General features: G+C 38.5%; 1 protein-coding gene across 1 annotated transcript; it reads right to left on the bottom strand.

The window, feature by feature from the left end:
* Positions 1–356,080: 356,080 nt before the first annotated feature.
* LOC149208953 (uncharacterized) lies at positions 356,081–360,222 on the bottom strand. Its single transcript, XM_089398469.1, has 4 exons — positions 359,670–360,222; positions 358,893–359,087; positions 357,610–358,734; positions 356,081–357,486 (listed from the first exon to the last, which is right to left on the bottom strand). Exons 1-4 carry the CDS (start codon positions 360,220–360,222, stop codon positions 356,081–356,083), a joined length of 3,279 nt encoding a protein of 1,092 aa, XP_089254595.1.
* Between the last annotated feature and the right edge of the window lie 216,494 nt (positions 360,223–576,716).

Genomic DNA, 576,716 nt, shown 5'->3' with positions numbered 1-576,716 from the left:
CTAATGGACACACTTCCATTTCCTGTCTGTGTGTTAGAACCCCCATGCTTCTCACTTGACTCATTGTAACGTCACACACTTGCTTCCGACAAAGTTATCATAATTACCTCTGTGCGCTACCGCAGTCAAGGTACTACTTTACTACCCAATGCTGGGACTCCTACTCCGAACGTTCTGAGGTCCAATTGGGAATTCTTACCAGAGAGATCCCCTAACATGTTGGTGGGTCCAACATCGTCAATAGTTGGATAGTAGTCCAATCCATTTTGTAGAACAATTAGTAGAAGAAACTTTGGGAGAGCATAACTTCTTTAGTTTTTGGTCAAATTGAGCCCAACAAAAGCTGATATAGGGGTTTTTGACTGTTATGGAGCCTTTGGAGACATAATATTTAAATTCTAAGTATTTTAAATCCATGTAAACACAAATTTGAACACTTAATGAAAGAGGCCCATCATTGGAAGCTGGACTAAGAGATGTAGCCTATGAGAGGGGGGAACTCCTTTATCATTTTTGTTGTTATGTGTTTATGATATTGTATTTTGTCTCTATTTTTTCTATTAATTAAGTTTTAAAATCATCATTTTATGTGTTTTGAAAAGTGATCCATTGCCTACAATACATAAGAATTTTACTTGCAAATTTTTCCATCACCTTCAAATTTGCATTACAGATCATTTTGGTATCAGAGCTCAAGGTTATTGTGAAGGTTTGATTTTTTTTGCAAGTGTTGTGTGATGCTTTCAAGGTTGAAGCTTAAAACAGGAGAAGGAGAATTTGTGGAGCCAAGATATCAAATTTTTTCAAGGAGAACACTCACAACTCAAGCTTCAATAGTCATGGCACATGAAGAAGCTCATGAAGGGATGTTTGATGATGAAAGAACTTTTAGAAAATATTTCTTTGAGATGTATGAAATGGTAAAGGTTCTTTATGAAGAGAGGAATTCAAGGTTGTATGGAGAGAGCTCAAAAAATCCAAAAGGAGATGGAGGAAAAGGAGACAAACCTACAAAAGGGAATGGAGGGAATGGTGACAAGTCACCACCTTCACCTCCATCCTCATCCTCATCTTCTTGTACTTCTTATACCCTTTCACAAACACCACCAAATTCTCCAAAGGGACATGGTAAAACTCCTTTATTAAAGCTTGATATAAATTTTGAATTGCCTATGTAAAATGTGGAGGTAAATTCTAAGAAATTGGATAATTGGGTTTGTCAGATTGAAGTGTATTGCAGGATACAAAGAATCAAGGATGGCGAGACCAAAATTCAGCTTGTTTCTCTTAGATTGGAAGGTCCAAAACTTATTTGGTGGGAGGCCAAAACTCAAGAGGACATGAAGAAACATGGTAAGGTTTTATTCTCTTGGAATGATTTTGTTTTTGCAATAAGAAGGAAATTTTATCCATTAGAATACATGAAAAAAACTGTCATGGATTGGAAAATCTTTTGTCAGCTAAAGGTAAAAATGTGTAAAGCTATACTCAAGAATTTAGAAAAATATGTTTTATTTTGGGTATATATTTGTTCTCCCAAGATACTATACTCTAATACATTGGAGGATTGCATAGTTATTTAAGATGCACTATTCTTAACCCTACAAAACTAGATGAAGTTTGTGTACAAGCAACTCATTTAGAATCAAGAGGGAAGAATGTTTATGAACAAACTAGTGAGAAGTCATTTAAGTCTAGAGAAAAAGGAAAAGGGAAGTTCAAAGGCAAAGATAAAAAGAATGCTCCAGTCAAGAAATAGGGATAAAAAATCACATGTAAACATTGTTCTAAAGAAGGCCATGATGAAGACCACTATTGAAAACTTCATCCTGAGATGAGACCCAAAAATTTTAATAACAAGGAGAAAGAAAATATTGTTGCAACTACATAACAAGATCTAGGATCTGATTTCGGAGATGAAACAAAAATAATAGCCATGGGATTGAAAGGTAAGAAGTCAATTGCAAGTACTAGTTCTTCTAGCAAAACCATTGAAACTAAAAATGAAAGAGAAAGATTAGAGTTGTTCCATATTAGAGTCATCACAAAACATAACAAGGTAGATAATTTGTTTGATAGTGGTTCACAAGCAAACCTCATTTCAAAAGACATTGTCAAGAAAATAAATTTGGAAGCTATTCCTCATCCTAAACCTTATCCTTTGGGTTGGGTATGTGACAATCCCAAGTTGCAAGTTGCAACAAAATGTGTACTTAGATTTCCCATCACTGTAAATTTCGTTGATGAGGTAGAACTTGATGTGTTACCACTTGACATTTGTGGGATTGTTTTGGGAAGCCCATACTTATATGATAGGAAATCCATCTTTCATCGCCATGATAACAAGTATCACTTGTTTAAAGATGGGATTGAGTACATTGTTAGAGCACATAGCAAGAAGTTGAATTTGTTTCTCATGAATGCTGGACAAATGAAGAGGTTTGTAAATGCTAGTTAGAATTTTGCATTGTTGATGATTAGCCATAAATATGTTGATGAATCTAAAGAGTTTCAAGAATGTGATGCAACATTAAAATATGATTTAGTTGAAGCTGGTAATACATATGATAAGATGTTTCAGGAATCTAATGTGTTGCCTCCTAAAAGAGGAAAACAAAATGAAGTTCATTTATAGCATGATGATTCACTTTTAAACAATGTTTTGAACAAGATGACAGTGTTAGAGAATGCAGGAATCAAGAAGTAGATGTAAGAGCTACTTGAAAAAGGGAACATTAGTTCTAATACATCTTCTTGTGGGTCTCCTAGTGTTTTGGATTTGAAGAAGGATGGTGCATGGTGATGGCATTCACATTTGTTGAAGAGTTGAGCCAAAAACAAGGCTAGACATGATAATCTTCATAATGACTACATTTTTCAGGTTGGAGATGAAGGAAAGCTTTGGATCAGAAAAGAAAAATTTTAAGGTGGAAAGAACTTGAATTGGGTAAGCCTCCTTTGGTTTAAGGCATAGGAGAGAATGTTCATATTTCTTTAAAAGATTTTTTCTCTTCTAAATATCTTGAATAATTGTAGCAAGATCCTATCCTTGATAGAGAAACAATAACTTCAAGAGGAAGGAACGAGAAGCACCTTCATAAGGGGTTCAAAGGTACAAAACCAGGAAAAGACAAATGGATTGAGATTAGTAGGGTGAGGGAACTATACCCTCACCTATTTATTGACTGAAAATAGTCTTTTGGAGGTCCAAAAGATTCCAGTTGGGAGGATTGATCCAATGGATCAGTAAAGTGCTCACAATTGAAAGTGTTAAAATATCTTGTTGACCTAAATCCAATGGAACTTGAATCACTCAAAACTGATATTGTATCCTCCTGATATTGCGTTATGATAGTTTTCCAAAAAAGGTAAAAGAATTGCAGATTGGTTGCAGGACTGCTGATTGGGCAGTCCGTACGCTGACTAGGTAGGGTGACTGGACATGTTGACTTGGTTACTCAGGCCAATGGTAGGCTGCCACTTAGCCTCACCGAATTGGTAAAATTTTGTTGTGATTTGATTGGTTGAATGTGTTTTGTGTTGGACCAATGGGGGAATGCCACGTGGCACCACAAGGGTACATTAAAATTTTTCTCTCAGCCAAACTACCTCCAGGAGAGTCAAACACACGAACTCCAAGCCAACAGTGCAACGCCTTACCGCTAGGGCGCGTGGTAGTTATTAACAACTGTGGTTGATAAGTTGTATTTAATGTTTATTTGATTTGCAATGGGGGATGGGGCCGGGGCTAAGCCCCAGCCCCTGGTCACCCCATGCCCACAGGACCACAGGCGAGGGAGCCAAGGGCGTTGGCTTAGCCTCGACCCATGCTTCCGACCTAACAACTAACAAACCGTCGGACCAACATCAATAGTCGGAAGTGCCAAAAAGTGGGGTCTAGTGGTTTAGCTTGGCCCTAGGTCTCGTGCACACACCATACGACCAACGCAGAGAGCTGACAACTGGGGATAGATTTTGGGACTAACCCATGGTCATGGCATATTCCACCATACTACATGCCAAATTCTCGGAGTGTGGAGCATTTGGGGGGTGAGGGAATGGGCTGAGCCCACGGTTGGAGAGCGAACCATAGAATCACAATGGAGAGTTCAGGTGTTTAACAATTGGCGCAAAGTTTAGGGACTAGCCCTGGTCAACTTACCACATGCAACTACACGCCACACAACAGAGGGCTTAGGGCAACACATGGAGTTCAGGCACAGAAAATAATGAACCACCCCTATTTTTATGGGCACATGGAACCAAATGCCAAAGCGCCAGGGGGATATGCTGATGGGGGCAGGTGGTTAGCCCTTTCCCTCATACGCATAGCCCCATGTGGCCCTGGTTTTCTACCTATAGGCCTTACTAGGCGATTAAGGTAGGAAAAATTTTGCATCCAATCTGGCACGAATCTCATTAGCACCAGACAAAATTGTCACTCGGCATGCCCAGAAAAGGTGGATTCAAATGATGGATAGCAATCCAGTCCATTTTGTAGAGCAGTTAGTAGAAGAAACTTTGGGAGAGTATAACTTCTTCAGTTTTTTTGTTAAATTGAGCCCAACAAAAGCCTAGCTAGGGGTTTTTGACTGTTCTTAAGCCATTAGAGACATAATATTTACATTCTGAGCACTATAAATCCATGTAAACACAAATTTGATCACTTAATGAAAGAGGCCCATCATTGGAAGCTAGACCAAAAGATGTAGCCCAAGAGAGGGGTGAACTCCTTTATCCTTTTTGTTGTTAAGTGTTACCGATATGGTATATTATCTCAGTTTTTTCTGTGAATTAAGTCTTAAAATCATCATTTTATGTGCTTTTCAAAGTGATCCATTGCCTACAACACATAATAATTTTACTTGCAAAATTTTCCATCACCTTCAAGTTTACATTACAGATCATTTTTTATGGTTGTTGTATCCTTGTTATTTCTGTTGGTTATGAGTATGTTCTATGACAAACTTGATGTATGTCTCTCATCATGTTTTGATTATAAAATGAATTTACAATGAATATATGACCTAATATATGATAATTTAGCTATTATGATAAGGAAACAATGCTTCTTTACGCATCTCAGATAAGTATGAGACCCCTATGCTTAGATTTGTTGTTATGCCATGTAGATTACATATTTGTGATGTGTTTGGTGAAATGCCTGTCATAGATAGTAAGGGCCAGATCAAGTACTTGTACCAGTGATTGCATTAGTATCCTTATTCAATTATTATTTATTATTTCTGAAAGTTTCATGAAGTTCTGGGCAATGGCCTTGGACCTATCCCTGGAAAAGTTGCTTAGAATCCAACGTTGCTAGCACATAATTTCCTTAAAAAGTCCAGTGTCATTGGGATGCCTTGCTATGGGAGTGACTAGAAGGCCTCAGTCACATGCATGGATTGTCATGGGAGTGGTTGAGGGTCCAAATTAGTCAAATGTTAAGTTGTCTCAGGGGTTGGTCACCTGGCAGGGTTGGTTAGATCCTGAAGGTTTTGTAGTATGTGTGGAAGGTCAGAATGATTTTGTTTTTTTAGTTCCACTTCCTTAAATATACATGGGGATTTGAATCACATAATAGTAGTGTCTTGTCACATATTTACCCTAGTGGGATGATTAGCTTAGGTAAATGTGGGGGGAGGGCATTACAGAGTGGCAAGGAAAATTTTCTTGAAGTTTAAAAACATTGGCGAATCCCACTAATCCCTAATATGCAAACTATAAAATGTTTATTGATATATTTGTAAAATTATTCAAATTTATAATGGTTTTATATATAGTCTCTATATAATTTTGGCAATTTTTAAGGTAAAATAATTATATATTCTAAAATTTGGGTGAATCGTCTTTTATAAAAACTGGAAATTGCCAAATCTTTTTTGTGGAAAAATCATGGAAAATTAGCCCACTGTGCGAACATTAGCCCCTAAAATTTTCCATCCAGAGTGATATCAGAGCATGGTTCACCTCTTGAACTAGATGGGTGGTGTGTTGGTCATGCATACATGTTAGTTGCATATGTGTTTTTTATACTTGTGGTCGATGTGCTTGTGGTGTATGCATGGTTTTGGTCATGGTCACAGTCATGTAACGATGTGAAATTTGATGGTGTTGTTGTTGGATGTGTTTGTCGTGAATGCATGTCGGTTATGCATTGGTTATGCATGTCATTGTTTATATGTTGTTATGCATAGATTGACATGGTTATAGTTGTCATGAAATGAGATCATGGTATGTGGTTGGTATGGTCATGCATGGTAACTAACAGATGGCTAAAATGATGTTTATGTACTTATATGATTATGTTTATACATGTATTGTGTTAGTCTGGCTGATCTTGCAGACAAGATATCATCCCCTAAACTATACTGAGGTATGTTGATTATGTTATGTTTTGGTTCAAGATGACATGGTATACTTGCGGGAAGAAGATCAAAGATTACTAGCAAGATGGTCGACTACAGTTCACGAGATTCTCCCTATCGATAAATATGGTGGTGGGCACTCTATTATGACTTAGAAAACACGTTGAGAAGTTCGAAGGCAGAAATAAGAAGTTACAAAGAAAATAAGGACATAATCATTCACGCATAGGAGAAATAAGAAAAAGTTAATGCAGTCATTTTTCAGAGTTTTTCAAAATTTCAAAGACAGGGACCGCTTAGGATTAACCATGGGTAGGAGGAGAGGACTAATGGGGCATATGGTAGTAGATATCATGGTGTGCGCAGGTTGGATAGGGATGACTTGATCCAAGATGACAGGCTCTTGGATACTCGAGATAAGAGAGGTGATGGAAACATGTTCTATTCTAGTTCTGGTTTTGACAAGCACTATGATAGTCATTGTTATCATCCGTATAGGAGGAGTGATAGGGGATATTTCGAGATGAGTTCAAGAAAGCTAACCCACCTACCTTTGATGGAGATTTGAAGAAGCCGGAGGATGCAAAGACATGGCTACTTGGGATGAAGAATTTCTTTGAGTTGCATGAATACATAGAGAATATGAAGGCCAAAATAACTATCTTCAGCCTCAAAGGGAAAATAAACATCTAGTGGGAAGATGTGAAGCAGGTTAGAGACATCAGGATCAAAGTGTTGAGTTGGCATGAATTTAAGAGACTTTTTAGGAAGAAGTACTTGTCAAAGAGGTACTATGACAACAAATCCAAGGAATTATATGAGCTAAAGATGGGATCGATGACAGATGAGGAGTACATGACTAAGTTCCTGGAGTTATTGAGGTATGTACTGTATCTTAAGGATGAGAAGGCCAAAGTTTATATACATTTTTAGTGGATTACCGTAATGATTTAGATATCATATTGAGCATGATGCACCTCGGTCACTTGAAGAATTCATTGGGAAATGGAAGCATTTTTATGAGAAATCAAAGAACAAGACAAAATATCAATAAGGTTGGAAAGGGAAATAAAAAGCTAAAGGAAAATGGTAGCCAAAAATAACAAGGGCTTAGGATCCAAGTGAGAAAGAAAATGTTGCACCTCACAAGAAGTTTAATGGGTCAAAACATGGAGGGAAACAAAATAAAGGTGATGGTACAGGATGGTCACAGTGTTGGACATGTGGTAAGGATCATCTTACGAGGGATTTTTCGCAGAATCAGGGTGGTAGGTTTAAGATCTATAGTGCACGGGAGGTGCAGACAATTAGGGATGTTGAGCAGAGCATTCCTTGTATCTATGCAACATTGGATAACATGCAGGTAGATCATCATGCATCTATTATCAAGATGAATGGTAAGCCTTGTGATAAAGTTGTTTCTATTTTGATTGACCTTGGATCTAATTATAGTTATGTTAGTCCTAACTTGGTGGAGAAGTGTGGCTTGAATAAGGAAGTGCATGCAAAATCTTGGTTAGTGCAGTTGGGTACAAGTACAAAGAAAAGAGTTCATCATTGGGTAAGAGCTTGTGCATTCGAGTTGAATGATATGCCTACATCTACACATTTGAATGTATTACCGTTGGGATCATATAGTATGCTTTTAGGTATGGACTGGTTGTATCTTCACATGAATAAGGTGGAATGTTATGACAAAGCTATTAAGTGTTTGGATGAGAATGGACAACAAAGGATATTGCAGGGTAAGAAGAAGGAAACAACAGTTAGAATGGTGACAATTATGTAGGAAAAGTGTAGTCGCTAAAAAGGGTGTGTGTTATTTATAATACATATTTCCAGTGATAAAGGTAAGGATGTTGAGGATGCAGAGGTATTAAGCAGGTACCCAATCTTACAACAGTTCAGGATGTGTTTCCAACATGGATTTTAGAGTTTTCGGCTCATAGAAAAGTGAAATTTTCCATTGAGTTGGTACCAGTGGAAACACCAACATTAAAGGCACCATACATGATGAGCACTCTAGAGTTAGTGGAATTGAAGTTGCGGTTGAAGGAAATGCTTGAAAAGGGATACATCAGGCCAAGTGTATCATTGTGGGGTGCACCAGTGTTGTTTATGAAGAAGAAGGATGCTATCTAGGTTTTTTCTACAAATCAGCTAGCTCCGATACCATGTAGAAATTCCCACCTGTAGATCACCTAATAATGCAATATACTAAAGCAAAATACTTGATCTACTTCTACAACCAATTTAGCGGAAGCTTAATCAAACATGAGCAACATCAATAAGAACACATATAACTGATAAGAAGGAATCAATCACACATAACATAGAAGATATAACCCGGGGAAAGCCTCAGCCTAAAACCCCAACTCTATATTATAATACAAGTGGAAATATAGCTAGTATTAGAAAAAGAATTAGCTCAAAAGCTATCCTTCTCTCTCTGCAATACCTATGCTACTCATAGACAGTCAAAGACCTCTATCTAACCTTTGGTCTGCCCTCCAAGCCTCCTATTTCTTTGCGCAATTTTGATTGGGGTCTAGTGCAGCCACTTCTGTGAATTGGCCTCTTCACACACTCACTAACCTCTTATCCAACTGCACAGTCCTGAAGGAGATAAATCCTCATCATGGATGAGCTTCTTTTATAGGAAAAATATTCATCCAACTGATAGTACACTGTCCCTTCTGTGATCTCAACTGGGTCTCTGTTTGAACTGACATGCATGAGTTATTCATGAGAGAATCTTCAGTTATCTGAAGTGCAGCAGTTATATGCAAGCATGCATTAACTAACTGAACTTACTTAATTTAAACCACTCACTAACCTCTTATCCAACTGCACAGTCCTGAAGGAGATAAATCCTCATCATGGATGAGCTTCTTTTATAGGAAAAATATTCATCCAACTGATAGTACACTATCACTTCTCTGATCTCAACCGGGTCTCTGTCTGAACTGACATGCATGAGTTATTCATGAGAGAATCTTCAGTTATCTGAAGTGCAGTAGTTATATGCAAGCATGAATTAACTAACTGAACTTACTTAATTTAAACAAATTGTTAATTTAAGTAAGTTCAGTTAGTTAATGCATGCTTGCATATAACTACTGCACTTCAGATAACTGAAGATTCTCTAATGAATAATTCATGCATGTCACTTTAGACAGAGAACCAGTTGAGATCATAGAAGGGACAGTGTACTATTAGTTGGATGAATATTTTTCCTATAAAGGAAGCTCATCCATGATGAAGATTTATCTCCTTCAGGACTGCGTAGTTGGATCAGAGGTTAGTGAGTGTGTGAAGAGGCCAATTCACACAAGTGGTTGCACTGGGCCCCAATCAAAATTGCGCAAAGAAATAGGAATCTTGGAGGGTAGACTAGAGGTTACATAGAGGTCTTTGACTGTCTATGAGCAGCAAAGGTATTACAGAGAGAGCAGGATAGCTTTTGAGCTAATTCTTTTTGTAATACTGGCTATATTTCCACTTGTATGATAATACAGAGTTGTGGTTTTAGGCTGAGATTTTCCTCGAGTTATATCTTCTGTTTTATGCGTGATTGATTCCTTCTTATCAGTTATATGTGTTCTTATTGATGTTGCTCATGTTTGATTAAGCTTATGATAAATTGGTTGTAGAAGTAGATAAGGTATTTTGCTTTAGTATATTGCATTATCAGGTGATCTATAGGTGGGAATTTTTACATGGTACTCTGAGGATATGGATTGATTACAGGTAGTTGAAAAAGGTAACCATCAAGAACACATATTTTTTGCTGAGAATTGATGACTTGTTTGTTCAATTGAAGGGACCAACATTGTTCTCAAATATTGATTTGAGATCAAGATACCATATGTACACATTAAAGAAGAGGACATCTGTAAGACTATTTTCAGGACTAGGTATGGGAATTATGAGTTCGTTGTAGTTCCATTTGGTTTGACTAATGCTCCATCTAATTTTATGTGCTTGATTGCTTCCTTATCTGGACAAGTTTTTTATTGTATTCATTGATGGCATCTTGATATATTCTAAAAATGAGGAAGAGCATGTTCGACACTTAGCAGCAGTATTGAGATTTCTAAGAGAACATCATTTGTATGCCAAGATTAGAAAATGAATTTTCTTTCATACAAAGGTACATTACTTGGGACATGTTGTTTCTAAGGAAGGCATAGTAGTGGATCCGAAGAAGACAAGGGCTATCATGGAGTGGGAAACTCCTAGAAATGTGGATGAGGTAAGATAATTTCTAGGGCTAGCAGGTTATTATAGGAGGTTCATCAAGAAATTCTCTTGCATTTAATTTCCTATTTTTTCACTGCAGAGGTGTTGGGTAGCAGAAGCCCCGTGTAATGGTTAGGGGGAACAATGCCCAAAATTTTGGGTAGAGATAAGGTAAAGACTCCGCGGGATGCGCGGAGCGCGAATTATAATGAGTCAAGTCAAAGGGTTGTCCGCCCAAAGATAATGTAGAATAATAGGAAGTGAGTCGGCCTGCCCATGGTCTGTGGACCATGGAAAGGTATAAATAGAGCGAGGTTGTATGGCTACAAGGCAGTTAGTTTTTGGCCTTAACAATTTGAAGTGTAATGGGTTTATGAGGTAAGAAGGTTGGGAGCATCTGTAAGTCCGAGTTGAGGGTATTGGTGGGTAGATAGAGGCTCTGCAGCTGTGTGTGCAGAGGCCTGGTAGAGTTTGTAGTTGTATGCAAAAACCCCTGTAGCTGAGTGCACAGGGTAGTTCTTGTTGTATTGATGAAGGAAGCGAATAAAGATCAGTTGGTTCTAAAATATAGTGTTAAATATGAACTATTGTGGATCTGATTAATGAATGGTTGATATCTCTATTTATTTATGCGTATGTTATGGGTTTATGCTAATCTATATCTCTTTTGAATGTGCACACTAGTTAACCTGATTAAATGTTTGCTTAAAGACCGTAATAAGTAGATCTGATTTGTAATAACTCATTAAGTAATAAGTGTTGAGGAATAGCCTTATCTCAGATCCACACAAAAGTAGAGCAGTGTGAGGCTACAGAATGGTGCACTAACCCTCCAAACCACATCAAGACATCCCAAGGGTGTGGAAACCTGGTTCTAGCACCCTCCCTTGCTACCTCGGGTGAGACCTCAGTTCGCGCTTCGCAGGCTATTGTTGAAAGGGCCGGTAGTTGCGGGATTTGCTTAGCTAAATACTTCTTTCGAACTTGGGTCAGGCCCATATAAGCCAAGGAATGGTTCCGTTGTCGGGACGAAGAGCTGCCTAAGGGATGTCTGATGTTGGAACACTGGAACCCGACAAAGAAAGAACTTGAAGAGTGGTTGGATCTGAAGCTCCATGAGTTCGTGGTTCAGGAAAACAGAAACACACGGATATCGGAGGAAGATTGGTTGGATTGCTAGATATACACAGATATCCAGGAAATCTTCTTCGCGACATTCCTGATAGAGTTGGATGGGTGGATCGTAAGATTAGCTGATAGCGTGGGAAGGTACAGACTAGATCAGACTATTGTGTGGACTCCGGAACTGGTGCGCAGGTTAGAAGCCACTGAAAATAAAATCGCATGCATAGTAGATCACTGGTTGGATGAGATAATAGGAGGGTTTATCATTGAGTTCCCGATAGATACAACCGTGAGTTATAGTGAAGCAGAAAGGCGATTCCTCCAAGGTCTGTGGGGTAAGTATATCAAATCGTTGAATACTTGGATTAAAATGTGAAAACAGATCATGCGCATTTATTAATGTCTGGCATAACGCGAAGCGGAAAAGGTTACCGAGGCACAAGAGGAATAGAGAATAGTCCTCTGATTTCTATCTCACGGGAAAGCAAGGAGGAGCTCGCGAAGTTCTCGCCAAGAAGTGAAGTCTGGTTGATTAAGGAGCTCCTTCCACTAATACCACCTCCGTCCATGTCACCACCCACTTCACCTACATCAAATCTATCTACACCGACATTGACCCCACCCCCACCACCACCAAAAGTCGGAATGATGAGTGCAGTCAAGCTGTCGATATTTAAGGGTGTAGGAAATGAGGAACTAGGTTGGTTCTAGTTTGTGCTAAGGTCTGTATGGGAAGCTCAGGGCATAACAGATGACAACATCAAAAGGGCTACCTAGTTAGTGCATTGTAGGACCGCGCGTTGACATGGTACATGAAGTACTCAAGCGATCATTCGAATGCAGGAATAGCCACAATCCAGGATGCATTAAACAAAGAATTTGGTCAACCAAAATCAGAAGCATAGTCGGTTATTGGGTTCAAGGAGATCGCAATGTTGCCTGGTGAAACCCCATGGGATCTGGATCAGAGGTTGAAAAGTACCATCCACGAGGCAAACATGATCCTGTCGGATGCACAACACTGCGCTTGGTTTGTGGTGTCATTGACACCACACCTGAGGATGACTCTGTCACAACAAAAGATCTCAACCCAAGCCGAAGCATTGGAAACAGCTATGAGGTTGCACGAAACCCCAATACAGGATCCAGGGTTGGGAGTTCAGCAAATCCAAGTGCAAATACAAAACCTATGTCTAGAGATGCGAAGTTTGAAACAAGGGCAGGCACCTCGGGCAGAAGTACGCGAAGAGGTGTGGTGTATCAAATGTAAGGGCCAGGGCCACGATAAGGATCACTGTCCAATCTTCGCGAACTATGTGACAGCAGGGGGACCAATACTGTTGTGACTAGAGGTACAAGTAGGGACAAGCACGACGCCCATACTCTGGTGCGCAATCTTCCAGGTGGGAGGAAAGCATGCCACAGACAATTTTCATCTATTGCAGAACCTAAGAAAAACCCCCCCTCAACAGTTATTTTGCAACTTCTGTAGGACGGTGGGCCACGATGAAAGAAATTGTCGTAGTTATGAGATGTTGATGGATCGAACACCTGCTTACAGGATGCAAATGGAGGTGCACAGGTAGGATCCCACCATAGCAATCGCGCGAGGAGGCTTCCAAGGACGCAGACGGGGCTGCGGGGGAATGGGACCTGGACGAGGACGCGGACAATTAATCTGCTATAATTGTAGGGGCCCGGGGCACTATGTGCGTGATTACACAAACCCAACCAAAGCCTGTTGCCCATACTATTACCAGTTTGGTCACTGTTGGGCAGTGGAGAAGGTATGTTATTTTCATTTACCTTGTTATCTTTTCCTCAAGATTCACAACCTTTTCACATCATGAGCTAAGTATATGGTAGAAAATATGATAAAATCTAGAAGGTTTATATGGAATATGAAATGACTAATAATTACCCTTTTTCTATGCAGGAAGAGGATAAAACGGAGGACTATCATCCCAAAGGAAAGAACGAGACCAAGTTAACTATTGTCCCTTTGGCAAGGAACCACGCTCAAACAAGGTGATCCAAATTGGAGTGTAACAGTCGGAAAAAGGAAAAGGAGATCTCCAATCGGCGCAATAGAACAAGAAGATAACTGCAAGTTAACAACTATCTTAATGATCTTCTACATTGTTAATATCATCGTTTGGCTGTTATAAAAAGGTGTAGCACTGTTAGCTTGGGGGAGAAGACTATTATTATTTTTATGAAATTTTCTTCGGTACTTGAACTTTGATTATCGACTCTCTTTGAAGAGCGAGTCCTTGTAACTCTGCTTCATATTTTAATATAAAGCCCTGGTTGCTATTCTATTGTTGATTCTGGAGTAGGCTGAAGCAGTGAGTCCCTGGAGGCTAAGGGCCTGGCCGTGGTGGATCACTTGCTCCTGTATCATATTTCTGATTCATGTGTGGTTTGATTTCTTTCTTTTACTCTGCTCAGTAATTTGAAGCGCTTTACTATTTTACATATCGGCTCTGTTATACTTGATTAAATATTACTATTACTCACAACAAGAATGCTATGTTATCATTCTAACTCTACATCGCATTAGTGTTCCTCCTGACAAATCACATAGGATTGCTGCTCCTTATAGATTAACCGAGCTGTATGTTCTTGAATCAGTACTACTGTATGATTTACTCTTAAAATCGTGACTTCTGTTTATTCGGAATTACTGCTCTGTTACCGTTGATGTTCTGAAACCATTGCTGTTCCAAAACAATTGTTGCTCCATTACAATTGCTGCTATTCTATAGTTGTGATTCATGTGTACTGTATCGAGCTCTGATTACTGTTCCTTTTACTGATTAAGTGTGTTGTGTGTTTAACTTGGGTAGTTGTACATTTCGATTTCAATTGCTGCTCTATACTTTATTTCTGAGAGTTTGTTGTTCCATTTCTGGTTGCTGTTCAAATCAGAAGCTGTTACTTAGTTCCCGTAGATTATAATTATTGCTGCATTCATAGGTTAAGGTGTTGCTGTTTAATCTCATTCATAAAGATAGTTGCTGTTCCATTTCTTGCTATTTGAAGATCATCATTGCTTTGGTGTGCAGAAGGTTTGAAACTATAGTGAACATTGACCTATACTGTCTAGTTCCCAGTTTGACGATCTTTCTTTTGAGTGCTAATTTAATTGCATCATTTTACAGAGGGAAGAGTTACTGTTACTGTACGACTGATAAATTGTTGTAGCTTTTTGAACACATGATTTGAATTCCAGGTTTCTTTCTGCAAATAGATTTCATTTCAAGCATCCGTTTACTCTTGTATTGAGAGCACTATACTACTAGCATTACTCTGACAAATGACTGCCTCAAACTGAGTACACTCTTTGAAATAACAAATTGTTCTTGGATTGACAATTAATGTAGGGTAAATAGAGGTGAAAATGACCCTTTTTACTGCTCGACATTTTGGCGCCATTGCTAGGGAAGAGTGTAGCCATTTATCTCTTTTCTAGAGTAGTGTAAGAACCTACTAGGAAAGAATTGGGTTTTAAAAACGGAAGGTAAGAACCTGCGTGTGGAGTATGTAATAGCCCTGCTCCCCTGCCCGCTTTCCTGCAGATTTGTTGCTATTTTCTTTCGGTAGAAATTAGTAGTTGATTCATGTGCATGACTAAGCAGAAAAAGCCAGAAAAGAATCCCAAACCTCTACCCAAGTCTAATAAAGCTAAGGGTCCAGTGACCCTTGGCCGATCAACCTTTATAGATGAAGTCCTTAAGAAAGCAGAATCTCAGCCTTCAGTAGGGCCTAGAAAAGTCACTTCTAGACAACTTACTAGTTACCTTCAGGCCACAGGATCACCATCTATAGCCTTTGCTGAGGTGCATAGTCACACCGAAGAGCAGGATTTTCAATAAATTGAGAATTCTAGCCCAAAATCATTACAAGAAGGGAACCTTAGCAACCTCTGTGAAGGGGGAGGAGAAACCAGGGAAACTGAAGAACCAGAATCTCCTCTTGGGATAATTCCACCATTAAGCAGCCCAGATAAGGGAAGTTGAAGAACCTCAAGAGAAAAAATCTCCCCAGACATTAGGAACTCTCATCATCCCAGATAACGGAAGTGTTGTTAAGGCCATTCCTGTTAAAGCCAATCCCCCTCGTTAGCCTAGGAATACCCTCCTAGATATCCCAAAAGATTATTGGCACATATTTGACCAAATGGCCCAAAACCAGCCAAACACCCAAACTTCGACACTGCAATATCCCATCGTGGACACTGCAGCTAATGCTCCTATGAAAGCAATTCCTCTCTAGCATATCCCTACATTTCATGGCCTTACATCAGAAGACCCTGATGCATTCTTATTTGAATTTGATGTGTTGTGTAGAGGTTATGACTATACCACCGACCCCCAGAAACTGAAATTATTTCCCTCTACATTAAAAGGAGCTGCTTTACGATGGTTTATGGGGTTGGGTGGTGGTGTTATAAATAACTGGGATCAAATGAAAGAATCTTTCCTAAAAAATATCAGGATTATTGTAGGTCTAGAGAGTTGAAAGATGAAATATTTCAGATGGTGGCTAGACCAAATGAAACATTAGAGGAATATGTCGAGCGTTTTCAGTATAATCTTCAAAGATCTCCTTATGCATCATTACCCTTACCTGATAATGTATTGAAAACTGCATTAATTAGAGGAATGAAGGAACAATGGATTGAAACATTAAACATTATGGGAAAAGGAGATATTTACCAGGAAAATTTTGCTGACATTATTAATTTATGTATTAGGAGTTCAAGAGGCAGCACAAGACTAAAACCAACAGAACATGATTGGTTTAACAGAATTTCTGCAGAAGGAGTAACTCATGCAGAAATTGGAAACTTATTAGAAAGTTTTAAAACCGACATATTAGGGACTCTGACAACACAGCTTGATATTATGCAGGCAAAACAGAAGCAAGCAGAGGCAGAACAAAATTTGGAAATCTTTTGTCCTAGGTGCAAAAAGAAACACAGCCACAAAGAATGTCCATTAGATGTGGTTCAAGTCTATGCCATTTGTACAAAATATCATTCTACAGAAAGTTGTCCCTCACTTCTTGGATTGAAAGCAGTATACAAGGAAGCGGAGGAAGAGCCAGAATCGGTGTACCTACTTAATCAGCGCTGTCAATGGCAGCCACGACAATCAGGTATGTTCTCCGATCCAGCTTCTTCTTTTCAGCCTCCACAATATCATGCTCAACAATACAGTACTATGTGGCAAAATCAATCTCCATTCTCAAATTGGTCACAACAACCATTTCCTTCATCATCACCATGGCCGAATCCAGCAAGTCAACCCAATTGGCCAAATTTTCCCTATACCCCACCATATTGGCAAAATAATGTATATCCACCACAATGGTCCCCTCCTACTTCACAGAGTCAAGCCTGGCAGACAAACTGGCAAAGACCAATGAACCAGCCAGTAGGAACCATTCCACTCCCTCAACCTACACTACCAGCATTACAACAAAACCCCCAGTCTAATTTAAGACCACAACTCCCAGCCCAATCCAACCCTAATCCCAATAACAGACCGGTCCAATATATTCAAATAATTGAAACACTAGACACAAGAATCAATCTAAGGGAGTGTAATGACCTTCAATTAAGATCTGGGCACATCATTGAAATAGAGGGAGATAAAACCGCTCAAGTTGAAAATCAGTTACCTATAGAACAACCATTGCAACAAGAGGATGTGATCAAACAACAAACTCATAATCAAGTAATCACATCTTCTCCTCCATTCCCAGAACGATTAATTATACCTTGACCTACACAACATCCTGATTTTGACATTCTGGGAGAACTTAAAAATCTGTACATAAAAATCCCACTCCTCCAAGCCATCCAAGACATCCCAATATATGCAAATACCATCAAGGAGCTATATATAAAAAAACCAAGGAGGAGAATAACAAATAACCCTACAGTCCAAGTAGTTGGCACTTTATCCAAACTATTATCAGGAAGAGAAACACCCATTAAATATGAAGACCCAAGAAATCTGATAGTAACAGTACAAATCCATGGGCAAACTTTTGTAAATGCCTTAGTTGATTTAGGGGCTACAATTAATATCCTAACAACCACCACTTGTCAAAAACTGGGCATTACATCAGTAGAACCAACCTCCACTTTATTAGAACTGGCCGACCGATCTGTGGTTAGGCCAGAAGGCACACTACATGATGTCATGGTATCTGTTGATTCCTGGGAGTATCCTACCGACTTTCTGATAATAAACCCCAAAAACCAACTTGATGGACATCCATTGATTTTAGGCAGACCTTGGCTTGCAACTGCTGACGCTTATATTAGCTGTCGGCAAGGCAGTATGACCATAACTAGAGGGGCTAATATCAAGAATCTAGCCTTGTATCCTCCAGCCCAGCCAAGTGTCACAATAATGAAAACTAACAAGCATCCTGTATTATACCTCACTGAAAATATTAGATCTCCATTAACCATAGAAGATGCCCTCGATTTCAAAGATCAAACAGAGGATGATGTTATTAACAACTTTCTTAGCCAGGCTAAATCTAGATCCCACATACAATGCCAGATGATAGAAGCAGCATTTGATAGTGAATTAGAAGAGGATCCTCTCAAAGATACCCACGATCAAACAATACCTACTACCTCTGTATCAAATAGCAAAACTGTAGAAATTGAGCCGGGAAAAACTTTAAACATTAATGGTAACCTGACTCCAGAACAAGAACACAAGCTAATTCAGCTGCTGAGAAAACATAAAGAAGCATTTGCATGGGATTATCCTGACATGAAAGGAATTGATCCCCAGTTATGTACACACCACATTTACATAGAAAAGGATGCAAGACCTGTTCGCCAACCACAAAGGAGACTTAATCCTCACCTAAAGGACATTGTAAAAGCTGAACTTCAAAAACTTTTAGATGTGAACTTTATTTACCCAATCTCCGATAGCAAATGGGTCTCTCCGCTTGTGGTGGTACCAAAGAAGAATGGAAAATGGAGGATTTGCGTAGATTATAGAGAACTGAATAAAGCAACACAAAAAGACCACTTTCCCCTACCATTCATTGACCAGGTATTAGATATGTTAGTAGGAAAGAAATTCTTTTCTTTCTTGGATGGCTTTAGTGGATACAATTAGATTCAGATTGCCCCTGAAGACCAAGAAAAAATTACTTTTACCTATCCTTGGGGAACATTTGCCTATAGAGTTTTACCTTTTGGCATATGCAATGCCCCTACCACATTTCAAAGGGCTATCCTCAGCATTTTTTCAGATTTAATAAATGAAGGGCTCGAAGTATATATGGATGACTTTACACCATACGGAGATGATTTCGACCCAGCATTAGACACATTAGAAAAAGTGTTGCAGCGATGCATTGCCACCAGGCTTTGTCTGAGCCATGAAAAATGCTATATGATGATGACTGAAGGACTTATTCTAGGCCATTATATTTCACCAGCTGGAATACAGGTAGATCCGGCCAAAATTCAAATAATTTTGTTAATACCTACTCCTACCACTCAGACAGAGGTATGCAATTTTCTCGAATTCTCTGGTTATTATAGAATATTTATAGAACATTTTTCTCATATTGCTGCACCTTTATATGCACTAACAGGGGATGTTGACTTTGTCTGGACAGAAAAATGTGATCACGCTTTTGATAATCTGAAAAAGCTTGTGTCAACAGCCCCAGTACTCCGAGGACCAAATTGGGACCTGCCATTTCAAATTTCATCAGATGCTTCAGACACAGCTATTGGAGCAGTCCTTGGGCAAGAAGAAGATAAAAAAACCATATGCAATTTATTATATTAGCAAAAATTTGTCCCTGTTGAATTGAACTATATTGTGACTGAAAAGGAATTTTTAGCTGTAATACATGCCGTTAATAAATTTAGGCATTATATCACTAGATATCATGTTATTTTATATACAGATCACTCTGCCATAAAATATTTAGCAAATAAACCCATTACAAATGGTAGAGTAACCAAATGGTTGATTTTATTATAGGAATTCGATATCACAATAAAGGACCGACCGGGAAAGGAAAATCCTGTAGCTGATTTTCTCTCACGAATGCCAAAACCAATAGATACAACAGTGGTCGAAGATCAATTTCCAGATGAACATCTGTTCACTGTTACTATTAAAACACCCTGGTATGCTGATGTTGCAAATTACCTAGAAGTAGGCAAATTACCGAAACATCTAACCCCCAATGAACGAAAGCAGATTGTCCAACGAAGTACTCGGTTTTCTTGGATTGGGGGATACCTGTTTCATACAGGGGCAGATATGCACATAAGGAGATGCGTCCATGAAGATGAAATTTTTGACATCTTGAAAGCTTGTCACGATGAACCATGTGGTGGACACTTCGCATATTGGAGAACTGGTCACAAAGTGCTACAAACAGGGTATTATTGGCCCACGATCTTTGAAGATGCAAAGAAATTCATTCAAGCTTGTGACATATGCCAGAGAGAAGGACGCCCTGAACAGGCTGATGAAATGTCCTTGAACCCACAGCTCGTTATTGAACCATTTAAACGATGGGCGCTTGATTTTGTTGGTCCAATTAACTCGTCATCAAATCAGAAAACATACATTCTGGTAGCAACAGAATATGTCACCAAATGGGTTGAAGCAGAGGCATTGTCGAGAGCTACAGAAGATTCTGTCATACAGTTCCTGTTCCACATATTTGTGCGATATGGCCTCCCAAGAGATATAATTACGAATGGAGGACCTCAGTTTGCTGGTAATAAAATTGCTGCCACACTAAAAAATTATCATATTCAGCATAAAATTACTACTCCATACCACCCACAGGCAAATGGTCAAGTAGAGAGCACAAACAAAATAATAGAAGCAATACTGACAAAAACCATTGCATCACATAGACGCGATTGGGCTGCAAGACTGCCAGAAGCACTGTGGGCATATAGAAAAACATGGAGGAGTACTACCGGTTATTCACCATACCAGCTAGTATTTGGAAAAGAACCTATCTTTCCAATAGAATTTGAAATACAAACATTACGAACAGCACAAGACGTCGGTCTAGATCTAGACAAAGCCCAGACTAATAGATTACAACAGATCAATGAGCTAGATGAAATCAGGCTCTCTGCCCTTCAACATACTGCATTAATTCAACAGCAGCAAGCCAAATGGCACAACGCCCTCATTAAAAAGAAAGTCTTCCACGAAGGAGATTGGGTGCTCCTATATGACTCTAGGTTCCAGGATTTTCCCGGGAAACTTCAGACTTGCTGGCTAGGACCATACGAAATCCAGAAGGTACATGATAATGGCACCATTACTCTAACCACTATTAATGGATCTAGACATACCTTTAAAGAAAACGACCATCAAGTTCGATTATATCACAAACCGCTTACTTGGGAATCCTTCTACCAACAACTTCGCGAAGACTCTGACATGCAGATTTTGGTTGAGGAAGAGAAATATTTCTCATCGTTGGATCATTGAGTATTTCTACTGCTCCTACATTGTACATAATTTTTTGTCTTGTATATATTTTTCACTTGTATAGCATTTGCGCTTTGCTGTTCCTTTCGAAAGGAACAACATCTTTACCATTCTGTTGTTCCTTTTACAAGGAATAGCATTTCCATCGTTTCGTTGTTCCTCTTCGAAAGGAACAACACTTGCATTTTTTTTTTTGTTGTTCCTTTTCCCAAAGGAATAGCACACTTCGTGTTCTGTTGTTCCTTTTCTAAAAGGAACAACATTTTCTGTCTTCTGCTGTTCCTTTTTCCAAGGGAACAACATTTACATGTTTTTTTGTTCCTCTCCCAAAAGGAACAACATTTTCGTGTTCTGTTGTTCCTTTTTCAAAAGGAACAACATTTTATGTCTTCTATTGTTCCTTTTTATGAAGGAACAACATTTCTGTCTTTTGCTGTTCTTTTTTTCGAAGGAACAACATTTCGGTGTTCTGTTGTTCCTTTTCCAAAAGGAACAACATTTTTTCATCTTCTGCTGTTCCTTTTTCTGAAGGAACAACATTTTCGTGTTTTGCGATTCCTTTTTCCGAAGGAACGACACATTTTTGTTTCTGCTGTTCCTTTTCTGAAGGAACGACACATTTTCGTTTCTGTTGTTCCTTTTTTTGAAGGAACAACATTTCAGTGTTCTGCTATTCCTTTTTCTGAAGGAAAAACATTTCAGTGTTCTACTATTCCTTTTCCAAAAGGAACAACATTTTTCATCTTCTACTGTTCCTTTTTCCGAAGGAACAACATTTTCATGTTCTGCTGTTCCTTTTTCCGAAAGAGCAGCATTCTTGTTTCTATTGTTCCTTTTCCCGAAGGGACATCATTTTTGTTTTGCATGGTGCGTTTTCACCTCCAAAATCATTTACTCTGTTCCGTGTCATAGATGTGGGATTCATTAAGGCCCTCCTACGACGGGTCGCTTCTTGTCGACATCAGCTCATTATCCAAGAAGTCGACCTAGGAACAACCCTTTCAGTACTTTGAAGCTTGCATGCCTCAATGGCAAGTTTCTCACTTCCGGCGACAGGTTTACATCAATGGCCTTCGACCGAAAGATTTTGCGTAGTGTTCAACACCAAGTCCCATTTTCACACCACGTGAGTTGTACTGCCATACCTTGAGGGTCATCATCATTATCGGTGATTCCTCTCGCGCCTGTTAATGGCTTACATCATTGGTTGGTAATCAGACGATGTCTTTCCATGTTCGACTCTAGAACATCTTTCACATGGATCAACTTGTACTCCGAGTGAAGCTTGAATGAGTTTGAAGACCTCGGATCTAGTTTCATCCATCCGGGCTACGATATATTTAGGAATATAAAGACATCAAATGTACATCATTGCCGAACAGAGGATCATCCGAATCAAAGGATGATGACTCCGTGCCAATCATCAGTCTGCTACACAGACGGTTGTCTATCCTATGTACATGAAAATGAATTTATAAAGCTGAGCATGGGAATTCCCGCCTCAGCTAGATCATGAAAAATATTATGAAGATAATGTATTATATTGTATCTTATTACAGGTCGCCTTCCAGCTCAAAAAAACTTCAGATCCTCATGATAAAGCATTTCACCCGACATCAAAAGATTAATGACCTCATGCTTTAGGGGGCAACTGTTATAGACATTTTTGGGCACTACAACCCCAATCATACATGTCCATAAACCAAGGGCTTCTAAGTCCCTAAAAGTGTTGCTTTACACCCTAAAGGAACAAGGTTAGCTGATTACATCATCTCCCAGAAGTTCTCCACAGAAAACTACTCAGAACTGGTCAAAACTGGACCATACAGACTGCCTAGTGCAAAGGGTGCGATGCATCTCACCTGCTCAGAGTAAAAAGTGTGATGCATACTGGAAAGCCCTTCTGTAGGGTGCGATGAGCAAGAGTAGACAAATGGCGGAGACAGTTTGCAAGGTGGATGATCATGGAATCTTCCAGAAACTTCTCCTGTGACACTTGCCTCTCTAAATTCGCCTAGGGATGAGTAAGAGATCATCAATCTCCAAGTGGAATCAAGAACTATAAGAGAGAGGACACTAATCAAAATACCAGAAGCTGACTCACCCCCCTACAATCATCTATATATGGATCCCTCATCACAGAGATCCATAGGCTGGAATCTTGTATCTTGTAAGGAAGTGTTGTTAGTTTCTTGGTGCAATATCATAGTGTTGGGTGATCTAAGATTTTCATGAGGTGAAGAAGGGCTTTCATGCTGGGAGGATGACGCTGGGTCAGAACAATTGGTTGTAATCCTATTTGCTATTCTTGATATTAATAAAGCTATTCAAGTTTTCCTCCACATTCTTGTATGTTAGATAATATATGCATTTGTGTGCTCAATATATATCTGGTCCTATATTGTTTATGATTGTAGATCTCTGTTCTTCGATAGTATTATGTTGCTTTGATTCTACAGGTGCTCTTTGAAGCTGGGTAAGAAAAAGAAAGGGCGGCAAATATCTGTCAGAAGGGAGAGGAACCAAGCGCAAGATTGAGGTTGGTGTCCTTTGTTCCCCTCTTATCTACTTATCATAAAGGAAAGCAAAAGTAGTTTTTGGTTTGTTTGTTTCTAAGATAGCTACTCGTCTTAGTGGGACTAGCAGCTCCGAGTGGACAATAGATTTCCTGATAACAATCCCTACTCTTAAGGAGTGTTGAACCACCCTCTGTGTATAAATAAGGAAAAGTACCTTATAAAAAGAAAAAAAAAAAGTAAATCATTGACATAATTTGCTAACATGGTTTGTTAGATGAAGGATAGGGGGTCTCATTGGGAGCCAGCCTACCATGATCATAAGGAAGAAAGTGAAGTGGCATTCCCATTATGGCCACCACACCAGGGAAATGATCCAAGAGGCACATTAGAAAAAAAAAGAAAAAGTCCTTGGAACAGGAGGTCTCGTCACGAGCCGGCCTACCCACCTTTCTCACTCATTCCTAGTGAATGGAATTATGATTTATCTGGTTACCAGGCCAGAATAATGGCTTCCATTTTGACATTCCACAGTACTTTCCTAAACATACACAAAGGATCATGGTTCCATGGGTGAAATAAACAACTCTGTCAAGGTTATGGACACCTGTGGGCAATAGAGTTCTGTTGATGGTATTGAGGTCACATTTTTTATACACCAATAGCACTTATTAATCCCTTCTTCAAACTTTCTAATGGATCAAATAACATTATGAAAATAATCCTTTCGAACCTCTAATACATGAAATCTATTATAATCAATCATGACAGAAAAAGTTGATCGTGACTGCACTGAACTTTTTGTGCGCGTCAACTATCCTATCCTCCAAATCTTGTATCATATCACGACGTTTTCTTATTTATTAAGTCATTCTATAATACACCTCGATTTTGGAAATCTGCGCGTTCTTGTAAACATGGCATCTCGGTATACATTTCTCCTTTCTGACTCTACATCATGTCAGTCCAGTACGCCGCTCCCTCATTTGACGGTCGAGGACAGCCTATCCCATTACAAGGGGGGGAGCAAGTGACCTCATAATTCACTGGCATACGTGTCCGTTTTTCATTTGGAGAACTTTTACTCGGGAATAGCAAGGCTTAACGATATATCGTTTTTCAATTTGAATGGCTTGCTATTTCAAAATTATTTCCGTGTTATGCTCTGCAACAATTAGCAAGTAATTTGAACTCTAAACAAGCTTGTTGTTTCGTCATTTTTTCCTGTGGTTGCTAACAGCTTGAACAGCCTGTTGTTCCATTGCCGTCTCTGTGTTTTTTTTTACAAGCATGGGAGGAAGATCAATTCATAAAGAACCACAGGTGTTGATAGTCTCGGATGCCGCATGAGAAATCCTAACAAGGGCAGGATGGATAGTTTATCTTAATCACCTGCAAGAGTCCAACGAAACTATGGCAATTAAATTCTTACAGAACCTGCAAGAATATCACTCCACGGTAAGAGGGAGACAAATAGCAATTACCGATGATATAATTGCAGAAGTTTCGGGACTGTCAACCACTGGATCTATGTGGACTTTGAAAAAGATAAGACTATGTGACGCCATCAAAATCTTCCAAGATGAAGGACATAACTTGACTCGAAGTGGGAAGGGAGTTCTGCCAGCAGCTTTGGGAGAACCGTAGGTAGAATTGGCAAAGATCATTCAGAATTACATTACCTGTGAAGACAGAAAAGATGTGGTAAGACCATGCCACCTTAAGCTTTTAGTTGTATTAAAACATAAATGCACTGTGAATTTTCCTGCATTTTTAAATTCTTTACTACATGATGTTGCCCGAAGCATGAAAAAATCTTGCCATGTAGAATCAGTTGTAAGTCATCACGGGTTGATATGATTGATAGTTAGCTACAGTCTTGCTCAGAAATATAGTAGCTTGGAAGAGCTAATTTTTATAATAGACGGGGGACTGGCTTTGCTAGCCCCCAAACGAAAGCATACTGCAAATACATCAAATAGACCATTGAAATGGAGGAAATCCGTTAGATTGGCATGGACCAGAGCGAGGATGGAAAATTCTCAAGGGAACACCAGTCAACCAGTCGAAGTAGTTGATTTAGGGGATGAGCAACCCCCACAATTGGAAGGAGGAGAGAACCAAAGAAAATCGAACGATGAGGGAGAAACAAAAGGAGAAACCGAACAATCTGGGTAGGCTGAAGAAGAAACAGAACAATGTGAGGAAAGCCCGTTGCAAAATCCACTAAGAGAGGATCAATTGGCCCATATTCTGGCCAACATGTGAGAATATACTCAACCTCTCAGCCCACTAAACCTCCGCACTGAAGAAGAGCCACAAGAGCACTCTATTCATGATAAGAGTGCATCCAAAGAGTTATGCGATGACGAAGAAGAAGAAGAAGAAGAAGAGAATCATTCTAGCCATGATGAAAGTGCCTGGAGAGAAAAATGATGAAGATGAAGAAGAGGAACAATTTTTTCCAAGTCAGAATACACCTAAAGAATTTGATGAGGAAGAGAGGGGAGAAGAAGAAGTTACCCAGGAAATTGCAGAACAAGCTAGGGTTTCTACCCCCGAACAACCCGATCAGCAGAATAATGAGGAAGTACCCCAGGAGAAAAATCAAGAAATTGGTCAAGAAGAAAGTCCAGACCCAAGTGCACGAAAGGAATTCCTTCCAGTCAAATGGAGGAAATTAAAATATTATGAAAGGAACAACAAAGACTGCTTAATGTAATTGTGCGACTTCGACAACAAATCAGGATTCTGAAGATGAGGAAGAGAGAAAAAAGGACTTCGGTGGCGAAACCCCTTAGAAAAAAGGTCAAAAGGACTTAGGTCAAGCCTGCTGTTCAAAATCAAAGGACATCATTCGGCTGCTACTCATGTCAAAATTCAAACAGATGACATAACAGCCTGTGATAAGGAAATTCAGATAGAGGCACAGTCCTCTAAAGAAGTTCGAACCATAATTACGGAACAATGCAATAAGAAGATTCAAGTGAACCTTCCGCCTAAAACTGCTATGTGGGATAGTGACTCGAGGACAGTAACCCTACGAGAGGGTTTGATGCAAGCTTAGCAAGTAGTATAAAAACTTACAGAACAAACTATCCCGCGAGAGAAGTATGAAGAATTACAACAACAACTAAGGAATGTCAATTTATCCGAAAGTCAAGCTTTTGAAGGATGGCGAAAGGAAGAAGAAAGAGTCACAAAGGTAACTCATAGGTTAGATGTAGTTATCAAACAAATGGATACCTTATGCTCTTTTTACACTTGACGTCCTAGCATGTAGAGCGCCTGCTAAGAATTATGCCTTATTTTTAATGGAAAGATATTTGCAATTAAAAATTAAGGCTATCAAAGCAGGAGCCCCTATACAAATTAACACAATTGATGGTTTCATAAATTGTTGTAAGCACTATGGGGGAAAAGTTAAGATATTATTATGCGAATTCTATTTGCACAACCTTTTGTTAGATCAAAAAATAGAGCAGAACCCTGGCCCTTTCATTGGGGATATTCAACTACAGGCATTTATTTCATTTGGAGTTAATCAAATAAAATGGCTTAAAGCCCATAATGTCTTCCAAAGACAAGAAAACAGATTAGATTTATCGGTAAGAGCTGAGCCTAGAAATCCATTAGAGTTATGGAAGAAACATAGGAACCTCATGAGGACTCTGGGCATGATTGAAGCAATAGGACCCATTCATATAGCAATCAATCAACAAGGGATAGAATACTTCTTTACCATCAAAGACCTTGCCATTGCCTTTGCTAAATTTCGATATCGGACTTCTAATCTGAATATCCAACGCAGGGAACCATTTAATTATGAGAACTTTAAGTTAGCTGTTGATCACTTGGGCCTCTATGGTGATCTTATTTTGAGGGCAGGGCCATCTTGGTTAGGTTATAGGTTCCAGAGTCTGGTCATTTGGCATCCTGCATTGGGATACCAAGCCTTATACAAAATTCCTAAGGGCCAGACAGGGCATCTTTTTGAACACCTAGCTAGACATCATGGTTGTAGACCTCCTCATGAGATCTCGTCTCCAGCCTACTCCCTCACCACCTTGCATGTCAACTACAATGTTTTCATGAGGTCATGAAAACAGGTAAGCAAGGGGGTGTGTTGGGCACTGGCGAAGGTATGTTATTTTCATTTACCTTGTTTTCTTTTCTTCAAGATTCACAACCTTTTCACATCATGAGCTAAGTATATGGTAGAAAATATGATAAATCTAGAAGGTTTATATGGAATATGAAATGACTAATAATTACCCTTTTTCTATGCAAGAAGAGGAGAAAACGGAGGACTGTCATCCCAAAGGAAAGAATGAGACCAAGTTAACTGCTATCCCTTTGGCAGGGAAACGTGCTCAAACAAGGCAATCCAAATTGGAGTGTAAGAGCTGGAAAAAGGAAAAGGATATCTCCAATCGACGCAAAATAACAAGAAGATAACTGCAAGTTAATAGCTTGACGAATCCCTCAGGATCCTTTGATCATGAGGGATCGCTATCTTAACGATCTTCTGCATTGTTAATATTGTCGTTTGGTTGTTATAAAAGGGGCATCACTGTTAGCTTGGGGAGAAGACTATTATTATTTTTATGAAATTTTCTTCGGTACTTGAACTTTGATCATCGACTCTCTTTGAAGAGCGAGTCCTTGTAACTCTGTTTCATATTTTAATATAAAAACCTGGTTGTTGTTCTATCGTTGATTCTGGAGTAGCCTGAAGCAGTGAGTCCCTGGAGGCTAAGGGCCCGGCCCTGGTGGATCACTTGCTCCTGTATCATATTTCTGATTCATGTGTGGTTTGATTTCTTTCTTTTACTCTGCTCAGTAATCTGAAGCACTTTACTATTTTACATATCGGCTCTGTTATACTTGATTAAATATTACTGTTACTCACAACAAGAATGCTATGTTATCATTCTAACTCTGCATTGCATTAGTGTTCCTCCTGACAAATCACATAGCATTGCTGTTCCTTACAGATTAACTGAGCTGTATGTTCTTGAATCAGTACCACTGTATGATTTACTCTTAAAATCGTGACTGCTGTTTATTCGGAATTACTGCTCTGTTACCATTGCTTTTCTGGAACCATTGTCGTTCCGAAACAATTGTTGTTCCATTACAATTACTGCTATTCTATAGTTGTGATTCATGTGTACTGTATCAAGCTCTGATTAGTATTCCTTTTACTGATTAAGTGTGTTGCGTGTTTAACTTGGGTAGCTGTACATTTCGATTTCAATTGCTGCTCTATACTTTATTTCTGAGAGTTTGTTGTTCCATTTCTAGTTGTTGTTCAAATCGGAAGCTGTTACTTAGTTCCCGTAGATTATAATTATTCCTGCATTCATAGGTTAAGGTGTTGTTGTTTAATCTTATTCATAAAGATAGTTGTTGTTCCATTTCTTTCTATTTGAAGATCATCATTGCTTTGGTTTGTAGAAGGTTTGAAACTGTAGTGAACATTGGCCTATACTATCTAGTTCCCAGTTTGATGATCCTTCTTTTGAGTGCTTCTTTAATTGCATCAGTTTATAGAGGGAAGAGTTACTGTTACTGTACCCTCGACTGATAAATTATTGTAGCTTTCTGAACACATGATTTGAATTACAGGTTTCTTTCCGCAAATAGATTTCATTTCAAGCATCCGTTTACTCTTGTATTGAGAGCACTATACTACTATCATTACTCTGACAAATGACCGCCTCAAACTGAGTACACTCTTTGAAATAACAAATCATTCCTGGATTGACAATTAATGTAGGGTAAATAGAAGTGAAAAATACCCTTTTTACTGCTCGATAGCCACGAAGCAATCGATTGCCCCATGCAAATTGCTCAGATTCAAGAAAAGGGGGTGCTTCTGGCTACCCCCACTCAGAACATCCAAATGATGATGGCCGAACTACGCGAGGAGGACCCTAACGTGAATATGATGCTCCAAAGTGGCGCAACTATAGGAGAAGATAAGGGGAAGAAGCTAGAGGAGGATGCATGGGTTCGTAAGGCCCCCACAAAATAGCCAGAATTTGATTTGGAGTGTGTGAAGGAGACTTTTATGGAGGCTAAGAAGAGCTTCGCAGAAGCTTCTACCTCGAAAAACAGGGATCAAATGGAGCCGGAGAAGGATACGTCTATGCTAACCACCTTCTTAGAGACATGCATGAAGTTACTTCAGGATTCGAAAGCGGTGAAGGGGCTACAAGAATTGATAACTAGGTGTGCCAAAGCAAACGAACCTCACATGGTCTGAAAGCTCGGCAAGCATATGTTGTGCACTAGACAAGAAATGCGATTGACTGCCCAGATTGGGGACTATGAGATGGATCAGGTCATTCTGGATTTGGGGTCAGACGTGAATGTCCTACCTAAATAGACCTGGGAGTGCATGGGCAGGCCTGCGCTACAATGGTCCCCTATCCAGTTGCGGATGGTGAACCAACAAAAGATCCTGCCCATGGGAAGACTGCAAGGAGTTATGGTAGACATCGACGGTGCAAGCACCCAAATCGATTTTGAGGTAATAGAAATTATGGATGAAAGTAACCCATATCCTGCATTGTTAGGGATAGATTGGGCAATGGATATGAATGGAGTCATCAACCTAAAGAAATGGAAAATGATATTTGAAAAGAAATCGCTCCGTGTAGTGGTTCTGTTGGACCCAGCTGAAGGAATGCGCTATACTGAGCCAGTGCGCGATGAGGACAGTGATGATGAATTGGACTGCATTTACCAGATCACAACACAAGACCAGGACTAGGTGAATCCGACATGGGATGGAAGAATTTCATGGGACCGTGATAGTTCCTGCACGTCGGACTTAGATGAAGAGATTGAACGATGGCAGAACCGACTACATGAGGTAATGACACTAAATTGTAATAGGATGGTTAGATCACCACGCTGTGTAACAAGAGGGGCAAAGGTGCAGCCAATTGGTGAGGTTGCTACGAAAGCAGAAGAGCCAGTCGATTAGTGCGAACTAACGATGTCGAAAATGAATTTTCCAGAAGTATTCACGAAGGCACTGTGCGCGACCACTGGCTTAGGAAAGAGCACATTCTCAAAAATGCGAAGGAAGTAGTGCGGAGGTCAAAGGCAGGTGCGCGCATGGATTGAAAGGAAAAATGGGGTAAGCATCCATCGCTAGTAGAGGCTGCAGATGTATGTTGTGTAGACACCCAACCAGATTAGAATTAGCAGCCCGAAGTCACCCCAACCATCCAGTTCGCTAGCGACTTGTGCCAAAGACAGGGGGGAATCAAGGGGAAGCACGCACAGTGATCGCCCGATAAAGCTACCCCATGGGAAGTTGCAGATACCACGGGTTCGATGGGCCTGTGATAGAAGGCAGAAGGAAGCCCAGAAAATTAGGGTAGCCGCGGGATCAACAAACTGTGGGCATGACTAAGAATGACAAGTGCACTAATAGGGGAAGGAATCAGCAGGATGGCAAGTCGGAACACCCAAGGAAGCCGCACCAGTCTACCCATAAGGAGATTAGGCCCGGTCGTGTATCCCATAGAATGAAAACGAGCTGTGACCCTGCTATCATGGCTGCCCCCGCACCTACGGAAGAATACACCCTACACAATGGCGCATGAAGAAATCACGGCTAACAAGGCACTTAGAAGGTGCTCGCATCCCCGGCTAGCGGGGAAGTTAAGAAATCACACCAGAGGTGTGACCACTTGACTAGCTATAGAAACTACAGTCTCAACGCCCCAAGCAGTTGAAAGAAGGCATGAGACTATAAACAAGTCTGCGAGATACTTGCCACAGGGCAGCCAGTTCCCCAGCACTGAGGACAACCTCCTGAAGCGGGTATGGTATACTTCGCTCTGGGCTACAAAGGACGCAGTAAGGGCTTCTGACATCAAGGGTTTTTGGACCTTCATGGAAGGGAGTATTTGGACATGGATCGCTCGCAGACCACGGATGTCTCCAACAATATACCACAATTCCTAAAGCATGTCCGAGTTCAAAGTGGACATGCATCACCTATATATCCGGGCATGCAAGGATCCAAAGAGAGCATGGGTCACCCTTCCATTCATTGCAATAGATGATGCCATCTACAAGGTATTAGCAGCATGGCCTCCAGAGTGGCACACCCCAGATAAGGCCGTTTGAGACAAGATGGCAGCATAGCAGTAGAAGAAGGAACACCAACAACAACTCCATCAACTGGAAAAAAAGACACGCTAGGGACAAAAGGACGCTTTGTAGCAGGAGGCAATTCAGAATTCGATAGCCAAAGAAACCCCAACAGATCAGGAAATGGACTTGGAACAGGACATGCAAAGGGAAACGGAGACACAGGACCACATGGACCTTCTCACAGAATCAACTCAGGTCAAGCGGTCATGTGGTACGGAATCGCCACACACACGCAAAAAGTCCAAAACAGCAAAGGCTCTGGAGAAAGAATTTATTGACAGTAGCCAGCCAACGAGCAATGTTTCTACCAGTGCATTGGCACAACTAATGATAGAACAAACCACGGTGTTGGGGGAGATATGGGCGTAGTTGCAGGCATTACAGGTGCAACCCCCGGGCGGGGTCATCCTAAATCTAACAGAGGACACTTGGAGCCTTGTCTTTTCCTTCCTCCTAGGGTTTCTCCTTTTGGCTCTGTAGTTTTTTTTTTTTGGATCCTGTTCTTATCCTTCTTCTTTTTAGAATGTATCGCTCGCTTGATTTATTTATTTTTCTTATTTTATTTCAATTTATTTATTTTATTTTATATTAACTTAATTTTCTCGTTCCAATATTTTTATTAATTCAAACTAACCTTTATGTATATTACTTTATATATATATATATATATATATATATATATATATATATATATATACATTAATTATAAGAAAAGGTCCTTTATATAACTAATTCCCATTTAAATAATAACTTATAATTTTTAATTATCAAACAATACCTTTTTAACTAACCTTTAACACCATTTAAATTATTTTTTATTTTTATATATTCACCTAATTTAACTAATTTCCAGTAAATTATAATAATTTTGACTCTGGTCCTAAAGTCAAAATTAGCCGTTGGTCAAGATAGCCGTTGGAGGCTCTGCTCAGACTATTTAACATGCTAAGCTGGATCTGTTTCTTCAACTTGTCCTGACGATGAACCACACTAGTTGGTTTGAAACACGTCGACAAATGATTTATCTTGTGATTTACGCTAAAGAATTTCTCTTAAACACACCTTAGTGTTTCTCGCGGGCGTTGTCCTAGGAGAAGTCGCAGGCGAAGAGCGTCGTTGGGGTTTAAATCTGGCCGCCCTACTGAGAGAAATGCTAAACCAACTACAAGATGGGGTCACTAATGAGCTTTGTGCCAGGGAGGGTCGCGCCCTCCGGTCCCTGACAGAACAAACAACCAAATTGGAACAGATCACTCTCTAGCATGACGACTTGGTCGCACGCTACCAAGAAGTAGAACAAGCTATGACGGAGGCTTGCAGCACGACACTGGAGCTAGCTATCCCCAAGGACCTTCCAACAACTTACAAGATTCAGCACATGGCCACAGGATTCCATACGGCCCAAGAAGAGGCCGCGAAGGCTCAATGGGAATTATATTTACAAATTGCAGAGCTCAGATTGAAGGCTCAGCCGCCCACACCTCTGGAGGTTTGCGAATGGTGACGTGGCGTAATTCAAGCCGGACTGGAATGGATGAAGAGAGCTGTCCAAGAGTGCTCGGGACTATTGTTATAGACATTTTTGTGCCTTGCAGCATGAAGCATGAAATGTCCATAATCTAAGGGATCCAAAGTCCCTAAACATGTTGTTCCTACCCCTAGAGGAACAAGGTCAGCAAACCACAGCACTGAAAATCAGTTCTCCACCTGAAAACACTCAAAAACAAGCAATTTCTGGATCATGTCAACTGCTCCACTGAGCATCTGCGCTGAATGTCAACTGCCCCTCTCTGTACCTGCGTTGAATGTCAAAACCAACAAAGGTTACCTGCGCTGAGCGAGATTGGACAAGTGGCACAGTCATTCCTCAAGGTGTCAATGCCCAGGAAGCTTCCAAAATGACACTTGGATCAGGGAATTCGCCTAGTGATGAGTAAGAGGTTCTTAAACTCCAAGTGGAAGCAAGGATCTCCAAGTGGACTCAAGAACTGAAGTATAACTGAAGTGAGAGAGGACACTAGTCAGCTTGAAGCCAGCCTCAAGCTGACTCATCCTTTCTCCAAAACTCCTATATATAGAGCTCTCTCATGAGGTCTATGGGGGCTGGAATTTTGTGAATGTAAGGAAGTGCTGTTGGTTTGAGTTTAGAGCTATTGGGTGATTGCTTTGAAGGAGGTGAAGAGGAGATTTCTTTCTGCTAGGAGGTGTTGCTGGATTGGGCCTCTTATGGTTGTAACACTCCTTGAACTTTACTTCTTCCATTAATAAAGCATTTGAGGTTCTTCTATATGCATGTGTTTCAATGGTGTATTGTTATACTTGTGTATTTGATTTATTCTAATCCTTGAATCAATTATGAATGTATGCTTCTTGTAGTTTCCCTCTCTTGCCTTTTTGCAGGATCTTTGTGTAGCTGGGCCAGTGAAAGAGCAAGGAGCTGGGAGCAAGCAGCAAGGAGAGAAGATTGGATCAATCATTAGCGAAAGACATCGGTTAGTGGATCCCTTTCTCCCCTGTTTTACTTTCATAAAGAAGAAATCTTAGATAGCTTTGCTTCGGTTGTTGCTGAGGTACTATCACCCTTAGAGTGGGATAGGGTCATTCCGTATTGGATACTTTTCCCTACAAAAAATTGGCGAATCCGCTGGGGAACGTATCTTGTTGGTTGTTTGTGTTTTTTGCTATTCATTTCATAAACACAGGGAGTACCGAATCGAATTGCATTTGGATCTTTCAAATGCAAAGTAGAGGGCAGCTACTCTAGCTCAGTTTCTGGGCATGTTTATGATTTGAAGAGCTGATCCACAAGGACTCTGAACAGCTCTTAGTGATAGCTTTTCATCCTCCTAATTACCCTTTAGTGTGTACTTGATTGATAACTTCTGATTTGGCCGAAAACTGTGAATTTTTGAGCAATCTGTGACCCGGAAACCAAGAGAAACGAAAGTTTCGTTCTTCAGTGCAGGTGCTGTGAAGGCAGTCTACATTTCAGCACAATTCCCGAAGGGGCTACCTACGCTGAATGTCAAACTGACAGTGTACTACCTGCGCTGAACCAGTCTTGCCTTGTGCTACTGGGGTTCCCTGCTGTTTCTTGCCCTGTTTTCACCCTTGTTTTTGCAGCCTGTTACCAGTCAATATACCTATCTGAAACCAACTTTCCTTGCCACTATTCCGCCTCGGTTGTATAAAGAAACTGTGTTTGTTCTTTGTGTATTTCTTACATCATTTACAGTTTCCCATAACGAAAAGCGAACTAGTCTTGCTGTGGCCTCTTAGATCCAGAACTGTGATAAGTGTCGTAGTGATCTTAAGAGTTAGTTTGTTTGTTGTTCATAGCTGATTGAGCTTTTGCTTTCGTCATATGGTTTGAATTTATATATTTCTAGTGTCGAAACAAGTAAATCCTAAGGTGTCTTTTGATTTTGGACAAGCTTGTTTGCTTTCACTTGAAATTGAATTCAAAATTATACAACAGCTTTCTTTTTGTAATACATCAACATTAAGAAAGAGAAAAGAAATACCTGCATTTTGCATTTGCATTTTTGATAAGTTTGCATGTTGATCTAGGAGAAATTTCATTAGTGTGTGCTTTATGATCTGTGTGAAAAGATGATGTCTTTCTTTTCCCTCAGTAGTTAGGATTTTCAAAGTTAAAAGATTATAAAGCTTGCTTATCATCTTGGACTGCATTTAGGAATTTGTACCAATATATCTCGTGGTGATCCTGAAAGACAAACTTTAAAAAAGATCAACTTAAAATATATTGAATGAACCTAACAACGCTTTGCAACATAACGCTCACAGTAGAGGTCTAGGTAGAGACGTGTTTCGGCGTCGTTAAACGTAGTGACTGTCGATCTCTACGAAGGTGGGTGATTCCTCCTGAGGGATGATAGCACTAATACGGACTTGTGCTCCCACGTACCGTCGCGTATATATTGGGAGACCCCTATAGGAATTTATCCTTTATCCTTAGGAAGCTGTGTCGGCCACCCTACTGATCGCGATGCAGTGAACACAGCATTCACGAAGATCGACCACCCATACCGTAAAACGTATTCTGTGGTTTCGCAAAAGGTTTGGCACACCCTCTGCCTAGATCTCCAGAGCAGTTTCTTTTGGCCTTTTTCAAACTCTATAACTGAAAAAGTCCAACCGAGCATTTGTCACTTCGGGCTCGTTAAAACATCGAAGGAGACTAGAGTCATCTTTAGCTTTTTCTCGACTCTTTAAAACTGAAAAAGCAAGTTGTGTCTAAAAGCGTCTAATAAAATTCATTCAATTCGGAAACATAATTCCCCTTTTGTATTTTAGTTGATCAAGTAATCCGCAACCGTGGAAGAAAGTCAATTGAAACCCCGTCGTTCGCGGAGGCTTGTGAGTCAACCGTCTTTGTCTCCAGAATCAAAAGTAGTACGGACAAAGCGAACTCGCTTGACTGGGTCAAAATCTCCCATCAAAGTTAGAACAACAGTTCCAACGTCATCTGAGATCCCGGTCACTCCAAGTATTTCTGGAATCCCTGCCTCTATTGAAGAAGTTCAACAGCCACAGAGGGACAGTAACACTGATCCTGGTCTAAGAACAAGTACTTGTATTACTGAACCAGTTCCATCTGTAACCGGTCCAGAGAGTCTTGTTGCTCAAACAACTGTCGCTGTCGAAACAACCCCTTCTTCGGCACCAGAAATCTTTTACGGACCTGACGGTGTTCCTCTTCCACCTGGTTTGATTGCAATAGAGGAAATTGTAGAGGACCCGCAAGCAAATACTCCAACTCATTTTGGAGTAGGCGTCACTCTTTTTCCTTCTGCATCAGAAGTTTGTCCATCACCAGTGGAAGTGCCTGTAGAATCGCTAGGCAGTTTATTGGATAGACTTAAAATGTTTGAGCAACCGTCGACATCTAAGACTGTGTCAAATGACACAGTGACGGCAGAAGCCCCTGCTGTCACTCCAACGATGTTTGCCGGCGTACCAGCTGTCCCAACTAGCTCTCAACAGCTAGAAGGAGTCCACCCAAGGACTATTTCGACAATGTGGTCTGTTCCAGTTTGTTCTTCCGGTATAATACCCGGTAATTCTTATGTTGAAACTAGACAAATTGATCCCTATGGAGGTCAATTTGGGCCATCTAGTCCTCAAAGGCAATCCATACCCTTGAGCTCCGGATCGCTACCGTATGGGGGGCAATATGCCCTTTCATTACCCCCTCCGGAAGGATACCCATACGGCAGTTCTCAACAATATTCAGGTTTGACTGAAGTTACGACAAGTGGTTGGGTACCTATGTTACCCCAATAGCCAAGAGTTGTGTTTTCTATGCAACAATGTGTACCTATGTCTAGCATCCCGACGACGCCAGCTATTGTAACCGTGTCACAAGTTCAAACGATGCCTGTTGTATGTCAACCCCAGGTTGTAATGCAACAGCCCCTTGACCCTGCAACACAACCACAATCACCAACTGCCGGGACGACACAGGTCCAAACGGGTACGATTACCCCGCATCTTGGTCCGTCGGTTAGTATAGCACAGCAAAACATGGCTTCACAGCCATGGATGGTGCAGTACCAACAACCACAGTTCCAGCAGGTATACCAAGGATCTGAGCAACAGATCTTTGCGAACAGTGGACAACCCTATATTCAAAACGGGTTAAACCAACCACTTTACAGTGGTCAAGTCCACCAGCCGTATCAGTCATACCAGCATCAATTGCATTATGCTGGTATGCAAAGGCCTACTGCTCAGGCGATTCCATCGTATCCTGGGTACGCCTCGCCAAACCTGAGTCAACAGTTACTGTTCGTGGCAACTTTATAATTACTAGATTTACATTGATTGACGAACGATCCAATTGCCTATGCCCATTGGTGGCCAGCAATTCCTCACAAACTTCCTTCGGACATTCCTAAATTCAATGGAAATCCTGGCGAAGACCCGTCGAATCATGTGATGACTTTTCATCTGTGGTGTTCGTCGAACACCTTGAATGATGATTCGATAAGGCTTCGCATTTTTCAGAGGACATTGACAGGTCTGGCGGCTAAATGGTATATTGAGTTACCTAGAGCCTCTTTCGACAATTTCAGTTCCCTAGCCACGACTTTCTTAACCCACTTTCAGTTACCTATAAGGTACGAAACTGGAACAGAGATCTTAACCAATTTCAAGTAGACAACGGCCACACATATATCCGATCATATACATGAGTGGCGTCGTCGTCGCAAAATGGTGAAGACTTATGTTCCAGATCAGCTATTAGCTGAGTGGTTCATAAAGTCGCTTCTTCCTGCTATAACAGAAGATGTGGCCAAGGGAGGGGTCGTAACAGAGGAGCAAGTTATTGCTCGTGCCTAGTATTTAGACTTAGTGTATACTCAGTCTGGCACGCTCTATGATAAGATACCTGATGCCCCCAGACCGGAATTTTCAATTCCTTCTCCTCCTGGATCAAATAGTGACTCTCACGCCGGCGATGGCGTGATTGGCGCAACAGACATGAAATCGACAAAGGCTATATCTAAAAAGGCCCGTATGATTTCCGGTCAAAGTGCAAATGAGGAACTTCTTGCCTCGGAAGTAAGTGCCGTGTCGGAAGACAAGGGCAAACGACTGAAGCAACCAGGGGGCAAGAAGAAAAAGAAAGGGAGAAAAAGGAAACCCCCTACGGGGTGTCATATATGCGATGAGGATCATTGGACAGCAGATTGTCCATACAAAGCTGAGCTTAAAAGATTCTTTAAGAGTTCGAAAACCTCAGCTATGTTGACTGATCCATTTCCAAGCCCGAGAACCGAACTGGTTGCTAATCAAAATGCTTCCCGATCCCAAGTGCTTATGTTGTCTGTATCAAAGCAACAAAATGATGCTTTGACGAGGAAAAAGGATTACAGGAATCCAAAGCTGTCGAACAACAAGGCTAATGAACAACCTAGTAGTTCGACAACAACTTTGACCAAAGTTGTGCCACCCATCGTCCCTGAGCCAATGATAAAGTCGCAAAAGGGAGCAGTACACAAATCGACATTTAATCCTTGTGCGAAAATAGCACAGATAGAGGACCTGGCCCGATCGCCGTCCGTTATGTCGACACTTGAGGTACCGCAAAATTGCTTCTCCCAAGAGCAAGCTTTATTATCAGCAATAGGTGGAATTGACCCAATGGATTCCAATCTTGTGGCCTTTGATCATAAAGGATATGACCCTCAGTTACCAGCTCAACTAGCTTTCCTTATTCAAGTGAAAGCCCTCAACAAAACTGTTCATCGAACAATTATTGATGAGGGGGCATCTACATGCATTATGTCGATGAGTTGCTGGAAAACTTTAGGATCTCCAACCTTGTCGAGGTCTGCGACAACGTTAAAAGCATTCGACGGAAGGACATATACCCCATATGGTATACTAAATAACTTGAAAGTTGAACTAGAGGGAAAAACGGTAGAAATAGATGTTGAAGTCATCGATGGGAATCTTGATTACAACATCCTACTAGGAAGACCATGGATATATGCCATGGCAGCTGTTGTGTCGACCTATTTTAGGAAGATTGCTTTTCCCTTCCAAGGAGGAATTACAATCGTTGACCAACAAACTTTTCTCCCCAACAGTTCGCAAGTTACGGGAAGCATTCCAATGATCCATGGAAGGAATCATTCGCTCCAAAATATCGGAGTAGGTCTCCTAAAAGACCCTGCCTTAATGGGTATTTTTGCCCTACCGCCTCCGAGTAATCTGGCGGAAGTGGCCACAGTGGAATATGAAACCTTCTACATCTAATGGATTTGGAATCCGAGGACGGTTCTAATCTCGTGTCAACCTCGTTAAAAAATGAAACAAGGAGCCGAGGACGGTTCTTATCTTGTGTCAACCTCATTAAAAAATGAAACAAATCCCCTTTCTCAAAGGTAAACCTTCATTCCAACCACCGAGTTGAATGCAATGAAGCTTGGGGGGCATGCACCTCGATTTGTGTTATTATGCTGGGGGCATGCAAACTTATCAACGAGTAGTTTTAGCATAAAGTTCATGCTCGTTAAAAAATAAACGCAAGATCCGAGCAGTTTTAGCACATAGTTCATGCTCGTTAAAAAATAAACATAATTCCGAGAAGTGTTTTGGCGCATTCAAGCTCTTTAAAAAATGAACTCATTCCGATAAAATAACCATTGTGTATGTAACCTGATCAACCATAAAAGCCTTGGTCGTGTTTGCACCGTCACCTCCACTTTTCATTTGGCCGATCGTTTACCTCCATATGATTGTTTACCCATTTTGAGGAACAGCTGCGAAGAGTGATTTCATCTAGCCATCCTTGTGACACTGCCGTGATTGGAAAATTCCAACCTGTACCTGGAATCAGTTGCTATCCCTGTTCATCACTCGTTCCTCAAAAGACGAGTCTTCTTTGAGCTCTTTTCATCTAACTCGTAAAATATGAAAAGTTCGCCGAGTTTTGGCCTTCCAGCTCGTTAAACGACCGGAAGAGCTATCCCTCCTCTAGATTTTAATCTTTTTTGAACCTGAGGGATTATTGCACAAAAATATCGAGCGCTTGTTTTGTTCGGCTCGTTAAAAGTACCGAAAACTCATCCCTTCTATATTGTTTTATACTTTTTCGGACTTAAGGGATTAGATGACGAAAAAGGAATTTTGGAGTTAACTTTCTGTACCTTTTCAGACTCTCTAAAAATGAAAAGGACCGAGTTTTCCTTATCGTTAGACTCGTTAAAATGATTAAATAGCGACAAACTTGTCTTTAGACGAGAATGAGTTTCCCTATCGCTAGGTTCGTTAAAATATAGCGATGGGCTTGCCCGAAGGGCAGGTTATAGAACAAGCATATGCTATCCTCCTCAAGCTTGAAAAAAATAAAGAGGTACTGGTCAGAAATGACTGGGGAAAAATTGGGAGAACCTCAAAGCTTTAATGGTAGCAAGTCGCTCTTGAACATGACACTTTTCCTCCGTACCACATCGGGTTGGGTTGTTTCATTCACCGGTCTCATCACCATGGTCTTCGCCAAACCATCCACATTTGGGGTAATGCTACCGATCCATCGCATCAGTGTCGTTATATGTTCAAGAGATGTCGTTCAGAAAGAGTCAACCGTGTCCCATCCACTGCCATACATTATCCTTCATCCATCCATGATCGCCACCCTGAATCATATGTCACAGATTGTATTCACCTCCACTAAAATAATTAGCTCCGTTCCATGTCGCTGATGTGGGATTCATTAAGGCCCTCCTTTGACGGATCGCTTCTTGTCGACTTCAGCTCATTATCCAAGAAGTTGATCTAGGAACAACCCCCTCAGTACTTTGAAGCTTGCATGCCTCAATGGCAAGTTTCTCACTTCCGGCGACAGGTATACATCAATGACCTTCGACAAGAAGATTTTGCGTGGTGTTCGACGCCAAGTCCTTTATTCACACCACGTGAATTGTACTGCAGTACCTTGAGGATCATTATCATTATCGGTGATTCCTCTCGCGCTTGTTAACGGTTTACATCATTGACCAGTAATCAAGCGATGTCTTTCCATGTTCGACTTCAACGCAATTCTCACATGGATCGACTTGTACTTAGAGTGAAGATCGAACGAGTTTGAAGACCCCGGATCTAGTTTCATCCATCCGGGCTGCGATATATATTCAGGAAATATAAAGACATTTTTCATGTACATCATTGCAGCAGATGATCATCCTACTCAAAGGATGATAATTTCAGCAGAGAATTATCAGTCTACCATCAGACGATTGTCTGTTCTATGTACCAAAATGAATTTATAAAGCTGAGCATGGGAATTCCCGCCTCAGATAGATCATGAAAGCAGAATGAAAAATAATGTATTGTATTGTATCTTATTACAGATCACCTCTCAGCGATTGAATGAACTTCGGATCCTCCTAATAAAGCATTTCACCCGATAAACGACCTCATGCTTTAGGGGGCAACTGTTATAGACATTTTTGTGCCTTGCAGCATGAAGCATGAAATGTCCATAATCTAAGGGATCCAAAGTCCCTAAACATGTTGTTCCTACCCCTAGAGGAACAAGGTCAGCAAACCACAGCACTGAAAATCAGTTCTCCACCTGAAAACACTCAAAAACAAGCAATTTCTGGATCATGTCAACTGCTCCACTGAGCATCTGCGCTGAATGTCAAATGCCCCTCTCTGTACCTGCGTTGAATGTCAAAACCAACAAAGGCTACCTGGGCTGAGCGAGATTGGACAAGTGGCACAGTCATTCCTCAAGGTGTCAATGCCCAGGAAGCTTCCAAAATGACACTTGGATCAGGGAATTCGCCTAGTGATGAGTAAGAGGTTCTTAAACTCCAAGTGGAAGCAAGGATCTCCAAGTGGACTCAAGAACTGAAGTATAACTTAAGTGAGAGAGGACACTAGTCAGCTTGAAGCCAGCCTCAAGCTGACTCATCCTTTCTCCAAAACTCCTATATATAGAGCTCTCTCATGAGGTCTATGGGGGCTGGAATTTTGTGAATGTAAGGAAGTGCTGTTGGTTTGAGTTTAGAGCTATTGGGTGATTGCTTTGAAGGAGGTGAAGAGGAGATTTCTTTCTGCTAGGAGGTGTTGCTGGATTGGGCCTCTTATGGTTGTAACACTCCTTGAACTTTACTTCTTCCATTAATAAAGCATTTGAGGTTCTTCTATATGCATGTGTTTCAATGGTGTATTGTTATACTTGTGTATTTGATTTATTCTAATCCTTGAATCAATTATGAATGTATGCTTCTTGTAGTTTCCCTCTCTTGCCTTTTTGCAGGATCTTTGTGTAGCTGGGCCAGTGAAAGAGCAAGGAGCTGGGAGCAAGCAGCAAGGAGAGAAGATTGGATCAATCATTAGCGAAAGACATCGGTTAGTGGATCCCTTTCTCCCCTGTTTTACTTTCATAAAGAAGAAATCTTAGATAGCTTTGCTTCGGTTGTTGCTGAGGTACTATCACCCTTAGAGTGGGATAGGGTCATTCCGTATTGGATACTTTTCCCTACAAAAAATTGGCGAATCCGCTGGGGAACGTATCTTGTTGGTTGTTTGTGTTTTTTGCTATTCATTTCATAAACACAGGGAGTACCGAATCGAATTGCATTTGGATCTTTCAAATGCAAAGTAGAGGGCAGCTACTCTAGCTCAGTTTCTGGGCATGTTTATGATTTGAAGAGCTGATCCACAAGGACTCTGAATAGCTCTTAGTGATAGCTTTTCATCCTCCTAATTACCCTTTAGTGTAATTACCCTTTAGTGTAATTACCCTTTAGCTCCTATTTCCAAGTCTGTTCTAATGCTTTTACTGGTGGAATTTTCCCTGGAGAACAATCTGTTATTAAATTTGACAAATAAAGACTATTATTAATTAATTAAACCAAGTTGTTTGTTGCCGATCTATATCTTGATGTCGCTCTTTCTGCCTTCATTAGCTGAGATTTCCATTCAGTAAATAGAATTTCTTTATGCGATTCCAGAATTTGTGGTAGATTAGCAGCTTTTCCCTCTTTAGATTCTTGCCAGGAGAGAAAATTTGTTAATCTTTCATCTGCTTTTTCCAAGTCTAATCTCGCATCTACTGATTTTTCAACCATGGATGATGAAATTTCACACAGAGGAAGAACCAGTGAGATATTATGACATAATAGGTTCAACTGACTAAACAGTGCCCTGGTAATTTGTAGAGCCTCTAATTTGAATTCTCCCACTTGGGGTTATTCCTTGAATCTTTCTATTTGAACTGTTAATTGAGCGATTTGTTCTTCCTTCGATTTACTCAGTTGTTCATTTAATGATTGCAATTTACTCAATGCTTGGGATAACTCTTGTTGCTTATGAATTGCTTGCTCATCAATCCTTTGCTTTTCTTTGAGTAATTTCTCATTCAACTGGTCAATTAGTTGCTTCTGGACTGCTAATTGTTGTTCTAGTTGCTATATCTTATGTTGTTTCTCTTGTGCCTGTGCTTCTAGCAAACTGATTGCTTGGTCTTTTTCTTTTAGCAAATTACTGACCTCCGATGCTTTATCCACTGTGGCCGCTGTGTATGCTCCAGCATACTGAGAAAGTTTCGTGAGATCATTAGAAGGATTAAATTCCTCTGTCCATACCACATTCATCATCTCTGTTTGTGAAGTCAAAAAAGGAGAGTGATCAATTTTCCTCTTTTTATTTTGTCTTTTGATTATAGCCCTATGCTTAGGGTTGTAGAAGACATCTAATGGTGGTATCTTTTCTATGTGTAAAACAATTTCATCGGAGGGATTTTTAGGGATTATTTCTATGTCCTTATGAATCATGGGTGGGCCGCTTGTTCCTTCAGTCAGAACTGTGTTGATTACTGACTTCTGAGTAGTGGTCACCTCAGGTGTGTTGAATCCTTGAATGCTCTCAGTATTACTAATGATGGAATCAAATTGCTGCCATTCCTTGATTAGTTTAAGATCAACATAAATGCTTGAATCAAGGGGTCCGCTACTTGTTTCTTGTCTCTGCTCCTGCTCTGGCAACTTTTCCTTTTCAGGAATCTTCTCTACTACAGGAGTATTATTGGCAGCTTTCTGTTCACTTTGACTCTGTGGCTGAACTGTTGGGGTTGTAGCTAATAGATCCAAAGGCAGAGTTTGCAACCTCTGGGCTCTGAGCCTATTGAATTTTTCTAGTCCCTCTTCTCCATATTTGATACTAGCCAATCCTTTAACCTGATAAAATATTTTAGCTAAAGAAAAAAAATCATCAAAGTCATCTACTTCATGATCAAATTTGGTAATTTTAGCTTGAGAAGTAATGTTATAGGCAACCTTCCTTGGGTCAAATTGTCTATTCGGAATGGTGGCAAGATTTAGCATCTGAATCTTCTCTGCTTCTTTCTCTGCATGTTTATAATCATGTAAGGTAAAAATGCCACACCGTAGGGGGAATGTAGGCCACATATGTTTCTTGGAATCCCTCAGGGTTTTTGACGTTCCTTCAACTGTTATCTGATATGCCAACTCTTGGGCTAACAGTTTGTCAGGAACATATAGAGGAAGAACATGGGGTTTGGTAAGACTACCAAAAAGCCTTACATAAATGAATTTCTCCTCTCCAAACCAGCTACCCACTATTGTTAGGTCAATTGCTACTTCCTAAGATATCCTAGGGGCAGGCTTATTGAAGATAGAATAATATACAGGTAGGACAAAACCATTGCAAATTCTGTACAAGTGATTCTTATAGTGGGCCTTCCACAACTGTTTGTGATAGATATGAATAGGATTAGGATCTTGGGAAGTCCACTTCCATCCGAGTATGGGGTATTCAGAATTAAGAACAATAATATCAAGAATATATGCATTGTACTAAAAAGGAGGAATGATCCAGGAAGTTGTATATGCTTTCCTTCTATATTCTAGTATCTCAGTGGCTATTCTATCAGATAGAATATTTGCCCAATCCATAACATAACCATTAATTGCAGCTTCCATTAACGGGACCATATCTATAGTAAATTTTGCAGAATCATGTTGTCCCCACAGTCTACACATCATAGTGCCAACGTAGCAATAAGGAGAAGCTAATGAGTCAACAGAATACTTACCCGATGACTCGTGCTTATGTTTCTCCAGGAAATGCCTCCAGTGTCTGATCGGGTCCGATTCCAAGTCATTTTCTTTTGCAAATGCTTCTAGGAATGCCTTGTTATAGCACTTCTCGGGCGGAGGTAGATGGTACATTTGCCTGAGATCTTCAAGTTTAAATGACCCGAATGTTTTTCCATCAGCCATGGAAAATGTTCTGTCTGAAGTTGGGATTTTCTCGATGACCCATCTAACCACATCAGTGTATGGAAAAATTTTGGCCCGCACTGCTATCCTGTGAAGGTATGAATAGGCTAGTTCTTTGAGAGTTCCTTCTGACTTGCTGGTGGAATCGACTGTGGCTTCCTCTTCCAATTCTTCGGGCTCCTCTACTTCTATCAAATTGTAGATGCTTTCCCAGCTCGCATTTCCTAGACCGAGACATGTTGTATCTGATATTAGTCCCTTCTTGCTCGGTTCTGGTTCTTTAGCTACAGGAGTTGCCTTGGCCTTCTTAGATTTCTTCCCCATCTTCTCCAAATTCATGAGTTCAAAGAAACTCTGCACAGACAATTACAAACCGTAACACAGGGATATTGCCGCTGAAAGCCAATATGAAAATGAACAGAATTAAGGCAATTGACATATGATAAGTCAGACGCAGTTAAGAACCACCACGAGTGAAATATTTGAAGGATTTACTCTTAACTGTGAAATTAATAGCCGTTCAAGCCGCCAGTCATGATGAATAAATATCATAAATACCCTTCTCAAGCGTGTCTTTGGATTTTACCGATCGGCGATCGGCAATAAATCACAAATCGCAATCGGGATTTTCAAAAGGGCGAGGCTTCATCACTTGAGACGAATATCTCCAGTTGCGATAAGGTGATATTATAATAAGGCGGGGTATGTTTTCATTGAATTGGTTTGATTTATTATTTTTTTTAAAAGACTTATGCAAGCAAACCATTTCGCGAATGTTTTCTTCTTGAGATGCAATCGGGGGTTTGGCTTTTGTTTTAACTCTTTGTCATATCATACCTCCGATTGCCAATTGCAATTACCTTTATTGGATCGGAGGATTTGATGAGGACTTTTTTATGTGTATCCCTTTATCATTGCAATACGCGATCTCCGATCGCTTTATCGCAATGTAGAATTATTTATGTTGTTGTTTAAATGAACACTTTATACTTTATTCAAAAGGCTTTACAAAATGAATTACTTACATCGAGCCTTTTGATAAAGGTTTTTTTTATAATGAGGTTAATACCAGTTTTATTTATAAAATCACAAATCTCACTAAGTTTATTTAAAAAGGGACCCATTTCTTATTAAAAATTTTGTGTAAAAGTTTTTTAGAAATGGGGGGTTATTGTACAGCACAACAATTGGCGATTCACTGGAAGAAACAGTTATCTCTGAAAAAGTAATGTAATATTTTAACCTTCTTAATCTAAAAACCTTAGTGGATAGAGAGAATCTAATATAACTAGGTAATCATAAACCTTGAATATAATGAAAACTATTTTTTCTATCTCTTTCTCATCTCAAAATTAAATACATTCTAAGTTTAAGTAAACCTTGATTGGTTGATAATGATAAAACAAAAGACTTCTCCAACTTAGCTTGTATAATGACTCCTTTGTCACAGGTAGAGCCACTGCTGCCAGCAAATGTTTATAGTCTCGACAGGGTTACCTTTTAACCATTTAATCATTCATTGTCCCATCCATTTCAGAGTATAATTTAAAAGAATGAATCCAAAAGATATGTTTCCACATATTTTGTATTGCATTTTTCTCTTTTCCTTATTTCTTTATTTTGTAAGATAAAAAGCCATTGTCCTGGTTTGGTGGCCAGCTGTTGACAATGCCATTCACTGGTTGTAATTTAACTGAACAAGCTGGCTCGTGATGAGACCCCTTGTCTTATAATTATAAGCCATTACCCTGTTTTGGTATGCAGTGTTGGTAATGTCAGTTGAACTAGTCCCCTATGATCATGGTAAGTAGGCTCGTGATGAGACCTCTTATCTCTTATATCAAATATATTTTAGAATTACACTCTGAAAAATCATAAACTTTTATGGATGGGGTGAATAATTTACTCCTTAAGAGAACATGGATGACAATTTTAAGAGTTGAAGATGCTAAGATTGGATCAGTCTTTGCTTTGTATTGATAACCTTTTTTAGGCTTTAAAACTTAGAATGATTTACAGTATTTTCAAGTTTTGAGAAGATTTTACAAAAATAAAAAGGGTTTTCAAAGTTTAATCATACTTAATTTCCTAGAACTTTCTCTTCTTCCTTCAAGGCTTTCATCTATCAAAAGTAAATATTAACACTATTTTTCTTTTAAGTAACCTTTTCAAAATAGTAAAAACCAATAGAGGGCTATTTACAACTTTATTTTTCAAGAAAGAAACTAAACTAATTATTCACACAAATATAGCTGAAAATTGAATATTTACAAAGTAAGAAGGGGTTACCTCCTCAAGGGAATATTTTTTCTAAAATAAGCCAATTGATAGGAAGAGAATCTCTCTTTCCTGAAAGATCTTGCAATATGAATGTTGATGAGCCTATCTTCTCGCTGATTTGAAATGGTCCGAGCCACATTTTCTAAAATTTAGTGTGTTTTCCTTTATCCTCGTGGGCTTTGTCCCATTTCAAAACAAGATCACCAACTTGTAAAAGTTTTGGGCCAGTGGAAGTTGTATCAAAAGAAGACTTAATAATTTGTTGATGCTTCGCATGTGTAGTTCAGGCTTTCTCTCTTTCTTCTTCTAATTTTAGGATCTGATTATGTCTCAATTGAATAGAAGATGAGGGATTTTCTTCAATAAACTACACTAAGGCTAGTGATGGAAGTACTAAGTTTGCTGGTATGACAGCCTCCTTTCCATACACCAGATTAAATGGAGAAGTGCCTATTGAGGCCTTCTGTGTTATACGGTCTGCCCATAATGCAAATATCAAAGACTTATGCCAATTCTTATGATTTTGATCAATAGTTCTCTTAATGATTTTGATAAGATTTTTATTGGTGGATTCTGCTAAACCATTACCCTGAGGGTAGTAGTTTGCAGAATATTTCAATTTGAATCCTCTTTTGATAGCAAATTCAAGTATGGAATTACCAGAGAAATAAGATGCATTATAAAAAATAAGAGTGTTTGGGACACCAAACCTAGTAATGATGAACTGGTCTATGAATTCAATGATTGCCTCAGAGTTTGTTGTCTTCAAAGGAATTGCTTCTACCCACTTAGTAAAGTAATCCGTAGTTGTAAGGATATACCTGTGTTGTTTGGATGAATGTGGAATAATTTCTCCAATGATATCCAATCCCCATTGTTCAAAGGGCTGCTCAATGTTGACTGGTTGCAAAGGAAAAGCTGGCTTTCTTTGTCTTCCACTGGCAGTTTGACATGTTCTGCATTTCCTTACATACTCATGAGTATCTTTAAATAAGGTGGGCCAATAATACCCAGCATGAATAATTTTGTGAGCTGTTGTATCAGCTCCAAAATGTCCTCTTGCTGGACCATCATGTAATTCCTGCAAGACCTTTTGTGCTTTAGGTTTTTCTAACCATCTTAACAAAATCTAATCATGATTCTGTCTAAACAACACATTGTCAACAATCATGAAGTTTTTGCTTTCAGTCTTATAGCACGTTTATTTTTATAGGAAATATTAGAAGGAGCATATCCATTTTTCAAATAAAATATCAAATCTGCATATTGGGATTCAGGATTGATGGTACTTATCTCATTGATTTCTTCAATATTGTTGGTACCTTCATGTTCTTGAATATTAGAAGCTCCTGCTAACAACCTGCAAAAACTTTGGCCTTTGACAATCTTTGCTGGTCTAATGTCCAAATCATATTCTTGTAATGCCATAACCCAGTTTGCCATTTTTTCTCCCAATTCCCTTTGAACTAGTAACTGTCTTACTGCTGAAAAAGGGACTATTACTTTTGTGTGAGTCTTTAAGAGAAAGGGCCTAAAGTGTTTAATGGCTTTGAATACAGCAAAGGCTTGCTTTTCAACTTCAGAGTAATTAAGCTCAGCACCTTGAAGATTTGAACTATAAAATGATATTGGTGCTTCCAAGTTTTGATCATTGATTTGTGTCAGTATTGCTGCGTAAGATGAATCAAATGCTAGAGTATATAAAATAAAATGATTTGAAAAATTGGGAGTGTTCAATGTGGGAGCATTTATGATTTCTTGCTTGATTGAATCAAAAGCCTCCTTTTCTATATGTCCCCATTTAAACACTGAGTTTTTCTTGATCATGATTTGTAATGGTAAAACAATCTGTGAAAAATTTGGAACAAATCTTTTTACAAAATTTATTTGACCTAAAAATGATTGCATTGATTTTTTATTATGTGGAAATGGAATATCAAAAATCTCTTTGATTCTATCTGGATCGATATAAATACCATCTTTTGAAACAATGAACCCCAAGAGTTTACCTTGGTCAAGAGAAAAAAATGACTTCTTAGGATTCAGTGAAATCCCATACCTTTTACAGCGTTCAAAGATTTGTTTCAAATCATGTAAATGATTTTCTCTTTTCTTAGAGAAGACAGTAATGTCATCCAAATAGACAACTATTGATTTATTAATCATACCTTTGAATGCTATATCCATTGCTCTTTGGAAGGTAGCTCCAGCATTAATTAAACCGAAAGGCATTTTTTGATAGGCATAAGTTCCCCACTTAGTTCTGAAAGTAGTCTTGAGTCTGTCATCGGGGTGCACCAAGATTTGGTTATACCCTGAAAAACAATCTAAGAAAGACATTAATTCAGAACCAGCTACTGAATGCAGAGTTTGCTCCATTGTTGGTAGTGGGAAGCTATCTTTTTGACTTGCCTTATTAAGATTTATGAAATCAATGCAAATTCTAATGTCACCATTCTTCTTTCTCACGGGTACCAAGTTGGACACCCAATTTGAATGTCTAATAGGAAAAATTATCTTAGCCTTCAAGAGTTTGTTTAACTCAGCTTTTATTTGACTTTCAAGGTTCGGATGAATTTTCCTTAATTTCTATTGTACTGGTTTTTCTTCAGATATCATTGGAATTATATACTGTATGATAGAAGTATCATATGTTTTCAAGTCATCATAATTCCAAGTGAAGACATTTTTATATCTATTCAATAATCTAATAAATGCAAATATTTCTTTTGAAGTAAGTCCTAATCCCAGATTGATATTTTGTGGCTTTTCCTTTGTGCCAAGATTTATTAATTCAAATATTAAGGTAGAACTTTTAAGCTTTGAATTAGTAACCTGTTTAAACCTATCTTTGATGTCATAAAGGTCTTCAAGTTTGACTACTGGTTTAGGTATTGAATTTTTTTCCAGTTTTTTCTTCATTTGAAAATCATGGTAACTTTCATCAATTATTTGATCATCATAGGACTTATAAGAAGTTAAGAAATTTAAAATGTCATCGTCATGATTGAATACTCGCCAGTTAGTGACATTATCGGGAACCGATGGCCTGAAAATTAACTCTACTGAAAATCTATCGGGACTGTAATCTTTAGATGGAAGGAGATTAAAAGCAACATTGGCTAGTAAATCTACTGCTGCATTCTGAGATCTTGGAATGGGAGAAATATTAAATGCTAGAAAATGAGATACAAGGTCTTGTACCAAGGATTGATAATGTTTAAGGTGACTAGAAAGGCAATGTGTAATATTTCTGACTTTCTTTATAACAATTTTAGAGTCACTGAACACTTTCAAATATTGTACCTTAAGCCCTATTGCTTTGTAAAGTCCTTGAATCAAGGCTTCATATTCAGCGGTATTATTTGTGCACTCAAATTATAGTCTACATGATAGCATAGTCTTTTCTCCTTCAGAACTAAGTAAAATACATCCTACTCCTGCACCATCATTCGATTTAGACCTATCAAAATATAATGACAAAAATAAAGGTTTATCTACAGTTTTATTTACAATTTCCTCAGCAATTTTAACACACCTTGATGTATCTGTTTGGGAAAAATTTTCAATTTGAGATGTGAAATTATTAACTGAAAAAGGTGATGATTGAGCACTAAAATGACCAAAGAATGATTCAGATGAGTAGTTACCAAGAATAATATTGTTGAATGCTATACGCTGATTTTCTCATTTAAACTCTGTTATAGTATGAGTCATATGTTTCTCCCCATCAATCTTGATCTGATTTGGCTTCCCTATAAAGGGAAGCCACATGTGAGACCAATCGGTAGAAATGTAACCATGAAGTTTCTCAGACCAGTCTCTACTTAAAATCAAACCATAAAACTTAGGAATATCAGCAATTAATATATCAATTCTCTGAACCACTCTTGGGTCAGCTGATAACCTAATGGTAACTGAGTTGATTTCTCCTAATACTTGGACATTAGTTCTATCCAACTGGACAATATGCATTGCAGACTTTTGAGGTTCAATATTCAATTTAGAACAAACCAATGCTGGCATTATATTTGATGAAGCCCCTGAGTCTATCAAGCAATTGTGCAGATTTCTATTATAAATCTCGTAGGTCAAGAGAAAAGAAGGAGTATGGGAATTTGATCTATCTCCGATTAGAACAGCATCAATAGCTTCTACTCTACCAGCTGGTGGCTTACCTATCTCATTAGCAGCTTTGGACAATACAGCATTCGGAAGAGGAGAAGAAGGTACTGCATTTAATTCATTGAGCAGCAATTTTTGTTGATGTTTAAGCTTACTAAGCTCAAACATAGTTATATTTGCTTTCGTTTTATTCATGTTTTTAATGATGTTGTAATCCATAGAGTTTGCAACTACTAATGTTTTAGATGTTGAAGGTGGATTGGAAGCTGATAGCTTATTTTGAGTAGGCATCACTGTAGACCTCTTTGTGGGAGTCCTTTATTTAGTAGTAGTACCCATGTTCTTTTTCTTCTGAGTTGCTTGAATAGATTCAGGAGTTCCTTTACTCCTGGTACTCATTGGAAAAGCTTCTTGTTCATTTTCAGTATCAGAATTGGGCAAAATGAAGTCCCACATCCCATGACATTCTACAACTTCCTCTTCTTCAGTTTCTTCAGATGATAAGACTGTATCTTCTTCTTCATCGTTCTCAGGGTATGACTCTGCGTTGGATATAGCATTACGGGATTTTTATTCTGGTTTCTTAAAGTTTCTAAATGGTTTCTTAGTTGACTCGGTCTCAGCTACTTATTTCTTAATTTCTATCATTTCATTTGACATAGTTTTTAGAACCTTTTGGAGACCTTCCATATCGTATGGGTCTTTAGCCATTTTCTTTTTTGAATCATCTTTGAAGGTGACTTTTTTAGATTTTCTATCTTCAAGAGCAGCTTTCTTTTCTAAGGCAATGATACATTTTTCCACAGCAATTGCCTCTTTCATATTCTCTGCTAAAGTAGGTTTTGCAGCTCTATCTACAAAGATAGCTATGTTTGAAGGTAAGGTTGATATATACCATTCACTTCTAACATGTTCACTAGGTTTTGAGGTAGTAGGAATCTTATTTAAGAGTTTATTAAATCGTGAATTAAACTCTTTTATAGGCTCTCTATATTCCATTTTAAGATTTGAGAGATCATTGATTAACGTTGCTATGGATCTGTCATCACCATATTTAGTTAAGAATTGCTCTTGGAAAATATTCCAACTAGTAATGGATCCTGATGGTAACGAAAAGTACCAAGACCTGGCTGATCCTTGTAGGGTATACAGGAAAATCCTAATAACCACGTCTTCTTCAGTAACTCCTTTTAAATTGACTGACAACATAAAGTTGTTTATGTGTTCATCTGCCTGAACACTTGCATCTGGATTGAATTTTGGCAACCATTTCTCGGGATGAGTTGGCAATGGGTTCAAAGGTGCAGGCATTGTGACTGCACCAGGATTGTTCCATGGGTTTTGTGCCATTGTTGAGCTACTAATGGATGATAGCACAGATGAAGTTCCAGATGGTTGGGAAGGAGAGGATATTGAAGTTCCAGATGGTTGAGAAGTAGATGTTGAAGTTCCAGTACCCTGTTGAATGACAATCTGGAGTGGGGGAGTGGATGGTTGACTTTGCAATGGAGAAGATGAAATGGATGATGATGATGAGAAAGTTTCACTATCAAACCCTTCAGTTGTCTTCCTTGCTCTTTTTCTTTTAGGCAAAGGTAATTCAGTAGGTTCAATACCAAGCTTTTCACTCTGAAGTCTGGTGAGGGGATGAGAAGGAATGAATTATGAAGTCACACTGCCTTGAGATAACTCAGATTTCTATGGTGATATTGAGAATCCTTGAAGTTTATGAATTAGAGACTGTACTTCAGGAGATTCTAGAGTTGATTTATCTAAGATGTTTTGGGGTTGAGCAGTGGTTGTTGTTTCCTCAACTTCTCGCTTAGAAACTGGAGATTTAGCATGTGAGGGAGAAGTTGGAGGTGAGGTGGAGGGAGATTTACTCTCAGAATGGATTATAGATTTGGATTTTCTCACCATTCACAGTTCAGGCCCTCCTTCTAGCACCAAAAATGTTGATGCCTCAAAAATCACTGCATCAACATTGGGGAAAACCACCCGGTCCGGACCTTAAAGCAACTCCTTTTCTGTTTGGTGTGGTGGCTCCAACTGGATATAATGGGACCAGTTTCCCAATGATATATAAGTGGGATGGATAAGTGATCGATTTTTAATATCTAATGGGAATGATGGATGATCTATTCTAAAATGCAACAATATAAAAGTAACTAATCTATCCCGGGAAGTCTTTCTCCTAGTGCAATTTTTGATGGTTCTTATTGACAAGTAGGCATATAGATGACTCTACTCATAAATAAAAATATTCATTCATATGATAATTACTTTGTTCAAGTAGTTGAACAAAGTAATAATTAAAATGTTATCACACTAATCTTTATATATTACTGACACACATATATGAAAGATAACAACTCTTAAACATTCAATAGTGATAAGTCAAAGAATCGCTGTAAGAACGTATACATATATCAATAATAGCAAAATAAGTAAATTTTGATTCACATAAAAGCATGAAGCAAAAACATAGATAGTAGTACCGTATGCATTTGAGTCTCCTCCGATATGAATCACATTCAGATCTTGCCTTTTAACTAGGAAATACTTTCACAAGAAGCAATAGTACATATCACATAAAAGCATTCTTCATCAAAACTCATAATTCAGGTCCAATTTTTATAAAAGTAAATATATCGGAAGCACAGTAGTGCAACTTCCAATCCAAGTCTTAATACAAAAATTTGAGTACCCTTTTTAAAAACATGAAAGGGTCTATAAATACTACTTAAACTAACAAACTATGAAATAAATATGCTATGCGCTGGTATAACCAAATCACAAAAATGTGAAAATATTCTTGAAATAGGCATGTTGTGGTAGGTAAAAAACAGTTCACTGTATTTGTTGATCATCCTGTGATTGGAGTTGACAAATGGCGAGCAGCGGCTAAAGTTCTGGTGGATGATTCATGCGTGAGTGTAACTGAGCGGTGTGTGTGGCATCATTAAGTTCGGGAATCATATGGCCAATTGTATCGATGAGGCATTTCATCGCTATTCACTGACTATATGGTTTGACAAGGAAAAACCAAAAGGTTTCCCACGTTAAACTTTGAATACCTGCGATCAATCTTTCCCTCTACTCCAGCTCCTGTTTCCACGTCTGTTCTAATGCTTTTACTGGTGGAAGTTTCCCTGGAGAACACTCTGTTATTAAATTTGACAAATAAAGACTGTTATTAATTAACTCAACCAGGTTGTTTGTTATCGATCTGCATCTTGATGTCGCTCTTTCTGCCTTCATTAGCTGAGATTGCCATTTAGTAAATAGAATTTCTTTATGCAATTCCAGAATTTGTGGTAGATTAGCAACTTTTCCCTCTTTAGATTCTTGCCAGGAGAGAAAATTTGTTAATCTTTCATCTGCTTTTTCCAAGTCCAGTCTCGCATCTACTGATTTGTCAACCATGGATGATGAAATTTCACACAGAGGAAGAACCAGTGAGATATTATGACATAATAGGCTCAACTGACTAGACAATGCCCTGGTAATTTGTAGAGCCTCCGATCTGAATTCTCCCACTTGGGGATATTCCTTGAATCTTTCTATCTGAACTGTTAGTTGAGCGATTTGTTCTTCCTTCAATTTACTCAGTTGTTCATTTAATAATTGCAACTTACTCAATGCTTGGGATAACTCCTGTTGCTTATGAATTTCTTGCTCATCAATCCTTTGCTTTTCTTTGAGCAATTTCTCATTCAATTGGTCATTTAGTTGCTTCTGGACTGTTAATTGTTGTTCCAACTGTTCTATCTTATGTTGTTTCTCTTGTGCCTATGCTTCTAGCAAACTGATTGCTTGATCTTTTTCATTTAGAAAATTACTGACCTCCAATGATTTATCCATTGTGGCCGCTATGCACGCTCCAACGTACTAAGAAAGTTTGGTGAGATCATCAGAAGGATTAACTTCCTCTCTCCATACCACATTCATCATCTCTGTTTGTGAAGTCAAAAGAGGAGAGTGATCAATTTTCCTCTTTTTCCTTTGTCTTTTGATTACAGCCCTATGCTTAGGGCCGTAGAAGACATCTAATGGTGGTATCTCTATTATGTGTAAAACAATTTCATAGGAGGGATTTTCAGGGATTATCTCTACATCCTTATGAATCATGGGTGGGTCGCTTGTTCCTTCAATCGGAACTGTGTTGATTACTGACTTTGAGTAGTGGTCACCTCAGGTGTGCTGAATCCTTGAATGCTCTCAGTATTACTAATGATGGAATCAAATTGCTGCCATTCCTTGATTAGTTTAGGATCAACATAAATGCTTGAATCAAGGGGTCCGCTACTTGTTTCTTGTCTCTGCTCCTGCTCTAGCAACTTTTCCTTTTCGAGAACCTTCTCTACTACAGGAGTATTATCGGCAGCTTTCTATTCACTTTGACTCTGTGGCTGAACTGTTGGGGTTGTAGCTAATAGATCCAAAGGCAGAGTTTGCAACCTCTAGGCTCTGAGCCTATTGAATTTTTCTAGTCCCTCTTCTCCATATTTGATACTAGCCAATCCTTTAACCCGATAAAATATTTCGGCTGAAGCAAACAAATCATCAAAGTCATCTGCTTCATGATCAAATCTGGTAAGTTTAGCTTGAGAAGTAACGTTATAGGCAACCTTCCTTGGGTCAAATTGCCTATTCGGAATGGTGGCAAGATTTAGCATCTGAATCTTCTCTGCCTCTTTCTTTGCATGTTTATAATCATGTAAGGTAAAAATGCCACACCGTAGGGGAATGTAGGCCACGTATGTTTTTTGGAATCCCTCAGGGTTTTTGACGTTCCTTCAACTGTTATCTGATATGCCAACTCTCGGGCTAACAGTTTGTCAGGAACATATAGAGGAAGAACATGGGGTTTGGTAAGACTGCCAAAAAGCCTTACATAAGTGAATTTCTCCTCTCCGAACCAGCTACCCACTGTTGTTAGGTCAATTGTTGCTTCTTGAGATATCCTAGGGGCAAGCTTATTGAAGATAGAATAATATACAGGTAGGACAAAACCATTGCAAATTCTGTACAAGTGATTCTTATAGTGGGCCTTCCACAATTGTTTGTGATAGATATGAATAGGATTAGGATCTTGGGAAGTCCACTTCCATCCAAGTACGAGATATTCAAAATTAAAACAAATAATATCAAGAATATATGCACTGTAGTAAAAAGGAGGAATGATCCAGGAAGTTGTATATGCTTTCCTTCTATATTCTAGTATCTTAATGGCTATTCTATCAGATAGAATATTTGCCCAATCCATAACATAACCATTAATCGTAGCTTCCATTAACAGGACCATATCTATAGTAAATTTTGCAGAGTCATGTTGTCCCCACAGTCTACACATCATAGTGCCAGTGTAGTAATAAAGAGAAGCTAATGAGTCAACAAAATACTTACTCGATGACTCGTGCTTATGTTTCTCCGGGAAATGCCTCCAGTGTCTGATCGGGTCCGATTCCAAGTCATTTTCTTTTGCAAATGCTTCCAGGAATGCCTTGTTATAGCACTTCTCGGGCGGAGGTAGATGGTACATTTGCCTGAGATCTTCAGGTTTAAATGACCTAAATGTTTTTCCATCAGCCGTGGAAAATGTTCTGTCTGAAGTTGGGATTTTCTTGACGACCCATCTAACCACATCAGTGTATGGCAAAATTTTGGCCTACACTGCTATCCTGTGAAGGTATGAACAGGCCAGTTCTTTGAGAGTTCCTTCTGACTTGCTGGTGGAATCGACTGTGGCTTCCTCTTCCAATTCTTTGGGCTCCTCTGCTTCTATCAAATTGTAGATGCTTTCCTAGCTCACATTTCCCAGACTGAGACATGTTGTATCTAATATTAGTCCCTTCCTGCTCGGTTCTAGTTCTTTAGCTATAGGAGTTGCCTTGGCCTTCTTAGATTTTTTCCCCATCTTCTCTAGATTCATGAGTTCAAAGAATCTCTGCACAGACAATTACAAACCGTAACACAGGGATATTGTCGCTGAAAGCCAATATGAAAATGAACAGAATTAAGGCAATTGACATATGATAAGTCAGACGTAATTAAGAACCACCACGAGTGAAATCTTTGAAGGATTTACTCTTAAATGTGAAATTAATAGCCGTTCAAGCCGCCAATCATGATGAATAAATATCATAAATAGCCATCTCATCGATCATATATTGCATGATTATCTCAAGCGTGTCTTTGGATTTTATCGATCGGCGATGGTGATAAATCGCAAATCACAATCGGGAGTTTCAAAAGGGCGAGGCTTCATCACTTGAGATGAATATCTCCGATTATGATAAGGTGATATTATAATAAGCCAGGGTATGTTTTCATTGAATTTGTTTGATTTATTAATTTTTTTAAAAGACTTATGCATGCAAACCATTTCGCAAATGTTTTCTTCTTGAGATTTGTGCCTTATTTATTGATCGTAGTCGGGGGTTCGGATTCTGTTTTAACTCTGTCATATGATACCTTTGATTGCTTATTATGATTACCTTTATCGGATCGGAGGATTTTATGAGGAATTTTTTATGTGTATCCCTTTATCATTGTGATACACAATCTTCGATCGCTTTATCGCAATGTAGATTTATTTATGTTGTTTTTTAAAGGAACACTTTATGCTTTATTCAAAAGGCTTTACAAAATGAATTACTTACATCGGGCCTTTTGATAAAGGTTTTTCTTATAATGAGGTTAATACCAGTTTTATTTATCAAATCACAAATCTCATTAAGTTTATTTAAAAAGGGACCCATTTCTTATTAAAAATTTTGTGTAAAAGATCTTTTAGAAATGGGGGGTTGTTGTACAGCAAAACAGGTCTCTACCACTATTGAAGGAAAGTTCATGCATATGCAGGTAGTATGTGATACTGAGCAAGCAACTGCAAGTGATACGGATGCATCCGCGGATTTCTTGGAACAGGTACAGAGGCTCATGGCAGAATTTGTTGAAAGTACATGCGATGTGCAAAAGTTGCTGACCGACCTACGTGATAAGATCACCGCACCCGCAATGTGACTTAGGACGAGTCATGATGATTGTGTTGGGGGACTGTTGGGTAGCAGAAGCCCCACGTAACGGTTATGGGGCACAAAGCTTGAAATTTTGGGTAGAGATAGGTAAAGACTCCACGGGATGCACGGAGCACAAAGTATAATGAGTCAAGTCAAAGGATTGTCCACCCAAAGATGATGTGGAATAATAGGAAGTGATTCGGCCTGCCCATGGTTCGCGAACAGGGAAAAATTTAAGAACCCCCCCTAAATTTATATGTATAATAAATGGGCGAATCTCATGATATATAGGAAAAATGGAAGGCGATTTTATCAACAATATAATATGTATATATAATTTTTTGGCGAATCTGTCACCAGGCATGGCAAATGTTTTATTCAATTATAAAATCTTGTAAGATCTTGGTGAGTCTTTCACTAAATAATAAAACTTTGTAAAGTCCTAGTGAATCTTAGCATTGTGAACTCTTAAAGAATTTTTTGAAAAAGTATAAAACCATATATGACAAGAGCCACATGGTGGCAATATCACTGTTTTTTTTCACATTTCCATGACATGGAACTTGTTTATAAAATTATAAAAAAGCCAACCAAGTCCCTTATAATATGCAGGTAAGCTTATAACAGAGTCTGATACCTCTACTATGCTTGTCTTCATTCAAGTGTCATAGTTTCTATCCTTAACACTGTGAATCACAACTCTCTCAGAACTCAACTCTATAGTGTAATTAAAACCTTTGGAAATTGAATCTGACAACTCTATAAAAAGGATTAGTGAAATAGAAGCTTTTGTGGATGAGCCCACTAACTATCACTGCTAAAAAATAAATCTAGACTATGAAGTCTTCCATCTTGATCACAATCATGCTCACGATCAAGGGAGTGCGACCACCTGGCCTGACATAATGGCCATCATAGCTTCCAATAATCAACAACCACCTTGCAAGGAAATCCTAGCTCATGTCTCCTGAATTTTATTCATCAACCTTAATTGATATAAATCTTATAAAGATAATATTAGAATCCTCTCCTGATTCACTGTTAATACAAGGGTAAAGGAAATTTTCTAGCTCAAGGCACTAGCCAATACCAACTTTGGTATTTGTGACCCCTTTGTGGGGATGCACCTACCCTGCCCCGTTGTGTTTCTACCTTGTAGCATAGTTCAAGGATCACAAGACTTTCCAATCTTCCTACTCCATTAGACACACTTTATATGCTATATATAGTGAATGGAAAAGAAGCATTATAGAACACACAATTTCACAAAAGGAAGAAAAATCTTAGCTAGTTCAATATCAAAATCTTAACCACTGATTAATAAAGAATAACAAGTAGTGTAATGAATTGTTCCGAGTTATTTATTTACAAGTTGTAAAGAATGTAGTGGAATGGAAAATATTACTTAGGCAACCCTTCAATATTTTCTACTAATATGTCTGTGCATGTACATATGAAATTAAGAGCATTGTTGAATACAAAGTTTCCTTTTCTCTTGCCTCCATTTTGACAAATCAATGTGAAATCAGTGTCACTTTGAATCTCCTTTCCTGTGTGGATGTTTTGACAAATCAATGTGAAATCAAAGTCACTTTGAATTTCCTTTCCTGCGAGGGATCACATCCACAATTGATTAGTAAAATATAATCTACTATATATTATGTTCAAGAAACTAACTGCAATCTATAGTGGAAACGAGACCTCAATTCTTATTCTGAATTTGAATATCTCAGGACAACATAAGAGATAAAAATGCATATGGCCTTAGTAGCTAGAAAACAATCACTCCATCATTACAAGACCACCTAGATTTCGGCACTTAATCTAAATAATGGCACTAGTTGCAGTGCTTATTTGCATTAACACCATGGAAAAGCAACAACAATGTGTCAAAGCACACTTACTGGAAAAGTCATAACGTTCTGAGAATATTTAATGATAGCATCTGAACCTCGTAGCTTTGGTGGGGAAGCTAGGGAACCCAAATCTTGGAAGATATCTCATACCAAATCTGAGAAAAAAATAAAAAAGGGAAAAAATCAAAATCTATAAATCAAGCAATGAATTGTTTACAAATCAAATACAATTCCTTTAACTAACAGTTAAATTGTGGTGATATATTTAAATATTTAGTAAGAGGGGAACTTCAAACCATGGAATATTACCTTTTTCAGTACTTTCATCCCTTAGTGGCAGAGATTACAAATCAATACTTATGGAAATATTGTAAGAAATTTTGTGAAATAGTAAAGCATAACCTCTATTTTCAAGCACCAAAATCAAGACATTGTTACATCAAGAGCCATAATTGATACATAATCAATGAATCAAGTCCTTGTATGGCACAGGTTTGTTTCACAACCTTTATTTTCTCAATAACAAAATCAAGACATTGTATGTGGTTATTGCCAAAAGGAAACTGCGTTCTAATTTGGAAGAGGATCTTATCAAAAGACATGGATTTATTCAAAGCTACAAAGCCTAATGGGTTATTGAAAAATAAGTTGGAATATGGGATCATGATACTTAAATTGAAAAAATATGCTTTCCTTTTAGAAACATTATAGTTATACAATGTTTTTTGAAAGCATTATAATTTGAAATTGGACCTTTCTATCAAGACAAATTTTCATTAACAGAATGTACTTTCCTACCTGAAACGTTGTAGATATCCAAGAAAAACTTGAAAAGCATAAGATAACTTAGCATAATGTACTTTCTTTCCTTCCTTAACATTCTTAAAGAGTTGAGGTTCCCCAAGTCATTAGGTAACTTTCGAACGAAATGACAGCTAGTAATAGTCCAATTCACAACTGAAGATGTGTCACAAATACGAGGGGGCATCTCCTCCAAATCACAAAAGTGCTCCAGGTTAAAATCTAGCATTATTGGAAGCTTAATGCTCCACTAGGTGTTATTGAACCCAGACATTTTTCCAATCTTCACTAAAAGCTTAAAGATATCTTCTCTAAGTTCTACATAACTTTACTATGCTCTTGAAGTGGGGGCACATGCAGCCTCTCCAAGTGAATAGTCTTAAACTAAGTGAAGATAAGGCCGATAGATCATTCAGTGTGGATATCTTTAACCAATAATTGAATACTATGTCTCTCTTGAACCCATAATTGAATACTATTAGGACTTTCAAATTTTTCATGGAACTCAAAAATGTTGGAAGAAAGTATTTTCTTCCAGAAAAGAGTAAAACTAAAGCCTCTGCTTGAGGACAATTGATGTCACACCACTAATACTTCTCCATGGAATCTGTATAGGTAAGCCACAAATGCATAATTCCATTAGAATATTGTGTTTATTGAATACACAAATTAAATCATTGCATTTCTTTAAAATATCTTTTGAAATCAAAATTACCGAAATTACATATCGATAACCTAGTGGGTGTAGGATAAAATTCACCCGTGTCATTCACAGAAAGCATGAGAAAAAACTTAATACTATATATAAAACCAAATAAAATTCAAATTCATCACTTCTAAGGACCTCGTAACCACCCTGCCAATACACAAGTATGTTCCTGTTTGTAGTTAGAAAAATTACCCAAATTACAATCTGTTTACTCCAGCCTATGTTGGAAAGTTATAGAAGGATGACTAGTGCAATCAATCCATTCCTTTTAGCCCTCGATTTGTTTCACTTTAAATAGAAATATACAAATATACTTGTCCAATGTCTATGCTTTAACCATTCACCTTAAGATGTTTTTACAATATAATTTCCTAAGTCTATTTAATATCTTCATTATCATAAAAACCAACCTATATCCATCTTAACTCCACATCTACCACTCTTAGTGGGATGAAATCTATTTATCCCTCTGAGCACTTTGGTAGACCTAGAATTAAGATGGATCTAATATGATAGAATTTCCCCTTTAAATAGTCTATGCTCACATGAATACCATTGTATTACCATGGGCCAATACCATGGGTTATCATAAACCTGGAGCTTAAAAATTACTATTAGTAATTTATAAAAATTAATAAAATTAATAGTTGATTTTTATTTTATTTTTTATTTTAACCAAGCTAAAATGTTTAACATACATTAAATTACAACATCCATTTTTACTCTTGATCCACCAAGCCCCGAGCGGGATCAAATAGTTTTTCACTCTATGCTAGTTTTCATATCACGATATTTGATACCTCTCAGGGGTTAATAGATCCAGAGTAAAGATGGATCTATGCTGGTTTAATTCCCCCATTTAAATAGACTACATTCCAGGTGAATACCATGGATCAATACCATGTGCCATTTTGGTGAATACCATGGGTCAATACCATGTGCCATTTTTATTTTTATTAATACTAATATTAGGGTTAATAATGTTTTTTGCATGGTATTAATAATAATCTAGCCCATGGTATTTGTCCCATAGTATTTTGCCCATAGGTTTCACCTAAATATAACACATTTTTTGAGTGTTCATAAATATAAGGTGACTTATGGAGTAAATATAAAAAAATGTTTTATTTGTTTACCATAACTCTCATTTATTTATATTTTTATTAATTTACCATACCTCTTTTACAAATATGGTATTTGGCCCATAGGATTCACTTAAATAAAACTCTTTTTTGAGCCTTCATAAATAGAACGAGGGTTATGGACTAAATATAAAAAGAGGTTTTATTTATTTACCATACGTCTAGTTTATTTATATTTTTATTTATTTACCATACCTTTTGAGTAAGTATAAAAAGACGTTTTATTTATTTTCCATACCTCCACTTTACTTATATTTTTATTTGTTTACACCATGTATATAAGGTGACTTATGGAGTAAATATAAAAAATGTTTTATTTATTTACCATACCTCTCATTTATTTATATTTTTATTAATTTACCATACCACTTTTATAAATATGGTATTTGGCCCATAAGATTCACTTAAATAAAACCTATTCTTGAAAATTAGGGCGAATGGAAGGTTGTAACTCCTAATTTCAAGGGCTAAATTTACCTTTTTTACCCTCTCCCTTAAAATAAGGTGGGCTATTTGAGATGATCTGTAAAAATGTACTATGATACAAAATATTCACCCACTAAAAATTTAAAACCCCTTAATTTCGCCAAAGGGCGAACATTCGTCCCTAAAATTTTCCATGTTTGTGAACCATGGAAAGGTATAAATAGAGCGAGGCTCTATGGCTAGAAGGCAGTTATTTTTTGGCCTTAACAATCTGAAGTGTAATGGGTTTATGAGGTAAGAAGGTTGGGAGCATTTGTAAGTCCGAGTTGAGGGTATTGGTGGGTAGATAGAGGCTCTGTAGCTGTGTGCGTAGAGGCCTGGTAGAGTCCGCAGCTGTGTGCGTGGACCCCTGCAGCTGAGTGCACAGGGCAGATCTGGTTGTATTGACGAAGGAAGAGAATAAAGATAAGTTGGTTCTAAAATACTGTGTTAAATCTAAACTATTGTGGATCTGATTAATGAATGGTTGATATCTCTATTTGTTTATGCATATGTTATGGGTTTATGCTAATTTGTATCTCTTTTGAATGTGCGCACTAGTTAACCTGATTAAATGTTTGCTTAAAGACCGTAATAAGTAGATCTGATTTGTAATAACTCATTAAGTAATAAGTGTTGAGGAATAGCCTTGTCTCAGATCCACGTGAAAGCAGAGCAGCGCAAGGCTACAAAACGGTGCGAGAACCCTCCAGACCACATCAAGACATCCCAAGGGTGCGGAAACCTGGTTCCAGCACCCTCCCTTACTACCTCAGGTGAGACCTCAGTCCGCGCTCCGTGGGCTGTTGCCAAAAGGGGCAGTAGCTGCGGGATTTGCTTGGCTAAATACTTCTTCTAAACCTGGGTCAGGCCCATATAAGCCAACAAGAGGCAAGGTAAGAAATTTGAATGGACTGACAAATGTGAAACCAATTTTTAGCAATTGAAGTAGTTGTTGACAAATCCTCCAGTTTCAAAGATTGTAGATCCAGACAAAGAGTTTGTGGTGTGTAAAGATGTCTGCAAGAGAGGACTTGGTGGAGTATTAATGCAGGAAGGATAGGTAGTGTGCTATGAGTCACGAAAACTAAACAAGGATGAGCAGAATTATCTAACACGTGATCTTGCATTGGCCACTATCATCCATGCCTTGAAGATGTGAAGGAACTATCTTCTTGGTAGGAGGTTTGTATTGATGAGTGATCACAGCAGATTGAAGTATCTATTTGACCAACTGAATTTAAATTCCAGACAATCTAGATGGTTGGCCATGATTAGTGAGTTTGACTTTGAGATTAGGTACATCAAGGGTAAGGAGAACAGGGTTGTAGATGCTTTTATTAGGAGGGTAAATTTGAATCACATAACAAATATGAGTTCTTGTGGGACAGACTTATAGGATTGGATCTTATAGGCAGGACAACAAGATGATAGGTACATGGAGCTCATGAATAGGTTACAACATAGTACAAGTGATCATGATGTGGACTATCTTCTTACAACAGATGGTTTGGTCAGATTTAGGGACATGATTTGTGCATCGAATGACAGTGATATCAAGAAGACTATCCTCCAAGAATTTCATGCTAAACTATATTTAGGTCACCCAGGATACTAGAAGAGATTGACATCAGTGAAGAAGTTTTATCATTGGCCGAATCTGAAGAAGGAAGTGGCAAAGTTTGTGTCTAGATGCTTAGATTGTCAAGAGGTGAAAGAAAAATGTAGGCATCTAAGTGGACTACTACGTCTGATTCTGATTTCAGAGTGGAAGTGGGAGGTAATTTCCATGGACTTCATCATAGGTTTGCCAAGGACATCTAGCCAACATGATTCCATCATGGTTGTGATGGACAAGTTGACAAAGGTAGCACACTTCATTCCAGTGAAGTCTACTTATTCAACTAATGATGTAGCACAGGTCTTCATCATAGATGTAGTGAGGTTGCATGGTGTTCCAAGGAATATTGTGTTAGACAAGGGTGTTAAGTTCACTTCCAAGTTTTGGAAGGAGTTGTTTACAAGTTTGGCGACATAGTTGGCCTTCACCACAACTTATCATCCACAAAGAGATGGATAGACAAAGAGGGTCAACATGATATTGTAGGACATGTTGAGGATGTATGTGATGCATCAAAAAAGGAGATGGGAGGATTAACTTTTGTTGGTTGAGCCGCATACAACAATGGGTATCAAGAGGCATTGAAGATGAGTCCATTCGAGGCACTATATGGGTGGAGTTTTAATACTCCCATCAGTTGGAGTGATCCAGTGAACAAGATGTTGATATGACAAAAAATGTTGGTATAGATGGAATAGAAATGCAACAAATCAAGAAGAATCTAAGGGAAGCACAAGACAAGAAGAGAATTTATACAGATCGAAACAAGTTGTTTAAGGAGTTTCAGGTTGTGGAACATGTGTACTTGGCATAAATCCGAAGAAGAGCTCCTTGAGGATTAGATCATGTGCCAAGATGGAACCTAGGTTTTGTGGACCTTTCAAGATTGTTGAAAGGTTTGGACGAGTATCCTATTGACTTGCACTGCCTTCGACAGTGAAAGTCAATGATGTTTTCCATGTGTCATTGCTTAAGAAGTATATTAAATATGTTGATCATGTGATTGACTGGTCCGTATTATAAGTGAAGCCATATGGAGAATTCAAGTTGGAACCTCAGTGTATATTGAAGAAAAATATGATCATGCTCTGAAACACAGCAATTGAGAAAGTTAAAATGTAGTGGAATCACTTTGGACCTGATGAAGCTACATGGGAGATGGCATATCAGATGCGGGATATGTATCCTTCTCTATTCATTAGGTGAGCGATTTTTTTTGGGATATGTTTTGGTGTGATGTTTTGGTATATTTACATATGTATATGGATGTAAATAACTCCATGAGATGTGTTATAAATATCCAATAAGAAGTATGGATGTCAAGTCGTTATGATTGTCATGTTGTTATGGTTGTCATGTTGGTTTGCTTCTCAGTAGGTTGATCATTGTAAATATTGTATTGAGATAAGTTATAAAGATCCAAGGATAGTACGTTTTTCTTTCAGCAGTCTTGTTGCTTGTAGGTGTCATTGAACACAAAAGATAGTGTAATTGAACACCGAGGATAGTGTTCCCTTAAGGGGGAGGGTTCTATAACAATCCTAGTCAAAATTCCATGTAATAACGTTACTAAAGGAAAAATAATAACCAAGGTCATGGGACACATATTCCAAGATGAATGTTGGGCAAAACATCCTAGTGTGGGTGTTGATTTGGTTTATTATGTCTAAGGAAATTGGAAAAGGCAAATGAAAAGGCTTTGGAAAGGCATGAGGCATTAATTGGTATTTTATTTGTGGAAACAATGAAAATTAGGAGAAAAGGAAGGTGAAAGGTCATAGGTTGGATGTGAGGAGGGAAATAAAGGAAAATAATGGAAAATTGAAGAAAATAAAGGCCTCATTAATAAAAAGGATTTTAAGGATGAGTTGGTACCTTTTTGTTAGTTCATTTTTGGATCTCTCTCTCTCTCACTCCTTGACACTTAGAGCATTCTTGGAGCACTCTAGCATTGGATCGAGGAAAGTAAAGGAAGGAAAAATAAGGCAAAGAGAAGCAAGGATCAAGCAAGGAAGAGTAGGATCAAGCACCTACAATAGGATTACTTGCAAGTATTGATTTTCATGTGTGATTTCCTTGCTAGATTTTGCATGCATGGTACATGCATGTGTCTATTTGGTTCTCTTGCTATCATTAACATGGGATTTTCTAGGTGTGACAATGATTTTCAGCCTTGCCTTGCCATTTCAAGATAGTCATGGTGTGATGGGTTCTCTTTTATTTCGTTAAGCTGGATTGTCGAATGGTTTCCAAAATGAGTGAGGTGATCTCTAAAGAAGAACACAAGGCCTAGGAATCCTTGGACTTGAGAAGGTGGGATTGTGGTAGAGTTGAATTTTGTGTACCTTGGTGGGCCTAGGAATCCTCGACCGATGAATGATATGTTATGTGGCAAATCCTAGAGGTGTGTGTCCTTAAACAGGGCCATAAATCCTCGATCGGTGTATCACGAGATATATGGTAAATCCTGTAGGGTGGAGTCTCGATTAGGCCTAGGAATCCTCGACCAATGAATGAAGAGATATACGGTAAAGCTTAGAGACTAGGAGATAGGAAAATTCCTCATGGTGTAGGTGTAGATATCCAAAGGCATCCATGCTTTTTTAGCGCCTAGTGATCTAGTGGGGATTGCGGTAAATCCTAAGGAAACCTGGATTGGTTTTGTTATGAGTCCCACATTCATGCCTAGAATATGGCATGGCAGTGATTGGTTAAAAGAAAGATTTGGTTCAGCCAAATATATGATCGGGTGGGTTGTGGAAGTCCTAGACCTAGTTGGCTTATGCATTCATTAATAAGAGCTCCTTCTCCTTGGTATTTCACGTGTAAATGTACTGGTTCATACTTGATTTTTAAGGTTGTTGTATCCTTGTTATTTTTATTGGTTATGAGTATGTTTTATGACCAACTTGATGTATGGCTCTCATTGTGTTTTGATTTTCAAATGAATGTAAAATGAATATAGGACCTAATATATGATAATGCATCTATTATGATAAGGCAATATTGCTTCTTTACGAATCTCAGATAAGTATGCGACCCATAAGCTCAGATATGTTGTTATGACATGCAGATTACATATCTGTGACATGTTTGACGAAATTCCTGTCATGGCTAGTAGGGTTCAGATCAAGTACTTGTACTAGTGATTGCGTTAGTAGCCTCATTCCATTGTTATTTATCATTTATGAAAGTTTCATGAAGTTCTCGACAGTGGTTTGAAACCTAGCCCTGAAAAAATGGCTCAGAATCTAGGGTCACTCGCATAGAACTGCTTGAAAAATTCCACAGTCACTAGCATGCCTTACTGTGGGAGAAGCTGGAAGGCCTTAGTCACATGCATGGTTTTTCATTGGAGCGACTAAGGGTCCATATCAGTCAAATGTCAAGTTTTTCTAGGGTTTGGTCACCTAGAAGGGTTGGTTGGCTCCTAGGGGTTCTATAGTATGTGTGGAAGTTTAGAATGGTTTTTTTTTGTCGGTTCCACTTCCTTAACTATACATGAGGAGTTGAATCACATCATAGTAGCCTCCCATCACATGTTTACCTGAGTGGAATGGTTACCTTAGGTAAATGTGGGAGGATGGTGTTACACTAATTTTCTCTCTTCCTATTTCTGGAAATATGGATACATGTACAAAGAAGTAATGCCTATGGCACATGGGCTACTACAATGCACATATTCTCTCTGCTTGCTTTACCTCCTATCTCTCATGTCTATCTTTGCTCAACTATGGAACAAAATTCTCTCAAAAAAATGGAATGCATCTTCCTCCTAGTGGCCTTGTTATAACACAACCTGATAGCCTACTAGTGGTTAAGTTTGACTACATCAACTCTTAACTAGAGTTACAATACAGAAGATTCTAGAGTCTTTTACATAAAAACCACGTAGATAGCCCATTTTTGATGAATAATGGGGGTGGACGCGATATCCTTCCAAACTATAGGTGTGAAAATAGGAAGTTCAACTTCTGAGTGGCATAAATTTTTCATACAAACTCTGATTGATGCACTTCTTGCACTATTGGAAAGATCCAGTAATGTTTCAGTCCCCATTTTTCCAAACTGGGTCCCATTGGTAAAAATGGTCTCATGATCTAATTCCTCCAGTTTTTCCACTTTGAATGCATTAATATGGATGAAAAAAGATATAATGATCCAATCCAGACCACAACTCTGCATTTTGGGAAGCTTTTGGCCCCAAAAATATTCTAATGAATGAGGTGAGGAAATACTTCCCCCACCTTCTCTCTGGTGTTCCATTTAGCTTTGTCTGTGTTAGCTTCCTATACCAATAGGTGTCATTTTTCATGATTGACTGTGGAAATGCCAAATATGTCATCCTTTCCATGCTGCAAAGGTTCCATATTTCCAAGAAAATCAAAAATTAAAAAAAAAAAAATGAAAAGAGGGTATGCCCTAAAAGAAAAATCAAAGGGCAAGAAGAAGAATGAATTGGCCAAGAGAAAAATAAAAGAAAATGAACCCCAATCAAGAGGCCAAGAAAGTGTGCTAGCTCAAATGCCACTACTATTCCATTTTTGAAGAATTTCACAGTTAAGGGAAGGCCAAACAGCTTAATCTTGGCCTCTCTAGGTTTAAATTTCTTGTTTTAGAGATAGAGAATGAAAATCTGTCCAAATTGTTTAATCTTGGCAGATTACTAGATAGGTAGAGAAACAAGGGTGCTCAACTGCTTAATCTGAGCCCCTGGAAGAAATAAGGATAGATTTAGATAGGAGGATAGCCAAAAGAAAAGAAGAAAATCAGGGTTTGCTAGTCCAAGTGCACCCATCCAAAAAGAAGAAAAAATGTTAGGCAAGTAGGCTGGGTAGGCAGTTTTGATGTTGCAGAATGAAGACTTGGGATAAATTTTGTGTTTCAAAGTGTTAAATTTACTTATATCACAAGTGCAAAGCAATTTCCCTTGGAGCAGCTCAAGCGAGGCATGACTAAATTCCCCTTCATCCTTTCCCAAATCATTTACTAATTTCCCCCAGAGATATTAAGATCTGCTTAATATCACTAAATTACTCATCGTATTCCATAAACATTTGATATCTCTTGTATAAATCTTTTCCCCCTTTAAAGCCTAAGTTTTCTATACTTAGCGCTTTCTCCTCAAAATTCATATTAACTTTTGACTCTATTATATAAATCCCATGTTATTTCCCTCCCCTTATTAAAAATATGATAAAAAGCCCCAATATATACATATCCCCGCCTTTAATTGAAATATAACCATAAGTATTGTTCTTCGGGAATTACTAAGTTTACTTGAAACTTAGTAAGAACCCTTATCCGACCTTATAAACCCTCCTCTGATCCATCCTGACCCCCTCCGACGCGATATCGCAGTCGGAGATTGCAGTCACAAGTGTTGGCCCCCTCTGTGGTTTCCCCGATGACAACCCGCCGACGCGATATAGCGATTGCCCGTCCACCGTCCGATCAACCCCCGCATCCAACGGTTTGTATTATATCGCAATCCCATATATCGCTTGCCCATTTCGCTGTCGCTTATCGCAAAGCCTTCCTCCCATTTCATCCCCGATGCGATCGCCGATGCGATATCGCTATCGCTCATCGCCGCATTGCCTATCCCATATATTCATGACCCATTGCCCCCCCGCCGATGCGATATTGCGATTTCCTCTCAGCCGTTGGATCTGCCTATGCAAGATCCAATGGCCTGGATTTATTCATTGCTACAGTGATCGCTCCCGCCCTGTAAAGTCATATTTCTCCCGCTTAAGTCGTTTTTTCCTTTTAAAAGGTAAAAAGGCTTTTTTCTTCATATTTTCATTCGGCGCCTGTGCATGCTCCAAGTGCAAAGGGACCTGGTCATTCTTCAGCCATTTTTCGACCTCCTCCATCCAGAATAGCTCCGGACAATGAGCTCGCTCTCAGCCAAAGTTGCCAGTATGCATCCTCCTCTTTTTGATATCATTCAGCGCCGATAGACCTTCTAAGCCCGCAGAAAGCAATAAAGAAGACAGCAGCAGTTATATTTTGCCATTCAGTGATAAAGCAAGGGCGATTTAGCAGAATTAAAGAGTATTAGTTCAGCGGAAAAGTGTAGCAGTGAAGAATTAAAAAAAATATCAGTGGAAGAGTTAAAGCCACATCAAAGGAACATTTAAGAGGATCCAATAAGTCAAAGAGTATCAGTATAGATTTAAAGCTATTAAAAGCTAAATCAGATCAGTGGTAATGAACATAAGAGCTGACTAAGGAGGGCAGATCAAATATTAAAGGGCAGTTATTGTAGATGGACAGCACAAAGCTACCAAGGACGCCTTTAAGCCGAACTTTGAAGGAGCTGCCTCCAGCGCAGCTTAAGCTAGATATTTTATTCTTGCTTGTAGGATAAGTTAGGTTAATCTCAGATATTTTCTCAAATCTTTATCAGATCTTGTTTGTACATATTCTATCTTATAAATACCTCCCCAAGCAATGTTTTAAGGGTTGGTTGGTTGGTTGATAAAAGTCATTCTGGACTGCGCTGTAAATTGAGAGAACTTTTCTGAACAAAGATTGTTGGAATGCTTTGCTTATGAACTGGCTGGTTGTGGATTTGATGGCAGAAGAACATATTACAGAATTCTCGTGTTACCTCATGGATCAATAAGTGTTTCCAACTCTTGTGTTATTATTTCTGTGTTTTATATCATCCAAGTATCATAGTCTAAATTGCAGAAAAGAAGAATAGCCCAGATTTTACTTCGCTGTACTCTGTGCTCAATTTCTGTGATTTTTATATGTTTTCTTTAGCACTAGCATAGGAAAGAATCCTTTAATGCTCTTGTCTCCCTAGTTCTTGCACTCTGAATGTTGTTTAGCAATCCTTAATTGCTCCTAGATAATATTCACTCATTTTCCCTCTGTTAGCACAATGAAAGATTCTTAATTTCCTTTCATTCCCTGACCTCATTTCATCCTAATTCCAGCTTGAAGATTGTTCCATGTTTAGCTATCTTGCTCTGTAATCCCCTCTTTACCAAAGAAATCACACCCAGCAATTCACATCATTGACTCCATTGCCCAATGGTCTGAACTTCTCACATTCTGCATGCCACCTCTGTTTGAAAACATCGTCCATCCCACCAAACTTAAAACAAAAACATGTACATCATAACTAGCCTAAAATCTCACCCAAAACAAAGCTAAACTATAAAGAGAGAGCCCTCTCTGATTGCAGGTAGGCTAGAACCTGCAATCCAAAGATTGGTTTGTGGTTACCTCGGCCGTATCCCTTAGGAGCCAAGGGACAACCTGAGTGATAACATCATTGGCGACTCCACTGGGGAGCATCCTCAGAAAATTCCAAAAAACAAGTTCGGAAGCTGGCTCCAAAGAAGAAAACTCGCTATACCAGGTCAAATCCCGACCCAGATCCCCCAGCAATTTTTGATAATCCTAATTTAATCCCAAAGATTCTCAGGAAACAAGAGCGAAAAGAAGATATTGCTGATTCAAGCTCTGAAACAGTTCAACAAAGCTATATTCCAACCCCTGCTAAAGTTTCATTCCATCCTCGCACTGTTCCTACTTCTCCTAGTTCATCATCCACTTCCCAAAACACCTTTTCTACACCTTCATCCACTACACATACTCCTTCTATTATTTCCTCTTCCATCCCAGCTGTTCCAGCTGTTCCATTTCTTCCTGCTGTTCCATTTATCCCTGTAAATATGGCGAATCGTTATGCACCTTTACAGTTACCTGCAAATCTAGGGGCTATGCCTCAGGATTATCAAACCAAAATCACATATTTTGATGGTACTGGTTCTTACACAGCCCTGCAACATACCAAGAAAATGCAGGACTATTTTGAGAATTATGAAATAGATGATGATGATGTAAGAATGAAGATTTTTGTCCAAAGTTTGACTGGAGATGTAAGGCCTTGGTTTAGAGCTCTTCCTGCAAATTCCATAGCTGACCCAGAGGCTCTTTACCAAACATTTCTTAACAGATGGGAGAAGAAGAAAGATCCGCTGCACATTCTATCTGAGTATGACACTATCAAAAGAGGCCCACAAGAAGCTGTCTTAGACTATTGTGCTAGATTCAATAATGTTTACAATGCTATTCCACAAAACCTTAGACCTCCACCTGATCTAGCTTTATACAAATTCCCTGATGGATTTGATTCTGACATGGCATATCAGTTGAGGGAAAGAGCCCCTCAAAGCCTAGCTGACATGCAGAATATAGCTGTTAGTGTGGAGGCAAACCTGATTGCCAAGCGAAATAGAGCAAGAGCTGAGAGAAGAACTACTTTTAAAGAAGAGCCTTCGGCAGTTGAACAAAAATTGGATGCAATCATCAATACCATGCACAGTCTTGGAGATAGAGTGGGAACTATTGAAAGAAAATCATCATGGGAAGGACAACCAAGTAATACTATCAGAAACCCAAACTTTAGAAAAAACCAAAACCCAAATGTTGGAAGGGCTGGCCCAGACCAGGATATCAGACCCCCTTTTCAAGAAAACTATGCTGAAGCATCAACATCTAGTGAACCGACCGAGGACCCTCACATCAACTTGATGGGTTTAAACAGTGAGCAACAAATTTTTCTAACCCAAGAAGACCAAGATGATCATGATATCAATCAATTCCAAACCAAGTTTGGAGAATCATTTGACTTTAGAGAAGGCTATGATGCAGCAGTATATGAGGTTCACAAGCAGTACAAATTGAGAAGTAGAACCATAGATGTACCAGAACCTATCAAACCAAAGGATGCTAAACAACCTAAGAAAATAAAAGACAAGGTTATCCTCACAGAACCCTCTGATAGAACAGACCCAAACCTAAAACAAGTAACTATGGAAGATGTATCAGACATGCAGACCTTTAAAAAACAGCCATTTGTATTCCCTTCCTTAAAAGAGAATTTAAACAACGCTCCTCAAAATACTTCCGAAACAGAAATACCTCAAGATAACATTCAAGACCAAGAGAAAATCGTTGAAAGTGCAATTGAAAAAGGAAAATCTGCTAGTCACAGCACAAAGACTCAATCGGAGAAACCCTTCAATTTAGAAGCAGAAATTGGTAAATTGAAAATATCTATTCCTCTCTCTGAGCTTGCTAAACATGATGTATATAGACAGCAAATCAAAAGGTCGCTGCAAATACCAGAGAATAGGGATGCTGTTAATGTCCTAGATGATCAACCTGAGTTGCTTTTTGGTCCTGAAGTCGATGGTAAAACAGCAAACGGAGGGGTTTTACCCTTTTATGTCAGTTTACACATCCATGACAAAGTGTTGCATAATGCAATGTTTGATTCAGGAGCTTCACACAACCTAATGCCCAAAGCTGTAATGGAGAAACTAAACCTAGATATCACTAGACCATACAAAGACTTGTTCTCATTTGATTCCAGTCAAGTCAAGTGTTTAGGCCTAATTAAGGATTTGTGTGTGTCCTTGGTCCAATACCCAACCAAAACAATCCTGATGGACGTGGTGGTAGCTGATATTCCACCCAAATATGGTATGCTTTTATCAAGATCTTGGGGGGCCAAACTCCAAGGATCTTTGCAATTAGACCTGTCCTATGCCACTATTTCAGTCTTTGGGCAACCAAAGAGATTATACCATGAAACACTAATGAAATATGTGGTCAGCAGTGAAGAAAAGCCCCAAAACTTTCCTATCTATTCTATCCATTCTGATATGGATTCGTTCATCTTGTTTAATGTTGATATGTGTTCTCCAACTGATGATAAACCTTTGGCTTTAGAGCAAAAAATCTGCATAAATGAAGAATCGGTTGCCCAAAACCTAGGAACTGTTGAAATAATTGATGTAACCGGCATACAAGGAAAATGGCGTGAAACAGAAAATTCAAATCTACCCCTTGTACAATTCTCTGAAACTCCCAATGCTAGTCAGGACCATGAAATCCTTTGGTATTTAGAATTTCATGGCTCGGTAAACAAACTAGGAGTAGGGGCAGGGGTATGGATCCACAACATGCAAACTGACCATGCTGAGGGTCATGCATATAGGCTAAATTTCAGATGTACAAATAATATCGCAGAGCATGAAGCCATTTTGTTAGGTCTCAAACTGATCAGAACACTAGGGGCAACAAAAGTTTCAATTCTAGGAGATTCGGATCTGATTATACAGCAAATGAAGGGAAATTTTGTCACAAATGATCAGAGATTAAGAGCTTACAGAGGAGCAGCCATGGAAATACTCAATACCTTCTCAGAATCCCAACTTACAAAAATCTCAAGAAGCCATAATCTACATGCACATAGCTTGGCAACTTTTTCCAGCACTTGCAAGCTGCCATTCGAGCCCAATCACCATTTCACAGCTGAAATCAAACACAGGCCTGCAGTCCCAGATAATATCAAGAATTGGCAAGTCTTTGAAAATGATACACAGATCAATAATTTCCTCACTCTACAAGAAGAATTCTCAGGTTTAAACATTGATGAGAATCCTATGGATGAACAACAACAAGGGGTTAGCAAAGATAAGCAGATCATATCAGCTGAGACAGCTAAACAAATTTTGTACCCGACCACTTTTGATAACATAAATGTACAAGAGCTCAAACAAATGAATTTTGATGAAATAGCTGAGGTAGAAGCTGAAGTAATTGAGCTAAAAGACAATTTTCTGCCCACAGGCTTGACTCCCTTAGAAGACATATTTGATTCAAATGATATCCATAGAAAGCCAAAGATGCAACCCTTAAATGCTGCGATTGAATATTGTAACATTGGAACCACAAAAAACCCCAAAATGATAAAACTATCCAAATCATTGCCTGCTGATCAGAAGCCAAAATATGTTGACTTGTTTAAAGAGTTCCAAGATGTTTTTGCCTGGAGTTATGAGGACCTCAAATCATATGACACTTCAGTCATTCAACATACTATACCTTTGAAACCAAATCAAAAACCTTTCAAACAGAAACTAAGAAGAATCAATCTTGTCCTTCTCCCCTTGATTGAGAAAGAAGTGAAGAGAATGTTTGAAGCTGGAATTATTGCACCAATCATATTTTCAGAATGGGTATCCAACTTAGTGCCCACAAGGAAGAAAACAGGTGAAATTAGATTGTGTGTTGACTTAAGAAATTTGAACCAAGTCTCTCTCAAAGACCACTACCCATTACCCAAGATGGATCATATTTTACAAAGGGTAGTGGGGTCTTCCAGAATTTCACTGTTAGATGGCTTCTCAGGATTTAATCAGATCTTAGTTCACCCAGACGATCAGGACAAAACTGCTTTTACAACACCGTGGGGAACCTTTAAATATGTCAAAATGCCTTTCAGACTAAAAAATGCAGGGGCCACTTTTCAGAGAGCCATGGATATAGCCTTTTCCAAAGAGATCCATTATTTCTTAGTAGTCTACCTGGATGATCTTACCCCATTTTTAAAAATGGACCAAGAACATCTAAAACATCTGAGGAAAGTATTCTTAACTTGCAGAAAATATGGCATATCTTTAAATCCCAAGAAATCCCTGTTTGGCCTAGAGGAAGGAAAACTTCTAGGTCATATCATTTCAAAAGATGGTATTAGGATCGACCCCGACAGGATTCAAGCTATCCTCCAAGTCCCTCATCTGACAAACATCAGAGAACTGCAAGACTTTCTAGGGAAGATTAATTTCTTGAGAAGATTCATTCCCAATTTGGCCGAGCTGATAAGACTGTTAAACAATATGCTGAAGAAAGATTCTAAAGTTAAATGGACTTTAGAAGCCAAACAAGCCTTTGAGGGCATCAAGATAGCCCTAACAGAAACACCAGTCCTCACAAGCCCGAAATTTGATAGAGATTTCATCATTTTTTCCTTTGCTTCTGAGCACACCATTGTTGTTGTCCTATTGCAAAAAGATGACCAGGGATGTGAAAAGCCCATTGCTTTCTTCAGCAGAGCCCTTAGAGATGCTCCCTTAAAGTATCAAATTATGGAAAAGCAAGCATATGCCCTTGTAAAAGCCATCAAAGATTTCAGAGTTTACATTTTGTACTCACATGTCACAGCATATGTTCCAAATGCAGTGGTCAAAGACATTTTAACTCAAGAAGGAATTGAAGGCAAAAGAGGCAAATGGATAGCCAACATTTTAGAATATGACATTGAAATCAAGCCTACAAAACTCATAAAAGGACAAGGATTAGCCAAACTAATGACCGAAACCAATTTCCAAGCCCTTGACATCAATGAACTGGACAACGAACAGGAGATGGCGACTCCACAGATCAATCAAGCCTTTTTACAATCACCCTGGTATGCCGACATATGTTTTGTATTGTTAAACCTGCATGCTCCTCCAGGGTTGTCCAGAACTAAAAAGAGATTTTTAAAAATGAAGGCATCAAAGTTTTGTATTTTAGACAGTGCCCTGTTTTGGAAAAATCATGAAGGAATTTTGCTTAATTGTCTAACATTGAATGAGACTGATAATGTTATGAAGGAGTTTCATGCAGGGGACTGTGGAGGGCACTTGTACTGGAAGTCTACAGCTGACAAGATTCTAAGGGCTGGATTCTATTGGCCCTCCCTGTTTGCTGATGTGAAAAAATTTGTGATGTCTTGCCATAAATGCCAGATCTTTGAAGGCAAGAGAAAGCTGTTACCTTTACCCCTCAAACCTATTTCAACTGAAAGACCATTTCAACAGTGGGGTTTAGACTTCATTGGTGAAATTCATCCCTCATCTTCAGGCTAGCACAGATGGATTTTGACTGCCACAGATTACTTTACCAAGTGGATAGAGGCCATCCCTTGTAGGCAAGCCAATGACTCAATCATCATGCAATTCCTAGAAACCAACATCTTGTCTAGATTTGGCTGTCCCAAAAAAATTATCACAGACAATGCCACTGCCTTTAAATCCAAGAAAATGATCAGTTTTTGCCACAAATACCACATTACCTTAGGTCACTCCACAGCCTATTACCCTCAAGGTAATGGCCTAGCTGAGTCATCCAACAAAAGCCTCATCAATATCATCAAGAAAGTCTTGGAGGAGAATAAAAAGAATTGGCACAAAAAGCTGGTGAATGCACTATGGGCTGACAGATTAACCACCAAAAGATCCATCGGAACAAGCCCATATGAATTGGTTTATGGTATGGAGGCAAGATTCCCTTCATCTTTGGGAATCCCAGTGATCAAGCTACTACAAGAGGTACAAGCAGAGCCTAATGATATCCAAAGAAGGATCAATCAAACCATTCACTTGCAGCAGACAAGGGAGGAAGTATATCACAGAAACCAAGTTTTGCAAGAAAAGTTGAAAAAGATGTTTGATAAAAGAACAAAGGCCGAGGATTTCTTCATGGGAAACAAAGTGCTTAGATGGGATTCAAGGAGAGAGGATAAAGGAAAACATGGCAAATTTGATTTCCTGTGGAAAGGACCTTATGTCATTCAAGCTATACAAGGCAATAATACATATTTTCTGAAGAGTTTGGATGGCACAGAAGCTGAAGATGGCCCTGTCAATGGGCGAATGCTCAAACACTACTTTGATCCCTTTTGATGAATGTAACACAGCTGTATATTGTATTGTACATTAATATTTGTATTTTCCAGCATTTTTATTTACAGCAGTCCGATAAGGAAATAATGCAGCAAGTTTTGAAGAAAGAATCAAGGAAATGCACCGTTCTGATCTGCATTTTTGAATTTATCACAAAGGAAGTGCTTGGTAAAATATGAATATGTTGGAAAGCACTCAGAAGCCAGCAAGAAGCAGAGCTGTAATTTCACAGCAATTCAGTTCAAAAAGGTGTTGCATACAGGATTGCAAAGATTCAGATCAATGGCCTCCAAATCAAGGGAAATTTTCAGATTTCAGCAAGAGTTGAAAAATAAGGCAATCTGACCTGCTGTTCTTGGCTTTTCATCTGGAAAAGCCATCCCCAAGTGGAGCCACTGTTAGCTTCCTATACCAATAGGTGTCATTTTTCATGATTGACTGTGGAAATGCCAAATATGTCATCCTTTCCATGCTGCAAAGGTTCCATATTTCCAAGAAAATAAAAAATAAAAAAAAATAAAAAATGAAAAGAGGGTATGCCCTAAAAGAAAAATCAAAGGGCAAGAAGAAGAATGAATTGGCCAAGAGAAAAATAAAAGAAAATGAACCCCAATCAAGAGGCCAGGAAAGTGTGCTAGCTCAAATGCCACTACTATTCCATTTTTGAAGAATTTCATAGTTAAGGGAAGGCCAAACAGCTTAATCTTGGCCTCTCTAGGTTTAAATTTCTTGTTTTAGAGATAGAGAATGAAAATCTGTCCAAACTGTTTAATCTTGGCAGATTACTAGATAGGTAGAGAAACAAGGGTGCTCAACTGCTTAATCTGAGCCCCTGGAAGAAATAAGGATAGATTTATATAGGAGGAGAGCCAAAAGAAAAGAAGAAAATCAGGGTTTGCTAGTCCAAGTGCACCCATCCAAAAAGAAGAAAAAATGTTAGGCAAGTAGGCTGGGTAGGCAGTTTTGATGTTGCAGAATGAAGACTTGGGATAAATTTTGTGTTTCAAAGTGTTAAATTTACTTATATCACAAGTGCAAAGCAGTTTCCCTTGGAGCAGCTCAAGCGAGGCATGACTAACTTCCCCTTCATCCTTTCCCAAATCATTTACTAATTTCCCCCAGAGATATTAAGATCTGCTTAATATCACTAAATTACTCATCGTATTCCATAAACATTTGATATCTCTTGTATAAATCTTTTCCCCCTTTAAAGCCTAAGTTTTCTATACTTAGCGCTTTCTCCTCAAAATTCATATTAACTTTTGACTTTATTATATAAATCCCATGTTATTTCCCTCCCCTTATTAAAAATATGATAAAAAGCCCCAATATATACATATCCCCGCCTTTGGTTGAAATATAACCATAAGTATTGTTCTTCGGGAATTACTAAGTTTACTTGAAACTTAGTAAGAACCCTTCTCCGACCTTATAAACCCTCCTCCGATCCATCCTGACCCCCTCCGACGTGATATCGCAGTCGGAGATCGCAGTCACAAGTGTTGGCCCCCTCTGTGGTTTCCCCGATGACAACCCTCTGACGCGATATACCGATTTCCCGTCCGCCATCCGATCAACCCCTACATCCAACGGTTTGTATTATATCACAATCCCATCTATCACTTGCCCATTTTGTTGTCACTTATCGCAAAGCCTTCCTCCCATTTCATCCCCAATGCGATCACCGATGCGATATCGCTATCGCTCATCGCTGCATTGCCTATCCCATATATTCATGACCCATTGCCCCCCCGCCGATGCGATATTGCGATTTCCTCTCAGCCGTTGGATCTGCCTGTGCAAGATCCAACGGCCCAGATTTATTCATTGCTACAGTGATCGCTCCCGCCCTGTAAAGTCATATTTCTCCCGCTTAAGTCGTTTTTTCCTTTTAAAAGGTAAAAAGGCTTTTTTCTTCATATTTTCATTCGGCGCCTGTGCACGCTCCAAGTGCAAAGGGACCTGGTCATTCTTCAGCCATTTTTCGACCTCCTCCATCCAGAATAGCTCCGGACAACGAGCTCGCTCTCAGCCAAAGTTGCCAGTATGCATCCTCCTATTTTTGATATCATTCAGCGCCGATAGACCTTCTAAGCCCGCAAAAAGCAATAAAGAAGACAACAACAGTTATATTTTGCCATTCAGTGATAAAGCAAGGGCGATTTAGCAGAATTAAAGAGTATCAGTTCAGCGGAAAAGTGTAGCAGTGAAGAATTAAAAAAAATATCAGTGGAAGAGTTAAAGCCACATCAAAGGAACATTTAAGAGGATCCAATAAGTCAAAGAGTATCAGTACAGAGTTAAAGCTATTAAAAGCTAAATCAGATCAGTGTTAATGAACACAAGAGCCGACTAAGGAGGGCAGATCAAAGATTAAAGGGCAGTTATTGCAGATGGACAGCACAAAGCTACCAAGGACGCCTTTAAGCCGAACTTTGAAGGAGCTGCCTCTAGCGCAGCTTAAGCTAGATATTTTATTCTTGCTTGTAGGATAAGTTAGGTTAATTTGAGATATTTTATCTGATCTTTTTTTTACATATTCTATCTTATAAATACCTCCCCAAACAATGTTTTAAGGGTTGGTTGGTTGGTTGATAAAAGTCATTCTGGACTGCGCTGTAAATTGAGAGAACTTTTCTGAACAAAGATTGCTGGAATGCTTTGCTTATGAACTGGTTGGTTGTGGATTTGATGGCAGAAGAACATATTACAGAATTCTCGTGTTACCTCATGGATCAATAAGTGTTTCCAACTCTTGTGTTATTATTTATGTGTTTTATATCATCCAAGTATCATAGTCTAAATTGCAGAAAAGAAGAATAGCCCAGATTTTACTTCGTTGTACTCTGTGCTCAATTTCTGTGATTTTTATATGTTTTCTTTAGCACTAGCATAGGCAAGAATCCTTTATTGCTCTTGTCTCCCTGGTTCTTGCACTCTGAATGCTGTTTAGGAATCCTTAATTGCTCCTAGATAATATTCACTCATTTTCCCTCTGTTAGCACAATGAAAGATTCTTAATTGCCTTTCATTCCCTGACCTCATTTCATCTTAATTCCAGCTTGAAGATTGTTCCATGTTTAGCTATCTTGCTCTGTAATCCCCTCTTTACCAAAGAAATCACACCCAGCAGTTCACATCATTGACTCCATTGCCCAATGGTCTAAACTTCTCACATTCTGCATGCCACCTCTGTTTGAAAACATCATCCATCCCACCAAACTTAAAACAAAAACATGTACATCATAACTAGCCTAAAATCTCACCCAAAACAAAGCTAAACTATAAAGAGAGAGCCCTCTCTGATTGCAGGTAGGTTAGAACATGCAATCCAATGATTGGTTTGTGGTTACCTCGGCCGTATCCCGTAGGAGCCAAGGGACAACCTGAGTGATAACAGCCTGGAAGTTGTCCCTTCATCCCAATCTACCAAAGGTCATGCTACCCCTGTCTAGTATTTATGGACCTCTTCTACAAAATTTTGTTGTTGGACCCAGCTTTTGTACCTATTTACACCTACTACTCTACTATTCCTATCAACATTTACCTCCCTTTTCTCCTTTTGTATTGTACAATCACTGTCAAACTATGCCATTTTGCAAGTGGAGGTAGAGTATTTTCTTAGTTGTATTTTCATATGATTTTGATTAAGTTTGAGTAGATATTACGAGCACATATCTATTGGACTAACTCTGACTGATCATTATTTGGACTCGTAGACCTTGAAGATTCTAGACAGGTAGCAGAGGTTTTAGCATTCAGATGGATAGTACATGGTGATGGACAACACATCAAGAAATTTGTTACAAGTCTACAATTTTGTACTCAATTTTGAATGATGATTATGAACCTTATTCTAGCAACTAACATTCAGAATATATTCCATACATTCTAGAGAAAATATCCTTCTACTAAAAAAGGAGAACAATTTCATCGATCTTGACATGTTCCAACCTAGTTTAGTCTGGGATCCAATTGAAGATCAATTACGAATATTTTTATGTAATAATTTAGTTTCGATCATATCTATTTGTTTTTTCAACCAAATTGGTTAGATTTAGTTTCGATCAGTCGACCTTTTTAAGGCTCGATGTTCTTTGTATCTAAGCTAGCAAGATAGGAGTAACAAAATAGACTCTTGATTATTTTTTATGCCAATGCACTTTGCTCAGGAAACAATATAGTGATGCATATGACATTTGAACGTTTTGTGAGTATCATGGTTTTTCCTTAGTTTTTAGTAGTATTGAATTAATTAAACTTGCTCCATGAGTGGAAAGGACCCACCACCACCTGGAAACAAGTTCTTTACTTAGTATAGATCTTAGGAATTATATTTGATCATTCTTTAGCAGTGCGAGTCTTGTTTGTATTTCATAATCGCTATTTTCATTTCGTGCTTAAAATCTTTACCCTGTTTCATAAGTCTGAAATGAATGTAATAGATTCCATTCCTCAAATATATAAAGACCAGTAAGTATTTCATTGAGTAATAATTTTTTACATATGAATGGTCCTTTTAATATGATTGCATGTCGCAAAGTGTTTAAGGAATGCTTTTAATTTGGAAAGGTACAGGAATTGACCATTATATTTTAAGTCTCGAAATAGATTTTATGTTTTGTTCGTTTTTTATCCTGTAGCATTATGCTTATATGAAAAATTCTCATGATAGTGAAGTTTGGATTTGTTGATTCTGAACTTAACATAGATAGAAAAGGATTGAATTGAGATTAAAGTTTAATACTTATCATGCAAGGTTTTTTGAGTTGGTTATAATAACCTTAGTCTGGAATGTGGTTGAATTTATGAGTTAAGTACAATTAGTGTGGAATTAAATAGATTCAATGTGCATTCAATTTTTAATATGGAAAGTTATGACTTCATATGTCTCGGGATCTAGACCCAACAACTAGAATTTTTCTTAGTTAGAACTTTCCTGTTTTCTTAGCATAAGAATATAATTTCTGAGTGTCACTTTTGTTTAGATTAAATGTAGTGTGGCTTTGGTTTTGTAGTAAATGCATGAATACAATATGAGTTTGGGTTATGTGTGATTTCCATCATTTCAAAGAATTTAAGCTTTCTGAGTGATCTGTCTCTTTTGAATCGAAGATTTCCTTATTGAAGATTTTTGAGTGATGAATTGTAGTTATTGGTGATAAGTTTCTCTTAGGTGGTGATTAGAATATTTTAATTTAAGCAATAGATTCTCCTTTATTTACATCATGATTAGTAAAGAAAACCTTGATATCATGGTTTAGTTTATATAGTAATTGGGTTATTTAGATAATGATTGGCATTCTTTTACAACAGTGATCCATATTACTTGAACTGTAAATTCTAAAGCAGCTTGCATAATGGATTTGCATCAATTTGTTTGCATGTTTAATTATGAGAGTATTCTTAATATAACTCAGTTATTATTGAAATTTTAAATAGGATGAAGATTAGATTTAACAGGTTTCTTCACTTTAGCTTATGGCGTTTATAGAAAGGAGGAATTAAGCTTTTTTTACTTAATTTTGGAACCTGAATTAGAATGCAGTGTGACTCAAAGATTACGATCCTCAGTCGATGATTTAATTTAGGGGACTATTGTAGTGGCTACAATCACCCTCCAAAATTTTTCCTTAGCTTCGTTTTGGAGCCTCCCTACCAACCATCCTCAGCAGCATGTCTTGCATTGTTAGGTACATGAGCTTCAATGGTTTTTTAGTAGATTTCCAGCCTGTGCATGATAGCTTGTTGCATCCCCCTCATAGAACACATATTTCATTACAATTGGAAATTTTTTATGACAAAGAGTGTTGTGGAGGTAAATCCTCTCTGCGGACAGAGACGATCCCTACTAGCCCAGACTGGGTCTAGCAACAATCACACAATGCTATCACGCAAGTCCCTAATTGCAAATACAAAGTGGATGGTGAGAACCTACTTGGATTCCAACGCTAGTGTTCATAGAAGAGACGTCGCCCTCGTTCCTTTGCCTTGGCCGGTCACGATCCCCACGATCTCCGTGATTGGACACCTGCACATGCAAAGAAAAACACGAAAACAAGCATAAAATCTAGTAGATGCAATTATATATCAGTCAAAAAAGATATAACTCAACATCAAACATAAGACAATGAGAGTGGAACCATAATGATAGTCATCTATTATTAATAAATAACAAAGAAGAATACAACCATTGTTCTGACGTCAAATCCTCCTTTGGCTGGGTAGTCAGCTACACAAGTCTTGCAAAGCTTGTTGGGATGAGGAACAAGCCTCTCTCTCTTTGGGTGACAAGAATCTCCTTACTTAGATTTGGCCTTATGGGTGCAAAGAAGGCTCTTGCAGCTTCAAACTCTCTATCACTATGCTAGAACTGGAACTATTGTAACTATGACCATTGTGACTAACTTGCTCAAGGCATAGAGGCAAGCTTTTATAGATAGAGAAGAAAGAGATAGGATCAACCACATTATTCATGGGATTGGCTTTATCACTTGGAAACTTCCATGAAAGGTGGCAAACCACTTTCCCTTCTATGGAGATTCGAAGCCAAACCATCCTAGCTCAACATAGATTCAGTTGGTGAATGGGTTGAAGAGAACCTTCGGGAGCTTGTCGGTTGAAAACTTTACTCAATTCGGTTGGCGCGAGTGCGACTCTGAGACAGAGCGCCAATGGCGCGCCCTTTTTAGAGGATTTCCCTCATTGGCGCAGGCAGTGAACTGCGGACCCGCGCTACTGCAAAAAGAGTTGTTTTCATGGAGATTTTGTAGGAGATGTCTTCAGGGCAAATGAAGCTCATACTTAGAGGAATATGATGCAAGTGGTTTCAGGTCATGTCACTTCTCACAGGTCCCGGAATGAGTCCTCCAGTGTGTGGGAGAGGGGTAACAGGGACGATGACAAATTGCTATGTAACAGATGCCCCCTAAAGCATGAGGGGTGAAATGCTTTACAAGAACATGCGTGACTGAAAACACGGTTGCCAGAGAACCTGCGTAAAGAAGTACAACTGATATCTCAAGTACATGATAGGTGTGGTATGGGCGCAGCCATCCATAACAGAGTACACAATAAACTATATCCAAGGTATGGGCGCAGCCATCCAGTGAGGATCGATAAAGAGACTCAGGCATGGTCACAGCCATCCAGTGAATGAGTCATGTAATGATCATAATAATCCACAAATCGCAGCCTAGATTCCAACAGACAAAATCCAGGGTCATGCGCTCCATCTCGACCCAAACAGAGTACAATTCCAAGCATGTGAATACAGGAGTTGAAGTCGAACATGCATGAACATCGTCTGATTACCAGTCAATAATGAAAACTGTTAACAAACGCGAGAGGTACCACCAATAATGACAATGGCCCTCAAGGTACTACAGGTACAATCTACGGCATGCGAATCAATGAGCTGGCGTCGAACACCCGTAGAATCATTCGATCGGAGGCCAATGATGAAAACCTCTCGTCGAACATGAAGAACCTGCCATTGAGGCATGCAGGCTCCAAGGCACCGAAGGGAGTCTCTAGATTAGCTTCCTAGATAATGAGCTGAAGTCGACAGGAAGTGACCTTGATCAAAGGTGGGCCATAGTGTTTCCCACATCAGTGACACGAGACAGAGGAAGGATGTTGTGGTGAATCAAAATTATGTGAGGTATCAGAGGAGGTTGTAATGCTGCAGAGGTCAACTTCTCTTGAACATATCGCGGCACGACAGTGGACTTTGCAGTATTTGACATCAAATGAGCAGAGGTCATGGTGACAAGGCAATGAGCAGATGAGAGGTCAAAATAGGATAACCCAAACCCACGGAGGCTAGTGTAAAACAAGATGAGATGTTCCCACCCAGACACGAATGTAGACTAGTGCCATGTTCAAGAGCGACATACTACCGACATAATAATGATTATGGTTCCATTTTCCCCACCATGTCTGGCGAGTACCCTAGTTATTTTTAACAAGCTTGACGGGGATAGCATATACTTGTGAGGCGTCATTCCGACGGGATCCGATGTCATTAGGTTTTAAAGAGCCTGACAAAGGAAGAACTCGGCGTCTTTTCATATTTAGAGAGTTTGAAAAGACAGCAGAAAATTAAACTCTAGGGGGGGTCCTTTTTCGTAAAGTTGTGTCTCTCGAGCCCGAAAAAGTATAAAACAATGCTTGAAAGAACCGCCCGATCATTACGATCGAGGAGTACTTTTCATGATTAGTGACTTCGACCTGAAAAAGTAAAAAAGCAATTGAAATCACATCGTTTCATAACCATTAACGAACTTGAAATAACAAGGGTCCGACGATCTTTTCGTCTTTACACGGTCGGAAAAGAGTTTAAAGATGACCGCCTCTCGTTTACATTTAACAAGTCAAGAGGAAAAACTCGGCAATCTTTTCATCTTTAAACGGTCGGAAAAGAGCTGAAAGCAAACCTCCATTTTTATTCTATTTTACGAGTCAAAAAGGGAAAAATACTCGGCAATCTTTTCATCTTTTGCGAGTCAGAAAAGAGCTTAAAGGAGACTCTTCCTAGAGGAACGAGTGGTATAAAGGGTAGCAACTGGTTCCGGCAATGGTGGAACTACTCAAAACATGTAATGGTCAAGAGGCTGGCTAATAAAACCACTCATCGTTGCGGTTCCTCAGGACAGGATAAACAACCAAGTGAAAGAATATGATCAGCCAAAGAGATGGTAGCAATGGAATGAAACAACCAAGGCTCATCTAACAAAATTTAGCGAAATAACGGCAATCACGAGATGTAAAATGGGTATGGGTTCATTTTTACACAAGCTTGAACCATGGAGAACTCTTCTTGGATTCGGTTTCATGTTTACACAAGCTTGAAACAAAAAACTATGCTTGTTATGAGTTCGCATGCCCCCAGGCATAATAACGCAAATCGAGGTACATGCCCCCCAAGCTTCATTGCATTCAACAAAGTGGATGGAATGAAGGTTCACTCTCGAGATCTATGAAAGACTCGACTTATATTTTACGAGATCTTAATCAAAGACTCGATTTGGAAAAGGAGGAGTTGTTTCATTTTTTAACGAGCTTGACACAAGAACAAGAACTATGCTCGGGACTCTTTGTTTCATTTTTTAACGAGCTTGACACAATACAAGGAACTGTGCTCCAGACTCTTTGTTTCATTTTTTAACGAGCTTGACACAAGACAAGGAACTGTGCTCCGCCCAAACCTAGTTTCATTTTTTAAGGAGCTTGACACCGGAAAGGAACTATGCTCCACCCGAACTTCATCATAATGAATAGAAAGTCAGGGCTTCCAAGATTGCCACTCCCGGTGGAAGGGAAACATCTTGGAAGTCAGGGCCCAATGCCCCCAGGACACTATGCACAATGGCGGCATCACTGGATCCAGGCATGGGATAGGTGGCCACGTAGTTGATCTGTGGTGGGGTAGATGCAACTGGTGGATGAAAACTAGGAGGGGACGACAACGGCATAGGAGGCATCGGGGGACTAACGAATGACACTTGATCGATAGTCACAATTCTTCCATCGTGCGGAAAACAAACCACATGGAAAATCGAAGAAACGAGGGCCCCCATGGCGTAAACATAGTCGCGACCAAGGAGAAGACTAAAGTCTAAAACACCTTAGGTAACCAAGACGTCTATATAGATGGTTTTTCCTCCCAAAGTAATAGGGAACTTCGGGAGAACTCCTAGAGATGGACAAGCTCCTCCGTCGAAGGCCAACAGATTCTGAGTGACTGGCCCAAGCTGCGGGGAACCTAAAGCTTGCCAAGTAGTGTACGGCATAAGACTGACAGATGCCCTTTCATCCAAAACAGTGCCAAGTACTGCCTTATCACAGGCATGTACTGTGATCTGGAAAGGCATATGGGATGGAAGGCGACCGGCGATCAGGCGATTCCAATCAAAGGAAGCGACTAGACTACTTGGTGGGGGAATCATATGATTTCCCCCATGTGCGAAAGGAACCGAAGGAGAACCTTCGGGAGCAGCTAAGTTAGGAGAGTCATTTCGAGACTCGGGAGAATCTGAAGAGATGAGAAGAACATGGGCATGATTCTCTTTCGAAACAGAGTGAGCGAGCGGCGGACTCGAGTCGACACTCTTTCCGACCAATGGTTGGTCTGGAACAGGCTGGGGACAACCGGGTTCGGGAAGAGGGGCCTGGACAAGAGAAGAATATGAATCAATCTCTTTGTCAGCAAGGGAACGATCTATGGCTACAGAGAGACGTTGATAACCAATGGGAACTTGGGGTGAAGGAGATGTAAGACTTTCCAAGACAACGGAGGCTATATCCATGAGTGGACAAAGGTGAAGGGGATGATTGCCTTCACAAAGTCTACAGTGGATTCGAATCTTCCCTTTTCCCTTACCATTCCCAACTGATAAGGTAGCATCGCCGTGAGCTTCAGAGGACGATGAGGGGTGGGCCGGATCGCGAGACCATACTTCTAGTACCCTGGGAATGCTAGGACAATCGCGAAGAAGATGGTGCTCTTTGCATAATCGACAAGGAAACTTGACCTTCCGCGGAGGAGCGGAAGGGGGCCCGACTTCAGGTGTACTTGAGGTGGTAGTTGTACTTGTAACCTCTCCCTTAGGAGCCTTCTTCTTCTTCGTCTTCTTCTTCTTCTTCTTAGCCACCTGGTTACTCGAATCTAGACTTTCACCAGGTGAAGTAGAAGATGAGGATGTAGAAGTGGGCGTAGAAGGGGAGAGATCCACCTTAGAATCAACATGATGTTGTTCAGGTGGAGGGACGGATTGACTAGACGGTGAGACAGCAGGGACCAAAGAGGTTGAGAACAACCAAACCGGCAACCCAACAGTTAACCCTGGGAGGGACAACGTTGCCATATAAGGAGCACCAACATTTCCAAAAGGAGCGAAATGACCAGGGTTCCCATCAGAGGGGATCCCTGGGTTGGTGAACCCCAGAAAAGTTGCCATCGAGAACGAAAAGAAGCCTACTCAAGCTAACGCAGACAAGATCTAACCCGATAAAGTTAATCGCAGCCAAATAAATTTTAAGACGCAAGGACACAACTTGACCTTTTCATGTTTTAAGAGTCGAGAAAAGGACAAAAAGATGACTGTAGTCTCCTTCGAATGTTTTGTGAGCCCAAAGTGACAAGTGCTCAAGTGAGCCTTTTCTTTTAAGGAGTCTGAAAAGGATCAAAAGTGACTACTTTGGAGAGACTAGGCAAAGGGTTTACCAAACAAATCCGTAAAACTGCATATACACCTTGGCAGTCATATGAAAACCAAGGACTTCCCGTACGACAGTCAATCTTCCCGAATGCTGTGTTCGGTGCGTTACGGCTTGTAAGGCGGCAGACACGCCTTCCTGTGGATAAAGGATGATAACCCAGTGGAGTCGCCAAATTGTTGTGGAGGTAAATCCTCTCTGCAGACAGAGACGATCCCTACCAGCCTAGACCGGGTCTAGCAACAATCACACAATGCTATCACGCAAGTCCCTAATTGCAAATACAAAGTGGATGGTGAGAACCTACTTGGATTCCAACGCTAGTGTTCATAGAAGAGACGTCGCCCTCGTTCCTTTTCCTTGGCCGGTCATGATCCCCACGATCTCCATGATTGGACACCTGCACATGCAAAGAACAACACGAAAACAAGCATAAAATCTAGTAGATGCAATTATATATTAGTCAAAAAAGATATAACTCAACATCAAACATAAGACAATGAGAGTGGAACCATAATGATAGTCATCTATTATTAATAAATAACAAAGAAGAATACAACCATTGTTCTGACGTCAAATCCTCCTTTGGCTGGGTAGTCAGCTACACAAGTCTTGCAAAGCTTGTTGGGATGAGGAACAAGCCTCTCTCTCTCTGGGTGACAAGAATCTCCTTACTTAGATTTGGCCTTATGGGTGTAAAGAAGGCTCTTGCAGCTTCAAACTCTCTATCACTATGCTAGAACTGGAACTATTGTAACTATGACCATTGTGACTAACTTGCTCAAGGCATAGAGGCAAGCTTTTATAGATAGAGAAGAAAGAGATAGGATCAACCACATTATTCATGGGATTGGCTTTATCACTTGGAAACTTCCATGAAAGGTGGCAAACCACTTTCCCTTCTATGGAGATTCGAAGCCAAACCATCCTAGCTCAACATAGATTCAGTTGGTGAATGGGTTGAAGAGAACCTTCGGGAGCTTGTCGGTTGAAAACTTTACTCAATTCGGTTGGCGCGAGTGTGACTCTAAGACAGAGCGCCAATGGCGCACCCTTTTTAGAGGATTTCCCTCATTGGCGCGGGCAGTGAACTGCGGACCCACGCTAATGCAAAAAGAGTTGTTTTCATGGAGATTTTGCAGGAGATGTCTTCAGGGCAAATGAAGCTCATACTTAGAGGAATATGATGCAAGTGGTTTCAGGTCATGTCACTTCTCACAGGTTCCGGAATGAGTCCTCCAGTGTGTGGGAGAGGGGTAATAGGGACGGTGACAAATTGCTGTGTAACAAAGAGATCACTAGAATTAAGTGTTAGCTCTACTATACAAAAGGATAAAAAATGGATTCAAAATACTTTCAAAGGCTGCAAACACGCTTAAATGCATGTCAAAGGATCCATGGAAGCTGTTAAAATCCCCAAGTTTTGATTAAAAACCTTCCACCGAATGAAAAAGTTGAAAGAGGAAAGCCCTTGGAAGGGAGGAAATACACTATCAGGAGGCACAATTGCTCTAAAATCATAGAAAAATTCAAAAGGCAGGCTTAGAGGTCCGAAATCATATTAGCCATTGGATCTGGCCGATCAACGGTCCAGATTGCGTCGGCATATCGCAGTCGGAGCAGGTGGGTAGTGGCAGCGACACAGGAGACCTCGCCGATGAGCGATCGCCGATATCGCATCGGCGTATCGCTATCAGCGCTTACAAAGGGGGCAAGGCCTTTTCAATGGTTATGTTTGCAATGCGATAAGCCCAGACCCGATGGCACTATAAGTTATTTTTGATAAATTATCGGGTCCACGGTGATATCGCTATCGACGTTTTCTAATGGGCGGGGCCTTTACATATGACATGCCTCCGATCTAATGGGTCGGACCTGATGGCTTGATGAATGATTTCTGTTAAAATTTCAAATCCGCGCTAGGGCCGTTTTTAATGATTTGGGGGCATTTTCGTTATATAACGAAATATGAAGAAATACAAAGGAAGCCTTGGCGGGTGCCTATTGCGATGAAGTCCGGACCCGAAAGGGTCCGTGAATTAAAATATATATATGATCAGGTCCAGCGGAGGCATTTTTCATGTTTTTCCAATATTTCATTGTATTTTCAAATATGAGGAAAAGCGAGGGATCGGTGGTATCAGCCCATATCGCGATCGGCTGATCGCAATCGGGGAAACCAAGGATGCATGACATTTTACATTATAAGCGCCAATGCGATGAAGCCCGGACCCGATGGGTTTCCAAAGCAAAATGGTATAATATTTCAGGTCCGCCAGAGCCATTGTTTTATGATTTTGCAGCATTTTTACGTGTATTCTCAAGTATAGAGAAACAAAGGATCGGCCAGCTTAAGGTATGCATTGTAACCCAAATGACGGACCCAATAAATGATTAAGCCATGAATGAACCTTTTGAAGTCCAAGTGAAGCATTAATGGGAGGGAATGAGCAATTTGACAGTATTTCACTGTTTAATAAGCAAAACAGTCATGATGGAGCCATTTTAATGTTCGGCGACTGCAATTAAACAACAGTATGGCCGAGAAGGAAGCAGGACACCACAGATCTAGACAAAGCATTCAATGGTTATGGGTTTCACCCATATTTCATTCCACTTGCCCAAGGAGGACCGCAGAGAGCCAGAGAGGGTCAAATCTATTTAAACCTCGGACAGATTTGTATTAGAGGCCCATTTCTGAATATAAATATGGTTGGTGGCCATTTATGGGCTCCTCCACGCATTGTTTAACAGAGATGTTTTGTATTATAACACTATATATACTCAGAACTCAGATGTAATTAGATTTGATGAGTGTTTGATGAATGAGAGCTTATTGTAGCCTTTTAACTTCTGGAGACTGTTAATACTATGAGACATGCAGCTTCTGGTCTTGATTTCCACTAATACAAGCTTCTTTTGCTATCATCTGCTCGTTTTTCACTTCTTCTATGTTCTAGGCTCTGCCTGCTTTGCATTTAGTTGATGTGCTGTGAATATTTGGCATTTGAGGGGCTGTCATCCCACCTCTATGTTAAAATTTAGTGGTTCATTGAAAATTGCTTGCATGTTGCCATTGTTCTAATACCAGAGAGCTGTCATCCTCTCTGTATATGGAATAGTAGTCTTGCAGACCTTCTAACTGGTTGCAGCTGGCCATCACAGAGCCTTGTGCATCTGCTGGTGCAATCAGTCTTCTCCATCATCACTTTTACTTTAATTTGTTAGTAGTTGGTGGTTGAAATCCTTGCAGTTTGGGGGTCTTCACCCATGTCTGGGGTAAATCATAGTAGGAGTGGTTATCTGGCTTAAAGGTGTTGCACATCTTCCATTTATCCATCATTTTATCCAACAAAACTGTTGAATTTTTAATGTTCCTGAGCATCACTAATATACAACCTAGGTGAGTTTCTTGGGGTGATAACATTAATTGGCGTCGTTGCCAGGGAGAGAAGAGAATCGGAGCTCAAGCTTCCCTGGGAAGAACAACATAGTTTCAAGCTTTGATGACAAACAAGGTTTGAACACAGTATTGGTTGTAATCTTCTGTCTGGTGACTCCATTGGTGGAAGACCATCCTTTGGTGACTCCACGTTGAAGTTCTGGCTCAGTTTGTGAGGCATACTAGAAGAAATCTGCAGAAGTCTCCAGCTGAACCATTGCATGACCCTGAGAAAATTGTTAAATCGAAGAAATCATCACAGAAAGGGGCATCAGGATCAGGTAAGCCTAAAAACTCTGATTTATCTCTGAAAAATGAGTTCATAGCTGAAGAATCACAGCTTGAAAGCTTAGAGCCCAGCACTGTTAATATAGAAATTCCTTCAGAGACTAGTTCAGCCCCTTGTGCAGTTAGTTCCCCTTTGAATCTCAGTCCAAAGAGAGCTTCCCATACTGTCCAAAACATCCCAATATCTCTGCCATCCATTACATTATTTCCTACTGCTCCATCTGCTAGTGTTTTTCCACATATTCCAAACATGGCAGGACAGCAAGCACCTACTAGGATTGAAAGGATTGTTGCTGCTAGATATGGACCTTTGGTCTTGCCCACACCTTTAAATGCCATGCCTACAGGAGAATATCAAAAATATATGCCCAAATTTACTGGAACAGAGGGAGTGACAGTAGAATAACATCTTGAAGCTTTTTACAGTTATGCTGATAATTTAGATATAAGTGAGAATGATGTATGGATGAGAGTTTTTGTCCAGAGCCTTGATGGAGAGGCTAGGAAGTGGTTTAGAGAATTACCCCAAAGATCTATAACAGATATTGAAGCATTAGATGAGGCATTTTTGAAGCAATGGGGAGATAACAAGGACTTATTATATTATCGTACTGAGTTTGGAAACTTGAAAAGAGAAAAGGGTGAGTCTTTGCATGACTTCAATAAGAGATTTAATAAGATGTATGGTAAGATACCAGCTAAGGTAAAGCCTACCCCCACCAATGCCAAGCTCACATACGCTAATGCTTTTGACCCTGATTTCTGCTTACTGTTGAGAGAAAGAAGATGTGCTACTTTGAATGATATGCAAGAAGCAGCCCTGGAGGTGGAATCCAATATTATGGCAGCAGAGAAGTTGAAAAGTCAAATTGATAGAAGAAAGCTTAGAGGGGAGACTTCTTCTTCCCATGTTTCAACTTCAGAGCCTAAATTAGACAAAATGACGAAGATGATAGAGTCATTGGCTTCTGAAGTTTCAAAGCTAAAAGTAGAGCAGGCTTCATGCAAAACAAGGCAGCAAAACACATTTGCTCAAAGAAATCCAAACCCATTCAGAAAAGCAAATGATCAGCTACAAATCATGCAAACAGGTGAACAAGCCAAAGAAGATCATAAGGTTAAAGCTCCTTTTCAAAATGCAGTCATGGAAGGGGAACAATTTGAAGCAGAGGAGGATGAAATTCACTGCATGGAAGACAAAGGCAGCGCTGTATTTTTAACATTGGCTGAATATGAAGAGTCATTGTTGTAAGAGCAAAACAGGCAAGGGTGGGACAGTGGTCTTGTTCTGTAATCAGGTGAGCAGCAGTGAAAATATAATCTAAGATCCAATGCAAAGAATTCCAAAGAGAGTGTTGCACAAGAAGATGCTGCCCAAACAGCTCCACAGAATACCAGGCTAAGAAGACCAGTAGCTGATCCGGTCACCCTCAAAGCTCCAGTTCAAGAGGTAAAAACTGCTGATAAATCATTCTCTTCTTTCAGTTTTGAGATAGAAGTTCAAAAATTGAAAGTTGATGTCCCTCTGGCTGAGTTGGTCAAGAGTTAATTGTTTAGAAAACCCATCCTTGAAGCCCTTGAGCTACAGTCTAAACAAACCTCCATTTACTCTGTCAATTTGCAAGATGATAAGCCTACTATTGTGCTCAGTCCCATGGTTGAACCTGCTGATAATAGTTCCCCATATTTCTATGTTTCATTAACTATCCATGATAAAATCCTCCACAATTGCCTGCTAGACACAGGTGCCAGCCACAATCTAATGCCTAAAACAGTCATGGAAGAGTTAGGCCTTGATATCACTAGACCCTATCATGATTTGTTTTCTTTTGATTCAAGGAAGGTGAAATGCCTTAGCTTAATTAAGGATCTGGCCATTACCTTAACCTAGCTGCCTATGAAGAGTATGATGATGGATATAGTGGTGGCCGATGTCCCTCCGAAATTTGGTATGTTGTTGTCTAGAGGATGGATCAAGAGACTAGGTGGGACATTACAAAATGATCTATCTTATGCAACTGTCCCGGTGTTTGGAGGAGAAAGCAGGAGATTATATAGAGAAGCATAGCTGGCATATATCATTAGTGATGAGAAGAATCCTACAAACCATCCCATTTATGCAGTGGACACTGATTTTGGAGCATGCATTCTCCAAATAGAAGAATCTCAGAAGGTTGCGTTGCAAATCAGGAAACCAACAGACCAGGCCGAGCATGATAGAGGAGGACAGATTTGGGAGATGTTCTTCGATGGAGCTTGTACTAAAGAGACTGCAGGAGCAGGGGTGGTGTTAATATCTCCACGGCAAGAAAGAGTCGAATTGTCTCTGAAGTTGGTATTTCAGGTGACAAACAACATAGCAGAGTATGAGGCACTGCTATTGGGCCTTCATGCAGCCAAAGACAGAGGAATAAAGAAGCTGAAGGTATTTGGAGATGCTGATCTGATAATTCAGCAAGTAAATAAAACGTTCCAAGCAAAGCATCCGAGGCTGAGAGCATACAGAGATGAGGTATGGAGAATCAAAGAATTCTTTGAATTTTTCTGCATTTCATATATTCCTAGAGCTCAAAATCAGCTTGCCGACTCCCTTGTTGTCTCAGCTAGTCTGTTTATACCTCCATCGCCTCCCAAACTAGTTTATGAGATACAAATGAAGTATAGACCCTCCTTGCCTGATAATGTCCACCATTGGAAGGTTTTTGATGATGATGATGAGTTAAATATGTTTCTTCAAGTCATTGATGAGTTCTCTGAAATGAAAATTGACCAAAATAATGATACTTTGCTAGAAGCTCCCAAGTCCCAGCTTAGAGATAAGATTGGCAAGAATAGCATAGTCCAGCTCCCTAGCAACCATATTCCTAAGGGTCTGATTCCTCTTGAAAGATTGTTTGACCACAATGATGTGCCTTACAAAGCTGCCCATAAAGAATATCAATCTGTTGTGTTTAAGAATAATATAGGAAGCCCAGGTCAGCCCAAATTTATAAATTTGTCTACTAATCTATTAGTTGATCAGAATGCCGAATATTGCAAGTTAATGAGGCAATTTGCTGATGTGTTTGCTTGGGAGTACAGCGATCTGAAAACATATGACAAAAATGTAATTCAACATAAAGTTCTGCTTGAAAAAGACACTATTCCTTTCAAACAAAAGCTGAGACCAATGAATCCTATGCTCCTTCCTCTAGTGGAGAAAGAAATTAAAAAGTTGTTGGCTGCGAAAATAATAGTGCCTCTCAGATATTCTAAATGGGTGGAAAATCTGGTTGTTGTGAGGAAGAATAATGGAGAAATCAGACTGTGTGTTGATTTCAAGAATCTAAATAAATGCTCCAAAAAGGATAATTATCCTCTGCCAAAAATGGAGCATTTGTTGCAGCAAGTCTCAGGTGCCAAAGTAATGTCTTTTATAGTCGGATTTTCAGGCTTTAATCAAATCACTGTGCATCTAGATGATCAAGAGAAGACAACATTTACCACGCCTTGGGGCACGTTCATGTATTCTAAAATGCCATTTGGGCTGATGAATGCTAGAGCCACCTTTTAGCGCGCTATGGATATAGCTTTTGTGGGAGAAAAGGATAAATTTGTGCTAATCTACCTTGATGACATAACAGTTTATTCCAGCAGCCATCATGATCATTTACAACATTTAAGAAAGGTGTTTTTGAAGTGCAGAAGGTTTGGGATTTCACTCAATCCCAAAAAATCCCAATTCGCTTTGGAAGAAGGCAAACTGTTGGGGCATGTAGTGTCTGCTGCAGGTGTTCAAATCGACCCAGAAAGAGTCAAAGCAATTCAGGCCTTGGCTCTCCCAAGATCAAAGAAAGATATACAATCTTTTCTGGGCAAAATCAACTTTGTAAGGAGGTTCATTCCTAATTTTGCAGAGCTAGTCAAGCACATAACCTCCATGTTGAAAAAGGGAGCAGAGGTAAGATGGACTGATGCAGCAAGGAAATCTTTTGATTCCATTAAGAAGGCTATTATGCAAGCTCCTACTTTAATAAGCCCTGACTATAGCAAGGAGTTTCACTTCTTTTCATTTGCCTCCAAGGACACAATCACAACTATTCTGTTGCAGCAAGAACAAGCAGGTCAAGAGTATCCAGTGGCCTTTTTCAGCAAGAATTTGAGGGATGCTGAACTAAGGTATGATATTATTGAAAAGCAGGCTTATGCTCTTATCAAATCTTTGAAAGCTTTCAGAGTATACATCTTGCATTCCAAAATAGTTACATATGTGCCTTCTGCTGCAATAAAGGATGTCTTAACGCAGCCTGATGTTGATGGAAAAAGAGTGAAATGGATTGCAAAAATGATAGAATTCAACATAGAACTGAAGCCCACCAAGCTGGTAAGGGGTCAAGGGCTTGCTAAATTGTTGACTGAAGAAAATTGCAGGTCTTTGGACATGGATTTCTTGTTCACTGTGGTAGAAAATGGTCAAATAGAAGAGCATGAAACAGCTAAATCGGATGATAAGCAGTCGGTGGCCGAAAGCCTAGCTTCATGTAGCTAGTATGCTGCAATAATCAATTTCCTTCTAAGGCTTGAAGTCCCTTCAGATTTCTCTCAAAGTCAAGCAAGAACTTTAAAGCTCAAGGCAACAAAATATTGCATCAATGATGGCTTGATCTACTGGAGGGATCCATCAGGAGTACTTTTAAGATGCCTGGACAAAGAACAGTCAATAGAGGTTATGGAACAATTCCATGATAGCATGTGTGGAGGGCATCATTACTGGAAAACCACAGCCCATAAGATTCTTAGAGCTGGGTACTATTAGCCCTCTTTATTTTTTGATGCATTTATTTTTGTTAAATCTTGTGACAGGTGCCAAAGATTTGAAGGTAAGCATCAATTAAAATCCCTGCCATTAAAGCCAATAATTGCAAAGGGACCTTTTCAGCAATGGGGCTTGGATTTCATTGGTGAAATCAACCCACACTCCAGTGGCCAGCACAGGTGGATATTGGTTGCCATTGATTATTTTACAAAATGGATTGAAGCAATCCCAACAAGGAAATCCGATCATAATGTGGTCATGAAATTCTTATCAGAAAACATTTTCAGCAGATTTGGTTGCCCACATAAGCTAATAACAGATAACGCAGCAACATTCAGGGCAAAAGAATTGGTGGAAATGTGTGATTCAATGGGCATTAAACTAGTTCATTCCACCTCATATTACCCCCAAGGGAATGGTTTAGCAAAATCCTCTAATAAAAGTATGATTAGGATAATTAAGAAGCTGTTAGATGATAATAAGAAGAATTGGGATGCCAAGCTAAAGTATGCACTTTGGGCAGACAGAGTGACCATTAAGAGATCTACAAGCTGCTCTCCCTTCAAGCTGGTATATGGTACTGATGCTATTTTTCCCATTCAACTTACCCTCCCTGTGGAAAAGTTGCTCCAGACAGCGCAGGATGAAGAGGATGATATGGCAAATAGAATTACTGATCTAATAGAATTGTATCAGATTCGAGAACAACTGGTTGAAAAAGCTACAACACATCAGCAAAAGGTCAAGGAAGCCTTTGACAAGAAGGCAAAAAGAAACAATTTCCAGGTTGGGGATTTGGTCATGAAATGGGATGCTTTTAAAGAAAAGAAAGGAAATCATGGGAAATTCGATGCTCTCTGGACAGGCCCGTTCATCATTTCACAGATTCAAGGGAACAATACCTTCATACTGAAAAGTAGGGAAGGAGAACCAATTTTTGACGGCCCAGTCAATGGGTCGTTTTTTAAAATCTATGTGATTTAAGGTCTTTGGCCTTAAAGATGTAAATATTTTTCTTTTATCAGTTTTTAGTGTAGCTATAGTAGACTCCATGCCCAATGGAACACTAGGAATTTTGGCTAATTTGTTTGTTGCTGCAAAGGCATTGATCTGTAGGTTCTTGAGACCTCACAGGGAGGATCTCATCCCCAGAAGGAGCCAGTGTTAGCTTTGCTATACAAAAGAATAAAAAATGGATTCAAAATACTTTCAAAGGCTGCAAACACGCTTAAATGCATGTCAAAGGATCCATGGAAGTTGTTAAAATCCCCAAGTTTTGATTAAAAACCTTCCACCGAATGAAAAAGTTGAAAGAGGAAAGCCCTTGGAAGGGCGGAAATACACTATCGGGAGGCACAATTGCTCTAAAATCATAAAAAAATTCAAAAGGCAGGCTTAGAGGTCCGAAAACATATCAGTCGTTGGATCTGGTCGATCAACGGTCCAAATTGCGTCGACATATCGCAATCGGAGCAGGCGGGCAGTGGCAGCGAGATAGGAGACCTCGCCGATGAGTGATCGCTGATATCACATCGGCGTATCGCTATCGGTGCTTACAAAGGGGGCAAGGCCTTTTCAATGGTTATGTTTGCGATGCGATAAGCCTGGACTCGATGGCGCTATAAGTTATTTTTGATAAATTATCGGGTCCGCGGTGATATCGCTATCGGCGTTTTCTAATGGGCGGGGCCTTTACATATGACATGCCTCCGATCCGATGGGTTGGACCCGATGGCTTGATGAATGATTTCTGTTAAAATTTCAAATCCACGCTAGGGCCGTTTTTAATGATTTGGGGGCATTTTCGTTATATAACGAAATATGAAGAAATACAAAGGAAGCCTTGGCGAGTGCCTATTGTAATGAAGTCCGGACCCGAAAGGGTCTGAGAATTAAAATATATATATGATCAGGTCCACTGGAGGCATTTTTCATGTTTTTCCAATATTTCATTGTATTTTCAAATATGAGGAAAAGCGAGGGATCGGTGGTATCAGCCCATATCGCGATCGACTGATTGCAATTGGGGAAACCAAGGATGCATGACATTTTACATTATAAGCGCCAATGCGATGAAGCCCGGACCCGATGGGTTTCCAAAGCAAAATGGTATAATATTTCAGGTCCACCAGATCCATTGTTTTATGATTTTGCAGCATTTTTACGTGTATTCTCAAGTATAGAGAAACAAAGGATCGGCCAGCTTAAGGTATGCATTGCAGCCCAAATGACGGACCCGATAAATGATTAAGCCATGAATGAACCTTTTGAAGTCCAAGTGAAGCATTAATGGGCGGGAATGAGCAGTTTGACAGTATCTCACTGTTTAATAAGCAAAACAGTCATGATGGAGCCATTTTAATGTTCGGCGGCTGCAATTAAACAACAGTATGGCTGAGAAGGAAGCAGGACACCACAGATCTAGACAGAGCATTCAATGGTTATGGGTTTCACCCATATTTCATTCCACTTGCCCAAGGAGGACCACAGAGAGCCAGAGAGGGTCAAATCTATTTAAAACTCAGACAGATTTGTATCAGAGGCCCATTTCTGAATATAAATATGGTTGGTGGCCATTTATGGGCTCCTCCATGCATTGTTTAACAGAGATGTTTTGTATTATAACACTATATATACTCAAAACTCAGATGTAATCAGATTTGATGAGTGTTTGATGAATGAGAGCTTATTGTAGCCTTTTAACTTCTGGAGACTGTTAATACTATGAGACCTGCAGCTTCTGGTCTTGATTTCCACTAATACAAGCTTCTTTTGCTATCACCTGCTCGCTTTTCACTTCTTCTATGTTCTAGGCTCTGCCTGCTTTGCATTTAGTTGATGTGCTGTGAATATTTGGCATTTGAGGGGCTGTCATCCCACCTCTATGTTAAAATTTAGTGGTTCATTGAAAATTTCTTGTAGGTTGTTATTGTTCTAATACCAGAGAGTTGTCATCCTCTATATATATGGAATAGTAGTCTTGCAGACCATCTAACTGGTTGTAGCTGGCCATCACAGAGCCTTGTGCATCTGCTGGTGCAATCAATCTTCTCCATCATCACTTTTACTTTAAGCTGTGAGTAGTTGGTGGTTGAAAGCCTTGTAGTTTGGGGGTCTTCACCCATGTCTGGGGTAAATCATAGTAGGAGTGGTTATCTGGCTTAAAGGTGCGGTACATCTTCCATTTATCCATCATTTTAGCCAACAAAACTGTTGAATTTTTAATGTTCCTGAGCATCACTGATATACAACCTAGGTGAGTTTCTTGGGCTGATAACATTGACTACTTTGGTTATTTTAAAATTCCATATCAATTGTTTAATTCCAAATTTAATGAAATATGTGTTATAGTTTGTTTCTTCGGACTTGGTTCAGCTACAGGCTGAGCAATTCCCTCAAGAGATTGTGCAATTATGGAGGGGAACCAACCTTCCCTCTAGAAATTGTGCAATCCTGACTAGCAGCCTATTGGGCTCCAGAATTGCACAATTTTGCCTATTAAGCTTCACTAGAAAAACTACACAATCTATCCCAGCAGGACTGCTCAACCCAAAAATTATGCAATTCTGGGCAGCAGTCAGCTGCTCATCCCATAAATTGTGCAATCCCTCTAGGCAGCCAACCCAACTCCCTCCTAGAAATGCGCAAATTTTCCCATGAGTTAAGCAGGTTGTTGGATGTGCCTTTAGGTTGGCCAGTTCTCTTCGGGATCGAGAAAAAATGATTTGCATGCACGGACTGCTTCTCCCAAGGCAACATGCAAAAGCATCCCTTGATTCAGGGTCTATTTTTAGCAACTAGAGGTTACATGCAACGATCATTTCAGAAACCTCCCGCCAAGTGTCGCTTTTCCTAGATTTGTGGCATGTGCGTCACAACCTCAATTTTATCAAAACTCATCAACTGGACACTGAAAGTATCATTCCTCACATCGACCTTGCAACTTTCACATCCCACACTGCATCTAGGATTCGTCGACACATTTAGCTCAACTGTTTTGGGGTAAGCCAGCTTTTCATGTCTTGCATTGGATTTTTGTCGATTTTTGTGTTTCGCTTCGTGTGAGTATTTTATACTTGATTTCAGTGAATGCTTGCTGTCATTTTGATGTTTGTTAGCTTGTAGAAGCACCGTTTCATTTTCCATTTTCAACTCACTAGTGTCGCATGCATGACACTGTTTTGCACAGACGGTTATCATTGTGGTGACTCGCTTAAAACACATGCATGCTTTCCCATTTTCTGAATCCTAAACTTGATGTTTGCATGAATGATCATTCACTCTTGTTTTCACTCATCTCACCATGCATCCAAAATTCTCATGTTTTCAATCACCCATCGGTCGGTCTAGGCTTCCTTGGCCTGTATTGTGCCCCACCCAGCTAGCAATGCACATTTCTAAAAGCGAAGGCTCTGCCTCCCTTCTAGAAATTGTGCCAATCTAGCCTAACACTGACCTCCAGGCTTGCATTGCGTAATTCTTGGAGGTAGTGTCCTGCTGGCCTCAGAAACTGCGCAATGCAGTTTGCTGGTTGCATGTCATTGCTAACTGAAATTGTGCATTGCGTAGTTTCAGTCCTCAACAAGCTAGGTTGAATGGTGCATTGTGTAGTTCTAGTAGCCAGTCAGCCTCCTAAAAGTCCAGACTATTCCTTGCGCAGTTTTGGCAGTCAGTCTCCTAATCTCTCGGCATAAACTGCGTAACCTTCACGATCAATCAAACAGGTATGTTGCAAGTTAGTCCTCAATTTTATTTTGGTTTTCGACTGACTGATTGCTTGCCATGAGTGTTTCTATGTCTCTAAGCATCACATGTGTTCATCTGTCTCTTAGTAGCACATGTACAATGGCCTTCAGGAGAGTAGAATCAAAGGACACCGTTGAGAGCCCAACGGGGTTTGCAATGAAGCAAGTGTCTATGAGCTCGCCTACATATGAAGACATCAAGTTGTTTGTAGACAAGGACATGAAGATAATATGGCAACAACATTACAACAAGCAACAATAGAAGGCAACAAACCTGCACGCAATGAATACAAGAGGAAGGCTTTTGACAACGCAGAGGCAGAACAAAGTTGCAACCTCAAGTAGATCCACTTGTGATGAAAGGAACTTTGGAGACTCTGGCTATGAGGTGACGAAACGACATGAAGATCACGTGAAGGGAGAGAACATAATAGAGAAGGAGGTGCATGCGTTGAAGCAGCAACTCAAGGAAGAACAGGAGCTGCATAGACGAGAGAATGAGTTGTAGCAGGAACAGGTACAACAAGGGGGCGTAACATGCACACACAGATGAAAATGTGCCCGTACAAGTTATAGATCCATCCTAGTAGCTATCAAGAATTAAACAAGGTGAGCAGTGTTGTTGATTGCATGCAAGGGAATTCAATAGCATGCATGTCATTGTGCACACACATGCAATCCAACCCATTTGGCACACTCACCCAGGCGAAGACAAGAAGCAAGTCCAACTAGAGTTGAACATGTACTTAGACAAGTTGATGTGCACGGCCACCAACACATGCTTGGAGAGTAGCGTAGACACTATGCATCAACATGTTTCTGCTTCGGTCACACCCAGGATGACCATGCACATGCTATCAGATGAGTTGGATAGAGAAGCCATACTAGTGCACTCGGATGCAATGAAGGAAATAGTTCACTTCAACAAGATGCCACCATTGAGTGCACAGACACCATCATGGACAACTAAGCTTGGCATCAGCTCACCACCTTTGACCATCACAAGGATGTCAAAGAGTTTATCTCACCATAGCAGTTTGAGTGTCAGTGATGTCTTGCATGGCTTGCTCAAGCCATTTTGTCTCACATGGGCACATGTGCATTGTAATGTAACGTCTTGTCAAGTGGGAGTTGAAGTGTTGATAGGTGAATGTAACAGTCATAGGGTATTTGAAAAGTCACGAGGATAGATGAATGGTCTCAAAGGGGAATGTCAAGGGTCACCCCACCCTTTTCTATAAATAATACTTCATAACTCATTGTATAGGCTTTTGGTTAGCCAAGCTTCCAATAGGACTATCTTAGAGAGAGCTTGGATAGTATTGTAATGAGCCTTGGCTTCTCCACTGCATAGAGCTAGTATATCTCTTTGGAGGAGCAGGCGGTTATGGTTGTAACGTTCTGCTGTCGGAACTAGTGGTTGGACATGGATGCATTTTATGACTGGAACTTACAATTCTTAATATAATAGATCCAACACGTTTCATGCATATGTTGTATTGTATTTCAGCTATCTTGAGTACTCTAAATGATATATGTATCTATTTGCTTACGCATGCATGTGTAGCTATTTATGTATATGTATGTATGAGTCTTTCTTAAATGTGTTGTTGGTTTAACCATCACTTTGGATTTCTAGCTAACTTGCCTTCCATGTTGTGATTCATCTTTGCTCTTGTGTTCCCTTCTTAACTCTATGCTATCATAGGTTTCCAAGGGGTACACTCACCTCACCCTATGTGTGTTAGAATTGCTCATGCCATCCTTGACTTACTACGTATGTCACACCCTTGCTACCAACAGGGACATCTTACTTGCCTCTGTGTGAAACCATGGTCAAGGAATTACCATATGACCCACTGCTAGGACTCCTACACCATACAGTTTGAGGTCTAATTGGGGCTTCTTACTGGGGAGATCCCCTGACATGTTGGCGGGTCTAGCATAGTCAACATTTTGGCGTTAGAAGGAGGGCCAGATGACAAGCTGAGTCCTCACATCTGTTTTGAATTTCTACATATCTATCATGACTAACTACAGAGTTGCTCTTCCAGAGTGTATGTCTAATGGAAACGACTTCATTATCTTGGAAAATCTCTCAAATAACTTGTCACATGAAACATATGATGGTGGAGGCCACGTATCCTTGGTAAAGCACGCGGTTGGTGTTATAGGTTCATGTGAAAGACATGGAATCTTTGAAGAATATATGGCCTACGCGTGGTTCGTCTACACGCTTCGAGGGCACCTCATGCACTAGTGTGCCATGCTGCCTGAAAAATCTATTCATTCTCTTACTCATATGGTCGCAGAGATAGATGATGCTTTCAATCACTTTAACTGTAAAGCACTCATTCAAGAAATTCTGAAATTACGAAAAGCACCTGATGAATCTGTTGAACAATTTTACACATGCTTTTGTAATCTTTCATACCAATTTCCTGAAGATGAAATTTATTGGGAATTTCTTGATGGAAGATTCAAGTATTTTCTTCACATATCTGAAAATCCGCAATTCTTGAAATCATTTTAACCGTGCTCAGCACACTTTGGTGATGGAGCTGCGTAATCATAGGAAGGTACAGTTGTTGTCTCAAGTGATTGTCTGCCTTCACCTAATCAAAAAGCTCCACCATCGCAGAGTGATGTGGGAGATTAAGCACACACATTTGTTGAACTGTCACATCCTCCCACCCCACCTTCTCTTGATATCTTCACAAATTTGGCTTGCAAGCCTGTTGGTTGTCACATGGATTCGTTTCCTCAACCTCCTTCCCTACATTCTATTGATCCTCCGAATTGTATTGTCTTGTATTCTTCCATTCCGGACTCCTCACCTGCTGTGAACAAGGATCAAGTTGTCGACGGAGTTGGTGTTATGCAGCCAACCTGCACCATCATTCATGATGACTGTGTGTGGGAATCTAAAGAAGAACCCGTGGTGAAGGATGACTCCCTTCCAGCCATGCCTCATCCGCTTTATCTTGACATCCCTTGTGATTCTTCCATTGCTGATTTCCCCTGTGAAAACTCATTTTTGGATGTTTCTACTTCTGATCATTCACAGGACATGTCGGATGTCAGTTTGTCATTACATTGTGGAGAGGACACATATTCCTCCAAAAATATGTCCAATCTATCATGTTTCATTTCTGAAAACACAGAGGGTGAACATCCTTTCTTCTTATCTACTCATCTACACGATTCATCAAATCATGAGGATGCCGACAAACATCTTGAATTTTCTGATCTTGGTTGTCTTGATCTCTCCACTTCTTCATTTGATCACAATGTTGATTCAATCATTGTTAATCTATCTAAGACACTGGTCTACGATGATATATCTATTGACGAAGTCGAAACCCCCCAGACTGTCGAGGCACTTTGGCCCGAGCTAATGGTTATGTCAGGGCCTCACTATCCTGAAGTTGGTTTCACTTTCGATCAGGAAATTGTTAAAACACGCAAGGCTCTTCATCAGTATCTACTTTACATTAAAGACCAATCAAACACCTAGATTTTTCTTCCTCCACTCAAACTACACGATCCCATCACTTATGCATTGGAGGAATCTTACACAACAAGCACACTTTCACAATGTAAGTGGTCTATCTTTCTCACGTTTTCTTGCATGTTACAGTCAAGAGAATGCACACACTCAACATCTGCATGCAGTGTCGCACAACACCATGGAAAGTCCACAAAGTGCATGTCATGCACTTTCACTCATTTTTTTCGGTGGACACTTGTAAACTCGGAGTGTGTTTGTCTTCATCGTTATATGTTTCATTCTTGTTGGTTTGTGCAAATGCGATGTTCGCGAACCATACCTTCACCAACATGGGTCAATCGGTGCACTAATGGCTGCATTGGAAATATCAATTGATGTGATCAGGTCCATGCACCGTCAGCTTAGGAGTAGGAGTAGTGTTTGCTTGAATGTATTTTTGCTTATTAACTTGCATTTATGTTTGCTTCTTACCTTGCATGTTTGTTTTCTTGTATGCTTGTTTTCTTGTTCGCCTTGCTTATGCACTTACTTATGCTTTTGTTTTGTTTGTTCTTTGTATGTTTTCTTTTGACCGTAGGTTATCTTGGCATGAACCGTGTGCAACTCTTGAAACATGTTAGGTAAAGTACAAGAGGACTTGTGCAGCTATCAATACTCGGTTATCTGTCATCCTGCCTCTATATGAAGGACTTGTTGTCTTCATTCCATGATACATCAATGGAAAATACGTGTTGTTCGAAGTGAACCTTTTTGAAAACACAACGCTTGCGTGCTAACTAGTGTCCCCTGCTCTAGTTGGTTTTTTTTGGGTTAATCCTTGTCGGCTAAGTCAAGTAGAGTAAGGTGAGGGGGAAAACCTTAAAAAGCACATCAGAGGTATACATAAACTAATTCTCTGAAGGAACATCCTCTTCTGCTCTCAATAAGCTTGGATCCCTCTTCCACTTCTAAAATGAATAAGTGTTATGCACAGTTATGAAAATGAAAATTGAAAAAATGAAAAAGTGAAAATTTTCCAAATAAATGAAAAATGAATAAGGCGAAAGAAGAGAAAGGATTCTTGCATAGAGAGGTGATGCAAGTAAATCTATTGGGGTACTAACCAGGCTCGTTGGCAGCGGAGCAACACCAGAGATGAAGCTAAAACTCTAACGACTATATTGCTTGTGCACCAATATGCCCCTCATCCCTAATCGAAACAAATGTGTTGGCTTGGCTTGGAATGTGTGTCGAATGACCAAGGGCTTGGAAGATGCTACATATCACAATCAAGCAAGTGTAGAAACCAAGACAAACAGATAACTGAACAATGCTTCTAGATGTGTTAGACTTGCTTTTCATTAACAAGGTCCATTCAGAGAGCTGAAGTTCTACTAGTGTGTTGCCAAGTGGTGTAGCGGCTACAACCATCCTCCAAAATTTTGCCTTGGCTTCATTTTAGAGCCTCCCAACCAACCATCCTCAGCAGCATGTCTTGCACTGTCAAGTGCATGAGCTTCAATGGTTTTCTAGTAGATCCAGCCTATGCATTATAGCTTGTTGCATCCCCCTCACAGGTTGTTTCTTCAGACCTAGTCCAGCTGCTCGTTGAGCAGCTCCTTCAATAAATTGCGCAATTATGGAGGGGACCCAACCTTCCCTCCATAAATTGTGCAATCCTGACTGGAAGCCTGTTGGTCTCTAGAATTGCACAATTATGCATGTCAAGCTTCACTGGAAAAACTGTGCAATCTGTCCCAGTAGGACTGCTCAACCTAGAAATTGTGCAATTCTGGGCAATAATCAGTTGCTTATCCCATAAATTGTGCACTCCTTCTGGGCAGCTAGCCCAACTCCCTCCCAAAAATGCACAAATTTTCCCATCAGTCAAGCAGGTTGTTGCATGTGCCTTCAGGTTGACTGGTTCCCTCCCAGACCAAGCAAAACTAATTTCATGCATGGACTGCTTCTCTTGAGGCAGAATTCGAATGAATCCCTTGATTTAGGGATATATTTTTAGCAGCTAGAGGTTACATGCAAGGATCATTTTAGAAACCTCCCACCAAGTGTCGTTTTTCCTAGGTTTGTGGCATGTGCGTCACAACCTAAATTTTATCAAAACTCATCAACCAGATGCTACAGAGATCATTCCTCACATCGATCCTACAGCTTTGACATCCCACATTGCATCTAGGAGTCGTTGGAACATTCAACTCAGTTTTTTTGGGGTAGGCCCATTTTTAATGTCTTACGTTGTATTTATGTCGCTTTTTTTGTTTCGCTTTGTGTGAGTGTTGTCTGCTTGATTTTAGTGAGTGCTTGTTGTATTTTTGATGTATTTTAGATTGTAGAAGCACCGTTTCATTTTTCATTCACATCTCACTACTATCGCATGCATGACACTGTTTTGCACGGATGGTTGTCATTACAGTGACTCACTTCACACACATGCATGCATTCCTGTTTTCTGAATCCTGCACTTGATGTTTTCATGAATGATCATTCACTCTTGTTTGCACTCATCTCACCATACAACTAGACTTCTCATGTTTTCAGTTGCCCGTCGGCTGGTCTGGGTTGCCTTGGCTCGGATTGTGCCTTGCCCAGCTAGCTCTGTGCATTTCTTGAAGAGAAGGCTCTGCCTTCCCTATAAATATTGTGGAAGTTTGTCCCAACACTAACCTCCAGGCTTGCATTGCACAATTCTTGGAGGTAGTGTCCTGTTGGCCCTAGAAACTGTGGAATGTAGTTTGTTGGTTGCATGTCACTGCTGACTGAAATTGTGAATTACGCAGTTTCAGTCCTTAGTAGGCTAGGCTGGACTATGCATTGTGCAGTTCCAGCAGTTAGTCAGCCTCCTAATAGCCTAGACTGTGCCTTGCGTAGTTTTGGCAGTCACTCTCCTGACCTCCCTGTGGAAATTACACAACCTTCACGATCAATCACACAGGTATGTTGCAAGTCAGTTCTCAAGTTCGTTTTGGTTTTCGACTAACAGCTTTCTTGCCGTGAGTGTTGATATGTCTCCAGGAATCATAGGTGTTCCTTTTTCTCTCAACAACACAAGTACAATGGCCTTCAGGAGAGCAGAATCAAAGGACACCGTTGAGAGCCCAACGGGGTTAGCAGCCAAGCAAGTGTCTATGAGCTCGCATACCTATGAAGACATCAAGTTGTTCATAGACAAGGACATCAGGATAATATGGCAGAAACATTACAACAACCAGTAACATCAGCAGTAGCAGAAGGAAACACACCTACACGCATTGAATACAACAGGAAGGTTGTTGACAACACAGAGGTGAAACAAAGTTGCAAGCTCAAGCAGATCCACTTGTAATGAAATAAACTTTGGAGACTCAAGCTATGAGGTGACGACTCGACATGAAGATCGCTCAAAGGTACAAAGAAGGAGTTACATGTGCTGAAGTAACAACTCAAGGAAGTACAGGAGCTGCATAGGTGAGAGAATGAGTTGCAGCATGAATAGGTACAACAGGGGGCGCAACATGCACAAATGGGTAAAAATGCAGCCATACAAGTTATAGATCCATCTCAGTAGCTGGCATGGAGCAAACAAGGTGAGTAGTGTTGTTGATCACATACAAGGGAATTTAGCAACATGCATGTCATTGTGTGCACGCATGCAATCCTGCCCATTTGGCACACTCACCCAGGCAAAGATAAGAAGAAATTCCAACTGGAGCTGAACATGTACTTCGATAAGTTGATGTGCACAACCACCAGCACATGCTTGGAGAGCAGCATAGACACTATGCATCAACAAGTTTCTAGTCCGGTTGCACCTTGGATGACCATGCACATGCTATCAGGGGATTTGGATAGAGGAGCCATATTAGTGCACCCAGATGCAACGAAGGCAAGAGTTCACTTCACCAAGATGTCGCCATTGAGCGCACAGACACCATCACGGACAACCAAGGTTGGCATCAGCTCACCACCTTAGACTATCATAAGGATGTCAAAGAGTTGGTATCACCACAATGGTCCAAGTGTCAGTGATATCTTGCATGGCTTGCTCAAGCCATTTTGTCTCACATGGGCACATGTGCATTGTAATGTAATGTCTTGTCAATTGGAAGTTGAAGTGTCGATAACTGAATGTAACAACCATACAGTAGTTGAAGAGTCATGAGGATAGATGAATAGTCTTAAAGGGGAATGTCAAGGGTCACCCCACCCTTTGCTATAAATAGTACCTCATAACTCATTGTATAGGCTTTTGGTCAACCAAGCTTCTAATAGGACTATCTTAGAGAGAGCTTGGATAGTATTGTAATGAGCCTTGGCTTCTCCACTATGCAGAGCTAGTATATCTCTTTGGAGGAACAGGTGGTTTTGGCTGTAACATTTCGTTGTTGGAACTTGTGGTTAGACATAGATGTATTGTATGGCTGGAACTTACGCTTCTTAATATAATAGAGGCATCACGTTTCATGCATATGTTGTATTGTATTTCAGCTATCTTGAGTACTCTAAATGATATATGTATCTGGTTTCTTACACATGCATGTGTGGCCATTTCTGTATATGTATGTACGAGTCTTTCGAAAATGTGCTATTGGTTTAACCATCACTTTGGGTTTCTAGCTAACTTGCCTTTCATGTTGTGATGCATCTTTTCTCGTGTGTTCCCTTCTTAACTCCATGCTATCGTAGGTTTCCAAGGGGTGCACTCATCTCTCCCTTCATGTGTTAGAACCACTCATGCACCAACCTTGAATTACTGCATATGTCACACCCTTTCTACCAACAGGTACATCTTACTTGCCTCGGTGCAAAACCACGGTCAAGGCATTACCGTATGACCCATTGGTGGGACTCCTACACCAAATAGTCTAAGGTCTAATTGGGACTTATTACCAAGGAGATCCCCTGACATGTTGGTGGGTCCAACACCATCAATAGGGACTTAAAACAAAAAATAAAACTCATAACATTTTTGACACCGTTTACGGGGAGTTGCAAATGGTCGAGGTAATAATTTGTGATTTTGAGTTCACGAGTGTTGATTATTTTGTAGGACAAGCAGAGTGCAGGGAGTGTACAGTAAGATATGAGTGAATACCCATGCATCCACTCTGGTAGAGTTTCCCTAATGTTTGGTTGTTTCTAATGAATCTTTGTAGTATTCTCTTTTCTTATGCTAGAAGTATAATTAGGCATAGGGATAGAAAGGTAGGTTTATTTCAAATACACAATCATTTTTAGGAAAATTTGGTCCTACAAAAACACCCCGAACTAATCCAGCTAATCGTTATACAGGTATCAAGGAGAGAGGAGGCACCAACAGCAAGGTGGCATCAACAAAATGAATACCGCTTCAGAAGGGGCTTGAACAACCACCAATTATACCACAGTAGGTGCAAACTATTCTAGGAACCACAGTGGACACAAGCCTAGTACTAATTCCATAGATGGGATCAACAACCATAGGATCTCGTAGGGACCTATGGCCGGGTAACATCAAGACTACTCCTGAACTTGTATTAAAAATGGCTAACAACGGAGGAGGGGAGGAAAACATAAACAATGGGGAAAATCCTAGAGATAACCACAAAATACACACCTTATTTAGAGGAAATAATGAACGGAGGGATGGACCAAGAGGAGGTCTCGAGGAGAAAGAAGACGAAGCATAATCAACTTTTGGATTTCCTATTTTGGACATTACCAGAAATATTACCATGAAGAATATACCCTTGGCATCACTTCCACTTTTTCACGGTATGTCTTTTCAAGACCCCAACGCATTTTTATTTGAATTTGATATTCTTTGTAGAAGCTATAATTATTATGATAATGCACACAAACTGAAATTATTCCCTACCACCCTAAAAGACTCAACCCTAAGATGGTTCATGAGCCTAGGAGAACATACCATTTATTCCTGGGATGATATGAAATTTGTCTTCCTTAAGAAATACCAAGACTACTGTAAAAGTAGAGATGTTAACGATATCTTTAGGATGCAACAGTCAGAAGATGAGAGTTTGGAGGAATATCTGGAAAGGTTCCTCTATAACTATCACAAGTCACGAATGGGAAATTTGGATGAGAAAACTATTAGGACTGTCTTTTTGAAGGGGTTAAGGGAAGAGTGCATTGAAACACTTAATCTTCTAGGTTCCAGGGATATTTATAAAAAGCCTTTTGCTGAAATAGTTGAATTGTTTCGAACTTATTCTAGAAGCCAAGCTAAGGTAGGAAAAAGAACCCGAGACAATTCAAGAGATTATGTGCCTAAGAATTCAAAATATGTACAAAATGTTGTCACTAGGGTTCGCAAGTTGGGAAACCTTTTGGAAAACTTTAAAACCGACATCTTAAACACCATCAGTGACCAACTTGATACTTTAAAAATCAAAAGAAAACAAGAAGAGGAAAAATTTGCTTTGGCAATTTTCTGTCCTAAATGTAGGCATAAGCATGTTGAAAGGGAATGTCCTATTAATATGGTTGAGGTCTGTGGAATTTTCACACGAGAACATACCACCAATCAATGCCCATCCCTTCCTGGTCTACAAGCCATTTTCAAAGGAGGTGTTGAAACTAATGATTTACCACAAGTAAATAGGAAGCCAACATGGAGAGGGTCAAACCAAAATATTTTTCAAGAACCTAATCTATAGGGGTGTTAAGGGATAAATTCCCCTAGGGTCTTGGGTTGATACCCTAGCAAATCATAGGTTATCTACAAAGAAAAACACACATTCCACACAGCCATGATGTTAATATAAACAAACTATATGAAGAGAGGTGCACCTGGGGGTCCTTCATTTGGGAAGATCTAGCCAGGGTCCAAGCCCTCTTGGAGTTCCTTTTAGTCCTTCAATCTACAAAACAATCAATTCCAGAAAGTACAGCAATATATTGACCAAGCATCATAAAGAAATCATCTTCATAGCATATTGAAAGGTAGTTAGTTATACAATTAAAACAACCATTCATATGTGAATCATAACATTGATATCATAAACATGAAGAAGATTTATATCAGGAACAAGACAAGTGTTTCTTTTATTATAGATAACTAAAGTACAAAAAGGAATGATTTCACTTGAGTCTTCCTTTCACAGGCTCCAAGCGGAACCATCCTCTGGATTCGTCCAGTCTCAAGCCTTCAACAAACTCCTTCCATGACTTACTCCAAGATATCTCAAATAGTAGAAAGACATCATAACACAAGGAAACAAGGGTTTCCTGTAATGGGGGAAGTGTTGGAAGCACAGGGATCTTCAGACCTTGTTAGGGATAATCTCAGCAGAGTGATATTTCTCTCTATCTTCTCCTCCTTAGGCCTTCCCATTGAAGCCTTTTATACTTCTTCCAAAGTAGTTTTTTAGTTAGGAATTCGTTGAGAACAGTTGGGCCACAGGCACTAATAGGTAATTAACAGGTAAAACTTGTGATCTCTGCCCGAAATTAAGATATTTAATTTTTTAAAGTGTTTTAAGACATATACGCAGGTTGGGTATACACAGACCCGCGTACACACACGTTTATCTCAGGGAAATGTCCCGTATATGGAGTAAGACACCGTTTGTTAAATATTTGGACCAGGTCTGGAAGGAGGGTTTGCCCTAGGCCATGAGTGCAGCATCACAAACATCAAGAGTGAGATTTGGAGCTATAATATATGCCCCCTAATATATGAGGTCAGAAGGGGTACATGATGGCTGAAATGTATTAAGCAAGTGCATGGAAAGGAAATCTGTCAAAAACTGAGAAGGACTTCACCAGAGTTCAGCTTGCCAAGCCACAAAAGGAGATCAGAAAGAAACACTGTCTGAGGTGGGCATACCCATGCTCAGAGAAAGTAAAGCATGTCTGCATATCAAGTACAAGCGGATCCACTAAGTATACAAGTATAAAAACTGGAAAATACATAATGGATCATTTGATCATGATCGAACAAGTACATGTCTGAATATCACATATAAGAATGTCAATGATGCTAAAGAATGAAGCGAATCACTGATATCAAAGACTGATCCCAAAACGTACCAAATGAACATGACGGAGTAAGATGGTACTGCACTGCAAACTCAGGTGCCAACATATAGCATGTCGCCATGAATGACTGCAACATATGAGGTGGAGTGGTACCAACTAGCAGCAACAGGAGCAACTGTCAAGTGAACCAATGAATGCTGATGCAACCTGAGGTTTTCACTGACTGCCGTGGTACATTTTTAGAACATGGCAATAAATGATTTGAAGTCGACCATGTGAGAAATCGTTTGATTACTAGTCGTTGATGTATACCGTTAGCAAACGTGAGACTACTCACCGATAATGATAATGAGCATCAAGGTACCCAGTACAATCTAACAAGTGTGAATAGATGAGCTGAAGTTGAACACATGTAAGAATCTATCAATCAGGAGACAGTGATGGTTTCCCACTATTGATAGCGAAGGATCTACCACTAATGACTGCAAACCTCAAGGTACTACCAAATGGACTCTAGATCTTTGCCCTAGAGAAATGAGTCGTAGTCGATAGGGAAAGATCTGCTAGAAGGAAGGCATTAAGGCATCCTTCATCAATCTAATGCGAGTGTAACCCGTAGGCCAATAATGTGGAGGGAATTGGACAAAAAAGGATGTAGTAACCCGACCGAAGCATGTTTTCAGCGTACACAAGATGTGGCTAGTGCACGACAGAAACCCTCTGAACCAACCAATAATGAAAGTGACACAGAGGCGAGGTATCCACCAATAGGGTCAAATGGAAACCAAGGTACTGCATGAATCCCAATGTGTGATAGTGTAGACTGATGTCGAACACAAGGGAAACCACTCAATCAAAGACCCATGATACTGATCAATGCTGAGCACAAGGTGACCTATCAATAATGAAAATAGGGCTAGGGTGTAGCTCTAGGCCTATCCTCAGAGCAAGATGTCGTCATCGATAAGGACAAGACCCGCCAGTAAGAAGTCAGTGGAGACCTTATCAAACCAGCATGAGTAAAGGACCAATATAACTGATGTGATGATAGACAAGACATTGACAACCAGGGATGGCCGACTGAAAAATGAGTCAAGAGACACTGCAAAGAGGCCGACTCAGGCTAACTTCCCTTGAACAAAAGCATGACTCAATGCGACTATGTGGTAGCATATGATGACTCTGTATAAGTTCATCGTGCAGGAGGCACGAATGAACCCTCCATATGATTGGAAGAGATAACCAATAGGGGAAGAACTGACTCAATAACAAGGTTAAGGCGTATCTAAGTTAAACTAAATCCTGCCCAAACGGAGGAGACTTTGTTTTGAGTGCTTTGTTCAAGGGTGACACGACTGACTCTAGCTGCCAACAATAAATGGAAATATTGTCTCGTTCCCGCTCTTTTTTGTAATATATAATTTTTTTGTCTTTTTCTATAAGTTGGAAAAAGAATTAAAGAATGCTATAGTACAGTGGAAAGAACGAGTGCCGGTGAAACAGATGATCTAGTTCTTGGGATTGGAACAATCCTATGCTCAATGCAGGGAGGTGAAAACTGGTCACAGACACTCAAAGGTGTGTTCCTTCCACGGATCAAGGTGTGTCAAGTTGCAGAAGCCAAAGGCATGCAAGTTTGATTTTGCACTTGTCATGGTCAAAAGTTGGCTTAAAAACGAGTCCAAGTGAAGTCGGCTCAAGGCCAAAAGGTGCAAATGGTCAAAATGCAATGCAGTAGTACAACTCAACACAAAGGAGCCTCTAGGGTATAAGGCCAAAACGAAGCGAAGAAGCAAAGAGGAATGAGTCTTCATCACATAAATCATGGTGGGACTACAAAGGACGCCCGAGCCTACTAAGATTGAAGCAGCATGGGCAAAAAATTTCAGTGAGGTGCTAACTACGATGCCCATGAAAAGGATGGCTCTACCATCATGTCATGATTTAAAAATCAGTGAGTGAAGGTGATCTACGAACCATAACACGATGGGATCGACCCTATGGCAAGTGTAATGACAAATGGAGGCTAGTATGCATAATGCAATGGAAAAATGGCTTCGCTAACCTATATGCCAGTGAGAAACGATACCTACCATGATAGGTCAACAGTCATGGAACCATCTCGAAACTGTCGAAAAAGCGTCCAAAATGTCTTGAAAATCAAACCATTCTAGACATTCCAAGCTCCCAAGTTAAAAGTTACATGAGACAAAACAAAATCAAGTTTTGAAAAAAAAATTGCATTTTCAAAGCCTATAAAATAGTTTTTGGACTCACTTATGTACACTCGAGATGTTTTATGACATATATATACAGTTCAACTTTTTGATGCTTGATTTTATTGTGATGAATGATTGATGTGCCAGTTTAATGCTTGATTAGCGATAGAATCAGCTAACCAATTATGAGATCTTGGAATGTGCAAATAATTAATGTAAGTAAATGATCTTTGCAACAACCTCACCCTTAAATACTGGCGATATAAGCTTGGATCCCTTACCCAATAAATGTTATTCAAATGTGACACTATCAATTGTGAATCAAGATAAACTACCAACGAATCAGTTTCATAAGAAATTGCTTCGGATAGTAAATTAATGACGGCAGTATACTCAACCATATTATTTGTAATGGAACCAATGCATACCCCCCTTGACACCATCAACTGACCAGTTGGATAGTAGAGTACCCAAGTTACGGAAGCGAAGTTCTGAGTATGTCGACTAGCACCATCGGCGAATCCAAAATAGACCAAGTCATCCATGAACACCTGCCATAGCAGACCAAAAAGTGTCGATATCAAAAACTTCTCGATGAGATATGTACAAAAATACAAAATGTACAAAGAAGCCATTGCCTAGTTGCTACTTAAGCAAAGTACTTCTTGAGGTAGAGCCCGTTTCGGGGCTCCACCAACTTGTTTCCTTCAAAATCAATTAACTCATATGCCCCTTTTTCTAAAACTCGTTTAATTATAAAGGGACCATACCACATAGGCTTGAACTTGCCTGCCCCCAAGGCATCCTTATCTTGGTCATAGACCAAGACAAGGTCACCTTCAAAAAAGACTCGAGGATGGACAACTTTATTGTACTGAGTTTTAACCCTTTTCTTATGAGCCTCATTGATTGTGGCAGCATCTCAACGCTGCTCATCAAGATGTTCCAAATGAAGGAGGCACTCTTCGAGACTAGAAGTCTCTGGAAGGAGCTCAACAGCTAACTTAAGAGATGGAATTTCACATTCAATAGGAAAGATAGATTCCATCCCATAAACTAACTGAAAAGGTGTAAAACCTGTAGCAGTCTTTACGGAGGTTCGGTATGCCCAAAGAGCCAGATACAACATAAGATGCCAATTGGACTGATTTTTGTCGATTGTCCTTTGCAAGATCATCTTAAGGGTTTTGTTCACTACCTCAACCTGTCCATTGGCCTGAGGATAATATGGAGATGAGTGCTCCTGCCGGAAACCCAATTTAAGAGCCAATTCAGACATTAGTTGGTTCTGGAAATGACTGCCATGGTCAGTGACAATCTCTCTTGGGATACTGAACCTTGAGATAATCTGATTGAAAAGGAACAATGCTGCTGTTTCACTATCATTTTTATAAGTGGGCATGGCCTCAGCCCACTTCGTGAAGTAGTCTACGACCACAATAATGTACTTGTGATTCGCTGCTGAAGGCGGATTACAAGTTGTAAAATCAATACCCCACTTAGTAAAAGGACCGACAGTGACAATGGGAAAAAGAGGAGCTGGATGTGCACACATCTTCTGAGTATAGATTTGACAGGGGTGACATCGTTTGACCGCTTCAACACAATATTTGATGAGCGAAGGCCAAAAATAGTCGGCACATAAGATACGCTGAGTTGTAGCAAGCCTTGAAAGATGACCACCACAAGCTCCACTATGGCAGTCATTGAGCACTAACTCTGCTTCCTCTAGGGTTAAACAATGCCGAAGGATTGAATCAACCCCTCAATGATATAATGTATCACCAATGATAACATAATTTTTAGCCAGGTGACGTAATTTTCAGCATTCATCCTTAGATAAAGTAGAGGGAAACCTCGAAGTCTGGAGATAGACAATGATATCTCCATACCAAGGGTCGAGCGAAGAGATGAGGAATAAATATTCGTCAGGAAAACTTTCCTCATAAATAGTGTCCTCTCCACGCAGCTCGGAAATTAACTCGGCAAAAACCATGGATTTCTTAAACTTGGCAGACAAGAACTCCAGATCAAATTCTTGTAAAATGACTATCCATCGATTATATTTGCCCCCAATCACTCGCCTACTAAGGACAAATTGAAATGGATTGACCGCTGCTAAGACAAAAGTTTTGCGTAGCAAGATATAATGATGGAGCCACTGGACAGCATGGACAATTGCCAAGGCCAACTTCTGAAAAGGAGAATAGCGAAGTTTAGGACCTATCAAGCCTCAGCTCAAATAATAAATTACATGCTCTATGAGAGCATCGTCTTCCTAAATGAGAACCATACCTATGGTTGATTCTGCTGCAGTGAGATATAAAAGGAAGTCCCTACCATAATCTGGTGGACTCAAAAGCGAGGCAGAGACTAATGCCTTTTTCAAGGCATCGAACGACCGTTGCACAAAGTCATCCCATACAAATGGAACTCCTTTCCATAGAAAATGCATAAACCCTTTAGTGATCTCGACATAATTTGATATAAACCATCTTAAGAAATTAGCCTTCCCTTGAATACTTTGAAGTTGCCGAATTGAGGATGGGGGAGGCAACTAAATTATTGCCTCTACCTTGAAGGGTGTTAAATTATGGTATTTTCTATGCTTATAACAATTTACTTCTTTTTCTTATTATATTCCACCGATTAGAAATCACATGTACTTAAAGTAAAGTGCAGATAGAACATTAAACGATCGACAGAAAACAAGCCAAGACAAGAGACACAAGATGTGGCAGCTAGCCAGGGACAAACCCCACAATGTGTGGGGAAACCCTTTGATCAAATCTTCTTTTATCTTCAATAATTCAGCAGAGAGAAATAGTACAATAAATCTGATTCATATCAGCAGTAGCAAACCCTAGATCAGTAGCATCAGCGTTAGCGGCTTCATTATCAAACTAGGGCAGACGATATCTTGCAAACCGTTCATCAGATTGACTTCATTCCACCACCAAAAGTTGCGGCTTTTAGAGGAGGTTCAGATGAACCTACAGCGTAGTTCCAAAGAGGAGATCTTCTAGGCCACGCAAGTCAATCTTTACTTCTGCAGTTGCAGCTTCAGTTTCAGCAGTTTCCGGCTTCAAACTAGGGCAGTCGATATCTTGCAAACCATTCATCGGATTGACTTCATTCCACCACCAAAAGTTGCGGATTTCAGAGGAGGTTCAGATGAACCTATAGCACAGTTCTAAAGAGGAGATCTTCTAGGCCACGCAAGTCAATCTTTACTTATGCAGTTGCAGCTTCAGTTTCAGCAGTTTCCGGCTTCAAACTAGGGCAGTCGATATCTTGCAAACCATTCGTCGGATTGACTTCATTCCGCCACCAAAAGTTGCGGCTTTCAAAGGAGGTTCAGATGAGCCTACAACGCAGTTCCAAAGAGGAGATCTTCTAGGCCACGCAAGTAAATCTTTACTTCTGCAGTTGCAGCTTCAAATTCAACAGCTTCCGGCTTCACATGTGTGAGAGAGAGAGACCCATTTCAGCGCAGTAGAGAAGAGACTCATATCTGCGCAGTAGAGAGAGTGAGATGTGATGAGATGAGTGAGTCCAAATGAGGAAAAGTCCTCTTATATTTATACACAATGTTGGTGGGTGAATAGATGTGACTGTTGGGCTTCTGAGCCTACATGAGTTGTAGGTCGGCTTGATAATAATTCCATAATCAAAATAAATTCATATCTCCATGAATACTTGTCGGAATTGGATGATCTTTATATCAATCCCACACCTCTCGACAAGAGGAATCTAATAAAAATATTATTAGCTATGAATAAGATGACCCACATGAAGTTTTTCCTTGGTTGCCAATTTTAACAAAGGGATCAACCCTAATCCCTTCATTTGACACAATGAACCCTAATAATTGACCTGGTGTAACTGCAAAAAAGCACTTATTGGGATTCAACCGGATTTTGTAAAAATGACATCGCTCGAAAAGCAATCGAAGCTGACTAGGGTGATCAGTTCTCTTTCGAGAATGAGTAGCTAGATCATCCAAGTATGCTTCAATGATATGTTTAATGTCGTGGAAAGCATATGAAATGGCCTGCTAGGAGGTAGCTCCAGCATTTTTAGGACCAAAAGGCATCTTTCTGTATGCAAAGGTACCCCTGGGACATATAAAAGCTGTCTTATGTTGATCTTTCGGACGGATAGAGATTTGATTATAACCGGAAAAACCATCCATGAAAGGGAAAACCTCATTACCCGCACACTCATCAATAATTTGATCAATGAACGGTGTGGGGTAATTATCTTTGGGACAAGCCTTTTTTAGGTCCCTAAAGTCGATGCATACTTGGATTGTTCCTTGCTTTTTATCCACAGGGACTGGATTAGAAACCCAATCGGTAAGAGGAACAGGGTATATGAAACCTGCCTTGAGCAGCTTCTCTACTTCAGCTTTAATGGCTGCTACTTAACAGGTCGAAGCCTTTGACGAACCGGTATGGCGTTTTCATACCTCTTGATCTCATGTTGAACTATGGATGGATCAATGCCAGGCATTTCTTCATAAGACCAAACGAATACATCTCGAAATTCCTTAAAAAGACCGGTGTAAACTTGAATTTCTTCAGGGGAAATTTCTGCTCCGATGAAGAGATTCTCGATCAGGTTAGGGTTCCTAGAGATGTTTATAGATATCTTTTTTGAAATTACCGACATATTACCTTCGGCACAAAAGTGTGCTGGAGCCAAAGGATTTGATACCATACAAACATCCCTAGTAAACAGCTCGGAGAACCTAGATTCTACTTCTTGCAATGGAGGAAGAAAATATGAACGATGGTGTAAGTCTTCCCAAGGTTGATCTACACCCATCATTACTTCTAGGATTGCTTCTTCGGATGGTAAAACTGTATCTAAGCAATCCATAGTGGAGGTAGAATCAAGGGTCAAGGCTAGGGCCACATCACCATCTAACTCCTCCTCAGAGAAAGGAGTAGAATGGTTATCTGCAGAGTTAACGATAGACTGATATCTAAACTTTGCTATAGACATTGGAAATGCCATTCCACCGACTTGTCCTTCAACTAATGTGGTCATAGGTGAAGGCAAGGTCCAAGGGTCTAAAAAATAATGAGTTTGGAAGAACTCTTCTCGTGAAGACTCCTTGGATGATGAAATGGCATTGACTCTAGTGATAGGAGAGGGAAAATCAAAGGTGCCCGTCAATGAAGAATACATTCCAACTCCTAGATTCTCAGTAGGCAGACGAGGGTTATCCACTAAAGGAATAGTAGAATCTAAATTTTCCCTAGGATCGGCTGGAGTGTAATCCAACTGATCAACCTTATCAATTTTCCCCTCATGAGGAAAGCAAATGACGCAAAACAGAGTCGAAACAATGGCATCCATTTCGTATACCCAATTCCTTCCTTAGAGGAGATTGTAATCTAGGTTGGCGTCAATGAATTCTACTTCGATATTGACGACCTTCCCCAACACATATGGGAAAGGTCAGGATAATCCCATGCGGCCTATGAGAATGTCCATCAAATGCAGTCAGGAGGGTAGGTGAAGGAACAGCCGAAGGCGATCCAATGGCCTTCCAGCATGACATCGACATGATGCACGTGGAAGCTCCTTCATCAATAACAGTATGAAAAATGTTAATTTTCTGGTATGTAGACTTTATTTGAAAAGCCATATGATGAGGGAGTCACTTTTTGACATTAAGCATGTCGAAAGTGAGCACTAAAGAGTTAGTTGGATCAACTGCCCCTATCGCCGAAAGCAAAGCACTTCGTTGAGCTGGACACGACTGGAGAACCTCTAAAGTGGACATAGTGCATGGACTCTGAGCCAGATCCTCAACAATGGAGTAATTCTGGGTGGCCCTAGCATTTGGATTGATAGTCGCGCGCTTAGCGGAACCTTTTGGTATCTGTGGTATAACCTCAACAGGGGGTCGCTCAATATGAAGGTCGGTATTTCCGGGAATAGTTTTATCCTTGGAAGTTTCAACTTCACTATAATCACGTGATCGAGTGGTCACATGGACATTAGAACCCATCATGAATACATTTGATCATTTTTCCCCTTCCTGGTTGCCCCGTGCAGAGGTACCAGGGTTTGAATTCACGCCAGCAAGCAGTTGCTGCCCTTGGGGAAAAGGGTTGGCTAACACAGCTTGAGAGCTAAAAGTCCCTTGCTGCCCTAACAAGCACTGAGCATCTTGAATCTTTGGGCAAAGATGAGTTAAATGGTCTCCACTGCATAACTTGCACGGAAACTTGACTTTCTTTCTAGACTCCTTTCTACCACCACCAACATTATTGCCAGATTTATTTGCATCAGCCTTCCCATCTTGACTCTTTTTCCTACCTCATCCTTTCTTTTTCCCATTGGAATTTTGATTTCCTTTGGGGTTGGCAAATTGGACAGCATTAACCGAAGAGGTTTGGGAAGAAGAAGGGCTAGACGATGTGACCTAGTTGTTAAGAGCAGTTTGTAAAGACAACTACTGCAATTGGCTCAACAGGTTCACCGCATTTGTGTCTACCGATCCAACGATACCATCCGCATGGGGACCTGGCTTTGACTTGGCTATATCAACCTTAGTCTTGGGAGCATCAAGCAAGATTTTTTGTAGAATCCCAGACTGTGAATAAGTCAATTCTAATTGCTAGGCCCTAAAAATAGCTTGCTCCTCAAAATAGACTCCGTCCAAGGAGACATCCTTAGAGATTTTAGGTTTTAAAGATTTCAAAAACCATTCGAGACGGTATTCTGAAGGAATTTCGGCTTTAATGAACCTCTTTCTTCGCCTCCATTCCTGAATGTGATTAGAAATGTGAGTTGCCGTATCCTGACGAAAATTGGCCAGAAGTTCAGTTCCGGCATCATAACAGACAGGCAACTGGAAATGATTTAAGAAAATATTAGCTAAGTTGTCGAAAGATGTAAAGCTGCCCCCTGGAAACTCTATATACCACTTGGCCGCATTTCCAGTCAAGGTGCGTTGAAAAAGTCTCAACCTAATCGAGTCATCAATAAGGGAGTTTGATGAGCACCACAAATGGAATGTGGTTACATAGTCGCCCGGGTCTTCGCTGCCCTTCTCCTCAAACTTTGGAATGTCTGAAGGGAGTTTGGTTGGGACTGGAGGCTAGGCCTGATTGTATTTGATTGGATCGTTTGTTAATTTCGTGAGATCTGGCAAGTTCAATTTTGCCAGAAAAGGAAGCCTAGGAGGACCTTGGGGATTCCACCCAGACTGGGCGGAGCTCCCAAAGTTTTGAAAGATTGGCCTGGATTTTGGAAGGCACCAGGCTGCCCGAAGTAACTAGTAGAACCAGCTGAACCAAAAGGTGGACATTGTGATCCAGCAAAACTCAGAGTTTGACCAACTCCAGCAGAAAACCTCCATAACCGGCGAAGCGCCCTCCTAAAGGATTATATGGAGTCGATAACCCCTAATAAGGATTCCAAGTAGAAGCTAAGGGAGGAATAATTCGAAATGAACTAACTGTGGAGTACGGCCTATTCCCTTGTTGGCCGAAAATCGGATTCCCAGTTCCCATGCCACTAACCACATGGTTAGTCCAACCTTGAAAAGGATTGTTGTTTTTTCCTATAGAAGAAAAATGCATGGATCCTATCGTCGGGTTGGAATGTGGTATATGACCACTTCCAAAAGGAAAGCCTTGGAATGAAGCCAACCCACCCATCATGGATGTGGAGGCACTAAACGGAACTGACGGAATACCCTGTGAATGGGTGCCAAACGGGAAGAATCCAGAACTAAAAGCATTGGCTTGGGAATTTCCACTTGTAGAAGGAATGGAAGTAGACCCAACTAAGGATGTGCTAGCAAAAGACCCAAATAAATATGCAGAGGGGATGGAAATAGTTCCTCCCCCTTGTACTAATGTTGGAGTCTGCATAGTTGTAGCACTTATGGTAGAAGCCATGCTTACAATAGTGGCCATCGATGGTAAGTGTATAATATGACCTGGACTTGACAGTCTATGCATCGGAGTCCCAATGTATTGTAACACGTCTGGATAGTTAGATGGTAGAGGAGAATTCAAAGCTGCTAACGACTCTGAGAGTTCTTCTACCTCTATATTATCTTCCGATTGAAAGAGAACTCGAGAAAGAACTGGCATACTCCTCTATAGTTCTGCGGAAGTACCAAGCCTATACTGAATGCTAATGCCCCTGAGAGGAGGATCAATCCCTGATGCGTCAGCTGCCATGGGATGAAACCCATTGGCAATATTACCTCTGTGCCTTCTAGGAGAAGGCTCTAAAATTGGTGGTGAAAGACCACGAAGTCTTCGAGACCATCTAGGTGATCGGTCAACCACTTTGAATTTTTTTATTAAGATGTAATTAAAGACTCAAGAAAAAAAATGAAATCTAGGCCAACTAAGAGCACAGAGCACACACTAAAAAGTCCCTAAAATATGTCAGCTAGTCAAATAACTTTCAAGTATTTCTGCTCCAAGTGATGAGGACCAGACACCAAAATACAGGAAAGTGAAGTAAGGGGCTTTCGGAAGATAGTCTGGGATAATGACGGCCCAGTCCTACCAGTGAAGGTAGCAGAGGAAGTTACGTTGACCTCCTAACAACAGCCTGCGCTGGTGCAAGCCCCCAAACTTTGCAAGGGTGCCCTCCAGTAGTATCGTTGAGAGTGATACAATGTCAACCTCAAGTGCCATGGGATTCCCCTCCGCAGCCACCTATGTAGATCCCTAGGAGTAGCAACTAAGGTTACCAACTCGTGTTAGAAGCCAGGTGAAACAGTCTTGAGGTTAGACCCGACAAGTAGGAGAGGGGGTATCTCTCTTCCTTATCTTCAAAAACCCTCGTGCTTAACTCTTGGATCCAGAGCTTTCCTGGTCTTCCTAATGCTATTGGATTTTCGCTCACTATTCAGACTCCTATGTTTGACAGTTTAAATGGCCTTGGAGAGTTTTCTCTCCACTCGCCTAATCCAAGGCCCTAAAATATCCTAAAACTTGTTGGTGTGTCTAACTTGACAATTATAAAAAGTTCTAGTGTATTTTAGTTAGTGCTTGTTTTTAAATGGGCTGTTCTTAAGTTAAGGGATAAGCGGAAATGAAACTTGTGGTGTTTTGACGCAAAAGAAATTAATAAAAACCAAACAATATGCAAATGCACTCGTTTTGTTCTTCGATGAAAGAAATTTCTTCTAGGTTCAGAGGAACTTCAAAGAAAGCAACAAATTTTTCTTTTCTTTTGTTTTACTCAAGCTTCACACTCACAAAAATTAACAAAACTATGGATGCCCTAAAAAGATGCACAAATTTATCCTAATGCAATGAGTACATGCTGATGCAAAACTTAAGACTACTCTAAATCAAGAAATGAAAGTAACTTGTTTATCAATTTTAATTTTCCACTTAAGATGTTTAGATAGAATATAAGTTGCTAATGCTCATTTTTATCCAAACACTAAAATCAAGTTTCAACACAAACAAAAATGCACTTTCACTCGAAAAAAAAAACTAAATCAAAACAAAGTTCAAGAAAGCAAAACCAAGTTTTCAAGAAGTTTTCTTCAAAAGAAAAAACAAAAATGACTTTTCAAAAGTGCTCTAAACAAGACTGAAACTTTATGATTGAAGAATAGGCAACAAAACACTTTGCAAGTTGACAACACAAAACGGGTGAAAACTCAACAAAAATGTGTTTCAAGATGCTCTTAACAATAAAAAAGCAGCAACAAGAGCTTGGCAATAAAGACCAAAATATCGAAAAGAAAACTTTCAAGAAAGTGTGAATCAATAACTTTCGGAAAGTAAGAAAAACTGATGGTCATAAAGATGTAGTTTTGACACGCAAACAAAAAGTCACCAAAACAAGATTTGACACAAAGATTGAGATCAATCTTTCTACCCTGGAAGACCAGAGCAGCCAAGATTCCCAGCAAGAAATCTTGTGTGCTTAAACAAAAAGATGATGCTTGCAACAAAACAAAATAAGACCAACACTTTCCACAACTGGAGAGAGTTTGAAATCATGTGTTTGCTGTAAAAACAAAGACTAACATAGAAAAGTAATTGTTCATGATTGATTCAGACTAGCAGACAGATCTTCAGAAACAAAAATATTTGAAAAATCTTGAAAATTTTAGGGTATACGCGACTGTGTTGATGCACAGCTGCGTGTATACACTATTAAGCCTAAGGAAACCTACGTATACGCGGGTTCACTTAAGGAAAAATGTGTATATACGCTTCTGTAAATTGGAAAAATAGCGTATATAAAAGATTACAAGAAAAAAACAAAAAACAGTCTGAAGAAACTGATCAAACTTACAATTCAAGTTCCTATAGGAACAGACTACACAGTAACAGCAAGCAAATAGACAGCTGAGCCCTGATTGGCTTGAACAAACCCAAACTAGGAACAATATTGTTGTCCCCAGTGGAGTCACCAATTCTGTTAAGGGATAAATTCCCCTAGGGTCTTGGGTTGATACCCTAGCAGATCAGAGGTTATCTACAAAGAAAAACACACATTCCACACAACCATGATGCTAATATAAACAAACTATATGAAGAGAGGTGCACCTGGGGGTCCTTCGTTTGGGAAGATCTAGCCAGGGTCCAAACCCTCTTGGAGTTCCTTTTATTCCTTCCATTTGCAAAACAATCAATTCCAGAAAGTACAGCAGTATATTGACCAAGCATCATAAAGAAATCATCTTCATAGCATATTGAAAGGTAGTTAGTTATACAATTAAAACAACCATTCATATGTGAATCATAACATTGATATCATAAACATGAAGAAGATTTATATCAGGAACAAGACAAGTGTTTATTTTATTATAGATAACTAAAGTACAGAAAGGAATGATTTCACCTAAGTCTTCCTTTCGCAGTCTCCAAGAAGAACCATCCTCTAGATTCGTCCAGCCTCAAGCCTTCAACAAACTCCTTCCATGACTTACTCCAAGATATCTCAAATAATAGAAAGACATCATAACACAAGGAAACAAGGGCTTCCTGTAATGGGGGAAGTGCTGGAAGCATAGGGATCTTCAAACCTGGCCAGGGATAATCTCAGCAGAGTGATCTTTCTCTATATCTTCTCCTCCTTAGGCCTTCCCATTGAAGCCTTTTATACTTCTCCCAAAGTTTTTTTTTAGTTGGGAATTCGTTGGGAACAGTTGGGCCATGGCACTAATAGGTAATCAACAGGTAAAAATCGTGATCTCCGCTCGAAATTAAGGAGATTTAATTTTTTTAAGTGTTTTAAGACATATACATGGGTTGGGTATACACAAACCCACGTACACATGCATTTATCTCATGGAAAAGTCGCGTATAGGGAGTAAAACACTATTTTTTAAATATTTGGACCAGGTCTGGAAGGAGGGGTTGCCCTAGGCCATGAGTGCAGCATCACAAACATCAAGAGTGAGATTTGGAGCTATAACAAGGGGTTTCCACAAAATTAGTCTTGGAACTCTCAACCATCATACCCTCCATGGCCTCCAAAACCACCTCAAAACTCACCTTGGAACCAGGGATGGAGAGGAAACTTTTATGGGAACGTATTCCAACCACAAAATCAACCATACTCCCAGTATCAATGCACACCTAATATGCCTTATGCATCCAACATTTTGCCATTTCAGCAGGCATATAATCCAACCTATGTTCAGCAGCCCTCATTGCCACCACCTCCATTACAACAACTCCTACCTCTACCTTCGAGCTCTAATTCACCCCCACAGCAGGCACCCAAAACATTTAATTCACCTCGACCAACTCAGTTGCTTGCACAACCTATCACTAACCCCAATAATAGACCTCCACAACCTGTGCAAAACATCGAATTACAACCTTTCCCTACATATGTTATTATTGTTGTCCCTATCAATGAAATTCAATTAAGATAAGGGAAAATTGACAATAAAGAGAAATAAGTTGTAATCATTCAAGAGGAGGATCCTCAAGTGCAACCTGAGGATGAAATTCACCAACAAACATAAAACCAAAAAAATAGTGAACTGTTGGCATGAAAGAGTCATAAGGGGGAAAAGACCTTGGGTTCAAGTGCAAAGAGCCAACAATGGTTTGTTGTAGTCTAGGTCAATGCTGACATTTTCACCTTACCCAAGGGGTAGGGAGTCTCACCCAAGGCGTGTTGCGACCAGAATTACGAAGGGTTTGTCATGGCGTCAATGGAGCACCAACCGAAGCATCAACTGATAACAAATATATAACATTATACATATAGTAGAGATAACATCATACCATATAATACACAGAAACTACTAAATGCATGCATCTGACATGAAATTTGAAAATTTTAAATAGGTCATCACATCATGTACACTTATACACATTATACTTCGCAACTAGTTTGGACTTTCCTTTCTATTAATTCAACAATAAAACAGTACAATACATCTCGGCAGTCACCGCAAGTAAATATAAGGAATACCCATTTATAGACTCATGAGCTTGTTCTCAGTCTCAAAGGTCCTTCTTAGTTAAACTCCTGCCTTCTAGTATCATATTGCTGTAACCAACTATCCTTTCCGCAATGCTAACTTCAACAACCTCACCAACCAACCCCTCTTCCTTACTAGCCCTCTCTTTTTATATTTCTCTTTGTCGCTTGGACTGCTAATTCCTTCTCAACTATTCTCTCCCTCGGTTGCTCCTCCTCCTTATGTCCACTCAGCCGCCTTTGTCTTCCACTGCCACCATGTTTCAACCCTTCCGTAACTACCTGTTCCTGCCTTGTTGTCCAATCGACTCCCCCGCAAGCTAACCGTTACTGCCACCTATTTCCTCCTCATTCTTTAGTAAGCCAAAATTGATCAAAACCTTTACAAAATTAAAACGAAGGCCCCAACAGGCCCCGACCATAATTATTTGACTTGCCCTCGAGTTAATTCATTTTGACCTCGGTTGGTCCTACTGGTATTTCCATGGGTTCTTTGGTTGGTGGTTGCACTATCAACTGCACTGATTCTACTGACTTTTGGGCTTGAGCTTCTTTCACTTCAGCCAATGCTCGCAAAGTGGCATCTGTTCCCACTACACTTTCCTCCTTTTGAGGTTCCTATTGGCTGCATGGGGCCTGACCCAGGTTCAACATTAGTTAGCCAATCAAATCCCTACACTACTAGCCCTTCCAGCATCAGCCCGCAGAGTGCGGACTGAAGCCTCACCCGAAGCAGTATGGGGGGATGCTAGAACCAAGTTTCCGCACCCTGAGATGGTCATGATGTTAGTTTATTCCTTTTATCCTTGCTTTCATGCAGGTTGTTAAGTTCTAGGGCTCTGTCTATCTAGCACTTTATTCCGTCCTTTGGTACCTCCGCGAAGGAGTACGATTGACCTTCGCGCAACCCTAACCTACAGTTCAGGTACTTCCACACTGCTAGGGTAGCATATCCTGCAGATTCCAAAATTAGCTTAAGTGTCTTACTTATCTTATTAAATAATCACTGTTAGTGCCGTGTAAACAGATACCCTTACTTGCATTCAATTATCCAACATAATTACATACATTTGCAGATCACATAAGCATTATAAATGAAATTCATACACAATATGACAAGATGCATTAATAGGAAACAAAGACATAGAATTTGTAAAATGCTTCTCTTTATTGATATCTTCAGATGATTACAGACCCTATTCACCCTGCGCACACATCTGCAAGGGTCCATGCACTCAGCTGTGGACTTCCACCCTAGGCCTTTGCGCACTCAGCCACAGAGCCTCTACTTATGCTAAGACTTGAAACTTAGACTTCTCTCCTTATCACTCAAGCTTACTTCTCCTCAAAACTTATTACTACTTAGAGCTTACTTACTTAGCTCTTTTTATACAATCCCATGGTCCACTGACCATGGGTAGATCTTTACAGTGGACTTTACACTTTAAAAATTAAGGGCGTACAACCCTTTATGAATCACGACACCTTCGTGTTCAGTGACCACAAAATGCAGAGACTTTACAACTTTTTTACAAAACTTGACCCAAAACATGGGCTTTTAGCCCCAAAATTGTCCTTGGGGGATCCTGTTGAACCTCAAAAGTACCCTCTCCTTGACAAATTTTCTCACCTCTTTCCCTTGCTTTTCCATAAGATTATAGATCCCAATCGATGATAAATGATAGATTTTGTTTTAAGGAAGGTATTAAATGATTGACATGTTATATTTTTATTTTTTTTCTATTTGAATAAATTTTTGAAAATTAGCTACAGAACGTAGCCTATTCTATAGCTAACTGTGTATTCTGTAGCTACTTCCATCGTCTGGTAGGTTCCAGGTGTCAAATGAAGAATTCAACGACATGGGCATCTCTAGAATTGTCTCCACATGGATTCTATCCTATTCACTTAGCCCAGATCGACAAGGAAGCAAGATCAAGATTGTAGTCAAAGGTGGAGTCAAACATATGATACCTGGAAGTAATAGAACTCTTCACCTACTCTTTCGTGGTTAATCAATAAATCTAATAGTTTTGTTTCAAGCATTAACTCAAATCAACCACCTGTGTTAATGGTTCTGTTGCAAACGTCTCGCTCTAATTTAAGTCACCTGTAGCTGATCAGATGTTTACATAGTTCTGTTGTAATACGTATGAGCCACCTGTAGCTAGTTTTCCTCAAAGACAGTTATGATTATTTCCTTTTAAATACTAGTTATACAGAACTGAGGGGGGTTCAGAGAATTTTATGTATTAAGTTCAGACTTCCAGCTCTGTATTTTTGGACTTCATTCTTTTCTGTAATATAATCGCATGTTGACCAATGATCGTTTAAGATAGCATTTTCAATTAGTTCGCAGTTCAACCTAGTCAATTGCACTGAAGGAGGTTTTCTTTCCATTCGTTTTCTGTTTAGTTTTAATTTCATTATTTTCTTTTAGCAGTATTTCTAACTTAGGTTGATTTATTTTAGTTTTGATCAATAGCATAATGTTAAAAATCAACTGTGTAGTCTTGTTCTTCCAACACATTTCATGAAAGGAAAAGATTTTGTTTCTAAACAGAGTAAGGTTGAAGTAATGACAATGCACTATTGTATAGATTACTCACTGTTTTGTTATTTACTTTCTAGGATAGATTTTTCAATCCACTGCGTTAATAATGTTTTTTATCACCATTTCGAGTTGATACTCATCCTAAACTAAATGGTTAAACATTCACTTCATGCAATGGTTGAAATCAATAAGTTACCTTTTGCATGTTTCATTTAGTTCTCTAGATCATAAAGTACAGAAAATTGCTTGTATCCAATCTCAAGAAGGTTATCTTTCAAAATTGAAGGTTAGAGTAGCTAGAAGTACTTCAGTTGATTTCATTCTCTGTATTTATTTCAACATGCATTACAACTTCACCCTTAATTTTAAGAATTAGATTCATGACTTAGGATTAATGACGAGATAGGACAGATGCTCTGTTTTTCCTTTCTTTGAATTAGATTTTGACTAGTTTCAACTCTTGGTTCACCTTTAGGAAGTTTAGATTCAGTTTCTCATGGTTCAGATTGTACATCATTAGGAATCAAAAAACAGAAACCCCCAAAACAATATAAAAATACAAAACAACAAAGTAAGAAGGGTTAACTAAGCACATATAGTGCACTACACTTCATCAGCTTACAAAACTCGGTTGATAATTTATGCAAGCAATTTAGGGCACTAAATTGACTAAACATTTTGGTGTCATTGTCGGGGAAGTGTAAATTAGGTAACCTTATCTCTTACATTCAAAAAAAAAAATGATATGCGTAGAGAAAGAGACTCTAGGGGTATATTTATAGTTAGAGGCAAGAGTTCCATTCCTACAACACCACCTACTCCACCAAGACTAAGAAGAGATACACCTCCATCTCAAGCTCATACTCCTAGCCATAGAACTCCTGAAGTTCTAAGGTTAGAAATTCAATCAAGAGGATCTCCTACTTCATCTACTAAGGTAGTCCTAGAGGAGGAAAATCTTGGATCTCCAACAGAAGGAGTAGCCTTTTTCACCTCCATAGGGGAGCATATTTTAGTTTAAGAATTAAGAATACCTAGTGAGGAAGAAGAAGTAGAACCTCTCTCCCACATACCATTAATAGAGGAACTAGAGGAAGAGAAATTAACCTTGCAAGTTGAATCTTATACTGACTCTGAAGAAACTATAATGGCAGAAGAAGGAGAGGATGGAGAATTCACATTGTTTGGAGGAGGAAGAGGTAGAGGAAGAGGTAGAGGAAATAATGGATCAGGAAGAGGAAATAATGGAGGAGGTAGAGGAAATAGGGAAATTGATAATTCTTTTGGATTCCCTATAGTTGATGAACAATTGCCACAATGAAAAATATCTCAACTTTTTTCCTCCCAAATTTCCATGGGTTAAAAATTGATGATCCTGAAACATTTTTATTTGAATTTGAAGTCTTGTGCAGAACCTATGATTATTTAGAAGACTCTCAAAAACTTAAGTTGTTTCCTTCAACATTGAAAGGAGTTGCTTTGAAGTGGTTCATGGGGTTGGTCTCAGTCTATTAGAACATGGAATGAAATGAAGAAAGTTTTTTTGGGTAGGTATTTGGATTATTGCATGCCTACCTACCAATCACAAGGATAAAGTGTTCAAAATGATGCAAAGAGAGGATGAAAATTTAGAGGATTTAATTGAGAGATTCAACTATAACTTGAAAAGAGAAAAGATGGATAACTTAGATGAAGATACCTTAAAATATCTTCTATTACAAGCCATTAGAGATGAGTGGATAGATATACTTAACATGATGGGGAAGGGAGATATCTCTCAACTCCCATTAAGTGACATAGGAGAATTATGTGTTTATCTCTCAAGAGGAAAATCCAAAACTGGGAAAGGTCCAAGAGATCCTTCTCTTGTTAGAGTGAATAAATTTGCAACTGGATCAGTGAGTAGGGTAGAACTTGGGAATATGCTTGATGAATTCAAAACAGATATTCTAGGGAGCCATAGTGAGCAAATAGACACCCTTAAGTTACAAAACAAGTAGAAAACCGAGGCTGATGCTTTAGCTATTTTCTGTCCCAAATGTAGAAAAAAACACGCTTTAAGAGAATGCCCTATGGATGCAAAAATCATAGACAATTGTGTGATTTGTTTAGAAAACCATGAGACCAAGGGTTGTCCTTCAATTCCAGGTCTTAAGGTTGTTTTTCAAGAAGAAACAATTCCAAATTCAGCAAAATCTCTTTGCTTTCTCTCTACAAGACCTTGGCAGGGGCCACAAAATCAGGGATTTAACAATCAAATGTATATTCAACCCCCACCAAGTTAAAATTATTGGTAGAAACCTTGGCCTCAACCTCAACCTCAATCTCAATCTCAATCTCAATCTCAAACTTGGGCTCAAGGAATACAAAATCCTTATGGAACATTTTCTTAATATTATCAATATCCTCCATCATATCAGAATTATCCTCCCCCACAAATTCCACAAAAAAATTAGTAGCCACAACTTCAAAATCAAAATCCTCAACTTTCACTACCATTCCCATAACAAATTCCACAACAAAACCAGCAATCTCAACTTCAAAATAAAAATCCTCAACTCTTACTACCATTTCAGCAGAGACCAAATCAGCTACCTGCCCAACCATTACCAAACCCCAACAATAGAAATCCTCAGAATAGTTACATGGTGGAAGGACAAAAATTTCCAACTTACATGATCACTCCTCTAGATCTTAATGATGTTCAACTAAGATCCGGTAGGATATTAGAAAAGGAAAAGCCTCTGTAGTTATTCAGGAACAAGACCATTCTGAGAAAGATTCTCTACAACCCAATAAAAGTTTTGAAAGAACATCTCTCCAAAACTAAAATACTGAAAATGAAAAACAAAAAGAACAATGAACTCAACTCCTATCATTGAGCAACCAGTATCAACTTCTGCACCTCCTTTTCCTAAAAGATTACAAGTTGATAGAGGGGTAGAAAAGCAGATTATGTTGCCTAATTATGATTTTCTAGATGAATTGAAAAATGTCTGTCTCAAAATCCATTTGTTACAAGCCATTAAGGAGATTCCAATCCTAGCTAAAACAATAAAGGAGTTGAGCATAAAGAAACCAAGAAGAAAAGCAAAAGAAACAAAAAGAATTCACTTGGTAGGAAAAATAGTAGACATAATGACAGGAAAAATTGTCATACAAAAACATGTAGATCCAGGAAGTCCAATTGTGAAAACACATATCAATGGAGTTGAAATTCCAAATACATTGATCGATTTAGGATCAGTAATAAACATCATGAGCAAACAAACCATGGAACAACTCAAGCTTCCTAATCTTCTTTACACACCTACATTACTGCAATTAGCAGATAGATCTGTAATCAAACTAGATGGTGTGTTAGAAGATATTTCAGTGTCCTTAGATTCTTGGGAATACCTTGTTGATTTTATGATCTTAACCCCCAAGAAAAATCTAGGAGGACATCCACTTATATTAGGAAGACCTTGGCTAGCCACAACTGATGCTTTCATTAGCTGGAGATCTGGTGACATGTATATTTCTTGTGGGAATTCAACTAAGAAATTCACTCTATATCCTCTAGGAAGAACAATAATAGAAATAGATGACAAAGAATGGATTGATGATGAAAATGACATTCAACCTCTCTTTACTATTTTAGACATTAGTGAAGATAGTCAAATATTGAATACAATGGGAAATTTTGAATCATCTGCACAATATGAACATGATCAATTCCAAGAAAATTCCAATATTGAATATTTGCCATCTAGGCAGATGTCTCTTTATTTTATGGAAGAATTTGGTAGCTCTACAATTGAAATCTTTCCAGGGAGAACATTGAACATAAACAATAACTTGGAGAAATTACAACAGGAAAAGCTAATCAAAACATTACAACAACATTTTGTTGCATATGCATGGGAATATACTGACATGAAAGGAATTAGTCCTAAGACTTGTATACATCACATCTACATTGAGGAAAATTGTAAACCTATCAGACAACCTCAAAGAAGGATGAATCCAAATCTTAGGGAAATTGTGAAAGAAGAGCTGCAAAAACTGCTGAATGTAAACTTCATTTACCCAATTTCAGACAGCCAATGGGTTTCCCCTTTAGTGATTGTGCCTAAAAATAATGGTAAATGGAGGGTATGCATTGATTATCAAGAATTGAATAAAGCTACCCTTAAAGATCATTTTCCTTTTCCCTTTATAGATCAAGCGTTAGATACATTAGCAGGTAAGAAGTGTTATCACCCCAAGAAACTCACCTAGGTTGCAAATCAGTGATGCTCAGGAACATTATAAATTCAACAATTATGTTAGATAATATGATGGATAAATGAAGATATGTTGCACGTTTAAGCCAGATAACCACTCCTACTATGACTATCCCCAGACATGGGTGAAGACCCCCAAACTACAAGGCTTTCAACTACCAATTACTCACAGTTTAAGGTAAAGGTGATGATGGAGAAGACTAATTACACCAGCAGATGCACAGGACCCTGTGATGGCCAGCTGCAACCAGTTAGAAGATCTGTAAAACTATTGCTTAATACACAGACAGGATGACAGCTCCCTGATATTAAAACAACAACATTCTACAAGCAATTTCAATGAACCATTACATTATAACACAGAGGTGGGATGACAGCCCCTCTAATGTTAAAAATTTACAGCACATCAAACAAATGCAAGCAGGCACAACCTGGAACGAGAAAGAGAAGTGGAAAGTGAGCAAATGATAGCAAAAGAAGCTTGTATTAGTTGAAAATCAAGACCAGAAGCTGCAGGTCTCATAGTATTTACAGTCTCCAGAAGTTAAAAGGCTACAACAAAACTATCATTCATCAAACCCTCATCAATCCATTACATCTGTTTTTTCAATATATATGGTGTCACATTACAAAATATCTCTGCTACCCATCCGTGGAGGAGCCAATAAATGGCCACCAACCACATTTACATTCAGAAATGGGCCTCTGATACAAATCTGGCTGTGTTGTAAATGGATTTGACCCCTCTGGTGCTCTGTAGTCCTCCTTTGAGCAGGTGGTGTGAAATACAAAAGGAACCATAACCATTGAATGCTCTGATCAGAGAAGCTATGTCCTGCTTCCTCCTCGTCCATACTGTATATTAATTGCGGCTGCTGAATCATTGAAACGGCTCAATCATGGTTGTGCTGCTCTTAAACAATGAAACGCTGCTAAATTGCCCATTCCCGCCCATCACTGCTTTAATTTTGACTTTTAAAAGGTTTAGGCATGGTTCATTCAACTATCGGGTCCGCCCTTCGGGTCACAATTTATATTTAAACATGCCAATCCTTTGTTTTTTTAATATTTGAAAAATACACACAAAACTGCTGTAAAACCATGAAAAATGGCTTTGGCGGATTTGAATCATATATATATATATTTTTTTTTTGAACCCTTTCGGATCCGAAACCCATCACAATTGCACCTGCCCAGGCATTCCTTTGTATTTTCTCATATCTCATTATATAAAAAAAATGCGCCCAAAATCAATGAAAATGGCCTCAGCGTGGACTTGAAATTTTAGCAAAAATCATTTATAATCCCATCGGGTCCGAGCTTCATCGCTATCAGCACCCACCAGGCCTCCTTTGTATTTTCTTTATACAAGGAAAATACATAAAAAACAATGAAAATGCGACGGGCGCGGATTTGAAATATTATAAAATGGAGCATTGTACAGCCGTCGGGTCCGGCCCATCGCATCGCAACATACATACGTTAAAAGCCCCGCCCTTTTGACATCGCCGAGAGCGATACGCCGATCACTGATATCGGCGATCGCAAATATATATGCGAAAGGCCCATGCTCCATTGCGAACGCCGATAGCGATATCAGCGATCGCTCATCGGCGATATTCCACATCGCTACTGCTGCCTTTCTCCTCTGACTTGCAATATGCCGACACGATCTGGACTGTTGATCGGCCAGATCCAACGGCTAATATTAATTCGATATTTTATGCCTGCGCTTTTGATTTTCAATGGTTTTTGGAGTATTTTCGCCTCCCGATAGTGTATTTCCACCCTCCAAAGGGCTTTACCGTTGCAGCTTTTTCGATCGGTGGAAGGCTTTTAGCCAAAATTTGAGGATTTCAACAGCAACAATGGATCCTTTGGCATAATTATAAGTGTATTTGCAGCCTTTGAGAGTGTTTGAATCCATTTTTTTATCCTTTTGCATAGCAAAGCTAACACTGGCTCCTTCTGGGGATGAGATCCTCCCTGTGAGGTCTCAAGAACCTGTAGATCAATGCCTTTCCAGCAACAAACAAATTAGCCAAAATTCCTAGTGTTCCATTGGGCGTGGAGTCTACTACAGCTATACTAAAAACTGATAACATCACAATATTTACAGCTTTTAAGGCCAAAAGACCTTAAATCACATAATTTTTTAAGAACCGCCCATTAATTGGGCCATCAAAAACTGGTTCTCCTCCCATTCTTTTCAGTATGAAGGTATTGTTTCCTTGAATCTGTGAAATGATGAAAGGGCCTGTCCAGAGAGCATCAAACTTCCCATGATTGCCTTTCTTTTCTTTAAATGCATCCCATTTTAGAACCAAATCCCCAACCTGCAAATTATTTATTTTTGCGTTCTTTTCAAAGACTTCCTTGATCTTTTGCTGATGTGATGTAGCTTTTTCAATCAACTACTCTCTGAGCTGATACAATTCTGTTAAATCAGTGATTCTATTGGCCATATCATCTTCTTCATTATGCGCTGTTTGGAGCAACTTTGCCACAGGGAGGGTAAGTTGAATTGGAAAAATAGCATCAGTACCATATACCAGCTTCAAAGGAGAGCAGCCTGTAGATCTTTTGATGGTCACTCTGTCTGCCCAAAGCGCATATTTGAGCTTGGAATCCCAATTCTTCTTATTTTCCTCTAACAACTTCTTAATTATCCTGATCAAACTTTTATTAGAGGATTCTGCTAGACCATTCCCTTGGGGGTAATAGGAGGTGGAATGAACAAGTTTAATGCCCATTGAATCACACATTTCCACCAACTCTTTTGCCTTGAAGGCTGCTGCATTATCTGTTATAAGCTTATGTGGACAACCAAATCTGCTGAAAATGTTTTCTGATAAGAATTTCATGACCACATTATGATCAGCCTTCCTTGTTGGGATTGCTTCAATCCATTTTGTAAAATAATCAGTGGCAACTAATATCCACCTGTGCTGGCCACTGGAGTGTGGGTTGATATCACTAATGAAATCCAAGCCCCACTGCTGAAAAGGTCCTTTTGCAATTATTGGCTTTAGGGGCAGGGATTTTAACTGTTGCTTACCTTCAAATCTTTGGCAACTATCACAAGATTTAACAAAAGCAAATGCATCAGAAAATAAAGAGGGCCAATAGTACCCAGCTCTGAGAATCTTTTGGGCTGTATTTCTCCAATAATGATGTCCTCCACACATGCTATTATGGAACTACTGCATAACTTCTATTGACTGTTCTTTGTCCAGGCATCTTAAAAGCACTCTAGATGGATCCCTCCAATAAAGCAAGCTATCATTGATGCAATATTTCGTTGCCTTGAGCTTTAACGTTCTTTCTTGACTTTGAGAAAATTCTGAAGGAAATTCTAGCTTTAGAAGGAAATTAATTATTGCAGCATACCAGCTACATGAAGCTAGGTTCTCGGCCACTGACTGTCCTCTCTGCGATTCAGCTGTTTCATGCTCTTTTATTTGACCATTTTCTGCTACATTGAACAAGAAATCAATGTCCAAAGACCTGCAATTTTCTTCTGCCAATAGTTTAGCAAGCCCCTGACCTCTTACCAGCTTGGTGGGCTTCAGCTCTATGTGGAATTCTATCATTTTTTCAATCCATTTCGCTCTTTTTCCATCAGCATCAGGCTGAGTTAAGACATCCTTTATTGCAGCAGAAGGCACATATGCAACTATTTTGGAATGCAAGATGTACACTCTTAAAGCTTTCAAAGATTTGATAAGAGCATAAGCCTGCTTTTCAATAATATCATACCTTAATTCAGCATCCCTCAGATTCTTGTTGAAAAAGGCAAATGGATGCTCTTGACCTGCTTCATCTTGCTGCAACAGGACAACTGCAATGGTATCCTTAGAGGCAAATGAAAATAGGTGAAACTCCTTGCTATATTCAGGGCTTATCAAAGTAGGAGCTTCCACAATAGCCATCTTAATGGACTCAAAATATTTTCTGGCTGCATCAATCCACTTTACCTCTGCTCCCTTTTTTAACATGGAGGTTATGTGCTTAACCAGCTCAGCAAAATTAGGAATGAACCTCCTTATAGAGTTAATTTTTCCAAGAAAAGGCTATATGTCTTTCTTTGATCTTGGGAGAGCCAAGGCCTGAATCGCTTTGACTCTTTCTGGGTCAATTTGAACACCTGCAGCAGACACTACATGCCCCAACAGTTTGCCTTCTTCCAAAGCAAATTGGGATTTTTTGGGATTGAGTGAAATTCCAAATTTCCTGCACTTCAAAAACACCTTTTTAAATGTCGTAGATGATCATGATGGCTTCCAGAATAAACATTTATGTCATCAAGATAAATTGGCACAAATTTATCCTTCTCTCCCACAAAAGCAATATCCATAGTGCGCTGAAAGGTGGCTCTAACATTCATCAGCCCAAATGGCATTTTGGCATACATGAACGTGCCCCAAGGAGTGGTAAATGTTGTCTTCTCTTGATCATCTGGATGCACAGCAATTTGATTAAAGCCTGAAAATCCATCTATAAAAGACATTACTTTGGCACCTGAGACTTGCTGCAACAAATGCTCCATTTTTGGCAGGGGATAATTATCCTTTTTAGAGCATTTATTTAGATTCCTAAAATGAACACACAGTCTGATTTCTCCATTCTTCTTCCTCACAACAACCAGATTGGCCTCCCATTTAGAATATCTGAGAGGCACTATAATCTTAGCAGCTAGCAACTTTTAAATTTCTTTCTCAACCAGAGGAAGGAGCATAGGATTCATTGGTCTAAGCTTCTGTTTGAAAGGAATAGTGTCTTTCTCAAGTGGAATTTAATGCTGAATTATATTCCTGTCATATGTTTTCAGATCACTGTACTCCCAAGCGAACACATTAGCAAATTGCTTATTAACTTGCAGTATTCAACATTCTGATCAGCAGATAGATTAGTGGACAGATTTATGAATTTGGGCTGACCTGGACCTCCTATATCATGCTTGCAAACTGCAGACTGATCTTCTTTTTGGGCAGCTTTGTAGGGCACATCATTGTGGTCAAAAAATCTCTCAAGAGGAATTAGACCCTTAGGGATATGGTTACTAGGAAGCTGGACTATGCTATTCTTGCCAATCTTATTCCTACGCTGGGACTTGGGATCTTCTAACAAAGCATCATTATTTTGGTCAATTTGCATTTCAGAGAACTCATCAATGACTTGAAGGAACCTATTTAACTCATCATCATCATCAAAAACCTTCCAATGGTGGACATTATCAGGCAAGGAGGGTCTATACTTCATTTGTACCTCATAAACTAGTTTGGGAGGCAATGGAGGGATGAACAAACTAGCTGAAACAGCAAGGGAATCAGCAAGCTAATTTTGGGCTCTAGGAATATATGAAATGCAGAAAAAATCAAAGAACTCTTTGACTCTCCATACCTCATCTCTGTAAGCTCTCAGCCTTGGATGCTTTGATTGGAATGTTTTATTTACTTTCTGAATTATCAAATCAGCATCTCCAAACACCTTCAGATTTTTTATTCCTCTATCTTTGGCTGCATGAAGGCCCAACAACAGTGCTTCATATTCTGCTATGTTGTTTGTCACCTGAAAAACCAACTTTAGAGACAATTGAACTGTTTCTTGTTGTGGAGATACTAGCACCACCCCTGCTCCTACAGTCTCCTTGGTACATGCTCCATCAAAGAACATCTCCCAAATCTGACCACCTGTATCATGCTCAGCCTGAGCTGTTGGTTTCCTGATCTGCAATGTAGCCTTCTGAGATTCTTCTATTTGGAGAATGCAAGCTCCAAAATCAATGTCCACTGCATATATGGGATGGTTTGTAGGATTCTTCTCATCGCTAATGATATATGCCAGTTGTGCTTCTCTATATAACCTCCTGCTTTCTCCTCCAAACACTAGAACAGTTGCATAAGATAGATCATTTTGCAATGTCCCACCTAGTCTCTTGATCCACCCTCTAGACAACAACATACCAAACTTCGGAGGAACATCGGCCACCACTATATCCATCATCATACTTTTCATGGGCAACTGGGTTAAGGTAATGGCCAGATCCTTAATTAATCCAAGGCATTTTACCTTCCTTGAATCAAAAGAGAACAAATCATGATAAGGTCTAGTGATATCAAGGCCTAACTCTTCCATGATAGTTTTAGGCATTAGATTGTGGCTGGCCTCTGTGTCTAACAGGCATTTGTAGAGGATTTTATCATGGATAGTTAATGAAACATAGAAATATGGAGAACTATTATCAGCAGTTTCAATCATGGAGCTAAGCACAATAGCAGGCTTGTCATCTTGCAAATTGACAGAGTCAATGGAGGTTTGTTTAGATTCTAGTTCAAGGGCCTCAAGGATGGGTTTTCTAAATAATTCACCCTTCACCAACTCAGCCAGAGGCATGGATATTTTCAATTTCTGAATTTTTGACTCAAAACTAAAAGAAGAGAATACTTTATCAGCAGTTTTTACCTCTTGAACTGGAGCTTTGAGGGTGACAGGATCAGCTGCTGGTCTTCTTTGCCTGCTATTCTGTGGCATTGTTTGAGCAGCTGCTTCTTGTGCAACATTTTCTTTGACATTCTTTGCATTGGATCTTAGATTATATCTTTGCTGCTGCTCACCAGATTGCAGAACAGCACCACTGTCCCACCTCTGATTGTTTTTCTCTTGCAGCAATGACTCTTCATATTTGGCCAATGTTAAAAATGCAGTGTTGCCTTTATCCTCCAAGCAGTGAATTTCATCCTCATCTTCTTCAAATTGTTCCCCCTCCATGACTACATTTTGAAAGGGAGCTTTAACTTTATGATCTTGTTTTGTTTCTTCACCCCTTTGCATAATTTGTAGCTGCTCATTTGCTTTTCTGAAAAGGTTTGGATTTCTTGGAGCAAATGTGTTTTGCTACCTTGTTTTGCCTGAAGTCTGCTCAACCTTTAACTTAGAAATTTTAGCAGCCAATGACTCGATCATTTTAGTCATTTTCTCTAATTTAGGCTCTGAAGTTGATGCAGGGGAAGAAGAAGCCTCACCTCTCAGCCTTCTTCTATCAACTTGACTCTTTAATTTCTTTGCTGCCATAATATTGGATTCCACCTCCAGGGCTACCTCTTGCATATCACTCATAGTAGCACATCGTCTTTCTCTCAACAATAAGCAGAAATCAGAGTCAAAAGCATTGGCATATGTGAGTTTGGCGGCAGTAGGGGTAGGCTTTACCTCAATTGGTATTTTACTATACATTCTATTAAATATTTTATTGAAGTCAGGCAAAGACTCACCGTTTTCTCTTTTCAAGTTTCCAAACTCTGTATGATAATACAGCAAGTCCTTCTTATCTCCCCATTGCTTCAAAAATACCTCATCTAATGCTTCAATATCTATTATGGATCTTTGGGGTAATTCTCTAAACCACTTCCTAGCCTCTCCATCAAGGCTTTGGACAAAAACTCTCATCCATACATCATTCTTGTTAGCGCTCGAATTTTCCTCAGGCTGAGGAAGGCAGAATCCAAGGCAACATCAAACCACTTAGCCTCGTAGCTAGCCCTACGAGGACAGGAGAGGGCTCTCTCCGGGTCTATCTCGGCAAAAGGTCTTCAAAGGGCTGAGATGACCAATAAAGAGCACTGATTTTAGGCTAGTAAACTGATAGGGAAAGTTTGATTTCAAATTTTTAGGGTTTTGTTGGAAAACTGAGCACGGCAATTTTGGGTGCGGGGATGAGACACAGTTTTTGCAGAGGTCTTTTTGGGGCAAGGTAGGAGATTGTCTTGATGCCTTTGAAGGAAGTGAATGGATAGGTATGACTGGTGAGGAGCTAAGGAGAGCAAGAAACCATCAGGAGTTCTCCTTAAACAGATGAAAATATAAATATTAAGCAACCTTAAAGGCAGAGCATAGAAACCATGAATTCTACCTTAACACTTCATTTACTTAATTTACAGAAGAGAAGAGTAGGAAAATGATACACATAACAAACTTACAAGTACATGAGAGAAACACACCATCAACACAAATCACCACAGGAATCCCAAATAGTGCTGCAAAACCCTGGTCTTTCCTTTGCCAAAATTACAGAGATACAAAGAGTAATACAGTCTAAGCTTATCCCTCAAGAGTCCAACCATGAAAATGACTAAGAAAGTACATAATATAGGCAAGCTAACACATTTCCTTGCCTCTAGGGGTCGAGCTCATCATCCTAGGAGCTGTTTCAACCAATTCTAAACTGAGCACTATAATCTAGGCAACCAAAACAACTTGCCTCTATAAGCTAGGAAACCAATTCATTCATTAATTTTTTGCCATTTTATGAATGAATCTTCTAGAATAGGTAAATAAGTGTCATGTCAACAGGATATTACATCAATTACATCAAGGAGGATGAAAAATCCCACCAAAAAGTCAAAACTGGTCAAATGTTGTGTTTTCCTGAGCTGAAGGTGAAAAATTGAGAAAATATCCTTATGCGTAGCGCGCCATTTCTCAACGCGTAGTACGCCTTTCAGCCCACTTTTGGGGCACGTCCCGACATCCAAATGAGGCTTAGATGGGCTTGTTGGAAAGGTCTGGATGTCTAATTTCCAACCCAAGTGGAATTTCTCAATTTGGTGCCCATTTTTCGCTCCAAAAATCAAACCGCCCAAGACTGCTTCCTGTGTGTCCAAAAAGGGGCAGTGAGGTCATTTTTTGCATGTTTTTTGACCTTTTGGGGGCCCAAAACTTGATGAAATGTCTTGGAAGTGGCTGAGAAAGTGTAATTTGTCATGAAAAATCCAAAAATGCTGAGTTTTTGTGAAATGGACCTCCCCAACTTAAGGGTAGCGCGCGGCGCGCTACACGTTGAGCCAAAACCCTGATGCGTAGCGCACCTCAGCCCTACGCATAGCGCGACTTTCAGATGCGTTTTGGAGGTCTTCCTGGTGTCCAAATTGGGCACAAGATAGCTCGTTGGAAAGGTTGTTGAGTCTACTTTCCAAACCAACTAGAATGTTTCAATTTGGAGTTCATTTTCCCTGTCAAAAATCAAATCTCCCAAGACTGGTCAAAATGTGCCAAATGAGGCTGCCTCAAGGCAGAGTGCTGTTGCAGTCAACTTTTGAATGCCTTCCTCAACTCCAAATTGAGCTCATGATAGCTCATTGGAAAGATCGTTGTGTATAGTTATCATTTGACTCATCAAGAAAGTCATTTGGCCAACCAAGCTAGGAGAAAACTTGATTTTCCCAAGGTCACTTTAGAGGTGCATCAATTCTCCCGAGGCGATTGTATTTTTGACATTTCTCTAAAACCATGACACCTGTGTAAAAAGTGAGGGAGGTTTTTCTTATTTGGCATGTTTTGGAAAAAAACCTCTCTCAGGTTTCCAAAATTCATCTTTTATTGCTCAGAAACATCATGTGAGTAAAACCTACCCCGATGTGTGGAACAAGAGATTTTGTCGAAATGAAGCGAAATGAAGGGGATAAGGGGCTTCTAAATTCTTGGGAAAATTTTTGGAAGTAGGGAGGGATGTTAGGAAGTAGGGGAAAGTTTAATCTTAGAGATCGAGCAAGGGGAAGGGGTCCAAAAGGGCAAAACACAGGCCTAGCCTAGAAAATTGCCAAGTTGTGGCAAGAAACTAGGGTTTGTGCAAAAATGAGGAATTTGGGGGATCTCAGTGATGGGAAGTGTTTGATAAGGTACATGAAAGATAGGGGAAGGTGTATGAACATCTGGATACAAGTTTTTCTAATGATTTGACCATCCAAGAGAAATTAGCTTTCAAAACCCTAGGAGAGGGAAATGACCTTGCTTGAGCGCAACTGAAGCATGAACAAGGTGTAAAATGACTCATTAGACACTGACATGATAATGAAAACCCTATGAGTGATGATAGACTCAGATGAATAGTAACATAGACTGACATTTGGGCAACTTTGAAAAGAGTGAAAACAAACCCTAGACCTAATGCCTAGTGACCAAATTTTGCTTAAAGACTCTTTGAAATGACAAAATTTGACCTTGACACTCTGAGACCACTCTGTAAGAACATATTTGATCACTGGAGGAAGGCTGGAAAGACTGACACTAACAATTCTCACTGATATCTAGATTATCAGCATAACTGTAAAAGGCTTCAAGATGTTCTTCTGCTATCACTCCCTCTGTACCAGTAAATTTAGGCATATATTTTTTATATTCTCCTGTAGGCATGGCATTTAAAGGTGTAGGCAAGACCAAAGGTCCATATCTAGCAACAATCCTCTCAATCCTAGTAGGTGCTTGTTGTCCTACCATGTTTGGAATATGTGGAAGAACACTAGCAGATGGAGCAGTAGGAAATAATGTAATGGATGGCAGAGATATTGGGATGTTTTGGATAGTATGGAAAGCTTTCTTTGGACTGAGATTCAAAGGGGAACTAACTGCACAAGGGGTTGAACTAATCTCTGAAGGAATTTCTATATTAACAGTGCTGGGCTCTAAGCCTTCAAGCTGTAATTCTTCAGTTATGAACTCATCTTTCAGAGATAAATCAGAGTTTTTAGGCTTACCTGATCCTGATGCCCCTTTCTGTGATGATTTCTTCGATTTAACAATTTTCTCAGGGTCATGCAACGGTTCAGCTGGAGACTTCTACGGATTTCTTCTAGTATGCCTCACAAACTGAGCCAGAACTTCAAAGTGGAGTCGCCAAAGGATGGTCTTCCACCAATGGAGTCGCCAGATAGAAGATTACATCCAATACTCTGTTCAAACCTTGTCTGTCATCAAAGCTTGAAACTATGTCATTCTCCCAGGGAAGCTTGAGCTCCGATTCTCCTCTCCCCGGCAATGACGCCAATTAATGTTATCACCCCAAGAAACTCACCTAGGTTGTAAATCAGTGATGCTCAGGAACATTATAAATTCAACAATTATGTTGGATAAGATGATGGATAAATGAAGATATGATGCACATTTAAGCCAGATAACCACTCCTACTATGACTATCCCCAGACATGGGTGAAGACCCCCAAACTACAAGGCTTTCAACTACCAATTACTCATAGTTTAAGGTAAAGGTGATGATGGAGAAGACTAATTACACCAACAGATGCATAGGACCTTGTGATGGCCAGCTGCAACTAGTTAGAAGATCTGTAAAACTATTTCTTAATACACAGACAGGATGACAGCTCCCTGATATTAAAACAATAGCAATCTGCAAGCAATTCAATGAACCATTACATTATAACACAGAGGTGGGATGATAGCCCCTCTACTGTTAAAAATTTACAGCACATCAAACAAATGCAAGCAGGCACAGCCTGGAACAAGAAAGAGAAGTGGAAAGTGAGCAAATGACAGCAAAAGAAGCTTGTATTAGTTGAAAATCAAGACCAGAAGCTGCAGGTCTCATAGTATTTACAGTCTCCAGAAGTTAAAAGGCTACAACAAAACTATCATTCATCAAACCCTCATCAATCCATTACATCTATTTTTTCAATATATATGGTGTCACATTACAAAATATCTCTGCTACCCATGCGTGGACGAGCCAATAAATGGCCACCAACCACATTTACATTCAGAAATGGGCCTCTGATACAAATCTGGCTGTGTTGTAAATGGATTTGACCCCTCTGGTGCTCTGTAGTCCTCCTTTGAGCAGGTGGCGTGAAATACAAAAGGAACCATAACCATTGAATGCTCTGATCAGAGAAGCGATGTCCTGCTTCCTCCTCGTCCATACTGTAGATTAATTGCGGCTGTTGAATCATTGAAACGGCTCAATCATGGCTGTGCTGCTCTTAAACAATGAAACACTGCTAAATTGCCCATTCCCGCCCATCACTGCTTTAATTTTGACTTTTAAAAGGTTTAGGCATGGTTCATTCAACTATCAGGTCCGCCCTTCGGGTCGAAATTCATATTTAAACAGGTTGATCCTTTGTTTTTTTAATATTTGAAAAATACACACAAAACTGTTGTAAAACCATGAAAAATGGCTTTGGCGGATTTGAATCATATATATATTTTGTTTCTGAACCCTTTCGGATCCGAAACCCATCACAATTGCACCTGCCCAGGCATTCCTTTATATTTTCTCACATCTCATTATATAAAAAAAAACGTGCCCAAAATCAATGAAAATGGCCTCAGTGCGGACTTAAAATTTTAACAAAAATCATTTATAATCCCATCGGGTCCGAGCTTCATCGCTATCAGCACCCACCATGCCTCCTTTGTATTTTCTTTATATAAAGAAATACACAAAAAACAATGAAAATGAGATGGGCGTGGATTTGAAATATTATAAAATGGAGCATTGTACAGCCGTCGGGTCCGGCCCATCGCATCGCAACATACATATGTTAAAATCCCCGCCCCTTTGACATCGCCAATAGCGATACGCCAATCGCCGATATCGGCGATCGCAAATATATATGTGAAAGGCCCATGCTCCATTGCGAACGCCGATAGCGATACGCCGATAGCGATATCGACAATCGCTTATCGGCGATATTCCACATCGCTGCTGCTACCTTTCTCCTCTGACTTGCGATATGCCAACGCGATCTGGACCGTTGATCGGCCAGATCCAACGGCTGATATTAATTCAATCTTTTATGCCTGCGCTTTTGATTTTCAATGGTTTTTGGAGTATTTTCGCCTCTCGATAGTGTATTTCCGCCCTCCAAAGGGCTTTCCTCTTGCAGCTTTTTCGATCGGTGGAAGGCTTTTAGCCAAAATTTGAGGATTTCAACAGCAACAATGGATCCTTTGGCATAATTATAAGTGTATTTGCAGCCTTTGAGAGTGTTTGAATCCATTTTTTTATCCTTTTGCATAGCAAAGCTAACAAGAAGTATTTCTCATTCTTGGATGGTTTTAGTGGTTATAATCAAATTCAGGTGGCACCTGAAGATCAAGATAAAACCACATTTACTTGTCCATGGGGAACCTATGCCTACCGAGTACTTCCTTTTTGATTATGTAATTCACCTACAACATTCCAAAGAGCAGTACTAGGAATTTTTTTATGATCTAATACATGATTGTGTAGAGGTATATATTGATGACTTTACAATCTATGAGAATACATTTGAAGAAGATTTAGAAAATTTGGAAAAGGTTCTTAAAAGATGTAAGAAAGCAAACCTTTCACTAAGCCATGAAAATGTAGGTTTTAAACCCGTACAGAAATTACCTGCATATGAATTCTCAAACACATAAAATAAACAATGCTAGAACATAACACGTAAAACACATATACACAGATATTTTCCCATGGATCCCAAAACCGGGACTACTAGCTTGATTTTTCATTATGTTCCCTTCAATGTTACAATACATATTTATACATGCCGAAGCATCCAATACCATGGACGGAAAACCATCACGTCCAAAACCATGTGTGAAAATCAGGCACAAAACAATAAGTAGGTCTGCCCAACCTAATATAGGGTCCAAAAACAAAAAATTTCGGGGCACTACCCTGGACCCCATAGAAGGGAGCTACCTGCAACCCTCAAACCCCCTGTTATCACTGAAAATGTTGTTGTCAAAAAAAAAAAAAAAAAAATTTAGCCTAGCTTAAAGACAGGGTGTTTTCGCAGCGCCAGAATTCTTTTAGCAGTTTCGCAGCGCTACCTGTTTAGCTGTTTTCGTAGCGTGCTACGAAATTGGGAATTGGTTCGAGTTTTCAGTGAAGATCCAAATCCTAGTATGCCTATTGTACAGAGTTTTGCTTCCCTCCAGGAATGTTGATGAGAGCAGTGACAGAGTGTTCAAGGAGACACCCTATGATGATGCAGCTATTGTGGGATTGGCATCAAGTACATTAAGGGAGTTATCTCTGAATTCTGGCTCATGGGTGATTGTGAAGGATGTCCATACTAATGTGGGAGACTTGCAAGAGTTTTTGTGTTGAATCCTCCAGACAAAAAATCTATTAAATTCCACAAATCATAGAGAGTATTATGTTCTCAGCTGGCATGCTTGAAGCATATGGGCCTTATGTCAGCGTACTGTTTGTTTGGCTATGGCTAATAGATAAAGCCTGGTAAATCCTATTGTCATTCAACTACAAGTTCTTGAGTTGAAAGTATTAGTCTCGGCCTAAAGATCAAGACATAGCTAGTCAAATTTCATTCAAAAATATTCCTCAACCGAAAGAGTTCAAATAAGGTATTTATAGTTGCAGTGCCTCATCTACACTTATATATATACAGTCCAAGACGTTGAAGAGGTGAAAGCTATTCCTGGGCCGTCACTGATCTGGGTGTTGTGTTTGACATTTGGGATTGTCTTTTCACAATCTGCAACCTCTTTCACAAAACAGGGCGCCACAATGGATTGAAAGATTGGAAAAACATTTTGAGATCCCTCCTGCAAGCTTACAGAATATTTTTGACCTATCTATTATTCCACTGTTGCCTGTATATGACCGCATCTTTGTTCCGATTGCATGGAACTTGACAGGGAATGAACGAGGAATATTTATGATAAAGTTCATGTTCACACCATGTTCAAGGATAAAGAGAAGGATACCTTGGCGTTTCAATCTGGGGATGATTGATTTTTCTGTCATAGGTGACCTCTAAGGTAGGTAAGCGCCATGCATGTGTTGGTATTGATGCATTGAAGGAGTTATTTTTAATCAGTTTGCTGCCAGATAGGAAACTGAAGTATTTTGGCCAGCAATCTCTCCATGTTCTATCAGAATCAAAGGATGCAAATTCACTTCTTCTATTTTGGTATTGGGAAGATTGTCTAAAGCAGAGGTTTGAGCGCTTTGTCGTTGCACTGGAAGATGCTTCCAAAGATGCACTACCTTTCTTAAGAGACAAAGCCTTGAAAACAATGTTTGATCTTCTTAAGGATAAACCTGAACAAGAACGCAAGCTCCTTTCGACACTTGTGAACAAGCTTGGTGATCCAGAAAGGAAAGTGGCCTCAAACGCTGGGTATCTCCTGTCACGTCTACTAACTGCTCACTCAAATATGAAGGCAGGCGTGGTTGATGAAGTAGATATTTTTGTGTTTCGTCCCCATGTTGGACTGTGGGCAAGATATTATGCTGTCATTTTTTTAAATCAAATTCTGCTTAGTAATCATGGTGATGGACCGAAGCTGGCAAGACGTCTAGTTGACATATACTTTGCACTATTCAAGGTGCTGATTTCCATGGATGATGAAGCGGAAAAAGATGCAAAGAGTTTGAAAGACTCTAAGGATAAATGGAAGAATATTTCGAAAAAAAAAAAACAAAAAGCAAGATTCCTTATCTGAAGCTGCTGCTGAAATTGATTCAAGGATTCTCTCTGCATTACTAACGGGTGTTAATTGAGCTTTTCCTTATGTTTCAACTGATGAAGCCGATGTTATCATAGAGAAAGAGAGCACGTGGTAACATGCAATCTTATGTAATGAAAGCTAATGATGGATATAGCTGACACCGGGATAGAGATGTAGCAAACGATATTAGCTGTTCGTTCATTAGCTCTGCCACCGACGAAAGACAGAGACACATGGTCAAAATTTGCTTATGGTTGCCGGAAAGGTGTTCGTATTATTTAAGTTGCTTTAGGAGGCGGCATGATAGAGAGAGCTTCATCCTCAATTAAACGCTTCCACCCCTTGCGAAATATGGCAGATCAATTAAAGAAGAAAAGGCCGAGAGAAGAAAATGAAAAAAATTATGGCATGGCCGCAACCAAATATGGTCTAAATGCAGTGATGTCTTCGTCAGAGTTACTCACAAATGGAAACAAACCTCAAATGCAGGAAGAGCTGATGGAGCGAGATTCATACTTCCACAACTTGCGTCTCCGAGAGTTGGGCAAGAAAGTGATATACAAACGGTTATTCGCAAAACAACTCAAGCATAGATATGCTCCAGCCAGCTAGACAGGGACATGTATTGGAAGGATATTGAGGTAAATAAACAAGTGCAACTACAAATTAGTGAGCTCGATAGAGAGCTCAAGAGAAAGCAAGGTCAGGATTTAATAGATGTTCTTGGAGGACTTGTAAATGTTGTGAATCGCCTGGTAGACACAGTTCAGAACAAGAGCTCTCAACAATTGATTGAATCATGAATCTTTAGGGACATACAAAACCCTTGTATCCAAAGGTTGCTAGATATCATCTACCAGTTTTTCAACATGAGGTTTCTCCTCTGTTTTTTCCATCAATCAATGGCGGTTACCCTGCACAAGACCTTTTGCAGCCTTGGATGGACGTCGATTCCAACATTCAACACAGGTTTCCTCCAACAGAGACAATTATGCCAGTGTTAGAAGATTTGGGAATACATGGATCCTATGCCAGTAGCATTCAGTTTGGAAACAACAAGTCCTTTGGTAGCAGACTTGTTTTTAATTTTATTTAATGCTTCCGAATAGCTCTTATGTCAGAGGTTTTATGCTTACCACTTTAAACAATTCCGTTTTGGTGAATACTACCATTCATTATGAGAGTATGAGACCAGCTATGGCACCATGGATGGATCTAAGAAATACAGGGGACCCTCAGCATTTGAGCTCGTGTTTTGTTGCTAAGAATATTGGCTGGTCAACTTTTCAAGATGATGCCTGTGCATGAAGTAGAATTTTCTATGATAAACATATTTCTGCTTTCGGTTTGTTTTGATAGTAATGTCTTCATTGTGTTTAAGCACTAGCCAAAGGAAAATCTTGTCAATAATAACCCTCTCTTTTGAAAGAAAGATGGAGATTACAGAGAACAGATCCATGAAGGCAAAAAATGAAGACATTACAGAGTGTGGCTGTGAGACTGCACTAAAGGAAGAATAGATGAACCCTAAAGAAAGGTTGAGGCTATTAATCATGCTTATTTACAAGTTGTCCTCATAACCTTGTCCAAAGCATCAATTAGGCATAATGAATTTTTAAAGGCAGGGAAGAAGACTGTGTTTTCTAAATCACACAGCAGTTTCGTAGCGCGCTACGAAACTGCTGTAGGTGATGATTTTAAAGCGCAGAGCAGCTATTGTGATACTGTGAGCGGGAGTTGAGGAAGAGAAACACCTGTCTACCAACACCACCTACAGCACATCAGAAACATGTCAGCATTCCACACCTGGGGTTATTAAAAGACTTGGGAACATGCTGCTACACTTTCGGAGAATGTTGGGAGGCAGAGACCATTAAAATAGAGCACATCTTTTGGTCAATTAATGAGCCATCAGCGCTTTCAAGCATCCGAAGTCAGCGTTCCTTGCATCTGTAGCTCAGTCATCTCAACCCAAACAGCAAAAGGACATGTGTCAAGAGCCAGAACAGCATCGTGCTACGAGGAGCAAAGATTTTGGATTTTGATTAAATGAAAACCATTTGTAATTTCAGTTTAGTCATTATGTAATTAATAAGTTAGTTATGCACTAGATAGGGAGAGTCAATAGCCACCTTCGAGGCTCCCCTCATGCTGGAGGAGGAAGCTCGAGGTGGTTAAGTTTGCTTGCCTATATATGGATCAATGTTGGATGTAGAAAGGGTTGGACATTTTATACAAAAACAGAGTTATTTGGGCCATTGTAAGACTTGTTACAGTAATAGTAAAACAGTGTTGATTTCTTCTCAAGATTCTCGATGGATTATTGTGTTCAAATATAATGGTGGTGTTTTATATTATATGTTCTTTTACAGCCTTGTTGTAACACAATCACTCAGAATTCATATCTTATGCTCTGACTTCCTGTGTGTTTGGCAAGCTGTGGTTTTTATGGAGTGTGTTTGAACATTTAATGCAAAGAGCCTTGACTTCCATGAAATGACTATGTTTTTCTTGTTTACTTAGTGTATGAGACTCCATAGCCCAATGAGGACCAGTTTGATATGTATCCAACCAGCTTTTGTTTTCATGAATGAGTAAAGAGTTAGCCATCTGTTGTAGTGAAGGATTTTTATCAAGAGTTTGTGAGAGAGCCCTCTCTGATCAAAGAGGCTAATCTTTGGTCTAAAGTCTGGTTGAAAGAGTTACATGAAATCTTGCTTGGTTGCAGCCCTCAGTAGTGATTTTGTGATAACATTTTGGTGCGTCTGCCGGGAGCCTGAAGTCTATTCATTCCCGAAATCAATGGTTGAACTTCTGAAGGTAGCAGGAGCTCAGACATCAATTTGAGGCTGCAAAACTACCTTGGCGACTCCACACATCAAAGAATAAATTAGAAGGTGACTCCACTGCTAGAAGATCAGTAGCTTGATGAAGTTTCAAGATGGATTCCACTGCAAGAAAGAATGCCAGGTATGCTCCTATGAATCGGTCTCATATCCCTGGTTTTCCAAATCCTATGCCAAAGGTTGATTGGTTAGATGATCTTCCAATATTCAAAGATGAAAAGAAGGATGATGCTGCTCTCCATTTGGTTAAGTTTCACATGCATGTACGCAGTCTTAAGGTTCATTTCCCTGAAGATTGTCTCATGAGGATGTTTATGGCCACTTTAGAAGGAGAAGCATGGTCTTGGTATAAAAGTTTGGAAAATGGTTCATTATCTTCTCTTGCTGATTTCCATGATGTGTTCTGTGAAATGTATAAAGAATATTATCCTTCTTTGTTGCTGCTCAAAGATTGCTGTAGGCATTCTTTAAATCTTATTCAGTACTTGGAGGATTGTTATGGTGATGATGAATTTACAGATGAAGAAATTTTAGAGGCTCTTCATAACAATGTTTTTCAGCACCAAGGAGAAGGTATAACATTCCATGAAGCACAGCATGAAGAGCAGCAAGAGTTTACCTGTGAAAACCATGTTTTATCCTTAGATAGTGATGTAGAGATGCAGCAGATTTGTCAGGTTTCAGATCATGATGGAGATGAAATTCATTGCACTCAGCAAGAAGAAATATTGGAGGAAATTTTCTATGACCCTCAGGCAGAGGAAAAGCTTGCTCAATTTTGTAATTCCTTGCAGCAGCTTACTCCAAATAATAATCATAATAGTGAGGAAAATTCCATTGTTTGTTGGAATGATTCAGAAAAGCAGCTGGATAGCTTGTCAAATAGAAAAGTGGATAGCACATCAGAGGGGTCTTGTGTGGTTGAGAATCAGTGGCCTGAAAATGAAGAGTGTTATCATGATCATTATTTTCAGCAGCTTTCTATGACAGAACACAAGGAGACTATGCTGGTTCCTTTCTCTTTCACGATGGAGGAACTGAACACTGTGGTTGAAGATCAGTTTGCACAGCTGGAAAGTTACAACGAAAACCAAGCTGATCATGTATTCTGGGATCCTGTAGCTGATTACATGGAAGAGTTTTACTCTCCAGTATTTCAGTTTTTCGAAGAAGATCAGAGGCAAATTCAATGGCAGTGGTCATCAGACTATCATATTAGCTCTGAAATCCGATGCGGTCAAAGGACTCAAATGTCAGATAAGATAAATGATTGGCTACATTGGAAATATCATGTTGCTTGAGTTACAAGTGGAGCTTGCAGCTGATAGGGTAGGTAGGTAGGTAAATGCAAATAAGCTCAAGGTTAACTGAGCATTTTTCTTTTTCAGTAGATGTAGCTTTCTTTCTCCTACAGTCATGCTTGTCAAGCAAATTTTAGTTTGTCAAAATGGATAAGGCACTGGAGCTGCATGTTCTTAGTGTACCTCAGGGGCACACTATCCCAAGTGGAGCCACTGTTATCACTGAAAATGCTGTTGTCAAAAAAAAAAAAAAAAAAATTTAGCCTAGCTTAAAGACAGGGTGTTTTCGCAGCGCCAGAATTCTTTTAGCAGTTTCGCAGCGCTACCTGTTTAGCTATTTTCGTAGCGTGCTACGAAATTGGGAATTGGTTCGAGTTTTCAGTGAAGGTCCAAATCCTAGTATGCCTATTGTACAGAGTTTTGCTTCCCTCCAGGAATGTTAATGAGAGCAGTGACAGAGTGTTCAAGGAGACACCCTATGATGATGCAGCTATTGTGGGATTGGCATCAAGTACATTAAGGGAGTTATCTCTGAATTCTGGCTCATGGGTGATTGTGAAGGATGTCCATACTAATGTGGGAGACTTGCAAGAGTTTTTGTGTTGAATCCTCCAGACAAAAAATCTATTAAATTCCACAAATCATAGAGAGTATTATGTTCTCAGCTGGCATGCTTGAAGCATATGGGCCTTATGTCAGCATACTGTTTGTTTGGCTATGGCTAATAGATAAAGGTTGGTAAATCCTATTGTCATTCAACTACAAGTTCTTGAGTTGAAAGTATTAGTCTCGGCCTAAAGATCAAGACATAGCTAGTCAAATTTCATTCAAAAATATTCCTCAACCGAAAGAGTTCAAATAAGGTATTTATAGTTGCGGTGCCTCATCTACACTTATATATATATAGTCCAAGACGTTGAAGAGGTGAAAGCTATTCCTGGGCCGTCACTGATCTGGGTGTTGTGTTTGACATTTGGGATTGTCTTTTCACAATCTGCAACCTCTTTCACAAAACAGGGCGCCACAATGGATTGAAAGATTGGAAAAACATTTTGAGATCCCTCCTGCAAGCTTACAGAATATTTTTGACCTATCTATTATTCCACTGTTGCCTGTATATGACCGCATCTTTGTTCTGATTGCATGGAACTTGACAGGGAATGAACGAGGAATATTTATGATAAAGTTCATGTTCACACCATGTTCAAGGATAAAGAGAAGGATACCTCGACGTTTCAATCTGGGGATGATTGATTTTTCTGTCATAGGTGACCTCTAAGGTAGGTAAGCGCCATGCATGTGTTGGTATTGATGCATTGAAGGAGTTATTTTTAATCAGTTTGCTGCCAGATAGGAAACTGAAGTATTTTGGCCAGCAATCTCTCCATGTTCTATCAGAATCAAAGGATGCAAATTCACTTCTTCTATTTTGGTATTGGGAAGATTGTCTAAAGCAGAGGTTTGAGCGCTTTGTCGTTGCATTGGAAGATGCTTCCAAAGATGCACTACCTTTCTTAAGAGACAAAGCCTTGAAAACAATGTTTGATCTTCTTAAGGATAAACCTGAATAAGAACGCAAGCTCCTTTCGACACTTGTGAACAAGCTTGGTGATCCAGAAAGGAAAGTGGCCTCAAACGCTGGGTATCTCCTGTCACGTCTACTAACTGCTCACTCAAATATGAAGGCAGGCGTGGTTGATGAAGTAGATATTTTTGTGTTTCGTCCCCATGTTGGACTGCGGGCAAGATATTATGCTGTCATTTTTTTAAATCAAATTCTGCTTAGTAATCATGGTGATGGACCGAAGTTGGCAAGACGTCTAGTTGACATATACTTTGCACTATTCAAGGTGCTGATTTCCATGGATGATGAAGCGGAAAAAGATGCAAAGAGTTTGAAAGACTCTAAGGATAAATGGAAGAATATTTCGAAAAAAAAAAACAAAAAGCAAGATTCCTTATCTGAAGCTGCTGCTGAAATTGATTCAAGGATTCTCTCTGCATTACTAACGGGTGTTAATTGAGCTTTTCCTTATGTTTCAACTGATGAAGCCGATGTTATCATAGAGAAAGAGAGCACGTGGTAACATGCAATCTTATGTAATGAAAGCTAATGATGGATATAGCTGACACCGGGATAGAGATGTAGCAAACGATATTAGCTGTTCGTTCATTAGCTCTGCCACCGACGAAAGACAGAGACACATGGTTAAAATTTGCTTATGGTTGCCGGAAAGGTGTTCGTATTATTTAAGTTGCTTTAGGAGGCGACATGATAGAGAGAGCTTCATCCTCAATTAAACGCTTCCACCCCTTGCGAAATATGGCAGATCAATTAAAGAAGAAAAGGCCGAGAGAAGAAAATGAAAAACATTATGGCATGGCCGCAACCAAATATGGTCTAAATGCAGTGATGTCTTCGTCAGAGTTACTCACGAATGGAAACAAACCTCAAATGCAGGAAGAGCTGATGGAGCGAGATTCATACTTCCACAACTTGTGTCTCCGAGAGTTGGGCAAGAAAGTGATATACAAACGGTTATTCGCAAAACAACTCAAGCATAGATATGCTCGAGCCAGCTAGACAGGGACATGTATTGGAAGGATATTGAGGTAAATAAACAAGTGCAACTACAAATTAGTGAGCTCGATAGAGAGCTCAAGAGAAAGCAAGGTCAGGATTTAATAGATGTTCTTGGAGGACTTGTAAATGTTGTGAATCGCCTGGTAGACACAGTTCAGAACAAGAGCTCTCAACAATTGATTGAATCATGAATCTTTAGGGACATACAAAACCCTTGTATCCAAAGGTTGCTAGATATCATCTACCATTTTTTCAACATGAGGTTTCTCCTCTGTTTTATCCATCAATCAATGGCGGTTACCCTGCACAAGACCTTTTTCAGCCTTGGATGGACGTCGATTCCAACATTCAACACAGGTTTCCTCCAACAGAGACAATTATGCCAGTGTTAGAAGATTTGGGAATACATGGATCCTATGCCAGTAGCATTCAGTTTGGAAAGAACAAGTCCTTTGGTAGCAGACTTGTTTTTAATTTTATTTAATGCTTCCGAATAGCTCTTATGTCAGAGGTTTTATGCTTACCACTTTAAAAAATTCCGTTTTGGTGAATACTGCCATTCATTATGAGAGTATGAGATCAGCTATGGCACCATGGATGGATCTAAGAAATACAGGGGACCCTCAGCATTTGAGCTCATGTTTTGTTGCTAAGAATATTGGCTGGTCAACTTTTCAAGATGATGCCTGTGCATGAAGTAGAATTTTCTATGATAAACATATTTCTGCTTTCGGTTTGTTTTGATAGTAATGTCTTCATTGTGTTTAAGCACTAGCCAAAGGAAAATCTTGTCAATAATAACCCTCTCTTTTGAAAGAAAGATGGAGATTACAGAGAACAGATCCATGAAGGCAAAAAATGAAGACATTACAGAGTGTGGCTGTGAGACTGCACTAAAGGAAGAATAGATGAACCCTAAAGAAAGGTTGAGGCTATTAATCATGCTTATTTACAAGTTGTCCTCATAACCTTGTCCAAAGCATCAATTAGGCATAATGAATTTTTAAAGGCAGGGAAGAAGACTGTGTTTTCTAAATCACACAGCAGTTTCGTAGCGCGCTACGAAACTGCTGTAGGTGATGATTTTAAAGCGCAGAGCAGCTATTGTGATACTGTGAGCGGGAGTTGAGGAAGAGAAACACCTGTCTACCAACACCACCTACAGCACATCAGAAACATGTCAGCATTCCACACCTGGGGTTATTAAAAGACTTGGGAACATGCTGCTACACTTTCGGAGAATGTTGGGAGGCAGAGACCGTTAAAATAGAGCACATCTTTTGGTCAATTAATGAGCCATCAGCGCTTTCAAGCATCCGAAGTCAGCGTTCCTTGCATCTGTAGCTCAGTCATCTCAACCCAAGCAGCAAAAGGACATGTGTCAAGAGCCAGAACAGCATCGTGCTACGAGGAGCAAAGATTTTGGATTTTGATTAAATGAAAACCATTTGTAATTTCAGTTTAGTCATTATGTAATTAATAAGTTAGTTATGCACTAGATAGGGAGAGTCAATAGCCACCTTCGAGGCTCCCCTCATGCTGGAGGAGGAAGCTCGAGGTGGTTAAGTTTGCTTGCCTATATATGGATCAATGTTGGATGTAGAAAGGGTTGGACATTTTATACAAAAACAGAGTTATTTGGGCCATTGTAAGACTTGTTACAGTAATAGTAAAACAGTGTTGATTTCTTCTCAAGATTCTCGATGGATTATTGTGTTCAAATATAATGGTGGTGTTTTATATTATATGTTCTTTTACAGCCTTGTTGTAACACAATCACTCAGAATTCATATCTTATGCTCTGACTTCCTGTGTGTTTGGCAAGCTGTGGTTTTTATGGAGTGTGTTTGAACATTTAATGCAAAGAGCCTTGACTTCCATGAAATGACTATGTTTTTCTTGTTTAATTAGTGTATGAGACTCCATAGCCCAATGAGGACCAGTTTGATATGTATCCAACCAGCTTTTGTTTTCATGAATGAGTAAAGAGTTAGCCATCTGTTGTAGTGAAGGATTTTTATCAAGAGTTTGTGAGAGAGCCCTCTCTGATCAAAGAGGCTAATCTTTGGTCTAAAGTCTGGTTGAAAGAGTTACATGAAATCTTGCTTGGTTGCAGCCCTCAGTAGTGATTTTGTGATAACACCCCCTATGACCCCCTCGCTACGCAATCGGCGCAACAAAGGGGGGGGGGATCTACCCCACCTCTAACCCCCCGGTTAATTACGTGGGCTAGTCGTGGAAAGAATATAACACAACCCAACATATTTCCCACTTCTTGTTTTCTTTCCACAGGGGGCCACAAGAGAGCTTACTCATTTATCCAACCCTGCAACGTCCATTTTTTCTCTATACCAAGAGAACTTCTCAGAGCTCACAAATTTTGTCAATGCATCTACAATATTCTTTAAAGTGTCCACCTTTACCAGCAACACCTTTTTGTCTTCTATCATATCCCTCACAAAGTGATACTAAACATTAATGTGCTTTGTCTTTGAATGATATGCATGGTTCTTTGCCAAGAAAATTGCACTTTGGCTGTCACAGTCTATCCTTATGGCTCCTTGTACTAACCCCATACTTGGACACAATCTTTGCAACCAAACTGCTTCCTTGCTTGCATGAGTGGCTGGCATGTATTCTGCCTCTTTAGTTGATAGTGCCACTACAAATTGTTTCTTACTCATCCAACTGATTGCACCTCCAAATAGGTTAAACACATACCCACTTGTAGATCTTCTCTGATCCAGATCTCCAGCCCAGTATGCATCAACAAAGCCATGAATATCCAACACTCTGTCCAATCCTGGTCTTCCTTGGTATCACAAACCATAATCACTAGTGCCACGCAAATCCCTGAAAGCCTGCTTCACTGTTGTCCAATGCTCCTTCCCTGGTTTTGATGTAAACCTGCTCAATACTCCTACTCCATGTGCAACGTCTGGTCTACTACAGACGATTGCATACATTAGACTATCGAATTCACTTACATATAGAACACGGGACATGTCCTCTTCCTCTTATTGTCTCTTGGGACACTGTTAAGTTGAGAACCTCACACCTACAGTAACAGGACCCTTCACCGGTTTACTATCCTACATATTAAACCTCTGCAGTATTGTCTTGACATAATTCCTCTAGTTTAACCAGAGCTTCCTCTTTGCTCGATCTCTTTTAATTTCCATGCCCAAAATATAGTTTGCAGCACCAAGATCATTCATGTCAAATTTGGAGGACAATTGGGTCTTCAAATCTTGGATAATTTCTTTGTCATTTCCAACCAACAACATATCATCCACATATAAGACCAAATAAATAACATGGTCACCAATTAATTTAAAATACACACAGTGATCTGCTTTGCTTCTGGTGAAGCCAAGTCCTCGTATAAATGTATCAAATTTCTAATACCAAATCCTTGGTGACTGTTTTAACCCATATAGAGATTTCTTTAACTTGCATACTAGTTCTTTCTTACCCTTCACTGCAAAACCTTCAGGTTGCTTCATGTAGATCTCCTCTTCTAGATCCCCTTGATGAAATGTTGTCTTCACATCCATCTGGGAATAACCTTTCACTACCAACCGAGATTTGTATTTCTCCACCTTTCCTTTTGCATTTGTCTTCTTCTTGAACACCCATTTGCTGCCAGTGTGTTTCCTTCCAGCCGGAAACTCCACCAGATCCCAAGCCTCATTTTTGTGCAAAGATGCCATTTCATCAACCATGGCCTCTTTCTAGAGTTTTCCATCCTCTGAATCTACTGCTTCCTTCACAATTCTGGGATCATCATCAGTAACAGATAAAGCAAAATTTGAACAGAAAGCAGATGGACTATACCTTTTCGGCTGCCTTCTTTCTCGAACTGATCTTCTCACACTCGAAGTTTGTGGTTCTTCATCTTCTGATTCCTCCTCTGCTGTAGAGTTTGATTCTTCCTCCTTAAGCTCAAAATCTATCTTCTCAGGTTTCTTTTGTTGGACTTCATGTTTAATAACATCTTTCACCTCTCTGAACACTACATCTCGGTTGTACACAACCTTCCTTGTTGCTAGGTTCCAAAGCTTATAACCCTTTAAACCATCCTTATACCCAATAAATATGCACTTTTCAAATTTACTATCCAACATGGCTCTTTTCTCCTTTGGAACATGTACATATGCATCACATCCAAATACCTTCAGATGTGAAAGAGAGGGTTTCTTACCAGTCCATACCTCTTGTGGAGTCTTATCCTCCAACGTTGATGAAGGTGATTTGTTGACCAGGTAACATGCTGTCTCCACTGCATCTACCCAGAATTCATGTCCTAACCTGGCACCACTAAGCATGCTTCTTGCCCTTTCCACCAAATTCTTGTTCATTCTTTTTGCAACTCCATTTTGCTCAGGTGTGTATGGAGTAGTCTTCTTCCATGCTATACCAAACTTCTTACAGAATTCTTCAAATTCCTTGCTACAAAACTCTCCACCATTATCTATCCTCAACACCTTTATCTTCTTCTCTGTCTGGTTTTCCACCAGAGCCTTAAATTCTTTAAACCTATCAAAGACTTCATATTTCTTATTAAGGAAATATATCCATGTGTTCCTTGAGAAGTCATCTATAAATGATACATAGTACACAGACTTACCTAGTGATGGAACCTTCACAGATCCAAACACATCACTGTGCACAAGTTCTAATAAATGTTTCACCCTCTTACACTAGAGGGGAAACTCACCCGATTCTGCTTCCCATATACACAATTTTCACAGAAATCAAAATCCAGAGAGCTATTACTCATACCTTCTACCATACATTTACCATGAAGTATTCAAAGTTCCTTCTCTCCAATATGTCCAAGCCTTTGATGCCACAGCATGGTCTTGTCTCCAGAGACCACTAGATTTTCTACTCCACTTTCAGGAACCACAGAACTGTTGCACCCATCAACAACAGTGCTACCTTGCAGCTTGTACAGAGTTCCAATCCAAAGTCCCTGCATCAATACTACTGCTCCCCAAACCTTCTTGCAGGTATCCTTCTCGAACACTGTTTTTACACCTGCATCATCCAACTTTCTTACAGAAATCAGATTTCTAGCCAATGCAGGAATATGCAGAACACCTCGAAGTGTTCTAACCCTTCCACCTTGCAACTTCAACTTTACTTTTCCATGACCAATGATTCTAGCCTTCCTATCATCCCCTAAGAAGACATCACCACCATCGTATTTCTCATACTCGCAGAACCACTCTTTATGGGGAGTGAAGTGAAAGGATGCACCTAGGTCAATCAACCATGGCTCATGATCTACATGTGTGCTTGAAGAAGCCAAGTACACATACCCACCTTCATCTGAGGTGGTTTTCACCTTTGCAGATCGGATCCCTTTCCTTTATCAAGAGCTTTAGATTTACAGTCCCTTTTGTAGTGCCCTTCCTTTCCGCATTTCCAGCACACCACTTTTACAGGTTTTCCTGGAGATTTAGATCTCCCTCTAGATTTAGATCTCCCACTCGATGACTTATTTTTGTTTCTATTCTCGGACTGTTCTCGTACAGACAAGGCATCACCATTCTGACTCTCCATATTTTTCTGTTTCATCTCCTCCGTTAGTAAGGATGAAACTGTTTCATCAAACTGCAAGGTAGTTGTATTGCTACCTGTTGCAATAACCATATTATCCCATGAATCTGGTAGAGAACACAACAAACTGATGCACTTATCTTCATCTGAAATTTTAATATCAACAAATAATAACTAACTTACCACAGTATTAAATGCGGTCATATTCTCTGTCACTGAGTATCGATCTTTCATCCTCAGGTTATACAGCTTTTTCCGTAGGAACAGTTTATTCACTAGAGACTTAGATTGGTACAAAGTCCCTAACTTATCCCACAAAGCCTTCGCCGTATCTTCCCCTGATACATTCAACAATACTGAATCTGAGACACACAAGCGTATTGTGCTCTTTGCCTTCCGATCCAACTACTTCCATTCTTCATCGGACACTCCCGTTGGTTTAGTACCTGGATCTACCGTGATCCACTAATCTTTATCCACCAATAGATCCTCCATCTTGATTTTTCATAACTCAAAACTCGGACCATTAAATTTCTCGATCTCTATCATTCCAATGCTCGCCATCTTCTTTCACCACTAGAATCGATCTCGTAGATCTCTCATTGAACAAGGACTACCATAGGCCCGAGCGAAACCCCTCAGCAACAAAGGTGTCCCCTTGAAGTGAAAACAACTCTGATACCAAATGTAGGTTTTAACCCTGTACAAAAATTACTTGCATACGAATTATCAAATACAGAAAATAAACAATACGAGAGCATAACACATAAAACACATATGCACAGAGATTTTCCCCTGGATCCCAAAACCAAGACTACTAGCTTGATTTTTCATTATGTTCCTTTCAATGTTACAACACATATTTATACATGCCGAAGCATCCAATACCATGGACCGAAAACCATTGCATCCAAAACCATGTGCGAAAATTATGCACAAAATGATAGGTATGTTCGCCCAACCTAACATAGGGTCCAAAAACAAAATTTTCTAGGGCGCTGCCTCGAACCCTATAGAGGGGGGCTACTTGCACCCCTCAAACTCCCTGTGACCCCCTCACTACGTAATCAGTGCAACGAAGGGGGGGCTCTGCCCCCCCTCTAACCTCCCAGTTAACTATGTGGACTAGTCGTGGAAAGAATATAACACAACCCAACAGAAAAATGTTTTATGATGTTTACAGAAGGGATTGTTTTAGGACATCACATTTCAGGAGATGGAATTAAAGTTGATAAATCTAAAGTTGAAGTCATCTCTAAATTATCAATTCCAAATTGTCAAAAGGATGTTAGAAGTTTTCTAGGATTTACAGGATACTATAGAATATTTATAGAAATTTCACTAAAATAGCATCCCCACTCTTCAAATTACTCACCAAGGATTGTGAATTCAGTTGGAATCCTGATTCCTAGTTAGCATTTGAGACTTTAAAAGTAAGAATTTCTGAAGCACTCATCTTGAGAGGTCCAAATTGGAAACTATCTTTTCACATTTCAACAGATGCTTCAGATACATATCTGGGAGTTGTATTAGGAGAAAAGGATTTGATTCCCTATGCCATCTACTATACAAGTAAGAATTTGACTCCCACCAAGTTAAATTGTATTGTAACTGAAAAGGAATTTTTAGTTGTTCATGCTATCAATAAGTTCAGACATTATATAATAGGCTATGAAACCTTTGTTCATACAGACCAGTCTACAATTAGATACTTAATGAATAAACCTATTACTAATGGACCAATTAATCCCCCATCTAATCAAAAGAAGTATATATTGGTGTGCATTGATTATGTCACTAAATTGGTAGAGGATAAAGCATTACCTTTTGCTAATGAAAAATCTGTAGTTAATTTTCTTTTTGAGGACATCTTCACTTGTTTTGGTGTTCCAAGAGAAATTGTGACAGATCAGGGATCTCAATTTACATCTAAAATGGTGAAGAGTCTCGTGGAAGATTACAATATCAAACATAGGAAATATACCCCCAATCATCCACAAGCAAATGGTCAAGTTGAATCTACTAAGGTGATTGAAGGAATTCTCACTAAGACTGTGCATCTACATAGAAGAGATTGGGCAGAAAGGCTTCCTGAAGATTTATGGGCTTTAGAACTACATGGAGGAACACAACGGGACATACACCCTATGAACTTGTTTATGGGAAACAAGTCTTGTTCCCTATAGAGTTTCAAATCAAAACCTTCAAGATGGCAGTCCAATTGGGACTGGATTTATCAGAGGCACAGAAACATAGATTGGAGCAACTCAATGAGCTTGATGAAATCAAGCAAGATGCAATTCAAAGAACCAGCATAGTCCAATAGCAAAGGGCTAAATGGCATGATAAATATATCAAGGAGAAGAAGTTTCAAGTAGGATATTGGGCACTTTTGTTTGATTCAAAATTCAAAGATTTTCAAGGGAAGTTTTAGACTCATTGGCTTGGGCCATATGAGATTGAAGAAGTCTTTAATAATGGAGCAATAAGGATAAGGACAATAGATGAAAGCAAAATACCTCTTCTTGTGAATGGTCATCAGTTGAAGATATATCAGAAGCGAATTTCAAGAGAGGAGTTCATTAAGATTTTCCAGAATAACTCTGAAATGAAGCTAGTGAAGAAGAATTCTTCTTCTCCACTAACTTAGCCTTTATTTTTCCTATATATATATATATATATATATATATATATATATATATATATATATATATATATATAGATATAGATATATATATATATATATAATTGTATGAGTTCAAAAACCAATAATTGATTAGCATACTTATAAAGAAAATACAGGGTGAAAATCAGAGATTTCTGACATACTATATTTTCCATTTCCTTTCTGTAATAAGCAGTGACAAAAATCTACATTCATTTGCAATTCAGAGTTTGCAAGTTCATGGTCTCATTCCATCTCACTGTCATAACCCATTTCCATTTCATTTTTACACTCATATTCCATAGCCATACTTCACTTTTCCTTGTTTTCACATTCTGTAGCTGATTCCATTCTGCAGCTAATTTGATTCTGCAACTACAACTTACTTATCAGCTCTGGCACAATTGTACAACTTATTTGAAATAATACTGAGAGGGGGGTGAATCAGTATTATCATATCAATAATTTTATTTCCAAAACAGATTTATATATGCTACTTCAGTGAAGTGAACTAGTGTGTATACGCGACTGTGCTTAAAAAAACCAGCGTATATGCAAACAACTTGTGATTTAGACAACTTATCATGTGTTGAGCTTAAACCAATATATCAGAGATTTATTAGACAATGTAGTAAAAGCAAAATAAAGCATCACACATAAGCAACACACATGAACACCAAGATTTAAGGTGGAAACCCAATGTGGGTAAAAACCACCTACTATTGTCATCTCTATCTTCTTTTAATAATAAGAAAATCTGTTTACAATCTTGTATTGGTGTAGACTCAATCCAGTATGCAGGCTTCTACCTTTAGATGGTTACAACCTTCTCTCATTCTCCAGCTTCTACTGGAAGGGAGCTACAACCCCCTAGCTCTTGTACTAGCCAATATGTTTACTAGTACATAGGTGCCAGCCTACAGAGAACTCCACTCTTCCACCAGGGACCATGTTTCATCAATTTTCAAACTGAATACTCCTGGATTACAACACCACAAACTAAAGGCCACGTTTCATAAAATTTTCATAGTGGACCCATCAAATCTTTTAAACTTAAATTACATCAACCAATATTCAGTTAATCTGAACAATCATATCACTAACACTAGAACTCTATACTGAACCCAGAGCCTTGCATCATCTTTCAGAACCAGCTGTAACCTCAAAAATAATGCATTAGAATGTATATGCTACTTAGCTACAACCAAACTGCATGTGTACGCTACTTCCATTAATTGGACCTGCATATACCTTTAAAACTACTACAAACATAAACTTTTGAATCAAGTCTGTACCAACTATCAATATTTTGAATATATACTATCAACTTTCAGAGCTTTACACAGGCGGGGATAGAGATCACTTCTTCTCACTTATATAATCAATCAATCAAATGCCAACCTCCTTATGCATTCAGTTTTACATTCAGATCTAAGAAGACTTCATTGACAGACAATAGTAAAATAACATAATTTTATCAGATAGATCAATCAGATCTGAAAAGAAGCTTTTCTTTAGTATATGCTACTTGAAGGAACTGAGCCTGCGTGTATATTCTCTTTGGCTGAGATGAACCTGTGTACATATATGCAAATATTGACTTAGAATTTTGTTGCAATTCCAGACTCTAGACAAACCCAGATCATGATAGGTAATGAATAGAATAGGCGCAAAACATCAAATCTAGTCTCACCCAATATCAGATCATTCAAGAATAAGTCATTTCAAGTCTCATGATTCCTAATCCAATATTGAACTCAAGGTGCATATAATATTTCATATCTAGTCCCAAACGTAACCCCGCAACATAAAATATACTTCAGATAGAAGTATTCCTTAGAATCTTATTGCTTGCACACCTGGCCTAATGATCTTCTCCTCCTTATATACTCTTAGGCCTTCCTCAATACCTTGGACCAAAACCACTTAGGACTAATACCTTTGACCAAATACCTAGGGCCAATACCTTGGACCAAATACCTCAGACCAAATACCTTGGATCAATATCGTGGATCAAAAATACCTTGGACCAAAAACTTGGTTTTCCAACATGTACGCACTTTTCTTCTTCTGAAAGTGTGTGTATACGTTATATGCCCCTTTTTTTTTGTTAACCCACGTGTATATTTTTCTTGGACAAAGTGAACCATCATATACCTCTCTTTCTTCATTCTTTGGAGTTTGATCTGTAATCCTTTGCCGTTGACCTACTGCACTATGAATTGTCATTTGAGTGAGTTGCCATCAAGGACAATACCTGTATCATAATGCCAACAATCTCCTCCTTTGGACTTGATGGCAACAACAACACCAAGACACTCTCCCCCTTTGACATCAAGGGTAAAGGGCGGACCAATATGTTCATGTTGAGATGCACTGAAACTGTCCATGCTCCCCCTGAGCACATGCAGAGTCTACAAAAATATTCTCCAAAAGAATAACATAACTCTATAACTCAACTATGTGAGTATGACCTTCCTATTACCAATGACTCATACATATATCCATATCCCAACCAAGTGGGGATATACCAATTGTTTATACATGACAGAAATAATAAATATTACATCATCCATCCCATGCAAAGTGGGGATATAAGTTACATCATTTGACCAAGATGACTCATTCAAATGTATGAGAAGGCATATCACACCCTAGAATTTTACATGACTTAAGCAAAAAATGGTATAAATATCTGAAGCCATGGCTGGAGTTTGCAACCATAATGCCAACAATGCTAAATGTATGTGAAGGCTAATGCTCCCCCTGAACCTGTGCTACATGTGCATTGTTAACAAGTCAATGATCAAGGCATCTTTGTCAATCAGATAAAAATTAATGAACAAAGCATATCGATAGACGGTAATCATCAACATCAGACAAAGCACCCATATCAGAGCCTGCACCACTGTTTTTCTTGTCTAAAAAACATATACGATCCTTGACCCACAGAAATTTGTGTGTGTGTGCGACTCAACTTCATGAAACACATGTATAATAACCTTTCTCTGAACAATTTGGATTTAACAACACGATGATGCAACAACTACTCCCAACTTTTGTCTGAGATATTCAAATGTTTCTCTGGGCAGTGGTTTAGTGAATATATCAGCAACTTGTTCTTTGGAGGGAACATACTCCAATTTGACCTTTTGTTCAAGGACTTGTTCACATAAAAAATTGTACTTGATGGGTATGTGATTGGTCTTGGAGTGCATGACTGGATTCTTTGAAACATTGATGGCACTTGTATTATCACATAGAATGGAGATAGGTGGAGTACATGTGATCTGAATGTCTTGCAAATTTTGCATCATCCAAAGTAGTTGTGTGCAGCATGATGCAGCAGCCACATATTCTGCTTCAGCTATCAATAAAGCAATTGAACTTTGTTTCTTGCTGAACCAAGACACTAACCTGGAACCCATATAGAATGCACCACCACTAGTGCTTTTTCTATCATCAACACTTCCTAACAGTCTGCATCTGTATATGCATGAAGAGTAAGATCTGTATCTCTAGGATACCATAAAACAAAGTCCTGAGTTCCTTGAAGATATTTGAAAATTCTTTTGACTGCTTGAAGGTGTGATTCCTTTTGATTTTCTTGGAATCTTCCAACTATTCCTACTGCATGCATGATGTCAGGTTGGGTACTTGTTAGATAAAGCATACTGCCAATCATGGATCTGTAAGTTGGTTGTTGTACTGCTACTGATTCATCATTTGAGTTGAGACTACATCCTGTTACCATTGGGGTACATATAGGTTTAGAATTTTCCATTCTGTACCTTTTCGAGATCTGTTTAAGATACTTGGTTTGTGACAGAAAAATACCATCTTTAGTTTGTTGAACTTGTAGACCAAGAAAATAGGTAAGTTCACCAAGCAAGGACATTTCAAATTCTTGCTGCATTATTGAAGCAAAATTCTGACTCATGGATTCTTCATTGCTACCAAAAATGATATCATCAAAATAAACAATAATAATTAGCAATTTACTAGTTTCAATCTTTGTATATAGATTGCTATCTGCAGAACCTTTTGTAAAACCTTATTGGTGTAGATATTTGTCAAGGCGGTAATACCAGGCCCTTGGAGCCTGTTTCAGACCATAGAGAGCCTTTTTGAGTCTGCATACAAGTTTTGCATCATTTCCAAGAATGAATCCTTTTGGCTGTTCAATATACACCACTTCTTCTAAATCTCCATTAAGGAAGGTTGATTTTACATCCATTTGGTATACTTTGAATTTCTGAAAGCTAGAAAGAGCAAGAAACATCCTTATGGCTTCAATTCTAGCAACAGGTGCAAATGTTTCTTCAAAATCTATACCTTCTTGTTGAGCATACCCTTTACAAACAATTATGGCCTTGTTTCTAAAGACTTCTCCATTTTCATTCAGCTTGTTTTTGAATATCCGTTTAGTTCCTATAATATTTTTATCATGAAGTCTAGGAACTAATTCCCAAGTATCATTCTTTTAAATTTTCTCAAGTTCTTCATCCATGGCCTTGACCCAACATTCATCTTTGCATGCTTCATTTACATTTTGAGGTTCGGTGGTGGATAGTAATGCTAGATAGCTTGAGGTCCCTATAATAGTTCTTCTTGTCTATACACCTGCCTCTTTTTCCCCTAAAATTTGAGTTTCTGGATGATTTTTCTGAACATACCTGGGCAGAGTATTTTCTTCTACCATTATATCTTCTTTTGATGCTTCATTGGTTTCTTCTTCAATATCATTTTGATTTAATGTGGGAAAATAATCCCCATCATAATCTTCTGTTGATTTTATCTATTTTGGATTTCTTCATGCTTCATCAACTACAACATCAATGCTTTCAAACTTACCAAGTTTTTCATCAGTTGTTTTGATAAAACATTTGCTTCCAAAAACTTTAAAGTATTTTATGGTAGGAGTCTTGCCATGCCAAAGTTCATGTGGAGTTTGAGTGCTAATTTGCTTTGTTGAGAATAGTTATGGAAGTGAATGCAACTTCACACTAGAAGGTTGCAGGAGTTCCAGATTCATCTAGCATAGCTTGAGCCATTTGTTGAACTGTTATGTTCATTCTTTCTACCACACCATTTTGCTGAGGAGTCCTTGCGGTGGAGAATTGCCTTTTTATTCCATGTTGTTCACAAAAGTCAAAGAATTCATCCGATGAAAATTCCCCTCCTCGATCAGATCTAAGGCATTTGATTTTTCGATCTGATTTATTTTCAACCAAAGCTCTAAAGGCTTGGAACTTTTCAAATGCTTCATCTTTATGCTTTAGAAGACCTATCCAACACATTCTGGAAAAATCATCAATTAACAAAATAAAGTATTCTTCTCCACGAGGTGATTTTTTCCTTGATGGTCCACATAAATCAATATGGACAAGTTCAAGAGGCTTACTAGCTGACCCTTCTTTTTCCATGATGTGGACTCTAGTTTGCTTACTGATTTGACATGGTTTGCATATTGTATTTTCTGGGATGCTGATATCTGGAAGATCACAAACAACCTTGAGTCTACATGCTTTTCTTATTTGAGAAAAGCTTAGATGTCCCAATCTTCTATGCTACAGCCAGTTTTCATCATTTTTGCTTAGATAACACTATTGTTGTCCTCCCTTGAGTATGTATAAGCTGTTTGGAGTTCTTGTACCTTTGATCACGGTCTCTCCTATATCAAGCTCACGAACAATACATCTGTTTGATTGAAACACAACTTCATTTCCTTGATCACACATTTGACTGGCACTCAACAGGTTATGCTTTAAACTATCTACATACATAACATTTCCAACTTTAACCTTTTCTTTCAAGAAAATAGAGCCTTTACCTTTTATGACAGCTGGAGTTTCATTTCCAAATGAGACATTCTTTTCTTTTTCTAAGGCATTATATGAGTGAAGTCTTTCTTTGTCACCTGTCATCTGTTTTGAGCATCCATTGTCGATGTGCCATTGATTTTATGTCCTTCTGCATACAAGGCTATACCACATCTTTCTGTTTGAGATTATTTCCTTCTCCATACCTTGAGATTTAATGGTGTTTGCTCCTTTTGATATGTTTTCCGAAATTCGCTCCTGCATTCAGATTCTTCATGACCAAAGTTGTTACAGATTGAGCATTCTATTTCATTTTCAAGAGGAGAAAAGTTATTATAGGAACTTCTCTTTATCCCTGTTACATTCCTTTGATTTTGTGCTTCTCTAGTCATGATGGTTCTGTAAGCAACGCATTGAGCAGCTTTGTGCCAAAAATTTTGACATGAAAAACATATCCCATTAAAGAAGTTCCTGCGACTATCGAATCTATTAACCTATGATTGAAGTTTCTATTGATATTCACCTTTGGAGCAAATTGAGTATGATTTTCCTGAGGTTGGTTGTGGCTTTTATTAATCCTTGGAGTAAATTGAGTATGATTTACCTAGTCATTTGCTTTATGCCTTTGTTGACGATTGTCATATTGTTCACTGATCTTTGCTGCATCAAGATAGCTTTTGGTGGAGGTTGATGGCTTCTGTGATTGAGATTCTTCTTCAGTATATCCAAGACTTGTCTTTATCAGAGGAGAACACTAAACTTGGATAATTTCATTTAAATTTTCTGATCCTTTAGCAAATCTAAGATTGAGAGATTTTGTTTTCTCAAGATCCTTTCTTAGACCCATAATTTCACATTCCAGTTTTTCATTGTGTTTTTCCTTTTCAGCAAGTTGGTATGTCAAGGTATCTATAATCATATTCTTTTCTTCCAAACTGATTTTGAGTTTAGATATTTCTTCATGAAGGTCTTCATCTTCTAAAGCATCCCAAAAATTATCATCGTCATAAGCCATGAGAAGTCTATAATCATCACTATCCTCTTCTAAACTATCCCAAAAATTATTGTCATCATAAGCCATGAGAAGTTTGTAATCTTGTCCAGTTTCATCTTCATCACTATTAGATAAACCATCATTATCTTCATGAGTATAGTAAGTCCTTTTATTCACAACTTGTTTTCTATTCCCTTTTGCATATTCCTTTCCTTTTTCATATTTATTTTTATGAGGACATTTGGTAGCATAATGACCGACTCTGCCACAAGAAAAGCATTTGAAAGCTAACTTACCTCTAAACCTTCCAGAACCCCATTAAAGCTTCTTGACAAAGTTTACCTCATATTCTTCTTCTTAAATATGTCCTAATTCATTGTGTTCTTCCTTTCCTTTTGCTGAAGCTTTAAATGTGGCTTCTCTCATATCTGATGGTCCTCCTTTTCTCATCTCGAAGGCAGTTAAGATTCCGTGAAGCTATGTCATAGTGATATTCTGCAGATCCTATTTTTCTTCTATGGCAGACACTTTGGATTCAAATTTAATAGACAAGGATCTCAAAACTTTCTCAACTAAGGTAACTTCCTTTATTTCTTCACCCAGATTCTTCATACAATTAACAACCTCATCTATACGTAAGAAGTAACTAGCTATACTTTCATCACTATGCATCTTAAGAGTTTCATATTGAATTCTGAGAGTTTGAAGCTTAGCACGTTTTACCTGAGAGTCTCCTTCGTAGCTCAGAATGATTTTGTTCCATATTCTTTGGCTGATTTGAGCTGCATGACTTTGAAAAACTCCGATTGTGACAGACTTCCCAATAAAGTATTGAAAACTTTGGCATTGGTTTCATATTTCTTTTTATTTGTCGCATCTGTAGGAATTTCTGTTGGAAATGTATATCCTCCTTCCACAATTTCCTAGACATTCGTTCCAAGCAATTGTAGATAGGTTGTGGTTCTTATTTTCCAATAAACAAAGTTTCTCCCATCGAAGATTGGCAGTCTGATGGATCCCATGCTTTCTTGATTATTCATGTTGATGGATCTCCCTTCAAGCGATCAAGCTTCTTTTGAAGGACCTGCTCTGATACCAATTGTTGGAAATAATACTGAGAGGGGGGTGAATCAGTATTATCAGATCAATAATTTTATTTCCCAAACAGATTTATATACGCTACTTCAGTGAAGTGAACTAGTGTTTATATGTGACTATGCTTGAAGAAACCAGTGTATCTTCAGAGAAATTGTGATTTAGACAATTTATCATGTGTTGAGCCTAAGCCAGTATATCAGAGATTTATTAGATAGTGCAATAAAAGCAGAATAAAGAATCACACATAAGCAACACACATGAACATCAATATTTAAGGGGGAAACCTAATGTGGGTAAAAACCACCTGTTGCTGTCATCTCTGTCTTCTTTTAATAATAATAAAATCTATTTACAATCTTGTACTGGTGTAGACTCATACCAGTATGCAGGCTTCTACCTTCAGACAGTTACAACCTTCTCTCATTCTCTAGCTTCTACTATAAGGGAGCTCCAACCCCCTAGCTCTTGTGCTAGCCAATATGTTTACTAGTACATAGGTGCTAGCCTATAGAGAACTCCACTCTTCCACTAGGGACCACGTTTCATGAATTTTCAGACTGGATACTCCTGGATTACAACACCACAAACTGAAGGCCACGTTTCATCAAATTTTCATACTGGACCCATCAAAGCTTTTAAACTTAAATTGCATCAACCAATATTCAGTTAATCTGAAAAATCAGATCACTAACACCAGAACAATGTACTGAACCCAGAACCCTGCATCATCATTTAGAACCAGTTGTAACCTCAAAAATCATGCATTAGAATGTATACGCTACTTGGCTACACCCAAACTGCATGTGTACACTACTTCCGTTAATTGAACCTGCGTATACCTTTAAAACTACTACAAACATAAAATTTTGAATCAATTATGTACCAACTATCAATATTCTAAATATCTATTATCAACTTTTAGAGCTTTACACAGGTAGGGACATAGATCACTTCTTCTCACTTATACAATCAATCAATCAAATGCCAGCCTCCTTATGCATTCAATTTTACATTCATATCTAAGACGACTTCATTGACAAAAAACAGTGAAATAACATAATTTTATCAGATAGATCAATTAGATGTGAAAAGAACCTTTTCTTTAGTACATGCTACTTGAAGGAACCGAACCTACATGTATATGCTCCTTGGTTGAGATGAACCTGCGTACAGATCTGCAAATATTGACTTAGAATTTTTCTGTAATTCTAGACTTCAGACAAACCTAGATCATGATAGGTAACGAATAGAATAGGTGCAAAACATCAAATCTAGTCTCACCCAATATCAGATCATTCAAGAATAAGTCATTTCAAGTCTCATGATTCCTAATCCAATATTGAACTCAAGGTGCACATGAATATTTCAGATCTAGTCCTAAACATAACCCTGCAACATAAAATATACTTCAGATAGAACTATTCCTTAGAATCTTATTGCTTGCGCACCTGGCCTAATGATCTTCTCCTTCTTATATACTTTTAGGCCTTCCTCAATACCTTGGACCAAAACCACTTAGGACTAATACCTTCGACCAAATATCTAGGGTCAATATATTGGACCAAATACCTCGGACCAATACTGTGGGTCAAAAATACCTTGGACCAAAAACTTGGTTTTCCAACATATACGCACTTTTATTTTTGTGAAATTGCGTGTATACGTTATATGTTCCTTTTGTTCTATTAACCTGCGTGTATACACTTCTTGGACAAGGTGAACTGGTGTATACCTCTCTTTTTTCATTCTTTGGAGTCTGATCTGTAATCCTTTGTTGTTGACCTGTTGCACTGTGAACTGTCATCTGAGTGAGTTGCCATCAAGGAAAATACCTCTATCATAATGCCAACACAGCTCACAAACAAATCATGAATGCAGGAAATTTAAGAATCTAGTTTTGGATACCAAACATGCTAAAAGGTACCTACGAATCAACACCAAAAGAGTTATCAAGCACAAAGGTTAAGTTCTAAAGGTAAAATGCAAAATTTATTTCAAACAGCAAGTTAAAAACATAAGGCATGTATAATATGGATAATCGTATGTCTCCTTAACGAGTCATCATTTGATTTGACTGCCACTTTGTTATCAGGAAATCTAGTGTCCACTCAGAGCTGTTAGTCCCGTTAAGACTGGTAGCTATCTTAGAAACAAACAAACTAAAACCACTTTCGTTTTCCTTTATGAGAAGTAGATAAGAGGGGAATGAAGGACACTAACCTCAGTCTTACGCTTGGTTCCTTGCTCGGTTCCTCTCCCTTCTGACAGATCCTTGTTGCTTCTTCTTCGTCTACCCAGCTTCAAAGAGCACCTATGGAATCAAAGCAACACAATACTAACGAAGAACAGAGATCTACAATCATAAACAATATAGGACCAGATATATATTGACCACACAAATGCATATATCATCAAACATACAGGAATGTGGAGGAAAACTTGAATAGCTTTATTAATATCAAGAAAAGCAAAGAGGATTACAACCAATTGTTCTAACCCAGCATCATCCTCCAGCATCAAAGCCCTTCTTTCACCTCATGAAAAGCTTAGATCACTCAACACTGTGATATTCCAACAAGAAACCAACAGCACTTCCTTACAAGATACAAAATTCTAGCCCTTGGATCTCTGGGATGAGGGATCCATATATAGATGATTGCAGGGAGGTGAGTCAGCTTCTGGGATTTTTATTAGTGTCTTCTCTCTGATAGTTCTTGATTCCACTTGGAGATTGATGATCTCTTACTCATCCCTAGGTGAATTCAGAGAGACAAGTGTCCTGGGGAAGTTTCTAGAAGATTCCAAGATCATCCACTTAGCAAACTGCCTTTGCCATTTGTCTACTCTTGTCCATCACACCCTATAGAAGGAATTTTTAGTATGCATCGCACCCCCCGTGTGTAATAGGTGCGATGCATCTCACCCTCAGCACTGAGCAATCAGCATGGTCCAGTTTTGACCATTTCTGAGTAGTTTTTTGTGGAGAACTTCTGGGAGATGATGTAATCAGCTGACCTTGTTCTTTTAGGGTGTGAAGCAACACTTTTAGGGACTTAGGAGCCCTTGGTTTATGGACATGTTTGATTGGGGTTGCAGTGCCCAAAAATTTCTATAACAGTTGCCCCCTAAAGCATGAGGTTGTTAATCTTTTGATGTCGGGTGAAATGCTTTATCATGAGGATCCGAAGTTTTTTCGAGCTGGAAGGCGACCTGTAATAAGATACAATACAATACATTATCTTCATAATATTTTTCATGATCTAGCTGAGGTGGGCATTCCCATGCTCAGCTTTATAAATTCATTTTCATGTACATAAGACAGATAACCGTCTGTGTGGAAGACTGATGATTCTGATAGAGTCATCATCCTTTGGTTTGGATGATCATCTGTGCAGCAACAATGTACATTTGATGTCTTTATTTTCCTGAATATATCGCAGCCCGAATGGATGAAACTAGATCCGGGGTCTTCAAACTCGTCCAATCTTCACTCGAAGTACAAGTCGATCCATGTGAAAGATGTTCTGGAGTCGAACATGGAAAGACATCGCCTGATTACCAGCCAATGATGTAATCTATTAACAGGCACGAGAGGAATCACGGATAATGACGATGACCCTCAAGGTACTATAGTACAATTTGCGTGGTGTGAAAAGGGACTTGGCGTCGAACACCACGCAAAATCTTTCAGTCGAAGGCCATTGATGTAAACGTGTCGTCGTAAGTGAGAAACTTGCCATTGAGGCATGCAAGCTTCAAAGTACTGAAAGGGTTGTTCCTAAGTTGACTTCTTGGATAATGAGATGATGTCGACAAGAAGCAACTCACCGTAGGAAGGCCTTAATGAATCCCACATCTACGACACGGAACGGAGTAAATGATTTTTGGAGGTGAAAACGATTTGATGATACAGGGTTTAGGGTGGCGGTCATGAAAGAATGGAGCGTGAATGTATTGCAGTGGATGAGACACAGGTGAATTCTCTAAGTGACTTCTCTTGAACATACTGATGACATTGACATGGATTGGTAGTGTTAACCCCAAATATGGATGGCGCGATGGACCAATGGTGATATGACCGGTGAATGGAATAACCCAACCCGACTCGGCCGTGGAGTGAAAGTGTCATGTTCAAGAGCGACTTGCTACCAATAAAGTTTCTTCAAGTTTTCTTCCCAATTTTTCCTCAGTCATTGCTAACCAGTAACTCTTTATTTTTGTCAAGCTTGAGGAGGATAACATATGCTTGTTCTATAATTTTCCCTTCGGTCAAACCCGTCGCTATGTTTTAACGAGCCTAGCAACAGTGAAACTCATTCTTGTATGTATGGACAAGTTTGTCGCTATTCGGTTTTAACGAGTTTAACGACAAAGATAACTCGGTCCTTTTCAATTTTAGAGAGTCTGAAAGGGACGTAAAGGAAAATCCAATAATCCTTTTTCGTCATATAATCCCTTAAGTCTGAAAAAGTATAAAATAATACGAAAGGGATGAATTTTCAGTAATTTTAACGAGCCGAACAAAACAGACACTTGATCTTTTTGTGTAATAATCCCTTAGGTCCAAAAAGATTAAAATATAGAGGAGGGATAGCACTTCCGGTAGCTTTAATGAGCTGGAGAGGCCAATTTCTTGGCAATCTTTTCATATTTTATGAGTCAGGTGAAAAGAGCTTAAAGGAGACTCGTCTTTTGAGGAACAAGTGATAATTTCAAGTAGCAGCTGATTCCAGGTATGGTTTGGAATTTTCCAATCACGGCAGTGTCACAAGGATGGCTAACAGGATCACTCTTCGCAGCTATTCCTCAAAAAAGGGGTAAGCAATCAAATGGAGGTGAATGATCGGCTAAAACAGAGTGGAGGTGATGGTAAGAACACGACCACGGCTCAAAAGCTGATGATAATGCATTCACAATGGCTATTTACTGGGGATTGGTTCATTTTTTAATGAGCTTAAACTTTGGGGGAAACATTTTCTCATTGCTAAGGTTTAATTTTTAACGAGCTTGAACTTCGCATAAAAACTGCTCGTGGCGGGTTTATTTTTTAATGAGCTTGAACCCTGCGGTAACACTGCTTGTGATAAGTTTGCATGCCCCCAGCATAATAACGTAAACCGAGGTGCATGCCCCCAAGCTTCATTGCATTCAACATAGTGGTTGGAATGAAGGTTTACCTTTGAGATATTTGAAAGATTCGATTTGGATTTTACGAGATCGTAATCAAAGACTCGATTTGGAAAGGGAGTTGTTTCATTTTTTTATGAGGTTGACACAGGAAAAGAACTATCCTCAGAATTCACCATATTTACAGTATTTGATAGAAAATCAAAAACTGAAGGATGATTAAGGTTACCGGAATAATCTTTGTGGTAATCTGGAAGATGGGAACAATGGTGGTAATCTTCCCATGGTGCCTCTCCTATCATCTTTGATTGAATGATTCCTTCGTCAGTAGAATGTACATGCGACCAAGGATCTGAAGAGGTGCCATATTCCTTAGACCTATCTATCCAAATGCTTGATAAGCGTTGATTTGGGCTTCCCCCCCAGGCCAAGAAAATTGATTGCTACAATATTTCTAAAATGGCGATGATCCATGCTGTCAAAATGTTCAGGAATCCTCTGAATCTAGAAGATACCATATTGCAGGTCCCCACTGTGGCCACTTCCACCAGATTGTTTGGAGGCAGTAGGGAAAAAGTCCCCATCAATGTAGGGTCTTTTAGTAGACCTACTCCAATATTTTGAAGCGAATGAGGGCTTCTGTGGATCATCGGAATGCTTCTCCTAACTTGTGAACTGTTGGGGAGAAATGTTTGTTGGTCGATGATTGTAATTCCTCCTTGGAAGGGAAATGCAATCTTCCTGAAGTAGGTCCACACAATGGCTACCATAGCATATATCCAGGGCCTTCCCAGTAGGATGTTGTAATCAAGGTTTCTGTCAATTACTTCAACATCTATTTCTATTGTTTTGCCCCCCAGTTCGACTTGCAAGTTACTTAAAATCCCATATGGGGTGTGTGTTCATCCATCAAATTCTTTAATGTTCTCGAAGATCGCGACAAGGGTGGAGATCTTAAAGTTTTCCAGCAACTCATCGACATGATGCATGTACATGCCCCCTCATCAATAATTGTTCGATGAACAGTTTTGTTGAGGGCTTTCACTTGAATAAGGAAAGCTAGTTGAGCTGGTAACTAAGGGTCATATCCTTTGTGATTAAAGGACACAAGATTGGAATCTGTTGGGTCAATCCCACCTATCGCTAATAATAAAGCCTACTTTTGAGAGGGGCAATTTTGCAGTACTTCAAGTGTCGACATAGTGGATGGCGATTGGGCCAGATCTTCCACTATATTATAATGCTGTGCTGCTCTGGCACGAGGATTAAATGTCGATTTGTGTACTACTCCCTTTGGCGGCTTTATCGTTAGTTCAATAATGATGGGTGGCACAACTTCGGTTGAAGTTGTTGTCGAACTACTAGGTTGATCATTGGCCTATTTGTCTGACAGTTGTGGATTCTCGTAATCTTTATTCCTTGTCGATATCAAAGCATCGTTTTGCTGCTTCGAAACTGACAACATGAGCACTTGGGACGGGGAAGCATTGTCACTAGCAACCAGATTTGTTCCTGGATTTGGAAACGGATCAGTCAATACTGCCAAGGTTTTCAAATTCTTGAAGAATTTTCTAAGCTCAGCTTTTACGAACACTCTCTTGTCCAATGATCCTCATCACATATAAGGCATGGACAATTTGGTTTCCCATCTCCAGAAGGGTTTGTAGAAGATTTTTCAAGGGACGACTCCTCCTATTTTTTCTTCTTCCCTTTCTTTTTCTTCGTGCCTCCTGGTTGCTTGGTTTCTTTGCCTTTGTCAGTTGATACGGCATTTACTTCCAAGGCGAGAAGTTCTTCATTTGCATTTTGACTTGAAACCGTATGGGCCTTCTTTGACTTAGCCTTTACAGTTTTCGTGCTGGTCGTTCCTATCACGTCGTCCCAGGCATGAGATTCTTTATTTGATTTGGGAGAGGGAGGAACGGAAATTCCTGTCTAGGAGCATCAGGATTTTATCGTAGAGCGTTCCAGACTGAGTATAGATCAAGTCTAAATATTGCGCACGAGCAATTACTTGCTCTTCAGTGACGACTCCTCCCTTTGCCACACTTTCGTAATAAAAGGTAACAATGACTTAATAAACCATTCAGCCAACAGCTGATTAGGAACATATGCTTTTACCATTCTACGATGACGTCGCCCCTCATGAATATGATAGGATATGTGAGTGGTCGTCGTTTGATTGAAATTGGTAAGAAGCTCTGTTCCCATTTCGTACCTTATGGGTAACTGAAAATGGGTTAAAAAGGTTGTGGCTAGGGTACTAAAGTTATCAAACGAAGCTCTAGGCAATTCAATATACCATTTTGCTGCCAGACCAGTTAACGTTCACTGAAAAAGGTGAAGCCTAATCGAATCATCGTTTAGAGTGTTAGATGAAAGGTCATCACATGATTCGACGTATCTTCACCCGGATTTCCATTAAATTTAGGAATATCTGACAAAAGTTTATGAGGAATCATTGGCCACCAGGGGCATAAGCGATTGGATCGTTTGTTAGCCGGTTTAGATCTGATAACTCTAAAGTTGCCACAAAGGGCAACTGTTGATTCAGGTTTGGCGAAGCATACCCAGGATAAGATGGGATTGCCTGAGCAGTGGGTCTTTGCATACCAGCATAGTGCATTTGATGCTGATAACTTTGATAAGGTTGATGGGCATAACCATTATGAAATGGTTGATTTTTTCCGTTTTGAATATACGGCTGCCCATTACTTGCAAAGACTTGGTGCTCAGTTCCTTGGTAAACTTGTTGGAATTGTGGTTGTTGATATTGCACCAGCCATGGTTGTGAGACCATGTGCTGTTGTCCAATACTAGCTGTTTGACTGAGATGAGGGGTAATGGTACCCGTTTGTGCCTAGGTCACTCTAGTTAAGGAGCCACTAACCGATGATTGTGGTGGCGTCACAAGGACAAGGGGCTGTTGGATTGCGACCTGAGAGACTTGAGGTTGGCATACAACAGGTAACGCTTGTACTTGCGACACCATCACAATAGCTGGTGTAGTGGGAATATTTGACATAGGCATACTTTGTTGCATTGAATATACAACTCTTGGTTGTTGAGGCAGTATTGGTATCCAACCACTAGATGTAATTCCAGCATAACCTGAATTCTGTTGTGAACCCTCATATGTTTGACCTCCTGGAGGAGACAATGAAAGGGCATATTGCCCCCCATACGGCGGTAGTCTGGTGCTTAATGGAATGATTTTCCTTTAAAGACCAGACTGCCCAAATTGACACTGCAAAGGATCAATTTGTTGGGACTCAACATAAGAGATTCCAGATATTATTCCGGATGAACAAACGGGAACAGACCATACTGTTGAAACAACATCTGGATGGTTTCCATCTAGCGATTGAGAGCTAGTTGCGACAGATGGTACGTCGGCGAACATTGTCACAGTGGCAGCATGAAGTTCTGCCACTGTTGTGTCAGATGACACAGTCCTAGATGTCGACGGTTGTTCAGACATATCTAGTCTATCCAAAAGGTTTCCTAGCGATTCTATAAGAACTTTCGATAACGGTAGACTAATTTCTGATGAAGAAGGATATAGAGTGACCCCAACTCCAAATTGCGATGGAGTACTAGATGGTGGATCCTCCACAATCTCTTCTATAGCAATCAAACCAGGTGGAAAAGGTAGACCGTCAGGTCCGTAAAATATTTCCTGGGCCAAAGAAGGTATAGATTCTACAGCGACTGATGTTTGGGGAACAACACCTTCTAAATCAACTATAGATCGAGCCAGTTTAGGTATACTAGGATCAGTTCTACTGTCCTCTAGCGGCTGCGAAACTTCTTCTGTGAAGGCAGGGTTACCAAAAATGTTTGGAGTAACCAGAGTCTCCGAGGGTGTCGGAACACTTGTTCCAACCTGACCAGGGGACTTTGAGCCGGTTAAATGAGTTCGCTTTGTCCAGAATAGTTTTGATTCTGGGGAAAAAGACGGTTGACTCGTAAGTCTCCACAAACGATGGGGTTTCAATTGACTTTCTTCCACGATTGCGGATTACTCGATCAAATAAAAATAAAGGGGAAAATGTTTCCGAATTAAATGAGTTTTAGACACTTTGACACAACTTGTTTTTTAAATTTTTAAGAGTCGAGAAAAAACAAAAGATGACTCTAGTTGCCTTCGCTTTTTAATGAGCCTGAAGTGACAAGTGTTCAAATGGACATTTTCCTTTAAGGAGTCTGAAAAGGAATGAAAGAGACTACTCTAGAAATCTAGACAGAGGGATTACCAAACCAATCGCAAAACTGCAGAATACTTTTTACAGTATGGCAGTCAATCTTCCCGAATGTTGTGTTCAGTGCATTGCGATCGATAGGGCGGCAGACACGGCTTCCTATGGATAAAGGATATAGCCTATTGTGGTCTCCCAATATATACTCGACTGTACGTGGGAGCACAAGTCTGTACTATCACTTGTCATCTCAAAGAGGAGGAATCACCCAACCAACAGTGAAAGCGACAGTTACCAAGCTTTATGACACTGGAATACGTCTCTAGCCTAGACTTCTAAATGTTGTGCGTTAGGTTCCAAAGCTTTTTTATGTTCATTGAATTTATTTTACAGTAGATCTTTCTTAAGAAATTTTCCTTTTAGGTTCACCGTGTGATGTAGATATAATTCCTAAAATGCAATCTAAGATGATAAACAGTCATTTAATCTTCCTTTTGCAATGAAAATCCTAGCTACTAAAGAAAGAGAGATGATATTATTTCAACATAGAGCAGAGAGCACAAACTAGATGCACTATCCTAAATCAAACCAACAAGCAGTCTAAATGCAAATGCACGTGCATGTATTTGTTTTCAGCTTTCTTAATGTGTGAATGACAAGAAGAATGCTAAGTACAAATCTGAATTATCTTTTCAAAGCGACAGTACTAACAAATTTCTCTTCAAAAACGAAAGGAAGATAATGACGACACTTTGCTATTTTGAATTGAGAACTGCTTTCAACACTTGAAAAACTACTAATTCAAATCAAATACAAGAGTAACCGTATAATCGACCATTGAGAACAATATAATTCTTTTCTTTGACTGAAAACGACACTTGCGACACTTTCAAATCAAAAAACGACAGTTTGATTACGCTACTTCTTTGTAAAGGAGAACTAAAAATGGCGCACAATACATAAAAACATTCACAGTTCTTTGCACAATGGAGGCAGAATGATGGAAAGGAAAGGAGTTTCCACAGTGGTATACTGATCACAGATAGAAAAACTCCTGAATAGAGCTGAAGAGAGTGAACACAGAAACCAAAAACTGAAAGCAGAAGAGGTCTTGTCTGATCAGCACACCTGTAACACAGGGAAAGTGCGATGCATCGCACCTACTACACATGGGAGGTGCGATGCATCCAGATTCCCAAGAGGAGAAGGTGTGATGGTCTAGGGATGAGACTTCAACTGGGTTTCGGGTCATAGTATGCAACTCAATTCAGGGATTTAGGCCGAGAAAGTGATGTACAGTAAATATAAATCACAGGGGCTGATTTAATGAGGTTACTAGAGCCACCACTAGGGCAATTAGAAGGTTTGAAAATTGATTGTTTAGTTTATAAACAAAACCCAGAGATAGACTGAAGCAGCATTGATCTACTTTGCACTTGCATAGCAAATGCAGTTCGAAGGCTAGCTGGCTTGACTTCAGGCTCTGTATATAAGTTTATAAAACAAACAAATATAGACAAACAAACAATCTATTCGCTCCCCAGTGGAGTCGCCATTTTTTTATCGGGAAATCTAGTGTCTACTCGGAGCTGCTAGTCCCACTAAGACTGGTAGCTATCTTAGAAACAAACAAACTAAAACCACTTTCGTTTTCCTTTATGAGAAGTAGATAAGAGGGGAATGAAGGACACTAACCTCAGTCTTGCGCTTGGTTCCTTGATCGGTTCCTCTCCCTTCTGACAGATCCTTGCCGCTTCTCCTTCGTCTACCCAGCTTCAAAGAGCACCTATGGAATCAAAGCAGCACAATACTATCGAAGAACAGAGATCTACAATCATGAACAATATAGGACCAGATATATATTGACCACACAAACGCATATATCGTCAAACATACAAGAATGTGGAGGAAAACTTGAATAGATTTATTAATATCAAGAAAAGCAAAGAGGATTACAACCAATTGTTCTGACCCAGCATCAGCCTCCAGCATGAAAGCCCTTCTTTCACCTCATGAAAAGCTTAGATCAACCAACACTATGATATTCCAACAAGAAACCAACATCATTTCCTTACAAGATACAAAATTCCAACCCTTAGATCTCTGGGATGAGGGATCCATATATAGATGATTGCAGGGAGGTGAGTCAGCTTCTTGGATTTTTATTAGTGTCTTCTCTCTGATAGTTCTTGATTCCACTTGGAGATTGATGATCTCTTACTCATCCTTGGGCGAATTCAGAGAGACAAGTGTCCTGGGGAAGTTTCTGGAAGATTCCAAGATCATCCACTTAGCAAACTGCCTCCGCCATTTGTCTACTCTCATCCATCGCACCCTATAGAAGGACTTTTCAGTATGCATCGCACCCCCCGTGTGTAATAGTTGTGATGCATCTCACCCTCAGCACTGAGCAATTAGTATGGTCCAGTTTTAACCATTTCTGAGTAGTTTTCTGTGGAGAACTTCTGGGAGATGATGTAATCAGCTGACCTTGTTCTTTTAGGGTGTGAAGCAACACTTTTGGGGACTTAGGAGCCCTTGGTTTATGGACATGTTTGATTGGGGTTGCAGTGCCCAAAAATGTCTATAACACACTTCATCATACCACATCTCCGCTACATCTTCCATACTCAATAGCAAACGGTCCATAATAACTTCATCATACCATATCTCCGCTACACTCTCCATACTTTGTACCTAAATGGTCCCTAATAACTCCATTTATTAACAGTCATGGCTAGGATGTGACCAACTTGTCCATGTCTCTCCAAACCCTCACCATATACTTATTCCACGAAAACCCATAGTTCTTTTTCACCATACTTGCAGTCAGTCAATTTCATAGACCAGGAGAGTAATTCTGAAGGTTAAGAAATTTTGTGAAACAGAAGCCATGGGACTCATTGTCAGGATAGAGCCAATAGGAGAAAACTATATGGAAGGATACTCACAACTCAAGGAAATACTGCAGAAGGCAGGATGGCTCAACTTCATTGAAAAATTTGATGGTTTTCACAAATAGATCACAAAGTCTTTTGCTAGATCATTTGATGGTATAGAAGTAGAAATTGGAGACATTAAGTTTGCAGTAACAGAATCCTTCATAACATAGGCTACAGAACTTCCAAGAAATGGTGAAAGATGGTTTAAAAACAAATAATTCCAAAGTGAATCATGGAAAGTAATCCTCAAGAACCCATGTATGGATGTCTCTGTGTTTAGAAAAGGAATTCTTGTTTCAACACTTAAAAGTAAATGGAGAAGCATGCTTTTGATATTACAGAAATTTATTACCTGTGAGGGGAGATTCGCGTGCATGTATGTCTACCATATACGTTTATTGATGAACTTTCTAGAAAATGGAGAAATCAATCTTCCTTTATTCCTGCTAAACAGTTTAAGAAGGATGGCTTCAAATGTACAGAAGAAAATAGAATTCATACACACAACCATGTACCATCATGGGTTGGTAAAGATATTGGTTGAGTTTCATTTGAAAAGAATAGGAGATACTTGGGAAAATTTCCTGATAAGAAACTATTTCCAAGAGGCACTAGAGTCACCTGAAGAAGGTAATGTCAAAAGGAGTAAGAGAAAGAAGACCGGTATAACCATTCAAAGAAAACCTGAGTCCTCAATGCAGAAAAATGATGAAGAGCTAGTCTCTAAAAAATTGACAGAGATTAGGAAACAAATCAAGAGAAAAGAAAAGATAAGAAAGGAGAAAAAGGGTACAAAGGAGGAGAACGTAAGTCCTCTACAACTTAGAAGGAGCTCTAGACTCTGAGGTATGGTAAAGAAGATATCATCAAAGGGGATGGAGTTCATAAATTTAGAAGAAGAAACCCCAGTACCATCTCCTGATAATGTTCCATCTGCACACAGTCCTCAAAATTCTCCTGAACAGTATTTCAAAGGCAGCCCCAGCAGAAGATCTCCAGGCATAGACCCAGTGCAGCAAAAAATATATGACTATATAGAATCACTGGAAAAGAAAAGTGCCTCAATGGATCCAGAATCCTCTGTCAATCCAGAACCCTCTGTCAATCCACAAGAACCTCTAATTGACTCTCTCAAACAGGAAATCTATGAGTTAGAGATATTGAACAGACATATCAAGAAAGAAAATGAAACCTTGAGGGAACAAAGTAAATTGGACAAGGCTATTCATGATAATACAATTCTGCATCTAGGGCTATGGTATAAGAAGAATAGGAAGTTGAAGAGGAAGAATAGAAGCTTGAACAGAATAGTCATCAACCTTAAATACAAGCTTCTTATGAAGAAACCCAGAATGGAAGTCACTTCAAAGAAGAGCAAAAGAAGAAAATTGGATGTACTAGCAAAAGTGTCTGAGCAAATGCAATAAGAAAGAATAATTCACATTTTTGGCAAATTGCATGAGTACATGCAATGATTTTGTAGTGGGGGTATGTTGAACCTCAGAATTTCCCTCTCCTTGACAGATTTCTCACCTCTTTCCCTTGCTTTTCCATAAGACTACAGATCCCAATCGATGATAAATGATAGGTTTTGTCTTAAGGAAGACACTAAATGATTGACATATTATATTTTTATGTTTTTGCTATTTGAATAAATTTTTGCAAATTAGCTACAAAACACGGCCTATTCTGCAGCCAACTGTGTATTCTATAGCTACTTCCATGGTCTGGCTGGTTCGAGGTGTCAAATGAAGAATCCGGCCACATGGGCATCTCTAGAATGGTCTCCACATGGATTCCATCATATTCACTCAGCCCAAATCGACAAGGAAGCAAGCTCAAGATCGTAGTCAAAGGTGGAGTCAAACATATGATACCTGGAAGCAATAAGACTCTTCACCTACTCTTTCATGGTTAATCAATAAATCTAACAGTTCTATTGCAAGCATTAACTCAGATCAACCACCTGTGTTAACGGTTCTGTTGCAAACATCTCGCTCGAATTTAAGTCACCTGTAGCTGATTAGATGTTTACAAAGTTATGTTGTAATATGTATGAGCCACCTGTAGCTAGTTTTCCTCAAAGACAGTTATGATTATTTCCTTTTAAATACTGGTTATATAGAACCGAGGGGGATTTGGAGAATTTTATGTATTAAGTTCAAACTTCTAGCTCTGTATCTTGGGACTTTGTTCTTTCTATAATATAAGTCATGTGTTGACCAATGATCGTTTAAGAGAGCATTTTCAATTAGTTAGCAGCTCAACCCTGTTAGTTGCAAAGGGCCCTTGCACTGAAGGAGGTTTCCTTTCCATTCGTTTTTTGTTTAGTTTTAATTTCACTATTTGCTTGTAACAGTATTTCTAACTTGGGTTGATTTATTTTAGTTTTGATCAATAGCATAATGTTAAAACTCAATTGTGCAATCTTGTTCTTTCAACACATTTCATGAAAGGAAACGATTTTGTTTCTAAATGGAGTAAGGTTGAAGTAATGAGAATGCACTGTTGTCTAGCTTACGTGTTGTTTTGTTATTTATTTTCTAGGATAGATTTGTCAATCCACTGCGTTAATGAATGTTTGTGATCACCATTTCAAGTTGATATTCATCATAAACTAAATGGTTAAACATTCACTTCACACAATGGTTGAAATCAATCAGTCACCTTTCGGATGTTTCATTTAGTTCTCTAGATCATAAAGTACAGAAAGTTGCTTGTATCCCATCTCAAGAAGGTTATCTTTCAAAATTGAATGTTAGAATAACTAGAAGTACTTCAGTTGATTTCATTCTCTGTATTTATTTTAACATGCATTACAAATTCACCCTTAATTTTAAGAATTAGATTCATGACTTAGGATTAATGACGAGATAAGATAGATGCTCTGTTTTTCCTTTCTTTAAATTAGATTTTGACAAGTTTTAGCTATTGGTTCACCTTTAGGAAGTTTAGATTCAGTTTCTCATGGTTCAGATTGTACATCATTAGGAATCGAAGAATAGAAACCCCCAAAACAATATAAAAGTACAAAACAATGAAGTAAGAAGGGTTAACTAAGTACATATAGTGCACTACACTTCATCAGCTTACAAACCTCGGTTGATAATTTATGCAAGCAATTTAAGACACTAAATTGACTAAACAGATCCCGTTCCCAACAGGCCCCCAACACAAACATCACGACTTGCCCTCGAGTCACCTGGTAGGTGCGAAGATCTTAAGGCGAGGACCTCCCAACTCGACCTATATGACTGTAACCTCAACAGTGCATTATGCAGCCACCTGCTTCACATCTTCAACCATCTACTTGGTCACTAATCTGAACCATCGGCCTGAAGCTTTTGCTGAGTTGCTTGTAGAGTCACAAGCTTTCCTTCAATAAAGGCTATGACCATGTAAGCCTCATCCAGCTAGGTTTTCAATCGCGCCTTTAGAACTGCTTCCTTGTGCAGCGCTGCATCCACCTGTTCTTTTAGTTTCTTGGCCTCCTACAGCTTTTCAAGTCTCTGTGTGAGTGCAATGGTTCTCGTTGTGCCTTTGATATCATCATAGCACTGCTGTAGCTCGCGCACTTCTATCTCAAGTCGATTTATAGTAGGGTCCTCCTGCAAGCTCGTCAGGACCTCAAATGATTGTTCAAAGAGTTGTGTGTAGTCTGCTACCGCGCTGTTAATTTCTGCTATTTCCTCTGTGACAGTGGTTGCACCCTGCTCCTTTACTTCTGGTGGAGTTAAAGGTTAGGCCTTCAACTTTAACTTGGTGATCTGTAGGTTCAACTCCAACTAGACCCTCACCATTTCTATACGAGCGTCGCGTACCCTGCAGCCAACTTGCAGACGCGCACCTCGAATAGTTCTTCCACAAGAATGGCCAACTCTGGTACCATTCGACATGCCTCCTCGATGACCTGTAGTATCCACTTTTTTTGGTCAGTCGCCTTCGTCATGGCAGTGATGGAAGAGTCTTGCTATAGTGCCATTTGCTCATTGTTGATCCGCTACTCGCTGATCACTTGTAGAGCGTGATGCTCACGGGCCCTTAACTCTGCAATCACTCCATCCTGCAAGAGGTGGAGCACCTCACCAGGGAGCGCTACCAGATTCAACCCTACTCCCTTGAGGGTGCTAACAGTGGGCCTGTCAGCTTTATTTTTCCGTGGTGAGTGTTCCATCAGGCAACACTATTGCGATGGAGGCCTTTGCATGCAAAATATTGACAGCTTCTGAAGTCCTGATAGCAAGGTTGGTGGACACCATGATAGCCCGTGACACACGGGTTTGCAGCTCCTGCAGACTTGTCTGGACATCCCCCAATATTAGTTGTTTCTGCTACTCAAACTATTATAGGGCCTCTGCGGTGACATCTCACATCGTGTCACTGATGTCATGCAAATCACCCTTGGTGAGGGTGATTGGGACCAGTGATGTCTTAGTGGACTTGTATTTCTTCCTGGACCCTCTTTTCTCTTGCTCCCTTGGACGCTTGATGCAGGTAGACGTCACATATGGGTCCGCGACTTGTCGTTATGTCTGCTCATTCGTCTCTTCATCTATCTCAGGTGAAGGTGACCTCACGCCTTTGTTAGAGCACTACTCTCTTCCACCTATTTCTACATCTACTGAGTGGCATCGCACTCTGCCTAGGCCCTGTCAGCGACCTCCTTCTTTCTCTTTTCGAGCAGTTGCATCATCTTGAGCTTGGCATCCTCCTTACACTGTGCGGTGGACTTGCTCCCTCCCATTACCAAGTCTGTTGTAGTGTGCCATTCTGCCAGCTAATGATAAAGTACTATATCAATGGCGTCATCCATTGCAAGGTAAGGCAAGTCATACCATGTTTGTGGAGGATCCTTCCGTGCCCTGATGGACACATGGTGAAAATCTTCTTTAAACTCCACGTAGCCCTGCAGGTTGGCGAACACCATAGGCGACAAATGCAGTTTGTGATTGAAGACCATGCAGATGTTCATATCCATCAAGATCCAGAAGATCTTGCTATCCTTGATGCGCTGCACATCCCATAGTGAAGCTTACTTCACTACTTCTGGTAGGTTTGGCACGGCCGAAGGGAATTGACTGTCCTCTGGCAGCTCCCATGCTACCAACACAATAAACAGCAAGAGCCACATGTAGTGGAATGTCTTGTTGAGCTCTTGTGCTTCCTGGTAGTTCGCAAGGAACTCACCATGGAGATAGTACGCCTAATTGAACTGGACTCCTTCAACGCACTGGGCTGCTAGCGTGATGACAGGTGTCGGCACCTCATCGACGTGACACTTCCTCATCACCTTCCCTGCTAAAATCTGTGTAGCCACCTTTACAACAGGTTCACAGATGTTGGATATGGCATATACGCATGGCTTATTCACTGGCTTAAACTTTTCCTTCATGGCCTCCACAAGGGCTTGCTCAGCACCTTTTCCGCCAAATATCATGGCTAGATTTTCTTTAGTGTAGGGAAACCATGTGATCCTGTGGATCAATCTGTCATTGATGGGTATTTGCTCCTCTAGCCATAGACAACCATCATGCACCAAGAATAGTAGCTGCTTAATGACCAATACTGTAACTGGGGTGTGGTTGTAGTGCGACACCCATAGCAGGTTGAGCAGACCTACCTTGTCTACTCCTCTGAGCCACCTTCGCGACTCCAATGCAGTCATTCCGATGGTTGTATCAATAATGCAGTGCACCATTTGCTTGATCACCAAGTGTGGGAACTTTTCATGGTCAGCCAAGTCCCAATCTTCTAGTTTTAACAGAGGAACCCGCCCCTAGTGCGTTCCTTCAAAAACAATTTCATCCGGAAGAAGTGGGGTTTGCAAGGGGACCTTCCTCTCATCGATATCTTTTGCCATGTTGGTCTTGCCCTTCTGCGGAGGGATTTACTTAAGCAATCGAGTGATAGGGTCAACAGCCTAGGCTTCAAATTCCTCCACGTTTATTCCCACATCCTCATCATCCATCAGGATGTCTTCGATTTCTTCCTCCTTCGGCTCCAGATTGATGGCTTTGCTCTTTTCCTGTGCGGTGGGCTTGTCCTTTGGTGGGTTTCTTTTTGGCGATGCGCACACCGGTATTTCAGGCTACTTGCCCTTCTTATACTTGGCACTCTCCTTAGTTGGGGTGGGCTTTGGTCTCGACATCCTTGGTGATTTGGGGACTTCTGCTAATACTTCGACAACCTTTAGAGCAACTTCTTTGGCCTCCATAACAATTTCCGACATATCCTGCTCGGTTGTCACTGCTTCGATGTCCATAGCTATGGTAGGTGTCAACATAATGCTAATCAGCAATGCTCATGATGTCTATGGTAAGTTCTCAAATGCTAAACTCACTATCAGAGCCTTGAAGAATTCTCGGCTTATGTGCACCTGAGAGCTCAACAACTCAATTCTCAAAATGCCAAGTGTTTTTCGTTGGGTAGCCACTTGTAATTTATAGGGCATTTTGAATTCAAATCCGACCATTCCCCACAAATTTGGTTCATTACTGCTGGATTGGAGGAAAATTTTCAAGGATCTAACCCATAAATTTCGTCTTAAATGTAAGCATCTCACTCCATTTGGCCATGTTTCTACTGTCAAATCATGAACAATGACTTTAACGGTCACTTTCCGACTGACCTGCAGGATTTCTGCCTGGGTAGCACAACTATCTTCGCGTTGTCGGGAATCTTGTGACACTGACTTGCTTCATATAATCCTCCAATTGCGCAGCTCCCCAACCCAGGTAGTGTAGTTTATAGTCCCGCACCTCCTTTCAGCTACCTGGAGTGCTAAGACTGTGCGACCTTCATATAGTCACATGGCTGGACCATCGGTGTATGGCCTCAATCGACTGCCATTCACCTTTCCTGGGAAGGGATCTCCATTCAATTTGACCAACTGAACCAGTGCATTTCGAATTTCCCTAGAAATTTATCAAACTTATTGTCATATAAAAAAATGAGGTCATTTACCTTAAAGGTGCGCAACTTAATGTGTCAATCATGCCATGCTTTCTCGTGCTACTTTTGGACCTGTTGGTGAAATCCAGCTAGAAATATTTCTTCCTCAAGCTCAGCCAGCTGCATGAGCCTCTCTTCCAGGGCTCCACGATTTTTCATACCCATGAGTGCCTCTATGCACAGACTAGGCACAATTTATTCCATGGGCATCACTGCTTCAACACTATATATAAGCCTAAATGGTGTTTTTCCAGTCAATTTCTTGCATGTCATCTGTTAGGCCCATAGTACTACGGGTATGCATAGGTCCCAATCACTTCATTGAGCTTTGTAAACCTTGGTCAGTGCATTTTCTAGCACTTTATTGAACGCTTCCACCATCTCGTTAGCTTGCAGGTGATAAGGCATGCTCCTCTGGTGATATACCCAAAATTCCTCCATCAACGCGCTGATCGTCTCATTCAGAAAGTGTGTACCGTGATCACTCATCAAAATCTTTGGACACCCAAATTGCGTCAGTACATACTCAAAGAGGAACTTTGCAACAGTCACACCTGTACAATCCTTTATAGGTTGTGGCTTCGCCTATTGTAGGTTTGAACCTCGTACAGGAATCACCTACATATGAATTCTAAAACACAGAAAATAAACAATGCGAGAGCATATTGCATAAAACACATAAACACATAAACAAAGAGATTTCCCTTGGATCCCAAAACCGTTACTACTAGCTTGATTTTTTCATTATGTTCCTTTCAATGTTACAATACATATATATACATGTCGAAGCATCCAATACCATGGAACGAAAACCATTGCGCCCAAAACCATGTGCAAAAACCATTAACAAAACCATAGGTAGGTTTAACCATACGTAGGCTAGTCGTGGAAAGAATATAACACAACCAACATTCTCCCACTTGTTGTTTTCTTTCCACAGGGGGCCATAGGAGAGCTTAGTCATTTATCCAGCCCTGCAACGCCCATTATTTCTCTACACCAAGAGAAACAATCCTTGACGGTCCTATTGTGTGGACCCCATAGCTAGTGCGAAGGTTGTGTTAACACCCAGGTTGTTCCCTATGACTCCCAAGGGAATACGGCCAGGGTAACCACTAACCAATCTTTGGATCACAGTTTCTAGCCAAACTGTGATCAGAGAGGGCTCTCTCTTTATGATTTGTCTCTGTTATGATGGTGTTTTAGGCTAGCTATTATGCTCAGGTTTTGGTTTATGTTTTTGGTTGAAGGATCTCTTTCAGGTCTTATGATATAATGTTTAGATAGTGAAATACCATTGGCAATGGAGTCTGGAGTAATGAAGTGATTTGATATGCTGGTTTGATGGTGCTCGTACTGCAGGGCCTATTGTGTATTTTAAACAGACAATATTAACTTAAATGATGATGTATGTCAACCAACAGAAAGCAATTAAGAATTTTCTATTAAGTTGGTGAGGTGAAGGTGAGCACAACGCACAGGAGCAAAACTTGAATTCCTGTGACAAAGGCCACTGTGAAAGGTGTATTCTGAAAGTGCAGCAATTAAGAATTACACTTATCTAGATTAAACCTGAAGAAAACATTCATAAACAACACAGATTGAACTCAGGGTATTCAGTGAATAAATCCTGAAAGTTATTCTTTCTCTTTGTTGCTTAGTATTGGAAATCAGATAACATATATGGGTTCTTAACAAAATAACTAATTGACAAAGAGAGTTACAGAGACTTATTGTATGATGAAATACACAGGAATCTAGCAGTTATCAACGGACACCAGAACGCATTCAGCACTTCAGAAATCCGAGAAATTCCATCGCTTTCTTATTAAACTTCTGAAAGTATTACAGCATAAGAATTTCTTAAGGAGAAATCAACAACAACCCTCATCTCTAGTGCGAGGGCTCTATAAATACAAAACATCTTTACAAAATATCAAGGCGTTGAGTCATCTGAGAAATAACTCTTTCACCAACTTTGTCATTACAGCAGAGTAAAAGTTAATGTTTCCTTTAATACAACATAAATGCTCTTGCATTTGTCAGAAGATATTTTAGCTTTGGGAATCCAACGAGTCGGTTGGAGTGATCCGCATCAATGCTGAAGAAGGCGTTTTGGAGTTGTTCCGCTGTCTTTTCTCGGCTTGGACACCTGTAGCTTTTCCTTTTGCTGTGCTGGCTATGGGCTTTGCTGAGTTGGCTCAGCTTTCGTCTTAAATGCCTGCTGACTGAAATAAACTGTCCTGTGCATGACAATTCAGTTTTTCTGTAACCAAAATTTAGTGGATGGCCTGCTGTTCATAAAATCATTTGAATTGCCTTGACCCACCAGTCCTGTGGAGGCAATTGATGCCTGAGAATGGCCTCCATTGTTTCCTCTGCCTCTGTGTATTTGAAGAAATTGGGAGCTGTATCAAACAAGTGTGTGATTTCATTCATTATAAAAAATATATTTTCTATTTTACTGTAGAAAACATGTCCTGTAATTGGCCCTGTATCTTCTAAAGTGCTGACCTTCTCATTGATCTGAGTTGAAGCAAAAGCATTCACTCTTTTGGCATATTGTTCATGGGTGAATAGCTTCCCTCCGCTGTTCAGTAAGCTAGGGAGTCCTCTGTTCTGCAATACCTGAAATCTCTCCATGAACCTGTTTACCTCAGTGTGCATATCCTGAGCTCTTCTGTCCAATGTTTGCACCAAATTTCTCAAAGTAAGCACCCTCTTGATCATTTGAATAGTCTCAGTTCTGTTTGTGATTCCAATGGTAGCTAACTGAGAACTTGTCCTATTATTGAGTACATTGATCATTCTGGTGGCCACTTCAGGCATATTGCTCAATGCAGCTCTTGCTCTATGGACCTCCTTTTGTGCTTTTGGGATGAGCTCTAATTGCTCATGGATTGTCTCAATGTATTGCCATTGATCTGTAATAGATTGGCCAATATTGGCCCATATCATTGCTCTGACTTCAGATACAATCTTATCCAATCTGAGCTCTTTTTCCAGCTCTTTGATCCTGTCATTAAGGGCCTTGATCTCCCTGCCCTTTTCTGCCACTTCTCTTTTTGATTTATCATGTTTATCATTGATCTTGGCCAGCTTTTCCCTGGTCTCATGCAACTCTGTCATTTTATCTTCCAGGACTTGTATCTCATTCTTCAGTTTCTGCATGTCTAGGCTTTGTGCCTGTTCTGTATTTGTTGGTGCTGCTGAAGTGGATGTAGCTGTTTGTTCAGTTTGTTGAGGTGGAGGCACAGTGGTAGGAGTAGTGTCCTATGGATTGATGACCGGGGGAGGCTGAGAGGTCTGGCCCTCTTCCCTTTGCTTTAGTGCTGCTTGCAGTGCCGCTTGTGCAGCCTCAGACTCTCCTAATTTCTTTTGGGCCTGCAGAAGTTGTTTATAAATAGAAATCAATAAATCTGTGGTGTCCTTCTCCTGTCTTTGTTTGGCTACCTCATCTGTCTGAGGGTGCATGGTGGCTGGGAGTTTGATTTTCTTCCTCATGGCAGCTGGGAGTTTGATTTTCTTCCTCATGGCGGCCAAGTCAGCATCCCTTAACTTCAAGAGTTCCTGTATCACTGACATATCTTTGGGATCATGCCCAATTTCAATGATTATGTCTTCCAGGGACCTTATTCTGTTGTCCTTTGCCTGGGATGATGCCTTCTCCAATTCTAGTTGAGAGGCTGTGGCATTGAGACTGCTTTTTAGCTTATAATTTTCCAATGTTTCATCTGCTATTGAGGCATACACCATCTCGCCAGTTTGTTTATGCAGCTCAATTTTGTCCATTGGGTGTATGTCTTTGGCCATGACCTCCAGGTTGGTCCTGAGGTAGTCTGAGAGTTCCTGTATCCCTGACAGATCTTTGGGATCATGCCCAATTTCAATGATTATGTCTTCCAGGGACCTTATTCTGTTGTCCTTTGCCTGGGATGATGCCTTCTCCAATTCTAGTTGAGAGGCTGTGGCATTGAGACTGCTTTTTAGCTTATAATTTTCCAATGTTTCATCTGCTAATGAGGCATACACCATCTCGCCAGTTTGTTTATGCAGCTCAATTTTGTCCATTGGGTGTATGTCTTTGGCCATGACCTCCAGGTTGGTCCTGAGGTAGTCTGAGGCAGATTGAGGATGCAGTGATGTGGGCATAAAATGACTCATGATCATTTTGCCTTCACCTATATCAAAGGCTGACATAAGTCTTTGCTGATTAGTAGGAGCCATGTTTAGTAGGTGATTGTATAGCCGTATTTTGATAGGATCATTCCTCGTTTTGATGTCTATAAATTGTTGTTTGATGCTGACTTGTCCCTCTTTTTGTTGGTTGGAGGAGCTGACCTCCCCTCCCATAGTCCTGTCCTGTTCCTGCTGGAAGGAACTTGCTGAAGCTTCTCTGCTGGGTGGGCCCATTCCCAATGCTTGTCTTATTGCTATGTCTTCCTCTGAGAAATCATTTAATCTTTGTCTCTTTTCTTCTTGGTTGATAGATGAGGTGAGGGGAGTTTCTCTATCCCTTTTTCTGCTTAAGTCCTCCTTTTGGGGAGTTTGGAGGACCGAGGTATCAACTGTAGTTTCAGGCCTAGGAGGTACTCTTTGTTGAGCCTGTTGCTCGGTGGTTGTTGGGGTATCAACCATTCTTTCCTGCTGTAAGGGCTGCTGTCTGCCATGTTGCCCTTCTCCTTGCTGCAGATCTTGTTGCTGTTGTTGCTCTGCCTGCTGTTGTTCTTCTTTGTCTGTCTGCTCTTGAGTCACTGGAGGTGACTGCTTCTTCTCTTGATGTGTCTGCTCTGTCTCCATCTCCTTTCTTTGCCTCTGCTGGATATATTCTCAGTGGCCTTGGTAGTTTGTTGCTTGGCAATTGAGGAGGATTCAGCTGCTCCCATTTGTGTGGTTGGAAGTGTGAATACCTGTGGACAAAGCTCAAGGTCAGCCAACTTCTTTAGATTCCTTAGTGCCCTCTTGTTCAGCTCTTCTTGTGACAAGGGCTCTTCTAAGGTCCCTCTCCTCCATTTGTCTTGGTTTGCATATTTTTCAATGTGAGGGATGCTATGGTGATCATAGGCAGATAACTTATATTTGAGCCTCCTCGTGGATATGAAATGATTAGGGTCATAGGGTACCCATACGAAACTGGTTTGCAGGCCAAGGGCCTCAAGCATTCTCTCTGCTTCCCTCCATCCTTGCTCCCTCTCATTATAGATAATATGGCCAAGTTGGCTTTTGACCTTCAACTGTGCCTTTTTGCCTTTTCCTGAAAAATGAAGCACATCAACTCTGCCAAATTGTCTAAAGTACTCTAGGGCAAATAGCCTCATAGGCACATACTTGGGTAATTTGAAAGGAGGTAGATCACACCCATATATCCTGATGACAGTGTGGTTTTGGTAGAAGTACCAGTCCCCAATGCTATAAGATTTGGACAGCTGAAGGATTCTCTGCATGTCATCAGTGAGTCTCGGAGGAGGTGAGCTCATCAGCATTGCCATAGTTGGATGGATGAACAGATCCATGAATTCACAGTAAGTATATGGAGACTCAGGTCTAATGTGGAAGACAGATGACCAGTAGACCACTGATCTGGGATTGCCTTGGGCATCCATTCTTTTGATTGAAAAGTGAAACTTCTCATGTTGATGGTACAAGATCAAATGGTAAATGTAGGAGGTATATCTGAACATCCTATCTCTCCTTAAATTCATCAATTGCTCATGAATCTTGTCTGATATGTAGGTGGCATAGTCATAACAGATTGGTGACTTGCCAGGAGCAAACATAAGCATCAATACCAGCACAGTTGCATCAATATGCTCAATTGAACTATACCCCAAGATGGGAGAAATCATATCTGCAAGGTCTCTGCCCAGCTCATTGAGGTATACATGAAGAATTGGAGGGCCCATCACAATGTTAGTTTTGATGTATAATTGATTAAATTTGACAATTTGAGCATCTGTGAGTTTATCCCCTTGTTTTATCAGGTTTACCAGTGATAAAGGAACCAACTTCTTCTGAGGGTTGAAGCAAAGCATGTCTCTGATTGCTTGAGGGGTAACATAGAAAAGTACTGCACCAGATGGGTCAACAAAAGCTCTCTGAGAAACATCATATTGTTCAGCATAGAGGTGGATTAGTTCAGGGAATTGGTTGACCTGAGGGAGCTTAAAAATAGGGAGGAAAGAGTCCCATAAGCCCAATATATCTGTCCCATTTTCATGCTTGGCCTTCAACTCATTCAACAGATGAATGTGGAACTCGCTGCTCATAAGCTTTTCTTCTGAAATTTGGTAATCCATATCTGCCAGGGCTTGCCATTTCAAGTCCTTTTGAGGAGCATTCAGAGGTTGAACATTTAGCACTACAGGTGTCTCCATTGCACAGGAGGATTTTGAATCAAGTGTAAAGTGATTTTGTTTTGAGCAGGACAGTACAGGGGAATGCCTCTGTACCAGGGAGGTTAGATTATCAGGAACAGAGAGGGATTCTAGAAAATAGCAGTTGAAATACTATTTATGGCAACTAGGACCAATGTTTGGCTTTTCCTTGTCTCTCTCAATGGTGAAATTTGGTTTAAATGAGCCTGCCGCGATTGCGCAGACAGAACTTAGTTTTTCAACAGAATGTAGGTAGAACAAAGCTCGGCTAGTGGTTTTCGAGGTGGTAGTTGGAAATTGGAAGCTCTGCAGAGGAATCCACTGGTGAATTTATAAGTTTTAACGTCTTTTAAGCTTTCGGAGTGATTTATAGAGAATTGCAGGCGCACGGAGGATAAATGATGAAGAATACCTGGTAAAACAGTGAGCAGAGGTCGTATATGCAGGCTGGACTCGTACGCTGGAGGTCTCCTGGTCGATTTAGCAGGTTGACAGTAAGCTCGGACGTGAACCGCATGCAGCAGAGAGAACGAAAAATGAATGAAAAGAACGTAAAAAATGCGATTTTTGGCCATAATATAGACCTTTAGCAATTTGGCGCCTTTTTGCGATGACGTCAGCATGACGTCATTGGTGGGGTCAAGGTCGGATGACGTCATGCTGACGTCATTGGGTGACGTGGCGAGCTCTGATTGGTCCACGGGGATGATGAGGTGGCAGGACAGATCGGCCAATGGCTGGAGCGAAAGTTGACGTGACGGCATAGGTGGCGGTGACGTAAGGCGACGGGGAGCTGACGCGGCGAGGACGTAATGCAAGCGGAATGGGGAAACCGGAAACCGGCAGCGGTTTCGTATCGCACCGCTTACGGTACGGTGGCGGTAAGTATCAGTTGTACCTCCGACGCGCTGTGGCGAGGGCGCGTGGCAGCGGAGTGACGTACCCAAAATACGGCCGTCGGAAGATATCGCCCGGACAGAGGATCTGCTCCGATATGGATGCTGACCGTCGGATCTGGAGGGCCCGATCCAACGGCCATCGGGGAGGTGACATGACCAGTGTATACGGCAGCGGGCGGAGGCATAAATACGTGTTTTGAATGATTTTTCCAATGTATTTCAAAAATCAAATTATATGCGCAAACTTTGGTTAGGGAATAGAAAGTGGGTTTTTCGGGAATTTTGGCAGTTTCAAAGGGTTTTCATGGGTAAAAGGGTTTTTATAAGGTTCCTCTTGGCAAATAATGGTTTGGTGAGTGGAATGACTTGAGGAAAGGGAGGGTAGATGAGTTGTAGGTTCATCCAAGTGGCCAGATGCCACTTTGATCCCTGATATAGGACTTATTGGCTATATTGCCAAGGGGAGGGGTATTTATATAATGCTTGGGGTTTATACACCATGGTGTTAGTACTAATAGGGGAAAGGTAATATAGGGGATTTACATAGTAGAATTAGAGTTAATATGGATGAGAGGGTAAGTGGAGGGGAAACCATTAAGTTTATGTGAAACAAACTTGGTTTTAAGAGTAGATCAAAATGAAAAGATTTTTAGACAAGAAATGTGGCTTCTAAAGATTAAGAACCACCATGAAACCATAGTCTCTTCCATGAATCTCAGCTGATGAGGGGATGTTAGAAATGAAATTGGAGGGGAATGAGGGAAATTAGTCATGCTTCCTGCTGCAATTTGATGAAGAAGAACACCTTTGTCAATTAATTGACTTTGCTTTGATGCACACAGTTACCATCTTTGCAATGGTAGGGATAACCTTTCTGCAACCCCAACTACTTACCCAGCTACTTGCCTAGCATTTTTATTTCTTCTTGGAGGGTGCACTTGGACTTGCAGACCCTTACTTGCCTTTTCTTTTCTTTGGCTTTTTCTTTTGCTTTTTCTATCTACTTCTACCCTTATCTCTTCCAAGGTCCCAGATTAAGCTGTTGGGAGCCTTTTCTTCTCTACCTGAACTAGTTGTCTGCCAAGATTAAGCAGTTTGGACAGACTCCTTTCTCTATTCTATAACTGAAAATTGAAAACATGGCATGATCCAGATTAAACTGTTGGATCATCCACCAAAATTGAAACAAGGTCATCAACATTGAAACACTTTACACACCTTTTGTTCTCTAGGAAATATGGGATCTTTGTGACATCAAAGCAGAGCATATTTGGACTTTCCCTTGCCAATCATGAAATATGAAACCTATTGGTATAGGTATCCAACAGTGGCTCCACATGGGGATGGTTTTTCTTTTGAAAGACCAAGAACAGCAGGTCAGATTGCCTTGCTCTTTGACTGCCCATATCAATCTTGAAATTTGCTGCTTTGATGTGTCAAAATTGTGTGCTTCTTTCTTGGAAGACCTCTGATTCTATTTACCTTTTGTTAACAGTCAATAGACTAAGAAAACTGCAATTTTACAAACTTGAACAGAAATTAATCTATATATTTGGGTATGTACAATGGAAGAGTCAGGTTGCACTCATGGGTGATATTCAAAATAGTGCTTCAGCATCCTGCCATTCACAGGACCTTCATCCAAATCAGTTTCACTAAGACTTTTTAGGAAGTAAGTATTGTTACCTTGCACTGCTTGGACAGCAAATGGTCCTCTCCAAAGGGAATCAAATTTCCCATGTTTTCCTTTTTCTTCTCTCCTTGCATCCCACTTGAGGACTTTATCACCAATGCTGAAATCTTCTGCCTTAGTTCTTCTATCAAAGGCCTTTTTTAATTTTTCTTGTAATATCTGAACTCTGCTGAAAACTTGTTCCCTAGTTTGCTGTAAACAGATTATCTGATTGATCCTCCTTTGCATATCATTTGGCTCTGCTTGACTCTCTTGAAGAAGCTTCATAACAGGCACTCCTAGTGATGAAGGAAATTTGGCTTCTAATCCATAAACTAACTCATATGGGCTGGTCCCAATTGATCTTTTTGTTGTTAGTCTATCTGCCCATAAAGCATTGACTAGTTTCTTATGCCAGTTCTTTTTGTTCTCTTCCAGCACCTTCTTTATGATATTTATTAAGCTTTTGTTTGATGATTCAGCAAGGCCATTTCCTTGGGGATAGTATGCAGTAGAATGGCCCAAAGTAATGTGAAATTTATGGCAGAAGTTCACCATTTTCTTGGATCTGAAAGCAGCAGCATTGTCTGTTATTATTTTGTCTGGACAGCCAAATCTAGCCAGTATATTGTTCTCCAAGAACTGAATAATTATTGAATCATTTGCTTGTCTGCATGGGGCAGCTTCAATCCACTTGGTGAAGTAGTCTGTTGCTGTTAAAATCCATCTGTGTTGGCCTGAAGATGAAGGATGAATTTCCCCAATGAAATCCAAGCCCCATTGTTGGAAAGGTCTCTCTGTTGCAATAGGTCTTAAGGGGAGTGGCAGCAACTATCTTTTGCCCTCAAATACTTGACATTGATGACATGAGGTGGTGAATCTCTTAACATCTGAGAACATGGTGGGCCAGTAGTACCCCGCCCTTAGTATTTTATCCACAGTGGACTTCCAGTACAAGTGTCCACCACAGTCTCCTGCATGAAACTCCTGCATGATATTGTTAGTTTCATTTTCCATTAAACAGTGCAGCAATATACCTTCATGGTTTTTCCAAAGCAGATTTCCATCCATCACACAAAATCTTGATGTTTTCATTTTTAAGAACCTACACTTAGTTCTGGACAGTCCTGGGGGAGCACACAGGTTTTGTAACACATAACAGATATCAGAGTACCAAGGGGATTGTTCAAAGGCTACATTGATCTTTGGAGTCGCCAGCTCTGTTTCACTGTCCAGCTGATTGATATCTAGGGCTTGGAAATTTGCTTCTGTCATTAATTTGGCCAGACCTTGCCCTTTTATTAGCTTTGTAGGTTTTATTTCAATGTCAAATTCTAGAATGTTGGCTATCCACTTTCCTCTTCTGCCCTCTAAATTCTCTTGGGTGAGAATGTCTTTGACAATAGGGCTTGGCACATATGCTATGACATGGGAATAAAGGATATAAATCCTAAAGTCCTTAATTGCTTTAACCAAAGCATAAGCTTGTTTTTCCATGACTTGGTATTTTAGGGGTGCATCTCTAAGAGCTTTGCTAAAGAAAGCAATTGGCTTTTCATTTCCTTGGTCATTCTTTTGTAGCAAAACAGCAGCTATGGTATGTTGGGAGGCAAAAGAGAAAATAATAAAGTCTCTGTCAAATTGAGGATTAGTCAGGACTGGGGTTTGAGTAAGGGCCAGTTTTATACTTTCAAAAGATTGATTGGCTTCAACAGTCCACTTGACTTTAGAGTCCTTTTTAAGCATGTTGTTTAGTAATCTGATTAGCTCTGCTAAGTTTGGGATAAACCTCCTTAAAAAATTGATTTTTCCCAAGAATCCTTGCAACTCTTTAACATTTCTTGGGTGGGGCATTTGTAGGATAGCTTGTATCCTATCTGGGTCAATTCTAATGCCATCTTTGGAAATGATGTGGCCCAACAGCTTGCCTTCTTCTAAACCAAACAGGGACTTCTTGGGATTCAAGGAAATTCCATATTTTCTGCATTTTATGAAGATCTGTCTCAAATGTTTTATATGTTCTTGGTCTGATTTTGAAAAAGGTGTGAGGTCATCTAGATAAATGACTAAGAAGTCATGAATCTCTTTGGCAAAGGCAATATCCATGGCTCTTTGAAAAGTTGCCCCTGCATTTTTCAATCCAAAAGGCATTTTTACATATTTAAAAGTTCCCCATGGGGTAGTGAATGCAGTTTTATCTTGATCATCAGGGTGTACCAATATTTGATTGAAGCCTGAAAATCCATCCAGTAATGAGATCCTTGAGGCCCCTACCACCCTTTGAAGAATGTGATCCATCTTGGGTAAGGGGTAATTGTCTTTGAGGGATACTTGGTTTAGATTCCTTAAGTCCACACACAGCCTAATTTCACCAGTCTTCTTTCTTGTAGGGACTAAGTTGGAGATCCATTCAGAGAATCTGATTGGTGCTATGATGCCTGCCTTGAACATTTTTTGTACCTCTTGTTCCATTGCTGGGAGAAGCATAGGATTGATTCTCCTCAATTTTTGCTTAAAAGGCTTTTGATTAGGTCTGAGAGGGATGGTGTGCTGGATAACAGAGGTATCATAGGACTTTAGATCTTCATAACTCCATGCAAAGACATCTTGGAACTCTTTAAAGAGGTCAATGTATTTAGGCTTTTGGTCAGGAGGTAGAGATGCAGATAATTTGATTATTTTGGGTTTGTCAAATGTACCTATGTTGCATTCTTCAATGGCTGCATTCAAGGGCTGCATTTTTGGTTTTCTGGGGATATCATTTGAATCAAAGATGTCTTCTAATGGAGTAAGGCCTGTTGGAAGAAAATTGTCTTTTAATTCAATGATTTCCTCTTCAACATTAGCTACTTCTTCACCACTGATTTGGTGAATTAGCTGAATGGTTTCCTTGTTGAAGATAGTTGGATTTAGCATTTGCTTTGCTGTTCTAGGTGATATTGGATGATTGGTTTCCTGAAACTGTATTTGTGATTGACTTGCTGTCTCAAGTATTTGTGATTGACTTGCTGTCTCAATGTCAATATTTAATCCTGCAAATTCATGTTGCAGGGTCAAGAAATGGTTTATTTGCTTGTCATTCTCAAATACTTGCCAATCCTTAACATTGTTTGGAATGGAGGGTCTGTGTTTCACCTCAGCTGTAAAACAATGATGAGCCTCAAAAGGCAGTTTACAGGTACTTGCAAAGGTGGCCAAACTGTGAGCATGCAGATTGTGGGATCTAGGAATCTTAGTGATTTGGAATTCGGAGAAAAGGTTTAGCACCTCAGCTACAGCAGACCTATAAGTCCTTAGTCTTTTGTCATTTGTAACAAAGTTTCCCTTTACTTGTTGAATAACTAAATCTGAATCACCCATGATTGAGACTTTCATGGCTTGTAGGGATTTTATTAACTTGAGACCTAGTAGAAGAGCCTCATATTCAGCCATGTTGTTAGTGCACTTAAAGTTTAGTCTATAAGCCCTGCCTTCTGCATGACTATTTTGTTTATTGTGTACCCAAACTCCAGCTCCTGCCCCTAATTTGTTGACTGAGCCATCAAATTCTAGGAACCACAGTATGTCTTGTTGTGGGGGAGGTTTGGTGATCTGTTCATGGGCTGGTAGTGTGAGTAGCAATTGTGGTTTTTTCTTTATCTTGTCTTCCGGGACTGTCTCTGCTTCTGATTGGATGTCCTTGGCAGTTAGGGCAGCAGCAACATCTAGTGTTTGCTTGACTCTTGTTTCATGGGTGGTAAGGCTTTTATTTGAGTCTTCCTCTTGTATGAACATCTTGGTTTCAACTTCATGCTCTGAGGGGGTTGTAGTGTCGTTGAAGAGAATGTATGAGTCTATGTCTGAGTGGATAGCATATATGGGAAAGTTTTGAGGCTTTTCTTCACTGCTGACCATGTATTTCATGAGTGTTTCTCTGTACAGTCTTTTTGGTTGCCCAAAAACAGAGATGGTGGCATATGACATGTCTAATTGCAGGGAACCTTGGAGTTTAGCTCCCCAAGATCTTGATAAGAGCATCCCATACTTTGGTGGGATATCAGCAACTACCACATCCATTAGGATTGTCTTGTTTGGGTATTGAACTAGAGACACACATAAATCTTTTATGAGCCCTAGACATTTGACTTGGCTGGAGTCAAAGGAAAACAGGTCCTTATATGGTCTTGTTATGTCTAGGTTCAGTCTTTCCATGACAGCTTTTGGCATAAGATTGTGAGATGCACCTGAGTCAAACATTGCATTGTGTAGTACTTTATCATGGATGTGTAAGCTGACATAAAAAGGTAATACTCCTGCAACTGCTGTTTTTCCATCCACTTCTGGACCAAACAGTAATTCAGGAGTGTCATCCAGCACATTGACATCATCTTTGCTGCTAGTGAGTTGTAGAGATTTCTTGATCTGTTGTTTATAGATGTCATGCTTAGCTAATTCTGAGAGGGGAATCGCTATCTTTAGTTTGCAAATTTCTGTACCTAAGTCAAAAGGTTTATCAGTTTGGGTTTTGGGGTTATGGATAACAGTCCTTTCTTTGTTGATTAAGTCTTCTTGTTGGTTTTCATCTTGACTTTGAGACTTGCCACTCATCTCATAAGGAACAGAGTTTAGATTAGAGCAAGAGGATGAAGCTGCCAAAGGGTGCTGTTGTGGTGGCAATGGTTCAATGACCTCATCAACCACTATTTCTTCTGCAGGAGGATTTGTTTTGTCATTAGGTTCTGTGACTATGGTTTTCTTAGGCTGCTGTTTATCATTTATTTTTTGAGGCTGATTTACATTCACAGTTCTGCTCCTTAGCTTGTACTGTTTGTGGACTTCATAGACAGCAGTATCATAGCCTTGTTTGAAGTCAAAGGATTCTCCTGATTTAGTTTGGAATAGTTTGATTTCCTCATCCTCTTGATCTTCTTGTGTTAGAAAAACTTGGCTTTTACCATCCAGACCTATTAAATTAATCTCAGGATCTTCATTGAGTTCATTAGATGTGGAAGTCTCTGCATAGTTTTCTTGGAAAGGGGGTCTTATATCTTGGTCAACATTGGCCTTGCCAATGGCGGGGTTTTGATTTCTCCTAAAATTTGGGTTTCTAGGAGGGTTGTTTTGTTGGGCTTCCCATGATGACTTTCTTTCAACAGATTCTACCCTGTCACCTAGTCTTTTCATACTAGAGAGTATTGCATCCAGCTTTTGATCAAAAGCTGAAGGCTCCTCTCTGTATGCAGTCCTCTTTTCCAACCTTGCCCTGTTTCTTTTGGCAATCAGGTTGGCTTCTACAGTGACAGCAACTCTTTGGGCTTCTGCAAGGGTTGGAGGATCTCTTTCCTTCAACTGATAGGCCATATCGGGGTCAAAACCATCAGGGAATTTATACAGGGCTAAGTCAGGGGGTGGTCTCAAATTTTGTGGAATTGCATTATATACATTGTTAAATCTTGCACAATACTCCAAAACAGTTTCTTGGGGACCTCTCTTGATAGTGTCATATTCCCCAAGTATGTGCAGAGGATCTTTCTTCTTTTCCCACCTAGTAGTAAAAGCTTGATACAGTTCATCAGGAGTTGTAATGGAGTTTGCATTCAGGGATCTAAACCAAGTTCTTACATCCCCGGTTAGGCTTTGAACAAACATCCTCATTCTGACACTGTCATCATCTATTTCATAGGTCTCAAAGTGGTCCTTCATCTTCTTAGCATGCTGAGCAGCTGTCAGAGGGCCATTGGAATCAAAATATGAGATTTTGGTTTGGTAGTCTTGGGGTAAAGCTGCAGCATTGGCTGGTATCTGCAGAGGTGCATACCTGTTAGCCATACTTACAGGATTTAGAGGATTAACAGGGGCAGCTGGGACAATTGGGAGAGTGGGTATCACAGGGGTGACAAGTGAGGATGAACCTAGAGTGTTGGTCAATGGGGTATGTGCAGTGGGTGAAGATGTGAGAGGGGGACTTTCAGATGTAGATGGTGAACTGGGGGAATTAGGGGTAGACCGGAAAAGAACCTTGCAGGGGGTGGAGATAAGGCTGGGATGATCTGAATCTGAGGTCAAATTAGCAGGCTGCTCCTGCCTTTGCTGCCTCCTAATGTTTCTTGGAATAGTGTTTGGATTATCAACAATGGTAGGTGGATTAGGGTCAGGATGAGCCCTAGTATGCCTTGGATTTTTCTTAGGAGCCAGTTTCTAACTGTTTTTTAGGATTTTGCAGGAAGTTTTTATATCTGAAAGGAATGGACAGAGATTTTGGAACAGCTATATATTTCAGAGCTAAGATGAAGGTTCCCAAAACAGCTCTTCCCTAAAACTGTTAAAGTAACACAGAAACAGATTAAAGGTGTCTTGACTGATTTTAGGCTTGATGGTAGCTACGGAAGATATACAGTAATTGACACAATCTCAAGCAGTCCCCAGTGGAGTCGCCAATTATGTTAACACCCAGGTTGTTCCCTATGACTCCCAAGGGAATACGGCCGGGGTAACCACTAACCAATCTTTGGATCACAGTTTCTAGCCAAACTGTGATCAGAGAGGGCTCTCTCTTTATGATTTGTCTCTGTTATGATGGTGTTTTAGGCTAGCTATTATGCTCAGGTTTTGGTTTATGTTTTTGGTTGAAGGATCTCTTTCAGGTCTTATGATATAGTGTTTAGATAGTGAAATACCATTGGGCAATGGAGTCTGGAGTAATGAAGTGATTTGATATGCTGGTTTGATGGTGCTCGTACTGCAGGGCCTATTGTGTATTTTAAACAGACAATATTAACTTAAATGATGATGTATGTCAACCAACAGAAAGCAATTAAGAATTTTCTATTAAGTTGGTGAGGTGAAGGTGAGCACAACGCACAGGAGCAAAACTTGAATTCCTGTGACAAAGGCCACTGTGAAAGGTGTATTCTGAAAGTGCAGCAATTAAGAATTACACTTATCTAGATTAAACCTGAAGAAAACATTCATAAACAACACAGATTGAACTCAGGGTATTCAGTGAATAAATCCTGAAAGTTATTCTTTCTCTTTGTTGCTTAGTATTGGAAATCAGATAACATATATGGGTTCTTAACAAAATAACTAATTGACAAAGAGAGTTACAGAGACTTATTGTATGATGAAATACACAGGAATCTAGCAGTTATCAACGGACACCAGAACGCATTCAGCACTTCAGAAATCCGAGAAATTCCATTGCTTTCTTATTAAACTTCTGAAAGTATTACAGCATAAGAATTTCTTAAGGAGAAATCAACAACAACCCTCATCTCTAGTGCGAGGGCTCTATAAATACAAAACATCTTTACAAAATATCAAGGCGTTGAGTCATCTGAGAAATAACTCTTTCACCAACTTTGTCATTACAGCAGAGTAAAAGTTAATGTTTCCTTTAATACAACATAAATGCTCTTGCATTTGTCAGAAGATATTTTAGCTTTGGGAATCCAACGAGTCGGTTGGAGTGATCCGCATCAATGCTGAAGAAGGCGTTTTGGAGCTGTTCCGCTGTCTTTTCTCGGCTTGGACACCTGTAGCTTTTCCTTTTGCTGTGCTGGCTATGGGCTTTGCTGAGTTGGCTCAGCTTTCGTCTTAAATGCCTACTGACTGAAATAAATTGTCCTGTGCATGACAATTCAGTTTTTCTGTAACCAAAATTTAGTGGATGGCCTGCTGTTCATAAAATCATTTGAATTGCCTTGACCCACCAGTCCTGTGGAGGCAATTGATGCCTGAGAATGGCCTCCATTGTTTCCTCTGCCTCTGTGTATTTGAAGAAATTGGGAGCTGTATCAAACAAGTGTGTGATTTCATTCATTATAAAAAATAGATTTTCTATTTTACTGTAGAAAACCTGTCCTGTAATTGGCCCTGTATCTTCTAAAGTGCTGACCTTCTCATTGATCTGAGTTGAAGCAAAAGCATTCACTCTTTTGGCATATTGTTCATAGGTGAATAGCTTCCCTCCGCTGTTCAGTAAGCTAAGGAGTCCTCTGTTCTGCAATACCTGAAATCTCTCCATGAACCTGTTTACCTCAGTGTGCATATCCTGAGCTCTTCTGTCCAATGTTTGCACCAAATTTCTCAAAGTAAGCACCCTCTTGATCATTTGAATAGTCTCAGTTCTGTTTGTGATTCCAATGGTAGCTAACTGAGAACTTGTCCTATTATTGAGTACATTGATCATTCTGGTGGCCACTTCAGGCATATTGCTCAATGCAGCTCTTGCTCTATGGACCTCCTTTTGTGCTTTTGGGATGAGCTCTAATTCCTCATGGATTGTCTCAATGTATTGCCATTGATCTGTAATAGATTGGCCAATATTGGCCCATATCATTGCTCTGACTTCAGATACAATCTTATCCAATCTGAGCTCTTTTTCCAGCTCTTTGATCCTGTCATTAAGGGCCTTGATCTCCCTGCCCTTTTTTTCCACTTCTCTTTTTGATTTATCATGTTTATCATTGATCTTGGCCAGCTTTTCCCTGGTCTCATGCAGCTCTGTCATTTGAGCTTCCAGGACTTGTATCTCATTCTTCAGTTTCTGCATGTCTAGGCTTTATGCCTGTTCTGTATTTGTTGGTGCTGCTGAAGTGGATGTAGCTGTTTGTTCAGTTTGTTGAGGTGGAGGCACAGTGGTAGGAGTAGTGTCCTATGGATTGATGACCGGGGGAGGCTGAGAGGTCTGGCCCTCTTCCCTTTGCTTTAGTGCTGCTTGCAGTGTCGCTTGTGCAGCCTCAGACTCTCCTAATTTCTTTTGGGCCTGCAGAAGTTGTTTATAAATAGAAATCAATAAATCTGTGGTGTCCTTCTCCTGTCTTTGTTTGGCTACCTCATCTGACTGAGGGTGCATGGTGGCTGGGAGTTTGATTTTCTTCCTCATGGCGGCCAAGTCAGCATCCCTTAACTTCAAGAGTTCCTGTATCCCTGACAGATCTTTGGGATCATGCCCAATTTCAATGATTATGTCTTCCAGGGACCTTATTCTGTTGTCCTTTGCCTGGGATGATGCCTTCTCCAATTCTAGTTGAGAGGCTGTGGCATTGAGACTACTTTTTAGCTTATAATTTTCCAATGTTTCATCTGCTATTGAGGCATACACCATCTCGCCAGTTTGTTTATGCAGCTCAATTTTGCCCATTGGGTGTATGTCTTTGGCCATGACCTCCAGGTTGGTCCTGAGGTAGTCTGAGGCAGATTGAGGATGCAGTGATGTGGGCATAAAATGACTCATGATCATTTTGCCTTCACCTATATCAAAGGCTGACATAAGTCTTTGCTGATTAGTAGGAGCCATGTTTAGTAGGTGATTGTATAGCCGTATTTTGATAGGATCATTCCTCGTTTTGATGTCTATAAATTGCTGTTTGATGCTGACTTGTCCCTCTTTTTGTTGGCTGGAGGAGCTGACCTCCCCTCCCATAGTCCTGTCCTGTTCCTGCTGGAAGGAACTTGCTGAAGCTTCTCTGCTGGGTGGGCCCATTCCCAATGCTTGTCTTATTGCTATGTCTTCCTCTGAGAAATCATTTAATCTTTGTCTCTTTTCTTCTTGGTTGATAGATGAGGTGAGGGGAGTTTCTCTATCCCTTTTTCTGCTTAAGTCCTCCTTTTGGGGAGTTTGGAGGACCAAGGTATCAACTGTAGTTTCAGGCCTAGGAGGTACTCTTTGTTGAGCCTGTTGCTCGGTGGTTGTTGGGGTATTAACCATTCTTTCCTGCTGTAAGGGCTGTTGTCTGCCATGTTGCCCTTCTCCTTGCTGCAGATCTTGTTGCTGTTGTTGCTCTGCCTGCTGCTGTTCTTCTTTGTCTGTCTGCTCTTGAGTCACTGGAGGTGACTGCTTCTTCTCTTGATGTGTCTGCTCTGTCTCCATCTCCTTTTCTTTGCCTCTGCTGGATATATTCTCAGTGGCCTTGGTAGTTTGTTGCTTGGCAATTGAGGAGGATTCAGCTGCTCCCGTTTGTGTGGTTGGAAGTGTGAATACCTGTGGACAAAGCTCAAGGTCAGCCAACTTCTTTAGATTCCTTAGTGCCCTCTTGTTCAGCTCTTCTTGTGACAAGGGCTCTTCTAAGGTCCCTCTCCTCCATTTGTCTTGGTTTGCATATTTTTCAATGTGAGGGATGTTATGGTGATCATAGGCAGATAACTTATATTTGAGCCTCCTCGTGGATATGAAATGATTAGGGTCATAGGGTACCCATACGAAACTGGTTTGCAGGCCAAGGGCCTCAAGCATTCTCTCTGCTTCCCTCCATCCTTGCTCCCTCTCATTATAGATAATATGGCCAAGTTGGCTTTTGACCTTCAACTGTGCCTTTTTGCCTTTTCCTGAAAAATGAAGCACATCAACTCTGCCAAATTGTCTAAAGTACTCTAGGGCAAATAGCCTCATAGGCACATACTTGGGTAATTTGAAAGGAGGTAGATCACACCCATATATCCTGATGACAGTGTGGTTTTGGTAGAAGTACCAGTCCCCAATGCTATAAGATTTGGACAGCTGAAGGATTCTCTGCATGTCATCAGTGAGTCTCGGAGGAGGTGAGCTCATCAGCATTGCCATAGTTGGATGGATGAACAGATCCATGAATTCACAGTAAGTATATGGAGACTCAGGTCTAATGTGGAAGACAGATGACCAGTAGACCATTGATCTGGGATTGCCTTGGGCATCCATTCTTTTGATTGAAAAGTGAAACTTCTCATGTTGATGGTACAAGATCAAATGGTAAATGTAGGAGGTGTATCTGAACATCCTATCTCTCCTTAAATTCATCAATTGCTCATGAATCTTGTCTGATATGTAGGTGGCATAGTCATAACAGATTGGTGACTTGCCAGGAGCAAACATAAGCATCAATACCAGCACAGTTGCATCAATATGCTCAATTGAACTATACCCCAAGATGGGAGAAATCATATCTGCAAGGTCTCTGCCCAGCTCATTGAGGTATACATGAAGAATTGGAGGGCCCATCACAATGTTAGTTTTGATGTATAATTGATTAAATTTGACAATTTGAGCATCTGTGAGTTTATCCCCTTGTTTTATCAGGTTTACCAGTGATAAAGGAACCAACTTCTTCTGAGGGTTGAAGCAAAGCATGTCTCTGATTGCTTGAGGGGTAACATAGAAAAGTACTGCACCAGATGGGTCAACAACAGCTCTCTGAGAAACATCATATTGTTCAGCACAGAGGTGGATTAGTTCAGGGAATTGGTTGACCTGAGGGAGCTTAAAAATAGGGAGGAAAGAGTCCCATAAGCCCAATATATCTGTCCCATTTTCATGCTTGGCCTTCAACTCATTCAACAGATGAATGTGGAACTTGCTGCTCATAAGCTTTTCTTCTGAAATTTGGTAATCCATATCTGCCAGGGCTTGCCATTTCAAGTCCTTTTGAGGAGCATTCAGAGGTTGAACATTTAGCACTACAGGTGTCTCCATTGCACAGGAGGATTTTGAATCAAGTGTAAAGTGATTTTGTTTTGAGCAGGACAGTACAGGGGAATGCCTCTGTACCAGGGAGGTTAGATTATCAGGAACAGAGAGGGATTCTAGACAATAGCAGTTGAAATACTATTTATGGCAACTAGGACCAATGTTTGGCTTTTCCTTGTCTCTCTCAATGGTGAAATTTGGTTTAAATGAGCCTGCCGCGATTGCGCAGACAGAACTTAGTTTTTCAACAGAATGTAGGTAGAAAAAAGCTCGGCTAGTGGTTTTCGAGGTGGTAGTTGGAAATTGGAAGCTCTGCAGAGGAATCCACTGGTGAATTTATAAGTTTTAACGTCTTTTAAGCTTTCGGAGTGATTTATAGAGAATTGCAGGCGCACGGAGGATAAATGATGAAGAATACCTGGTAAAACAGTGAGCAGAGGTCGTATATGCAGGCTGGACTCGTACGCTGGAGGTCTCCTGGTCGATTTAGCAGGTTGACAGTAAGCTCGGACGTGAACCGTATGCAGCAGAGAGAACAAAAAATGAATGAAAAGAACGTAAAAAATGCGATTTTTGGCCATAATATAGACCTTTAGCAATTTGGCGCCTTTTTGCGATGACGTCAGCATGACGTCATTGGTGGGGTCAAGGTCGGATGACGTCATGCTGACATCATTAGGTGACGTGGCGAGCTCTGATTTGTCCACGGGGATGATGAGGTGGCAGGACAGATCGGCCAATGGCTGGAGCGAAAGTTGACGTGACGGCATAGGTGGCGGTGACGTAAGGCGACGAGGAGCTGACGCGGCGAGGACGTAATGCAAGCGGAATGGGGAAACCAGAAACCGACAGCGGTTTCGTATCGCACCGCTTATGGTACGGTGGCGGTAAGTATCAGTTGTGCCTCCGATGCGCTGTGGCGAGGGCGCGTGGCAGCGGAGTGACGTACCCAAAATACGGCCGTCGGAAGATATCGCCCAGACAGAGGATCTGCTCCGATATGGATGCTAACCGTCGGATCTGGAGGGCCCGATCCAACGCCCATCGGGGAGGTGACATGACCAGTGTATACGGCAGCGGGCGGAGGCATAAATACGTGTTTTGAATGATTTTTCCAATGTATTTCAAAAATCAAATTATATGCGCAAACTTTGGTTAGGGAATAGAAAGTGGGTTTTTCGGGAATTTTGGCAGTTTCAAAGGGTTTTCATGGGTAAAAGGGTTTTTATAAGGTTCCTCTTGGCAAATAATGGTTTGGTGAGTGGAATGACTTGAGGAAAGGGAGGGTAGATGAGTTGTAGGTTCATCCAAGTGGCCAGATGCCACTTTGATCCCTGATATAGGACTTATTGGCTATATTGCCAAGGGGAGGGGTATTTATATAATGCTTGGGGTTTATACACCATGGTGTTAGTACTAATAGGGGAAAGGTAATATAGGGGATTTACATAGTAGAATTAGAGTTAATATGGATGAGAGGGTAAGTGGAGGGGAAACCATTAAGTTTATGTGAAACAAACTTGGTTTTAAGAGTAGATCAAAATGAAAAGATTTTTAGACAAGAAATGTGGCTTCTAAAGATTAAGAACCACCATGAAACCATAGTCTCTTCCATGAATCTCAGCTGATGAGGGGATGTTAGAAATGAAATTGGAGGGGAATGAGGGAAATTAGTCATGCTTCCTGCTGCAATTTGATGAAGAAGAACACCTTTGTCAATTAATTGACTTTGCTTTGATGCACACAGTTACCATCTCTGCAATGGTAGGGATAACCTTTCTGCAACCCCAACTACTTACCCAGCTACTTGCCTAGCATTTTTATTTCTTCTTGGAGGGTGCACTTGGACTTGCAGACCCTTACTTGCCTTTTCTTTTCTTTGGCTTTTTCTTTTGCTTTTTCTATCTACTTCTACCCTTATCTCTTCCAAGGTCCCAGATTAAGCTGTTGGGAGCCTTTTCTTCTCTACCTGAACTAGTTGTCTGCCAAGATTAAGCAGTTTGGACAGACTCCTTTCTCTATTCTATAACTGAAAATTGAAAACATGGCATGATCCAGATTAAACTGTTGGATCATCCACCAAAATTGAAACAAGGTCATCAACATTGAAACACTTTACACACCTTTTGTTCTCTAGGAAATATGGGATCTTTGTGACATCAAAGCAGAGCATATTTGGACTTTCCCTTGCCAATCATGAAATATGAAACCTATTGGTATAGGTATCCAACAGGTTGGAAGCATCGGGGACAAGATCACGTGCACCATCGATCATTGGTTCGATCGTATTATAGGAGGATTTGTTACTGAGTTCGCGGTTGACACCTCAGTCAGCTACAGTGAGGCAGAGCGATGCTTTCTCAAAGGACCACGAGGTAAGTACGTAATGTCTTTGAATACTTGGATTAAAATGTTGTTGTGCAAAAATTGGGTTATGCAGTTACCTTAATGTTCGGGGCTACGCGAAGCGGAAAGGTTTACAGGAACGAAGGAGATAAGGGTCTAGAAAATAGCCCCTTGATTTCACCTCCACAAGGGGACAGGAATAGCTCGCGATGATCTCTCTGTGAAGTGCGATCCATCTGATAAGAAAAAGAATTCCATGAATACCACCTCCACCCACACCACCACCGGCTTCACCACCATCACCTCCATCTTCACCCGTACCAACTCCACCAACACCGTAATTCAATATGGCAAGCACAGTGAAGTTGCATGTGTTCAAGGGTTTGGGAAATGAGGATCTGGACCAATTCTAGTTTGTTGTAAGGGCTATCTGGGAAGCGCAAGGCATTATAGATGACCTTATAAAGAAGGCGACATTGGTTAGCACCCTGCAGGATCTCACGCTGACCTAGTATATTAAGTACTCCAATGATAATCCAAATGTGGGAGTTGCGGATATCCAAACCACACTAAATAAATAATTTAGCATGCCTAAGTCTAAAGCGCAATTGATCATTGGATTCAAAGAGATCACGATGCTATCAGGTGAGACTCCTTGGGAACTGGATCAGAGGCTGAAATGTATGATTCACGAAGCCATTATGAATCTGACAGATGGACATCATCGCGAATGGTTTGTAGCTTCACTACTGCCACATTTAAGGGGTGTGCTATCGTAGCAGAAGATAACAACTCAGGCAGAGGCCTTAGAGATTACTATGAGGCTACATGAGACCCCGATGTAGGATCTTAACCTAGGAGTTCAACAGATCCACGCGTAGCTGAAGAATTTGTGCCTTGAGATGCAGAGTCTGAAACAGGACATGACATCTCGACCAGAAGTGCATGAAGAAGTATGGTGTGTGAAATGCAAGAGTCAAGGTCATGACAAAGACCACCCGCTTTTTACAAATTAACTCGTAGGAGGAGTACTGATGCCTTTAAGGCCAAAAGCTGAAACATGACCTAGCATGGCGCCTGCTTTGTGGTGCACAATATGTCAAATAGTAGGAAAACATGTCGCAGACAATTGTCACTTGTTACAGAAGTTTACGCAAAATTCGCAACAGTTGTTTTGCAAATTTTGTAGGTCGGTGGGCCATGACGAGCATACTTGCAGAAGTTATGAGTTGATGATTGATAGAACTCCCACGTATAGAGTTCAGGCTGAATCATGGCCCCTTGACCAAAATGCAGGAATGACGCGGATAGGATTTCAGTGGCACGAATGAGGCCGAGGCGGAGAAGGACTTTATATAGGTCACAGACAGTTGATTTTCTACAATTGCGAAGGGCTGTGACACTATGCCCGTGATTGCACTAATCCAACACATCCGTTGTGTTTGTATTTCACGTTGCTTGACCATGAGACAAAAGATTGTCCAACGCTGATAGCTAGGATATGTGACAAAAGAGCGCTTACCACCTCCCCTGACTCAGAACCTATAGATGATGAGGTTTGAGTTGCGCGAGGATGACCGGAATGTAAACATTGTGCTCCGTAGTGGAATCGCAATGGGAGATGACAAAGGCAAATAGCCAAAAGATAGTACTTGGGTTCGCAAAGCTTCTATTAAAGAAGTTGAGTTTGATTTGGAGCTAAGAAGAGCTTCAATGATGCCTCCACTTCAGGAAGCAAAGATAAACTAGAGCCAGAAATGGACCCATCTATGTTCACAATGTTCTTGGAAACATGTATGAAGTTACTGCATGATAGTAAGGTTATGAAAAGGTTACAGGAACTCATCAATAGATGCGTTGGGACTATGCCAGGAGAACCACATGTAGTCCAGAAGATCGGAAAACATAAGACAAAGACAGGCCGTGAAATGAGACTAATCGCGCAAATCGGAGAATATGAGATGTATCGAGTAATTCTGGATTTGGGATCAGATGTGAATGTTCTTTCGAAACAAACATGGGAGCGAATGGGAAGACCCGCACTGCAATGGTCTTCAATTCAGCTAAGAATGGCAAACCAACATAAAATAATACACATGAGGTGATTGCAAGGAATAACTGTGGATATTGAGGGAACGAGCGCACTGGAAAATTTCGAAGTGATAGAGATTGTTGACGGCAACAATCCTTACCCTGCGCTTCTGGGAATTGACTAGGCCACTGACATGAATAGGGTAATTAATCTAAAGAAGCGAAAAAATATTTTTGAGAAGAAGTCACTACGTGTAATTATACCCATGGACCCTCCTAAAGGATTGCGCTATACGGAACCTGTTTGTGACTATGAGAGTGATGATGATCTGGATTGTATCTATAAGATAACAACACAAGATCAAGATTGGGTGAATCCCACTACAAATGGGCAAATTACATGGGAGTGTGAGAGCTCCTGCACTTCAAATTCTGACAAAGAAATAGAACGATGGCAGAATAGGTTACATGAGGTAACTACGCTGAATTGCAATATGATGACCAGGTCGCTGTGCTGTGTGTTGACAAAAATAAGGCATCTGCCTACTTATGATGGTATGAATGAGGTAGATACCTTCTTGGATGTATTTGAAAGGGAGGTGCTAGAAAAGAAATGCTTCCATGCCTTGGACTGGGTACTGCATGCTACGCCCGCAAGATGGTGGGGTACGCACAAAGGAAGCTTTGATGACTGGTGTGAATGTAGGAGAATGATGCGCACAGGATGACCCACTCGCGCATCTAGCCAAGTGGACATAGGCCTATGGAAAAGAACCCTAACCTGCACAGATGCACATGTACTCCGTGCTAAAGTACCTGATCAATAAGCATGTGTTGGGGGGCGAACTTGCAAATGGCTCTTAATGTTGGGAAGACAGTATGCATGAAGAGAAATCGTGCAAAAATTCTACACATGGAAGCATGCAACAAAGTATGCAATGTGTTGACCAAGGTATGCAATGCGCAATGAAGTGATTAGGACCTATGCATACCTGCAGTGTTATGGGCTTATCGAACAACATGCAAGAAATTGACGGGATAGACACCTTTTAGGCTTGTCTATGGAGTGGAAGCTGTAATGCCTATGGAATACATTGTGCCTAGTCTGCACATAGCAGTGCTCATAGGTATGACTGATCATGGAGCCTTAGAGGAGAGGCTCGCGTAGCGGGAGGAGATCGAAGAAGAACGATTTTTGGCTAGATTTCACCAGCAGGTCCAAAAGCAGCGTGAAAAGGCATGGCATGATCAACATATTAAGTTGCACACATTCAAGGTGAATGATTTGGTGTTGTTGTATGATAGTAAGTTTGATAAATTTATAGGGAAGCTCAGAATGCATTGGCTAGGGCCGTATGTTATTAAGGAGATTACAGATAGTGGCGCGGTACAGTTGGTAAAGTTAAATGGAGAACTCTTCCCAAGAAAAGTAAATGGCAGTCGTCTGAAGCCATACACAGGTGGCCCAACCATTTGACTAGTCGACAAAATCACAGTCTTAGCACTCCAAGTAGCTGAAAGGAGGTGCGGGACTATAAACTACTCTGCCCGAAAATTGCGTGATGTCAAGACTGCACACAGTAGCGAAGTTTCACAGGGTCCACGACAGCATGAGGGTAGCTGCGTTGTTGTGCGGATCGGCTAGAAAGTGACCATTAAAGTCACTATTCACGATGTGATGCTTGGTTTGAGACCAAATGGAGCAGGCGGCTAGCATTTAAGGCAAACTTTATGGGCTAGATTCTTGAAACTCTACTGCCAATAGAGCATTAATGGATTGAATGTGGGTGGAACGGTCGAGTTCAAATTCAAAAGGTGCTATAAATTACAAACGCCTATCCAACAAACAACACTTGGCAATTTGAGAACTGAGTTGTTGTACACTCAAATGATCATGAACCAAGACTTGTTCGATATCCCGAAAGTGAATTCGTTACTTCAGCAATTGCCAGAGACACTGAGAGAACTGTGGAATCACACTATGGCAGCACCCGAAGAAGCCATGGATACCGGAGTGTTATCGAGAAATCTAGTGTCTATGCAGAGCTGGTAGTCCCACTAAGATGGGTAGCTATCTTAGAAACAAACAAATTAAAGTTACTTTTGTTTTCCTTTACGAGAAGTAGATAGGAGAGGAGCAAAGAATACCAACCTCAATCTTTTGCTTGGTTCCCTGCTTGTTCCTTCTCCCCTCTGACAGATCTTTTCCGCTCCTTCCTTGATTACTCCACTTCAAAGAGTACCTGTAAAGTCAAAGCAGCATAATACCTTCCAAGTGCATAGATCTACAATCATAAACAATATAGGACCAGATATATATTGACCACACAAATGCATATATTATCAGACATACAAGAATGTGGAGGAAAACTTGAATAGCTTTATTGGTATAAATATTAGAAGAGAGGATTACAGCCCATTCATCTGACCCAGTGTCATCCTCCCAGCATGAAAGCCCTTCTTCACCTCATGAAAAGCTTAGATCACCCAACACTATGATGTTCTACTAGGAAACCAACAACACTTCCTTACAAGATACAAGATTCTAGCCTTTGGATCTCTGGGATGAGGGATCCATATATAGATGTTTGCAGGGGGGTGAGTTAGCTCCTGGGATTTTGATTAGTGTCCTCTCTCTGATAGTTCTTGGTTCCACTTGGAGATTCATGATCTCTTACTCATCCCTAGACAAATTTAGAGAGGCAAGTGTCACAGGAGAAGTTTTTGGAAGATTCCATGATCATCCACCTTGCAAATTGTCTCTGCCATTTGTCTATTCTCACTCATCGCACCCTATAGAAGGACTTTTCAGTATGCATCGCACCTCCCGTGTGTTGTAGGTGCAATGCATCGCACCCTGACCATGGAGCAAGTGAGATGGTCCAGTTTTGAGTAGTTTTTCATGGAGAACTTTTGGGAGATGATGTAATCAGCTGACCTTGCTCCTTTAGGCTATGAAACAACACTTTTAGGGACTTAGAAGCCCTTGGTTTATGGACATATGTGATTGTGGTTGCAGTGCCCAAATATGTCTATAACAGTTGCCCCCTAAAGCATGAGGTCATAAATCTTTTGATGTCGGGTGAAATGCTTTATCATGAGGATACGAGGTTTTTCGAGTTGGAAGGCGACCTGTAATAAGATACAATACAATACATTATCTTCATAATATTTTCATGATCTAGTTGAGGTGGGCATTCCCATGCTCAGCTTTATAAATTCATTTTCATGTACATAGGACAGACAACCATCTTTGTGGCAGACTGATGATTCTGGTAGAGCCATCATCCTTTGATTTGGATGATCATCTGTGCAGCAATGATGTACATTTGATGTCTTTATTTTCCTAAATATATCACAGCCCAGATGGATGAAACTAGATTCGGGGTCTTCAAACTCGTTCAATCTTTGTCCGAAGTACAAGTCGATCCATGTGAAAAGATGTTCTGGAGTCGAACATGGAAAGACATCGCCTGATTACTAGCCAATGATGTAAGTTGTTAACAGGCGTGAGAGGAATCACCGATAATGATGATGACCCTCAAGGTATGACAGTAAAATTCATGTGGTGTGAAAATGGGACTTGGTGTCGAACACCACACAAAATATTTCGGTCGAAGGCCATTGATGTAAACTTGTCGTCGGAAGTGAGAAACTTGCCATTGAGGCATGCAAGCTTCAAAGTACTGAAAGAGTTGTTCCTAGGTTGACTTCTCAGATAATGAGCTGTCATCGACAAGAAGCGACCCGTTGTAGGAGGGCCTTAATGAATCCCACATCTACGACATGGAACGGAGCAAATGATTTTGTGGAGGTGAAAACGATCTGATGATACATGGTTCAGGGTGGCGGTCATGAAGGAATGAAGGGTGAAGGTATTGCAGTGGATGAGACACAAGCTGGGTTGATGAATTCTATGAGTGACTTCTCTTGAACATATCAGTGACACTGAAATGGATTGGTAGCGTTAACCCAAAAAATGGATGGTACGATGGACCAATGGTAATATGACCGATGAACGGAATAACCCAACCCGACTCAATCATGGTGATGGAGTGAAAGTGTCATGTTCAAGAGTGACTTGCTACCAATAAAGTTTCTTCAATTTTTCTTCCCAATTTTTCCCCAGTCATTGCTGACCAGTACCTCTTTATTTTTATCAAGCTTGAGGAGGATAACATATGCTTGTTCTATAATTTGCCCTTCGGGCAAACCCATCGCTATGTTTTAATGAGCATAGCGACAATGAAACTCGTTCTTGTCTACATGGACAAGTTTGTCGCTATTGGTTTTAACGAGTTTAATGACAAAGACAACTCGGTCCTTTTTCAATTTTAGAGAGTCTGAAAAGGGATGGAAAGTAAACTTCAGTAATGCTTTTTCGTCATATAATCCCTTAAGTCCGAAAAAGTATAAAATAATATGAAAGGGATGAATTTTCAATAGTTTTAACGAGCCGAACAAGACAAGTGGTCAATCTTTTTGTGTAATGATCCCTCAGGTCCAAAAATATTAAAATCTAGAGGAGGGATAGCACTTCTGATCGTTTTAACGAGCTGGAGAGGCCAATCGCTCATTAATATTTTCATATTTTACGAGTCAGATGAAAAGGGCTTACAGGAGACTCGTTTTTTTAGGAACGAGTGATATTTTTGGGTAGCAGCTGGTTCTAGGTAAGGTTTGGAACTTTTCAATCATGGCAGTGTAAAGAAGATAGCTAACAGAATCACTCGTCACAGCTGTTCCTCAAAAGGGGTAAACAATCAAATGGAGGTGTATGATTGGCTAAAAACAAAGTGGAGGTGATGGTAAGAACACGACCAACGCTCAAAAGCTGATGATAATGCATTCGCAATGGTTATTTACCGAAGGTGGGTTCATTTTTTAATGAGCTTCAACTCTGGTGGAACATATGCTCATTGCTTACGTTTAATTTTTAACGAGCTTGAACTTTGTGTAAAACTGCTCGTGGCTTGGTTCATTTTTTAATGAGCTTGAACCATGCAACAAGATATGCTCAAATTCGGTTTCATGTTTACACAAGCTTCAAACAAAAAACTATGCTTGTTATAAGTTTGCATGTCCCTAGCATAATAACGCAAATTGAGGTGCATGCCTCCCAAGCTTCATTGCATTCAACGCGGTGGTTAGAATGAAGGTTTCCCTCCGAGATTGAAAGGGAGTTGTTTCATTTTTTAATAAGGTTGACACAGTAAAATAACTATCCTCATTACTCCTTGTTTCCTTTTTTAACGAGGTTGACACGAGATAAGAACCATCCTCGGAATCCACCATATTTACAGTATTTGATAGAAAATAAAAAACTTAAGGATGATTAAGGTCGTTGGAATAATATTCGTGGTAATCTGGAAGATGGGAATGATGGTGGTGATCTTCCCATGGTGCATCTCCTATCATCATTGACTGAATGATTCCTTTGTCTGTAGAATGTACACGCGAACAAAGATCTGAAGAGGTACCATATTCCTTAGACCTATCTATCCAAACACTCGATGAGCATTGTTTTGGGTTTGCCCCCCAGGCCAAGAAAATTGATTGCTACAATATTTCTAAAATGGCGATGATCCATGCTGACAAAATGTTCAGGAATCTTCCGAATCTTTTAGATATAGAAGATATCATATTGCAGTTTTCCACCATGGCCACTTCCACGTTACTTGGAGGCGGTAGGGAAAAAGTACCCATTAAGGCAGGGCCTTTTAGGAGGCTTACTCTGACATTTTGAAGCAATTGAGAGCTTCCATGGATCATCGGAATGCTTCCCGTAACTTGTGAACTGTTGGGGAGAAATGTTTTTTGGTCAACGACTGTAATTCCTCCTTAGAAAGGAAATGCAATCTTTCTGAAGTATGTTGACACAACAGTAGCCATAACATAAATCCAGGGCCTTCCCAGTAGGATGTTGTAATCGAGGTTTCCGTCGATAACTTCAACATCAATTTCTACTATCTTTCCCCCCAGCTCAACTTGCAAGTTACTTAAAATTCTGTATGGAGTGTATGTTCATCCATCAAATGCTTTTAACGTCGTTGAAAATTGCGACAAGGGTGGTGAGCCTAAATTTTTCCAGCAACTTATTGACATGATACATGTAGATGCCCCCTCATCAATAATTGTTTGATGAACCGTTTTGTTGAGTGCTTTCACTTGAATAAGGAAAGCGAGTTGAGCTAGTAACTGAGGGTCATATCCTTTATGATTAAAGGCCACAAGATTGGAATCCGCTGGATCAATCCCACCTATTGCTAATAATAGAGCCTGCTTCTGGGAGGGGCAATTCTGTAGTACCTCAAGTGTCGACATAGCGGACGGTGATTGGGCCATGTCCTCTACTATATTATAATTCTGTGCTACTCTGGCACGAGGATTAACTGTCGATTTGTGTACTACTCCCTTTGGCGGCTTTATCTTTAGTTCAAGAATGATGGGTGGCACAACTTCGATCGAAGTTGTTGTCGAACTACTAGGTTGATCAGTAGCCTTGTTGTTCGACAGCTGTGGATTCCCATAATCTTTATTCCTTGTCGATATCAAAGCATCATTTTGCTGTTTCGAAATGGACAACATAAGCACTTGGGATGGGGAAGCATTGTCACTAGCAACCAGATTGGTTCCTGGGTTTGGAAACGGATCATTCAATGTCACTGAGGTTTTTGAACTCTTAAAGAATTTCTTAATTTCAGCTTTATGTGGACAATCTCTCATCCTATGATCCTCATCGCATATCTGACAACCCGCAGGGGGTTTCCTTTGCCCAGAAGGGTTTGCAGAAGGTATTTCAGGAGATGACTTATCCTGCTTCTTCTTTTTCCCTTTCTTTTTCTTCTTGCCTCCTGGTTGCTTCGGTTCTTTACCATTATCAGTCGGCACGGCATTTACCTCCGAGGTGAGAAGTTCTTCATTTGCATTTTGACTAGAAACTGTACGAGCTTTCTTTGATGTAGCCTTTACAATTTTTGTGCTAGTCGTACCTATTACGCCATCGACGACATGAGAGTCTTTGTTTGATTTAGGAGGAGGAGGAATAGAAAACTCTGGTCTAGGAGCATCAGGAATTTTGTCATAGGGCGTGCCAGACTAGGTATAGATCAACTCTAGATATTGCGCACGAGCAATGACTTGCTCTTCAGTGAAGACCCCTCCCTTTACCACATATTCTGTGATAGAAGGTAATAATGACTTAATAAACCATTCAGCTAGTAGCTGATCAGGAACATATGTTTTTACCATTCTACGACAACGTCGCCACTCATGGATATGATCAGATATGTGAGTGGCTGTCGTCTGTTTGAAATTGGTAAGAAGCTCTGTTCTTGTTTCGTACCTTATTGGTAACTGAAAATGGGTTAAAAAGGTTGTGGCAAGGGTGCTGAAGTTATCAAATGAAGCTCTAGGAAATTCGATGTACCATTTTGCTACCGGACCAGTTAACGTTCACTGAAAAAGGTGAAGCCTAATCGAATCATCATTGAGAGTGTTGGATGAACACCACAAATGAAAGGTCATCACATGATTCGACGGGTCTTCACCCGGATTTCCATTAAATTTAGGAATATCTTACAGAAGTTTATGAGGAATCGTCGGCCACCAAGGGGCATAAGCAATTGGATCGTTTGTTAGCCGATTTAGATCTGGTAACTCTAAAGTCGCCACGCAAGGAAACTATTGATTCAGGTTCGGCAAAGCATACCCAGGATAAGATGGTATTCCCTGAGCAGTGGGTCTTTGCATACCAGCATAATGCATTTGATGCTAATAACTTTGGTAATATTCATGGGCATAACCATTGTGAAATGATTGATGTTGACCGTTTTGAGTATAGAGCTGCCCATTACTTGCAAAGATTTGTTGCTCAGATCCTTGGTAAACTTGTTGGAATTGCGGTTATTGATATTGTACCAGCCATGGTTGTGAAGCCATTTGCTGTTGTCCAAAACTGGCTGTTTGACCAAGATGAGGGGTAATAGTACCCGTTTGAACCTGGGTCGCTCCGGTTAGGAAGCCACTAATCGGTGATCGCAGTTGCGTCGTGGAGACAGGAAGCTGTTGTATTACGACCTGAGAAACTTGAGGTTGACATACAACAGGCAACGCTTGTACTTGCGACACTATCACAATGGCCAATGTAGTGGGGATATTCGACACAGGTAGGCTTTGTTGCATTGAGTATACAACTCTTGGTTGTTGAGGCAGTATTGGCATCCAACCGCTGGATGAAATTCTAGCATGACCTGAATTTTGTTGCGAACTCCCATATGGTTGTTCTCCCAGAGGAAACAATGAAAGGGCACACTGCACCCCATATGGCAGCAATCCAGTTCTCAAAGGAATGATTGGCCTTTGGGGACCAAACTGCCCAAATTGATACTGTTGTGAAGGATCAATTTGCTGAGACTCAACATAAGAGATTCTGGATATTATTCTGGACGAACAAATGGGAATAGACCATACTGTCAAAACAGTCCCTGGGTGGACTCCATCTAGCGGTTGAGAGCTAGTTGGGACAGATGGTGCACCAGTGAAAATTGTTGGAATAGCAGCAGGAGGTTCTGTTGCTACTGCGTCAGATGACACAGTCCTCGATGTCGATGGTTGTTCAGACATATCTAGTCTATCCAAAAGATTTCCTAGCGATTCTACAGGAACTTGTGATGAAGGGAGACTAACTTCTGATGAAGAAGGATATAGGGTGATCCCGGCTCCAAAATGTAATGGAGTACTGGATGGAGGATCCTCCACAATCTCTTCTATAGCAATCAATCCAGGTGGGAGATGGAGACTGTTAGGTCCGTAAAATATTTCTGGTGCCAAAGAAGGTATAGATTCTGCAGCGACAGTTGTTGGAGGGGTAACACCTTCTGAATCAGCTGTAGAGGGAGTCGGTTCAAGAATAGAAGTGTTTACCGTCACACTAGGATCAATGCTAATGTCCTTGTAGAACTTCTTCTGTAAAGGCAGGGGTACCAGAAACGGTTGGAGTAACCGAAGTCCCTCAGGATGTTGGAACACAAGTTCCAAGCAAACCAGGGGACTTTGATCCGGTTAAACAAGTTCGCTTTGTTTGGAATAGTTTCGTTTCTGGAGTCAAAAATGGTTGACTCGTTAATCTCCATGAACGACGGGGTTTTGATTGACTTTCTTCCATGATTGCAGATTACTTGATCAACTCAAAATAAAGGGGAAAAAGTGATTCCGAATTTAATGAATTTTAGACGCTTTGACACAACTTGCTTTTTCAATTTTTAAGAGTTGAGAAAAAGCTAAAGATAACTCTAGTCGCCTTCGATTTTTAATGAGCCTAAAGTGACAAGTGCTCAGATGGACCTTTTCCTTTAAGGAGTCTGAAAAGGAATGAAAGAGACTACTCTGGAAATCTAGACAGAGGGATTACCAAACCAATCGCAAAACTGTAGAATACTTTTTATGGTACGACAATCAATCTTCCCGAATGTTGTGTTCAGTGCATTGCAATCAATAGGGCGGCAGACACGGTTTCCTAAGGATAAAGGATATAGCCCACTGTGGTCTCCCAATATATACTCAACGGTACGTGGGAGCACAAGTCCGTACTGGCACTTGTTGTCTCAAAGAAGAGGAATCACCCAACCTACAATGAAAGTTATAGTCACCAGGCTTTACGACGCCAGAATACGTCTCTAGCCTAGACTTCTAAATGTTGTGCATTAGGTTCCAAAGCGTTTTTATGTTCATTGAATTTATTTTACAGTTGATCTTTCTTAAGAAGTTTGCCTTTCAGGTTCACCACGTGATGTAGATATACAACTCCTAAAATGCAATCTAAGATAATAAACAATCATTTAATCTTCTTTTTGCAATCAAAATCCTAGCTACTAAGGAAAGAGAAGCGGGATTCTTTCAACATAGAGCAGAGAGCACACACTAGATGCACTGTCCTAAATCAGAATCAACAAGGAGTCTAAATGCAAATGCACATGCATGTATTTTTTTTCATTTTTTTAATGTGTGAATGACAAAAAGAGTGTTAAGTACAAATCTGAATCATTTCAAGAGACAGTACTAACGATTTTCTCTTCAAAAGATGAAAGGAAGTTAATAACGACACTTTGCGATTTTGAATTGAAAACTGCTTTTGACACTTGAAAAACTATTAATTCAAATCAAATACAAGAGTAACAGTGTAATCGACCATCAAGAACAGTAGGATTTCTTTCTTTGACTGAAAATGACACTTGCGACACTTCCAAATCAAAAGACGACAATTTGATTACGCTACTTCTTTGTAAAGGAGGACCGTAAATGGTGAACAATACATAAAAACATTTACAGTTCTTTGTACAATGGAGGCTGAATCATGCAAAGGAAGGGAGTTTCCACAGTGGTATACTGATCACAGACAGCAAAACTCCTGAATAAAGCTGAAGAGAGTGAACAAAAAACCAAAATATGGAAGCAGAAGAAGTCTTATCTGATCATCGCACCTGTAACACAGGGAAAGAGCGATGCATTCCACCTACTACACACCGGAGGTGCAATGCATCCAGATTCCTAAGAGGAGAAGGTGCAATGGTCCAGGGACAAGACTTCAACTTGGTTCTAGTCACAGTTTGCAGCTCAGTTTAGGGATTTAGGCCAAGCTAATGATAGTCAGTAAATACAAATCACAGGGGCTGATCTAATGAGGCTACTTGAGCCACCACCAGGGCAATTAGGATGTTTGCAAATCAATTGTTCAGTTTATAAACAAAACCCGGAGATAGACTGAAGCAGCATTGATCTACTTTGCACTTGCATAGCAAATGCAGTGCGAAGGCTAGTTGGCTTGACTTCAAGCTCCGTTAGTTGCTTATAAAGTAAAAAAATATAGACAAGAAAACATGCTATTCAATCCCCAGCGGAGTCGCCATTTTGTTATCGGGAAATCTAGTGTCTATGCAGAGCTGCCAGTCCCACTAAGATGGGTAGCTATCTTAGAAACAAACAGATTAAAGTTACTTTCGTTTTCCTTTATGAGAAGTAGATAGGAGAGGAGCAAAGAATACCAACCTCAATATTTCGCTTGGTTCCCTGCTTGTTCCCTCTCCCCTCTGATAGATCTTTGCTGCTCCTCCCTCGATTACTCCGCTTCAAAGAGTACCTGTAAAGTCAAAGCAGCATAATACCTTCCAAGTGCAGAGATCTACAATCATAAACAATATAGGACCAGATATATATTGACCACACAAATGCATATATTATTAGACATACAAGAATGTGGAGGAAAACTTGAATAGCTTTATTGATATAAAGATTAGAAGAGAGGATTACAGCCCATTCATCTGACCCAGCATCATCCTTCCGGCATGAAAGCCCTTCTTCACCTCATGAAAAGCTTAGATCACCCAACACTATGATGTTCCACCAGGAAACCAATAGCACTTCCTTACAAGATACAAGATTCCAGCCTTTGGATCTCTGGGATGAGGGATCCATATATAGATGTTTGTAAGGGGGTGAGTCAGCTTCTAGGATTTTGATTAGTGTCCTCTCTCTGATAGTTCTTGGTTCCACTTGGAGATTCATGATCTCTTACTCATCCTTGGGCGAATTTAGAGAGGCAAGTGTCACAGGAGAAGTTTCTAGAAGATTCCATGATCATCCACCTTGCAAACTGTATCTGCCAGTTGTCTATTCTCGCTCATCGCACCCTATAGAAGGACTTTTCAGTATGCATCGCACCTCCCGTGTGTAGTAGGTGCAATGCATCGCACCCTGACCATGGAGCAAGTGAGATGGTCCAATTTTGACCAGTTCTTAGTAGTTTTTCATGGAGAACTTCTAGGAGATGATGTAATCAACTGACCTTGCTCCTTTAGGGTATGAAACAACACTTTTAGGGACTTAGAAGCCCTTGGTTTATGGACATATGTGATTGGGGTTGTAGTGCCCAAATATGTCTATAACACGGAGCAATTAACACCGAGGAAGTCATGTAAGAAATTATGGAAGTGGAAGCCCCAAAGAGTGCCATGATAGTCGTTGAGATCCCTAAATCACTGTGCACGTCGAGACCTAATAAGGACAAGCAAGCCATAATACCGGTGCACATCTCGCCTAGAAATCCACTGAGGGCCAAGCTCACAAAGGAGGAAAAGGGGAAGGCCATCAATTTGGAAGCCGATGAGGAGGAAGAATTTGAAGAAATCCTGGTGGAGGAGGAGGATGCAGAGATGGAGGTCGAAACCTAGGGTGCAGACCCTCTCACCAGGTTACCTATATATGTTCCTCCGTGAAAGGGTAAAACCAAAGTGCCCAAGGATATAAATGAGATCAAGAGCTCTCTGCAAACTCCGCTACTCCCAAATGATATTGTGTTTGATGGACTACACTTGAGATGGGTGCCCATGCTAAAATTTGAAGATTAGGACCTCGCGGACCACAAGAAGTTCCTGCATCTCGCGATCGTGCAGCTAATGCAACAGAAGAAAGAAGCGTCGACTGGAATAATAGATTTGGACCTACGCAAATGGATGAGAGGTTTAGAAAAGGAAGGATTGCTAAACCTGCTTTGGGTGCCGCATTACCATCACACCCCAGTGACCATTTTTGTCATCGGGTAGCTGCTCTGCTTGGTGCATGATGGGTGCTTGTGGATGGAGGAGCCCATCCCCATCATAGACCATCTGATTCATAGGATTACATAGCTCCCTTGCACAGGGGAAGACCCAGCAAACATTTTAGAAGGAAAGAGTGACGATTTGGCCATCGCAGAGGCCATGAAAAAGAAGTTTAAGTTGGAGAGGAAGAAGCGAGGGTATGCCATCTCCAATATCAACAACCCTGTAGTCAAGGTTGTGACATAGATATTGGTAGGGAAGGTGATGTGGAAGTGCCGCGCGGATGAGGTACCCACGTTGGTGGTTGCACTAGTAGTGCAATGCGCAGAAGGGGTCCAGTTCAACTCGACAAACTATCTATGTGGTGAGTTCCTTACAAACTACAGCGAGGCACAGGAGCAGGGAAAAAAATTTCATTATGCATGGCTCCTATTGTCAATAGTACTAGTGGCATGGGAATTGCCCAAAGATAGCTAGTTCTCGATGATTACGCAGGACCTCCGAGAGGTAGCGAAGTACGCTTCACTGTGGAAAACTAGGGATGCACAAAGGATAAGGGAGAGAAAGATCTTTTGGGTGCTCATGGAGATGAATATCAGAATAGGGATTAATTGCAAGCTGCAGTGGTTGCCCACTATCTACAACAGTCTACAGAACTTTGCAGAGATCAAAGCAGACTTCCACCATGTCTTCATCAGGACACGAAAGGACCCCACAAAGACGTGGCATGAGCTACCTTACTTAGCGATCGATGATGTGATATTCATGGTCCTTGAGTCTTGGCTCTTGGAGTGGCGCGCTCCAGCTGGCTCTGCGATGGAAGCAGAGAAGTCCACTATGCAATAGAAGAAAGAAGAGACAAAACTTTGGATGGTGCAGCTAGCAGAAAGGCGTAGGAATGAAGAAGCAGCGGCTAAGGCCCAAGTGGCACGCGATGCTGCAAAGTTGGCCGAGGAGCAGCAGAAGACAGTAGAAGAAGAGAGCGAAGGACAGAAGTCGCCTTCGCCTGAGCCAGAGACCGATACAGAACAAGTTGGTGCAAACCCACAAGAAATTTCCACCCAATTAAAGTGTCTATGACCACGAGAGCAGGTGGGGCCGTGAAAGAAGACAAAGGCCTCAAAGACTTTGTTTGACCTGATCACCCTCACTGAGGGTGATCTACATGATATTGGCGAGACAGTGATGGATGTCACCACGAAGGCCCTCTAGCAGTTTGAGGAGAAACACCAGATGGTATTGGGGGCTCTCTGGACACAGATACAGGAGTTGCAGGTGCGCACTCTGCAGGCTGGCACAATATCAACTAGCCTCGCAGTCGGCACATCGGCAGCCGAGGAAATGTTGTGCGCTCGGATGACCAACACAATAGTGTTGCCAAATGGATCACTTGTTAAAGAAAATGAGGTTGACAGGCTTATGGTCAACAGGTTGAAATGGATTGGGTTAAACATGGTTGCGCTCCCTCGAGAGACGCTCTATATTTTACAAGATGGAATCATTGGAGAACTATGGGCCAAGGACAACCACGTGCTACAGGTAATGAGCAAGAAGTGCATCAACATTGAGCAGTTGAGCCTACATCGCAATGACGCCATGGAGAAAAATAGACAGATAGTTCAGGTGGTGGAGGAAGCCTACCAAATGGTCCTAGAGTTGGCCATCCAAGCAGAGGAACTAGTGGAAGCACATGTCCGAAAATTAGCCACAGGGGTGCATGAGGCAAAGTCAGAAATGGCCAGGGTTCAGATGGAGTTGAACATTCAGATCATAGAACTGCAGTTGAAGGCACAACCTTCAACTCCACCAGAGGTAAGTAATAGTACACCACCACGATCAAAACAGCAATGGCGACAGTTAACAGTGCATTGACAGGCTCCATGAAGCTGGTTTGAGGTCCTCACCACCCTACAGGAGGACCCAAACATAGAGCACCTAGAAATAGAGGTGCATGAGCTACAAAAGAAGTACGATGAAGTAAAAGGGACTACACAGATGGTTTCCCTTACCCAAAGACTGACAAGGATGCAACAGGCAAAGGCGCTCAAGGAGCAGGTGGATGTTGCTCGGCATAAGCAAGCAGTTTTGAAGGCGCACCTACAATCATGGATTGATGAGGCATATACCATTACAACATCCATTGAAGCAAAGATAACACAGTGGCAAGCAACTCAAGAAAGGATTTAGATTATCAGTTCAGCCATAGCGGTCACTGAACAACGCATAGAGGAAGTCTAGCAAGCAGCCGCTCAATGCGCTGCTAAACTTGCAGCGATCCAATTAGAGTTGGGAGGTCTTCGCGCAAAGATCTCCACACCTACCAAGTGACTCGAGGGCAAGTCACTATGTTTGTGTTAGGGGCTTGTTGGGTGCGAGATCCCCTAAGGGAAGTTTTGGGGCTTAGAGCCCAGATTTTGGTCAATTTTGTGATTCTGATGTAAATACTCCACATTTTGTGGGCGCAGAGCACGTAGTTTGTTAAAGAGCCATAGGGTTGTCCAACCTTAATTTTGTTTATGTAATGTCGGTTGTAGAAGATCTACCCATGGTCCACGAACCATGGGATTGTATAAATAGAGCGAGGCTCTAAGTAGTTAAGGCATCTAAGGATAGTGGAAGAACCAATGATGTATGGGAGATAGATCTGAAGCGTAAAGTCTAGTTTTGGGTCGTAGAGTAGGAAGAGGTTCTGCAACTAAGTGTATAGAGGCCTAGTAGTCTGCAACTGAGTGCGTGGACCCCTGCCGCTGAGTGTGCAAGGCGAGTCAAGTCTATAAACAGTTGGAAGTATTAATAAAGAGAACTTTCCGATGATTTATGCGTATTTATTTCCTGTTTTATGCATCAGATATATTGGGTATGAATTGCACTTCTATTTTTTATATGATGCGTGAATATATATAACTGTAATTTTTAAGTGAATGCAAGTTAGAATATCTGTTACGTGAAGATAATCAAGACCTTCTAATAAGATAAGGTTCAATTTATGAAATTAGCCCATTGGATGTATGCTGGTCGTGCTCATATTGGAACTCTAGTAAGATACTTGGCGTAGTTTGGGAAATACCGCAGTTCACTACCATAGCAGTGTGAAAGCATCTCAGCCCTTGGTTAGGGCTGCGCAAAAGACAATTGTCACAATTCATGAGGGTACTAAAGGAATAGTGCGTGAAATGACTTCTATGAAGGTGGGTCTAGTTGGACTAAAACCAAAATCACAGACATCTCAAGGGTGCGGAAACTTGGTTCCAGCATCCCCCCATACTGCTTCGGGTGAGATTTCAATCCACACTCCGCAGGTTGATGCCGAAAGGGCCAGTAGTGTAGGGATTTGTTTGGATAAATAACACTGAACCTGGGTCAGGCCCTCATAAGCCAACAGTGCCACTATAGATTGTCTCTTACTCATCCAACTGACTGCACCTACAAATAGGTTAAACACATACCCACTTGTAGATCTTCTCTGATCCATATCTCCATCCCAATTTGCATCAAAAAAGCCATGAATATCCAAAACTCTGTCTAATCCTGGTCTTCCTTGGTAGCACAACCATAATCACTAGTGCCACGCCTAATGCTCCTTCCCTGGTTTTGACATAAACCTGCTTAATACTCCCACTACATGTGCAATGACTGGTCTGGTATACACCATTACATACATCAGGCTACCGACTACACTTGCATATGGAGCACGGGACATGTCCTCTTCCTCTATTTGTATCTTGGGACAATGTTTAGCAGATAATTGTACACCTACAGGAATAGGAAACTTCACCAGTTTACTATCTTGCATATTAAACCTCTGCAATATTGTCTCGACATACTTCCTCTGGTTTAACCAGAGCTTCCTCTTTGCCCGATCTCTTTTAATTTCCATGCCCAAAATATAGTTTGCAGCACCAAGATCTTTCATGTCGCATTTGGAGGACAATTGGGTCTTCAAATCCTAGATAATTTCTTTGTCATTTCCAACGAGCAACATATCATCCACATACAAGACTAGATAGATAACATGGTCACCAATTAATTTAAAATACACACAGCGATCTCATTTGCTTCTGGTGAAGCCAAGTCCCCGTATAAATGTATCAAATTTCTGATACTAGATCCTTGGTGATTGTTTTAACCTATACAGAGACTTCTTTAACTTGCATACCAGTTCTTTCTTACCCTTCACCGCAAAGCCTTCAGGTTTCTTCATGTAGATCTCCTATTTGAGATCCCCATGAAGAAATGTTTTCTTCACATCCATCTGTTCTACCTCAAAATCAAAAGCAAAAGCAACAGATAAAAGTAATCTAATAGAAGCTACCTTGGCAACAGGAGAAAAAATAGCACCAAAATCAATTCTTGGGACCTGGGAATAACCTTTTTCTACCAACCGAGATTTGTAAATCTCCACCTTTCCTTCTACATTTGTCTTCTTCTTGAACACCCATTTGCACCAATGGGTTTCCTTTCAACTGGCAACTCCACCAAAGCCCAAGCCTCATTTTTGTGAAAAGATGCCATTTCATCAACCATGGCCTCTTTCCAAAGTTTTCCATTCTCTGAATGTATTTCTTCCTTCATAGTTCTGGGATCATCATCAGTAATAGATAAAGAAAATTTTGAACAAAAAGCAGATGGACTATACTTTTCTGGCTACCTTCTTTCTCGAACTGATCTTCTCACACCTGGACTTTGTGGCTCTTCATCTTCTAATTCTTCTTCTGCTGTAGAGTCTGATTCTTCCTCATTAAGCTCAAACTCTATCTTCTCAGGTTCCTTTCATGGGACTAAAGATGTGCTTTTCAGATTTACTATCCAACTTGGTTCTTTTCTCCTGTGGAAGATGTACATGTGCATCACATCCAAATACCCTCAGATGTGAAAGAGAGGGTTTCTTATCAGTTCATACCTCTTGTGGAGTCTTACCCTCCAACACTAGTGAAGGTGATCTGTTGACCAAGTAACATGCTGTCTCCACCGCCTCTGCCCAAAATTCCTTTCCTAACCCGGCGCCACTGAGCATGCTTCTTGTCCTTTGCATCAACGTCTTTTTTTACTCTTTCTACAACTCCATTTTTCTCAAGTGTATATGGAGTAGTCTTCTGTCATGCTATACCACACTTATTATAAAATTCTTCAAATCCCTTACTACAAATCTCTCCACTGTTATCTGTCCTTGGCACCTTTATCTTCTTCTCTGTCTGGTTTCCGCCCAGAGCCTTAAATTCTGTAAACCTATCAAAGACTTCAGATTTCTTCTTAAGGAAATATATCCATGTATTCCTTGAGAAGTCATCTATAAATGATACAAAGTACATAGACTTACCCAGTGATGGAACCTTCATAGGTCCAAACACATCACTGTGCACAAGCTCTAATATTTGTTTTGCCCTCTTACCACCAGAGGGGAAACTCACCTAGTTCTGCTTCCCATATACATAATTTTCATAGAAATCAAAATCTAGAGAGCTATTACTCATACCTTCTACCATACCTTTAAACAATGTAAACTTTGAAACAGAAACTATAAACTCAAAACGGGAACTCTGGCCAAAAAAACCCCGTAAAAACATCAAAAACAATGCTAAAAATGAAAAGTGTTGATGCTGGAATAACACCTTTTTTTCTAGGATAAATTTTCAACATGTTTAAAAGTGGTGATGAAAACCAATTTTTTGAGCAAAAATTGTCCAAAAAACACCCTCAAAACGAAAAGTGTTGACGCTGGGATAACACTTTTTTTTTCAAGGGTAAAATTTCAACATTTCGAAATAATGGCGTAAAATATTTTATGATGACCCTAACATTAAAAATTAAAAAAAATAATGAAAACATAAAATAAAATAAAAAATTAAAACAATGAAAAAAACACAAAAAAAAAAAAAAAAAAGTTAAAAAAAATAACAAAACATAAAATAAAATATATATTAAAGACAAAACATAAAATAAAAATAAAAAACAAAAAAAAATCAAATATATAAAAAAGAAAGGACAAAAAAAAAAAGAAAAATCAATCATAAAAATGTAGGAAAAAAAAAACAAAATTAACATAAGAAATAAAAAACTAAAAATGAAAATAAAAATTATAAACAAATAAATAGTAAAAAAACCATATTTAAAAAAAAAATGGAAAATATATATATATATATCTTGTAAAAAAAAAAAAATTGGCAAAAGAAAAAAAAAACAAAAATATGGAAAAAAAAAACATTAAAATAAACTATAAAATTAAGTAGGTAAAAATAGAAAAATTTAAAAACATTAACAGAAAACTAAAAAAAAAATTAAAATTAAAAACAAACTAGATTGTTGAATTGAGGCTTCTGTGATCCATATCAAGTTTATGAGAAAAAGTTTTTCAGCGTAAATCACATGATATATCATTTGTCAACGCATTTCGAACCAACCAGTGTGGTTCATTGTCAGGACAAGTTGAAGAATCAAATCAAGGCTGTATGTTAAATAGTCAGAGCAGAACCCCCAACGGCTATATTTGAGAAGACAATGACTATATTGCTAACTATATTTGACTGGGAAACGGCTAGTCGAACTGGATAAGGGACAGGGATAGGAATTAACTACATATATTTAAGCAAAATAAATAAATATTTAGTTAGTTAATTGAAAGTTAGTTAAAACTAGGTAAAATATTAAATAAATAGATAAGTTATAGTTACAGATTTAAATAATTATTAAATCAATACTAAGTTAGTTATACTTTTATTAAATTAAAAAGGGTTCAAATTTATATAGTAATAGGAAGTAAACATATGAAATATATATAAGAGTTATATTATTAGATATTTCATATTTATTTAAATATTTAGCTATTTAATTACCTCATTGTGGTTAGATCTATTTGTTAATAAGAATAATCTTTTTATGTTCTAATTTTTGAATAAATTATTCGAAATTTACTTACTAATATCAATTTTTTTTTTTTAGACATAGAACCTCATATCATTTTAAATTTAAACCTAAATGTAGATTGAATTTCAATATCAAATTAATTATTTTTTTTTTCCATCATCATAAAAAGCCTTCTACTAGGACTAAATTTTTAATTTTTAATATCTCAAACTATATAAACCAACCCATTAGAAGAGGATTATCAAGGAAGAAAACCAAAGAGGATTAAAGGCCTAAGGCGAAAGAAAGCAGGTTAAGGGATAACAAGGGGAAAAAACTTTCTCAGGGGAAACAAGAACAATCTAATAAAAGAGGGAGGGGAGGAAGGGAAGGAAACAGCTATGAAGTGAGGGTTGGGACCCAACAACTACATATCTTCGAACCGTACTCTCTATTGAGATTGCTAGGCCTTTTCTCAATTTCAAGAGCTTCCCTAAATTTTCAGTGATAGAGCAAAATCCTAGTAATAACATTGGCCTCTTCGATACAAACATGATGTTTGGTCCTCTCAGCATGTTCTGCTAGTGCGGAAGACTTGGTTCTCTTATGTTTAAGGTCAGCGGCGTGCTCACTAATCCTCTGATTAATGGAGCATCATGTCTCACCAATATAGGGCTTTCCACAGGAACAAGGAATAATATAGACACCCTTCATGTCTTTAGGGTCGATAGGATCCTTCACTGAACGGAGGGACTTACGAATGGTGTTAAAGGGTCTAAAGGTCGAGGGAATATTATGTTTCTTAAGAACCTTCGCAATCTTATCCGTGGTCCCTTGCACAAATGGTAAATGGACCCCTGGGACTCGTTCTTTAGGATCTCTTTTAATAGATGAATTTTTGGCAGCGTTGAGGAAAGTCTTTTCACCCAGGTATCTACTATAACCATTTTCAACAAAGACATTAAGGAGATGGGATTTCTCTTTCACAAAGCTCTTTTCATTAGAGATCCTTAGGGCACGAGTAGCGAGGGTGTTGAGAACGCCCAATTTTTGAGCCGGGAAATAGTGGGAACTGGCATGATATATCATGTGATTTACGCCGAAAAACTTTTTCTCATAAACAAACTAGATTTAAAAAAAATAGAAAATTAACAGAAAAAAATTAAAAACTACTAAAATTAAGATTAAAATGTTGATTACTTCAAAAAATATATATAAAAAGGCAAAAAATAAAATAAAAAATGTTAAAAAAATGATTGCATAAACCACAAAAAAATTATTAAAAATTTTATTTTATTTTTTTTAATTTTTGTTTTTATTTAAAAAAAAGTCATTAAAATTTTAAAGCTTTTATTTATAAACAAATTTAATTTTTTATTTAAAATTTAAATATTTTAAACAATTATTTAAAAAAAAACAAAAATTAAAAATATTATTACAAAATTTGATTTTTTTTTTTAAATAACCATGTGGCCACTCCGCTCACCCGCCACCCGTGGTGGTGTGGCCCTAGGTGGAGGGCCTGCATGCAAACCCTCCTCCCAGGGCCGCGCCACCGAGTGGAGCAACGATTCTAGAATCGGTAATTCTAGAATCGCCCCTCCGCCTGCCCACCGCCCATGGTGGCGTGGCCCTGGGTGGAGGGTCTGTGTGCACGCCCTCTACCTGGGCTGTGCCACCATGGGCGGCAGGTGAGCAGAGGGGCCACGGGTTTTTTTTTTTTTTTAAACGTTAAAAAAAATCAAGTTTTTTAATAATATTTTTAATTTTTAAATTTTTAAATTTTAAATTTTAAATTTCAAATGTTTTAATTTTTAATAAAAAAAATATATATATATATACATATATTTTTAATTTTTTAATATATATATATAGTTTAAATTAAAAAAAAATGGTTTTAAAAAAATGTAATATAATAAAAAATAAAAAATAAAAAATAAAAAATAAAAATTAATTTTTTTTAATTAATTTTTGTTTTAAATTAAAAATATATATATATAAATAAATAAAAAAATTAAATTTAATGTTTAGTTCTTTTTGTTTTTAAATAAAAAATATAAACTTAATAAAAAAGTTTAAGGTTTTATTTTTATTTTTTTTGGACTAAAAATACATATTTATTTAAAACTTTAAATGTTTTTAATTTTTTTTTTTTTTTTTTTAATTTGAAAAGAAATATATATTTTTAAAATTTTCATATATATATATATATATTAATTTGAGTTTTCTTTTGTTTTTTTAGTTTTTTTCCAATGTATTTAATATTAATTTTACTAGTTTTTTTTTGGTTAATTTTCTATTTTTTTTAATCTAGTTTGTTTTTTTTTTGTTAGTTTTTGTTAATTATTATTATTATTATTATGATTTCTATTTTCACTTACTTAATTTTGTATATATATTTTTTTAAATTTTGTTTTTTTTGCAAATTCTTTTATGGTTTATGAGATAATTTAATTTTTTTTAACATTTTTTATTTTGTTTTCTGTCTTTTTTTATATATATTTTTATATTTGTTTTTTTGTTTAAGTAATCAACATTTTAAAAAATAAAATAAAACAACTTGAAAATTCATTAAGTAATCATAATTTAAAAAAGATTGGACATAATAAATTTTGAAGTGTGAAAAATAAGTACTCTAAAAAAAGGTATGTTGCATCAACACATTGCAAAATCGGCATGAAAATCACTAAGATTTAAAAACAAATATTTATATTTGATACATAAGAAAATTTAAAGTGTCAAAAATATGCTCCCAAAAAAAAGAATTGTATTATGCATTACCACTTTTCAAAATCGGCTCACGTTTTTACTACCCCTACGAAACGGGTAATCGTATCAGTTATTTAATGTGCCAAAAACTATGCTCTAAAAAAAATATGTGTGTTCTGCATCGCCCCTTTTCAAAATCGGGTCAATGTTTTGCTATCTCTACAAAACGGGTAACAGTATCAGTTCCCGTTTTTATAGTAACAGTAACAGTACATTGTTTTTACCATGAAGTATTCGAAAACCCTTCTCTCCAATATGTCCAAGCCTTTGATGCCACAACATGGTCTTCTCTCTAGAGACCACTACTTTTTTTGCTCCACTTTCATGAACCACAGAACTATTGCACCCATCAATAACAGTGCTACCTTGTAGCTTGTACAGAGTTCCAATCCGAACTCCACACATCAATACCAATTCTCCTCGAGCCATCTTGCAAGTATCCTTCTTGAACACTTTTTTTACACCTACATCATCCAGCTTGCTTATAGAAATTAGATTTCTCGCTAATGCAGGAATATGCAGAACACCTGGAAGTGTTCTAACTCTTCCACCTTGCAACTTCAACTCTACTTTTCTGCGACCAACAATTCTAGCCTTCTTATCATCCCCTAAGAAGACATCACCACCATCGTGTTTCTCATACTCGCAGAACCACTCCCTATGGGGAGTGTAGTGAAAGGATGCACCTAAGTCAATCAACCATGCCTCATGATCTACATGTGTACTTGAAGAAGCCAAGTATACATCCCCACCTTCATCTGAGGTGATTTTCGCCTATGCAGAAGGAGCATCGTTAGATCCCTTTCCTTTGTCGGGAGCTTTAGATTTATAGTTCCTTTTGTAGTTTCCTTCCTTTCTGCATTTCCAGCACACCACCTTTATAGGTTTCCCTGGAGATTTAGATCTCCCTCTAGATTTAGATCTCCCACTCGATGACTTATTTTCGTTTCTGTTCTGGGACCATCCTCATACAAACAAGGCATCACCATTCTAGATCTCCATATTTTTCTATCTCATCTCCTCCGTCAACAAGGATGAGACTATTTCATTAAACTACAAGGCAGTTGCATTGCTACCTATTGCAATAACTAGACTATCCCATGAATCTGGCAGAGAACACAACAAACTGATGCACTTATCTTCATCTGAAATTTTACTATCAATAGATAATAATTGACTTACCACAGTATTAAATGCGTTCAAATGCTCTATCACTGAGTATCCATCTTTTATCCTTAGGTTATATAGCTTTTTCCATAGGAACAATTTATTCACCAGAGACTTAGATTGGTATAAAGTCTTTAACTTGTCCCACAAAGCCTTCATTGTAGCTTCCCCTGATATATTCAGCAATACTGAATCTGAGACACACAATCGTATTGTGCTCTTTGCCTTCCGATCCAACTTCTTCCATTCTTCATCGGACACTCCCATTGGTTTAGTACCTAGATCTATCATGATCCACTGATCTTTATCTACCAATAGATCCTCCATCTTGAGTTTCCACAACTCAAAACTCTGACCATTAAATTTCTTGATCTCTATCTTTCCACTACTCGCCATCTTCTTTCACCACCAGAGTCAATCCCACAGATCTCCCAATGAACAAGGTCTACCATAGGCTCGAGTGAAACCCCTCAGTGTCAAAGGCATCCCCTTGAAGCCAAAACAGCAGTGATACCAAATGTAGATTTCAACCTCGTACAGAAATTACCGCATGCGAATTCTAAAACACAGAAAATAAACAATGCGAGAGAATATCACATAAAACACATATACACGGAGATTTTCCCCCAGACCCAAAAACCAGGACTACCAGCTTGATTTTTTCATTATGTTCCTTTCAATGTTACAATAAATATATATATATACATGCCGAAGCATCCAATACCATGTACCGAAAACCATCGCGCCCAAAACCATGTGCGAAAACCATGCACAAAACCATAGGTAGATTCGCCCCACCTAATATATGGTCCAAAATAATTTCCCCGGGGTGCTCCCCCGGACCCCGTAGAGGGGGCCTACCTGCCCCCCTGTGATCCCCCCGCTGCTCAGTTGATGCAACGAAGGGGGGGCTCCGCCCCCCCTCTAACCCCCCGGTTAACTACGTAGGCTATTCGTGGAAAGAATATAACACAACCCAACACCCATCGATTCAAATACTCCATCGCGATGATAATGTAGCTCGCTACCGTCTTCTTCCCTTAGGGCTGAATGGGTCCCACAAAATCTATCACCCATTTCTCAAAGGGTTGTAACTTCATCTGTGGATTCAGAGGCTTCTCATCCCTCCACGATGGCCTGCCAGTCCTTTGACACACATCACACACTTTGTAGTAAGATTTTGAATCCTGATAGAGGGTTGGCCACCACAACCCTGTGCGTAGAATTTTCTGCGTGGTTTCTCTCCTTGCATAATGTCCTCCCATGGCGCCCCCATGAGCATCCACGAGGATACTGCTCCTTTAAAAATCTGGTACATATCGTCACAATATCTCATCGGACCCCATTTTGTACAGATGCCTAGCAATGACAGAAAAGTCTATCGTTTGCACCACTAAATCCTTCTTTTGTTCAACGGTGTAACCTTCAAGGGTAGTTCTTATCGTTAGAAAATGTATGATACTTCAAAATGACCATCCGAGACGCGTACTGCAAAAAGCTGCGCGTCAGGAAATCCCTCCTCCAAATTAGTGGTCTCTTCCCTTGTTTTGATGCGAGATAGGTGGTCTGGTCCTGCGTTCAGTCATCTAGGCTTCACAATAAATTCAAAATCATACTCTTGAACTATAACAACCACCTGCAGATTCTCCCCCCCCAACACGGGCTTATTGACCAGGTATTTCAACGTGGAATGATCTGTATACATCTTAAAATGGCCACCCAGTAAATAGTGTCTAAACTTTGGAGCGCGTATACCATGGCTAACCCTTCGCGCTTGGTGGTGGAATAGTTCTTCTCCGCCTTGGGTAACCTTCGGCTTACGAACGCTATAGGATGGTCCAAGTCTCCTTCGCCAGCCTGTGTCATTACTACTCCCAGTGTTATACATGACGCGTCGACATGTACATGGAACTCCTTCTTTAATCCAGGAAGACTAAAATCAGCATGGTGACCATATTTTCTTTCAATACATCCAATCTTTTCTTACAATCCTTGTTCCAGCAGAATATGACATCCTTTTTCAACAACTTCTCCATAGGCGCGGTGATTTGGGCATAGCCTTTGATAAACTTTCTGTAATATGTTGTATGTCCTAGTGTGGCCTGCAGGGGTTTCACACTTCTTGGCGCTTCTAAGTTAAGTATCACCACGATCTTCGTGGGATCTACCATCAATCCCTGTCTACAAACCACATGACCCAACAGGGTCCCAAAAGGAACACAAAACAAGCATTTCTTCAGATTGAGTGCGATCTGGTACCTTCGACGGTTATCTAACATCAGGCAAAAACTTGCGACATGGCGTCTCACCAGCCCAAACAAAGTCCATTCATCAAAGTACATTTCTAGGAACTTATGAATAAGTTCCTTGAACACCACAACAACTACACGTGAAAAAATTTCAAGTGCATTCTTCAATCCAAAAGGCATTACAATGTACTGAAAACACCCCCACTCAATCGCGAACCTCGTCTTGCTCCTATCCTCTGGCACGATTTTGATCTGATGGTACCCAGAGAACCCATCACTGAAGGAATATGCTTCCTAGCCACCCACATTGTCCAACACTTCATCAGTAAACGGAGTTGGGAAAGAACCATGTACACAAGCGTCATTCAACTTCCTGACATCTATGCATATCACTATTTCATCCTTCTGCTTCTTTTCCTGCACCACCATTGGGCTTACCCAATTAGATTCTTCTACGAGCTCAATGATGCATGCTACAAGCATCTTGTCTAGCTCTAAGCGGAACTTCTCCTTATACTTCAGATTGAGACAGTAAGGTCTTTGCTTAACCGGCTTCGTGTCAGGCTTCAACATGATCTTCATAACACCTAGGTCCCCGATTATCCCTTTTAGATCCATAAACTTGGTATGGAATAAATCTTGGTATTCGTAGAGCAATTCAATGACCTTATCCATTGTCGCGTCATCCCAGTAATCTCCAATATTTGCGAATTTGGGCTCTACCTCCGTACCAATATTTACCTGTTTCGTTTTCAGTGACATGTTTATATTAGGATTCTCAATCTGCAGTCCTTCAACCTCACGGTGACCTTCTGTTTCAGGGAGGTTAATCTTTCGCAGATCGTCATCTTCTTCTTTAGCAGTTACGTTATAAATTTATAGCGCGTGCCTCAGTTGAGTAGTTCAATCGGGTTGAATCAGGTCCAAAGGATCCTACGGTATCCTAAATATTGCTGCTTTCACTTCTTGTAGCAATTTGTCAATAAAGCCAAAGCCATCTTCAAAGCTGAATGTCATTATGAATCCTTCATGCAGAATATCCCATTCACCTATACCATGGCAGAGCTCTGTTTCTAAGTACCAATTCATCGGGATGACATCCATGGTGTGACAGAACAAGTGCACCCATTCAGGTTGGGGCTTTGCTCCATAAGCCTCGGCCCATTTGGCCAAGTGCGCGTGCGGATCATGCTTCCCATCATATTTATCTGTCATTTGTACCTTCAGCTTCCGAAATCATGTTCTCATCATCCTCCTATAATTACGACAATCCTCAAAGCTACCCTTATGCGTACCCCACCACCTTGCGGGTGTAGCGCGCAGTGCCCAGTCCAAAGCCTGGAAGTGCTGCTTTTCTGGTACCTCCCTCTTAAATGCATCCAAAAATACATCCACATCATTGAGGCCATCATAAGTGGGCAGATTTCTTACCTCTGATGACACATAGCATAGTGACCGGGTCATCATGTTATAACTCAATGTGGTTACTTCATGTAATCACCTCTTCCATCACTCTAATTCTTCATTGGAGTCTGTAGTGCAGGAACTCTTGCGATTCCATGTAATTCGTCCATCTGTTGTTGGATTCACCCAATCTTGGTCTCAAGCTGTTATCTTATAGATACAGTCCAGATCATCATCACTCTCATAATCGCGGACTGGTTCAGTATAGCGCGATCCTTCAACAGGATCCAGGGGTACTATTAGGCGGAGCAATTTCTTCTCAAATATCATCTTTCACTTCTTTAGGTTGATTACCTCATTCATATCAGTAGCCCAACCAATGCCAAGGAGCGCAGGCTATGGGTTATTGTCATCTACAATTTATATTACCCTAAAGTCAGCCAAAGAACTCGCGCCTTCAATATCTACATTCACTCCTTGTAGCTGCCCCATGGGGATGATCTTCTGTTGATTTCTCATCCTTAACTAAATCGAAGACCACTGCAGTGCGGGTCTTCCCATCCGTTCCCAAGTTTGCTTGGGTAGGACATTCGCATCTGGCCCCAGATCCAAAATAACCTGATCTATTTTGTATTCCCTTATCTACGCGGTCAACCTCATCTCTCATCTTGCCCTTGTTTTATGCTTACCAATCTTTCATACTACGCGTGGTTCACTCGGAGTGTTTCTAACGCATCTATTTATAAGCTCTTGTAATCCCTTCATAGCCTTGCTATCGTGCAACAACTTTATGGAGGTCTCTAGGAAGGTTGTAAACATAGAAGGGTCCATTTCCGGATTAGGCTTATCCTTACTCCCTGAGCTGGAGGCCTCAACAAAGCTCTTCTTTGCTTCCATGAATGTTTCGTGTGCATGCTCTAAATCAAATTCAGCCTCCTTCACTAGAGCTTTGTGAACCCATGCACTGTCTTTGGGTTGCTTCCCCTAATCATCCCCTGTTGCAATTCCACTTCAGATCACTATATTCACATTCGGATCCTCTTCACAAGGCTCAAACCTCATCATCTGCAGGTTCTGAGTCGACTGAGATGGTAGTGCCCCTTTGTCACTTATCCTCGCTATTAGCGTAGGACAGTCCTTCGTTTCATGATCAAACAAAGTGCAATATTTTCACAAGGGATGCGTGGGGTTAGTGCAATCGTGGTAATAGTGTCCTAGTCCTCCACAATTGTAATAGATTAGCTGTCCCCAGCCTCTGCCAGGTCCTCCTCCGCCTTAGTCTCGTCCACGCCCCTGAAAATCCTGTTTGCGCTATCCCTACGTTCTGGTCAGGGGGCCGTGTTTTTGCCTGAACCCTATAGGCGAGTGTTCTATCCATCATCAATTCATATCTTCTGCAGTTGCGCTTATCATTCCCTACTGACCTACAGAAGTTGCGGAACAGTTGTTGTGGTTTTTGTACAAACTTCTGTAGCAAATGACAGTTATTCGTCATATTCTTTCCAGCTACCTGACATATAACACACCACAACATAGGCCCCATGCTTGGTCCTACTTAAGCTTCCGGCCTCAAGGCATTGGTCCCCCTCCTGAAATGTAGTTTGCAAAGACCGGGCAATGGTCTTTGTCATGCCATTGACCTTTAAATTTCAGGCACCATACCTCTTTGTGCACCTCTAGCCAAACTATTTTGTCCTGCTTCAAACTTTGCATTTCAAGGCAAATATTTTGCAACTGTGCATGGATCTGCTGAACCCCCAGATTCGGATCCTACATTGGTGTATTTTTTGGGTTGTGTTATATTCTTTTCACAACTAGCAGTGGGGGGGTCACAGGGGGTTTGACGGGGGTGGTTATCCCCCCTCTACGGGTTCCGGGGTAGCACCCCAGGGAATTTTTTTTTGGACCCTATATTAACTTGGGCAGACCTACCTATGGTTTTGTGCATGGTTTTCGCACATGGTTTTGGAAGCAATGGTTTTCAGTCCATGGTATTGGATGCTTCGGCATGTATAAATATGTATTGTAACATTCAAAGGAAAATAACGAAAAATCAAGTTGGTAGTCTTGGTTTTGGGATCCATGGGAAAATCTCTATGCATATGTGTTTTATGTGTTATGCTATCAGACTATTTATTTTCTGTGTTTTAGAATTCATACGTAGGTAATTTCTATATGGGGTTAAAACCTACATTTGTATCAGAGATGTTTTGGCTTCAAGGGGATGCCTTTGTCGCTAAGGGGTTTCGCTCGGGTCTATGGTAGACCCTATTTAATGGGAGATCTGTGGGATAGATTCTGGTGGTGAAAGAAGATGGCAAGCAATGTAAAGATAGAGCTCAATAAATTTAATGGTCAAAGTTTTGAGTTGTGGAAACTCAAGATGGATGATCTGTTGGTGGATAAAGATCAGTGGATCGCAGTAGATCTAGGTGCTAAACCAACGAGAGTGTCCGACGAAGAATGGAAGAAGTTAGATTGGAAGACAAAGAGCACAATACGATTGTGTGTCTCAGATTCACTATTGCTGAATGTGTCAGGGGAAGCTAAGACTAAGGCTTTGTGGCACATGTTAGGGACTTTGTACCAATCTAAGTCTCTGGTGAATAAACTATTCCTACGAAAAAAGTTGTATAGCATGAGGATGAAAGATGGAGACTTGTGACAGAGCATCTGAACGCATTTAATACTATGGTAAGTCAATTATTATCTGTTGATATTAAAATTTTATATGAAGATAACTGCATCAATTCATTCTATTCTCTACCAGATTCGTGGGATAGTCTGGTTATTGCAATAGGTAGCAATGCCACTGCCTTGTAGTTTGATGAAATAGTCTCATCCTTACTGACGAAGGAGATGAGACAAAAAAATATGGAGAGACAGAATGGTGATGTCTTGTCTATACGAGGATGGTCCCAAAACAGAAACAAAAATAAGTCATCGAGTGGGAGATCTAAATCTCGAGGAAGACCTGTAAAGGTGGTTTGTTGGAAATGCGGAAAGGAAGGGCACTAGAAAAGGGATTGTAAATCTAAAGCTCCTGACTAAGGAAAGGGATATGATGATGCTCCTTCTGTAGAGGTGAAAACCACCTCCGATGAAGGTGGGGATGTGTACTTGGCTTCTTCAAGTACACATGTAGCTCATGAGGCATGGTTGATTGACTCAGGTGCATCCTTTCACTTCACTCCCCACAGATTGGTTTTGCGAGTATGAGAAATATGATGGTGGTCATGTCTTCTTAGGGGATGATAGGAAGGCTAGAATCGTTGGTCACGGAAAAGTAAAATTGAAGTTGCAAGGTGGAAGGGTTAGAAAATTTCTGAGTGTTTTGCATATTCCTGCATTGGCCAGAAATCTGATTTCTGTAAGCAAGTTGGATGATGCAGGAGTAAAAACAGTGTTCGAGAAGGATACCTATAAGATGGTTCGGGGAGCACTGGTATTGATGCAGGGAGTTTAGATTGCAACTTTGTACAAGCTACAAGGTAGCATTGTTATTGATGGGTGTAATAAATCTGTGGTTCTCGAATGTGGAGCAGAAAATCTAGTGGTCTCTGGAGAGAATACCATGTTGTGGCATCAAAGGCTTGGACATATTCGAGAGAAGGACCTTTGAATACTTCATGGTAAAGGTATGGTAGAAGGTATGACTAATAGCTCTCTGGATTTTTATTTCTGTGAAAATTGTGTATATGGGAAGCAAAATTGGGTGAATTTCCCCTCTTGTGGTAAGAAGGTGAAACAAATATTAGAGCTTGTGCACAGTGATGTGTTTGGACCTGTGAAGGTTCCATCACTGGGTAAGTCTGTGTACTATGTATCATTTATAGATGACTTCTCAAGGATACATGGATACATTTCCTCAAGAAGAAATATGAAGTCTTTGACAGGTTTAAAGAATTTAAGGCTCTGGTGGAAAACCAAATAGAGAAGAAGATAAAGGTTCTGAGGACAGATAATGGTGGAGAGTTTTGCAGCAAGGAATTTGAAGAATTCTGTAAGAAGTGTGGTATAGCACGACAGAAGACTACTCCATACACACCTAAGAAAAATGGAGTTGCAAAAAGAATGAACAAGAAGTTGATGGAAAGGGAAAGAAGCATTCTCAGTGGTGCCAGGTTAGGATAGGAATTTTGGGCAAAGGCGGTGGAGACAGCATGTTACCTGGTCAATAGATCACCTTCATCAGTGTTGGAGGATAAGACTCCAGAAGAGGTATGGACTGGTAAGAAAACCTCTCTTTCACATCCGAGAGTATTTGGATGTGATGCATATGTACATGTTCCAAAGGAGAAAAGAACCAAGTTGGATAGTAAATCTGAAAAGTGCATCTTTATTGGGTATAAGGATTGTTTAAAGGGTTATAATCTTTGGAACCCAGTAACAAGGAAGGTTGTGTACAACCAAGATGTGGTGTTCAGAGAGGTGAAAGATGTTATTAAACATGAAGCCCAACTAAAGGAACCTGAGAAGATAGAGTTTGATCTTAAGGAGGAAGAATCAGACTCTATAGCAAAGGAGGAATTAGAAGATGAAGAGCCACAAACTTTGGGTGTGAGAAGATTAGTTCGAGAAAGAAGGCAGCCATAAAGGTATATTCTATTTGCTTTCTGTTCAAATTTTTCTTTATCTATTACTAATGATGATCCCAAAACTGTGAAGGAAGTAGTAGATTCAGAGGATGGCAAACTCTGGAAAGAGGCCATGGTTGATGAAATGGCATATTTTCACAAAAATGAGGCTTGGAATATGGTGGAGTTGCCGGCTGGAAGGAAACCCATTGGTAGGAAATCGGTGTTCAAGAAGAAGACAAATGCAAAAGGAAAGGTGGAGAAATACAAAGATCGGTTGGTAGAAAAAGGTTATTCCCAGGTGCCGGGAATTTATTTTGGTGATATTTTTTCTCCTGTTGCTAAGGTAGCTTCTATTAGATTACTTTTATTTGTTGCTACTGCTTTTGATTTTGAGGTAGAATAGATGAATGTGAAGACAACATTTCTTCACGAGGATATGGAAGAGGAGATCTACATGAAGCAACCTGAAGGTTTTGCAGTGAAGGGTAAGAAAGAATTTGTATGCAAGTTAAAGAAGTCTATGTATGGGTTAAAATAGTCATCAAGGATGTGGTATCAGAAATTTGATACATTTATATCGGGACTTGGCTTCACCAGAAGCAAAGCCAATCACTGTGTGTATTTTAAATTAGTTGGTGACTATGTTATTTATCTGGTCTTGTATGTGGATAACATGTTGTTGGTTGGAAATGACAAAGAAATTATCCAAGATTTGAAGACCCAATTGTCCTCCAAATTTAACATGAAAGATCTTGGTGCTGCAAACTATATTTTGGGCATGGAAATTAAAAGAGATCGGGCAAAGAGGAAGCTCTGGTTAAACCAGAGGAAGTATGTCGAGACAATATTCCAGAGGTTTAATATGCAGGATAGTAAACTGGTGAAGGTTCCTATTCCTGTAGGTGTAAAGTTATCAGCTGAACAGTGTCCCAAGACAAAAGAAGAGGAAGAGGACATGTCCCGTGTTCCATATGCAAGTGCAGTCAGTAGCCTGATGTATGCGATGGGCTATACTAGACTAGACATTGCACATGCAATGAGAGTATTGAGCAGGTTTATGTCAAAACCAGGGAAGGAGCATTGGACAGCAGTGAATCAGGATTTCAGGTATTTGCGTGGCACTAGTGATTATGGTTTGTGCTACCAAGGAAGACCAGGATTGGACAGAGTGTTGGATATTCATGTATTTGTTGATGCAGACTGGGCTGGAGATCTGGATCAGAGAATATCTACAAGTGGGTATCTATTTAACCTATTTGGAGGTGCAGTTAGTTGGATGAGTAAGAAACAATCTGTAGCAGCACTATCAACTGTAGAGGAAGAATACATAGCAACCACTCATGCAAGAAAGTAAGCAGTTTGGTTGCAGAGATTGTGTTCAAGTATGGGGTTAGTACAGGGAGCTATAAGGATAGACTCTGATAGCCAAAGTGTAGTTTTCTTGGCAAAGAACCCTGCTTACCATTCAAAGACAAAGCACATTGATGTTCAGTATCACTTTGTGAGGGATATGATAGAAGACAAAAAGGTGTCACTGGTAAAGGTGGCCACTTTGAAGAATACTGCAGATGCATTGAAAAAATCTGTGAGCTCTCAGAATTTCTCTTGGTGTAGAGAAACAATGGGCATTTCAGGGCTGGATAAATGACTAAGATCTCCTGTGGCCCCCTGTGGAAAGAAAACAACAAGTGGGAGAATGTTAGGTTATCTTATATTCTTTCCACAACTAGCCAACCTAGTTAACTGTGGGGTTAGAGGGGGGGAGAAGCCCCCCCTTTGTTGCGCCAACTGCATAGTGAGGGGGTCACAGGGGGTTTGAGGGGAGCGGTTAGCCCCCTCTACGAGGTCCGGGATAGCGCCATGGGGAAATTTTTTTTGGACCCTATATTAGGTTGGGCGGACCTACCTATGGTTTTGTGCATGGTTTTCGCACATGGTTTTGGATGTAATGGTTTTCGGTCCATGGTATTGGATGCTTCGGCATGTATAAATATGTATTGTAACATTGAAAGGAAAATAATGAAAAATCAAGCTGGTAGTCCGGATTTTGCAATCTAGGGGAAAATCTCTATGTATATGTGTTTTATGTGTTATGCTCTCGCATTGTTTATTTTCTGTGTTTTAGAAGTCGTATGCAGGTAATTTCTGTATGGAGTTAAAACCTACAATTTCATGCAGTCCCATTGCAATCTCCAAGGCCTCTGTCTGAGTTGTTATCTTTTTTTGTGATAGCGCAACCCTTAGGTGTGGCAAGAGCGAAGCCACGAACCATTCATGGTGCTATCCATCTGTTAAGTTCATATTAGTTTCACAGATTTTACACTTCAACCTCTGATCTAATTCTCAAGGTGTCTTGCCTGGTTTCATCACGATTTCTTTGAACCGCACAATTGACTGTGCCTCCGATTTAGGCCTATTGAATTCTTTACTCAGCATGGTCTGGATGTTTGCCACTCCAGCGTTTGGGTTATCATTAGAGTATTTAATGTACTAGGTTAGCGTGCGATCTTGCAACACACTAACCAGTGTTGCCTTCTTCATGTGATCATCTGTCACGCCCTGAGCTTGCCATACAGCTTTTACGATGAACCAGAACTGGTCCAGGCCCCGATTTCCCAAGCCTTTAAACAAAGGCAGCTTCACTGAATTTTCCATGCTAAACTGCAGTGGAGGTGGTGGTGGTATGGGTGAAGTCACAGGTGATGGTGGTGAAGTTGGAGGTGGTGTGGGTGGAGGTGGAAGTTGTGGGAATCCTTGTCTTATTAACTAAATAACACTTCGCGCAAAAGTCTACGTTACTCCCTCTTCATCACCCAATGGAGGTGAAATCAATGGACTATATTCAGGGCCATTTCTTCCTTCGTTCCTATAAGTTTTTTCCTTCGCATAGCTCTGAACATCAAGGTAGCTGCATAACCCATTTTTCGCACAATAACATCTTAATCTAGGTATTCAAATACTTCAAGTACATACCTCGTGGACCTTTGAAAAAGCACAGCTCTGCCTCATTGTAGCTGAATGAGGTATCGACCGCGAATTCAGTCACAAATACTCCTATGATGTGATCGAGCCAATGATCGACAACACGGGAAATCTTATCCTTAGAAGCTTCTAGTTTTTGTATTAGCTCCAGGGTCCAAACAATAGGACTGTCAAGTCTCCACCTTCCTTGACTATCTGCTAGCTTCACGATCCACTCGTATAGCTCAACTGGAAAGGAACAAAAAAAGATCTTGTGGATTTCTATATATAGGTACCTGTCCAGCTACTATTCCTTTGTCAGTCGTGGGTTTCTGTTCTCCTATGCCGTGAATTTGTGTATCTTCCTATCCAACCAGTTTCTGGTCTCTTTCTTAGTTGGATTATAGTGATACGACATCACACATCTCTTATGCAGATTCTCATCTCGACAACGAAACCATTTATTGGCTACAGGGGGCCTGACCTAGGTTCATCGTTAGTTATCCAAACAAATCCGTACACTACTGGCCCTTCCGGCATCATCCGGTGGAGCACGGATTGAAATCTCACCCAAAGCAGTATGGGGGGATGCTAGAACCAAGTTTCTGCACCCTAAGATGGTCGTGATGTCGGTTTATTCCTTCTATCCATGCTTTGGCGTAGGTCGTTAAGTTCTAGGGCTCTATCTATATAGCCCTTTATTCTGTCCTTCAATACCCCCGTGAAGGAGTATGATTGACCTTCTTGTAGCCCTAACCTACGATTCAGGTACTTCCGCACTGCTAGGGTAGTGTATTGTGTAGATTCCCAAATTAGCTTAAGTGTCTTACTTATCTTATTAAACAATCACCGTTAGCATCGTGTAAATAGATACGCTTAATTGCATTCAATTATATAACATAATTACATACATTCACGCATCACATAAGCATTATAAATGAAATTCATAAGCAATATGACAAGATGCATTAACAGGAAAAAAAGACACAAAATTTGTAAAATGCTTCTCTGTATTGATATCTTTAGATGATTACAGACTCTACCTACCCTACACACACATCCGCTGGGGTTCGTGCACTCAGTTATGGACTTCCACCCTAGGCCTCTGCGCACTCAACTACAGAGCCTCTACCTATGCTAAGACCTGAAACTTAGACTTCCCTCCTTATCACTCATGACTTCTTACTTCTCCCCAAAACTTATTTCTACTTAGAGCTTACTTACTTAGCTCCTTTTATACAATCCCATGGTCCACGGACCATGGGTAGATATTTACAGCCGACTTTACACTTTACAAACTAAGGGTGGGAAACCCTTTATGACTCATGACACCTTCGCACTCTGTGACCACAAAATGTGGAGACTTTACAACTTTATTACAAAAATTGACCCAAAACATGGAATTTTAGCCTCAAAACTGTCCTTGGGGGATCCTGTTCCCAACAGTTCCCCCATTTCAAACGAAGGCTCCAACTCTGGAATAGTTGTCGTGGTTTGCTGCCTGAGTTCTCTATACTTCTAAATGGAAGTTTCCCATTTGGCGAGGATTGCTTCAGCACATTGAGTGAATTCTTCAGTCGAATTTGACGTTAACTCTGCTGGCCGTTAGCTTTGCAGGTTGACCCATTGTTGTCCACTCGAGTCACAAACCTCTTTTAGAGTTAGAACCTGTGTCTGGACCGGTGGTCGTAGGTCTCTAATCACCTTATTTGTTTTTGCGAGCTCTTCCTCAATTTGATCAACTTGGGCCTCGATTGCATCAATCTTATCATTGATTTGCTACAGGTGGGTAGGGTCTGTACAGTCCTTTGTGCTGGTGAATAATGTCTATATTCGCTCTCTCATTGGGTAGACCAAGTGATTTTTCAGTGCCAGGCTTCCTGTCCAATCATGGACATTGTTTAATAGAGCGTAGCCATCCATGAGGGCACCAGCTAGTGCCTGCTTCTTTGCTTCCACTTCAGTGATTTTTCCCTCGATATTCCTCATGTAGATCTCTATTGGGCTCGACAGTGCTGATCTTACCATCTCTAGCTTCCTTTTCATGTCAACATTAGTAGCTACTATTTTCAAGCATGCCACCTGGATGTGGTCGCAACAATTTACTAGCATGCAGGTCATGATGTCCATTGGCGCCTTTGTGTTTGCATCGACGATTTTTGCCCATAATGACCTGAATCTCTACGTGACCTGATCAACCTAGGCTTGCAAATATGTATTTTCTCGCTTCAGGTGATCGCACTCTTCTGTTACCTCCTGCAATTGCTTTGTCTGTTGCTCATGCTCCTTGGCCAGATCCTCATGGATATTTTTGGCCCTGTGTGCTTCTTACTGTATAAATGTGAATAGTTGCGCTGACGACCAATGTTGTAGTGTGTCAGCTTGCATTGTGTTGGGCTCAGGGAAATGATGATGTATGTGTAGGTTGATGGCGATGGATTTTTTGGAGTGGGAGGTGGGTGAATGAGCTTGTTGTGACTACAGAGTGAACTGTGGAGTAGGGGGGGGTAACACTAGGGTTCAGGACCACTGTGAAATTTACATGGAAGAGTGGCCGGTACGGCTTAATCCTTTCTCCCTGTGAAACAATGTTTGGGCTTCCTCCTTGTGGTGGGTCTAGCCCAAGCATTAGAGGTGCAACTGATGTTGGTTGTATACCGCTGGCAGAAATGGTGCCCTTTGCCTGCCCAATTGACTCAACTTCTGTTTCCACAGTTATTCGTCGTCGGCTAGACATGAGGGTTTTTGATAGGGTCACAGAGGTGGAGGCTGTGTGCAGGGAGGATTCCCACGATTGATGTAAGGTGGTGGAAGTGGTGGTAGGAATCTCTTTGATTATGGGGGATGTGGAAACTGAGTGCTCGACCTCATCAGTAAGGTCGACAACTGGGGGTGGTGGAGCAGTTTTCGGCTTTTTAATGGCCAGACTGCGAACAACTCTTTTCTTCTTTGGCTTGGGGACCATTGGATGAGATGGTGTGTGGGCTACTCCCATGGGGAGTTTCATGGCTAGCGGGGTTGTGATGATGGGTGAGAACATAGTAGAACCTTGAAATTGGGCGGGATAATTTCTCTCACCTGATTGTCCTTCAAAACTTGCAATTGTTCACCTCAGCTCGAACATTTTCTCCTCCATCTGAAGTACCATTGGTTGGAGGACATCTTCGGCTGGCCTTTTCCTACTGCTTTCTGCTACATCTCCCCCTTGCACCTGCTACTTCAAGGCCTTGAACAAATAGTTGTATTTCCCGTCTGTGATTTCACAGGCCACTCCCGGCCATGATCCCACCTCCTTGTTGAGTGTTGCTGCCATCAGAGCAAACCTCTGTGGCCTCATCTTAAATGTATCTAGGTGGACACACCGTGGTCTAAGATAGGTGTGCATGTGTGAGGCTCCGAACCAGACCTCTTCTGAAAATTCATCCAGCAGAGTCTTTGGTATCCTCTGCGTTGACCTTATGGTGGTTAGCATCAGTTCATACCAATCCTTGAAAGTTGTCTCATTTATCTCTTTCGTGCTGGGGTCCCCTGACACCCTCCATGGTTCATAACAGAGTGCTATCAGTTGTCCTTCGACAATGGTCGCCATTTCCCTTTCTTTCAGTGACCTCCATTTCCACATTGCCAAAGACATCAAAATGTACCCAAACAGGAAATTGGTACTCCGCCTATACACATCTTCACATGCTTCAAAAAGTTCGTTAAGAACAAACGCGAACTAGTTAAGTACCTCTCCTTGGCAGCAATGTTCCGCAACCGAAATTGCGTCCAGTGTGCATTCATTCTTCGTAAAATGTCTCATGGTTTTGCCTGCTATGATGTAGCAGGTGAATCTGATGTCGACCTTGTTGATCATATCCAGCTTTGCTCCTCTTCCACCCCGCTCAGTCCCATATCTTGCATAGTAGTTATCTTCGTTCTGCTTCTTGGCTCTTTTAGCCCCTGCCTGAAATGTTGTGCTGACTATGTTCCCTCCTACTGAAAACCCTGTTAGACAATGAATATCATCTACATGAATGGGGTACTCCTTGTCAAGCCACAGTGATCCTCCATGCATCCTGCTCACCAAAAGTCTAGTACACTACATTGTGATGAATTGAGTGTCGAAAATAGGTAAGCTTCTCAAATGGAGTAAGGTCGACCTCTGTATTCCTTTGAAATCCTCCTTGACTCTAGAGGTCTTGGTGCCATCCTCCCTATGGATGTCTTCTATATAAACTTCCCTCTTCAGAGTTGGGAACTAGAAGCAATCCGTAAGATCGTTGTCGACCAAAATCGCCTTATCGTATTTCCCATACAAATTGTTGACCAGCTCAATTTGTTCATCTAATGAATCCTGTGGGATTGATATGATTCCTTTCACCATCTCCCTTCATCTCTCGTAAACGGTCTTCGCCTGAGGTTTCTCACTTTTGTGTCTCTGCAGCTGTTCTTCAGAGTGAACCTGGAATTCTTCTGCTATCTATAATTGAAACTCTGGAATTTCCTTCATTATCTTATGAGTTAAGTAGCCGGTCTTGACATGTTGTTTCCTGAATGGACCTTAGCAACTAATTACTATGACAACCTTCCCCATGTGTTCTAGCCATATTTTGCCACTATCGGTTGACTTGGACTTGAGAACTGTGACATGGATTGGGAAAGGACAGAGTGGGTTGCATGGCGTATTTATTTTGCCGTGATGGGGTTATTTATTAACTAAATTTGTGCTTAATGGGAAAAGATTTTGCGGCTCCTACTTTGACAGTTGCATTATTGGTTACTTATTATGGAAATGACTACTAGTACAGTGGAAAGGAAGGGTACAGTGTGTGATCATAAAGACTGGAAAAAGTGCCTTCTTACATGTACCTTGCAGACTGTGACTGCATGTGTGACTACTAATTCTACTTCACCCCCTGACCACAAATGGGTTGTGGCATGCTGACATTGTTTGCGCAACCTTATTGAAATTTGCCTTATATTCATGATAAAAGCATGACTCTAATTAGTTTCTTAAAATAACTGACTAACTCTTATTACCTCCTACCTACTTGTGAGCTCATTTCCAAGACCCTATTTTATCTTGAGTTATCTCTTGTGGAAGGGCTCCACACGTGCACCATTTACCCATCCATGCAACATGAATCCGTCTAGTTGCACCAATATTGCTACTCCAAAATCTCTGATTTCTGTAACTATAAATGGGCCCAACGAGTGCATCTGTAGTTTCCCTGGTAATTTCAGGAACTTGCTATCATATAGTACTACCTGATCCCCAACTTTGAATGTCTTCTTTCTAAGATTCCTATCATGCCGAGCTTTCTTCCTTCTCTGCTCCACTGACTGATGAAACTCGGCCAAGAATTGAGATTCCTCAAGTTCCATTAGCTGACTCAGTCTCTCTCTCAAGGCCATATTGTCCATCATTCCCATTCGCTGATACTATCTTTGTTAGACCTTTCTCCAAGATTTTTATGAATGCTTCAACAATGTTGTTGGCCTGTGGGTGATACAAACTACTCTTGTTATGCTGAATCATCAAATTCTTCACAAGGGTCTTAATGGTTTCATTCAGAAAATGTGTTCCTTGGTCGCTTGTGAGACTCCTCAGGCATCCAAACCTTGATATTATGTTCTCGAAAATAAACCTTGCGATTGTTTCTGCTATAAAGTCCTTGGCGGGTGCGGCTTCTACCCACCTGGTGAGGTATTTCATTGCGGTTATTATGTCTCTTGCGTGTGAATGCCTTGCCATTAGTGTAATGTGTCCAATGAATTCTATTTCCCATTTGTCAAATATTTGCAATGTGTGAATGGGATTTAAAGGCAGCTCATCTCGTTGCGAAGGCTTTCCAACCCTTTGACAAACATCGCAGCTCTTAGCAAATTCTTTAGAATCTTTATGAATGGTTGGCCACCATAGTCCTGCTTGCAGTATCTTCCTTACAGTGGCTTTACCTCCCACATGGCCTCCTGCGACTCCCGCATGAAATTCCCATAGTACATATTTTCTTTCATGCTGAAGGACGTAGTGCCTCAATACTTGATCTAAGCCCATTTTGTAGAGGTGTCCTGTGATCAGTTGGTAATCCGTTGCCCTTACTATTAGGTGTCGCTTCTGTGCTGTCGTATATCCTTCTAGGCAATGACCTGTTGTTAATAATGTGGCGATCTCTTCTAGGTGATCTGAGAGTGCCTCTATTTTGAATAAGTCAGAGTCAAGCAATTGATCATCAACTGCTCCCTTATTCTCTCCTATCTCTAGTTGTGAAAAGTGGTCTGGCCCAACATTCAGTTTGTTGGGTTTATGACCACCTCAAAAGTAAATTCTTAGAACAACAACAACCATTGGCATATTCTACCTTCCAGTACTGGTTTGTTTACCAAGTATTTCAGTGCAGAATGGTCTGTAAATAATTTGAATGGTGTGCCCAACAAGTAATGCCTAAACTTTTGGAGAGAATAAACCATGGCCAAGGCTTCTCTCTTGGTTGTTGTATAGTTTCTTTCTATAGTTGACATCTTTCTGCTGGCATAATACACAGGGTGGTACATATTTTTCTCCCCTGGTTGTGCTAAGACCACTCCCAATGCTAACCATGACACATTGATGTGCACATGGAACATTTTGTTCCAATCTGGATAGACAAGGATAGGGCCATTTACCAGCCTTTCCTTTAACATATTCAATGATGTTTAACAATCCTTAGTCCAAACGAACTCTTCTATCCTCTTCAGTAACTTTTCCATTGGGGTTTTGATTGACACATAATTCCTAATGAAGCGTCGGTAGTAACCTGTATGGCCCAGGGTTGACCTCAGTTGCTTCACGTTGCGTGACGGTTCCATGTTGACAATTGCCACAACCTTCGTTGGGTTTATGCATACTCCATCCTTGCAGATGATATGGCCTAATAGTGTTCCAAATGGGACTGCAAAAATACATTTCTTGAGGTTTAAGGAAATTTTCAGTTGTCAGCACCTTTCAAACATAACCCTTAATAAGCTATTGTGTTTCTTCAGTAGGATATATATTGTCTAGTCATCCATGTACACCTCTAGAAATCTGTGAATGTAGTCTCAGAATGCAGGAATGACAATCCTTGAGAAGATTGCTAGTGCATTCTTTAATCCGAATGGAATTACATTATATGCATATGACGTCCACTCAGTACTGAATGTTGTTTTCCTTTTATCCTACTCAGCTATTCGAAATTGATGGTAGCCCGATAATCCGTCTGTAAACGGATATGTTTCATTCCTTGCCACATTGTCCAGGACCTCATCACTGAAAGGTGTCGAGAACAGGTCATGCACACATGCATTGTTGAGACTTCTGTAATCAACGCATACTCTGATTTCAGTCATATCCTTCTTGTTTTGGATGACTATTTGACTTATCCACTCTATTTCATTTACCAGAAATATAATCCCTGCTTCCAACATTTTGTCGATTTCCTTTTTAACCTTTTCCTTCACCCTTGGGTTCAATCTATATGGTCTATGCTTTACTAGACGGGAATCCAGCCTTAGAACAATATTCATCTCCCCTATGTCTCCTTTTATCCCCTTTAGCTCTGCTACTGAAGTTGGAAATAGGTCTTAGTATTCTTGTAATAGGTCAAAAATTTCTTTTGTGGTCTGTTCATCCCAGTAGTCTCCTACAGACGCCATTTTGGGCTTATCCTCTATCCCAACATTTTGTTTTCTCAGCTTCATTGGTAGAAGGTGAGCACCTTCTCTTGAGGGGCTCTCCCGAATGTCTCTTTCTCCTTCTATTTCCTCGAAGGTCAGGTGTCTCAATCCATCTAACCCATCCTCTTCTGGCTCTACATCTACCTTGTCGCAGGTTGCATATTCTGGAGAATCCATGTCATACAGACACTGCAGAAAAATTTCATCAGGACATCCTTCAACTAACTGTCCTGGGGAAAATAGAACCCTTTTGATTGCCTGGAGTGTCTCAGTCATGCATTCCTTGTTACCTATGAATGGAAAGTGTTATCACTCAGGTTGTTCCCTGCATCCTGAAGGGAATATGGCCGAGGTAACCACTAACCAATCTTTTAGCTGCAGGTTCTAGCCTACCTGCAACCAGAGAGGGCTCTCTCTTTGTAATTTAGCTTTGTTTTGAAATATTTTAGGCTAGTTATGATGTACAAGGTTTTGTTTTAAGTTTGTTGGATGGTGATTTCAGGCAGAGCTGGGATGCAAGTCCAAAATAGTCTATATAATTGGGCAATGGAGTCAATGATGGTGAACTACTGAAAGTGTTTCCTGGGTAAATGGTAATGCTACAGAGCGAGATAGGCAGTTTTGGAACAATTTTCGAATCTGAAATTGATGGAATGAAGTCAGGGAATGAAAGGCAATCAAGAATCTTTCATTATGCTGGCAGAGGGAAAGTGCATGAATATTATGAAGGAGCAATGAAGAATTCCTAGGTAATATTCAAAGTGAAAGAATCAGTGCAAACATGAGCAACTAAGAATTCACATTTATGACTAATCCTGAAGAAAATGTTATTAATAGCAGAGATTGAACACAGGGTGTATTTATACAAATCCTAGGCTATTCTTCTTCTCTGTTACCAAGATTATGGAACATACATGAAATTTTCAAACACAGAAAACATAAAACATAGTTTAGAATAACTTATTGTTCCATAGAATGACACAGGAATTCTGTAGCAAGTCTTAGAACATCAAATCCACATCCAGATGGTCAGCAACAATGAACTCCAACAGCTTTTGTATTAAAACAGTCTCAAAATTTACAACACAGCCCAGAGAGAAAATCACCAACCCCAAATACATTCTATGGGGAGGTATTTATACAAAAATGAGATAGAAAATATCTTGTAGATAAGTCTTCATGCAATAACTTTCTTCACCAACTCTTCAAAGGAAGTAAATGAAAGAAATAAATGATGCAGTAATTGTTGGTGTGCTAGCTGTCCAATTTGTCAAAGATATTTGACTTTCTAGACTGAATGAGATGGTTGGAGCTGTGTCTTTAATCTGTGGTTCCTGTGTTTGCTGTTTTTAAATTTTGTTGCGTCACCGCTTTGCTGTCCTGGCCTTGTCATCCATACTTGGTCTTTTATTAAATAGCTGTAGACACCCTTTGACTTTTTCTGTCCACTATTTTCATGCTTTAACCGGTGGCCTATGCATTTAGGGTTGCTGACCTGTAGCTGACCAAAAAAAAGGAATAGAAATCAGATTACCTGGGTAGAATTTCCAGCATTGCCTGCCACCAATCTTCTGGGGGCAGCTGATGTCTTTGTATCTTTATAAGTGTTTTATCAGCTTTAGTATATCTGTAACAATTGGGCTGAATCTCAAACAGGTGATTTATCTTATGTTCAATGTAGAAGAGATTTTCTAGCTTGTCATAAATATTTTGTCCAAAGGGAGGCCCTGTTGCTTCTGATGTACTTGAGGATGCTGTAATCTGATTGGAAATATAGTTATTCATCCTGGTAGTATACTGTTCACGGGTTAGCAGTCTGCCACTACTGGTCAATAAGCTGGGTAACCCTCTGCTTTGCAATGCTGTAATCTTTAGTTTGAAATCATTTATTTCTTCTTGCATTTCCTGGCATTTTCTTTCTAGATTTTGCACAAAATTTCTTAGTTTCAGCACCTTTTTCACTGTCAGAATAGTATCTATTCTGCTGCTGATATCCAATGCTGCCAACTCCTCTTTGGTATGAGTGTTTAGGAAGTGAATCATTTTGTTGGCTTGCTCAGGCATATTTCCCAATAATGCTCTGGCCCTTTGATTCTCAAATTGAGCTAGGCCTATCAATTCTATTTGTTCATGTATGGTCTGAATCGATTGCCATTAGTCAGTAATTGACTGGCCAATTTTGGCCCACAAAATTTTCTTAATTTCAGCTAGAGTTTTGTCTAAAGTAAGCTCCTTCTCTAAGGCTTTTATCTTGTTGTCCAAGGCTTTAATTTCTCTTTGTTTCTCAGCCACAGTCATCTTGGACTTGTCATAGCTTGCCTCTAATTTGGCCAACTTTTCTTTGGCCTTTTTCAACTCTGTCACCTGAACTTCTAGCTCTTTGACTGCTTTCATCATTTCCTCCATACTCATGCTAGTTTCAGGTGCTGTTGTTGTTGCTATTGCTGTAGCATCTGTGGTTGATGTAGTTGTTGTGGATGCTGGAATAACAGGAGGGATTGCTACTGCTTGTGTGGCAGGAACAGTGGCAATAGTTGGAGCTATTTGAGGTGGCTGGGAGGTCGACTCTCCCTGCTTTCCTTGCAATGCTCTCTCCAATTCTTCCTCCATCTGAATTATTCTTTGGTTCATCTTCATTATCAGATCCATGGTATCTTCTCCTTCCTTTTCTTGTACAATTTCTATCGTTTAAGGGTGCATAGTTGCAGGCAGCCTCAATTGCTTTCTCAATGCAGCAATATCTTCTTCTTTTTTCTTTATGAGGGTCATGATGCCTTTAGCATCCTTCTTAGGATCATGTCCTAGTTCCACAATGATTTCCTCCAATGTCTTTATTCTGTTATCTTTGGCCGAGGAAGACATTCTCTCCAAATCCAATTGAGTGTTTGTGTTTTTCAGTGATTCCTTCAGTTGATGGGCCAGCATAGCCTTGTCTGCTAGAGTGGCATAGACCATTTCACCCGTTTGCTTGTGCAGCTCTATTTGGTCCATCGGGTGTATGTCCTTGGAGAGGACCTCTAAGTTGGTCTTTATATAGTCTGCAGCTATCTGTGGCTATGGTATCTTAGGCTTGAAATGACTTAGAATCATTTTCTCCTCCTTAAAATCATAAGCTGCCATTAATCTCTGCTGTTTGGAGGGTGTTGTCTTGAGGAATTGATCATACAGCTGTACTCTTAACAACTCATTTTGGGCCTTGATTTCCATGAAAGTTCCTTTAATGCCAGGCAGTTGCTTGCTTTGCTGCCTTGAGGAAGACACCTCCATACCATGCTGCCTCTCTTGTTCTTGATGGAATGAGCTAGTAGGTGTTTGCTAGCTAGTTTCTCTTTCCCTTCTCAGACTCTCTGTGACTTCTTCAGTAATTTCCTCCTCAACTTGAAGATCAACTCTCTGTCTTTTGGCTTCTAGTTGCTGTGTTGACCCACTTGGAGGTGTGGTTTCTTCCCTGTCCCACTTCTTACCTCTTTCCTCATTAAGAGGAGTCTGTAAAGCTGGCACCTGTAGTGTCTCAGTTTGCTGTGGAGGGGCCTGCCCTTGACTCTGCTCTTTTGAGGTGGTAGGTTGTTCTATCACTGTTTCCTAATCGGCATCCATTACCTCCTTTCCTTTTGTTGTACATGTTGCTGGTGTAGATCTTTCTTGGGTAGCTTGTGCAGCTGCAGCAGTAGATGGGCCTTCTCTGACTTGTTGTGGCAGTTTGAATATCACCTGCTCAAAATAATCCAAGTCAAGAGTTTTTTCTAAATCTTTTACATTTTGCTCCATTATTTCTTCTTGAGTGAACTCTTCAACTAGTGTACCTTGTACCCACTCATCTTGATTAGCATATTGTTCAATTTGTGGGATTTTACAATGTTCATAGGCTGACAGCCTATATTTTATTTTTCTGGCATTGATAAAGCCATCTGGGTCATAAGGGACCCACCAAAAACTCCTTTTCAACTTGAGTTTCTCCCCCAATATTTGGTCAGCATCCTGCCAACCTTCTTTCTTGTTCATGACAAAGGGGCCCAGTTGGTCTTTGAATTTCAGGCGAGCCTTTTTCTTGGAACTGTGAAAATGAGTTAAATCTGAATTGATGAGTTGCCTGTAATACTCCAAGGCAAACAGTCTCATTGGCACATATCTTGGCAGCCTGTAGGGACAGAGTTCACAGCGATATATCCTAATGACAGTGTGATTCTGGTAAAAGTACCAGTCACCTATTTTGTAGTTCTTTGAAAGTTGCAATATTTTCTGCATGTCATAGGAGAGCCTAGCAGGAGGAGTTCTCATCAAGAGGCAAGAGACTGGATAGAAAAACAGGTCAACAAACTCACAGTAAGAGTAAGGGGAGTTGTGGACTTCATGAAAGACTGAGGTCCAGAAAATTACAGATCTCGTTTCTCCTTTAGAGTCCAATCTTTTGATGGGGCATTGGAAGCAGTCTAGCTGATAATACATGAATAAATGATAGATGTAAGATGAGTATTTGAATACTCCCTCCCTATCCAGCTTCAGCAGTTAGTCATGTATCTTATTGGTAATGAATTTGGCATAGTTGTATTTGACAACAGGGGACTGTCCTGGGGTAAATGCAAACATCAAGACCAATATAGTAAGATCAACATGTTCACTTGTTTTGGAGCCCAGGACATAGGATATCATATCTACTAGTAGTTTGCCCACTTCATTGAAATCTATATAGAGAAAAGGAGGGGGTCCTATTGGATGGCGATCTGTGTTGAGTCCCAAACCTACACTTCCCTATATACCCTTTCAGCCTTCTTTTTCCATTTACTTCATCCACCAAGCTGTCAAATCGTTGCATAATAGTCTAAAAAGAGCTTATGAAATGGTTTCCTAACTATGTTTATGACTGTTGTTTGATTTAGATTTTTGTTCAAGCAGCTGCGGAAACTTGTCACTTTCCGCAGCCAGCCCAAGTTTCCGCAGCCATTTTGTTAAAGGCTATGCTACAGGTGTCCAATGGAGAAACCAGCCACATGGGTAAGCTGCAAGTGACATGTACATGGAGTGTGTCCCCTCAGATCAGCCAAATCACTCATAAACAGTCGCGGTCAACGATGGTCAAAGGAAGGGCCAAATGAGGAATTTTGTGGTGGCACGGCTCTGTTTTGCCCACGTGAAGGTTTGCGTGGCACGATCCTTAGTTTCCGGAGGTACTGGCACACCTGGAGAACAGCCCGTGAACGGAACCAAGCAGCCACCACTCCATGAATTCATGACCATCACGCTAGATCTCGGGTCAAGGAGATTTACGTGTCTCTTGGCAGCATAAATCTAGGAATTAGTTGCAGCACCTTTTCTTATAAATAACGCGTTGATATACGCTGAATAGATTAGCTTTTGTATTGTAATCTTGACTGTTGTCGCCCACTGTACTGCATTTCACTTTGCTTTAAATACATGAGAAGACAGTTTTTCTGAATCTGATTTGTGACTAAGTGATTGACTGGCCGAGGTTGCAGAGGGCCCCTGTACACCAGATCTTTGTATAGTTTCTTACTTGCTTTCATTTACTATTTTTTTAAATCATTGCTTGTATATATATTGTGTTGTTCTGATGTTCATTTGCTGTCTATATTTCCTTTATGTTTCTTTTATAACTGTTAGATGATCAGTGCTTCTTTTACAGGTTTTGTTGTAGGTAGCCCAGGCAGATTTACATATTTTTTTTTGATAACTACTGACATGAGATCATCTTGTCCTTCCTGCTGATTTTCATTTCCTGAAGTTTAATTCCAGCACTGTCATTTTTCAAATTGCGTTTTGCTTATTTATTTTTCTGCTACTTAGACATCATATTACTCATCTGTTTATGATTTCCTTTCTATAGTCAAGTGACTCTATTAGTAAGGAATTAGAATATTACTTATTGTAGTATGATTTAGTTTGCTTTCCTGCAATTTAGATATCATATTACTCAGCTTGTTTATGATTACTTCCTATAGGCAGATTGAGTTGAAGGGTAAAGGATCAGAATAGGGGTTGAAGTAGTGTGATTAGTTAAATCTTAGTTTCCTTTTATGCAATTTAATTTCCTGCAATCTAGATATCATATTACTCAACTTGTTTATGATTACTCCCCATAGGCAGATTGAGTTGAAGGGTAAAGGATCAGAACAGGGGTTGAAGTAGTGTGATTTAGTTGCTTTGCTTTCAGTCTTTGAGTTGCTTTAAAGTTCAGTTTTTACTTTCTTTTTCATGCAGCAGTAAGGATATTGGGCCATTGTCACTAGTTCACTGTTTGGTTCATTTACTTCCTCTTGAGAATTGATTTCATTACAGTCAGTTTAGAGCTTTCTTTTTGAAAACTTTTAAGTTTGGAAAATCACTGTAGAAATCATCATTACCATCCATACTTAACTTTCAATTTCACCATCACACACTAGGGAATCCATAAAAGATAAATCCAAAAAAAAACTAAAGAAATTCAAAAACGACAAAAGACTAAGAAAATGGTTATCTTGTACATATAGTACACCTCACTTCGTCAGTTTACGAATCCCGGATTGACATTTTAATTAGAAATTTAGAACACACTAAATTGACCAAACATTTTGGCGTCATTGCCGGGGAAGTGAAACTAGGTAGCCAATTTCTTAAAAAAATAAATAAATAAATAAAAATTCAAGGAAGGAAAATTGATAACCTCTCAAAGTATGCTCTCCTCTTGCACATAGCGTGATCTGGAGGATCAGAAAACAGAAAGTTATTGGTTTAATAGTTTCTTGAGTATGCTCTCTTCTTGCACTTAGAGTGACCTGGAAGATCAGAAAGAGAATTATTAGCCTGACTTGAAGAAAAATAAAAATGATATGCATAGAGCAAGAGATTCTAGGGGAAGGTTTTTAGCTAGAGCCAAGAGTTCGATTTTCACAACTCCATCTACTTCAAGGAATAGACAAGAGACACATCCATCATCTCCAACCTACACTCCTAGTCCTGGGATTCCTGGAATTCAAGGGGCAGTAGTTGAGTTAGGAGACTCTTCCACAGCATCCATCGAATCTGAATTAGGAAAAGATCCTTTCTTTCCTTCCACAGGGAGACACATTATAATTGAAGAAGTAGAATCACCTGAGGAAGAAGAGGGAGAAATTCCTCCTCGATCGCCATTAGTAGAGGAACCAGAGGACTCTGAAATCTCTGAGGAAACTACCATGACAGAGGAGGGAGTTAACGAATTTGGTAGAGGTAGAGGTAGAGGAGGGGGAGGAGGAAATAATGGAGGAGGTAGAGGTAACAATGGGGGAAATAGGGATGGAGATAACTCATTTGGATTTCCTATAGTCGATGAGGATTCTCGAGCAAAAATGAAAAATATTTCACCATTTGTCCTCCCAAATTTTCATGGGTTAAGAAATGAGGATCCTGAAACATTTCTATTTGAGTTTGAGGTCGTGTGTCGAATTTATGATTATCTGGAAGACTCTCAAAAACTCAAATTGTTTCCTTCAACATTGAAAGGAGCTGCTTTGAAATGGTTCATGGGATTACTCACTCAATCCATTAGGACTTGGAATGATATGAAACAAACATTTTTGGATAGATACCTGGACTATTGTATGCCCACCAACCACAAGGATGAAGTATTTAAAATGGTACAAAGAGAAGATGAAAACTTGGAGGATTTACTTGAAAGATTCCAATGCAATCTAAAAAGAGCAAAAGTGAGTAACTTAGATGAGGAAACCTTGAAAGCCCTTCTATTAAAATCCATTAGAGATGAATGGATAGATATTTTGAACATGATGGGAAAAGGAGACATATCTCAACTTCCACTTCATGATACAGCAGAGCTGTGTGTCCATCTGTCAAGAGGAAAATCTAAAACTGGAAAAGGGCCTAGAGATCCTTCTCTCATCAGAGCAAACAAATCTGCAACTGGATCAGTAAGTAGGGCTGAGATTGGCAATATGCTTGATGAATTCAAAATTGATATCTTAGGGAGTCTTAGTGAGCAACTAGACACTCTTAAGATCCACAATAAGCAGAAAGCAGAAGTTGAAGCTTTAGCCATCTTTTGCCCAAAATGTAGAAAGAAACATGCTCTCAGGGAATGTCCCTTGGATGCAAAAGTTGTAGAAACATGTGCGATTTGTTTAGAGAATCATGAGACCAAGGATTGTCCTTCAATTCCTAGGCTCAAAGCTGTCTTCCAAGAAGATCCAAATACAATTGAGTCTCTCTATTTTGTTGCAAGGAGACCTTAGCAGGGGCAACAAAACCAAGGGTTTAACAACTCTATGAACTTTCAAACCCCACCAAATTGGAATCCTTGGCAACAACCTTGGTCCCAACCTCAAAATTCTTTTCAATCATGGGTACAAGGCATGCAAAATCCTTATGGGATATTTGCTCAATTTTATCAATATCCTCCATCTTTTCAAAACCAACAAGCTCCACAACTTCCAAATCAAAACCCACAACTCTCATTGCCATTTCAACAACAACCTTCTCAACAAAACCCAAATTCTCAACTCTTGCTTCCATTCCAACAGAAGTCAAATCAACTTCCTTCTTAGCCATTGCCAAACCCCAATAATAAAAACCCTCAAAATGCTTACATGGTAGAAGATCAACAATTTACTACCTATATGATTGTTCCTCTCAATGATGTACAACTCAGATCTGGTAGAGTTTTAGATAAACCTTCTATAGATGTCCAAAAGCAAAGCATTTCTGAGGAAGATTCTCTTGAAGCCAATAAGGGTTCTGAAGCATCTCTTCAAAACCCAAGCACTCAGAAAGAAAAAGAAAAAGAGCTAACCCCCACAACTCCTATAGTTTAGCAACCTGCATCTTCATCCACACCTCCTTTTCCTGAAAGATTACAAATTGACAAAGGGGTGGAAAAACAAATCTTGTTGCTTGACTATGATTTTCTAGATGAATTGAAGAATGTCTGTATCAAAATTCCCTTGTTACAAGCCATTAAAGAGATTCCTATTCTAGCAAAAACAATAAAGGAGTTGAGTCTTAAAAGACCAGGAAGGAAACCTAGAGATACAAGAAGAATCCACCTGGTAGGAAAAATTGCAGACATCATGATGGGAAAAATTACTATGCAGAAGTATGTAGATCCCGGTAGTCCAATTGTCAAAACACACATCAATGGGGTAGAAATTCCAAATACTTTGATTGATTTAGGAGCTGCTATCAACATTATGAGTAGACAGACTATGGAACAACTGAAACTTCCTAATCTTCTTTTTACACCTACTTTACTGCAACTTGCAGATCGATCAATTATCAAACCAGATGGTGTATTAGAAAACATTTCGGTCTCCTTAGACTCTTGGGAATATCCAGTAGATTTCATGATTTTAACCCCCAAGAGTAATTTAGGAGGACACCCTCTTATCTTAGGAAGACCTTGGGTAGCCACAGCTGATGCTTTCATCAGTTGTAGGTCTGGGGATATGTATATTTCTGATGGTAATTCGACAAAGAAATTCAATCTGTATCCTCCAGCAAAAGCAATTACAGAAATAGGAGATAATGAGTGGATTGATGATGAGGATACTATACAACATGTCTTTACCATTTCTGAAGTCAGTGAAGATAGTCAAATTCTGAACACATTAGAAAACTTTGAAACATCTTCAGAATATGACCACACACAATTTCAGTTAGATTCTGACATTGAGTATCTATCATCTAGACAAATGTCTCTTTTCTCTATGGAAGAGTTTGGTAGTTCCGCCATTGAGATCTTTCTAGGTAAAACATTGAATATCAACAAAAATTTGGAAAGATCACAACAGGAAGAACTAACCAAAATCTTGTAAAAACATTCTATCGCATTTGCATGGGAATATACTGATATGAAAGGTATTGACCCTAAGACTTGCATTGATCACATCTACATTGAGGAAAACAGTAGACCAATCAGACAACCTTAGAGAAGGATGAATCCAAACCTTAGGGAGATAGTGAAAGAAGAGCTCCAAAAACTACTTAATGTAAACTTCATTTATCCAATTTCAGATAGCCGATGGGTTTCTCCTTTGGTTATAGTACCTAAAAAGAATGGTAAATGGAGGGTATGCATTGATTACAGGGAATTGAACAAAGCAACTTTGAAGGATCACTTTCCTTTACCCTTTATCGATCAGGTATTAGATACTTTAGCAGGCAAAAAGTATTTTTCATTTTTGGATGGTTTTAGTGGCTATAATCAGATTCAGGTAGCACCTGAAGATCAGGACAGGACCACATTTACTTGTCCATGGGGAACTTTTGCTTACCGAGTACTTCCTTTTGGATTATGTAATGCACCTGCGACATTTCAAAGGGCAGTACTAGGAATCTTTTCCGATCTAATCCATGATTGTGTAGAGGTTTATATGGATGATTTTACAGTTTATGGTAATTCGTTTGAAGAGGCATTAAAGAATTTGGAAAAAGTCCTTATAAGATGTAAAGAAACAAACCTATCATTGAGTCATGAAAAATGCTTTATGATGTTTACTGAAGGGATTGTTTTAGGACATCATATTTAAGGGGATGGGATTAAAGTTGATAGATCAAAGTTGAAGTCATCTCCAAGTTGCCTATTCCAAATTGTCAAAAAGATGTTAGAAGTTTTCTTGTATTTACTGGATATTATAGAAGATTTATTGAAAACTTCACCAAAATAGCATCTCCACTCTTCAAATTACTTACAAAAGACTGTGAATTCAAATGGGATCCTGTTGTCAATCTGCATTTGGAACTTTGAAAACAAGAATATCTGAAGCACCCATTTTGAGAGGGCAAAATTGGAAACTTCCTTTCCATATTTCCACAGATGCTTCAGATACAGCTCTAGGAGCTGTGTTAGGACAAAAGGATTTAGTTCCTTATGCCATTTACTACACCAATAAAAATTTGACTCCCACCGAGTTAAACTATACTGTGACGGAAAAAGAGTTCTTAGTTGTTGTTCATGCAATCAATAAGTTTAGACACTATATAACTGGCTATGAAACTTTTGTCCATATTGATCATTCTGCAATTAGATATCTCATGAATAAACCTGTTACTAATGGCAGAGTTACAAGATGGCTCTTACTTTTACAAGAATTCAATATTACTGTGTTGGATAGACCAGGGAAACAAAATACAGTAGCTGATTTCTTGTCTAGAATCCAAAATACTAATGAAGATTCTCCTGTAGAGGATAAGTTTCCAGATGAGTATTTATTTGCAATAACTACTAAGACTCCTTGGTATGAAGATATTGCTAACTATTTGGTTACAGGAAAGCTACCTCCACATTTATTTCCTGGTTAAAAAAGAAGAATTATTCAGGAGAGTTCAAGTTATTCATGGATTTCTAATGAATTGTTTAAAATAGGGCTAGATTGTGTGATCAGAAGATGTGTTCGGGAAGATGAAATGCCTGACATCCTCAAGGCATGTCATGATGAACCATGCGGTGGACACTTTGCTGACAAAAGGACGGCCTATAAAATCCTTTCTTTAGGATATTATTGGCCTTCCCTTTTCAAAGATGCAAAACAATATGTCAGAAGGTGTGACAGCTGCCAAAGAGTTGGGAGACCGACTCTTTCAAATGAAATGCCATTACAACCACAGGTACTCATCGAACCCTTTGAAAAATGGGCTTTAGATTTCATTGGACCTATTAATCCACCATCTAAACAGAAAAAGTATATATTGGTATGCACTGATTATGTCACTAAATGGATAGAAGCCAAAGCATTTCCTTTTGCCGCTGAAAATTCAGTTGTTCAATTTCTTTTTGAGGATATTTTTACTTGTTTTGGTGTCCCAAGAGAAATTGTGACAGATCAGGGAAGTCAATTTACATCTAACTTGATGGAGAAGCTGATGGAAGAATACAAAATCAAGCACAGAAAATCTACTCCTTACCATCCGTAAGCAAATGGCCAAGTGGAGTCTACAAACAAAGTTCTTGAGAGCATCATCACCAAAACTATTCATCTACACAGAAAAGATTGGGCAGAAAGGCTTCCTGAAGCCTTATGGGCCTACAGAACTACATGGAGGAATACAACAGGACATTCTCCCTATGAACTTGTTTATGGGAAAGAAGTCCTGCTCCCCATTGAGTTTCAAGTCAAGACTTTCAAGATGGAAGTTCAGTTGGGGATGAATCTATCAGAAGCCCAAAAGCACAGAATGGAGCAGCTAAACGAGCTAGATGAGATCAGACAAGAAGCAATTTTAAAGACTGATCTAGTTCAACATCAAAGAGCTAAGTGGCACGACAGATACATCAAAGAGAGAAGGTTTCAAGAGGGAGATTGGGCATTACTGTTTGATTCCAAGTTCAAAGACTTTAAAGGTAAATTTCAGACCCATTGGCTTGGGCCATATGAAATTGACAAAGTCTTTAATAATGGAGCAGTAAGAATCAAGACCATTGATGAATTTCAGATTTCTTTTCTTGTGAATGGCCACCGATTGAAAATTTATCATAAGCCACTCTCAAAAGAATAATTTGTCAAGATGTTCCAAGAGAATTCTACAATAAGGCTGGAGGAGAAGAATCCTTCTCCCCCACCAGCCTAGCCTTTGATTCTTTCAGTTAAAAAATATTAATAATAAAAAAATAAAAATAAAAATGTATAAGCCTGAAAACCAATCATAGATTGGCAGCCTTATACAGAAAATATAGAGTGAAAATCAAGGACACTTGACACTCTATATTTTCCAAAAAAAAAATCTCCTCTCCTTCTCTTTCCATCTTCACTCCACCTCATTCACCATTCCACTTCATCTCCATCTCATTCACATTTTTCACTTCACTTCACCCCGCTTCATTTTCATTCCATTCCACTCATTTCATTTCATCAATTAAAGTTCCTTTCAGGACTATTTTCACTCAGTTAGTTCTTTTCTAACCATATTTGTTCAGCTAAGTGGGTGTTGTCCCAGTTTTCGCAGCTGGAAGCAGTTTCCGCAACCAGAAACAGTTTCCGCAGCCAGAAACGATTTCCGCAGCCACCACCACTCTGTTTTTCAAATTCACAATCAAAATGTTAGTACAAAAATCATGAAAATGCAGGTGTAAGTGAGCAAATACCATGAAGACATGGAGCATCTCCAAGACATCAAGAAAGAACAGTTGGTTAAAAGCTATGGGTAAGAAATGACAAAAGTTTCCAAAGGTATGAGCAAAAGTTTTTATCAAATAGCAATTAAAGTCTTGATTATGCATAGTTATCAAACCATGAAAAGTTCTACTATGTGCAATGATTCGATATGATAGCTCCATTACTCACTCCTATCCCACGATCTTACTCCATACACCATGCATTCATTTCTTAACGGTCTCATGATGGGTTTTCGGATTTAAACTCAAGTTGATTGCACTGTCCTTTGCCACCTGCACTCATAAGATGTGACCAATCTCTTTACGGCTCTTCTTCACCGTATTTTCCGCAGCTATCTATTAAAACATGTGATCTCCCGTACGCATCCATTAATTCAAAAAAAAAAAAAAAGAGATCTCGCCTCCACTACCGGTCACTTACCATTTCATTTAAGACCTTCCTTTCATACACATGCACTTCAATTTGTAAACCCATTCACTACTGTTTATCCTCTGTTCTGCCTGTAATCCGAAGCATTCCCGTTACCTGCTATCGATTGCAGCCATTACCTTTTACCATAAACCCTGCAACCGAGCTACTTTCCTCTGCTAAAATCCTCATACGCAATTGCATCCTCAGTTGAAATTTAAAACAGGGAAAGGAATGGGAAAACTACTAAGGGCAGAGCCAGAAGGACCGAAATATCTAGAAGGTTACCCTCAAGCCAAGGATTTACTGAAGAAAGCTAAATGGTTACGGTTCATTCAAAGGTTTAAAGGCTATAACAAAGAAGTAACCAAGGCTTTTGCATGGTCATTTGATGGTCAGAAAGTGGAGATTGGAGATTTGAAGCTCACGGTGACCGAAACAACAGTAGCAGCTGCCACAGGCTTACCTCAGGAGGGTGAGAGATGGTTCAAAAATAAAAGCGTGGATGAACAGGCATGGAGAATCATGCTAAGAAACCCAGGTATGGACACCACTGTGTTTACTAAAGGAATTCCTATTCATGCATTGAAGGAAGAATGGGCTAGTCTGCTATTAGTTATCCAAAAATTTGTCACCTGTGAAGGATGCTTCGGTTCGATGTATATGTACCATGCTAGACTGTTGATGAATTTCTTAGAAAATCAGACTCTTAATTTGCCTTATTTCTTACTCTCGAGTTTGAAGAAGATGAGCATTACAGTCCAAAAACACATAGGCAATATAGACCCTCATTTATACCATCGTGCACTTATAAAAATTCTTATTGAAGACCACTTAAGGAAAAACAACGATACATGGGAGCAATTCTTGATAAGAAACTACTTCCAAGAGCCATCTGAGGCCTCTGAAAGTAGCACACCGAAGACACCAAGAAAAAGTAGGAGAATAGAAAAGAGCACTACAGTCCAAGACTCCCCTACTATAGAAACTCAAGAAACTGGTCAAAAAGAAGAAGAAGATAGAGCTAAAGACAAGAAACAGAAGAAAGAAAAAGGCAAAAGGACCATCCAAGAAGTCTACCAATCCCCTGAGCAATCCATAGAGGAGGATTATCAACCACTGTCAGAAAGATTAGTACATCTTCAGGCTACTGCTATAGCAAAGAAAAAGGCAAAAGGAAAACAGAGTATACAAGAAAAGAGTACTAGTCCACCATACTTAAGGAGAAGCACAAGGTTAAGAGGAAAAGGGAGTAAAACGCAAATAAAACGGCCCCACTTCATTGACTTGGGTGGAGAGACACCTGAGAAAACTCCAGCTGGTCGTAGTCCACCTCATCCTCAGCCAAGCATTGAAATCAGCCCTCCATATGATGAAAGCCCTTCTCAGCCAGAGTTAGAGAGCAGTCCTCCTCCTCCACCAGATTTTGAACTCAGTCCAAGAAAGACACCTGAAGTAGACCCCAATCAACAGGAAGTATATGATTACTTGGAATCATTAGAAAAATCAGCTGCAGGTCCAAGTACCACTCTGCTACTAGATGCACAAGTTCAGTCCTTAAAACAGGAGGTATTTGAATTAGAAGTCCTAAACAGGCATATCAAGCAGGAAAATGAAGCACTCAAAGAGCAGAGCAAAGTAGATAAAATTATTCATGATAACACTATGCTCCATTTAGGACTATGGCAAAAGAAAAACAAGAAACTGAAGAAAAAGTGCAAAAAGTTGAGCAGAGCATTGATTAATCTCAAGTTCAGATGTCTAATAAGGAAACCAAGAATGGTGGTAGCACCAAAGAAGAAGAAAAGAGGGCTAGATGTCCTAGCAGAAGCATCAGAACATATGGATTAGAAAGGGGTGACTAAATTTTGGTTGCATGAGGACATGCAACACCTTCACAGTGGGGGTATGTTGAGTCCCAAACCTGCACTTCCCTATATACCCTTTCAGCCTTCTTTTTCCATTTACTTCATCCACCAAGCTATCAAATCATTGCATAATAGTCTAAAAAGAGCTTATGAAATGGTTTCCTAACTATGTTTATGACTGTTGTTTGATTTAGATTTTTGTTCAAGAAACTGCGGAAACTTGTCACTTTCTGCAACCAGCCCAAGTTTCCACAGCCATTTGGTTAAAGGCGATGCTACAAGTGTCCAATGGAGAAACCAGCCACATGGGTAAGCTGCAAGTGATGTGTACATGGAGTGTGTCCCCTCAGATTAGCCAAATCACTCATAAACAGTCGCAGTCAACGATGGTCAAAGGAAGGGCCAAATGAGGAATTTTGCGCTGGCATGGCTCTGTTTTGCCCACGTGAAGGTTTGCATGGCATGATCCTTAGTTTCCGGAGGTACTGGCACACCTGGAGAACAGCCCGTGAATGGAACCAAGCAGCCACCACTCCATGAATTCATGACCATCACGCTAGATCTCGGGTCAAGGAGATTTACGTGTCTCTTGGCAGCATAAATCTAGAAATTAGTTGCAGCACCTTTTCTTATAAATAACGCGTTGATATACGCTGAATAGATTAGCTTTTGTATTGTAATCTTGACTGTTTTCGCCCACTGTACTGCATTTCACTTTGCTTTAAATACATGAGAAGACAGTTTTTCTGAATCTGATTTGTGACTAAGTGATTGACTGGCCGAGGTTGCAGAGGGCCCCTGTACACCAGAGCTTTGTATAGTTTCTTACTTGCTTTCATTTACTGTTTTTTTTAAATCATTGCTTGTATATATATTGTGCTGTTCTGATGTTCATTTGTTGTCTATATTTCCTTTATGTTTCTTTTATAACTGTTAGCTGATCAGTGCTTCTTTTACAGGTTTTGTTCTAGGTAGCCCGGGCATATTTACATATTTTTTTTTGATAACTACTGACATGAGATCATCTTGTCCTTCCTGCTGATTTTCATTTCCTGAAGTTTAATTCTAGCACTTTCATTTTTCAAATTGCATTTTGCTTATTTATTTTTCTGCTACTTAGACATCATATTACTCATTTGTTTATGATTTCCTTTCTATAGTCAAGTGACTCTATTAGTAAGGAATCAGAATATTACTTATTGTAGTATGATTTGGTTTGCTTTCCTCCAATTTAGATATCATATTACTCAGCTTGTTTATGATTACTTCCTATAGGCAGATTGAGTTGAAGGGTAAAGGATCAGAACAGGGGTTGAAGTAGTGTGATTAGTTAAATCTTAGTTTCCTTTTATGCAATTTAATTTCCTGCAATCTAGATATCATATTACTCAGCTTGTTTATGATTACTCCCCATAGGCAGATTGAGTTGAAGGGTAAAGGATCAGAACAGGGGTTGAAGTAGTGTGATTTAGTTGCTTTGCTTTCAGTCTTTGAGTTACTTTAAAGTTCAGTTTTTACTTTCTTTTTCATACAGCAGTAAGGATATTGGGCCATTGTCACTAGTTCACTGTTTGGTTCATTTACTTCCTCTTGAGAATTGATTTCATTACAGTCAGTTTAGAGCTTTCTTTTTGAAAACTTTTAAGTTTGGAAAATCATTGTAGAAATCATCATTACCATCCATACTTAACTTTCAATTTCGCCATCACACACTAGGGAATCCATAAAAGATAAATCCAAAAACAAACTAAAAAAATTCAAAAACGACAAAAGAATAAGAAAATGGTTATCTTGTACATATAGTACACCTCACTTCGTCAGTTTAGGAATCCCGGATTGACATTTTAATTAGCAATTTAGAACACACTAAATTGACCAAACAATCTGCTCTCATGAATACTTTGGCAATTCGGGCTATCTTCGAGCCGAAGAGTTTGGGACCCTCATCAAGCAAAGATTTCATAGAAAAAGGGACCAAAAGCTGAGTTTGCTTCAAGTTTAGCATTTGGTTGATTGAGTCAGGAGTTATTTGGAAGAGGGTGCTCCCAGATGGAGACTTGACTGCTCTTTGTGTTGGGTCATAGTTTTCACAGCAGAGGTGAATAATTTCAGGGAAGACATTGACAAAAGGGAGGAAGTAGATAGGCAAGTTTGATTCCCAAATGCCATAAATGTCACTGTTGTTCAGGTAACTATTCCTCAGCTGACAGAAGGTCTGCAAGTGGTTTCTGTCACCAACCAAATCTTGAATTAGGTGGTCCCTATCAGCCAAAGGTAATGCTTCAAGTTCTTTGTGAGGTGCATTGAGAGGAGTGATGTTCAAGGCTGCTGGAGTGGCCATCTTGAATGCTCTGTGTCTGTAATCTGAAATTTGGATTGGTGTAACAACTGAACAGTGAAAATTGCCTCTGAAGCTTTGTCAGGAAGCTGTAGAATGAGCTTAGATATAGAACTGGCCTTCACTGTGTATAGTTTATGGTAAAAAAGCAAATTTTGCAGAGTCCAGCAGGGTCTTTAAATGAATTTGCTGGATTGCAAACTCTGTGAGCAAACTGCAGAGGGAATGGGATTGATTTTTAGCCAAAGGAGCGAAATTTTGCAGAGGATTTTGACAAAGGAACTCAATGCCTGGGCAGTTTGGAGAATCTGCCGGCGGAAACGAGCTTAAAATGTATTTTAATGGCGGAATTTGCAGAGGAGGGCAAGTTTGTCGGGTTGCTCTTGAACAGAGGCTCACCTAGTGAATTTACAGGTGGAATTTCAGGGGTTGGAGTGCATTTTAGTGTGAATTTGCAGATGTTCAATCAATTTCAATGGAGAAACTGCGGAAAAACAGGGTTTATGGGTCAACAGCGGGTAAATACCTGTTTTTATGGCACAGAGGGCAACTAGCAGGTACAGCTCGAGCTGCAGGGTCGAGCTATGGAGCCGAATTCACAAGGTGATGGACTGTGCACGTTGGTGGCTGATTTGAACGTAAAATTGCATGCAAGCGGCTCCACAGGCGCAACAATAGAAAACAAACAAAATAGTCGTTTTCATGACTTTTTATTGAATTTTGGACATTTTAGCGCTTTTGGCGCTTTTTAGTGATGACATCAGCATGACGTATTTTTGGCGCATAGTGGGTACGGAGGGTGATGTGGCAGTTGACGTGTATGGTGACGTGGCAGCTGACATGTTGGCGGGGCGGTGATGTCAGCAGGTGATGTGGTAGTGGTACAGAGCAGCGGCGGGTGAAGTGGACGCGACGTCAGCGGGTGACGTGGGCCTGACGTCAAGGGGTAGGTGGCGGGCGGTAAGCGGTTTTCCCCGCACCGCCTTTGCCCCAGGGTGGTTTTGCAGAGGGGGGCTCCGATCACGCCAGGAGATTGACGCGTGGCAGGGGTACGACAGCAATACTGCCAATCCCCCGGACGCTAATCTTCGGCAGATCGGGGCATGCGATATTTCCGCCCACCGTTGGATTAAAGGCTCTGGATCGGACGGCGGATGGGAAGCGATGGGCGGCGAGCAGCTTTGGACGCGGGACCCGCCGCATATTTTATTGTTTATTAATATGGCGGGGGTTTAAACTTTAGGGAAATGGGTTTTATGTTTTGTTAGGGCGGGAATGGTTTAGGTGGAGGGTTAACATAGTTATTAATCTAACCAAATGTTAAATTAATCCTAAACGTTTGGACGTGGAAGGGCTAATACAAGTCCCAAACGGACTTAATATTCCCCGAACTGTATTGTATGGCTATAATTGCCAATGGGTAGGGATATTTAGATTTTTTAGGTTTTTATATATTTTTTGTAAAATAGGGGTGGGGAAAATGGTTGAGGGAGCTAAATAATAAAGTTAGATGTTAATATGACTTTATGGAATGAAACTGCATGAGCAAATGCTAAGTTTGTAGAGTGAAAACTTAGACATACGAAGATGAAAGGAGTGTGGAGTAATGATTTTTACACAAGAAATGTGGCTTCTTTTCACTAAGTAAACTGAGAGTTTGACTTAGCATTTCTCATAAAATGAAGTGAAGCAGGACTATTGGGCAGATCCCAAGGTCCCTGAGGGGATGTTAGTAAATGATCTTTGGGGGAATGATGGGGGAATTAATCATGCTTCCATTGTCCTCCAACCAAACACTGCCATGGTACTTGTGTCATTGATGAGATAAATCTTTCTTGATAAGACAAAAAATGATCACAAACTTGCTTCTGCAACCTCAAACTGCCTACCCAGCCTAATACACCTAACATATTTTCTTCCTTTTGATTGGGTGCACTTGAACTAGCAGACCCTGATTGTCCTCTTTTCTTTTGACTGCCCTCCTATCTAAGTCTACCCTTATCTCTTCCAAGGGCCCAGATTAAGCAGTTGGGCTCCTTAATTTCTCTACCTATCTACTCATCTGCCAAGCTTGAACTGTTTGGACAGATATTCATTCTCTATTCTACAACAGCAAATTCAAACATGGCATGGTCCAGATTGAACTGTTGGGCCATCCATCAAGTGTGATAAGAAACAGTATTTGCACATTGTGAACTTGTAAATAAGATAGCAGTGGCATTTTGACTGGCCACTTTCCTGGTCTTTTGGTTTTGGGTTCATTTCTATTATTCTTTCTGACCAATTTACTCTTTTTTCCCTTTGATTTTTCTTTTAGGGCATACCCTCTTTACATTTTTTAATTTTCTTTATCTGTATACAAAATATGGAACCTTTGCAGCATGAAAGGATGAACATATTTGGTACTTCCACAATCAATCATGAAAAATGAAACCTATTGGTATAGGAACCTAACAGAAAGTTGTTAACAAATTGTACCTCCAAAACATCCCAATCCGCCATTTACCAACGAAATTCCTCATGTACGTACCAAGCTCAGGGAACAATTCCTACGGTATGTATAAATACGTGTACCCACAAATCCTTCAGTATTCCCTGGTTTTTCCAATCTTTTATGCAATCTTCGATGTGCCTCTCAGGACTTGAATTCCCTTTGTATCTTGCCTTATCCTATGGTCGGTCTTCATCCTGGGAAAATCTTTCCTTCATGGCTTGCTTGATGCTCGCCCAATCTCTTAGTGCACTGCGGTGCATTCTCCACCATCTTACTGGTGTTGCCATGAGAGCGATATCAAGAAAGGGAATCTTTTGATCCTCCGTCATTTCCCTGTCTACCCTATTCAAGAAGGTGTCCACCGGTTCAATGTTGTAGTACTTGGGATAGTCACTTATCTCCGTTCCTATCCAATTTACTCTGTTTATCATTGCACAACGTCTAGTGTTTAGTTCATACCCACCTTGCTGCCATGCATCCCATGTAGCTTCTAAACTGGTCTCTGAGCTTTGGATACTTCTCCAGCTAACGGATCCTCCTGCAGTAGGATTTATGTAATCTTCCCTCTTTCCTACTATTAGCGTGTATAACTGGTCTAGCATTCTTGGTTCATCCCTATCATCTACTAGTTCTGTGAACTTGGGTCCTTGATAAGGGTCCAAGGGTTGGATCATCCTCATTCCTTCTGCTTCGAAAATCATCAGCTCTTTCTTTAGGTCAATGACGACATAGTTTACATAAGCCCATTCGATCCCAAGGAGCACTGGGTATGGGTCTTTATCTCCCATTATGTCAATTACCTTAAATTCAATGTGCGTTTTCACCCCCACCACATCTACTTCCATGTTTTCTAACCTTCCAATGGGTAGTATACAATACTGGTTCACCATTCTTAGTTGAATAGGTATGTATTTCTGTTACATCTTCCCCATTTCCTTGCATGTTTTCCTAGGTAGGATGTTTACATCCAATCCCAAGTCTAGCATTGTGTCCCTTATCTAGAATCCTGCAAAGTAAGCATTAATTCAAAATTCCTTTATGCTTCTCTTCTTGTTTCATCTCACTCTTTTGGAATGCTTTTCTGGTAAGTTAGCAAGTGATTGTTTGACTTCCTCTTCCTCCACTGATAATGCATCCTTTAAACGTTTCCATAACTCCTTCAACATGTACTCATCTTCAACAATCTTCAGGAATAGTTTAAACCATTCTTCAATCGGATGGTTGTGATCAAGAACGTGGCTATTTGGTCTCTGGTCTTCCCTTATCTCTGTCATCCCCTCGAACAGCTTAGCTGCTTCATGACAATATTGCTTTTGGCGCTCAGGCTAATACACTTTCTTTGGAGATGCCACTTTAACAATCAAGGGTGGGTCCACTGTGCTACGATCCTCCCCCATCTTATTTCCTCCTCATGTTAATATATTAATATTGTTTGCAGGAATACTGTTGTTGGTACGAGGTCCGAAATTAACCAAGTTAGCCCCCCTCTGTCTGGTCCTTTCCTCCCACTTTACAATGAATTCAGGGCAATCCTCTGTGGTGTGGGTATTAATCCTGCATTGTGAGCACTAGGGTCTCCTAGGGAGTAGGCATTCCCTGGCGACATGTCCTTCCTGGTCGTAGTTGTAACACCTTATGGGGCCTCTTCCTCCCGTTCTTCCTCCTCTTCCATTTCCTCCTCATCCTCCCTGATTTGACTCATTAATTCTGAACATAGATTTGTCCAGCCGTTCTGCTAGAGGATCCAGTGCTCAGAACTGGTCAGTGTGATGCATTGTAGATGCACAAAACTCATAGTAGTTGTTATTGGGGACATTGGATTACTTCTGCAATATCGGGCACATCCATGGAAGATGTCCATACATTCTACAGATTTCGCAATAGTCCTAGCTATTCCTTCCCAGAAAAACTCCTTATGCTCCTACAGTCGCAACTCCTACGATTGGTGGGGTCCCTAATGACCCCACAACCCCCCTGGATGATTAATTCCTCACAACCTTGGGCATTCTGTCGCAACATGTCCTTCCACCATGTAGTGGGTGCACCATACATTGGGTCTGGCTAGTCACACTGGTTGAAGATCCTTCAGCTTCTTCATTAAAGTTGTGATCTGATTCTGAAGGCCCATGATTGATGGATCTTGCAAACTTGTCCCTCCCCGATATTCATGAGGATATCCAGCCATGGCCTCTATGCATGATTCTTGCTCCAAATCATCTTGGAGGGTTCTGATTTTCTGTTGCATCAATGTGGTTCTAGTTAGGGGCAAGAGTGCATTGATAAACCAGTCTTGCTAGTGATTCAAGTCTAGAGTGTAACTTAGCTTAGCAATGGAATCCTTAAACCTTTGCATGAGTTCCCAAGCCATCTCACCCTCCTTCTACTTGATCTCCCACAGTTCTGATAGCCCTTGCTGATCTGTCTGGGGTACTTTGAATTCCTACATAAATCCTCTCTTGATGTCATATATTGTGGGATTCTGGTTTTGCTCCAACCATTTTATAAACCAACGCAGAGCCCTCTCCCTCAGCGTGGTCTAGAACTCCATTGTCTTGACGTTGTCTGGAGTCTGACGTGTTATCCAAATAGCTTCCTAGAGATACCAGTGTTGTTCCACGTCCTCGTTTCCCCTCCTTGCAAACTCTAGATATTTGGTAAAAGATCCCACCATACTGACTTGGGTATGAGCTAGCAACAAAAACCCTTTGTTCCCTCACTGTTGGGATCCTTGTAGTCCCAAGTTATTAATACTAATGGTTCCCTTGTTGCTTCTAATATTAAAATTGGTCGTGTATTTCTCGCGTGCTTTATGTACCCATATTGCCTCGGCTAATTTAATAACAAATTTCTTCAGATTGTAATAAGGTACCAGGGGAAGGTTGGGAGAGAAGCTACCTGTGTCTCGGGGGTATTGTTGCTGACTCCTAATGGATTCTTCTCCTTCGTCAAATAACCTTCTCATAACGTTTCCCATGTCCTCTTCTCTCTCCTCTCCATACCCACTCGGCATTTTCCCTTGCGATATCCCTCCCGCAACCTATAAGGAAGGGCCCTTTCCATCCTTCCGGCTCATATACCTCCTGTTGTTAATCTTGCTTTGTTCTGCATCTTCCTTTTCTCCCCCTTTGTCTTGGGTTTTCCCAAAACCACTCCTACTTGGTGTGGTCCCATCTTTCTTTTCTTCAGAGTTTGAACCACTCTTGCCTACCACTTATCTACTAGTAGTGCTATCCTCTGCACTCTGACATCTCTAGCTTTCTTCAACCCTTCCACATCCATCCCTTTAGCAGCATCTCTATTCCCCAACTGGAAGAATTCCCCCCCACCCTTAGGTCCTTCCCACGGTACTGGGGTTTTACACTACCATCTCCATGGTGGGTGAGGGTAGTAGTCCTTCTTATACCATAAACATCTTAATCCACACCGATACTTCCCTCATCAACCTTCCTCTTAATCTGGATCCAAATACCGCTTCTGTCTTTGAGAAGGATTGATAACTCTTGGCAACAAACTCAACTATATATCCTTCCACCATAGTCTTTACCCAAAAATTGACTGCTCTCAGATCATTGTCTAACTGCTGAAGCAGTACGAGATCTGAGGGAGTCCAACTACGGTGAACTGTCGTCAACCCTCCTGATTGATTCTGCCCTTTCAGCCTTCTTAACCAGTTGTACAAGTCTTCTAGAAACTTGCACTAGAATATCTCATATTGTTCATTGGTACCATTGGCATATAAAATCCCTTCATTCACCTTGCTAATCAGTTGATTCCTGTGGATAGATTTTCCTGCTACAAACTAATCTACTTCATGATTCCACCAATCCCTAATCTCTTTCTGGAATATGCTCGACACCATGTTCCAAACCAGTTCTTGTAACTTCAGGTCCTAGCAACAGAACCATTTGTTGGCAGGAAAGAGTCATCTGGGGGAAAATACCCTGGGTTCAGGCGCAGAGAGCCAACAATGGTTCATTGTAGTTGAGGTCAACACCGACATTTTCACCTTACCCAAGGGGTAGGGAGTCTCACCCAAGGTGTGCCACGACTAGAAGTAAGAATGGTTCGTTATGGAGGGAGTACGAAATGAAGCATCAACCGATAATAGATATATAACATTATACACATAGTAGAGTTAACAAAATACCATCTAATGCATAGAAACTACTAAATGCATGCATCTGATAGAACGTTTCAAAATTTTAAATAGGTCATCACATCATGTGCACTTATACACATTATACTTCGTAACGAGTCTGGACTTTCCTTTCTATTAATTCAACAGTAAAACATTACAATATATCTCGTCATTTGCCACAAGTAAATATAAGGAATACCCATTTAGAGACTCACGGGCTTGTTCTTAGTATCAAATGTCCTACTTAGCTAAACTTCTGCCTTCTAGTATCAGACTACCGCAACCATCTATCCTCTCCGCAACGCTAACTTCAACAGCCTCACCGACCAACTTCTCTTCCTTACTGGCCCTCTCCTTTTATATTTCTCTCTTCCGCTTGGACTACCAGTTCCTGCTCAAATGTTCTTTCCCTTGGCTACTCCTCCTCCTTCATGTCCGCTCAACTGCCTTTGCCTTTTGGTGCCAGCTTGCTGCAACCCTTCCGCAACTTCCTATTCCTGCCTTGCTGTCCATATGACTCTCCTACAAGCTAACTGTTGTTGCCACATGTTTCCTCCTCGTTCTTTGGTCAGCCAAAATTGATCAAAACCTTTAAAAAATTAAAACGAAGACCCCAGCATGAACTAGAAGAACCATGGGAACCTCCTTACCTAGAAAGATTGCTTGTTAAGAAAATTGAAACTCCCTTGGAATATGATCTAGAATCTGAATTAAGGAATGTCTGTATCAAAATACCACTGCTGCAAGCTATTAAATACATTCCTATTTACACCAAGATCATCAAGGATCTCTACATCAAGAAGCCAAGAAGGAAGGGACATAAAAATCAGAATGTTAAAATAATGAGTCAAATGACAGAGATGATATCTGATTTTCCACTCAAGTATAATGATCCAGGGAACCCCGTAGTTACAATAGAAATCAATGGAACTCTTTTACCAAACACCCTTGTAGATTTAGGAGCAACCATTAATGCTATGACAGTCGATACTATGACACTATTACAACTACAAGGAGTTAAGCCTACACCTATAGTACTGGAATTGGTAGATAAATCCATTGTCAAACCCATGGGGATCCTAGAAGACATAGTGGTGACAATAGCCTCCTGGAAATATCCAATTGATTTTGTTGTGATTTCTCCAAAAACTTCTAAACCCGGACATCCAGTAGTTTTAGGATGACCTTGGTTGGCCACTGCTGATGTTGTCATTGGGTGTATAAATGGAGAAATGATTATTTCGAATGGATCACACAATCAGACATTGACTATTTTTCCACCTACCCAAATGGCTATTGAAGTACCTCTCTGGTTGGAAAGTCCTTATGGGGACGAAGACTGTATGTTTCCCTTATTAACTTTAGAACAATCATGGGGACTCTAGGAACAATCAGAAGATCATGTTTTACAATAGTTCTTGTCTGATATTACTTGCATTAATTATCCTGTTTCTTTTAATGGTTATCGACATGTTTTCAGCAATGAATTTCAGGAAACTTGTCATCCAGCTGTATTTGCAACATTCACTATGGAAGCATTGGAAGGTAGCAATGAAATAAGTACCAAACCTATTGAAATGATGAAAAAAATACATTGTACTTTAGCGTTGAGTTAAGTATGAAACAAAAGCAGCAAGTATTGAGCATGATTCAAATGTAGTCTGGAGCATTCGCCTGGGATTACTTAGACATGAAAGGTATTCATCTAGACACATGTATACACCATATTTATACAAATGAAGAAATTAGACCTATTAGGCAGCCTCAAAGGCGTATGAACCCAACTCTAAAAGAGATTGTTAAAGATGAGTTGTGGGAAATAATGAGTGCAAATTTCATCTACCCTATTTCCAACAGCAAATGGGTGTCACCCTTGGTGGTGGTCCCAAAGAAAAATGGGAAATGGAAAATCTGCATAGATTACTGAGAGTTGAATAAGGCTACTTTGCGGGACTATTTTCCTTTACCTTTTATTGATCAAGTACTTGATACATTATCAGGGAAGAAGTATTTTTCTTTTCGGGATGGTTTATGCAATGTTCTAGCTACTTTTTAGCGAGTTGTTCTGTCTATCTTCTCTGATTTAATACATGACTGTGTAGAAGTCTATATGGACAACTTCATGGTATATGGGGATGATTTTCATCAAGCCTTGGAAAACTTGGAAAAGGTATTGATTCATTGTCAAGAAGCTCATTTGGCCCTTAGTAGTATTAAATGTAAAATGATGCAAACTAAGGGGATTGTCTTGGGACATCACATATCACATGAGGGGATAAAAGTCGACCCTATGAAAATAGAGGTAATATCACATATTCCAATTCCCACGTCACAAAAAGAGGTAAGAAGTTTCTTGGGACATGCAGGGTACTATAGGAGATTTATTGAAAATTTTACTAAAATTGTAACACCTATGTTTAAATTGCTTAGCAAAGATGCTGATTTTTTATGGGATACTTACTGTCAGAATGCTTTTCAGGAACTAAAGGATAAATTGACTACTACTCCAGTGTTGCGAGGGCCTAACTGGTCTCTCCCATTCCACATTTGTACAGATGCATCAGACACTACTCTTGGAGCGGTGTTGGGTCAAAGGGAGGATAACTTTCCTTACACTATTTACTTTGTTAGCAAGAATCTCTCACCCATAGAATTAAATTATACAGTTACTGAAAAGGAATTATTAGCAGTTGTTCATGCCATTAACAAATTTAGACATTATATTACTGGCTATGAGACTTTTGTAACAAAAGTAGCCATCTTGTAACAAAAGTATCCTATTACTAATGGAAGAATTACAAGATGGCTACTTTTGTTACAAGAATTTAACATTACTATGATTGACAGGCCTGGACGAGATAATTTGGCTATGGATTTCCTATCCTAAATGAATATTTCCCAAAATCCAGCTCCAGTACCAGTTCCAGATGATTTTCCAGATGAAGATCTGTTTTTTGTTTCAACATTCACTCCCTGGTTTGCTGACGTGGCTAACTACTTAGTGACAAGGAGGCTACCCCAAAATCTTTCCAATAGGGAAAAACATAATATTGTGTAGCGGAGTGCCAATTATTCTTGGATAGATGGGGACTTGTTCCGCACAAGACCTGATTTGATCATGAGAAGGTGTGTGTGGGAGGATGAAATGTTTGATGTGTTGAAATCTTGCCATAGTGAGCCCTGTGGTGGGCACTTTGCAGATAAAAGAACAACCTACAAAGTCCTACATGCAGGCTACTATTGGCCCACACTTTTCAAGGATGCTAAAAAGTTTGTTTCAAGTTGTGATGCCTGTCAAAGAATGGGAAGACCAGTTCTGGTAGATGAAATGCCTCTTCAAACACAAATATCGGTCGAACCCTTTGAGAAGTGGGCATTGGATTTTGTGGGGCCCATCTCTCCCGCATCCAAGAAAAAGAGATACATACTGGTTTGCACTGATTACATAACGAAGTGGGTAGAAGCCAAGGCCTTGTATTCTGCTTCAGAGAAAGCAGTGGTAGATTTCCTTTTTGAGGATATCTTCACTCGGTTTGGGGTGCCTAGGGAGATTGTTATAGATCAAGGCACACAATTCACGTCCAAACTAGTGAAGGCTCTTACTAAACAATATAATATCAAGCATCGGAAGTCTACCCCCTACCACCCCCAAGAAAACAGACAGGTGGAATCTACAAACAAAGTCCTGGAGTCTATCCTCACTAAGACAATTCAACTTCACCATGGCAATTGGGTTGACAAGCTACCCGATGCATTGTGGGCTTACAGGATAACTTGGAGGAATGTGACTGGACACACTCCTTATGAGTTAGTATATGGGAAACAAGTGCTGCTCCCCATTGAATTTCAAGTAAAAACATTCTGAACTACCACTCAATTGGGAATGAATCTGAATGAAGCCTAGGAGCAAAGGTTACTACAACTGAATGAGCTTGACAAAATCAGGTAGGATGCATTTCAACGAACCATGTTAGTACAGGATCAGAGAGCCTGATGGCATGACAAGTACATAAAAAAAATGTTTTCAACCAGGAGATTGGGCACTATTATATGACAGTAAATTTAAACATTTTAAAGGTAAATTTTCAACTAGATGGTTGGGACCTTATGAGGTGGAAGAGGTCTTCGATAATGGCTCTGTTAAAATAAAAACCATTGATGTTGATCAAACCCCATTCGTGGTGAATGGTCATCGATTGAAGATATACCACCGACCACTCTCTTGCCAAGAATTTTTGCATAAAGTAAAAGGAGATCCAGAAATGGAGTTGGTTCAAGGAAAGGATCCAACTCCTGCTGGTTCCTCAAACTGATTTTCTTTATATTTATATTTATGTACATAGTATAAAATAATAGTGAGCTAACTCTTTTTGTTTTCCCTCACAGCTCACATAGAATAAAAGGGAAATCTTCCAAGGGTAAGTTTATTCCTTTAACCAGACTTGGCAGATTATTTATGGAAAAGGACCTTTTGGAGTCTTCTTTGAACGTTTCAAACTCCCAAAAATTGAATGTTCTGAGCAAAGACTAATCCAGGCTCGTAAATATTAATGGAACAGTGGTAGTTAGGGATCTGATGAGTACATAATTATTCTTTTCTGGGCTCAACAGAATATTTACAGAAAATAAACCCCTTGGAGTCTACTTCAGGTTTTTTAGACTCTCTAAAAAGGAATACCTCGAGTAGTGGCTAACTCAGGCTCGATAAACTTATGAGGTGGTAGTAGTTAGGGATCTGTTGAGCATAGAATTATCCTTTTCTGGGCTCAGTAGAATAAGGATGGAAAATAACACTTTGGAGTCTTCTTTGTGCATTTCAGACTCTCTAAAAATGAAATGCCCTAGGCAATAATCATTCCAGGCCTAGTTAAAAATCCATGGGATGATGTTTTCAGGTTTTGAATAACTATCAGTAGGCAAAGTCTCTAGTCAAGTTGCATGGGATATTCCAAGAAGAAATTTTGTTCATTTTTAATTCAGTTCAAATGGATTATGTACTTAACCTGGCACTATTATGAACCAAATAGAGCTCCTGAACTGGTGAGAATTTTCAAAGGTATTAGCATCAACAATCAATATGGATGATAGGACAACAACATTTTGAAACTGTTCTTATATTTCTGGGAATCAGCCATGCTTTGCTAAAAATTAAATACATTCTGTATATTTTTCAAATCAGCTCAGATGATTATGTTCCTAACTTAGCATTGGTATTTTGTACTCAACTTTACATCATAATACATCAAACAGGGCCACTCAAAAGTTTTTTTTCTCCTAGAATTTTTGAAAAAGGTTTAAAAGCATTACAAAGAATAATTTATGCTTAGCAGCACTCCAGGTGATACTGTAATGACATTTTGGGACTATTTTTGTACCCTGAGCTAATTCATCATTACAAGTTCAGTTATGAGGCTCATGCATCTCCAACAATGGAAATTGGTATTGTTATCTTTTCTCTCGAGATCCAAACATTATTAAAAGTCAGAACCAAGGTATGTGAACATTTATTTGCTTAGACTATATTAAGAGTAAATGTATTATAGGCTAATTAATATGTCTCCACAATTCGTTATAATTCTGTTGTCCTCTCCTATTATAACTAATGTCTAATCCCTATTTACCCTTCCTCTCATTTTAATCATGAGGCCACATGTTCACCATTGATTCATCATCATAACAACCAATCCTTATTTCCATTGGTACCAACACCTTGTCTAATCCATCACTCGACCTTTTTGCCTCATACGGGCCTCCTGTTACGTAACGATTCATCATTTTCACCGCACATGTAGGTTGTCACTCCAATTCTTTCAGATGTGTTTTTAAAATTTGATTCAGAGCCGAGGAAAATTGCATGATAATTCTCTCACGGAGTGATAAGTATCACAATGGTGAACACCCATTGTTGTGAGAAAAAATTCCAGAAATCGTTTCTACACAGGCATGGTGGTCGATCATCATGAGCCCACTTTTGTCCAGTTTTCCAGGACTTTAGTTTGAAGGAAAAGGGTTGGATGGGATTTTTTCAAAAGTTTCAAGGGTATAACGATAAGGTAGCCTCAAAATTTTCTTAGAGCTTTCATGGAGAAATCGTGGAAATTGGGAATCTCAAGTTTAAAGTTACTAAGGAATCTATCAGTAAAGTAATAGGTTTGCCTCTGTCCAGTAAAAATCTCTTCAAGAGAGGACCACTTGACTTGTCAGACTGTGTGAAATTCCTTAAACCTACCTATCAAACTCTGAGTTGGTCGAAGGGAGTTTTATGTAGCTACCTCGATGAGAAATGGTACCTGCTTGTTACAGTACTACAGAGGTTCATGACATGCGAGGGAAGGTATGATGTTATCTTTCTTCACCATATTAGGTTGTTATTACATTTTTCAAAGGTTTGAGAGGTTAATTTTCCATTCTTTCTTCATAAAAGTTTACATAAAGTTGCAAAAGGAGTTTTGTCAATAGGTACAACCCTTGAAACTGGAATATGTCACCATAGTCTTATCAAGATGTTACGATCGTAGAGCTAAGCAAACAACGGAAGTGTTGGGAAGAATTTATGATTGAGAATTTTCCAAGAGATGAAACTCTAGTGAAGGGGCGACAAAGGCTTATTAGTCCCCTATTGAAGCACTCAAATATTGGGGTTGAGACTCAATTAAGTTCCAGTTTTCAATAGAGCCCTAATCGTACAAAAATGTCGGTGACCACTGTAGAAGAAGACTATGCAGGGAAGTCTCTAAAGACACCAATAAAACCTAGTGTTCTAGATGAAAAAGAATCTCCTGTATTGAGATGGAAACAAACATGTAAAGGGAGTAGGGTACAGAAACACAAACCTGTTCATGGAAAAGTGCCCACTAAGAAGTCTCGAGCACATGAGTAGAAGAAATCCTTTGTATAAGCCATTGAGGCCACCATTGAAACAGCTGAAAAACAAGATGCAGGAGTCAAGGTTACCCTCAAGAGGAAACATAAAAATTTTCAAAGCAGTCCAGTAACACCAACGGTGCCTTCTACACCCCTTCAAAATGCAATAGAAAACCCGACTATATTGCAGAGTCGATATCATACTAGAAGCATGAGTAAACAAGGTTTATTTATCTGGAGTAATCACAATCAAGATCCAGTTGATGTTTTATCTTCTCCCGATCAGGAAACAAAGAATCCCCCCCTATGATAAATGAAGAAGCCGAAGGACCCTTGTTTGAGACAGGTGACCTTCAGGATATTGACCAGGATTTGCTAAGAAGCTCTCCACCTCAAAACATACCCAACAAAAGTGCAAAAAAGAGAAAACAAGAACAACCTCTTGAACCCAAAAGAAGAAACACTAGGTCATCCCATGATGGGAGAAATTCTCAGCAACCTACGGTACTAGCCAAAACCCGCTCTGTTCATGATGAAGAGGATTTGCAACTCCTCGTGGCTAAGTTATAGAAGAAAAACATGAAACTAAAAGATAAAACACATAAGTATAAAACCTTGTTTTGATATGTGCACGATGTTAACAACTAGTATTAAGACAAAAATATCTCTCTGGTGTATAAGAATGATGCACTGGTGCTATGGAACAAGTGCTTAGTTCCTTGGATGTTGGATAGGTTGTGGCTTGTCAAAAGGCCTACTACACAGAAAGTAGCTTTGTATTTTCAGAAATCTCCGATAAAATATAGTCATGGATTGGAAATTTTGGTCGAAACAACAGGATTATAAGGCCTGACATCCCCCTATTTTTGGTAAGCAGATGACGACTGCATGAGGGCATGCAACCCTTAGGCATGGGGGAGATGCCAGCCCCCACTTTTGTACCTATTTACACCTAATACTCTACCATTCCTATCAATATTTACCTCCCTTTTCTCTTTTTGTATTGTATAATCATTGTCAAACTATGTCATTTTGCAAGTGGAGGTAAAGTATTTGCTTAGTTGTATTTCTGTATGCTTTTGATTAAGTTTGAGTATATATTACGAGGTCATATATATTGGACTAACTCTGACTGATCATTATTTGGATTCATAGACCATGAAGCATCTAGACAAGTCGCAGAGGTTTTAGCATTCATATGGATAATACACGATGATGGATAGGTCATCAAGAAATTTGTTACAAGTTTACCATTTTGTACTCAATTTTGCACCATGATTCTGCACCTTATTTTGGAAACTGGCATTTAGAATATATTCCAGACATTCCAGAGAAAATATCCTTCTACTAAAAAAGGAGAACAATTTGGTCAATCTCGACATGTTCCAACCCGGTTTAGTCCAGGATCCACTTGAAGATCAATTACAAAGATTTTTATGTAAAAATTTAGTTTCAATCATATCTATTTGTTTTTTTTGTCAAATTGGTTAGAGATAGTTTCCATCGGTCGACCTTTCTACATCTCGATGTGCTCTGTATCTAAGCTAGTGAGAAAGGAGTAATAGAACATAATGCTGATTAGTTTTTATGCCAGTGCGCTTTGCTCAGGAGACAATATAGTGATGTATATGACATTTGAATCTGCATTTTGAACTTCAATATAATTTTGATTCGGCATTAAATCTTTTGTGAGTATCATGGTTTTTCCTTAGTTTTTAGTAGTATTGAATTAATTTAAACTTGCTCTAGGAGTGGCAAGGGCCCACCACCACCTAGAAACAAGTTTTGTACTTAGTATAGATCTTAGGAATTATATTTGATCATCCTTTAGTAGTGTGAGTCTTGTTTGGATTTCAGAATCGCTATTTTCATTTCGTGCTTAAAATATTTACCCTGTTTCATAAGTCTGAACCAAATGTAATAGATTTCATTCCTCAAATCTGTAAAGACCAGTAAGAATTTCATTGAGTAATAATTCTTGACATATGAATGGTCCTTTTAATATGGTTGCATGTCGCAGAGTGTTTAAGGAATGCTTTTAATTTGGAAAGGTACAGGGATTGACCATTATATTTTAAGTCTCGAAATAGATTTTATGTTTTGTTCATTTTTTATCCTATAGCATTATGCTTATATGAAAAATTCTCATGATAGTGAAGTTTGGATTTTTTTATTCTGAATTTAACATAGATAGAAAAGGATTGAATTGAGATTAAAGTTTAATACTTATCATGCAAGGTTTTCTGAGTTGGTTGTAATAGCCTTAGTCTGGAATGAGTGGTTGAATTTCTGAGTTAAGTATAGTTAGTGTGGAATTAAATAGAGTCAATGTGCATTTAGTTTTTAAGATGGAAAGTTATGACTTCATATGTCCCGGGATCTAGGCCCAACAACTAGAATTCTGCTTAGTTAAAACTTTCCTGTTTTCTTAGCATAAGAATATGTTTGCTGAGTGTCACTTGTATTTAGATTAAATCTGGTGTGGCTTTGGTTCTGTAGTAAATGCATGAATACAGTATGAGTTTGGGTTATGTGTGATTTCCATTATTTCGAAGAAGTTAAGCTTTCTGAGTGATTTATCTCTTTTGAATCGAAGATTTCAGTATTGAATATTTTTGATGATGAACTATAGTTATTGGTGATAAGTTTCTCTTAGGTGGTGATTAGAATCTTTTAATTTAAGAAATAGCTTCTCCTTTGTTTACATCATGATTAGTAAATCCAACCTTGATATCATGGTTCAATTTATACAGTGATTGGGTTATTTAAATAATGATTGGCATTCTTTTACAATAGTGATCCATATTACTTGAACTATAAATCTTGAAGCAGCTTGCATAATGGCTTTGCATCGATTTGTTTGCCTATTTCATTTATGAGTGTATTCTTAAGATAGGTCAGTTATTATTGAAATTTTAAATAGGATAAAGATTGGATTTAATAGGTTTCTTCACTTCAGCTTGTGGCGCTTATGGAAAGGAGGAATTAAGCATTATGTACTTAATTTTGGAACCTGAATCGGAACACAGTTTGACTCAAATATTACGATCCTTGGTCCATGATTTAATTTAGGGGACTTAAAACAAAAAATAAAACTCCTAAAATGTATCTTCTGTCAAATCTAATTGAGCATCTAGTGCCAAATCCTCCATTGAAGGTAGGAATTATTCCTCTTCCTAATCTAACATGGAAGGTTAATATAGTTTCAAATTCTCTACATTCACAATTGAGCAAATGCACATATATGGTGGTAAACTAAGTTGATAGGCATTATCACTCACCTTTTCTAGTATCTCAAAGGGACCATACCTCAGAGCCTTGATTTTCTTACCAAGCCCTTGCAACCTCTCCTTTTTCAACTGTAGTCGTACTCCGTCTCCCACCTTGAATGATTTCTATGTTCTGTGCTGATCATGCCTGGCCTCATACTTCTCTTATGACTTCTATAGTGTTTCCTATACCTATAGATGAATCTTCCTGATCTTCCTTATAAATTTTTCAGTCCTCAAAGCATCTCCTATAAGATCTTCCCTCACTCTTCCTCGTTGGCCCTATCAAATATCTAAAGGTGAAGGTGGAAAAATCCAAAACAAGTCTCAAATGGGGAATTTCCTATAGAAGTGTTGACTACTTTGTTGTAAGAATGTTGTATATATACCAGATTTTCATCTCAGGTCTTCAGATGCTTCTGGTTATATCCCCTCAGAAGCTACACCAAAGTCTTGTTGACTACTTTTGTCTTCCTATATGTCTGTGGATGGAATGTTGTAGATATATTTAACTTTGTGTCCATGTTCTCCCACTATACAGTCCAGAATGCACTAAGAAATCTCATATACCTATCTGAAATTATGTTCCTTGCTATCCCAAAGTGCACCCAAACCTATCCAATGAACAAGTGTGTTGCTTCTTGTCCATTGATGGTCTTTTTACAGGGCATCAAAACACACATCTTGCTAAACTTGTCAACCACCATAAACAGGTAGTCATGTCCCTTCCTGGTTGTCTGTAAACCTCCCAGAAAGTCCATGAAAATGCTTTCCCAAGGACAAGTAGGTATAGATAAGGGATGATATAGGCGTGTTTCCTATTGCTAGGCTTGATGGTACAAAAAATCATGCATCCTCTCAAGAACCTAGCTACATTCTCTTTCATCTTGGGCCAATACACATACTTATGCAAGTTAGCCATGGTCTCCTCTACCCCAAAGTGCCCTGCAACCTTGGAGGTGTGAGCCTCTGTAATCAGCTGTAGTCGCTCACCTTTAGGAACACATTGTTTATCCAGCTTGTAGAGTAACCCATCCTAGATATGGCAGTCAATGGTGTTGTCACCATCATGTACATGAATCTAACTCTGCAATTGCTGCTACACCTCCTCGAAGTCCTCATATTCTTAATATGCCTCTCTGTATGCATCATGGGTGAATGGATCCATGTGCATAAGAGTCCCCAAAGCTATGATCTTTGATGTGGGTGGCCTTGAAAGCATGTCAACCAACTTGTTTGTGCTTCCCTTCTTATATTTGATCAAGAAATGAAACTGTTGTAAAAACCCAATCCACTTGTAATGCCTGGTTTTTTATAGCTTACATTGGTCCTGCAAGTACTTTAAAGACTAGTGATCTATGTGGATTACTGTTTCCTTTCCTGTCAAATAATGCTTCCACTTCTTCATAGCTTGCACCATGGCATATAGATCCTTTTTGTAGGTTGGGTAGTTAAGAACAACCCATGAAATACTTCAAGTTGGTAGCATACGAGCCTTCCTCCTTGCATCAAGACATATCCCATTGCATACCCACTCACATTTGTCTCCACTTTAAAGGGTTGTTGCAAGTTTGTTAATGCCAAAACTCGTGCTTGACTAATCTTCTTCTTTAGCTCCTTGAAAGCCTTTTACTGACCTTTTCCCCACTAGAAACTCTTGCCACTTGTTGTTATGGCATGGAGTGGTGCTGCTACCACTGAAAATGAGGATATGAATTTCCTCAGGTACTATGTTTCCTCAATGAAACTCATGATCTTAGAAACATTACTAGGCACCAACCATTTCATGATGGCCTTCATCTTGGAAGGATCTATCTTCAATTCTCATGCACTGAGCACATACCACAAATACACCAAGGACTGCTGCACAAAATCACACTTCTTGAGATTTGCTAGCCACTTGTGCTTCTTAAATGTTTCCATCACCTATGTCAAATGTGAAATATGCTCCTCCCAGGTAGCACTATATAACAGTATATCGTCCAGATATATAATAACAAGTGTATTTATAAAATGGTGCAATACATAATTCATTAATCTCATAAATGTAGCTAGTGTATTACATAGGCCAAATGGAATAACTAACCACTCATACAAACCTTTTCTGGTTTTGAAGGCAGTTTTCCATGTATCTTATTCTTTGACTCGAACCTGGTGATATGTAGACTTCAAGACCAACTTAGTGAAGTAATTTTCTTGTTGCAGTTGACCTTGCAGATCATCTATCCTAGGGCAGGGGGTATTTATTTTTTACCGTGATTTTATTCAACATCCTGTAATCTATACACATTTTCCAAGTCCCGTCCTTCTTTGGCACAATGATAATGGGTGACTCACATGGAGATGTACTTAGTGGAATGACACCCTATTCCAATAGCTACTGCAACTATTTCTTCACCTCAATTGCTTCTATAATAGACTGCTTGCACAACCCAATAGTTGGAAATGATGAGTCCGACAATAGTTGGATCTCATGTTCCACTTCTCTCTTAGGTGGTAACCCCTTGGCCTCTTGGAATACATCCATGTATTCTTGTAACAACTCCTCCAATTTTTGTTTCTATATATTAGTACACTCCTCTAGGGATGCCTTGCTTCTTATTAACTCCTCTTGAGACTAACTTTCTCTTAAAAATAATAAAACATACTTCTTACTAGAACTAATCAATTTCTTAGCTTGGTTGGCACTTACCAGTGAAACTTTCGACTTACCTTTGTGCGTATTAGTGATGAACAATTTTCTATCCTTAATGAGCCAGTACTGATTAACTCTCCTCATTAATATTGCATCTCATATGTACATGTATAGAATCCCAAAAATGACTCCACATACATAAAGGGGAACCACATCTAGATCTACTTCATAAATCAAATCAACACTAATAGAAAATCTAAATTTATATTGTTTTGTTACCTTCAACTCTACATCCTTATGTACCCATCCTAGTGGATATGGCTTTGGATGATCATGAACTTCCAGCCCCAGCTTCTTGACCAACTCTACTGCAATGAGATTCACCTACGATCTTGAGTCAAACAGAGCCTTAATCTTTGTCTTCTTAACTTGTATCTTTATATGGAAGATTTTGGTCATTTCATTCTTCCTGTTGCTAAAGGCTACTTAGATTCACCTCCTTTTGCATTGACATGTAGACGATCTTCTCATCCACGTCCGAGCTACTTTCAACATGGTTGCTTGAATAGAAATGAGATTTTTCTTCTTGTTCTTTGGGTTTAGTTCTGGATACAACTTTCAACACTTCTCCTTTGTATTGCCATCAATGTTATAGTGGTTGCTAGGATGTTTGTACTGGTATGTTGTGGTTGTCATATTTTTATCTTTTCCCACTTTTTCCTTCTTCTTCCCCTCCTTATAAGCTTCTTGATTCTCCTTTTACTTCGATCCGCTTGATTGTGCTCTCTTCAAGCCTATGTTCTCCAAGTATTGTGCCTTTACACAAGCCTCGTCCACTGATTTGGGCTTAAACAAAATCACTTGCTCACACAGATGGCAGTGAAGACCCCCCAAATACTTGAGAAGTACATCTAGGTTTTTTGGATAGATACCCAACATTATAGCCATATTCTTGAATTCAGTGGTTTACTCATGCACACTTTGGCTTGACTTTTTCCTGAAGTAATGCCACCGGATCCAATGGTCCTCCATGTACCCAATGGGATAAAAATGTTACTTAATGAGGGTTTTAAAATCTTTCCACTTCGTCACTGGAGGTTCTCCCTCCAACCTCAGGGTTTCTGTGTGGCTCTCCCACCAAGTCAATGCATGGTCCTCTAATTTCAACTACGCAAATGAGATTTTTTGTCCTTTATCAATATGATGGATGCTGAAATAAAATTCCAGTTGCTACAACCAATGGTTTAGCTTCATAACGTTGACCCTTCCGTGATATGGCTTGATATCAACTTTTTCTTCCATTTTAAACAAGGACTGATTCATGACACTCAAACCAGGTTGATCTTTTCCAGATTCTTTCTGATCCCTATTCAAGTTTTTCCTCTACATTCGAACCCCCATATTCTCCAAATATCCCCAACTTTCTATTCAAGGTCACCATGAGGAGGTTTACATTGTGGTTGATATCTATGACTTGTTGTTCTAGCCGCATAAACCTCACCAGTGAAGGATCATGAGGTTCATTTACAAATTCTTCAACCACGATTAGGGTTTTATTATTTTCAACCCTGCTTATCTATATCCCTACAATCTCCACAAAATACCCAAAGAAACCTGCTTTGATACCAAATGTTCCATTAACTTCCGTGGATACTCCACTTGATAGTTCCTCACAACAGATGTAATAATAATATATTAAAATTCCACATTTTTATGCTATTATAATTTTATTAAACTTCTAGATTTGTAAATTTAACTGTAATTAGTGAATGTATATGAATGGAAATTATGTAGAAAAGTAGGTAAATAAAAAATAAGCTCACACACACACATCAGACACAAGATATGCTTTGGGAAACCCTTTTGGGAGAAAACCCAATTGGAAGGTGAGGCTGCTTCACTCTCTTTTTCTCTCTAGAAATATGGTTGTAGGTACAAAGAAGTAATTCTTGTGGCTCATGGGCTGTTATAGTGCATATATCCTCTCTGTGTGCTTTACCTCCTGTCTCTCCTTGCTATCTTTTCTCAACTATGGAACAAAATTCTATCGAAATAATGGAACACCTCTTCCTCCTAGTGGCCCAATCATAACACAACTCGATAGCCTACTAGTGGTTAAGTTTGACCTCATCAACCCTTAACAAGAGTTACAATATATACTCTTCTAGAGTATTTTACATCAAAATCACATGGCTATCCCATTTTCCATGAATAATGGGGGCTGATGCAACATCCTCCCAACCTATAGGTGTAAAAATAAGAAGGTCAACTTCTAAGTGGCATAACTTTTGGATACGGACTCTGATTGACACGCTTCCTATGTTGTTGGAAAGATCTTTGTGTGTAGAATAACATTGAAAATGATGGTGCCAAACTAGAAAAATTTTATCTCGAAAAATGTCATTTGACTCCTCAAAATTCTCCTAGAAGGTTTCAGACCCCGATTTGCCAAACTAGGTCCTGCCGGTAAAAACGATCCCATGAGTTAATTCCTCCACTTTTTCCACTCTGAATGCATCACGGTGGATTACAAACAATATAATGATCCAACATGGAACATACATAGATGCAAGTTAACCAACTTGTTCAAGGCATACCACGGGTGGCAACCAATCAACCTAATATTGGAATGATGCAAATTCCATCCTAGCAACCATTCCAAGGCATGCCACAAATTTCTGTTGGCTAAACAACCGTATCGGAAATTCCTTATCAAGGCCAATAGATTCAAAGTCAACCTTTTCAACCCTACCATGTTTTTCATGGAACTAGGCAACTTGGTCTTGGTTATCATGGTTATCAAAATCCTCCTTATCCCAGTGGAATGAAAACGCCAATATCTTAACCCATTCCATCATATCCCAAATACCCTCCACCACCAATTAATATTTATCCTCAAGGTAAACCTCCTAGAATAGATTTTAGTAAGCAACTATCGTTCATTGCAATGCTTGATTTACCATATTTATGCTATCTAACAAATGATCTAATTTATCATTCTCCTTGGTGGTCAACTATTCCTACAAAAATGCAAAGTGAAATTCTGAAGTTTAATGGAAACCCTAGAGAATATTTATCTAATCATGTCATGAAATATCATTTATGGTGTTCATCGAACTACTTAAATGATGACTCCATTCATTTGCAACTTTCCAAGTGAACTCTTACTAGTTGGACAACTATGTGATATGTTGAATTACCTGGAGTTTCATTTAACAACTTTAGTGAATTGGAAACCATGTTTCTAACTCATTTCCAATTACCCATCCGTTATGAAACTGAAACTAATATTTTGACCACCTTAAATAAATCTTACTCTACTCATATACCTCACCATATACATGAGTGGAGGTGTCAACGTCGTTTGGTCAAAACTTGTATTCTTGATCAATTGTTGGAAGAATGGTTTGTTAAATCCCTCTTGTCTACTAGAACCGAGGATGTTTCCATGGATAGAGTTGTTACTAAAGAGCAAGTCATTTCTTGTGATCAATATTTAGATTTGATTTATACCTAATCTGACACACTCTATAACAAGATATCCAATGCTCCTCAAACTTCACATACTATTGCACTTATTCCCTTGAAGGAATAACATGCTGCCGATGGCGTGATTGGTTTTTCCAATCAACAATTAGTGAGAAAATATTCTAATCAAACTAATTAGAAATATTCTCCAAATGTGACCAATCAAATCCCCTATAATCTTTCTCATGCGAGTACTTCCGAGGTTAACATTGTTCAATGTACGAAAGGAAAATATTAGCAATCTAGAAGTAAGAAAAAGGTTAAAGGTAAGAAAAAATAGGAAAATCCTCCAAAGGATAAGCAGAAGAATCAATCTCTTAATGAAAAGTGTAAGCCTCGGTATCTTTGTATTATCTATAATGACGAGAATTTTACTAAGGATTGTCAGCATTGGGTAGAGATCAATAGATTTTTTAAAGCTACATCTGCTACACCTTCCATGTTGATAGATCCTTTCCCCAACCAAGAGGCAAAAACAGTTGCGCAAGATCCATCTCCCTCTTCGTAGAACACTATTTTTATGCATCAGAAAGATGTCTCGGTGGCCACTAGAAACAAATATTACTCCAAATATTTCAATTGGAGAGGATACTAATCAAACTTCTAGTTTTACTCCATCCACATCTGGTCCTCTCCAAATATAGAAACCTACTTCCAAGCCGATGATTAAACCTTCCAAAGGGGTGATTCATAAATCATCATTTAACCCCCATGCAAGAGCTGCACAAAATTATAATATAGTTGAAGTTTTAGCCCTCGCTCCTTCAACTATGTCAACTCTCAAGGTTTTTTAGAACTTTCCCTCTCATAAAAATTTTCTATTATCAACCATTGGAGGAGTGTATCCCTCAAATTCAGGTCTTGTTATGTTCAATCACGAGAATTATACACCTAAACTTCTACCCTAGCTTGCACTTATGATTCAAGTAGTGGTTAGAGGTAAAAAAGTCTTCCACCTCAGTGTGGATGAAGGTTCCTCTATTTGAATCATGTCGATGTCATGTTGGAAAGCCTTGGGTCCTCCTTCCCTTACTCAGTCACCAACAACACTCAAAGCCTTTGATGAAAAATGATTTAAACCTTATGGAATTATCAATTCCTTACCAGTGGAATTAGTCGATAAGAGAATCTTAGTAGAGGTCAAAGTCATTAATGGACCTTTAGATTATAACCTCTTACTGGGATGTACTTGGGTTTATACTATGGAAGTTGTAGTCTCATCCTATTTTTCCAGGGGGGCATTGTAACCATTGATCAAATTTCCTTTTCTGCCATTGATTCCCAGACTATTGGAAACAAACCTATTGTGGGAAATACCCCACTACATTTCAAAAATGTTGGGGTAGGATTATTAAAAGACTCATCCTTAATGGGAAATTTCGTGCTTCCTCCTCCTGAAATTCCCTCTATGGTTTCTCTGGTCAACATGATTTCTTCTATTACTATTCCATATCCTTGGAGAGTGTCTGATAGTTCCAAAATTGACTCTTTTGGCGATCGTATGTCATTTAGCCCAGTTGACTTAGCTTATGACGCTATTCACCTCGTATGTTCGACAAATTTTGAAAATGAAAAATTAGTGAATTTTGTTGATTATCACTCTCAAGATTTAGGTTTAGTTTCACAATCTGATCCTTTCAATGACACCTTTCCCACAAACAAAATCATCATGGAGATCATGACGTCATATGAGAAACCCTAGGACAATAGTCATCATTGTTCGCCTTTCTTACCTCAACCTAACGCTCTTGAGATAAATTTTGATGACTATTACTCCCCAAAGTTTATCGAGGAACCTCAGAACCCCATCTTCGTCTATGAAGTGAATTATGAGAAAAAATTGGCGAATATTGAGGAGACTATTCCCCTCAACATTTTAGTTAAGCCCAATATTATTGAAAATGTCCATATTGGTGCATCTTGTTCTCTAAACAAGATTAAGATTTATAAGGACCTTTTTCAATAATTTCTTGACATTTTTTCTTTGACATACGAAGAGATGTTAGGCATTGATCCCAATATTGTGGTGCACAAAATTAAAGCATCTCTGGATGCCAAGCCAATTAGACAACTTCTGCATCTGTTTCACCCTAAGAAAGCTACTATGATTAAGGAAGAAGTTGAAATTTTTTTGCGGGATGATTTCATTTATCCTATTCCTTTAACCGATTGGGTCTCAAACATTGTTCTTGTGATAAAGAAATGGGGTATAATTAGAGTATGTGTCAATTATCAGGATATCAATAGAGCTTGTCCCAAGGATAGCTAACCAAGCCCTTTCATCAACCAAATTGTTGATGATTGTGCTAGGAGTGAACTATTCTCATTTAAGGATGGCTTCTCCAACTACAATCAAATCAAATTACTCCCATATGACCTGTTAGAGTCGGTCTGGTCATCCCTCCGTCAGAGATCAAAACTCTTTTTTCATTTCATGTTTAGGTGTCCCCATCTTGCTCGATCAGTTGCATTTCATTAGGAGCATGCCATCAATCTGACAGAAGGGCTTTTATATTTAATCCCTCTCATGCTTTGCACTACTGGCTCAGGTCTGTCCATCAAAATCAAGTCTTAATAGTCATTTGCAGTCCTGTTTCAGTTTCTAGGTCATAACAGTTATTTTAGTCATTAGGTCTAGGGTTAGTCAATTTGGTCTTTGACAAAGTCTAATAAAGCCAGCAGGCCAGAGGGAGGTCCTTGATAAGTTGTTATTTCAAAGATTTTTATCGTCATATGGATGGATTATGACTTTTGTTCAAAACTCTGTTTTGAAGACAAGTCGACATTTCGTTTTTTGTAATAATTTTCCGAAATTTTCAGTTCTTGAATTCTTCAGGCGCAGCCCTGATCTCCTTTGCCAAATCACATGTCATCTATCCCTGTAAAAAATTACCAAGAAATTCATTATTTCAACCAAAAATCAAGGAGGAAGCAAAAAGTCAAAATTCTATTAATTGTGAAAAGTGTCAATTGAAAAACATTACAAAATGGGTTTTGAAGAAGTAAAAATCAAAACCATCTCTTGTCAAGATATTTCTCAAAACTATTTATCCCTTTGCAACAAGTATTTTTCATAATCCAAGGGAGAAATTGTGTTTTGAAAGTGTAAGAGCAAAACAGTGTGTGGTAGAGGTCGATTGTGTGACTTGGAGGTAGCGTGGCGCATATAACAGGTGGCGCGACGCACATAGAGCGCGCGGCGCACTAGGAGTTTTCACCCAGTGTAAATTATAACGGGCGCAGTGCATATAAAGAGCACGGCACACTGGGTTCTTAGCACGGTGCATATAGCCTCAAGCCCGAAAATTGCTTGAAATTGCACCAATTCACTCATACCTTGCATGAATTCGCCAGGTAGGCCTCATTCTTGGTGTTTCTTTAAATTTGGTAATAAGTGTGAGTGGTTTATGGGTGGTAGCATTTGAAACAAAATCTAAACCCTCCCTTTAAAATACATTCAAAGGAAATTTGCTGTGGGGTCTTGAATCATTGATTGGTCACCAAGGACTCTCCCCTTTCCCCATTTCCCTTTTGTTTCCTCATTTCCTACTCCCCCCCCCCATCAAGCTCATCAATCCTACATTGCATTCAAATCCCAAAACCCCTAAACCCTTGCCCTTTTAAAAATCTCCTCAACCCTATTCAACAATCCCAAACCCTAAACCGTATTCTCATATATACAATCCCCCTCCTCTCCCTAATTAAATTTATTTCAATATTCCCTAATCCCCTACTGTTTTCCCCTTCCTAACATTCCCTGGTTACATTTTTTTTTCCCCTTGGTGGCAGAATCACAACACAGCAATTTTTTACATCAAAAAAGAGCAGTCCAAGTACAATTATATACAGCAGCATCTTGTCTTCAAGGTATTTTGTCCAGCAGTCATGGCATCTGAGCACTCATTGGACTATGAGGTAGAAACCCAAAATGATTCTCCCTTGGAAGAACAGGAACCCCGGAGGCCTCGTAAAAGTGGCAAACATGTTAGGGAAGAACCAATCACCCTTACAGAATTGCAGGCCTGCCCTTTTGCTATGCAGTGTTTTCAATATTAGTCATGCTATGAGTTTTGTCAAAAGGTGGCTAGTATCTAATTTCATCATGAGTTGGCTCGTCTTTTTGTGTTGCACTTGCATGGAGATCAAGCTGTCTTGGCTGGCGTCACCTTCACACTTACACCAGAATCGGCCTCACTAGCAACCGGTATACCGAATATTGGTGAACCATGGCATAAGAAACAAAAGATTGACCAGCAGCATTATGAGCCATACATTAAAACCAGTTTCCTAAGGTAGCTCAAGAGAGTTTTCCCATTCCGATATCTGAAAGATGAATTTGCTCCACTAATGAGATTGATCATGAAATATTTCAGCTGTGAGGGACGGTTCTCTCGTCTTTATGCTTATCACATCAGGTTTCTCATGCATTTCACTACAGTACGGATGATGAACATTCTGTATTTCATTTGTCGGAACATAGAAAGGATGACTACCTTTATACAGCATAGAACCCCTCAGCAGCAACTTAACAGTGTCTATCATTTTGCTCTTATAAAGATTTTGGTGGTTCATCAGCTTGGATTGCAAGGCATCACTTGGGATGATTTCATCTCTCGTGATTTTTTTCAGAGCTTCACGAGGAGTATCAGAGGTAAAGCATGAAGGTGAACCTTCTCATCAGTATGACCATCACGAGACCACTAGTATGCCAGTATTCATCACATACCAGAAAGGCACCAGACCTTTGTTTGCAGTAGCGAAGCGAGTGTTATCTCCACTTGGGGTATAGGACAGAGGCAAAGAGCCAATGCATGATGAGGGGCCTTTAGGTGAGCAAGAGACAAACTTCATTCTCATTCAGGATGATGACACAGACATACGCCCGCAAAATGCACAGCGTAGAGAGATCATAGAGGAGCAGCAGGAAGACATTGAGGAATTGACTCACAACTTGGAGAAGGCTAAGTGGGTCATAAAGTACATGGAGCAGAGGAACAAACAGCTTGAGGATCAGCAGGAGGTGAGGGAGTTACAAAACATCCGACAAATTAGACAAGTTGCCCAAAGGAGGAGAGTTGCATTCACTTCACTAGAGCGACAAATTAATGAGGATCGGGAGTCTAATCTCGAGAGCATAAACATTCACTTGGAGAGATTGTTGAACAAGGCCAATAGTAATAATGTGTTGTTGAGACACATGGCTGTCCACTACAGGGCACAGAATAAAGTTTGCAAGGCACGGATAAGGAATCTAAAGGCGAAGTTAAAGAAGGCAATAAAGAAGCAAAAGAGGCAAAGGGAGCTTGATCATCTTCAGATATTGGCCGAGGCCTCTTTAGCCCAACATAACACTTGATAAGGGAGCTCCAGCCCAAATTTCAAGAAATTTGGGGCATTTTTAGTATTTTTGGAAATTTTTGTGCAAAAAACAGGGTTTTTCTCCCTGTGCACCGCGACACGTGGCGCGCAGTTACAATAGGATGCTCCAAATTAAAAAAAAATTGTAGTTTTGGATTTTTCATGAAAAATCATGAATTTTGGTGCATGGACAAGAAGTTTGGGAAAGTTTTGAGTCCTCAAGAGGTCAAAAACACCCTAAAAGTGACCTCACTGCCCCTATTTTGACACACAGGATGCAGTCTTGGGAGATTGAGGTTTTGGAGGGGCAAATGGGCACCAAATTTAGAAATTCCACTTGGGTTGGAAAGTAGACAGGTAGGGCTTTCCAACAAGCCCACTTGGGCTCAATTTGGACTTCAGAAATTGCGCCAAAATCAGCACCAAAGTGGCCCGGAGCATATAGAAATTGGCGCAGCGCACAGAGGTTTTTTTCCCAATTTTTCATCTTCCAGCTCAGAAATTCGGCCAGTTTGACTAGTTTTGCTTTGTGATGTAATTTTTGACTTATCTTGATGTAATTGAGTGAACATGATGTAATTTTGGCACTTAGTTACTTGTTCTAGAAGATTCATTCACCAAAGAGTGAAAATTTAATGAATGAATCAGTTTCCTACCTTATAGAGGCAAGTTGTTTTGATTGCCTTGATTGTAGTGCTTTGTTTAGAATTGGTTGAAACAACTCCTAGAATGATGAGCTCGACCCCTAGAGGTAAGGGAATAGGTTGGCTTGCCTATATTATGTATTTTCGAAGTCATTGTCAGGGAGGGACTCTTAGGAAAAGCTTGGCACACTATTGTACATTCTATCTCTGCATTTTTGGCTAAGGAAAGACCAGGGTTTTGTAGCATTGTTTGGGATCCATGTGGCTTTATGTTTTGATGGTGTGTTTCTCTGAGTAATTGTAAGTTTATCTAGTGTTATTTGTATCATTTTCATGCTTATTCTTCTAAATTTGAAACAAATGAGTGATTAAGGTGGAATCCATAACTGTTATGCTCTGCCTTTGAATTTGTTTAAATTTTCATGTTTTCTTCAGTTTAAGAAGAATTCTTGAGACTCTCTTGCTCTCCTTAGTTCCTCACCTGTTTGATCTATCCATCTAACTTGCTTTAAATCATCAAAACGATTGCCTTCCTTGCCCTAATCAGACCTCTGCAGAAACTGTGCCTCATCCCCGAGCCCAAATTTGCCTTTCCCATTTTTTCAACAAAACCCTCAAAAACCCAAATAAAATACTTTGCACTTAATACCTATCCTAAGATTAGCTATCATTTCAGTCATCTCATACCTTATTGAGTATTTTTACTGAGTTGACCCGGAGAGAGCCCTCTCCTGTCCTCGTAGGGCTAGCTACGAGGCTGAGCTTGGTTTGATGTTGGCCCTGGAACCTTGCCTTATTAGCCTGAGGAAAATCTAGGCCCTAACATAGTGGCGACTCCACTAAGGAAGAACAAATGGTTTGCTTGTTAGTGTTATTTTTTTTATAAGCTATAGATGGAGCCTGAAGTCATGCCAAGTAGCCTTCGAAACGCTTTTGCTATGCATCAGCAAAGTAGATAAACGCTGCTTCAATCAATCTCTGGTCTAGCTTGTGAACGTGACACTTGACTTGTAGATTGTCTTGCCCTAGTACATATATCAAGTTCAGATCTGATGGTTGATGGTGGACAACGACCAGACACTAGAAAGGCTGAAATCATTCACCTGGCGACTCCATTCACTGAAAAATCCAGAAATCAATGCTTCATGGTGACTCCACTGCAAGAAGATCAATAGCTTTAAGCTTTACAAGATGGAACGGGTTGCAAGACGATACGCTCCCATGAGCCGAGATCATATTCCAGGTTTTCCAAACAAAATTCCGAAGGTAGATTGGTCAAGGAATTTGCCTATGTTTAAAGATGATGATAGGAAGGATGCTGCTTTACATTTGGTCAGATTTTACATGCATATTCGCAAGTTGAAGGTTGATTTCCCTAAAGATTGCTTGATGAAGATATTCCTGGCCACTCTGGAAGGTGAAGCCCAATCTTGGTATGCAAATTTGCCGCCCGCTTGTATTTACTGTTTAAAGGATTTTCATGCCATGTTCTTTGAAAGGTATAAAGACTCTTATCCATCATTAAATTTAGTTCAGGACTGTTGCAAACATGCTTATAGTTTTATTGAAAGCCTTGAGAAATATTATGAAGATGATAATTTCATGGATGAAGAGATCATGGAGGCCCTGTACGAAAATCCATTTCAGCATACTTGTCAAGATGCACAGGAAAATTTGCAGCAGGATCAAGATCTAAGTACAGTGGAAGATGATGAAGGAGAAGGTTTTATTCCAGATCTGTCCATAGAAGAAGATAGCATGCATGAAAGTCAAGTTTCAAATTCAGAAGGTGATAAAGTCAAGTTAGCCATTTCAAATCTAGATTCAGATCGTGATGATGAAGACAACCTTGTTCTAAATCCCATGAAGGAGAGCTCTGTTGTTGAGATCATCTGGAATGAAGAAGACAAAGTTATTGACCAAAGCCTTCATGAGGAGGTAATCCAGTCATTTCATGGAAAACAAGATGGGATCTTTGTTCAAGTAAGTGAGAAATCTTCTTTTGATAACTCAGTGGTAAATGATAATTTGATCGCCATGTTATATGAAGACAATTACTATTTGAGAAAAAGAAAACAAAAAGCATTATCTCCTTTGTCTGAAGATGAGATAGATCAACTCTTGAAAGGTCATGTTACAGCCAAAGCTAAAGCAGATTTGCAGTGCACACATGGTCAAGAAAGTGTTGGTGAAATTTCTTCCTCTTTTGAAAATGATGACGGTCTTGTAATTAGTTTTATAGATCAGCAAACAGATAATATTTTCTTTCACAAAGATGATAAGGCTGTCATGTTTGATAATCTTGAAGATTGTTTTTTGTTTAAGAATGACCTAGACCATGAAGATGAGGAGTATGAGCTTGAGAGAGACAATATGACAGGATTTCTCATGGTCAAGGAACCTACAGCTCACACTCAAATGGCAGAAGCACATACTTCTCTGTGCATTCCTATCCCTCGGAAATCAATTGTTCTTTCAGATTAGAATGAAGGGAGTACTTGTATTTTTGCTGCTTGATCTCAAGACACGATAGTGCTTCAGGATTATCAAGATCCCTTCGGAATCCTTTTGCAAGCACTAGAGAAGATAAATGTTGCTTGGTTCGTTATCATAAGCCTTGGTTTCAGTGGTTATTGTGAGTTGCCTACATGTACATCATTCCACCTGCTCGAGAAAAGTGAGAGCATAAATTTGGTATGTAGCCATCTGTTGGATTGGTTACATTGGAAAGCTCATTACACATGATTGTACATATTTCATTAGTATGTAGGTGGTTGTCATCATGATTTGAAGCCCTCAAATATCGATGGACTGCTGCCCTTCAAATAAGCTTTGTAAGTTCTTGTTTTAGTTAAGTCAGTGATGACTCATTTGTGAGTCAGTTTTCAGTCTTGTTGTTAAGTTAGTTTGTGTCGGTTTTCAGTCATGCATTTTAGCTTGAGTCTTGACTCCATTGCCCAATGGACGGAGGCATTGTCTAGCTCTTCTAGAGATCTGTAGTTCTTGGCACCTTCAAGGAGCTACCATCCCCATTGGAGCCAATGTTAGAGTCGGTCTGGTCATCCCTCTGTCAGAGATCAAAACTCTTTTTGCATTTCATGTTTAGGTGTCCCCATCTTGCTCGATCAGTTGCATTTCGTTAGGAGCATGCCATCAATCTGACAGAAGGGCTTTTGTCTTTCATCCCTCTCATGCTTTGCACTGCTGGCTCAGGTTTGTCCATCAAAATCAAGTCTTAATAGTCATTTGCAGTCCTGTTTCAGTTTCTAGGTCATAACAGTTATTTTAGTCATTAGGTTTAGGGTTAGTCAATTTGGTCTTCGACAAAGTCTAATAAAGCCAACAGGCCAGAGGGAGGTCCTTGATAAGTTGTTATTTCAAATATTTTTATCGTCATATGGATGGATTATGACTATTCTTCAAAACTCTATTTTGAAGACAAGTCGACATTTCGTTTTTTGTAATAATTTTCCGAAATTTTCAGTTCTTGAATTCTTCAGGTGCAGCCCTGGTCTCCTTTGCCAAATCACATGCCATATATCCCTGTAAAAAATTGCCAAGAAATTCATTATTTCAACCAAAAAATCAAGGAGGAAGCAAAAAGTCAAAATTCTATTAATTGTGAAAAGTGTCAATTGAAAAACATTACAAAAAGGTTTTGAAGAAGTAAAAATCAAAACCATCTCTTGTCAAGATATTTCTCAAAGCTATTTATCCCTTTGCAACAAGTATTTTTCATAATCCAAGGGAGAAATTTTGATTTGAAAGTGCAAGAGAAAAACAGTGTGTGGAGGAGGCCGATTGTGTGACTTGGAGGCAGCGCGGCACATATAACAGGTGGCATGACTCACATAGAGCGCGCGGCGCACTGGGATTTTTCACCCAGTGTAAATTATAACGGGCGTGGTGCATATAAAGAGTGCAGCGCACTGGGTTCTTAGCACGGCGCATATAGCCTCAAGCCCGAAAATTGCTTGAAATTGCACCAATTCGCTCATACCTTGCATGAATTCGCCAGGTAGGCCCTCATTCTTGCTGTTGCTTTAAATTTGGTAATAAGTGTGAGTGGTTTATGGGTGATAGCATTTGAAACAAAATCTAAACCCTCCCTTTAAAATACATTCAAAGGAAATTTGTTGTGGGGTCTTGAATCATTGATTGGTCACCAAGGACTCTCCCCTTTCCCCATTTCCCTTTTGTTTCCTCATTTCCTACCCCCCACATCAAGCTCATCAATCCTACATTGCATTCAAATCCCAAAACCCCTAAACCCTTGCCCTTTTAAAAATCTCCTCAACCCTATTCAACAATCCCAAACCCTAAACAGTATTCTCATATATACATTCCCCCTCCTCTCCCTGATTAAATTTATTTCAATATTCCCTAATCCCCTACTATTTTCCCCTTACTAACATTCCCTGGTTACATTTGTTTTTCCCCTTGGTGGCAGAATCACAACACAGCAATTTTTTACATCAAAAAATAGCAGTCCAAGTACAGTTATATATAGCAGCATATTGTCTTCAAGGTATTTTGTCCAACAGTCATGGCATCTGAGCACTCATCGGACTATGAGGTAGAAACCCAAAGTGATTCTCCCTTGGAAGAACAGGAACCCCGAAGGCCTCGTAAAAGTGGCAAACATGTTAGGGAAGAACCAATCACCCTTACAGAATTGCAGGCCTGCCCTTTTGCTATGCAGTGTTTTCAGTATCAGTCGTGCTATGATTTTTGTCAAAAGTTGGCTAGTGTCCAATTTCATCATGAGTTGGCTCGTCTTTTTATGTTGCACTTGCACGGAGATCAAGCTGTCCTGGCTAGTGTCACCTTCACACTTACACCAGAATCGGTCTCATTAGCAACCGGTATACCGAATATTGGTGAACCATGGCATAAGAAACAAAAGATTGACCGGCAGCATTATGAGCCATACATTAAAACCAGTTTCCTAAGGTAGCTCAAGAGAGTTTTCCCGTTCCGATATCTGAAAGATGAATTTGCTCCACTAATGAGATTGATCATGAAATATTTCAGCTATGAGGGACGGTTCTCTCGTCTTTATGCTTATCACATCAGGTTGCTCATGCATTTCACTAGGGTGCGGATGATGAACATTCCGTATTTCATTTGCCGGAACATAGAAAGGATGACCACCTTTATACAGCATAGAACCCCTCAGCAGCAACTTAACAATGTCTATCATTTTGCTCTTATAAAGATTTTGGTGGTTCGTCAGCTTGGATTGCAGGGCATCACTTGGGATGATTTCATCTCTCGTGATTTTTTCAGAGCTTCACAAGGAGTATCAGAGGTAAAGCATGAAGGTGAACCTTCTCATCAGTATGACCGTCACGAGACCGCTAGTATGCCAGTATTCATCACATACCAGAAAGGCACCAGACCTTTGTTTGCAATAGCGAAGCGAGTGTTATATCCACCTGGGGTACAGGACAGAGGCAAAGAGCCAATGCATGATGAGGGGCCTTCAAGTGAGCAAGAGACTGACTTCATTCTCGTTCAGGATGATGACACAAACATATGCCCACAAAATGCACAACTTAGAGAGATCATAGAGGAGCAGCAGGCAGACATTGAGGAATTGACTCACAACTTAGAGAAGGTTGAGTGGGTCATAAAGTACTTGGAGCAGAGGAACAAACAGCTTGAGGATCAGCAGGAGGTGAGGGAGTTACAAAACATCTGGCAAACTAGACAAGCTGCCCAAAGGAGGAGAGTTGCATTCACTTCACTAGAGCGATAGATTAATGAGGATCAGGAGTCTAATCTCGAGAGCATCAACATTCACATGGAGATATTGTTGAACAAGGCCAATAGGGATAATGCGTTGCTGAGACACATGGCGGTCCACTATAGGGCACAGAATAAAGTTTGCAAGGCACGGATAAGGAATCTAAAGGCGAAGTTAAAGAAGGCAATGAAGAAGAAAAAGAGGCAAAGGGAGCTCGATCATCTTCAGATATTGGCCGAGGCCTCTTTAGCCTAAAATAACACTTGATAAGGGAGATCCAGCCCAAATTTCAAGAAATTTGGGGCATTTTTGGTATTTTTGGAAATTTTTGTGCAAAAAACAGGGTTTTTCTCCCTGTGCGTCGCGCCACGTGGCATGCGCTTACAATAGGAGGCTCCAAATGCAAAAAAAATTGTCGTTTTGGATTTTTCATGAAAATCATGAATTTTGGTGCATTTCCAAGAAGTTTGGGCAAGTTTTGAGTCCTCAGGAGGTCAAAAATACCCTAAAAGTGACCTCACTGCCCCTATTTTGACACACAGGAAGAAATCTTGGGAGATTGAGGTTTTGAAGGGGTAAATGGGCACCAAATTCAGAAATTCCACTTGGGTTGGAAAGTAGGCAGGTAGGGCTTTCCAACAAGCCCACTTGGGCTCAATTTGGACTTCAGCAAGTGTGCCAAAATCAGCACCAAAGTGGCCCGGTGCATATTGAAATTGGCACGGCGAACAGAGGTTTTTTGCCCAATTTTTCATCTTCCAGCTCAGAAATTCGAACAGTTTGACTAGTTTTGCTTTGTGATGTAATTTTTGACTTATCTTGACGTAATTGAGTGAACATGATGTAATTTTTGCACTTAGTTACTTGTTCTAGAAGATTCATTCACCAAAGAGTGAAAATTTAATGAATGAATCAGTTTCCTACCTTATAGAGGCAAGTTGTTTTGACTGCCTAGATTGTAGTGCTTTGTTTAGAATTGGTTGAAACAGCTCCTAGAATGATGAGCTCGACCCCTAGAGGCAAGGGAATAGGTTGGCTTGCCTATATTATGTATTTTCTAAGTCATTGTCAGGGTGGGACTCTTTGGCAAAGCTTGGCACACTATTGTACATTCTATCTCTGCATTTTTGGCTAAGGAAAGACCAGGGTTTTGCAGCACTGTTTGGGATCCATGTGGCTTTATGTTTTGATGGTGTGTTTCTCTGAGTAATTGTAAGTTTATCTAGTGTTATGTGTATCATTTTCATGCTTCTTCTTCTAAATTTGAAACAAATGAGTGATTAAGGTGGAATCCATAACTGTTATGCTTTGCCTTTGAATTTGTTTAAATTTTCATGTTTTCTTCAGTTTAAGGAGAATTCTTGAGACTCTCTTGCTCTCCTTAGCTCCTCACCTGTCTGATCTATCCATCTCACTTGCTTTAAAGCATCAAAACGATTGCCTTCCTTGCCCTAATCAAACCTCTACAGAAACTGTGCCTCATCCCCGAGCCCAAATTTGCCTTTCCCATTTTTTCAACAAAACCCTCAAAAACCCAAATAAAATCCTTTGTACTTAATACCTAGCCTAAGATTAGCTATTATTTCAGTCATCTCAGACCTTATTGAGTACTTTTACTGAGTTGACCCAGAGAGAGCCCTCTCCTGTCCTCGTAGGGCTAGCTACGAGGCTGAGCTTGGTTTGATGTTGGCCCTGGAACCTTGCCTTATCAGCCTGACGCAAATCTAGGCCCTAACATGACCAACATAATATTGTGGTCATTTTTCCATGGGGTACGTTTTCTTATCATAAACTTCTTTTCGGTCTTAAGGATGTAGGAGCAACTTTCTAATGAGAAATGAATTATGCTTTTCATGATATTAAGAATATTGTGCGGCCATACCTGGATGATTGTTCTATCCACTCTAAGATTCGTCAAGGCCATCCACTGCATATTAGAGCCATATTATTACGATGTTGACACTATAATATCTTATTGAACCCACATAAATGTGTTTTCTATGTTCAATCTGATCGACTTCTAGGGTTCATTGTGTCCAAACAAGGAATCCATCCAATGAAAGTCTGGGAAATCCTCGATTTTCCACCTCCTTCTCTCATTTAGTTACAACGCCTCCAAGGGAAGGATAACTTTATATGACGTGTCATTCCTAATTATGCATAAATTACTAAAGGATTAAATCGTTTATTAAACAATGGGTTCCTTTTCATTGGGATGATACTGCTCAAAATGATTTTGATGCCTTGAAAAGTGTATTAGCCAAAGCATTGTTACTCTATCTCCCTGATTATCATTGAAACTAATTCCTGTATCTTGTTATAGATATTACCACTATCACTATGCTATTGGTACAATTAGAAGTGTGTTTAGGAGATGAACATGTTATCTATTGTTTGAGTCATGATTTGACAGACACTGAAGCTAAGTATTCCCACTTTTAAAAGTTAACTTTGGAAGTTTTCCAAGCTATTCAAATATTTTCCACTATATTCTACTTTGTAATATTGTTGTGGTTTTAGATTGCAACCCTATGACCTACATCCTATAACATCAATTAGTGGGGGGTAAATACATGAAGTGGATTGTTATCCTCTAAGAGTTTGATTTGGAATTCATAAAGTCCAAGTCTAAGACATCTTTAGTATTTGTTGAACCGATTTGCAACCTTCCCTCCTTTGCGTAAGAATAAAAAATTGATGACTCCATCGCTGATGAAACATTGTTTCTGATTGACTCTTTTTATCCATGTTATAGAGATATCATCATCTATCTCAAGACCCAAAATTTCCATCCTGAAACCACTCATTCTGATTAGCGTCAAATTCAATACCAGACTCTATAGTACATCATAATTGGTGACACTCTTTACCACCGTGGTGTCAATACAATTTTTCGATGCTGCCTCACTCATGATGAGGCTTAGAAAGCATTGAATGATTGTCATTCTGGACCATGCGACGAACATATGTCTAGCTATGCCGCCACCCAAAATATTTTACAAGTCAGTTACTTTGGGCTGACTATGTTTAGAGATCATATTTTAGTGGTCTAAAAGTGTCACGCGTGTCAAATCCATAACTGGAAATCCCATGCTCCACCTACTCCATTGCATCCACTTATTGCTGTTGTTGGACCCTTTACAAAATGGGGTATCAACTTCATGACCTATAACCCTCGCTCAATAGTGGGGCATGGTTAAATAATCATTGCAATATATTATTTTACTAAATGGGTTGAAGAAATGCCTACTTACGACAACAACAAATTTTTTTTTTCATTGTTTCTTTTCAACTCCATCATTACTAGATTTGGTGTGCCACAAGCTATAGTTATAGACCATGGCAAACATTTTCACAATTTCATGGTGTCTGAACTAACTACCAAGTTTAGCTTATGAATGATAGCTCAACTCCCTACTACCCATAGGCTAATGGTTAAGTAGAATTCATTAATAAGGTTTTGAAAACAATGCTTCAATGCATGGTAGGGATTCATAAAATGAATTAGCCTACCATTCTTTTCTCCGCTCTATGGACATACTATACATATATCTAAATTGCGACTAGATTCACACCCTTTGAACAGGTGTATGGTCTAGAAGCCGTTTTTCCAATTGAATGTGAAATTACGTCCTTAAATCTAGTTGTTTAGCTTCTTCCTACAACCTTCGCCAAAGAAGAACATTTTTTGCACCTAAGTCATCTAGATGAGACTCGACATCATGCTGCGATGGCCAACGAAGCTCACAAAAATATTTCAAAGCATGATATGACCAAAATGTTAAACCTCGTGGTTTCTTAAAGGGTGATTTGGTCCTCTTGTATGACCAAGAAGTAGATAAACTAAGATCCAAGAAACTTGAACCAATCTGGTTACGTCCATATATCGTTAACCGTGTTCTTGTGAAAGGGGCGTACAAGCTTGTAGAATTTGACTAAATTTCCTTGACACAACCCCGAAATGTGTTGTACCTCAAAAAATACTATGGTTAGATTCTTTCTACATAGTCACTATGTACATACTATATAACTTTGTCGAGGTGTTTGAAGTTTTTTTTCTTGAGAGTTTTCTGCCACATTTTCTTATCTTGTATTACATTTGAGTTTCATATTTCAACATTCTTTCAACCATATGTTGGTTATGCTGATGGTGCTAGTCATAGTACCTGGAACCTTTTATCAGCAGCATGGGAAATTTATGCTCCTAATGACGAGTTAGTGAGTTTGTAAGGAATTTTCATTGGTCGCTCCACTCATAATATCTTTGAGTATATCATAGTGATCCAAATTTTATCTAATTCCATTTCATGTGGTATTCATCATTTGGTCATCAAACTTGATTCACAGCTCATGATGCTACATCTAAATAATGTTTATTCACTAAGAATTCCAAAAATGTTACACATGTTTTTAAGGGTTCACCTCTTAGAGTGACATTTTGATTACATTCAATATCAATATGTTCCTATAAGTCTAAATACATTAGCAGATGAATTAGCCAATCATGTATTAGATAGACATTTGTAAGACATGTAAATATAAAATCATAATCATACATTATACAAGAGAGTAGAATAAGTAGAAAGCATCCAAATATAGATAATTGAATATAGCATTTGGTTTTACAAAATCATGTCTGAGACACATATGTCCCATGGCCTGTAATATCCAAATACACGTAGAAAAGTGTGGCTCAAAAGCCTCCTAGGCAACTAATCCCAATGATGCTCATGATAACATATGATTGCATAGAAAACTTTGCACAACAATCAACTAATATGAGCCAACACTCCTATGGTGTATCATTGTAGACAGATAGGAACTTCATCAACCCCTACGTATCGCACACTCCAGGTCAAACCCTCAACATGGTGCTCAAACTCGACAAGTACCCTCATTGTGTTGGGATTGACCATATCTTCCTTTGCCCCTATAGCTCCAACCTATATAGGTTATGGTTTTTCCCATCGATGAAGAGGCGACATGCCTACCGATCACACAAGTTCAATATCTACATGTAAAACTGATAGTTAGTATTTGATACATAAAAACAAAAAATTGTAAAACCAAAAAACCCAAAAATATTCAAAATTGCTTTTCTTTTACCTGCATCATTCCATTTCTCACCTTCGGGTAAAACAAGCTCTATATCTCCATGGAAATAAGCTCTGGCATACGAGTAGTCCTCAATCATACCCCACATCCATCCAAAGAAGATAGGATTGAATTTCATAATAGGCACTCCTCCATGTCGTGCCATCAAGTCTACCTATTACCTCATACAAGCTCTTTAAGTTTAGGAAGCTCGTGTAAACCAAAGTTGAGGTCTTAGTAATGGTATCCTCTGTAAACCAAAAAATACCACAATAGAACCATAACCAAATTTCTTCAATCGTCCAATATTTTCTCTATTGATTTGTTCCTTCATATTGACTAAGACCCCTTCAAACCCATTGAATATTGTATGTACCAAGCATTCTAAGGCATACTACATTTCAGTCGTGGTATCTAAGTGTAGAGAAGCACTGCGAGAAAATCGAGTATTGGTAAAAACGATTGTCCTGAGGGGAAGTTGACTAACATCCTTTATCTCAATTTTCCCATCTTTAGTTATTTCAAAGCAAGGTAGATAATGGATATCTATGTAATCATTTAATGTCTCACGACCTCTCTTGAATCTAGACAATGAAATGGGATCCCCTCTGCATGAAAGCCCTATTAGAAAGTAGATATCTTCCACATCTATTGTGATAATGTTCTCTGCAATCCTGAAGTAGTGTCCTTGTGTCCCAAGCTCTTACTAAATATTTGAGTAACTCTAATTGGGCCCTCATGCCCACAATCATAAAGAACTTCAGAAGCCCACAGTTCCTTAAAGCTTGTATTGTTGCTAGATCATTGGCAACAACCATGTCTCTATATCATGCTCCCTTTCTCTCTAGGTTTAAGACATTTTCACTCTGGTAAAACACTTGCAAATAACATGAAAAAAAACATAAAATTTTAAATGCGAAAGTTTTTTAGAGAAAAACCAACTTAAAATCATTTTTTTGGAACCCTTGTTGCACCCATCACAATGTTCATTCCTGAATAGAGTCACCCATTGTACTTTCCCTCTCTGGTGAGTGCATTGGTTGAGACTGATCAATGTTAACTTTGCAGACTCATCACACCTACCAATATGAGAGTGTGATGGGCCTAGGGAAAATTCTAAGTCCTAAAAGCTTAAAAATTTCCCAAAAAATGCATCAAACAAGAAAGGGAAACTATGAAAATGAGGAGAAAGGATAGACCTCCTACTTGGAACTAGCAGTACTCGTAATGGTCCACCTGATTGGCCACAATCGCATGCTAAAGATTGAAGGTAAAATCCAATAAGAGCTCACTCAAATTGGTACAAATGAAAATGGTAATAAATAAAGTTAATTTTTTTTCACCTTTATCGTTAAAATAAGTCATTATTTTATTTTTATTTTTAAGTTTTTGACCTAGTTTTACCATGTATCATGTATTTTCAATATTTTTATGGTGTTATGAGTAGGTTAAATTATAAATTAAGGATGTTATGAAGGTTACATTTAAAATGCAGGCCATTTTGATGAATGAGGACATTTTTATCTATTTTTCAGTCTTTTTAAACTTACGAAAAAAATATCCCCCTTGGAGTCCTCGTTAATCTCTTTTAAGACTCTGAAAACATTAGAAGATGAGCATTTGTCATTTCGAATTGGTTAAGGCAAATGAAAAGACGTATTCCCCATATAAGTTTAACCCTTTTCTAAACTGGATAGACTATTTACAAAAAGGGAATACTTTAGTTGAACATGACTAAAACATTCTCCTAGGTATTTTTTTACGCCTTTTCAGGCCCAAGGGACAAATTTACGAAAATGAACAGCTTGGATTTTTTTCCGCCTCTTTTTCAAACTCTCTAAAATTGAAAAACAAGTTGATTTATGCCTTCACTGGACTTGTAAAAATATTGAACAACGTTGGACTCATCAAGCATGATGAGACTGAAGCAATCCTTCTCAAGATTCGTTAAAAATACTCAAAAGGATTCATCTGAAGGATGAACTTATAGATTAATCAAATGTTATCCTCCTCAAGCTTGTCAAAACTAAAGAGGTGTGGGCTTGAATTGGTTGGGAAATTGAGAAAACAAGGCATATTACTTATTAATGACAGAGAGTCGCTCTTGAAAATGACACTTGTTCACTTCATTTTCCTGACTTCTTTGGGTTGGGGAATCTTCTTGCCTCTCTGTTGATCACATCTCATTGAAAGCCATCATGATGGGTTTTCAATTCAATGTTGTGAACTCCATATCAGTGTCACTAATATGTTCAAGAGAGAATCCATGCTCAGTTGACATCTGCTACAATACTCTTAAGCCTTACTTCATGTATGTTGCTCCTGAATCATGGGGGCTTCACTGAGAAAGCAATACCATATCATGTGCATTCATATTGGGGCAAAAAATGAGGAAAAATGAAATAATATATTGAGCATATAATAGGGGGTTAAAGGGTTTTTATATGTTGTATAGAAATATGAGTATTATAAGGTATTGTTTATACAATACATTGGCCATGTTAAGGAAAAAAATAAGTGAGCTAGAGAAATAAAGGTTCAGGAGTATTTTGGGAGTATCAGGAGTGGGAGGGAGAAAGAAAAAAATATGGTAATATTAGGTCCATAGTAACCTAATATTTAAACCTATGTCCCCGGTATTGACATGCAATTCATGGTAATGTTTAATTCTTAAAGTAAAAATGATGTTTTCCTTTATCTTCCATTTTCATCCTTTTACTTAAATTATTAACATTACCATGAAATGACTAAGTGTAGAAATTTAACGTAGATATAAACTACTCATGAAATTTACCAAAACATACGACTCAAATCGACACTAATCTGCGGAAGTAAATTCACGATCGAGAGCACAAACAAATAACATGCATCAAGATTCAACACACATACATAGAGATATATATAGGGGAAAGAAACTACTCAAAACCCCTTACTATTTTTATTGCAGTAATCAAAGAATCTATATGAATACAATATGCTCTACTAAATCTTGAGCTCAACCTGCACAAGTATTTTCTATCTTGTGCCTAAACAACTGCCTTTGGTCAATACTTAGCCAAATTTCCAAGCCTCCAAGCTCCTATTTCCTTGATATGTTTCCTTGGGAATTAGGCCCTATTAATTAAGAAATTCCTTAATGAGAATTGTGCAATACCTTTAGGCCTTCCTTTGGCTGCATGCATGCCTTGCACAATTTGGAATATTCTACAACTGATAGTATATTTCCCTTGAACACCATTCTGAACTGGGTAACTCAAATTTTGTGCACGCATGCTTTAATTTAGGTTGATTGATTAGTTGAATGGTTAAACACTGAAGTTGCGCTCCACTGCTAGACCTCCAACTAGTTCCTCTAACAGTTGGAACTAGTTTTGATTGACCATAACTCAATTTTACTGAATTAAATTGTTACAACTGAAATTAACTCAACCTAGGCTTCTAAAATTTAAGAATCACTGTACACAACTCAAGTTAGGCCCAAAAGTCAAATTAAATAAGATAACTAAGTGATACTAGCTCATTTAACTCATTCAAGTTGTCTTGTGGTGTGGAATTACAATTTTATTTTAATTTAATTCAAGGGAAAATTAAATTAGGATTTTCTTTTTGAATTTTCAACACACCCTCTCAACAAGAAAGGGATTCACATCTACCCCGATCTAGCACCTTTGGAATGTACTCCATGCAACACTTCTGACTGTTGTTGTTGCTACTGCAACATCTGCAACTGAAAAGTATCCAAAAAAATGAATCAATTGTGTCTGCGACTATCTATTGGGAAAACTATGATGCGGATGGCTCTGTTACTAAGCCTCCTACTCTAATTTCAACACTCCTATACACTAATTAGTATTTTATTGACATTTAACCTCCCACTACTGAATATTGTGAGTCCCTATAGCAAGGGTAATGATCCATGAGGAGAATGCCTCAATGGACCATGCCAAATTTTTGCACTCTTGGGATTAGGGCTCTACATTGCCCCACCTTATACCAGGAGGTATAGCTACATGCAAAGTTAACTTTGATCTACTCATACTAGTACTGCTACTTCTCTACTATTGTTTCAGCACTGCTGCTGCAACTACTGCAATAATGAGTTTGATCTCCCCAGATCCTAAAGTACTAGCTTTCATAGGGATGTTCCCTTTGAAGGTAGACTCCCTTTGAGTCTCAATATCCTTGTGGGAAATCTCTCTAGTCATCAATATTCCAATATCAATGTCACATCTCCTTTTTGTGCCACTAAACATTAGCTCAATGATATTCCCTCTAACATCCTTCTAACTCCATTAAGAAGTACATAGGGTCTTCTAGATCTTCCCTGAACTAGGGCTCCATCAACTCTGCCTCCTAATATCTCATTATTTCTTCAATGATCACTATACATGAGGATTTTAATTACTAGTTTCTAATGTGAATCCTGCTATGATTCCATGTAGAAATGCCTTGTAGGTTCAAAATGCTTATGTAAATTGCTAAAACAAAATACTTGAATATACTCTACTCATTAGAGGAAACAATTATTGATTGAGAAAGTGGTTCCGACTTCACTAGATTTCAAGTGGAGAAAGTAGAATTTTAGCTCTCACTCAAAATCCAATAGACTTATTAGATTTTTAGGATTCAGGATTGGGGGGATAGCAATGTCTCCATTGTAATTTGTCATGTACCAAGGTATGGAACTCATATTTAATCAAGAGAACCAAGCCCTATATCTACCTTGATGTTAGTGACATTGGTTGTCAAACTCCTCTAGCATGACCCTACTAAAAATGTACCTATCACTCAAACAAAATCTTGACCTTACATGCTACATTTTTTCTATCTTATGTTAATGCTTGGAGGGTGATATTAATGACAACGATACCAATATAGGAAATGATTTTGATGATATGTAGGTATTCGTTGTAGCATGATTTTTTTGGATGCTAGAGGCCATCCAAAGCCTATTTGTTGATGTATTTTAGCTATGTTCACCCTTACATGCTATATAAATGATAACTTGTAATTTGTGGACTTGTGATTGATGAAGATTATAACTACTAGATGGATGATGTTATATGGTTTAATCCATGTTTTTATGTTTTTTTTTAATCACAAATTCATCATTCTACAATATTGTTTTGACATATATTCATCAAATATATAAAAATATATATTATGTAAAATTCACTCCCAAAATCACTCCCAACCTCAGACCTTTTGAAAATGTCACTCCTTGCTCCTACTTCCACTCCCACTTCCCACTTGTACTCTCGCTTCTCGCTTCCACTCCCGCTCCCAAGCATTCTTGTTCCAGAACAAACATGAATCACATTACTAATACCTCTATGATATATATGTAATGTGTGTGATAATATTTTTTACTTGTTGCTAAGCTAGTGATCCTCTCAATGATAAGGCAGTAGAGAAGACAACATATATGGCACCTTCATCCTTTCCTTACATTAGTGATGAACAGGTTGAATTAAAGGGAAGGAGACAATGATAGAAACTATTGCTTAGTAGAGGACACATGCATGCCATAGGAGACAAAGAAATAAACTATTGTTTGGAAGAGAGTGCATTCATGCTAAGGGAACACATGTCACACCTTCAATTAATTCCAGTTTAGATATTATTTCAAATTTAGCAATTTTAGTTTTGGATAGAGTTGTTCTATTATTAGAGATTTTTTTATTTTTTTTTAGTAGGATCTATTATTACTAAGAGGGTGCATATCCTTAGTGAATTAGAATACTTATGCATGAGAAATTCCCGTCTTAGGTAGAGAACACAAATCTTAAGGAAAGAATGCATGCTTGCATGCTCCAGTTCATGTTTTGAAGGAGACACACTTACTTGGCACTCTTACCATGCAACTATGGTGCACTAGGTGAATAGGTTAGGGATGTGATTTGAAAAATTCCAACCAAATAGGATTTTTCATGTGTCCATATTCATTGTACTTTCTCTCCTCTTCCTATTCTATAAGCGAGATGAAAGGTGCACCATTGTGTTGGTTATCGAGGTTTTGTTTTGAACTATTGTAGTGTATCTTTTTCAGTATTCAATAGAAGATAGATGCAATTGAGAGTTCAAATCTATGTATTTTCCATTCAAATTTTCCACATTTGTATTTGCAAATCAACCAACTTATATCTACCTCTTTTTTACTGAAAATTTCAAGTTTTTAGCTACCTAGTATTTAGGTTATTCTTTCTAGGTGCAGAATCTGCTTACCATTGTTAATGAAAATAAAGGGATATAAATATAAAGGGGTATAAAAAATGTTAATGAAAAAATGGATACCTACAATATCTAGTGAAATTATGGGCTTTTTAAATTGGGAAGGTGTATTGGATTCGTATTGGTAGGGGGTTAAATAAAGTGTTTTTTAGAGGTGTTTTCCAATATGTAGTCAAATTAATGGTATTGTTTAGTATGCCACGAATGCACATGATATGCTATAGGTTCATGGAGAGAAGCCCCCGTGGCCTGAATCAACTCCGCATCATCACATTCTATCTCAAATCTTGATACCTATTTTATGTCGTTGATGGGCGATACATCAAGGCCCTCCTACGATGGGTCACTTACTGTCGACATCAACACATTATCTAGGAAGTTGGCTTAGAAAATTCCTGTAGTTCTTTGGAGCTTGCAAACCTCAATGGAAAGTTTCCTCGCTTTTGACAACAATTTCTCATCATCTTCCTCTAACTAAAAGATTTTGTGTGGTGTTCTATTTCATCTCATTTATTCGAATGAAATAGATCGTATTGTAGTATCTTGAGAGCCATTATCATTATTGATGGTTCCTCTTGCATCTTTTAACGACTTACGTCATTGGCTGGTAATCAAATGGTGTCTACCATGTTCAACTCCAACTCATTTATTTACATGGTTAGACTAATACTATTGAGTGACGAGGTAGAAAACCCTATATCTAGTTTCATCCATCAGTACTGCGATTTTAGGATTCATAAAATATTATAAAGTATGTGGCTATGATCATTTAGAAAGTCATCCATGCATGGGTCCACCATCTGTCATCAGTAGACATGAATTTGATTATTGCACATGTAAATTGGCTTATATGTTGAGTATGGGTATGCCTACCTCAACAATGATATCATGATGATAGTATATTGTAACATATGATGATCTCAAGCAATCTATTCTCGATCCAAACTTGTCACATGCTAAAGTACTTCAGTCCTTAGCTATGCTTTTGAATTTGTACTTTGGAGGGGGGGAATCTATTACAGGTGATTTTATCACATCCAATCAAATGGCCTAGAAACTAGATCAATCATCATCCTTTAATGCTTTAAATTCATCCCTCGCAAAGCCTATAACATCTTCTCTCCAAAAAGTCCAAGAATTTAGAGTTAAACAACTAAAAAACCTATTTTTTAGCTCCATCACACTTTCCCTTCATGCAACCTGCACTGTTGCAAGTTGTACACATAACAACTACATTGACCAGTGCATGTTGACTTCATTGAAAGTGTAATGGCCTCTAGAATTCGGTAAAAATAAAAAATAATTTTGAATCTTCTCTTTCAGAAGCTTCCCAAGTGGTTTTAACCATTTACTGTTAAATTAGATCTCGAACTCCTATACTTGAGGTCTTATCTCTTATCCCTAGAACTTATCCTCCCTCATATGTGGATATGTCATAGAATGATAAATCCCAAACCACCCCATTTACCCTATAAATTCGCTTCCTCCCAAGAGTCAGGGTTGGATTTTGGAGACTCTTAGTTATGCCCTCATGATGCTGCTTTCGGCCCAATGATCAATTATCCATACATGCACTTGAGTTGTGATTGAAGGCTTGCTTTGTGGCAAAGGAAGGACAAGATAGTTGGGAGGCATTTACAATGTTATGAAACCAGCTCAAGAAAAGATAGAAAAGATAGATCAACGCCTTAGAATCCAGCCTCTTCAAGGGGGCAACCTCCTTTACATTACATAAATGAACAATTCTTGGATGATACAAATGACAAAACCTCCTTTCTATATATAGGAGTCTAAGGAGTCACAATATAATCCAGCCGACCTAACAATAATAATATAAAGCCACAAAAATAATAATAGAGGGATTCTATGGGGCACAAAAATAACAATATGGGGGTAATAGGGGCACAACAATATAAATAAGGGGTATAACTACAATAGTAATGGGGTAATCACTAGTATTATAGGGACCCAACATGCCCCTCTCCTTCAAAAAAGTGTTGTCCTCAACGCTTGAGTAGTTCTGGATACTTCTGCATAAAATTCTCATCCTCCCATGTGGAATCTTCAGCGGATAAGTTCTTCCACTTGATAAGATACTCTGAAATTGATCGATTTCGTAGCTGTCGAGTTCTTGTTTCTGTGACTGCTTCCGGTTCCAATATAATTTTTCCTTCCTCGTCAAGTTCTGGCAATATTGTTTGAATTGGGAGCTTGTCACCTATAACCTTCTTTAAACATGAAACATGGAAAACTGGGTGCAATCGAGAAGCTGCAGGAAGCTCCAATTTGTATGCCATAGTACCAATCTTTTGCAACACCTTGTACGGACCATAATACTTTGGTGATAATTTATTATCCTTCTTAGCTTGCTTTAGGGACATTTGCTTATATGGTTGTAGCCGTAGGAATACCCAATCACCTACATCAAAACTTCTTTCACTGCGATGTTGATCTGCCTGTTGTTTCATTCTATTTTGTGCCAACACGAGGTTATCCTTTAAGAGTTGGAGGACTTGTTGATGTTCGATGTGATGTTCCACTGCCTGAACCTTAGAATTTTCTCTTAAATATGATGTGATGGATGGTGGTTGATACCCATAAAGTGCCATAAATGGGGTCATTTTTGTTGCTGTATGGAAGGAAGTGTTATACCACCATTCAGCCAGAGGCAACCATTTGACCCATTGTGTCTGTTTATCAGATACAAAGCAACGAAGATATCCTTCCAAACATTTGTTTACTATCTCAGTTTGCCCATCAGATTGAGGATGATAAGATGAGCTATGAGCTAACTGAGTACCAAGACAAGAAAATAATTCTGTCCAAAAATTTCCAGTGAAAATGGGATCTCTGTCACTTACAATAATCTTTGGGTTTCCATGTAGCTTTTGAACTGTTTCCATAAATGCAGTAGAAACTGTACTGGCTTTAAATGGATGTGATAATGCACAAAAGTGTGCATACTTGGTAAGTCTGTCAACTACCACCATGATGACACTCTTTCCCTCAGACTTGGGTAAACCTGTGATAAAATCCATTGAAACCTCCTCCCAACGTTGGCTTGGAATGGATAAAGGTTGTAATAGACCCGGTGTCTTAATTGTTTCAACTTTATTTTGCTGGCAAACCAAACATTCCGCCACAAACTTTTGAATATCTGATTTAAGGCCATCCCAAAAAAATTCCTTCTTAACCCTGTGGTAAGTTTTTAAAAATCCTGAGTGCCCTCCTAAGGGAGAAGTGTGCAATTCCATAAGAATCTTTTGTTTTAGCTGGGAATTCTTACAGAGGTATAAGCGATCTTTGTACCATAACGAATCATTTTGCCAGCTAAATGTATCAGAAGTACTGGAATCTTGTTGTAGCTTTCGAATAAGTGCCCACACTTCTTCGTCATTCTTCCATTCCTCCCTTGCTTCGTTTATCCAATCTGGTTGGATAATAGAAATGGCACACAACAATGCTTCCACATCCTCATCCTTTCTTGAGAGTGCATCTGCCACCACATTTTGCTTCCCTTTTTTGTAGATGATTTCAAAGTCATAACCCAACATCTTTGTGACCCACTTTTGTTGCTCTTCAGAGGATAATCTTTGTTCTAAAAAGTATTTAAGGCTATCATGATCCATTTTTACCTTGAAGTGTCTTCCCATTAGGTAGGGTCGCCATTTCTTAAGTGCATGGAGTATTGCCAACATTTCCTTCTCATAAATAGCTTTGCTTAAAAACTTTCCCTTGATTGGACGACTTTCAAAAGCAATGGGTCTTTCATCTTGCATTAGAACAACACCAATTCCATTTCCTGAAGCATCACATTCCACAATAAAGGTTTTTGTGAAGTCCGGTGTAGCTAAGACCGGTGCTTGGCACATTGCCTCTTTAAGATGTTCAAAGGCCTTTGTTGCTTCCAGAGTCCATGAAAATGAATCTTTCTTCAATAATGTTGTTAGAGGTGCTGCTATTCTCCCATAATTCTTAACAAACTTGCGATAATACCCTGTCAACCCAAGAAATCCTCGCAGATGCTTTATGGATGTGGGGATTTTCCATTCCTTAATGGCTTTAATTTTGCTAGGGTCTACCTTAACTCCTTCATGAGATACAATATGACCCAAATATTCCACCTCCTGGACTCCAAAGAAACATTTGGATCTTTTTGCATATAATTGTTTCTCCTCCAATAGTTGTAGCACCCTGTCAACATGTTCAACATGATCCTTCCAAGACTTGCTGTAGATTAGTATATCATCAAAAAATACTAACACAAATTTTCTAAGGAATGGTTTGAAAATTGAATTCATCAAACCTTGAAATGTTGAAGGTGCATTGGTAAGGCCAAAAGGCATGACCAAAAATTCATAATGACCCTCATGAGTTCTAAATGTCGTTTTCGAAATGTCTTCAATCTTCATTCTGATTTGATGATATCCCGAACGAAGATCCAACTTGGTGAAGTAAATTGATCCATGCAATTCATCCAGTAATTCATCAATAACAGGAATGGGGAACTTATCTTTAATAGTGAGCTTGTTGAGCTCCCTATAATCCGGACACATGCGCCATGATCCATCCTTCTTGTGCACCAATACTACTGGAGCTGAGAAAGAACTTTGACTCGGTTGAATTATACCAGCCTCTAGCATTTCTGCAACCATACGTTCAATTTCACTTTTTTGGACATAGGGATATCTGTACGGCCTGATGTTTGGAGGAACACTTCCTGGAATCAGATGAATAGCATGATCATGATCACGCATAGGTGGGAGACCTTTTGGAGTCTCAAATACCTTGGAATGATTGTCCAGGACTTTTTGGAGATCTGGAGAAATAGATGATTCCAATGTGGAAACATCTAGCGAACATAATTGTGCAATTACACCTCTTTGCTCCTTTTTTAGAAGCTTTGTCATGCCATTAGAGCTGATTATCTTTCCTGGTTTCCCTGCAATACCCCTTAATTCAACTTCCTTTCCTTCCGTAGAAAATTTGATGAAAAGTTCTTGAAAATTAAAAGCTATTGTACCCAAGGATTGTAGCCATTGGACTCCTAGTACAACATCAGCACCTCCCATTGGAATGGAAAGCATTGGGCTAGTCAATACATATTCTCCCATGGATAGCTTGATATTATGGCACTTTCCAGAGCAATTTATTGTTCCTCCATTTGCAATCATCACTTGACACTCTGGTGCTGGATATAGGAAGCAATTCAATTCTTTTGCTACCCTACAATGAATAAAATTGTGGGTGCTTCCTGAATCAATCAACACTATTACCTTTTTCTTCTTGATTTGTCCTTCTATCTTGATGGTTTGAGGAGTGGTAATTCCCACCAATGCATTACAAGATATGGTCGGATTTATTTGTTCTTCATCTAGGCTTTGTTCCTGGAGTATATCTTCTTCTTTTGACCTTTCTTGCTCCTTTTCTTCTTCCTCTTCACAATCTATGTAGAATAATTTCTTCTCAGCACACTTATGACCTTTAGTGTATTTGCTATCACAACTGTAACAAAGCCCTTTTGCTCTTTTTTCTTCCAATTGTTGTGGTGTCAACCTTATAGGTTGTGGAAGACTAGGGGCAACAACACTTCCGTCTTTATAGTTGTGAGTGGTATGCTTCCTGGTTGCCATAATTTTGCTTTCCATTTTTCTTGCTAACCTGAATGCCTTCTCTAATGAATCAGGTTCCCAAAGGCGAACATCATGTTGGATATTATCCTTTAAAGACCCTATGAACACATCAATCCTATGCTCCTCTGGAATATCTTTTACCCTTATGTTCAATTTTTGGAACTCCTCAATGTGCTCCATTACTGAACCCTTTTGTTTGAGACTTATCAATTGGCTAAAAAAAGTGTTGCTTTTTGTATCTTCATAATGTGCTATCAATTCTTCCGTAAAAATTGCCCAAGTGATAAATTGTTTACGAGAGCAAAGCCATTGATACCATACAAACTGATTTGGTTCCAAATATACAGTTGCCATACGTACCTTTTGTGCGTTTTGCACATTATTGAGATCGAAGAATTGCTCCATCTGTAATATCCATGTGGCGGGATCCTTGCCATCAAACTTCCTCATATCGATTTTTGGAATATGGTGATTCTTCGATCCAACATTAGCGTCTATGGAATCATGATTAACATTTCTTTTGTTCTCATCATGAGTTTCCTTTACTACCTTTTCACCATTAGTGACCCTTTCTTGTAGCAACTTCTTCAATTCTTCCATGTCTGTCTTCAAATCTATCTTCAAATTTGCCATGTCTCTCTTCAAATCTGTCTTCGAATCATCCATCTTAGCTTCCATGCCCTTTATCTTAGATTCCACGCCATTTATCTTAGATTCCACGCCACTTATCTTAGCTTCTGTTAGCTTTTGTGAGCGTGACATTTGTTGCACTTGTTCTTGTAATTTTGATATATCATGTAGCATTTCTTCCTCTTCTTCATGAGTCATGCTAGAGCTTTCAGGTTCCTTACTAGGTGTTCACATTTTCTTTCCTCGAGGCATCAGTTATTGATAATAATGCTTTACTATGCCCTTTGATTTCCGTTAAACCAAGCTTACACAAAAATTTAAAAAAAAACTACACACATTTTTTTCACTTTATAGAAGCCTGATATTGAATCTGATGTATCTCTGTAATTTCGGATCATCCAGTTCTGAAATTGCTACCTCTAGTAGCCTTCTGCGTCCTCTTTCCAATGCCACAAGTCTGAGCCAAATTGGATTCTACAAGGAAGAGTTATGTGAAATCTCCCACAGTGACTTGCTTTTAGACTGGTTCAGTAGAGCGGGCTTGTACGACGTGCCACGAGTCACTATTTCAACCTTTGAATCTGAAACTCACACACAAGAAACAACAATCCGTCCTCTTTCTGTGCCTTCTTACGACATTTCAATCCGATCCCCAGAGAGAAAGTTACGACGATTTTCCCCAGGTCACCTGTTTTGAATGTAATTCAGGAGTCTGCAAAAAGACCAACTTACTCAGATCATATCTCTGCAAATATTGCACGAAAAGCTCTAAATTTCGGACCCAAGGTTTAGCGCGATTTCTTCTCAAATGGGTTTTTTTTGCGACTTCTGAAACGTCACAGAAAAAATGTTATAGCGAAAATTCCACGATGACCTGTTTGGAGCAGTGAAACCCTAGAATCCAAAGCTCTGATACCAATTGTTATGAAACTAGCTCGAGAAAAGATAGAAAAGATAGATCAACACCTTAGAATTCAGCCTCTTCGAGGGGGCAACCTCCTTTACATTACATAAATGAACAATTCTTGGATGATACAAATGACAAAACCTCCTTTCTATATATAGGAGTCTAAGGAGTCACAATATAATCCAGCCGACCTAACATTAATAATATAAAGCCACAAAAATAACAATAGAGGGATTCTATGGGGCACAGAAATAACAATATGGGGGTAATAGGGGCACAACAATATAAATAAGGGGTATAACTACAATAGTAATGGGGTAATCACTAGTATTATAGGGACCCAACATACAAGGTCAAGATTTGCAAGGGGTTGTAATTTCTCCTACTTTCGTTAATACAAAAAGTTCTTTGTTTTCCTATACTTATGTCTCATTAATGAATATGTATTAAAATGCCTTCTTGACTCATTGTTTATAGATGTTAGTATATGCTATTTGTATGTTGTAGTTCTCTTGCTTGTTTTAGTTGTTTTGCAGGTTCCATTTATAGCATTTGGAGTTGGAGCTAAAGCTTACAAGTAAGGAGAAGAGGAGAACTTGCATTGGATTCTAGGTAGGTCTTTCCTCCATGTTCTAATTTCTCTAAGGAAAGCATAAGTCTTTTTGTTTCTGTTGTTTCTAGATCAAGCCACTAGATCTAGGGAGTTTACTTCTGTCTATAGAAGAGAATTATTCGTCAAACACATATGGTTGTTGACATGGGTAACATTCACAATTTGGCATACTCAATGGCTCAACTTACTATAAGTTCCTTGGGAAACATGGTCATGCGCCCATGTAGATGTTTATATGGTCATGCGCCCATCATCATATTTTCTTAAAATTTTTAATACAATTTCTTTCATGAAATATAACAATCAATCACTAAAGCTACAATAACAACCATCTGAATTTTCATCCAAGATAAGCTCAATTGATGTAGATTTTAACCATGTACAATTAACTCCTAGAAACAAATTCTTAATAAAAACATAAAAGATTCAATGGAACACACACACATGTGCATGGGAACACCCACATTAACATAGATATTAATAAAACATAAACGATTCAATGAAACACATACACATGTGCATGGATGCACACACACACATTAACATTGATATTTTACCCTGGAAACCCAAATTGAGGTAACCAAAAATATTTTTTCAGTATACTTCCTCTTTATAATATTACAATACAGTATATATATCTTATGACATCCATAAACCACCAATACATTTACTCAAAGTAAAATAAAACCATAATTCTTTAACTGGAATTATGAAACCATGGATTGAAGCATTGTGCACCACAAAACCACTAAAAACAAAAACCATATGCCGAAAATGGATGTAAAAAATAATCCAATTTTTCTAGGGTAATATAAGAGGATTTTTTCCATATGATCCCATTGTGACCCTCAAGTTGTGCTTGACACAATACATAGTGCATGAGACTAGTAATATAAAAAAATATAATACATCCCGACAATTAAGTTGTTTACATTGTTTTCACATAATCATCTACTCATTATCCCCATATCATTAATACACGTCATTACCAAAATGATAAATTATTATCCAAACATAGAAACTATCACAATAATCTCTTATGAATGATCGATTATTATCAAAACAGAGAAACTATCACAATAATCTCTTGGGAAGCGTTTTCAAATTCAAATTTCCACGTTACAACCATAGTTTACCACTGATAATAAATACAAGTACCATAGAATAATATATTGGCAACTTAAACCATTAATTACCAAGTGGACAAATCTTTTCGATGATTAACACACATAGGTAAAATGGAATTTCAAAGTTTATATGTGTATATTTTTATGAATCTAAAATTCTATTTTAATAAATATTAGAATTTTAATAAATAATAGTCCTTTATGTTTGACATTTGTGTAAACTTATCAAACACATTTAAACTTGAAAATACATCGTATTTGATGTCAAATTCCTAAGTGTAGATAAAATGGGTCCCCCTTCTACTGTAACTACTATGGTTGGCAACATAATAAGAAAATGTCATCATCCTTTTGTGTACACATTCATTTAAATTGGATCTTCCTTCAACTATACTTACTAATAAGTGGCTACATAATAATAGAATGCCATTGTTGTTTACTATACACATCTATTTAAAACGGGTCTATTTCCTATTATAATTATTTATAAGTGTATTAATTGGATTTAATCGAAGTAGTTGTGAAATGAAGTATTATTTTCCCACATCAAATTATATTCCCATAAATAATATATTAAACCCTTTATAATAAATATATTATTATAAAAACTTTAAACCTGCCATTTATTCTAAATATTATCTTTGAAATAAAAAACTTATTTTCTTTTTATTTCATGACGATATGAATATACAATATATTTAAACTCGCTTTCAGCTTAACCTGTGCACTAGTATGCCTTGTGACCATCGGTCTAAAATGTGAGTTACTTTATTACTATGAGTCTATATTTTGGACTCATGTTTATCATAGATAGCTAATCTTGGTTCTAAAATGACCATGAATGTGAATGGTTTTATATATATATATATATATATATATATTCTTTTCCATTATATATACATCATTATTTTAATTTTTTGTTAGTTTTTAAAGATATATTATTTTTAAATGTTTGTACATTGTTTTTGATCTTGGATTGATAATGTATGTTGTACGCAATGAATGGTAGGGGAGCTTACCTATGTATAAAACCATCGTGGATTGCAAACGAACAAAGAGAGTAGTATAGGGGTGATGTAGGAGTATCTTTTCCGTGTAGACATTTTCATTCAAGCTTCTACGAGGTCTAAGGATTTATCAAGGGAGTAGGTTTCTTAAATTGAAATTATTAAAATTTCCTGTGTTATAATGAATTCTACAAGAATTTCATAGGCTAAGGTTGGTTTCTAGAAGAATTTCATAGGCTAAGGTTGGTTTGATTGAAAATATGTAAACAAATCTGCATTATTAGCAGGATTCATGGATCTTAGGGATCCTAGAGATGGGTCAATAGAGAGATTTTAGGATCAAATAACTATTATGAAACATTTTAGGGTCTGAACCAATTCACTTATCAAATCATTAGCTTATATTTTGTAAGCTCGTGGGAATAGAGGTGTGTGGGGCAAGGTCCATGGGAACGCCCAAATATTGTGAAAATCAAGCCAAGTAGAAGGAAGGAAGATTTTTATGTCTATAGAATCATGTATAGAGTTAATGAAATAATGGGTTTGTGAAATAGACAAGACTACACATGGATGCAAAAATGGAATATCTACCTCAATACATGTCCCACAAATAACAAGGAGCTAAAGAATTTTTTTATGAGGAAGTTTCATAAACAGGTATGGGGAGAAGAGTTGGGTAGAAAAAAGAAGTACTACAGGAATTCAACCCTATGTGTGATCTACAACAAGAAGAGTTCATTGGAGCTAGCGTTCCATGGAGGGTAGAGGTTTTTATTGCTCGGTTAAGAACCAACTCGCATCAACTTCGGTGTGAAACAAGATGGTGGAAAAGGCCAAAAGAAGCTTGGGAAGAACGAGTGTGTACATTTTGCATGTCTAGGGTAGTGGAATCGGAAAAACATTTCATTTTGGAATGTGATGTGTTCAAAGACATCAAAGAAAGTTATGGGAACATGTTAGCATCGATTTCTTGGTTATTTATTTTCAGTAAGGGGATTATTGGAAGGTTGGGCTAGCTCATCATCAATTTGAATAAGAAAATGATTGAATTTCAAAAGGCGAAAAGAAGTGAACTCATGGTCCCATAGATTATTTTTAGTTTCGTAGACATTAAAATATCATTTTATTTCACTATGTACACCTCTCTACCTTCTGTGTGATGTGTTAATTCAAGGATGAGCACTTTATCGAATGTTTGAATATGATTAGTGAGTGTTACGTGTTATAGGCCATTTTGTCACATCTTATCAATGAGCCTCCTAATGGGATCAATCAACATCCTATTCCCCCTAGCCATAATCTTCCACAAATCCCTAAGCATGTTCCTTTCATCCCCTAGAATTTCAGCCCTAAACTGCTTCATCTGAGCCAGTTTGAGAACCAATGCTCCCTATAAGCCTATTAGGGTGCGTTCACCAGTAGGTTGCTCCACTATGGTCTGCGTTGGTCACCAACAGGTTGCTCCCCTTTGCACCTGCATTGGTTCTAGAAATCCAAGAGAATGATCGGGATTCCGAAAGCTTCCCCTTCTAGGAGTTTCTAGAAGTTGTTTCAACTACTTACCTTGGATAAAACATTTGGATCCTATCCTTCCCTACTTTGGAGTTTTCACCACTTATCCTTTGATCCTATCCCTCCATCAAAAGTGGATCTCTTACCCTAGATTGGTAATTGGATAAGAACTCCCAACTTACCCTACTTCTCTATATATTCCCAGCCTTCTATGTGGTTGGGGGTTGGCTTTTGGAGAGTGATTATGCCCTTATGCTATTGTAGTGAGTGGTCATCATCTCATGCATTTAGGGTGATTGGAGGTGCATATTGTGACAAGGAAAGGACAAGTCAACAACTTGGAGGAGCTATTCTATAAGATCAACTGCTACTTATGGTTGTAATCTCCTTCCATTTATATTAATGTAAAGAATTCATTATTTTCCTATATGTGATGTTGTTATTTCATGTATTTCAATACCATGTTGATCTATTGGATGAAGTATTTAGATGATATTGCATAGCTCTCATAGTTCTAATTTTGGCATGATGACTGTGCAGGTTCTAATTTTGGCATTCAGAGCTAGAATGAGAGCATCCAAGCTAAAGAAAGAGTGATGTGTACAAAGGATTTCAGGTAGGCCTCACTCTATCATCTATTTACTTTAAGGAAAAGCATTGGGTTCCTTGTCTCTCTGTTGTTCTAGGTTAGCCACCAACCTAGGGGAAATACTTTTGTCCGCAATCGTAAATTTTGTATAACAAATTGGCAACTCTATTAGGGATGATTCATCCCCTTGGTGGTTTCGTTGTCCATTGTGCTTGTCTTACCTCTTATTCAGACCTTCATAGTCTTAGTCAGTCTTGATGAGACTTAGGAAGACCTTTCATTGATATTTACTTGCATTTTTTGTGTTGGAACTTGCCTCTCCTTGATCACCGCACCCTGTGGTCTAGAGGCAGTGCATTGCAATGCACCCTAGCCTTCTCTGCACCTGTGTTGTAGTGCACTTTGTCCCTTTCAGTAAGTTCCATGGTCCCGGTTTTATGCAAAAAATTATCTTTTTGTGATTTAACAATGTAAATTTTGAAACGGGAACTATAAACTCAAAACGGGAACTCTAGCCAAAAAGCCCCAAAAAAACATGAAAAATAGTACTAACAACGAAAAATGTTGATGTTGGAATAAATTTTTTTTTTTTCTAGTGTAAATTTTAAATATGTTTTAACAATGGCAGTGAAAACCAGTTTTTTGTGCAAAAAAACACCCTTATGAAAAGTGTTGATGCTCGAATAACACTTTTTTTTTGGGTAAATTTTCAACATTTTGAAATAATGGTGTAAAAGATTTTATCATGACTCCGAACAACATTAAAATTTCAAAAGAATATTGAAAACATAAAATTAAAAATTAAAACAAAAAAAAAAAGTTTAAAAAATAGCAAAACTTAAATGAAAATATATATTAAAAACAAAACATAAAAATCAAAAAATCGAATATACCAAAAAAAAAATTCATATAAATGTCAAAAAAAAAACAGAATCAACCTATAAAAGATAAGAAAAAAAACTAAAAATAAAAATATAAAGAAATAAATAATAAGAAAAACATATTTTCAAAAAAAATGTAATTTTATTTTTCATTTTTTTAATCTCGTAAACCATAAAGAAATTTGGAAAAAAAAATTAAAAATAAAAAAAACTATAAAATTAAGCAAGCAATTTTTTTTTTAAACATTAACAAAAAAAAAAGGGTAAAAAATAAATAAAATTAAAAAGTGCTAAAAATAAGATTAAAAACATTTAAAAAAAAACCTAAAAAAACACAAATATACTAAAATTAAAAAAGAAAAAAAAAAAGATAGTTAAAATTTTAAAAAACATACATATTTTCAAATTAAAAAGAAAAAACATTTAAAAAAAAAAAAAAAAAAACAATATATTTTTCACTAAAAAAACATTTAAAATTTAAAAAAGTGAAATATATTTTTAATTTTAAAAAAACATGTAAAATATTAAAAAAAAAATATATATATATATATATTATATATATATATATATATATATATATATATATATATATATATATATTTTAAAAACATTAATTTTTTTTATTTAAATACATTAAAAATATTTTAAAAATATATTTTTATTTGAGAAAAAGAAATAAAGGAATCGCCCACCACCGCCTAGGGCTGCCTCCCCATGGGCGACCGGCCGTGCAGCTCCACCGTCGAGGGTTTTCGCTGCCCAAGACTGCCCCCATGGACGGTCGGGCCTTGCAGCTCCGCTGCCGAGAGCCACGCCCCCACAGGCGGCCAAGCAATGACGACCAATTCCTTTGTTTCTGTTTTTTTTAATTAAAAATATTTTTAATGTATTATAATTAATATATATATATATATATATATATATATATATATATATATATAAGATATTTTAAATGTATTTTTTTTAAATATTTTATTTTATTTTTTTAAATCAAAGTATATTTTTTTTTTTTAAATGTTTTTTTATATGAAAAAAATATATGTTTTTTTTAATTAAAAATGTATATTTTAAATTTAATTATTTTTTTTAAATCGATTATATATATCTATATATATATATGATTTTTTTTAAATTATATATATATATATATATATATATATATAGATATAATGTTTTTTTAGTTTTTTTTTTGTTTAATTTCAATTTTATTTTATTTTTAATTGTTTTTGTTTTTGTTTTTGTTTTTGTTTTTTAAATTTGAGTTGGGTTTTTTTCTATGTTTTTAATCTTAATTTTAATAGTTCTTTTTCTTTCCTTTTTAATCTAGTTTGTTTTCAATTGTTTTTCTTTTTGGTTTTTTGTTAACGTTTTTTTTTTTTTTTTTTTTTTTTTGCTATTTTTTGTTACTTAATTTTATAGTTTTTTATTTTTTTTATGGTTTACTTCTTTTTTTTCTTTCTTTTTTCTTCTCTTCTTCTTCTTCTTCTTCTTTTTTTTTAATATTTTCTTTTTTTTATGTTAAACAAAATTTGACATAAAAAAATTTTAAAGTGTAAAAAAATGTAACATTTAAAAAAAATATCCACACTTAATACATTAAAAAATTGAAAGTGTAAAAAATAAGCCCTCTAAAAAAAAGGTTGATGCTACATCAACACGTTTCAAAATCAGCATGAAAATCACTAACATTTAAAGAAAATTAATTATATTTGATACATAAGAAAATTTAAAGTCTAAAAAATTTGCCCTAAAAAAAAAAAATTGTATTCTGCATCACCACTTTTCAAAATTTGGTCACTTTTTTGCTCCCTCTACAAAATGGGTAATCGTATTAGTTCCCGTTTCAAAGTTTACATTGTTATTTTCTCTCTGATTAACTTTGTTCTGGTTGGTCCTCCTTGTGTCTATGAGTGTGTCTTTCTCTCTCATAAGTCTCCATTTGGTTTGCTTTTGTTTTTTAGTGCCTTTGATAAGATTTTTTTTAGATTTTCCTTTGTTATTGTCATTAGGTCATTAGAAAACTAAATTGTTTGATCATTGAGTGCTTAAAGGAATTGGTGTTTTAGTCATCGTTTTGAAAAATGTTTTATGAGTGATTAAGTAAATATCTTAGTTTTCATCTGAAAATCAAGTGGAATCCAAACGAAAAATCTTATGCATCATGCATTGCATATAGGGCTTTTATTTTGAATGGAAAAGTGAAGTTATAGAGATCGCTTGTTGCATCACTTGTTTGTTGCATTTTTTATTGATTTCTTCTTCCCTACCTAGTTAGGCCTTTCATTGTTAACAGGAAAATGAAAAGAGTTATTTTTGTTATATTAGTTGCATTATAGGCGTGTTCAGGTGACATCGATTTTGGAGCCTTGAAATTGAAGTCCAATTCAAGATCAACAATAAATTTCATCTCAATTAACCTAAGGAGTATTTGTAACATTAATGCAAACACTTAGAGGTCTAGGCTAGAGATGTGTTCCCATGTCATTAAACGCAGGATCTCTTGTTGTTTGCTAGCGTTGCATCCTAGGGGTGATATCTCGTTCCACGTATGCATGTGTATAGGATCGTAATCCATGTACCTTTGGGTATATTGGATGATGCTCCATGCATGCAAAGCATATGGGAACACTCCCATCAAACTATTATGCACTAGACAACACTACTACAGACTACACTCCCACATATCGTCGAGTATATTGTAGGAGTCCGTTATAGGTTGTTATCCATCCAATAGGTAACCGAGTTGACTGCTTTGTATATCATGATACACCGAACACAACATTCGGGGAGATTGCCTACACGTACATTAATTCCTTGGTTTGCCAAGGTGTATATTGCAGTTCATGGTTGCTTGGTAAACCTTTATGCCTAGTTACCCCTTTGTTTTGTTTGTGTCTTTAATTTCTAAAATCAATTAATTGACTGTGGAACAACATCCTCCCCATGGAAAAACTCCTTAGTAGATATTAGGTTGAGACTAATGGAAATAGTTTCAAATTCTACCAATCAAGGGAACCCCTCTGATGGGAATCTTGGTCCTTTTCCTTCTTTTGGAAATATTGGTGCTCCTTATATGGAAATGTTGTCCCTTCCCAGATTTACCATTGGTTTACCAATTTGGTTATTTTCGACCCCTATGGTTCCGAATGTCCAAACTACTTCTCAAATGAGTTCTCCTCCACCTAGACAACATCAACCTCATATTGATCCTAAATTTGACCCTCTTCCTTCTTCACCTATTCTTTCTTCATCCCTTCCTTCCTCTTCGCCTTGTGAAAGTCTTGATTCTAGTAACCAGGAAGCTAAGAAGAAGAAGAAAGGGACGAAGAAGAAGAAGCAAAATATGCAAGGGGCCAACTAAGAAGCCATTGCTACAGATGCAACTAGTATGGAGAAACCTTCCAATCAACCTCGCAAAGTTAAATTCCCTTGCATGTTATGTAAGGGTGACCACCTTCTTAGAGATTTTCCTAGTATTCCCAAGGTATTAGAAGCATCGTTCACAAGTTCACATCAGCCTTTGTCGCTAGCTTCTAGAGATCATGCTGGTGACAAACCTTCAACTAGTGATAGTAAGGTCCATGGGAAAAAGTGTAAATTCAAATTTCCTTGTAAGTTATGTGAAGGGACTCATCTTATTCACCTTTTTCCTTATATGGATGAAGCCTCAAAAGTGTTGGGAAATATTACATCTTCTCAACCACGACTTCCAGCTGATTACCGAAAGCTTTCTCCCAATCCTCCACTAGTTCATGAAGTGATTGATCAGAATCTAAACCCCATCAATCCCACTCTCTTTGAACATTAATCCCATGAGTCTCTTCCTAACCAACCATTGGTTGAGGAAATAGTTGACTTGATTCCACCTTTAGTCGATCATATGTTTCATGTAAAGAGTAAGGATCATTCTGCTCAGGTTCTTCTTGTTTCTTCTTATTCTACTAGACAAGGGGGAATTTCTCCTGTCCCTACGAAACCCCCTCTAAGGAAACATGTCATTTCCTTTGATTGGCATTGATTGACAGAACCGTGTCTCCCTTCTTACATGCCTTTTAAGATAATGGTAAAGGCTTATAATAAGGACATCCATCACACTGTTATAGATGAGGGAGCTTCTGTTAGTATTCTATCCTCCTCTACTTGGAAAGCTTTGGGTTCCCCACAACTTGTGTTTGTCACTCCGAATTTATTAGATTTTAACAAAAGAACCAGTCAACCCTTAGGGATCCTTCCTCAAGTTCATGCTACCTTGGGAAGAAAAATTGTATGTATTGATGTTATGGTTGTAATACACCCTTTGGACTTCAATTTTCTCCTAGGGTTATACTATGTTTATGCTATGAATGTTGTTGTATCGACACTCTTTCGAGTGATGTGCTTCTCGCATGATGGACGAATTTTGGCTATTGATGAGTTTTCATTTGTTGGTTCGGAATTGACCACCAATCATCCTACTTCCCTAAGTGTTCTGAATATGCAAGTGGTATCTTCCACACCACATGTTAATTATCTGGAAACCTATCCCATTCACGTACCTACTGTTGAAGATGATCCTTTCATTGTCCGGTCAACTTATTTTTACCTAGATCTGGTAGGTGATATGGTGAATCATTTACTAGGTTCATTTGAGTTTGATCTTTCCATTGGATCCTTTGATCTCTCCCAGAGCATTGTTCTCCCATCTGATGAGAACCTCCTGGAAGCCATGGTCTCTTGGAGGCCATGATTAGATTCTAGACCAGAATTCCTTTTCTTGTGTCAAGCTCCTTAAAAAATGAAACAAGGTGTCAGTTCAAAGTTCCTTTTCTTGTGCCAAGCTCCATAAAAAATGAAATAAGGTTCGCAGAGCAGAGTTCATTTTCTTGTGTCAAGCTCGTTAAAGAATGAAACAAGCTCTTATGAGGATAGTTCTTTTACTATGTCAAACTCGTTAAAAAATGAAATAGGTTCCTATGAGCAGAGTTCTTTTCCTATATCAAGCTCATTAAAAAATAAAACAGATCTCCTTCCAATTAGAGTATCTGATTAGTTATCATAAATTCCAAGTCGAGTCTTTCACTTGATCTTGTAAATGAACCTTCATTCCATCCACTTATTAGTACCCAATAGTCTCCTTAGGTGCACGAAATGAAGTTTGGGGGGCATGTACCTTGAATTGAGTCATTATGCTGGGGGCATGCAAACTTATTTCAAGAATAGTTTTTCCTATGTTTCAAACTTGTGTAAAAATGAAACTAATTTCAAGCATAGTTTCCCATGTTTCAAGATTCTGTGAAAATGAAACCATACCTATTTTATCCCTTGTCATTGCCATTTTTATCAGCCTGTTTTTCCATATGAGCCTTGGTTTTCTCATTCCATCGTCACCATCTTCTTGGCCAATCATATGCTTTCACTTGGTTTTTACCCTTTCCTGAGAAACCTCTACGATGAGTGGTCTTATTAGCCAGCCTCTTGACCTTTTTGTGTTTTGAGCAGTTCCACTTTGACTGGAACCAATTTCTACATTTTATACCACTCGTTCCTCTAGGTGGAGTCCTCTTTCATCTCTTTTCAGACTCCCAAAACATGAAAATGTTGTTGAGCACTTGTCTTTTCAAACTTGTAAAAGTAAATGAAAAGACGTCTACTCAATATAAGTTTAACCCTCTTCTAGGCTAAGATAGAGTAATTACGAAAAAGGAATACCTTAGTCGAACATGGCTAAGAGGTTTTCTTGAGTATTGTTTTCTACCTTTTATACTTGAGAGACTATATACGAAAAGGAACATCTAGAGTTTTTTTTTTCGCCTCTTTTTCAAACCGTCTAAACATTAAAAATATGTCTAGTTTTAGCTTCAGTGGACTCGTTAAAACATAAAACAATGATGGACTTGTCGAACTTGACAAGGTGGAACTACTCCTTCTCAGGGTTCATTAAATATACTCAGAGGGATTCATCTGAAGGATAAACTTAGAAATCAAGCATATGTTATTGTCCTCAAGCTTGTTAAAAAATAAAGAGGTACTAACTAGTATGGTTGGGGAAATTGGGAAAACAAGGGATTGAGTTTTTCTAATGGCAACGAGTTGCTCTTGAAAATGACACTCTTCCACTTTATCTATGTGGATATTGGGCTGGGTAATATTCTTGTCTCTTGGTTATCATACTATTTTTAGAGGCTCCATTTCGTTTTTGGGTCATTGTTGCCAACTCCATTCAGTGTCGCCGATGTGTTCAAGGGAAGTCATTCAATTTATCTCTGCTACAATACTCTTAAGCCTTCATTTCATGTCTTCCTTTCCTAACCCAGTTTTGTGTCAACATCATTCTGATCATTTTTTCCCAATCATCATACACATTTCATGTCGTTGATGAGGGATACATCAAGGCCCTCTTGCAACGGGTCACTTCTCGTTGACATCAACACATCATCGAGGAAGTTGACTTAGAAACACCCCTTCATACCTTGGTGCTTTCATACATCAATGGAAATTTTCCTTGCTCTCGACGACATGTTTACATCAATGGCCTTCGACCAAAAGATTTTGTGTGGTATTTGACATCAACTCATTCATTCACACCATACAGATTGTACTATAGTACCTTGAGAGCCATTAACATCATCAATGGTTTCTCTCAGGTTTGTTAACAAATTACATCATTGTTAGATGATTAGATGGTGTCTACCATGTTCGACTCTAGCTCATTGATTCACATTGTTAGATTCGTTCATTGGTTGGTTGTGTGAATGAGATAGAAGACCCCAGATCTAGTTTCATCCATTCGAGATGTGATTTCAGGAGATATACAAAGATCACAATGTATGATGGTTGTGATCATATAGACAGTCATCCAGTCATGGGTCCACCAGTTGCATCTGTGGACACGTATTTTGATCATTGTACATGTTATGTTATCTTATGAGTTGAGTATGGGTATGCCTCCCTTAGCAAACAAAGATGTCATGTTGTAAATTTATTGTAACAAATGAAGCTTGTCAATTGTCCTTGATCCCAACTTGTCACAAGGTAAAGCACTTCAGTCATCAGTCATCATCTCTAACTTTGCGCTTTAGGGGGGAATTCTATTATAGGCCATTTTGTCACATTTGATCAGTGAGCCTCCTAATGGGATCAATCAACATCCTATTCCCCCTTGTCACCATCTTGCAAAAATCCCTAAGCATGTTCCCTTCATCCCCCAGAATTTCAGCCCTAAACTGCTTCATCTGAGCCAATTTGAGGACCAACGCTCCTTGTAAGCCTACTAGGGTGTGTTCACCAACAGGTTTCTCCACTGTGGCTTGCATTGGTCACCAACAGGTTGCTCCCCTTTTCACCTGCGTTGGTTCTAGAAATCCAGGAGAATGATCAAGATTCCAGAAGCTTCCCCTTCTAGGAGTTTCCAGAAGTTGTTTCAACTACTTACCTTGGATAAAACATTCAAATCCTATCCTTCCCTACTTTGGATTTTTCACCACTTAACCTTTGACCCTATATCCCTCCATCAAAGGTGGATCACTTACCCTATATTTCTAATTGGATAAGAACTCCCAACTTACCCTACTTCTCTATATATTCTTAGCCTTTTATGTAGTTGGGGGTTGACTTTTGCAGAGTGATTTTGCCCTTATGTTGCTATAGTGAGTGGTCATCATCTCATGCATTTAAGGTGATTGGAGGTGCATATTGTGACAAGGAAAGGATAAGTCAACAACTTGGAAGAGCTCTTCTACAAGATCAACTGCTACTTATGGTTGTAATCTCCTTCCATTTATATTAATGAAAATAATTCATTGTTTTCCCATATGTGATGTTATTATTTCATGGATTTCAATACCATTTTGATCTATTGAATGAATTATTTAGACGATAATGCATAGATCTCGTAGTTTCTTGGCTTGTGTTATCTGACTGTGCAGGTTCTAATTTTGGCATTTGAAGTTGGAATTGGAGCTTCCAAGCTAAAGAAGGAGCAAAGTGTGTGAAAGATTTTAGCTAGGTCTCACTCTGTCTTCTATTTACTTTAAGGAAAAGCATTGGGTTCTTTGTCTCTCTGTTGTTCTAGGCTAGCCACCGACCTAGGGGAGATACTTATGTCTGTAATCGTAAATCTCATATAGCAGTGAAGTTTCGTAAATGGATATGGGGAAAAGAGTTGGGTAAAAGAAGAAGTACTACTTTGAGGAATTCAACCCTATGTATGATCTACAACAAAAAGATTTCATTGGAGCTAGCGTTCAGTGGAGGGAAAAGGTTTTTATTGCTCAACTAAGAACCAACTCGCATCAACTTTGGTGTGAAATGGTATGGTAGAAAAGGCCTAAAGAAGCTTGGGAAGAATGAGTGTGTACATTTTGCACATGTGGGGTGGTGGAATCAGAAAAACATTTCATTTTGGAATGTGATGCATACAAAGACATCAGAGAACATTACAGGAATATGTTAGCATTGGTTTCTTGGCATTTCTTTTCAGCGAGGGGATTATTGGAAGGTTGGGTCAGCTCATCATCAATTTGAATAAGAAAAGGATTGAATTTTAAAAGGAAAAAAATGGGGAATTAATGGTCCAAAAATTATTTTTAGTCTCGTGGACGTTAAAATATCATTTCATTTCACTATGTACACCTTTCTACCTTCTAAGCGATGTGTTGATTCAAGGATGAGCTCTTTATCGAAGGTTTGAATGAATAAATGGGTTTGTGTTTAACTTTGTGAATTAGTATTTTTGAAGAATTTATCGATGCTTTCCTTATTAATTTGAGGGTTCATTATCTAAATATTAGCTTTGTGATTGCAAACTAAATGAATTTTGAGTATTGGCATCCAAATAAGAGAAATGGGGTTCAATCTATCTATAGATCGATTAGTTATGGTAATATAACTCTAGGCCATGAATTGACTACTAGTTTGTTCTTGAAGGAGAACAAGAATTGATTGCATTGGGGGCTACAAAGTACCACGATAAGTTGGAAAATTAGGGAAGTGGAGAACATGTCTATATACTACTTTATTTGACGATGAAAGAAACCCTGGGGACTTCCCCTCCTCTGGCATTCTAGGAATTCTAATGTCTCGCCAATCAAAGGCGTTCTAAAGGTGCCAGGTGGGACGCCTCGTAAAGCCCAAGTTGTATGGTTGGTGATGAGATAAAAGAAAACAATGTTGACCTGGTTAGAACTGTGAAGGTCATACAATGGATAATTTCATGTAAAATAATAGGGATAGATATTTATCTAACCTAAAGAAAGGTTATCCAGCTTACGAAGTTAATCTGGATTCGAAGGATATCTCAATTTCGCTTAACATATCTAGCTTGAATAATTGCAAGTTAAAGAAGGAAAAATACTCAGATTAAAAGACAACCAAGGGATATGTAGGTTGATAATGGATATTTGATTTTATAATGTTAATATGAAGTCAAGTGAAGCCCACACAACAAAAATCATCGATGCCGCCTATGCCGAAAGCTACCGCCGACACCAACCACCTCCCTTGACTTTCTAGATTCATTGTGTAGTCATGTATTCCACATGAGAGAATTAGAGAATTCTAGAGCTTCTCCCCTCATCTATAAATTTGTAATCTTGACTCTCCCTCGACAATCCAAGCAAGGCCAAGGCCTATTATGCAATGTTAAGTGTGATTTATGTTCTCCATTATTAATGTATTCATATTTTTAATATCTGTCTATGGATTTTGAAGTTTTCTGTTCTGTCTGTGCTCCTATGTGCTCCTCTAAACCCCATCAAATGGTATCAAAGCCCGTGATGTACAAAGTGTGTTTAGATATTTTTGAAGTGACAATTGATCATGTGTGAAGGTCCCATGCATTTTATTTTCTGGTTTTCAACTTATAAACCAAGGATTGTCGATCCTATTTGTTGTATGAGTTTGTGAGATTCGAGTTGGGGACTTCATTGCTGGTGGGCACCAATACCCACTCTCGCAGTGAATACTTCGATAAGGTGTTCTTTGCTATCAATGAAGCAGCAGTAGAAGCCTTCGAAAAGGTCTAGGAGGTTATGCAGGAGATTGTGACATCGATCAATGTAGAAACCATCAAGAAGGACAAACGTAAGAAAACAAAATAAAATTGGAGAGCCGAGATCTTTCTAATAATAAGACTTAATAAATTTCATATATTCGCTTTGGGTTTTGTGATAAGCATCATTAGCTTTGGGTTTTGTCATATGTTCTCAACTTGGTATATGTTTTTGGAAACATGGGAGTATGCTTTATAATTATATACATTTTATAATTCATATGAAACATATATATTTATATATGTTTTATTATTATGATATTTTGTTAAATGAAATTCTTAAAGGAGGTTGAATTTTTGGAAATTTTTTTTAAAAAGGTGCAATAATTAAAGTCTTATTTTGTAAGAGGAGTTTGATTTTTGGGGCATTAATTAGAATGGAGACAAAAAAAATAAATGAAATGGAGAAATGGAGCGGGGATATTTTTTCCCTATGGAAATCACAGATGGAGGATATATTGATTTTAAAAGATCAATGTTTGTCAATTCTGATGACAGATTAAGAATGGAATAAGCTCGATAGAAAGGTGATTGCTACAATCTTCCAATTTCTAGCAAAGAATGTGTATTTCAATGTGTATGAAGAAACGATGGAAGAAGCTTTACAATATCAAGATGAAGGCGGGTGCTTTAGTTGCTGAGCACTTGAATGAATTCAATATTATTACTAGTTAGCTTGCCTCTATTAAAATCATTCGAGATGATGAAAGTAGAGCTATCTTGTTAATGTGTTCTATGCCAGATGGATGGAAAATTTTAATTGTAGCTATGAGCACTTCAACACCTACAGGGACCCTGAAGTTTGATGATGTCAGCAATACTTTAATGAATGAAGAGCTATGATGCAAGTAAATTATGGAAAACCAGGGAGGAGAAGCTCTAGTTGTAGCTGATCATGGTAGGATAATTGATCAAGGCTAACAAGGGCGATAAAGATCGAGAGGATGATAAAAATCAAGGAGTGGAAAGATCATCTACTTTCATTATGGAAAACTCGGTCACATGAAGAAATAATGTCGAGTCTAGAAGAAAGGAAAAAAGGATCAGAGACTGACCAATACGAATCACAAGTAATCCAACACAAACGAAGTTCAGAATATTGTTGTAGTCACAGATGCTGATGTGTTATTTACTATTTCAATAGAGGATGCATGTTTATATACATATAGCGGTAGCTTTGATTGGATCTTTGACTCTGGGGAATCTCACCATGTAACCCCATGAAAAGATAGTTTTGTTACATGTAATCCTGGTGATTACGATAGAGTGCATCTGTGGAATAATCATTTTTGCAATATTATTGGAGTGGGAGATGTCTAGATCAAGATAAGGGATGGACAAGATATATTATTGAAACATGCCAGGCATGTACCAAAAATGCGTGTGAGTTTGATCTGTATGGGATGAATGGATGATGAAGGCTATTCCACAAGCTTTGGAAAAGGAGGCTGGAAAATTAGTAAAGGATCATTGGGCATGGCCAGAGGACCCAAGACAGGAACATTATATACAATGAAGGAAATGATAGGGATATCATATTTGGTTGCTATCACAAAAGAAGGAAATTCAACAGATTTGTGGCATAAGCGCTTGGGTCACATGAGTGAGAAAGCCTTAAAAATACTTCTTGGTAAGAATTTACTGGCAGGTTTGAAATCCTATAATATTGATCTTTGTGAGCATTGTATATATGGTAGACAAAAAAGGGCTTCATTCCTTAGAGGCGACCATGGCAAAAAGAAAAATTTGCTAGCATTGACACACTCAGATGTGTTTGGGCCTGTTAAAATCAAGTCATTAAGAGGAGCATCATATATTTTAACATTTATAGATGATGCATCCAAGAAGGTTTGGGCCTACCCTATGAAAATTAAAAGTGAATTGTTTGAAATATTTCAAAAATTTCATGTTGTTGTTGAAAGAGATACTAAAAAATTGCTTAAGTACCTAAGAACATATAATGGTGGAGAATATTGCTCAGATGCATCTAAGGAATATTTTAACAGCTTTGGCATAAAGCATGAGAAGACTGTGCCTAGTACTCCTCAACAAAATTGTGTTTCAGAAAGGATGAATCACACCATTATGGAGAAAGTGAGGAGTATGTTGTTAAATTCTGGTTTGGAGAAGCATTTATCGGTAGAGACTACATGGAAAACTTGCTATCTTATAAATCGCTCCAACTACAGGCTTGGATAGAAGCATCCCTGAAGAAGTTTAGAATTGTAAGAAATTTAATTATACTCATTTGAAAATATGTGGATGTGAAGCATTTGTCCATATTCCCAAAGAAAACAGAACTAAGCTAGATGATAAATCTATAAAACGCATTCTTCTGGGATATGTAGATGAAGAATTTTGTTATCGTCTATGGGATCTAGTCAAATATAAAATTATTAGAAGGAGGGATGTTATATTGAATGAGTCAGATATGTTTAAGAGGCCTATAGGTGAGGTGTAGGTCAAGAAAGTTATTGATAGGCTTTAATAGAAGCAAGAAAACATCCCACCAATGCAAGAAAATGGACGACAAATTCAAGAGCAAGGAGGAAAACAAGGGGAAATTGATGAAAATCAAGAAGAAGGAATCTTACAAGAACCTTTATAGGAGATACAACCTGATAATGTGCCACCATAGTTGGTTCACAGATATTCTAGGCCTCATAAGCCTTCACAAAGGTATCCTCCTTCAAAATATATCCTATTAACTAATGAAGGTGAGCCTAATTGTTTTCAAGAGGCTTGTAAAGTTGAACACAGTAAATAATGGAAGAAAGCAATGGAGGATGAAATGAACTCTTTGCTGGAAAATAAAACTTTGGAATTGGTAAATCTCCCAAAATGGAGAAAGGCTCTAAAAAACAAATGGGTTTACAATATTAAGCATTAAGGTGACAAAAAGAAGGAGAGGTATAAAGCGAGGCTGGTGGTGAAAGTATTCGCCCAAAAATAAGGTTTTGAATTCACTGAGATTTTTTCACCTGTTGTCAAAATGTGATCCATTAGATTCATTCTTGGCCGTGTTGCTTCTTTAGACTTAGAATGTGAACAATTAGATGTAAAAATTGTTTTCCTTCATGGTGAATTAGAAGAAGAAATTTATACGCAGCAACCGGAAGGCTTCATAGAAATAGGCAAAGAAGTCATAATTTACAGGTTCAAGAAAAGCATCTATGGGTTGAAATAGGAACCTCAACAATGGTATAAGAAATTTGATTCATTCATGTTGGAACATGGTTTTCACATGTTGGAAGTTGACCATTGTGTCCATATCAAGAGGTATGATCAAGGGAAGTATATCATATTATTGATATATGTGGATGACATGTTAATTGTTGGGCATGATAAGAATATGATCAATAGGTTGAAGAATGATTTGGGTAGAAAATTTGCAATTAATGATTTGGGTCCAAAACAACAAATATTGGGCATGAGGATCATACATGAAAGGAAAAAAAAAAGGTTGTGGTTGTCACAAGAAAAATATATCAAGATAGTGCTTGACGTGAGGAGGCCAAGCCAATTGGTACACCCCTTGCAACTCACTTCAAGTTGAGTACTGAGTTATGTCCTAATGATGACAAGGAGAAGGAAGAAATGAGTAATATCCGTTATTATTCAACATTTGGTAACTTGATGTATGCCATGGTATGCACATGAAGAAATATTACATATCCAATGGGAGTAGTGAGCAGGTTCCTTTCTAATCCAGGAAAACAACATTGGCAAGAAGTAAAATGGATTTTGAGGTGTCCCAAGGGTACTATTCATTACTTTTTATGTCTTGGTCATAATAAGAATGTGCTTGAAGGATTTATAGATGCATATGTGGTTGGAGATATGGAAACTAGAAATTCCACTATAGGTGTTTGGACAATTAATCATTCCTAAAAAGGACCAACTAACTGCTACACATTAATTCATCAACCCAAGGTTTCATTTTTCTATTTCAAGGTTATCAACACTATTTTTGCAAGAGGAATGCAAATATGACTAGTTGTTATGATCCTATTGAAAAGAAAGACTACAATATTTAAAGAAATCGACTCAAGATGCAATCTCTAATTATCGCAAACTATTCAAATCATTAACTTCTATAGGCTTCTAAAGGAAACAACAAAAGAAAACATACTGAGAAGCAAGTTGTTTCTTAGGGAACAACAACTATAGAGTAAAAGGAAAACACTACAAAATCATACTATCTAACAACAATTGAACAAACGAAATAAAAATCTATGATAATCTACAAGAAATAGAAGAAAGGAACACTGCCTCTTAACGGATTAACCACAACAAGTCTACTCTATAACAATTCCAATAAACCTGATTCAAGATAGAGCATTCAATTTAAAAAATCAACAACGAGAAATTAAAAATAATTACGCAAATGGAAATAGCTGGAACAGAGAAATCAAACGCTAATTTTAATGATACAAGAGAAGACAATGTTGTTTCCAGGATCAGGCCCAAATCCGGAATCGAACTGCCTTGCGGGAAAATCAACACAGTAAGAGTAATAAATACTTCCATTCAAATTGCAGAGAAACCAGTTACAATTAATGTAATCACAAGTCTGAGCTTGTGTCAAAAAATAATATTACAACTTGAACAACCCCTTTCGAGGTTCAACACCAATTTTTATATCGTAACAGTAAAAGATAAAGATCAGAGAATCTATTTTTAATAATGAGCGAAAGATCTTAATGTGCCTGAAAAGCCAAGTTGAGAGGTCATCCTCAACTAATTCATTCCAAATAGGGTGTAACAGCTTGAGGCTTACACGATATCCTCTGACCATTCCAGGAAACAACATCAAATATCAATGTGTCAATAGATTCTTGTCCAATAATGAGGATCTGTTCGTTAGGAAATAGCACTTTATTGATCGAATTCATTCAGAAAATAATAAAATGATAAATGCATATATAATACTACTAAAGTCCCTACTATACTAATTACCATAACTTAATTTCACAAAAGACTTTAGAAAATGATATGAAAATTGAGAAATAAGGCAAGGAAAATATGACAAATATGAGGCCCAACATCACCCCCAACTAACCTTTTTGCATGACCTCATGCAAATAAATTATTAACATGTAGGATAGTCAAGGAGTAAGCTTCATAAGCTTCTTCTCCTCTATTCCTGAACCCATTTATTTTTTGGAGCTCTTCAAAATCCACTAAATTACCTGCTTCTGATAAGTCATAATCATATTTATAAAATGATTGGGGACACTAGATCATGGGGCATCGATACTTTCATCCTATCCAGTGGCTACCTCTTTCCAACACCAAGTGAACATAGTCTTCTATTCTAGCCATAGCATACTGAAAGTTGTGATAACCAAAAGGTTTTCTATTCTTGACTTCATTAGGTGATGCCTACCATCTTTCCTTGGCTCCACAAAGAGCCTCATCTCTGATGTCTTCCAAATATTCCATTCCTGAGTGAAAGACATCATATTGGGTTTGTACAAGTGCAGGAGAAACACCAGGTTTCTGTATGAAAATGTTATGATGAATCTATGTGCAAAAGGGGTTATTAGGTTCCCCTCTAACCCAAAGATCAAGGCCATGTTCTCGCCTCTGGAAGGTATGATAAGCCTTTTCCCACTTAACCTGGTTCCTGGAAAATGATATAAAATCCTGAAATTGAATATCTCCAATGAAAGGGATAGGATTTTCTTCTACCTGCTCTTCTAAAAAGAAGTTATGCATATACAACTCACACAGAAAATACTGTGTATACTCATCCTATTTTCAAAAAATAGAAATAAAATCCAGTACATTTTGAACTCATGTGGTTGTCCAGATTGTATTGCTTTCACTTTAAGCAACAAATATTGCTCAAGCAAATATAAAGCATAATTCCGGGCTGGGGACCTGCATGCCAAGGCATCTGAATAAATAGAGAAAATTTCCTTCATTTTCTTTGCAAATTTCTTAAGGCGGTCCTTTAAATCTTGGACTTCCTTTTCAGATGCTCTTAATTGTGCATAGGTCTCGTCTTCTATTGTTGTCAATGCTTTAAATCATTGGAGCAGCTCTTGATGTTCCCTCCAAGGCACTACTTCTCCCTGATATCTTGTTATGGTTTGTTGTTGTTCCTCCATAGTTTTATGCAGGACTCTAATGGAGGCTTCTATAATCAAGGGAGTATAGGGAGGCACCTCTTCCGTTTGTACCTCTCTGCCACTAAAGTAAATGGCAGATTAGTTGGAATTCCTAGTTCAAAAAGTGTAGGAGGAATGTCCATTGCTTGTACCTCAATTTTAATCTAGGTTCCTACTTCAGAAACAATAAGAACAAAGTTTGTCTGAGTGTTGGATTCATTACAGAGAAATATAACATCAAACTAGGCTTCCATTTCCTGATTTTTCTATTTTCTTTTAGGCTCCTTCACATAATCTTCATGAAGCTGATTGCTACCATGTAACAAATTATTTAGTTGTTGTAATTTCATTTGCAGCCTCTTATTTTCTTCATTTAATTTATCAATTTCCTTCTGAATTTTTATTTTTCCTTTCTTTCTCCCAACTTTAGTACCTATGGTCATATGAAAAGGACTGCTAGCCAAGGTTGCTGGGGAGGAAACAACAACTACTATTTCGGCTTCTTCGGTAATAATTTCCTGAGTGGGTTTGACTGTTGGTAACTTTTCAACTTCCATTTCTCGTTATATTTTTTTTTTGTAAGCTAGGGAGAGACCTTCTTTTTCTATTAATTCGAATTGAAACCACTACATAATTGTGGTGACCTCAACCCACCCCGAGGGGAAACCGGGTTTATTGGCCACCTTAAGTTTTTAATGGCCATCCAAAAATAAAAAGTCCTGATTATGTCTGTCCATGCTTTATAAACTAAACATGCATAGAGATTATCATAGTTTCTTGTCTGCATTCTGTATTACAAAAAGACGCTACAGTTAACTAACTACAATCCAAAAAGATTTTTAAAAAACCTCTAATTAGCATGTCTTCATCTGCTGGTCCACTGTGCCTGCCTGCTGCTCCATCTCTTTCTTGATACCGGGACTGCTGGTTTTTAACTGCTGCTGTATTTCTTCTATCTTCTTATCCTGCATTAACAAGGTGATTTGAATGTTCCGTAACTCCTTCTTCAGATTTGGAATTCCCTGAGATAATTCAGCCATTTCCATGGCTACTTGTTCCATTTCCTTAGCTAGCAGTCTCTTCATAACCCAGTAGACATGAAGGGTCTGCTTATATAATGTCATGCGTCCTCGTGTATTGCCTAGGTTCGGGAGGAGATATTCCCAGTCTTCCAATTCTGAGTCTGATTGCCCCTGAATTGCCTCCTCTTCTAGCTGCTGAATAATCTTTCTGATATTGTGGTTAGTGTTTTCACAGTAGGCCCGTTCGGCTAACTGAACTTTCTTCCCTATGGATTTCCTTGTTTTCCTAACTGATCCTGTTGCGCGTTCTTCCCTGTTTCTAGCCGGTCCTTTCCCCCTCATCTATATTGCCCGCGTCTCCCTCCTGCGCCTCCCCTTCTCCTATAGCTTCCTCTGCCTCCCCTTCTTTTCTCTCATGTTGGGCTTCCGAATACCCCTTCTCCTTCTTGTTCCCGATTACCCCGGGCAGCTTCTTCCCTGCTACCCTGGTCATTAAACCTCCCTGCCTCTGCCACCCGGCTTGTCCATGCACACCTTGGTTCTCCTTCCTCTCCGTCCGAGTCAAACATTTCAACATCCTCCTCTGAGTCGTCTTGAACCGTGAGTATTTCCTTAGCTGTGGCTTCTTCCATTATTCCTTTCCCTTTTTTCCCTTCGTCTCCTCGACCTCGGCTTCCTCCCTCTTCATCACTCCTCATCCTTCTCCTCGTAGCCATTCTTTTCTCCATTGTCGTGTTGGCTCTTTGTTTTTTCAACCTCCTTTGCCCTGCTGTACTCCCTTCCAGGTCCCTAGCCTCCTTGTTTCTTCGCTCTGTCTTTGACACTTCAATGCTAGTTTGCCTCAACCGGCTGCATGAACCTTTCTTATGCCGCCATCTCCTCCACCTACTTTCTATTTTATTTACCTTCTTCTTTTGCCACTTATTGTCCACCTCCCTACTCGCCTCTCTTCGCCTTCTCTCTGTATTGTCATACTCTTGTCCAATCTCTGACATCCTAATAGTTCCAACCTCCTCCATCGTAATTCTATCATCCGCTTACCTTGAGATGATATCCCTTATGATGAACCAATTGTCCTTGATCATCATTACCTGCAACTCTCCTGCTCTGTCGTGCTCCCTTACCTGCTCTGCAATTATTGTCCTATACGCCGCCATTAACATCCCGATCAGGAGTCGCTTGTTGTCGTCTTTATCTAGTTGCATATTCATTATGGTCTTGGGTAATTATGTTTTTAAGCTCTGCCCATCTCGGGTTATTCTCTATTGTGGTCCAACTGTTGTCCATTCTTTTTTCCGGATCCTTACTCCCCCAGTTAGCCAACAGGTCTGCTGCCTTGTTTCCTTTTCGTCTAACGTGGTTAATAATTTTGTAATCTATTCTCTTTAGTAATTCTGCCACATCTTGGATAATCCCAGCTGTCCTCCAGCTCCTAGCAACCTGCTCCCAGCTCCTCCCATCATTAAGTTTACGGAGCATCTCTATTGTTACCTGTGAGTCGCCTTCTATCTCCAAATTCATGTATCTGTTCCTCACTGCTATCCTTAATCCTTGATGCACCGCCCATAACTCTGCTTCGTTGTTAGTCATTTCTCCTCCCCATTCCGCATACACCCATCTTGTGTTTTCCTCACTGTCTCTAAAGATTCCCCCAAAGCCTGCCGGCCCTGGGTTTCCTTTGGAAGCCCCGTCAAAGTTCAGCTTGATGAAATTCTCTCCGGGGTATCTGAACTGGTTAGGACTCTGAATTTGAGTTCTCTGCCGATTCTCTTTTCTGGGATAGATCATGTCATATCCCAAATTTAATTTAGATACTATTGTCCTTTCCTCCTGGTTTGTTTTCCAATCCTCCTCATCCCAGGCCTCAGTCAAAATAGTTTCTTTTATAGATTTACAAATTTCCTCCCAAATTCTTGCAGGTTGGTTGCTTTTATCCCTAAAGATCCTTCTATTACGTTCCTTCCACAGAGACCATATCACAAAACCTATTGACAATTTCCAAATTCTCCTCACCACCTTGTAGGAGAATTGTCCTTTGCCCCATTGCAGTATGGTATTTTTAATGTTGTTGGGGTCTCTATTTGACTTTCCAAAGAGTGTTCTAATCTCCTCCCATAGAATTCGGGCGTATGGACAATTATTCAATGTATGCTCCTGGGTTTCAATTCCTTTATTACAGAGACGACATCTCGATGGTCCATAGAAACCCCTTTTCTGTATTTTGTCCCATGTTAGGATTCGTTCTTTGCTCACTAACCAAGCGAATATTGTTATCTTCGGCCACCACTTACTGTCCCAAATAATTCTCCAATCTGTAGTTTCTTCCTCCCTTTCTTGATACCTTGTCAAATAGTAGGCTTCTTTTACTGTAAAGGTTCCTTTCATTGCTTTTCCCCATCTGAGAATATCCACCCCTGATCTCGCTTTTATCTTCCTTGATTCTAACTCTTTGGTATATATTTTCCCCAGCTCTTGATTTATGTCTTCATCCCACTCTGCTGGCTTTCTCCATACTCTCCATATTTCATTGGTTTCTCCTTCTTTCCAATAGTCTCTCACATATTCCCGTCCTGCCCTGATCGCTTTTTGTTGTAATTCTTGCAAATTTTGTATCTCGATCAATTTATCTCTTTGTTTCCACCTCTCCTCCCAGAATCTGGCACTGCTTCCTTCGCGTATCTCCCAGAAGGCATGATTATTTACTATATGCCTATTCTAACTTGCCAACTCCCAGATTGAAGATCCTTTTGGGATTTCTTCAGCTCTCAGTCTTTCTGCCGTTGTTGCAGGCATATTATATTTCTGAGTCCAGATTCTCTTCCATAGATCATTTCCCCCTTGCATCCACCGCCACCATAGTTTTGCTCCAAGCACCTTATTTAGTGTCTCTGGGTCTCCCAGACCTAGACCCCCTTCCTCTTTTCTTTTCATTATATTTTCCCACGAGACCAGAGCCCATTTCCTTTGTTGACTTGGACCTCCCCAGATGAATTTTCCGAATATTTCTTTCATTTTTGTGCACACCCCTTTGGGTGCTGCCATAATGGATAAGGAGTAAATAGGTATCGCTTGAAGGACAGATTTCAGTAGGACGATTCTGCTAGCAATGTTCAGAGATCTGAATGACCAGCTAGCCAATTTGTTCTTTATTTTATCTAGAGTATTATGCCAGTTTTTCATTCGTGTGGCATTTGTATCTAGATGATTCCCCAGGTACTTTATAGGAAGTTCCCCCTGCCTGAATCCTAAAATTCTGGTCAGATGAGCCTTGATTGATTCTGGAGTATTGAATATGAAGGTGCATGATTTTTCTTTGTTAATCTCCATACCCGATGCTTCCATAAACATCTCTAGAATTCTTTTAATGCTCCTCACCTCTTTTACTGAGACCTCACAGAATAGCATAATATCGTCAACAAACTGCTGGTGAGTGATAGGCAAATTGTTTCCCCACAGCTTTAAGCCTTTGATTTTCTTTTCCCTCAACTCCTTTTTGAAGTATCTTCTGAGACCTTCTGCTGCCATTATGAATAGGAATGGAGAAATAGGATCCCCTTGCCTAATTCCTCTAGTAGCTCTAAAGGTTGCCGTAGGAACCCCATTTAATAATATTGAGAAGTTCGGGGTCGATATCATGCTGTATACCCACTCTATCCACCTGCTGCTAAAACCATAGGCTCCAAGAACCGCTCTGAGGTATTTCCAGCTTAAACGATCATAGGCTTTTGACAAGTCCAGCTTCATCATCATTCCTTTCTGCTTTTTCTGTTTTAGTGAGTGTATCATTTCCTGTGATACTACTAACCCATCAAGAATTTGTCGCCCCTCCACAAATCCAGTTTGCTCTGGTGAAATTATATTCGGAAGTAAAGGCTTTAATCTTTTTGCTATCAAAGTGGCTAAGATTTTGTATATAACATTGCATAGGGCTATTGGGTGGAAACCTTGAACAGTTTTAGATTATCACTCTTGGGGATCAAGGTGATAAAGGTCGAATTGATACCTGGCCATACCTTTTGCTTCATTCGTGATTCCTCTACTACCTCCAAGACTTCTTTGCCGAGAAAGTGCCACCCTGCTTGATAAAACTCCATGGTATATCCATCAGGTCCTAGAGTTTTGTTCTTACTCATATCCATCACAATTTCTTCCACCCCTTCTAAAGTAACTGCCCTCATCAAAGCCTTATTCTTCTCATCTGTTATTATTTTAGGGATTTCCTTACAGATGCATTCTATGGCTAATCCCCGGTCTTTTTGTGGTTCTGTGAGTATCTCTTTGTGGTGTTCCACCAATATTTTCTCAATTGCTTCTTTTTCTACTATCCTTTCCCCCTCTTCATTTTTAATGGAGAAGATCTTATTCCTTTGTCTGTGCTGGATCATGGCTTGATGGAAAAACTTAGTGTTTCTTTCTCCTTCGCGTAACCAGTTTATCCTAGATTTTTGTGTCCACAGGATCTCTTCCTGTTTCCTTCTTTCTTCAAGTTGGCCTATTATTCTTCCTTCCTCTTTGCTTCTTTCCTCGTCCCTCCCTTCTAGAATTATTTTTTGTTGTATTTCCTCCATTTCTTTCTCTAATTTTTGTTTTTCCTCCATGATGTTCCCAAACTCTTCCTTATTCCATTTTTTTATTTTCCCTTTGAGTTCTTTGAGTTTCAGATGGATAGTATGCATCTTCCCATTCCCTTTCACTTTACTCTGGGTCCACCATTCTTCTATTTTGTGTAAGAATTGAGGGTTTCTAAGCCAGAATGCCTCGAATCTGAATGGTTTCTTACCAGTGTTCTTCTTGATATCGATTTCCAATCTGATCGGCCAGTGGTCCGAGCCTAAAGCCGGCAGAATTTTAGCTTCTATAAATACATCCCGGTTCAAAATTTGTTCCGATAGAAGGAACCTGTCTAATCTAGAAGCAATTTGATTTCTTCCTCCCCTCCTATTGTTCCAAGTGTGTACTCCATTAGTTGTAGGTATATCCACCAGCCTCTGTTCTGTGATCATCTCATTAAACTCCTCCATGTTCTGATCCGGTCTCCTTAAGCCACCTTTCTTTTCGTCTATCGTTCTAATCATATTAAAATCTCCTCCTACTATCCACAGTGTTCCAGGGAGAATTCTTCTAATAGCTTGCATATCCTTGAGAAAGTTCTTCCGTTCTCTTGGGATATGCGGTCCATAGACTCCTGAAATGAGTATTCGCTCCTCTGATCCTATCAATCTGAACAGGCCTGTGAGGATTCTGGGGAAGCTGATCCAATTTTCAAATAATACCTCCTCAGGGTTCCAGAGGATTGCCAGACCCCCTGCTGTTCCATCCGCATCTTGAGCCATTACCTCATATTGTAGTTTATTTCTTTTCATAATTTCTACCATCTGTTGATGCCTGATTTTCGTTTCCTGGATTATCATTATGCTCGGTTTATCTTTCTTCAGTCTTTCCTTTAAATACCTCTGCTTTCCCTTACTATTTAGCCCTCTGATATTCCAACTCGTGACTATCATTTATAACTTCTTTGGTGGTTGTTGAAATACCTCTAATAGAGGTATAACCCTTCCTGAATTTACCAATATTTCTCCGACTGCTTGTATGGTTTCATTTAATGTTCTCCTTCCTCTCTTTCTGCCCCCCTTGCCAGTACTGTCCATTCCCAGGCTCTGGCTCCCTTGCGTCCCTGCTAGATCCATTTGAATCTCTGAGGTGCTACCTTTCTTCTCCTTATATTTCTGGAATGTTTCTTTGTATAATTGTTTCTGTTTTTCCGGGATAAATCTCTCATCTAAATTTTTCCATTCCTAGAGCAATTTTTTCATAATTCTTTCTTCTTCATTCCCATTATCCTTTTGAGAGTTTGTTCCCATCTGCGTTTGCTCTGTTGTATTCCCCTGACTTTCTCCCATCTCTTCTTCCATCTCCCTGTTCTGAGTTATGCCCTGTTCTTTTGTCTCTTTTATAATTTCCATTGGTTCATTCTCATTATCTTCCTGTTCTTTCCTTTCTCCCTCGTTTTCTTCTTCCTCAACTTGGAGGACCTGAAATTTGTTTTGGTTTTCGACTACTATAGATTTCCCCTTCTGTTGGATCCTTATTCCTTCCTTGCCTGGTTTTTTCCTCCTTTGGACCTCCTGAAAGCCCTCATCCCCAGTATCCGCTCCTTTTGTTCTCCTTTGTTCTTCAACCTGTGTCCTTGCTATTTCCGTTTCTTTGTTTAAAGGGAATTTCCTATATCGATGTCCATACTCGTGGCATATTCTGCACCTAAAGGGAATGTGCTCATAATCGATTGGTTGCTGCCATATTTCGTCATGGTATTCTAGCTCTATATACTCCAGCAGTGGCTCTGCTATATTCATGTATACGCATATCCTTGCATACGAAGTATACTTTCCCCTCTTTGTTGACTCAGCAACCTTAACAAAATTTCCGATTGAATTACCAATCCCTTCCAGAATATCAGGGTCCCAGAACTCCATTGGTAATCCGAATAATCTGACCCAGATGGGTGCTGCTAACAATTTCTCATTATCCGGGTTATACCTATCCTCCCAATGCCTCATGAATAAGCCCGCGTTATTCATAAAGTATGGCCCTTCTTCAAAGGTTCTTTCCTTATCTTCTAGGTTTACAAAAATGACTGTGAAAAAACCTTTTGCTCCCAGTTTTAAATCTATATGCCCTTTTGGCTTCCACCTTTGTTGTATCCATCTTGTTAAATCCTTTTCAGATGGCCAAAACCCAACAAACTTGCAAATCAAAGCATGGTCTCTCATATAGCATCTATAGTCTTCGAGTTTATTATTTGGTATTATGTACCTTGGTCTCTTTTGTGCTCTGGGTAAGCATCTGCCTTCGATTTTTGCTTGCCATCGGTTCCCCGGTACTGGCGCATCTCCGCTATTCTCCTTCTGAGCTGCTTGCAGTCTGCTCCCGCTTGCTTCGCCTGCTATTACATTCTTGAAGGAGGGGATCTCTCCCCTCCCCTGTTTTCCTTCCATGGGTTCCTTCAGTCCCGACTATCTTTATTTCGCCCTTCCTTCGTATTCTAACCTCGCAAAGATTATCTCCTGCTCCCGTTTAACCCTTCTGTTATTTCCCCGTCGCCCACTCCCGTCCTCCTCAGGCTCTAAAAACCCTAGGCTTTCAAACCCTAACCCCCTTCTTGCTACATCTTCTTTTCCCTGTGTAGGGTTCTGAAAAAAAATATCCACTTCCATTTTTTGTTATATTAGTACCAGGTTCCAGAGGGTCCTTATCAGAAAATTTAATTTAAGGCTTAGCTAAAAACCAAATGCTAACATCTCATTCTTCATCAATAAAAAATTCAAAATACATTGGAGCCATTCCCTCCAGAGAGGAAGGCTCTAGTAGAGTAGCAATAGAGTCTTTGGAACACCCTTGTGATGAAACAACTTCAGGATCATTATCTAAATCCATGATAACAATAGCTGCAGAATTGATAGGAGAAGTTACAGCTGGAAAAGTTGGTGAAGCCCCCTTGTCCAAAGGACTATTATAATGGACTACAAGTTCTTCTATTGAAGTGGTCGTGGCTTTCCGAAATTTGTAGTATTTAATAAACTCTCTAGCCCATCTAGTTCTTAGGCTATTGTTGCTTCCAACTCCATCTAATCTGAAGTTGATACATTTTGAGATGAATTTTATTTTGTTAGCTGCTCAAGAGGGTTCAAAGAACTTTGACCCTGCTTCACAAGTCTAGTGGACCTCCTTCTTCTCTTAGGAATTGAAGTTAGAACTGATGCCATTCTTTTCTCCACTATGTTGAGTTTTTGAGGTTTCATAATTTGTACAACTTATCATGAAATATTTTATGTCATGAGAGTTTCATTTAAGTTTTCCTCATTGTCTTCCTCTCGCTTCTCATTACTAACTGGAATGTCCCTAGATGTTCCAACAATTGTTTCATTTTCTGGGGGTATCTCTTAACCAACATCAAGGTTTCCAAGGAACCCTTCCCAAGTATGTTGAACTTGGTTAAGACTTCTTATGACTAATAACTTGATGAGTCCATGGTGACTTACAACTAAAGCTTGGTCCTTGTACCTCCTTAATCTAGTAGCAGTCTCATGCAATACTGAATTAAGAAAATATAGAAGGTTTAGAGTTACCTTTTGCCTTAGGAATGCCATGAGTTTGAGATGATGCCCCCTTACCACATCGTACCTTCCATCATAGGTGATGTATCGCTGGAAAATCCCTGTTATTTCCTTCCATGGCTCAAGTAATGAATTGGGGTTATACCCCTTCCCTTTTTTGATCAATTCTTTGCCAAGATTTAAGAATAGAAGGGTCACATTCTGAAGAGATGTGTGTATCTCATACCACTTTTCTCCTTCCATTGAAAACCCTATCACTTTCTCTATTTTAATTTCACTTACTTGTACCTATACATTTCTCACCACTATTGTGTTGTTGTCCAAACTCTTTGTAAATTCCAATGCCACCTCATTGTTGAACCCTTGTAACCATTCAAAATACTCTATCCATCCAACTTGAATTAAAATGTGGTGTACCTATTCTAAAACTTGTAATTGTGTGGGTTCGTATCAGATTAAATGCCCACCAATTGTTAATTGTTCAACAGGATGCGGTCTTGCAATTGGAAACAACATAATTCACAATGTAGAATGACAGTAAGCTTGTACAGAGTATAGCGGTTTTGAAGACATGCAATGGTATTAAAAAATGTGAATGGCATTCGTAGGTTAGTGAAAAATTCCCCCCCAATAAGAGTAAAGGTCGTCTATAGCCATTAATCAAAGTTTGACAAGATGGCAGATTTTGCACATTTCAAGGATAACAGTGTATTGATGTTGTGTAGTAAAGTGGGCATCAAAAGGAAAAATGTGGTATATCTATGACACATGAGGAAATGATTAAAATTTTTACTACTCATATGCAATAATGATAGAACAATTTATTAAGACCAGTGGAGGATGTAGAAAATGTTGGCATTATGATATAGGTGTCATCCTTGATGGCAACTCACATAAATGAAAGTTCACAGTGCAATAGGTTAACAATAAAGGATTACAAATCAGACTCCAGAGATTGAAGAAATAGAGTGGTTTAAGAAGTATGCGTTGGTTCACTTTTTCCAAGCAGCATATACACGTAGGTTAACAAAACAAAAGGAGCGTATATGTATACACACACTTTCACAGAAGGAAAAATGTGTATGAGATGGAAAATCAAGGTTTTGGTCCAAGTTATTGGTTTGAGGTATTTGGTCCAAGGTATTTGGTCTGAGGTATTGGTCTGAGGTATTTGGTCCAAGGTATTGGTCTGAGGTATTTGGTCCAAGGTATTGGTCCTAAGTGGTTTTGGTCCAAGGTATTGAGAAAGGCCTAAAACTATATAAGGAGGAGAAGATAATTAGGCCAATGTGTGCAAGTATTGAATATCTTATGAAGAGTTAGATCAAATATGCAGGTTATGGATTTTTTATACTTTGCTTGATCTGAACTAAGGAAGCACCAAAGTGGTTGATGATGGATGATGGATCAGGATCATAAAACCTTAAATGTATTATCATTATGTGGTTTGATCATGGATAGTCTAGATCTGAATACTGCAACATATTTTATTCTGCAAATGTTATGATCTGGGTAGACTAAAGTCTGGAATAGTTATGATGTTTTAATTTAGTATTTACAGATCTGTACGCTGGTTCGCTTTGATAAAAGTGTGTATACAAGCTGGTTTGGCACATCGAAGCAATGTATACATTGTGAAATATGATGTTTGAAGTTGCAGTTTGTTTTGGTTGTTAATGTCGAGTTCTGGGTTCTGCTTTGTGTTCTGGTGACTATATTCTAGTGACAGTGCTTTGAATGTTCAAATTGACTGATTGTGATTTTCTACAGTGATGATGGGTTTTCAGTTATTGATTTAGTTGTGGTTGATTCAGAGATTGATGATTGAGTTTCAGTGATTGGTTGATGCAAATGTATTTGATGGTTGTATTGCAGTGGTGATTGATTTTGAGCTTCAATGTTATTGATAGGTCCAGTATGAAAATTGGATGAAACAAGGCCTTCAAATTGTGGTGTTGTGTTCCAGGAGGATCCAATCTGAAAATTTATGAAACATGGTCCCTGGAGGAAGAGAGAAGGTCGTAGCCTTCTGTAGGCCGGCACCTACGTATTGGTAACCATATTGGCCAGTACAAGAGCCAGGGGGTTGGATCTCCCTTCCAGTAGCAGCTAGAAAACGAGTGAAGGTTGGAGCTTTTTGTAGGTCGGCACCTACGTACTAGCAAACGGATCAGCTAGTACAAGAGCCAGGGGGTTGGAGCTCCCTTCCAGTAGTAGCTGGAAAACGAGTGAAGGTTGGAGCCTTCTGTAGGCTGGTGCCTACGTACTAGTAAATAGATCAACTAGTACAAGAGCTAGGGGGTTGTAGCTCCCTTCTAGTAGAAGATGGAGAACAAGAGAAGGTTGTAGCCTTCTACAGGTGGGTGCCTACATACTGGTATGAGTCTGCACTAGTACAAGATTGTAAACAAGTTTTTCTTATATTAAAAGAAGACAGCAGCAGGTGGTTTTTGTCCCACATTGGGTTTCCACCTTAAATCTTGGTGTTCATGTGTGTTGCTTATGTGTGATGGTTTATTCTGTTATTACTACACATGGTTACTATTTATATGGTTAATGAAGTACTGATGCACTGATTAAAGATCAACATATGATGAATTAACTTAATCATAAGTTTGTTGGATATACGCTAGTTGCTTTAAAGACAGTTGCATGTACACGTGAGTTACCTTCATTGAAGTAGCATATATAAATCTGAGTATGAAAAGAAAAAGTTATTGATTTGATAATACTAATTCACCCCTCCCCCCTCATAGTATTATTTCCAACAGAAAAAATAAAGGCATGCAGAAATGTATACAAAAACTAGATGGATGGAAGTAATAGTTGTATCAAGTGCATCATTAGAGAAAAGAAGGGAAATTAATTTAGAATGTTGAATTTCTAGAAAAAAAATATTTCTAGTATGTAGAATTATAATGAAATACTCATAAAGAACCAAACATCACCACATTCTAGGAAGGTTTTAAGAATGTCCATAATAAATCGTTCTTGTTTTTAATTTTGAAGGAACAAAACAACCAAACTATATTGTAATTTTTAATTTTACTTCAATACCACAAGCATGTCCTCTGCTGCCAACAGTTGTTCATAGCCTCGACATGGTTGACTTTTTAATGCCTGAAGATGCTAGTGTCCCATTTACTAAAGAAAATTTTATATTTTGTTATTATGTATACATTTTTCAAGTATTTATAGAAGGCCATTATTCTAGCGTGGTAACCCGATAACAACAATTCCATTTACTAGAGCTAATGAGGTGAACAAATTGGCACATGATGAGACCTCTTGTCATTTAACTTAAGGTCAAAGGCCATTATCCTAGCTTGGTAACTAGAAGCAATAATGTCACTCCACTAGGTCCTACGATCATGGTAGGTTGGCTTGCGATGAGAACTCCCATCCTCTGTTAAGTTACAATTTTTATTAATATTAATAGATTACTTAGTAAATGGGGTGGCATGTTAACTCCTTAAGAGTTAGGGATGGTGTAAGAAGTATTATAGTAATTAATTTTCTAGCTTGTTAATTTTGTCCTCAAAAAGTTATGGTCATTTATTGTTGGAGGATTGGAATTAAAAGATATTCCATAAGTGGTGATGAAAGGAATGCAGTATAAGTATTTTTATAATTTTTCTACAATTCTAAAAAGGATTAAAAATCATGGAAATTTCAAAATTCTGATAATGATTTCTCATAAAAGATTATCTAATGATAACCATAAAACAAATTAGTTTTCCACCATCATATGAGGAGAAAGCTAAGAAAATGTTCCTTGCCCTAAATAAATAAAGATATAACTAAGTTAGGAAATGATAATCGCATGTTAAAAATCAACAATTGTATTTAAAGGAAACAAGACAACGACTAAAGAAACAACAACATAATGAAGGAAAAATTGGTTGTGATCGAGGAAACAACAACTATGACTGAGGAAACAACGACTACAACTAAGGAGACAACAACTTGACTGAGGAAACAATGACTATGGCTAAGGAAACAATGAATGTGACTAAGGAAGCAATGACTGTGACTAAGGAAACAACAACTGTAATAATTTTTTTAACGATTATTTATACATCTATATATATATATATATATATATATATATATATATATATATATATATATATATATATATATATATATATATATATATATAACAAAAGAGAATTATTCACATTATGTACAAGATAAGACAAAGATCTCGACGAAAATTTTACTGGTTGTGACTGTGGGGAAAATTTCTCGGTCAGCTACAACCTATAAATTGGTGTCATTATCAATTTCATGAAGGAAACATTCTCGGGTGAGTGACTGATGGTACAAATAGATCTTATGCCCATTGGTAAGGAACAAAATATCATAATTATCAATTGTGGTAAGGCATACCATTCCATTGTCATAAACCTTGGTAATTTCGTAAGGACCAAGCCACCTTGTTTGAAGTTTACTTGGAAAGTCTTGGAATCTTGAGTCATATAACAGCCCCAATCTCCTTTCTAAAAGTTTTTCTTTTTTATCAACCTATCGTTCCATTTAACTCTCTACTATTGGGTTATGGCAGTGCATTGTAAAGAAAGAAGACGTATTTCATCTAGTTCATTGAGTTGTAAGCAATGTATCTGTGCTTCTGTGAGGTCCAAATTTCTGACTTCCTTGGTAGTTTTCATAGTCTTGACTTTGAATTTAATGAGAAGAGTGGGTTCCTTACCAAAAATGCGTTAATAAGGTGAATAGGTAATGGTATTGCGTAAGGTTTTCCAATAAGCCCATAAGGCTTCTGGAAGCTTGGTAGCCTAATCTCGACAATTTATAGATATTGTTTAGTTAAAATAACCTCTAATACTTTATTAGTGCTTTCCACCTGCCCATTTGCTTGCGGATGGTAAGGAGAAGTGACTCTATATTTAACATGGTAATTTTGCAACGTGGTTGAAATTTTATGAGCAATGAACTATGATCCCCTGTATGTTACTAGCTCCCGAGGCATTCCAAATAGAACAAATAGTTCGAACAAAAAATTGATGATTACTTCTTTCATGGCCCTTGGGGGTGCTACTGCTTCCACCCATTTGGTAACATAATTTGTACATACCATAATTTATGCTTTCTGAATTGAAGGCAGATTAAAGTGGCCTACAAATTCCATTGCCATCTTTCGAATGGTTCCAATACAATTTGCAACTAGAGGTGCATTTCGTCAGAATGAATGGGATGACCCATTCTATGACAACTATCATAACTTTGGACATATTTCTTTTCATATTTAAATATTGTGGGCCAAAAATAGCCCATTTTTAATACCTTGTGTCCAGTTCTCCGATTAGAAAAGTGACCCCCATAGGGCTCATCATGATAGGCCCTGAGGATATCATAAATTCCATCTTCTCTGACACATCTTCAAATTTGAAGATCAACCCCTGTATGAAAAAGGTAACCGTCCATCCATGAAAAGCGTGTGCTGCACTGGATAATAAGATTCTTTTCCCAAGATGACAAATGTGATGGTAATTTTATGGCTACTAGATCATTTTCTACATCAGCGTACCAAGATGTTTTGACAGTTACAACAAAGAATTGTTCATTTGGGAATTGGTCTTCAACAAGGGAAGAATCGACTGCAGCTAGAACTGTTGACAAAAATTCTTCAACAAGGTTTGTTTTCCTGGTCAGTCTTTTATGGTAATGTCAAACTCTTGCAACAACAATAAACAATGAGTTACTCTACCATTCGTAACAGGTTTGTTAGCTAAATAATGAATGGCAGAATGATCATTGTACAAAAAAAATGGGTATCCTATTATGTAATGGAGAAATTTATTTATGGCATAAATGAGAACTAAAAATTCTTTTTATTTCACAATATAATTTAGTTCAGTCGGTGTAAGGTTCTTTCTAATGTAATAAATGGCATAAGGCTTTTTATCATGTTCTTGTTCGAGGACTGATCCTATCTTCATATCTGATGCATCTAACAATATATGAAATGGTAAATTCTATTTTGGTCCTCACAACACAAGAGTTGTTGAGACCATCCTCTTAAGATATGAAAAATCAGTATCACATGTATCATTCCATTCAAATTCCACATGTCTAGTCAATGCATACAAAGGTGTTGCAATTTTTGAAATTTTTTCTATAAAACAATGATAATAAACTACATAACCAAGGAAGCTACATACCTCTGTCTATGTTCGAGGAGTAGGAAGTTTAAGAATTACCTCAATCTTAGTTGGGTCTACCTGAATGCCTATAACAGAAATAAAATCTCCCAGAACTATGCTCTTCTTTGTCATCATATGACATTTTTCGTGATTGAGGCACAACCTGGTAGCTATACATCATGCAAGAACTTTCTCAATATTATGCAAGGCTTGGTCAAATTCATTACCATAGGGGGTAAAATCATCCATATATAGTTCAAGTCCCTCACTAATCAAGTCAGAAAAAATATTGAAAATTTCCCTTTGAAAAGTGGTTGGTGCATTGCACAGCCCAAATGGTAAGACTCTATATGCAAATGTTCCCCATGGACATGTGAATGTAGTTTTATCTTGGTCTTTAGGGGCAATTTGTATTTGATTATATCCACTGAACCCATCTAGGAAAGAAAAATATTTGTTTCCAGTAAGAGTGTCGAGGATTTAATCCAGAAATGGAAGGGGAAAATGATCCTTTTGTGTGGCTTTATTTAATTCTCTATAGTCGACACAAATTCTCCATTTTCCATTATTTTTGGGGACTACCACCAGTGGTGAAACCCACTGACTATCAAAAATAGGATATATAAAATTAACATCAAGAAGTTTTTGAAGTTCTTGTTTTACTATATCTCTGAGGTGTGGATTTAGTCTTCTTTGCGGTTGATGAATGGCTCAGGCATCTTTCTCAATATAAATATGATGTGTACAGAGTTGTGGATCGATGCCCTTCATATCTGAATATTCCCAGGCAAAATCCTGTTTGTATTTTTGAAGAATTTGGATCGGCATTTCACGCTGGAGGTCATTAAGGTTGGAGTTAATATCCAGGGCCTTGCCAGGCTTAATTTCAATATGAATACTAGTGTGAACTGCAGGCATGGGTATGTGTTCAATGTTAAAGTCATCTAATGGATCTCCTTGGAAATTTGTTGGCAAGCACAACTTTTAACATTTGACAAGTTGGGTTCCCAATAATGGAAGTTTGATTAATTAATCCATTAATTACATAATTCTCGCTTTGTTTTTTAAAGCTAAGGGTTTTGTCAATGTGAGAGGAGATCATAAATTACCTTCCTGATATTCGGGTGGGCAACTATTGATCTAAAGATGATCTGAGGTTGTCATTGATGTCAACCCAAGCAGCACCAAGGGATACACTAATCTTGCAAGGGCATTTTGACTTGAAAAATTGCTCTATTTTGAGTCAAGGATCTTCTAGATATATTCTACTCATCAAGATGTTTCCATTGATATATGTCATGCCAAGTAATTCTTCACGGTTTGAAAGATATTCATGTTTGAAGTTAGTAACCCCAGTTAGTGGGCTAAAACCCTACGGGGTTGTGGCATGGCACTCATAATTGGTTTTTCTCATTGAAGAGTCATTAATTAATAATTTTTTAAGCTCCTAAAATCCCTCCAACATTCTCTATAGAAGCCCCTCTCAACTCTATAAAAAGAAATCTCATATATCGTCCAAAAGAAGTGATCGTGGAATTTTCGCTATACCTTCATTTCTACGAAGTCTTAGATTCAGAAATTAAAACCCATTTGATTCGCAATCCTGATGAACGTCATGATCGAATTTAAGATCTTGTTTCACTATATTTTCGGAGATATGATCTGTGGAAGTTAGGGTTTTTGCAGGTTGCCGAATTTCATCTCAAAGAAGTGACATTGGGAAAATCGTCATAACTCTCTCTCTGAGAAGAGGATTAGGATTCTGTAAAAAGTGGTGGATATTGCACGGACTATAGTTTTTTTTATATCCATTTCAGGGGTGAAGGAGGAAACAGTGACACGTGGCATGTCGTACAATTTCGATCTACTGAACTAGTCCATAATGAGGTCATTGTGAGAGATTGGGCATAACTTTGTCTTCAAGAGTCCAAATCGGGTCAGACCTATGGGATTTGAAATAAGACTCAGAGAGCTTCTATAGGATCGAAGATCACATGTTGGGGATCTGAAATTGTAGGGATACATTGGATTAAATAGCGTGCTCCTAGAAGGCAAGAAAAACTAGATCAAGTGTTGTCAAGGGGTGCAAAGGACCAAACTTTCTAGGGCAGCAAAGAACAAGGTGCAGAAAAATGATGCAGTAGGGGTAAGCTACAGGTAAGTATCTTCTGTATATGCATGTTCATCTCTTAATTGCATTAGGTTCTTTGTATTCTAATTTGTTGTTTTTGTTTAGCACTGTCATATGATCTGTAGGATGAGGTAAGTTTTGCTATTATCATGTCATGGGTATTTCCTTGAAGACTTTTTGCAGGTATTATATATTCATCAAGAGAAGACTCAATGCATAATATAATGTTCTAAAGAATTAGAAAGGGTAGCATGACAAGAAAAACAATCAAGGTGCAGAACAACAGCAAGAAGTTCACCACATGAAGTCTTCAAGTGGGCAACATTGCATACAGACATTGTAAAAGTATCATTGTACAAAGTCATTGTAAAAGCATATTTGTAAAAGTTGTACAAGTGTCTATCAAGAGTTGAAGAGGCAGTGTTTGGAGGTCTAGGATCATCATTAGGTTGTTGTGTCATAGTTGGGTTATGGTCTAGTGGGTCTTCTTCTTCTACATCATTCTATATCATTGTAAAGTGGACCATTTTCCCTGGTACATGATTCCATTCTTCTTTTATTCTTCTGTAGGGTGGTAGGGTGGTGCTAGGCTGGTGCATGAAGTCACCAACAGGTTCAAGCCTGTGAAAACTTCAAGGTGGTAGGGTGGTGCTAGGGTGAGTTGTAGCTCATTGGGTGTTGGGGCATCCACTCAGTTGACTACTAAAGAATCTCGAGTGTTGGAGCATCCATCCAGTAGGAGCTGGAGAAGAGTTATTTTCTAGATTCTTGGAAGTTGGAGCTTTCTTTTCAATTGGAGTTGAAGACTAAAGAATTATTAGAAAAGCGTTTGGTGGTTTTTGACCTGGAGAGGGTTTTCCACCTAAAATTTTTGTGCCTCATGTGTTCTTTTATTCACTATTTTTACTACATAAACATTAATGATAATTGAATATTAACTAATTCTCTGAAAAGATTTAAAAGTGCTAATTGCTAAGGAATACTGATTCACACCCCCCTCTCAGTATTTTCCAACAATTGGTATCAGAGCTTGGTTCCTTCAATAGCAGTTTAACAACTGGAAGGAGATCATGGAGCATACCAAGAATGGTGTACCTCTATTCAATGAAAATAATTATGCACTCTAGAAAGGAAGAATGGAGGTCTATCTCTTGGCACAAGGTTACGAAGTATGGGACACTGTTCAAAATGGCTTTACACCAACCACGTATGAACAAGGTAAGAAGAATTTGGTAAATGATGCAAAAGCAAAGAATATTATTATCAGTGGACTTATTGAATCTACTTATCATAAGGTGTTGGGTTGTAAAACCACCAAAAATGTATTGGAAAAGCTTGAGAATATATATGTTGGTGACTCAAATGTCAAAGAAGCAAAGCTTCAAATCTACAGAGCAAAATTTGAGCAACTCAGAATGAAAGAAGATGACAACATTGTTGCATACTTCCAACATTTTATGAAATAACCAACACTCTGGAAGGATTGGGAAAGCCTGTTGATGAGAAGAATATTATATGAAAGATTCTTAGAACGTTGCCAGGAAGATTTAACCCAAAGATATTGATCTTAGAATACAATTCAAATTTGGACAAGCTTAGCAAAGAGGAATTACATGGAGTTCTCATAGCATATGAAATGAGACTTTATGAAGAAGAGGGTACTTCGCATTTAGAAACTACGTTCGCTACATCTAAGGAAACCAATAAGGACAAACAACCTTTAAAGGCAAATACCTACACCTGAACCTACAAGTATGAAGAAAAGGAAGATGATGAAGAAGGTTTTTCAGATGGAGAATATGCTTACTTTACGAGAAAACTAAAAATTGGTAAGGGCAAATTCAAAGGTAAACTTCCATTGATATGTTTTGATTGTCGCGAGGTTGGGAATTTCACAGCAAAATGTCTGAATAGAAGTGATGGAAACTCAAAAGGAAAAGAAAGGCTTTAAGAAATTCAACAAGCAAGGCAAGAAGAAAGGATTCAAAAGGAACTTTCTCTCTAAAGAAGATAGCTCATCATCCGATGAAGACAGTGACAGTGAAGAAGAAGACAATGAGAGAGTATTGTTTATGGCCAAGCACAATAAACAAGAGGTATCAAACAATGAAGAACAAGGGTTCACCATAGAAGAATTTTCTAAGGAGGTAGTCAAGCTTATAAAATAGCTCAAGGCTGAGAAGATCCATTCCAATACTCTTGAAGAACAAGTTCAAGGTCTCAAAATTGAAGTTGAAGAACACAAATGTATTGAAGAGTCACTTCAAAAGAAGCTGGAAGAAAGCAACCAAGGAAGGGAAGCATTAGAAGCTGAAGTAGTCTCGTTGCGTAAGGAAGTGAAGAAGGGAAAAGCTCTCCAAAACTATGCCAACAGCTCAAGGGTGTTGGAAGAACTCATCAACAATCAACGATCTTACAACAACAGAACTGGCCTCAGTTACAAAGAAGTAGGACCTTCTACAACAAAATACAATGAACCTATGAGATCGGACATGCATGTAAACTTCATTGAACAAGATTCACAAGAGAAGCCTTGGAAGACAATTCCCCGATGAAGATTTCCATCTAGGTAGCAACATATTTTTCATGGCTATTGTTATTCATGTGGAAAATTTGGTCATAAAGCTATCGAATGTCACACGTACCCTAAGAACCAATACAATTCTAGGATATTTGTCAAATATGAACCTCCTAAGGCTCAATGAAACATCAATAGATTTGAACATTTAAGAAGTAATATTGAATGTTACAAATGTCGAAACTTTGGACACATAGCCAAAGATTGCAAACTTGAAAATCCTCCAAAAGAATCTTCGAAGCCACAGAATGAACGAACATGGAAGAAGAAGAACATTGATAATTGTGCCCTCGCTCTCAAGGCTCAAAACAACAAAGATGTGTGGTCTATTGATAGCGATTGCTCAATGCATATGAGTGGAGATAGAAAGAAATTTGTATCTTTGAAAGAGAAGAAGGATGGAACCGTGTCCTTCAGAAATGATGGATCTTCAAATGTTATAGGATTAGGTATCGTCAGTCTCAGAAGAAAAGATGCTTTAGCCAAGAATGTTCTATTAGTTGAAAATATGAATCACAATTTGCTCAATGTTGGAAAAATGTGTGATCAAGGACACACAATGCTATTCAACTCCACAAAATGTGAAATCAAGAAAGGCAGGTATGGTAAAATTGTGGCTACAGCAAGTCGAGCTCCAAACGACATATATGTTCTAGATGAAGCAACTAAAGCATGCCTACTAGCTAAAGAAGATGAAAGCTGGTTATGGCACAAATGAATGGGTCGAATAAACTTTGACAATCTTGTCAGGATAAGCAAAAAGGAATCAGTTTGAGAAATGCCGAAAATCTCAAAACCTTCCAACACACTATGTGAGGCCTATCAGCACGGAAAGTAGACAAAATGTGGATTTAAAACAAAAGAAAACTTTACATCACATCCAATTGATACATACTGATCTATGTGGTCCTATGGGAACAAAAGGCTTAGATGGAGAATTATATTTCATGTTAATGATAGATGACTATACCAAGATGACAGTTATTAGTTTCCTAAAGAAAAAAATATGAAGCATTTGAGTGCTTTAAGATCTACAAGGATTTGGTCGAAAATGAAACTGATTTAAAAATAAAGTGTCTAAGATCAGATAATGGCGGAGAATCCACTTCCAAATTATTTCAGCAATACTGTGATGAAAATGGAATAAAAAGACAATTTTCAACAACACGAACACCTCAGCAAAATGGAGTTGCTGAAAGAAAGAACAAAACCATACAAGAAATGGGTAGAACAATGCTAAAGGACTCAAAATTGGATGAAAAATTCTGGGTTCAAACAATTGATACGGCAGTCTTCATTATCAACAGAATTATTCTCGGAAATAATTGTAATAAGACCCCATATGAATTATGGAAATGAAAACCGGCTAATGTAAAATATTTCAGAATCTTCAGAAGCAAATGTTACATCAAAAGAGAAGATCAAAAGTTGGGTAAGTTTCAATCACGTGTTGATGAAGGTATCTTTTTTGGTTACTCACGCAAAAGAAAGGCCTATAAATGCTATAATCTAAGACAAAAACAGATAGTGGAGAGCATAAATGTTACATTTGACGAAGATAGTGTTCTAACGAATAATGATGAGGATCTAGAATCTTTGAAACTTGAGACAGAGGCTGAAAAAGGTACAAAGAAAATTCTAGAACAAGAAGCAACTGTCAACCAGGAAGAAGTAAATAATGATCAACAAGATATACAGGAACAACAACAAGAAGCTCCTCCAAAGAGAACAAAAGAATGGATTCAAAAGAACCATCCATCAAATCAAATCATTGGTGACATAAATGAAGGAATTGGAACAAGAAAAGGTCGACAGCTTCGTTCATCACAACAAGCTCACATTGCTTTTCTAGCAACCTTTGAGCCTAGTAGTTTTGAGGAAGCCAGCCAGAATGAACATTAGGTAGCAGCTATGAATGAATAATTGGATCAAATCGAGAAGAACAACACCTGAGAATTAGTTCCACGACCAAAAGATAAAAATGTCATTGGGACTAAATGGGTGTTTAGGAACAAAAGAATGAAGATGGACAGGTTACCAGAAACAAAGCAAGATTGGTTTGCAAAGGCTATGCACAAGTGGAAGGAATTGATTTTGAAGAAAAATTTGCACCAGTTTCCAGAATGGAAGCCATCCAGATTTTACTCACCTATGCATGTTGAAGAAAAATAAAAGTCTACCAAATGGATGTTAAATCAAAATTTCTGAATGGAGAATTAGAATAAGATGTTTACATCGAACGACCTGAAAATTTTCTACTATCAGAAAAAGAAGACTATGTTTGCAGGTTAAAGAAGGCTCTGTATGGTATCAAGCAGCATCCCAGAGCATGGTATGCTCGTCTTGACGGATATCTATGTCAACAAGGGTTCAAGAAAGGTACTACTGATAGCAATATTTACGTACAAATAGATAAGGATAATTTAATGATCGTTGAGGTATATTTGGATGATATAATCTTTGGTAGCAATGATGATCGACTAAGTAAGAACTTTGCTACAAAGATGCAAAGTGAGTTCGAGATGTCTTTACTTGGTGAGTTGACATACTTCTTAGGGCTTCAAATATCTCAGCAAGAGAAAGGAATATTTATATTTCAAGCCAAGTACATCAAGGAAATTCTCAAGAAATTCAAAATGGAAGATTGCAAACCCATCCTTACTCCAATGGTAACAGGTTGCAAATTGAGCATAGACGACTCATCTAAGGATGTGGATCAGAGGTTGTACAGATATATGATTGGTAGCCTTCTATATGTAACAGCCTCCCAACTAGATGTTATGTAAACAGTTGGACAAGTAGCAAGATTCCAAGAAGCACCAAAAGAATCACATATTATGGCCGTCAAAAGAATTCTTCGATATCTAAAGGGCACAATAGAATATGGCTCGTAGTATCCCAAGGGAAACAATCTCATTATTCAAGCCTTTACAGATTCAGATTGGGCAGGAAGCATTGATGATCGTAAGAGTAGTAGTGGAGCAACATGTTATCTGGGTGGTTGTCTGGTATCATGTTTGAGCAAAAAGAAAACCTCAAACTCGTTAACTACAGCGGAAGCAGAATACATTGCAGCGACAGATTGTTGTACTCAAGTCCTTTGGATGAAACAAACTTTGCAAGATCTTCAAGTACAATTCAGTGAGCCTATTCCCATATTCTGTGATAACACTAGTGCCATCAGCATCTCCAAGAATCCTGTCATGCATTCAAAAACAAAACACATTCCGATAAAATATCATTTTGTTAGAGAACAAGTCGCTGAAAAGAATATCAAACTTGAATATGTTGGTACAAAAGAACAAATTGCTTATATCTTCACTAGACCTTTACCTCATGAAGTATTTGAATATCTTCGCCAGAAGCTTGGGATTCTCCCAAGTTCTCATTAGATTTTCCTTATTCAAAAAATAAAGGGGGGGTGGAAGTGTGTACAGGTCTGCAAGATGGTTGTGTGTCAGGGGGATATATTCTTTTCCATTGATGTCAAAGGGGGAGAAAAGGCAGTAGGAAGAGGTGCCCTGATCGTAGGGGGAGTACTTGTGTTGCCATTAATGCCAAAGGGGGAGATTGTTGATCTAAAGATGATATGAGGTTGTCATTGATGTGAATCCAAGTAGCACCAGGGGCTACCCTGATCTTCCAAGGGAATTTTGACTTGAAAACTTACTCTATTTTGAGTCAAGGATCTTTTAGATAGATTCTACTCGTTGAGATGTTTCCGTTGATATATGGCACGCCAAGTAATTCTTCACAGTTTGAGAGATATTCATGTTTGAAGTTAGTAACCCCAATTAGTGGGATAAAACCCTATGGGGTTGTAGCATGGCACTCATAATTGGTTTTGGTCATTGAATAGTCATTAATTATTAATTTTTTAAGCTCCTAGAATCCCTCCAACATTCTCTATAGAAGCCCCTCTCAACTCTATAAAAAGAAATCTCATATATCCTCCAAAAGAAGTGATCGTGACATTTTCGCTATAACGTCATTTCTGCGAAGTATTAGATTCTGAAATTAAACCCCATTTTATTCACAATCCTGATGAACGTCGTGACCGAATTTATAATCTTGGTTCACTATATTTTTGGAGATATGATCGTTTTTGCAGGCTGTCGAATTTCATCTCAAAGAAGTGACCTTGGGAAAATCGTCATAACTCTCTCTCTGAGAAGAGGATTGGAATTTTGTAAAAGGTGGTGGGTAGTGCACAGAATCTATTTTTCCATGTATCAATTCCATAGCTGGAGGAGGAAACAGTGACATGTGGCACATCGTACAAGTTCACTCTACTGAACTAGTCCATAGTTAGGTCATTGTGATAGATTGAGCATAACTTTGTCTTGAAGAGTCCCAATCGGGTCAGACCTGTGGAATTGGAAAGAAGACTTGGAGGGATTCTACAGGATCAAAGATCACATGTTGGGGATCTGAAATCGTAGAGATACATCTGATTAAATATCATGCTCCTAGAAGGAAAGCAAAACTAGATCAAGTGTTGTCAAGGGGTTCAAGGGACCAGACTTTCTAGGCAGCAAAGAGCAAGGTGCAAAAAAATGATGCAACAGAGGTAAGCCATAGGTAAGTATATTCCGTATATGCATGTTCATACCTTAATTGCATTAGGTTCTTTGTATTCTTATTTGTTGTTTTTGTTTAGCACTAACATATTCTCTGCAGGATGAGGTAAGTTTTGCTATTATCATGTCATGGGTATTTCCTTGAAGACTTTTTGCATGTATTATATATTCATCAAGAGAAGACTCAATGCATAATATAATGTTCTAAAGAACGAAAAAGGGTAGCATGACAAGAGCAACAATCAAGGTGCAGAACACCAGCAAGAAGTTCACTACATGAAGACTTCAAGTGGGCAGCACTACATACAAACATTGTAAAAGTATCATTGTACAAATTCATTGTAAAAGTATCTTTGTAAAAGTTGTACAAGTGTCTATCTGCCAAGAGTTGAAGAGGCAGTGTCTGGAGGTCTAGGACCATCATTAGGTGGTTGTGTCATAGTTGGGGTTATGGCCTAGTGTGTCTTCTTCTTCTACATTATTCTATATCATTGTAAAGTGGACAATATTCCCTGGTATGGGAGTCCATTCTTCATTTACTATTCTATAGGGTGGTAGGGTGGTGCTAGGCTGGTGCATGAAGTCACCAATAGGTTCAAGCCTGTGAAAACTTTTGGGTGGTAGGGTGGTGCTAGGGTGAGTTGTATCTCATTGGGTGTTGGGGCATCCGTTTAGTTGACTACTGAAGAATCTCTGGCGTTGGGGCGTCCATATAGTGGGAGCTGGAGAAGAATGCTTTTCTAGATTCTAGGAAATTGGAGCTTTCTTTTCAATTGGAGTTGAAGATTAAGGAATTATTAGAAAAGCATTCGGTGGGTTTTGACCCAGAGGGGGTTTTCCACTTAAAAGTTTTATGCCTCTTGTGTTATTTTATTCATTGTTGTTATTGCATAAAAATTAATGATAATTGAAGATTAACGAATGCTCTGAAAAGATTTAAAAGTGCTAATTGCTAAGGAATACTGATTCACCCCCCCCCCCCCCCCCTCTCAGTATTTTCCAACAACAACATCTAAAATCATCAGTCGATAGGTTGGGTTTAGCGGGAGGGTATAAAATGAGATTCTTGATGGTTGGTCCTTTAGCAATAGTCATACTTCTAGTTTGACACCCTATGTATGCATCTGCAGTGGCAAGCCATGGTATTCCTAATATCAAAGGGTGTCCTTCTAGTTTATTTCTAGGATTGAGGACCAGAAAATCTACTAGGTATTCCTAGGAATCTACAGAAACAATAATATCATCCAAGGTTCCCTCTGGTTTTACAATGGATCTGTCATCCAACTCCAACATTGTTGGAGTCAGTTTAAATCTAGTTATTCCAAGGAGTCCACAAGTTTCAAGTGTTATAATATTTATGGTCGCTCCCAAATCCACCAAAGTATTTGGGAAATTATATCCCTAAATCTGGACAGTAACTACAAGGTTTCCAGGGTCATCATATTTAATGGGTATTTGTTTCCCCAAGATGAGATCAGAGAGTTTCCCTAAAACATGGACTGTAGGAGGGTCTTTTGATTTCCTACCAAGCTTCTTAACACATAATTCTTTAATGGTTTTAACATAAATCAGTATTTCTCTAATGGCCTGTAGGAGAGGAATTTTGATATATAAATTTTGTAATTCCCCTAAGAGGTCAAAATTAGGATGTGTAGGTGATTTTAATATGCCTAATCTCTCAGGGAATGGGGGAGCAATGTCCATATTCTCAATAGGCACATGTTTTTCAGTTGGTTTGTTAGGTGACTCTGCTTCAGTAATGATTACGATAGGATGAGAATGTTCTATCAAGGATTTCTCCTTAGCGATTTTATCATTTTTTGATTGCTCTTTATTTTTTGAGTGATCTTTTGGAAATATGGTTCTTCCGAATCTCAGACGTAGTTCATTACATTCTAAAGAAGAAGGGGAATATGAAGTTTCCAGAATTTCAAAAAATTGCATAGGTCTATTATTTGGATTTGGATTTGGTTGTGCAGGTAACTGAGGTTGAAGTGGAGGTGGAGTGTTTGGAGGTAATTGAAGTGGAGGTTGTGCTGGTGGTTGATTTTGTGGTTGAGGCATCACTCCCATTGATTGATTAATCAGTCTAATGGGACGTTGCCAATTCTGGGAACACATTGGCCCTTGAGTAGTTTGGTTTTTTTCTGCTGCAGAGGATACAAATTATTTGATTTATTTTGCCATGAAGCTGTGGAATATTGTTGATTCAGCTAAGAGGGACTAGGGAATGACTGATTTTTCTAGGGTGGTAAACTATATGGATGTGGCTACTAGGTATTAGAAGAATGTTCCTGGCCCTGCCAACTTGATCCAGGAAATTTCTACTGAGAAAATTTTCCAAAAAAAACCATAAAATGGTCTTGTGACATACATGATGGACGATTCTACCATTGTTGACATTCTGCCACAAAATACACTAGTTCTAGTTCTTCTTCGGCTTCCTTAAATACAAACTTCAACCCAGGAAGTGAAGGGCAACGATCAATCAAATTATTTTTGGTGCAAATGGAACATGTCTCAACTATATCCAACAGATCCATTCCTTGTGACTATCCTTCTTTCAGAAATGAGGACAGAAAATAGCTAATGCTTGTTCTGCTCTAGCCTATTTCTGTTTTACCTGTTAAACATCTAGTTGTGTTGTCAAGGTGCTTAAGATATCAGTTTTAAATTATTCTAAAAGATTACCAATCTTTGTTTGTGTAACTCCTCCTCCTACAATAATGTTGGATCTATTAAGAGCATCGCGAGTTCCAGGCGTGGTTCTTGTACTTCCTCAGGAACACCTGATACACAATTTCACAATGTCATCATATTATTCTTTAGAAACGTCACCCTTCCCCATTAAATTAATCATTTCTATCCAATCATCTTTCATGCCTCTAATCAATGTAGTTTTTAACACATCCCTATGTAAAGTAGTATATGGTGATATTTGTAAATTATATTGAAATCTTTCAACATATTATTCCAAGGTTTCATCTTCTTTTCACATCATCTTAAATATTTCTTCCCTTAGATCCCTAGATTGGCAATAATCCCAGTACATAGTAAGGAATGTTTCTTTCATTTGATCCCATCAGGTTATAGTACCATCTCCCCAAACCCACGAACCTTCATAATTTTGTTCCCTTTAAAGTAGAAGGAAACAACGTTAATTTTTGGGTGTCAATAGTATAATGATATCCTCTACATAAAACATCAAACTCAAACCAAAATGCATCGGATCTTGAAAATCCATTTAGTGTAAATTTGGAAGATTCTACAACGAGATAGACTTCATTGGTGCATTATACCGCGGATCAACAGTAGGATATTATATGTTTGAAGTTTGTGTTCCTGTTACTACATTCGTGATTTGGTTAAATATCTGTGAGTAATCTTCAGGAATCTTGTAATCACACGATATTATTTGGAAAGTAATATGCTAATGGCGTTTTGGACTTTGACCAAGTCTCACAACACTACTCAAATCAGGAACTTTAGTTTCTCTCCTTACAACGGGTGTTTCAAGGAATTCCTGCTCAAAAGGTTGTGTGTATGGTTCCAACTATGTCGAGAGGTCATCCTCAACAAATTCATTCCAAACAGGGTGTAACAGCTTGAGGCTTACGCAATATCCTTTGATAATTCTAGGAAACAACATCAAATATCAAAGTGCTAATATATTATTGTCCAATAATGAGGATCTATTCGTTAGGAAATAACACTTTGTTGATCGAATTCATTCAGAAAATAATAAAATGATAAATGCATATAGAATACTGCTAAAGTCCCTACTATATTAATTACCATAACTTAATTTCACAAAAGGCTTTAGAAAATCACATGAAAACTGAGAAATAAGGCACAAAAAATATGACAATATGAAGCCCAACAATAAGTTATTTGTATACATTTGCAGGTGCAACAATATCTTGGGTATCGAGGGTACAAAGAATAATAGCTCTCTCTACAACAGAGGCAAAGTACATAGATGCAGCAAAGGCTTGTAAAGAGATGTTGTGGATGCAATGATTTCTAGGAGAGATAGGAATAAAGAAGGACAAGTATGTGCTATATTGTGATATTCAAAGTGCTATTTACTTGGCTAACAACCCAATATTTCACTAAAAACAAAGCACATTGACATAAGGTACCATTAGATCCAGCATGTGTTGGAGGAAGGGAAATTGTCCTTGGAAAAGATCCATACATATAGGAACCCTGTTGCTCACTAAGATTATACCAAGAAATAAACATGAGTTATGTAGAGGGATGGTAGGAATTGGTGTGACTTGATTCATGATTCTTCATTTGGCTTCAAGTGGGAGAATTCTAAAATGAAATCAAATGAAGCTAACACAACAACAATCACTGACACCGCCTACGCTGAAAGATACTACCGACACCAACCACCTCCCTTGACTTTTTGGCTTCATTATGCAGTCATGTATTCCACATGAGCAAATTAGAGAATTATAGAGCTTCTCCCCTCATCTATAAATTTGTAATCTTGCCTTTGCCTGAGCAATCCAAGCGAGGAGAAGGCCATCAATGTAATAGAAGTATGTGATCTTTTTCTCCAATTATTGTTTTTTGTTTTATTTATGTCTTGAATTTTGTTGTCTCTGTCAGATTTATTTTATCCTCTACTTTGTTCTTGATCAATTTTTTCCCTCTAGTCACATCAAAGAATTGTTTGGTTCCAACAAATAATTCGGGAAAAAGGAGGCTCCTAATCGATCACATTCACAGTCTACTCCAATTCGGTGTTTAAGAAAAAAAGGGTATATCTCAAGCAAACTTAAATTATGGACCTATAGCATATATTCAAGAATCTTGAAATCATGGCTCATACCTGCTTAAAGAAATATGGAGATTAATAGATTCAAATGGGTAAAGAGTGTGTTTGCAATTATGCCCAACCTGTAGCTTGTTTAGGGTAGATGGTGGGGAATATCTCCATTGAGGAAGCTAAGATTTCTATTGAGAGATAATGGTTCAATTAAAAAATGTAGCAAGTAACATAGAAATCTCTGAATGGGACTGTACCTAAGCAAAATTAAGTTGTCAGGATCAGGTGGTGTCATCAAATGGTATCAGAGCAAGATTATTTCTTCTTTTTTCAGCAATTTTAGAACAAGAATGTTCTCTAGAATTCATAACAAAGAGCAAGATTATATTTTAAAATGGGTTTAAGTTTTGCATAGAACAAAGATAGGAGTATCTCATCAGAGCAAGAAGAAACTAGATAAATTTGAGGAAATTGTTGAGTGCAAAATCAATTAGGTCGGTAAGGTATGGTTGAATTTTATTTTGGGTTTTCTAGATAGGTCATATATATTTGTAGGAAACAACAAAGAATACAGTATAATAGTGGGTTTTCAGCTAGAAGAGATGTGATAGAAGGCAAGTAAAGCTCTTAAGTGAAGAAGAAAGGTTCTTCAGAGAAGTGTGGGAAGATCATCGTTGTAACGACAATTATGCATTATATATTTGAATTGATTTGATATCAAATGGGTGATATATGGCTAAAGTTTCAGAACAAGTAAAAGAAGGGCATCGATTTCCAGGCTGCAGGTGTATAGGGCCAAATCATGGTCTGAGAATTGTGAATATTGTGTGAATAGAGAAGACACCGAGTTCAAGAAGAAAGGCTCATAACTAGCTGACCAATTGCATAGAATATGCATGTGAGAATTTTGGCATCAAATCATAATCCAAATCAACATGGGAAAATTTTATCTTGCTTGTGACTTGAAATTAAGTTGAAAATGAAGAGATGAATGGCTTCGAAGATCACAATGGCATAGTAGAAGCATGTTTATAGATCATGAACTCTGAAAATTTAGACCCAACTTTATGGAAATATTAAGCATGTAAGTAATACTTTTATCAGTTATTTTTTTTTTCTCTTATTGAATATTGAAAGCATTATGCTCTTAGAAGATCAAGGGACACATTGTTATAAATCATGGTCTTGTAACGGTCAAATTTGTGACTTATAGTGTCTAAGAGAACCATAATCAGTCACATTAACCTTATGGAATAGATGTTTGTATGGATCAAATGAAATTAATTTTGAACTTTGGGGAATTATTTGTATCTTACACAAGATTACTAGTAATTATTGGTTCATTAATATTCGAACAAACTCTAGTTTTTTACTGTGTAAAGGAATTTCTAGTAATATCTTAATGATTTCTAGTAATGCTCGAGTATTAGTTAGTGGCTACAGAAATGTAAGTTCATGTTGCAAGGGTTGGAGTTGTATTGAGTTGTGAAAATAGATCCATAAATCATGATAAAGAGGAAAAGATATTAACCATAGTCCTATTTTGGGAAATGTAGTGGAAGCATGGTTGTGTTTTGGTAGGAGTAGAAGGAAAATTTGTGGTAGTAACCCTTACAACAAAGAAGATATAATAGAGTGACAACTTCCAGTTGTGGTTGGGGAGAAATCATTGAGATAGTTCCACAATTGTTACTGTGGGTAGAATTGTCAGGATAAGTGAGTAATGCAAAAGGCTAGAGAAGAGCATAAAAAGCTTAGAAGGTTCCAAAGGAGAGGACCAAAGGATATCAAAAGGCCAGGCTTAGGAGAAAAGTTCGATGAGGTATTGTAGAAAGGTGAAATATACTTTTTACTGTAAATGTTTGTTTGCATCTCATGGTTGAGCATAGAGGAGATCACAGAAAAATAAGTGAAGATGACCATAGATAGTCATGTCAAGGGGTGAGATGAAAGCCATAGTAAGATGACAGAATATGCCACGGTAGTTAGTAGAAAGAATATGACCAATGAAGAAGTAAACAAATAGATTGATGAGATGAAAGAATAGCTCAATATGATGATGAGGTTGCTAAAGAAGAAAATTGTAGAGGATGTCAGACGGGGATGTAGATTGGAGAAGGAGGTCACATGGCCCATTATGAAATTGTTTGTGAATAAATTGAGGTAGAATTTGATGCATAGGTTAAATGTCTCTATCAAAATAGAGGAAATGTTAATAATAACTACATATGGAAAGAGATCCATGAAAGAGGAAGGAGTTCACAATTGTGAATCCAAGCAAGGTACTATGCTTGAGGATGATGAGGGAGATGAGGAACATGATGAGAAGCTTGGAAAATGTTTGGAGAATTTAATCCAACACTAGGAGATAATGCCAGAAGTATCAATAGAATTTAAGGAGTCTCATGTTTTTAAAACTAATAATTTGTGTGTGATTGCAGGTGATGAAGATAAACAACCACTAAGAGCTGTCATAGAGGAGAATGAAATATTGTCTCATGAAGGCATAGAAAAATATAGACCCATAAATATGTCATAAAAGGGAGAGAGACAATATTGTTTCATAAAATTAGTCAAAGGAGAGACTATATACAAGCAGAGGATGCAAATATTGAAGGAAAAATGCAGAGGAAAGTATTGGCTTATGAAGATGGCCATGAGGAGAACAAAGGAATTGACGGACAACATTCAAATGCAGTGTTAACAAATTTTGATGAAAGATTAAGGTTGCTAGAAGAATGGCTGGCAAAGCCCAAGATTTGTGAAGACTATATAGATGTTGAAGCATATCCTTATGAAGACACGAAAGAGGATAGAAACAAGAAGATTTACACAGAGGAAGTAAAAGGTAGTAACCTTATGACAGAGAAAGAAAAAGGTGAGCAAAGAATTATCATGGAAAAAAACAAAAAGTTTGAAGGTTCAACTTGTGGTTGGAAAGTTGCAAAAGAATGAATGATTCAAAAGGACATATGTAGAGAGAGGACAGTAGACCACACATAAGTGGCATACTGTAAAAGAGGACAAAGAGATGTATATATAGTCATTTTCATTGATAAGGAGTCTCCACATGATGAAGAAAAAATTATTTTCTACATAGAGAAAGGCATGGATTTTGCACAGGGGCTTCACTGACAAAGCAATAATATAACATGTGGCTTCATATTGGGATATAAAAAATGAAAAAACATGAAATAATATATTGAATATATAATAAAGGGTAAAAGTTTTTATTTTTATTTTTTATAATAATATGTATATTATAAGGTATTTTTTATACCATACTTTGGCCAAGCACATGGAAAAAAAATTGGAAAAAAAGGGAGCAGTATCGGGAGTGAAAAAAACAAGCAGAGTATCAAATATTTCGTCTTTCTTCCTGAGACAAAAATCAGTGAAGGTTTTGGTTGCTCTTAGTTTTAACTTGTCAACTTAGCCATTGATTCATAGGCTTTTGGTTGCTTTTAGCTTTAACTGGTCGATTCAGACATCGATGGATCTGTCGATCTTATTGATCAGTAGTAAAACCAACAACAAAATAACTAGTTGTTAATGATGCAGTAAGTTCCAAATAGAGCCCCAAAAGAAGTAACAAGCTAGAAGTGTGACCACCATTATTAGCTAAAGAGGCAGATACATAGCTATATATTCTAGTATAAGTAGTTGAAGTTGAACCAATAGCACCGTCATCAACAACTTTAGAAGATCTAGTTCTAGAAGAAAAGATGATAACATAGCTAGAAGTGGATCTAGCAACATCCTATATAGTATTTGAACCAGATGCACCAATAGCAATAGCTAGGTCAAAGGTAGCTAGAGCGGCCCCTGTACCTATTTCATATCCTACAACAGAAAAGCCAGAGACAGTACTAGAGACAACAACATAGGCTATTGTTTAATATCCTCCAGGAGCACAAGTAGTAGAGGCAGGGGTAGAGATAGTAGCAAAGGTAGTCATAAACATTTTTCCAAATCAATATTGGGAGGCGCAGTGAAATTTTCCTCTGTTCTGTTGGGAAAATGGGTCACTTCCTGAGACAATCAGTGAGGGTTTATGTTACTTTGGTTCTTTCCTACAACAGGACTATGAAAGGGAGCAATCAAAACAACATATAAAGAAATTCATCCAGAGGAAGATGTTTGGCAAGTGCTTTGTGGAAAGTTTCAATTGTTGGCTCGTAGTCTTTAGAAAAATTAGCCATCTTAGCATGCACAATTCCTTTTCTAGTCAAAGCCCAAGCAATCATTTTAAAATATGAATAAAGTTACCTCTCTCTTTCAACAACCTTATCACATTTTTTTAGTACAGTACTATTGTTGGTATACAGTAAGTTACTTTGTTGTTACTAATACCTATTAAGGCTTGTGCGTGGAGCATGTTACCTGGTTGGAGAAACTATATAGTTGTCTTTGTTTCATACATGAAATCAATTCTAGATGCTATATCTCTGTAACCTTATATTTCTATCATATTTAACATAACCAAGGTATGATAGTCCAGATTTGAGTGTAGTTATTTGAAAAATTGAAGGAATTGTCTCAAACTGAGGCTACATAAATTTAGTGTGCTTGAGCTTGAGAATCTAGTGTTGTAATTGCTTCAGCCTTGCAGAATGAATTGAGTAACTGTTGTGTGTTGATTTTAACCAAGAGTATGTAAGTGCAATATGTAAGAATAATAGTACCTCTAAGCCTTGAGAAGAAGTGTGTTTACTCTTGCTTGGACATTGTTTCTTTAGGTGATCAACACACCACAAGGCAGATTTAATATGAGCCATTTATTTTTATTACCTCATTGAGTAGGATATGTTGATATGGTCTTCAATGCATCAATATACTCCATTGCTTAATGGTGTAAGTAGATCTACTAGTGTTCACTAGAAATTTCCAATGATGTTATCATAGAGTAAGAAATACTATTTTTGTTTGTGGGCTCTAGATAATCATTTTGGATATAGAAGTAATCAAGTAGCACAAATCAATAGAATTTGTTGACACCCATTGCAACATGGGTGCATAGATCAAAAGGATGGCTGAAGCCTGAGAATATATATATGTTAATTGGTGTTTTTACATCCTTACATTGCATCATATTCATAAACCTTTAATGCCTCACTTACACCTTTGTAAGCTAGTACTGTAATTGACCTTACACCAAAATATAGCATTAGAGAGGTTTGAATTATACCCTATTGCTAGAAACAAGTTTAAAAATGAAATATCCATGTGATGGATCCAAACTCTCAAAAGGTGGTCATGTCAGCTGCAGTTCAGTGGCTTCTAATGATATGTGGCTAATATGCTCATATGTATCCTATAATAAAGTAATGAGAAATCATTAATAGGAATTAGCTCTAGAACCATTATGGTATGACTGAGTTTGTAATGACATTGTCAAGTATTTTCCCATGGAATTTGCATAGGAGGCACAATGGGTAAACCCTCATTCCTATAGGCACATGTGGCAGGAAGTCAACCCTTATCAGATTCATGTCTCTTGTTTCTGTAGTGCCAGCTATTGCATACTTATTTCCACTAGGGGGGACTCTAGTTTTTGTGACTATTTGGTAGCATAAAAGGGCATGGATAGTAACTATATTACTTTAGAACCCTCTCACCTCTTTATAGGCCAAATTTTGCAGAAGAAAAAAAATGCATCTGCTATGAGGATTAGAGTTGTAGCATGATTGGGAGACATGTAACATAAAAGTATGATTTTAGGTCCATAACTCTAAGGGTTATGAAAATAGTTTTCAGACAATAGTTTCTAAGCTAGTGCAAAGAATTAAGAAATTATTTGATGTCTACTAGGAAATAAAGCATTGTAGAGGCTGATGGATAGGTTTTATAAGAAGCATCCCGGGTTTCACTTTAAAGAGATGGCGTAGTTCAAGCAGACAAGCACCCCTGATGCATAATAAATAATGATAAAGGGGTTTGTAACAAGTGGTATCAGAGCTCTCAGGTTCAACACTTGGACCTAATGGGCTCTATTGTGAAAGGAATGAACAACTATCAAGAGAATGACCATCTTTGACCAACTCTCAGAGATGTAGAAATGTGAAATACAATTAGGTGAATAATCATCGTGGTCTGAGTCACCAACGATAAACTAGAAATTATAAACTGAATAAGGTACAAGAGGTACAAATTATGTCCATGGATTTGTCCAAGTTGCAATGACTATGTGAGCATGACATCCTTAGCCCTACATTGACATGCATAATGAATTTCATGTCTATTATATTTGAGTTGAACTAATGCTAGGGAGGTATGAGGTATGATGTGTGACGTGGTTTCTCCCACAATTGAGACATGGTTGTTGGTATTATGCTTTTGTAAGGCCTAGATGATGTTGTGTAATGAAATCCATGTGAGGAACTAGTCACAAAACTAACATTCAACCCTGCATGTGAAACACCATCAAGATTTATTGGCTTGCCTGCTTTATGTCTTTCAATCTTCATGAAGAGAAATCTATGCATTTCTGTTAAAGAAATAAATACTTCTCAAGGGAAGTAATGGAAAATGAAAAATAACTTTTGTAGGAATGGTATGGAACTGAAGACTCTGAAAATAATAGATAGTGCTAAAGGTAGAGCTCTAAGAACACCCAAATACATTTGTCCATATGACTGTGTGTGTTTATTTATCATCCATAAAATAGGATAGCAATCAAGAATTGGAAACTCAGGAAGACAAGAGATGAGAGAGACACATGTACCACCCCTTTAGTGCAAAGAAATTCACAAGTCCTTTAAGGAAAAGCTAGCATAAGTCTTCAATGCATGCTTGAATGCAATACATGCTTCTTTAGGTTGACTAAAGTTTCTTCTAGATTCACAATTTGCACCAAGGTGAAACAATAAAATACATCACTCCTCAATCTCCTCAACTAAATTTCCCAGAAACAGCCAAAAGTATATTTAGATGAACTTTCTTATCAAAATAATAATAACAAAATATGTCTAGAAATTTAAAATTCATGATTTGAGGGAGGAACAAATCAAAGAAAAATTGGGAGTTCCTCTTCTTGGATTAGTGACCCTTTGACATCCTTAGATATCTCCAACAAAAAATGATCTTGAAATATGTGTTGGCTTCCATGCTTCTTCATGTTGAACAAAGTCCCCAAATGTGGATCTGACAGACCAATGTTCAAGAGAATGGAAATGGTTAGTTAGAGGTTATAATCGCCTCCTCAATCCCAGGAAATTCTATATCTCTATTTCAACCTGAAATTTGTCCAAGTTATAGTATTCCTTCATCTGCTCCCAAAAATAGATCATTAATAGAAAAATTTGCAATACATATAAGGCAACAATGATGGTTGTAGAGTTCATTCACAAAGGTAATAAACCTTCTTTCCAAGAAGACCACAAAGTTGATTAAATGTGAAGAGTGTTGCCCATTGCATCTCTCTAGAAACTCTAATAACCATCCAAACATAAAGGTACAATTATTGGAGTAATTAGATGACCACACTGGCTTCTGAGGTTTAAACATATTCTCTCAAATCTGGAATGTGACTTAGAAATCAAAGGCCAAAAGAGGCTAGTACACCTCAACAACGAAAGTAGTGTCTACCTCAAGGACCTACAAATGATCTCCAAATATGTCCCCATGAATGTTACATGGATTATGGTTTGGGTGGATAGAAACCTATGAGGTGATGCTTGAGAGTGTCAAAGTAACCCCCCAAAAGGTTGGATGTTAGAAGAAAAAACAATCCTAGACTCCAAGGTCAAAGAACCCTTATGAAACAGAGATAGTTTGGACCATGAAGACCTCATAGTAATACTCTATGTTGCACTAGTTTTTGGAATTTGAGAGCGTGGAAACAACAGGTTGGAAGTATAGCCACTTGATCTCTCACAGTGGGTGTAAGTTATCCACTAGGTAAAATACCTAGTGTAATTAGGAAGAATCACCGTGGCTACTTAGGTACCTCTTCCTTAACTTTAAGATGGTAAAGTACCAACCCTAGCATAGTTTCCCTAACCTTTCTAAGCCCACGAATATATGATGGTAAGTGGGGGGGCTGTGAATTTAGTTTGTTCCAATGTTGGCTTTTAGTCGATTAGGACAAATTCATATGACAACTCGACTAACCTAATTTTAAATGCTTAAAATGGTCAACATTGTAGAATCTGCCTTTTTCCTCAAGGGTTATGTAGGTGTTGTCATGATCTGACATTGCCATAGGACATGGGTAGAATAGATCCTAAGTTGGGTATGATTGTCATGAACCACTCATAACATTAATCAAAAGTTGTTGCAAGCCACTGCCTTTTCAATAGGAAGGTAAGATGTAATAAGGAGTTACAAAACATGAATAACCAACTTAATGCATAAATCTAAATCAAAGGGGACTGACATGAGATGGTGCAATTGATTATATCCATCCATCACTAGAACGTATGAAAATGTACACATTCATGGATTCATCACTCGCAGGTCAAACTAGACGGATACTAGACATACTTGTTTATACTTACAAAGAAATGGAGTTACATGACCAAACATAGAAATGTGGCACAATGGCCATCATGCCTAGAGAACTTACTCAACATAATGGCTAGAGTGACATTGAACAACTAATCCTTTGCACTAAGTGTCATGTCAGGTTAATTGGGTGATATGGGTTATTGCACCTATATACAATGGTATTTGAGTTGCTGACAAAAAGATGTGACCAAGCTTGTAGGATGAGATCAACTTTTGCTAACCCTTCTGAGAGCACAGGTTAGAGATGTTGGCTCTACCTTAAGAATTATATAGACATGAATACATGGATACATAAATAAAAGGAGACCAAATGCTTCAATTGTATCTCAATTATCCCTCGCTGGAATGCATGGGTATCATGTGCTCAACATGTATAGTTGCATCCTTTTGTGTTGTTAAAATTTGGCTGACATGATTGATGTTGGGCTTTGCTTATGATCTATGTTAGGCTATCCCTAAGATACTTTGCATTATGATTGATGTTGGTGTTCTACTTCTTGATCACATTTGAGGCTAGTAATCTTAGAAAGGTTTCACCCATTTCAAGGTGCATATTGAGTAGGATTGATTGTTTTATCTCATTTCATGGTGTCAACACTCGGTTTTAAATAGTTTTTGGGAGTCTGCATCTATTCCAATCTCAAGGTGTGTGAGTTGGAATGTCGAATGCAATTTCTCAATATCGTTCACAATGTTAGCACCTTTGCAACTACTTTTGCAACTGAGAAACTTAGTAAAGAAACAGTTAAATAATATGGTCAACTGCATTTATGGAATTGTATTAAGTTATACCTGCAGGCATCAAATGTGTTTAGTTTTATAAACTAGAGGCTTGCAACTATACATATGATATTTCCTGTTATCTTTATCTTACCTAAATGGAAAAACCAACAGTCCTTAAATGGGTATGAAAAGTTCACATATTCTATGAGTCGTAACACTGAGGATGGTGTTTCCTTTAAGGGGGAGGGGTTGTAATGACCCCAACCATCTCGCAAAATATGCAGATGGTCTTAGTCAAGATGCATTCAGGTATATAGTGTAAAACCTTGGTCACCCTGCACTTGTATGGTTATTGTAAACATTGCCTTGGTTGTCTTTATATACATATTGAAAAATAATGATTGTACCTATACCTTGTGCTCTTTTATGGTATTTGCATGAGGTAAGTAACATAAGCCAAAATTTTTATCTATCATTACAATTGTCATGAATCAACACATGTTGTAATACATAATATTTACAAATTCATGGTTAAAGAATAACAAATGATGTGTGGAATTCGATATCACCCGAGACATAGATTCACCTTTTAAAAACTAACATGCATAAAATAATTACCCTAGTATGGGTAGGGGTAGACACTATTAAAGACCTTGTTTAAATTATGGGATTTCATGGGTATTTCCCTAATCACTCAAACTTCGATTCTGTTAAATAATAATCCACCATTCAACTCAAAGGGTCGCATGTCGAAGGTATGCGCACAAAACTTGGATGTATGCACATAAACAGTCATTCAAACGAGAATCGAGGATGGAGAGGTAAGGAGGTCATTGTAAGGAGTGCACCCATATATTTGTAGGAATTTGACACATGGTGGGGAATATTTTTCTCTCGAGCTCTGTTGGTTGTAGAACCAATTTTGGGAAGGAGACAAATGTCAGATAATGAAGGAGGAAGGAGGAAAAATGGCCCAACATTAATTGGCCTACAAGGTTGATCTGTTATGACTAGGCCAAGAGAGATAAGTGTGATATCTTTGTTGGTCCAGGGAGGCCGAACTCTAACTACCAGGGTTAGTATTCGGGCATTGCAAAAGGGTGGGAGTTGAGCTAACATGGGGGGGAGAACGAGAAGAGTATTGTGAGAAAAGAGGGAAGAGAAGAAGGAAAAAGAGTAGGACAATAATGAAGATGGGAAGAAGAAAAATTACAAAGAGAGAAAAAAGAAATGGGAAGATAACTGAGGTTGAAGACCATTCGAGATAGGAAGTGCACATAGAACTGAGGCAAAACTCAATAAATCTCAATAGGTAGGAGTTTGTGTAGGGTTTGGTAGCCAACATAATTTGTACCTTTGGGGTAGGGTATCAATTCATTGTCAAATTGGTTCTGTTTTGTGCCATATTTTGTGTGGATCTGATGAATAATACACTGTGTTGTGGGTTATTGAATTATTGATTGGAATTTTGAAAACATTGAATTGACACAATGCTTTGTTCTTTCTTTTGAGGTGAATGTTACACTTCTTTGTTCACTTTATTTCACTTTTGAGAAAGCTATCACTATTCATTGAAGAGTACATTAATTTGTATTGAATTAATTGTCATCATGGAAAAATGAATTTTGTGAAGCCCTAGTACCCTAGGAAACCATGGGGAAAAATCACCCTAGATATCTACAAGCTGTTTATAATCTTTTGTGACTTCAGTTGCTATGCTAGAAGAGAAAATTCATAAATCATGCTCACGACTTCTATCACAGGCTGATCATAAATGATATGTTATAAATTATTATAAAATACTTGCTTTAGAGAGAACATATCTATACTTTTCAATAAAATACAAAAAATTTGAGAGTAACTATTAGTCTACAATAAATGGAATTTGTAAAACGATGTAATTACAGCAAATCCTATCGTTTCACATATTTATATATCCTTGTTTTCTCTGAATGGCATACTAGATCAAAAAAAAAATTGAATAAGAAAGGTTGCACATCTCGAAGTGTATTTGGTCCTCCGAGATTGAGCAACATAAAAAATTTCCTTGAAATATAAGAGCACCAGAATAAGAACGAGTTTGTCCAATGAACTTTGTCTTATCAACTGCTCCATATAAGAATGGATTCTAATGCATTTGATTTTGAACATTCAAATTTATTTGGAAAAAAGTTGTTTGCATGAAACTTTCTCTATAATCCTTTTGTCAATGGAGGAACTGGCAAGCAATATTTATAATACGATGACACTTGTGTTTGACTACATGGCCTGCATAAAACAATAAGGAACAATTTATTGACCACCATCACAAAAGACAAGGAAGGAAGTACTCTTGTATCAGACAAGTGACTTTAGAGTCTAGATTAATTCTCATTAAATAACATTTCACAAAATGATGAACAAGTTTAAGAGTAGGCTAATAGTAACGATTTATAAATTTGTCACTTTCTATCATCCTTTCTGGCTCCAATCAATGTTTTTATCTGAAGCTAGTAGATGATTCCCCTTTTTTGAACCAAAATAAATGTAAATACAAGAAATTTCTTCAAAATTAATGGAAGGGAACTTATTCGCAAACTGGGTTTCACCGCTATAACAACCTTGTGGAAATTAACAGGGTAGATGGGTATCTGAGGTTCAATACCATCCGATATAGTAAGTGCTTACAGAACTGAGGTAGAACTTGAGAAATATCAATAGGTAGGAGTTCGTGTAGGGTTTGGTAGCCAACATAATTTGCATCTCTGGGTAGGGTGTCAGTACATTGTCAAATTGGTTCTGGTTTGTGCCATATTTTGTGTGGATATGATGAATAATACATTGTATTGTGGGTTATTTCATTATTGATTGGAAGTTTGAAAACATTGAATTGACACACTGCTCTGTTCTATCTTTTGAGGTGAATGATACACTTCTTTGTTCAGTTTATTGCACTTTTGAGAAAGCTAGCACTGTTCATTGAAGAGTACATTAATTTGTATTGAATTAATTGTTGTTGTGGAAAAAGAAATTTTGTGAAGCCCTAGTACCCTAGGAAACCCTAGGGAAAAACCACTATATATCTCTACAAGCTGTTTATAATATTTTGTGACTCCAATTACTATGCTAGAAGAGAAACTTTAGAAAGCATGCTCACAACTTCTATCACGAATTGATCATAAATGATATGTTATAAAATATTATAAAACACATGCTTTATAGAGAGCATAGTTATACTTTTGAATAAATACAATAAATTGATAGTAACTATTAGTCTAAAATAAATGGAAATTGTAAAATGATGTAAGTACAACAAAGCCTATCATGCCACATATTTCTATATCCTTGTTTTCTCTGAATGGCATACTGGATCAAAAAATAAATTGAATAAGAAAGGTTCACATCCTTAAGTGTATATGGTCCTCCGAGATTGAGCAACAACACACCCACTATTTCCTCGTCAGAAAGAGCTTCCCTAGCTACCTACATTTCCTTCAAATACAAGAGCACTGGAAGAGAAATGGGTTTGTCCAATAAACCCTGTCTTATTAACTGCTACATATAAGAATGGATTCCACTGCAATTGATTTTGACCATTCAAACTACATTTGGAAAAATGTTGTTTTCATGGAACTTTCTCTATAATCCTTTTGTCAATGGAGGAACCTCCAAGTAACATTTTATAATATGATGACACTTGTGCTTGACTACATGGCCTACATAAAACAATAAGGCACAAGTTATTGACCAACATCACAAAAGACAAGGAAGGAAGTACTCTTGTATCAAACAAAAAAGTTTAGAGTCTAGAATAATTCTCATTAAATAACAATATGGAAAATATATGAACAAGTTTAAAAGAAAGATAACAGTAATGATTTATAAATCTGTCACTTTCTATCATCCTTTTTGGCTCCAGTAAATTTTTTTATATGACGATAGATGATGCCCATTTCTTGAACCAAAATAAATGTAAATACAAGAAATGTCTTCAAAATTAATGGAAAGGAAATTATTCCCAAATTGGGTTTCACCATATATTCCTTGTACATATATACTATATTTTTGTACTACATGTGCAGTCACACATGTGGAAGGCTGTAAGCATTGACAAACATTTTAATAATTCATGACTGTAAATCATACTTCAAAATCAAGAGTTAGTTTCTATGTTTATAGTGATTCTAATGTCATTTTTTTGATACTTGGTTCCTTTAGGATGAATTGATGAAGCACCAAAAGTATGATACAAACAGAAATACCAGGGAGAATATGTTTCTGCAACTTGTCACTCAGTTTTGGCATCAAGTGATCTTGCTCTTGAATCAACAGTGGGTGCTCTATATACAAGGACAAACACCTATAAACACAGGAAAGAAAATTCTCCTGGTTTGAAAAAGTATTCAGTGAATCTTGTTGTCAAAAAGACAAGTTTTTAAGGCATAAATGAATCAAGTGTAAGTAAAAGTAAATTTGGAAAATTTATCAATGTTTGTCCATAGCCAAGCTCTGATGACGCCTTTTTCCAGCACATTGAGATGGCCTTAATCTTTTAGGAAGTTTTTTAACATAATTCCAAAACTTATGGACTGATGGTAGGGTTGTTTTCAGATACATTAGTTCTTTGTAGGATGATTTTTTCTTATTTTGTTGCAAGGATATGATACTATGCCATGGCTGAATCATATATCTCCACTTAATAAGGTTTCCACAATGGTTTGGGTGACATGGATTATGGATTGCTTCACATTTTCTTCATATGCTTCATCAAACTATTAATCACCCATGATTTGGCTCTCGAAGTATAACTTTAACTTCTTAATTCCCTTCAAAAGTTACTATACAAAGAATCAACTATTGCTCTGATAATCTGTAGAGACTATTAGCTTTTAGAGAATTCCATATAAAATATATGATATATGAAGACTTCACATTTATTGTTTTCCATTTCTTTCTGTGATTTGATGTATTCTATACCTTTTTCGTGTTAAAGTACATAAATTTAAATTGATCCCACCTTCATTGGTGCTTCTCTCTATAGAGAAACAAAATGTTGTTATTGATATATTATGAATGTGACTTCATTTGACAGTATTTGCATAGTAGCTTTTGGCTTTAGGGTATTGAATTTCAGCCAGAGTAACTTCATGCATTATGAAAGTCTTTGATTTGATCTGATTTAAGAAACTAAACCATTTATGTCAAAATTCCTTTGAAAAGCCTTCTTCAAGAATTCCCTTCTCCTGCTCCATTACTGGGGATTTGATTAAGTTGAGATGTTGTCATGTTTACTTCCATTCAATATTCAGTTATAATGATAGCTACTAAATATTTAAAATCTTCTCAAAAAATAAATCACAGTGTATTACAAATTCAAATGATTCATAGTCAAGAAATTTATCAACTGTTTATTCTCTACATTGAGATGAAATTTTCCATTTACAATAGGAAGTGAAGTGCAGCATGTCAAAGAACATTTGGACAAGCAATTCTACTCTCCACATGAAAGAAAGGTGAAATCTAGAAAACAAGGTGCACATATTTAGAATGTCTCCTTGCATAGAAAGAGAAGGGAATTTTTGTAGTGGACTTTCACTTTTTTATTTCTTTTGTGCTAACTTCACATATGTTATCTTCCCAGGTGAAGCTAAAAAATGATAGTGACCTTTTAGAGAAAACATCTCACCTTTGAACCCACAAACAAAAAGGTCAACTTCAACAAGAAGCTCAAATATGCCAAGTGTTTTTGAGTGCAATGCATCAATGCGTATATATTACTGCTCCACAGGCACATGCAGAAAGCCATGCCTATTTAAGTAAAATCCTTGCCCTTACAATTGGCAGCCTCACTTATCTTTATGCTTGAAAAATCCTTGTAATCAAGGAATATTGAGGAATGCAATTGTTGATTGCAAGGTCCTCTCTGCAGATGTTTCTACACAAAGAATTATCAATGCTACTGGACAACCGAGAAAAGTTATGTTTCCCTTCTCTCAAGATACTAAACATCTGATTCACAATTCCTCTAGATGTATAAGATTTGGTTCAACTTCCTGAGTCCATCAAAACAAGGTAGGATGAAGACTTGTGATACAGATATTGGGAGTTGGCAGAGCTTGGCTCAAATTGTTGATCAACAAATTGTAGGGAACCTCCTAGGGAACATGGAGAATGTGGGTGTATAATAAGCACTTGATGTTATGAAACCAGCTCACAAAAATATAGAAAAGATAGATAAATTCCTTAGAGATAAGCCTCTTCGATGGGGCAACCTCCTTTACATTACACAAATGAACAATTCTTGGATGATACAAATGACAAGACCTCCTTTCTATATATAGGAGTCTAAGGGTTCATAATATAATCAAAGCCAACATAACAATAATAATGTAAGGGCACAATAATAACAATAGTGGGCTTCTATGGGGTACAATAATAACAATATGGGGACTACATGGGCACAACAATATAATAAGGGGGTTGTACTAATAAAAATAAGTGGTTACACTAGTAGTATAGGGACCTAACATGCCCCTCTCCTTCAAAAAGTGTTGTCCTCAACGCTTAAGCAGTTCTTGATGCTTCTGTATAAAATTCTTGTCCTCCCATGTAGAAACTTCAGCGGGTAAGTTCTTCCACTTGATAAGATACTCTGAAATTGATCAATTTTGTAGCTGTCGGGTTCTTGTTTCTGTGACTGCTCTAGGTTCCAATATGATTTTTCCTTCCTCGTCAAGTTCTAGAAATATTGTTTGAACTGGGATCTTCTGCAACTTTTGAATGAGTTCCCACCTTGCTTTGTCATTCTTCCATTCATCTCTTGCTTTGTTTATCGAATTTAGTTGGATAATTATACCAAACTCTAGCATTTCTGCAACCATACGTTCAATTTCACTCCTTTGGGCATATGGATATCTGTAAGGCATGATGTTTGGAGGAACACCTCCTGGAAGAAAACGAATAGCATTGTCATGATCATGAATAGGTGAGAGGCCTTTGGGAGTCTCCAATACCTTGGAATGATTATCCAAGATTTTTTGGAGATCTAGAGAAATAGATGATTTCGATGTGGGAACCTCTCGTGAACATAATTGTATAATTACGCCTCATTGTTCTTTCTTTAGAAGCTTTGTCATTCTGTTAGAGCTGATTATCTTTCCATGTTTCCCTATGATACCCCTTAATTAATCTTCCTTTCCTTCTGAAGAAAATTTCATGAAACGTTCTTGAAAATTAAAAGCTATTGTACCCAAGGGTTGTAGCCATTGGACTCCTAATACAACATCAACACCACCCATTGGAATGGAAAGCATTGGGCTATTCAGTACATATTCTCCCATGGATAGCTTGATATTAAGGAACTTTCCAAAGCAATTTATGGGTCCTCCACTTGCAGCCATCACTTGGCACTCTGGTGTTAGATATAGGAAGCAATTAAATTCCTTGGCTATCTTACAATGAATAAAATTATGGGTACTACCCGAATCAATCAACACTATTACCTTTTTCTTCTTGATATGCCCTTCTATATTGAGAGTTTGAGGAGTGGTAATTCTTGTCAATGCATTACAAGATATGGTTAGATTCATTTCATCTTTCTATGGGGTTGGTTCCTGGTGTATATCCTTTTCTTTCGATGTTTTTCGTTCCTTTTCTTGCTTCTCTTCCCCATCTATGTAAATTAATTTCTTCTCGGCACATTTATGACCTTTAATGTATTTTCTATCACAATTGTAACAAAGCCCTTTTGCTCATTTTTCTTCCATTTTTTTTGGCGTCAACCTTGTAGGTGGTGAATGGATAGGAGAAACAATAGTTCTATCTTTATAGTTATGAGTGGTAGGCTTCCTTGTTGCCATAATTTTGCTTTCAATTCTTCTTGTATGCCTTCTCCAAGAATCAGGTTCCCAAAAGCAAACCTCATGTTGGATGTTATCATTTAAAGTCCCTATGAAGACTTCAATCCTATGCTTCTCTCGAATATCGTTTACCCTTATATTCGATTTTTGGAAGTCCTCAATGTGCTCTGCCATTGAACCCTTTTGTTTTAGATTTATCAATTGGCTAAAGAAGGTGTTACTCTTTGTATCCTCATAATGTGCTATCATTTCTTCCATGAAAATTGACCGAGTGAAAATTGTTTTACGAGAACAAAGCCCTTTATACCATAAAAATTGATTTGGTTCTAAATATAAAGATGCAATATGTACCTTTTGTAACAATGGTACACCATGTAGATCAAAATATTTCTCCATCTGTAGTATCCATGTTATGGGATCCTTTCCATCAAACTTCCTCATATCAACCTTTGGAATATGTTAGGTTTTAAATCGATTGTTATATTCTATATAATCATGATTAACATTACTTTTGTTCTCATCATGACTTTCCTCTACTACCTTTTCGCCATTAGGAGGCCTTTCTTGTAGCAGCTTTGTCCCACCTTCCTTCAAACCTTCCATGTATTTCTTCAAATCTTCCCTGCATTTCTTCCAATATGCTTTCATATCATCGATATCAGCTTCCATGGAATAGATAAAACTATTTATCTTAGCTTTGATCGCGTTCTTCAAATCATTCATCCAATTTTAATTACTAGGTGTTTCTATTTTTTTTATTCGAGTCATTATTTTTCGTGCTTTTAGGACCTCAATCTTGAATCTGTTGTATCTCTGAAACTACGGATCTCCAAGGTCTGAAATTGCGACCTGTGGTAGCCCTCTGAGTCCTCTTTCTAACCCCATAAGTCTGATCAAGATTTGATTCTCCAAGGAAGAGTTATGTCAAATCTCCCACGATGACCTAATTATAGACTGGTTTAGTAGAGCGAACTTGTACGAAGTTCCATGTGTCACTGTTTCAACCTTAGGACCTGAAGCCGATACATAGAAAACTACCATCCATCCTATTTCTGTAACTTCCTATGAAATTTCAATATGATGTTCAAGGAGAACGTTATGACAATTTTCCCAAGGTCACCTATTTGGGATGTAATTCGGGAGCCTGCGGAAACCCTAAATGGCTTGGACTGTATCTCCTAAAATATAGCGAAAAAAGATCTGAAATTTGGGCCCCAGCTTCACCAAGTTTTTAGCTCAAATGGTTTGTTTGTTTTAGCTTCTGCAATGGCATAGAAAAAACATTTTAGTGAAAATGCAACGATGACCTGTTTGAGATGAAATTCTAGTGCTTGCAAAAACCCTAACTTACTCAGACCATATCTCTGAAAGTATAGCGAGACAAACTCTGAAATTCAAACCCGAGTTTCAGAACGATCTTGGCTTAAATGGGTTTTTTTTAGCTTCTAAAACTTCGTAGCGAAACTGTTATAGTGAAAATTCCGCGATGACCTGTTTGGAGTAGTGAAACCCTAGAATCCAAAGCTCTGATACTAAATGTTATGAAACCAGCTCACAAAACGATAGAAAATATAGATAAACGCCTTAGAAATAAGCCTATTTGAGGGGGAAACCTTCTTTACATTAGACAAATGAACAATTCTTGGATGATACAAATGACAAGACTTCCTTTCTATATATAGGAGTATAAGGGGTCATAATATAATTAGAGCCGACATAACAATAATAATGTAAGGGCACAATAATAACAATATGGGGACTACATGGGCACAAAATATAATAAGGGGGTTGTACTAATAACAATAAGGGGTTACACTAGTAGTATAGGGACCTAACACTTGGGCCAAGTTTGAACCCTGAGCTTCACCAGGTCAAAATAAAAAGGTGTTATTCTTTTCAAAATGCGCCGGATACAGATTTGGTTACTTTTATAAAAATGACAAAAAGAGAGAGAATTATAAACCCTATTTTTTGTATAGGGTGCCATATTCACTTTTTTATTTGGAACCTTTCAGAAAAAAACTGCAAGAAATCAAATGGTGTCAATTATTTCTTGGAAGAAAATGAATTAATTGTTACTATCTAATGTTTTTTACAGTATTTTGTAAAAACTGTTTTTACAATCGATATTGCATTTACTGGTATCCTATTGAAGTTTAAATAAGGGTGCTACTCTGACTATATTTAATGTAGCATTGTAGATCTATTTTATTTATATTCTTTCAATTCATTTTTAATCATTTCATTATTTTTATTGTACTGTATTTAGATGGAAATTTAACAAAAATGCACCATGTAAACAAATATTAGGCAATTTTTAAAAATATAATGTTTCAAGGTTAAACATAGTGGCTTAGTTTTTATGTATAGGGAATCACAATTAAAAAATGGATTATTTTTGTACCTTGTTGACAAATTGAAGTGATTCCAACCAATTAAATATGGGAGAACCTTGGAACAATGCCATTGATGTATCATTTTTTTCATTTTTTTTCCTAAGCGCCTTTTCTAAGAATGCTAATCCCTGCACTTTAATAACCTTGGTTTTGACCCTCGGAATGTATTAGATCAGATTATGTGAGGCTGGAGCATGGTTATACTGATGGGAATCAAGCCATGTGAGCTTAAATAAATATCCCTGTAGTTTAAATATGGTTGTATGGATCCCTAGTGCAGAGCCAGAATAGTGAATGGATAGGTGTATATCTATGCTAATTATATTTTATATGGACCATGTGGTAGAATTTTCATGGTACGCTCAAATATAAGTAAATATATATGTTGAATATCATATAAAAATCCAAGTTCATTGCAAAGAGCATGAGAAAGGTTACGAGTCAAAAAGAGGGGAAGAGGAAAAGGGGGTTCATGAGAAATAAATCCTATATTGCCAAGTGTTAGTATAGGATCTTATGCCCTTTTCTATCATGTCTTTAATGAAACTCACCCACCACCCCTTGGAATAGAGAAAACCAATATAAATGCCTATGTGTAGAGGTGGTGAGCAAGGCGACCTGACATGGTTATGTACATTCAGCTTGAGGAAAGGTGAGATCCCTCCATCCTCATGGGAATTTGTTTCTCTTCATTCTAATTGTGACTTTTGTCATTCTCATGGCCATCTATTCTTGGAGGTGAAACCACTACCCAAGTTATGTTAGCTACATTCCTCCTGTTTTACTGATGATACAAATCTGATCATGCCCAAAAATTGTCGTTGTGAAGTGGGGATTTGAAGCTCTGAGATCAGCACTGGATGGTTGTAAAAGAGCATAGAGGCTGCACTTTTTAAGAGAGTCTTTCCCTTCCATGAAATTGTTGCTCATTGATTATTTGAGAACTAAAGTTTTACCGTCACAAGGAATGCCTAGAAGGGAATCAGTGAAATGGTTTCTCATTGCCTTAATTGAAGAGAAATGAAAGGGAAGAAGATCCTCTAGGAACTATTGAGCAGAGAAAATAAGGGTATTCCTTGTGTTGTGTAGGATGATGGATGAGAATGCTATGATTGATTGATCATTGGATGAGTTGTTTGGAGTATTATGTAGTGAGCAGAGTCAACAAGATTAAGACCGATTGGTTGGTTGAGTGCATTGTCTCTATAGTTAGCTTCCTTCGACCTGGTGGATTCATAGCTCAATGAAGGGATGGCATATATCCTAGATACTTATGGATTGGTGGGAATGACTCATACTGAGTCGATCTTTTCACCATACCTTGGTAGGAAGACAAGTGTCATTATCTCTGTTATTTTAGAATATTCTTCTTTATTTTGTGTCGTGGTTATGAATTTGTGCATATTGTGCATGTGAATGTGTGTAACTTTGGTTATAAGCATGGTTTCCTTGAATATCAATGATCCTTAATGAAGTTTCCTTGCATTCTTGTAGATGAATTTGAATATTATTTTGCGTCATTGATTTTTTCCCAAAGAAAACAATGTAATCATTTTATTTACAGAGGGGGTACCTATATATGGCTTCTTAGCTTATACAGGTGTAAAATAGTGACTTTTCATTGGTCCCATATTTTCCAGAGTTTAGTTGATAGTATATGTCCATTACATTATTTCATCCATATTTTTGCTAAAAAGGATGTTTATTTAGTGAAAAGAACACACCCTAAGCTGAAATAGTCAACAAGAGACCATGGTAATACATGTATTTGGGAGGGGATGCTTAAATAAATAACTTCACTTATATTTGTAGAGTCAAAATAAGACTCTGGTACATAGAAGGGAGAGACCCTCCAATGTGCTCTCAATCTGTAACCTGGTGGAACTGTCACAACATGAACTTCTCGTTGTTATGCTTCATTGTTAAGCTCCTTGTATAAATGAGTAAGAGATTATAATGGAATTTGGAAACAATATCACATGCATTTCTTACTCTTGCTTGATGGAAAATATCAATAAATGTGGAGTCACCCGAAATCAACCAAGAACCACTTGAGAGTGCCCATAGATTGCCAAATCTCTAATGTGATCTACTAAGCAATATTGAGAAGTGTGCACACTGTGATGAGCTATGCTCTATTGTTGGTGGATCTTCCAAGTCCAAGTTTGAAAGATAGTCTCACTAGAGGGTATTAAGAGGCATCCTTTAGTGTTGTTGAGTCCCATGTTCCCTTGAGAGGCACCATCAAAATATCCTCTAGAAATTTTAGAATTGTATTTCGAAGCTATGATAGTGCAAGGAAGCCTTGTATTTGGTGGGGTGCATGATAAGTTAATGCTTTCCTTGAACATGTATAAAATCCTATATATGTTTGCAGTTTATTTTGGAATACACCATGGTTTTGAGCTAGCTAAATGGACCAGATCACCTCTATAACCAAACTTTTGTTCTCTTATGTTATAGTTGTAGTCCATTCATTTAATGCCTAAATGTTATATCCAATCCGTTTTTGTTGCATTTTACATAGGCTATGAGTGATAGCCCATATCTCATGGGTGAGATGATAGTGAATCAAAATGTGGTTTCATGCTTTTGTGCTATTCCCTCAAGAGTGAATCTGTTAGGAATTTTCCATCCTCTTATTCTAAGCATGTCTAAGCTGGGATTGCACCCTTGATTTGAGATTTGGGGCCCTAACCTTGTTTGTAGATAGTGTTCTTGCATGTAGAGGGTATAAAATTGTGCTTGAACACCTTATTTGGTGCAAACATATTCATAAAGATTCATTAATAGATTTTTCATCATAGGTATCAATTTATACGTCATTTTATATACATGAACATAATCGATATTCCTAAAATGCAGTTGATCTTTGTGTGCCTTGGACCATTAAATGTCACAAATCATAGTGAGATGTGCTTGAGTGTGGGTTGAGTATCTAGAGTGTGGGAGAACTAATATGCATCTACAATGTATGTCAAAAGAAGAAAGGTGCATTGTATAATGCATGTGGGCTCATAAGAGAGATATCATGTCACTATACTAGGGATATAAATATAAAGGGGTATAAAAAATGTTAATGAAAAATGGATACCTACAATAGCTACTGAAAATAGGGATTTTTAAATTTGGAAGGTGTATTGGCTTCGTATTGGTAGGGGGTTAAATAAAGTGATTTTTAGAAGTACTTTCCAATATGTAGTCAAATTAAGGGTATTATTTAGTATGCCACGAACACACATGCTATGTCCACACGTGCTATGTCCGAGGTTCATTGAGTGAAGCCCCCGTGGTATTTTGAAGTATGGTATGCAAGTGTAAGAATGAAGTTAGATGGTAACTGCCTGTTACAGATCCATTTGTGATCCGAATCGGATCCATAAAAGACTATCAAAGAACCTTGACTGTATCGAGACAAAACAAATCTCTAAAGAATCCAAAACAACAATCAAAAACACCCTGAACCAGTGGCAATGGCAGCCAGCATGGAGCGACGAGGACCTCGGTCAAAGAGCGTTGACCGAGGCCCATGGAGACTGTACAAGAGGTCAAAGTAGCCCCTGGGAGCCCCGGATCGGGAAAAGGAGGTGATTTTTAATCGCGCATCACTGGGCAAACAGGGCCAAAGTGGAGGAGCCTTAAGCACTTGGTCGCGTTGGGAGCCGGAGAACTGCGAGCGGAGAAACGAAAAGCGCTAACGTACAAGGTGGGACCCGCGCTCGAGAAAACCAGCGGTATTGATCGGGGCACCCTCAAACGGTAAACGGTTTTGGATCGAGCGGAGTGATCCCACTCAATGGTCAATGCGTGGCAGCGGAGGTGAGAGAAAACCGCTATTGATCACGCATTATCGGTCGAGCAAGTCAACCACGCAGGACGTGCGTATGACGTTGGATCTGGGGGAGCCCAGATCGGACGGCTGAGATTGTGCCCGATAGAGGAAGCAGAATCGATAGGGAATTAAGCCGCATTCTAAAGGGATTTGGAATCCGTTTGACCGCCACGGTGGAGGAAGAACGCATCCACAACGTAACTGAAGAAACGAACCAACGAGCAGGCTGGCGCTATTCAGATGAGGAAACGTGGCCACTCCCTGACCGTTCATGCTGACACCGAATAGGGAACTCCAAGTGTAGCTGCAGAAGGTGAATCGATAGAGGTGGGAGAGGAACCGAACCGGCATGAGTTCAAATGGCTAAAAGCCATGAACAGATACAGAATACACAACGAATTCCGAGAGACGAAAAACAAAGAAGACAGAGAGACCAGAATCCCGAGAGGAGGATGGAATACACAGAGAAAGAAGGCAGTGAAGCAAAAGCAGAAAGAGACAGAGGGTCGAGCTGATCAATGGGCAGCATCAAGCATCAAGGCTTGAAGACTCAAGCCATCCCATAGAGGAATCTGTCTAGACTAAGCATCATATTTGGCTCTGTCCATTGTAGACCTGAAGGTCACAGAGTTGGTAGGAGGAAGAAGAGTCTGTGTACTCCAGTGGCTTGGGGAATCCAAGAACCACCCTACCAAGAAAATTTGCTTCAGGAGAACTCATAAATGAGTCCCTGCATTGTAATTCTCTGCTCAAAGACCCAATAAAACAAGGCCACCATTGAAAGCTAGACCAGAGACGTAGCCCTGGAGAGTAGGGTGAACTCCTTATTAAAATTGTCGGTGTCTTTGTGGTTGCTTACTGTATTTCTCTGTTGTCTTTCCACTTAAATGTCTGTGTATTGGAAATCTGAACGATCTGTTGCTTAAATAACACAGAACACACACCAGCACATGAGTCTGTAATACCTTTTGTTTAATATATCTTCAACTGATGTCACTCATAGGGTGATTATCAGATCAAGTGGTATCAGAGCTTTAGGTCATAGGGTTAGACAAGCTTGTGTTGGTTTAGCTGTGAATGCTCACTAGATCAAAGCTCAAATTAGGAGAAGGAGAGTTGGTGGAAACTAATCCTGAAATTGGGAGAGTCTATTCTTGGAAGACAATGTCAGAGGAAGGTTCTATGGGACCAGACCCTCAATTCATAGAAAGTTTCCTAGCTATAAAGTCTATGGTAGAAGAAATGTATAGGGACTATAGAAAGTAGAAGGATGAAGATTCATCAAGTTCTAAACAAGATAAAGAAAAAGATGAGTCTCATCCCCATGATCACTCAAAAGGAAAGGGGAAAGAGGAAAGCTTTCTCACACCTCCTAATAGCCCTGTGCATAATAAGAAAGCATCTTTGATTAAGTTATATGTTAAATTTGATTTGCCTATATATGATGGAGAGCTAAATGCTGAAAAGTTGGACAATTGGATTAGACAAATTGATGTGTATTGCAGGGTACAAAACATAGACTCGGACAAGAGTAAGATTCAGCTGGCAAGCCTACGCCTAGGAGGCACTGCCTTGGTTTGGTGGGAAGGCAGAACCCAAGCTGATATGAAGAAACATGGCAAGACCATCTCTGTCTGGAGTGAATTTGTTGCTACAATCAAAAAGCAGTTCTATCCATTGGCCTACATGCAACAAGCCATGATGAGTTGGCAAACTCTTCGGCAGTTGAAAGGGCAAAGTGTGCAAGGGTATACTCAAGAGTTCAGAAAGAGAGAATTGATGTTGGGTATCTCATTAGACTCACCAGAAACTCTTTTGAAGTACATTGGTGGTCTACACAGCTACATGAGGCATACCATCCTCATGTTTAATCCCACTAGTATAGATGAGGTATCTGTACAAGCTACTCATCTAGAAGCTAGAGGAAAGAATGGAAATCCAGAAGTTGGGGGATCATCCCAACCCACTGTAAGCAAGAGTAAGGAGAAAAGAAAGAAGAAGTGGAAAGCAAGGAAGGCTAACACTGCACAGAAAAGCAAAGCTTCATGCACTCACTGTAAAAAGGATGGGCATGATGATGAGCACTGTTGGTTTCTGCATCCAGAACTAAGACCTAAGAATTCTGAGGGAAAGAAGAAGAAGACTGTTGTAGCTATCCAGAAAGATTTGGGGTCAGACTCAGGAGATGAAACAATCATTGCAGCCACAGGTATAAAAGGTAAGAATTCTGAAGCATCTACTAGTAATTCTACTCAATCTGTTATTGACGAAGAACATGAGAGAAAAAGGCATGAGCTTTTCCATATTCGAGTTGTTTCCAAAAATCAAAAGATTGATACTTTGTTTGATAGTGGCTCACAAGTAAATCTAATTTCTGAAGCAATTGTAAAGAAATTGGGATTAACAACTACACCTCATAAGAAGCCATACCCATTAGGATGGTTGAATGATAAAGCACAACTACAAGTGACTAGACAGTGTAAACTCAAGTTTCCTTTTGGGTCAGCATTTGTAGATGAGGTTGAGTTAGATGTAATTCCTTTGGATATATGTGGAATTGTTTTAGGAAGCCCTTACTTGTATGACAGAAAGGCTATTTTCTATAGAGCTGAGAACAAGTATCTACTTGTTAAAGATGGAATCGAATACTTTGTAAGAGCTCATAAGCTCAAGAATAATTATACTCTCATAAACTCAGGACAGATGAAAAGAATGATAAATTCATGCAAATAGTTCTTACTAATGGTCGTAAAGGAAAAGACACCTGATAAAACCAATGTATTTGAGGGCTGTAATGTTGATCAGCAAGCTGATATAGAAAAGATTTTTTCAGAGTATGATGTCTTATTTCAAGAACCTAAAGGTCTGCCACCCAAAAATGGAATAGTACATGATATTATTTTGTAGCAAGATGTTCCTTTGCTTAACATTGGGATGTACAGGTTGTCTGCTTTAGAGAACGTTGAAATCAAGAAGCAGGTGCAGGATTTGCTTGAGAAAGGGTTCATCAGGCCTAGCACATCACCATGTGGGTCACCAATCATTTTGGTGAGGAAGAAAGATGGCTCGTGGAGAATGTGCATTGATTACCGAGCACTGAATAAGATAACAATAAAAAATCGTTATCCCCTTCTGCATAGATGATCTTTTAGATCAATTGAAGGAAGTTGTTTATTTCACCAAGCTGGATTTGCACAGTGGATACCATCAGGTCAGAGTTGCAGAGCAAGATGCATGGAAGACTACTTTCAAAACAAATCAGGGATTGTATGAATGGCTAGTTATGCCTTTTGGCCTAACCAATGCTCCTACTACTTTCATGAGATTAATGAATGATGTACTCAGACCTTTTCTTGATGATTTTGTTATTGTGTATTTGGATGACATTCTGATTTTTAGTAAAACGTGGGAAGAACATTTAAAGCATGTTAAGCAAACATTAGATGTTTTGAAAAGAGAAAAACTTTATGTTAAACTCTCCAAATGTGAATTTGGCAAAACCTCTCTAAATTATTTGGGTCATGTAGTAGGGGGAGGTGAATTGAAAATAGATCCCTCTAAAGTGGCAGTCATTGTAAACTGGCCTAAACCCAAGTCTGCTACAAAAGTGAGAAGCTTCTTAGGAGCAGCACAATATTGGAGGCAGTTCATTTCAAATTTTTCCTCAATTGCAGCTCCCTTACATGCTTTGACAGGATTGAACAAGGTGTTGCAGTGGGGAAGAAAATAGCAGAAAACCTTCGACACCTTGAAAGAAAAGATTAGTATAGCACCGGTACTAGCACTGCCAGATCTACAAAGACCATTTGAGATCCAAACTGATGCCAGTGACTATGCCATGGGAGCAGTGTTGATACAGCACGGTAAACCCATATGTTATCATTCTGAGACTTTTAATCTTGCAGTAGTTAACTATCCTACATATGATAAAGAATTGTATGCATTAGTTCAGAGTGTGAAAAAGTGGAAACATTACTTAATGGGCAAAGGAACAGTGATACATACTGATCATCAGCCACTTCAATACCTACACTCCCAAACTAAGTTGCAGCAATCCAGACATTACAGATGGATGGGTTTTCTACAACAGTTTGATTTAATCATCAGATATAAAAAGGGCATACATAACAAGGTTGCAGATATGTTATCTAGACCCATTATAAATGCATCTACCATACTTAAGCATAATTTTGTGCTGCATGAAAGCTACATAGAATAGTATGCTCAGGATATGGACTTTAAAGACGTATATGCAACTTTGAGTCAAGGCAAAAGAATAGAAGAATTGGACTATCATGTGAAGGACCGACTCTTATATCATTGTGGGAAACTCTGCATTCCACAAACTAAGAGAGTAAAGATAATTAGGGAAGCACACACTTCTCTGATATCGGATCACTTTGGAGTAAGTAAAACAGTTGCACAACTGCAAAGGTTCTGCTATTGGCCAAGAATGAGTGATACAGTTTCTAAATATGTAAAAGGTTGTGTTGTGTGTGCTAAAAGCAAGCCCAGCAATAGAAAACTAGGCTTATACACTCCATTGCCAGTTCCTTCTCACCCTTGGGAAAGCATTTCCATGGATTTTGTTGGAGGACTGCCTAGATCTAGGAAAGGTCATGATTATCTATATGTTGTTGTGGATAGGTTCAGCAAAATGTGTATTTTTATACCCTGTAGTAGACAGATTACAGCTGAACAAACTGCAAAATTGTTCTTTGAACATGTATGGGTTCATTTTGGATTACCCACTTCTATTATATCTGATCGAGACACCCGATTTGTGGGGAAGTTTTGGTCAAGTTTGTGGGAACTAATGGACACCAAATTACAGAAAATCACAACTTTTCATCCACAAACAGATGGCCAGACAGAAGTAGTTAACAGGACGGTGATCCAATTACTAAGAGGATATTGCAGCAAATACCCTAAGCTTTGGGATGAACACTTGTGTTATGTGCAGCGTGCTTACAATAGAGCCAAACACTCTTCTACATAGAGATCTCCTTTTGAGACCTGTTTTGGTTTCATACCAAGGTCTCCTTTCGATTTTGTCTTTGGTAAAGATACCATGGTTGATGGACACAGTGATGTGGACAAGGCAACTAGGTTCATTGAGCAGATCGAGGAGATCCACCAGGCAGTACAAGAACAGCTGGAAAAGAGCCAGGCCAAGTACAATGCTAGGCACAATAAGCATCGAATGGAGCATAGTTTTCAAGTTGGAGACCAAGTCTGGCTGTATATCAGCAAGGACAGGATGCAAGGTGAAGGTAAAAAGCTAAAACCTATCAGGTATGGACCCTTCAGGATACTTGAGAGGATTGGTGAAAATGCTTTCCACCTTGATCTACTAGCTTACATGCACATCTACTCAGTCATAAATGCATATTGCTTGAGGTTGTTTGAACCTTCAATGATTGAGGACCCTGAAGAGTAGAGTCAATTACCTTCTGTTCACGACCTGCTACCTGAATATCTTAATGAGCTGCAGGAAGACACAATGTTGGACAGGAAGGTAAGAACGACGCGTAGTGGACAAGTGGAATACCTCAGGATTGGGCTAAAATGTTCGAAGTCGAGCAGTGCGAAGTGGATTGAGATTGGGCAAGTGAGACAGCAGTTTCCTCACTTAGTCGATGCTTGAAGAAAACCAACTTTTGGTGGTCCAAAATCTTTTTTAGTGGGAGAGTCGTGATCCGAATCGAATCCATAAAAGACTATCAAAGAACTTTGACTGTATTGGGATGAAACAAATCTATAAAGAATCCAAAACAACAATCAAAAACACTCTGAACCAGTGGTAATGGCAGCCAGCGTGGAGCGACGAGGACCTCGATCAAAGCACACTGATCGAGGCCCATGGAGACTACGTAGGAGGTCAAAGTAGCCCTTGGGAGCCCCAGATCGGGAAAAGGAGGTGATTTTTGATGCGCGATTAGCGCCTAATCATGCATCGCTGGGCAAACAGGGCCAAAGTGGAGGAGCCTTAAGCACTCGGTCGCGTTGGGAGCTGGAGAACTGCGGGCAGAGAAACGAAAAGTGCTAACGTACAAGGCGGGACCCGCGCTCGGGAAAACCAGCGGTATTGATCGAGGCACCCTCAAACGGTAAACAGTTTTGGATGGAGCGGAGCGATCCCACTCAACGGTCGACACGTGGTGGCGGAGGTGAGAGAAAATCGTCGTTGATCGTGCGTTATTAGTCGAGCAAGTCAGCCGCGCAGGATGTGTGTATGACGTTGGACCTGGGGGAGCCCAGATCGGATGCCTGAGATTGCGCCCGATAGAGGAAGCAGAATCGACAGGGAATTAAGCTGCGTTCCAAAGGGATTTGGAATCCGTTTGACTACCACAGTGGAGGAAGAATGCATCCATGACGTAACTGAAGAAACAAACCAACGACCAGGCTGACGCTATTCAGATGAGGACACATGGCCACTCCCTAAGCGTTCATGCTGACGCCGAATAGGGAACTCCAAGTGCAGCTACAGAAGGTGAATCAATAGAGGCGAGAGAGGAACCGAACCGGCATGAGTTCAAATGGCTAAAAGCCATGAATAGATACAGAATACACAACGAAGTCTAAGAGACGAAGAAAAAAAAAACAAAGAAGACAAAAAGACCAAAATCCCGAGAGGAGGACGGAATACACAGAGAAAAAAGGCAGTGAATCGAAAGCAGAAAGAGACATAGGGCTGAGCTAACTAGTGGGCAGCATCGAGCACCAGGGCTTGAAGACTCAAGCCATGCCATAGAGGAATCTGTCCAGACTAAGCATCGTATTTGGCTCTGTCCATTGTAGACCTGAAGGTCACAGAGCTGGTAGGAGGAAGAAGAGTCTGTGTACTCCAGTGGCTTAGGGAATCCAAGAACCACCCTGCCAAGCAAAATTGCTTCAGGAGAACTCATAAATGAATCCCTGCATTGTAATTCTCTACTCAAAGACCTAATAAAACAAGGCCACCACTGAAAGCTGGACCGGAGACTTAGCCCTAGAGAGTAGGGTGAACTCCTTATTAAAATTTTCGGTGTATTTGTGGTTTCTTACTGTATTTCTCTGTTGTCTTTCCACTTAAATGTCTGTGTGTTGGCAATCTGATCGATCTGTTGCTTAAATAACACAGAACACACACCAGCACATGAGTCTGTAATACCTTTTGTTTAATAAATCTTCAATTGATGTCACTCATAGGGTGATTATCAGATCAATTTGGGCACATAAAATCCCAACATTCGGATCAGTTTTCTAGGGCTCATCAAACCATAAATTCAGTTGTTTCATGCCCTAAACAAGTCAACCCTTTGAATGCCTCCTTCCCAGATAGTTTCATGACTTGAAGACATCCAAAAATTGCCTCTAGAGGGACCAACACAGGTAAGTCCTTATGAAGGTGCACTATAGAGTAGTTAAGTCCACTACCATGGTGCTCTGCAGAGCACTTAGGCTTCCTTTCACCTGCGCTGGGTGAGAATGAGAAAAATTAACATAGGGTTTGGGGAATATTCTTATCTTTTGGAGTCATCTAGAAGTTTCCATGTCTTATCAACTCCTATGAGCTCGAAAATGGATGAGGAATGAGTTAAGGAGCATCCTATCCTCTCATCCATTCCTCCATGGAACTAATTCTAAGTATGGAAGGCCATTCAATGCCACCATTTATGAAAAAACCTCCTTCATCCTCCTATAAATTGACCACTCATCTAAGTGATCAGGGGCCGGCTGGATTATGTTGAATTGTAAGGAGATAATGCTGCTATGAGACTTGACTTTGGAGCAAATGATGTGATGCCACAAGATTGTCTTGCTTTTGATGTGATATGGATGGGATCCAAGCTAGAGGAATGACTTTGAATCAGACACTGATGGTTGTAATTCCTTCTTCTATCTAATAAAGTGTTTGAACTTTTTTCCATATGATGTGTTCTTTCATAATGCTTATATGTATGAATTGCTTCTGATTCCTTTCATTTATATTCAATGGATCATATTCTTTGATCGGTTTTTGTCTATTGTTGTGTTGACAGGGTACCTTTCAAGCAGATTAAGTACGGGAAGGAGTGACAGAATCGATACAAGGGAGACGAGAGGAAAGTGGAATTACAGGTAGGCCTTCTATCCTCTCTTCTTATCTATTTCTTAGAGGGGAAGTCTAAAACACTTTAAATTGTTGTTATAGGCACAACTACTTGTCTAGTGAATTAGTATTTATCCGTAGATGCTAAATTCACTATTCCCCCTCCTCCATAATCAAATAAGGACTCTCATGCCGGCGATGGTGTGATTGATTCTTCAAGCACGCAAATAGCAGGAAGACCATTTGGTCAAACTCTTTCTATTTCCAATCAAACTACCAATGCATCAGAAAATACTCTTGCCTTCAAGATTAATGTCGTGTCATCTGACAAAGGCAAAAATCCAAAGCAACCAGGGAGCAAGAAAAAGGGGAAAAACAAAAAGAAACAAGAAAATTCCCCTCCAGAGAAATCATCTGATTCCTCTACTTCGGCAAGGAAACCTCATTATCCATGTCTGATTTGTAATGACAAACATTTTACAAGAGATTTTCCACACCGCTCTGAGGTCTCTAAACTTTTAAAGACTTCAAACACATTGGCAGTGTTGACTGATCTATTTCCAAACCTGGAGACACATTTAGTTGCAACAGACCATGCTTCCACATCCCAAGTACTCATGTTAGCCATCACAAATCCATAAAACGAAGTTTTGGTGTCAACGAGAAACAAAGATTATGGAAATCCGTCGTCATCGTCAAATAATCAGGCCACTGATCAACCTAATACTTCAACTTCGACTTCGACTTCATCTGAAGTTGTTCCACCCATTGTACCTGAACTGACAATAAAACCACCAAAGGGAGGTGCACAAATCGACATTCAACCCTCGGGCTTGAGCAGCTCAAAATTATAACATAGTGGAAGATCTTGCTCAATCACCTTTTGTTATGTCGACACTTGAGGTGTTACAAAACTATCTCTCCTAGAAGCGGGATTTACTATCAGCAATAGGCAGAATAGATCCTATGGATTCAAATCTTGTGGTTTTTAACCATGCAAGATATACACCACAGTTACTAGCACAATTAGCTTGCCTAATTCAAGTAAAAGTTGTCAATAATAATGTTCACCGAACTATTATTGATGAGGGGGCATCTACTTGCATTATGTCCACGAGCTATTGGAAAACACTTGGTTCACCGTCGTTGTCACGATCACCAACCACATTGAAAGCTTTTGATGGAAGACCATATACTCCATGTGGGATTTTGAGTAACCTACATGTTGAAAATAATACTGAGAGGGGGGGGTGAATCAGTATTATCAAGTCAAATATTCCTTTTTCAAAATCAAATGATATACGCTACTTCAGTTAATTAAACCTGCGTATATACGCAACTATTAAGAAGGAAACCCGCGTACATAAAGAAAACTTTTAATTTACTTTATCTTTCTGATGTTGATTGTTAATTTGTGTTTCAGAATCAAATAGCCAGTAACCAGAAACAGTAATACAGAGCAGAAAGCACACAAGAACACAAGATATAAGGTGGAAACCTAATGTGGGTGAAAACCACCTGCTGCAATTCGTCTCTATCTTCCTTTAAATTAGAAACTTCTTTTACAATGTACTAGTGCAGTCCTTTACCAGTACGCAGGCTGCAACCTGCAGAGAGCTACAACCCTCTCTTGCTCTCCAGCTTCTCCTGGAAGGGAGCTACAACCCCCTTAGCTCTTACACTAGCCAAGATACTAGTATGTAGGTGCTGGCCTACAGAAGGTTACAACCTTCTCTTTCTTCCAGGGACCACGTTTCATAAATTTTCAGACTGGATCCACAAATATCATCAATCAAGCATCAAGAACTTTTGCATCAACCAATCACCTTTTCATCAATCAAAATAAACACTTTTCTAACAACTATACCCATATCTCAGTAACAGTAATCACACACCACTCCTGCACCCAGAACACTGCAGCAACACACAGAAGCAGCTAGACCATAAATCAAAAGATGTACGCTACTTCACTGTTCAGAAACCTTCGTGCATACGCTTCTGTGTTTGGACCAACCTATGTATACGATGTTTTCATTCACTGAACCAGCTTGTATACGCAACTTAGCTTCGTTGAACCTGCGTACAAATCTATAAAGGATAATTTATTCTTTCAAACATTTAGACATTAGTTAACCCAGATTATCATAGATATAGATCAAGCGTGCACCACATATAGCAGATCCAAATCATACAAAGATACTATCATTCAAGCCTTAAGATTTTGACCCGTCAATAGACCTTATCCTTTTCCTTGCGCTCAGGTTCCTCCTTCATTCAGATCCAGATCTGCACCATAACCTAATTACCAGTATTCCAGATCTAGCACCCTTTTTCGATATTCAATAATAATTCAGATGATTCTTTGCCAAATGATCTCCTTCCTCTTTTATAGCCTTAGGCCTTTCACAATACCACGGTCCAACACCATCATAACCCAATACTTGGGATCAACACTTCAGACGAGATACCATGGTCCAAAACCATAGGTTCAAGTACCAAGGACTAACTACCACGGACCAAAGGTAAGTTCTCCAACATATACGCGCTTTTCCTTGCGTGAAAGTGCGTGCATACGCATACGCGCCTTTGTAACGTATAACCCGCGTGTATATGCGTCTTCGTCTAGGTGAACCTGCGTATATGTCTTTTCCTTCATTCTGAAAGTCTGAATTGAGATCTGTCACCAGAGAGAGTTGCCATCAAGGACAACACCTGTGCCATAGCTCCAAACTTGTGCCATAATGCCAAAAATCCCCCCCTTTGGACTTGATGGCAACCCCAAGATCCTCAAAGTAATTCTCCCCCTTTTTCATCAAGGGCAAAGGGTGGTGCTCCCCCTGAGTACATGCTGAAAACTCTGTCCTGCTGTGCTGACCATGCTCCCCCTGACTGTAGGCAAGATCTGCAAAAAGATGTTCTTCAAGAAGAACCATGACTTATATATCATAAAAGACCTTCCTATCACCAAAAGACTCAATACATACATCCATCACCCAACCAAGTGGGGATCAACCTCCCAACCAAGTGGGGATACATCAGAAATTTACATAGGACAACCAATTACATTACATTATTCATCCCAGGCATAGTGGGGAAACCAAAATAGGCCGTTACATGACCTTGATAAAAGAAGATATACATGACATAGAGACGAATTATCTAGAGCAAGACTTATGAAAGTCACCAATAACTGATAGCAGCAGCATCTGTTTCCTTCTGTTCTTCCTCTGCCTTTGATCCACCTGAAACCAACAATAGTTGTGAACTAGAACCAAAAGCTTCTAAGATAATGCCAACAATGCATCATTATAAGTTTATCTACTCCCCCTGAACCTGTGTCGGATGGTCTCTGTCAGACCCATATCAGAATATCTTCAACCAGTGCCTGTCCCTACTGATGTCCATCAAACCTCCATATATGCAACTGTCTCTGCACAAACCGGCGTATGTACGCGGATAATCCTCAGGCAACTCGCATACACCCATTTTTCTCTGAAACAGACAAGATTTAACAGCAAGATGATGCATCAACTACTCCTAGCTTTTGTCTGAGGTATTCAAAAGTTTCCCTGGGCAGTGGTTTAGTGAGAATATCAGCAACTTGTTCCTTAGAAGGAACATACTCCAATTTGACCTTTTGTTCCAACACTTGTTCCCGAAGAAAGTGATACTTGATCAATATGTGCTTGGTCTTTGAATGCATGACTGGGTTCTTTGAAATGCTGATTGCACTTGTATTATCACATAAGATGGAGATAGGTGGTGTACAAGTGATTTGAAAATCCTGTAAGGTCTGTATCATCCAAAGGAGTTGAGTGCATCAAGATGCAGTAGACACATATTCCGCTTCGGCTGTAGATAAAGCAATCGAACTCTGTTTCTTGCTTAACCAAGATACTAATCTGGAACCCATAAAGAATGCACCACCACTTGTGCTCTTCCTGTCATCCACGCTTCCAGCCCAATCGGCATTTGTATAAGCATGAAGTGTGAGATCTGTATCTCTAGGATACCATAAGCCATAGTTTTGAGTTCCTTGAAGGTACTTGAAGATTCTCTTAACTGCCTGAAGATGAATTTCCTTAGGATTTTCTTGAAATCTTCCAACTATTCCCACTGCATGCATGATGTTTGGTCGTGTACCTGTCAAATAAAGTATACTTCCAATCATAGATCTATAGGTTGGTTGATGCACTGCTGCTGATTCATCGTTTGCACTAAGGCTGCATCCCGTAACCATGGGGGTACATACTGGTTTTGCATCTTCCATGCCATATTTCTTCAAGATCTGCTTGAGATACTTGGTTTGAGACAAAAAGATACCGCCTTCATTTTGTTGGATTTGCAACCCAAGAAAATATGTCAGTTCTCCAAGCAAAGACATTTCGAATTCTTTCTGCATCACCAAGGCAAATCTTTGACTCATAGATTCTTCATTGCTGCCAAAGATAATATCATCTACATACACAACAAGTATTAGCAATTTGTCATTTTCAATTTTTATATAAAGATTGCTATCTACTGATCCTTTTGAAAAACCTTGTTGATGAAGATATTTGTCCAAACAGTAGTACCAAGCCCTTGGAGCTTGTTTAAGACCATAGAGAGCCTTTTTTAGTCTGCATACAAGATTTGGATCATTCCCAAGAATGAAACCATCTGGTTGCTCGATGTATACATCTTCCTCTAAGTCTCCATTTAGAAAGGTTGACTTCACATCCATTTGAAATACTTTGAACTTCTGAAAGCTTGAGAGAGCAAGGAACATTCGGATGGCCTCAAGTCTAGCAACGGGAGCAAAAGTTTCTTCAAAGTCTATTCCTTCTTGTTGAGCATACCCTTTACAAACAAGTCTGGCCTTGTTTCTAATAACTTCCCCATTTTCATTTAACTTGTTCTTGAAGATCCATTTTGTTCCTATAACATTCTTATCTTTTGGTCTAGGGACCAATTCCCAAGTGTTGTTCTTTTTTATCTGCTCAAGTTCTTCATTCATTGCCTTGACCCAACATTCATCTTTGCATGCCTCTTGTACATTTTGTGGTTCAGTGGAGGAGAGCAATGCCAAATAGCTTGAGGCTTCTGCAATTGTTCTTCTTGTTTGTATACCTGCCTCTTTCTGCCCCAAAATTTGAGATTCTGGATGATTCTTCTGAACATACCTAGATGGAGTCTTCTCTTCTATCCTTATCTGTTCCTCTGGTGCTTCTTGAGGTTCTTCTTCTTCATCATCAATCTGATTTGAAGGATGGTCTTCATCTTCTTCGACACTTTCATAATTTACTTGCCTAGGAATGTATCCTTTTTCATCAACCACTACATCAATGCTGTCAACAATTCTTCCAAGTCTTTTATTGTAACACTTATATGCTTTGCTGTGGGGAGAATAACGAAGGAGAATGCCTTCATCTACTCTAGGTTCAAGTTTGCCAAGCTGTTCATCATTATTCTTAATATAGCATTTGCTTCCAAAAATTTTGAAATGCTTTACCGAAGGAGTCTCACCATACCAGAGCTCATGAGGAGTTTGAGTGTTGTTCACTCAAACATTTGTTTTGTTGAGAATAACAACCGTAGCAAATGCAGCTTCACCCCAGAAGGTTGCGGGAGTTCCAGACTCATCAAGCATAGCACGAGCCATTTGTTGAACTGTTCTGTTCATCCTTTCCACCACTCCATTTTGCTGAGGAGTCCTAGATGTAGAGAATTCCCTTCTTATTCCATGTTCTTCACAGAAATCAAAAAATTCATTTGAGGTAAACTCCCCACCTCTGTCAGACCTGAGGCACTTAATTTTGTGATCTGATTCATTTTCAGCCAAGGCTTTGAAAGATTTGAATTTGTCGAATTCTTCATCTTTGTGCTTCATAAGTCCTAACCAAACCATCCTGGAGAAGTCGTCAATGAATAATATAAAGTATTATTCTCCTCAAGGTGACCTTGTCTTAAAAGGACCACATACATCTGTATGGACTAGCTCAAGAGGCCTGTTAGCTTATCCTTCCTTCTCAAGGAAGTTAGTTTTGGTTTGTTTACCAAACTGACATGATTTGCATATAATGTTGTCTGGAATTTTGATATCTGGAAGACCACGAACTGCCTGGTATTTGCATGCTTTCCTTATTTGTGAAAAGCTTAGATGCCCCAACCTCCGGTGCCATAACCAATGTTCTTCATCCTCGCTCAAATAGCATTGTTGTTGTCCTTCTTCAAAAATGTATAAATTATTTGGAGTTCTTCTGCCTTTGATCACTGTTTTTCCTGTATCAAGATCACGAACACTACATCCATTGGATCGAAATATTACCTCGGTTCCTTGATTGCACATCTGACTGACACTCAGTAGATTATGCTTCAAACCATCAACATACAAAACATTTCCAGCTTTGACCTTTTCTTTCAATTGAGCAGTGCCTTTTCCTTTTATGACTGCAGGGGTATCATTTCCAAAAGAAACTTTCTTTCCCTTTTCTAAAACACTATATGATTCAAGATTTTCTTTATCACCTGTCATATGCTTTGAACATCCACTACCAATGTACCATTGATTTTCTTGTCCTTCTGCATATAAAGCTATCCCACATCTTTCTGGTTGTGATTCCTTCATTCTCCATGTTCTGGCACTTGAGGTATGTTCCTTCTGAGTTGTCTTCCAAAACCTACTCCTGCATTCAGAATCTTCATGACCAAAATTATTACAAATAGAACATTCAAATTCATTTTCAAGGGCGGAAAAGTTGTTATAGGTCCTTTTTGTGATTCCAGTCATACTTCTCTGTTTTTGAGCTCTCTAGTCATGATTGTCTTATAGGCAACACATTGAGCTGCTTTGTGGCCAAAGTTATGGCAAGAGAAACATTGGCCATTGAAGAAACTCCTCCGATTATCAAATCTACCTGCCAAATGATTGTAGTTTCTATTGTCATCCATTCTTGAGGCAAATTGAGAAGATTTTACCTGTGGCTGGTTGTAGCTTTTGTTCATCCTTAAGGTGGATTGCCCCTGATTTACCTGGTAGTCTTTGTTTATTCTTGATGTAATTCATCCCTATTTTACCTGGTGATCTCCATTGGGCTTTTGCTCATTCCTCCTTGCTGCATCGAGATAACTCTTTGAGGTGGATGCTTGAGATGCTTCTCCATTATACCCCAGAGCAGTCTTGATTAGTGGAGAACGTTGTGCATTGATAATCTCATCCAGAGTTTCAGATCCTTTAACAAATTTAAGATTAAGAGCCTTTGTTTTCTCAATTTCTTTTGTAAGGCCAACAATTTCACATTCTAACTTCTCAAGAAATTTTTCTTTTTCATCAAGTTGGAATTGCAGAGCATCAATGATCACATTCTTTTCTTCTAAACATGTTTTGAGTCTAGAAATCTCTTCATAAAATCCATCCACATCTATAGCATCCATGTAATCATCATCTTCAAAGGCCATTAAAAGTTTATAGTTAATACCTCGTTCATCTTCATCACTATTTGAAAGACCATCACTATCTTCATGAGTGTAGTAACTTTTCTTAGTTACATTTTGTTTCTTGTTCCATCTAACAGGTTCCTTCCCTTTGTCAGTTTTATCCTTATGAGCACATTTGGTAGTATAGTGACCTACTCTTCCACAAGCAAAGCATTTGAAAGGTAACTTACCTCGAAATCTCCCAGCACCCCGTTGAATATTTTTGACAAAATTTGATTCTTCTTCTTCTTCTGACATGTGTCCTGACTCATAGTAGTCTCCTTTGCCTGAAGCCTAGAAGGCAGCTTCTCTCCTGTCAGATGGTCCTCCTTTCCTCATTTCATAAGCAGTTAGAATTCTGTGCAGCTATGATATTTTAAGGTTTTGTAGATTCTCTTTTTCTTCTATTGCAGAAACTTTAGATTCAAACCTAGGGGACAAAGATCTTAGAACTTTTTCAACCACAACAGCCTCTTTTATTTCTTCACCCAAGTTTTTCATACAATTAACAATCTCATCTACATGAAGAAAATAGTTAGCCACACTTTCATCATTGTACATTCTGAGATTTTCATACTGAATTCTGAGGGTTTGAAGTTTTGCTCGTTTTACCTGATCATCTCCTTCATAGCTCAGAACAATCTTGTCCCATATTTCTTTTGCATATTCAAACTGCATAACCTTGACAAATTTTGATTGAGATAAACATCCTAATAGAGTATTGACCACCTTTGCATTTGTTTCATATTTCTTCTTCTCAGCCGGATTTGTAGGAGTTGCTGATGGAAAAGTATACCCTGTATCTATGATATCCCAGACTTCTGTACCAAGAGATTGAAGATAGGCAGTAACTCTTACCTTCCAATATACGAAGTTTGTTCCATCAAAAATCGGTGACCTAATTGATGCTTCCCTCTCGTAGTTGCTCATGATTAAGGATCTTCCTTCAAGTGATCAAGCTTCTTCTGAAGGACCTGGCTCTGATACCAATTATTGAAAATAATACTGAGAGGGGGGGGGGGGGGTGAATCAATATTATCAAGTCAAATATTCCTTTTTCAAAATCAAATGATATACGCTACTTCAGTTACTTAAACCCGTGTATATACGCAACTATTAAGAAGGAAACCCGCATACACAAAGCAAACTTTTAATTTACTTTATCTTTCTGATGTTGATTGTTAATCTGTGTTTCAGAATCAAATAACCAGTAACCAGAAACAGTAATATAGAGTAGAAAGACAATCGCACACAAGAACACAAGATATAAGGTGGAAACCCAATGTGGGTGAAAACCACCTGCTGCAATTCGTCTCTATCTTCCTTTAAATTAGAAACTTCTTTTACAATGTACTGGTGCAGTCCTTTACCAATACGCAGGCTGCAACCTGCAGAGAGCTACAACCCTATCTTGTTCTCTAGCTTCTCCTAGAAGGGATCTACAACCCCCTTAGCTCTTGCACTAGCCAAGATACTAGTACGTAGGCGCTGGCCTACAGAAGGCTACAACCTTCTCTTTCTTCCAGGGACCACGTTTCATAAATTTTCAGACTGGATCCACAAATATCATCAATCAAGCATCAAGAACTTTTGCATCAACCAATCACCTTTTCATCAATCAAAATAAACACTTTTCTGACAACTATACCCAGATCTCAGTAACAGTAATCACACACCACTCCTGCACCCAGAACACTGCAGTAACACACAGAAGTAGCTAGACTATTAATCAAAAGATGTACGCTACGTCACTGTTCAGAAACCTTCGTGCATACGCTTCTGTGTTTGGACCAACCTGCGTATACGATGTTTTCATTCACTGAACCAGCTTGTATACGCAACTTAGCTTCGTTGAACCTGCGTACAAATCTATAAAGGATAATTTATTCTTTCAAACATTCAGACATTAGTTAACCCATATTATCATAGATATAGATCAAGCGTGCGCCACATATAGCAGATCAAAATCATACAAAGATACTATCATTCAAGCCTTAAGATTTTGACCCATCAATAGACCTTATCCTTTTCCTTGCGCTCAGGTTCCTCCTTCATTCAAATCTAAATCTGCACCATCACCCAATTACCAGTATTCCAGATCTAGCAACCTTTTTCGATATTCAATAATAATTCAGATGATTCTTTGCCAAATGATCTCCTTCCTCTTTTATAGCCTTAGGCCTTTCACAATACCACGGTCCAACACCATCATAACCCAATACTTGGGATCAACACTTCAGACGAGATACCATGGTCCAAAACCATAGGTTCAAGTACCAAGGACTAACTACCACGGACCAAAGGTAAGTTCTCCAACATATACGCGCTTTTCCTTGCGTGAAAGTGCATGTATACGCATACGCACCTTTGTAACGTATAACCCGCGTGTATACGCGTCTTCGTCTAGGTGAACCTGCATATATGTCTTTTCCTTCATTCTGAAAGTCTGAACTGAGATCTGTCACCAGAGAGAGTTGCCATCAAGGACAACACCTGTGCCATAGCTCCAAACTTGTGCCATAATGCCAACACTACAAATCGAACTAGGGGGAAAAATAGTTACTGTTGAAGTTGAGGTACTTGACGGACCCCTCGATTACAACATTTTACTAGGAAGGCCTTGGGTATATGCTATGGCTGTTGTGGTTTCCATGTACTTTTGTACTACTGCATTCCCTTTTAAGGGTGGAATCATAGTCATTGATCAACTAGCCTTCTTTGCCAATAGTTCACAGGCTACGGGAACCATTCTGTTGGTACACGGACCCCCGCTGTCACTTCAAAGTGTTGGAGTAGGTCTCTTTAAAGATCCTTCCCTAATGGGTACTTTTACCCTACCATCACCATCTGATTTGGCAGAAGTGGCAAGAGTAGAGACTTGCAACATGATTTCCTCCACTTCATCTTATTTAAGGAGGATTACCAACAAATTTTAAGTTGATAGTAATATTGAGTTGAAGTCGTTAAGCCCCATTGAATCATCATAGCAATCAATCTTTCGGGCTTGTGCGGCAAACCCAAATACGCACTCAATAATTGTATGGGTAGATAGGTCGTTATAATATGGTACCTCTTCGGATCCTTTTTCACGTATACATTCTATAGATGAAGGAATCATCTAATCAATGATGATAGGAGAGGAACCATGGGAAGATTATCATCATCGTTCCCATCTTTTAGATGACATCGAAGATTATTCAAATGAATTAAATCACCCATCAATCGTTGATTTCCTATTGAATTCAGTTTTCATAAACACAATCGAATCTGCGTGAAACCTGTCAAATATTGAAGAAACGATTTCTATTAATATTTTGACCAAGCCTAATAATGTAGAGAATATTCATGTCGGAAAATATTGTTCTCCATTGGAACTCGATAATTACCGTGCTCTTTTTCGTGAATTTAGAGATATTTTTGCATGGTCTTACAAGGAGATGCTAGGCATTGACTCTAGTATTGTTGAACATGAAATCAAAATGTACCCTGATGTCAAGCCATTTCGATAGCGGCTTTGATCTATTCATCTGAAGAAAGCTGTTGCAATTAAAGCAGAAGTTGAAAAAGATTTGCGGGTTGGTTTTAGTTACCCTGTTCCTCTTACTAACTAGGTTTCCAACATTGTTCCTGTCATGAAGAAATAAGGAACAATACGAGTGTGCGTCGATTATAGGGATGTAAATCAGGCATGTCCAAAGGACAATTATCCTACTCCTTTTATCGACTAGATTATTGATGAATGTGCCAGATGCGAAATATTCTCATTTATGGATGGATTTTCCAGCTACAATCAAATCAATATACGCCCACAGGACCAATCGAAAACAACTTTTATTTGTCCATGGGGCACATTCACCTATAGGAAACTCCCATTCGGTTTGAAGAATGTTGGGGCCACATTTCAGAGGGCAATGAATTATTCCTTCCATGACATCAAGCACATTATTCAACCTTACCTTGACGATTTACCTGCTCATTCACGAAAGCGAACTGATCACCCGCAACACTTGAGAGCAATATTTTTATGGTGCCGACACTATAAGATTCGACTCAATCCACACAAATATGTGTTTTGTGTTGGTTCTGGTTGCTTTATTGGATTTTTAGTGTCTCGAGAAGAGATTCTACTGGATCCTTTAAAGGTTTAGGCAATTCTGGATTTGCCTCCACCTTCAATTCTTTTACAGTTATAGAGACTCCAAGGGAAATCAAACTTTCTGAGGAGGTTCATTCCTAATTACGCTAAAATGGCTAAAGGTTTTACACGTCTTTTGAAAAAGGAGATACCCTTTCATTGGGATCAGGTCGCACAAGCTTCCTTTGATGCTCTTAAAGATATCCTAATTAGAGCTTTATTAATGTATTCTCCAAATTACCAAAATGACTATTACCTGTATCTCACCGCTGTAGATACAACCATTGGCATGGTTTTAGTCCATAAAGAAAACAGGATTAAACATCCTATTTATTACTTGAGCCGTAATCTCAACGATACAGAAAGTAAGTACTCTTATGTCGAAAAATTGGCTTTGGCAACTGTTCAAGCTATTCAAATATTTCGCCACTATATCCTGTTACGGAAAACAACTGTCATTTCAGATTGTAACCTTATGACATACATTTTGTCACGTCAATTGCTAGGGGGGAAATATTCAAAATGGATAGTTATTTTACAGGAATTTGATTTATAATTCATCAAGTCTAAGTCAATCTAGTTTTCGTTGAGTTACTATGTGATCTTCCCTCGACCTCCATCGATTCAACATCTGAACCATCAATTTTGGATGAGTCTCTATTTCTAATTTCGTCATCTAATGCCTAGTATGGATATATACTGATTTATCTCCAAACCCAAACTTTTCGGCAAGATACTTCTCGCTCATAACAGCGACGTATTCGTTACCAAGCCAAAGATTATCTTATCATTGGTGACACACTTTACCGTCGTGGTATCGATACGGTTTTACGAAGGTGCCTCATGCATGAGGAGGCTGAGAAAGCATTGAATGATTGCCATTCAGGTGCCTGTGGTGGACACTTATCTGGATATGCAACCACACAAAGAATTCTTCATGCTAGTTACTTCTAGCCAACTATATTTAAAGATTGTATTATTGTTGTCACAAGCTGTCATGTATGCCAGATATATGACCGAAAAACCATATTACCACCTGCACCATTGCATCTAGTTGTTGTTGTTGGCCCATTCACCAAATGGGGCATTGACTTTATGACATGTAACCCCACCTCAGCCGGGGGGCATGGGTATATTATAGTCATCGTTGACTATTTTACCAAATGGGCTGAGGTGATGCCAACATTGAACAACAGTGGTGAAACGGCTGCTCTTTTCTTTTTTAACCATGTGGTTGCCCGGTTTGGTGTACCACAAGCCATAGTTATAGATCATGGGTCGCATTTTCGCAATCACATGATGGCTGAGTTGACTGCTAAGGTAGGATTGTCACATGATAGTTCTACCCCATATTACCCAAAAGCAAATGGACAAGTTAAGGCCATCAACAAGGTCCTGAAGTGAATGTTGCAAAGAATGATAGGGGTTCATAAAAGAAACTGGCTCTTAATCATGTACTCTTCTTTGTGGGAATATCGAGCCTCAGTGAGAAATGCAACTGGTTTTACACCCTTTTAGTTGGTTTATGGTTTGGAAGCAATCTTACCGATACAATGTGAAATTTCATCACTTAAACTCGCGATTGACCTGTTACCCGACACTTTTGAAGAAGAAGCGTGTTTCTTGGAATTAATCCATCTGAATGAAACCCGTCGTGATGCCACTTTGGCTAAAAAAGCACATAAGAAACGTATTAAGGCGCAATATGATAGGAATGTCAAGCCTCGTATCTTCTCAGAAGGAGACCTAGTCTTGCTTTACAATCAGGAAGCTGATAAACTTGGAGCAGGGAAATTCGAACCAATGTGGATGGGTCCTTATGTTGTCAAGCGTGTTCTAGAAAAAGGAGCCTACGAGTTAGTAGATTATGATGGGATTCCATTGTCGCAGCCCCGAAACAGGTTGTACCTCAAACATTACTATGCTTGATTAAGTGTAGTAAAACTCACTGTATATATGCTTTCATTGCATGTGTGTGTGTGTGTCTTTTAGAGATTTTTATTTGGTTAGTAATCCGCTTTGCATTTGTTGCAGATGTCAGAGTCTTCAGAACCTTTTGTTGGTTACGCCGATGGTGCTAGTCGTAGCAGAATTTGTCTTCTGCAGCATGGGCCATTTTCGCTCCAAGTGGCGAGTTAGTGAGTTTTCAAGGGATTTGTATCAGTCAATCGACAAACAATATCACTGAGTATAGCGTGTTGATTGAACTACTCTCTGATGCCATTTCACTTGGCATTCGCCGAATCATCGTTAGGCTGGACTCGCAACTCATTGTACTACAACTAACAAACATTTATACTGTCCAAAATCCAACAATTTTTCATATGTTCCTTATAGTTCGTATTTTGCAAAAACGTTTTGAACACATTCAATATCAACATATTTCCAGAAATCTTAACACATTAACTGATTCTCTAGCGAATTATGTGTTAAATAGACATTTGCGACACATGTAAAAGTAATATTTTCAATTCACATCATCAGTTGAATAGGATTGCATATAACCATAAAAAACTCTGAAAGTAAAATAGATAGGCGTTTTAAAGTTTTTACAAAATTTGTGCCCAAGACACATTTGGTCATCTGACCCGAAAACTCAAAAATGCATACAAAATATCCTAAGTAGATCTAGTGGTGCTCATGGTAACAGGTCATAGCCTATGCTATCATGTGCAAAAGCCTAGCCCAACGGTTAGGAAAACCAATAGTGTGGCACTGCAACCTCATAGGTAACTCCTCGATCTGGATATCTGGAATGCCAAGGGTTAATCCCTCTATGTGATCCTGTAAATCTACTAAGGTCTCGACCAAATCCAAGTCCTGGAGAACTGCTCTCCCGATGTTTCTCTGTGTTGGCCCACCTGCAACTTGTTGGCGTACCGCAGGTCGAACAGTACCCACATCTGTATGCATAAGAGTAATTTTAGTTTAGTCTTGGAAACATTAAAAAACACAAAAAACATGTAGAAACTTGAAAAATCAAAAAACACTTTGGTCAAACAACTTACCCATAGCACCCCATTGTGCTCCAGCTGGTAGAATCAAATCTAGATCTCCACGATAATCCATCCTTGAGTATGGATGCTTCTCGGTAACAACATGTTATCACTCAAGCCAACTGAAAAATGCAAGGGATAAAATGATTGTTGACTAACCAGCATGTCGATCCATCAATTCAACCCACCTTTGCATACGTGGATCTCTAGGACCAGCCACACCCAGTGATACATGTTGTGGTTGCATCAATGGGATTTTCTCTAAGGCAAAAGCAATCAAGATCGAACCATAGCAAAAATTCTTTGTCTTACTGCTTTTTACCTTAGTCAGTTGTTCTTTCAGCAGTGAAAGTACAACCTCACTCCAGTTGAAAACTTTTGGCTCTAGACACTCCAGTGCATACTGCATATAAGATCTGTTCCCTAGATGTAGTGTCACACTGCTAGCCAATTTTGTGATTGTGAAGAGGATCATTCTCAAAGGAAAATCACTTACATCCCTAATATTTATTTTCCCATCCTTGCTAGGTTGTGTACCTGGCCGATAAAACTGTCTGATGTAATCTCTCACCGATTGACCTCCACGGGAAAATACAAAAAGTGAGATGGGGGCACCTTGCCTCGACAGTCTAGTAAGAAAGTAAATATCCTCGATAGTAATAGGGACCATATTGTCCCTAATGTAAAATGTATGATCTATCGGATCCCATGCATGAACAAGGAACTGCAATAGTTCTATTTGTTGCCTCATTCCAAACAACTTAAAGTATTTGAGTAACCCACAATTCCTGAGGGCCTCAATTGTACCTGGATTATTTAGGGCAACCATGTCTTGTTATTCATGCTCTCTTTCTCACCATGTAATTGACATTCTGATTTGATGAAAGCCTGAAACATAATCATAAGCTAAATTAGGATCCTTTCCATGCGAAAAATAGGGAAAATTTTGGAGAAAACAGCTAAAACAAACTTGGGAAATGTGCCCAACGTAGCATAGGCACAGATGCAGTGCACTGCAGAGCATCTAGCCTTCTATTTGGGTGCTCTTTAGTGCATTTTTCGATGTGAAAGCCTACGCTGATCCCAGGGCAAAAAAATGAAACCCCAAGGGCCCCAAAAAACCCTAAAACTTGCATGAAATGACAAAAGAATGAACTAAAAAGAAAGTAGAGAGGTTTAGTTCCAACCTGGTTTGAACGGCTCGAGAAATGGTCCACAAAATCTTTCGCAATTAGCCGGTGAAGTTTGAGGTAAAAACTAAGCTCAGAGCACAAAACTGGATGGTAAGTTCCAAATGGTAAAAATGATATGGTAAAAACTTGTTTTATGTTTATTTCATGTTAATTAATCGACTAAACATTAGTATTTGCCTATTTTTGCCTATGAAACAAATATTTTTAATCCATTTGGTGATGTTTTGAGCAGGTTTTACAACTGATTTGCAGAATTCAACGTGCTCGATTGTAAGTTGTACTTTTGACCACAAAGCACACTTTTATCTATTTTTCAAGATTTGTTAAAAACGAAAAAGGAACCCCCTTGGAGTCCTCTTTAAGCTCTTTTCAAACTCTCTAAACATGAAAATATTGTCGAGCACTTGTCCTTTCTAGCTCGTTAACAGATTGGAAACGATATCTCTCTTGTATTATTTTACGCTTTTTCGAACTTGAGAGATTAATTTATGAAAAAGAACTTGTGGAGTTTTCTTTTTGTACCTTTTCAAACTCTCTAAATATGAAAAGGACCGAGTTATCTTTGTCGTTAAACTCGTTAAAAAAATCAAATAGCGACAAACTTGTCCATCTAGACAAGACCAAGTTTCACCTTTTCTAGACTTGTTAAAACATCAAATAGCGATGGATTTGCCTGAAGGGTGAAATTATACAACAAGCATATGTTATCCTCCTCAAGCTTGATAAAAATAAAGAGGTATTGGTTAGCAATGACTGGGGAAAATGGAAAAAGGGGAAAACCAGTTTATGGTAGCAGGTCACTCTTGAACATGACACTTTCACTCCATCACCGTGACTATCTGGATTGGGTTATTAGCTTTATGGTTATCATACCATTAGTCTATCATACCATCCATCGCTTTTTTTTGGGTCAATGCTACTAATTCACTTTGGTGTCACCGACATGTTCAAGAGAAGTCATCTAGTCAAAATCCATCTTTTGGAATACCATAAACCTTCATTTTCATGACCACCATTCTTGAACCTTGTGTCGTCAGTCAAATTCCATATCTAAAATCACTACACTCATTTCGTGTCATTGATGTGGGATACATCAAGGCCCTCCTGCGATGAGTCACTTCTTGTCGACATCAACTCATTATCCAAGAAGTTGACATAGAAACACCCATTCATTACCTTGAAGCTTGCATGCATCAATGGAAGGTTTCTCACTTTCGGCGATAGGCATACATCAAAGGCCTTCAACCAAAAGACTTTGTATGGTGTTCAAAATCAAATCATCCATTCACACCATGCAGAATGTACTACAGTACCTTGAGGATCATTATCATTATCAATGATTTCTCTCGCATCTGTTAATAACTTACATCATCGGCTGGTAATCAGATGGTGTATTCCCATGTTCGACTTCAGATCACATATTCACATGATTAGACTTGTACTTGAGCGAACGGTTGAATGAGATTGAAGACCATGGATCTAGTTTCATCCATCCGGGCTGCGATATCAGGAGTGCTAAATCATATGTACAATGGCTTTACATTGATAGTCATTCTGATCATGGGTCTATATCTATAGACGACTGTTTATGTACATGTAATGAAAGTTTAGAAGTTGAGCATGGGTATGCCTTCCCTTAGCAATTCATGTAAAATCAAATACCATGATACATGTATTGTAATTGATGTAGGTCACCTTCCACTTTGATACCTCCTCATCACATCGTAAAGCATTTCATTCGACATTGGCATTTTTCCGACTTCATGCTTTAGGGGCCAATTTTTACAGATCCATTTGAGCACATCAAATCCCAACATTCAGATCAGTGTTCTAGGGCTCATCAAACCCTAAATTCAGTTGTTTCATGCCCTAAACAATTCAACCCTTTGAATGCCTCCTTCCCAGACAATTTCATGACTTGAAGACATCTAGAAATTGCCTCTAGAGGGACTAGGGTAGGTAAGCCCTTATGAAGGTGCACTGCAGAGCAGTTAAGTCCACTGCCAGGGTGCTCTACAGAGCACTTAGGCTTCCTTTCACCTGCGCTGGGTGAGAATGTGCAAAATTCACATAGGGTTTTGGGAATATTCTTATCTTTTGGAGTTATCTAGAAGTTTCCTTGTCTTATCAACTCTTATGAGCTCAAAAATGGATGAGGAATGAGTTAAGGAAAATCCTATCCTCTCATCCCTTCCTCCATGGAACTAATTCTATGTATGGAAGTCCATTCAATGCAACCATTCATGACAAAACCTCCTTCATCCTCCTATAAATTGACCACTCATCTAAGTGATCAGGGGCTAGTTGGATTATGTTGAATTGTAAGGAGATAATGCTGATATGAGACTTGACTTTGGAGCAAATGATGTGATGCCACAATCTTGTCTTGCTTTTGATGTGATGTGGATGGGATCCAAGCTGGAGGAATGACTTTGAATCAGACACTGATGGTTATAATTCCTTCTTCTATCTAATAAAGTGTTTGAACCTTTTTCCATATGACGTGTTCTTTCATAATTCTTATATGTATGAATTTCTTCTGATTCCTTTCATTTATATTCAATGGATCATAATCCTTGATCGGTTTTCATCTTCTGTTGTGTTCACAGGGTACTTTTCAAGTGGATTAAGTACAGGAAGGAGCGACGTAATCGATACAAGGGAGACGAGAGGAAAGCGGAACTACAGGTAGGCCTTCTATCCTCTCTTCTTATCTATTGCTTATAGGGGAAGTCTAAAACACTTTAAATTGTTGTTCTAGGCACAACTACTTGTCTAGTGAATTAGTATTTATCCGTAGATGTTAAATTCTCCAAAACACTGCCATACAAATCTTATGTGCAGAAATGAAGTAGAAAATGAATATTATTGAATGCAACAACATAAGATTAGTGTTGGAATTGGAACTAAGAATTTTATTATCATCCTTAATGAATGATACAGTGAAGGAGATAGTCAACGATGAATCTCGGTTAGCTAATAATACTAGGAAACAACAACATAAAGTTTGGGATCCTGGAAAATTGAGAATGGTAGCAAAAGAACAATGCATCAAATCATGTGGATAGAAACAACATGAAATATGAGATCTAGGTGGAAAGAACTAATTGAAGACATAAGACATGAGACCAGGAGATCTTAATTTTTTTTTATCTTGAGAATCTAATGCAGGAACATCTTTCCCATGTTGAAATTTTCATTCGAGCTTCTAAAAGGTGTTAGGATTTATCAAGGAATAGATTCCCTAAATTGAAATTATTGAAATTTCATATGTTTTAATGAATTCTAGAAGAATTGCATAAAATAGGGTTGGTTTCATTGAGAGTGCCAAACTAATCTACATTGTTAGTAGGATTCATAGATCTAAGGAATCCTAGGGATTAGTCAATAGAGATATTTTAGGATCTAAGAGATTGTAGGAAACCTTTAAGGATATAAAACAATTTAGGTATCAAATCCTTAACTTATATATTGCAAGCCTGCAAGTACATAGGTGTGTCTGGGAACGCCCATGGGAACACCCAAATATTGTGAAAATACAACCAAGTAAAAGGAAGGAGGTTTTCTTTGTCTACAGAATCATGTACAGAGTTTAATGAAATAGTGAGTTTGTGCTTCTATCACTGTGTACACCTCTATGCATTTTTTGCAATATGTTAATGTTTGGATGAATAATTGGGATTGTGTATAACTTTGTATCTTTTGCAGTCGATTTGGTGTTTTTGAAGAAGCTATCATTTCTTTCATTGTTAATTCAAGGTTTTAGGGTGTAGATCTTACCTCTATGATTGAAAACTAAATGACTTCAGAGTAATAGTGTCCATGTTAAATGTGAAACCAATTGAAGTCGACGCAGCTGACAGGCATCCTCATTTGTCTTCTCTCTATCGCCTACGCTGAAAGTTATCGTCGTCTACCACCGACGATGTCTGCAGCCGAACATACCACACTGCTCATTTGAATCACATCTAAAATATTCTAGATCCGCCATTTTCATCTATAAATTTCTATTTTCCTATGCCTAAGCAATGCAAGAAAGGCCAAGACCTGTTATGCAATGCAATGGTGTGATTTATGTTCTCCAATTATATATTGTTTTATCTCTGTTATGTTGTCTATAATTAAAATCATTCTCTGCTATGCTTCTCTAATCTCAACAACTAGTCTCAGAGCGAGAGGCAATTAGTTTTTTTTTTTAATATCAGCCATCAACTCCGATAAGAAGTCTGGATAATTCCATTGATTCAAATGTTATGATCTGTGTGTTAATTCATTCAATGAAGGTTACATTTATACTTGAAAAAAATAACTAAAACAATTATAACTAGAAATACCTAATTTATAACTAAATCCCTAACTATACATAAATCCCGAAGGATTACAACATTTCCCCCTTAATCTAAAGGGACATCTGACATACCAAGTAAAGATCTAAATTTTTCGAACTTTTCATGCCCCAATGCTTTAGTAAAGATATCTACAATTTGTTTTGATGTTGGACAATGTGTCAGATGAATTGTTTTGGCCTCTACATGATGTCGAATCAAATGATACTTGGTGTTGATATGTTTGGTTCGATCATGAAACTTTGGATTCTTGGCCAATTGAATTGCAGAAGAGTTTTCAACAAATAAAGGAGTTGAAGCTTTTTGTTTCTCCTGCAAATATTCAAGTATTTTCCGAAGCCAAATGATTTCCTTAGTGGCTTGAGCTACTGCAACATATTCGGCTTCGGTGGTAGAATCAACAAGAACAGATTGCTTGCATGATCTCCAACTGATGGTTGTTGATCCAAGATTCATCAAATAGCCAGAAGTAGAGACTCCATTCTCTTTATCTCTGTCAAAATTGAAATCTGAATAACCAAGAATATGGAAGTCTAAAACTTTGGTATATTTGATGCCGTAAGTTTGGGTTCCTTTTAAATATTTCAATACTCCTTTTGTTGCTACCCAATGCCCCTCACAAGGATGATGCATAAATCTAGAAAGTATTCCTACAACAAATGTTATATCAGGACGAGTAATAGATAAATAAATCAAACTTCCAACAAGTTGCCTATACTTTGTTGGATCTTCAAATGATTTTCCTTCTTCTGAAGTAAGTTTCAAATTCTACTCCATTGGTGTAGCAACAGGATTACAATCCATCATACTATATCTGTTCAATAACTTACCAACATACTTCTTTTGAGAGATGAAAATATGTTGTGGTTTTTTATCAACTTCAATTCCAAGATAATAATGAAGTAAACCTAAATTTGTCATATCAAAAACCTTTTTCAATTCCATCTTGATAGATGATATATATTTATCATTGTTTCCTATATCATCAAATCATCAACATATACAACTGATCTTCCAACTGTCTTAACGAAAAGAGTTGCATCATATAGGTCAAAATGTTTATAATTTAACTTTAGAATATGTTCAGTTAGTTTCTTATACCATGCTCGTGGCGCTTGTTTCAAGCCATACAAAGACTTCATTAATTTGCAAACGTTTTTTTCTTTCCCTTTAACAGAAAAAACTTATGGCTGAAACATGTAAACATCTTCTTTCAAATCTCCATTTAAAAAAGTAGTTTTGACATCCATATGATGAATTTTCCATTCTTTTTGAGCTGCAATAGCAAACAAAGATCTAATAGTGCCCCATTTAGTTGTAGGAGAAAATGTCTCTGTATAGTCAATACCCTCTTTCTGTGCATATCCCTTCGCTACAAATCTTGCCTTGTGTTTGTTTAGTGAACCATTGGCTTTATACTTAGTTTTATAAATGCATTTGCAACCAATAGGTTTGATGCAAACATGAGGATCAACCAGCCTCCATGTGCCATTTGTTATGAGAGCATCATATTCCTTTTGCATTGCATCTTTCCATTGATCATAACTAGTAGCTTCTTCAAAAAAAGTAGGTTCACAATCCATAGATAAGTTAAATTCACAAGGAGAATAGTTACCTGAGGAACTTCCAATCTTAAACTAATCATATTTTTTCGGAAATGTTCGAGATGATCTTCGCAAAGGTTGTGTAGGAAGTTGCTCATCTTCTTCATTTGTCTTAGTTCTTTCCATTTTTGTCCCTGTCATGTCTGTAGAAACGCTTGCATCAACCAATTTCTCATCAATTTGTGAAGAATTCCTTTGGGATTATACCAATTTGTTTCTATTGAGCTATGTTAATATATGTATTTTATTGCAAATTAATTCTCTAATTAAATAGATAAATTTAGAAGTATAAGAGTATGGAGTTGCTAATTTGAAAGCTACTTTTTAAAAGGCTTGTGAGTAAAATTGCCCAAGACTTCAAGGTAAAATGTAAATTTTCTTGCCCATGGGGCTTAGATCAAACAGTGACAAGGTGTTCAATTAAGGCACTCTGTAATGTAAAGGTCACCGGTTTGAAACTCCATGGGAAAAAATTCAACCATAGTAAGGGTTGTTGTGGCCCAGGTTAGTTGCGATCCCTAGGTGACTTTGACGGCTTAAATGCCCCTGGGTCATGATTACTCAAGACATAGGTTAGTCATGCATTCATCTAAAGACTCACAAAAACTAGCAAACAAAAAAAATGTACATTTTCTTATTATATGGTCGAGAAAAAGTAAAGTGTATTAATGCTTATTTTTTTATCCACTTTCATAGATTACTTGGTACATTGAACGATGCAATACCTATCTAATCAATTCCCTTCATTCTTTTGTAGATTGATTTGTGATTCCAATACCATCAAGCATTAACTCTTTAGAAGGTTCTAAAGGCATATCTCGTTGGTTTGTTTGAACATACAAACTTGTGACATTCATGTGAAGAGGGTGGCCATCATGCGCAAGAACATTCAACTTGCAAGGTGTATCCATGGGGAAAGGGATTATGTTAGGTTTTATAACGTTGATTTGTAACATATGAATATTTTGGGTCTTATTTCTATGCTCTCTATATATATTTGATAAGGAAGACTCTTTGTAGATACATATTTGAGTAATATGACTGAATTTTCATTTTATTTCTATGGAGATAGTTTGTGGAGTGGTTTGATTGGTGAGTTTATGTTGAAGTATAAGATGGTGCATTCCTCTATAAGGATGCATCATATAACATGATGATCACACTCCTTTCATCTGTAGAAAGAACATCTTATTTCTTTGTGAATTGGAATCATAGTACTTGTTACAAATCGTTGAAGCATTCTTTAATATATTGTTTAATTGTTTTTCAATAGCGCTCAACCTACATTTTATAGGCCATTTTGTCGCATATGGTCAATAAGCCTACAAACTGGGTCAATCACCATTCGTGAACATGTTGTCATCATCCCTACACAAAGCCCTAAGTATGACCTTTCCAAATAACTGAGTTTTTGGGTCTAACTGCCAGAAATCAGTACTTTTAAGGCCTAGTGCACCCTACCCCTTTAGAGACCTGTGTTTAGTAGTAGGTTGCTCGTTTTGGTACCAACACTAATCATGGAAAACTTGCTCCTTGCTAGGAGTGCGCTAATTCTAGAAATTCAGGAAAATTAAAAGGATCCCAAAACTTCCTCTTCCAAAAGCTTCTGAGGGTTGTTTTAACCATTTACCTTGGATAAGAAGCTCGAATCCTATCTGATCTAACCTTCGAGATTTCACTTCTTATCCCTTGAGCTCATCCTCCCATCTTAACTAGATCTCAAGCCTAGATTGGTAAATAGATAAGAATTCTTAAACGACCATCCCTCTCCTATAAATTTACTATCATTTACAACTTCAGGGTTGGCTTTTGGAGACTGATCATGCCCTCATGCTACTCCCTTGAATCTATGAGAGTCATCATCTTCATGCATTAGGTTGACATTAAGGTGTGCTTTGTGACAAAGAAGGACAAGTCAACTTGGGGAGATCTCTACAAGTTCAGCTACTATTCTTGGTTGCAAACTCCCTCCTATTTCTATTAATACAAATAGTATATCATTTTCCTATATGTGTTATATTACATTTAGATTCATGTATTTCAATGCTTCGTTGATCCATTGAATAGAGTAATTGAATTATGCTACGTAGGCATTGCAAATATTTGGCTTGTTGTGAGTGTATTTGTAGGTTCTAATTATAGAAATTAGAGCTATGATTAGAGCTTGCAATTCGAGAAAAAAGTAAGTATTGCAATGGATTCCAAGTAAGCCCCTTTCCCATTCTTCAATTTCTCTAAGGGAAACTCTATATTCTTTACTTTTTGTTGTTCTAGACTAGCCCACTAGGTCTAGGGAAGATACTTTTGTGTGTAGTCATAAATTCTACATAACAAATTGGCGACCCCACTAGGGAATGTTTTTTTACCTTAATGGTTTCTTTGACCTTATCCCTTGTTTCACCTCTTGAACATACCTTGATTGCCTCACTCAGCTTGGATTGACCCTAGGAAGACCTTTCATTGAGATTGATTTGATTTTTTGTGTTAGAATTTGGCTATATCTTGATCAGCGCTCCCCCTGGTTTGGAGGTAGAGCATTGCAGCGCACCCTAGCCTTCTTTGCACCTACACTACAGATCATTGGTGCCCTTTCGACACCTATGTTGGCCACTCTCTGATGCAAAAATTGCCATTTTATGCTTTTCTCTTTGATTTGATTTGTTCCAACTCGTTCTCCTTGTGACCCTGAGTGTGTCTTGGTCTCTGAAAATCCTTCATCTTATTTTCTTTTGGTTTTGATTGCCTTTGATAAGGATTTGTTTGGATTTTGATTTGTTCTTGTCAATTAGGCCATTAGCAAACTGATTGATTGATTGATTATTGATTGCTTGAAATAATTGGTGTTTTAGCCATCGCTTTGAATAGTTTCTTTATCATTTATTTAACAAGTATCTTAGTTTTCATCTCATTTTAAAAATTAAGTGGATCGAAAAGTAAAATCTCATGCATGTTGCATTGAATCTAGGGTTTTGTGTGTGAAATTGGAATTTCGAATAGTTGCATTAGGGGAATTGACTTAACAATCTTATTTGTTGCATCTTGTATGTTGCATCACTCTTTGTTCTCTTTCGTCCCATACATAGATTTTCATTGAATAGAAGATTTCATTTTGTCATTCTATATTGAATCTTTAGGATATTCAATTGAAATTCGTTGTGAGCCTTGAAAATTGAAACATAATTCAAGATAAAATTTAAAATTTATTGAAGCAATCTTAAGGAGCATTTGAAACATTAACACAAACATCTAGAGGTCTAGGCTAGGGATGTGTTCCAACGTCTATAAACATAGGAGTTATCATTTTTTTCCCGCGTTGCATTCCATGGGGAATATCTCATTCCACGTACGTAAGTGTATTAGACCATTCTCCACATACCTTGGGGTGTATTGGATGGTGCTCCATGCATGAAAAATATATGGGAACATTCTCATTGTACGATTACACATTAGACAACATTAACATAGACTGAACTTCCACTTATTATCGAGTATAATTTGGAATTCCACCATAGGTTGCTATACTCACCTTAGATAATTGAGTCGGTCACCTTGTATATTGTGATACACTGAACACAACATTCAGGGAGATTTCCTACTAGTACGTAAATCCTTGGTTCTCCAAGGCGGTACATTGCAGTTCACAGTTGCTTGGTAAACCTTTATGCCTATATTACCCTATTTGATTTATTTGTGTTGTTAATTTTTAAAATGTATTAAACCAATGCAGAAGAACAACACCCTACAGTCTGTCATTCAAGTAGAATGCAAAATAATCCTCCTCTTCCACTTGAGGAAACTCTTGGTCGTCATCATAAGCACAAAAAGATGCATACTACCAAATCTAGTGCGTCAGGAGCTACTACTTCTAGTCCTCCAGCTAAAATTTATCCACTAGAATCATCCTTTCTTGTGAGTACTGAACCTGAGATTACTTCTTCATTAGTTGGTGAGTCCGACACGGTCGAAATAGAAGCACCTAAAATCTCATTACCTAAGCTTATTGAACCTAATTATATTGAATTAGAAACAACACAACCTAGTGTTATACAACCTAAGGCACCTTCATTTTCTACACCTACTACTTCAAGACCTTCCTCTTCTCTTCCTCTATCTCAGACCCAACTACCACATATATATATTGAACCCGATGGTGAACCACTTCCACCTGGTCTTGTGATTATCGAAGATATTCCTTAGGAAGAGCCTCAACCCTCCTCTCCTATCTGGGTAGGGACTCATTTTTATCAGGACCATCCTTTTCCTTCTCCTCATACTCCATCACAAGCTCCTTTATCTGGTTCATTTCCTTTCAACTCACCCTTGAGTTTCCCTCGATAACCCCCTTTGGGATAGTTAACCATGATTGAATCTGCTATGGTTTCTTAGCCTATATCTACTACTATGACCGAGACAACCCATGTTGCAACTTCATCCATGTTTGTAACATTGCCAGAGACACATTTGTATGGTGGCTCATCCATCCCGCCTAGTTACCAATCATTGTATGCTACCTCTTCTAGTGCAACATCTAGTCCATGGACCTCTCCCATTTCATCCTCTTTCGGAATTTTATCTCAAACTTGTTTTTTGAGTGCTACACAACATTCTATTCCTCCTCCATCTACACCTACGGTTCAGCGGTAGGCTAGTCCTTATGTCAGTGGGTATGGAAATATAAAACAACCCAATCCACCTCTTATTGGGAACCCTCCTCTTGAGGGGAAGTTGCCTCCATATTCTTCTCCTCTTTCGGCGGGGGGAAACCTATTGCAAGAATATTTCCATCTCCTCAAATCAGTGCTGAGCCTAATTTTAGTCCTCCATATTTGGGAATGATTGCTAATGTTTGAAAACCTATCACGCTTGTACAAACTAGTTCAGTTGTGGCTTCATCTTTAATCTCCCAACCTATTCCACTTAAATCTCATATTCATGTTCATAAACCTATATCTCAACCTGTTCAAGCTCAAATTAATGCAAGCCAGCCTTCACAGGATGCATCTTTAACCCAACCTATTCCACTAGTATCTGGCACCCCTCAAGCCACATATATCAAGCCTTTTGAAGGAAACTTACAATCACAACCCCTTGGTCAAGCCATTCCTCAAATTCAAGTGGGTCAGAATGTATATTGTATGACATAAGCACAAACTAACCAACCTTATGTTGGGATGATGCAAAATCCCACAGGGCAACAATATCAATCATATCAAGGTATATGTTGTAGTGAATTCTTCTCAAATATGTACGAAAAGAACCCACTTAAGACTGTGGATGAAAAACAGTATTAACAATATAAATGGCTGCTAAACATTGTAGATATGCAACAACTGATAGAAACAAAACCTGCCAAATTTTCGATCTGTGCCACAATCATAGTTAAACAACAAAATGAAACAGTAATAATAACTCCAATAATCCAATGGAAATTAGATATACAAAGAATAGATTTTATTATAACACATGTGAAGGGAACAAATAAATGTTACCAGTCCCCCTCTATGGGATGGGTTCTTGGCTATCCTCAAATTTCTTCAGCTTGTATAGAGTCTCTCTCCTCTATAATGTGTAAACCCAACAAATAGAAAGTTTGAGCTCAATGGGAACTCAAATGGAAGAAAAATGGTGCGACAATGATAATAATAAAAGTTACAACAATGAGTGTAACAATGAAAATAATCAAAAGTGAATAATGAATGGAAAACCCTTCTATTTATAAAAAAATATTGAGTTATCCTCGAATAATGAGCAATAATAAATTATTATTAACCCCATTCTTGGAATATCCACTTGGAATATTTTATTATATTTGGTTAGGAGGGAAAAAGTATTTAAATTTTTATTTAGAAATAATAAATAAATAAATGATTTATTTATCATCTCAAGAAATTGGTTAAGGAATAATAAACAAATAATGATTTATTTAATTATTCCTAAGGGATTTAGTCAAACTTGACAAAGAATAATAATTAATTAGTGATTAATTAATTATTCTTAGAGAAAAATAAGATAATTAATGATTTATCTGTTGATTTTTCATAATTGGGTCAAATATGACAAGGAATATTAATTAAACAATGGTTTAATTAATTATTCATAGAAGAAAATTAAATAAATAGTGATTTATTTAATTATTATTCACGGGTTTACTTATATATTACTTAACAAATGTCGTTTATTAAGTAATTTCTGTAGTGAAAGCAATTTTACTATGGTAAAATTGGCCTTACATGGTCTACTTTGATCCATCTAGTAAATTAGGTTAGATGATCAATTTTTTTGTGATAACAGATTTCCCCCCAACATACGAGTGTTAGAAGCAAAACATTTGACCGAAGTACGTTGTAAAGACACAATCACTATACAACCAAGTGGAGAGAGAGAGAGAGAGAGACCAATAGAGTTGAAGCGAAAGAGGATAGGTACAGAGGGGGTGAGACCAATGCAAGTCTCCTTTTATGCTGTGGTACCAGATTTCAGTGAGTTAGGGGAGGCATACCTATACCCGTTGAGATAACTTAACGCAAGAATAATGATGTGCCCAGAAACATAAAACTAAGAAACGAAGTACATGCTAAATGGTACATGACATGCTAGCATAAATGAGCCAAAAAATAATACAATGTGTCCCATATACATAATGCACCTAGAAAAACATGAGCCAGTACTGAATACAATAATATCTGAGTACATGAGAGATAATGTCCCTTCCCTCCAAAACTAGGTGGGAGGGGGGGTAGAACAACCGAAGAAGCCTTGTTGAATAGGGAAGGGCTCTACAAAACTGAATGGATCATCTAAAGGAGACGTGCATGCTATGAACACTGCGATCGATAGGAACCGAACCCATCAAATCTGTGGAACTGCATCTAAGGTTGTAGCATAATAGGAATGCATCCGGGCATGTGGGGGGCTACCTGAAGGGCCACCCCCTCATGAGGTCTGAAACATCTCACACACACCCGGGAATCACTGGTACAATCTGCTGCATCACTGGACCATCAAGTGTATGAATCACGAACATGAAAAAACCAAGTCAAAGGGAAATGATGAGTCCCTTTGCTTGATCTAAGGCACTGAACAAGGGTGGAAGCTGGAACCAAGATACATCACCCTCTAGATCGTTCTTTTGGAATAGATGTGCTGATGTTGACAGAATAGGACTTGCCTTAGGTGAGGTAATGAGGATCCTCAACTAAGGCACAAGGATAAATGGTAATGTGACTGATGGACTGACACAAGGGACAATCTAAAAAATGGGACTGAGGGACAAACATACAGCTTCCCTTGTCAGAGCATAAAGTGCATGGTTGACCTGGCAGCGACTGACTCAACTCTGGAGGGGATGGGGGACAATATGACTGAAGGCCAAAATGGGAAACATGGGATGAATGGTATGAAAATATGGATGGAATATTATGACATGATACAATGGGATGTGAAATATACTCCATGGATGCAAAGGTGACTCATCACAGATGCTCTGAACAAGGGTGACTTGATGACGCTGCCACACAGAATAGGCCTGGTGGGGACCATGAAAGCATGAGTAAATGATGGTTACTCATGACAAAAATCGACATGTGGTACGAAAAGTATTAATGGGAGGTGATCCCTAATGTATAAGTGTCGCATATAAGGAAATGAGATTTGGAGAGGAGACAAAGTGACCCTTCTTGGAAAAATAGTTTCCAGATGAAGTGTCAAATCATCAAAAACTGAGAAATACCCATTAGAGTACTCGATGAGATATTACCAACGGTACTGACGATTATTCAAATGGAGCTACAGTCTGGTCACAATGTGTGACAAAAAAACTGTGGGTTTTCCTATAAAAGGGTGTGTTCCCTCCACTTTTAGAGGAGAAGAAGGCCCTAAATCTTGTGGAGAACGTAGTGGATATACCAAACATCAGAATCGGGATCTACAACTTTCAGAAAAGTAGCCTTACTTTTCTAAAGATGGCCTTAAGGATTCTTGGAACGATGGTTCCTGGTGAAGAATTAAGGGAAGAGGAAAACGAGAATGAACTACAGAGGAGGTCTAGAATCATCCTCACCCACTAAGTTAAACATGGGGACTATGTGGACATAGAGTAGAATATATGAAGGTATGGTATCAAATGTCTACGATATGCGATGTGCATATGACTTGCCAGAGAGGTCGATAGGACAAAATATCCAAGGAATGGGAGGATAATCGACCATACCTAGATCCAGTGGGATCTAGGTTGAGACTTATGTTAATCAATTGAGAAGATGGCCAGGGGAAAACCATCATGCACCCAAGCATGGGATGTTGCCCGCAAAAATATGTGATGGAGGGGACTGATTTGGTATGCAAAAGTGGGAATGATGTCCCCTAGCAGGCGAAGTTTTTGGAGCATCATTATGTGTCGAGTGCTTGAAAAAAGGATTCAAGCATCTCATACCTATTTGGCATGAGATCCTCCAAAGGAGATGTAGGGGCCTATGTGCCCCCTCTATATGCTATGGGCGTACTGGATGTCCAAGATGAGCTGCAACGCCATGGGCTGCAGATCAGGGAACATCGTCATCACGTTAGGGTCCAAAGGATAGTGCACTACTCATTGATCTACACTGTAGGTGTGAGGTACTCTTGACCAGAGTTTTTGAGTGTGGATGGCATGAGTTAGACAATCAATACATAGATGAGTGTACCGGCCTTCCCTCAGAGTGGCAAGGTATCATGCGGCGCATGGTGATGGCGAGTCAGGTAGTACGTGATTTATGTGCTGGTGGAGTAGAGCCTTTGGCACTGGATTCACCAGACAATGACTAAATATGGGGACATGTGGGTCCCTTTGATTTTGATTTTTGTAACATGCTATGGACATGTCGGATGTATTTATATTTATGGGCTCCAAACACTTATATAATATGATTATGCATTTTTATATGATGATGATGGTTCGCCATGTCATGTGTTTATGGTTGTCTTCTCTGGTATACATGTGATAAATGCCAAACTCAAATGTTATTTGCAATGGTATCTACATAGTTATTTTGGGCTCTAGGAACATGACTGAAAGTAATGGTTTCAAATTCATGTACCAACACTTAGCTCGTACATACTTTCTTAATAGGATTTGGTTATGCACATGATACACACCATTCAATTGTATGACAAGTAGCAAGGAATATAAACGAATATGAAGATGAAGGATGCGATGAGCGAGGGCATCGACTAACAAACATATTACTGCATCATATTCGGCCTGGTTATTGGTGGTAGATCCAATGCACACGCCGTTCGAAAGGACTAAAGTATGCAAGGGGGTAAAAATGGCCTAGGCTACCGAGGCTAGATTCTTGGAGAAGCGACAAATCAAAGGGATATGTTATGAGAAAAATTCCTTGAGGTAGAGTGCATTAGAAAAATTAGGAAGGAGATGGCCTTCAAAATCCTCCAAATAAATATGCCCCCTTGCCTAAGTGCAAGGGTAATTAGGGGTAGACATAGCGTCCATGATGTCATCATTAGAATGGAAGATGGGTGGACGAGAGGAAGACTGACTACATGATGCGGCGACAGTACCTAGTGCATCAACCTGAGAAAGAAGGTTCACATACGCATCATCTGGAATAGTAGACGACAAGCTAGTAGATGCAGGATCTATGGATGTTGAGACCTAAGATTATGTTGAAAGAGGTTCAATAGAAGTGCGCGAAAAAACCTCAGAAAGGTTTTCCTGCAAGGAACTCAAGGATGACGACAGGTAAAGGATATGGCCCATGGTGTATGTCATCTCAACATCGGGGAGAGGGATCACAATGGTGGGACCAAAGTCCCCATGTTTTGGTTTACTAGTGGTACCAGAATCCACTAGTAGAGGAGTAGGTGTTCCACTACGAGTGGTCTAGTAGTATTGACGAAGTGCCTCAAGGAAATCATAGAATTCGTCGAGACGAGGGCAACAATGGGAGTAGTGACCATGATGATCGCACAAGGCACAAGGGTGATTTTTGCGTAATGTTATGAGTTTCTTAGGTGGACCTAGTAAGTTAACATGGACTTCGGGGATGTTTGACTCAGAAAATGTTTCATGAACCAAAGGTTTGAGATGAGGAACCTCAGGACAATAATTTGTGGCGTTCCCAACAATTTTACACAAAGAATACAAAGGTGATGACTTTGGGGCCTTGGGGCCTGGAGGAGCTTGGGGAGTCTTGTTCTTAGGTTCTTTCCTTTTAGCTTTTCCCCTCTATTCGGATGCTTTCACAACAGGAGTGGCCTCCTGTTGAGGTTGCGATGGAATTGAGGCAACGAAATGGGCCGTAGGGACCAGTTGAACCGAGGTCAAAGCATGATAAGGTCTTAGTTGACTAGGCAGAATACTTGTAGGGGGATCAATGTACCATAGTGGGGTCCCCAAAGTCATGTTAGGAAGGACCAGCGAAGCCATGAGAGAGACATAAAATATTCCTAGAGGGGGAAATAAGAAGGTATCTGGCCTATAGGGTAATATCTCGATGGAACAGCTCCTGGATGGTAGAGACCTGGAGGAACAGTTCTTGGCGGGAACATAGGAAAGGCACCCACAAACGGAGGAGGTCCTGGTGGGGTGGATCCGGATGGCTCAGCTGGGATAGTAACCGCAGGGTTCTGAGGAGCACGTTGCAGATCAGATGTGCCAGACTGCTTGAGAGCAACCCATGACGCTTGTAACATGCAAACACTCAAAGAGTTAGGCTGTGAGATGAGAGGGGGAGGACCAAGGAAAGCACCCAATAATGAGGAATCTTTATAGACTCTAGGTGAAACACTGGTGAGAGGAGTTAGATACTACTTATCTGACACTGAAAATATAATGGACTTGGGGGAGGTCACGGTTGTCAGCTCGTAGTAAGTCAATTGATCAATGGTAATGATCTTCCTTTCATGGGGGAAGCACATCTTGCGGAAAACCACATATGCGACGACTGAAATAGAATATGTGCAACTACGACCTAATAAAATGTTGTAATGTAAAGGGGCATCAATAACCTCAATGTCTACGTGGACAGTCTTGCCCGCAAGAGTCATTGGACAGTTGTGTTACATGGCAAGAGGTTGGAAGGAGTATCCGTCCCAAGCACACAAAGTGATGGTGGAGGGGGACAACTCAGGTGACTTATGTTGTTTCCAAATGACAGTGAACATCACATAGGTGGATGCACCTTCGTCAATAATGAATCGGGAGATGATGGCATTACGGACTTAGACTGGTATCTGGAAATCAACGGATGAAGGCAATGGGGGATGTTCTGATGTATAAACTGGGAAGACAACCAAGCGATCATCAAAAGGATCTATTGAGCCCAAAGTAGTTAATAGAGATTTATTTTGAGATGGGCACAACTGGAGTACTTCTAGCATTGACATGGTGGCAGGTGATTGTGCCAAGTAATCTATGATACTGTATGTATGGGAAGCTCGGTTAGAAGTCGCGTTACGGTGTAATGGTCCCTTTGGGATCTTGGGAATTGCCTCAAATTTAGGTTGAGGGATCTGTAGTGGACCATTTGGTGTCATAAGAGGCTCAGCAGATGCTTTGGTTTCGACTCAGTGGTGGACGAAGTCGATGGCTTGTCATATTGACACGACCGAGTTTGTAGGTTGATATTGGAGGGGTTAACCTCATCCAAATTCATCATAAGGACCTGGTAGTCACCAGGACGAGAAGGTTGGGGGGGATGGACTGCTTGACGTAGCTAAGCTTGAGAAGCAACAAATCCTTTCTGAGGAAAAGGATTTGTAAGCACTACCGATTGAGATGGCGTAGGATTCTGAGGCGATTGTTGACCTCTAGAAGCTGCTTGAGCTTCCCACATTTGGCGCATCTGGGGTAAGAGAGGAAACTCATGTGTATAATGGCCATGTACACCACAACATGTACAAGGCATGTTCATAAGAATAACCTTGTTCTTCTTGGGTTGGCTGCCATGTTTCTGGTTGTTAGTGTTATGTTGGTTCCCCCTGGGGTTCACTAGGCTGATTACCTTGATTACCCTAGTTACCCTTGTTACCATTCCCCTTCTTCTTCTTCTTCGAATTTTAAGGATTGGTTGCACTCTGTTGCGCAAACACTTGACCCTAAGGGGGTAGGGGCTGCTGGGACTAAGGATGCATGGGAGGCTACGACGCTAATGCTTGAGTGGCTGGAGTGCTCTACTATGCATAAGGAGGAGCAACAATTTGGTAGATAGGTTGGGGCCTTGAAAACATGTTGCTAGTAGGAGGGACATCAGTGTTGGAGGAACTAGTGCACCCCTGCGAATAGCCATAACTTTTCTGATCATATGTCGAAGTGTGTGAAAGGGTTCCAACGATACCGTCGACGGCGTGAGATGCCCCGTTGCACTGGAAATTCCAGGACAAGGGAGGTTTGGAATGACGATATAGACATAACCAGATTGTGCATAAATCAAGTCATATCTCAGTGCAGTTTGGAGAGCTTCTTCCTTTGTCTGAGGAAATGGGACGCGAAATCTTTTCTAATGGGTGATAAAAGGATCCTAAGAAACCAATCTTAATAGATGTAGTCTTCAAAGGGCGGGGCACGACATGTGCTCCTCCTTCTATGCCATTCCTGAAAATGATCGAAAAGATGAGTGGTAGAGGACTGATGGAATGAGGTCAAGAGCTTCGTACTTGAACAACCGAAGACGAATGGAGTCATCGGTAATGGAGTTGGATGAACACCACATGTGGAAGGAGCGAACATGATTAGTAGGTTCCTCTCTAGAATTACCCTCAAAATTTGGGATGTCTGAGGGAAGCTTAGTCGGCATATCAGGCCAACCACCATCATGGTGTATAGGGTCATTTATCAACTAGCTAAAATCCAGGAGACATAACCCAACCATAAAATGGAGCATGGGGGCTGCCGGCACGGTTCCTGAGACTGTTCCACTAGACGTGACCACCAGAGTAGAATTGGAGCCAGCACCAGGTTGGGTTCCTGCACTAGCTGTGGGTCCAAACATGGTGTCGATATGCGGTGAAGGAGGCTCAGAATCAAATGAACCAGGAGAAGGTCGATATGGGGACTCAGAGGGCTGTGAACTCGAACCCGACAGGGAGGAGTAATATGCCCAAGCGGAAACCAGGGATGAAGGCCTAAGAGTTCACGACAAATGCCTTGGTGGTGCATGGTGATAAGACACACGTGACACGGAAATGGTGAAGGGAGATCGACAATATGCCTTTATCTCCATGAGGGGAGATAAATTTATTATGTTAAGTCTTGGCTTGGCAGTGTAAACCAAGTGCCCTTGATTTAAGGTGTGCTTGCGTGTGCAAGTGTGTTTATTGATTAATCCCATATCGTGTTTGAAAAAAAAAAAAATCTTGTTGAAAATAAACTGAAATTAACAACAGAAAATGAACTTCAAAACAATTAACTAAGCCCCACCAAAACTGGGTTTTCAAACACTATGCTGGTTGGTGGTGAAATCAACTGAAAACACACTAAAAAGGTTAAGAGATCTAAGTGTTGGCTGCTGGAAAGTGGTGCAGCTACAACAAAAAACCAGAGAGGAAGATCTCTACAAAATATAGGGAGATGGGTGAAAAACCTAGGACAATCGATGGGACCCTAAGGCCAATGACCAAACAAGGTTTAATATGAAACTATGGATGGACACAACCTATCTTTGAAGATCTGAAACAAAAGAGTAAGGATCTGGAAAATATGATTGAAAGTGTTGCAGAAACTCAGACTTCTTACTCAGATAAATTCTTCCTATAAAGGTGGAAGAATACTAGAAGCCCTAAGGGGATAAATTCCACTTCGACGAGTAAATCATAGTAGATCAAGGCCTAAGTGAGATGACATAGAGGTCAAACAACCCAACAGACAGCTCTCAGAAAAACCCAGAAACAGATCTGATAAAAACCCGAAAACCCTAAAAATTGCGGGTACTAACCTGTTTTCATAGGGCATCACACTTTTTGGGCTGAAAGGTGTGCTCTGGACTCCAGATCGTACTTTTTGGGCAGAAAAGTGTGATTTCTGCTCCTTGATTCATGGCTAGCAAATCTCAGAAAAAAATTGTCGTCTTTGTCACGGCCAGTTCCTGTGACCTGCAGAAAAGACCAGAAAACTTGTGGAAGCTAGAAATTTGACAAATCTATGGTTAAAAAGCTAGTAAACAACATTAAGAGACTGAAAAAAGAAGAAACCCTAAGCTGAAAACTGAAGGTCACTCAGGTTTCTGGATCTGAAGTAAAAATCAGTGGAGTCGCCAATTTTGTTGTAGTGAATTCTTTTCAAATAACCAACTTAAGACTGTGGATGAAAAACAATTTCAACAATATAAATGGCTGCTAAACATTGTAGATCTGCAGCAACTGATAGAAATAAAACCTGCCAAAGTCCTAATCTATGCCAAAATCATATTTAAACAGCAAAATGAAACAGTAATAATAACTCCCATAATCTAATGGAAACCGATATACAAAGAATAGATTTTACTATAACACTAGTGAAGGGAACAAATAAATGTTACCAATCCCCCTCTATGGGATGGGTTCTTGGCTTTCCTCAAACGTCTTCATCTTGTGTAGAGTCTCTCTCCTCTATAATGTGTAAACGCAACAAATAAAAAGTTTGAGCTCAATAGGAACTCAAATGGAAGAAAATGGTGCGACAGTGATAATAATCAGAGTTACAATGAGTGTAACAATGAAAATAATCAAAAGTGAATAATGAATGGAAAACCCTTCTATTTATAACAAAATATTGAGTTATCCTCGAATAATGAGCAATAATAAAACATTATTAACCCCATTCCTGGAATAATCACTTGGAATATTTTAGTATATTTGGTTAGGAGGGAAAACATGTTTAAACTTTTATTTAGAAATAATAAATAAATAAATGATTTATTTACAATCTCAAGAAATTGGTTAAGGAATAATAAACAAATAATGATTTATTTAATTATTCCTAAGGGATTTAGTCAAACTTGACAAGGAATAATAATTAATTAGTGATTAATAAATTATTCTTAGTGAAAAATAAGATAATTAATGATTTATCTGTTAATTTTTCATAACTGGGTCAAATATGACAAGGAATATTAATTAAAAAATGGTTTAATTAATTATTCCTAGAAGAAAATTAAATAAATAGTGATTTATTTAATTATTCTTCATGGGTTTAATTATAAATTACTTAAAAAATGTGGTTTATTAAGTAATTTTTCACAATGAAAGCAATTTTACTATGGTAAAATTGGCCTTACATGGTGTACTTCGATCCATCTAGTAAACGAGGTTAGATGATCAATTTTTTGGTGATAACAACATACTTCAAATGCATTACAGTCAACAAATCCAAACTCACCTGTTTCAAATTTTACAAGGTTATCCTGGAGCTGGGCAGCAAGGTTATGTGTATTCTGGTTATCAAAATCCTCCCTATCCCAGAAAATAGATACATGTTGCTCAGGCCATTCCATCTTACCCAGGGTATCCCCCATCGGACCTCAACAAGAAGTTTTCATTCGTAGAAACTCTTGAATTTCCAAATCTAACCAGGCTCACCAATGATCCCATTGCTCATTCTCCTTGGTGGTCAGTTATTCCCACAAAATTTCCTAGTGATATCCCTAAATTCAATGGAAATCCTAGAGAAGACCCATCTACACACATTATGAATTATCATTTGTGGTGTTCTTTAAACTCTCTCAATGATAATTTTGTTTGTTTGCATCTTTTCCAACGCACACTCACTGGTATGGAAACAAAATGGTATATTGAGCTAACATGAGCTTCGCTTGATATTTTTAGTGCCTTGGCTACTACATTCCTAACACATTTCCAGTTACCCATTAGATATGAGATTGGAATTGAACTTTTAACCAATTTCAAACAAAATGATTCCACTCACATTTCTAATCATATTCATGAGTGGCGACGTCATCGTCGTTTGGTTAAAATTTTGTTCCTAATTAGTTGTTAGCTGAATGGTTCATTAAGTCTATGTTACCATACATCACAAATGATGTTGCTAAGGGTGGATTTGTGTCCGAAGAGCACGTAATTTCTCATGCCCATTATTTATATCTTATTTATATCGAATCTGGCACGCTCTATGATAAAATACCAAATGCTCCTCTACCTTCCAATATTTTTCCCCAACCTCTTAGTAAAGAATCACGTGCCATTGATGGTGTTATTGGCTCTCCCAGCCAGTATTCGATGTGTAAGCCATCTGGTTTGACTCTTGTTGAGGCTCCCCAAAACCCTCCTTCCACTCATGCAACCTTTACTTCCGAGATCAGTGTTGTTCAATCTTCCAAAGGTAAATATCAGCAACTAGGAAGTAAGAAGAAAGGCAAAGGTAAAAAGAAGAAATATACTCCTCCATAGGATAAACAAAACACTCAGTCTTCTGAAGAAAAGTGAAATCCTCACTATCCATGTTTGATTTGTAATGAGAATAATTTCACTCACGATTGTCTACATCAGGCTAAAGTGAATCAATTCCTTAAAACATCTGCTTCACCCATTGTATTGATAGATCCGTTTTCAAATCAGGAGACCAATATGGTTGCTCAGGATCCCGCTTCCTCTAACTTGGTTTTGATGCTTTCCTCTGCTAAGCCAAAAAATGATGTTATGGTGGCCACCCAAAATAAATACTATGGTAATGTGAATCTCTTGAATGGTCAGGATATTGATAAACCTTCTAGTTCAACTGCATCTCCATCAGATCCTGTTGCAAATGCATTTCCAACCGAATTGTAAATTATGCCTCCCAAAGGAATTATCCATAAATGTACATTCAAAACTTGTGCAAGAGATTCTCATAATTATAACAAAGTTGAGGATCTAGTTCAGGCTCCTTTAGCTATGCCAACTCTTGAGGTGTTGCAAAATTGTCCCGCCCAAAAAAAGGCTTTGCTTTCTGCAATTGGATGTATTGATCCTTCAAATTCCAACCTTGTCGTTTTTAACCGTGTGAATCCAATGCCTCGACTTCTAGCCCAATTAGCCTTCATTATTCAAGTTTTTATTCGTAGTAATAATATTCATCATTCTGTTGTGGATGAAGGAGCCTCAACCTGTATAATGTTGCTTTGTTGCTGGAAGGACATTGGTTCTCCCTAATTAAATCAGTCAAGGACTACTCTAAAGGCTTTTGATAGAGGAGGTTTCAAGCCTTCTCGAATTGTAAATTCATCACAAGTAGAATTAGGTGGCAAGATGGTATCAATAGAATTCGAAGTTAGTGATGGACCGTTAGGTTATAACCTTCTACTAGGTTGTATGTGGGTTTATGCTATGGCTACTGTTGTTTTGACATATTTCAGAATGATTGCTTTCCCTCATAAGGGAGGTATAGTATCCATTGATCATCTCACTTTCTTTTCCACCACTTCTCAAGTCACTGGAAGTGTCCCTCTTGTGAGAGAAACCCCACACCCATATTAGTGTGTTGGGGTAGGACTGCTTAAGGATTATTCCCTCATGGGAAACTTTTCCCTTCCTCCCCCTTCTCTCGACAATTCTAATACGATTGCCCATGTCAACATGATACCTTCTTGTACTACTCCATATGACCCTTGGATAGTGCCAGATGAATCCAATGTTTACACTTTTGGTGACTGTATGCTGCTCAGTACCATTGAGCTTGACTATGAAGCCATCTATCCAACCTATGCAATGCACTCTACTCTCCTGCTCTTCGATCAATTGGGTTGAATGTTCTTTAGATTACAGCAGGTCCTATGCTTCCTTCTCTCGTAAATTTTCTACCGATGAGAACATCATGGAGATCATGATGCCAGATGATATGTCATGGGATGATTATCATCATCTTTCCTCCTTTCTAGATTCCTTCGAGGATAATATTATTGAACTATATCGACCCAATATCATTGAGATGTCTGCGAATGCCGTATCCATCCATGGTATCGATTATGAGAAGAATTTTTCAGCTATTGAAGATACTCTACTTCTGAACATTTCAATCAAACCTGACATTGTTGAGAACATACATATCATTGTGTCTTACTCTCTCAATGAGATCAAGGCCTATAAAGCCATCACTACAAGAGAAAAGGTCATTGGTGAGGGTCATGCCTATGACAGACCTTTAAGGTCCATCACCAATGTCGCATACGGTGACGGTCTTTAAAAAAGTGTTGTTGTAAGTGTATATAGTGATGGTCCTTTAAGGTTTGTCACCAAAGCCATTTTCAATGACACTTTTGGTGAGGTTCAATAAAGGACCGTCACTAATTCTCTCTTTGGTGACACTTTTGGTGAGGATCGTTAAAGGCATATCACTAATTCTCTCTTTGGTGACGCTTCTAGTGACGATCTTTTATTGACCATCACCAATGCTATTTTTGGTTACTTTTGGTGAGGGTCAATAAATGTTCGTCATCATTGATCATTCCAATGAGTTTTTGATGATGCTTCATGCATGTGACAAACCTTTAAGGTCGATCACCAATGTCGCATATGGTGATGCTCTTTAAAAAATCGTTGTTGTAAGTGTATATATTGATGGTCCTTTAAGGTTTGTCACCAAAGCCATTTTCAATGAAACTTTTGGTGAGGGTTGTTAAAGGCCTGTCACATATTCTCTCTTTGGTGACACTTTTGGTGAGGGTCGTTAAAGGCCCATCACTAATTCTCTCTTTGGTGACACTTCTAGTGATGATCTTTTATTGACCCTCACCAATGCTCTTTTTGGTTACTTTTGGTGATGGTCAAAAAATGTTGGTCATCATTGATCATTCCAATGCATTTTTTATGATGTTATGTACTTGTTACTATATTTTTTGTCAAAAGATAATGATTTAAGACCATTGTTGTGCAGTCTTTTTCATTATCTGTCCAAGGTCATAGTGGTTATAATAGTCAGTCAACTTGTTAAGAAGTAATTAATGTGTATCATTGCCCTCAAGTCATAAAAATATATTTTTCCTATGAGTCAACACATGATTCATCTCTATTAGGTTTATTATCTAACAAATTTATTTTAAATAAAGTTCCACTAGTGTGTGTAGGAATTATATTATTTAATACATGATCAAGCTCTGTCAATTCTATTAATTGGAGATACCTATCACTCCTCAACACTCATGGCACACCTTAACATGCTTTGGAAGAGTACACTAACATTCCTTGGCACCTCGCATGTCTTGGAACATCTTTGTACCTGGAGCATCTTTGTACCTAGAACATCTTGCCATGAGTAGGACGCCCAAGAACATGTTGGCATGCCCTAACATAACATAGCACTCCCCTATCATGTGTTGGCATGCCCTATAGTCCCTAGCATGCCCTAGAACACCTTAGCATAATATTGCATTGACAAACATTAGCACTTGGCACACATTGGCACTTGGCATGTATTGGAACATATTATTAGTGTGCATAGCATGCCCCTTGTAAAAAAGATAAAAGTCTCAACTAATTAACACTCTTATGTGTTCATTTCCTTGCATTTTAGTTTGGTTATTCCTTTTGTTTCCTTGAAACTCCTTGACGCATATTGCCATACTCTGGCAACTTGCACATCCTAGCATGTTTTAGCACCTGGCATTCCTTGGCACTATTTGGCACATGTTAGGACACCTCAGAACTACCTAGCACACTGTAGCAATTCTTGACATGCCCTGATATTCCCTAGCATGCCTTACCCTGCTTAGCATACCTTTTCACTCCCTCCTTGGCATGATAACTAACACTCATTGACACTCCCCGACACACTCTCATATTCTTTCACTTCCATGCATTTTGACCTAGTGATCCCTTGTGTTTTCCTAGTACTCCCTAACATTCTTCAGCATGCATTGTCACTCTCTAGCACACCTTAGCACTCTTCGATATGCCCTGCCACTTCATAGCATGCATCAAACTCCCTGACGCACATCGGCACTTGGAAAGTCTTAGCATGTTTGGCATGCGTTGAGATAACTTGGTATGCTTTGGAATTGTTTAATATTAAATTTATTTGAGATCAATTATTGGAAACTAGGTGAGAAGAAACAAAGGAATATTTGGCACTTAGAAAGCATTGACACTTGGAACTTGGTATCTATTGCCACCTAGTGTTGGTGTGCCTAGAATTCCCCTCATGGAAAAGGTAAATTGATGACTTATTAACCCTATTATGTGCTCAATTCCTTGTAGTTTAACTTGTTCCTCCCTTTTGTTACCTTGAGAGTCCCTGGTATGCATTGTCACACCCTTGTGCATCTTGACATGCCTTAGCACTTGGGACATATTAGCTTGTTTGACATGTCTTCATACTATCTAGCACATGTTAGCATGCCCTAGCATTCCCTAACACACCTTGGCAGTCATGACCTCACAATTAGCATTACATTTTTCCATGACTTGGGAACCTCACATTCACTAGAACACCTTGGCACTCCCTAGTTGTCATGCCCTCTGTTATCCTCCACAATGTCCCAGGCTGATGAGGAGATCCACGGAGGTAACTGCAGACCAAGCTTTTAGTTTGGTAGCTAGCCCTACCAAACCAGAGAGGGCTCTCTCTATGAAATCACAACCAAGAGATGACTAGAATGTAAAGGATTTTAGGATAGATAGCTAAGCTTAGGTGGGTTTTGGAAAAGGGTTTTGTTGCTGGATAAGGGAGAAAAACCAAGTAGCTAGGTCAGAGGATCAAAGGGTTACAACAACAAATATATAAAGGAGAAAGGTAGCATTAATTTTGTGATGGATCTTAGTATTTGTCAGTGTAGTGTAGTGCTTAGAAGAAGCAAAAGGTAATAATGAGCATGAAACACGAATTCATTAAGCAAGAAAGAAAGTAACACATAATGATTTTTCCATCAAAACAAAGCTTTATGCAAAGAATTCTGTTTATAAAATGTATGGAAAACCATTGAATAATTGATGAATGGAAAGAGAATATGAATATATTTCATATAAATCTATAACAGAGAAAAAACAACATCACAAACTTAATGCACATGAATTCCTAGATAATAGCTGCAAACTGTGTCCTTTGATTTCCAGAAAATGTCCAAGTACAAGCTACATTATTTCTCTCCTCTGAAATCTAATCTATTCTATCACTGAGAAACTGATACATAACTATGAAAAGAACATCTCCCCACTCTCAGGGGTTGAATCCATGACTCTAGGAATTGTTCCATGAGGTGTTATAACCAAACCCTAATGTCTAGGGAAGTTAAAAAAGCTTCTACAGTTAACTTTGACTCCAACCTCTCCCATAAATGAGGTCAAATTTACATAAAAAAATCTTACAAAGACTAAGCACAAATTATTTACATTTACTTTTACCCCTCACATTCATCTATTTCACCCTTTTTACTTTTACCAAATTCAAACTAGGAATTACAAAAAAATTCACAGTGAAAATTTTACAAAAATCTTAGAAATTTCCAGGTGTGCAACGAGTTGTTGGAGGCCATTTTTCAGTGCCTTTCTGAAATCCAAATCTAGATCTGAAGCCTATTTTGGAAATATGGGAGAGTGTATAGGTCTTTAGAGTATTTTTTCACTCACAATTACCCATTTTTGGCTGATATATGGCTATTCTTCCAAGGTGTCTTCAGGTGCGCAGCAAAATGGAAAAAGAGGGGCAGAAAGGTGAATTTTAGCCTCTTTTTTGCAAATTTCTCAAAAATTGAGCCCAGAACAGGAAAGTGGGAAAATGGGTTTTTAGAGCAAGTCATAATATCTCCAAAAATTCTAATTTTCCATCATTTGGAGCCCTGAGGAAGAAGCACAGCAGGAGCTCGTTGCGCTCCCAGACAGAAAATTGCCAAAAAATTGCAAGTCTGCACCAAAACACAAAATTTTCTCCAAATCCTCCCAAAATTTTTCCAGAGATTCCTGATGAGGCATATTATGCAATCATGGATGAATCATCAATCAAATCTAGCTTACCATTCTCGCCTTGGCTGATTAGGTTTTCCTTGAGTTTTTCCTTCAATTGCCTGATTTTGACCTTGGCAACCTGATTCCTCATGTAATAATGGATGGTCATTTTATTTTGCAACTTGTTATCCCTGTTGGCCTTTTCAAGGAGATTCTCAAGGTGGCAATTGATTTTTTCAAGCCAAAACTCCCTATCCTCATTTATTTCCATGACAATCCTCTCTTCAAAGGTCAATTCTTCCATGGTGGCTTTTGTTCTCTTTCCCTCTGAAGTGCCTTCCTAAGAACCATTGTCTTTGATCTCTTCCTTGCCATATGTCCTTCATGATGCTCAATGTCCTCATGGTCCACCATTTTCTTGCCTTTCGTCTCTTGTTTCTTGGCTTTGAATTGCTCTTTCTCCATGACTAGTTTTTTTTTCCTTAAGTTGACAGTCTTCATGCTTAAGGAATGAAATTATGAATTTGGCCCTTTCCAAATTGTCCTTGAGCTCCATGATCTGATAATCCTTCTCTTTTATGACTTGTTGCAGGGTTTTATGCTCATCATTTGCCTCCAATTCAACTAGGTCAAATTCATGCGCAATGGGCTCCTCATCATGCAAAAAAGCCTCATGATGTGATGGTGATCCCTATTCTACTGATGTAGTAGGCTTGGCCCCTTCCTCAATTTGAGGAGAAAACATAAGCCTTCCGCCTCTTTGATATGTCTTGGTCACCTCAGGCCTAGGTTCCTTGGAAACCTCATCACGTTTTCTTGATGATCCTACCTCCATGGGTTGTACCGACATGGTTTGGTGTTGGCTTTGTGAAGTGGTTATATGTGTTTTCAAGGGTGCCTCAATGAAGGTGTCCCGTGTCATGTTCTTTTATGTCAATTGATGGAGTACTATAACTTTTATCAGTCTATGGTGAAAGAGGCTAGGATAATACACTTTACCTTTCAATTGCACCCTTTCAGACATTTTGGTTAGGCTCCTATAAAAGTAGCTTGACAAATTTAGAGACTTGGCAACTGTAAAGTGCATGAGCAATCTTTTGTGGTATTGATATAGCCTAGAAAATCTGCCCTAACATGTGAATAACTTCATGAAAGCCTTCATCAATGGTGCATATCTCTCCAACACGTATCTGAATGGGAAAACATGTGAGTGAGCTCCATTGTATTGTGATTTCAAGTAGGGTTTGTACTCTTCTAGGTCTAGGTTCATACCTTTGAACCAATTTTCACCATGGTTTGGTATGCTTGTAGCTTGAGAGATGGCATCCACTGAAAACATGAAATTGGTCCTTGCAATGGTGATCTTTTCTTCCTTCAAGGTGAGGGAAAATATACCTGTGAGATGCTCATGGTAACCTACTTCCTGCACTCTTTGACAAAACCCTAAACAATTGACATCTTCAAAGCATTTCATGAAAAATGGGGAGGAGGTGCTTTCATTGCAATTAGAGGGCTAAAACATCAGTATCTTCCCCCCTGTTGTACTTCCTCTTCTCTGATGGTGATGAGTCAGGATACATACTTCAAACCCTAGGTGAAAGGTAAGCAAAAACAGTGAAATTTTTTGTTGTGAGGGAATGAGGTGGTATGATGGACTTAGGAGTTGCCTAAATTTGTAATGAAATTTAGGAGGGTAAAGGATGATGTCAGTGATTAGGGGGAAAAGGAATTTTGGGAAATGAGTGAGGGGAGGGGGTGGAAAAGGCCAAAACACAGGCCTATCCTACAAAGAGATAAGGTAGATTAGGGTTTAGAGGAAAATGAGGTGATAAGGATTTGTTATTGATGGAAATGGTGTATTAGTCGCAAAAAGAGGTGTAGGGACAAGGAATCTAGGGTTTAGGGCAGAAACTCATCATTTGAGGATCAAAACCATGAAAATCATGTAAACCCTAGAAGAAGAAGTATTTGATCATTTTCTTGACATATGAGGCAAAGGAGGGCATGAAAATGATTAAACTTACTTGTTATAGAGCCTGGAGGATGAAATGGCTGAAGAGGAGCTTTGAAAAATGAATCTTGGTGGTCAAATAGAACTTTTGGATAACTCTGCCCCATGTGTAGCGAAGGCTTCCTATGCATAAAGTGTTGTCTAGGTGCACAATGAAGGTTCTCTATGCGCAGCGAGAGTCAATTTTTGCCAGTGAGGGCTATGGAATCACAATTTTTTGCAAAGGAGAGGGGTGAGCTCAATGCTAGGATGGTAGAAAAGTGCAAATGAGTGTGAATGAGCTCCTCCATGTGCTTTTATAATTTTCTTTTAGTGTCTAAGTGATTAATGAGGTAGGATGGCCCACATCACCAATTCACTTTCTTTTTAATTTTTATAGCCTTAGGACCTCTTCTTTTAACTTTAGAACCCTAGGAACATTATTACATCTAAAAACATAAATTACATTTGAAATCAAGTGTTATTGAACAAATTTACTTATTGCTACTCCTCATTTTGCCAGATTTATACATGAAATGACTGATTTTGTGACCTTAACCCTAATGACCTAATGGTGACATTGAGCTGAATGGACACCATGATGATGTGACTGAATTGATATTAATGATGTTTTCATGATGGTAGACTCAACTAAGTGATGAAAGTGATTGACATATGAAATTCTTGAGAGAGTGGAAATAGCCCTAGACACACTAAGCAATGACCAAATTTTTATTTGAAGACTCAATGAAATGACAAAAAATTGACTTGACACCCTAACAACACCTTGTAAGAGCATATTTTATCACTGGTGATACACTGAACTGACTGACACTAACACCCTCACACATAACCTTACTTTTTTTGCGACTTGGGAACCCAACCAATTCATTACAAAAACAATATTGTGCACAACCCAAAGTCTCCCTTTCTCTGAAATTGCTTTTTCCATGCCTTATCAAAACCATAGGTTTGCCTCTTGCAAGTCCTATTCTGAACTTCTCCTAAAACACTTCATCCTTGGGACACCTGGAATTCACTGACACTCCTTAGCACACACTCTTATTTTTTCATTTACAAGAATTTTGACCTAGTTCTCCCTTGTGTTCCCCTGACTCTCCCTAACACTCCTCACCATCCATTGACACTATCTTCCATGTGTTAGCACACCTTTTCATCACATGGTCGATACACCCCCAGGGAAGGATACTCAGCTCTATTATCTGCACAGGATCCAGTGGAGGTCATTTGGTGGTGGAGACCGCTTTGGAAGCTTAAAGCACCTCACAAATCCCGCCTATTCATGTGGTGTATACTATCAAATAAAGTGCCCACATATGATAATCTAAAGTGTCATGCCTATCATGGTCCATCTAGATGTTGTGTTTGCAAAGACTGAGTCAAAGATATTGATCACCTATTCCTTCATTTCCTTGTGACTAGTCAGGTGTGGCTACAGATTACTCGCTCCCTCAACATAGTGCTCAGATGGGATGGGTCTCATCTATCGGATGCCTGGAAAACCTGGTGGAACTCTGCAGCAACACAAAAAATTAGGAACCTCCCTCTGCTAGTATGCTGGGGTATCTGGTTGACTAGGAATCATACTATTTTTTAGGATGCCCCCATACTATGGCCAGCCACTTGTAACCATATTGCTGCTATATATCATTTGATCCCTGAGGAATTGGCAACAAAACCTGCCTGCGTCATCAATCCTGAAGTTATTGATAAGAATATCCCTTGGGCATATTTTGATGGGTCGGCACAAGACACTGGATGTGGGGGTGGTGTTGTACTACACATTACTGAATCACATTATTTCAAGCTCAAAATGGGATTGGGGAGAGGCACCAACAACTTTGTTGAACTAAATTGTCTCAGATACCTTCTCATTTTTTCTCTGGAACAAAACTGCCATAGGATTCAGATCTTTGGGGACTCTAAGCTTGTTATAAACTGGATCAACTTTGCATATCATTGTCACATGCACACACTGAGGGGTTTACTGGATGAAGTCATCACTTTAAAATCACATTTTGATTTTATTGTATGCTCACATATATATAGGGAAAGGAATTTGGTCATTGACTTTCTTTCCAAGGAGGTCGTGCAACAGCACAGGGGGCAGTGGTTGATTCAAGAATTATGAGACCGAGAGTTCTATCAGTTCTTCCACTGGCCATTCATTGAACAGGATGGGTTTACATCTGAATGATTTGCCAGGATCATTTGGCAGCTAGAGGCATTTTTTATTTTATCTATTTTGATCTATATGGACAGCTATGTTTTTGTTTGTATATATTTATGTCTTTTATTGTATATATTGGATGATCTATATGAACACTGATCTGGATAGGATGGCGTGGTCCATTACCTGTGATTATGCATAATCACATGCAGATGATACAACATGTATTTTTCTTATTTTACTAATGAAAATTACGATTTTTTTCTTGGGAAAAAAATAATATATGGAGATTTTCCATGATGTTTAATAGAGGGAATCAATGTGGGAAAGGTGATAGTTCAACTCCCACATTCTTTGAAAAATTGATATCTCTTTATCCATACATATTAGAGGTGGAAAAATAACCTTGGCTGTAGAGTTAAGTTTGTTCCAACTTAGTTATATCTTGAATCACAAATTGTTGTTGAACCCATGGATATGATGAACATTTGGTAGATTGTAGGATAGTCTTGTGAAAAAATAAGTTGAGGTACAAGGTAGGGAGGAGGAACCATTTTGGTGGAACTTGGCCATAAAAGGGACATCTATATTTGCATAGTTTTTTAAGAGAAAATACACCTAGTGGATTATGATTGTAGGCACATCACTTTAGTATCTAGACTGATGTGTAAACACTAACCAAAGGGTGATTAGCTAAACCCACAAAATTATTATAGGTGCTTGTAGAGAAGTAGGTGTTCTTGTGCTCTCATTAGTTAGGTATGGGAAATGAAGATAAAGTAAGTGAAGGATTTGGCCACTAGTCTTTCCTATAATTTTGGTCCAATTTTTCAGCATCACCATTTTTAAGGTAGTTGTACATTTAGAATTGAGAAGGCCAACATGAAACTGAGATAAGCTTTGATGGATCCTTTTAGTTGAGAACTACTATTGGGAGGAGATATCAAACATATTTTGGGAAGAGTATCTAGTAATGTGGCTAAGATGAGGGTTATGAGTGCCCAAAGTAGGTATGTTTCTCGTGTATATATTTCCCCATGGTTATTCTAGTTATCATCATGCGCAATTGTAATAAAAAATCCACGGGAATATTAGAGTTCTACCTATATATGCTAGTCCTACCATAATAAAGTTACACATATAAAGGCTTCATAAAGAAAGTTATCTACTTGTGATCATCATAATCCAATATTTAGATAAGGGGAGTTATCATAGGTACAAGCCATACTTAGTAGGTGCAAGTTTGATATGTGCCACATGATTCAAATATTGGTCATAAGAGCAGGACATATATGAAGCATAGAACCCAACTTAGGGATGAGTTGGAAGGCATGACCGAGGCATTTTTGTGTATCATCTTTCACTAAGTTTTAGCACAAAGAGAAGCTCAACAAAACTTGAAAAAATATGAATTTGTAGAAGTAAACATGTAGAAGGTTGAATATGTGGATTTATAGAAGGCTAAGTACATAAGGCTAATGAGTCATCTCATATATTCTTTGCACCTACTTTTATGGATAATTTGTGTATATCTCTAAAGAAATAGACTCTTTTGTACTCTCTTTTTTTGTTAAGTGGCTTATGGTTGGTTGATTCTCTATTATAATTTTGAATCTTTTGTAGCTACTCTAGTTTCATATATATGTGAGGTTTGTAAGGTACTTAAATAGATTCAATATTAGGGAGAATTTGTAAGAGGGGTTGCATTTTTTATCAATTTTTGGTGTTCACTCTACATTAGAGTTATGTAATACCATGCATGTTATTAGTATAACAAATTACTATTCTACCTATGTGTTTGTATTTGTACTATATTTGGGTGATATATGCATGTTTTTATTGATTTGAATGATGTTAGTTATAATGGTTTAAATTGGCACCAATAATATCATAATGAATGCGATCCCCACTAAAATATTTGACATTTTGCGCATTACTTAATGGGAATTATTATATGTGCCTCAAGTGAGACCTTGTTGCCCCTAGAAGATGGAATATGTTAGGAAATTAGACAATAATAGGACATATTTGGAAACATTCCATTAACCTTGAGTGTATCATAGAGCCAACATAAAATAATGGGAAATAATTGTCTAAAATCTTTGAAATATGGTAGATAAGTTAAATTAGGGTTTAGTGATTGAGGGGGTAGGATTAACCTACAAAATGGCTTCAAGTGATTTAAATGATTTTAACCATGGCCCTAAATTTTCCCTAATCTTATTTAGGGATGCCAAATTACTTGGAAATGGGTTGGGAAAGGTAGAAGGTGACATTAGGAAGAGGTGCTTGAGGAAAAAATCTATTTTAATGGCTTTGGGCAAAAATGGAAAAGAAATATTACTTCTAGGAATTTTTTTGGCTATGTTAGTGTACAATTTTTACCTCAGGAAAGATGATTTTTTCACTAAGCCATGATGGTAATTGGAGTAGTTAAAGCCCTCTCAAGTATTGTCTAAGTGGATAGAGGAAGATATGGTGTACTTAGTCATAGTGGGGTACTAAGCTTGGCATTTTATTTTGAGATGAAGGTGGTGTTGTAAGCCAAATACCTTATAATTACAAAAGTATTAGCCTTAGTTTGATATTAGAATAATTGATGACATTGTAGTGTAGAGTATGTTGCTTGAGTGAATCTTTAGGGAGTTAAAACCCTATGTACTAATTGAAAAAATTCATTTCTTGGAGGGAAATGCATATTTCAAGATGTCCATTATAGGGATGAAAATAAAACCTTTTGTGTGATTTCCCCCACAATTGTTTATGTAGATGGAAGGACTATTTTATGCCTATTTTCTAGGGTTCATCAAGGTGTTAGTATATGATGATGAGAAGATTAATTATGAGTAAATACATCCTTATTGTAAAGACTGATTAGATGAGAATAATGCATTTGATTTTTTTCTATTTTTATTTTTTGGTATGAGAGGAATATTTTCATCAAGTAATAATCCTCTCAGTTGGTTTATGCTAGGTTGGTTTACAACTAATGGAAGAGACTTAGAAATGCAATTGATCAAGTTTTTGATGGAAATATACAATTCTAGATTGTGAATTTTGTTTGTGATGGTAGTTTATAAGTTGAGACTCTTATTAGCTACTTAAGATAACCAAATAGGTATTTTGAAAAACGAAAATGTTCAAGAACATTATAGGATTACTTTCTATGAAATTAAGTGCAAATGTCATGCTATACTCTAGTGGGATGTTGTGCAAAATGATAAAGTAGAGAGATAGCAAGAAAACATCAAGGATTGGAAGAAAACAATGAGCTAGTTCATGGAGAACTTCCTACCAATTGCTTATCAATAGAGTTTATGTAGACAAGAACAAAATTTGAAACATCCACTTAAGAGCATACAAAAACAATTATCCAAGTTATCACTCAATTAAGACTTAAATAGATATAATACCAAAGGGTGGTAAGGTATGCCAATAGGTTTAAGTTATAGATTAAATATGAGACAAGTAACCATCATTCTCATATAGTATATGGAGCTTATTAGATTTCCTTGAAGGCAAAGGAGAGGCTGTAGAGGAGACAACAACAAAACTTCATAGGAAGAGGTTCTATGCGTATCAGGAATGCCAAGTTATTCAAGAGGATATCCCAACAATATTAAAGAGGACAAAGTGACCAATATACATAATATTGTAGGAAGTTACAATGTTGGTAGAGGTAGAGAATTCAAAATATTGTAGGAAGTTAAAATGTTCATAGAGGTAGAGAATTCAAAATATGGAAAGGAAGTAAGTCTATAATTATTTGCTATAGATGCATAGAAGAATGAAAAAACACATCAAAATCTATAGAGAATCACAATAAAGGAAAAATAATTGAAGCTAGGTGCCATGAAAGTAATGATCAATCCCTATTTTTCCATCCTTTTCCTTTTTCCTACATCCTTTATGCCTTTGTTTAACCTCTTTAGTAATCAGTTCTTCACTTGAGTTAGTATATTTTTATAAAGGTACTCTTTTCCTCATTACTTGGCACTTTATTTAATTATGTAAATGCATTAGGAGGATTTTGTGTATTCTACGTCTAAATTATAAATTGAATAATGTTACAGATCTACGCCTCGAGATGCAAGTTCATATTCCCACAATTCCGGTGACCACATCCTCATATGTTATTGATCCACAAGTTCCAACTACCACATCGTCATAGCTATGGATCCACAAGTTCCAACTACCACACCTCCATATGCTATTGATCCATGAACTATGGTTGCTACATGCTGTCATAACTGCACCTCCATGGTTTCTACATGTTGTCATAACCACACCTCCATTTTCTATTGATCCATGAAATATGGTTGCTACATGTTGTTCATATGCTATCGATCTTAGGACTTCAGGCACAAAACTAAGGATCTGAGGTCATAACCGCATGGAGCAAGGCTTGTGAGTGTGGTTGGAGGCTCACAACCGCATGCAGGCAGTGTCAAGGGTGCAATTATAGGTCTATGTCAGAGAAAAAGGGTTCTAGCTCAGGGATTGGTCACCTAGGGTGGTTCTTCAACCTCTGAGTGATCTGTGGTTCCTAAGGAAGGTCAGTAAGTCTCAGTTGTAGGCCCCACTTCCTTAACTGGAAGGTCGGGTCATGTCATAGTGGCAAGTCAGTTCACATTTACCCGAGAGGGCTTGTGAAAGCGGGTAAATGTGGGGTGGCATGTTACAATCATAGAAGATTGTCCCTAAAATAATTCACATACCATAGAAGATAAGTGCCTGAGATAGATCCGAATCTTGTCCTCCACAAAAGAGATACAAACTAGTTTCCAAGTGATGAAGTATAAATGCCAATATAGAGTTGTTTGTTCATGTGAAGGGACATGTTCTTTGAGCAAGATGACTTGTCTTCTGGAGCACTTACTTGGTCAACTTGGAGACACAAAATCATACTTAAAAATTCAAATTTCTTTCTTTTACATGTCCAAAAGGGACATGATAAAATAACTTTTTCTTTTGACTCAAATACATTCTTTTTGACTTTTTACAATATCATAAATATGAAGACCGAACCTAGTTACAATTTCAACACCACCTCGCTTCACCATGATTACAAAAAATATGTGCCCACCTAATCCTATACATAGAGACATGATCCCTCCAAACTCTGTTACTAACAAGTGCAAGAGAAAACATCTCCCTTGTAGACATGACGTACCCACAAAGATTAACATAATTGACAAGATGGGGGATAATAGGCTTTCAATTATTCTTATATCACCATATCACTTCACCTACACGACGTGGGTCTGCCACTCACCTAAACTTTGGATGACCTCCCTGATGCTTACCTAAACTTTGGATGGTCTCCCTGATGCTTGTCCAAGTATCAAGCGTCTAGGTTTAATGGCTATGAAAGACTTATTTACCAAGAGCCCCCCTTGTGATAACTTAGATCCACAATTCACTAACTAGTCAGTCTCAAAGTTATTATTATGAATGGCATGAAAGACCTTAAAGTCATCAAATTGAAAGAACATTTGAATTATGAAAAGAAATATGTTTAGTCTATTATTATCTTAACAAAAACCCTTTTATAAATAATAAATAAATATATGATATCTTTCACTTTCATTATTTTTTTATTTTTTCTAAAAAATTCAGAAAAAAGCCTTGATACAAGCCATAAAATTGCACTTAATTATTTGATGCTTTTTCCAAGTTCCCATAAAAAAATCACCGAAACCTCTTTACTTATAAGTCATTTCATGTACCTAACCCGAGTGAAAATAAACATCCCAAAAAAAAGAAAGGTGGGGGTATAAATTTCATAGAAACCATGGATAACTCCCTCTTGTTGTGTATTTATAAATGATTTATGCACCTAAGATAACTGAGAATGAACACCCAAACAAACACAAAAGGTGGTGGGCCTAAGTTTTGAACTGTCAACCACCGCATTGCTAACGTAATGAAAGGAGCTGAGAAGGAGGAGGGGGACATACGGGAGAGGTCATACGAAGGAACGAAAGGAGCAACCGAGAAGAAGAAGAAACAAGGAGAATGAAAGGAGCAGCCGAGAAGAAGAAGAAACAAGGAGAATGAAAGTAGCCGCTGAGAAGAAGATTAAGGAGGACAGACATATTTCGTGAGCCATGGATGAATAAAATGCTCGAAACAAAGTGTAGATTGTTGATTTGGCTATAGCTACAAAGGTAAATGATTGGTTTACTCTAAAGAAAAAGAAGAGGAAGAGCCATTGCTGAATATTGAAGATTTGAGGTTGTGGAATTGGGTGGATCACAATGTCAGTGGCTGCCTCTACAATTTACTTCTTGAATCTTCGAGGCGACGTTCTCATCAATCGCCTCTATCGCGACGATGTCGGGTACGTAAGATTTTATTTCCCCTCTCTTGATCCATTCGAAACCATGAACTCTGAATGCTAATTGCCTTTCCTTCTGGGTCAAACGTTAGATATAAAAACAAGATTTTTAAGAAAATGTGGAGCCCGTCCTTAGGGCTATTACCATTTCGATCCATCATGAGGGTTTCTATTAATTTTAGTAATTGGAAAGGATAGATGCACAAAACAGTGGCAGTGCCCATGATCTCTAGTCGTAATCGGTAGAGTCATAGATCCGAGAAATTCCAACGATAATTAACAGCACATGTCTATGAATTTCTTGTTGTGCAAATACCGCCGAATTATATTTTGAACGGAGCAGATTTTGTTGGATGGTTCCTGAACCAACAATTTATGTTGCTGTAGGCCTAAATCCTCAAATTTATGTGAAATTTATTGAATGAAAGCCGCTAGCCTTTTCATGATAGTAGAACCGTGTAGTGCTAATCACCGGTTGAAAATGCTTATAGAAAAGAATTATATTAGACACTAAAGTAAATATTTCTATCATTTGCAACAGGATGTGGCTTGGATAGAGAGAGTCTGATATGGATCTGGAAAGTGTATTTTACCAGCCAACGTTGTAATGTGAATGGCTAACAACTTTTACGATTTGGGCAAGTTTAGTTGTCATCTCCTAAGTTCGGTTCTTGTCGAAGGGTTTTAATTTTACTTTGTCTATATTGTTTACATTACTGCAAGAGAGATTCCAAAATTATTGTGAAAAACCTTGATCAGCAATAACTCGACATTGCTGCAACCATGGCGTTCATAAATCTTTGCCTTTCATGTTCACACATTACTTTTGGCCGATACTTCCTTAGAATGAAACCTGATATCTTTTATACAATTTAGAGATACCGACTGCAACAATTGATTGTCAAACAAAGAAGATGATTTGAGTCCATGATTGTTTTTTCATGTCAGCATAAAGGTCGCTATAAGGCCTCTACAGGGAGGTTTTTTGTACAAGCCACTATGTGCCCAACTAGAATTTGCAGAGTGGCCAGGGCAGAGGCCATTTCTAGCTATTGCCCTTTTAGCATAGTCATGGAGGCATGAGTCTCTAACTCCCACTCATGCAAGTTGAGTAGTTGGCTTCTTGTTTAGGGTAAAATTTGTCCCTTACCAAGCTGGTCCATGTTCTTCTCCTTAAATATAGTCTTAAACCTTTAATCTCCTAAATCCTCAAATTTATGTGAAATTTATTGAATGGAAGCAGCTAGCCTTTTCATGATAGTAGAACCGTGTAGTGCGAATCACCATTGAAAATAAATTCTTATAGAAAATAATTATGTTAGACACTAAAGTAAATATTTCTGTCATTTGCAACGGTACGTGGCTTGGATAGAGAGAGTCTGATATGGATCTGGAAAGTGTATTTTACCAGCCAATGTTGTACTGTGGATGGCTAGCAACTTTTATGAATTCACTTGCCCCCCTGATAATGTTGCATTCACTTATGTCTCTACCACATATTTCTCACAGTGGTGGGAGACCCACCCTTAAACCTTTAATCTCATAAAGGCTACAACAGATGTTGCAACAGTGATAGTGCTTCCATAACTCTTCCCAACCCTTGATGGTTATCCCAGTTGGCCCACAAAACCCACGTAGTTAGAGCATCTGTAAGGGTGGAGTGCACATTATGCCATCAATGGTGAGCCCTAGGTTATTATGCCCATCAACAAGGTAACCTTCAATGTTAGGGAGGGTGAGAAATCCTAGATAGATCGGTTAATATGACACGCAGGAACCATGGTTGTCAAGGTATGATTCTTCTAAAGTGAGAGACAAGGATAGTGCAAATTTAGTGGGTGGATAGTCTTAAACCTTAATCTCCTAAATCCATGCGAAATTTATTGAATGGAAGAAACTAGCCTCTTCATGATAGTAGAACCGTGTAGTGTGAATAGTGTGAATCACTGGTTGAAAATGCTTATAGAAAAAAAATTATGTTAGACACTAGAGTAAATATTTCTGTCATTTGCAACAGTACATGGCTTGGATAGAGAGAGTCTGATATGGATCTGGAAAGTGTCTTTTACCAGCCAACGTTGTACTGTGAATGGCTGTCAACTTTTACTAATGCACTTGCCTCCCCTGATAAGTTTTGGTCTTGCTAACATCATAGATGATCGACTATCTTTGTTTAGAACTATGAAGTCTACCCTGAACAGTATAATATATATTATGGTAAAAGAGAAGATTATAGAGGGCTAGGCTCTTGGTTTCTACATCAACCTATGGAAGTGGGATATACACAGTTATATAGTTTTGTATGCAGTGTTGGCACAAATCAACCGCAGTGAATTCCTGACCATATATGACAAAACTACTGAATCAACTTTGCTTGGACTAAACTATCATGCTTGCCATAAACACTTCGTTGTTAACTCAATTCACAATTAATTAATTCATTACTTTGCTTGGAATCTATTCTCAATCTGAAATTTGAACGTGGAAAGCATTACACATGTTGGAATTGTCCACCTCAGAATGATTGTAGTCTCATTCATTTTTGTCTGCAAACAGTGTTTAGTGTGTGGGTCGATGGTGTACAGTGACTATGAAAGGGTTTGTCTTAAGTTTACTTGTTCTTGATATTGACGTTTATTTAGAAAGAGCTTAGAGGGAGGTAAGCTTTGCCTCAATATTAAGATAAAAAACGTAAATCTTGGAAGGAGAGATTTAAATATAGTTATAAGACTTTTGAAAAATGATTTGGGAGACCGTTCATGGGAATTTTTAGGCCAAATCGTCTGGATTAGAGAAGCCATACAAAATTTGGACTCCATACACATATGGACAACAAATAAATTGTTGACCTCCTAAAAAATATGGTCATTAATGGAGGTTCAAGACTGCAGAAAATTATGATTTTGGAAGGAATCAAAATAGGAGAATGGCAGGACTAATTGAATAGTTTGTCTGGGACAATTTCTTAAAGTTTCTTAGAAGACTTCTATAATTTCTAACTTTCTATTAGTGACGTTGAGGATTTTAAAAGGTAATATTTTTTCTTGAGTTTCAATTCATTTTAAGAACTGATTTAAAAGACTTTGTTTGATTTCCAATGTCATTGCACCCTCATTGGAACCTCCATCTGATCTCATAATAAATGGGTCACCTAAAGATGAGGTTCTCCTCTGACTCAATCTCCTACAAATGACACAATTGAAAAATCCTGTTAGACTGTAGAATGTGATGATCTGTCTCAATCTGGAGCTTGTGCAAGCAAATCTTGAATTGACGAAGAGGAATCCTCAGGCTATGCATTCAATGTCTATATGTATATGTAGGTCTGACAATAAGGCTATCCCTTAGTGGCATGAAGTGCTTGGAATGGAATGTCATCTCAGGCCCAAGGCCATTAGGGGAAGTGGTCCAAGTGACCTGATGTACTGTTGGTGTATATTCTCTCTAATTACCCTGTTCAAATCCTATATGGAGGGCTGGAGGTGACCAGGTAATTCAAGGAGTACCTGAAATGGAGGTGGTGATTAATCCCAAACTGAACTATCACTCTGGTGTGATGATTGTTAAGGGGTGTGCCTGCTGCTTTGGGCTTTACAGCGATACACCCTTTTAAAAATAAGGACTTAATTTTCAAAGGTAGGATACAAAATGATGGGCCTTTTAAAAAGTCCTTATTGACTGAAATGACCTAGTAAAACCAAGCATAATAAATCCTAATGGATTCCTAAAATATTAAAACAACTTTTATAATATTTACATAAACAAGAATGAATTTAGAGAGAAAGAACAGTACTTTTCTAAAATAAGTTCTGCCTTTTTATAAAGATAAAAGGACTTTATACAAATTTCCTTTTAAAGGGGAAATATTTTTGTCTTTTCAATCTTTAGGAAAGGCCCTTATACTTTAAAAGAAGTATACCAAGTGATATTCTTGTTTAGATACATTAAAATTGTAATGTATAAACTACGACATTTTTATCCTATGTTGGTGGTGACAACATCGTATATACTTCAAAATTCTTAGTCCTTCATCGTTCAACCTGTCACAACATCTGGTGCGGGATCATATCTCCAGAGTTTGTCATCTGTTTATATGATGACAATGCGAATAAAAAATTCAAATCCATTGCTGCTTATTTATCAAGTCATCCCTGGCAATGGGTATGTCATTACCTCAAGCTAGGATGTGGATGGTGTTGGGGAAGGATGCTCATTTTATTTTAATTTTCTAAGTTTTAATTCATACTTAGACATGCATGTCTTAATATTTAAGACAAACATATGACTACTGGTAGGATTAACCAGGTATATCTAAAAAATGCATCCCTTCCAAAGGGTTGGGTCTTGGTGCACGTCATGATTTTTTATCTCTGGCTCACTGCGTTCATTAAGTCAAACACTCTGGGTTCAAAAACACATGTTACACTGGTACTCGTTATGCAGGAGTTTGACTTGCTGATGATGAGTTTTTGAATGCTGTGTTGATTTGTCTCATTTTAGGCACTGGGTTGGGTATGACTCATGTGTTTAAGTCGCACTCAACAAGCCCTACTACCATGGTTTCCACTAATGAGTTTATTACCTGCAATGTGATAAAAAATGGATTCAATAAAAAGAATCTATTGCATAAAATGGAATCAGCCTGCTAACTTTGAGATTGGCCTAGAAGCCCAGATATCTGCCAGCAACATCATGACACTAGCTTGGATAGACAGGCCAGTTCTCAATTTTCTCAGAAATGGTCTGCAGCTATTTGAAGCAGCCCCAAAAGACCCAGAACAACATTTTAACTTCTACATTGGCACAGGCATCAAGAGGCCTAGATATACCCTTCAATATTGAAAATTCACTTTTGAGTCGCAGAGCACTGGAATCAACTCAAAGAAGCCCACAGAACATATGTACATCTTGCAGTATATATGCATGGCCTGAATTTCCCAACTCTGGTCCTTAAAAATATCAATTGAGCCTCCAAATGCATATTTGGCTTTTAGAATCTGCAGGTTAGCCTCTAAGAATGGGATAACAGCTTGCAACTGTAAATCTGGCACTTAAAATATGGAGGTTGGTCTTTAAGAATGTGAAACCAGAATGTAATTATGATGTTGGAATGCTAAAATGCAAAAGGTATCCTGTGCCATCAGTTATGCTGAGGGTAGACTGCACCTGCACTTTTGTGCTGACAAATCCTGAGGTTGTCCTGCACTTTCTGTTTCTGTCTGCACAAGACAGGCTATACATGCTATTCCAGCCTATAAAAGTTTGACACTAACCTTCAAATATCAATTCCAGTCCATGAAATTGCAAAACTACAATGTGCAAATATTGCAGTTAATGAGGCCATCCTTCTTTGATAAAACGACTCTTAAAGCAATGAAACTACCATTCTTTCTCTTCAGTAGTTAAATACCCACATCAGTGCCCCTTGGTTCTGTAATATTACACTACCATCAATTGTGTCCCTCTAAGTTTACAGTGGTTGATTTTGTGAGAAACCTGTGCTTAGTTTTAGCCTTTAGGTGCCTTGCTTTTTCCTTTCTAAAGATAAATACCTTTTCTATTAACCATCATGCCTAATTTATTTATCTTCAGGGCCTGTTTTATGGTTATCTTCATGCTATCCACATGTATCCTTCTTGCCGTAGTGGAAAAAAACACAAACAAAAAAACACAGTCCCTTCTAAAATTAAAAGCCTTATAGTGTTAATTTCTCCTGCCAAGCATGCAATTAATGGACAATAACTACTCATGCTAATAAGTCACTAATGGAAAAATTACCATCTATATATTTAATCCTAACCTCATGCTAACAATGTGAATGTTAAGTAGTACATACTTTTGCTGGAAAATGTAAACCTTTTAAATATTGTTGTTGTTATAGTTGCAACTTGTTGCTAGTCCTTTTTCTTTAGGTGCAGTTTCATCCTTGCCAGGTCAGTGTTCTCAATGTTGAGAAACAAAATAATCATGTCCACAAAGGTTCTAACTTCTTACTAACACTCATATTTGAAATAGAACAAAAAAGTGGCACCACAAGGTATTAGAGTAGAAGTGTGTCTCGACTTAAGATGATGCCAGTCAGAAAAGAAATATTTCCTATCTATATCAAGTTTCCTATCAATTTTCTGTTGGAAATTATTCCTAATTATTTTCATTCTGGAAATGAGACATTATTATGATCACTCAGTTACCAAATCCGACCTATGGGGCTCTCTTGCTTCTCAAAAACACGTAACAACTACAGTGATAATAGTTTTGTCTAATTTCTGGTTCATATTTTTTTTGAAATATATTGACATCCCTTTCTGTAATATGCTCTTTGTATCTTAAACAACTTTAAGCAAGGGCTTGCAGGGCCCCCAACTTTAAACAAGATCCTATCCGAAACAGATCCCTTTGAAGCACACAATTGATTAGAATCATGAAAACACTGTCAAACCCCCTTTCTGAAGAAATGATGAGAAAGAGAGAATAAATATATAGGTACAAACCCTTGCAGTCTCTCAGGAAACTTGCAAGGAAGCAATATGTACTTGTTTGAAGAAACATAAACTGACCTACCATAAAATGCCAATGAAATGTGCGGGGAAAAATACACCCTGAGGCCATATTTAAGCTAATTGTGTACTAGTGCTCCATTGCAATAGAGATCTATAAGCCCATGAATGGCGTTATCCTCTTTAGCCCATTGAAAATGTCATCACAATCCTAGAACAATGGTTGTGTACAAGAACAACCAACCTTTGATAGAACAAGAAAAAGTAAACAACCACAATGTAGTAGATGCATAGTAGCAACTAGGCCTTCCACAAAAATGTTGCCAATATCAAGTAGGCTATGAAACCAGCCTAAACTCCCCTTCTACATACATGCTGCCAAAACAACTTTGAAACCCTTTAGTCATCCTCAATCAAACTGTGAAAAGGTATGGCTTCAAATGACACCAATAAAAACACTCTCCATGGAGCTCTTGACTAATGCCATCACTTTTTCAAACTGCAAAAGCAACTCGTCACAATATCTCCACCAAAGGTGCAAAATTATGCTACACAAAACCTCCACATGCAGCACCTGTAAACACATGACCTGCCATGGAGTCCTCTGCAGTATTTTCCCCAAATGAACAAAGAATAAGTCCAAAAAATGTATTGTTTGTAATCTTGTACTTAATATTTTATGTACATCATTGTAAAGGTGGCTTGGTCAAAGATCACAAATCTAACAATCCACCTGCTCCACTGAACTCTTGACTTACCTCCACCTATTGCAGCTCTAGACTCTTATATATAGCTAATGGAATGTAGAGTGTACATCACGTCATGCACAATTTGACAATATTCTTTTGATACAACTTTCATTCTTCTATCTTTATGTGAGTATTTTCCATAATTACGAAGTTTGGCTGAATTGGGCCAAATAATTTAAAATTTGGAAAAAAATCATACAATCGAATTATTTGGTGCAATTTACTTTGGATGGTATGTGTAATCAATGTAAAAATTTGGCGGCAGGGAGATAAATATTGTGAATGCTCATGGAAAGATTTTGAGTTGAGTGTATAGTTCATAAAGACAAAAGGCATCGTTATTGTTGACAATTGATGAGCTCTTTTGTGATGGACAAACTTAGCTTCTGTGTCTCCTACTTCTAGCTTAGTAGCTTGTGATGTATTAGGTAGTTGATGTTTGTAGATGTCCTAATCATTAATTCTAAGTTTTTGCAAATTTCTTCTTGGTTGTTGGAACCACAACCATCACATGCTCTTTGCTGCTAGATATTGACACCATTGGTTGTCTTCCTCACTATGTTCTAAAGATTCGACAATCACATTCTTTTCAAATGTCATCTTTGAATCAGGGTTTGCTTCCTTTTTCCCAAGGAAAACACTTCACGGGAAGTGCTTCTGAGTACTTCCTTATGAGCTATAGATGGTAAATGGGGTAAACCATCGGCCCTGATTATGGATCCTAATGTCGGGGGATCAAGAGAGTCGAACTCATGACCTGCTCAACTTTGGGGAGAGATCTCACATCTGGCTTATGACCACTTGAGCTAACCGATGAGGTTATTCAAGGTTTTCTTCTTGTGTAGGATATCTCTACTTTATTTGGGATTGCCTTGTCTTGGTTTTACCTCTTTTAATTTTTCATTTTACTTTCACTTTTTTGTGGGTCTAGTACCATTATCCTCTCATGTACTACTAGCCTGTGAAAAAAATTTGATCTCCAAATTTTAATTTTTTTTAAATTTAATATTTTCATTGGTTTTTGTAATGGACTATAAAACTATTTCATTCTCTTCAGAACCTTGAAACTTTGGTTCTAGGATTCTATTTCCTTTAACAAGAGACTCCAACAACGATGTAGAAAACATTAATGTTTCCTCAATTTTGTAGTGGCTGCATTGGCTATAGTCACCTCAAGGAGGGACAGAGGATTCTCAAAAGGCTTTTTCAAAATTTACCAGGGGGGGTGAAAGTGGGCATGATTTTGATCCCTTTATGGTGGCCTTGAATGAGGCAAGGAATTAGGATTAGCCTGTTAAGACCTGAATTTTGAAAAATTTATATAATGTTTTAGTTTGATGAGATGTATAGTGTCGAATTATTCAATACCAGTTTTTATGCATTCCCTTTGTTTTTCCCCATATCATATCGAATTTGGTAACTATGGTATTTGCATCACTGGTTACCCTTGTTCATATCAGTTAGTCATAGCCTAACAATTTGGGCTTTTTGGAATCCAACAGATTTGGCCACCTCAAAGTTTCCCCTACTAAGAATTCTTCTCAAACTCTCCTTTACAATAAGAGGGAACTTGGGAAGCTCTCTTCACTTATAATTTCCAGCTTAGGCAAAATATCACATAGTTGATGTTGGATAATGGTAGCCAAAAGAACTTGTATCGCTTGTGATATTATCACTAGGTTGTTGTGATCTACTTCTTAGCACGACCTACTAGCGGGATCATAAGGTAGTGTATGATGCCTTCCAGGAGACCTATTGATTGCCCTAAGATTGTAAATCTCACAAACTTATGTCATCGTCTCTCAATTCCTTGCGACATGGAGGGATGGACCTCAACTTAATTAATATCCATAAGTTTAGGACTTTTATTTTGATTTAATGTTCACACCCTTCCCAAATTATGATAACCTACTCCATGGATTTCACACTTCAATAGGGAGTTACACTTTTAAGCATCTAGTCAAAACTCTGATTACTCATTTTCCATTAGGAATTGCTTCACTCAACTCAACGATGAAGCAATTTGAGTTACACCCCTCTAAGAACAAACTTGTTCATGAATCCCCGCAACCCAAGGATATGGTGGTCAACTCTTTTTTACACATGGTTCAACAACCCATAGTTAGCTTGATTCTCCAATGAGGACATTCACATTATTACTTTGTAGAGGAACATGTTTTGCGTTTGTGGCATGCACTTTCACTTTAGAGTATGCTCTTTTTGACCTTGTCCCAACATCCACATAGGTCAATCAATCTGACACACACTGCTCCAAATATAAAATATATGAAAACTACAAAAATGCCTAAATATCAAAATTAGAGGAGACATAACAAGATGAACATCAAAATTTTCTGTACAATTTATTTTGTGGATTGTTGGGAATTGAATGCACTTGAAATGTGTCAGAAAGTTGTTCCATTCCTTTGGAAGCTTTCTATCCACAAATTAATCTATAAACTCCTTGATATGATGCCACTAGTGAGATGATGGTGAAAAATGAATCAAATGAACGTTTGTGTGACTTAAATAAGTGAGAATCAAGGTTTGGGAGGACTTCACCACCCTTTTTTGATATAGGAATAAAAAGAGAATTAAAATAAATTTTTTATTAGTTATTTTTATATGCTTGTAGGTGTCATTTGGAAGAGGGAGAGTTTAGAATTACTCACGGTATTGTGGTAATCCTGGGACTTCTTATTACTTGGGAACATCACTCTTAAGTACTAGGGGTGTCTTACTTTAGTAAAGGATATCACCACTTATGTTGCTTGTCATCCATTGTGTATCGAGGATGATAGGGAAATCCCCAAAGATACTAACATGCTTGGAGGATGGGGGACAAAGCATTGGTTTATTTTCTAACATTCTACCCACATTTACCCAACCCTTCACCTATTTCCACCTACCACAATTTTGTACACATACAACTAATGGAATGTAGAGTGTGCAACAAGCAATATTTTTTCATAATTGCATTCTATTGTGAATATTTGCATTGTTGGGTACCTATTTAGGTTCCAAGTTAGGTGCCTCTCTCAACCCTTCACTAGAAAGCTCCTTGATTTTCTTGATGACCTGCATGCATTCCTCTACATGTTGTCAAACCCTATTTGGGTTTTGGGTAGGAACTTCCTAGGGTGAAAGGGAGTTGAGAATCTCTTCCCTACCCTCTTGTTGCATCCCTTAATATAATTTTTAATTATATTTTTATGTCTACAATAGTTTAATTTCAAATTCATTCCTTTCCTATTTAATTTGTTTTGGAAACTATGTTTCTATTCTTATGTCTAAGTTGAAAATTCTTTCCATGGGATAGCTCTAGTGTTTGAGTGCTTTGAGCTTCATGTAGGAGTTCTCAGGGTTCTTTCCTAGGGCTGGCTTCCCCTTTTGTGTGCCTCTCTCGACATCCCTAGTGGGTTAGTCTGGGTTACATTCGATACCATCTACAAATTGTAGGGAAGTGTCTGGGTTTTCCCCACCTGGTTTTCCCTAGAAAAGAAGTTGAAATTTTTCTCCACATTGTGAACTTTATGTCATTAAATATTTATGTAAAAATAATATATTTGTTAAAGTGAAAATATTAGATGCATAGATACATATTTCTTTGTTGCCTAATTTTTAGAAGGTGCTTCTTTTGAAACTATCCATGTGTACAAAATCCTGGGGGGTTTGCTGTGAGGTTTTCTTTAGGAAAATGTTGAAAACTCTCTTCGAATTGTGAATTTTATGCCTTCAAATATCTGTGTAAAAGGCATATATTTGTAAAAGTGTGCATATGACACAAATAGACATATTTATTTGGTGCCAAATTCTTTGAAGGTGCTTGTTTTGAAGTTGTCCATGTGTGTGTTGATTTCTCTAACCCTAGCTTTTGGCTAATCATTGACTCGACATATTCATTTTTGATTAAATAATTATTCGAATTCAAGATTATGTGATCCATATCATAATGTATAAAGAATTTTTCGGAAGAAGTAACATTGAAGATTTGGGCCAACGCGTTTCAAACCAACAAGTGTGTTTCATCTTCAAGACACGATGAAGAAACAGATCCAGGAAGAGGTTTAAATAGGGAGACAGGTCAATCTAACAGCTAGAAGAAAACGACTATGTTTGACTCAGGGAGGGAGAGGGGACAAGTTTAATTTTTTATATATATATATAAACTTGTTAATGGCTATATCTAATTAGGGTTAATAATATTCAATTATTTTTACTTTATATATATATAACTATAGATTAAAACTAATAATAAAGATTAAATATATAATATATATAAAAAAAATAAAAAATGATTATTGATAAAACCAATATTATAATTAGTTTTATACTAGTAATATTATAATTAATCTATTATTGGTTTTTAATCTGTAGTTATATATATATATATATATATATATATATATAATATGTATTAACAATCTGATACAATTAGTATTAGCATTATAAATATTTTTGTGTAAATAGTATAGATTTAATATTGTTTTTAATTTTTAATATCTATATATATCTATATATATATATAATAAAATAAGAAGAATTGAATATTATTAAAACCCTAATCAGATATAGTCGTTAAGTTGATAAATATAATATATAAATATCAGTAATTCTAATAATGCAAATGTTTAGTAACATTGTAATTATTTTATTATTAGTTTTTAATATATCTATATATATATAATTTAATATTAATATTATTTATTAGTATGAGTATTAGTTTTATCAATAATCATTACTATTATTTTTTATATATATTATACATTCTTTATTATCAGTTTTAATCTACAATTATTTATATATATAATTATATATATATATATATCTATATATATATATATATATATATATATATATATATATATTTTGATAAAGTAAAAATAATTAAATATTATTAACCCTAATCACATATAGTCGTTAACAAGTTGATATGTGTGTGTGTGTGTCCCCTCTCCCTCCCTGAGTTAAACATAGTCGTTTTCTTCTAGCTGTTAGGTTGACCTATCTCCCTATTTAACCCTCGTCCTGGATCTGTTTCTTCATCATGCCCTGAAGATGAACCACACTTGTTGGTTCGAAACGCATCGACCCAAATCTTCAATGTGACTTCTCCCAAAAAATTCTTTATACATTATAAATAATTATTGTTGCAGATCTATTGAATAAAAAACATTGCTGAGATTTTAACACAAATAAAAATAAACAGTGGAAGCAAAATAATCACATCAATCTCATACACATGCACACATAGATCTCTGCCTTTCAAATCTATTGTTTTATCAATTAATCTTTAGCATACAAGGGCTCCCTTACTAGTATAATGGCCCATTGAGGAAAAATACAAATACAACAAAACTTTGGGAAATTCCAGCTGATCAAACCCTCCAAAACTCATCATTTGATCTTGTTGGCTAATCTAGATCCTTCTCCCTTGCTATCCCTTGCACTCCTCCTTGGACTCCGCACACTTGGATGAATGTCCTCCAACCAATCATTGAGATCCTCACTACCTCATTGTCTTGTGCTCACTAATGTGTCTTCTCTTTTAGCCTAGCATTCCTTTTATAAGTTTGAGTTATTGATTGAATCCAAAACTATGATCTCCAAGGTGATTCATTGTTGAGATTAGATCTCAACATCACTTGAGATCAATGGTTGAGATTCATTTAATTCATTAATGAAAATAGCCCTTTTATTTCATTAGGTTAACTCACTTTTTCTTATAAAAGCCAATTACTTTAATAATTCTATTAATTAAAGTAATTTTCAAGGTTAAGAGTCTTTTGGACTATTGCCACATGTTTACACACTTAGACCTGTGTGGAAGTACATATCCAATGCCTCGGGATACATGTTGTAGATTATAGTCTTCCTACGACGGTGTAGCAGTGATGAAAGAAGTGCATCGATTTTAGCATCTTGTGGTTGTATGCAAGCATGCTTGTTTAATGTTTCCCAAACTTAGATAGCCATATTTAGTATTCTTTTATTGTTTGACTTAGATGCTCACTTTTCTTAATTTAGGTGTTTTTCTTAGTTCTATTTTATGCACAAATTTATCTTTAAGAAAAGTGCACAGTAGATGAGGGTTCTATATTTTGAGCAGGGGACACACTTCTAGGTAGGAGTTACTCTATTCTAGGAAGCTTTTGCCATGCAGGTTAGGTGCTTTATCTGAGAATCCCAAGAGTGGCACTATTGTAGCAATAAGAAATTCATTTATTTTGAGTTCTTCATTAGCGCATTGATAGTATATTGTTTATTCCATGCAATATCTCAATAGTGTAAGATCAAATTACAGTTAATCTTGTCATAATATGTTGACTTGCCCTCATTTAGAGGGAAACTAGAGCGTGTGTCAAGCTTGCACATCATAATTGTATCATGCAAAGTTTAGCTAGCACGAGTTTTGTGGATCTAAGAAGCTAGATACCTGTTGGAATTCAAGAGGCAACAATATTACTACAAAGTGGAAAAGAGGTTTCGCAATTAACTTGCCTTTCACATTATGGTTGGAGTGGTTTGTTGGTAAGATGCTGGATACTCCAACTTCCTTTTTATAACTGAGTGCAAGGTTGAATCCTTCAACATATTCCTCGCTCAATTGTCATTAAGCGATGGGTTTTCTCATAATTGCTTCACGTCTATAAACTTTACCAAAGCTGTTATTGATTCTTTGGATGTGGTTATCTTTTCAAAGCACACACGTACAAGAAGATGAGAAATAATATGCCCCCACTAATTTCAAGTTATTTTCCTGCGAATAGGGTGTTCCCTTCCATAAACCCAACGAATCGCTCTGCTTCTTTCTAGTGAAAAAATTTGGTACTTTTCATGAATTGTGAGACAATTCCACCCCCATAACTATCAATGTATTATTTAAAGTTATACCCACTAGATTAGAACCCACACAAGGAGAATTCCATTCCCATTTCAAAAGAACCTGCAATCGACTTATACCATGCTATTTAATATTTTATGTATTTCTTTGCATCCTTGGCCTGTGACATAAAGATGCAACAGGCTACCTTGCATTTTCTATACTAACACTCCTAAACAATAATAAAGTATGCCCAAATATGTCATTTCAAATGATCTATGTAGCTCACCTTTTGTTTTTTCAATTATTGAAGTTGTTACCTATATTGATGAGATCATCTACAACCGAGGCCACAGTGACAATATCTGTTAGAGTTTTATTCGTGTTGCACTAAAGGTGTTTTTTCTTCAGCAACACTACAATACATTACAGTTTCCATTCAGTGGAGAAGTGTACCCAGTAACAGCCTTGGTCTGTGTGCAAATGGGTTGAATTCACACTAGAATTTATCTATTATTTTGAAGGTGTTTCTCCTTCAATAGTACTTCATCTCGACAGATCCTTTCAATCTACACCTTCAGCAGATGCATACAACCTTGGGGTACATGCTACAGATTCCAGTTTTGCTATGAGGGTATAACAACAATGAAAGAAGTGCATTGATTTTAGGCATCTTATGGTTGTTGTGTGCAAGCATGCTTGTCTAGTGTTTCCCAAACTTATATAGAGTTGTATTTAGTATGCTTTTATTGTTTGACTTAGATGCTCACTTTTCTTAATTTAGATGTTTTTCATAGTATTATTTTATGCACAGATTTATCTTTAAGAAAAGTGCATAGTAGAGAAGGGTTCTATATTTTGAGTAGGGGATGTTCTTCTAGGTATGAGGTACTCTATTGTAGGGAGCTTCTGTCATGCATGTCAGGTGCTTAATCCTAAACAGAGTTCCAAGTACCTACCTCCTTGACAAAGCCCCTGCCAGATAAGACACCTGTGGATAGAGTTCCAAGTCCCTAAATTTTCCAAAAACCCATCCGAGCCTAGCTATCTAGCCTAAAATCCTTTACATTCCAGTGATCTCTTGGTTGTGATTTCATAAAGAAATCCCTCTCTAGTTTGGTAGGGATAGCTACCAAACTAAAAGCTTGGTATGTAGTTACCTATGTCGATCTCCTCATCAGCCTGGGACATTGTGGACGATAACAAAGGGCATGACAACAAGTGAGTGCCAAGGTTTTCTAATGAATATAAGGTTCCCAAGTCATGGAAAAATGTAATGTTATTTGTGAGGTCATGACTGCCAAGGTGTGTTAGGGAATGCTAGGGCATGCTAACATGTGCCAGATAGTATGAAGACATGTCAAACAATCTCAGATGTTCCAAGTGCTAAGGCATGCCAAGATGTATAAGGGTTCCAAGTCCCTGCCTCCTCTTCTTTCATATTCTATCCACTTATGACATTTCCTTTGCAATATTTGGTGCATTTGCTAGTTACAGGTCATTTATAGGTTATAAATGTCTTTATATTTTCACTTCTAATTGAGTATTCAATTGAACATATTGATTCTCTTATGCATAACTATTTTTCCTTCCACCCACTTTTCATAACTTCAATAACCATTAGGTAGGGACCTGCAACTTCGATGATGCTTTACTTGTTTAGTAAAATATTGTCGAGACTTTAATTTATTGAAAGTTGTAGAATTTACAACTCATGAAGTTTCAAGGTCTAATTTTTAAAAGTATAATTATTTAAAGGGTTCTAGCTCAATGGCAGAGCACCTGTTTTACAATCAGGAGATTGGTGGTTCAATTCCATCGTGCCCTGACATCCATATGGAATAACAACGATCAATTTTTTTTGACAAAGGCTATTTTGACCATCACCAATGAGCTTTAGTGACATTTTTTGACCCTCACCAGAAATATGAAATGGTGACGGTTAACGAACACCACCATATATACACATCAATATTGACGACCTTCAAAGGTTCGTAACCGTAAATCATTGTTGTTGATATGAAATGGTGATGGTCATTGTCTGTCATTATAGTCATTATTCGTGACGGACCTTGAATATCACCACAACACCTATACTTTTGGCAATGCGACTTTTGGTGACGGTCAACGAACGTCACCAAATATATGCACCAATAGTGACGGTCATTAAAGATCCATCACAATAAATCATTGTTGTTCATATGAAATGGTGACGGTCACTATCCGTCATTATAATCAATATTCGTGATGGACCTTGACTGTCACCATAACACCTATACTTTTGGCGACACCACCTTTGGTGATGTTCAATTTTTGGTGACTGAAGCTATGGTCCGTGAGCATTGCTCATATGCAATGGTGGCAGTTGTTATCCGTCATTATAAATCATTTTTGGTGATGAACTTTGAATGTCACTACAACACCTATATTTTTGGCAATGCCACCTTTGGTGATGTTCAGTTTTTGGTGACGGAGGCTATGGTCCATCACCATTTATCATATGAAATGGTGATGGTCGCTATCCATCATTATAAATCATTATTGGTGATGGAATTTGTATGTCACCACAAAACCTATACTTTTCGTGACGTTCAATTTTTGGTGAAAAATGCTCTTTTGACCATCACCAATGAGCTTATGGTGACATTTTTCACCCCTCACCAATGTCCTTTTTTATTTTAGTGCCTTTTCCAAGAATTTCAAGACGCTTTTTCTTGACTTTATGAAGAGATGTCAGGTATCGACGTACACATTATTGTACACAAAATTAAGATGTATCCAGATGTCAAGCCAGTTTGGTAGCACCTCTGTCTGGTTCATCCCAAGAAATCTTCCACTATTAAATCTGAAGTTGAAAAAATTCTACGCGTTGGTTTGATCTACCTAGTAAACTGATTGGGTGTCAAACATTGTTCCTGTCATGAAGAAACAAGCAACAATTTGTGTGTGTGTCGATTATCGGGACATTAATTATGCTTGTCCTAAGGATAATTATCCTACTATCATCGATCAAATTATTGATGATTGTGCTGGTTTTGAAATATTTAATTTATGGATGGATTTTTAGATTACAATTAGATCAACATTCTCCTAGAGGACAAACATAAAACCACATTTATTTATCCCTAGCGCACTTTTACATATCAGAAACTCCCTTTCGGATTGAAAAATATTGGGGCTACGTTTCATAGGGAAATGAATTATGCCTTCCATAACATCAAGCACATCGTACAACCATATTTGGATGGCCTATCTTCTCACTTGAAACTTCATGTTAATCATCTGATGCACCTTAGGGATATCTTTTTACGTTGTCAACACTATAAAATTAGGCTCAATCCACACAAGTGTGTGTTTTGTGCTAGCATTGGTCGACTTCTTGGTTTTGTTGTATTAAAACATGTAATTTGTATTGACCCATTGAAAGTCCAGGAAATCATAGATATGTCTGCACCTTCTTCCCTCGATCAGCTTCAACAACTCCAAGGGAAGGCTAACTTTCTACCGAGGTTTGTTCCCAACTATGCTGAATTGACCAAAAGATTTACTCACTTGTTAAAGAAAGGGGTTCCCTCCGATTGGGATGATGCTGCTCACAAGGTGTTCTATGCCTTGAAATATGTTCTTGTTATCACTCCTCAATGTCCCAAGGCTAAGAAAGGAAGCCAAGGAGGTAACCTCAAACCAATCTTTGGACTTGGCATCTAGCCCTATCAAATCAGAGAGGCCTCTCTCAAGGGTCTCATGGCTAATGAAGTGACTGGAGAGGAAAATAGATCTTAGGCTATATATTAAGCTCAATGGTGTTTGATTTTATGGTTTTTTGGATGAAGCTCACAGATCTAGGACTAGGCTAAGGTTTCTAATGATCAATTTCAAAGATATAATGAGGGAATATAAGCATGATCAGTGACAGAAATAGGTTGTCAAGGTGGTGCAGAGACAAAAAGGTAAAGGGTCAAAATGAGCATGTAACCATGAATTCATTCATCAAGGAGAAAGAACACTAGCATGAAAATCTCATCAAAACAGAGCATGTAACTTATGAATTATGTTCAAAACTCATGAGATGATCACAGAAAGCATAGAGATGGTAGGAAAAATAAATACCAGAGAAAACATTGTCACATAAACATACCACAAGAATCCCAAGATAATAACTATATCTGCCTGTTATATTACTGCAAAATGTACACTAGCTCCAAGCTATGATTATCAAACATCCAACCCACAATACTTCAAAATCTAAAGTATTTATATAATTATTTAAACAATAAACATCTTGAAACAAAATTTAAGATTTGTTACAAAAATTATAAAAATAGATCAATAATGCTAATAATATCAATTGGCTGATTCCGGTGCTGTTCTGGGAATTCTAGTGGTAACTAAGGCCTCGAATAGACATTGTTGTTAGTCTTGCTAGCTGATGAACTGCATTGTTGCCCCTGTTTTTATGCATTCTATTTGAGCAGAGGTGAAATGGAAATCTGTCAAAAGTATCCCTATTTTCATTTGAGTGGAGGAAAAATGGATGATTTGGTGCTCCGTGAATGGAGGCCATGATTATTCAATTGGGAAATTACATGAAAAACAACAAGAAATTGTGGCCAAGATCATAGAAAATGAACTAATTTTGACCATCCGGGAGGATTTATTAACCGTTGATCTAGGACTGATGATTTGGGTCGATTAAATTTGGGTGGTTGATCTGGGCCGTTGTGTTATCACAAACTCAATAGGGAGAGGGGCCTTTTACCATATTCCATAATGTTTTGTCGACGAGCTAGACCCGAAACTGTAACAAACTGTAATATATCAGATATCGAATCCATCGCAATCACAAGCCGGAAGGGGCTTGGCAGAGGAGGGAATTATGATTATACAATCCCTGATTGCGATATCACAATCGGCAGGGGAAGAATTATAGAAATCGATGAGCAGAAGGGTTACAGGACTTATGATATCACAATTAGTGAGCGAAAGGGTTACAAAACTTACAATATTGTAATCAGCAGACGAAAGGGTTACGGGACTTACAATATTGTAATCGGTGGGGAGGAACATGTGATATGCGATTTGGTGGAGGGGAAAGGAACTTTGCAATATCGTAATCGCAATAGGGAAGGGGAGAGATCATCACAATCACAGGCAGAGGAGGGTGACGAGTGGTTGTTTTATTGTTTCATGTGATATGCGATAGAGGGATCGTGCGATATGGTGACACATAGCCTGTGGCGCAGTTTATTGTAGGGGGAGTGGTGTGGGGTTTATATATAATGCGATATGATAGTTTAATAAACAATGGTTTACTACTATAATTTGAATATTAACCAGGTCAATGGAAACATGGCTAGAGTTTGTAAATGAAATGGATATGCGACTAAGGTTTGGGAATTGAAATAATATGGTTTAAGAATTAAATAATGGATTAAGGCTAGAGTTAAAAATGAGTTTTTTCCAAGGGAAAAATGGGGTTTGGATAGGATTTAAGGATTTTCCCAAGGAAAAAGGGGTTTTAGAGGGAATGAGGGTATTTACGAGGGAAGATTGATGGAGGTATATGAAATATGAATGAGGATGTTGAAACAACTGAAATCTCCTTGAACATTTTTTCCTAATTACTACTCCCACTATGGTGACATAAAGTTCTAATATGACCCCTATATAACTCATTGATGATGTGACTGAGACTCTCTTTATTAATAAGGAATGATGATAAGACCATGATGGCATTAATTGACCTTGAGAATGGAGAGAGTAGTAATGACCTAGAACTGACCAATGATCAAATTTTATTTGAAAATATAACAATCTGACCTAATAACCCTATCAACCACATGGAAAGAGTACATTTGATCATTGGTGATTGGCAGGACTAACAGACACTAACATTGGCTCCAGCTGGGGATGGAAGCTCCTTTAGCAGGTGTCAAGAACACCGTAGACTAGGTATCCTCATCCATTGGGCGATGGAGTAAAAAAAGTAAACAACCTCAAAACACGACACTAAAATGACTAACTGACAAAACATAGGACAAACTGAAACTGACTTAACTTAACTAAAAATTTGACTTTACTTACACATGGCAGCAGACCATTGGGATATTAGGTCCTTTGCCTCAGGCTTTCAATCCTTATGATAATCACCACTTGTTGAAGATACATATACAATCATGTGATATGATCCCTCTAATGTAACCAATCCAATAAATGACTACTTATTGGGATCCTACTCATACTTTCCTTGAGAAAACAGAAAAAATAAAAGCTAGGCAACTCCAAGTGTCCACTGAACATGTACACATGATCCATAAATACAAGAAAAGACATGTTCCCAATGGTTGCAACAAATTGGAAGAAAGGTCTTCAATAAGTTTCTCTTCTTCTGCAGACTCTTCATTTTCTGAACCTGGAGGAAGATTTTCATCGGCAAGAGGCTCTAAAACAATATCTTATTTATCATTGTTCTCTTCTTCCTACTCTGCTTGCAATGTTTGATGATTATTTTCTGATATAATTACATTGTCTGAAACCTCCACACATATCAATTCAAAATTATGATTTACACGAATCTACCCTTGAAATAGTGCTTCAAAAAATGGATGAGCTGGGGAGACATATGAGTGGTGAATGTCTAGAGATCCTTGTTCATGCATTTCATTAGAAACCTCATCTTGGTCTTCAAAAACCTGATCTTGAAATAAAAAACCAGATAAAGAACAATCTGAAAAAACAAGTGAATGATTGTCTTCATACCTCCCATCTAAGAGACAAGGTTTTGTATGCTCATGGAAAAATTTAAATGCAACAACCACTTCAAGGATATTTGATTCCTCATGTGCTTCAATAGGAAGAATATCAATTTGACTGTCACAAGAATCAAGGAAAACAACTTTCTGTTCATTATTTCCTTGTAAAAGTAGAAGATCATTTCCATAAGATAGTTCATTTCTTAAGTTTCCTGTATATGTAATTTTAGAATCCTGACTTAGGCCAATTTCTTCCTGACTGTTAGGATGCAAATATGTTTCATCTTCAAGCAAATAAGGACTTGATGTGTGGTGTGGATGATCCTTTCTATCATAGCACCTAATCTCTGTTATTTTCTGTTGGGAAGAAAATTCATAAAGGGCCTTTATGATCTCATAATCCATACACTCTTCATCACCAAAATCCTCTCCAACATATTGAATCAAATCTTCATAGGATTCACAACAATGTTCAAACAACAAAAATGAATGATGATTTTTCCATAAAACTCAAAGAATGTTGTGTGGAAATCTTTAAGAAAGAATAAGCTACCTGGATTTAACCCTTCATTTCATAATCTTGCTTTCCCTTCCAGGGTATCCATAAACATTTTCATCAAACAATCCTCATGAAACCTAATCCCAAGCTTATGTATATGCCAACGAAATTTTATTAGATGCAGAATAGTCTCATCCTCGTTTCCATCTATGAATTTGGGAAAATTAGTTTTTCAATCTATGCAAGGAATTCGATTTGGAAATCCAAGAATGTGAGCACGATTCATAGGAGCATACCTTCTAGAATTGAATCCATCTTGAGAACAATATATTAACTAAAACATCCTTTAGGCTATTGATACTTCTGCCAGTGGAATCACCAACAAAACCCTGATTTCTTGATCCTAATGCCAGTGGAGTCTTTGAATCAGTTTGGAGTCACAAAGTGAATGATTTCAACCTTCCTGTGTCTGAACATTGTCCACTATCAGCCAAATCAGATCTAAACTTTGATGAACTTTCCTAGGGAATATGAAACTATTCATTTCCCTAGTATGGTCGCCAAAAATGTTAACACTCCTCAGTGTCCCAAGGATGAGAAAGGAAGCCAAGGAGGTAACCTCAAACCAATATTTAGACTTGGCAACTAGGCCTACCAAATCAAAGAGGTCTCTCTCAAGGATCTCACAACCAATGAAGTGACTGGAGAGGAAAACAGATCTTAGGCTAAATATTAAGCTCAATGGTGTTTTATTTTATGGTTTTCGAGATGAAGCTTATAAATCTAGGACTAGGCTAAGGTTTCTAATGATCAATTACAAAGATTTAATGGGGTAAGATAGGCATGATCAGTGACAGAAATAGGTTTTCGGGGTGGTGTAGAGATTAAAAGGTAAAGGGTCAAATGAGCATGTAACCATGAATTCATTCATCAAGAAGAAACAACACTAGCATGAGAATTTCATCAAAACAGAGCATATAAATTATGAATTATGTTTAAAACTCATGAGATGATCACAAGAAAGCATAGAGATGGTAGGAAAAATAAATATCATAGAAAACACTGTCACAGAAACATAACACAAGAATCCAAGATAATAACTATAACTACCTGTTATATTACTGCAAAATGTACACTAGCTCCAAGCTCTGATTATCAAACATCCAACCCACAATTTCTGAAGTATTTATACAATTATTTACAAAATAAACATCTTGAAACAAAATTCAAGATTTGTTACAAAAGTTATAAAAATAGATCAATACTGCTAATAATATCAGTCGGATGAGTTATGTTGTTGTTCTGGGCATTCTGGTGGTAATTGAGGCCTCGAATAGATATTTTTGTTAGTCTTGTTGGCTGATGATCTACGTTGTTGTCCTTGTTTTTTTGCATTCTGTTTGAGCATAGGTGAAATGGAAATGCGTTGAAAATATCCTCACTGTCCTCTGAGCGGAGGAAAAATGGATGATTTGGTGCTCTGTGAATGGAGGTCGTGATCATTTGGGAAATTACATGAAAAAAATCATAAATCGTGGCTGGGAGCATAGAAAATGAACTAATTTTGACCATCCAGGAGGATTTATTAATTGTTGATCTGGGACTACTGATTCAGGCCGATTAAATCTAGGTCATTGATCCGAGCCATTGTGTTATTGCAATCGCAACAGGGAGAGGGGCCTTTTACCATATTCCATAATGTGTTGCTGACGAGCTGGACCCAAAACGATAACAAACTGCAATATATCAAATATTGCATCCATCACAATCGCAAGTCGGAAGGGGCTTGGTGTATGAGGGACTTATGATTGTGTGATCCCTGATTTTGATATCGCAATCGGTGGGGGGAGACTTATAGGAATCGACGAGCGGAAGGGTTACGGGACTTATGATATCACAACTAACAAGTGGAAGGGTTACGGAACTTACGATATTGTAATCAACGGACGTAAGGGTTACCAGACTTACGATATCACAATCAGTGTGGAGGAATGTGTGATATGTGATATCAGTGGAGGGGAAAGGAACTTTGTGATATCACAATCACAATCCGGAAGGGGAGAGCTTATCGCAATTGCAGGTGGAGGAGGGTGACGATATGTCGATATCATGCGATATGGCAACACGTGGCCTACGGGCACAATTTATTGCAACGGGAGTGGTTCAGGTTTATATTAATGTGATGCGATATTTTAATAAACTATGTTTTACAGCTAGAGTTTGAATATTAACTAGGTCAATGGAAACATGACTAGAATTTGTAAATGAAATGGAAATGCGACTAAGGTTTGGGAATTGAAATAAAACAAAGGGAAATGGGTTAACGACTATAATATGGTTTAAGAATTAAATAATGGATTAAGGCTAGAGTTAAAAATGATTTTTTCCCAAGGGAAAAATGGGTTTTGGCTAGGATTTAAGGATTTTCCCAAGGAAAAAGGGGTTTTATAAGGAATGAGGGGATTTATGAGGGAAGATTGAGGGAGGTATATGAAATATGAATGAGGATGTTGAAACAACTGAAATATCCTTGAACATTTTTCCTTAATTACTACTCCTATAATGGCAACTTAAAGTGATGACATGACACCTATATAACCCATTGATGATGTGACCAAGACACTCTTTATTAATAAGGAATGATGACAAGACCATGATGGAATTAATTGACCTTGAGAATGGAGAGAGTAGTAATGACCTAGAACTGACCAATGATCAAATATTATTTGAAAATATAATAATTTGACCTAATAACCCTATCAACCACATCGAAAGAGTACATTTTCTATGGGTGACTGGCAGGACTGATAAACACTAACAGTTTTGATTCGGGCATTATTGCTATATCCCCCAGATTACCAACATGATTATTTCTTGTACCTTGTTGTTGCAGTTACTACAATCGCTATGGTATTGGTCCAAGAGGATAGTGTACAGACCTAACAACGTATTTATTATTTGAGTTGGAACTTGAATTATATTGAGATCAAATATACTCATGAAAAAAAGTTAGCATTGGCGGCTATCCAGGTTGTCTAAAGGTTTCACCACTATATCTTGCTCCGCAAAACTATGGTTGTTTATGATTGCAACCCCATGATGTACATCTTATCACAACAAATGTTGGGGGGGAATTACTCCAAATGGATTTTCATCCTTCAAGAGTTTGATTTGAAATTCATCAAATCCAAGTCAAAGAAATCCTTAGTTTTTGCTGATCTAATTTGTGACCTTCCCATTGCTAAAACTAAAAAACATTTGGTGGTTCTCTTCCAGACGATTCATTGTTATTTATTGCTTCATCTATCCATGGTATGGAGATATTATCATATATCTCCAAACATAGACTTTCTAGTCTGATACCTTTCACTCTGACTAGCAACATATCGGATATCAAACAAAGAACTAAATTATAATCAACAACACTCTCTATCATCATGGTATTGATATGATTTTTTGAAGGTGCCTCACCCATGAGGAGGTTGAGAAAGTATTGAATGAATTCCATTCAGGGGCATGTGGTGGTCATATGTTTGGTTATGCCACCGCACAAAATATTTTTCATGTTGGCTACTTTTGGACTAATATGTTTCGCGATTGCATCCTCGTGGTTCAAAAGTGTCATTCCTGCCAGACATACGATCATAAAACATGTGCTCCATATGCTCCTTTACACCCTTTTATCTTCGTTGGAGTGTTTATGAAATGGGAATTTATTTCATGACATGTAACCCTCACTTGTCAAGGGACATGGATATATTATTGTTGCGATAGGCAATTTTACCAATTGGGTCAAGGAGATGCATACATACAATAACACCAACAGAACAACTGCTCTCTTCTTTCTCAATCATGTAATTGTGAGGTTTTGGTGTACCACATGTTATAGTTACAAACCATGGGAAACATTTATGTAACCGCATGATGTATCAATGGACTGCTAAGTTGGGTCTCTCCCGTGAGAGTTCAACTACCTACTACCCTCAGGAAAATGGGCAAGTTAAGCCCATCAATAAAGTTTTGAAAACAATGCTTCAACGCATGATAGGGGCCCACAAATTGGATTGGCATCTTATCCTTTATGTAGCATTGTGGGAATATCTAACTTCTATTTGGACTGCTACCGAGCTTAAACCATTCAAATTGGTATACGGTTTGGAAGAAATCCTTTCATTTGAGTGTGAAATTCCATCTCTGAAACTTGTTGTCAAACTACTCCCTTCCACTTCTAAAGAAGAAGAGTGTTTCTTACATTTGACATGCTTAGATGAAACTCGATGTGATGCCATGATGGCTAATGATGCTCATCAAAAATTCGTTAAGGAACAATAGAACAAGAATGTCAAGCCTCGTGTCTTCTCAGAAGGTGACCTTGTCTTGCTATATGATCAAGAGTCTGAAAGTTTTGGATCAGGGAAGTTTGAGCCAATGTGGCTAGGCCCATACATTGTTAGACGTGTTCTTGCTAAAGGGGCTTAACGAGGTTGTTGATTTCAATGGAGTTACAATGGTGTTGTGAAGGTAAATCCCCTTTGCAGATAGAGGTGATCCCTCTAGCTTAATGAGTGGGTCTAGCAACAAAATAAACAAACTAACATACAATTTCCAAGCTTATATTTAATGAATGCAGAGAGAAAGAGAAACCTACCTCACTTTGATGCTAATCGCTGAATCCTTTGGATATGACTTTGATTACTTCTCTTCCAAGATCACTTCTTACTTGTTCTTCATGTCCGAGTACCTACAAGAAAGATCAAAGAGAAATACAAGATAAAAGAGCATATATGGCATACATCAAACATAAACTACTTAATAGATCAAGGAGTATTAAGCTAAAAGCATAAACATTTACGCCATTATGAAAAGTGAACATCAGATGTATATATTAATGATCTAAAAGTAGAAGAATACAACCTATGCCTTGATGTTGGAGACCTCCTTTTGGTGGATGTCCAAGTCCAAGCAAAGAATCTTCAAGAACTCCTTCTCCAAGTTAGAATCGGAAAAATTTGGGCATAATCTCAGTATAGGGATGCGACCAACCATTTGGGGATAGAGGGGAGTTGATTTATAGAAATGGAGAGGGAGTTAGGGATCCACAAAAGAGGGAGGAAGGTCCACATCTCAAGGGGAAAGCCCATGATGATAAGATCAAGAGGTCCAAGTGGGAGAGCTCGACCATATCAACAACAACCAATATCCAGCTCGTTGTTCTTGAAGGTTCTAGTACACGAAGCTTCTCCTCCACTTTGGGAAAACCTACCAGAAGAGGTTCAACATGGGTTTCATATCAAAACCCGCGTGGTAGTGCTAGAGTAGAATAGTGAAATCTTCCATCAGCACCGGAAGGCAGTGTAGAAAAACACGATGGCCCTAAAAATTAGGTTTTTAGTTAACCTTCTTCAGAATTGACTCAAGGAAATTTACCTTTTATTATTTAGGGAGGTTTTATTTTGTATATCTTGATGGATATGATGCACAGTTGTCACTATTTTAGCCGTTCAGGATATCGAACAAGAAGTGAATAGGAGGTGTGATAAAATATTGTGTAATAGAAGTCCCCTAAAGCATGAAGTCAGATCAAGGAGTGATGGTTGTGATTCTTTATAAGTCAGTGCAAGGACTAAAAACACCGCCACAAGAACTACAAATAGAGGATATACATATACATATACATATTTGACATCTTTGATGATCATGAATGATGATACATGAATATGCATCTAATAATACATGAATCCATGGTATGGACACATCCATCCCAATAGAAGGGATCATATGTATGGATCCATGGTATGGTCACAGCCATCCGAATAGAAAGGATCATGAATATGGACCCATGGTATGGTCATAGCCATTCATACAAAGGAAAAAAAATAACTCATAAATCCACGCAACCTAGATTTTATCATACAAAATCCAGGGTCTTGTGCTCTGCCTCGACCTGATTAATGTATTGATTCTAACATGTGAATAGATGTGTCGAAGTCGAACATGATATAAAACCACCTTATTACTAGTCAATGATGTAAACCATTAAGATGCACGAGAGAAACCACCAATAATTACAATGGCTATCAAGGTACAATCAACACAATCCACGAACGTCAATAATGAAGTTGAAGTCGAACACCCATGGAATCATCTGATTGAAGGTCAATGATGTAAACTTGTTGTTGAATGCAAAGAACTTGCCATTGAGGCATGAAATCTCTAAGGTACCAGAAGGGAGTTTCTAGATCATATTCCCAGATAATGAGCTGAAGTCAATAGGAAGTGATCCATCGAAGGAGGGCCATAATTAATCCCACATCATTGACATGAAACAAGGGGTGTAGTAGAGTAGATAAGTGTGATCCAGGACTATGGCATAAAGTCAGACAATGTATAAGTGGTAAAGAACTGTGGATATGACTTCTCTTGAACACATCAGCGACATGACTCTGGAGTTTGGCAATATTTGGCTCAACATAAGATCATAGGTCATGATGATGAAATGGTATAATTAGATGAGAGGCAAAATGGATTTCCCAAGCCCATGAAGGCAAGTGACTAAGTGTGGATGTCACAAACCTGACACAAGAAACAGATGAGCGTCATGTTCAAGAGCAACATGCTACGTTTATAGAATACTAGAGATGATCACTTTCACTTTTTCACCTACCATTTCTAGCGAGTACACCATATATTTTTTATTCCAAGCTTGAAGGGGATGTCATATGATTTCCATATAAGTTCATCCTTCGGATGAATCCATCCTAGTAAGTTTTACGAGCCCTAAGAAGGAGAAACTCGGTCTCATCATGGTTACAAGTCCGACAGAGGGGAAACTCGACATCTTTTTTATATTTAGAGATTTTGAAAAAGAAGCGGAAAAGAAAACTCCAAAGGTCTCTTTTCATAAATCGTCTCTTGAACCCAAAAAGGTAGAAAACAATATCCAAGATAACCTCTTAGCCATGTTTGACTAAGGTATTCCTTTTCCATAGCTAGTCTACCTCAGTCCGAAAAAGGGTTAAACTTATACTGAGTAGACTTCTTTTAATTTGCTTTTATGAGTTTGAAAAGACAAGTGCTCGACAATCTTTTCATATTTCACGAGTTAGAAAATAGTTGAAAGGTGATTCCGCCTGGAATAAGGAGTGGTATAAAAGGATAGCAACTGGTTCCGGTGATGATGGAACTGTTCAAAACATGTAAAGGTCAAGAGGTTGGCTAATAAGGCCACTCATAGTAGATGTTACTCAGGAAAAGGTAAAACAACCAAGTGAAAGAAAATGATTGGCCAAAGAGGTGGTGGCAATGGAATGGACAAACCAAGTCTCATATGGCAAAAATTGGTTGATAAAAATGGAAAGCACGAGAAGTAAATAAGGAATGTTTTCATTTTTACACAAGATTGAAACATGGGAAACTATGCTTGAGGATAATAGTTTCATTTTGTCACAATCTTTAAACATGAGAAAAAAACTATGCTTACATTTTGTTTCATTTTTACACAAGATTAAAAGGGAAACAAACTATGCTTGGGTTTGGTTTCATTTTTAAACAAGATTGAAACAAAGATAAACTATTCTTGAGATGATTTTGCATGCCCTGAGCATAATGAATCAATTCGAGGTACATACCCCCGAAGCTTCATTTCATTCACCTAAGTAGGCTACTGGTTACTAACAGGTGGATGGAATGAAGGTTTACTTACAAGATCAAGTGAAAGACTCGACTGGAATTTTACGAGATCTAATCAAAGACTTGAATTGGAAGGGATTTGTTTAATTTTTTAACGAGATTGACACAGGAAAAGAACCAGGCTCATGACACACTGTTTCATTTTTTTACGAGCTTGACACAAGTAAAAGAACTTTGCTCATGGAGACCTATTTCATTTTTTAACAAGGTTGACATAGTAAAAGAACTATCCTCATGGGACCTATTTCATTTTTTAATGAGGTTGATATAGTAAATTAACTATCCTCATGGAAACCTAGATCATGGATTATAAGAGACCATGGCCTCCAGGAGGTTCTCATCAGATGGGAGAACAACACTCTGGAAGGGATACATGTCCAGGGATCCAAATGAAAAATTAGGCTCCAACGCCCTCAGTTAATGATGTACTACATTACCTACTAAATCATCAATAGATGTGGGCATGCAATAGGTGACCAAGTAATTAACTTCTGACGGGGGTGATACCGCTTGCACATAAGAACCATTTAGGGGGGATGGTTGATTGGGAGTTGATTCGAGACCAATGAATGTAAGTTGATCAATGATCACAATGCTTCCTTCATGCGGGAAACACATCACACGAAAAAGATAAGAGACAAGAGCTCCCATGACATAAACATAGTCACGACCAAGGAGTATATTAAAATCTAAATGGCCTTGGACAACCATCATGTCTATATAGACAGTCTTTCCTCCCAAAGTAATAGGTAACTTAGGAAGGATCCCTAATGGTCAACTGGTTCCCCTGTTAAAAGCTAACAGATTTTGGGTGATGGGCACAAACTCAAGAGAACCTAAAGCTTGCCAAGAAGTTGAGGACATGATGCTAAAAAATGCACCCTCATCTATGATTGTGCTAGGTACGGCCATATTGTAAGCCTATACTATAATCTGGAAAGGCACCTAAGACGAAAGATGATATCCTGCTAGTCGACTCCAATCAAAAGAAGAGACTAAACTACTCAGAAGGGGTGGCGCAGGAACGTGATAGCTTCCCTCTTGTGCCATGGGAACATGAGAACTGCTCTCATGCACCTCGGGAATGGGAGGATTTCCCTCCAGTTCATTTGAAACTGAAGACACCAGAAGAAACTAAGAAGTACGAGGTTCACTCTCTACCGGAAAGGTACAGTTAACTGAAGGTGGAGCCAAGTCTACCGTTTTCTCAACCATTGGTTGGTCGAGAATGGACTCGCAAGACCCACTTTTAGAGAGAGCGGGGTTGACCAAAGATGTCTTCTGATCAATCACTTCATCAAATAGTGAAGGATTAGGGGAAAGCTTCTGATAACCAACTAGAAGATGAGGCTGGGAGCTATAAGGTTTTCCAACTCTTTGGAAGCCTCATCTAGAAGAGGAAAAAGGTGAATGGAGTGATTACCTTCACACAGTTTATAGGGAAATTTGACTTTTCCCTTTTCCCATGGACCTTATTATTACTATTTGAAGGTTTATTACCAGCATGATCTCCAGAGGCTGATGACAAAGTTTGATGTGAACTTGTGGACCACACTTCTCAGACCTTCGGAATAACAAGAAAATTTCAAGGAAGGTGGTCACCCTTACATAACATGCAAGATAATTTTACTTTCCGGGGCTGATTGGAATATTTTTATACATCAGTTGCATCCATAGCAATGGTTTTTTGGTTTCCCCCTTACTTATTTTGCTTCTTCTTCTTTGTCCTCTTCTTCTTATTCTTAGCTTCCTAGTTACTAGAATCTAGACTTTCACCAGGCGAAGAGGAAGAACAGGGTGAAGAAACAGATGAAGAAGGTGAGGGTTCAACTTTAGGATAAACATGAGATTTATGGTGTTCAGGTGGAGGAGAACTTGGTTGAAAATCAGTTTGGACACTCGGAATCATGGAGGCCATAAATAACCAAACTGGAAAACCAATTATAAAACAACATTGCCATAGGGAACACCAACATTTCCAAAATAAGGAAAAGGACTAGGATTCTCGTCAAGTGGGTTTCCTTGGTTGGTAGACTCGGGAAATGTTTCCATTAAACCTAAGATCTACTAAGGAGTATTTCCACAAGAAGGATGTTTTTCGATGGTCAATTAAATGATTTTATAAATTAACAAAACAAAATAAAAAAAGGGGTAGGTTAGGCAAGAGGGTTTACCAAGTATCTATGAACTGCAATATACACCTTAGCCAAAACCAAGGACTTAACATAAAATGGCCAATCTCCCCGAATGTGTTTGGTGTATAATTTTTACAAGGCGGCTAACTTGGTTACCTATGGCTAAAGGATAACAACCTAGCGGGGTCTCCCAATATATACGCGATGGTACAGGGAGCACAAGTCTGTGTTAGTGTTGTCTAGTGCATAACCGTTTGATGATAGCATTCACATATACTTTCCATACGTGGAGCACCTACGATATACCTGAAAGTACTGGAGAACAATCCTATATACTTTCGTACATTGAACGATATTTCACCCCCAGGATACAATGTTGGCAGATAACGACAATTGCTAGGCTTATAGACTCCAGAACACACCTCTAGCCTATACTTCTAAATGTTTTTGTTAAGTTCCAAATGCTCCTTAGGTTAATTGATGAAATTTTAATGTTTTTCTTCAATTACATTTCAATTTTGGGCTCAAAACGATGTCACCTGAATCCCTAAGATGCAACTATATGAGAAAAGGAAAACTTTTTGTTTCAATGAAAGCTAGACTAATCAAGGGAACAATTTTCGCTTTTGCTTTCAAAATGCAATACCCAAAAGTAAAATCGATTTCCACTTTTCACTATCCTAAATGCAACTTATCGAAAGCAAAATGATGTTTACTTTACTAAGATGCACTTATGTAAATGATGTTTTTCTTTACTTTTTGAATGCTCTAATGCAACTAAAGCACCAACTAAAGAAAAATGAAGATTTGATTCAAATTCTCTAATGCAACTAATGCATCAACCAAAGCAACACCAAATCCAATTCAAAAGCACCTAAATGAAAATATTTTCACTTTTCCTTTTGAACAAATGAATGATGCACTCTTTTCAACTTCAAAATCAAACAAAGTAATCCCAGTGGAGTCACCATTTTGTTTTGAAGGTAAATCCCCTCTGCTAACAGAGGTGAACCCTCTAAACCAATGAGTGGATCTAGCATCAAACTAAACAAACTAACATACACTTTCCTAGATTATGTTTGAAAAGTGAAGAGAGAGAGAAGGCTACCTCGCTCTGATGCTAATCGATGAAGGTAAATTCCATCTACGGATAGAGGCAATCCCTCTAGTCCAATGAGTGGTTCTAGAAACAAAATAAACAAACTGACATACACTTTCCTATATTATGTTTGAAAAATGCAGAGAGGGAGTATCCTACCTTGCTCAGATGCTAATCATTCAATCCTTTAGAGATGACTTTGAATATTTTTCTTGCAGGCTGGCTTCTTACTTGTTATTCACACCTGAGTACCAACAAGAAAGATCAAAGAGCTATGCAAGATACAAGAGAATATATGGAATTCATCAAAACATAAACTACTTAATTGATCAAGGAGTATATTGTAGCGGCTACAATCACCCTCAAAAAAATTTCCTTAGCTTCATTTGGGACCTCCCTACCAACCTTCCTTAGAAGCATGTCTTGCCTTGTCAAGTACACAAGCTTCAGTGACTTTCTAGCAGACTACTAGCTTGTGCATGATATCTTGTTGCATCCCCCTCATAGGTTGTTTCTCCCGACTTGGTCCAGCTGTAAGTTGAGCATCTCCCTCAAGAAATTGTACAATTCTGCAGGGGAACCAAACTTACCTCCAGAAATTGTGCAATCCTATCTGGTAGCCTATTGGGCTCCGAAATTGTGCAAATTTGCTTGTCACCCTTCACTGGAAAAATTGCATACTCTCCCAGCAGGACTTCTCAGCCCAAAAATTGTACAATTCTAGGCAGCATTCAGCTACCCAGCCCGGAAATTGCGCAATCCTTCTGGGCATCTAACCCAGCTCCCTCTCAGAAATGCACAAATTTTCCCCTCAGCTGAGCAGGCTATTGCATATGCCATTAAGTTGATCGGTTCCACCTGGGACTGAGAAAACTTGACTTGCATGCATGGGCTTCTTGTTCCTGGAATAGAAAAAGCAACATGCAAAAAGCATCCCTACATTTTAGGGAGCTATTTTTAGTAGCTGGTGTGTACATGCAAAGATCATTTTAGAATCTTTCTTCCAAGTGTTGCTTTTTCCTAGATTTGTGGCATGTGTGTCATGAGCCTCAAACTTATTTATTCGAAACTTCAGAGTTCACTTATTCACATCGATCTTGGAGCTCTAACATCCCACAATACATCCAGGAGTCTTCGACACATCTATTTCATCTATTTACAGGTAAGTCCTCTTAACTTGTCTTTTGCAAAATTTATGTCGCTTTTTGTGTTTTGGCTTGTGTGAGTGTTGTTTTCTTGATTTCTATGAACACTTGTTGTCATTTACATGCATACTATCTTAGACTAGCACCATTTCAGTTTTTGTTAGCATCTCACTGCTATCGCATGCATGAAACTATTTTACATGAACGGTCGCCAATTCAGCGAATCACTTCACCCACATGCATGTTGTTCCATTTTTTGAATATTTCATTCACTATTTGCATGCACAGTGATTCACTCCTTCTTACACTCAATATTGCCATGCATTCACATTCGCATTTTATTTCAGTTGCCCGTTGGCAGGTTTGGGTAGCCTTGGCCTGGACTCTGCCTTACCAAGACAATATTGCGCAATCCTAAGAGGGAAGGCTCTATCTTCCTCTCAGAAAATACGCATTTCTTCCCAATGATTGTCCCCAAATCTTGCATTGCGCAATTCTGAGGGACAATGACTCCTAGCCCAAAAAATTGCGCAATGCAATCACTGGGCTTACAACCATTGCCAGCTTAAATTGCACATTATGTAATTCCAGTAGCCAATATGTGCATTGTGAAATTCCAGTAGCCAGCCAGCCTCCCAGACAAGCGAGACTGCCTTTAATGCAATCATGGCAGCTAGTCTCCCAGCCTCCCAAGAAAAATTGCGTAATCCTTGCCAGTCAATCCCCAGGTATGTTTCATGTCGTTCTTCAAGTTTGCTTTGGTTTAAGCTGACATATTTCTTAACATGCATGTCACTATGTCTCCAGATCTAGCAGGTGTTCATCTGCCTCTTAGCAGTTCTGGATCAATGGCCTCCAAGAGATCAGGATCAAAGGACACTGACAGAAGTGCAACAGGAGTAGAAGGTTGAGCGATTTTCTACAAGTCTGCCAATCTATGAAGACACCAAGCTAATTGTAGACAAGGACATCAAGCTGAAATGGCAAGAGGTCAATGATTCATTTGCAGACACATTTGGGGAAGACCTCAAAGACTACCAAGTCTATGTGAACATCCACAAGTCTGGCTTGTACCGGATTGCATGCAAGTATCCCTTGCTCCCATGTGTTGACATGATACATTGGATCATCTCGCACACTGATCTTGAGATGATGTCATTGAGTAGCATCAGCGATATGAAGATTGCTACCTTCAGGGCACAGGATTATGAACAGATGTATCATATGTCGAAGCCCGTGATCACCATGGAGACTCCCTTCAGCCTACCCAACAGCAATGCCAACTCCAGAGATATCTTGAAGGGTTGGGTGAAGGAGCCGGCCAAATTCAGGATGACACCCAACCAGGTCTACAAGACGAAGATACTGTGGAAGGCATATCAATACTTGGTCATCTTTGCATGTCGTCTGTATGGCCAAGAAAGCATGGAAACCTTCCCATAGAGTTGGGTGATCACATTGGACCAACTAGCTAGAGAAGGCAAAGCATGGAACTGGTCCGACATGTTGGCTCATCAGCTGAAGGAATAGGTAACAAGGGCTCAACAGCCGCCCAAAGGTATGCAAGAAGAAATCTACATGTTTGCCTACATCTTGGATGAAATCTATGCCCGTCAGGAGTTCCTAGGCTTGAAGTGGGCATGGACATCAGCGGAGACCTCTGTGAACACTTATTGTAAGATGTTGTTTGAATGCAGATTCAGAGGAGTTATCACACAACTATCCAATCATTTTATCACCCCGGTTTACAAGATGATATTTGAACAAGATCCACCCTACATGTTGAAGGTAGCAATGGAAGCACTGACCGACATAGCTGATTGGTATGCCTCACCGTCCAACACCTTCATATGGATGTATAGTGCTGAGAAGCCTTTGCAAGTTCCACTGAAGTTTTCCTTGGACAAACTCCTCATGTAGGAAGTATCATATCACATCTCGGCAAGATTATCAGCTAGGTTGCATCGAAAGAAGAAGGCACCTTGGCTCGCTCTTCCGTTGCACATCAGGTTATACAAGATATAAAGTTTCAAGCACGTGGATGTCGAAGCAGGGGAGATGAACCAATATCCATTCGATGCCTGAAGTTACAGTCCATATGACCCGCATTCTCTTGTGAAATACCACTGCACGAGATTACTGTTTAAATGGATCCACATGGCATGTCATTGGGGGAAGAAGACCCATGGACATATTGTTACAACTTCTCCAAACTCAATGAGCCGGTCGACCTCGCTTTGGAATGGGTAGCGAAGCAGCGTGAAGCAACATCCCGAAGAGCACTAGAAGCAGCAGCAGCAGAGGTAAACATACTAGTGTACGACAAGGGCAAGAGGAATATTGTCGACAACATGGAGGAAGAGAAAAGTTTCAAGTTGTACAGACAAATGAAACTATGCCCATATAGGTAGTAGACTCATCAGAATAACTAGCATCATACAAACAGGGTGAACCATCGTAGGAGCAAGACTTCACTCAGGAGATAAAGGAAGCACTTGAACAGATGGATATAGATATGGTTAAACAAGAGTTAGAGCAAGACATCAACCTCATGCCTCACCACCAAGAGGTTGACCCACTAGCTTCAACGCATCCAGAAGAGGACAAAGTCCCAGGCGACCAAGGAGACACTGAGATCCTTGGAGATCATCCGAAAGGAGAGATGCACAAAATCTCATTCGACAAAAGGAAATAGTGATTGTGTCTGACATGCACAAACATCCAGCAGCATTGGATGATGCTACCAGAGCATATGTCGAAGCCACTAGCTCGATTGTTCGCTTCCTAATATCTGAGAACGAGAAAATGGATAAGGAGCTATAAACAGCTAAGCAAGGATTAGAATTGGTTACAGCATCCGCCCGAGAAAAATTGAAGAAGCAAATATTGGATGAAGTATTGTCCCTTAACACAGTCATGTAGGCGTTGTATTCCAAGTTTGGTATCGTGCATAAGGCAGTTTTCCATCTCAACGATTGGTAGCAGTGATGTGTTAGAAGAGCACATATCTTGTCGAACGTGCATACTGTTGTTGATTACATGCAAACATGGACAATGAGATACAAAGGAGCCCTATCACACTTGCCTAAGATGATGAAGCCCAGAGAGGTCAAGCTGAAGGCATGCATCTGAAGTCAGATCCGAAACTATGAAGATATCTCCTAGCTCATCATTACTCTACAAGCTTCCCATGCGTGGGTATTCAAGAGTATGGATGTTATTGTGCGCGCACATGTGATCCCATTTATTGGGGCACTCACCTAGGTGAAGATAAAGGCACAGGTCTGATTGGAGCTTGACTCGTACTTTGATGAGTTGATGCACATAACCATTAGCCTAGACTTGGTGACCAGTGCAGACACCATGCACAAGTACGTTTTTGGTCTGGCCACTCTCAAGACAATGATGTGCATGCTATCAAATGAGTTGGACAGAGGATCCCAAGTAGTGTACCCAGATGCTATGGAGGGAAGAGTTCATTTCCAGAAAGATGTCACCTTAGAGTACACAAACACCATTGCGGACTGTCGAGTTTGGCATCAATTCGCTACTGTTAACCATCATGAGGATGTCGAAGAGATGGTCTTCCAACAGTTGTTTGAGTCATAGTGATGTCTTGCATGGCTTACTGAAGCCTATTTTGTCTCACATGGGTACATGTGCAAATTGTATGTAATGTCTTTTCAAGTGTAAGTTCAAGTGTCGATAGTTGGATGTAACAGTCATGGAGTAGATGAAGAGTCATGAAGGTAGTTGAACTGTCACAAAGGGGAATGTCGAGGGCCACCCCACCCTTTGCTATATATATTCCCTCATAACTCATTGTAAAGGCTTTTGGTTAGCCAAGCTTTAGATACGAGTATCTTAGAGAGAGCTTGGATAGTATTGTAATGAGCCTTGGCTTCTCCACTACGCAGAGCTAGTATATCTCTTTGGAGGAGCAGGCAACAGTGACTATAACATTCCACTGTTGGAACTAGTGGTTGGACATGGATGTATTGTATGACTGGAACTTACACTTCTTAATACAACAGAGCTAAGATGTTTCATGCATATGTCGTATCGTATTTCATCTATCTTGTTTACTCTAAATGATATATGTATATGTTTGCTTACGCATGCATGTGTAGATATTTTCTGTATATGTGTGTATGAATCTTTCTGAAATGTGTTGTTGGTTTAACCATCACTTTGGATTTCTATCTTACTTGCCTTCCATGTTGTGATGCATCTTTTCTCGTGTGCTCCCTTCTTAACTCCATGCTATCACAGGTTTCCAAGGGGTGAACTCACCTCACCCTCTGTGTGTTAGAACCACTCATGCACCTTCCTTGACTTACCGCATATGTCATATCCTTGCTACCAACAGGGACATATTACTTGCCTCTGTGCAAAACCGCAGTCAAGGAGATACCATATGACCCACTGTTGGGACTCCTACACCAAATGATCTAAGGTCTAATTGGGACTTCTTACTGGGGAGATCCCCTGACATGTTGGCGGGTCCAACACCATCAACAAAGTATTAAACTAATAGCATAGACATTTACACAATTATGGAAAGTGAACTCAAATGTATATATTAATGAGCTAAAAAGGGAACCATACAACCTATGCCTTGATGTTGGAGACCTCGTTTTGGTGGATGTCCAAGTCCAAGCAAAGTCTCTTCAAGCACTCCTTCTCCAAGTTCGAATGGGCAACATGTAAGCATAATATCAGTACAGGAATGCAACAATCAATGACCAACCATTTAGGGATGGAAAGGAGTTGATCTATAGAAATGGAGAGGGAGTTATGGATCCAAAAAAGAGGGATGAAGGTCCACATATCAAGGGGAAAGCCTGTAATGATAAAATCAGGAGGTCCAAATGGGAGAGCTCAACCATATCAACAACAGCCAATATCTAGTTCATTGTTCTCAAAGGTTATAGTGCACGAAGCTTCTCCTCTAGTTTGGGAAAACCTACTAGAAAAGATTCAATGCAGGTTTTCATATCAAAATCCACGCTTGTAGCGCTAGGGTAAAGAAGAGAAACTTACCATCAGCACGAGAAGGAAGTGGAGAAAAATGTGCTGACCCTAAAAATTAGGGTTTTGGCTAACCTTCTTTAGAATTGACTCAGGGAAGTTTTCCTTTGATTTTCCAGGGAAGTTTTGGTCTGTATATCATGATGGATATGTTGCACAATTGTCAATGTTTTGGAACTTCAGGATATGGAATAGGAAGTGAACAAGACATGTGGAAAAATAATGTGTAATAGATGCCCCCTAAACCATGAAGGCAGAATAGGGAGTGATGGTTGAGATGTTTTATAAGTCAGTGCAAGGACTAGAACAACACCATTAGGAGACCTGCAAATCAAGCATATACATATGCATATACATATGTAACATATCTTATGATCATGCCTAATGATACATGAATAGGCATCTAATAATACATGAATCCACAGTATGGACACAACCATCTGAATAGAAGGGATCATGTGTATGGATCCACGGTATGGTCACAACCATCCGAATAGAAAGGATCATGAATATGGACCCACAGTTTGGTTGCAACCATCTGTAAAAAGGAAAATAATAACTCATAACTCCAAGTAACATGGATTTTATCAGAAGAAATCCAGGGCCTTGTGCTCTACCTCGACCCGATCAATGTATGAACTATAACATGTGAATAGATGTGTCGAAGTCGAACATGATAGAAAAATACCTGATTACTGATCAATGATGTAAATCGTTAACAGGTACGAGAGAAACAACCAATAATGAAAATTGATCTCAAGGTACAATAAACACAATCCACGAATGTGAATAATGAAGCCGAAGTCAAACACCCATGGAATCATCCTATCGAAGGTCAATGATGCAAACTAGTCATCGAATGTGAAGAACTTGACATTGAGGCATGCAAGATCTAAGGTACCAGAAGGGAGTTTCTATATAATCTTCTCGATAATGAGTTGAAGTTGATACAAAGTGATCCGTCGAAGAAGGACCATAATGAACCCAACATCATCGACATGAGATAAAGGATGTAGTAGAGTAGATAAGTGTGATCCAGGACTATTGCAGAAAGTCAGACAATGTATAAGCGGTAAAGAACTGTAGATAGGAGTTCTCTTGAACACATCGGCGAAACGACTCCGAAGTTTGGTAGCATTTGACTCAACATATGATCAAAGGTCATGATGACTAAATGGTATAATCATATGAGAGGAAAAATGGATTTCCCAAACCTAGGAAGGAAATTGATTAAGTGTGGATGTCCCAAACTCGACAAGAGCAACAAATGAGTTTCATGTTGAAGAGTGACATGCTGCCTTTACCGAATACAAGAGATGATCACTTTCACTTTTTCCCCCACCATTTCTATTGAGTACCCCATATATTTTTTATCGGAAGGTTGAAGGGGATATCATATGCTTGCCATACAAGTTAATCCTTCGGATGAATCCATCCTAGTAAGTTTTACGAGCCCTAGGAAGGAGAAACTCGGTCTCCTCATGGTGGCAATTCTTGCATCATTTATGTTTTATGAGTCTGATGGAGGGGAAACTTGACATCTTTCTCATGTTTATAGAGTTTAAAAAGGAAGCGGAAAAGAAAACTCCAAAGGTCTCTTTTCGTAAATTGTCTCTTGAACCTGAAAAGGTAGAAAACAATATCCAAGAGAACCTCTTAGCCATGTTCAATTAAGGTATTCCTTTTTCGTAGCTAGTCTATCTCAGTACGGAAAAGAGTTAAACTTATACTAAATAGATGTAATTTCATTTACTTTCACGAGTTCAAAAATACAAGTTCTCAGCAATCTTTTCATATTTCAAGAGTCGGAAAAGAGTTGAAAGATGTCACCACTGGGAAGAATGAGTGGTATAAAAGGATATGAACTGGTTTTGGTGATGATGGAACTACTCAAAACATGTAAAGGAGGTTGGCTAATAAGGCCACTCATTGTAGATGTTCCTCAGGCAAAGGTAAAACAACCAAGTGAAAGCGAATGATCGGCTAAAGAGATGGTGGCAATGGAATGGACAAACCAAGGGTCATCTGGAAAAAATCGGTAGATAAAAATGGAAATCACGAGATGCAAAGTGGGAATGGTTTCATTTTTACACAATTTTAAAACATGGGAAACTATGCTTGAGGATACTTGAGGATAGTTTCATTTTGTCATAAGCTTGAAACATGAGAAAAAACTACACTTCGATTTGGTTTCATTTTTACACAAGCTTAAAACAAAAACAAACTATGCTTGGGTTTGGTTTCATTTTCAAACAATCTTGAAACAAAGATAAGCTATGCTTGAGATGATTTTTCATGCGCCCAACATAATGAATCAATTCAAGGTACATGCCCCCCAAGCTTCATTTCATTCACCTAAGTAAACTATTGGTTACTAACAGGTGGATGGAATGAAGATTCACTTATGAAATCAAGTGAAAGACTCGACTGGGATTTTACAAGATCTAATCAAAGACTCAAATTGGAAAGGATTTGGTTCATTTTTAACGAGATTGACACAGGAAAATAACCATGCTCATGACACCCTGTTTCATTATTTGATGAGCTTGACACAAGTAAAAGAACTCTACTCATGGAGACATATTTCATTTTTTAATGTGGTTGACATAGTAAAAGAACTATCCTCATGGGAACTATTTCATCTTTTAACAAGTTTGACATACTAAAATAACTATCCTCATGGCAACCTAAATCATAGAGACCATGGATTCCAAGAGGTTCTCATCAAATGGGAGAACAAAACTCTAGAAGGGATACATGTCCAAGGATCCAAATGAAAAATCGAGTTCCAACGACCTCAGTACATGATGTACTACATCACCTACTAGATCATTAATAGATGTGGGCATGGAACAGGTGGTCACATAATTAACCTATGGCAGGGGTGATACCACTTGCACATAAGAACCTTTTAGGGATGACAGTTAATTGGGAGTTGATTCAGGACCATTGAATGTAGGTTGATCAATGATCACAATGCTTCCTTCATGCAGGAAACACATCACACAAAATAGAGAAGAGACAAGGGATCTCATGACATAAACATAGACACAGACAAGGAGTAGATTAAAATATAAAGGGCCTTGGAAAACCATCACGTCTATATAGAAAATATTTCTTCCCAAAGTAATAGGCAACTTAGGAAGGATCCCTAACGGTTGACTAGTTCCTCTGTTAAAAGCTCACAGATTCTGGGTGACGAGAACAAGATGAGGAGAACCTAAAGCTTTCCATGCCATTGAGGAAAAAATGTTAACACATGCACCCTCGTCTATGACTGTACTAGGTATGGCCAATTGTAAGCCTGTATGGTAATATGGAAAGGCACATAAGATAGAAGACAATATCCTACCAGTTGACTCCAATCAAAATATGTGACTAAACTATTCGAAGTGGGTGTCATAAGAATGTGAGAGTTGCCCTCTTTCTCTATGAGAATAGGACTCTCAAGCACCTCGACAACGAGAGGATTTCCCTCCAGTTCATTCGAAACTAAAGAAACTAGAAGAACCTGAGTAGTACAAGGTTCACTCTCTACTAGAAAGGTATGGTTAACTGAAGGTGGAGCCAAGTCTACCATTTTCTAAACCAATGATTGGTCGAGAATGGACTCATGAGACTCACTTCAGGAAAGAGCGGGGTTGACCAAAGATGACTTTTGATCAATTATTGGATCAACTGGCGGAGGAGCAGGGGAAAGGTTTTGATAACCAACTGGAAGATGAGGCTGGGAAGTAGTAAGGTTTTCCAACTCTTTGGAAGCTTCATCCATAAGAGGAAAAAGGTGAATGGGATGATTACCTTCACACAACTTATAGGGAAATTTGACTTTTCCCTTTTTTCCATGAGATTTATTGTTACTACTTGAGAGTTTGTCACTAGCATGAACTCCAGAGGCTAGTGACAAATTTCGATGTGAACCTGTGGGCCAAACTTCTAAGAGCTTGGGAATACCAGGAAAATTATGAAGAAGATGGTCACCCTTACATAACATGCAAGGGAATTTTACTTTTCATGGCTGGTTGGAATATTTTTCTACATCATTTGCATCCATAAAAATGGATGCTTGCTTTCCCCCTTGCTTATTTTGCTTCTTCTTATTTTTCCTCTTCGTTTTCTTCTTCTTAGCTTCCTGGTTACTAGAATCCAGACTTTCACTAGGTGAAGAGGAAGAACGGGGTGAAGAAATAAGTGAAGAAGTTGAGGGGTCAACTTTAGGATCAACACTGGGTTTATGTTGTTCAGGTGGAGGAGAACTCGGTTGAAAAGAAGTTTGGACACTCGGAATCACCGAGGTCGAAAATAACCAAATAGGTAGACCAATGGTCAATCCAGGAAGGGACAACGTTGCCATATAAGGAGCACCAATATTTCCAAAACAAGGAAAAGGAAAGGATTCCCGACAGAGGGTTTCCTTGACTGGTAGATTCAAGAAATGTTGCCATCATTATCAACCTAAGATCTATTAAGGAGTATTTCCACATGAAGGATGTTGTTCTGCAGTCATTTAATTGATTTTAGAAATTAACAAAACAAAATAAAAGAGGGGTAAGCTAGGCAATATAGTTATCAAGTATCCATGAACCACAATATACACCTTAGTCGAAACCAAGGACTTAACGTACAACGACCAATCTCCCCAAATGTTGTGTTCGGTGTATCACATTTACAAGGCATCTAACTTAGTCACCTGTGGCTAAAAGATAGCAACCTAGTGGGGTATCCCAATATATACACAATGGTACGGGGAGCACAAGTCTGTGTTATTCTTTTCTAATACATAACCGTTCGGTGAGAGCATTGCCATATACTTGCCATATTGGAGTTCCTCTGATATACCCGAGAGTACTAGAGAACCTCCTATATACTTCTGTACTCGAACGAGATTTCACCCCTGGGATACATTGCAGGTAGTTAAAGACAGTTGCTAGGTTTATAAATGCCGAAGCACGTCTCTAGCCTACACCTATAAATGTTTGCGTTAATTTCCAAATGCTCCTTAGGTTAATTGAGTAAATTTTAATGTTTTTCTTGAATTGTGTTTCAATTTTTTGCTTAAACGATGTCACCTAAATCTTAAAATGCATCTATATGAGAAAATTAAACTTTTCACTTCGATGAATGCTATACTATCAAGGGAAGAGAGTTCAACCAATCAATGCAGCAAAACAAGAGAACATCAAAGAACATGACTCCACTAACTTTCTTTTCCAAATGCAATATGCAAAAGAAAAAACTAAACTTCACTTTCACTATCCAATATACAATCTATCGGAAGAAAAATTATTTTTACTTTACTAAGATGCACTTTATCTAAATGATGTTCTCTTTGATTTCATATGCTCTAATGCAATTAAGCTTCAGCTAAAGCAAAAATATTTTTTTTGATTCAAATGCTCCTTATGCAAACAATGCACCAAACAAAGCAACACCAAATCAAATCTAAAAGCACTAAATGAAAATTTCTTTCACTTTTATCTTTTGAATAGATAAACAAATGCACTCTTTTCAGTTTGTAAAACAAGCAATGCAATATATGCTTGACGAATAACAAAGATGAATCTCAAATGCAAGATGACCTAATAAAATTTGATTTTTTCTTTGAAAAATACAAATCGAAACCAATGTCTTGAATGATTTACCATATAATCAGATCTAAACAATTAGCAAACCACAAATTCAGTGACACTCACAAGTGGCAAGTGACAATCAAATGACCTATAAACCCTGAAATCAATCTAATTTCACTCAAACACTTGGAAGCTAAAAAGGCAAGAATTTGTTGATTAAATTAGGTAATCAGACAAAGCATCAATAAATTGAATCACACAAGACAAAGAAAAGACCTCAGGGGCTCAGACACATTGCACTTTGATAGAGAAATCCTAATTTTTTCCAATTTTTGAGATCATTGCGGTTACTATGGCCAAATTGGTCCTAAATAGGGGATCAACGTGACTATTTCAAGAGAAAATGCGATATCAGTGCGACTGTCAAAGAAAAAAACACGTTGGGAGAGGAATAAGGAAAAAAGTAAAAAATATTCCCAAAAACACTCTGGACTTGGCACTCTAAGGTAGAAATCAATGATTGTGCGAACCTATACAGACTCAAACTAACTGAGAATGTGATGGTTGGTCAAACTGATCAAGAGATCAAATGAGAAAAGATGATGAAGAGGCTATAACTTCCCTAGTGGAGTTGCCATTTTTTTTGAAGGTAAATCTCCTCTGCGGATAGATGCGATCCCCGTAGACCAATGAGTGGGTCTAGCAACAAACTAAACAAACTGACATACACTTTCGTAGCTTATGTTTGACAAATGCAAAGAGGGAGAAGCCTACCTTTCTCTGATGCTAATCGCTCAATCCTTTAGAGATGATTTTGAATCTTTTTCTTCCAGACTCGCTTCTTACTTGTTCTTCACATCTGAGTAACTACAATAAAGATCAAAGAGCTATGCAAGATACAATAGCATATATGACATTCATCAAAATATAAACTACTTAATAGATCAAGGAGTATTAAGCTAATATCATAAACATTTACACAATTATGGAAAGTGAACATCAGAGGTATATATTAATGATCTAAAAATGGAAGCATACAACCTATGCCTTGATGTTGAAGACCTTCTTTTGGTGGATTTCCAAGTCCAAGCAAAGACTCTTCAAACATTCCTTCTCCAAGTTAGAATGGGAAACATGTAAGCATAATCTCAGTACGGGAACGCAACAATCAATGACCAACCATTTGGGGATGGAAGGGACTTGATTTATAGGAAGGGAGAGGGAGTTAGAGATCCAAAAAAGAGGGAGGAAGGTCCACATCTCAAGGGGAAAGCCCATAATGATAAGATCAAGAGGTCCAAATGGGAGAGCTCGACCATATCAACAACAACCAATATCCATCTCATTGTTCTTGAAGGTTCTAGTGTATGAAGCTTCTCCTTCGGTTTGGGAAAACCTGCCAGAAGAGGTTCAGTGCGGGTTTTTAGAAGAGGCCATAGACAGAGTCGATGTTCATCTTGTATCATGGAACTCATACGACACTACTTTTATTGTGAGTGTTTTTCTTGGGACAACCCAAATCAAGAAATCAAGTTGAATTTTTATATTTCCAATGATGTGTCAATTTTTTATGATGGGTGTTAAACAATATTCATATTTCTTTTATACGAAGCTTTCCACAAGATGTTGTATCATATATATGGGTTGTTGTGACTTTTGTGCTTCAGGAACTAAGCATTGTGTCTAGAAATGGTGGCAAGATTCCTGTAGGGTAATTCCACTTCTCATGGAAGCTCCGGAAAGGGACGAATTCATTAGAGTTTCTCAATGGCAATAAGAGTATTTCCATGATCACATGTAAACCTACAATCCAAGAACATAAAATTCTATGTGAGGAATTCACAGAGTGGTAGAGCAGAAGCATCTATGGTAGAACACATCCAAGATTTAGATGAGATTCGAGCTTTATGAGCTTTGGGAAAGGAATCACGACACTGACAACTCAAAAATTTTGTATTATTTTAGCTTCAATTAAGCTAATTGATTTAAGCACAGTTTTGGACATCGAGACCCAAAAGGCCACATATCATATGGAAAACACTAATATTTAGATTTATTAAGTGGTGCGGGTTTGATATTTATTGACTTATGTGCAAAGTTATTGTTATTTTATTTTTATTTCTAAATTTTCAAATATTAAAGAACTAGTTAATGAACAAAGTGACGTAATTAAGGGAGTAGTTCTGGAAGCCCCATGAAAAAAATGTTGATTTAATTATGACTATAGTCTATTATAGGCCAGTAGCCCCGGTTACAAGTTATTTTGATGTATGTATGTGAAAAAGGGCTTATGGATCTTGATATAAGATGGAAGCCTCAATTTCAGGACCATAAATTCTTATGTTGGTGTGTTTAAAAGGTCAAGTTGTATGATTGACTTTTGAATACATTAAGTATCCAAATTTCCTTCCTAGAAACTAATTGATCCATTGGATAAAAAATATGCTCAAAATGAAATTTGTCAGAATGGCTTAAAAATGGAACGACTGGATAGATCTCATCATTCTGAATCTAGCACAACTTGTTTCGCAGAAAACAAACACCGTATGCTCCCATAAACGAGTTCTGGTCGATTTTGGAAACAACTAAATTTTAAAAAAAAAGGCAGTGTGCAGGTTGCCTAGTCAACATTCCATACAGCTTACTGGGCCTATTGACTTGGTAGGTTGACTAGGCTCCAGGGGTCAATCTCAGTGCAATAAGTGGAATTATTGTCTTGGCTCGAATTTGGTTGAGTTGGCATATTTTCATTGGTTGACTGGTTGATGTGGCCAACTAGAGGCTGCCACATGGCCCAACCAAAGGCTTCCATTTGGCACCCTAATGGCCACCAAAAACTCATCAAGGCCATACGACACCCAAGTGGAATTGAACTCAAGACCTCCTGCATATAACCTACTAACCTCACCAACAAATCAAATGTATTACTTGTTTATGTGAATGAAACAAATTTTATTTAAAGTTTGAAAAAAGCGCATTTGATATGGAGAGCTAGCCCCATGAACCAAACCCACAACCACATATGACCTTAGGCCTAGAACTAGGAGCTAAGCCACAGGGGCCAACCCAGATTCATATGATCCTGATGTATTTGAGGGTGTAGAGGAGACAATGGCTCCCAAACTCGATCCCCTAACATGGTCGCATGGGCGCTGCATGACCGAGATTCTTAGAAACAGGGGTTAGTGGTGAATTTAATGAGACCAAAAATTGCATCGAATGTTAGCCAACCTGTTGTTGTGTTAGCGATTTTTGGGTTGAATTTGTAGGACAGTTTGCAGACAAGTGCGTTTTGTTGAAGGAATAGTAGAAAAACTTGGGGAGATCATAACTTTTTCAATTTTTGGTCTTTTTGGGAGTAGAAAGAGGCTAGATAGGGGTTATTGATAGCTCTGAATCCATTGAAGCTATTACTGAAGACATTTGAGCATTGTAACTTGATGTAATCATTATTTTTATGAGCATAACAATATAGGGCAAAGTATTGGAAGTTGGACCAGGAGACATAACCCAGGAGGGGTGAACTCCTTCATCACTTACCATTTCGTGTTTACTATTATGGTGGTACTGTTTGCAATATTCTGCAATTTCTGAAGTTTAAATTCATGTTTATGTGTTTATGAATTTAACATAAGATCCTTAAAAACTAAAATTTAATCATCTTCAATTTTACATAAACCTCAAGCAGTTTCATATACAGACCAAGTTTGGTATCATAGCCTGGATTCTTTGTTGTTGTGAGGATTTAATTGTTTGCAAGTGTTTCTGATGCTTACAAGGTTGAAGATCAAGAGAGGATAAGGAAATATTGTGGGTGCAGGTTCTCAAGTTGGGACAAGGACAAAGAGAGCACATTTTCCACAATCTCCACCACAAATTTCACCTCAAATTGTATCTGAAGCTTCAGCAAGCATGTTACATGAAGGAGGGCCTGATAATATGTCAGAGGATGAGAAGGCTTTCAAGAAAAATAAATAAATTCTTTGACATGACCCATATGGTGAAAGTTCTCTATGAAGAGAGGAACACAATATTGAAGGGTGAGAGCTCCAAGCCTTCAAAAGGAAAGGGTTCTTCAGGAGGAGATGAGGACAAGCCTACAAAAGGGAATGGTGACAAACCACCTTTGACACCACCATTCTCTTCGCCTCCATCGTCACCTTCATCTTCATCCTCTTCCACAACAACTCTTACTTAAACACCTCTATATACTCCAAAGGGACATGGTAACACTCCCTTTTTGAAACTTGATATTAAATTCGAATTACCTATGTATAATGGTGAGGTTAATGCTGAAAGACTAGATAATTGGGTTCGTCAACTTGAATTATATTATAGGATTCAAAACATCAAGGATGATGAAACAAAGATTCAGCTGGCTTCATTAAGGTTGGAGAGTGAAACATTAATTTGGTGGGAAGCCAAAACACAAGAGGATATGAAAAAGCATGGTAAGGTCTCAACCTCTTGGATTGAATTTATTATTGCATTAAGAAGAAATTTTTATCCATTAGCTTATATGCAGAAGGCTATTATGGATTGGCATAATTTTAGGAAATTAAAAGGACAAAGTGTTCAAAACTATACTTAAGAGTTTAGGAGAAGAGCACTAGTATTGGGTGTAGATTTGTCATTTTAAGACACGTCGTTAAAATACATGGGAGGTTTACATAGTTATCTAAGGCACACTATCTCCTATTCAATCCCACAAATTTAGATGAGGTTTTTGTTCAAGCCACACATCTAGAAGCAAGAGGGAAAAATATTTCAGATGAGAAAAGTGAGAGGTCCCTTGAGTATTTAGAAAAAGGAAAGGGTAAGTTTAAAGGAAAAGGGAGGAAGAATGTTTCTATTAAAATGGAAAAATAAAAACTCACATGCAAACTCTGTTTAAAAAATGGCCATGATGAAGATCATCATTGGAAACTCCATCCAAAAATGAGACCCAACAAACTTAAAAACAAAGAGAAGGAGAAAAAAACTACAATTATAGAACATGACTTTGGTTCTAATTTAGGAGATGAAACCAAGATTATAGCGATGGGTTTGAAAGGTAAGAACATAGAAAGCACTAGGTATTCAAGTTTTTCCAATGATACTTAAGATGATGAAACAAGAATTTAACTTTTCCACGTTAGAGTTGTTTCAAAGCATACCAAAATTGACACACTATTTGACAGTGGTTCTCAAGCAAATTTGATTTCTAAAGACTCAGTCAAGATGCTAAATCTAGAAACCATTCCACATTCATGACCTTATCCTTTAGATTGGATATGTAGGAATGAAAATTTGTAGGTGACAAAGAAGTTCATACTTAGATTTGCAATCACTACAAACTTTCTTGATGAAGTTGAACTTGATGTAGTTCTACTTGAGATTTCTGGTATAGTTTTGGGAAGCCCATACCTTTATGACAGGAGAGGATTTTTTCATCTCCATGAGAATAAGTATCACTTATTCAAGAATCGGATTTAGTATATAGTTAGAGTGCATCGTAAGAAGATGAGTTTGTCTCTTATGCATGATCGACAAATGAAGAGAATTGTGAATGCAAGTCAAATTTTTTCTTCGTTAATGTTCAAGAATCAAGATGTTGTGAATGAGGCCTTTCAAGGAAATGAATCAAATGAAAAATATGATTTCATTAAGCTTGCTAATGGTTGTGATAAGTTGTTTTAGGGTTCTAACATGCTTCCTCTTAATAGAGGTAAACAAGATGAGGAAATATTGCAACAGCATACATCATTGTTGAACAGTGATGGGAACAAGATGTCAATGCTAAAGAGTGCAAAGGTCAAAGAGAATGTGCCAAAGCAATGTGACAAAGAATGCATGGATTCCACAAGTTATTTTTGAAGGTTTCAAAATGGTGCATGGAAATGGAAAAAACAATTGGTCAAGAGTCGAGCCAAGTACAAGGAAAGACAAGCTAAACATCATCAGGTCGAAATCGAGGTGAGAAGAATTTCAAGTTGTTTAAGTTTTCTTTAATTAACGACCGAGGAGGGAATATGCTTGTTCCTTCAAGAACAGTTTTTTGTTTACAAATTCTAGGAAATTGTAGCAAGATGGTATCTACAACAGTAAGACAGGGTCTCTAGAATCAGGAAAAGAGATCAATTTTCATGAAAAGCTCAAATTGTTGAATTCAGGAAAATTCCAGTGGGTTGAGACTGGAAGGGTGAGGGAGTTGTACCCTCGTCTAATTTTTCAGTAATAAAGAGATTTTGGGGTCCAAAAGCTTCCAGTGGGGGAGAGTGATCCTTTTGATAAAAAAAATATGCTCAAAAATGAAATTTGTTGGAATGGATCGAAAATGGAACGAGTCGATAGAGCTTGTCGTTTTGAATCTAGTGCAACTTGTTTCGTGGAAAATGGACATCATATGCTCTGAGAAACGAGTTCTGATCAATTTTGGAAACAACGAAATTTAAAAAGAAAGGTAGTGTGTAGGGTGCCTAGTGAGCAGTCTGTACAATTGACTGGGCCTGCTGACTTAGCAAGGTGATTGGGCTCCAGGCACCAATCTCAGTGTGACAAGTGGCATTATTTTCTTGGCTCGAAATTGGTTGAGTTGGCAAATTTTCATTAGTTGAGTAGTTGGCGTGGACCAACCAATGCTCCCACGTGGCCCAACCAAAGGGTACCATGTGGCACCCTGGTGGCCACTAAAAATTGATCAAGGTCGAATCGAACTCGAGACCTCCTGCATATAACCTACTGACCTCACCAACAAATCAAATGTATTACTTGTTTATGTGAATGAAACAAATTTTATTTAAAGTTTGAAAAAAGCACATTTGGTATGGAGAGCTAGCTCCATGAACGCAACCCGCCACCACATATGACCTCAAGCTAAGAACCAGGAGCTAAGTCATAGGGGCTAGCCCAAGGTCATATGACCTTGATGTGACCGAGGGCACGGAGGAGACAAAGGCCAGACAGAGGCGCCTTACGTGGTCACATGAGTTCCACGTGACTGAGATTTTCGGAATAAGGGGTTAAAGGTGAATTTAATGAGGCCCTAAATTGTGGTTTTTATTAGCCAATTGTCACTCTGTTAGCGACTTTTGGAGCAAATTTGTAGGATGGTTTGCAGATAGGTGTGTTTTGTAGAACGAATAACAGAGAAACTTACGGAGATCATAACTTTCTCAACTTTTGGTCTTTTTGAGAGCAGAAAGAGGCTAGACAGGGGTTTTTGATAGCTCTAAAGCCATTGGAGCTGTTATTGAAGCCATTTGAGCACTTAAACTTGATGTAATCACTATTTTTATGAGCATAATGCTATAGGCCCAAGCATTGGAAGCCAGACCAGAAGACGTAGCCTAGGAGGGGTGAACTCCTTCATCACTTGTTGTTTTGTGTTTACTGTTATGGTGGTATTGTCTGCAATATTCTACAATTTATGAAGTTTAAATTCATGTTTATGTGTTTATGAATTTGACATAAGAGCCGTAGAAACTCAAATTTAATCACTTGCAATTTTACATAAACCTCAAGCAATTTCATATACATATCACTGATGGATAGACAAAAGTTAAGTATCTAACAGATGGGGGTATATCCATAGAATGATTCAATTACTTGATAATTTTTCTTGTGGAAGCCACGACAAATCGAGTATGTCAATATTGTCAATTCTACAAGTATGTCAATGATGGTGAGAAGCAGTTATATTTTAAATGGGTCAAGTGGTAGCTCGAATTTGATGGTGAAGAAAGATTGTTGTCTATGAGATTCCAGAGTTGGTGTAAGTTCTAATGAAGACCATCCAGAGAAATATCATTATTGTTACTACAATGTTTTAATTTGTGATTTGACACATAATCATTAAGGGTGGGACTTGAAAGTAATGCTTCCATGTGTATTACATGTGCATTATAGGTTCTGATTGTGAGTTTTGAGGTGATAGTTTGGAAGACGTTGTTTTCCTGTGTGTGTGAGTTGTAGCCGAGTCATGTTCGTGTCATAGATCCATCATCTTCAAATCTTATCTTCTAAAAGTTGGTGAATTATTCCTATATATGTAATTTCTTATGTGATCAATAATAATATACTGTGATTTTTTTAAGTGTAAACAATTCTCACTATTTTTTCTATGTTTTGCATCTCCTACAGTCTCCATAAGTTCCTAGCATCTGTATAATAGATAACTTAATAAATATTCCTATCACAAGCCTTGTAGGTGCATGTTCTTTAAGTTTCCTTCTTTAACAAAGTTTCCAATCAAACGAGAACTATACCGAGTTCTCACTTTTTAGAGGTAGCAAAAAATCATCCAATTTTGAAAAATGTTGATTCAGAATACACCTTTTTTTCAGAGCATATTTTTGACATTATATATATATATATATATATATATATATATATATATATATATATATATATATATATATATATATATATATATATATATATATATATATATATATATATATATATATATATATCTCAAGTATGAATAAATTTTTTAGAATGTTAGTGTTTTTCATGCTAGTTTCGAAAAACTTTGATGCGACATCAACCCCTTTCAACAATTTAGCAATTTTTGAAGTAGTTGTCTTTTTCTTCTTCCCTAAGATATTTATTTTTGAAGTGTTTTTCATGTTTGTGTTTTTTTTTTTTTTCCAATGTTTTTTTGTAATGAACTTTTCATTTTTTTTGCATACTGAAAAAAATGTCAATATTTTAAAGTTACAATTTTCTATATATTTATGTATCATTAATTAATATTTCAATTTACATCAAATAATTATCACTAAAAACAAAATAATTTTAAACATTTAATAAAAATTACACATTTTGAATATAGATATAATAATAATAAATACACATTTTGAGATTTTTTTGCAAAAAATGACATGTCAAATAAATGAATTTTAAGAAGAAAAAAATAACAAAAAGACATTTTAGAAAATCATTTTTTATGAATTTTATGTCAAAAAATAATAATATTCAGAGGTTTTTTTCAAAAAATAATTATTCAAATAAAAATTAAAGTGAAAATCAAATAATATAAATATTAAACATACAACAACAATAATTGAATACTTATTTTTATTATAAAATCTCAGAGTCAAAACATTACAGTATAACTAAAGAATAGTTTTCAAAATTGATCTTGATTTGCAAGCATAAATTAAATTTAATTAATAATATCATATAATATAAAATAAAATGAAAAAAAAAAAATTAAAAATAAAATAAAAAATAAAAAATTTGATACCCCCATTAAAAACACATTATAAAAAATATAAAATAAATTAAATTTAAAAAAAAAAAAGAGCCCAAAAAAAAAATTTACAAAAATTTAAAAACTAAAAAAAACATTAAAAAAATGTCCCCCATTTAAAAAAATTAAAAATGAACATTAAAATCATATAAATTAAAATAAATAAATAATAATAGTAATTAAAAAAACACAAAAATACAAATTAAACGTCCCCTGGCCCGACCCCTTGGGCACCTTGGGGGTGACAGGCCAATTGGTTGCTCCCGCCCCTAGCCTGACCCCTTGGGCACCTTGGGGGTGATAGGACAATTGGTTGCTCCCGCCCCTGGCCCATGCCCTTTGGGCGCCCTAGGGATGGTTGGACAATTCTAAGAATCGGCTAGCCACCCCCAAGGCACCCAAGGAGCTCGAGCCAGGGGCAAGAGCAACTGTGTGAGGTTGCTTCACCTCTGTCCCACACCCCTTAGGTGCCTTAGGCATGGTGGGCCGATTCTGGGAATCAACGTGCCACCCCCAATGTCAAGAACTCGAGTCAGCATCACAACCCTCGAGAGAGTTAGGCACCCCACACGAGTGCATATGAGAAAAGTGTGACATGGGCGTGCCCCAGTGTGACAGATGTGAGACGATGGGTGGGCGTGACCCAAGTACGACAGACAAGCATCTGATGGGTGGGAACATCAGGTGACCCAAGTTGGGCGATCAGGCACGCGCGCGCCCAGCCCCCATGGGTGAGGCAAAACAACAGATACTTGACTTGGTGGAAAACACGGTTGGATGAGGTGTGCAATGGGGGTGCAAACCTCAGCAATGTGCCCACACCCGAGCACGGGTGAACCGAAGGAAAAATCGACTAAGTGTTGGCAGAGCAACTAAGTATAGAAATATACGAGAGGCATTTATATGGTAGCAATGGGTGAAAATATGATGGGATGATGCATGATGGAGGGGTGTGTTAAACTTGAAGGGTGGGTCAGCTTGGTGGGCCAACACCCCAAGCGACACAAACCACATGTTAACAGATCTGGCAGTGTCATATATATTGAGGAGAACATGGGTTTGGGTGAAAACAAGTTTGGGCGACAATGAAGTATGCGGATTTGGGTGAAAACAAGTTCAGGAAACGACATACTGTGTAGCGGGTAGCAGACTGTGGAACAAAGTCACGGTGGCTACATGCGGTGTGTAGCGCGCTGCATGACCATGCAGAAATGGTAAACACGGCAGGCAAGTTGTGACTTATCATGTAGGGCATTCGGTGAAGGGCGCGGGTAGTGCAAAACAATCAACAACGCACTAGTTCTTGCAGAAACTCAGGTAGAGGCTGAGCTCAAGCAAAGTTGGCCTCCCCTTTGTACATTAAATTTATAAATGAAATTATAAATTTTGAAAACTCGTGTTGGTCTCAGTTTTGCATGGTTGGTACTATCGTTATGTTTATTCCGCACATAACATAATAATGAAAGAGAACAATAATAATAATGGATGTAGGCGTAGTTTAGAAGACATGAAAAAAGTTAAGTATGGATGTTTAGCCAGTGCCGCATGAGACCCTCAATGGAAGAAACGACTTGGGGTCGTGAGAGATGGTATCACAGCCAGTATAGCAGGATGCAGTAAAGATAGGAGATGTATGAAGACAAGGATTCTTGACCCGAAGAAAATCTAGTTGCATAGTTTCGGGTTTCTTGACTTGGAGATTCATGGCAGAACCATCCAAGATTTGGTGGACACAGGTGCCACCCATAATTTTATGATGAAAAGGCTAGCAAAGGAATTTGGGTTGCAAATTGTTCCAAAGGATGTGGATGTCAAGGTACTAAACTCGAGAGCTAATGTGTGAGGATTGGCAGATAATGTATCGGTTCGAATTGTAGATTGACAGAATTGTTTGGACTTCACGGTGATGGAGATGAAAGACTTTGACATGATATTGGGGCAAGACTTTATAAAGGGAAACATGGAAATTGTTGTCCTATTTTGTGATGAGATTATGTTGGTTGGAGACACACGACCTTGGGCTTTACCTACTCACCAGTAGAGAAGGGAAGTGAAGGTGTAACATGTGTCTACACTGAGTATGACTAGGGAAATGTGGGATTCGGATATTGAGACATATACGTAAGTCATCAGGGAGGTTGAGGACAATGATGGTGTGGGGACACCTATTTTGGCTGAGATTTTTGACGTATTGGCCAAATATGCAAATTTGATGCCTGATGATTTGCCAAAAGTACTTCCACCGAGACATGCAGTGGACCATCACATTGAGCTAGTGTCGAGGAAGCAACCCCAGACAAAAGCTCCTTATCGTTATCAGGGCTGGAGTTTGGAGGAGTTGAAATGATAGATGAAGGACTTGACTGATGTAGGTTTCATACAACCTTCAAGGTCCCTACATGGTACTCTAGTATTTTTCCAAAAGAAGAAGGATACGAATGAGTGGAGGGTGTTGTGATTATTGTGCTCTGAACAAGAAGACGTTAAAGAACATGTATCCTTTGCCACTTGTTGTGAATTGCTTTGAAAATCTTGCGAAATCCCGAGTGTTTTCCAAGCTATATTTTAGGCATGGGTATTATCAGGTGAGAATAGCAAAGGGGGATGATAAGAAGACCACAATTGTGACGAGGTATGGAACTTTTGAGTTCCTTGTCATGCCATTCGGGTTGTGCAATGCTCCTGCTACATTTTTCACATTGATGAATGATGTTTTGCATCCATATTTGGATTTTTTCGTGGTATTATACTTGGATGACATCATTGTATTAAGTGATAACAAGGAGGATCATAAGAAGCACTTGTATTTGGTATTTTAGGCACTGAAGAAAAATCAGTTGTACTTGAAGAAATCAAAGTGTATGTTCGCCCAGACCAAGATTTCGTTCTAGGACACATAGTGGGTAAAGGTCACATATGAATGGAGCTAAGTAGGATACACATGATTGAGGATTGGGCCGAGCTAAAGAATGTCAATGATATGAGAGTGTTCTTGGGGATGACCAACTACCTATGGAAGTTTATAGAGGGGTAATCCAAGGTGAATGCACCACTAACAGACCTTTTGAAGAAGGACAAGCAATGGAATTGGACAGAGAAGTGTCGAGAAACATTTGAGGATTTGAAGAAGAGGATGGTTACAACACTGATACTAAGGCTACCTGATTTCGAGACACCGTTTGAGGTGCACACAAATACTTTTGACTTTGCGATAAGGGGATTACTCTTGCAGGACAAGCATCTGGTGGCATATGAGAATCGGAAGTTGCAGGATAGAGAGTGACGATATCCGGTTCATGAGAAGGAGATGATTGTGATCATCCACTGTTTACAGGTATGTAGGAATTACTTGATTGGGAAGCCTTTTTTTTTAGAATAACACTTAAACATACATCATATATGGACAATTCCATTCCAAAAATATCTAAAATTCACCTCAATATTACATAAAATCCTTGGGAACCTCATGCATAATTTTTACAACAACAAGGAGTGACCTTAAATGCAGATTTCCAACACATTCAAAATAAAACGCTAGAATTGAACTCTAGCAAATGCTGTCAGTCAAAGGTAACAAATCCCTGTAACAATAAGTTTTACCTTAGGATCAGGCAGCACAAACTTTGGATGGATATTTTTTTCGAAGGCAGGGCAACAACAGTGGAAACAAACTCTAAAATGTTAGAACTCCCACCAAATTAACAAATGCGTGGAGGGAAATATAAAAGGGAAAGTAAAGCAAACTCGTGATCACTAAAATGGGTAAAAATAGGGCTCGATAAATACAAGGAAACAAGGAGGGCTTTGTTACCTTTTCACCAACACCAAATTCTAATAAGGAAAAAGGACCACTTCCCAATGTTCATCTTTATTCCACATTGATACATACCCCCTTCTCATTCTATGTATACTTATATATTCAATTGTTAAAAAATAAACTAGCAATTGCACCGAGAGGTGCAAAGGAATGCCGAAAGGAGGAGCCAAGAATGTGGAAGAAAACTATCTCCTTGTGCTACATGTTAGGGTAAGAATGTGGAAGAAAACTATCTCCTTGTGCTACATGTTAGGGTACATCATCAATGTCACCTTATGGGGTGCACAATGCCACATTGAAGGGGAAAAATTTCTAACCTCTAGACCTTAGGAACCACTCCAGTCCTTGCAATCAAAAGGGGTGGTGTTAGTGGATGTGATCTCTACGTGAGTCTTACATCTCTATAGAATCCACAGATGCTACAGATGATAGCACATCCAACAAAATTCCATGGATTTTGGGCATCGACGGGTGGTTTTCCATCTCTATGTTGTGAGACCAAGTTATGAAACTGGATAAATAAACAAGGATAATGATTTTTTTCAGTCCTTTTAAAGATAGAATAAAGTTTGATAGTCAATCTAACTATTGCGACAAATTCTCCAGACCAAGTTATCTCTTAATGGGCCTGATTCAATTATTTCCCCAAAGATTAGAGTCAGACATGAGTCAACTCGGCCCTAGAGGAGTTTTGTAAAGAGGCAATTAAAGACCAGTATAGTGCCGGTGGGAAAAATACCTCAACTCCAACCTAAAATAGAGGGGAGATAGACTTATAACCTAAAAATATACACTTTCAAGTTTCAACCATTTTACCATAATAGTGCGCCAATGGAATAAGGAGAAGAGTGGCTTACCTGCTCAAATTTGTTTTCGCGAATATTTTTTTCCATCTAATTGGATATCAAAACAAAATGTTTGCGATGAGAATACGGTACGGTTTCTAAGTTTAAGAAATAAATAGTAAGAACCATACCCGAGCTGAGAACTATGATAACCAAAAGTTGTCATGGATTTTCAATCCATCGTCGCGACCCTCTTGGTCTAAAGTGTTGTACAATTTATCTATCCACATAGTAGAATCACCTTCCCTACCCTATACTTCGAGTCCAATATGGCCCAAAGTAGTGATTGAGAGCTCTCCTTCCTTGAATCCCAGTTGACAAAAGAGAAGGCTTACTAAATTTATCCACCTCCTTGTTTAAGGTTTTCCACAAGGCATTTGAGGGATGTTCCCCATATTTCCAGCATTTCCCTGCAGCAGAGCTGTCACCTTTGTTTACAATGCTAGAATACCTATGACCTAGAGCTTTTACGTACTTCGACGGATTCGAAAATCTCTGTGTGTTATACAATCACCACCCTTTGATGACTCAATTGCACGACCATGAGTGAATCTGCCATTCAAACCAAGAAGTGAGCAGCTAATGGTGTAAACCCTCTTGTACACTAAAGTAACATCCTGTTTCAAATTTTTGGAAGTCTAATCTGTGATCATGGTGAGAGAAATATCATGCTACATAGCATACGAGTGACCTGATATCTACACTGGGATTCTATATTTTTGAAACGAAATCAATCCCTAAAATCAAGCTACGGTCTCTACCAATGACCATGTGTTGAAATTTATTTTAAGATTTCACAGTTCAAAGAATGATTGAAATCTTCACGAGTTCCCCTAAATGATACAGGAGTTCATGACAGTGCAGACTCTTACGCGTTGAATACAGAGGACAATTCTAAGAGCGAAACTTCCTCTTTTTTGAATAATCCTCACATCTCTAAATAATCCTCATGTCTCTAAATAATCCTCATGTCTCTAAATAAGCCTCATGTCTCTAAAGTCTACATTCACTTATTCATTCATATTTGCATTGCATGTGGAGAAGAGGAACCTCAGTGGCATTGTTTGGCAGTCAAAGTTCCGGTGGTTGTCCTCTTATTCGATTCATACATGGCAGTTCACAAATTCACCTCACTTTCACACATGGTTGTCGAGCCAACTCATTCCGTTAATTTACATGTCAGAAGAGACCTATGCTACATTAGTCACTTAATAAATTCCTTCCTTCTACTCACTTGAATTTACTTACCGTTCCTCGGAATTTGTTTCAGGATTTGTCTTAACAACATCAAATGGAATGGATAGTGCAAGAACCTAAACCTTCTATATTACTCACCTATATTATGAGTTCAACACACTCTACGATGCAGGCTGCAAGAATCAACTCATAAAATATGAAACAAATTTATCAGTGGCTTTAGAGTCATCTTCAGGTGGGAAGGTAAGATGCAGTACCGAATAGGCTGGGAATATCACAGTCCATAATCAAACTATTTTATGCACAATTCCAAGGATCTGACCACACTCTAGCGAGCTGCCAAATAGAGAAGCAGGTCAGATAATTTCCACCACACCATATCAAATACACCATCACCATTATCATCGACCATATATGTTTACTGGGGCCAAGATCCCCATCCTATCCTCAAATATTTCGCTAGTGCGAGTGCTAAACATAACTCTACACAATGATATTGAATTTGGAATTCCAGCAATCTTATAGTATTTTGTTTTATAATGTATTCAAATCGTAAATGATTTTCTTCGACCATTATAGGAAACTATGATGTTGTCTGTTGGAAACATTTTTTTCTCTTTTCATTTATGTGGAGTGTCAGGATTTTATGTCGCTCAATAATCCCTTTTATTTTGTCCCTATTATGAATTCTGACTTCCGCCATCTAATGCCTGGTAATATGGTGGGAGAGTTGATATATGCCATGGCGAGAAAAATTTTAATACGAATACCTTACATTTCCCATAGAATGCCTCATACAGATGATTCACATAATGTTTTTTGATCATGATGAAAGAATATATGTGTTGCTTAGGAAGCCATAGGAAAGAGTTTCCTTGCAAACAACTTTGTCTCAGATTCGAACATTGAATAAGCTATCAATAACTTGTGGAGAAGAAGAAGAAAAAGCATCGTGAGTATTTGCAGTAGTTTATTTTTTGAAGCAACATTTTCTCATGAATGCAGGAGAATGTTTGTGAATCTCTGTGTTTATAAAAGTGGTTTTACGTGTATTTTCATTCCGAATAAAGTACCAGTGTGAAAATTGGTGCCCTTTATGGAGGTGAAATCAAATTGCTGACAAACTATAAATTTGTTGTTACATATTTAAATTTCAAAGCTAGCTTACCAGCTTTAGAAGGCCTCTAACATCCAAAACAAATCATGCTACAACAAATTCCTACATATCATCAAAATCATTGTCTATATTGGGATCTTCATCATCAATATCCCCCTCTAAGAATTAAAATAAGATAGAAAAAAGTAGCATGTCAAGTTAATATTTTTTTTTGAGTGATGGGTACATTTTTAGTAGGGTCATGATAGAGGAGTTCAACAACCAATGCCAGTAACATCAAGGCATGTAGAGGGCTTGGTGCTCTTGATTAATTCCTAGTTCCATACCCTTGTCCATGACAAAATCCAATGGAAACATTGCAATCCCTCCAATCCTGAAATCCTAAAAAACTGTTAAGTCTGTTGGATTTTGAGTGAAATTTAAAATTCTAGTTTCTCCATATGAAATCCAATGAAGTCTGAACCACTCTCAAACATCCTGATTCATTTCATGGTAATGTTAAAAATTTAATTAAAAGGATGAACATGAAAGGTAACAATACTAGGGTTACAAGCTTTAATATTAGGCTTCCCACTAAAAAAAAATATGTTTAAAAAACAAAATTTCATTTTGAATGTCTTTGGTCAAGCTGTACAAAACCAGTCAATTCGGTAAAAAAGCAGCTGGTTTAACGAAAATGGTCGTTTCAGTACCAAATCAGTCAGTTCCATGACAAAACCAACATTTGGCATCGAATCAGCTGGTTCCATGACAAAACCAGTCAATTAGGTACCGAATTGTCATTTCAAGTTCCAGGCCTTGAACTAGACCAGTTTCACCCCCAAATCTGTCAGACTGGCTAGTTCCACCTATTTCAGGTCTAGTCCTGATAACATTGTTTCATGATTCACATTGTACACCCCACTAGAATCAATCACTAACTCACCCACTTGACTGAACACACTCTCCCAAACATCATTCTTCATGATGGAATTACAATCCTCCACCATGGAATTTTGCTATACTTGCTCACCCACTACTTCCTCATAACTAAAAGGCTCCACATCAATGATGGAAGAGATCAATGCAACATAATTCAAAAACATTTAGGAGGTCAGAACACTCAAAAGTATATCTTTGGAGACCCAACTTGCTTATGTGCATACCGCAAGTCTAGGTAAGACACCTAAGCTTCCTAGCTACACTAGAAGGTTATGAAGCATCAATCCACCTTCAAAACCTTGCTTATCTGATTTTAAAAGTTTTGATTTCTCCATATCAATTTTTAAGACAATAAGTGTTTCTCCCTCCTCATCCTCCACTATAGGCTCTTGATACCTAGACAACCAAGCATCCTCATCGAACTTCACTTCTTGACTCACTACTATCTTTCTCTATGATAAAATGTAGACTCTATAAGCCTTGAAGGCATCATTATAACCAGAAAAAGTACCCTTCCAACTAAATAAATCCAATTTCGTTCCTCTCCTCAAGAATTTGAATATATACAAGACAACCAAAAAAGTGTGATACCTAGGGTTTCTCACCAATGAGAGCTTCCTTTGATATTTTTTCCTTCAATACCCTAGGAGAACATCTATTAGGATGTAGATAATTGCATTGCATACCTCTATCCAAAGTTACATAGGGAGATCTAGGTCATGAACCATAACTTTCATTCTCTCAACGATGGACCTATTCTTCCTTTTAGCAACTCCATTCTATTGTTGGATGTAAGGCATTGTGAACTCCCTCTTGATACCCTACTTCTCCATAAAAGCAATCAAACTCCTTCAAGGGACACTCTCCTCCATTATCAAATCTTAGTGCCTTCATCTACTTACCTATATAGTTGTACACAAGGTCTTTGAACTATTGGAACCTATCAAATACCTTTGAGATTCATAAAACAAATATAAGTTTTCCTATTATCAACGAAAGAAAAGTAATAGATATTCCCTATCAAGAAAGTTGATGACATTGGTCCACACACATCTAGATCAAGAACTCCTCTGAATCTATGCTCACTACTTGGGAAAGAAGTCTCAGCATGCTTGTCAAGGGAACATCATTTACACACTACTCTATCCTCTCTACCTTGAAATCAAGCAATCTTGCCACCCTCTCCTTCAAGGGAGTTAAATCTCCATAGTTTAAATGACCTAAACGTCTATCTCAAAGTTCATGGGGTATGTTAGAAACTTGTAAAGGTCATCCTCACGCACTCCTCTAGCGAAAATTCAACACAATCAAGGTTGTTCTTTATGATTATTACTCACCAATCATCAATCTCAACCATACACTTGAAATCTATTATACAATAAATCAAAATAAATTTAAATCTATTATACAAGAAATAAAAATAATTTGTTAAACCAGGGACATACTATACCTCATGTAGCTCAATAACCTCTCCTATTGGCATGTGGGATGAGATGGAACTCATCCCAATGACTAAGTACTTGACATCATCACCAAGCTCCACGTACATGCTAGAAACACCTTCTTCCAGTCTAAAAAAAGTTCATATATTAGCTACCATGTATCTCAAAGATCCATTGTCTACATACTACCTAAACACCCAAAACAATGTTGGTGCAAATACAAGACACGTGGAAAAGGTTATTTCCAAGATAGATGCAAGCCCACTACTATGGAAGCTTCTACGCTTCCTCCAAATTATTTCTACTACTACTACATACCCCATCCCTTCTTCTTAAGACACTAAGAGGCATACTAACCAAACCTATGGCACTTAAATTAATTTAAATGGCTCAAATATTTCTTCCCCTAGCTTGAAGATCATGAGCCTTCCTCTTCTTCTAACCCTTCCCATATCCTCCCTTCTTTCCTCCTTTTCTCTCCATTATAATAAGGGTTAGTTCTTGAGCTCTCTCAAAATGAGCTGAAATCATCTCTAACCTTTTGTCTCCTATCAAATAAAGTGTACCCAAAAAATTTCAGAAGTGGGTAACTACTCATGAGCACAAATACACTGAAACAAATAATTTCACAATGAACCAAGGCCATTTAGAGTGATCTAAACTAGATCTCTCATCAAGTTGGTCTCAAATGGCAACAAGTTATCTCTCAAATCTATGATCTTCATTGAATATATTTCTATAGTATTGATTTTGCTTGTGAAAGTTACTGCAAGTCAGCCTTCTCTTTAGAATCTTTTGGAAGACTAGGAATACATATTAACACTTTGGTACAAAATGACCAAGGTATAAAACATCTCCTTCGTCATCTTCTTCTTTTTCATCTAAGGGGTCAGTGATCTTTCACAGAATCAAGGAAGATTCCTTTGCCTTGACTAATTTCTTAGCATGTTCTGCTAAGTCCTTGAGATCAATGAACAATAAAACTTTCATATCCACAAGATACCCTAGTTAAACTTCCTCCACGAGATTTTGTAGCTTGCATTTCCTTAATACAATGTTAGAAGCACCCTCCAATATGTGACACTCTCAAAGACCAAAACTAACCATCACTACAAACCCTAAAATCACACTTGAACAAACACACCAGAGAAAGGAAATTAGATTTGCAACCTATCGTAGGGGTATATTGTTTATCTTAGGCCAATTACAACCTTCCAATCACCAGAAGATCCTAGACATCTCACCCAATAACCTATCACAAATATGAATCTGCTTCATTCACTGAAGCTTGGGCATCATCCTACTGAAACCCTTTGAGAACTCCCTCTCACAGTTAGTAGCCCATTACATACGTAGTTCTAGAGGATTTCAGTGAATGTGTTATGATACAATGCTAAATTTCAGACCATGGTAAACAAATTATGCACTAAAATAAATCAACTTGAACAAAGGTAGATTAAAAACCAAAAGCCTCAATCAAAACAACAATATTGAATATGTTGATCTACAAACACATACTGTTGGAAATTACATAATGGTGAATAGGAAATATAGAATGTTAAATACTGCATGCATCTTCTATTTACAGAAAAGCAGAAAAATTACATTTTCCAACATTCAAAACTAAAACTCTCCAACCAGTACAGTGGTGCACCCTAGGCCTCTTTTATAGAATAAGATACAGAGAGAATATGCAATGTATCTAGTCATCGTCATGAAGTCCACAAGGTCATTCAATCAAACCCTACCCTTAATCTACTCAAAAAGCACACCTTATTACATGGATAAAGTGTGAGATGTAGATCATCTTAACTGGAGGACAATGGTCACATGCATGCATGCACACCCCTCCTTTGGATCTGTACCTCCTCAACCCCTTATGACTCAATCAAACCCTAACCTTCACCTACTCAACAAGCACATCCTCTTGCATGGATAAAGTGCTAGAAGTAGTTCATCTTAAGTGGAGGACAATAGTCACATGTATGCATGCACACCCCTCCTTTGGATTTGCTTCCTCCTCAACTCCTGGTGCGAGTAACCTAGCATATTTAGGACTTTATGCCCCACTCTAACAGTAGATAATTCATTCAGAAACAAACTTTGAAATAGAAAAGCTAACATAAGTGGATCAATAGTCTAAAATAGGTGTTGGAAGAGGTTGGAACATGCATACTGGAGGCATGCATGCACCCTTACCCTCTCTCCCTACATTACACCAATGTCACTCCAAAGAACACTAGTGTTGCACCATCATACTAATATGTTATTCCCTCACTGTAACTGCACTAGAATCAAAGTAGCCTCTGCTGGAACTGTTGTGCCATAGAGAAAGATAACATTAACTAGATAAAAATCTAACGCTGCGGGGTGTCAAACTCAAGACTAACTAAGGATTTGTATCCTTAATTGAAATGTCAAACTAGGGAATTTGACAAGGCGCCACCCACATCACTGATAGAAATTCAATACATGAAGTTGTATGCAGAGTTGTAGCAACACATGGACAATGCAAGGGGATCAACCCACGATGAACTACCTGTGGAGTTGTAGCGAAGCACGATAATCACAAGGAATTGAACTCAAGACAAAATTCATGCTGATATGGATCCTTAATCAAAATTCTAGACCAGGGTATTCAGCAAAGTACCCATGTCATTGGTGGATATGGGATTGAAGTCAAGAAGATACAATAACACAACTTGATGAATATCCGATGAGATTATTGTTTTTAAATATACAATAGTAGAAGATGATGAATATCCTATGTTTTTGGTTGTCTTTGGTTGTCTTGATAGATGGCCCTTCGTCTATAAATGCCACAATGAAGGGATATATGTTAGTAGAGATACACACATATTTGGACCACTAAGGTCCAGTCCATTGAAATGTGCCACATCCATGGGCTGTCAAGATCGCTAGTACTTCCACCTGGCCTCAAATGCAGTGGTTAACTATGTCATCCATATTAAATAAGAAACATGTCTTTGGGGGATTTTGAAACTGGATCAGTACTCCGATTTAACCATAGACATAACCAACTTCACAATAAAATGAATATCTAGACAAAATTTAACACCTAAGAGTTTAGAAAAAAAAAAAAAAATTCCCTATTGCAGTATTTCATGAATAAATAAACCTCGTGGCTCATGGGCACCCAAATCCTTATCTCTTAGATAACCAATACCTGACAATTGCAATAATATTTAGTCTTGAACACCTAACATTTTTCAAAGTCATATGGCATTCCTGAATACCCAGCATTGGTTAAAGTTATATTTTGGCCGATGTGATAGATGCAAACCTAAATTTGATGAAAATGAGGAGGAATTCCTCTGCCAAAAGTTGTGCCACCAATCTGATAACATCACCTTCTCTTCCCATATCCATATTTCTCTTCCCCGTATCCAGATTTCTTCCATTTTCCATCTGAATCCTTTTGTTTCTCTTTATTCCTCCCTTTCAGAACTCTCCCGGGAGGAACCATGTTGCAGAGCTAAAATAAAGAATTGGCAATGAGCTTTTGAAGAAAAAAAATACAATATATGATCATGGAAAAACATCAAGGCACTAATCCATTTAATGCTCAACGACAACAATTCCATAAGGCCGGAGAGAAAAAAGAGTACTCGTGTGGAATTTGAAATTGGGGACGCAAGAAATACAGGTGATGTCACTGCACAACAGGGTATACAGTGTACACTATAAATCTATAAAGTCCTTTACGAGTTGTTGTAATGCTATAAGAAGTTAATGGCCCAGGGATGTGGCCGTAATATTTCTAACACCAAATAATTATGGCCTTAGTCATAGTAATCATTTCATTGTTGAAAAAACATGGAGGGAAATTTGAACATTACACATCTCTTTGGCCATAATAGTGACATTACCAATTGGTTATGATAATCCTCCATAATTTTGGTGGGCCTTAAAGATAACATGGGTAGACTTTAATCTAGATTTCTACGTGCGGTCAATGTTATGTGTGTCTCACACACTACTAGGCTACCCATAGCTACCTTAAGGTATTAGTAAATATGTCATTTTGTAGATTTTGAGGAGACCATGGGTCAACATTGGTTTATATATATATATATATAGATAGATAGATAGATAGATAGATAGATAGATATCTGTGTGTGTGTGTGTGTTTGTTGGAAAAGGTTGTGTTATATGTGCATTGTGCATTCAACCACTACCTCTAAATGTTTTCATTGTTTATTTTAGTTCTTAATGTTTGCATTGTTGTGTATGTTCAAGCTAGATAAAAAATTAATTTATATCCAAGTTAAAAACTAGTATCATGAGTTCAATGGATATGACCCTCATAATAAAAAATGTAGATAAACATAAAAAGTTAAGTCTTCAATTAAATCAAATGTGTCGTCTACTAATTAACCAACACTTCTCCTTGCAATTATTCCTCATAATGTATTTGACCCAGCTTTAATCCCACTCCCATTTTGGATAACCTGTCATCTTTTAAATTTAGTTCCCTGTGAATGTGATTAAATGATATAACCCTGAAGATTCTAATTAGCTCCATAACTCTAATCATCCACTAATCCAATAAAGAAGACTTTAAGTATAACCTTTTAGCAAATAGATAATAGTCTTTGCATCCCTCTCACTTGTAAGTTTAGATTGGTGAAGTGACACAATTAAAATGACTAATTTGTATTATTGTACTACTTGTTAGGTAGTTGTATTTTTGTTCTTAGACTAAACTATTCATTTAGGTTAGTCATTTTTACTTGTATTACTTATTAGCTATTCATATATTTTAACGTTGGACTAAACTAGTCCTTTTTAGTTGTGTGACTTAAGATTTCTCATTTTTGTTAGTATTTCACCTAGAAAAGTTGTTGTGACTAACTTTTTTAGTCACCTAGTCATTAATTTCTCATTTTCTACTAGTGTGTGTGTGTGTATATATATATATATATATATATATATATATATAATTTTTGGGTGTGTGTTATATTTTTTCCATGACTAGCCTCATAGAGGGGTGAGAACCCCCCTATCAGGGGGTTTGCAGGAGGGCAGCTCCTCGAGGAAAAAAAAATTAACCCTATATTAGGTGGGCGGACCTACCTATGGTTTTGTACATGGATTTTGCACATGGTTTTGGGCATGATGGTTTTCTGCCCATGGTATTTTGTAGATATGGTCAAGGCAACTAAAATTATGTTCTAATCGAGGGTTAATGGATTGGGGTTTATGAATTCTTCAGCATGTATATATATGTATTGTAAAGGAATATAATGAAAAATCAATCTGGCAGTCCCAGATTTGGGATCCAGGGGAAATCTATGTGTATTTGTTTTATATTCTCTCCATTCTTTATTTTCTATTTATTCTTTTATAATTCATATGTAGGTAATTTATGTATAGGGTTAAAACCTACATTTGGTATCAGATTTGTTTCGGATTCAAGGGCATGCCTTTGCTGCTAAGGGGTTTTGGTGGAGCTAGTGTTAGATCTGCGAGATCGATTCTTGTGATAAAGAAGATGGAGAGTAGTGGAAAGATAGAGATTGAGAAATTTAATGGTCAAAGTTTTTATTTTTGGAAACTCAAGATGGAGGATCTACGGGGGATAAATATCAATGGATTGCAGTAGATCCAGGTACTAAACCAACGACAATGTCAACTGAAGACTGGGTGAAATTGGATCAAAACAAAAAAAGCACAATACGGTTGTGTATCTCAAATTTAGTATTGTTGAATGTATTAGGGGAAGCTATGGTGAAGGCTTTGTGGGAAAACTTAGGGACTTTGTACCAATCTAAGTCTCTGGTGAACAAACTATTCCTACAAAAAAAGTTGTATAACTTGATAATGAAGGATGGAGATTCAGTGACAGAGCATCTGAACACCTTTAATACTGGGGTAAGGCAGTTATTATCTATTGATATTAAAATTCCAAATGAATATAAGTGCATCAGATTGCTATGTCCTCTACCAGATTGGTGGGAAGTTTGGTTGTTTCAATAGGTAGCAATACAACTACTTTGAAGTTTGATGAAATAGTCTCATCCTTTCGATCAGAGGAGATGAGATGGAAAAATATGGAGTGACAAAATGGAGATGTCTTGTCTATACAAGGATGGTCCCAGAACAAAAATAAAAATAATTCGTTGAGTGGGAAATCTAAATTTTCAGGAAAGCTTGTAAAGGTGTGCTGGAAATGCAAAAAGGAATGTCACTTCAAAAAGGATTGTAGATATAAAACTCCTAATAAAGGAAAGGGATCTAATGATGCTCCTTCTGCAGAGGAAAAAACTACCTCATATGAAGGTGGAGATGTGTACTTGGCTTCTTCTCCAAGTACGCATGTAGATCAAGAGGCATGGTTGATTGACTTAGGTGCATCCTTTCACTTCATTCTCCACAGGGAGTGGTTCTGCGAGTATGAGAAATATGAAGGTTGCGATGTCTTCTTAGAGGATGACAAGAAGGCTAGAATCATTGGTCACGAAAAATTCAAGTTGAAGTTGCAAGGTGGAAGGATTAGAACACTTCCGTGTGTTTTACATATTCCTGCATTGGCCAAAAATATGATTTATGTAAACAAGATGGATGATGCAGGTGTAAAAATTGTGTTCGAGAAAGGTACCTACAAGATGGTTCGAGGAGCACTGGTATTGATGTGGGGAGTTCAGATTGGAACTCTGTAAAAGCTTCTAGGTAGTATTGTCATTGATGGGTGCAACGGTTTTGTGGTTCTTGGAAGTGGAGCAGAAAATCTAGCGGTCTCTAGAGAAAAGACCACACTATGGCATCAAAGGCTTGGACATATTGGAGAGAAGAGCCTTTGAATACTTCATGGTAATGGTATGGTAGAAGGTATGTATAATTTCTCTATGGATTTCTATTTTTTTGAACTTTGTGTATATGAGAAGCATAATCGAGTGAGTTTCCCCTCTAGTGCTAAGAGGGCGAAAGGGATATTAGAGCTTGTGCACAGTGATGTGTTTGGACCTATCTCCGTTCCATCATTGGGTAAGTCTATGTACTATGTATCATTTATAGATGACTTCTCAAGGAATACATTGATATATTTCCTCATGAAGAAATCTGAATTCTTTGATAGATTTAAAGAATTTAAGGCTCTCATGGAAAACAAGACAAAGAATAAGATAAAGGTGTTGAGGACAGATAATGGTCGAGAGTTCTGCAAGAAGGAATTTGAAGAGTTTTACAAGAAGTGTGGTATAACATGTTAGGGGAATACTCCATACACACCTCGGCAAAATGGAGTTGCAGAAAGAATGAAAATGATGTAGGTGGAAAAGGAAAGCATGCTCAGTGCTCGAGGTTTAGGACAAGAATTCTGGACAGAGGCAGTAGAGACTGCATGTTACCTGGTTAATATATCACATTCATCAACATTGCAGGATAAATCTCCAAATGATGTAAGGACTGGTAAGAAACCCTCTCTTTCACATCTAAGGTATTTGGCTGTGATGCATGTGCACATGTTTCAAAGGAGAAAATAAGCAAGTTGGATAGTAAATCTAAAAGGTGCACCTTTATTGGGTATAAGGATCTTTGGAACCCAGAAACAAGGAAGGTTGTGTACAACCGAGATGTGGTTTTAGAGAGGTGAAAGATGTTATTAAACATGAAGTCCTACAAAAGAAACTTGAGAAGATAGAGTTTGAGATAAAGGAAGAAGAATCTCACTCTACAGCAGAAGAAGAATCAAAGGATGAAGAGCCACAAACTACAATTGTGATAATCTTAGTTCGAGCAATAAGGTAACAAGAAAGGTATAGTCCATCTGCTTTCTGTTCAAATTTTTCTTTATATATTATTGATGATGATCCTAGAACTATCAGGGAAGCAATAGATTCAGAGGATGGAAAACTCTGGAAAGAGGCCATGGTTGATGAAATCTCATATTTGGACAAAATTGAGGCTTGCGATATAGTGGAGTTGCTAGATAGAAAGAAACCCATTGGAAGAAAATGGGTGTTTAAGAAGAAGATGAATGCAAAAGGAAAAGTGGAAAAATACAAATCTCGGTAGGTAGAAAACGGTTATTCCCGGGTGTCGAGAATTAATTTTGATGATATTTTTTCTCTTGTTTCCAAGGTAGATTCTATTAGATTACTTTTACGTATTTTTGTTGCTTTTGATTTTGAGGTAGACCAGATGGATGTGAAGACAATATTTCTTCACGAGGATCTGGAAGAAGAGATCTACATGAAACAAAATGAAGGATTTTGAGTGAAGGGAAATAAAGAATTGGTATGCAGGTTAAAAAAGTGTTTGTATGGGTTAAAACAGTCACCAAAGATGTGGTATCAGAAATTTGATACATATATATGGGTACTTGGCTTCACTAGAAGAAAAGTGGATCACTGTGTGTATTTTAAATTAATTGGTGACCGTGTTATTTATTTGGTCTTGTATGTGGATGATATGTTTCTGATTGGAAATAACAAAGAAATTATCCAAGATTTGAAGACCCAATTGTCCTCCAAATTTGACATGAAGGATCTTGATGCTGCAAATTGTATTTTTGGCATGGAAATTAAATGAGATTGGGAAAAGAGGAAGCTTTGGTTAAACCAAAGGAAGTATTTTGAGACAATAGTGAAGAGGTTTAATATGCAGGATAGTAAAATGATGAAGGTTCCTATTCTTGTAGGTGCAAAGTTATCTGTTGAAGAGTGTCCAAAGACACAAGAAGAGGAACATGACATGTCCAGTGTTTCATACACAAGTGCAGTCGGTAGCCTAATGTATGCAATGGTATGTACTAGACCAAACATTGAACATGCAGTGGGAGTATTGATCAAGTTTATGTCAAAACCTGGGAAGGAGCATTGGACAACAATGAAGTAGGTTTTCACGTATTTACATGGCACTAGTGATTATGGTTTGCACTACCAAGGAAAACCAGGATTGGACAAAGTTTTCGACATATGTGGCTTTGTTGATGCAGACTAAGCTGGAGATCTAGATTAGATAAGATGTACAAGTGGGTAGTTTTTACCCTCTTTGGAGGTGTAGTCAGTTGGATGAGCAAGAGACAGTCTTTAGTGGCAGTTTCAACTACAGAGGCAGGATATATGGCATCCACTCATGCAAGAAAGGAAGCAGTTTGGTTGCAGATATTTTCTACCCATGGTATTTTGTAGATCCGGTCAAGGGAACTATTGTTATGTTCTAATCCAAGCTTAATGGATTGGGTTTTATGAATGCTTCGGCATGTATAGATATATTGTAAGAATGGAAGGAATATAATGAAAAATCAATCTGATAGTCCCGGTTTTGGGATCCAAGGGAAATCTTTGTATATTTGTTTTATATTCTCACCATTCCTTATTTTATGTTTTTTTTTTTTTTAGAATTCATATGCAGGTAATTTCTGTACAGGGTTAAAACCTACAATAACTACAAGTCATTATACATACATATATATATATATATATATATATATATATATATATATATATATATATATATATATATATATATATATATATATATATATATATATATATATATATATATATATATATCTATATATATCTATATATATAGATATATATAGATAGATATATACATATACACATACACTTTATGTTATGTTATATATTTTATATATACAACTATAATATATAGTTATGTGATGTTATAGTTAAATATTCCCCGATGGGGGTGTTGATCTTTGAGACATGCTCGATGCGTGGGAAATGAAGGGTATTATACGACAGATGGGGAGGAGGACAGATCATCTGACCTCCCATTACGTAAGGTGTAAGGTGAAAGGAATGGTGAGGCATGTGAGATTTCATTCATCCTCTGCGGGAAGGTGTGTTGGTAAGGCAAGGCGATTAATGGCGAACATTGGGGCTGTGGTAGGATATATTGGGATGGCAACGTAGTCTTGGAGTGGTGGAGATAACTACGTTTTGTCTGCCTACACTGTGAATGGACAACAAAATCTTCAAGTTTGTATGCCTAGGCCCAGTTCATTGCCTCCGTCAGCAGGTTGTGGGAAATTTTCATGGTAAGGTGGTCGGTCTTAGTATCCATACTTGCGGTGCTCGATAGATATTTCTCTGAGTGTTTTCTGTGTTTGGGGTGGTGGTTGGGTCTTTGGTTTGCAGGGAGTCTTTTGGTTACCCCGCTCTTTTTGGTTTTATCCTGGACTTCTGAGACGCATAATTGGGTGAGTAGAATTTGGTCTCGGAGGTCACAGGGGGGCCTGGTGGTGTATGCTCTGGATTTTAATTGGCTCGGGTTAGGCTCTCTAGTTTCTATGTTCTGTGGTGAAGTATTTTGGCCCGCGACTCTACTTCCATGTGTTACCCTTGTCAACGGAGATGAAGAGTCATGGGTTTGGCTGGTGCAGAATATAGGTGTGGTCTAGCTTGTCCCCCTCTTGGTTGGAGTGCGGTGGCTGACAGTTCTGAGGGGAAGGCTCCTAATGGATTATTCAAGGTTGACGTCAGGCTTTCTTTGGCTCATGGCTTGTCATGAGGTGGTGAAAATAACTATAGGTATTTTCATGGGGACGTCTTCCTAGGCATTCACCATGTGACCTGTACCATGTAATTCTCGCTCCCAACCCATGTGGAGGGGCATCTCAACCAAACAGGGTGGCTCCGATAGCGAGTTGGAGGTGGCACTGGGGGATAGGGTTGTTGCAAGACCCAAGCGTGGAGGGTGTGTTGATGGTAGTGCATTCAGGGTGTCGTCTCGAGCTTAAGGTGACAAAGGAAGTGCGTGTTCCATGTGGGGTGGTTAGGCTGATAGTGGCGGTAAGAAAGGAAGTGTGGATCGTGGGCGTGGATGAGGCGTGTGGGGTCAGATTCATGGGTAGGGGCGCACAGGAACTATTTGTCAGTAGAATCACTCTGTTGCACATCGTGACCTGCTCCAGTGCATTTAGTATCACCTGGAACAATACGACAAGACCAAAAAGGAAGAACATGAGGCTTTCATGGCGACATTAAACTAGATGCATTACTTTTAATGCCATGACAAAGAAAGGATTGTGGTTGTTTGGCAGGGAAAAAAATTCTAGGACAAAAGTTCGAGAAGCTGGAAACATGGTTGGCTCACTTAGAGTAACATGATTAGTGTTCATATCTCCCCCCTCCCCCTCCATGTACTAGGTCAGATAGCCTAACGTCAATTAATTCTGATCATTGAGTATGGTTGATGAGGCTCATCAATAGGTATATCTTAAGGGAAATCATGCCTGTCTCCATCTTTAAAACTATGTCTTTGTCACATTTATTTAAAATTTTTATTATATTATGCTTAGTGAGAGCGGCTAAACATGTTTTCTATGTCATGTGGCCTAATATGGTTTAAATGTAGGAATTGGAGCAATTTTGAGATAATTTCAATGCAGGAGCTCAGAGTAGACAACAGGGAGAGATTCTAGGAGGTTGTCCACCTCCTTAACTCCCTCCATCAACCAAGATCACCACTTTATCTCTCATTAGCTCGAGGTCATTGGAAACCAAGCAAGTGCAATTCAAGGAGATCTAGATCCACCTTTCTCAAGTTTTGGGAGACAAGCATCTCTATTTTCTAGGGAGTTGTTGGTAGCTACCATTTTGTATAAATAAACATGCCAAAGAGCTCATTAGGATTCAAAATTTGTTTTTAGCTAAGAAGATATTGAGCTCAATCACTTGTTACTTCTATTTTTTACTTGTTATGTGATGTATCTGACATTTCTACAATGATAATGAGAAGTTTCTTATTGATCCATCACTGAGTTAGTTTCAGAGGGTTGAGGCTCTTTGGTTTGGGCCCAACCCCAGTAGATTAGGTCCCTCTTGTGTATTTTTATTCCTTTTTAGATTAGACTATTTGTTAGTTTGCTACATTTTATTAGAATATAATTAATCAAAAGGAGTGTGATTGTTACCTCTATCTCATCTCTCCCATGGGAGAATGGATAGAGGAATCTACAATCACAACCCAAAAATACTAGGTTTATGATTTCTTGGAAAAAGTCTACATTGGCTATCTTATTTTGTATATGTTTGTTGTAGCTAAGAAGTTGATTCATGTGTAGATTAATGTTTTTGGCATCGATTAGATAATTTTTAAATTCAACTCATCTTTTCCACCATTGGGTATGATATATTGTGAATGATAAGAGAGCATGTGCATGTGATGTTGTAGGACAGTTGGATCTGCAAGCAAGGGTCCTTTTTCACCCTCTCCATCCAAGACTCCTCCAACCTCTTTGATGAACCTCAAATGTTGTTCTTGAGCTCTATCACGTAGGTCACTGTGAGCATCCCTCTTACTCCAAAATAGACATTTCTGAAGTCTTCAGTTCTGCTAGGGGTTTTTTCCACCTTTCATTCATCTACCAAAACCTCCATCCACCTTGCTAGCCCTTTAACTCGTTATTCTTACCCTCCAAACCCTCTCGACAACCTTCCTGTAGCATTACAAGCCTTCCTGTAGCAATATAGGGATCATGTAGTATGCCTATAGCAGCATGTTTTTCTCTTGTCTTTACCTCTAATGCAAGTTTGACCTATTTTAGGAGTAGGTTGACCCCTCATCTTGGACTCCATGATCAAGGCAAGACCTAGGCCATTCCAATCATCCATTTTCCTTCACTACAATATAGAATAGCATTTGCTTCTTTATCACATATTTAGCATAAGTAGAACATTGCTTTACATGCTAGTGTGAATTAGATAGAAGATGCATGAAATCTTGAATTATGCTTTGATAGGTTAATTTCTTATTTATAAGTAAATTTGATAGCTAGATGATTGATTGCAAATAGTGTAGTTTCCTTTCTGCAGGTAGTATAACTTGTGTGTTCTTTCATGAATTGATTTAGTAGCATTTAAAAGTTGGTATCATCTACAAGTTAGATTTTAAAAGAATTTACTTTTTCTAGATTAGAGCTAACCTTTGAATTGCACTTTCAGTAGTTAATTTCCCCCTAATCCAGTAGAAGGATGGTCTTAGAGCCCTATTGACCAAATGACCTAGTTGACGGTGGCATGAGTAGAATTCCATCTACTGTGTATATAAGATTATCACCCCAAAGTTTGTACGAACCTTGGGTTCATAAATAGAGTTGAGTAGCCCTTGGGATTTGTGGCACTCTTGGTGCAATACCAGGGCTCACCACTTTTTGGCTTCATTGTTGGGGAGGTGTCTAGTTAGATGTTATTTCTACTTAAGCATTTCTTTCTGTTTTTCATTTAGTTTTGAAAAAAACACTTAAAATAAGAAATTTTTTATTTAATGCCTCATATGAATAGATATACTCAAGGAAAATTCTCACCAAACACCCCCACATCCTTAAACAGTCAATATTCACTCTTCTTTGGTGACTATCAGCTTACCTCTCTGACTGCAGAGGAGTTAGAAGACCCCTTAGGTGAAAAAAATGAGATTTTTGAAGAACCTATTGGGGAAGAAGAAGAAACCATTTCACTTACCCCAACCATGGTTGAAAACAAGAATGAGGAGGTTTTCCCTATCAAAGAGACTAATGGAGAGGCTAGAATGAATAATATAAGCCCTACTTCCCTTCCTCACTTCCATGGCTTAACCTCTAAGGATCTTGATACTTTTATGTTTGAGTTTGTTGTTGTCTGTAGGACCTATGGCTATACCTATGATGAATAGAACCTGAAGTTGTTACCATCTACCCTTAAGGATGCAACCTTCCATTGGTTTATGGGTCTGCCTGGGGATAACATCACTACCTGGGCTCAAATGCAACAAGCTTTTAACAACAAGTATAGGGACTATTGTAGGTCTAAGGAAAACAAAAAAGAAATATTTAGAATGACTCTTGGACCTGATGAATCCTTAGAGGACTATGAGAATATTCCAGCTCATTTATATGAGAGTTAAATGCACCCTTGATCTTGAATCACTCAAGTTAGTTCTTCTCTGAGGGATCAGGGAGGACATGATGGAAACCCTCAACATGTTGTCTAGGGGAGAAATCTATCAATTATCCTATGAAGACATCAAAACTGTGTTCAAGAACCACACTAGGGCTACTAGGAATAAGGGTAGGGTTGGTCAAGCTTAGGTCAGTTCCTCTCCCTCCACAACATCCATCAAGAATGAAATTGGAAACACGTTGGAGGACTTTAAAAGTAAAATTTTGCATACCTTTTCTTTGCAAATGGATACCATGTAGATCAAGAGGATACAAGAGGAAGCAGAGAGGGTCTTACCTAATTTTTTCCCTAAATGTACTAGAAGGCACCCAAGAAATGAATGTCCATTAAATGTCATAGACGTCTACTTAGTCTTTGAGGAAAACCATGCCACGGATAAATTTCCTTGCTTGCCTGGATTAAAAGTTGTATACCAAGGGGCAAAATGTGGGGTTGAGCAACTCTGTTTTATAAACCAAAGGAGGCCTCAAGGACCTTGGCCATTGTAAGGTCAATTTACTAAGTAAGCTAACACATATGTTTTACTTGTCAATCCAGGTTTGTAGACTTGGAAGCATGTCCAAAATATATGGATTTCAAGTGAAATAAAATTAGGAAAGCAAGACTATAAAGTTAAAGGAAGTTCATATTACAAATATAATCTAAGTTTTAAAATACTAACAAGTTTCTTGTTCAAGATGCAGCAAGCAAGAGAAGGGGCTCCTAACTTAGGAGATCCTGGTTGTCCTTCCTCACAGTATTGTCCCCAAGAAGACAAATTAAAGAGCAGTGGTATGTAATGTGTATATAGCAAGAGAAGAGGCTCCTAACTTAAGAGATCGTGGTTTTCCTTCCTCACAGACTCCAATATCATTACCATTGCATCAAATAAAACTAGAATTCAAGAAATAATACAAGAAATGCAAAAAGGATGATTTTAGTTATGATTCATAACTTGATAGAAAGAGAATTTAACTTAAATTCGTATTTGTCCTTTCATATGCAAATTTTATTTTAAACTATCATCATCCCAAAATCACACAAAAAACATCACACATCTAAATAACTGAAGCATAAATCTGAAACAAGAAATACTGAAATAAAAATTATGCTAATGTAATCAAAGTGTACTTAGCTTGGTATGGAGGCCCTCCAACCTTACCTTGTACACCTAAGGAAATATAAGCTACAACTAACTTATGAAAATATCCACAACACGAATAATAACTTAGAACAGTAGAAAGTGTTCTTCAAATTATCAAAATATCTCCAATAGTCTGAATACAAATGACATACATGAATGGTTCATAAACTCAGTTTAAATAAGAAAATTATCAACAAACATAGCTACAATAGCTCTAACAGTATTCATATATACTAATCCATCCATCCAGGTCGAACTCATTAATTTTGGTCACAAAATTAGGCAAAATCCCAAAAAATAATATTCTGCCCCTTTTTAATAGGGATTTGTGTATGACAGCTCAAGTTTGACCAATGTTGACCGGGCCAGTGTTTGCTCATTTTGACTGAACCAATAGGCGTTAATCCATCTGTGGTTCCCAATATTTCCAAATACATGCTCAGCTCTCACCCAAGTGTCTTGCACATATGAATTTAACAGAGATATTATGAGAATTTTTAGTGCAGTCCAAATTTACTCTTAAAACCCAATTTTTACAAAAATCTCTAAAAATTGAAAAACTTAATTTAGTTACCTGAATATGCAAAATAAGAGTGAAATGAAGCATATGTAAGTGAAATATGATGGAATATGGTGGTAAATGGATGGGTTTAGGATAGGCAAAAATGACCAAAATTGAGGGCCAACATCTCCCCCTTGCTGATACTCAAGCATGTCCTCATGCTTGCTTCCTCCGTTTGGACCTTCTGAGTGATGTTTCCCCTATTGTACCTGAACCTGTAGTCTCTTCCTATGTAGCTTGAAGTAGAATATCAATGCCCTCATGTTCATCTATTTTGTATATGGGAACGTTTACTTTTTGTTTTTCATATTTATATTGCCAGAACTTCTTCTCTTTTAGCCATCTGTAGGCTTGTTTAGAAATGAGCATATTCTGTGTTTCAAGATTTTTGATTTTCTTATTCAATTTATTGTTTTCTTGGACTATGTTTTTGTTGTTTTCCTTGTACATTTTTTTCTCTCTCTCTTCAAGTGTCTTTCCATGATTTTACTGTCCTCTAGTTCACTAGTCAATTCTGCTATTTTCTTCAAATATCCCTCTGTGTCCAATTCTTTGGATTCTTCCCTTTTCTCTTTATAATATGAATGAGATGAGGTAGCTCCAACCCAAGCATCCTCAAAATAAGAGCCTTTTTCTATGGGCTTTTCTCGAGCTTCCTCCTCTAATCTCTGTATGATCTCATCAATTTGTTTTGATGTTTGTGGAGGTTCTGTTTCAACAATCTCAATTTTGTTGGGTTGTGTTATATTCTTTCCATGACTAGCCCACATAGTTAACTGGGGGGTTAGAGGGGGAGTGGAGCCACCCTTCGTCGCGCCGATTGTGTAGCGGGGGGGGTCACAGGGGGTTTGAGGTGTACACGTAACCCCACTTTATGGGGTCCTATGTTAGGTTGAGCAGACCCACCTATGTTTTTGTGCATGATTTTCGCACATGTTTTTTGGATGCGATGGTTTTCGATCCATGGTATTGGACGCGATGGTTTTCAATCCATGGTATTGGATGCTTCGACATGTATAAATATGTATTATAACATTGAAAGGAACATAATGAAAAATCAAGCTGGTAGTCCCAGTTTTGGGATCGAGGGGAAAATCTCTATGTATATGTGTTTTATGTGTTATGCTCTCGCATTGTTTATTTTCTGTGTTTTAGAATCCGTATGCAGGTAATTTATATATAGGGTTAAAACCTACATTTGGTATCAGAGCTGTTTTGGCTTCAAGGAGACGCCTTTGTTGCTGAGGGGTTTCGCTCGAGCCTATGGTAGACCCTGTTCAGTGGCAGATCTGCAAGATCGATTCTAGTGGTGAAAGAAGATGGCGAGCAGTGGAAAGATAGAGATCGAGAAATCTAATGGTCAAAGTTTTGAGTTGTGGAAACTCAAGATGGAGGATCTGTTGGTGGATAAAGATTAGTGGATCGTGGTAGATCCGGGTACTAAACCAACGGGAGTGTCCGATGAAGAATGGAAGAAGTTGGATCAGAAGGCAAAGAGCACAATACGATTGTGCATCTCATATTCAGTATTGTTGAATGTATCAAGGGAAGCTACAGCAAAGGCTTTGTGGGACAAGTTAGAGACTTTGTACCAATCTAAGTCTCTAGTGAATAAATTGTTCCTGCGGAAAAAGCTGTATAACCTGAGGATGAAAGATGCAGACTCGGTGACAGAGCATCTGAATGCATTTAATACTGTGGTAAGTCAGTAGCATATGTTGATATTAAAATTTCAGATGAAGATAAGTGCATCAGTTTGTTGTGTTCTCTACCAAATTCGTGGGATAGTCTGGTTATTGCAATAGGTAGCAATGCAACTGCCTTGCAGTTTGATGAAATAGTCTCAGCATTGCTAATGAAGGAGATGATATGGAAAAATATGGAGAGCCAGAATGGTGATGCCATGTCTGTATGAGGACGGTCCTAGAACAGAAAGCAAAATAAGTCATCAAGTGGGAGATCTAAATCTAGAGGGAGATCTAAATCTCCAGGAAAACCTCTAAAGGTGGTGTGCTGGAAATGTGGAAAGGAAGGGCACTACAAAAGAGGTTGTAAATCTAAAGCTCCTGATAAAGGAAAGGGATCTGATGAGGCTCCTTCTGCGGAGGTGAAAACCACCTCAGATGAAGGTGGGGATGTGTACTTGGCATCTTCAAGTACACATGTAGATCATGAGGCATGCTTGATTGACTCAGGTGCATCCTTTCACTTCACTCCCCATCGAGAGTGGTTCTGCGAGTATGAGAAATACGATGGTGGTGATGTCTTCTTAGGGGATGATAGGAAGGCTATAATCATTGGTCACGGAAAATTAAAGTTGAAGTTGCAAGGTGGAAGGGTTAGAACACTTCCAAGTGTCCTGCATATTCCTGTATTGGCCAGAAATCTGATTTCCGTAAGTAAGCTAAATGATGCAGGTGTAAAAACAGTGTTCGAGAAGGATACCTGCAAAATGGTTCAGGAATCACTGGTATTGATGCGGGGAGTTCGAATTGGAACTCTGTACAAGCTACAAGGTAGCATTGTTATTGATGGGTGCAATAGTTCTATGGTTCCTAAAAGTGGAGCAGAAAAGCTAGTGGTCTCTAGAGAGAAGACCATGTTGTGGCATCAAAAGGCTTGGACATATTGGAGAGAAGGGACTTCGAATACTTCATGGTAAAGGTATGGTAGAAGGTATGAGTAATAGCTCTCTGGATTTTGATTTCTGTGAAAATTGTGTATACGGGAAGCAGAATCGGGTGAGTTTCCCCTCTGGTGGTAAGAGGGCGAAACATATATTAGAGCTTGTGCATAGTGATGTGTTTGTACCTTTGAAGGTTCCATCACTGGGTAAATCTGTGTACTATGTATCATTTATAGATGACTTATCAAGGAATACATGGATATATTTCCTTAAGAAGAAATCTGAAGTCTTTGACAGGTTTAAAGAATTTAAGGCTCTGGTGGAAAACCAGACAGAGAAGAAGATAAAGGTGTTGAGGACAGATAACGGTGGAGAGTTTTACAGTAAGGAATTTGAAGAATTATGTAAGAAGTGTGGTATAGCACAGTAGAAGACTACTCCATATACACCTCAGCAAAATGGAGTTGCAGAAAGAATGAACAATACTTTGATGGAAAGGGCAAGACTTATGCTCAGTGGTGCCAGGTTAGGACAGGAATTATGGGCAGAGGCGGTGGAGATAGCATGTTACTTATTCAATAGATCACCTTCACCAACGTTGGAGGATAAAACTCCACAAGAGGTATGGATTGGTAAGAAACCCTCTCTTTCACATCTGAGGGTATTTGGATGTGATGCATATGTACATGTTCCAAAGGAGAAAAGAACCAAGTTGGATAGTAAATCTGAAAAGTGCATCCTTATTGGGTATAAGGATGGTTTAAAGGGTTATAAGCTTTAGAACCCAGTAACAAGGAACGTTGTGTACAGCTGAGATGTGGTGTTCAGAGAGGTGAAAGATGTTATTAAACATGAATTCCAATCAAAGGAACCTGAGAAAATAGAGTTTGAGCTAAAGGGGGAAGAATCAGACTCTACAGCAGAGGAGGAATCAGAAGATGAAGAGCCACAAACTCTGGGTGTGAGAAGATCATTTCGAGAAAGAAGGCAGCCAGAAAGGTATAGTCCATCTGCTTTCTGTTCAAATTTTGTTTTATCTATTACTGATGATGATCCCAAAACTGTGAAGGAAGCAGTAGATTCAGAGGATGGAAAACTCTGGAAAGAGGCCATGGTTGATCAAATGGCATCTTTGCACAAAAATGAGGCTTGGGATCTGGTGGAGTTTCCGGCTGGAAGGAGACTCATTGGCAGCAAATGGGTGTTCAAAAAGAAGACAAATGCAGAAGGAAAAGTGGAGAAATACAAAGCTCGTTTGGTAGCAAAAGCTTATTCCCAGGTGTCGGGAATTTATTTTGGTGATATTTTTTCTCCTATTGCTAAGGTAACTTCTATTAGATTACTTTTATTTGTTGTTGCTGCTTTTGATTTTGAGGTAGAACAGATGGATGTGAAGACAACATTTCTTCGCGGGGATCTAGAAGAGGAGATCTACATGAAGCAACCTGAAGGCTTTGCAGTGAAGGGTAAGAAAGAACTGGAATGCAAGTTAAAGAAGTCTCTGTATGGGTTAAAACAGTCACCAAGGATATGGTATCAGAAATTTGATACATTTATACGGGGACTTGGCTTTACTAGAAGCAAAGCAGATCATTGTGTGTATTTTAAATTAATTGGTGACCGTGTTATTTATCTAGTCTTGTATGTGGATGATATGTTGCTGGTTGGAAATGACAAAGAAATTATCCAGGATTTGAAGACCCAATTGTCCTCCAAATTCAACATGAAAGATCTTGGTGCTACAAACTATATTTTGGGCATGAAAATTAAAAGAAATCAGGCAAAGAGGAAGCTCTGGTTAAACCAGAGGAAGTATGTCGAGACAATATTACAGAGGTTTAATATGCAGTATAGTAAACCGGTGAAGGTTCCTATTCCTGTAGGTGTGAGGTTATCTGCAGAACAATGTCCCAAGACACAAGAAGAGGAAGAGGGCATGTCTCGTGTTCCATATGCAAGTGCAATCGGTAGCCTAATGTATGAAATGGTTTGTACTAGACTAGACATTACACATGCAATGGGATTATTGAGCAGGTTTATGTCATAACCAGGGAAGGAGCATTGGATAGCAGTGAAGCGGGTTTTCAAGTATTTGCGTGGCACTAGTGATTATGGTTTGTGCTACCAAGGAAGACCAGGATTGGACAAAGTGTTGGATATTCATGGCTTTGTTGATGCTGACTGGGCTGGAGATCTAGATCAGAGAAGATCTACAAGTGGGTATGTGTTTAACCTATTTGGAGGTGCATTCAGTTGGATGAGTAAGAAACAATCTGTAGTGGCACTATCAACTACAGAGGCAGAATACATGGCAGCCACTCATGCAAGCAAGGAAGTAGTTTGTTTGCAGAGATTGTATTCAAATATGGGGTTAGTACAAGGAGCTATAAGGATAGATTGTGACAGCCAAAGTGCAATTTTCTTGGAAAAGAACCCTGCGTATCATTCAAAGACAAAGCACATTGATGTTCAGTATCACTTTGTGGGGGATATGATAGAAGACAAAAAGGTGTTGCTGGTAAAGGTGGACATTTTGAAGAATACTGTAGAGGCATTGACAAAATCTGTGAGCTCTGAGAAGTTCTCTTGGTGTAGAGAGACAATGAGCATTTCAAGGCTGGAAAAATGACTAAGCTCTCTTGTGGCCCCCTGTGGAAAGAAAACAACAAGTGGGAGAATGTTGGGTTGTGTTATATTCTTTCCACAACTAACCCACGTAGTTAACCGGGGGGTTAGAGGGGGGGCCCCTTCGTCGCGTTGATTGTGTAGTGTTGGGGGGGGGGGGGGGGTGGGGGTGGGGGTCACAAGGGGTTTGAGGTGTACCTGTAACCCCACTTTATGGGGTCCAAGGCAGCGCCCCAAAAAAATTTGGTTTTGGACCCTATGTTAGGTTGGGCGAACCCACCTATGGTTTTGTGCATGATTTTCGCACATGTTTTTTGGACGCAATGGTTTTCGGTCCATGGTATTGGATGCTTTGGCATGTATAAATATGTATTATAACATTGAAAGGAACATAATGAAAAATCAAGTTGGTAGTCCCAGTTTTGTGATCTAGGGGAAAATCTCTGTGTATGTGTGTTTTATGTGTTATGCTCTCGCATTGTTTATTTTCTGTGTTTCAGAATTCGTATGCAGGAATTTCTATACGGGGTTAAAACCTACAAATTTTTGGGTCTTTCCCTTGGTTGTTTGACTCTTCTTTTGACTTTCTTCTTGATCTCCTAGGAATGGACAAAAATTATTTTTCTTTCTCAATCATAACACCATCATGCCTCTTTTTCAATCTTGTTCCTAGATATAAAGGAGAATTCATAATACTTTTTGTGACATGTAATCGTTCAAGCCTTTCCTCATTCCCTGTTAATTGGTCTTCAAAGTGATTTTTGGCCAAAAATTCATTCCAAAGTATCCCTTTGTTTCTTGCCTGATACTCCACAAGGATCTTAATCAACCCACAATGATAGACATTAGCCTCTTTAGCTTCAGTTTTGTTTTTAACAATTTCTATCATTTTAGTCAAGCTCTTTGAAAAGAAGTAAGGAATATTGATTTTACAGTCTCCTTTGATATGTTGCAGCAATTTTATATGGTAAAGGTAGACTATACTATGCCTATTGTCACAAGTAAAATATTTTTGGATGATCACAACTAATTCTAACCAAGGCTCTCTAAACCATTCCCTTAAAATTCCTTTTGTCCTATCAAAGGTCCCTTTCCTTTGTTTTTCTAGGAAAAATGTCCATCCTTTCTCCTTAAAATGTAAACCTTTATGATATTCTTCTCCTATTAGAGGAAGTTCTAATGCTTGAGATATGAAAGTTGGATTCACTGGTATAGGAAGTTCACCCACTTTAGTTTGCCCATTTTCAAAATTTTCTATGAATTCTTGTGTAATTCTATCATTGTGGCCATTAAACTTCCTAAGGAACTCCAATAGTCCTACTTGAAACAATTTTTCCACTGCTTCCTTACTCCAATTTTCTACTTTGAATTCTTTGGGTTCCATTTTTGTTTCCATTTGCATATGCTCTGTATACCAATTTATATAACCTTTCCCAGTAAATAATCTCATTATGAAGATAATAAACAAAATGTTTTTTTTTATGCAATAACAATCTTGGTAAATGCACTTACTAGATATCCTTAGCTTTTGAAAACAAATGAGATTACTTCCTTTGCTTATAAATCTTCAATTTTCTTGATTGCTGCAAATAGTATTAACACAAGGTTCTCTGTTTATAAATCTGATTGAAGAAAGATTCTGATTGTGTAAAAAGACCCAAAGAAAAAGCCTCCTCTGTTTTAGAAATTGCATATTGTGTTTTTTTATTCACTGTGCAAATTTTTTTTGACAAAAATTTGCATGAGGAAATCATGGTTTTGATACTTGAACTGCAAGAAGAGTTTGTAGAAAAACTCATAGAAACATCTTGTTAATGATTTGTCTTCCCTATGTAAACATATAGTTTCAATTAAACTCATTTCTAATATCTCGAGAAATCGTGGATTCTATAGGTGGTAGAGGATTTTCAAGATGACAAATCATTAAAAATCTGGAACTAAAGTCATATTTTTCTCCCATTGTGACACATCTTAAACAAATCTAGAGTTTAGCTTTTTCGAAATCATTCTAGTTGTTTAAGGAGTCTTTGGCACTTACCTTATCACTGAGTTACTGTGTTAATTGAGGAGTTCTCTGCATATTTTGTGGATTTTGTTGGAGCTTGGCGCAGAGGAAATCCCAATCACTTTCTCCTTCCTCAAACAACCAAGTTCCTTTAAATTCTCTACGCAGCACAGGGTTTTCCTTTCCTTATTTCTCCATGCTGCTTAGGACTCTTCTTCTCCTTATTTCACCACGCTTCTCTTCAATTTTTCACACTGCTCTTTCACACAATCTCTCCACGACACAGGGTTTACTCTCTACGCATGCACGCATTTATCTTTACTCTCTACATTTTTCCTTTGGTTAGAGCTTCATTACACTGTGGGTGAATGCATAATACTTCTCTCTGTCTTTGAGTTGAGGTTGGCTATGAAGATGAAGGAGAATACGCAGAGTCTCTGTCTCTGTCCCTTTGAAATGGTTTTGACCGTTTCATTGTTTTAGCTGTCTTGTCCATTTTGTATTTGGGTTGCCACTTGTGTCAACGCATCACAATTCATCACGGTTCATTTACTTATGACCGTGCTACCTTTTGTACACCCTTCGACACTTGTTTTATATCACTAAGGTCGCATCATAGTTTGCATGTTTAGAGTTTTGAATACTCATAACCATTAGGACCCTAGTTTATGATTTCATTTTTGTATGCAACCTTAGCTTATGATTTCGTATTGCATGCAACCTTAGCTCATCATTGTTTGCTTATCCATCATACTTATATACATGTTGCATATTCATGTTTTTATCATTGTAACTTTTGTCCTTTTTCATCACATATTTGATTTTGAAATGACCATAGTTTTAGGTCATTTCAAATCAAATTTTCTTCATATTTTTACAATGATACTAACTTCTTGTGCTTGTTTTGTAGATGCATAAACTAATCCTTCAAGTTGTATAGACAATTTCTCCATGATGCACAATTCTTTTTCACAAGGAGATGTGGCCAACAATATTGGTCAAAAATTTCAAATGATATGATTGAGTAATGAGATGTGAATGTATGGTTTGGTGATGAAATGAGATGTGAATATGTGGTTAAATGATGAAATGAATGAATATGTAGGGTGATATAGGATAATGTACAATGTACATGGAGTATTGCATATTCAAATTTTAAACTAAGTTATCAATCTTTAGAAAAAAATTCAAAATCAAAGGTTTTAAGAATGCTTTTAAACTTACAGTACTTTTCCCTTTTACTTGATATTTCCTTGTCAATGCTTGATTCTTTTGTCAACACTTGACCTTTTCAAAATGAATTCTTGTCAATATTGGACTGTAAATAGATGCTTGTAGCTGCTTCTCAGGTCCCTTTGATATTGATTTGAAAGGTCCCTTCTGTATATGATATTGATCTTATTTGAAACAGGTCCCTTATTGATAAATGTTGATTTTGTTTGAAACATGTCCCTTCTATAGTACAACTGCTTGATATTAAACCATTGCATGGTTTGTTGATTTTATTATGAATCTTCCCCCTTGCTGATCTTAAGACTTGTCCTCAAGTCTTTAAGTTTTTGGAGGATGATCCTGCAAAAATGAAAAACATAAAAGAGAGAATTCATATTGGCCAAACAAGTTGGTTTTCCGATATGAATTCAAGTTTGTATTGTGCCAGTATCCTAGATTTTCACAACCAAACTCTTTTATTATTTTTTAACTTTTTATTTTTATTTTTATTCTTCTGGAAATAGGGAAGGCATATTACTATGTTGTTCCAATACTTCCATATTGTCTTCTGCTAAGACTCTGTTCAGAAAGTCTTCTTTATTGATAGGTTTGTTGTAAACTTTGAGTCTATGAACATTAACTAGAAATGAAATTGTTGCTTGATCGATTGCTTTTATCTTAGCTACTCAGTTGTCAAAGATTTCTTCTATTTCATATGGTCCAATCCAATGAGTAGTGAAATTCGCTTTGAAATCTTTGTACTTGGAGTCAAAAAGAAGTGCCCAATCTCCCTTTTGAAAAAAATTGTTTTTGATAAATCTATCATGCCATTTTATTCTCGGTTGTTGTACTAGTGAGGTATGTTCAACTTCCTGTTGTCTGATCTCATCTAGTTCATTCAGTTGTGTTAGCACCTCGATTGAACCTCAGGCTAAAGGAAGGCAATGTCAGGGTAAACACAAACCACGCTTAGCCAAGTAGCTAGCCCTACTAGGCCAGTAGAGGGCTCTCTCCGTAAGGGTCTCAGAAAAATTGACTGGATCTAGAAATTGATATTAGGCTAGGTATAGTAGCACAAGGTTTGATTTTATTTTGAAGGGTTTTGTTGGATCAGGATGAGCCAAATAGTTAGGGCAAGGAAGTCAAAACTATAGGGTGTTCGATGGGGCAAGGTAGGCACAATGATCAGAACCTTACGGTTTGATGGATAAGGTGAAAAGACAGGTGAGGAGCTAGGAAGAACATGTAAACCTCATGGATTCTTCCTAAACTAAAGAAAACACAGACTATGAAATGTCTACCCAAAACAAAGCATAAAAGTTATGGATTCTACCTTTTAGACTTGTATACATTCACATAAAGAGTATGAAATGATGAAATGGAGTCAACGATACATTTTAACACGTGAAAACATAAGAAAAAATGAACTGAACATCATACAACATGGATCCCAAAGAAATTGCTGCAATTTTTCATTAATCTCATGTAGTAACTGGTACAAAATGATGTCTATCAAAGCCTATGAAATCCCACTGAATCCAACCCTTACAATGACTGAGAAAATGCATCATATAGACCCCAAACAACTCATCCTAAGCTCAGGGAGTCGAATCCATGAGAGGAGGAGTTGTTTCCAACAAAATCTAAACTGCTAACAAGAAAATAGGGTGGTCAAAGTGACTCATCCCTAATCCAAACAAACTGATACATTTCACCTCATAAATTTGTTTTACCTAATGAATCTACCCTAGTAAGCTCTAGAAGCATCATAATTACATTCAACTTATCAATTACAAGGGTAAAAACATCATCTATCATGGTAGAAGTGAAAACTGGGTCGAATCTGCAAAATGTTGGGCAAAGTGTCAAACGTGCAGCGCCAACTGCCAAGTGCAAGCGCGCCCTTCAACTTCAGCTGCACTTTTGGAGGCTTTCCCAATGTCCAAATTGGGCCCACAATAGCTTGTTGGAATGATCTACCTGTCTACTTTCCATAACAACTTCTGAATTTGGATGTTATTTGCGCAGTAAAAAAACCAAATCTCCCAACACTGCTCAAGGCGCAACACCCAAGCCAAAAAGAGGGCAGAAAGGTCATTTTTGGGTGTTTTTTGACCTTTTGACCAACCAGTTCTCCTCCAAATCCTTAGCAAAAGTACAGGGTGTATGTACTCATCACTAGAACCCCAAAAATGTTGACTTCTTGTTGATTGGATGTCTCAAAAAAGGGCATGCATTTTCCCTCCATGATTGTGCAAAAACTGGACTGAAAAACACAGCAATTTCCTTCAAGCTCAAAAATGGTTCAAATTTCTTGAAAATGTATTTTTATGACTGATTAAAGGTTAGAGGCATGTAGGGATGCCTCAACAAGTATGTGAAGTCTCCTCCTCTCCTCTTGCTTGGTCAATTTGTCAATTTTCTCATGAGCTCTTTTGAGCTTGCTCCTTGCCACTTGGTTCCTCCGTGCATAATACTTGGCCATCTTCCTTTGTATCTCAACATCTCTGTTTCATTTTTCCAACAGGGTCTCCAAGCGTGTGTTCACCTTTTCAAGCCAAGACTCTCTATTCTCAGCTATGTCCTTGACCAATTGCTAAGTTAAAGTGAGCTGCTCCTCCAATTATGCTTCATTTTGCCTTTCAAGCTCTAAGGCTCTCTTTAATCCTCTTGTTCTTGGTCTTTTTCTCTATCCCTGTTCATCATCCGGCTCTCCATAATCTCCATAAGCCTCATCAAGTTGAAATTTGGCCTTCTCATCCTCCATCTTTGCCTTGATGTACTTGGTTTGCATCAATTCCTACTTGACCTCTAGCTGCTTGTTCTCTTGCTCATAAAAGGAGATGATATATTTGGCCCTTTGTAAACTAGTCTCAAGCTTCCTGATTTTGGTATCCTTTGTTTTCAAGGCAGCCTGAGTGATTTTGTCTTTCTCCTCATCATCTATGTTCACAAGGAGAAACTCCTTTTCAGTGTCATGTTTTTCATGTTGCTATTTGACCTCTGCTTCCTCCACCATTTTCTCTTTTCCTTTAACCTGTAATGTTGATGATGAAGGCAAGGCCCCTCCCACTTTCCGTGGGGTAAACACCTATGAAACCCTATGTAGATAAACAATGGAGGGAAGGAGTGAATATATTTTGCCACCTACCTCATTTACTGAAGTGTGTGATGACCAATTTCGAAACTTGGTGGCGATGGAGGACGTTCTGGCTTGTTTATGCTCCTTCTAGAAAAATGTGCAGCGACCCAAGAAAACATGCCCTTCAGCTACAGGAGCGCAGCGTCATTATAAATTGCACTGGAATCCCTAGCAAACGCGCAGCGACCCAGTTAAACATGCCCTTCAACTTGCAGGTTGATTTTTACTGCCTTCCCGGTGTCAAAATTGAGCCCATGATAGCTCGTTGGAAATTTCTCTCTCTTGGCTACACAATGGACCTATCAAGCACTGAAAATGATCAATTATAGCCCCTGAAAAGTCAATTCTCCCAAGACTATTCAAAAAGTGCAGAATGAGGGTGCAAAAATGAAGTGTCTCTTGCAGGAAACTTTTGGAGGTCTTACTCAACTCCAAATTAAGATCATGATAGCTCATTTGAAATATATTTCTCTCTAGTTATCATTTGACTCATCAAGAAAGTCATTTGGACAATCTAGCTAGAAGAAAAGTTGATTTTCCCAAAGTCACTGTAGAAGTGCAGCAACTCTCTTGTAGCAATTGTATGTTTGAGATTTCTCTAAAAACATGACACTTGTGTAAAAATTGAATGAGGTTTTTCATCCTTGGCCTATTATTGACAAAAACCTCTCTCGCTTTTGCCAAATTCATCCCTGTTTGGTCTAAAACATAGTTTCAAGAAAAATCGATCCTATGTGTGGCAAATGATTTGTCCCTTGGAATGACTTATTGAAAAATGATGGAGACATGATGTGTATGAGTTGGAATGGCCTCATACTTGCTGAAATTACCTCCCTTATGCCTCATATACTCAGATGTCTCTGATTCCATAGCCAACCCTAGCTCAATGGGTGAGGAAATTAGGGTTTAGTGCTTGTGGAAAATGATGATTTGGACACCCTTGGGAAAAAACAACTCCCTTTGGCATGCACTTAACCCTTTGAAACTTTACCCTTTCACTTGACTATTTCCTTTGAAAAATTGATCTTTTGATGGTCTAGCATCTTTGGAACACTGAGTTAACAGCTTGGGATGGTGAAATTATTACATTTGAAAGACATAAAATTACATAATGAAATAAGCATTTCTCTTTACAAATCATCTTCACATGGTGAAGGGATGTTATTTGATCACCCTTTACTTGTTGGTCTTATGCAATGGAATGGAACCTTGGCAACCCTAATGACCTAATGAAACCTTGAAAAACCCTAAAAGACCTAATGAGACCTTGAAGGACTGAATTTCAAGATGACATAATGACCTCATGACTGATACAAATGGCATGATAAAAATAACTTTATGGATGATGTACAGTCAACAAGATATGAAACTATGCTAGAAAGTAATCACATTTAGGGAAGAGTGATGTTTTTGGACTAGGACTACCATCAATGACTAATTTTTTTGCATGACCTAGTGGAATGATCAAAAATTCAGTATGAGACACCTAAAATGAAAATGCAAAGAGCAGATTTGATCCCTAATGGAAATATGCATACACTGACACTAACAAGTTGCATAAGCCTCTGCTATTGAGCTTCTGATAGATCTAATCCTAATTCTGCCACAAGTTTGAATGTATGAATTTGAAATTCTATTGGTAACAAATCTTCCTTACCATATACCAGTTGATATGGACTAAATCCAGTTGTGTTTTGCCATGTAGTTTTGTATGCCCATGATGCATCTTTCAATGTTTGACCAATATTTTCTGTTCATTTTTATTGTCTTTGTCATTATGTTTTCTAGAACCTTATTAGTAGATTATACTTGTCCGTTTTCTTATGGATGATACGTAGTAGAATTCCTATGCTTGATTTTGTATTTTCTATAAGATCTCGACAAGTTTAGAAGTGAACTATGCTCCCTTGTTTGTAACAATTTGTCTTGGAACTCCAAATCTTACAAATATTTCTTGAAAGAGGAAAGAAACCATTGTTTCTTCTGTTGCTCTTGCCACTGCTTTTGCTTCAACCCATTTTGTAACATAGTCTATACATACTAGGATGTACTCGTTTCCATTTGAAGGCCGGTTGGTTGGTCCCACAAAGTCTAAAGCCCATTGTTCAAATGGTTCTATAAGTACTTTTGGTTTCAATGGAATCTCATCTGATACTACAGGTCTTCCAATTCTTTGACAGCTATCACATCTTTTGCAATAGGTCTTTGAGTCTTTGAAAATTGCTGGCCAATAGTAGCCAAGTTTGAACACCTTGTATGATGTCTGTTTATCTGCAAAATGGCCACCACATGGTTCATCATGACATGCTTTTAGAATATCAATAATTTCATCTTCTCTCACACATTTTCTTATCAAAAGATCAAGACTAGTATAAAATAGGTCACCATTGACCCAAGTATATCTAGCACTCTGTTTAATTATTTTCCTTTTCTGCTTGCTAGTGAAATGGGATGGTAATATTCCAGATGACAAATAATTTTCTATATCTGCAAACCATGGGGTTTTAGCTATTACAACAAATAGATGCTCATCAGGAAATTTGTTTGAAATAAGGATAAGATCATCAGGAGAATTAAGTCTTGATAGAAAATATGCCACTTGATTATCTTTTCCTGGTCGATCTAGAACAATGATATTGAATTCTTGCATTAGTAACAGCCATCTAGTAATTTTTCCATTAGTTATTATTTTTTTTATTAGATATTTAATGGTTGGATGATTTGTATGAATAAATACTTGATAGCTTGTTATATAATGCCTAAATTTATTTACTGCATGGACAACATTTAACATTTCTTTTTCAGTTACTGTGTAGTTTATTATGCCAAAGTTAAATTTTTGCTTATGAAATAGATGCCATAGTTAAACTGGTTTTCTTTTCATCCTAGAGATGCTCCTATAGTTGTGTCTAATGCATTAGTGGATATGTGGAATGGAAATGACTAGTTTTGTCCTCTGAGAATGGGTGCTACAGACAATTTTTCTTTCAGTTTTTCAAATGCATTTTGACAATTTGTAGTCTATTGAAACTTGATGTATTTTGCAATTAATTTGAACAAGGGTAAAGTTATCTTGTTGAAGTTTTCAATGAATCTTTTGTAGTAGCCTGCATATCCCAAGAAACTTCTTACTTATTTATGTGTTTTTGGTGGAATTAAGTTTACAATGACTTGTATCTTTGTTGGGTCTACCTTAATTCCAGAAGAAGAAATGTGGTGTCCCAACACTATCCCTTCTGTTAACATCATAAAACACTTTTCATTGCTGAGGGATAATTTTTTCTCTATGCATCTTTTTAGAACTTTTTCAAGATTATTTAAACAATCATCAAATTTGTTTCCATAAACATAATAATCATCCATGTAGACTTCAACACATTCATGTATAAGATCTGCAAAGATAGCTAAGACTGCTCTTTGAAATGTAGCAGGTGCATTACATAGTCCAAAAGGTAAAACATTATAAGCATATGTTCCCCATGGACAAGTAAATGTAGTTTTATCCTGATCTTCTAATGCTATCTTGATCTGATTGTATCCACTAAATCCATCAAGAAAGGAAAAGAACTTTTTCCCTGCTAATGAGTCTAGTACTTGATCAATGAATGGTAGTGGGAAATGATCTTTCAATGTTGCTTTGTTCAGTTCCCTATAGTCTACACATATTCTCCATTTTCCATTTTTCTTTGGTACCACAACTAAAGGAGAAACCCATTGACTATCAGAGATAGGGTAGATAAATCCTACCTATAATAGTTTCTGCAACTCTTCTTTCACTATCTCTTTCATCATTGGATTAATTCTTCTTTGTAGTTGTCTTACTCGTTTGATTGTTTCATTTGTGTAAATGTGATGGATACAGGCTTTTGGATGGATTCCTTGAATGTATGTATAGTCCCAGGAAAAATCTTATGAATATTTCTGTAATAATGCAATTACCTGTTGTTCTTGTGATGATTCTAGATTATTACCAATATTTAAATTCTTTCAAGCACTAATTTCAATGATTTTGCTTTGAGAATTGGTAATTGAATTGGAATGAAAAATGCTTTCAAATGAATTTTGTAATGATTGAATAGTACAATTTTCCTGAAAACAATGATTTAAAAGATTATTTGCAACTTCATATTGTGTTATTCATAGTTGCTCAGAAATATCAAGTTCTTAGATAAAAATGTCTATTAAATTCTTGATTAATACTTAAAATAGGTAGAGTTTCTTCCTGTTGATCATCGGGCCATGATAGTAAAGAAGGTGATTGAGTAGGAGGATAGAGTGTGATATGTTTCCTTTCATCTCCATTTGCTATGATCATGCATCCTAATATGCATCTAATGAAGGCATCTGATGTGGCTAACCATGGTCTACCAAGAATTAAAGGATGGCCTAATAGATTATTTTTATTGAAAAATTAGAAAGTCTACTAGATATTCCCATGAATCCAAAGAAACAATGATGTCTTCAAGTATTCCTTCCGGTACTACTTTAGATCTATCTGCTAGTTCTAAAATTGTAGTAGTAGGTCAGATATTTGGCAATTTTAAATACTTCATAGTTTCCATTGTCATGACATTTATAGAGGCTCCTAGATCAATTAATATTTTAGGAACTGAAAAATTATTGATTGAAATGGTATCCATAGGTGTCCTTGGATCAATATATTTTTCAATTATTGTTTTTGCAGACATGAGACTAGCTAGTTTGCCAATGACCTGGATTGTAGGTGGATCTCTTTTCTTTCTACCAGTTTTGTTAATGCACAATTCCTTTATTGTTTTTGTATAAATTGGAATATCTTTAATAGATCGTAGCAAAGGAATTTTGACATAAGAATTCTTTAATTCATCTATGATATCAAATTCAGGAAGAGATATTGAAGCTTTCTGGTCAACTAATCTTTCTAGGAAAGGTGGTGTCTGAGTCATAATAGTTTCCATTTTCTGAATTTGATTCCTTCGATTAGATTTTTGAGATTGTTCTCCTTCTTCAATTTGTTCTTCTATGATTGGTGGAGAATATTTTTGGAGAACGTTTCCTAACCTCAAGTGGATGTCTTTAATAGGAAGAATAGATTATGTAGGAAATAATGTTGTTTCTTCCACATTATAGTTGGTCTCTCCACTCTGTTCCTCGGATTTTCTATTGGCTGAGCTGGTAATTGAGTTGGTCCGGGTGGTGGTTGGTTAGAAGGAAGTTGAAGCTGCTGAGGTTGAGTTAGTGTAGGCATTGATTGTTGTGTAAATGGATTTGATTGAGTGGATTGTTGGAATTTCTAATATGGGAATGATTTTTGAGGATATGGTTGTTGATATGACTGATAATATTGATTTTGTTGTGGATAAAATTGTTGAGGAGGTTGGGCTCCATAATCATATCCTCTCCAACTTTGTGAAGGTTAGTTTTGGTTTTTTGAGGAGGCCAACCCTACCATGGCATAGGAGTATTCCATGAATTTTGATATTGAAAATTCTGAGGGATTTGTTGAGGAAACTGTTGATATGTACCTGCAAAACGTGGTTGCCAAGCTCTTCTTGGTGCCATATAATAAAATCCTTGAGTTTCTTCTAATTGACTTGCTTGCAACTCTTTTAATGTTGGACAATCGTCTGTAACATGATTTTCTATACAAAGTCCACAAACATGTATATTATCCAAATGACATTCTCGTAAAAGATACTTCTTCCTACACTTAGGACAAAATATTGACATTGTTTGTTCTTCTTCTTGTTGTTTCTTATTTGCTTTTAATACATCAACTTGTGTTCCTAAGGTGCTCAAAATATATGTTTTAAATTTTTCTAACAAACTCCCTATTTCTTCTCTTGTCACTCCTCCTGTTGCTGATTTAGAAGCTCTAGAAGTTATATCTCTTTTTCCTGTTTTGGATCTACCTCTAGAGTACTTTTGACATAATTCAACAATTTCATCAAATGGTAAGTATGAAATATCTCCTTTACCCATTACATTGAGAATATCAAGATACTCATCTCTTATTCCTTTAAGAAAATTTGTTCTAATGGTATCAGGATTTAGAGAATGTTGTTTGGATTTTTGCAGGTTGTAAAGGAATCATTCCAAGTATTCTTCCAAACTCTCATCTTCTTGTTGAGGCATTTTAAAAATATCTTCTTTTTAATCTCTAGGCCTGCAATAGGCTTGATATTTCTTAAGAATTGTTTTCTTCATATCTTCCCAAGAAGTAATAGAGTGTTCTCGTAATCCCATCAACCATTTTAAGACATCTTCTTTAAGAGTAGCAGGAAATAGATGAAGCTTATGTGTATCATTAGTATAACCATACGTTCTACATAAGATATCAAATTAAAACATGAATGAATCAAGATATTCAGAAGACATGCCATAGAAATTTGGTAAAACTGAAGGTGGAATATTCTTCATTTTTACCTCTTCTCCTAGAATTGCTCTAGTATCTACAATTGGAAATCCAAAAGTAGCTTCTTTATCATTTTCTATTTCTACATCTTGTCTTCTCTTATGATCATATTCTCTTTTGAAATCTTCTTCTCTTTTCCTTTTTTCTTCTCTTCTTACCTCTTCTTCTCTTCTTCTTTTCCATTCTTTTTGTTGTTTTTCATATTGTAACCTTTGTTCTGGAGTGAGGATATTTGATCCTTTCCCTTCTTCTGCCATATCTTTTTCAGCAGTTTCAAATGTTTCAGTAACAACTTGAGATTCAACTTGTTTTATTTGTTCAAAGATAGGTTGATCTATTTGTTCAAGAATAGGCTGATCAATTGGTTTTCTTGTCTCTCTTTGTTTTCCTCTAGAAGATGTTTCTATGTGTTTATGTTTTCTCTTCACTTCATAAGCTAACAAAGTTTGTCTTTCAACAAGAGTTAACCTTTGTCCTCAACTTTGTTTTTCCTCTAACTCTTCCAAAGTTGGTTTTCCAACAATTGGTGTAGTTAATTCAAATGGAGGTAGTCCTGCTTCTACCAGTGGTTTAGTAATTGGGGGGTCTTGTTTTATGTATCTACCTTTTTCATCTCTTTGTCTAGGCATAAATGACCATAATGAAAAATCCTATTTACTTTTTATGTTTTTGTTTAAAGCTTCCTATTTTGATTAACTTTGAATAAGCTTCCCCGACAACGGCGCCAAAAATGTAAGGTCAATTTACTAAGTAAACTAACATATGTGTTTTACTTGTCAATCCGGGTTTGTAAACTTGGAAGCATGTCCAAAATATATGAATTTAAGGTGAAATCAAATTAGGAAGATAAGACTATAAAGCTAAAGGAAGTGCATATTACAAATATAATCTAAGTTTTAAAATACTAACAAGTTTCTTGTTCAAGATGCAGCAAGCAAGAGAAGAGGCTCCTAACTTAGGAGATCTTGGTTGTCCTTCCTTACAGTATTGTCCCCAAGAAGAGAAACTGAAGAGCAGTGATCTGTAATGTGTAGACAGCAAGAGAAGAAGCTCCTAACTTCGGAGATCCTAGTTTTCCTTCCTCACAGACTCCAATATCATTACCATTGCATCAAATAAAACTGGAATTCAAGAAATGCAAAAAGGATGATTTTAGTTATGATTCATAACTTGATAGAAAGAGAATTTAACTTAAATTCTTGTTTGTCCTTTCATATTCAAATTTGATTTTAAACTATCATCATCCAAAAATCACACAAAAAACATCACACATCTAAATAACTGAAGCATAAATCTGAAACAAGAAATACTGAAATGAAAATTATGCTAATGTAATCAAAGTGTACTTAGCTTGGTATGCAAGCCCTCGAACCTTGCCTTATACACCTAAGGAACTCTCAGCTACAAATAAGTTATGAAAAGATCCACAGCATGAACAACAACTTAGAATAGTAGAAAGTATTCTTCAAATTATCAAAAGGTCTCCAATAGTCTGAATACAAATTACATACATGAATGGTTCATAAACTTAGTTTAAATAAGAAAATTATCAACAAACTTAGCTACAATAGCTCTAACAGTATTCATCTATCCTAATCCATCCATCTAGGTTGAAATCATTAAGTTTGGTTCACAAAATTAGGCAAAATCCCAAAAAATAATATTCTACCCCTTTTTAATAGGGATTTCTGAATGATAGGTCAAGTTTGACCAGCGTTGACCGGGCCTATGTTTGCTCAGTTTGACCGAACCAATAGGTGTTCATCCATCTATGGTTCCCAAGCTTTCCAAATATGCGCTCAGCTCTCGCCCATGTGTCCTACACATATGACTTTAACGAAGCTATTACGGAAATTTTTAGTGCAATCCAAATTTATTCTTAAAACCCAATTTTTACAAAAATATTTAAAAATTGAAAAACTTATTTTAGTTACATGAATATGAGAAATAAGAGTGAAATGAAACACGTGCAAGTGAAATATGATGGAATATGGTGGTAAATTGATGGGTTTAGGATAGGCAAAAAATGACCAAAATTAAGGGCCAACAGCCATACCAAAAGGTCATGCAAGGTGCATCTTACTCTTATTACTATCCCAACTAGAATTCACCCTTTCCACCTTGGTACTCTTTCACTTATCCATCCTGGATCACACCTCCTTCTTGGCCTTATGCTCCTCAATATCCTACCCAACCTATCAATCAACCATTTCAACTATATGCTTCCCCACATCATTAATGGGATAACCCATCACAAGGGTGGAGGCCTCAACTCAACAAAACTCCTATTTTACTTCCTTCACCTCAATCTCAACCAAAACTCACTCATCTTGCTCCACCTAAGCAACTTCAGATGCCTACTCAACCCAATATGAACCCAAATAAAAAGCAAGCACAATAGGTCTACATTTTTTATACATCTTACCTTGCCTATGTTGTGGAGATTCAATAAATAAACCTCGGGTCTAGAAGAGTGCTTCCAGATAACCAACCTCCATCTCCACCTGAGGAGCTTGAAGAGGAAAAGGAAGAGAGTAGCCCTCAAGTAAATCCACCTCCTTTTCCTGAGAGATTGATCCATCCTAACTAGCACACCATAGAAGACACTGAAATTATGGGAGAATTGAAGAATCTGTGCGTTAAAATACCCCTCCTCCAAGCTATCAAGTATGTTCCCATATACAATAATCTTATCAAAGAGAAATGTTTCAAACACCCTGAGAGGAGAAAAAGAGACACCCCCACCATAAATGTTATTGGTCAATTATCTGATTTGATGTTGGGGAGAGAGATTTGTCTAAAGTACTTAGACCCTCGAAGTCTAGTGGCAGATGTGCACATTGATGGCATCATTGTCCCTCACACCCTGATTAATCTTTGGGCTGCCATCAATGTGATGACTACAGAAACCATTCTAAAACTAAACCTCTAAGGATCCTTAAGAAAGACCACCAAAATTATGCAACTTGCAAATAGATCCACAGTGGCCCCTGAGGGAGTTATTGACGATGTAATGGTCTCTATTGACTCTTGGAAGTATCCTACTAACTTCTTGGTTCTCCATCCCAAAACCAAATTAAATGGATATCCTCTCATGTTTGGAAGGCCATGGTTAGCCACTGTTGATGCTTACATTAGTTGCAGGGCTAGGAACACAACCATTAAGAATGGGAATTTGTCTAAACAATTGGTATTGTACCCTCCTGCTTAGCCATCCTTTGAGCATGATATACCCCTGTGGTTAGAAGAGGAGGAGGAATATGAAGTGTATCATACAACATCCCATCCAATCTGTACTCTATATGGATATGACCTCATTGACCAGATCCTCTTGAACCAACCCCCCAATACCATGCCTCTTGTTGATCTTGTAAAGGAATCTGAAGGTAATCATTGGACTAAATTATGCTTAGCTGACCCAAGTCCTGCACATGTGAAAGTTGTAGAATTTGGTCCATATAGAACCTTGAATATTAACCCCTCTCTCTCGACCAAAAAAGAAGACAAGTTGTGGAAGATGTTGAGAGAGAACTTAGATTCTTTTGCATGGAACTATAAAGAAATGAAGGGGGTGCATCCTTCAGTTTGTACTCATCACATTTACATCAAGGAGGGATGAAAACTTATGCTTCAACCTCATAGGAGAATGAACCCAACCCTCGAGGACATAGTAAAGGAAGAGTTTTAAAATTTGATGTAGGAGCATCTAGCTCAATATTATCATTGTATTCTAGTAGAAATATGGGGTCTTGTATTTCAAGGAAGATGGTTTCCTAAGTATTAGATTTATGTAATTATTTAATGTTTTCGGTGATTTTAATGAGAGTAGGAATTAGTTGAATATTGTGAGGCTTTATTGTAAATGTTCTCGAATGTAAGAGAACATGAGAGATTTAGGATAGTTGAGAGATTGAGGGATTGAGAATTGATTGTAAATCTTATAATATGAGTCAGTTCATGAATCTAGGGATTAGAGAGGAGTTTTAGGAACAAAAAGGAGATTTAGGAATTTTGTTAAGTAATTCATGGATCTAAACTAGAATTGGTTTTAGAATCCCTGGATATAAATGTAAGCCTAAAAGGCAGAGACAGGGGTTAGATTTTTTAGAGAGGTTGAATAGGAAAATAGATAGCAGATTGGAGTGTTGTAAGCCTACGACAGATTAGGAAATAGAGGCCACTGATATTGAAAATCAGGCCAGAGAGAGACAGAGATCTCAGTTTGTAATTCATTGTTGTAATTATATAGATACAGTGATTAATTAAAATCATGTATAAGCGTGTGATTGAGCGTGAAGGATGAATTGAATGCATTTGAAAAGTGTATATATATGTTTATGCGGGTAGGTGCAGTAAACAGAAGGAGGCAGAGTCGAGGTGGATTACACAGAGGAAGACGTGACGAGAAGGATCATAATGGATTATTAAATCCATTAGAATGACTGAAGCAAAAGCTCAGGAGGAGGAGTATGCAACAAAACAACAGCAAGCCGAAACCTTCGAAGAAATCTGCAAAGAACATTAACACTGGAAATAGCGTAAAGTTAAGCGGAAGGGAATAGTGGAGAAATGAAGAAGTGGTGTTCAGTAGTCGTCGGATCGGAGTGATCGACGGTTAGAATTAAATCGGTGAAGTGAATAAATCAAAACTGCATCACATATCCCAAAGGGAGGAAGGGACTGCGACATGCGATCTATCCAGACCCGAAATCTTATCAGGTGTAACCTATAAGCCTATCGGATCCGTAATATATATCGGATCGGAGAAAGTGGAAAGGGTCAATTGTGATGGCGCGATAGCGACTACCGATAGCGATAATCATTGATCGGAGATCGCGTTAACCAGGGTTTGGAGGAGGAACTATTCGGAGGTGGACCCGACGATATATACATTCGATTCTATATATTTTAAAGTCCGATGTATGCGGTAGAGCGGGGTTTTCCCGTTATACAATTGTATTTGCGTTAAAAATGATGTAGCCTGATTCTAAAGGGAAGTCACAAATCGGAAGGAGAGGGGTGATAATACATATATGTAATGTGACCTGCGGATAAGCCAATAGTCGATTGCGATTGAGGTATAGCCTCAAAAAAGGTGACAAGGCTATACGGAAGGCGGAAAGGTATGTTCTGTGGATATTTTCCCTTGTAAAAGCTTCATAACGGGAATAAGCGCCAATAGTGTTTTTATGTGTTAAGCATATATTAACCGAGGTTTTGGAAGGGAAGGTTATATGCGAAATTAAAAGCTTGACTAAGGTTTATGGAAGTTTAACAGTCCCGATAAGGAAGATTTCAGGAAGGTTTCATTATAAGGGATAATGAATGTTATGAAGCGTTATAATGTCCCAATAGAAGGTTTGGCGGGGTGATTGAGTTCCGATTCGAAGGAAATATAAAAGGGTGCCTTAACCATCTTTAATATTGAAATTTTGACCTAGTGGGTCATAGAAATTCCTGGGAAATAGATTTATGCACGAGTGTGCACACTATAGGTATGAGCAGGGGAAACCCTGCGTCAAATTTTGTTGGATGTAGGGTTCATATACCCCATCTCAGATAGTGAATGGGTGTCCCCTCTAGTGTTGGTCCCAAAGAAGAATGGGAAGTGGAGGATCTATGTGGATTATAGAGAACTGAACAAAGTCACCAAGAAAGAACATTTCCCTTTAGCTTTCATTGATAAATTTATAGATGGTCTTGTATGGAAGAAGTTCTTCTCTTTCTTGGATGGATTCAATGGTTATAATCAGATCCATATCAGCCCTGAGGATCAAGAAAAAACTACATTCACATGTCCTTGGGGTACCTATGCTTATAGGATCCTTCTTTTCGGTTTGTGCAATGCCCCTGCCACCTTTCAAAGGGCGGTTCTAAGCATCTTTATTGAGTTGGTCCATGACTATGTAGATATCTACATGAATGACTTCACTCCCTATGGGTGTGACTTCGAGGAGGCTCTCTCTAACCTACGGAAATTCCTGAAGAAGTGCATTGAAATGAACTTCTCACTTAGTCCTGAGAAGTGTAAATTCTTAATGAATTCAGGGACTATCCTTTTCCCTTCAATATCTCAGGAGGGAATACAAGTGGACCCAAACAAGATTTCCATCATAAAAAGGGTCCCTACTCCTCAAAAGTAAAGGGATGTTAGGAGTTTCTTAGGATTAGCTAGATACTATAGGAGGTTTATTAAGGAATTTAGCAAAGTGGCCTCACCATTGTTTGGATTGCTTGCCAAGGACTTAAAATTCTGCTGGATAGATAGATGCCAAGAGGCCCTTGAGATTTTGAAAGAGAAATTAACCACTGCACCCATACTTAGGGGCCCAAGTTGGGCTCTTCCTTTCCATATCCATGTTGATGCATCTCACATAGTTGTGGAGACATCCTTGGGAAAAATAGATGGTAAGTTACCTTATGTCATTTACTTCATTAGTAAAAATATGTCTAAGGCTCAATTGAACTACGCTCTAACTAAGAAAGAACTCCTAGATGTTGTACACTCTATGAACAAATTTATACACTACATCACTAGATACCAAATTTTTTTGTATATTGACCATGCAGCTATCAAATACTTGATGAATAAACCTAATGTGAATTCTAGAATCATTAGATGGTTGCTATTGTTACAACAGTTTGATTTAACTATCATTGACAAACCAGGAAAAGAAAATGTACTTGCAGATTTTTTGTCTAGACTTTCTTTGTCTGCAATGATGAAGGGATGTTCAATGATCATCTTCTAGATGAATACTTATTTTCTATCTCAGTTCTCTCTCCATGGTTTTCTCACATATCCAACTACCTAGTTGCTACAAGATTTCCTCCAAATCTGTCATCTAGGGAGAATAGCGTAATTGTAAGGAAGAGTGCCCCTTTCACTTGGATTGGGGGAAATATCTTCAAGCTAGGACCATATCATATCTTAAGGAGATGTTTCAGGTAAGATTAAGTCTTTGACATCCTCTCAACCTGCCATGATGGGCCTAGTGGAGGTCATTTTGCTGCCAAGAGAACAAATTTCAAGGCTCTACAAGCTTTCTATTATTGGCCCACTCTCCACCAAGATGCAAGGAGCTATACAAACAGATGTGATCAATGCCAGAGGTTGGGCAAACCCACACCCAAGGATGAAATGCCCCTACAACCCCAGGTGGCCTTGGAGCCATTTGACAAGTGGGGCATGGATTTCATTGGGCCAATTGATCCACCATCAGGGCATAAAAAGTACATCATTGTGTGCATTGATTATTTGAAAAAGTGGGTTGAGACAAAGGTTGTTAAGGCAGCAAAATTGGAGAAAGTGGCTAAGTTCTTAAGGGAGAATGTCTTCTACAAATTTGGGTACCCTAGAGAGATAATTACCAATCAGGGAGCTTAATTCACATCACATCTGATCAAGAATATTTTAAGGCAACATCATATCAAACACAGAAAATCTATTGCCTATCACCCTCAGGCAAATGGACAAGTAGAGGTTACAAATAGGACATTGGAGAGAATCCTCACCAAGGTTGTGGAAAGAAACATGAGGGATTGGGTAGACAAATTAGTGGAGGCCACTTGGGCCTATAACACAACTTGGAAAATAACTACTAGTATTACTCCATATGATATAGTTTATGGAAATAAAGCTCTACTCTCTATTGAGTTTGAGTATAATACTTTGAGAATGGAATCCCAATTGGACTTAGATATCACCAAATCACAATATGAGAGGCTACTTGAGTTGAATGTCTTGGATGAGTTTAGAATGCAGACCCTCCTACACAATGAAGTTATACAACTACAGAGGAAGGTCTGGAATGATAAGCATGTTAAGGACAAAGTTTTTCAAGAAGGGGATTGGGCATTACTATATGACTCTAGGTTCAAGGATTTGAAAGGAAAATTGATGACAAGATGGTTAGGCCCATACGTGATAGAGAAATTTCCTCACAATGGAGCTATTCAAATCAGGACCATTGATGAAGAAGGGATTCCCTTTCTTGTCAATGGCTAGGATGAAGGTATGTAGAAAACCTATGTCTAAAGAATAATTCATTAGCACCATCAGTAGAGAGGTCAATGTGATTGGAAGTGTCATAGATTCTAGTCCACAACATTTCTAGATATTGTCTTGAAAAAAAATGAAAATAATAATAAAAGTCCTAGATGAAAACATTTATGAGGCATCTAAGGCCACCTCTTGGGTTGAAAATCTCTCTAAGGCAACCCAGGAGTAAAAGAAAAAGAAGAAAAGTAAAGATCCCTGGGTGAAAACCTCTCTTGAGACATCGAGGGCAGGCATATAGGTTGAAAACCTCTACTGAGGCAACCTGTGTGTCTCTAAAAAAATAAAAGTAAAAAAATAAAATAAAGAGAAGGAAGAAAACAAAGGAAAAATACCATGACATGGATCCACAACATGTCTATTAGATTTTTTTGTCATTTTGCAGGTTTGATGATAGTGGCAACTTCCATAGCTACAGGGCCAGCACCCTCAAGATTCTCTACATTCCTCCCTCCATCCACTTCATATCCATCATCCAAACTCATGTGCTTACCACTCCCCATCATCCCATTAGCTCAAAATTCAAATTTCACCCCCGCCCTGGATTGCTACAAGAAGGACCTGTAATTGCTATAGGAAGGTCTTGTAGTGGTACAAGAGGGCTCTGAAAAGCTATAAGAGGGAGATATAAATGAAATTACCACCAATCATGACATTTCCAAGGATAAATAAGGATTCCCCCACCATGATCCACCACCCATCCATCTCTCATCCATCCCAGATCATTAAAAAAAAAAATCACTTAAATGCCTCCACTTTGTCTTACCCTTGCAAACATTTCTTGAGAAAATCAGAGAACATCCTCTCCATTTCCACAAATCTACACCACCCCTTCATATTCCTAGAATCATCCTTTAGACCCTTTACATCCTTTCTCATCACCTCCATGAATTTTGAACACTCTGAAAGAGAAGAAAAGCACTGTTACACGAAGAGAACCTATTCTTGTAGGAGACTGTGAAAACCTCACAGAAAGCCATAATCTCATTTTTCTCATCAGTAGGGGGTGATACTAACTCATTAAGCACTCTACAGTAGTCATACCACTCCCAGTAGGACTCTCCATCATCAATAGTATCTTTGACATCAACAAGGTACCTGCACACATAGCAAAAACAACAATCAAATACCATAAGGAGAAAAGAAGATGTACACAGGGAAGAAAAGAACACATAAAGTCAACTCCACTGATGAAATAATAACAAAAGGTCCATCTCCAGCAAGTGCATCCCTGCATCATTCAACCATGAGGTAGGAACAGGTATGAAAAACTCTCATCTCCTCCCTATGTGTAAATAACGAAAGTTGTGTAAATGTCAAGAGTAGGTATTTTAATAAGCCGGAGGTGGCCAGTTAACTTGGCCACTCTCAGTTAGCGAACAAAAAGTGAGGGTGAGCACTCATGCAACATGGAGGTGTCACATTAGTCAAGTAAGGATGATAGAGAGTGGGTGTTGATCACGAGGGACGAGGGAATCATGGAAAATTTTAGGGGCTAATGTTCGCCCAGTGGGCTAATTTTCCATGATTTTTCCACAAAAAAGATTCGCCAATTTCCAATTTTATAAAAGACGATTCGCCCAAATTTTAGAATATAAAATTATTTTACCTTAAAAATCACCAACATTATATAGAGACTATATATAAAATAATTATAAATTTGAATAATTTTACAAATATATCAATAAACATTTATAATTTTCATATTAGGGATTAGTGAGATTCGCCAATGTTTTAAACTTCAAGAAAATTTTCCATCCTTAAAATTTTCCTTGGAGGGAATGATTTCTCCAGGTGCAGACAACGGTCTAAAAGAGGAAACCTCATGTGTCTGCTAAGTCATCATAGTGCTCCGATCCTAAGCCAAAAATGGCATATTATGTACTGGGGATTGAATTATTTTTCATGTAAGCTCATTTCAAAAATAGTTAAGGTCAGGATGAGCTCGGGGTGCCATCGAGGAGAGTCAAACCTGGTTCTTCCATTTCTACAGGAGGAAGCTACAGGAAACCTGCAAATGCTACAGGAAGGCTAAAAGACTATTATAGGAAGACCAAAAGGGTGAGGGAACAATAACAAGGGTCGAATTCATCTCAAATCTGTTATCTTTATCCCAGGCCATGTGGTAAAAAGTAAGTGCACCCTCTTCTTCATCTATCCATAATCTGTATATTGGTGCACTTTAAATGAAGGATATTTTCTGGCTATAGATTAGAGGAAATATAGGAAATTGTCATCAACTAGAGACCTCAACCCTCTACTGCCACTGAATTGCACACCAAAGTTTTTGTAGAAGGTATCTCTCTTCCACTTATTCGAAAACATAAAAAAAGAGATGGGGGGAGGATTTAATAGAACGGAGCCCACAAACACTAAAATAATCCATCTGCACCCTCCTGTGGCAGACATTTTTAGAAGACACTGGTGGTTAGGATTCTTTGAACTATTGAAGGGACATGATGATGACATTGCATTTGAATTTTCCATGGCCTTAAACTCACAAACAGAAGTTAGTTCCACCACTATGGTAATGGGATTAGATATTTCACTCAGTTCTGAGCTAAGTATAAAAGTGACAACCCTACCCCTACCAGTGCCACTACCAAAAAGAACTTCTTCACTGCCAGTGAGAATCATATTGAAGACAAGAATGGAGTTAGGAGGGAAAGCCTGCCTTATCCTTAGAATGAAGTGTCCTACCATATCCTAAAATAAATCTACTATGAAGGAAGACTGGGTGTGGTCTATGGCTACCATTTTATATTACTCCATGAACTCAGGTTTCAAGAAGAATTTCCCCTAGCTCAGAGACTTAGTGTACCATACTTCCTCCTATAGTCCATCAGGGACATGAGTCAAAAAGTGAGAGAGGGAAAACACCAACACCTAGGCCACCATGGCGTCATTAAACTGATAATAATGGATGCCTTGAACAAACTAATGATCTCTGTCCTTTGGTCCAAATTTATTGACATGGATAGAAAATACTTCATTGACACATAGAACCTCACACCAAGTGAGACCCCAACCTCTAGTGTTGGAGGTAGAGAGAGGAAGGAAGAAGAAGAAGATGGAGCCAAGACAAAATAGGAAAGAGAAACAAAGGTAGAAATGACAGAGGAAGAACCAGAGGAAGAGGTAGAAAAAGAGAAAGAGGAAGAGGAAGAGGGGGAGAAATAGGAAGAAGTCAGGGTATCCCTAGAGCAAATACATTTGTCTCCAAGACCCACTGAAAAAGAGGTAGTTGCAACCTTATCCACCTTGAGCACCTTAGTGAAACCCAAAAAGAAGAGGCAAAGGCAAGCTCCCCTCTACTTTAAGACCAAGAAAATCCCCGAGATCAAGCAAGGGAGGCCTAAAACTTCCACAAAGGCCCCTATCACAATTGAAGAATCCTCAAGTAAGAAACAGGAGGTGGGGCCCACTAAAGGAAAAATTGAAGAAGTCGCCTCTCCAAAATCCATATCAAAGACTCCTATAGCATATGAACAGAGGCCCACCACTAGATCAACCTCCTTCAAACAACCCAAGACACCTACCACCCTCCACCAAAAAGGAAAAGAGAAGCTAAGGGAAGAAAAGAGCATGCTACAGGAAAAATAGAACATGCTACAAGAAAAATATAGTGTGCTACAGGAAGAACAAAGATTGCTACAGGAGGAGAAAAATTAGAAACAAGAGGGGAAGAAGGTAACACAACAACTACAGGAGGGGGCAGCTTCCCCAAAAACATTTGAGAAGGACTTCCCAAAGCTCCAAGAGCCT

The sequence above is a fragment of the Pinus tabuliformis genome, chromosome 1_2 (assembly GCF_031772625.1).
Source record: "Pinus tabuliformis cultivar Carrire ecotype Pingquan chromosome 1_2, CPIR1, whole genome shotgun sequence".
NCBI classification, from domain to species: Eukaryota; Viridiplantae; Streptophyta; class Pinopsida; order Pinales; family Pinaceae; genus Pinus; species Pinus tabuliformis.
Note: the sequence above shows the minus strand (reverse complement) of the source record. Positions and strands in the feature narration are given on the sequence as shown.

Coding starts and splice junctions, on each gene's coding strand:
- LOC149208953 (XM_089398469.1), bottom strand. CDS start 360,222: ATGGCTCAAGATGCGGATGGAACAGCAGGGGGTCTGGCAATCCTCTGG. Junction 358,735..358,892: donor GAAGCAAAAGGTATGGCCAG/GTATCAATTCGA, acceptor TAATTTCACCAG/AGCAAACTGGATTTGTGGAG. Junction 357,487..357,609: donor TTCAATCTGGGAGTTGGCAA/GTTAGAATAGGC, acceptor AAAATTTGCAAG/AATTACAACAAAAAGCGATC.